A 446,325-nucleotide genomic window follows, 5' to 3' on the forward strand; every position below is an offset into this window, starting at 1 on the left:
GTCCTATCTGGTATGGATCTCACACCGCGCAGCAATATTCTAAAAGAGAACGGACAAGTGTAGTGTAGGCAGTCTCCTTAGTAGGTCTGTTACATTTTCTAAGTGTCCTGCCAATAAAACGCAGCCTTTGGTTAGCCTTCCCCACAGTATTTTCTATGTGTTGTTTGCATTTTAAGTTGTTCGTAAATGTAATACCTAGGTATTTAGTTGAATTTACGGCTTTTAGATTAGACTGATTTATCGTGGAACCGAAGTTTAACGAGTTGCTTTTAGCACTGATGTGGACGACCTCACACTTTTCGTTATTTAGGGTCAACTGCTACTTTTCGCACCATTCAGATATTTTTTTCTAAAGCGTTGGTCCACCTCTGGCCCTTATGTAAGCAGTTATTCGGTTTGGCACTGATTGATAGAGTTATTGGATGTCCTCTTGAGGTATATCGTGCCAAATTCTGTCCAACTTGCGCGTTAGATCTTTAAAATCCCGAGACGGTTCGAGGGCTCTGCCCATAATTCTTGGGGAGAGATCTGCCGAACTTTCTGGCCAAGGTACGGGCTCGGGCTGGCAAGCACAAAGACAAGCAGTAGAGATTCTCGCCGTGTCCAGGTCTGCATTATCTTGCTGAACTGTAGGCGCAGGATGGCTTGCCATGAAAGGCAGCAAAATGGGACATAGGATATCGTCGAACTACGGCTGTGCTGTAAGGGTGCCTCGGATGAGAACAAAGGGGTCCGCACTATCACTCCTGGTAGTCCAGGGCTTCACCAGACACATATCCCCTGGTCAACGGGGTTCTGTTCAAAGAGGTACTCATCATTGAAGGCGACTCTGTTCCAGTCACTGAGATTACAGCCTGAAGCGTTTCAGCTTTCGTATGTGATGATAGATTTCTTTCCCATATAGGTCACTGATACAACTACATAGGCTTCTGTGGCGTATGTTATGATGATTAAAATTCTTCTGGATGTTGTACTGCGTCAGTGTATAAAATACTTTAATTATAAACTATAAAAGCGATGTTTTATTCAGGGCAAGACTGGTTTGGAAGGAGGAAAGGTGTCTACAGTATTTGCTGCAGACGATGGGTGTTGGTACGTCGTATTTGTGAAACTTGGCCCTTGGGTATAAAAGGCTAGTCAAGACGGAAGGGAGAAGGTAGCTATTAGTGGACTAATCGGCTGTCAGCGATTCGCGACAGTCTGTAAATCAGCGCTTGGCTTTTAGTAGGTACGGTACGTTTTCCTCCTGATGTGCACGGAAATGCACTGACAGCTCACCTACAACAGATTGTTTAGGATTTCGCGTCCATGCTAACCCGTTGGACTGGGATAGCCGGCACCCCGAATGGCGGAAGTTAGTTTTGATATCAAGTCTCTCTTCGCCATTATACCTGCAGCGGAGAACATTTGCGTTCTACAGGGTCAGATCCCACTTGGTGTTTGTGATACTACGCGCTTATGGCTGTCATTAACGTACTTCGCCTGGCGGGGAAAACATTAAGAAAATTTTGAAGGAGTAGCGATGGGCTACCCCTCTCTCCAGTAGCCGCGGATATCTTCTGGAAGCTTCATCTACATCTACATCTACATTTATACACCGCAAGCCACCCAACGGTGTGTGGCGGAGGGCACTTTACGTGCCACTGTCATTACCTCCCTTTCGTGTTCCAGTCGCGTATGGTTCGCGGGAAGAACGACTGTCTGAAAGCCTCTGTGCGCGCTCTAATCTCTCTAATTTTACATTCGTGATCTCCTCGGGAGGTATAAGTAGGGGGAAGCAATATATTCGATACCTCATCCAGAAACGCACCCTCTCGAAACCTGGCGAGCAAGCTACACCGCGATGCAGAGCGCCTCTCTTGCAGAGTCCGCCACTTGAGTTTGTTAAACATCTTGTAACGCTATCACGGTTACCAAATAACCCTGTGACGAAACGCGCCGCTCTTCTTTGAATCTTCTCTATCTCCTCCGTCAACCCGATCTGGTACGGATCCCACACTGATGAGCAATACTCAAGTATAGGTCGAACGAGTGTTTTGTAAGCCACCTCCTTTGTTGATGGACTACATTTTCTAAGGACTCTCCCAATGAATCTCAACCTGGTACCCGCCTTACCAACAATTAATTTTATATGATCATTCCACTTCAAATCGTTCCGCACGCATACTACCAGATATTTTACAGAAGTAACTGCTACCAGTGTTTATTCCGCTATCATATAATCATACAATAAAGGATCCTTCTTTCTATGTATTCGCAATACATTACATTTGTCTATGTTAAGGGTCAGTTGCCACTCCCTGCACCAAGTGCCTATCCGCTGCAGATCTTCCTGCATTTCGCTACAATTTTCTAATGCTGCAACTTCTCTGTATACTACAGCATCATCCGCGAAAAGCCGCATGGAACTTCCGACACTATCTACTAGGTCATTTATATATATTGGGAAAAGCAATGGTCCCATAACTTCTGAGTAAACGGCCGTCGCTTCTGCACTGTTACGTCCCCGTTGCTGGCTACGGTATGTAAAGTACACATTCGTTATCTAGCCACACGGATAAGCGGAGTTGGGAAACTTCCTTCAGCATTTGAACAGCCTGAACAAGAACTTGTAGTTCACCCATTGAATGGAAAACAACGGCGCGTTACCAGTTTTGGACATGGAAGTATATAGAACTATCGACAGCATAATGGAACACAAAGTGTACCGGAAGTCAAACCACACAAGTGAGTACCTGCACGCAGACAGCCACCATTACTCAGCGGCACACGCTGACTGCCCGTGCCTGCCCGATAAGTGACACTAACAACATCGAAGAAGAATTGATGGAGCTAACCCACACGTTTCATGCCATTGTTTATGATAATATTATAAGAAAGGTAATCAAGGTCGGCCGGAAAACAACAACAGAAGAAGGCAAAAAGAGCAGCTTCCGCTAGTGCATTTACCGTATGTGAAGGGCTTCAGTGAATGGCTAGACAGCATCCTCCACTGACGAGGTTTCAAACCGATTTCCCGCGGCAGCCACAGGATCTGCGACATGATATGTCCCACCAGGCATGCAGTGAACGTCCTTCATACTGCAGGAGTGTATCAGCTACGTGCGCAATTGTCTACACAGCGGAGACAGGGAGGCCAGTTAGCAGGCCGGCCGCTGTGGCCGAGCGATTCTAGGCACTTCAGTCCGAAACCGCGCTGCTGCTACGGTCGCAAGTTCGAATCCTGCCTCGGACATGAATGCATGTGATGTCCTTAGGTTAGTTAGGTTTAAGTAGTTCTAACTCTAGGGGACTGACGACCTCAGATGTTAAGTCCCATAGTGCTTAGAGCCATTTGAACCATTTTGAGCCAATCGGCACACGAGGAGCAGAACATGAACGTTATGTGTGATCAGCGATAGCTGAGCACCACCGTGAGAGTGAACAGCTTATCATTTTCCAGGAAGGGCACGTACTGTCGAAAGAGTCGGGAACACGCTAACACAAAATACAAGAGGCTACTGAAATTACTACGCAGCCTGACAACATTGGACATGGGCGCGACAGCCTATACAAAATGCTATAAAGCAATTGCGAATGCGTTTCTGCGCACACCAGAAAGAAAACGTGGCCACCAAAAGCCAAGCATTGATCTTCAGACTGTTGCCAATCACTGACAATCCGGATAGGCCACGAATAGCTTCTTTATTCCCCTTCCTTTTCTTGATGCCATTGTTTATGATAATATTATAAGAAAGGTAAACAAGGTTATATTTTAGAAGCAATAAAGTTTTTCAGTAACCAGTCTGCAGTAAACAGAGGCACCTTTGCTCCTCCCAAACATGTTTTGACATGAGGAAGGGCGTTGTAATTCACTCGGAACGTCACTTTTTTATAGTTTATAATATTTAAAGTCTTTTATACTATGACGCTGTCGAACACCCAGAAGAATTTTAATCATCGTGATACCAGTTGCGGGAGCCTACGTAGTTATGATAGGACTCGATTACTGTAAACCGTAACGTAAGACCGAGGAAAACATGGTGGAATCGAAATAGGCCCTAGGTCTAACCCTGGAGTGGCTCAAGATGAGGAAGATCAAGAAAATACTCACATCAAAAAAAGTTTTGCGTCACCCCGGTTTCCAGAACTCCTGAAGATAGACGTTGACTGTGGATATTGTATCACAGATACAGTCCCTTCGACTGTTCAGATATGTTATTAAACCCGCCCAAGATGTAAACAACCATGCATGAGCAGCGCCGACATCCGATCAGTTCCAGTCATTCCAACAGGAAGGAGGTACAAGGCTCGTATTGCCTGTAGTTCAACCATGCCTAGACGGTCAATACCGCGGTTCGATCGCGTCCGCATTGTCACTTTGTGCCAGGAAAGGCTCTCAACAAGGGAAGTGTCCAGGCGTCTCGGAGTGAACCAAAGCGATGTTGTTCAGACATGGAGGAGATACAGAGAGACGGGAACTTTCGATGACATGCCTCGCTCAGGCCGCCCAAGGGCTACTACAGCAGTGGATGGCCGCTACCTACGGATTATGGCTCGGAGGAACCCTGACAGCAACACCACCATATTGAATAATGCTTTTTGTGCAGCCACAGGACATCGTGTTACGACTCAAACTGTGCGCAATAGGCTGCATGATGCGCAACTTCACTCCCGACGTACATGGCGAGGTCCATCTTTGCAACAACGACACCATGCAGCGCGGTACAGATAGGCCCAACAACATGCCGTATGGACTGCTCAGGATTGGCACCAAGTTCTCTTCGCCGATGAGTGTCGCATATGCCTTCAACCAGACAATCGTCGCAGACGTGTTTGGAGGCAGCCCGGTCAGGCTGAACGCCTTAGACACACTGTGCAGCGAGTACAGAAAGGTGGAGGTTCCCTGCTGTTTTGAGGTGGCATTATGTGGGACCGACGTACGCCGCTGGTGGTCATGGAAGGCTCCGTAACGGCTGTACGGTACGTGAATACCATCCTCCGACCGATAATGAAACCATATCAGCAGCATATTGGTGAGGCATTCGTCTTCATAGACGACAATTCGCGCCCCCATCGTGCACATCTTGTGACTCACTTCCTTCAGGATAACGACATCGTCCGGGCATGTTGTCCAGACATGAACGCTATTGAACATGCATGGGATAGATTGAGAAGGACTGTTTATGGACGACGTGATCCACCAACGACTCTGACGGATCTACGCCGAATCGCCGTTGTGGAATGGGCAAATATGGGCCAACAGTGCCATGATGAAATTGTGAATAGTATGCCACGACGAATACAGGCATGCATCAGTGCAAGAGGACGTGCTACTGTGTATTAGAGGTAGCGGTGTGTACAGCAATCTGGACCACCACCTCTGAAAGTCTCGCTGTATAGTGGTACAATATGCAATGTGTGGTTTTCATGAGCAATAAAAAGGGCGAAAATGATATTTATGTTGATCTCTATTCCAATTTTCTGTACAGGTTCCGGAACTCTCGGAACCGAGGTGATGTGAAACTTTTTTTGGTGTGTGTGTTAGCTGCTGGCACACTTTTTTTTAATTTAATTATATGGCCTTCGGTTTTCTGACCGTAAATTCATCACCAAATGCAAATTCTTTCTCCTGGAGCACCATAAAAAATAAAGATTAATTTTTTTAAGAGCAGTAAAATATTCTACCTTCACCTGCAGTCAGATAATAACATTTAAATAGCTGTTAAGACATGCAAGTTGCTTGGCTATACACGATAAAAGTTACGAGCGCTTGTCTTTTTAGCTACATTCTGGTAGGGCTATTTGTAGATTTAGTGAACGTAAGTTACCATAAGCATGTGCAAGTTGTCGCAAAACCAAATACTAGTTCCTCATTTATTTTATGGGAGCTTCTTCAGTTATCATAAGCAAATCATCATGAATGGTGTAAGACCCATACCAGTTTGAACTGAGATGAATTGTAACTCATTTTGTTATGCTCCAACATACTGCGCAACGGTTTCAACTGCATCTTAACTCTGCACGACAGCCTCTCTATACAGCCTCTCTATAGTGAAAGGCACTAATTTGCTAAACTACTCATGAAAAGTGGATCACGTGAATATTATTAAAGCAAGAAACATTATGATATAACGGACGTAAGCGCTTAGCAAGTTTCGCTAATGAGTATTTCGTGGCTAAACTGTGTGAATAAATTATCAGTCCCATTTATATCGTTTATTTTGTCAAGAGGGAGAGAGGTTCAGGGGTCCGGACCCCCGCCCCCTTTATCCTACGCAGAAAACGCAAATATTACCCGAATACCCGCTTTGTGAAACCCCGACCCACAAGTAAGTAGTCACGCACCACAATTGGTTGAGACAACAATAAACCGTGTTGTAATGCAACATACTATAGTACTCTGAATTGGGGATTCCCTTCTCCCACTTCTCTGGCACCTCCTCCCCCCCCCCCCCCTCCTCCCATTGCTATGCGCGCCAGGACTGAGGCCAGTCGGATGTGTAGCTTTGCTCTGGACTGTCAACAATTAACGGTGAAAGCTTCGGGCATCGTGAATCAACCGGGCTTAAACTTCGCGTGCGTGTGTTTGATTAGTCACATTTGAAAAAACTATGGAACGGACAAGTCAAAAACCTCTTTTGTGGTTCGATCACCAGGGACGGCTTTCTTGAATTTATCTACGTAGAAGATGTTTCAACTCAAGCACTGGCAACAACGATCATAACGGTTCTCATATCTTATAACTTGGATATGTATAAATTTATTGGGCAAAGCTCTGATGCCGCTGCAGTGATGAGCGGCCCGCAGCTCGTGGTCATGCGGTAGCGTTCTCGCTTCCCGCGCCCGGGTTCCCGGGTTCGATTCCCGGCGGGGTCAGGGATTTTCTCTGCCTCGTGATGGCTGGGTGTTGTGTGATGTCCTTAGGTTAGTTAGGTTTAAGTAGTTCTAAGTTCTAGGGGACTGATGACCATAGATGTTAAGTCCCATAGTGCTCAGAGCCATTTGAACCAGTGATGGGCGGCCGGTTACAAGGCAACAACAATTGCAGAACGATACCCAAGGGCTCAATTCGTACACTGTGTGACGCACGTTCTTAATTTAGTTCTAGCGCATTCATGCGATATACCTATGATACGCAACTGTATTGGAACTGCAAAAAATGTAATAAACTTTTTTCGACAATCTCCATTTCGGAACAACCTTTTGAGGAAAGCTCTTCTCATTCGACGCTTATCTCCCTTTGTGAGACACGGTGGACCGAAAAGCACGTGGCTGTCGAAAGATTTGCAGAAATGCTTCCTGTAGTACGCGCAACACATGAGACACTTCAGGATGCTGCTAATAGCGATGCCACTCAAGTATACCAACTGCAGACCACCTTAGATAAAAACCAGTTTATTGTGTCGCTAGTTATACTGACTCAAGTTTCTCATATACAGCAAACCTAAAAAAAAAGCAATGCAGAAGGTCAATATGGACGTGACCAACACTTGCAGCTATGCGAAAACACATAAACTACTTTGCAAAATATTCGGAATGAAAGTCAATTCTCAATCCTTTCCGAGCAGGCAAAAACATGAGCCCAAAGACAGTCCTTCCAAGAACGACTGGAAGGCAAACCCTGCACAGCAACGTACCAGGAGAAACCGAGGAAATATATTACCGTCGAAACGTATTTTTCCCTTTTATTGAACATGTGATTACGGAACTCGATACTCGTTTTAAATAATATGAAGAAACGATCGAAGGAATTCAGATGCTTTTTATTATGCTTATCCATTACGGATATTTTAGAACCGTGACTATATATTAATGTAAATAAATTATACAAAACTGCAACCAGTCACTTTTTCATCAATAATGCTTTATTACATTAACCGGTTTTCGAACCCTTTCAGGTTCATCTTCAGATGATTTCGGCAGAATCCGGGAAGTTACATCATTACTGGTAGTAGCATAATGCTGGGTGCTGGTTCTATGTCAGAAAGATGGGTCACACTTCAATGTATCACCATGACTATACCTTATCTTTCGATATCGATGTAAATTTAGTTTTTACTTACTGCGACAGTATAAGCGGCTTTTTCCGTATCTGTCTGCCTCCATTTTGATGTCCAGAACACTTTCACACGAACTATATTAGTTCACACTTTAACAGTGACACTTTACCAGCATCCAGCATGCGCTTTACAACTGTTGCTTATAACAAAGATCTTGACAGAGAGATATGGCATAAGCCTACTCTGTACAGAGATGTAATTTGTTGTTCTTTACATGTGTTAAAGTCGATATGGGCAAGTTTTTTCATTAGAATGTTGATAGCATGAGAGCACTAGAGAAAATAATAATAAACTACTACAAGAATAAATTTCAGGTGATCTGTTATGTTATTTCTATTTGTATGTTACAGGCAGTTTTTTTTTTTTAATACATGAATCCCTAGGAAACAATAATATAGAGTTATTGGTTCTGCAGTGAGGTGCAGTTGTCTGTATGACTAGGACCTGTATATTTAAATTAATAACAAATCTTCAGATGAAATGTTGGCTTATTTCTGTTGTTACGTTAATGTGATCTGGAGTATTATCAAGAGCAGATTTTGTTTATTTTAACTAAAGGTATATGTATAAGAGTTAAAGTGTTTGTAATGGATTAAAGCTGTTTGAATGGCTGCACATTTAATATTTTAAAAAACATCACGAACAAAAGATTCTTTAACTGTTGACTTATTTTTATTCTAACATTAGAGTGATCTGGGATATTGGTAAAGGCAGCTTATGTTTGTTCCAGCTAGAATTAATATGTATAAAGTACTGATTTATGTTAGCAATGGAGGGCTTTAACATTTAGAGATATGGTACATGTCTTATTCTGTGGTAGTATATTACATTGACACCATTGTGGTTAGGATGTAAGGAGAGGGGGGTGAGTCATTGGGAGGGGGGGGTTGGTTTGGGGAGCCGGTGTAGGATTTATTGGGTGGTTACTTGTTTTGAACTAGTAGATCTTCAAAGTTCTGAAGGAAGAATTTGTTTCTCAGTTCAGTTTGATCATTGAGTAGGTTGTCAGGTGCTGTATTTGTGTAGATAAATATTTCAATTTCTACAAGAAGGTCAAGTATTGTGCCTTTGTTGGCAAAGTGTAGTATTCGGAGATTCTGTTCTATGTTGTTTGCAGAATGATTGTGTTGGGCAAGATGTGAGGCAAAGCTGGACTTGTTCAGGTTGTTAAGACGGAGTGCGTCCATGTGTTCTTTAAATCTTGTTGTGAAGCTTCTACCAGTTTGTCCAATATAGAAGCTTGGACATGAGTTGCAAGTGAGCTTGTACACACCTGACTTTTGATATTTTTGTATAGTGGTTTTGGTGCTGTGTATGATTTTATTTTGTACTTTGTTGTTGGTGAAGATACTTATTTTTATGTTGTATGTCTTGAAGAGGTTGGCAATTTGGTGAGAAATCTTCCCTAGGAAAGGCAGGCTAACAAATGTGGTTTTCTTGTCTGTGGGTGGTTGTTCAGCAGTTGGTTGATTTAGTTTTGCTGTATGGATTAGTTTATCTATTATTGCAGGGTTGTACCCATTGGTGGAAGCAATTGATTTAATAATTTCTGTTTCTTTTTGTCTTTCATTTGTGTCCATTGGGATTTTCAGCATGCGATTAACCATTGTTCTGAAGAATGCTTTTTTATGTTGGTCTGGATGGCAAGAAGATTTGTGTATGGTAACATTGGTGGTTGTTGGCTTTCTGAAAATTTGAAATTTATGCTTCTGATTTTTATTTGAGATTGTTAGATCAAGATAGTTAATGCCTTCTGGTGTTTCATGTTCTACTGTGAATTGGATTTTATTGTGTATTTTATTAAGTTCTTTGGCTAGATTATCTATTTCTTCTGTTGCTCCATTGAACAGAATGAGTGTGTCATCAACATAGCGTTTGTAATAAAGCAGCTTATCTTTTAGTTGTGTTTGGGACCTGAAAAAGTTATTTTCAAGGTTATTGATATATATGTCTGCTAGCAGGCCTGCAAGACTACTACCCATTGCCAGTCCATCTTCCTGAATGTAAAACTTGTTGTTGAACAGGAAGTAGTTGTGTGACAATATGAGTTCTAGGATCTCTATGAGTTCATAGATTTCAGCTCTCCCCATTGTCCCATGTTTCAGTAAGTTATTTCTTATTAAACTAATTGTTTCCTTGACGGGTATGTTTGTATATAGGTTAACTATGTCAAGAGATGCAAATTTAGCTGTGACTGGGATGGGGATATCTTTTATACTATTGATGAGCTCATAACTGTTTTTAATGGAGTAGTTATTTTCAAATACATATGCCTTGCGGATAATATCATTAAGTTTTTTGGTGATTTTATAGCTTGGGCTATTGATAGAGTTCACAATGTGACGTATCAGACATTCTGGTTTGTGGATCTTAGGCTGTGATCTCAGTTTTGGTGCTGAAGGGTTCATCACTATACAGTGCTTTGCTTCTAATGGTGTCAACAAGAATTTGCAGTTTTTAAGTAACTTTTTAATTTTATCATGGAATTTGGGAGTAGGGTCATGTGCTATTTCCTTTATATTATTCTTTCTGAAAAATTCACAAGTTCTGCTAATATAGTCTGATTCATACATGACAACAGCTGTGTTACCTTTGTCTGCTCTGACAATGTGGGCATTTTCAACTGAAAGTTTCTTATTTATGTCACATAATATCTTATGTTCAGTATTCATCTTATTGTACATTTTGTTCTGGTGAATGTTTCTGATAATGATGTTGTTTGCCTTATGAGCTACAGCATTTTGTTCATTGTGTTTTAGTTTAGCTGCTGTACATGCAATTTCTTGTGTTAACTATGAGGTCTTTAATGTTGCTTTTATTTAGTGAGGGGGCAATGTTGTGCTTAAGGCCTTTGTTTAACAGCTTTAATTCATTACTACTGAAGCATATTTCTGTAGTATTTATCACTTTATCAAAAAACTTATGTTCCGTTTCAGAAGAGATACTGGGGGACCTCACTGCATTCTTTGAAATTAGAGCATTTATCTTTTTCTCGTGTCTATGTGAGATGATAATACGTTCTTTGTTTACAAATATATTGACATAATCTAGGAATACCATGAAGACATGAGCAACAAGTTTATGGCTAAGTTCTAAGTGCATACTATACAGCTTTGAATTGAGCAGATCTTTCTTTTTGTAAAGAGACCTGATTTCAGTTTTTAACCAAATAATTTCACATCGTGCTTTTGCTATCTTGGCTGACATACTTTGACTCGTTATTTTTATTCTGATATAATTTGGAGTCACGTTTTCTGAGAGACATTTTTTGTTAAATCTTATTGCAAGGATTGTTTTCGTTAGTTTAAGTTTACATTGCCGAAATTCGCGCATTGTTCTAATTACCTGGCGTGGTATCAACAGATTATGCTTATCCATTACGGATATTTTAGAACCGTGACTGTATATTAATGTAAATAAATTATACAAAACTGCAACCAGTCACTTTTTCATCAATAATGCTTTATTACATTAACCGGTTTTCGAACCCTTTCAGGTTCATCTTCAGATGATTTCGGCAGAATCCGGGAAGTTACATCATTACTGGTAGTAGCATAATTCTGGGTGCTGGTTCTATGTCAGAAAGATGGGTCACACTTCAATGTACCACCATGACTATACCTTATCTTTCGATATCGATGTAAATTTAGTTTTTACTTACTGCGACAGTATAAGCGGCTTTTTCCGTATCTGTCTGCCTCCATTTTGATGACCAGAACACTTTCACACGAACTATATTAGTTCACACTTTAACAGTGACACTTTACCAGCATCCAGCATGCGCTTTACAACTGTTGCTTATAACAAAGATCTTGACAGAGAGATATGGCATAAGCCTACTTTGTACAGAGATGTAATTTGTTGTTCTTTACATGTGTTAAAGTCGATATGGGCAAGTTTTTTCATTAGAATGTTGATAGCATGAGAGCACTAGAGAAAATAATAATAAACTACTACAAGAATAAATTTCAGGTGATCTGTTATGTTATTTCTATTTGTATGTTACAGGCAGTTTTTTTTTTATTTTTATTTTTTTTTTTTACATGAATCCCTAGGAAACAATAATATAGAGTTATTGGTTCTGCAGTGAGGTGCAGTTGTCTGTATGACTAGGACCTGTATATTTAAATTAATAACAAATCTTCAGATGAAATGTTGGCTTATTTCTGTTGTTACGTTAACGTGATCTGGAGTATTATCAAGAGCAGATTTTGTTTATTTTAACTAAAGGTATATGTATAAGAGTTAAAGTGTTTGTAATGGATTAAAGCTGTTTGAATGGCTGCACATTTAATATTTTAAAAAACATCACGAACAAAAGATTCTTTAACTGTTGACTTATTTTTATTCTAACATTAGAGTGATCTGGGATATTGGTAAAGGCAGCTTATGTTTGTTCCAGCTAGAATTAATATGTATAAAGTACTGATTTATGTTAGCAATGGAGGGCTTTAACATTTAGAGATATGGTACATGTCTTATTCTGTGGTAGTATATTACATTGACACCATTGTGGTTAGGATGTAAGGAGAGGGGGGTGAGTCATTGGGAGGGGGGGGTTGGTTTGGGGAGCCGGTGTAGGATTTATTGGGTGGTTACTTGTTTTGAACTAGTAGATCTTCAAAGTTCTGAAGGAAGAATTTGTTTCTCAGTTCAGTTTGATCATTGAGTAGGTTGTCAGGTGCTGTATTTGTGTAGATAAATATTTCAATTTCTACAAGAAGGTCAAGTATTGTGCCTTTGTTGGCAAAGTGTAGTATTCGGAGATTCTGTTCTATGTTGTTTGCAGAATGATTGTGTTGGGCAAGATGTGAGGCAAAGCTGGACTTGTTCAGGTTGTTAAGACGGAGTGCGTCCATGTGTTCTTTAAATCTTGTTGTGAAGCTTCTACCAGTTTGTCCAATATAGAAGCTTGGACATGAGTTGCAAGTGAGCTTGTACACACCTGACTTTTGATATTTTTGTATAGTGGTTTTGGTGCTGTGTATGATTTTATTTTGTACTTTGTTGTTGGTGAAGATACTTATTTTTATGTTGTATGTCTTGAAGAGGTTGGCAATTTGGTGAGAAATCTTCCCTAGGAAAGGCAGGCTAACAAATGTGGTTTTCTTGTCTGTGGGTGGTTGTTCAGCAGTTGGTTGATTTAGTTTTGCTGTATGGATTAGTTTATCTATTATTGCAGGGTTGTACCCATTGGTGGAAGCAATTGATTTAATAATTTCTGTTTCTTTTTGTCTTTCATTTGTGTCCATTGGGATTTTCAGCATGCGATTAACCATTGTTCTGAAGAATGCTTTTTTATGTTGGTCTGGATGGCAAGAAGATTTGTGTATGGTAACATTGGTGGTTGTTGGCTTTCTGAAAATTTGAAATTTATGCTTCTGATTTTTATTTGAGATTGTTAGATCAAGATAGTTAATGCCTTCTGGTGTTTCATGTTCTACTGTGAATTGGATTTTATTGTGTATTTTATTAAGTTCTTTGGCTAGATTATCTATTTCTTCTGTTGCTCCATTGAACAGAATGAGTGTGTCATCAACATAGCGTTTGTAATAAAGCAGCTTATCTTTTAGTTGTGTTTGGGACCTGAAAAAGTTATTTTCAAGGTTATTGATATATATGTCTGCTAGCAGGCCTGCAAGACTACTACCCATTGCCAGTCCATCTTCCTGAATGTAAAACTTGTTGTTGAACAGGAAGTAGTTGTGTGACAATATGAGTTCTAGGATCTCTATGAGTTCATAGATTTCAGCTCTCCCCATTGTCCCATGTTTCAGTAAGTTATTTCTTATTAAACTAATTGTTTCCTTGACGGGTATGTTTGTATATAGGTTAACTATGTCAAGAGATGCAAATTTAGCTGTGACTGGGATGGGGATATCTTTTATACTATTGATGAGCTCATAACTGTTTTTAATGGAGTAGTTATTTTCAAATACATATGCCTTGCGGATAATATCATTAAGTTTTTTGGTGATTTTATAGCTTGGGCTATTGATAGAGTTCACAATGTGACGTATCAGACATTCTGGTTTGTGGATCTTAGGCTGTGATCTCAGTTTTGGTGCTGAAGGGTTCATCACTATACAGTGCTTTGCTTCTAATGGTGTCAACAAGAATTTGCAGTTTTTAAGTAACTTTTTAATTTTATCATGGAATTTGGGAGTAGGGTCATGTGCTATTTCCTTTATATTATTCTTTCTGAAAAATTCACAAGTTCTGCTAATATAGTCTGATTCATACATGACAACAGCTGTGTTACCTTTGTCTGCTCTGACAATGTGGGCATTTTCAACTGAAAGTTTCTTATTTATGTCACATAATATCTTATGTTCAGTATTCATCTTATTGTACATTTTGTTCTGGTGAATGTTTCTGATAATGATGTTGTTTGCCTTATGAGCTACAGCATTTTGTTCATTGTGTTTTAGTTTAGCTGCTGTACATGCAATTTTTGTGTTAACTACGAGGTCTTTAATGTTGCTTTTATTTAGTGAGGGGGCAATGTTGTGCTTAAGGCCTTTGTTTAACAGCTTTAATTCATTACTACTGAAGCATATTTCTGTAGTATTTATCACTTTATCAAAAAACTTATGTTCCGTTTCAGAAGAGATACTGGGGGACCTCACTGCATTCTTTGAAATTAGAGCATTTATCTTTTTCTCGTGTCTATGTGAGATGATAATACGTTCTTTGTTTACATATATATTGACATAATCTAGGAATACCATGAAGACATGAGCAACAAGTTTATGGCTAAGTTCTAAGTGCATACTATACAGCTTTGAATTGAGCAGATCTTTCTTTTTGTAAAGAGACCTGATTTCAGTTTTTAACCAAATAATTTCACATCGTGCTTTTGCTATCTTGGCTGACATACTTTGACTCGTTATTTTTATTCTGATATAATTTGGAGTCACGTTTTCTGAGAGACATTTTTTGTTAAATCTTATTGCAAGGATTGTTTTCGTTAGTTTAAGTTTACATTGCCGAAATTCGCGCATTGTTCTAATTACCTGGCGTGGTATCAACAGATTATGCTTATCCATTACGGATATTTTAGAACCGTGACTGTATATTAATGTAAATAAATTATACAAAACTGCAACCAGTCACTTTTTCATCAATAATGCTTTATTACATTAACCGGTTTTCGAACCCTTTCAGGTTCATCTTCAGATGATTTCGGCAGAATCCGGGAAGTTACATCATTACTGGTAGTAGCATAATTCTGGGTGCTGGTTCTATGTCAGAAAGATGGGTCACACTTCAATGTATAACCATGACTATACCTTATCTTTCGATATCGATGTAAATTTAGTTTTTACTTACTGCGACAGTATAAGCGGCTTTTTCCGTATCTGTCTGCCTCCATTTTGATGTCCAGAACACTTTCACACGAACTATATTAGTTCACACTTTAACAGTGACACTTTACCAGCATCCAGCATGCGCTTTACAACTGTTGCTTATAACAAAGATCTTGACAGAGAGATATGGCATAAGCCTACTTTGTACAGAGATGTAATTTGTTGTTCTTTACATGTGTTAAAGTCGATATGGGCAAGTTTTTTCATTAGAATGTTGATAGCATGAGAGCACTAGAGAAAATAATAATAAACTACTACAAGAATAAATTTCAGGTGATCTGTTATGTTATTTCTATTTGTATGTTACCGGCAGTTTTTTTTTTTTTATTTTTATTTTTTTTTTTTACATGAATCCCTAGGAAACAATAATATAGAGTTATTGGTTCTGCAGTGAGGTGCAGTTGTCTGTATGACTAGGACCTGTATATTTAAATTAATAACAAATCTTCAGATGAAAGTTTGGCTTATTTCTGTTGTTACGTTAACGTGATCTGGAGTATTATCAAGAGCAGATTTTGTTTATTTTAACTAAAGGTATATGTATAAGAGTTAAAGTGTTTGTAATGGATTAAAGCTGTTTGAATGGCTGCTCATTTAATATTTTAAAAAACATCATGAACAAAAGATTCTTTAACTGTTGACTTATTTTTATTCTAACATTAGAGTGATCTGGGATATTGGTAAAGGCAGCTTATGTTTGTTCCAGCTAGAATTAATATGTATAAAGTACTGATTTATGTTAGCAATGGAGGGCTTTAACATTTAGAGATATTGTACATGTCTTATTCTGTGGTAGTATATTACATTGACACCATTGTGGTTAGGATGTAAGGAGAGGGGGGTGAGTCATTGGGAGGGGGGGGGGGTTTCGGGAGCCGGTGTAGGATTTATTGGGTGGTTACTTGTTTTGAACTAGTAGATCTTCAAAGTTCTGAAGGAAGAATTTGTTTCTCAGTTCAGTTTGATCATTGAGTAGGTTGTCAGGTGCTGTATTTGTGTAGATAAATATTTCAATTTCTTCAAGAAGGTCAAGTATTGTGCCTTTGTTGGCAAAGTGTAGTATTCGGAGATTCTGTTCTATGTTGTTTGCAGAATGATTGTGTTGGGCAAGATGTGAGGCAAAGCTGGACTTGTTCAGGTTGTTAAGACAGAGTGCGTCCATGTGTTCTTTAAATCTTGTTGTGAAGCTTCTACCAGTTTGTCCAATATAGAAGCTTGGACATGAGTTGCAAGTGAGCTTGTACACACCTGACTTTTGATATTTTTGTATAGTGGTTTTGGTGCTGTGTATGATTTTATTTTGTACTTTGTTGTTGGTGAAGATACTTATTTTTATGTTGTATGTCTTGAAGAGGTTGGCAATTTGGTGAGAAATCTTCCCTAGGAAAGGCAGGCTAACAAATGTGGTTTTCTTGTCTGTGGGTGGTTGTTCAGCAGTTGGTTGATTTAGTTTTGCTGTATGGATTAGTTTATCTATTATTGCAGGGTTGTACCCATTGGTGGAAGCAATTGATTTAATAATTTCTGTTTCTTTTTGTCTTTCATTTGTGTCCATTGGGATTTTCAGCATGTGATTAACCATTGTTCTGAAGAATGCTTTTTTATGTTGGTCTGGATGGCAAGAGGATTTGTGTATGGTAACATTGGTGGTTGTTGGCTTTCTGAAAATTTGAAATTTATGCTTCCGATTTTTATTTGAGATTGTTATATCAAGATAGTTAATGCCTTCTGGTGTTTCATGTTCTACTGTGAATTGGATTTAATTGTGTATTTTATTAAGTTCTTTGGCTAGATTATCTATTTCTTCTGTTGCTCCATTGAACAGAATGAGTGTGTCATCAACATAGCGTTTGTAATAAAGCAGCTTATCTTTTAGTTGTGTAGTCTTGCAGGCCTGCTAGCAGACATATATATCAATAACCTTGAAAATAACTTTTTCAGGTCCCAAACACAACTAAAAGATAAGCTGCTTTATTACAAACGCTATGTTGATGACACACTCATTCTGTTCAATGGAGCAACAGAAGAAATAGATAATCTAGCCAAAGAACTTAATAAAATACACAATAAAATCCAATTCACAGTAGAACATGAAACACCAGAAGGCATTAACTATCTTGATCTAACAATCTCAAATAAAAATCAGAAGCATAAATTTCAAATTTTCAGAAAGCCAACAACCACCAATGTTACCATACACAAATCCTCTTGCCATCCAAACCAACATAAAAAAGCATTCTTCAGAACAATGGTTAATCGCATGCTGAAAATCCCAATGGACACAAATGAAAGACAAAAAGAAACAGAAATTATTAAATCAATTGCTTCCACCAATGGGTACAACCCTGCAATAATAGATAAACTAATCCATACAGCAAAACTAAATCAACCAACTGCTGAACAACCACCCACAGACAAGAAAACCACATTTGTTAGCCTGCCTTTCCTAGGGAAGATTTCTCACCAAATTGCCAACCTCTTCAAGACATACAACATAAAAATAAGTTTCTTCACCAACAACAAAGTACAAAATAAAATCATACACAGCACCAAAACCACTATACAAAAATATCAAAAGTCAGGTGTGTACAAGCTCACTTGCAACTCATGTCCAAGCTTCTATATTGGACAAACTGGTAGAAGCTTCACAACAAGATTTAAAGAACACATGGACGCACTCCGTCTTAACAACCTGAACAAGTCCAGCTTTGCCTCACATCTTGCCCAACACAATCATTCTGCAAACAACATAGAACAGAATCTCCGAATACTACACTTTGCCAACAAAGGCACAATACTTGACCTTCTTGAAGAAATTGAAATATTTATCTACACAAATACAGCACCTGACAACCTACTCAATGATCAAACTGAACTGAGAAACAAATTCTTCCTTCAGAACTTTGAAGATCTACTAGTTCAAAACAAGTAACCACCCAATAAATCCTACACCGGCTCCCCAAACCAACCCCCCCCTCCCAATGACTCACCCCCCTCTCCTTACATCCTAACCACAATGGTGTCAATGTAATATACTACCACAGAATAAGACATGTACCATATCTCTAAATGTTAAAGCCCTCCATTGCTAACATAAATCAGTACTTTATACATATTAATTCTAGCTGGAACAAACATAAGCTGCCTTTACCAATATCCCAGATCACTCTAATGTTAGAATAAAAATAAGTCAACAGTTAAAGAATCTTTTGTTCATGATGTTTTTTAAAATATTAAATGTGCAGCCATTCAAACAGCTTTAATCCATTACAAACACTTTAACTCTTATACATATACCTTTAGTTAAAATAAACAAAATCTGCTCTTGATAATACTCCAGATCACGTTAACGTAACAACAGAAATAAGCCAACATTTCATCTGAAGATTTGTTATTAATTTAAATATACAGGTCCTAGTCATACAGACAACTGCACCTCACTGCAGAACCAATAACTCTATATTATTGTTTCCTAGGGATTCATGTACTAAAAAAAAAAAAAAACTGTCTGTAACATACAAATAGAAATAACATAACAGATCACCTGAAATTTATTCTTGTAGTAGTTTATTATTATTTTCTCTAGTGCTCTCATGCTATCAACATTCTAATGAAAAAACTTGCCCATATCGACTTTAACACATGTAAAGAACAACAAATTACATCTCTGTACAAAGTAGGCTTATGCCATATCTCTCTGTCAAGATCTTTGTTATAAGCAACAGTTGTAAAGCGCATGCTGGATGCTGGTAAAGTGTCACTGTTAAAGTATGAACTAATATAGTTCGTGTGAAAGTGTTCTGGACATCAAAATGGAGGCAGACAGATACGGAAAAAGCCGCTTATACTGTCGCAGTAAGTAAAAACTAAATTTACATCGATATCGAAAGATAAGGTATAGTCATGGTGATACATTGAAGTGTGACCCATCTTTCTGACATAGAACCAGCACCCAGCATTATGCTACTACCAGTAATGATGTAACTTCCCGGATTCTGCCGAAATCATCTGAAGATGAACCTGAAAGGGTTCGAAAACCGGTTAATGTAATAAAGCATTATTGATGAAAAAGTGACTGGTTGCAGTTTTGTATAATTTATTCAGATGCTTTTGTCTGAGAAAACCAATAATGACTCCACGACAAAAGAAAGTCTTAAAAAGATAGCACAAATATTTTGGGTGCAAATGCAGGCACAGTATTTCTGAGTGAATATGATATATGCCACAATCACTGGAAAACGGTAGGTCAGACATCTGCCCCTGCAATATAAGCTAATGATCAGTGCAATGAACAGTTTTTCCCTTTGATAAAAAGGTTCTCATCATTTTAGCCACACTCTCAGTGTCTACTGCTACTCCAGAAAGATGTTTCTCCACTCTAAAGAGGCTAAAAACTTCGTTATAAATAAAATGAGAGATGACAGACTTACTGGTCTTGCTCTAATGAGCGTTCATCGTGATCTGGCAGTGCAACTAGATTCCGAGGAAACTATAAATAAGTTGGCAATAAGACGTAAAAGGCTAAATATAATACATTAAACTAAAGTTATTTCTGTTATTTATGAAATTACAGTAACTTATGACCTAAAGTTACAGCCAAATGCCAAAGTGTCACCAACTTAAATATAAACAAAGAATACTGTAATAATATTATAATATTTTATTATATAATACAATTAATTGCATAATTCAATAATATATAAATACTTAACAATTTTAGATTTATTTCCTTTGTCATCCATAAGACCTTATTACATACATTACATATTTTTATTTGAAGGTGCCTAGATTAATCAGTGCCTGCTGCAGCCTTAGCTGGATTCTAATGTGCTTATGGGATTTTAATTTCCAACTGATTGATTTTATTGGTGGTAAACAACCGTGTCATTTTATGGTGTGAACGAAGTTATCGGCAAAATCTAGTTTACCTTCCTAAAGTGCAGCGATGGCAGCCCCCTGTTAAAAGCTATAGGTGTCACTTCATATAGGTATGATGAAGTTACAAAAAGGAGTAATCAGTAGCTGTTAAATATAGTAAACAGACTAAGTTGATGTTCACTTTTAGCTAAGGGCTCAAGCAGATAATTTCGAATGGTGCCAAGTAAATTTCTCATGTTGAAGAACATTAATGAGCAAACAATCACGGTAAGCGTAGCACTAAGCAACTCATATTAGCAGGCATGATCACGCATTATCGAAATGAATACAAAGGGACCCACAAGCCATGAAGTTCCGTCAGTTCTGAAAGAAAAAAAAAAAATTGAAATCGAAGTCCAGTAAAGCAAGCACACTATGGCTCAAGTTCAAACGCATTAATTTGCGATTTCCAAGTACCGCCTTATTTGAACTAGATGCATGTGGATTATTTGTAAAGTTCCATGTGGAGCTTACCTCAAGACGCGGTCTGGCGCACCACATACCCAAGCTCTCACTACTAAGTACTGGTGTTTTCCGTTCAACTCTCTCCGCTGCGATGGCAGTAGTCCAGTCATGTCACGTCCCACGAGCAAACCATTTGCCAACAACCAGACACGTTGCGAGTTTTGCAGAGGAATTTATCCATGTTGCGCCAGTCAGACTGTGCAAGCAGAGGACTGTGCAGTAGACCAGCGAACTGTCGTCTGCTGTTCAACAAACGACATGTGAATGTCTGCTTAGTATACAGGCACCTCTCAATGTCCGATATTCAGCAGCCTTGAGTTCTGGTCTTGAGGAGACCACTATAGCGCCTGTAAGAATTTCTGTAAACCGTGTTCCATAGAGGGTCTATTACCAAGTTAGCGCTTCCGGTGTTAAACTGAGACAGCCACGTCGTTGAGACTAATCCGAATAGTCTTAAATCTTCCTTTGGTGAAAGGGTGGTGACCTTCAACTACATCTCGACATCCATTCTGTACAACTGTTGCTGGAGTTTGTCTGCCTTATTTTTCCTCAGTGGGCACACAAAGACAATTTGATTGACATTATGTGATTCATCATTCGGTCGTGCGTCCGAGATAGTATTATTTCTTGTTCCGATGCTTCGGCTGATAACCTCACATGTGAGTCGCTTGCAGAATTTAAACACTGTAGAGAAAACGCACGTGCGTCAGAGATAACAGGAGCGGCAGTCATAGATAAAAATTTATGCACCTAACAGTAAAATAAAGCAAGCGCAGAGTCATAAAATCCACAGTGCCCACATTTTATGCGGCTGATTGTTATGGATGACATGCGTTGGAATGCCAAGCAGTGGAGATCAAAATAATTTCACCTCTGAGAGCGCAGACGCGAATTGCGTGATTTCTATGTCCTCCACGTCTCCACATCTACAACTAGATGTGTATTTTCTACCAACTGTGAAACTGCTATGACTTAACTTCATCCGAGGATTACTGTGTTTAAGACATTTTGGAAATAATGTGTTTTTGGTTTATATAAGAATAAAAAGCAACAATCAAAGTAGCAATTTCTTTTCTTTTTGTTGGAGGTGAACGGTTTGGATTGCAACGACCATCAGTTGACCAAAATTAAATTAACCGGACTCCACGGGGAGCCGGTGTCCGGAGCCACATGTACTAACAAATGGTAGCCGACAACATCTGCATGTCTCAGCAAAAGGATACGAGTGAAGCCCATGCGGAGCTCAAATGGTTTATATGGCTCTAAGCATTATGGGACTTAACTTCTGAGGTCATCAGTCCCCTAGAACTTAGAACTACTTAAACCTAACTAGCCTTAGGACATCACATACATCCATGCCCGAGGCAGGATTCGAACCTGCGACCGTGGCGGTCACGCGGTTCCAGACTGAAGCGCCTAGAACCGCTCGGCCACTGCGGCCGGCCCCATGCAGAGCATCTGCCTCGATACAGTCCTGGTAGAAATGGCTTCCTGATTCCACACATTCAGATGGCCGACTCTATTTGATATCTCTCAGACGCTTTTCGCCTTTTTTACTTTACGGCATCTTCAGTGGGATATAGAACGATACAGATTTGTTTTTATATGTGTTATTTGTAGATTTAAAACATTTCACGTGACGTTTTTAAGTTAATAACTGACTACTTACAGTTCTACGTGGTTTTGGTTGGCATCTGCGTTTCCTCTCATCTGGTCACATGCTGGAGGTTGCACTAAAACTTCATTTATGAAACGTAAGCACCTTTTCATGTTCCGAACTTTTTTTCTTCAGCGTTTTCATATTTTTTTCCCTTATTGTCGTGGTGCACTTTTAGTCTTCTGTCACATCTGTAGATATTTGATCTTAAACAGTGATTTAAAGACGTAAATACTTCGAGTTCACTATATCTCTTATCCTGTTTGGTTGGTTTACGTACATGTTGACAACCTCACAGAATACATTTTATTGATTTCTCTTATGTTTATATCTGTGTGTGTGTGGGGGGGGGGGGAGTAAAGAATGTATATACGTATGGGTAAGTATTGTCTGTAGTAGAGAGGAAGAGAGTCTGTCTGAGGACGAGTGGGTTGGTGTGTTGGTGGTTATTCAGTGCGATTTGTAGAATACTGAATACGAATGTAATGGATGTCAGAGAGTGATTGAAAATTTTGGTGTTCAACTGATACGAGTATTGGTTGAAGTGTTTTGTAGAGGGGTTCATGGACAAGTGAGTGGAAAGGGGTTGCATGGCATTATTATTACTTTGATAATAATGCTCTCTTGGAATGTTACGCTATTATTTTACCTATTGGTGTCAGCGAAAAGTTGTTTGCCATGTGTACTTGATCATTCAACAGGGTTTTATTTTCTGTTTTGTTTTCTGTGTGTGGTAATTTTCTTGCAAGGTTAGGACGTGTTCTTTAATGTTGATACTTATTAGTCTGATATCCTCTTCTCTACTGGCTGGTTTGTGATTGTGTCCTCTTGAGTGTTCTGCAAACGTGGACTGGTTTCTCCCAAACTTCCATGGTCTCATGTGTTCTTTGTATCTGACATAAAACGTTTTGCCTGTTTGTCTTATGTACCTGCCATAACACGTGTCACACTGACTGGCCTATATCTGCTTTCTGATTTATGTCTCGATTTTTTGTCAGTTTTGGGATGTATTTTTGGACGGAAATCTCTGTTGTGTGTGCTTCAAAAAGGCTGGTGATTTTATGTGTGAGTTGGTGTTTGCGTGTCTTTGTATACCAGCTTTTGTTTTCCTTTATATTTTCCTTGTTATTCTGATTTATCTGCAAGAAAATTGCCACAGGCAGAAAACAAGAGCAGAAAAGGAAACCCTGTTGAATGATCAAGTGCACGTGCCAAACAACTCATTGTTTACACTAATAGGTAAAGTAATAGTGTAGCACTCCAACAGAGGATGGTTATCATAAGAACTCCACCTAACTCCTCTCCACTCAGTTGCCCATGACTCCTTCCACAAAACATTTAAACCGAAACTCAAATTAGATGACCACCAAAGCTTTCACTCACTCTCTGGCAGCTATTATATTCATTTTCAACATTATACAATTTGCACTGAATAACTACCAACACACACACACACACACACACACACATGCACTCATGCACACGCATACACACCTTTTTATAACACCCTATATATATATAGGGTGTACTATATATACTATATATATATATATAGGGTGTAATATATATATATATAGGGTGTTACAAAAAGGTACGGCCAAACTTTCAGGAAACATTCCTCACACACAAAGAAAGAAAATATGTTATGTGGACATGAGTCCGGAAACGCTTACTTTCCATGTTAGAGCTCATTTTGTTACTTCTCTTCAAATCACATTAATCATGGAATGGAAACACACAGCAACAGAACGTACCAGCGTGACTTCAAACACTTTGTTACAGGAAATGTTCAAAATGTCCTCCGTTAGCGAGGATACATGCATCCATCCTCCGTCGCATGGAATCGCCGATGCGCTGATGCAGCCCTGGAGAATGGCGTATTGTATCACAGCCGTCCACAATACGAGCACGAAGAGTCTATACATTTGGTACCGGTGTTGCGTAGACAAGAGCTTTCAAATGCCCCCATAGATGAAAGTCAAGGGGGATGAGGTCAGGAGTGCGTGGAGGCCATGGAATTGGTCCGCCTCTACCAATCCATCGGTCACCGAATCTGTTGTTGAGAAGCGTACGAACACTTCGACTGAAATGTGCAGGAGCTCCATCGTGCATGAATCACATGTTGTGTCGTACTTGTAAAGGCACATGTTCTAGCAGCACAGGTAGAGTATCCCGTATGAAATCATGATAACGTGCTCCATTGAGCGAAGGTGGAAGAACATACTGACGAAACTAAAATGAGCTCTAACATGGAAATTAAGCGTTTCCGGACACATGTCCACATAACATCTTTTCTTTATTTGTGTGTGAGGAATGTTTCCAGAAAGTTTGGCCGTACCTTTTTGTAACACCCTATATATGTGTGGGTGTGTATGTGAACAGACCAAAAAGGATAAGACATATAGTGAACTCAAAGTAGTTATGTCTTCTATCACAGTTTTCAATCAAATAGCTACAACTAGTTACAGAAGACTAACAGCGCGCCACGACAATAAGGGCAAACAATATGAAAATTCTGAAAAAAGTTGGGAAGATGAAAATGTACTTACGTTTCATAAATGAAGTTACAGTGCGACCGACAGCATGTGGCCAGATGAGAGGAAACGCATGTGCCAACGAAAAATGCGAAGAACTGTAAGTAACCACTTATTAACTTAAAAAACGATGTGTGAACTGTTTTTCAATCTACAAATAACACATATCAAAACAAATCTGTGTTTTTCTATTCTCCACTAAAGATGTCTTAAAGTAAAAAAAGACAAAAGATGTCTGGGAGAAATAAAATATTGTGCAGCAAGAAAAGGCGGCTTTTATTTGCAAAACACATTCATAACTTTTGAGATTGCTGTTGGTATGGTTCGTTACTGATTCTTGCAAGTGTAATCAAGTTGAAAATATACAAAAGTAAAGTATTACTGCAAGTCGTGCACATTATTTAGATATTTTCAGTCATGTTTCATTTTCAAATGATTAGCAAAAGTGGCCTTCAGCATTGTAATAAGTGAAGCCGTCGTGGCAGGAATGTTTGGTCAGCTTCACAGACAGACAGTGAGTCAGTTTTATTTGCAAAATGGAATCTGAATCTCTTCTAAATCATATTAAAGGAGTTCGACAATTTTTCTGCAGACGGCACGTTGAGGATTCATTTCGTAATTTCAAAGAAATCCCACAAGCCTAGGTTAGTCGAGCTGTGGCTTGGAGCGGAGGAATAAAAGACGGTAACTTACATATTTAAATGTATAAAAATACAGTGTGAAATCATTTATTAGTGTTTAGACTTGAAAAATATTTTGTAATCCATCGAGTTTTAATATACCTAGAGATCATATTTACACATAAAACAGTTTTGTGCTTCACTCAGGATACTGATATAGTTAAACACTTACAGTCTCCCACCACGCAAAACATTTAAGAAGTTAGGTAGTAGTATATTTTATTTTAATTTTATTTAATTATAAGTTCCTGGATTTTAGAAAGCGTCCTTGAATGTTATAATCTGGCTACGCTAATGCATGGGGTTCAAACGCATTTCTCGCATTCACACTGAAAGATTTTAAAAATATGTGCAGAAAATGCTACTGTGCGAGATCTTAAATCAAACCAGAACATTACCTTACACGAACTGTCACGTAAAGCTCCGATAAGAAGCTCAGAAATAAATCGAAGTTTATTCAGCACAAGTTTTAAATTAAAGTTCCACATATGTGACTGGTTAAAATCACAAGTTCAGATCACTCACAAACTATCGCACTCAAGTATAGCAACTCAGACTAGTTCGCCCAACGGGTATTATCCTGAACTCACAAGCTGAAATATTTCAGTGTACAGTATCGACACACGAAAATATCTCAACACCTAGAAAATTTCGGACACTAGAGATACAAGTCGCTCATACATACATGTTGCCTCATCTACTTTTCAGATCCACAATCGGTGCCAAGCCGAGCCGAATAACTGCTTGCATAAGGGCTAGAAGTGGACTAACACGTTATTGACTTGCTCAATTTGTTAAGATCTTTGCCTTGAGTAAACCATCCAATTTTTCTGGAATTTTAATCATTTGTTTATCTGTACATGTACATAATGTCTATCGATTTCCGTTCCGTCCCATTCGTGATTCGATTAATTCCCACGCGAAGACATCAAGGAGCAAGATTTTCGCGCATTGAACCCAGCTGCGGCCAATATCCGTGCGTCCGTACGCTGTGGGCGACGGTTGACCATTCCGCAGATGGCTGCCTAACGCTTTCGGTGTCCCGTCGCTTCTGCTATTACGGGAGAAAGTGTAGTAAATGTTACTTGGTAAGCGCCCCTAATTCATATGCTCAGCGTGTTTAACTGCCAAAGAAAGGATCAGGGAAAGAATGCACGCTGGAGAGAATGCTTTCTACCTGACAGCCTGAATTACAACTTTCTCTGTGGCTGCCGAACTAGGAGATAGTCGATTGTGCTCCCTAAATTGACTTTAATGTTTATGATTAGTAGGAATACCTCAACACTTCTTGGTATCGTACGAGTATATTACACAAATGGACGCAACTGTACACACAGTTCTAACTACTGAAGAAATAGTTAATCGTCGAGGCCCATCTGAATCAACTAAATTCGACACTATGAATTTCAGTTGAATTCTTTTACTATTACTTAACAAAAATGTATACAGGATAACGTTTCCGACCGCATGAAACTCTTTTCTTGTTTCTGCGCAATTTCTTATGTACCTAATCTCGTGTGAAACGCTATAACCCCATGTGGAACAAAAGGTCGTACTTTCCCCGTGCTTAATTTTGTTAGCAGCCCTTCGATGGAACATTAGACTAAAATAAAAGTAGTGGCCTGCAACACTCTCTAATACCCATTGTTTAATCAATCTATTTCGCAATTCCATATATCACAGAAACAATATAAGCTGAACGATAGACTAACAATAACTAAGCCACAGAAACACATAATATAAGTGTATTTGTAACAAGTAAAAGTTATTTAATGGATACACAAGGGATCTAGAAACAATCACCCTCCTCGTAACTCAGGTGCTATCTACAGGTGTTGATGTCAAACAAAGATCTTTTTCAGCATCAGTCAATAAAATTATTCGGAGAGTCACATAAAAGCAAACGAGCAATTCCTCCTCATATCGAAAGAGCATCCTTTTTTCGACAACATGACACTTCTGTGAGTCTCTTTTACACATAAGCTGATGAGACAAAGGACCCATTAAAGTGTTCATTAGTGACCAAGTATTGTTCAGGATTCCGAATTACAAGAGCATTCTACTTTGCCAAATAGACTGTTAAGAGTCCTCAGACCCCTTTTCTCGGATGTTTCGGTAGATAATTGCAGTTTCGTTTTTGCAGGGTGTAGCTGTAGTCACCCCAAGCAAATAGTGATCACGGATTTTATGTAAAAACCTATTTTGTTCCTGAGTTCCTATTTGCATAAAAATTTGTACTTATGCGTTTCATGACTATTTACACTTAATAGCGTTAATTCTATAGGACCTAAAAAACTCTATTTCGACGTTAGTGCCTATTTTCGCCTATTTCGGCCTTAATATCCTAAAAAGTGCCTATTTCATCATATAAGACAGTGGCTCCAAGTTTTTCCACACTATACGACAGATGGAAAAAAATATTTTCTGACCAGCGTGCAGCAAGGTGGCTAGTTGATATGCGCTCATGCTTTGTATTTGCCTAACACTTCGGTCTTTTTTTATTTTTTTTATATCGCTATCCCTGTTAATACCAGATACTCTTTATAGGTATTTTTTTCCTAAGCTCCAATTTGCATGTAAGTTGGTACTTATGCATTTCATCACTAACTAAACTGAATACCGTTAGTTCTATAGGACCTAAAATTGCGTATTTCGACGTTGACGCCTAATTTTGCCTATTTCAGCATCAAAGTCCTAAAAAGTACCTATTTCGTTAATCTGACATAGAGTTCTTGTGTTTTCAAAGATTAGAAAAAGGAAGTAAACTTAGGGCTTTACGTCTCGTCGAAGGCGAAGGTCGTTAGAGACTATTTACAATTCCTTTGCTTGCCTTACTACTAACAGCACTCGGCACGATTGAATGGTCATCCATCCAAGTACCCGCCGAGCGCGACAGGGCTTAATTTCGGAGAGCGAATGGGAACAGGTCAAAGAATTGAGTTACACATTAGAATCGAACGTGGGAGTACTAAATGTTATATTTGAAAATATTTCGTTCGTAGGATTCTGGACAGCTGTGTATTTTCGCAAAGAAACGGTTTCATAGGCCTTAAGCTGAGCACGGATTCAAAAATCACAATGTTAATCGTAGACGCCCTCTACGGCTAAATTACTGCCCTTCGCCCATTTTCTCGCTGCTGTCTACAGGCAGTCCTATCAAACTACTCTGTTTCGTGAAAGGTATTATACGTGAATTTTCCGGTTCGAAAAATAATTTGCCAGTAGTGAGATGTTTTCATCTGAAGCACCTGTAGATTCCATTCGCTTGTTCAGAAGGGGCGGCCATCTGTCAGGTGCCATAGGTCCAGCAACGAATACTGTACTTCCCCTACCGTTCCCATACACCACAGTAAAAACAAAAAAAAAACAAAAAAAGTAATCGTCGTTCACTTTTTCCCAGCGAAAACAAATCAGTACATTGTGTAGCGACCGACGTGTTAAGTGTTACTGACGTTCTAAGTGCAAAAAAAAATCTAGTTTCTGTGTGAGAATACTACGCCATGCCGAAAACAGCTAGTTCAAAGTCTACTCTATAAGGCAGTGGCTGCAAGATTTTCCGCATTATACAACAGATGGGAAAATTATTTTCTGCCAAGCATGCAACAAGGAGGTTAGTTGATGTTTTTCTTAGACTTCTTATTTTCTTGTCACTTAGGATTCTTTTTTATCGTTATCCTTTAGTAATACGAAATACTCTTTATATGCGATTCTAAACTGCATCTCCCTTTTCTCTCGTATTAGGTTTCGAGTGTTAAGAAATCTCACCTAACTCAGCATGCAGATGGAATCGCACATAAAGCTAATGTCTAACGAAAGTCAAAATTGAAGCAAACTCTTTTAACCAATAAATCTGGTGAATCCTCTGAAAAAAAAACAAGTTCTCCAGTGATTTGTGTCATGCACTTGTGGCAGCAAACATCCCCTTTCGGAAACTAGAAAACCCTATTTTCAGAGGTTTTCTTGAGAGGTACTGCCAGCAGTCTATTCCTGCAGAGTCAACTTTACGTAAGAATTATGTGGATTCAGCTTACAATGCTGCATTGCACAGAATCCGAGAAGATGTTGGAGAATCTTGTATATGGATTTCTGTGGATGAAATTACTGACAGTCTTGGCCGTTACATTGCAAACCTGATTATTGGCAAGCTAGTTCCAGATGCTCCATCCAGGGCCCATTTGATTTACTCAAAACAGCTTGCAAAAACTAACCAACAAACAACAGCACAGTTTGTGAACAATAGGCTTAAGGTGCTATACCCAAACGAAGTGGATGAGAATAAGGTGCTTCTGGCCGTCACTGACGCTGCTGCGTATATGATAGCAGCGTTTCAACTATTAAAAGTATTCTACCCATTGATGCTGCACGTAACTTGTGTAGTGCATGGGATCAACCGCATAGCAGAGCAAGTAAGGCTACAATTTCCTAAAGGAAATAAAGTAATATCTATGGCGAAGAAAATTTTTGTTAAGGCACCATCAAGAACACAGGCATTCAAAGAACAGCTTCCAGATGTCCCATTGCCGCCAGAGCCTGTTGTCACCCGCTGGGACACGTGGCTGATAGCAGCAGAATACTATATAGCACACATCTCTCAGCTGTCCAGAAGGTGGATGAAAATATACCGGAGAATGCTGCATCCGTAACTGCACCAATGGAGTTACTCAAAGATTCTTCTTTAAAACGGGACTTATCTTACATTAGGGCCCACTACACATTTATGGCAAGAATAATTTCACAATAAGAAGGCTCAGGGAGACCTATCTACGACAATATTTCTTTGCTTGAATAAGTCAAAATGAAAATTAATGATGCGCCAGGTAAAGTAGGGGAAAAAGTACGAGCAAAAATGCAAACGGTTTTGCAGACGAACACTGGCCTGAAGGAGTTGTGTGCTGCTGCCGACACACTTAGTGGAAAATCCAGCATTCCTGACTGCAGCATTTCTGTCCAACATGTGCTGAAAATGAAGTACGCCCCTGTCACATCTGTTGATGTAGAACGTTCTTTTTCAGCGCCTCAGTTTTTCACTAGAAAACCTAGAAAAGATTTTGGTTATTTATTGTGAAGCCAACTATGGTCAGAGTGTGTGAAACTACGCATGTATTAATTAAACCATTGCCACATCTTTTTTACGGAGATCTTTATCTTGCAGGAACTCAAAAATATTTGGAGTTATGTTCAACGTTAATGTTGTAGATTGCTGTGCTCTGTATCTGTGTAAATATTCATTCTCCTTCTTTTAATGAGTAATAAGATGTTCAGACTGCCAACACTGTGTATTTTAATTTATTTTTATTTTATCTGCATCATTTTTATTAGAGCCTATTTTAGGTTTTATATAGCCTAAATGAACTACTGAAGGAGCCTATTTTAGATGCCTAAAACACAGTTTTTTAGGACCTAAAAATCCGTGGTCTAGTGATCACCATGTATTTCACGCTACGCCCATCATCGACGAAAAGCATCTGTTTGTTTCCCGTTACCAGCCAGGATGAAGGTGCTACCCCCATCATAGATGGCTTCCCATACTTCAGTGGAACTTGCAAGGGTTCAGGACGCATGTGGAGGAACTTCGTCTACTCTTTCAGGGTAGACCACTGTGTCTATGTCTCCAGGAGACTTATTTCCATCCCTCATACACCCCTGAGCTACTAGGCTATAAAATCCATAAAAAAGATGACCTGCGTGGAGAGAGAGCTAGAGGAGGCGTAGGTATTTTCGTCAGGACGGACTACCACTCCTCGCCTCTCTCACTTATGACGACTTTACAGGCCGTCGCTGTGTCTGTGCACGTGCGTCATCCATTGACTGTATGTTTGCTTTACTCGCCCCCACATGATGCACTTGATGAAGCGGCCCTCACCGACCTTCTTACACAGATCCCCCAGCCATTCATTATTTGTGGTGATTTTAATGCCCACGATGTGCTTTGGGGCTCTGCAATTACCTGTCCCAGGGGTAGAGCAATTTAGAGGCTTCTCCTGTCATCCTGTGCCTACTGCTCAATGGAGGACAGAGCACTCATTTCTGCACAGCGACTGGTTCGTTCTCTGCCATTGCTCTCCAGCTCTTGCCACGAGTGCTCATTGGGAAGTGGTCACTGGCTTGCACGGCAGTGATCATTTCCCAATCTGGTTTCACCTGCCAGATGGCGTGGGCCCCGAAAGGAGAGCACCACAATGGGTGTTCAGTGGAGTCGACCGGACACTTTATAGCCAGTTGGCCCAGTTCGAACACTGTGCGAATGTTGAGGCGTGGGTGGATCATATTACCAAAACGGTCCACCACGCCGCTGCAGCATCCATTCCACAGTCCATAGGCCACCGGAAGAGGCCACCTGTCCCTTGGTGGAGTGCCGAATGCCACTTTGCAGTCAGGACCAGGCGTGCAGCTCTGCGTCGGTTCCAGTGTAGGCTGACTGCTGAGAATCTTGCAGCCTTTTGGGTGGCGAGGGCAAGATTTCGCCGCATTATTCATGAGAGCAAGAAGAGGTCCTGGCAAAAGTTCCATTGTGTGGGAGACCATCAGGAGAATTTCTGGCAGAGGAGGGAGGTGCCCCATAGCTGCTGTAATGAATAACGGCACTCTCCATGTGGATCCGCGAGACATTGCCCAGACTATGGCAGCATATTTTGCCACAGTTACTGCAACAACCAGTCAGGATCCAGGTTTCCAGCGCCATAGAGCGGTTGCTGAGAGATGTAGTCTGGACTTCCAGTCCACCTTTCATGAAGTTTACAACTACCCATTTTCTATGTGGGAGCTGGATTCTGCATTATCTGCAGCTCGTGACACATCCCCTGGTCACAACAGGATCCATTACAGTATGCTATGGCACCTCACAATGCGCAACAAAGAAATCCTCCTTGCACTTTTTAATGCCATTTGGGCGTTGGGTCACTTTCCTGATGTGTGGCGTGAGGCAGTTTTAATTCCTTTTTTAAAACATGGGAAAGACCGCACGAGCCCAAGTAGCTACCGTAGTGTTGCCCTCACTAGTTGCATGGGGAAGACCTTGGAGCGGATGGTCAACCGCCACCTTGTCTGGATGTTAGAATCCCGGCAACTCCTTAGTTGCCTTCGATAACCTTGCCCTCCTGGAGGCGGCTATACAGCAAGCTTTCCTACGCCGTCATCAGCTTCTAGGTGTATTTTTCGACATCGAGATGGCCTACGATACCACTTGGAGGCGTCTCATCCTGGAGCAGCTTCACGACTGGGGTTTTCGTGGTTGTCTTCCTCTTTTTATTCAGTCTTTCCTCTCGCCACGATATTTTAGATACCGAATTGGTGACGTCCTGTCTGATCACTTTGAGCAGGAGAACGGTGTCCCTCAGGGTAGCGTTTTAAGTGTAACTCTCTTTGCCATCGCTATTGACAGTGTTACGTCCATAGTCAAAAGTCCTGTCCAGTGTTCCTTGTTTGTGGATGATTTCTCTTTGTTTTGCTCTTCTTCAAGCCTTGCAACGACAACACATCAGTTGCAACTTACTCTTAGACGTTTGGATGACTGGGTGCAGAAGAGTGGTTTTAAGTTTTCCACCGAGAAATCTGTATGTGTTCTTTTTCACCGTTCTCGTTCAATTTTAACCTTTCCTGAGTTGAGGATGAGGGACACTATTCTTACTTTTAAAGACACGGTGAGATTTCTGGGGCTCATTTTTGACTCGAAGCTCACGTGGTTACCTCATCTTAAAGACCTGAAACGGCGGTCACTTAAGGCTGTAAGTATTTTAAAATGTCTTAGCCACAGTACATGGGGAGCTGACAGGACTTGTCTGCTCCAGTTTTACAGGGCGTTTGTGCGATCTCGGCTCGATTATGGGTGCACGGTGTATGGGTCTGCGAGGCCTTCTTACTTAAAGTTGTTGGATGTTGTGCACCATGAAGGGCTTCGGTTGGCCACTGGGGCATTCCGAACTAGCCCCATACCAAGCCTCTGTGCAGAGGCTGGTGAACCGCCACTTCATATGCGGCGACGGCTACTTACAGTGCGCCAGGCGTATAAAACTTTGTCCACACCATACACCCCTGCATACCATACCGTTGCTCAGCCTCCTCCGGCACGATTGTTTCATAACCGGCAACGTGCGACGCAGCCCTATGGGATTCGCGCACAGGATTGCCTCAGTGCGATGTCTATGGCTGGTCTTCATGTTTTACGTCGCGGTTGGAGCAGATCTCCACCTTGGCTCCTCCGGAGACCCAAACTTATTTTAGATTTGACTAATTTTAAGAAAGCTGGCACACCAAATTTTACGTTCCAATCTCTGTTTTTTAACATTTTAGATGTGCATCATGGTTTCACTGTCGTTTATACTGATGGCTCCAAACAGGAGACTTTCCTTGGCTGTTCTGTGGTGTTCCCTGATCATGTTACCCGGATTCGCCTCCCTGCTGAATATACCGTTTTCGCAGCGGAGCTCCACGCGATCCTGACGGCACTGGAGCAGATGCATCGTGTTCGGGGCGATCGATTTCTTCTCTGCTCCGATTCTCTTAGTGCCTTACAGTCGCTGCAGAACCTGTACCCGACTGAAGAGATGGTCCAGCTGATACATGACCAACTGTACTTGCTCCAACGGCGGGGTAAAGAGGTATCCTTCTGCTGGGTGCCTGGTCATGTCGGCATATTGGGCAATGAACAGGCTGATCGGGCTGCCAAGGAGGCCTGCAGAGAGCAGGATGTGGTCCAGTGTCCTATCCCCTTGCAGTCAGTCATCGCTGCACTCCACAGGAAGTGCATGGAGTTGTGGGAGGACGAATGGCTGGCGGTGACGGCCAATAAACTGCGGTCGGTAAAGTCAACCACTCGGCCGTGGCGTTCCTCCTGCCGGCTGCTCAGGCGGGAAGAGGTGGCGCTCACACGTCTTCGGATCGGGCACTGTCCTCTGACACATAGCTATTTATTACGGCGGGAGGATCCTCCGTTTTGTGATGCTTGTGGTGTGCACATCTCTGTCCGGCACATTTTAACAGACTGCATTTTATACCGTGATGCAAGGGCGGAAGCACAAGTTGATGGGGATCTGCCCTATGTTTTAGCTAACGATGAGACGTGTGTGTCTAGGGTTTTTAAGTTTTGTGATGCGTCTGGACTCTGGCCTAAACTTTTAGGCTGGAGGTTTTAGTGTATTGCAGAGTGGCTGACTCCTCCCTTTTTTCCTTGCGGTCAGCCAGCCACTTCCATCTGCTACATTGTTTTAGCACCCTCTACCTTTTTCTTCCCGTGTTGTTCATGTTTTACTGTTGACGCACTGCTTCATCCCACGCTTCGGTGTGGGTGAGCACATGTTTTTCAATGATTGTTCCCCGTGTTTTCTGTTCCGTTATATGTAAATGTTCTGAGTTTTTTTCTTGACACCCGTCTCACTATGATACTGAACGGGCGCTGAAGACCTTGCTGTCGTGCGCCCACACAACCCTTCTACTACTACTACTACTCTGTCCGACATGTGCCGAAAATGAAGTACGCCCCTGTCACATTTGTTGATGTAGAAGTTCTTTTTCAGCGTATAAATTGATTCTGACTGACAAGTGCCACAGTTTTCTATAGAAAACCTAGAAAAGACTTTGGTTATTTATTGTGAAGCCAACTATGGTCAGAAATGTGAAACTACGAATGTATTAATTAAACAATTGCAACATCTTTTTTACGGAGATCCTTATCTTGCAGGAACTCAAAAAATCTGGAGTTACGTTCAACATTAATGTTGTAGATTGCTGTGCTCTGTAACCGTGTAAATATTCATTCTCCTTGTTTTAATGACTAATAAGATGTTCATACTGTCAACACTGTGTATTTTAATTTATTTTTATTTTCTCTGCATCATTTTTATTAGAGCCTATTTTAGGTTTTATATAGCCTAAATGAACTACTGAAGGAGCCTATTTTATGTGCCTAAAACACACTTTTTTACGACCTAAAAATCCGTGGTCTAGTGATCACCATGTATTTCACGCTACGCCCATCATCGACGAAAAGCATCTGTTTGTTTCCCGTTACAAACAAAATCATTTTTAAAGTCGAATTTGCTTGCTCATTTGATAAAGTTGCTCAAATTACTTACGAACGATACCCGTTTTATCCATATTTACTGAGAGAGACAGTAAAATACTTATAATAACAAGTGCTACAGCACCGAATGAGCATCGCTGCTGCACGGCCTAGTAGTCAGTGAGGGCCCAGGGCGGCATGCGAGTCGCATTTCTACTGCTTATCATTCTTCGTGTTTTATTGTTCCTGTTAATACATATCGATAATACAAATATCGCACTAGACTAATTGAGACCGCTCTGTTGAATGGGCAGGCAAAATTCCGCTTTAAAAATGAATTTGTTTGTAATGGGAAACAAACCAGCTCTTTCCGTCGACGCTGGATATCGCATGAAAACGCGATGAGCAGTATTTCTTCGGGCTGACTCCAGCTACACGCTGCAAAAACCAACTTGACGGAACATCAGAGAGAATATGCCTGGCGAGTTTTAGGAGAGACCCCAACTGCCCCAACTATGAACTAGTATTTTTATATCTGATGCAAGGAAATTTTTGTTCTGTTGTTTGATCCAATTTCCCACAAATTCGCTGATATCTTCTTCCGAGACATTGCGCTTCATCCTCCGTACCAAGAAATCCTCAATGCAGTCACAAGTTTTGTTTACTACACCATATGATCCTACTTTTGTTAATATATGCTTGCACGTTATTTATTAAAACAGTTTTTGGAAGAGAAGAAACATTGCACCGATCCACGGCTTTCAGGATGTCATGCGAGAAAAGCGCGACTTGGTTTACACATGACCAATCTTTTCGGAATCCATGTTGGTTGGTTTCAAGGTGGTCATTCTGTTCGTGGCAGCACATTATCCATGAGATCGGAATATGTCATAAGACTATGCAACAAGTGAAAGTCAATGAAACTGGGTGGCAATCTTATGGATCATTTCTGCTACCCTTATTCTAGACACTTCGACGTCTGCTGTCTTATAATGATTGCGCACAGTTTCTTTTTCTCCATATATGTGTGTATAACGCTGAACGGCGATGATGTGGGACGCACTGAAGAAGGTACCTGGAAAGATGCAGAGCATCGTCTAACCAGCTTTCGGGTCGGTGATCAAAACAACATAAAATTAAGGCTATACTTGTTCTTCTCATTGTGTAGTTCGCTGGGCACACGATAAGAAGCGAGTCTCTCCCTGCGGTGAAGTGAAGGGAGCGCAGAGGTTTCGGCTAGCCTCTCCATGTGTGGGGCCCGCCACGTGAAAGGCGTGCAGTGACGGGCCGGGCCGGGCCGGGCGCCAGCTGTTGCGGCGCCACATGGCGGCCCCTGGGCCGTGAAGGATGGCCAACCGGATTCTCCAGACGCCGCGTCCACCAGGAACGGCCGGTCTCTCACCAGCTGGCGCGTAGCTTGACGCAGCACTGGAACCAGCCCACACAATGGCTTTGTGATCAGGAGGAATTTATGTCGATCCACTAGATCATGAATCGTCATCTCCAACTGGGCAAGTAAAACAGGTTCTTCCAGATGGCCACGGAATATCAGACACGACCTTCCAAAGGAAACAGATTTAAAGTTCAGAGAGAAAAAATTAAAACTTTGAGGTTTGCCAGTGACATTGTAGAGCAGATGGACGGAAGTGTCTTGAAACGCGATGATAATTATCAGTTGCGAAGGAAGTGGAAACAATGTCGACTCAGAGTAGTCGAAATAAATCAAGCGATAATCTACTGGACAGCGAGTGGGAAGCGGACAGTATGGAACAGGTCAGGGGCGACTGACAGAGATCTAAATACAATGAAAAGACTTTTGCTTCTGTTATAATGGTAGGTTTTATAGAGGGAACATCCGGGACGGATACGGTTATACAATATACACACATCAAAACAGTTTTGCATCACCTCTGTTCCGAGAGACCGAAACTTCTACAGAAAAGTGGAATAGAGATCAACATAAACATCATTTCCGCCCTTTTTATTGCTCATGAAAAACACACACTGCGTGTTGTACCACCATACAGCGAGACCTTCAGAAGTGATAATCCAGATTTCTGTACACACCGGTACCTGTAATCCCAGTAGCACGTCCTCTTGCAATCATGCATGCCTGTTTTCGTCGTGGCATACTATCCACAAGTTCATCAAGGCACTGTTGGTCCAGATTGTACCACTCCTCAACGGCGTTTCGGTGTAAATCCCTCAGAGGGTTTGGTGGGTCATGTCGTCCATAAACAGCCCTTTTCAATCTATCCCAGGTATGTTCGATAGGTTTCATGTCTGGAGAACATACTGGCGACTCTATTCGAGCGATGTTGTTATCCTGAAGGAAGTCATTCACAAGATGTGCACGATGGGGGCGCGAATTGTCGTTCATAAAGACGAATGCCTCACCAATATGCTGCTCATATGGTCGCACTATCGGTCGGAGGATAGCATTCTGGTATCGTACAGCCGTTTTGGCGCCTTCCATGACCACCAGTGGCGTACGTCGGCCCCACACAATGCCACCCCAAAACAGCAGGGAACCTCCACCTTGCTGCACTCGCTGCACAGTGTGTCTAAGGCGTTCAGCCTGACCGGGTTGCCCCCCAAACACGTCTCCGACGATTGTCTGGTTGAATACATATGCGACACTCATCCGTGAAGAGAACGTGATGCCAATCCTGAGCGGTCAATTCGGCATGTTGTCGGACCCATCCGTACCGGGCTGAATGGTGTCGTGGTTGCAAAGATGGACCTCGTCATGGACGTCAGGAGTGAAATTGCGCATCATGCAGCCTACTGCACTCGCGTTGCGTCATAGCATGACGTCATCTGGCTGCACAAAAAGCATTATTCAACATGGTGGCGTTTATGTCAGGGTTCCTCCGAGCCATAATCCGTAGGTAGCGGTCATCCACTGCAGTAGTAGCCCTCGGGCGGCCAAAGCGAGGCATGTCATCGACACTTCCTGTCTCTCTGTGTCTCCTCCAAGTCCGAACAACATCGCTTTGGTTCACTCGGAGAAAGCCTGGACACTTCCTTTGTTGAGAGCCTTTCTTGGCACAAAGTAACAACGCGGACGCATTCGAACCGCGGTATCGACCTTCTAGGCATGGTTGAACTACAGGCAATGCGAGCCGCGTACCTCCTTCCTGGTGGAATGAATGGAACTTATCGGCTGTCGGACCCGCTTCGTCTAATAGGCGCTGGTCATGCATGACTGTTTACGTCTTTGGGCGGGTTTGGTGACATCTCTGAACAATCAGACGGACTGTGTCTGTGATACAATATCAACAGTCAACGTGTATCTTCAGGAGTTTTTGGAACTGGGGTGATGCAAAACTTTTTTGACGTACGTGCGAGGGGCAATCAAATGAAAATAGATCACCCGCCGCAAAGGGGCCACGGAATTGTTCCATTCAAAACTAATCACCGCACGCGTTAAGACGTTTATCCCGGTGAGAGACGAGACGATCAATTCTTGTTTCGCAGAAGGCGACGGCCGCTGACGGATTCACAACCACACCCTCGCCTGCATTCCCTCATGTGTCTGAAACCGACGTCCACACTTGTCTTTCTTCAGGTCGCCAACGATGTGAAAATCACTTTATCAACCAAATCGTTGAAGAGTAGCCTTTGTCTGATTGGCATTCTCGGGGCGGACGTTATCGTACAACAGGATGGTTCTGTCCGACAGCCCTCTGACAGTCCAAAGGCAAACGTCAGAGCCACCAGTGGAAACATCCCACATTCCCCCGCCGAAAAATCCAATGCTGTTCACACAAGTTCCGGTAAGGCCGTGACGACGTTCTTCTTCAATTAACTTTTTTGCCTAGGATTCACAATCATGTAGAACTTTATGAAAGACATCATGTGTGCTCGCAGTATGTAACACCGTCACGAATGTATTTAATGGTAATGACAACGACATATAAATATGTCTGCTCATTTTAAGTTGACATGGCTTAAAGCCACAAGAATCTGCACTTGATAATGGCCTAAAGCCGAAACTCCAATCGTGAAATAAAGAAAGTGTTACAGTCACTGGCGTAAATAGGATATCCTTTATACGACGTTCTTCTTCAACTGTTGGGGCGCTCTGCTCATTGAATTCCTCGAGTGTGGAAACACAGTCAATGCGCAGCACCACAAAGACAAGTTGCAGGTAGGGCAGTTGATTAAATATCGATATGTTTTCACACCTATATCTAAAAATAATATCGATGTACGTGCACTGCACTTTCTACCTGATATACCAATATGTCTATGCCAAAATGTCAATATCGAATGCCGATATTTTTATTTTATATAATTTTTTTCGCAATTTGCGATACACATTTGAAGTTGTGCTTTTGAAATTGTAGTAGAACATAATTTTACTTTCACTGTGTGAAGGAGTCTTTCTAGTTTTTGAGCTTTCAACATGTTCACTTTTTCTCTTTGTCTGTGAGAGGCAAGTATCTGTGGCACAAAAGAAGTAGTCCGGTTGCACTGGCAGGTGGCAGTGTGAATGAAATGACAAGATTTCTGATGTGAAGAATAGCAAACAATTTTTAACACAGCTAGTGTCCTATTTCTTCACATCGGCATTCTTCAAAAACAGTTGCTGAAAATGATGAACAAATGAATGACTGGTCTTTGCAGTGGGCGGAGACGTTTGAAGGGAAAGGCTGACGTAATCGGCGCTTGCGCTACCAACAGAAACTGCAACGTTTAGTTTCATCACGCAGTTTTGACGCTGCAACTGCTGGGTCTCTGGCGTTAGCAGAAACAAAAAAAAAAAAAAAAAAAAAAAAAAAAAGATAAGAAAAACAGGGACGTCGACATGAATTGGTCCGGACAAATCGATATGTAGCGAAACCGAGCGACGGACCCATCGAACACGCTTTATTGTGGCACTTACATGCATTTACCATTGTTAGCAAAGTGGTTATCGCCAAGCGTGAACGTGCACCGTTTTCCTTTCGATTCTTGCTCTAAAGCGGATAGACAGGCTGCTAGTTTGTTGAAGTACAGAATATCTAGTAATAAATCAGTACTTAAATACATAGCTCTAAGACCGGTAGTATATTTACAGTGTGAATCCGATATGATTTTAGGCCTGTACGTCGATGTTACTTTCTTCGATATATCGATACTTTTTCTCTTTATATCGGTAACCTATAGTGATATTATTTTAAAAATCGATACATTGGATCCCCAATATTTATAAAATATCAGCAGCCCTAGCTGTAGGAACTGCGAAGTGCCGTAAAGAAAATTTCAAATCAAACTGGAATAGTTTCTCCCTGACAACTCATTCTTTCTGTAGAAGAATTACTGTAATTGTAATGTGTAAAGGTGATGGGTAGTGATTACTAACTCACACCTCTGTTATTTAAAAGAAATAAAAAAGACCCTCAAATGTCAGCATGTAGCCATATTTACAAATTAATATGCAATGTGACTCTAAAATGACTCGTTCCATATCGTTACCATTTATCGTGCAAAATGATCCATGGAACATGAAACTGTCTACTGCCTCAGGCATTATGTTTCATTTTATTACTGTTTTACTACTAACTCTATTTGCAACACATAGCACTGAAAGTACCCACAATTTAGGAGATATCATGTAATAAACACGAAAGGTTGATTCTTTAAAGAATTGGTGGTTGAAGCTTACTGGTAACCTACGATAGAGTGGAATCATGGAAACAGAATACAACCTGTTGCTAATTTCACGTATTATACACATTGTTATATAAGTGAATGTGTGTTTCTAAGCTGAGTAAATGACGTATTCCTTAACAGTTGTTAAATCTATGAACGAGTAGTAGAGAAGTGTAAATTTGTGTGCAAGATTGCATTGAAAATTGGTTTCTGCATAAAACTATGCACAAATTACCCATACTATACTACTCCAGTGTTTGATAGTGAGAGTAGTTCCACAAACTTTAAAACTGATTTTAAAGCTTTTCTAAACCTCTTCTAGCTTGTAAATTTAACGTCCAATAGTGAAAACATTAACTCATTTGGAAAGTAATCAGAAGTCTAAAGCTCTTTTGTACATGGGAGTTCGATTTTTGAAACAATCAGAAGTTCGCTGGTATGTAACAATTGCACTGCATAGTTATACATTATTCCGATTCCGCACCGCTGTTGACTGATTCGAGAGCAGTGACTGACACCGGTACTTACTGTTTGCTTGTCCGCAGTTTCAGAAGCAGTGGTGTAAAGATACTAAGTATCCACGCCCTTCCACTTTTATAACTGACGACTGGTGTCCCTGTGTATTACCTCTGTCACGTACAGTAATTCAAATAGTGTATTCTAGTCACCATTAGCAAAAGCATTTTCCAAATCAGGAAATGTTATAAACGTAGGATTGCCTTTCTTTAACCTATCTTCTACGATAAGTCGTACGGTTAGTACTGCCTCACGTGTTCCATCATTTCTCCGGAACGCAAACTGGTCTTCCCCAAGGTCGGCTTATTCCAGATTTTCCTTTCTGCTGTAAACAACCAGCAACCATGACTTATTAAACTAATAGCTCGGTAAAATGGTTCAAATAGCTTTGAGCACTATGGGACTTAACTTCTGAGGTCATCAGTCCCCTAGAACTTAGAACTACTTAAACCTAACTAACCTAACGATATCACACACACACCCATGCCCGAGGCAGGATTCGAACCTACGACCGTAGCGGTCGCGCGGTTCCAGACTGTAGCGCCTAGAACCCGTCTGCCACCCCGGCCGGCTAGGTCGGTAATATTCGCGTCTGTCTGCATATGCCTTCTTTGGAATTGGAACCATTACATTCTTCTTGGTGTCTGAAAGTATTTCCCCAGTCTCACATATCTCGCACTCCAGGTAGAACAGTTTCCTTATGCCTCGATCTCCCAAGAATATCAGCAATTATGAGGAAATGTCATCTACTCCAAGGAACTTACTTCGGCTTAGGTCTTTCAGTGCTCTGTCGAGTTCTTCTCTCGGTATCATATTCTGCCTAGTCATCTAATATTCAGCATTGTTTTGTATCACCGCGTTTCGGAAATTTCTGTTCTCTTCTTGTCTCTGTTGTTTCTCCTGCACTTTTCGCTTCAGTACAAGGCTACTGTCCAACAAATAGTTTCAGAAAAACTTTCTAATAGTTAGTTTTCCTTTAGATGTTAAGACTTCGATTTTTATCTATTTGTTTCGCATTTTGATTTTACTTTCCATATCCAGTTGTTATAGCCACAAACACCTACCGGTGTATCAGTGCAGAATTGGTGAATCAAAGTCCAAGGGCAGTGCGGATCCCTTACAAAGACAGAGAATAATTCAATACTATTTCAGAACCCAATCAGGAGACGTTCGGTAGGGGCCACGTGATTACTTATTGTGTCTTCCTGCAAATAGATGCTGTTGAATCTCGTTCTGTTATAACTTAGCTTCGCTCCAAGACAGATAGCTTCCGTAGTCCTTCATTTTCTGGCCTTATCCTGTATGCCACTAAGTCCCTCTTTTATTCCCCATTCGCCCAAAAATATCACTGTACCTTTTGAATATCTTTTAACTTTTGTCACCCACTCCTGTTGCATATGATACTGGTATAAGGGTCAGCCAAATGAAAACCGGACACCCGCCACAATGGGAACATGAAATACTTCCATTCAAAAGTAATCAGCACACGCCTTATGATATTCATCCCATTGGGAGACGAGATGATCAGTTCCTGTTTTGTAGAAGGCAGCCGGGCGCCGACGGACACATAACAACACCCACTTTTCCTTAGGTCGCCACAGGCGTGGAAATCGCATGATGAAGGCCATGGGCTGCACGGAGAATGCTGCAGTGTTTCCCAAACAAACGGCTGAAGTGTAGCCCTTGTCCGATTGGCAGTATGGTGGCGGGAATTCTCGTGCAACAGGGTGATTCCATCCGATAGCATTCCTGTGCGTTTTGACTTTACGGCACGTCGCAGTTCCTACAGCTAGGGCTGCTGATATTTTTAAAATATTGGGGATCCGATGTATCGATTTTTAAAATAATATCTCTATCGGTTACCGATATGAAGAGTAAAAGTACCGATATATCGAAGAAAGTAACATCGACGTACAGGCCTAAAAACATATCGGATTCACAGTACTGATTTATTATTAGATATTCTGTACATCAACAAACTAGCAGCCTGTCTATCCCCTTTAGAACAAGAATCGAAAGGAAAACGGTGCACGTTCACGCTTGGCGATAACCTCTTTGCTAACAATGGTAAATGCATGTAAGTGCCACAATAAAACGTGTTCGATGGGTCCGTCGCTCGGTTTCGCTACATATCGACTTGTCCGGAACAATTCATGTCGACTTCCCTGTTTTTCTTATCAACTATATTCTAGTTGCAGCATTGTGCACCCCTTTTATGTGCTTATGACAACATTAATGTGGGATAATGAATTTCGTTTTCCCTTCAGGTACTGTTATTATGTGAATGAGCATCATGGATTACTCTTACAGCATTTTTTGAGCAATGAAAGCTTTCTTTCTTAAAGATTAGTTACCCCAGAACATTATTCCATACGAAGTATTGAATGAAAATATAAAAAAGTATGTCCGCTTACTGATTTGTTTCTCTTTCTTTCTTAAAGATGAGTTACCCCAGAACATTATTCCATATGACACTATTGAATGAAAATATGAAAAATATGTCAATTTATTAATTTTTTCTCGTCAAGATTTGCACCGATTCAAAGTGCAAATGAGGCTAAACTGATTTGTTTTAGGTATTCCAAGAATCTGCTTTTTACAGTTTAAATTCTCGTCAATAGGGACACGTAAGACTTTTGAAGTTTGCACCCTATTTATTATTTCCTCTCCATGTGTTATGCATATGATTGGTTTAGTGCACCTAGATATGCAGAACTGGATATGCTGTGTGTTTTTAAAACTGAGATTGAGATCATTCACAGAACACCAGTCAACGATACTTTTAAAAACTCTGTTTATCATTCTTCTGTTTCCACGTTTGTGGTTGGAATGATTACAATACTGGGGTCAACAGCAAAAAGTGATTCTGCTTGTATTACATATATGAGGAGCAACAGACGGTCTAAGATTGAGACTTGGGGAACCTCATATGTGATTTCTCTCCAATCAGAATAACGTCCCCAGACTACATTGGTTGAATTACTGAGCACAAAATTCTGCATTCTTTTGGTCAGATATGACGTTATCCATTGGTTGCCTATACCATCAGTCTTATAAAACATCAATTCATCTAGGGTAATACTGCGATTCAAACAGTCGAATGCCTTAAACAGGTAGCAGAAAATACCAGCCGCGCTATATTATTATTTAATGTTTGTAAAATTTGGTGAGTGAACATGTACACTCCTGGAAATGGAAAAAAGAACACATTGACACCGGTGTGTCAGACCCACCATACTTGCTCCGGACACTGCGAGAGGGCTGTACAAGCAATGATCACACGCACGGCACAGCGGACACACCAGGAACCGCGGTGTTGGCTGTCGAATGGCGCTAGCTGCGCAGCATTTGTGCACCGCCGCCGTCAGTGTCAGCCAGTTTGCCGTGGCATACGGAGCTCCATCGCAGTCTTTAACACTGGTAGCATGCCGCGACAGCGTGGACGTGAACCGTATGTGCAGTTGACGGACTTTGAGCGAGGGCGTATAGTGGGCATGCGGGAGGCCGGGTGGACGTACCGCCGAATTGCTCAACACGTGGGGCGTGAGGTCTCCACAGTACATCGATGTTGTCGCCAGTGGTCGGCGGAAGGTGCACGTGCCCGTCGACCTGGGACCGGACCGCAGCGACGCACGGATGCACGCCAAGACCGTAGGATACTACGCAGTGCCGTAGGGGACCGCACCGCCACTTCCCAGCAAATTAGGGACACTGTTGCTCCTGGGGTATCGGCGAGGACCATTCGCAACCGTCTCCATGAAGCTGGGCTACGGTCCCGCACACCGTTAGGCCGTCTTCCGCTCACGCCCCAACATCGTGCAGCCCGCCTCCAGTGGTGTCGCGACAGGCGTGAATGGAGGGACGAATGGAGACGTGTCGTCTTCAGCGATGAGAGTCGCTTCTGCCTTGGTGCCAATGATGGTCGTATGCGTGTTTGGCGCCGTGCAGGTGAGCGCCACAATCAGGACTGCATACGACCGAGGCACACAGGGCCAACACACGGCATCATGGTGTGGGGAGCGATCTCCTACACTGGCCGTACACCACTGGTGATCGTCGAGGGGACACTGAATAGTGCACGGTACATCTAAACCGTCGTCGAACCCATCGTTCTACCATTCCTAGACCGGCAAGGGAACTTGCTGCTCCAACAGGACAATGCACGTCCGCATGTATCCCGTGCCACCCAACGTGCTCTAGAAGGTGTAAGTCAACTACCCTGGCCAGCAAGATCTCCGGATCTGTCCCCCATTGAGCATGTTTGGGACTGGATGAAGCGTCGTCTCACGCGGTCTGCACGTCCAGCACGAACGCTGGTCCAACTGAGGCGCCAGGTGGAAATGGCATGGCAAGCCGTTCCACAGGACTACATCCAGCATCTCTACGATCGTCTCCATGGGAGAATAGCAGCCTTCATTGCTGCGAAAGGTGGATATACACTGTACTAGTGCCGACATTGTGCATGCTCTGTTGCCTGTGTCTATGTGCCTGTGGTTCTGTCAGTGTGATCATGTGATGTATCTGACCCCAGGAATGTGTCAATAAAGTTTCCCCTTCCTGGGACAATGAATTCACGGTGTTCTTATTTCAATTTCCAGGAGTGTATATAGCATTCTCAGTAGAGTAACTCTTCTGAAACCCAAAATGAGTTTCGCTGAGAATATTATTGTTGCTAAGGGGAGATACAGTTCTAGAACGAATTACTTTCTCAAAAATTTTGGAAAATGATGCCACTAATTAAACACGTCGGTATTTATTGATATCTATCCTATTATCTTTCTAAAATAGGTGTTTGACAACAGCATGTTTCAGTCACTCTGGAAAAAACCCTTGATTTAGTGATACGTTACGTATTTCAGATAATACTTGGTCTGATATATAGGAACAAATCTTTAGTGCTCTATTGGAAACACCATCAAAACCAGATGAGCTTTTATGTTTGAGAGAATGTAGAATTTTCTTAATTTCAGATGGAGAACTTGATGATATTCATACAATTGAATTTTATGAGAGTTATATTTTCATCATACTGCTGTGATATTTTCCTTGAAATATTTGTCCCTACGCTTTCTACTACATTTAAGAAATTATTATTAAACGATTTGCTACCTGTGACTCATGGTCTGCCCTTCCACTCAGTTCAATAGTAATATTATCCTGTACTGTGGCTGATTGTCCTGCTTCTCATTTTACTACATTCCATGTAGCCGTAAATCTGTTGGCGGAATTACTTATTTCTGACATAATGTTCACATTCCTTAATTTTTTTAACATACGATCTCTACTTGTCCTTGCCAAAAGACACATTTCCCTTTTCCTTTCACGAGATACTTTAATCCCTCTAGTGATGATGGTTTTTTACGTATCTTTTTAATGTCCTTTCTGATTATCTTAAGTAGATAGCCATTTTCAAATAATGATATGAATTTATCATGGAATACATTAAATTTCATGTAGGCATTCGGATCATTATAAATTTCATTCCAGGTCATCTTTTGTAAACTATTCTCAAAAACATTTATCCTGGAGTCACTAATTATTCTGATTTCCATTGAGGAGTATCCATGCTGTAAGCCATTATGTTATTTGTCCTAACCAACTGAGAATCATGATCAGAGATAGCATTTGTCACTATGCAACCAGTTAATTTTTTGCTTTGAACTTCACCTAAGAAAACATTATCAACTAGTGTCCTATCACCTTTACCTGCTCTTGTTGAAAGTTAGTTACAGAGATCAAACTGTAGGATCCAAATAAGGTTTCCAGGTTATTTTTCTTATCAGCATCCATTAGAAAATCTACACTGAAGTCATCGTAGAATGTTAACTGCTTGCTGCTGTCTGACAGACAGCATAGTAAGGAATCCAGATTCATTATAGAGCGTTCAAAATTTTCCAGTGGGAATATACATACAGAGTTACAATTAAAAGTGAACTAATTTTCAGTATTAATTTATAAGTACGTACTTCTATGTGCTGATCAATACAAAACCTACTTGTCTCAGTGTTTTGAACTTGTGTTCTGTCTTAATATGTGTAACAACTCCTCCCTTTCCCATTTTAGTTTTGCATGAATAAGCTGTTAGAGTGTAATCTTCCACATGTAACTTACATAACCCTGCGGTTATGCAGTGCTTAGATGGGCACAGGATGTCTCTTTCTTCAGAGCTCCCTAAATTTTCCAAACAGATAAGAGTCCCTCCTACGTTATTACTCAATCCTATAATACTCGGATGAAATAAGCTAACTTTACTGTTCTGTGCATTTTATGGGGCTCTTCTGTTATTTTGACTTATTTCAAAACAGGGTGCATGAATCCTGATTCTAACCTAAGTAAGCTACCTCTCTGACAACAGTAACCACATTTGTCATACTGCATTAACAGCGAAAACTTATTAAACCATAAGTTTTTCTCCTTTCTTCGCTTTCTGGAGACTATCAGCAAGAAAAGGTCTAGTAAAAGTTTACAATTATGCGTAAAGTCTGTAAAAGTTAACAATTATGTGTACAGTCTGTTGTAAGCCACTAAGTGTCCTCATTCTCAAATTCTGGTTGAATGTAGTCTGGGTATTTGCACTGGGTGAGTTATTCTGCCTCAAGACACTACGCAGTTTCTAGTTTTAATACTTGTCTTACTGTGTTAAACCTTTAACGAAAGATTATACTTCTTAATGAGTAGATGATGACAGCAATCTAAATTTTTGAAATATTTGTTGCTCCTGGTTCAGCTGGAACCATGCAGCACAAAGCATGAACCGGGTTAGCCATATAGTATTATAGACAATCACAATTCATTTGCTTGAGCTGTTGAACCTCAAGCAGCGAGATCTGTCATAACTATAGTAATTTTATTAGGTCACGTTGGAAATTTTGTTTTAAGTCCCGTACACAGACACGACACAACTTAGGACATATAAAGATGATAAAAATAAGAACCTCTATGGCGTTACACAGTGTCTTATAATATATGGAAAACATATACTGAAGGCCTGAACAGTCTGAAATATTTCTCGGATGCACAGCGACAGACGTGCTCATCAAAGAATAACATAATTCACCGATCCAATCGGAATATAACGCCTCCATTGAATTTCTATGCTTCAATGGCACGCTGATATATTAGACAGAAAAATATCAGATTATGCAGCGATGAAGGAACTTTTTAAAACAGTAGAAACAAATTATTTAGCATCGGAATGTCACAAAATTAAAACTAGGAAAAATTATTAAAGTATGCACAGATAATTTGAGAAATATCGCCAGTCTAGTTTGAAGTTCCGTGAATATTTATTGATGACTGTGAAGTCATACGAAATACAGGTGGGAAGAATGCTACTTTGTAATAACAAATCAGAAACTGCTCTGGTTCAATTTTCATCAACTGAAGGCAAATAAAATGTAAAGTTTTAATACAACATTCTTGGAACGAAAAAAGAGTCACAAATAGTTAAGACAATACCTGCAAGATGTTATTTATCGGATCTTACATTGAACTCATTCATAGTTTGGTAATAGCAGTTCGAAATGAAATAATAAGTACAAAAAGAAAATATAACATCATGTGTTTAATGAAACTACTAAGACTACTAAGACTACTAAAACTACTAAGACTAGAGCATGCCATTGCGATCGGAGCGTAACTAGTGTTTGTCACTGGGCTAGTTCTCCTCGTCATCTGTAGGTGTGGTGTTGTTCAAACTTACGGTATCTATGGACTGAAATGTGGCTTGAGGTGGCACCATCAGACCGTGCGTACTGTTCTTACTCTCTCGTTCCGCCATAACACTTTTTATCACTTTTGCAGTTCGGTATTTAAATTACTTATTTCTGATCGACGAGAATGCTTCCTTTAATTTTTATTTAGAAGTAAGAAAATATAACCAACTAGTTCGACATTTTGTTGTCTCTGGTTAACATTTAGATGAAGCTAGATGAGTGCCATGTAATGGTTCGTAATATCTTGGAAGAAGAGCATACTGTGGAACGAAGAAAATCGAAGAAAACCCAGTAATGATATGTGATGAATAAATGTTGCTAGCTAATTGTTGACGTAATTGACGAGACCAATTGTCTAGTTTCCGTAAGTTATTCCAGCCATTTAATAAAATGATATCGGTAGGGGCACCTGACTCAACCTGTATGATTTGTAACTGGCAATAACTTTTCATATTGTCAAAGCCGTTCAGTACTTCTTTCCGCTACAAATGTGGCCCCTCGAATGTATCAGTACACATCCAAGTAACCGACTCTCAACTACGTGAGCCCAGCTTGGATTCAGAAAATATCATGTATGAATTTCAGAGTCAGTAGAAGCATTCCGTTTGTTTCAAACACAAGAACACAGTCTGTTGGTGGAATCAGTACAGCTACCTGCCATCAAGGACAGAACCCAGCAAATATGACCGTATCTGTTAACACAACACGCTTGAGCAGTCCACATATAAACACTCTTCCGTACCACCACGTACTGACATCAGATATGCTGTTTTCCAGTGAATTTTGTGAAACTCGCCAGACTAGCTGCTGTCAGAGCATTCACGAGATCAAAGGCACAACAGCCCACCATCCAGGCACGGCCCACTCGTCCTCGCTCCGTAATTTCTGCACTTCCTCCTCGCTGCCCCGCAGATAACCTCCCTGGGTGTCAACGGTTTGGTTTACGCTAGTTGACGGAAGTGCTGCCAACTTAAGCTACTATTGGAACAGTGCCAACCATGGCACAATCTTTCCGTGAACCATTCGTGATAGAACAAGACAAAGGGATGGCCGAATGGAGATTATGGGCACAGTCTCCTGAATGCGAGTCCAGTGCCCTTCCTCTGCGTCACCTCCCTCCGTCGGTGTTTATGTAGCTCAACCTCACCTCCACCATCAAAATTTCGATGTTTTTCGAGGATATTTTCTGAGCATTTTAGTGCGAGGGATCCGCGGTCTCCTGCGGCTCTTTAAAGAGCAGTTGCATTTCTTTTGAATTAATAGCGCTATTTCTGTTTGTGCGCCTGTTCCACTCAAAATATCTGCACAAAGGAGCAACTGTCGACGCTATGCACTGTGTGCCTGGTTACGAAACAAATTTTCCCCAGTCACTCACGGTACTTTCTGTTGAGAACGCCGGCCAGGGTGGCCGAGCGGTTCTGGGCGCTACAGTCTGTACCCGCGCGATTGCTATGGTCGCAGTTTCGAATCCTGCCTCGGGCCTGGATGTGTGTGATGTCCTTAGGTTATTTAGGTTTAAGTAGTTCCAAGTTCTAGGGGACTGATGACCTCAGCTGTTAAGTCCCATAGTCCTCAGAGCCATTTGAACCATTTGTATTTCTATGTGTTTTTCACTGTTGTTTTCCAAACAAAAGTAATTGGGGTGACATTATTGCTCTGCAGTAAACCAATGGAAACCACGGGTTCCTTGCACCAGAAACTCAGAAAATAGCTCTGAGAAACCGAAATTTTGTCGGTGGAGTTCAAGTTGGCTCTATAAAAATTTTTACATCCAGTGTAAAATGTTGTAAGGTGACCAGTTCACCACTTGATGCAACCAGTGTTTCCTTCGTATCAACTCCTCCAAGACCCAGGCGATCATCATAGGCCACACCACCCACTCCTTCCATCTCCATGATTGCTACCTCCCCGTTTATGGCCGTCCTATCCACCTCACACCTACCCTCGAAAACCTTGGCCTCACCGTCGACCACCGCCTCACCTGGACTCCCCATCTCCTTACCAACCAACAGAAAGTGCACAACAACTCCGCCTCCTGAAACTCCTGTCCAGCTGGACATGGAGACTGCATCCTTCCACTATCCTTCACAGCTACAAATCCTTGATCCGGCCAGTCCTTTGTTATACCAGCATTGCTTGGATTTCCACCCCTCCCAGGTGCTATAAAGCCCTCCAAACCCTCGAGCGCCATGGAGTCTACCTCGCCTTCCATATCTGCCTTCCGTCCCCCACACGCATTCTCTACGACCGCATCCCCTTCCCCTACCTTCTGCTTTTCCTTGAACACAGTCGCACTCTATCTATCGCCGCCGACTCGATCCCAACACCTCGTGGTGTCCTCCTTCCTCTTCACCCCCAGCCCATTACCGCGCCTTTACCATTGTGTCCCGCCCTCTCTCCATCTTCACACCCTCCACCTCCTTTCCCAACGCACCTTCCAGCACCTACCCCTCACAGATGATGAACCTCGCCCTGACATCTACGCCTCCTACCAGCTCTAACCTCACCTTCCCTCCTCCTCAGGACTCCCTCTCCACCCCCACCCTTCCCCTGAGTGGCTCTCCCCCTCCTACACCCCCTCCCTCTCCCATGCTCCTCTTTAGTCTCTCTGCACTCTTTCCTGCCTTGTCTTCCCTCTTCATCTCCCATATCCTGCCTCTTGGGGCGCCCCCTGCCCCCCTTTTGCCTCATCCTCCCACCTCCCCATCCCATTCCCCTCTTTTTCCCTTCCCTCCAACCTCTAGTCCCTTGGCAGATCCCTATCAGTGTCTTTTTTTATTCTTTGTGAGCATTTCGTCGTTTCCAGTAGTTTTGTTTTTTAAGTGACTCGCTCTGTGTGAATTTTATGCTGTGGCCGACATTTACCTTGTGTTTGACTGCAGTGATCTGCGTTCTTTTACTTTATGTCGACTTTTTAATTGTCCCCCATTAATCTGCGGCCGGCTAAATTATTAATAAACTTCTGTGAGATCGCGAATCTCTCAAATTTTACTCCCATGGTCTTTTCGCGAGGTGTATGAAGGAGAAAGCAATGTGTTGGTTGAACCTTCTAGGAACATACGCACTCGGAAGACCGTAATGCCGAACACTTCTCTTGCAGCGTCTGCGTCTGGTAGATGGCTGAGCATCTCCGTGACGCATTCGCGCTTGCTAAATAATACGTAACAAACCGCGCTGCTCTTCTTTGTATCTTCTCGGACAGCAAACTGACGAGCCGTATTGAAGTGCTGGTCGACGAGGGTTCATTGTGGCAGTATGAACGAATGAGAAACCTATTGGTACAGGAACAGAAAGGATCGTAAAGGTCGCCGATTTACGGGGCAGCATGGGCAGATATTGGGACACGTGTACCTCTGCTGGCGGCGTGTCGTGTTGTGCCGTATGTGCACGCGCGCGCGGAGGCAGGGATCTGCGCCGCGGCCGCCGTCACGTGGCGGCAGCGAGCCGTGGCCTGCGCAGCGGCAGCCACGCCGCCGCCACCTGGGCGAGCTGCGTCCACCCAGCTGCGGGAATTCCTCGCAACGTCCTGTGTAAAACGCATGCGAGACCGCGCTCCCCATTCGCACGATGCAACATGTTAGACAGTATTTCCTAGGCTGCGCGCAATGCAGTGCCGCTGCGGGCTCTACCCGCGGGAAACGCTTGCGTGCTTCGGGAGGAGTCTGTCCGAACAGGTCGCAGCGATTTGCCCGGTTGGAAGACTGGAGGAAGTCTAACTGAGCAGCAGTGACTACCAGTCCACAGCTGCAGTATTCGTTTGGCACGCGTGAGCAGCAACATCCTTCCGATTTAATTACTGAAACTTTCACCAGAAATGTCGGCTGACCGCTTCCCTGATTCACAGGCTGAGCAGCTTATTGAGTTGGTATTCAAATAGCATATCTTGTGGAACATGGCTGACACCGAGTTGGAAAAGTAAATGCGAAAGGAGTTAACTTGGGCAGAAATCCAACAAAAAAATGAATGAAACATGTAAGAAGAAATGTCTTTGCTTATGTCCAATGTAATACATTTATACATTTATTTATAGTGACCATTAACCACAGTTATAATGAGTTGGATGTTGTACTATGATCACTACTATGAACAACGATTAAAATTCCGCCCGTTGAAGTAATCAGTGAATCCGCTTCTCACAACGAATCCCCCAGCTTTGGTGTAACCGCTGACACCCACCAAGGGTATCATGTTGTCGTTGGGCGGATTTAAACATGGCAGAAAGAGCGGGATGCATCCGACACGGGTCGCCGAGTACACTCTTTCTTTCCTGATGTACACGAAAGACTACAACTGAAAAATGTCGACCCAAGCCGGGGGATGGTCCAGTTCCTGACAGGCCATGGGCCGTATCCGGTACATTTAAACCGTATGCGAGAAACTGGGACACCAGAACATGTCACGCTGCTGTGCAACACGCTAGCACAAGTGAGACCTATAAAGAAAGACAATGACATCGTCAGAATAGTACGTAATCCCGATGACTGAAACACAATAAGTAGCGTAGCCGATATTGTATCGAACACTCTGCACGAAGAATACAAGCGCCAAAACCCATATGGAAGGAGGTGTAGACAAGCACAAACAACAAAACAAACCACATGGGAGGACACAAACACGACCACAGGTTCCGAAACCGAGGAAAGAACACTAAGTGAACATGACTCAGAAGGGATCAACATGTAAGGGACCAAACCCAACAATGTATGACACTGCGTGCCACAACACAGTCACAAACAACACAAAAATCATAAAACAAATAAACATCGGCACGACATGCTAAGACTGTAGTAATAAGGTAATGTAGCTTGGGAGGAGGAGGCTCGAAGAACTTTTATTCTGATGCTCCTCCTCCTCCTCAATGGCATCCTGCATAGTGTCTGAAGTATACTGCACACAAGCAGTATTGTATTGCTCGTCTTATTGTATGCAGACAGAAGTACACTCTCTTTTCTGTTCAAAGCGACAATCAATGAATTTCATATATCATAAATGTATTAAGTTATTTAAGGAATAATGCATCAAGTAGCAATGAACTATGTTCTATTTCAAGTAAAAAGCTACAAACATAAGTGTATTTCTCATGTGAAGCTAAAATTCATGTATTGCATGTATGAAGTGCTCAATCAGCATTTAATCTGTATAATCTGTGCGAACATATATTAGCGCAAACCATTTCAGATGAGAATAGCTCGAGGTTGTACCGAGACCTTCTCATCTGAAATAGATAGAAGTAGGCCATTACTAACGAACACGTAATTAGACTGTATTATTCATCCAAATACAGCATATCACTTCCCTCTATATATTACAAATTATTCTTAACCATGCTCATTGTGTTACATTTTCTTTCTTTTTTTTTTGTTTTTCTTTGACATTTGCATTGTATAAATTATATTCTCATCAACTAGGTAGTAACAAATTATATGGAACCATTTTAACAATTGTTAAGCATTCAATTCGCTGTAACCTCAGAGAAATCTTTATATATTATGTTCTTTATATTATTTAAAAAAGTATTAACAACTGTATACAATAAGACTGTAACAATGAGAAGTCTTTGCTATTAGATTCAGAAGCATCCGACCCACCTTACATTTCAAGGTGGTGGGTCACTCTGCACTGTTAATGAAATAAATAAATAAAAAATAAATGTCCTTGGGCAGTTCATTAGTTTCCAATACGTCTGTATTATAAGGCAGTGGGAACTGGCATTCCTCCACATCGTCGAACAACTGTTTTGTTACTAAACTGTTATACGCTTGCTCTTCTTTAGGATGTAACAATATTCGCGTCACTGCTTTGCGTTTTCTGAGTACTCTTTCCTAACTTCCACGCACTTTCGGAGTGCCAAAATGAAAAGGATTTTACATCGATCCCTGCGTCGCATGTTTCGCCTTGCTAATACTAACGCGACGCACTACACCGCGCCTATAATAGCAAAATGTTCCTCGCAGCCCACTGAAACTCTCGTCGTGCAAATGAACCACACACAACACTGCTCTCGTGCTACCCACACAGTAGCGTCCACAGACTTCCAACAAACTGTAAAAATAAATGCAAACGTTTCCGAATCTTTTTCTCCTTTGCCCCCCCCCCCCCCCCCCACACACACAAGAAAGTGTAAAGGGAAACTACATTTCAAATGTTCGCTTTTATTCTTTTTAAATTACGCGTCATACGTGACATTTTAATTTATTACTTCATTGTTACTTACTCTGTTAGCCAGAAAATTTGCGCACGTTATCGATATGTACTACTGAAGTCAACTACAAAACTATGTTATTGTACGCCACATAGTTTAGCAGATGCGGCAGATAAATACTGAGCAGCGTGGAGAACCAATTTCTCTTGAAAGCCTAAATATTTCTCTATTTTAATAGCAGAATATTTTCATTGAATTAAAAAAAAATGCGTCAGAAGGTAGTTCTCGTATCATTCTATCTCGAACAGTTGTCAAATTATTATAAAAACCTACTTCCATTGTTTAGGTTCTAATGCGCACCGCCCAGCGCCTAGGAAAACGTTTCGGGCAGCGTCCTGTGGCCCTCATAGGGGAGCGAAAGACGCAAGCGTATTCCGCAGCAGGCCGCGATATATTTCCGCACTAGGTAAACGTAGCTCAGCACTTCGCCGCGTTACCAGCGCAGCTGCACGAACGCCGCCGTACTGCTGTGGTGACGGGCGTGGCCCGTGAGTAACTGAGATCATCTGAACATCTACCAATGTAACAGCTTGAAGTTACGAGGGTGGTTTCACATGTGTGGTAAATTTCCACGAAGGAATGAAACATTTTTGCTGCACTTTATTGATCAGTAAGCTTGATTATTCCAATGATCATGTAAAGAACTTCAACACTCTACAGTCTACAGTTAATCGTTGACAGCTGTCTGAATTCGTAAGTGTGTCGACTGCAATAGAAAATGGAAAGTTTTCATTTGAAAGGTTGGACTGCCGCAGGAATCAAAATCGATGAAATTTACGCCGAGTCTGCACCATAATTGAAGATCATTTACATTTGTATTCACGAATTTAAACGCGATCGAACAAGCATCGAAGACGAAGAGCGCTCCGGCCATCCCACTGAGATCACCACAAAGCAAACCATTGACAGAATCCATTATGTAGTAAGGCAAGACTGCAGAATAAAAAATTTGTGAGATTGCTGAGACTGTATGCAGGTCAACGAACGAGGGGAGAATATCTTGCGCGGAGGATTGGCTACGAAAAACCTGTGTGCGAAGTGGGAGCAGCGATTGCTCACAGTCGACAAAAAGCACGCGATGTTTAACTGCACTCCGCAAGAATTTTGCGCCAATTTGTGACCTGTTAATGAAACCTGGATCCATCACTACATACCAAAGAAGAAACGCTAGTCAAAACGAAGGATAAAGGCTGGTGAACGTGCACCGAAGAACGCAAAGGCCATTTTCTAAGCTGGTAACGTGATGACCACTGTTTTCTTATATTTCCAAGGGTTAAATTTCATAGATCGCTTGGAATAAGACTGAACCATAACTGGACCCTTTTATGCTTCACCGCTGGATCGTTTGAAGCTTTCTTTGGCTGAAAAACGACCATGTGTGACACACAAAAACGAGCTCTTTAACCACAATAATGCACCATCCCACATATCAGCCGGAAGTGCTTGAACTGAGCTTCCAGTTGATTCCTTATCCACTCTATTCACCAGGATTAGCCAAAGTGACTTCTTCCTTTTCAATAACTTGAAGTTTAGGCATACTGGGAAGAAATTTCCATCAAATGAGGAAGTGACAGATACACTCAACGAGTATTTTGCAGAGTTTGACAAGAACTATTATTCCGATAGAATTAAAAAGCTGGGGGATTGCTGGACCAAGTTTATATCCCTCAAAGGAAACTATATCGACAAGTATGGTGAGTTGTTCACGAAGCAAACATATTTTCTTTCTTTTTTCCTGACTTATGAAACCACTCTCTTACGGTAATGACAATGGTCCTGTTGTGAACCGAACGTAAGTACTACGTTATCAAGATTGCTACTTTCATTGGCTTTCATCTTTACCTTTCGCTGTCCCCCAACGACGAGGTAAGCACATCGGACCGACGATTAGTCAGGCTCAAGAGATATTACGCTTCTACCATGTAACCTTGCCTCTAGCCTCGACAAGGCCATTAGTTCGGCGAGGAAGAAAGCCGACAACTTTCTTCAGGTATATCATACCCACCTGAAAATACTCACCGATGATTAGATCCCACAGAGCTACCAATTGTGGGAATGTTCGTTGCTCCCTTTCACCCGCTGTTGCAAATATTCCGGAGGTTTTCTATTGGACTAAGGTCGCTTGATTTAGTGCGCCGGTCGGGGTCGAACATGGCGTCTAAATATTCGGCGTACCAGGAAAGTTTCCGTGCACCCCGATGGCATACTGCGTTTCTCATCCTGGAAGAGGAGACTGTCCATAGCACACTTATCACGAAGATGAAGAAGAAGCAACACTTCGTCACCGACAATGTTGAAATAAACGTACTTGTTCATGTACACGCTTATCTCAGCAAGCGCGCTCAAGTCGAGGTACGGACAAAAGCCAAAACACCACAGAACCACTTCAGGCTTGAAATACACCCTCCACACACTTAGGGTTAAACGTTTCATTGGCAGTCAGTGCACACGACGTCTGACATTATTTGAAAAAAGACAAAATTTCGACACGTCAGACCACGTGAGAAACCTCCAGATTCTGTACAGTTTGACCAGTTGCAGCTTTGTATGCCGCTGTGAGTGATGGCTTTATACGAGTTAACTTGCTCCACTGCATGCAGCTCTCTTCACAGTGTTTTCTTGGAAACCTGTCGGGTTTGAAACTGATTGCCCATGACAAAGCGTGACAGTCGTCTCCGGTCCCTCTCGGTTAAGATCATTTTACGTTCACTGCTGTTACGTCGTGGTACGAAGTTGCCAGTGGTACATCGCTCGCTGTAGACACGCTGGTCAGTCTGCGTCAATACACCAACTAATCGGACGATTTTATTCACGTCCAAAGACGAATGTCTATTTATGCCATTCAGGTATCCACGTTGACCAATTTCACTGCGTTGATTGCATACAACTGACGGCTACGTACTTACCACTACATTGTCATCACTTACGTCACCGATGGAGAGTCACATGATCGCTTGGTGCCAGTTCTGCACTATCTACAGCACTTCAAAGAGACGAGTGTGTGCTCTTTTATGGGAGTGACTAATACTTTGTCCAATAAGCTTATTGAAACGTGCTATTTACAATTACTTTAAAACCGAAAGAGCTTGTGTAAAATTGCCAGCAACCACGTACGTGATGGATCATCATCGACCATTTGACATCCATTGCAGGATTATGAAAGGCTTCCTCTAAAGGCTGCTAAGATTTAGCACCGTGGACTCGCATTCGACAGGACGACGGTTCCATCACTGAACCATCCAGATTTAGGTTTTCAGTGAATTCCCTAAACCGCTGCAGCCAAATGTCATCGTGGTTTATTTGAAAAAGGGTTCGACCGATTTTCTTCTCCATCCTTTCGCAAAGCCGAGCTTGAACTCGGTCTCGAATTACCTCGCTGTCGACTGGACATTAAATTCTAATCTTCCTTCTTTCTTCTCTTTAACATGTGCAGGCTGGAGAGTGAAGGGTCTTTACGTTATTATGCGAGTCAGCAACCATTACGTTCCAAGAAGCAAAATGTTATGTTTTCATTGCTGCTGATATATGGGTGGAAGATGTCGAAGGGGATCTGTCCCTGCAGGAATCTGGACATGCGAGCAAAAGATAACATGACACGAGTGCATTTTAAACAAATATATTTTACTCAACTTGCCGAAGAACTGTTGCACTGTTGACAACTTATGGCAGCCGTGGCAAGCTATTAGTAAAGCCCCAATAATGGTGTGCTCTATGTACGTTGAATGTTTGCCGGTAAGGCTAGCTATCAACAGCTCGGTGTAGCGTTAGGCACAAACTAGCAACACGGAACTAATCTTGAAGGTCCCCAGGTGTCCGCAGCTTACAACACGGTTCAGGGCGGTCTTGATGGGTTGTCGGCGTGAACAATTTCTGTCCAGTTCCACCTGTGAAGTATCGCGCCCCATCATCATCCATATCGGATCAACATTAGATATAACGGAAGCTGAAGGTGAAGAGATAGAGAATGTATATGAGGGTACTGAACAGCTAATTCAGTAAGCAAAGGGAGATGAAAATCTAACAGTCATGGGGGACTGGAATGCTGTTGTAGGGGAAGAAGTAGAAGAAAGAGTTATGGGAGAATATGGACTTGGTACTGGGAATAATAAATTTCTACTAGTAATAGCGAATAATCTGTTCAAGCACCACAAGGGACGGAGGTATACCTGAGAAAGGCCAGGAGATGCGGGAAGATTTCAGTTAGATTCCCAAACTAGATATTGCTTTGTAAGGGGTACCTAGGAGCTGATTTAGACTCGGATCACAGTTAAGCAGTGATGAAGAGTAGGCTAAGTTTAAGAGTTTGGTCAGGAAGAACCGATGAGCAAACAACTGGGATAAGGAAGTACCAAGGAATGACGAGGTACGCTTCGAGTTGTCTAAGGCGTAGATAATGCAGTAAGGAATAGCTTAGTAGGCCTTTCAGTTGAAGAGGAATGGACATCTCTAAAAGGGGCAATCACAGAATTTGGAAAGAAAGACATAGGAAGAAACCAAGAATGACAGAAGAAATACTTCAGTTGAGCGATGAAAGAAGAAAGTATAAAAAATTTCAGGGAAATTCAGGATACAGAAATACAAGTCGCTGAGCAATGAAATAAACCGTAAGTGCACGGAAGCTAAGGCGAAATGGCTGCATGGAACAGGTGAGGATATCAAAAAGAAATTATGGTCAGAAGGACTAACTCAGCATAAAGAAAAATCATAACAGCCTTCGGTGAAATTAAAAGCAAGAGGCGTAACATTAAGAGTGCAATGGGAATTCCAGTGTTAAGTGCAGAGCAGAGAGCGGATATATGGAAAGAGTACATTGAATGCCTCTATGATGGGGAATATTTGTCTAATGTGATAGAAGAAGAAACAGTAATTGATGTAGAAGAGATAGGGGACCAGTATTAGAATCATAAATTAAAACAGCTTTGGAAGACTTAATGTAAAATAAGGCAGAACGGATAGATAGCATCAAAATTTCATAAATCATCGGGGGATGTGGCACCAAAACGACAGTTCACATTCGTGTGCAAAATGTATGAGACTGGCGATATACCATCTGACTTTCGGGTTAAATATCGTCCACACAATTCCGAAGACTGCAAGAGCTGACAAATGGGAGAATTATCACACTATCGGCTTAGCAGCTCATGCATCCACGTTCAAGACAAGAACAATATACAAAAGGAACGGAAAAGAAAATTGAGATGTGTTAGACGGCGATCAGTTTGGCTTTAGCAAAGGTAATGTCTCCAGAGAAGCAGTTCACACGTTGCTGTTAATTATGGAAGCAAGACTAAAGAACAGTCAAGACACGTTCATAGGATTTGTCGACCTAGAAAAAGGGATCGACAATGAAAAATGGTGCAAGACGTTGGAAATTCTGAGAAAAATAGGGGTAAGCTGTAGGTTGAGACGTGTATTGTACAATATGTACAAGATTAAAGAGGGAATAATAAGAGTGCACGACCAAGAACGAATTAAAAAGCGTGTAAGACAGGGATGTAGTCTTTCGCCCCTACTGTTCAATCTATACATCGAAGAAGCAATGATGGATATAAAAGAAAGCATCAAAAGTGGAATTAAAATTCAAGGTAAAAGGATACCAATGATTAGCTTCGCTGATGACAATGCTATCCTTACTGAAAGTGAAGATGAATGAAAGGATCTGTTGAGTGGAATGAATAGTCTAATGAGTACAGAGTATCGATTGAGAGTAAACCTAGGAAAGACGGAAGTAATGACAGGAAACAGAAATGAGAACCGCGAGAAACTTCACATCAGGCCAGGAAGTAGATGCAGTTAAGGAATTCTGCTACCTATGCAGCAAAATAACCAGTGACCGACGGAGGAAGAAGGACGTCGAAAGCCGACTAGCACTGGGAAAAAGGACATTCCTGTCCAAGAGAAATCTACTAGTATCAAACATAGACCTTAATTCGAGGAAGAAACTTTTGAGATTGTGCACTTGGAGCACAGCACTGTATGGTAGTGAAACATGGACTGTGGGAAAATCGGAACAGAAGAAAATCAAAGAATTTGAGATATGGTGCTACAAAAGAATACTGAAAATTACGTGGATTGATAAAGTAAGGAATGAGGAGGTTCTGCACAGAATCGGAGAGAAAAGGAATATACAGAAAACACTGACAAGAAGAAGGGACAGGGTGATAGGACATCAGTTAAGACATCAGGGAATGACTTCGATGGTACTAGAGGAAGCTGTAGAGCATAATAACTGTAGAGGAAGAAGAGATTGGAATACATCCAGCAAATAATTGAGAACGTAGATTGCAAGTGCTACTATGAGATGAAGAGGGTGCCACAGGAGAGGAATTCGTGGCGGTCGCATCAAACCACAAACCAATCAGAAAGTCAGAATACTGATGACTCAAAAAATAAATAAATAAATAAAACTACTAAGATACATGCTGACGCAATTCGAATCGTGATCCTCCGCCTACGAATTTCAAACAGCTAATTTAGCCTATAAGTGATATAAAAAGAAGCAATTAATTTAATACAGTATCTCTTAGCGCATTCATTGTACATTGCATATTTACAATAATTATAATATGATATTCATTTTCCTTTACCCACAGCTACAGTTCAGACAACAGGAACGCGAGATACTTATATTCAAGTAAAAAAAAAACTCTTCCACACAAATATATCCTTCGCTGCTAGTACTTCACTGATTTGATGACTGTTGAATGATACACTTTTTAGTCAACCAAGTAACTCACTTTCCCTTTTTATAACAATGTACGTAATAAGTGAAATTAGTAACAAGTTGTACTCCGTTCATCTGATTTCACTGTACTGTAAGGTATCACTGATTATTTAAAGAATCGATCCATTACGTTTATGACTTCATATCTTCTGAACTATGAGTCGCACGAAAATATAATTTTTCATGTACATTGAGAGAAATACGTCTTGCGAATAGAGTTAGTAGTAAGAAATTAATACATTAAAACGTCATATTTGTTTCCGAGATTTTAATGCATGGATATCTCAAATGTAGTAAGAGGTAAACTATTTCCTTTCATAATTTTTTGGATGTATCAGTGAGAAAATACTTCACTTACTGTGTTAAATTTCTGCCGTAAGTTTATACTTCTTAATGACGAGATTATGACAGCATATAATATTTTTAAATTCGGCCAATAACTGTACGAAATGCCAAAAATTAAATTTTTGTTGCCCCTAGAAACCGTTAGCTGGCAGTCTGTAGGCCTAATGGGGTCAAGTGTGCGGCTGATCGTTCCAGGCGTTTAATAATACAGGTTAGTACTTTTTTTTTGAGTCGTCATTCTTCTGACTGGTCTCATGCAGCCCACCACGAATTCCCCCTAGTACCACAGAAGTTATCCCGTGACATCTTAACAGATGTTCTATCATCCTATCCCTTCTTCTTGTCAGTGTTTTCCATGTTTTCCTTTCCTCGGTGATTCTCTGGAGGGTCTTCTCATTTTACCTAATTCTTAACATTGTTCTGTAGCACCAGCAGCACATCTCAAATGCTTTGATTGTTTTCTTTTCCGGTTTTCCCTCAGTCCATGTTTCACTATCAAACAATGCTGTGCTCAAAACGTACATTCTCAGAAATTTCTTCCTCAAATTAAGGCCTAAGTTTGCTACAAATGGCCGCGTGGTTAGAGGCGCCATGTCACGAATTGCGCGGCCCCTCCCGCCGGAGGTTCGAGTCCTCCCTCGGGCATGGGTGTGGGTGTTGTGCTTAGCGTAAGTTAGTTTAAGCAGTGTGTAAGTCTAGGGACCGATGACCTCAGCAGTTTGGTCCCTTAGGAATTCACACACATTTGAACATTTTGATACTAATGGACTTCTCTTTGTCGAGAATGCCCTTTGAGCCAGCGCTGGTCTGCTTTCGACGTCCTCTTTCCTCCATCCGTCACTGGTTATTTTGCTGCCTAGGTAGCAGAATTCCATAACTTCATCTAATACGTGATCATCAATTCTGATATTAAGATTCTTGTTGTTCATATTTCTGCTACTTCTCATTACTTTCGTCTTTCTTCGATTTACTCTCAGACCATATTCTGTACGCATCAGACTGTTCATTCCATTCAGCAGATAATGTAATTCTTCTTCACTTTCACTCAGGATAGCAATTTCATCAGCAAAACGTATGGTTGATATCGTTTCACGTTAAATTTTAATTCCCCTCTTGAACCTTCCTTTTATTTCCATCATTGCTTCCTAGATGTACACGTTGAACAGTAGAGGTGAAAGACTATATCCCTGTCATACACCTTTTTTAATCTGTGCACTTCGTACTTGTCCTTCCACTCTTATTTTTCCCTCTTAACTGTTGTACATGTTGTATATTACTTGCTCTCCCTGTTGAAAGTGTCCTCCTTCATAGAGGCTTCAGTGTACTTTATCAGCCTATCCGCTCTCTCCTCTGCATTTAACTTTGGAGTTCCCATTGCACTCTTAATGTCACCACCCTTGCTTTTAATTTCACCACAGGTCGTTTTGACTTCTCTCATTTCTTTTTGATTTTTTCACATTTTTCATGGTGTGGGTTCCTGTAGTCATGTCCTAGTTCATGAACCACGGGCAACGTATGAGTGGCCAAGTAAGTGGTCCCGACAGTCGGGATACCAGTTACTTTGGAATAAGGCTGGGCATCTCGGACATATTCTGAGTCGTGGTCACCTTTGTGCTCATACGGCAAAGACTACCAAATCCACCGGTTAGTCCCTCAGCCGTTAGGGGTAAAACCCAATGAGACTCGGGGCAAGTAAGGCTAGCAACCTGCTTCCCTGGTACTTTAAATATGATGCTGGCAACAATCAGAGCAAAATGCCTCGGATCTTTGGAGGTGACGGAGTCCCACCTCTAACTGACAAACCAGGGACTCCTAAGATACGACTTGGCAAACAAATTGTAATGAGATGGGGAGCTATTAATATCAATGGGGGCTACTCTGGGAAGAAGGTAGAGCTGGCAGAGGCTGCAAGTAAGATGGGGCTGGACGTTTTAGCTGTTAGTGACATTCGGGTAAGGGGTGAGAAAGAAGAGGAAGTGGGAGAATACAAGGTCTACCTGTCAGGAGTCAAAGCAGGAATAGCACAATGGGGTGTAGGGCTTTACATCAGGAAAGAAATGGAACCCAGCGTAGTTGCAATAAGGTATGTAAACGAACGACTGATGTGGATAGATTTGACAGTGTCTAGCAAGAAAATTAGGATTGTGTCAGTATATTCGCATTGTGAAGGGACAGATCAAGATAAGATGGATAGTTTTTATGAGGCACTCAGTGATTTAGTTGTTAGAGTAAAGGACAAGGACAGTGTTCTGCTCATGGGTGATTTTAACGCCAGGATTGGAAATCGAACAGAAGGGTATGAAAAGGTTATGGGTAAATTTGGAGAGGATATGGAGGCCAACAGTAACGGGAAACAACTCTTGGATTTCTATGCCAGTATGGGCTTAGTAATCACAAACTCCTTTTTTAAACATAAGAACATTCACCGGTATACTTGGGAAGGCAGGGGAACCAGATCTGTCATTGACTATATAATAACAGATCAGGAATTCAGGAAGGCTGTGAGAGACACACATGTATTCAGGGGATTCTTTGATGACACTGATCATTATTTAATCTGCAGTGAAATTGGGATTGTGAGGCCGAAAGTGCAGGAGGTCAGGTCCATATGTAGGAGGATAAGAGTGGAGAAATTTCAGGATAAGGAAATCAGGCACAAGTACATAACAGCGATCTCAGAAAGGTACCAGTTAGTTGAATGTAGTCAATTACAGTCATTAGAAAAGGAATGGACAAGGTACAGGGATACAGTACTAGAAGTGGCTAAAGAATGTCTTGGAACAGTAGTGTGTAAAAGTAGGATGAAGCAAACAGCTTGGTGGAATGATACAGTCAAGGCAGCCTGTAAAAGGAAAAAGAAGCCGTAACAAAAATGGCTACATACCAGAACCCAGGTAGACAGAGAAAGTTATATTGAAGAACGAAACAAAGCCAAACAGATAATTGCAGCATCCAAGAAGAAATCGTGGGAAGACTTTGGAAACAGGTTGGAGACTATGGGTCAAGCTTCTGGAAAACCATTCTGGAGTGTAATTAGCAGTCTTCGAAAGGGAGCTAAGAAGGAAATGACAAGTATTTTGGACAGGTCAGGAAAACTGTTGGTGAATCCTGTGGATGCCTTGGGCAGATGGAGCGAATATTTTGAAGAGTTGCTCAATGTAGGTGAAAATGCGATCAGTAATGTTTCAGATTTCGAGGTACAATGGGATAGGAATGATGATGGAAACAGGAACACATTTGAGGAAGTGGAAAAAATGCTCAATAAATTGCAGTGCAATAAAGCGGCTGGGTGGATGAAATTAAGTCGGAACTCATCAAATACGGTGGAATGTCAGGTCTTAAATGGCTACACAGGATAATTGAAATGGCCTGGGAGTCGGGACAGGTTCCATCAGACTGGACAAAAGCAGTAATCACACCAATCTTTAAACATGGAAACAGAAAAGATTGTAACAACTACAGAGGTATCTCTTTAATCAGCGTTGTGGGTAAAATATTCTCAGGTATTGTTGAAAGGAAAGTGCGAGTATTAGTTGAGGACCAATTGGATGAAAATCAGTGTGGGTTTAGGCCTCTTAGAGGTTGTCAGGACCAGATCTTTAGCTTACGGCAAATAATGGAGAAGTGTTATGAGTGGAACAGGGAATTGTATCTATGCTTTATAGATCTAGAAAAGGCATATGACCGGGTTCCTAGGAGGAAGTTATTGTCTGTTCTACAAGATTATGGAATAGGAGGCAAACTTTTGCAAGCAATTAAAGGTCTTTACATGGATAGTCAGGCAGCAGTTAGAGTTGACGGTAAATTGAGTTCATGGTTCAGAGTAGTTTCAGGGGTAAGACAAGGCTGCAACCTGTCTCCACTGTTGTTCATATTATTTATGGATCATATGTTGAAAACAATAGACTGGCTGGGTGAGATTAAGATACGTGAACACAAAATAAGCAGTCTTGCATATGCGGATGACTTAGTTGTGATGGCAGATTCGATTGAAAGTTTGCAAAGTAATATTTCAGAGCTAGATCAGAAATGTAAGGACTATGGTATGAAGATTAGCATCTCCAAAACGAAAGTAATGTCAGTGGGAAAGAAATATAAACGGATTGAGTGCCAAATAGGAGGAACAAAGTTAGAACAGGTGGACGGTTTCAAGTACTTAGGATGCATATTCTCACAGGATGGCAACATAGTGAAAGAACTGGAAGCGAGGTGTAGCAAAGCTAATGCAGTGAGCGCTCAGCTACGATCTACTCTCTTCTGCAAGAAGGAAGTCAGTACCAAGACTAAGTTATCTGTGCACCGTTCAATCTTTCGACCAACTTTGTTGTATGGGAGCGAAAGCTGGGTGGATTCAGGTTACCTTATCAACAAGCTTGAGGTTACGGATATGAAAGTAGCTAGGATGATTGCAGGTACTAGTAGATGGGAACAATGGCAGGAGGGTGTCCACAATGAGGAAATCAAAGAAAAACTGGGAATGAACTCTATAGATGTAGCAGTCAGAGCGAACAGGCTTAGATGGTGGGGTCATGTTACACGCATGGGAGAAGCAAGGTTACCCAAGAGACTCATGGATTCAGCAGTAGAGGGTAGGAGGAGTCGGGGCAGACCGAGGACAAGGTACCTGGATTCGGTTAAGAATGATTTTGAAGTAATAGGTTTAACATCAGAGGAGGCACCAATGTTAGCACTGAATAGGGGATCATGGAGGAACTGTATAAGGGGGGCTATGCTCCAGACTGAACGCTGAAAGGCATAATCAGTCTTAAATGATGATGATGATGATGATGATTTCATTCAGCCGTTGCGCCTTAGCTTCCCTACACTTTCTATTTGTTTGGTTCTTAAGTGAATTTTCTCAAGCTGTGGGAGAAACATGCACACACACACATACACACACACACACACCTGTCTCCCAACATTGGACTCTTTCGACTGCCACCTCTTTCCTGGCCCACAGTGAGTGAACTGGGATGAAGTGGGTATGCTGTAGTGTGAGGTTGGGTGATGGATGGAGAGAGGTGAGAGGCAGGGAGAGCTCTGGGGGAAAGCGTCTAATGGCTTGTGGGAGAGTGGAGAGCTGTCTGTGGGCTAGCTAGGGCTGTAAGTAGAGGGGGTATGTGGGAGATGGCTGGGTGCCCGATCCCACAGACTAGGGCGTGAGATGGCAGCATACAACTAGGTGACATGAACAAACAAACACACTATTTGGTGGGGGGATAGCGAGCTACCTTTGGTTTAGCCCAGTGAAGTTAAGAGAGTGAACGATATGCTATAAGGATAGCTACCATCTGTGCAGCTCAGAAAAGCTAGTGGTGGTGCGGAGGATCTAGATGGCATTGCTTATGAAGCAGTCATTGAAATCTCACATGTGCTCTGCTACATGTTGTGCCACTGGGTGGTCCACCGTGTTTTTGGCAACAGTTTGACACTGGCCATTCAGTCTGGTTGACAGCTGGTCGGTTGCCATACCAATGTAAAATGCTTTCAGTGGCTGCAGCAGACCTGGTATATAACGTGGCTGCTTCCACAGGTGGCCTGGCCTCTGATCGCATAGGATACCCCTGTGATGGTATAGGAGTAGGATGTGCTGGTAGGGTATATTGGGCAGGTCTTGCATCTTGATCTTCCACAAGGCAGGGGATTGTATGTGGGAGTGGCATAGAGATGGACTAGGATGTTGGGGAGATTGGGTGGGTGGTGGAACACCACTTAGGGAGGAAATGGAAGTATCCTGGGTAGGATGTCCCTCATTTCAGGGCATGATGATAGATAATCAGAGCCCTGATGAAGACTGTGGTTCAGTCGCTTCAGTCCCAGGCGACATCTAGGAAAGTGGCATGAAGGGTGGAGGACGACCAGGTGAAGTAGATGGGAAAGAAGGTATTGAGATTGTGGAGGAATGAGAATAAGGTGTCCTGGCCTTGGGTCCAGATTATAAAGTCATCAATAAACCTTAACCAGACCAGGGGTTTGAGATTTTGGTAACCTAGAAATGTTTCCTCCAGGTTGCCTATGGAGAAGTAGGATTGAGAGGGTGTCATGTGGATGCCCATGGCTGTTCCACGAATTTGTAAACCTTCCCTTCAAAGGTGAAGTAGTTATAGGTTAGGATGTAGTTGGTTAGGTGTACGAGGAATGAAGTGGTGTGTCTGTAATCGGCAGGGCATTGGGAGAGGTAGTGTGTAATTGCAGCAACGCCATAAGCTTGAGGGATGTAGGTGTGTAAGGAGGTTGCACTTACAGGGACGAGTTGGGATCTGGAAGGTAAGGGCGTGGGGATGATAGGGAGCCAGTGCAGGAAGTGGTTGGTTCTTTAACATGGGAGGCTAGGTTTTGGCAATTTGTTGCAGGTGTTGGTCAACAAAGGCCGAGATTATTTCGATGGTGCCACTATAATCAGCCACAGTGGGGTTGCCCAGGATTGTTAGGTTTGACGATTTTGTTGGGGTGAGCAGGGAGATGGATTCAGGGAAGAGGTTCTGAGAAGGGCCTAAGGATTTCAGCAGGGATTGGAAATTATGTTGGATTTCAGAGATGGTGTCACTTTGGCAGAGCTTGTAGGTGGAGGTGTTAGACAGCTGGTGGAGGCCTTTTGCCAGGTAGTCACTCCAGTTCATTACAACAACGGTGCAGCCTTTGTCTTCTGGGGGATGATCAGGTTGGGATCCATTTTAGGTTACGTAGGGCACTTCTTTCTTCTGCTGAAAGGTTATTGTTCTTAGGTAGGGACCTGGAGAAGGATTGTGAGGCCAGGTTGGAAGTTAGGAATTTCTGGAAGATGACTAGGGGATGGTTAGGCAGAAGTGTGGGAGGGTCAAGTTTGGATGTGGTACGAATTGGGACAGGTAGGGTTCGATGTTATGGCTGGACTAGCTTTGGTTGGAGGGGTTGGTGGCAAAGAAGAGTTTCCACTGTAGGAAGTGGGAGTAGGAGAGTCGGTCTTTCACAAGTCCAACATGGTTAATCCTGGAAGTAGGGCAGAATATGTGGCCTTTGAATTGGACTGAAATTTCTGTAGTGTGCTGTCTTCTCACGCCCTAGTCTGTGAAATCGAGTGGTCAGCCATTCCCCCTCTACCTGCGCCCATAGCTAGCCCATTGATGGCACCCCACTCTCCCAAGAGCCCCTAGACACTTCCCCCTAACTGCTCCCTCCCTCCCACCTCTGTCCTTCCCTCAGCCCACCCCACAGTGCACACCTACCTCACCCCAGTACACTCACCCTGGGCGAGAAAAGAGCTGGCAGTCAAATGGGCACAATGTAGAGAAACAGGCGTGTGCATGTGAGTAAGTGTGTAAGTGTGTGTGTGTATGTGTGTGTCTGCATTTGCGTGCATGTTTCTCCTACAGATTGAGAAAGCTAGCAAAGGAAGGCTCTGTGTCTTTTATCTGTGTGTCTATCGATGACTTTTATTTTTTAATTCTTGTGTCTCTCTGAACATTGTTCTACTTACTTCTTTCATCGACCATCTGAAAAATTTTCTTTCCAACTTGTGTGATTGCCCTTGCTAGAGGTGGCCATTCCTCTTCGAACGAAATGCCTACTGAGCTATTCCTTATCGCAGCGTCTATAGCCTCAGAGAACTGCATCTTCTTATTCATTGGCACTTCCGTATCCCACTTCTTTGCTCTTTGATTCTTCCTGACTACTCCCTTCAACTTCAGCCTACTGTTTATCACTTCTAAATTGTGATCTGATTCTGTATTGTCCCTGGGTATGCCTTATGATCCAATATCTGATTTTTGAGTCTCTGTCTGACCATGTTGTAATGTAACTGAAATCTTCCCGTATCTCCCTGCCTTTTCCATCTGTACCTCCTCCTGTTGTGATTATTGAACAAAATATTCGCTATTACTAGCTGAAATTTATTACAGAACTCTTTCTTCTCTCTCATTGCTACTACCAAGCCCATATTCTGTCGTAATCCTTTCTTCTACTCCTTCCTCTGCATCTGCATTCCAGTCCCCCATGACTTTATTATTTTTAACTCCTTTCACGTACTGGATTACCCGTTCAATATCCTCACATACTTTCTCTGTCTCTTCATCTTCCGCTTTCGACGTTGACATTTATATCTGAACTATTGTTGTCGGTGTTGTTTTGTTGTCGGTTGTAATGAAAACAACCCTCTCAGTGAACTGTTCACAATAACTCACTCTCTCTCCTATCATTCTATTCATAACGAATCCTCTCCCGTTTACCGTTCTCTGCTGCTGTTGAAATTGCCCTATACTTATCTGACCAGAAATCTTTGTCTTCTTTACCTTTCATTTCCTAAGTCCACTGTATCCTGATTGAGCCTTATCATTTCCCTATCAGAACTTCTAGCTTCATTAGCACATTCAAACTCCTGACGTTCCACGTACCGTCTCTTAGAACGTTATCTTTTCGTTGGTTATTCAATTTTCTTCTCACGGTCACCTCCTTGGCAGTCGTCTCCCGGAGATCCGAATGGGGGATTACTCGAGACTCCCTTGCCAGTGGAGAGATAACGACACTTTTTCAGTCACGGGCCACATGTCCTGTCGATGCGCATGACGTATCTTTAATGCTGTGGTTCACATTGCCTTCTGCATCCTCATGTCGTCGATCATTGTTGATTTGTCAGTCTTTAGGAGCAGTTTCCCACCCCAAGGGCAACTGAGTGCCCTGAACCTCTGTCCGCTCCTCCGCCCTTTTTGACAAGGATGTTGGCCGAATGAGGGTGACTTTTATGCCGGAAGGCTTCGGCCGCCATTGCTGACGATTTTTATTCAAAATTTAAGGTCAGCAGGACAGCTCCAATTTTTAGAAACCTTCTCAAATACCATTGCAAAGGAAAAAGAATTCTAGAACCTAGCTGTCGGCACAGGATTATACTAAACATCATTCTTTTCTTACTATGTAAGATTATGTTGCTCTCAGAACTAAAGTGAAACCACCGTCTTCTATAGGCTTATGCACCCTTGCTGAATCAGTTACGACAAAATAGATAGAATACATAAAGACTTACAAGAAAAAATGAAAATATTGTTTAAAAGTTTGAAGTTGTTAAATATCTGCAATGAGTAGTTGACTCCGAACATAAAAAAGAAAAGTTGGAACGTCTAACAATGATTATAGAGGACAAAGGAAAGGAAGAAGGAAAATTAGGCCTTAACGTTCCGTGAACGACTATGTGGAGAACAAGTTCAGAATAGGTAAGTAAATCTGCCTTGTCTTGTTCAAAGCAACGATCCCCGCAGCATAAATCCGGAAAGTCGTGCAGCACAATCATATCCACAGCTTAAGGGATTTTCGAGATTCATAAAATAAGACACAGCGATAAGTTGTGGATTAAAAAGTTTCTCTTACAGCGCTGTATACTGAAAAACCACGTGTAGTGTTCCCTCCTCCGCTGAAGTATGGGATGTAGTAAATTAGCACGGCAATACAGGGTCCACAAAAGGTGGGGATGGCTTGCACCAGCGTCTTCCACTTAGGGCACAGAATCAGTGAGAGGAGAAAGAGGGGAGGGGGGGGGGGGGGAAATTCCTGGGAGTATGACCTCCTCACCACCGTCACGCCATCCCGTTTGCTAAAAGCAATTTACACTTTTACAGATAGAAAGTTAATGGCATCGAAAATGGCAATGACTCCCAAAAAATTACGAGCTATGATTAACGAAACATGCTTTTCTACCTCGATTTAACGGTGCCTAGTAAAGCACTGTGGTGTCCAAATAAACGTTGGGTTTGATGAATGCTTTACTTTCTAATTTCCTGAGTGATAGCTCACGTGGAAAGGCTTGCAGTCAGGCCGGCAGCGAATAACTCACCACTAAGGCAAATGTGCCCATTAACAAACTAATCGTACCTGTTGCCAACGACAAATCCAGAATGGTTTCTCAGTCTAGAGACGGAGCCAGAAAACTATAGGAAGTTAAGGTAAGACAGTCAGACCTTCTAGTTATAAAAAGATAAGACTGCCTTTTCTGGAACGTAGGTAGAAGCGACCAAAACAAACGGCATTCTGCCACTTAAACGCTTGCATAGTTTGCAGACCCATGCGCACGATGAGACTGCTAAATTCAGTATACCATTCTATTTTACGTCATGCATATAATGATACTGTCAAACTAGTGAGAGTTTGTTGCTATTAGGAAAAGTAAGGGCGTCATCATCCCCGAAAATTAGTTTAAACGCAAAAGTGCTATTCTAGACATGGTTTTAATGGAATTGGTATGTTCTTGCCTTCATTAGACTTTTTTCAACTGATTTACCCAGACAGTTATAGGAAGACCTATTGCTTTATGTGCACTCCGAATTACGACACAGTCTCTGCATTATTTACATTAACAAATAATGCCAGTGGTAAAATAAGTGATAAGGGGCAGAAAATTTTTTATTGCTGTCACGGATAGACCCCATACCTTTAGAAATAGTGTCTGGCGCTTTACCATATCTTCTCTTTTTCCTTTTTTTTCGCTCACATTTTATGCCTTCCTCGGCTAGCATCAACGCTGTAACCACCGAAGAACTTTTTCTCGGCACAGAGTATTTTTATTTGCATCGAATATTATTACAACAAGTAAATTCTTCTTCAAGGTATTACATCTTCTTTAAATTATGCATAAGTAAATACATAATAATAATTAACCTCAGTCTTCTTCCTTAAAGAAATAAAAGGTTTCACTTCACTCTACGATTCTTCGTATTGAGACGTATGGTATAAAATGAAAAATTATTTTCCATGTGATCAAGTCTATGACTTTAAACTGAGGGAGGGGACACCAACTGCGAACTATGTTAGAAGTAGAGTATATATAGAATGCAGAACAACAAAAACTCTGGAGGGATAGTGATAAAAAACGAAACGCTGTTGATAAGAGCAATATAACCCAGAATAATGTTTTCGGCATCATGGTACGTCCTGAAGAAAAAAACAGAGCATGAAAAGCAACCTTGAAATGAAAAATATAATCCGTTATATGACAGTTAATCGTAATGAAGAGGATGGCTATGGTGCATCATCGGGACCGCAAAGCCAAATGCGGGATATTAATGGAGAATGACAATAAGCAAATAAATTAATATATATTCCTGTCGCATTTTCACTTTTTCCTTTTATATTTCTATTTTTGTCTCTAAATATATAAACTCACATTTCTTTCAAGCAAGAAACAGTTCAATGAATTTGGCACCACTTCGGCGGCCTGAGTGTTCCCTCTCTATTGCTCTCTCTCTCTCTCTCTCTCTCTCTCTCTCTCTCTCTCTCTTTCTTTTTTTTCTTTTTCGCTGCTTATGTACTGAAACTGTTTTCCATCTGTCCTCCTGATGTGGTGTGGACACCATTCCACATCTCCCACCTCAAATATCCGTAGAGGTCACCAGCTATCGATCACGAAACCTCCACATCAGCTGCCAACGACGCCATCAACGAGGTATAGAAGGTGTTTCTCCCGAGTGTAAAACTATAAGGTTAACTCTTTCAGACCTGAATTTCTTCTGGGACGGAAATTTTTTATTTGCGTGGTAATGTTCTTAAGTGATTTTTTTTACTATTTTAGATAAAAGATTTATGCAAAAATACGTACCCATTTTCAAAACATATTTTGTGGACTTGACTTCATTTTAAGGACTAAAACAACTAATTGCTCAACAAAATTCAATTAAACAATGGAATGTAGCGAACCAACCACATCCGTGTATTCTGGTAGTCACTACCTGCTGCACACTTCCACAGTGACTTGCTAATATTTCCATAGTGATGCCCAATAGTTGACAAGGTTGAACATTCCAAAATGTGCATCTCAGATTTCCATTGGGAAAAATACTACTGTTCCTGCTAAGACAGAGGATCTAATACGGTTAAAGAAAGTTTTCCACAGCTACTATATTTCTATCAATGCAGAGAAAATGTAAAAGAACAGAAAACAATGCTTTTTTAGTATCTGCAGATGGGCTTAAAACAATGAGACTATGTTAGAAGGAGAAAGTAGTCAAGGAATAGTGTATTTACTGCCCCGAACAAAGTCGTAAGGAAACAATAACACAGTAATCACAGACACGGATAATTTCTTAAAAATGTGGTGACAATAAGACACAAGAGCAGTATAAGGACTTCACAGTATTACGAAATTTCAAATTTTCTCACATATTTCTTACTTTAAATCGTTTATGAATACATTTCATTATTTGTTTTATTTAGTTTTTGTTTTACTGTAATAATCATAAAATGACGAACCATAAAATTTAGTACTGCATATTGCCTAATGACAGACCACATACGAGTATGTCGAAATGCGTGGCATAAAGAACAGTGGTTCGATGCAGTCTCACTATCTCATTTATGTTTACGGTTAAACTCGATAATAGCAGTCAAAGCAAACAAACATATGGTCTTCGCCTAAATCGATATCTATACTCCAAAAATAGCCTCTTGATGTGTCGCGAAGGCTACTTCCTGAATTACGATCAATTTCCTCCTTCCTTCTCCAACTAGCGAATTGTGCTTGTGAAGAACACCCTTACAAGCTCCAATTTCACTGATTTCCTTGCCGCGATATTTGTGAGACAGTATTACGTTGTCTGACTCTTCTTGGAAAGTGCGTTATCATAATTTCAACAGCTAACCTCTTCGTGACACGCAACGTCTCTCTCGGGATCTGTAAGCATCTTCGTAATGTCTCTCGCTTACGTTACGCTCTTATTTGGATCTTCTCTGTCTCTTCTATTAATACAACCTAGTAAGCGTTCCAAGGCCGATGTGGAGTACTCAATAATCGGTCGAACAAATATTGTGTAAGCCACTTCTCTCAAGGATGTTTTCCATTTCCTTAAGAGCCTATATATCTCAGTTTGGCATCTACATTTACTGTAGTTAGTTTTATGCGCTATTCCGCTTAGGCCGCTGTGTAAGATTACACAGAGACACGTTGAGATTGTCACTGTCTCCAACCTAATCGAACAACAATGTGCCTCTTCGCCTATTTATGTGCAGTGTGTTACATTAATTTACATTTAGGGTCAACTGACAATCCCGGCACCAGCTATCGATTCTCTGGTGGTCTCCCTACACTCCACCAGACTAATCTTGGATTGCAACCCTCCTATAGACAAAAACATCGTCTCCCAAGATATCCTCTTGGAGCTAACGACGTTGGTCATTTAAGGATAATGTCGACATCAACTGCCTTACTACACTCCATTGGGGTACCGTGTCGAGTGACCTCTATGTCAATGGGAAGTGAATTGCTTTCTTCCTTCGGGGTACTCCCAAAATTATCTCTACATCTGGCTATTTGATACGTTAAGAGCAACGCGTTGAGACCTATCTGCTATATAGTAAGTTCTGGATCCAATTACAAAAATCCCAGTACTTGGCAAATTCGTATTTCGACATCATTATGGAACAATAGCGATAGTACTTAATATTTTGATAAAGAACAGTCCAGATTGTAATGAATTTTTAGTTTTAATTCTGGTTACTGGCTTCGGTCTATAAGACCAAGGCTCCAGACGACTTGAGAAGCCTATGCATGTGGCAGCCGTGTAGTACCAATTGTTCAGCGAATCAAATGACGGAAAATAATTTGGTAGTACTACACAATGAAACCAGTGGTAAGGCCCTTCAGTTGTTAAAACAACTGGAAATATACAACCATAAAATCGCAAAGGCTGATTCCAAGTTAAATTAACAGACAGATTCGCTAACCATTGTTGCAATTTGACCAACTCAAGTAACACCAGAGAATTTTAAAGTCTGATTTCAAATATATTTCGTTACATATGTCACTTTACTTAAGACTCTGATATCTGGCACTGTGTAATGAACTTTATCTTTGGTCATCTCATATTAAACTGCAGCAGTGAAGTGTTATGATATGTACAATAAAATGTGCGCCTTGAGTAATAATCCAGCGTATGCTGACATTAAAACGCTAAAAATTTTCTTCCTGGATTTTTCGGTGAGTTATTCATTAAATCTAATCATATTTTCAGTCAATTGATTCGTAAGTTTCGAAGCTTAACATCCAACCTTATCACAACAAGAACATACGTTTCGCTTCACTTCATTCAAGAGCAGAAGTAAATAATATATGAAAACGATCTGCACCTTATGATGGACTCCGACAAGCGTCGTGTGATTCAATAAAACACAAAAAAATTTGACTGAAGTCTGGACCGAGCAGCCAGAACATTATGGACTTGTGGGTGTGTGTTTGTGTGTGTGTGTGTGTGTGTGTGTGTGTGTGTGTGTGTGTGTGTGAGATGAAACTGAAGTGTTATCAGGTTAGTGACTGGATTTCTTTGTGGCAGGTAGAAGGGTAGTAACAGCTTTATTTATATCTCACGAGGACTGAGGGCTCATGGTCATCAACTCCTTACGATATGTAGGTTACTAGATTGACGCAATGAAGGGACTTCAATGATGGCACGATGCACCCTAATGCGGTGCCAGCGCCGATGCGTGACTGAGTTCGTGTATGCCAGGTGCCTGGAGTGCAGGCGCGTGAGTCCGACCTTATCTGTGTGAAGAGTATGATCGATTCATCGACTCTTGAACAGTTGATGGGCTCAGCTGACCGTGTAGATTCAGTACTCATGCCCAACTCGGTGTCTCTAAGATGAGACAAAAGCACCGGTTCTGAAGTCATTGAATGATTGAGAGATTGTAAGTGCGCTGGGAGGACTGTTGTTCAAAAGAGGCGAAGTTTCGTGTGGACTTGCATATCAGTGCTGTCAAGCAGAGGGTACAAATTTATGATGAGGCGAAGGATCTCTATCGGTTTCTCCTCGGTGTGTTGTTTAGAGAGGAGATTGCTGTCCAGGATGACCCCCAAATATTTGACATGGTCAGCCCATTCTAGTTCTCTATGGCGAAGGATGAGCCTGTCGCATAGGTCAGGTGCTGTCGTGTAGAAACATTACAGTGCGGGTCTTGGTAGCGTTAAGGTGATGGCATTGCCTGCAGCCCTCCATTCGGTGGCAATGAGCTGTTGCTAAGACGCCTAATAACCACAGTCACTTGATGACTGCTAGTTGGTAGGGTGGCATCACCACCGAATTGGGCCAGTACCACCCACGGAAGAGTCGGGAAATCTTTCACGTAGACGACGAATAGTAATAGTGACAGTACCATTCCCTGGGGGATGCCTGTTTCAAGCTAGACCGATGCCCTTCCATCTTAACCAAGAGTTGTCGATGCCGGAGGAAACTGTCAATGGGATGGAAGCAGTAGGGCGGAATTGTTCCCAAGTGATGAAGTTTGACCAGTAATTTGTCCTTCCATACACGAGCATAAGCCTTCTCTATATCAAGAAAATGCGACCATATAGCTTAATACATTAAGATTGTAAACAATGTAGTCCGCCATTCGTAGAAACTGGATTTTGGTAAACAGTTTCAGTTCGAAGACAAACTGATCAGATCTGATAACGTCATTGTCCAGAATTGGTTGTTTCTGTCTGACAACGATGAGCCATTGAAGAAGTTTTGATAACGTGGATAGCAAGCTGAATGGTCTGTAGCTGGTCGGCTGCATCAGATCTCTGCCAGGCTTTGGTAGTGGGACTGTGAGATGGGAAACATCCCAGGACAGCCACTGGTTGAAGATCCAGGAGAGAAGTACTAATGGCTTTTTCGGTAGCTGTTTCATCTGCATGTTACTCACCCTATCTGGCCAGGAGGTGAATGGTTTCCCAACCTACGGATCAGGGTCTCGATTTCAGCGGGTAATGTCAGCTCTGGCAGCACCAGCAAAGCTGTGTCCTTGATCTCCTGTGCTAGGATCATAGGATGACCTGATAGATATGGTCAAAAATTAAAGTCTGATGTTAATGAAGTCTCGTTCGTCGAATTTTCTTCGTGGACTCAGGTAGGCTGCTATCAGTGTGACAACGCCATGGGCTGTGTTGATAGTGATAGCCATCGCCGCCAATGTGGCAGGTTGAGTGCGCATGATAGCCTTGTTAATGAATATGCCCATGTCCCCATGGCCACCCACATGATCAGTACTGTAACCAATCATATTCCTGAGCTTCAGGACGGTGTTGGCCGGGGATGGGTCTCTGTCAAAAACAGAACATCCACTTTGTGGCAGAGGATGAACTCTTTGAGTTCCGGTTTCTTGAGAAGTACTCCATTGGCGCTGAAGATACCAAATGTGAAGTTTTGCATCCTTGAGGATCTACGAACCATTGTTGGAAGCAAAGATCTTCATGGTGCCGTCAAAGAGGACGAGAAGTTTTGATATTGTGTCTGGTAATATGCTGAGCTTTTGAAAAATTTCTCTGAGGACTGAGAAGATGTTCTTCTGGTGGAGTGAGGACACAAATTCAGAAATGATGGACAACATCTGAGACAGTTTACTAAAGTCGACAGCAGGTTGGTCTGAAGTAGCTGGAGCCAGAAGTTGTCTGTTCCAAAGGTTTGGCGAATTTCCCTTGGAAGTTGATGGGGGCGCATGTGGTTGCAGTGATGGGAAATCCTTTAGTGTGTCCATTTGTGGTGCTAGTGGGGTTGAAGTTGGTTGCTGCTGGCGGGCTAGTGCAGCTTGACCCTGTGCTGTGTAGATTTCCAGTGCCTGCTGAAGGGATGGGCATCCCCTCCGTTTAGTTGGATGCTCGCCTTGGCAGTTTGGTTTCTGGGCCTCAGTTTTGTTGCATACGTTGGGTGGGTAATTGTCGGTACAGTTGACGCAGCAGGATAGTAGTGAGCAATAGTTCGCTGTGTGGAAGAACTGCTAATGGCGTCTGCGCTGTGGCATCCTTCCTTTGGGCGACGAGTCTCGATTTGTACCTTAGTGTCCAGTATATATCACACATCTTAGGTGGACTGGCTGGTTGGACCTGATGAGAGCATAAAACAGTAGACTAGTTAAGGTACAAGTTTATTCGGCTGTTCATCTCTAGATTTGAATTGATGAACCAATGCCTGCGGAAATCCTAGGGATTGAAGTTCTTTTTTGACAGCTTCTGCAATGACTTATCGGCTGGTGACTGACATGTAAAGAACGAAATGTTTGCATCCCGGAAGAAGCGGAGTCCCAGTCATTGGTCTGTAATCGATTCAAAATGATATTTGATGTTATCACCTTTGTAGATGGATGTGATTGGCCCACGGACATGTTTCTTCAATTCTGCATTTAGAGAGAAGTACAGGCCTGTATACTCAATGGTGATAGATGGACGGTCCCGGAGTAGGTTAAGTAGTGGCTCCTGTAGCTGTCAGTTATGCTTTGATGTCCATTTGTGCCGCCTCCGTCTGGAGAGGATCGAGGTTGGTTGGTTGGTTGGTTTTGGGGAAGGAGACCAGACAGCGTGGTCATCGGTCTCATCGGATTAGGGAAGGATGGAGAAGGAAGTCGGCCGTGCCCTTTCAGAGGAACCATCCCGGCATTTGCCTGGAGTGATTTAGGGAAATCACGGAAAACCTAAATCAGGATGGCTGGACGCGGGATTGAACCGTCGTCCTCCCGAATGCGAGTCCAGTGTCTAACCACTGCGCCACCTCGCTCGGTGTGGAGAGGATCGAATTTATTGGACGTCGGAACATATTATTGACGTTTGCTGATGTTGTCTGGAGTTTTTCCTTTTGCACCCAGCCTTCTTCCGTCAGACAAATTGGAAATCGCCATCAGTATCGATGTCAATCGCGAGAAAGCAGTCGATGTTGGAGTCAGATGCGGGTTCGTGTGTGTGGTCTTCGTCGGACTGTGTACCCCTGTCATTGTTTGACGTTAACTGCGTGCGCCTGGCGACGCAGTCCCTGACTTGTTCGTCGCCTCGTATCCTGTCTTGGATCCAATAGGAATCGTGATGGGGTCATAGTTTTCCAGAGCACCAATCCTGCCCTTGGAGCTGTGTCTGGTGCCAGAATGTGAACGCTGTGGAGGAAGACGCAGGATGATCGGTCGTGGCCGGGGCCTGGGCCGAGAGTTGTTGCCATGCGTAGTGCTGCCAGAGTGTACTATTTACGAGGCCAATGTCGTCATAAGCTGTTTTCCGTCCGCCGTAGCCTGTGTCGTCGTAAGCGGGGTGGCCGTTGGGACGGGCGGTGGCGCCTGCACCGCTGGACGGCGATCGGCCGGCCCCTGCGCCTGCGAGACGGAGGCTCGCATCGATCCGCTCGCTTTTTCATCGGGTATTTAACATTATTGGCACCTACCTAGTATCGACATGAACCTGTCCAGGCGAGAGTAGCGCCACCTCGCGAAGTATGTTGCTAGTCAGACACATGTACATCGCATGTAGCACTACTAAGGGTACTGTCCATTTGTAGAGTGGGCAAGGTGCGCGATCTATCTTTGACCGAGGCAGATTACGGTAGCCCGGAGGCTCGGCACGAGCATTTCGGAAACTGCATGACTTGTCGGGTGTTGGAGGAGTACTGTGGTGAGTGTCTTCAACACGCAGCTAAACCAAGGTGAAATCATGTACACACATTGTACTGATGGGCGTCCAACACTCATTGCAGATGTCATAGGCTGAGCAGATTGGTAAAACAGGACAGGCGGAAAACTGTGGCGAAAGTAACATCAGACTTTAATGCTGGGCAGAGTAAAAGTGTGTGTAAACACACAGTGCACCGAACACTGCTAACGATGGGCCTTCGCAGCAGAAGACCCCCTGCATGTGTCAATGTTAACACCACGACTTCGGCAACTACGACTGAAATGGGCATGTGACCATTGGCACTGGACGTTGGCGCAGTGGCAGAGCGTTGCATGGTTTGATGAATCCCGATACCTTTCTCATCATGCCGATGGAAGGGCGCGAGTCCATCGACTTCCAGGGGAACAGCTCCTCGACACCTGTACTGCGGGATGGAGACGAGCTGGCGCCAGCTCCATTATATTCTAGGGACCATTCATATGAGCATCCGTACGCCCAGTGGAGCTCGTGCAGGGTACCAAAAGAACCAAGGGGTACCGAACACTTGTTGCACACCACGTAGACCCCTTCATGACGATCATGTTTCCCGACGGCAGTGGCATTTTTAACAAGATAATGCGCCATGTCACAAGGCCAGGATTGTGACTGAGTGGTTCAAAGAACACTATGGCGTGTTCCAATTAATGTGAAACCTCCCCCCCCCCCCCTCCCTCACAACTCGGCAGATCGAAAGCATCTGGGATGTGATTGAGTGGGTCCTTAGAGCTCATCGCCCTCCTACCCAGAATTTACTGGAGTTAGGTTACTTGTATGTGTAAATGTGGTGCCAACTCCCTCCAGCAACCTACAAAGGAATCATTGTTTGCATGCCAGGACGCTGCGCCGCTGTTATCAGTGCCAAAAGCTGGACATACTGGCTATTCGGTAGGAGGTCATAATGATCTGGCTGTAAGCAGATCTGTAAAAGTTCTAGAACTATTTTCTTCAGAACATCTTGTTTAGGATATAACTTTACATATTTTAAAAAATGCATAACACTGTGGTGTCAGTAACAATGTTACGAGTTATGTTATTTTGCTACCGGCTTCGCTTCTGAACCATCATCAACGGCAGGAAAATTATTGCAGATGTCTCACATATCTCGCATATTTTAACATAAGTTACTACAGAAAACCATAAGTCAGGAAAAATCAGAAATTGTGAAAAGATTAAAATATGACGGCTTCATGTGGCAGAACCGAAACGGGCAGCAAAATAAAATAACATAATTACAGAATACACAGCGTTATGCATTTTTTAAAATTAATATTTTCTTCAGATTTTTACACTATACTCTAATAAACGTTCGGATCGATTTACTTCAAATTATTAGGCATAGGTCATATATTTTTTAATATATATGGTATATAAACATACATTTGTAATGCGAAGCGGAAACACTATAAGATAAAATCTAGAAAAGTTCTATACCGATTTACTTGAGATTTTTACATGATACAGTAATAATTATTCTGCCGGACAAAGGCAATGTATTTTTTAAAACAAAAATTTACAGCTTTTCTGTTAAAACTGATTATCAGAAAGTAGTAAGGTATAGGATTGGTAAGCAGGGCACTTGGACTGCTGGAGTGGAATGCTGACCCCATTTGAGGATACCAAAATTTATTTTCACCACGATAATTAAAACAGAGCACTGGTAACAACACAATGATTAATTAGGATTTGCAAAATGCTATAATCTACACCGATTGTTCAATTGTATAAAAGTAATGAGAATAATTCTAAAAATTTAAAAAAAAAAACAGCCTCACGGCCCAACTTTAAGTTAATAAAAAATACTTTACACAAATACAACTTTCCTAAACATTCTGCGTGCTGTCTTTTTGTTCTATATCGTGTCTCCCTATCACTTTCGCGCAACTAGTTTGTACCTGGGACCTGTTGCTGGTAAGGAGATGTCAGACCACACATGACATGTAGAATTCAGAAGAGTTCAGTGAGACTATCGATGATATAACCAAATACTTAATGATTTCAGCGTCAGCTCCACTGCACTCCCTGTAAAGGAATCTTAATACTAACAAAATTTAGTGGAAGGGGTTCAAGGCTTTCCTATTTTTAGTTAGCTGGTAAAATAACGTCGAAAAACCAGTTAAGTTTACCATTGGAAATTTTATTCTACTCACAAAACATCGTTTATAAATTGCACTATTGATAAAAGGAAATGTTTTAATACAGGATGGTAAAAACCAACTGCGTTCAACAAAAATGTGAACGAATATTCCCTGAATGGGTTTCCAAGTTCTACAATGGATCGAAGGATGACCTATGCCATATCACATCTATAATCTAGGTTTAAATTAAGTTTCACGAAAGAGAAAACTATCAAAATGGTCTACAATGACCCCTCAATTATCTTTAATTACTTATCTAACTTGTCGTAAATTACAGTGGCTGATGTGGCTTCTCAATAACTATATAACAGAAAAATCATCGCGTTTCAGATTTTTACTTCAAGTGGCAAATGTGAACACCATGAGCTTTAATTGACGATCGACACTAGTATTACGCAAAAAGGGGTTGTAACAGATGAGACTTCTGCAGTTCTGAGTGAAGCCTTATGCACTCAAAAATGCGGCATCGCGTGCGTTCATTACCTTGTCAGTGTTCGTCAGTGAGCGGCGGCCGGCGCAGCTCCGTCCAGCTCGCCCTCTCGGAAGCTACTCCCTAGCAATTCCTTACTACAATTTACCGAAGTTGGTTTAAAAAAAAACTATCTGGCTGTGTTTTCATCTGACCAATCAGGGTCTCAATGTTAACCTTAAGCTCTGTCTACAAAAATTCTGTCTATCCAATGAGAAACGTTATACTTTTCGTGGTGGGGCAATGTTTTTAAAGTTTGCAACGTAACAGAGAAGCGAAAAAGTCTCACGCTAAACCTTGCAGCTAGTGTGGTCCTTTTAGCGTTATCGTATGATCTATACTGTTCTTCTGGAGGGCTCTATCTTTTAACATGGGCTGGGGGGTGGTCCTAACGTAACAGAGACGCGAAAAAGGTCTCACGATAAAACTTGCGGGTGGTGTAGCCCTTTTTGTGTTATCGTAAGATCTATACTGTTCTTCTGGAGGGCTCTAGCTTTTAACATTGGCTGGGGGGTGGTCTTGACGTAACAGAGACGCGAAAAAATCTCACGCTAAAACTTGCGGGTGGTGTGGTCCTAGCAGTTAGCTGGCGACGTGGGTGTGCGTCCGTCCCTTATCGTAGGGCCTTCCAGCTTAACACTGTTCTGCTCTCGGCTTCTGTTCTCGTTTCTCCCCTCGGAACTGCGTCTGGCTCACGGTGGGAAGGTATGACATGCATTTAGGCATTCTTCTGTTAGTCTGTGGTATTCCATTTGCTCACTCGTTACTCTATTACTTTGGTTAATTTAATGTCACGATTTATTTGGAGCTATGTGACATACTACTGGATTTGCTTATCATGTCAGGGTTTTCATGGAAGGTGTTGGATTTGCCTGACACCTTACACTTTAACGTAATTGCAGATCTAAGTTGTGAAATTAAGTCAACTACCAGACCTTGTGAATATGAAAAATAACATTTTGTGAAAGCTTTTAGGTTTCAAAAATACTCAAATAGCAAGATCTCATAAATATGTGAATTAACTATTTTGGAAAACATTCGGCAATATGATATTATGATAGCCTGAGAGATCTACGTAGAAATCATCACATTCTCGAAGTTTGGCGTTGACATCGGCAGCGCGTCTGAATTCCGTGCTCGAGAGCTCAAGTGACATCAACTGGCAGGAGGGCGTGCGCGCACCAATAACGGATTCTAGAACACACAAGCCCGGTATTAATACACAGTTCACTAAGATACTAAAACCAACAGCGAATCACTGGGTACCGCCAAATGCAGGAAGAGATGTTAAGCGTTATAGTGTGACAACCGCAGTTACTATTAACGCAATAGTTCATTAAACAGTCTCCAATGACGTGAAACTTCACTTGATAAATTTATAAACCACAACTAGCTTAAGGTCATAATAATAAGACAATCCGAACACAACCTTAAATACCAAAGCACCGTTTGATGGCGCAAAGTTTTTACTATTATACACTCCTGGAAATGGAAAAAAGAACACATTGACACCGGTGTGTCAGACCCACCATACTTGCTCCGGACACTGCGAGAGGGCTGTACAAGCAATGATCACACGCACGGCACAGCGGACACACCAGGAACCGCGGTGTTGGCCGTCGAATGGCGCTAGCTGCGCAGCATTTGTGCACCGCCGCCGTCAGTGTCAGCCAGTTTGCCGTGGCATACGGAGCTCCATCGCAGTCTTTAACACTGGTAGCATGCCGCGACAGCGTGGACGTGAACCGTATGTGCAGTTGACGGACTTTGAGCGAGGGCGTATAGTGGGCATGCGGGAGGCCGGGTGGACGTACCGCCGAATTGCTCAACACGTGGGGCGTGAGGTCTCCACAGTACACCGATGTTGTCGCCAGTGGTCGGCGGAAGGTGCACGTGCCCGTCGACCTGGGACCGGACCGCAGCGACGCACGGATGCACGCCAAGACCGTAGGATCCTACGCAGTGCCGTAGGGGACCGCACCGCCACTTCCCAGCAAATTAGGGACACTGTTGCTCCTGGGGTATCGGCAAGAACCATTCCCAACCGTCTCCATGAAGCTGGGCTACGGTCCCGCACACCGTTAGGCCGTCTTCCGCTCACGCCCCAACATCGTGCAGCCCGCCTCCAGTGGTGTCGCGACAGGCGTGAATGGAGGGACGAATGGAGACGTGTCGTCTTCAGCGATGAGAGTCGCTTCTGCCTTGGTGCCAATGATGGTCGCATGCGTGTTTGGCGCCGTGCAGGTGAGCGCCACAATCAGGACTGCATACGACCGAGGCACACAGGGCCAACACCCGGCATCATGGTGTGGGGAGCGATCTCCTACACTGGCCGTACACCACTGGTGATCGGCGAGGGGACACTGAATAGTGCACGGTACATCCAAACCGTCATCGAACCCATCGTTCTACCATTCCTAGACCGGCAAGGGAACTTGCTGTTCCAACAGGACAATGCACGTCCGCATGTATCCCGTGCCACCCAACGTGCTCTAGAAGGTGTAAGTCAACTACCCTGGCCAGCAAGATCTCCGGATCTGTCCCCCATTGAGCATGTTTGGGACTGGATGAAGCGTCGTCTCACGCGGTCTGCACGTCCAGCACGAACGCTGGTCCAACTGAGGCGCCAGGTGGAAATGGCATGGCAAGCCGTTCCACAGGACTACATCCAGCATCTCTACGATCGTCTCCATGGGAGAATAGCAGCCTGCATTGCTGCGAAAGGTGGATATACACTGTACTAGTGCCGACATTGTGCATGCTCTGTTGCCTGTGTCTATGTGCCTGTGGTTCTGTCAGTGTGATCATGTGATGTATCTGACCCCAGGAATGTGTCAATAAAGTTTCCCCTTCCTGGGACAATGAATTCACGGTGTTCTTATTTCAATTTCCAGGAGTGTAGTTGCTAACATGGAAGAAGTTTGCGATGCAGCGGAACCGGGGCACAGCGCAGTTACATGTACTTCCATTACCAAGTATCCCAGACCCAAGTCCAAGCGGTGTAAGGAATGACTTGCCAAACTCAAAGTGGCTACACTCAGCAGACACATCCAAAAGTTCCACCACAAAATGGCTCACCATTTAAAGTTAGCCCAGGAGTTCGCTGTTAACATGTACGCCAGGGTAAACTCCCGCGCTCTCCTCAGGATTCCAGATAGACACGACTCTTAAACAGAGCCTATGTTGACCGGTGACTGCTTCCGCACTCCATTTCCGCCGCTGCCAGACCCAGGCGCCGGAATGTCAACACGGTGCGTCCTCGCAGTACACCAAGCGCCGACTGACTGGTCGCGATGCTGCGTGCGCTGTCTTCCTAAATAGAGGGCGCCAGCCAACCACGACGCCGCAAGGCGCGTAACTTCGACAGAGAAACTATCCTGCCAAAAGCATCGCAGGAAGTCACAGCTCAGAAATAAACTGCTGTACTGTACTGTGTTGTGAAAATATGCGGTTTCGTTTTCTTTCTCGCGTTAACTACAATTGAAGGGCATTTACAGCATCAGGCAAATTGCTTTTTCCATATACAGGGTGTCCCAGCTATCTTGTCCACCCAAAATATCTCTGGGACAATAACAGCTACTGGAAAACGACTTTCACCGGTATCAATGTAGGGCTGGGGCCCATGAATGTACATATTTGGAAACATTCTAAAACGAAAGCATATGTGTTTTTTTACACAAACTTATGTTTTTTAAATGGACCTCCTATATTTTTTCTTCAGCAATCCATAGCATGACAAAGCACGTACACGATGGCGTTAATTGCATCGCAACATTCCCATTACATCCCGAGTTATTGAGACGCGAAGTTGGCGCTTGAAACACCCGACATGCGCTGCTAGCGCACGTCCTGAGGCTCAGGCGTGAACCCCATGCTGCCCGTAATCGCAGCAGGATGGCAGCAGACCGTATTATTCGTTTAGGACCTCTTGATAAGTATGGAAGTGTGATTACGCATGTCAATCACATCGTGATTATGGGCAGCATGGGATTCACGCCTGAGCCTCAGGACGTGCGCTAGCAGCGCATGTCGGGTGTTTCAAGCGTCAACTTCGCGTCTTAATATCTCGGGATGTAATGAGAATATTGCGATGCAATCAACGCCATTGTGTATGTGCTTTGTCATGCTGTGGATTGCTGAAGAAAAAATATAGGAGGTCGGTTTAAAAAAACATAAGTTTGTGTTAAAAAACACATATGATTTTGTTTTAGAATGTTTCCAAATATGTACATTCATGTGCCCCAGCCCTACATTGATACCGGTGAAAGTCGTTTTCCAACAGCTGTTATTGTTCCAGAGATATTTTGGGTGGACAAGATAGCTGGGACACCCAGTATATTCTCTCTACACACAGCGTGTTTCCGTAAGCGCGTGCAAGAATTTAGCAGGACATAGAGGATGCTCCACTGAACAATTTGAGATAAGGAACCTGGAGACGGAGGAGCCAGCTTGAGGAGATACGAGGAATAAAATCTCATTACTGTGTACTTTAGTTACTTTAGTTTAGTGTAGTTTAGTTAGTAATGACAACATTAGTTACAGTCAACTGCAAATACCATCATTGACACAATGAATGTACCATTTATACTGTATCTTACAAAATGTGCCGAAAGTGACGGCCATCAGCCTCGAAGTAAACCTGACATTGGCGAACAAGATTCTGACTCACCCTTACAAACTGCCTGGTGTGTTTCGAATTACATCCGTGCCAAGCTCCGTATCCACTGGGATCTCATACACACTTCAGCTATCTCCATAGGAAGTACGAGTAATCAAGGGGATTCATGTTAGGTGACCTCGTAGACCATAGAATAGGACCTCCCCTTCCAGTCCAGCGACCAGCAAATACAGCACTGAGAGGATTCCAGACATCCACACTGAGGTGAGACGGTGCACCGTCATGTCGTATCCACATCCTCTCGCGAACAGCCAAGAGTACGTTCTCCAGCAACTCAGGTAGAACTCTTTGCACGAATCTCAAATACAGGTGGCCATTCAGTACATCTCCTAGCAATCAGGCTCTTCCTCCTTGTTCCCTTGCAGGAAATAAAGGATTTGCATGTTAGCACACAGCACAGCACGTGTAAGCTTGTACGCATTTTACTTGTAAATAAGCTGGAAAACATTAAAGCTAGACAAAGCAGTAGACAAGTTTGTTTTCATATCTACTTAAGCTGGCTTCTCTGATCCCAGGTTCCCTAACTCAAACTGTTCAGCGGAGCATTCTCTATGTCCTGTTACATTTTTGCACGCTCTTGCTGAAACATCCTTTGTACATAATTATATAAAAAAAAAAGAAACAGAAAAAAACCGCAGTCGGTTTTAACGGAAAACAGAAAAGCTGTACTTGCGGCTTATCGGTTTGTAGTTACAACACTACTACGAAATCTGAATCATCCGATACTTTGTAATCATACCCGTCTGCCAATTAAAACTATTTGAAATACTGTGATCAAAGCTCCAATGCTCACAGATCCAGCAGCAGAGGTCTTTTATACCCTTTATTCGATGACCCCGACCGATTCATCCTTTCATTTTAAGCGATTTCAATTCCCATTCAGGGATTCGTTGGCAATAGACCAACAACAATAAGAAAAAGCTCAAGGTCAGAGGGAAGGGCAAGAGGAGATGGACAGAGTGAGGGGTGAGGAAAGAAATGGACATTGAGAGGGATAAAGAGAGTAGGAGACGGACAGAGAGAAGGGGGAGGAGGTGATGGAGAGAAGGGAGAAGGAGATTAGGATATATATCCAATTCCCATACATATTTAGCAATTTCGAAGGATTGCCATGTTCGCTAGTATAAGTATATTGTTAATAGTAACAACCTTGTTAAACTCCAGTGCTGTTCTTTCGAAGTTACCTTCACCTCTATCGATTTGTTCCATCAAGAACAGCCTACGAGGGCCGTTCAATAAGTAAAGCAACACTTTTTTCTCATCCAATTTCGGTTGAAAAAATTCAGAATTTGTCGTGGGACATCGTGGAGTATTCTTGCTTCACGAAGTTCCGATTGGGGGTGGCGCTGTACGTAGCCTTCAAAATGGAGTTCGCATCGTTAGTACGTTCCAAGCAGAGCTGTCATTGGGTTTATTTGGCGGAAAACCAGAGAGTCACACTTACTCACAGGCTCTTGCAGAAAGACTGCGGAGACCTGGGAGTGAACAAAAGCTCGGTGAGTCGATGGGCGAGGCGTTTGTCATTATAGGAACGACGTTCCGCAAACCTGTCCGATCTCCAGCGTGCCGGCCAGCCGCACACAGCTGTGACCCCTGCAATGCTGGAACGCGCGGACACTCTCATTCGAGGTGACCAAACACCTCGCTACTCAACCTGACGTCTCTGTTGGTCAGCGCACCCGAGATCTGCCCACAAAATGTAACTGCACTGTTGTTCCTCATTCGCTCATCCACCCTACAACCCAGATCTCGTAGCTTCTGACTTCCATCTATTTGGCTGAAAGAAGGATGCACTCCGCGGGTAGATGTACCTGGATGAATAGGAGGTATTGATGCAACAAGACTTTGGCTCCGACGTCGATCAGTAGAGCGATACCATGTGGAAATACAGGCCGTCCCGGTAAGGTGGCGTAAAGCTGTAGCATTGAACGGAGATTATATTGAAAACTAGTGTTCCGCAACCAAAAGAGTGAAGAATAATATGGTGTACTAGTATCGTGAATACAACTAACCTACTTTCAAAACAAAATGTGTAGCATTACTTATTGAACGCCCCTTGTATCTACGTATAAATCTACACCTACATGACTACTCTGCAGTTCACATTTAATTGCCTGGCAGAGGATTCATCGAACACCTTCAACACTTTGATCAAGCGTTCCACTCTCTAACACAGCGGGGGACAAACTAACTCTTCAGTCCTTCTGTGCAAGCTTTGATTACTCGTATTTTATTACAATGGTCGTTTCTCTCGATGTACGCTATGTGATCAAAAGTATCCGGACACCTGGCTGAAAATGACTTACAAGTTCGTGGCGCCCTCCATTGGTAATGCTGGAATTCAATTTGGTGTTGGCCCACCCTTAGCCTTGATGACAGCTTCCACTCTCGTAAGCATACGTTCAGGTGCTGAAGGTTTCTTGGGGAATGGCAGCCCATTCTTCACGGAGTGCTGCACTGAGGAAAGGTATGGATGTCGATCGTTGAGGCCTGGCACGAAGTCGGCGTTCCAGAACATCACAAAGATGTTTTGTAGGATTCAAAAAAATGGTTCAAATGGCTCTGAGCACTATGGGACTCAACTGCTGAGGTCATTAGTCCCCTAGAACTTAGAACTAGTTAAACCTAACTAACCTAAGGACATCACAAACATCCATGCCCGAGGCAGGATTCGAACCTGCGACCGTAGCGGTCTTGCGGTTCCAGACTGCAGCACCTTTAACCGCACGGCCACTTCGGCCGGCTGTAGGATTCAGGCCAGGACTCTGCGCAGGCTAGTGCATTACAGGGATGTTATTGTCGTGTAACCACTCCGCCACAGGCCGTGCATTATGGTGCTCGATCGTGTTGAAAGATGCAATCGCCATCCCCGAATCGCTCTTCGGCAGTGGGAAGCAAGAAGGTACTTAAAGCATCAGTGTAGGTCTGTGCTGTGATAGCGCCACGCAAAACAACAATGGGTGCAAGCCCTCTCCATGAGAAACACTACCACACCATAACACCACCGCCCCCGAATTTTACTGTTGGCACTACACACGCTGGCAGATGACGTTCACGGGACATTCGCCATTCCCACGCCCTGCCATCGGATCGCCACGTTGTGTACCGTGATTCGTCACTCCACACAACGTTTTTTCCTCTGTTCAATCGTCCAATGTTTACACTCCTTACACCAAGCAAGGCGTCGTTTGGCATTTACCGGCGTGATGTGTGGTTTATGAGACGCCGCTCCACCATGAGATCCAAGTTTTCTCACCTCTCGCCTGTCATAGTACTTGCAGTGAATCCTGATGCAGTTTGGAATTCCTGTGTGGTGGTCTGGATAGATGTCTGCCTATTACACATTACGACCATCTTCAACTGTCGGACGGTCACTGACAGTCAACAGACGAGGTCGGCCTGTACGCTTTTGTGCTTTACGTGTCCCTCCACGTTTCGACTTCACTATTACATCCGAAACAGTGCACCTAGTGATGTTTAAGAGTGTGGAAATCTTGCGTACAGACGTAAGACGCAGGTGACACCCAATCAGCTGACCACGTTGGAAGTCCGTGAGCCCGCGGAGCATCCCATTCTGCTCTCTCACGATGTCTAACGACTACTGAGGCCGCTGATTTGGAGTACCTGGCAGTAGGTGGCAGCACAATGCACCTAATACGAAAAACGTATGTTTTGGGGGGTGTCCAGATACTTTTGATCACATACTACATCTACATCTACATGACTACTCTAACAGTTCCCATCGAAGTCTCTGGCAGAGGATTCATCGAACCACTTCCGCACTATTGATCTATCGTTCCACTCTCTAACAGCGCACGGGAGACACGAACTCTTAAATCTTTCTGCGCGAGCTCTGATTTCTCGTATCTTATTAGAATGATCATTTCTCTCGATATAGGTGAGTGTCAGCAGATTATTTTCGCATTCGGAGGGTAACGTTTGAGATTGAAATTTCCTGACAAGATCTCTCCGCAATGAAACACGCCTTTGTTTTAATGAATGACACACCAAGTCGCGTTTTACATCCATGACACTCTCTCACCTATTTCGCGATAATACAAAACGAGCTGCCCTTCTTTGAACTTTTCGATGTCCTCCATCAATCCTCTGCTGAGTATTCAGCATCACACAGAAATATTTCTAAGAGAGAAATGACAAGCGTGGTGTATACAGTCTCTTTAGTGGACTTGTTGTACCATCTAGGTGTTCTGCCAATAAAACATAGGCTTTGTTTTGCCTTCCTTCAACATTGTCTCTGTAACCGTTCCAATATAATTTCTTCGTAACGCTAATTCCTAGGTATTTCGTTGAATTTACTGCCTTTAGATTTGTGTGATTTACCGTCTGATCTAAGTATAATGGATTCCTTTTAGTACTCATGTGGATGACCTCAGACTTTTCGTAATTGAGGGTCAGTTAGCACTTTTCGCAGCATATAACTATCTTGTCTAAATCATTTTGCAGTTGGTTTTGATCTTCTGGTGATTGCATCATCTGCAAAAAATATATGCGGGCTGTTCAAATAGTCTCCCAAATTGTTTACACAGGAAGTAACGGGTATAAACGCAGATATTTCTGTTGATGACTGAGGGCGGTGTGATGAACGACGTTACATCAGTATTTATGTCATTTACAAACTAATAATTATAGCTATTACCAGTACTAAGGTTTTAGGTTGGTATCTCCAGGTAAACGTGCCAAGAGCAAACCAGTAATACTTATGTTGGGCAGCAGTTCAGGTATTGAACTGTGGATGCATGGATGTAAAACGTTTAGTCTACACTGACAGGCGCAGTCAACTACGACTACGCAGAAAACATCAAGTAGTAAGTTATGTGACACGTTTGTGGGGAGACTGTTCGATGTAGGGAAAACAGCCACATAAAGATATCTGCGCTTATACCCGTTACACTCTGTGTAGGTCAGAAACAGCAGGGAGCTTAGAACACTTCTTTGGGAATGCCAGATATCATTCCTGTTTTACTCGGTGACTTTACATGAGCTGCTACGAAATGTGGGATTCCTGACAGGAAATCACGAATCCAGTCATACCACTGAGATGCTGTTCAGTACGCACACAATTTGGATAGCAGCTGCCTGTGATAAATTGTATCAAATGCCATCCAGACACTAGAAATATGGAATCAGTTTGAGATCGCTTGTCGATAGCACTCATTACTCTGTGAGAATGAAGAGCTGGTTCTGAATCCGTGCTGACTGCGTATTAACCGATCGTTTTCTCCGAGGTAGTTCATAAGAATGGAACACAGTATTATGTTCCAATATCCTACTGCAAATCGACGTCAGTGATGTGAATACGAATCTTTGGCTATCTGCTAGGAAATTCCGACATTCGGTAAACTACACTACTGGCCATTAAAATTGCTACACCAAGAAGAAATGCAGATGAGAAACGGGTATTCATTGGACAAATATATTATACTAGAAATGACATGTGATTACATTTTCACGGAATTTGGGTGCATAGATCCTGAGAAATCAGTACCCAGAACAACCACCTCTGGCCGTAATAACGGCCTTGATACGCCTGGGCATTGAGCCAAACAGAGCTTGGATGGCTCGTACACGTAAAGCTGCCCATGCAGCTTCAACACGATACCACAGTTCATCAAGAGTTGTGACTGGCGTATTCTGACGAGCCAGTTGCTCGGCCACCATTGACAAGACGTTTCCAATTGGTGAGAGATCTGGAGAATGTGCAGCAGTCGAACATTTTCTGTATCCAGAAAGGCCCGTAAAGGACCTGCAACATGCGGTCGTGCATTATCCTGCTGAAATGTAGGGTTTCGCAGGGATCGAATGAAGGAGGTCGTAACACATCTGAAATGTAACGTCCACTGTTCAAAGTGCCGTCATTGCGAACAAGAGGTGACCGAGACGTGTAACCAATGGCACCCCATACCATCACGCCGGGTGATACGCCAGTATGGCCATGACGAATACACGCTTCCAATGTGCGTTCACCGCGATGTCGCCAACACGGATGCGACCATCATGATGCTGTAAGCAGAACCTGGATTCATCAGAAAAAATTACGTTTTGCCATTCGTGCACCCAGGTTCGTCGTTCAGTACACCATCGCAGGCGCTCCTGTCTGTGATGCAGCGTCAAGGGTAACCGCAGCCATGGTTCAGAGCTGATAGTCCATGCTGCTGCAAACGTCGTCGAACTGTTCGTGCAGATGGTTGTCGTTTTGCAAACGTCCCCATCTGTTGACCTAGGGATCGAGACGTGGCTGCACGATCCGTTACAGCCATGCGGATAAGATGCCTGTCATCTCGACTGCTAGTGATACGAGGCCGTTGGGATCCAGCACCGCGTTCCGTATTACCCTCCTGAACCCACCGATTCCATATTCTGCTAACAGTCATTGGATCTCGACCAACGGGAGCAGCAGTGTCGCGATACGATAAACCTCAATCGCAATAGGCTACAATCCGACATTTATCAAAGTCGGAAACGTGACGGTACGCATTTCTCCTCGTTACACGAGGCATCACAACAACGTTTCACCAGGCAACGCCGGTCAACTGCTGTTTGTGTCAACTGCTGCTTGTGTATGAGAAATCGGTTGGAAACTCTCCTCATGTCCGCACGTTGTAGGTGTCGCCACCGGCGCCAACCTTGTGTGAATGCTCTGAAAAGCTAATCATTTGCATATCACAGCATCTTCTTCCTGTCGGTTAAATTCTGCGTCTGTAGCACGTCATCTTCGTGGTGTAGCAATTTTAATGGCCAGTAGTGTATTCAGTCCTAAAGAATCGCTAACAAAGCCTGAACAACACTTGCAGTATCCGCACTCCTGCGCCTTGTCGTTAGGGAGAACGCACAACAGGTGGCCGGTCCGAGGACCGCTGGTGAACTGGATGGCAGGAGCGGCGGCGCGGCCGTGGTGGGGACCGCCGGCCGCGAGTGCCCGCCGCCTCCGCCAGGGGCGTGCCGCGTGTCGGCCGGCCGCCGCCGGCCCGCTGTCAGTAGCGCAGCGGCAGTCACACGCGACGGACACGCAGCTCAGAGCGCACGCGCCACGGACTTCGGACCTCACCGCCAGCAGTTACAGGGTTAGGACACTCCATTCGCCCAGGCCTACCGAGTGCACCCCCCGGTGAGCAGTCCCCCAGCTTCCTGAGCCGACCACCCGCTTCCTGTCATCGAGCGTCGCAGTGGAACGCGATGCTCCGATCGTGACGGCCGAATCGCTGACGACGCGAGAGCACGCCGCCAAGGTAAGCGAAGGAAGGCCTAACGGCACAGCCGCGGCCAGCTGCCCGATACTTTCCGTCGCTAGTGGCACCGTTACCTTCCTCTCGGCCACTGCTGCCAGCGGCTACTCGCTTCCTCCGCCTCGCCCATCCGTCATTAGCATGCCCGTCACCGTCTTCGTGCACTCTTTAACAAATTATTCGTCTTTCGATCGATTCCACAGCTTCCCCGACCTGCCTTGATGATCTACAGCGCAAGAAATATTTTTCAGATCTTCAGGTACAGTTTTCCACGACAGAAGAAGCCCCTACTTTATATCTAAATAATCAGCAACCGACTGCATAAAAGAAATTTAATTTCTTTACCGGTTTCGGCCACTTATTGCCCTTCTTCAGGAAATTAAACCTATCGCATTATTTGCGAATGTCAACAATAAGGTGCTTTCGGCAAAATGCAGTTGTCATGTGGTTCATAATGCAAGTCAAACTTGTTGTTTGGCTTCTTTATACCACTTTTGTGCAGGAACCACATAACAACGGCATTTTGCTGAAAGCAACTGATTGTTGACACTCGAAAATAATACGAGATGTATAATCTTCTGAAGAAGGGCACTAAGCGCCCGAAACTGGTTAGGAAATTAAATTTCTTTTATGCAGCAGCCTCCTGATGTTTCTGTGTACACAAGTACAGCTGCCGAGTATGGATAAAATACTAAACCCCGAGTTTATTGGAGCAAAGAACACTCTGTGGTGACGTGGCAAAAGAGTCGCTATGAATCTCAGATAATTTTTCTAAGGAAACTATCGTATCTGGTTTCCTATAGGTGTTAATTGTTTAATCGATGCACCGTGTTCTCCTAAGACGACTACCTTTTGAACGTGAGTAGCATTTTATGATGCTCAGAGAAATGGTGCGATGTTAGGATTAGAAAGAGTCACAGAGACGAATTGTGGTGGAGCAGACAACTGCAGAGGAACTGAAAACGCACCCAATATGGTTTGGTCATCTAAACTTTAAGACGATCGACGGTCAAACTTTTAAAAGTAAAAGAAGTCTCGAAAATTGAAGTAAGTCGGTAAGTCATGGACATAATAGAAATGCAAGAAAATGAACAAACACGCATATTCAGAGACGGTATAGATATCTGTGTAATGTCGCATATATAATGTCGCATATAGACAGAGACATTCGATTCCCAAATACCTTACAGAAAGCTTTAGTCAGAACTCACAAACTGCCCAAAAGATTAGCAACAGCATAAATAATTACATAAAACATAGCTATTTGGTGAGAATAGTAAGATACGATCAGTAAAACGGTTGTAAATGTCACTAAAGCTGTGCTGGTTTGGAATATAGCTAAAGCCGTTTCATATGACCTCTTTCTCCTCGTTTGCATTTGTGTGACAAAAGTTTGCCACACTGCGTGGTACAAATATTCACTTCCCGAAAGGTGCATTCGAAGAAATGAACTTCATAGATATATGTACTTCATCGTAAATTCAGAGTGTGAGTACAACAATAGTGAACTCCAAACGACTGGCTAATTAGTGGATTACTTACAGTACATTCAAGAGCAGGATATGCCATTTCAGTATTCATGAGAATAAGGAAAGAAAAATATCATCATAATTTTGTAACAAACGTCTCGACGATCTGTGGTAGTGATAACACAGGCTAAACCTTCAACACGTGCCCATTACAAGACAAGCACCCAATTCTGCCTTCTACAGTTAAGCCTCATTAAGTGTAAGAAAATGTCCGTTAAATACAACAATCTACACGAAACAGCCGAACGAGCGTCTTACGGCGAATTGGCCGTCTACAGTTAGCCGCAGTCCGTTCTAGCGGTAGCGATGTCAAGAACGTGCCTGCTTTGTCGTCCTGCTCTACTATTACGCTCTTCTTTTTAGAACACCGCGAGCGGCACGTCGAAGCAGTATATGTAAGCAAAGATACCTAACAGCGAAAACGTCGGACGTGTGGAGTAGTGAAAATACATAGAGAGCGCGTCATTCTTGTTTTTTCGCCAGTTGTGTGCTATTTATATGTAGGCCCAAAAAACTATGAAGAAACGGTAGTTTTAGCCTTGAGCTGAATCTGTCTCCTTCATAAATTGGGAAGTAACGTTGTGAGACATAAATCTCTTTCTACAAGCATTAGATAAAGAGATGTTGGTGATGGTTGTTGAAAACCGTGGAATAAATATTTATTTCTTTGCCTCGTACATGGATCTGCAATTGTTGTTTCAGCTGCATAAATCAAAGAATTGCTTCCTCGCTTCTTTAGATCTGCTTAATTTTTAAGCAGTCCTTAATGGTGTAAATCACAGCAGCAGATTCGGAATTTACCACTGAGGTATGACGGTAGTGATTCATTCTGTAGAAGCATGTTAAGTGCGGTTGAGGTTGAGGAGGATGTCCGAAAGCATCGTACCTGGCTTCAGTCTCCTTAAGACCTGGAGTCAAAGGGAAAAAAACAGTGCACCCGCTACGTACCGTCGTCATTCATGCTTCGCACCGGATGAGGTAGCCCTGTGGTCAATACACTGGGCTCGTGCTTTGCACCTTTCCGGCTAACTTCCTCTGATAAGGCCGCGGCTGACTGCGTCTCCGATACTTGTCTGTCTGAACGAGTGTTCTGTCTCAAATAATCTTTCTGACGACGAGCCGTTAAACTACATTTTTTTCTTCCTTTCTATCTCCGCCTGCTGCTTCCCCGCGTGAAGCACTGGATTCATTGCGATCATGTGTGACTCTTCAATTTAGTGTAGGGGCGATTCTCTGTACTTTCATACTATATGGTGCGGTTAGTCGCAAGACGCTCGAGAAGAGACACATATTGGGCAAAGTGAACATCAAATGCCAAGTTGAACACTGATACAGATTCTACGTCAAATTATGCCGCCATCCGTTTTTCGAGAGGCTAAGTGAAGTTGTCACTAGCGAAACGCTCTGCCAATAACAAAAAATGTGATAATTTAAGTGGTAGTCTAGTTTCTGTGAGAAAATGGCGATCCCTCTTTACTAAATGATGTGCGGTTAGAGAGATAAACACTTACCAACAGTACGCGAACGACTGGCGACTTTCGAGTATACATTGGTGTCTTCTTTTCACTCTTTCAGTCATCGCTGAAGATATTCATTATGCCACCGTCAGTGACATGTGTTTTTATCCCAGCCGGCAGGTAAGACTCCTAACTCATCCATAAATTGTCCAACCGGTGGCGAAAGTGCTTACCAGTGTGTTTTTGCGTCACGTCGCTCAGAAATTTTCGGTTCTAGTGCTATCTGCTGTGTGGTATTTCTGGCCCTCAGAGTCTTTACTAACACCCAGCTGGGCGAGAGAGGTCAGAAAAATAAAAGTTTATTATGATGTAAATCATTGTCATCGCTCTTTCGGATTCGTGTGTCTGCATCGTTCATATAAATACCAAAATGCGAAACGTCGCCGACAGATTTTTTCTTCCAAACGCCTAAGCAAACTTTCACTGGTCTCTTGTCCACCTACGCACTACTTGAAATACCCGAAAGCTCTCGAGCCGTTGGTGGTATCGATGTAAGACTCTTAAACGAAAATGAGAGATAGTGCTAAAAAAAATTCTTTGTGCTGCTCAGTTCGGATTGGTACCGAAGATTTTTCGTCGAAATGTCGAGGTGAAATCGTAACATGTGTTCAATATTAATATGTAGTTTATATAACAATCTCTTTAATACAACTGTTGCGCAGAGTAGTAGAACGATTACAGAACTGCTAAAATCACAAGTTCGAGCTGTCACGATGGGCCAGCTACGTAATCGCATTGTACCGTTTTTTTTTTTTTTTTTTCATTTCCTTTTCGACTCTACCGTAGTACTAGCATTTGCTCGGCACTGGATATTTCAGGGTTTTAGGACTCCTTCGAATGCAGTTTTCCTCTGACTCAAGTTTTCTGTTGCTACCAGCTACGTAATCGCATGGCACCGTTTTCCTTCATTTCCTTTTCTACTCTACCGTAGTACTTGCATTCGTGGCACTGGATATTTTAGTGTTTTAGGACTCCTTCGAATGCAGTTTTCCTCTGACCCAAGTTTTCTGTTATTACAAATTCTTTCAGGAAACTGTTTTGATTATTTTGTAAATTTCAGTTTAATACCGATTTTCACTTATATTCCAGCAAATACTTTTATTGTTTCACTTGGGTACTAGAACATTCATAGTGACATTTGAATGACATTTTAATCAGTGTGCTAGTTACAGGTATTTGCTCGGTACACCAGTTTATAGCTAATTTGTAAAGATCAGGCGCATGCGCCTACGTGAGTGCGACGAGGTCACAGTCAGAACAAATACTGCTCGACGAACACGTTCAGAGGTGCGCTATCAGTTTTGTGCTCAACCACTGATTACGTCATATTAGTCTCGTAGTTATTATATGTTATGAACAGTTGTTGTTGTTGTGGTGTTCAGTCCACAGACCGGTTTGACGCAGTTCTCCATAATACTCCATCGTAAGCAAGCTTTTTCGTCTCCGAATAACAACTGTAAGTTACATCCTTCTGAATCTGCTTACTGTGTTCATTTCTTGGCCTCCCTCTACAATTTTTACCTCCCGTACTTTCCTCCGATTGATGTCTCAGAATGTGTCCTATCAACCGATCTCTTCTTTTACTCAGGTTGCACCACAAACTTCTTTCTTCCCCTCTTCTATTCAGTACCTCGCCACTGGTTAGATGAGCTTCCCATGTAATCTTCAGCATGCTTCTGCAGCACCACATTTCTAAAGCTTCTATTCTCTTCTTCTCTACACTGTTTATCATCCACGTTTCAATTGCATACAAGGCTACACTTCAAACAAATAGTGTCAGAAAAGACTTCCCAACAGCATGCTTCTGCAGCACCACATTTCTAAAGCTTCTATTCTCTTCTTCTCTACACTGTTTATCATCCACGTTTCAATTGCATACAAGGCTACACTTCAAACAAATAGTGTCAGAAAAGACTTCCCAACACGTAAGTCTGTATTCGGTGTTAACAATTTTTTTTTTCTTAAAGGCTTTTCTTGCTACTGCCAGTCTACATTTTATATCCTCTTTGCCAGACCAAACTACAATCGTCCGGCCATAACTGGCAGATGCCTCACTGGGACTACAACAGATGAAGTATTACTTCATTTTATGAGATGAATGATGAAAAGATTTAGTTCACTTGATACACAGGGGTGCGCTACAATTTACAACTGACATTGATTAAAAAACTGTTCAGCATTCACAAAAGTACATGTCCACGTGAGGCTTGACTGACACTGGTCCTACTCGATGACGTTGGCTGCTTCACGAAGTGGGCAGAACGCTTCCATGCTCGGCTCTATATTGACCTCCGTGCGAGGACGCTGCTGTGCTGAGAGAGAGGGCGTGTCTTCTTCCGCCTCTCCCATTCGTCGTTGCGGATTGCAGCGAGAGCTCACTACGTCTGTGGTATCGACGTACGCTGTCGAGTCTGGTGTGGCTCCGCGATCTATGGGCGGTACCACATTGTATGTTCAAATCTTACAAATCTGACGGTTTTCTTGTCACATAAAAAGGTCGACCGACGAGCGAGTAAACGTTTTCACGTCAAAACTAGCCAGAATTTGAGATCGCTTTACTTTGCTCTTGTTGTTGTTGTTGTGGTCTTCTGTCCAGAGACTGGTTTCATGCAGTTCTCCATGCTACTCTATCCTGTGCAAGCTGCTTCATCTCCCAGTACCTACTGCAACCTACATCCTTCTGAATCTGCTTAGTGTAGTCCTCTCTTGGTCTCCCTCTACGAGTTTTACCATCCACGCTGCTCTCCAATACTAAATTGATGATCCCTTGATGCCTCAAATTATGTCCTACCAACCGATCCCTTCTTTTAGTCAAGTTGTGCCACAAATTTCTCTTCTCCCCAATTCTAGTCAATACCTCCTTATCAGTTATGTGATCTACCCATCTAATCTTCAGCATTCTTCTGTAGCATCACATTTCGAAAGCTTCTATTCTCTTTTTGTCTAAACTATTTATCGTCCACCTATCACTTCCATACATGGCTACACTCCATACAAATACTTTCAGAAAAGACTTCCTGACACCTAAATCTATACTTGATGTTAACAAATTTCTCTTCTCCAAAAACGCTTTCCTTGCCATTGCCAGTCTACATTTTATATCCTCTCTATTTCGACCATCATCAGTTATTTTGCTCCCCAAATAGCAAAGCTCATTTACTACTTTAAGCGTCTCATTTCCTAATCCAATACCCTCAGTATCACCCGATTTAATTTTTAAAAAAAAAGGTTCAAATGGCTCTGAGCACTATGGGACTTACTGCTGTGGTCATTAGTCCCCTAGAACTTAGAACTACTTAAACCTAACTAACCTAAGGACGCCACACATTAAAACGTCCCCTTAGAAAAATTAATGAATTACTGTGCTGATAAACCTCTTATATTATTTGATTTTCAAACAGCTGAGCAGAACTCAACGTACTCAAGACATTTCGCTCTTTACCTATTTTGATCAACACTAAACTGACACACAATATTTTTAGCGCAAGGCAATCTGACTTTCAATAATCCCTGCAAGAGAATGGCCCTGACTAACATTAACCTATACGTTTCACAAATCACTTACCTCACAAAAATCTTCGTTACTCGAACTACTGCAATACAGCGAGTGCCACTACTGCCAGCTAAATAAAAGAGTCTAACTACTGAAGTGACTAACTACTGATAGGCATTTTTAGCAAATGAAAGACTTTGATTGTGAACAAAAAATGTATTTACCTTAATAGTGTTCAAAAATCATTATATATATATATATATATATATATATATATATATATATATATATATCAGTTCATGACATCCAGTCTTACAAATTTACTGTTTCTGTCCAGATCATCCGCTCTCAAAACTCCACCATCTCACTCCCCACATCCACCACTGCTGTCTCACCTCCAACTGCGCAACGCTACGCACTGTTAACAGCCAGCTGCCCAACGCTACAATGGCGAGTGTTACAATGCCAACCTTACAGACTGCACACAGCACAGCCAGTGATTTTCATATAGAGCGCTACGTGGCGTTACCAATATAAAGCTGGTCAGTGTGGCCCCGCGGTTCTAGGCGCTACAGTCTGGAACCGCGCGACCGGTACGGTCGCAGGTTCGAATCCTGCCTCGGGCATGGATGTGTGTGATGTCCTTAGGTTAGTTAGGTTTAAGTAGGGGACTGATGACCTCAGATGTTAAGTCCCATAGTGCTCAGAGCCATTTGAACCAATATAAAAACGTAAACAGCCTACTTACAACATATCCATGCCCGAGGCAGGATTCGAACCTGCGACCGTAGCGGTCGCGCGGTTCCAGACTGTAGCGCCTAGAACCGCTTGGCCACTCCGGCCGGCGTTTAATTCGACTACATTCCTCTTAATGTACAGAAATGTTTGTGACGTCTCAATACGGACAGCCATACAAATTTCAGTTGGCGTCACTCACAAACAAAAAAATCTGCAATCGTACCGGGCGGGATCGTGGGGGAGCTGTGGCGTGTTGTGAGGGCGTTGTGTGCAATGGACAGCCCTGCGGCTGCGGCTGTGGCGTAGCGGAACGTGTCTCCGTTATTAAATGGCCGGCCTGAGCGCGGAGCCGGCCAGCGCGTTTAAAGGCCGCCGAGGTGAGCCGGGCCCGCCGGCCTGGCCTGGTGAAAGGCGGGACGCGAACCGCCGCCGCCGCCGCCGCCGCCACGCTGCCAATTTCCACCCGCCCTCCCCCCTCCCCACCAACCCCCGCCGCCGCTATCACACACTCACCTCCTTTCGTCGCCACGTCGCTTCTAACTTCCTTCTAATCCATCAAATGTTCTCAGCGAATGCTTTGCCGCCTACCTCTACATAGATCCTCCGCAGACCACAGTACAGTGCACGGCGAAGGGTACACCGCATCACTGTTAGTCATTTCCTGTTCCACTCGCAGATAGAGCCAGGAAAAAACGACTATATGCCTCCGTATGAGCCACCTTATCTTCATGACCCTTGCGCGCAATGTATATTGCAGGCAGTAGAATCGTTCTGCAGTCAGCTTCAAATAACCGTTCTCTATTTTTTCTCAATCGCGTTTCTCGAAAAACTTGTTGCCTTCTCTCCAGTGATTCCCGTTTCACCGTTTCAGTTCCCGATGCATGTTCGTAGCCCTTGCGTATTATTCGATTCTACCAGTAACAAATCTAGCAGCCCACCTCTGAATTGCTTTGATGTCTTCCTCTAGTCGGACCTCGTACGGATCCCAAATACTCGAGCAGTACTCAAGAATAGGTTGTATTTGCGTTCCATATGCAGTCTCCTTTACTGGTGAACCACACTTTCCTAGAATTCTCGCAGTAAACCGAAGTCGACCATTCGCCTTCTCTTCCAAAACCATCACATGCTCGTTCCATTTCGTATCGCTTTACAACGTTACGCCCAGATATTTAAACGACGTGAGATATTTAAACGACGTGATTGTGTCAAACAGGACACTAATAATGCTGTATCCGAACATTAAGGGTTTGTGTTTCCTACTCCACACTGCCTTACATTTTTTCACATTTACTTCCGCCATTCATCACACCAACTATAATTTTTTTCTAAGTTATCTTGTATCCTTCTACAGTCACACACTTACACGCTCAACTTCGACACCTTACCGTACACCACAACATCATCAGCAAACAACAGCAGATTGCTCCTTACCCCAACCGTAAGATCATTTATATATGCAGAGAATAAAGTCGGTTCTCTCACATTTCCGGGGTCACTCGCCGGCGATGACCTTGCCTCTGATGAATACTCCCTATACCGGTAACTTAAGAAGTGTTCGAGCCACTCACGTATCTGTGAACCTATTCCATATGCTCGTACCTTCTTTAACAGCTTGCAATAGGGCAACGTGTCAAAGATACCGTGTCAAACGCTTTCCGGAAATCTAGAAATATAGAACCTGCCTCTTACCCTTCATCCTTAGTTCGCAGTGTATCATGTGAGAAAAGGGCGAGCTGAGTGTCGCACTAGCGATGCTTTCTAAAACCATTCTGATCGGTGGACATAAGACTCTCGGTCTCAAGAAAATTTATTATATTCGAACTGAGAATGTGTTCAAGTATTCTGCAGCAAACTGGTGTTACAGCTATCAGTCTGTAATGTTGCGAGTCCGTTCTTTTGCCCTTCTTATATAGAAGAGTCACCTGAGCTTTTTTCCAGTCGCTTGGGGTTTTGCTCTGGGCAAAAGATTCGTTATAAATGAAAGCTAAGTAAGGGGCTAATGCAGAGTACTAATGTAGAGTACTCTTTAAAAAACCGACTTGGGATTCCATCCAGGTTTTCAACTCTTTCAGTTCTTTCTCTACACCAACAATGCTTATTACTATGTCGTCCATACGGGAGTCTATTCTATGGTCAAACGACGGTATGTTTGCACAGTTCTCCGGCGGGAACGATTTGTTGCTCGTGAACTTTAAAACTTCGGCTTTCGGTTTGCTATCTTCAGCAGCCACACCAGACTGGTCAACAAGTGACTGGATGAAAGCCTTAGACCAGCTTAGTGACTCTACATGGAGGGTTCTCTACCAGAACTTTTGCTAAGCTATGACTGTGGTACTTGTTTCATGCTTCGCTCATAGATATTTTCACAGACGCACGAATCTCTGCTTGTCATCATTTGCGCGTTCTCTTTTGAACAGAGAGTGCAACCTAGTATCGGTTACTTTAATGCTCTTCAGTCATGTGCGGAAACAAGCTAACCAACTTTTTTTTATTTATTTATTTTAGGCATGCTATCTCGGTATGGTAGATCCGCAGTTGCCCAGCATTGAGGAAATTTGATACTTTTTTTTATTTTATCCGTCCTAGTTGCATTAATAGACAATCTATGCTGCAGCAGTTACCGGTTTCGGGTTGACACGGTCATTGTCTAACAACACACCCTGCTATTAACAGTAACCGGTCATACAATATGGTGCCAAAAGGCACGAATGGCTTCTGTACAGGAAGTAAAATTCGTCACAAATAATCCATCACAATTTCAGAAGAATACTGATGTCCATACCCACAACACCACAGAAAAAAAAGACCTTTATTACCCACCATTAATGCTGTCAATGGCTCACGACGGTGTTCAATATGCAACAACAGAAATCGTTGATGATTTGCCTAATAATACAAAATGTCTGACAGATAGAAAAACAAGTTTTAAATATAACCTAAAATCATTTCATTTAAAAAAAAAAGCCGCTTGTTTTGAACTACAGTGCACGAGTAGGACCAAAAAAATAATGTTTCACTACTAAATTGTGTATACATATCTTGAAAACTGATTCGCTCCCCGTCATTTCGATAACAGAATCATTCAGATGGCCGGTGGAACACATAACTAACTACTTAACTTTTATTGTATCATAGTGTAAAATGTTCCAACGTTTCCGGCACTGTTGCAGATGTCTTTGTCACGGTGACGTACATCAGCTACCACACGAGGACGAACAGTAATATCACTCGATAATTTGTAACTTTTACGCTGTCACACTGTCACGTGCTCAAAGAACTTTTGCTGTTATGTTATCCAAGGTGGGCGTTGTTGAAGTCCGTGGCTGTTATTCAATTAAGGAATGTCCAAGGAGAACTCAACGGGCCAAAAGTACTTTTAAGAAGTTTCATTATACTGGCGTGACCGGTTTCGGATCATTCAGATGGCAACACTCGTCTGAGTTTGTAGGAAAACCTAGCATCAGATGTACAGGGTGAGTCACCTAACGTTACCGTTGGATGTATTTCGTAAACCACATCAAATACTGACGAACCGATTCCACAGGCCGAACGTGAGGAGAGGGGCTAGTGTAATTGGTTAATACAAACCGTAAAAAAATGCACGGAAGTATGTTTTTTAACACAAACCTACGTTTTTTTTAAATGGAACCCCGTTAGTTTTGTTAGCACATCTGAACATATAGACAAATACGTAATCAGTGCCGTTTGTTGCATTGTAAAATGTTAATTACATCCGGAGATATTGTAACCTAAAGTTGACGCTTGAGTACCACTCCTCCGTTGTTCGATCGTGAGTATCGGAGAGCACCGAATTACGTAGGGATCCAAAGGGAACGGTGATGGACCTTAGGTACAGAAGAGACTGGAACAGCACATTACGTCCACATGCTAACACCTTTTTATTGGTCTTTTTCACTGACGCACATATACATTACCATGAGGGGTGATGTACACGTACACACGTGGTTTCCGGTTTCAATTACGGAATGGAATAGAGTGTGTCCCGACATGTCAGGCCAATAGATGTTCAATGTGGTGGCCATCATTTGCTGTACACAATTGCAATCTCTGGCGTAATGAATGTCGTACACGCCGCAGTACATCTGGTGTAATGTCGCCGCAGGCTGTCACAATACGTTGTTTCATATCCTCTGGGGTTGGAGGCACATCACGGTACACATTCTCCTTTAACGTACCCCACAGAAAGAAGTCCAGAGGTGTAAGATCAGGAGAACGGGCTGGCCAATTTATGCGTCCTCCACGTCCTATGAAACGCCCGTCGAACATCCTGTCAAGGGTCAGCCTAGTGTTAATTGCGGAATGTGCAGGTGCACCATCATGCTGATACCACATACATCGACGCGTTTCCAGTGGGACATTTTCGAGCAACGTTGGCAGATCATTCTGTAGAAACGCGATGTATGGTGCAGTGCTCTCCGATACACACGATCGAACAGCGGAGGAGTGGCACTCAAGCGTCAACTTTAGGTTACAATATCTTCGGATGTAATTAACATTTTACAATGCAACAAACGGCACTGATTACGTATTTGTCCATATGTTCAGATGTGCTAACAAAACTAACGTGATTCCATTTAAAAAAAACGTAGGTTTGTGTTAAAAACATACTTCCGTGCATTTTTGTATGGTTTGTATTAAACAATCACACTAGCCCCTCTCCTCACGTTCGGTCTGTGGAATCGGTTCGTCAGTATTTGATGTGGTTTACGAAATATATCCAGCGGTAACGTTAGGTGACTCACCCTTTATAAAAGGTCACAAAACCTTGATTTAAAACGATTCAGAATTAACACAAGTAAAAAAAGGTACGCTTTTATGTGATAAAGATTTCTCCTATGCACCACTTAATTTTTAAGAGTCCTTGAGACGAGATACCTCGTCAGTCCTTCTTCAGACCACAACAACGTTCGTTCAGTGTACGTTACCAACTGAATGAAATTTGAATAACTGTTCCGTTCCCACTAACTGTCGTTATAAAAAAGCTAGAACATACAAACTATTCTTGACGATCGAAACCGCACTGTTAGGATTCCCGCCTTCCGAGCTCTTCGATGCATGTAACTGTTGCAAAACATCTCTCGTATGGTGTGTTTTAGACAATTTTTAGTAACCAGTTCCTTATGCGTTTCTGGTCATGAAAGACAGTTTCACCAAAATCGCTAAAACAGCGCAAAGTCTATCATAAGACAGTCTCGGCATCATCTACGAACGCAAATCGTCTGCCCACAGCGCTACGAAAGCATTCCTGAACTTTTACCACGGGAAACTTCTTCAATCCCGAAACTTTTTAATAACATTTATGTACATCCAAGAGAAAACGGACTTTAACTGTTCTATTAATCATTGCAATAAACGTAGAGCTTCGCCATAAAAACTACAATAACACTTCATAGTTTCGTAAGGTACATCGAGAAAATGCAACCGGTAATCCTTGCCAACACCGAACGTGTAATTAAAATTTCCAGACTGACATTCGAAGGAGATATAATTACGGCAACGAGAAAGAACTAATATCTGACACAATAATTGTCTGCTGTACTCTGCCACACCATACTAACAGAATCAAGATAAATCGTTGAAGTTTAACATCTAGCCGAGATCGCGGTCAGCCGATACGGGGCACTAGCTCCGGCGGACTTTTGGTGCGAGAGGGAATCGTTGACGGCCCGTTGAAGTGGACGTCTCAGGATGTGCTTGAAATAACTGCGGGTAACCGCAGAACAGATATGTGGCAAGAGATTTCAATCCCGTATCTGCGGCAAAACGCGTTCACCGCCTAAACACACCTTCTCACTCGGTAGAAGTCAGATTCTGATAAATGCGAAGTGGTTCTCCCCAGGTAATCTACACCATTAAATGTGAACGACGGTTATATTTCGATAGCGAGTGCATCGTTTTTAATGAGCCTTTATCTGTCACTGTGCAACTGGACGGCCAACTGTGCACAAAGTCGCACACGCACCACATGTGCGATTATCTTAACTTAAAGCGCTCATACGCCGCAAAACAGTAACTTATGAAGTCTGTAGTTTTACAATAGTCGACTAACTGTGATTTAGATATCCAGTGGAATATGTCATCTTACAACCGTCTAATGTAAAGTGTATGCATTATTGCACTTCTACCTCATTGAGTATGGAGCCACTAATAAAGTACAACAAGCTGTCTATTATCCGTGCACAGTGTGATGATTACTTAAAAAATAAAAAACTGAGAGCCGGCCGCTGTGGCCGAGCGGTTCTAGGCGCTTCAGTCCGAAACCACGCGGCTGCTACGGTCGTAGGTTCGACTCCTGTCTCGAGCATGGTTGTGTGTGGTGTCCTTAGGTTAGTTAAGTTTACGTAGTTCTAAGTCTAGGGGACTGATGACCTCCGATTTGTCCCATAGTGCTTAGAGCCATGTGAACCATTTGAAAAAACAGAGACTGAAGTATCTACCGTAAAGCGCCTAAACACACCTTCTCACTCGGTAAAAGTCAGATTTGCAGGCTGCCTATATATCGGTTTCATAGAGCAACAAAAATTTGATTTTCAGTATTTCAAACAATTATTGACAAAACTGAAAAACTTTAAATGCTGCCATAATCTACTTATTAGGAGGTATGATCTTATATTATAGCTTTAACCAAGTAAGACAAGTATTACTGTTAAAAGCTGCATATACAGGGTGCTTCAAAATTCATGTTACACACTTCCTGAGGTTGCAAAACTTTATCTACTACGTCCCCTTACAAGTTAGTAGAACAAGTTTTACATAGGAACCTGTGTCCGGAAACGTCATCCAGCGACGCTACAGAGCGTCCAAGTTATAGGTGCCGGCGCCTATAAATATATATGCAGGGTGATTCCGTGATGATGCTACCAACTTTGTAGAATAATGGAAAGTGTAAATGTGTAAATTTGAGGTGAAGGTCCTTATACAGAAAACGACCGAGGCCAAAGTTATAATCGGAAATCGTTCTGATACTCTGACAGTGGACTACCAGCGATCAGTATCAGTACTTTTAGTTACGTGATATGTTTAACACGTGGTTAATTTGGAACGACGATATTAAAGTTTCTGTTGGGCAGTACCTGCAGATTTTACACTAGAGTTTTGTAACTTACAGAATATTCTTCCATGATCCTTCCCACTCACAATAGTGTTATGCGATATTGCACTGCTAATAATCGTGCCGTTCCACTGCGCATTGTTACGCGTTCCAAATGCTGAGTGCTATCTGTTGAGATACTGTTTCTTGCTATTGCTCACAAACTGCATTCTCTCGTCGTTATACTTTACTTCACATACTGATCAGAAGTGGGTGAGTGTGTGAAATAAGGAAAACTTTACAAGCAGAAAAACCCCACTAATGACACTAATGCTAATGATAAGGGATATGTTAAGCAGATAAAAAAAATTGTACATCAACAGTCAAGGGACAAAATTTATGAGTAGAAAAACGGAATAAGAAATCTGTGGTCTTTGTAAAATTTCAACAGAATTTTGACGAGGATTTTTGAGCAGATACCCGGCTACGTGGCCAAGGTTGCTAACGCAGGCTTGGTGTGGTTCTACTCGAGTTGGTAGTTGGCCGTTCGAATCAAGGCGATGAAATTAATCTTCTATTTGTCGTCGTGGGGAGAAAAGGTTGAGGTGTACATTTCCTTATCATTAGACTTCGCCAAAGTCCTGCGGTAAATCCCAAGCTTCTCCCCAGTGGTCAGCGGAGTGAGGGCATGTGGTACTCTTAATGGTGACCTGTCCATCGGCGTGACACGGGTAATACCGGTAGCCCACAGATTCTGTTCGAAAGGAGTAGGCTGCATGTCGGGACGGTATTCCACTACCATCCTAAAAATCAGTATGCATTCACCAGAGTTAGAAATAATCATCACACAATTTGAAAAGCAATTCTCACAGGCTGCGAAGCAAAGGTGCCATTTGCCAGGAAGAAGAAACACTTTTACAGATTAGGCGGCTGAATTTATTCCTTGGGTCTTCCAACGAAGAATTCCGTACGAATTTACTTTATTATGCAGGTATGAAGATTGGTGAAGTGAACTACACGGTTTAAAACAGTACGTCTTCACACTTTTGTTACTGCTAACAACATCATCTACACAGACGAAGGCAGCCCTTTACAAAACCTTGCTGCGACTAATTCTTGAGGATTTGTCAACAATCTGAGTCACTTACATCATAAAGTTAACGGAAGACATACAGAAGATACAGGTATGGCTTTGTTTAATCGGCGTGTTCGCTAAACTCCTATCGGAAAAGCTGCGATACAGTTGATCTGCATGGCGGAGAGCGATATTCTCGATATACTGGAAGACCATGTTGTAACGAGGGTCGAGAAAATTCCTAATATCCCGCGTAATGAAGACAAGACAAAATTAAGGAATGTCGGTCTTATACCGAGCGGTCTCGACATCTACCCCTGCCCCCTCTCACCCCATCTAATGGAATATGAAAGTGATTCCAACACACCACACATCTGCCGTACAGAAACTGGCGAGATACCAATGTATTTGTTAACGGTAAGTTGTACTATGAAACGTATCAGTGCGCTACACACTCAACACAGTGTGTTAGAAATACGTATGATCCAGGAGCTTCTGTGGCTACATGTTGGCCATTTAACTGGTTTTACGACTATTTCGCCAATAATTATAAGTTAAACGTTACAGACCAGAAGAAAAAAACATTCGCAACTGTATGTCGTTTCACTGGTTAAGAATTTAAACGCAGTAGGAGAATCTGCCAAACAACTAAGTTGACTACCTTCTTCAGATTGCTTATTAACAAAAGGGGAATGTGTTGAAATGCCGTTGTTAGTACGCCAAGCTGTCTAGAAAGCACCAAGCAATAACTCATGACATGCAGGCCAATCATTATCTATATTAAACATTTATGAGAACTGAGTACCTTCTCTCTCAGCCGAAAGTTGACAAGACTGTTATGTCGTAATACATTAATGAATTAAAATCAGCAATATAACTTAATATTTAGCATTTTTACCTCCCTACTCTATTATCAGACGTAAAGCGAAACTCGCTGAACTCTATTTTTGCAAAACCACTTTTATTACTAATTTTTCCTTACGCATTATTAATAGGAGGGGGGTACATCATGTACTGTACTGAATTTGATGCAGTTGATCTTTACAGTACAAACTAATACTTGTAATTTCTTCACCAAATTCATACTGGTTAAAATGTCAACATTGACTGTATAAAAAACAGGACTTCTTTAAATTTTTATATCGGACCTTTACCGGGCATCATATTCATTTTCAGCGCCATACACTTAAAACCACGCTTTGACACGTGCAGTCACGTATTTGAAGTCTGATGCCCGTAAATATCATTAGGACACATAAGCGGTCTTGAATGTATATACGGCGGTCAGCTGCATGAATATATGTGTTACTGCCTCGTATCATTAAAGTACTGACCAACATGTTCAAGTCAATAGAACGAATGAGACCAAATGAACGTTATGTCTAGAGTGCTTCCTATTGGGGATTTTCGATATTTGCCAAATTTTTCGGTGTTAATACTAGTCTTTTAAAAATTGTAACATCGATGTTACTGGGGAGAAAAACAGGCTACTTGTTACCACTGTCAATCATTTTTTCTGAACATGTCTCATGAGAAGTAGAAATAGCATCTGGAAGAAAAAGTAATATTTCGTATTTTGCTCACGTGTTCAATTTGACAGCAAATATATGTGTTCAATGGACTGACAAACTGCCTGAGCTGATTACTTGAGCTAAAAGATTGTAATGAGCTTTGAACAAAATGTAGTAGCAAGGGGTTAACAAAAAAAAGAAAGACGATAAGACGATCACACCTCAGATTGATTAAAGAAGTACCTGCTAAACGTAGTTCAAGGTTCTTTATGATGGACAGATTTTTGCAGCTGATTAATAATATCATTAACTGGCATGGTAGCTCACCACCTATACTAACGGCTGCAACCTCGTGATGACTGGGTGTTGTGTGATGTCCTTAGGTTAGTTAGGTTTAAGTAGTTCTAAGTTCTAGGGGACTGATGACCGCAGCTGTTAAGTCCCATAGTGCTCAGAGCCATTTGAACCATTTGAACGGCTGCAGATACTGCAAATCTGGAAAACGATCACGACATTCAGCGACCTGCGGAAGTGATTACTCGCGAAATTTGTGTAGAGAAGAACGTTGCAAGCTGTGAAGTAATCCCTATAATTAGTACATTGAATATCAAAATATCTGGCCTGCAAGCAATTCAGATTATTGGAGTGAATCTGAAGTGTAATATAAATCAAATAGTTCTTATTGCGAGCTGAACATGTTAATCATTTAACCACATCCTGTATTCAACATGCTTTAGCATGTTTGCAGGCCATTAAAACCACTAGGTATTTACTTTCAGCTGGTGAAAGACTGTGGTGAAGCTCGTGGTCTAGTGGTTGGCGTTGCTGCCTCTGGATCACGGGGTCTTGGCTTCGACCCCCAGCCGGATTGGGAATTTTCTCTGCCCAGGGACTAGGTGTTTGTGTTGTTCTCATCAGTTCATCATCATCATCTCATTCGTGGTAGTGGTTAGATTGGACTGTGTAAAAATTGGGGCTTTGCATGGGCGCTGATGACTGCGCAGTTGAGCGCCCCAAAAACTGAACATTATCAAACCGAACTTTCGGTGAGGATGCGCGACATGTCGATACGTAACAGGAAAACAGAGAAACCAAGTTTAATTTATGGAAAGAATATTAGAAAGCAGCACAAGAAAAAGATAATTGAAAAACTGGGGCAGAACGGGACCTACAATTACGGTTCAGTTATGATCTGAAAGATCGCCTTCTACGTCGTAAGCGAGACCCATTAGAAGTATGTGAACACATTGTCGATGATATTTATCCAAACCTACAAAAAACTACTGAAGTGTTTGAGATGTAAAATCACATCGTCAGCTTCTGAAAGACTGCTCTTGAAAGTAGGATACGCTCTGTATCAAAAACGTGATAGATTGGAAGGGAAATTTCTCTCAGATTTGTGATCTTTACAGTGTGTATACAGAAAGTTGTGATATATTGTAATGTTGATTATTGCCGTATTTGTTAATTAATATTTATGATTGTAGACGTATTTGTAGATTTGTTACTTCGCCTTTCAGTCAATTCAATATTTAACGACGGTGTTAAAAAGTTCGATATTTTGGGGACGATTATTATCAGCAAACGATGTTTGGATGTCGATGAAGAAATCGAAGTGTGCGTCGAAGATTTGCCAACATCGGAAATCCCTTATTCACATAGAAGGCCAACGAAATGTCCATCAGCAGTCATTGTCGTCAGTTTAGTCTCCTTATACACGCTCCAGTCACATTAATACGTTCAATGCCAACGTTCAATAACCACCCACACACGGCATGTGGCAGCACTAGCTGTGGAGGTTGTATAAAGCGTTGCGTGTTGCGGAAACGGAGCGATTTATCTGACGTCCGAAAGGCTCACTTTGTATTCGCGTGCCGCCTTGGTTAAAGTGCCGGGTGATCAAAAAGTCAGTATATTTGAAAACTTAATAAACCCCAGAATAATTTAGATAGAGAGGTAAAAATTGACGCACATTCTTGGAATGACGTGGGGTTTTATTAGAACCAAAAAAAATCCAAGTTCACAAAATGTCCGACAGATGGCGCTGGACAGAAAAAACTGCTACCGCGACGGGTGAGAGGTACGCCGATATGTTACAGAATCGCATCATCCCCACCCTGGTTGATAAACACCTGCTGGAACGTACGATGTTTATGCAGGATGGCGCTCCACCCTATATTGCTAGACGCGTGAAAGATCTCTTGCGCGCGCGAGTCGTTTGGTGATGATCGTGTGCTCAGCCGTCACTTTCGTCATGCTTGGCCTCCCAGGTCCCCAGACCTCAGTCCGTGCGATTATTGGCTTTGGGGTTACCTGAAGTTGCGAGTGTATCGTGATCGACCGACATCTCTAGGGATGCTGAAAGACAACATCCGACGCCAATGCCTCACCATGCTTTACAGTGCTTTTCACAACATTATTCCTCGACTACAGTTGTTGTTGATGAATGATGGTGGACATATTGAGCATTTCCTGTGAAGAACATCATCTTTGCTTTGTCTTACTTTGTTATGCTAATTATTGCTATTCTGATCAGATGAAACGCCATCTGTCGGACAGTTTTTGAACTTTTGTATTTCTTTGGTTCTAATAAAACCCCATGTCATTCAAAGCATGTGTTACCTCTCTATCTACATTATTCCGTGATTTATTCAGTTTTCAAATTTATACTGACTTTTTGATCACCTGATATATCGTGGCGGCAAAATGGCGATGGCCAAAACCGACGCCACAGATCATAGATGACAGGGACGAACGATGGCTGCTATGTGTACGGGCGAATACACGTGCAACTGCTGATCAACTTGTCGCCCACATGAACCAAGAGGAAACAAACAGTGTCTTCTCAATGTCCATTCAGCGAACATTGCTGCATACGGGCCTCCGCAGGAAGCGCCTGGTTCATGCACCCATGCTGACAGCTATTCATCCGCGACGGAGGCTGGAGTTTTAACTCCAGCACCGCCCTGGACGTCCACCGAGAGGCGACAGGTAACCTTTTCAGGTTAATCACGTTCCATGTTCCCTCGGACTGAAATCGAACACCTTGCAACAATCATCGGAAGGGTCCAGGCCGGAGGAAGGAGCGTTTTGTTCTGTGGAATGTTTTCGTGGCATTCCCAGAATGACCTCGTCACTCTGGAAGTCGCAATGGATCTACACAAGTGTGCATGTGTGCTTGGGGACTAAGTGCATCCCTGCATGCAGTTTTGTTTTACCTCGACACCGCGGCAACTACCAGCAGGACTATGCAACATGTCACACAGCTGGCAGTGTGCGTGTACCAGGATGGGTACACCGTACGCCCTTGGCCACCAAACTCCCCGTATTTAAACTTAATCGAGAATATGTAGGACCACTTCAGTCTGGCTGTTCGCGCCATCAGTTCTCAACAGAGAAAGCCACCGCAGCTGACCACTCTACTGGAGTCGGCACGGCTCGACATACCTGTCGGTATCTTCCAGAACCTCAGTGACTTCTCCTGCACGTCTCATAGCTGCAAAAGATGGTTATTCGGGGAACTGACAGGTAGTCACATAAATGCGAGTGGATAGTTTCTGAAAATCATGCGCGTTATGGAGCAATAGATGATACTACGAACTGTTACTTGTATGCAGATGATATCAGTTTAAGTGTTACAGTGCCTACGAACGATAACATAAGTAACTCTACCTCACTCAAGGTAGATATACTTTCTGACTGGTGCAATGGCAATAGCCTGTCTATGAACGTAAATAAAACACAGGAATTAAACATTTCTTATAACAATAGAATCACCTTAGAGACAGTTCCTGTAAAGTTTCTTGGCATTGTTTTGCAAAATAATTTAGGCTGCCAGGCACATGTGAATTATTTAACACCAAAACTTTCTAAAGGAATATTTATTCTCAGAAAATTACAAGCAACAGTAGATGGGAAAATTTTGCTTTCTGTCTATTATAGTTATATTCACTCTCATTTGACGTATGGGACAATATTGTGGGGAAATAATTGCTACTCAAAATGCTTATTTACGGCACAGAAAAAAGCCGTCACACTTATATGTAAAGTACCACCTAGAACTCACTCTAGAGAATTATTTATTAAACTTAGTATTATGACCTTGCCACGTACATACATATTTCAATGTCTCTTGTACATTAAAAAGAACTTGTCTAGTTTTGATCTGAATTCTAATGTACATAGTTATAACACACGACACTGTAATGATGTAAGTAAAGACTACTGCTTATATACCAAAACTCTAAACAGCTTCAAACACACATCTGTAAAGCTATTTAATAAACTACCAGAGTCAGCTAAGAGTCTGGAGCTGAAAAAATTTAAGATATTTGTAAGAACTCTATTAATTCAAAATTGTTTTTATGCAATGGAAGATTTATGTGAGAATAATTTCTAACATAGATTAATTATTTGTGTATTTATTGTCATTGTTGTCTGCACATTTATTGACGCTGCTTATACAAGCTTTACATCCCTGTAAATGTTTTGTTTTTGGGCAATAAAAATCAGTCAGTCAATCAATCAATATAAAATATTGTGCGGCTTTCCTTTCCCTATTTCAGCCATCTGAATATATTACGGAAAAATAATTCACATATAACAAAAATAAAAGGTGATCCACTAGCCATCACCGTAACACGCCAGTAGCTTTTTCTCGCCGCTCGAAGATGCTTATTCATTATTCGCACTCCCCTTTTAGCGGCTATTATTTTGCACAGCGTGCTACTTGCGAGGAACCGGCGTAATTTTCCTACGGGATAAATGGAGTGGCTCTTTTTCGCAGTCTCGGCATCTGACTTTTAAAACTACGCCGTAGCCGGCTCGGCGCGCACATGAAAGGCGTGCGGCGAGATGCGGCGCATAAGTTAGGCGGGCGGTCCGTCCTATTTGGACCAGCCGGACGCTGTTAGGCGTTATTAGAGCGGAACCAAAAAAGAGCAGGCGCAGGCGGCGGTGGGGACCACGAGAGAATGAGGCCGCCGGCAGAGGATCGCGCACACCTCGCGATGGCCGGCGCAGCAGGTGGAGGATGTGTCTGCGGCTGCGGCTGCGGCCGCTGCAGCACCACTCTGCCGGCCGACGATAAGGGCCGCTGCCCGCTCTTATCTGCGCACCCGAGTTAAATATAATATTGTTTGTCGCCCGTTATCGATCACAGTTTGCTTAGCCCAGCTTCAGTGACTGTGCGCCACATCACGCCCGAGAATTAATCTGCACACATAATTATAAGACCTCTGGTTCGGCACTTGGAGGCCAGTTGGTCATTTCGTAAGACTCCTGTACTCCCTATACGAGAGCTGTCACTTTCCAGCTCTGTTCTGACCTCGGCTGTGGAGTTAAGGTAGTATGTCTTCATCTTCATTGACTTACGGCTATTACTAGGCTCACTAATAATGCGGGGTGTTTCAACAAAATTAATCCGGTTTCACAAAACTACATTTTGCATATGAGACGTTCTGCGTCACGCTGCACTTTACTATTAATGTTGCGAAAGCGTACCTTTCTACGAGAGTCAATCGACATACTGCCTCTTCCGACATATACAGGCTGTAAAGTGTGCAAGTGCAGATATTTTTACGTGTGTTACCTTAACATGTACACACTTTAAAACAAGTTCGTTAATTATTTTTTTATTAAACACTGGCCTACAGAATTTTCCCTGACAAAGACAATCCAAACTTAACCTACTCATTTATTACCCACAATATACAAGCCCAACACAATCTGACTGCTATACGTTGACAACATGATCTCCAATAATTAACACAAAAAATGGCCCTGAATTGCAAGAAATCCTAACAGTAATACAAATCCAAAAAATATGAAATTAAAGAAATATCAAACTATCTCCAACTCTCTTAACTGCCTACACTCATTTCAATCACGAATCCCAATAGTGCAAACCCTGATTTTTTCATAAGTCACTTACCTCGCAGAAAATCTTCATAACACGAACTACAGCAATTACAGCAAGTAGCAACAACGGCCAGCTAAATAAAAAGATTCTAATTACTGTAGACTCTAGCTACTAGGAGGCATATGGTTAGCAAGAAGTAAGATTTTGTTTAAGAGCAAACAATGTAGTTAGAAAGTTTTACCTTATTCATGTGACATCCAGTTCCAAAAATTATATAGTTGTCAATAATTCCACCACCCAAACGTTATCAATAACATCCATCATCAAACGTTTCCCTGCATATTTTCTTATATCATTTAATCTCACTTTGCACGCCGTGTTCTACCAACACAGAGTCTCCATTAAGAGTATCATGTCCATACACTTGCCTATCCATTCGCTAGTTGCTAGTCCGTCCAACGACAGAATCTCTTGCCGAGGGAGCACAGCGCTATCAGCGATATTATCACAGTCTATATTCCGGTAACAGAAATTGTAAAGAAGATTGGATTAAGTAATTTTCAGCATACTGTGTCGGAAAACATTTTAACGCCGGCCGAAAGAAAAGTGGATCAGACATTATCAATGATAAGATCCGCTACAGTTGTAAAAATTTTTACGGAGAGCACAACCCGGTTTCGGGACCCGTGTCGCATCTTCAGGTGCATCTGCAAAGTTATGAATAAATAATGATGCCTATCCAAATTGCTGGCATTAAAAAAGTTAAACCGAACTTATACTAAAATTCTTAAGAAAAAACAATATTTACATACATAAAATTGAGTCGAATAACAGAGGTTAAATTAGATTAAAACAGCGCATCCTTGGTACATAGAATCACCGTAAGTGAAATCAAAATATAAACTACTATACGTCGCTAAATCCCATAATCGCCATACCAAAATTTACGGGGCGGGATTAAGGGCGTACCAAACATGACCCGCATAAAGTTAGATAGGCGGTCTTTCAAACACTGAAACGAACAAAATAGGAAGTATATAGTCTGCGCACCTGCAGGCATGTGTGAATACACGGTGTGAACCCTGAGTAAAGAGTGCGACTTATTAGTGCTGCATACACACCCATCGGGCCCGTGCCGAGCACACACCAAACATGAAATGCCGCGGCAGAGGCTGTGTAGCCGTAATGTAAGATAGCGCACTGCTCGTGCCAACTGACTGTCTAAATCGGAGATATTTTCACCGTTACCGTCGGATCTAAAAACTCACAGACTAGCATCATCTCCAGTGATCGGTAACTGCACTCCTTTTAGAAAATAAAAAGAAAATCGAACTGTAACGGATCTCATTGCTGAAGATGAATATCAACAGTTGTTGTTATCCCGTCAAGAGAAGTTGATAAGAGTTTATCACATTTGTCTATAGTCGCGTTATTAGGAAAGGAGCGCTAGGATACGGACAGGGAAGGTGCCCATTGTAGCATTTTTGCCTTACGTGACCTAGGGAACCAATGGTAAGTCTAAATCAGAATGACTAAGCGGCGATTTACGCCGAACTTCGTCCGGATACGACTGGAGTGTTGACCATTTTTCTCAAAATATTTTTAAATTATACATCAGATAAAACTAAGATGTCGTGATACAACAGCGTTTGTAGTTATGATAATACGTTAACGCTGGCAAAAATTAGTTCCAATTTTGGTCACTAGCTGCAAATCCAGCGTTGTACATCAGCTCGTCGACGTTTCTGGTGCTAATATCGAACGGTTGATAATATAAGCAGTATTATGCCTTTCTCACTTCTTTGACAGAGCGAGGTCGTGCAGTGGTTAGTACACTGGACTCAACATTCCTAGAGCGACGGTTCAAACCTGCTCCTGGCCATCCTGATTTAGGTTTTCCGTGATTTCCCTAAAACGCTTCAGGCAAATGTCGGGATGGTTCCTTTGAAAGGACATGGCCGACTTCCATCCCTAATCCGATCTGGCTGTTTGGTCACCTCCCCCGAATCAACCGACCAGTAACTCCTTTGACCTTTTCTGCCCGCGTCCCGTTCGTAACCCAAGCTACATGTAAAAGTTTCTATATATCTGTCTTGCATTCACAGCGTCAGACATACACCTGGTGGCCAACAATGCAATTAATTTTTTTCCCAACGTAAATCGGTTCTGTATTAGCGCATTACAATATATACCAAGTTTCGCTACCACACTATAATTACAGCCCGCACTGGACCTCTGTGAAGGCATGCACTTCAATTACAACCACCCCATACCTGCAAACAAATAAAAAAAGAAATTAGCTCTATGACTACTCTCCTCTATAACATTACTATATAAATCAAGACAGTGGCCGCGGGGGATTAGCCGAGCGGTCTATGGCGCTGCAGTCACGGACTCTGCAGCTGATCCCGGCGGGCATGGGTGTGTAGGCTTAGGGACTGATAACCTTAGCAGTTAAGTCCCATAAGATTTCACACACATTTGAACATCATAAGACAGTTCGGCTGCGACATAAGCTATATAATTCAAGTTATAAACGAGGCCATCAACTACGGTACGTAAACAACACGGTGAGAATTTGTGAACATCTCAGAAATTTAATCGCTGGTGGCGGGCAACGTGGGTGAGTAGTGAAGCGCCAAATGGTCGTACTGTGCGTCGACGTAGCTTTTCCCCGTCACAAACTATCCTTCGATACCCTCATGCACGGCCGGAATGCCACAGCGCCGTAACGCTGGCCGCGGTAAACAGGACGAGTGCTATCCGGCGCGAGGCGTCGGCCCATGGCCGCTCTAACGGTACCGGCGGCTCGCGCGCGCACACAACATGTTTTCGTGGTCCACCTTATCGCGGCCGCCAGATCGCACGCCCTCTCACGGCTGCTGGCCGGCCACGTTATTTTGATCGGACCTCCTGCCGCGCCACGCCGTTTCGACACCGGCCATCGCTGAGAGCCTTGGCGAGCTCTACCGATGCGCTAACTCTGGTTGACATCGCTAGTTCCGTGAGATCCAGTTGGGTTGGTCCAGAGCGACCGTAAAATAACTTCGTGATTGATGTTTCAGTGAGTCGAGTTGTAGAGGACGCGTGTCAGCCAGTCGCAGCTACACTACTGCCATTAAAATTGCTACACCACGAAGATGACGTGCTACAGACGCGAAATTTAACCAACAGGAAGAAGATGCTGTGATATGCAATTGATTAGATTTTCAGAGCATTCACACAAGGTTGGCGCCGGTGGCGACACCTACAACGTGCTGACATGAGGAAAGTTTCCAACCGATTTCTCGTACACGAACAGCAGGTGACTGGCGTTGCCTGGTGAAACGTTGTTGTGATGCCTCGTGTAACGAGGAGAAATGCGTACCATCACGTTTCCGACTTTGATAAAGGTCGGATTGTAGCCTATCGCGATTGCGGTTTATCGTATCGCGACATTGCTGCTCGCGTTGGTCGATATCCAATAACTGTTAGCAGAATATGGAATCAGTGGCTTCAGGAGGGTAACACGGAACGCCGTGCTGGATTCCAACGGCCTCGTACCACTAGCAGTCGAAATGACAGGCATCTTATCCGCATGGCTGTAACGGATCGTGCAGCCACGTCTCGATCCCTGAGTCAACAGATGGGGACGTTTGCAAGACAACAACCATCTGCACGATCAGTTCGACGACGTTTGCAGCATCATGGACTGTCAGCTCGGAGACCATGGCTCCAGTTATCCTTGACACTGCATCACAGACAGGAGCGCCTGCGATGGTGTACTCAAGGACGAACCTGGGTGCACGAATGGCAAAACCATTTTTTCGAATGTACCCAGATTCTGTTTACAGCATCATGATGGCCGCATCCGTGTTTGGCGACATAGCGGTGAACGCACATTGGAAGCGTGTATTCGTCATCGCCATACTGGCGTATCAACCGGCGTGATTTTGTGGGGTGCCATTGGTTACACATCTCGGTCACCTCTTCCTCCCATTGACGGCACTTTGAACAGTGGACGTGACATTTCAGGTGTGTTACGACCCGTGGCTCTACCCTTCATTCGATCCCTGCGAAACCCTACATTTCAGCAGGATAATGCACGACCGAAAGTTGCAGGTCCTGTGCGGGCCTTTCTGGATACAGAAAATGTTCGACTGCTGCCCTGGGCAGCACATTCTCCACATCTCTCACCAATTGTAAACGTCTGGTCAATGGTGTCCGGGATACAGAAAATGTTCGACTGCTGCCCTGGGCAGCACATTCTCCACATCTCTCACCAATTGAAAACGTCTGGTCAATGGTGTCCGACCAACTAGCTCGTCACAATACGCCAGTCACTACTCTTGATGAACTGTGGAATCGTGTTGAAGCTGCATGGGCAGCTGTACCTGTACACGCCATCCGAGCTCTGTTTGACTCAATGCCCAGGCGTATCAAGGCCGTTATTACGGCCAGAGGTGGTTGTTCTGGGTACTGATTTCTCAGGATCTATGTACCCAAATTGCGTGAAAATGTAATCACACGTCAGTTCTAGTATAATGTATTTGTCCAATGAATAGCCGTTTATCATCTGCATTTCTTCTTGGTGTAGCAATTTTAATGGCCAGTAGTTTATTTCTTGGACCCCACGTGCTCGAAGCGTTGCCTGTCCTTCAGGCACAAGCAGCAGATTGCAGAGCCTTGTCAGGTTATGCTCCAAGGGGAGTCAGGCTGTCCGCGGTACTGTCTGTCGCATGAGCTGTTGTGACCAACTGATGTCGGGACTCACATGACGAGGCCACGGTTTTTCAGTCGTCTAGGGATCAACCAGTATGGTCACGACCCCAGGAGAGGCGCTGCAGGCGATGTGCTGTTAGCAAAGGCATCCGAGTCGGTTATCTGCTGCCATAGCTCATTAACTCCAAATTTCGCCACACTGTTCAAACGGATACGTTCGTCTTACGCCCCACATCGATTTCTGAGGCTATTTCACGCAGTGTCGCTTGTCTGTTAGCACTGACTACACAAACTCCGCTGCTCTCAGTAGTTAAGTGAACGCCGTTGGCCGCTGCGTTGTCCGTGGTAAGAGGTAATGCCTGACATTTGTGATTTTCGCCACACTCTTGACTCTGTGGATCTCGGAATATTGAATTCCCTAACGATATGCGAAATGGAATGTCATATGAGTCTAGTTCCAACTGTTAATTCCGGTCGTTCGGCCATAATCGCTTCGGAAACCTTTTCGCACGGGTGACCTGAGTACACATGGCAGCTCCTCCAATGAACTATCCTTTTATACCTTGTGTACACGATTCTACTTACGCGTGTACATGTACAGATATCTATCCTGTGGCTCCTGTCAGCACGCCGCGGATTTACCTCGCCTGCAGCGCAGCGCTGCGAGTTTATTTATTAGATTCCGGCCGCGGTCCCCACTGACACTTCCCGCGTCACCTCTGACTGCGCCCACGACGAGACGAAATAAATGTTTCGACCGATCCAAATGATTTTCAGCAACCTTCTGCAACACCGCATGTCAAACGCTTCGTATCACTTCCTTTCCGGTTTTCCGCGATTTACTTCAAAAATGGTTCAAATGGCTCTGAGCACTATGGGACTTAACTTCTGAGGTCATCAGTCCCCTAGAACTTAGAACTACTTAAACCTAACTAGCCTAAGGACATCACACACATCCATGCCCGAGGCAGGATTCTAACCTGCGATCGTAGCGGTCACGCGGTTCCAAACTGAAGCGCTTAGAACCGCACGGCCACACCGGCCGGCCGATTTACTTCCACCGAATACTGTGCGCAGAGGTTATGTCGTATGTTTAATACTAGCGAGGAATGTGCTCTTTGCCTCTGCTAATGTGCTTCTTATGTGCTTTTCGCTTCGTGCGTCATGCGTTGTTTTGCTTCCAACGTAGCAGATTTCCCTCACTCCGTCCACTACTCGATTGCAGTTAAGTTTACCGTTATACTCATTTCCGCCACTTCTGAGAATAGCCACGTCATCACCGAAACTTTTTACTGATATCCTTTCACTCTGCTTTTTAATCACATTCCTGACTCTTTTATTTCCGTAACCCTGTATTTGAAGGCTGGTGCCCAGGTGCCCGCCTCTTGTTATACCGTCCTCGCGGTCTACATTGGTTTGTGGGCTGGAGGCCTGGAGGCTGGTGGCGATGTTCAAAACGCCGCTCGCGGCTTCCACAGGAACCTTCGAGGCATCGGCTCCGGCGGTATCGATAAGCTACGATACTTTATTTTCTAGGTCGACAGTTCCTTCAAAACTAGCTTAATCTTTCTTAAGTCTTGTTGCCACTATCAAGAGTGACGTCGGAGGTTCCTTTATCTTGCCTATATCTTCCCTAAAGCCAAACTGAACATCATCTAAGAGAGTTTCAGATTCTTTTGTATATTTTTCTGGTCAGCAACACGGACGCAGTAACTGTCAAGTTCACTGTGCGGCAGTTCTCGCGTTTATCTATTCTTGTTATCTTCAGGGTAATGTGAGTGATATTCTACAGCAAGTCCGATAGTATGTCTCCGGGCTCAAGGATTTTACACGTTAATGTGAATAATGATTTTAGAAATTCGATGGAATGTCATGCATCCCATCTACCCTCTTCGATCGCAAGTCTTTCACAGCTCTGTAGACGTCTTTCCCTAGCGCTGTATCTCCTAATACTTCACACTGCTATCCATTGTATCCTCTAACATGTTGTCAAATAGTTAGTTCCATTCGGAGAAGATGGCACTCTTTCCATCCCACGTTTTAAAATAATAGTACATTAAAAATCAAGCTATCGCTTCGTCATCCTGGTGTAGTTTAATCCAAGAAGGATCGGAGAAGGATTCGCCCAACATCTCTTAAACCAAATGCTGCGATGTTTCCTTTGGAAAGGACAGTGTCAATATCCTACCTCATTTTTCCTAAGCACATGACTTGTACTTTGAATTAACCTCGGCTTTGCTGGAACGTCTAAATTAATACCGAAAACTCTTGTGCTGTATTTATTTTTCCACTCTTTTCCAACGACCGAGCTTGTCCCGTGGTTAAGAAACTCGCTTTATATTCCCAAAGGTGCAAGATCAAATCGTCGTTCGGTCTCCCTGGATTGCTTGTAATTTCCCTAAATAATTTGAAGCAGATAAGAGAATGGATCCTCAAACATGGTAAAGCCGCTTCCTGCTTCATCATTTTCCAAACTGAACAAGTGCTTCGTCTCTGATGACCTTGGTGTTTAGCTTCAGCCTTCATTAGTTTCTTTACTTTAATTCCTCAAAACAAAGGCAGTTAATATGTTGTCGTAAGAATATTAGAATTAAACATATATTTTAGAGAAGAAATATTATTCTCCGCGACCGCCTGCTTAGCCGAGTGGTAACATGCTTGCCTACCATGCAGCGGGCCCGGTTTCGATTCCCGGCAGGGTTGGGGATTTTCTCCGCCGTGGACTGGTTGTCGTGTTGCCCTTATCATCCCCGACGCGCATGTCGCCCAGTGTGGCGTCGCATGAAATAAGACTTGCTCCCGGCGGCCGAACTTCCCAGGACGGAGCCCAAGCCAAGATTGCCACATGATCATTTCACTATTATTTCAATGGTAATGTTGCATTACGCGTTACCTGTGGCACCAACACTACCATATATGTTGCTCAAGCAGTAAGTACTGTGCCCTCTGACGTTCCATAAACATGTAACAAAGGGAACGCATTACTTATCACTTGCCACAAATCACAAAACCTCAACTGTATGTATACAGCTGGCAAATAAACACATTTAACCGTGATTGCTTGTGATCTAAAGAGATCTGACACTGTTCTAGACAACTGGAGAGTCTATTCGTACTCCTAGTACACCATGAAACTGAAGCATTATCAGTACAGTATTTCCCACCTTGCCATCACTGTTGTGAAATCTTCACCGAGGTGAATTTCCTAATGATGATGATGAAATACCTTTGAAAGCGTTATCCGCAGTCAATAATTATTTTTCAAGGACGATTCAGTGATAAATTTAATCGCAGTGTCGTCCACTTTCAGTGATGAGATTAATATCAGTTTCATGTTTTATCGAAAAGCTAGCAAGGAACGAAAGACAAGAAATTTTTTATCTTCTCTTGTTACCACATTTTCATATTTTTACTGTAACACGACTTTTGAGTGGGTACGTGTTAGACTACAAATCCAGAGATTGAAAATATGATACTCCATCGGTCCTATTACCCTTTTCCGTACAGGAACTTGAACAATAAGTACCGTAAGTTCTCAAGGATGTACGCAACAGGAAACACTCCGTCGGAAGTGAGACCTTCGGATATGTGAATGAAATGCTACTTGGCAAACACGGCACCATCTCAATTTTATGGGAGCCCAGAGTCGAGTTTGAAGGCCAAAGGCCGGCCGGAGTGGCCGAGCGGTTCTAGGCGCTTCAGCAGTCTGGAACCGCGCGACCGTACGATCGCAGGTTCGAATCCTACCTCGGGCATGGATGTGTGTGTTGTCCTTAGGTTAGTTAGGTTTAAATAGTTCTAAGTTCTAGGGGACTGATGACCTCATATGTTAAGTCCCATTGTGCTCAGAGCCATTTGAATAATTTTTGAAGGCCAAGGCAAAAGGTGAATTCGTAACACTGAAACAAACATATCGAGAGAAATTAAAGGCTGCGAGAAATTGTACCATATCTGTAACAAAAACTTTTTCAGTGTCTGGTAGATCAGGAGAAAACAAGCAAAATTAAGATAGCCCTACTGTAATTTTGGACGGTCAGCGTTGAGACGGCAAACGCCATTGTCGACCATGGTCAGATGATATTTTGAAAGCAGAAAAGTAATGTAATAAAAATATAATATAATATAATAAACAAAATGTTGTGGAACAACAGAACACAACTGTAGAAGGCACTAAAGATCGAATTCTGGACGAAATATTTAAGATGCCATTCAATTTTCATTATAATTTGCGTGAGTTGCCTGTTTTGCAACAAAATGATAGAGTTCCATGACGCTGCACATTCTATACGTGTTTGCACAATACACACGCGAATAGTATCAGTACTGACTTTCGTAACTCTGCATTCAGCATAACTACATCAATGACTTACCAAAAACAGTTTAGTAACAGGTCATTTCAACAGATAACAGCCAAGAATAGCAAAACCACTGATAGCCTGTTCTGACAGAAATATATGTTCTTGGTGAAGACGTACGACAGAATTACGTTTCTTTCTTGGTGTACGATTCTTGATATGACCAATATCTTTATAAAATTGATCCACAGATAAATAAAAGTACTACTGTTATTACTATTACCTATTACGATTTTCGTGCGCAGCAACTTGTTTGTCCACTTGTCGCTAAGAATTACGTGCGTCAGTCCTTTTGACCCACAGATAGATTGTTCGAGAACGATATTGGGATACTATTATAAAGTGTAAAATGTGGCTGTGTGTATGTTTGTGTATGTGTGTGTCAGTCTGAATAGACTGTCACAGAGTTCTAGCTGTTATCACCAGTTTCCTGAGCTCTAGAATACAGCCAACTAATGTTCTACCAGCCTGTAGTCGTTAATGCACGCCTGTATGGTAGCTCTGAACACGGAGATAGCAGGGTGCTAAGTCCGCTAAGGTGGAGATACTGCGGGGGAGAGAAAGAAGGAGGGGAGGATGAAGAAAGGTGGAAGCATAGGCATGCCTAAGTATTTCATGAAATAAGAACATGTGACACTTTTGATAGTGTCTCGTCTGTCAGATAAGAGTTTAAAACTCGGCTATTCAAGAGGCTAGGGAAATAGCCAACATCGAGTTCTATTCCCTATTTTTTTTTTGCTTCTTCTCCACACTAATACATGAAAACGCAATAGTACAATGCACATGCATTCATCCCAGTCATCCATGACACACCAAATACTCTGGATTCACTAAACTGGCGATAACACAGAAATTCAACTTAAATATTTAACTGTGTCCCACGGATACCTATTGAAATTGATAACAGCGTTCTGTTCCGAGGAAGTAATGAGGTATCGTAGTAATACTGTGTTAACAAATTATTCAGTTTCTTCAGAGGAATCCATTATTCTACGGGGCAACAGTTTCAGACAGTCTGTTACGGTGATCTGAACTACTTTCAACGACGATCAATGAGAACGATCTTCCAGAAAAGGAGCAGCACTAACTAAATGAAAATGGTCATGTTTAAAAACGTGTGTGGCTGTTCTACAATTATTGCGTAATAGCTTCAGTCTGACAGTCACTGTCATAGTGCCGGTTCACTTTCGAACGTAGAAGTCTTAGGAAAGGTACAATAGCTCCTATGTACAAAGAAGGAAGACGAAGGGAGAAGGAAGTAGTTCAGCGTTTGACGTCCTGCCCAAGATCACTAGGGAAGGAACATAAACTGGCAACAGACAAGAATGGAAATCAGACGTATCCTTTCACAATGGAACACTTCCCGAAATTGTCTTCACCGACAGGGAAACCTGACGAAACCTCGATCAGGATAGCTACAGAGAAATTTTCATCCATCTTCCACTAAACTTGATTCTATTGTTTGAATCGCAGTTTCCATAGATTAACGTAAGCATGATTTTCCGTAATCGTAAGTATCTTTTTCTTTAACGTTACTTCTATTTGTATAGGGTCTGAACTGGTTAGCATTAGTTCACCCTGAATAAGCAATTTCTTTCTTTTCTATGACCGTCAGTACAACCTGAAATTATCGGGTCACTGTTATTGCACTTGTCTTTCCGTTGTATAAAGCTTGCACACTGTGCCTTAGCGTGCTAACTTTCGTGGGTCTCTGAGTTGCAGACAGGCAACGAGCCCGGCATTTGCGTAACCAGTTATATTCTTTTAAAAGTGGCTGACAGCAAGGTGTTGTACCAGACAAATAAACTTTAATTCAGCTCTGCAACGCCTTCGACACTCTCTAGCTATCACGAAAATTAGTACTGCTGTAAGAACAATAAATAAAATAGTTTCAGGTTTCATTTCTGTTGTTACAAGTTTTATTGCATGGTCGATTTCGAGGCTTCTCGCCTCATCCTCAGATGCACCTCTGTACACATCTAATCGACATTTACATGTTTATTTCCCAACTCATATAGGTTGTCAATCGACATACCAGTAACCACTGTAAGTAAATGAATAAATTCACAGGAAGCAGCATCGTAGGATGAGGCGTGAAGCATCTAAATCGATCATGCAATAAAACTCATAAACGACACTAGTTTATTTATTGTTATTACTATATGTGGGTGTATTCCCACCATCCGCTATGATGTATAATGAAGATATTATTGCTATTATTACTTTATAGCTATTATGTTCAGAAATGTAGTTTTTTGGATTAATATATCCAAACTATTATCTATACTAATACCTTCAGTGCTGTGACATTTAAAAATAACCTTACGAAAATACTTCCAAATGATTTTCAGTCAATCGTTTCCAGGCAAGATCCTTAAAACATTTGAATGAGGTCCCAATATGGGCACAAAAATATTTTGATATCTACTCTGTCTTCACCGTATCTTGTAGGATTGTGAGACGTTACAAGATCCGATGATGACAGCTCGAAACCGATTATAATAAGAAAAGAATTACCAGCGATCTCGAATAACTTGATTCTCCAAGAATAATAAAACATTGAAATCGCCCCCGACGACTGACACAATGTCGTACTGCAGAAGAATACTGAACATTTGGTGGGTAGATCGAGTAACTAATGAGAAGGTGTTGAATCTAATTGCGAAAAAAAGAAATTTATGCCACAAATTGACTGAAGGTGAGATCGGTTGATAGGACTCTACCATAAGAAATCTACAATTTTGTAACGGTAAGAAGTGTTAAATTATAGATGGAGACCTAGAGATGAAAACAGTAAGATGGTTCAAAAGACAGGTTGCAGAAGTTATTCGGAGATGGGGAGGCTTGCACGAGATAGAGTGGCATGGAGAGCTACATCAAACCAGTCCTAAGACTGAAGACTACGATAACGACAACAAGAACAACAACAACTAGAAGAAGCGACATGATGATAGAACGTGCGTTAAGTCATCAGCATATAACTTCCATTTCACTAGAGCGCCCTACAGAGGGCAAAATTGTCCAACAATCGAAGATTCAAATGGCTCTGAGCACTATGGGCCTTAACATCTGAGGTAATCAGTCCCCTAGACTTAGAACTACTTAAACCTTTTAACCTAAGGACATCACACACATCCATGCCCGAGGCAGGATTCGAACCTGCGACCGTAGCAGCAGCGCAGTTCCAGACTGAAGCGCATAGAACCGTTCGGCCACAGCGGCCATCCCAACAATCGAAGACGTTGAATGTAATTGTTACTGTGATATGAAGAGTTTAGCACTGGGTATGAAATCGTTGAGGACCGCGTCAAACCAGTCAGAAGAACGATGACAAATAAAAGTGCAGTGAACGGCACGGAACGTAGTTCCACGCGTTCAGCGACCGCCGTAAACCATGGACGGGTGCAGATGGGCAGCACCTGATAGGTCGATACATTATCTGGCGGACGTCCAGAATGGTGGCTCGCGATTAGCCTGTTTGTGCAGTAACGAGCCACTTACGTCACGCCTGTTGCGCCAAGCGAGAGGAAAAATCTCTGCCGTAGCTATCTCCAAAGTCGAGAGATGACCAACCACACAACGGCTGCCCGCCTAAAGCTCAGGGAAAACACGAGGGCTCGTGCGTAGCTGGGCTTTCCATTCATCTTCTCCAACGCTAGGTCCTTGTCACTGAAAAACTGTCTTTAGTCCCTCACATCTCCTTGCCCACCTTAAGTACCTTTTAAAGTGTACCTTCTTATGACGCAGCCGGTTTCAGTCATTTCACAGAGCTATAATAATGTCATTCACGTCACCACAATCTCAGTGCATATATTTCGGCATACGGGAGTCGCTAAGCCTGTAGCCATCTCTGTTGTTTCCGAGAGGCATAAACGATTTTGAGGAATCTTGTTTCATCCTTTCCTTCCATTTTGTATTAAACGATAAGATGCTAATAACGGTAGACAGAAAACACATCATGGACAAAGGCAGTACCCAGACGCCTTTTCTGGTGATTGTTATTGTAGTTTTACACATGTTTCAGTTGATTCGTAATGAAGTAGGACGCCTTTTCTGTCCTCGAACGCCAGTAGAATCTGCGGTTTAGTATTTGCAGTTAAGGTTGCACATATTCGCCAGTGAATAAGCTATAAAAATTTTAGTCTTCTTAGTTGCACTCGTTCTGAAGATTCGTATAATAGTTTATTGTGTCAGTATCGCGTAATTATTACAGTTATTCACATTACCGATTTGATTGTACTATAGCCGTCTTCAGATGTGATAATAATCCACAAAAAGTTATATCAAGGTATATAAACTGTAGTTATACGCATATTGAAGACCATAAAAACAGTATAAAATACGTCAGTAAAATATGCACCACGTCATCACATGGTGAAAGAGACTGCGTGTGACGACATGATGCGTCTTCCATTGACACATTTTATACTGTTTTCATGACATTCAGTGCGTATGTAACTTCAGTTTATAAATCTCGACAAAACTTTTTTGGCTATCACCATATCTGAAGACGGCAATAACGTGCCGAAACCGGAAATGCAAATAATTATAGTCATCAAGCGACCTCAACATAATAAGTTACATGAAAACTTATAAGGTCGTATGCCTCTATTCGAGAATATGTCAATTCTTACAAAGCACGAAAGTTTCCGTGACCCCACTATCGATGAGGCACTGATCAGCAAGAAGACGACGCACCAGTACTCTAGCATCTTAGCAAAAAAGGACAGTACGCGTCTCTTCAGTGAGACAAGCTACTGCATTAATCTTCTATTGCTTTGATAGTTGCAATGTGAAGCTTGACCTCGGAGATACACCATCACCAAGTCATTCAGTGACCCAAGTAGCATTATCTGCGGTTTGGAACCCGTCAATAGCCTCAGTTTTTTGATATTACGTGTTTTATTAAATAAACTCTAGCCTCTGTTTACACGTCGTAACGCTGTAGTCTGACATGAAGACGGTATTTAACATAATTCCCTTAATTTCTGTATTCCTACCACACTACCTGCAGTGTTACTAGAAATTTCATCAGTACTCTTCCAGAATTATCTGTTTTCATATCGCGCTGCTAATACGCTGGACTCGCATTCGGGAAGACAGTGGTTCCAGTCTTAGTCCGGCCATCCCAATGGAAGTTTTTCATCGTTTCTCTCAATCGCATAAGGCAAATGCCGGGATGGTTCATTTGAAAAGACCCATCTGGTTAACCTCCACATCCTTTCCCAGTCTTAGTATGTACTCCACCTCTGATGACGTTGGCGACGCAACGTTAATCCAGAATCTTCCTTCCCTTCCTAGTCATGTCAGAGAGGTAGGACCGCCACTGTTAACAATGAATTTAAATGACGTGGCAGATAACGTCTGAGGCTGTTCACAGACAACCAAGTTGTGTGCGAGTAGGTGTTATCATCAGAAAATTGTCACAAAAACTAGGAAAGACTTGCAGATGATTACTGCCTGATAACCTACATATAAATAAACGTAATGTAAGTCATGTACATAGGGGGGAAGGTCCTATAATGTTTGTTACTGGATTTATTTATTAATTTATTATTTACACGTCAACTTCCTAAGGACCAAATTGAGGAGCAAATCTCCAAGGTCTTGGAACGTGTCAGTACATGAAATTACAACGTAATGGTAATAACAGATAAAAATAAAATGTTTATGAACCAAAAAAAGTCAAGTCATAAGTTTAAGTAAACGCAATCAACAATATAACATAGGAATCAGCTTAATTTTCCACGGAACTGAACAGAATAGAAGGAGTGACCGATGAGGGAACTCTTAGATTTGAAAGCCCGTTATTACTACTAAGATTTTTGAATTCTTGTGGTAGCTTATTGAAAATGGATGCAGCAGTACACTGCACACCTTTCTGCTCAAGAGTTAAGGAACTCCGATCCAAATGCAGGTTGGATTTCTGCCGAGTATTAACTGAGTTAAAGCTGGTTATACTTGGGAATAAGCTGATTTCGTTAACAAGAAACGACCGTAAAGAATACATATATTGAGAAGCCAATGTCAAAATACCCAAACTACTGAATAGTGGTCGACAACAGGTACGCGAACTTGCACCACTTATTGCCCGAACCGCCCAGTTCTGAGCCAAAAATAACCTTTTAGAATGGGAAGAGCTCGGCGACCAATCACACGATCCAGCCGTAACAGTCAAATATCTAAGACAGGCTTTCCGAATGGGTTCATGATGGGCTACCACTTGACCCAAGCCACGGAGAACACAGATCACACTGCAAGGTTTACACGACAGTGTAAATTCGACCATGACGGCGATCTTTTATGAAATTCATTGTCGACAACTTCCTGACTGTTGTTTTCTGTCTACTTGCGTCCATAGTCCAGCAATACTCTAGAAATGACAAGATTTGCCGCCTGGAACAGAATGATATGAATTTCATAGGCATTGTTACTTGAAGTGTTACTTCCTTTCCTGGAGACGATGAGGAATCCTCCCCTATTATGGATATGACATATGTAACCAAGACTGATATGAGTACATCTTAGGAGGAATGAGTATTCAGTGACATACTTCATAGTAACTTGTTAGTTGAAATATAGTGACCGTATATAAATAAATACATTTTCTAGTAGAATATGTTAAATAGTTACAGTTTGTTCTCCCCGCTTCCCAAACTTGAGTTTTGTATTATACTGCTTATACATCAATGGTCTTAGAAACATTGTTATTAGCTGTAGACCAATACGTGATGCTAACTAATTCGTTCTTGCGAAAAACTACTCCGACTTCGATAGGCTATTTTTCATGTGTCTTGGCAGTCCTGTGAAAATCAATTATCTTTCGTTTATTCGTCTGAACGTCTCCTTTCATTTTCCCACAAGTTATTTTCTGCTCTGAGCTTTTCGCTGTTCTCGTTCATTCTTCTTATTGGTCACTGTGCAACACTTTACGTTCATATATGAGATCTCACTAATATTTTCTGAATCTAGATACACAGGGGATGGACAAAAATATGGAAACACTGCGAGAAATGCATGTTTGATTATAAACAAAAATACCAGCCAACCCTGTCCACAAACGGCACCTAGGGCAATGTGCTCAGTACGTTGCAAGGTCAGTGGTGGGCAGAACAGTAAACTGGATATTTGAGAAGTCACTCTGTCGGAAATAAGTGAACTCGATAAATGGCAAATTATTGGTGCTCGTAATCAATGTAGCTGAAATGTTTGGTGTTTCAAGGACCACGGTGTCGATAATTTATACAGCAAACAGGGAAAGCAGGAAAACATCGCCCGCTAACTCATAACGCGGATGAAAGCGTGTGTTGCATGATCGTGCCAGTCCTCATTGGGGAGGAATGTGAAGAAAAATAACAGGACGATAGCTGCAAAAGTCACTGAATGTCGCGCTAGCGAACCCTGTCCACAACAAAACAAGACGAAGGTTGCTCCATAAGCAGGAAACTGCAGGGAAACCTGGAGCTCTAAAACCAGTCAAGCGCCTAACAGGAAAACATGGTTCCGAAGCCAAAAAATCTGGACTGTGGAGTAATGGAATAACGTCATTTCGTCGAGCGAGTCTTGTTTCACACTGTTTATAACTTCTGGTCGAATTTATGTCCCAAGAGTGAAACATGGCCGGGCTTCGGTGACCAGTTGGGCAGCGATATCGTGGAATTCCGTGAGCGCTATAGTTATTTTGCAAGGTCGCATTATTGGCAAGGATTATGTGACTGTTTCGACTGGCCAGGTTCATACTGTGTTACAATTTTTGTTCACCAATGGCAATGCTCTTTACTAAGCCAACAGCTCCGATGTTGATACAGCTCGCGTCTTCCAGGAGTGGTTTTGTCAGAACGAGGGTGAATTGTTTCAGTTCCCCTGGCCACCAGTCACCAGGACTCAATATCATTGAAAATTTGTGGCTTACTGTGGAGAGAAGTGTACTAGATCGCTGTCCACCTCCATCACTGTTACCTGAACTTCCCACTATTTTGTACGTCAGTTTGTACAATGTTACCTTGAAAACCATGCAGGACCTCTGTTTTCTATTCCTAAACAACTGGAAACTGTTTTTGAGTGTATACGATTTACTTACAACGTATTAGGCGTGGTAACGTCTTTTTTTTCCTTTTTCTTTGTATTTCCATATTTTTGTCCACTCCCTGCAGCTGCTCAAGACACAGTACGGTACATGTCCAGGGGTACCTGGTACCTATACGCCTCCCCTTGTGTTCCACTAGCGTTTGGAGGTAGTGACGTAACCGATTTCTTTTGTTTATGCTCTTAGTCTCCACGAGCAGTATTTGATAAGATGCAACAACTTGCACAGCCTATCTCGAATTACGCATCTCAAAATTTACTGAACATCAATTCATCGTTACTCCAAGTATATCAAAATGAATTCCCTGAGCATTTACATTACACTTTCAAATGTGATGTACGGGCAACGCGCCTCTGAATTCATTCGACGGCTGCTGCCATGCCCCCTTGATAACGACTCTAAACACCAGAGCAGTACTCTACAAGGCTACGCGTTCCTCCCAGTGTATACACTGATTCGTCCAGACCAAGTAATTGAAAATGACACTCCCTAAGTAAGGCACTAGACTGCAGGCTGCCGTGTTGACAGCCATCGTCCTTGCACCAAATACTTAACAACGGTGTCCTTGAGACGAAAGCTAGCGCTAGGCAGGTCACCTTGTCTGTCATTGTTCTGGTACGCCCACCTCCATTGCCGACAGACTTGGTGTATGCTTAAGTGCTCCCAAAGATAAGAGTAGTTCGTCTTTTTGAAACGACGTTATACAGCTAGTAAGAAAAATGTCGTATCTCGCTTTCGCCTGTTAAAGTATTGCGTCATAGACGAGCTAACGATAGCCGAATGCTGTGGAGAGGGGGAAATTGCTTATGTAAGAGACTAAGGTTGCGCACGCATTAAGCTGCACTTCGGTTTCCAAGATTGCTTCAGATCGTCGACGACGTCCTCTTACGATTCGTATTAATCTCTGCTCAGGCTGATGTTCGAGCGCCTGTTCCAACGTAAGACGGTGATAGAGCAGCCTTTAGGCATAAGCACGGCGAGGTAGTTACGAGATTAGACATGTGTTGCCTTTTTTTTTTGGACTTTTTCCGTAGTCTTGCAAGAGATAGGAGTTTTGTTGGAAGGGAGTGGAATTCAAATCCCAGTCCAGCCACCGTGATTTAACTGAGCGGAATTTATGCGGCTGCGCGCCAGAAATTTTATGGAACAGTCATTGCGCCGCGAAAATATGAAGATACCTTGCACAAGTTTTCTGCCTTCATCACTCCTGTCCAACTCCATCTTGTACCCCGCTTCTAATGTCCTCGACAACTTACGTAGCGTTTAGCACTTGTTTTTTAGCCAGCTGCATTACACCTCTGTCGTCAGCAATACATTACCACTTACTTCTGATGGTGTTGGTTTTCTTCAAACTGGTTTTCTTCAAATCTGCCTGACAAACATGTTTGAAGAGAAGATGTGGCTTTCAACTGGCCGTGTTTCTTTCGAAAGCATCGGGAGCATGGTATCAAGGGCAATTAAATCATCGACGCTCTCGCTAAGACTGCCACGGGACTAAGACGTATTAAGATGTATCTTAAACAGACTTTCTCTAAGACGTACGGCGGGAGATCAGAACTTCTGGAACTGTAAGTGGTGTCTATCGTACCAAGCATGGGGTATAACATTATGTAGCTGTGCTGCCAAGTACATCTGCACGACCATGATACTGCCTTGGTATGTACCACAGAATGTTTCTGGTCGCCATGTTCTGCCTCCGGTTTTGATCACAGATGGAACTTAGTGCACTTCTGTCGCCTACAAGTGACTGACTCAGTCCGATACGATTATGGGGCGAAGGATGACATCGACCACATCATTTTCAGCTACCATCTGTGACACGAAGCGGAAACCAATTTATTTTAGTGCTTCATAGACGAAGACTTCCACACTGCTTACAACTATCTTTTCAGCTGCAGGAGACATTAAAATTTAATTAATTTATTTACATATCATGTAAATATTCTATCACAGAATGCAAGTCATGAAGGTACGAGTATGTGCGTTGTGTGTGTTTGTGTGTGTGTGTGTGTGTGTGTGTGTTTGTCGGAAGAGAGAGAGAGAGAGAGAGAGAGAGAGAGAGAGAGAGAGAGAGAGAGAGACTGAACATTTCTTTTATTTATTAAAATAAGTGCTGTTCACAACAATTTATAGCATGCCATGTGTCGGAAGCTTGCCAAGTGGAAGATGTCCGAAGGCCACAAATGGAAAAATTGCGCGTCTAGCTGTGCTTTAGATTTTCGTACGAGATACATTCCTCTGACTGTCCTAGCGTGCGTGTTTACCACATGACGAGCTTACACTTTCTTCTACCACATGAGCTTGAGGATTCTCCCGTTTAACTTCTTTCTTGTCTCGCATAGGTTGTCCAGCTGTCGCGGCCATAAAGAAGCGGGCTGGTTACAAAGGCACTGCAGCTACCGGTCTTGCTGTCTTGGTCGTCATCTAGGCATCCATCGACAAGTTACCGATTATGACGGATCCTAAGTACGTCAGGCTCCAGATATAGAAATAGGTAATTGATGGTAATGGGTGGGCGAGTGTCTTTGCTTCACATCAGAGGTTGATTTCCTTCAAGTCGATGGTAACACTAGATTCTTTGCAGGCATGATATCTGATTCTCGCTCTTTCCTAGTATTTACCCCATCGCATGGAGTCTACAGTGATGATGATTTGACAAATTTAAATTTGTGGCCAAGTGGCCTTTCTGTCGCCACAGCTGTCAGTTAACTAAGGAAGTGAATTCGTCATGTCATCTGTCTTTGAATCGTTTAAGCTTTGTTGTGTGTCATACTTTCTAATGCGGAGGTTGAGGATTGACCGACCATTTGTCTAAACGAGCATGGAAAGCCACCTATTAACCATATTCAGACTGATCGGGATACCAGACCAGCTTTCGTTAATACGCCGGACGGATTCGAACCGAGTGTAGCTCACCTCCCTGCCTCGATAGCTACAGATTGGTGTCTTAAGCTATATGACCTGGTCATGCGATAGCCGGTAACTGGACGCACAACATGTCAACAACACTGCCGTCACTAAATCGTAGAGCGCATATCTGATCACTTTTCACCGCCAATGCAAGTATCATTTATAGGCAGTGTAGACTTATTGACTTATGTTTGAAAATGAATATGGTAGAGTATGCATTGCAACAGACTTACATGTCTCACTAGTAGATGGCGTTACATGCAGGCTTATCTGTTCAGATAAAGTATTATAATATTTCTTGCAAGGATTGCTGGTGATAGTTTAGGGAAATAACTCGTCGCCGGTCGCCGCCTCCGGCCTATTTAGCTGTAATAGATGTAGAGAACTGGCCGGCCTAGATCCGGGGCTCCTTTCCACAGCCGATCCTGCGGCGCCTTACGTAAGGGCCGGTGTTTTCCTTCTGCTCTCGCCTTAAGCGCATCTGACAGTCTGCCAGCAGCTAGACCGCCTGCCAGAACCACTTGTTCACTGCTTTCCTACCACAGGATAGCTTGGTCTCCTTCGTGACTAAAAATGGCATATGTCCTTGTAGCACAGATTTATAAAACAGACAGGCAGAAACATACCCTCAAAATTCTGTAAGTGTGCCCAGAGCTAACAGAGCTCTGAATATGTTTCTTCAGTTGTGTATTTCTTTTCTATGGTTTTCAATAGCGTAACGTCATTACTATTAATAGCGAAAGTAAACGCTCCTTACAGTTCATGTCATTTAACATTTTGTACATTCAATGGCGTACTACGATTTGTTGCCAAAACCTCTACGACTGTATATTAGACGGTTGGTAGAAGATACTCTGCGCTGGAAGCAACAATAATCCTCAAAGGCGATCCTCCATGGGAGGAGCAAGAACTAAGTGCGACGTAATAGCCAGACGAGAAACTCATGATCGGTAGCAAAAAATACAAGTTGCAGGATCCTTTCCCTTTTATCGAAATAAAATTTGGAAATATATAAAAGGCCTAAAATTACTTAAAGTTTCGATGACAGTTTATCAGAGTGTTCCAACCAGCAGTCTACTGGAAAATGTGTAATGTTTTATTTAGTAATTTATTCGTCTCCACATTTTGTGGTTTTTGTTATACGCGTGTTTATAAATATGAGGAAACAACAACATGATTGACATGTCCAAACCAACTTTGTCAAGTGCAAAAGAAACGCACGGCATCATACCGAGAGTTCAAAGAGTTGCGACACCTCAGTGTTAATTCTGAAATAGCTCGATCGGTGACCCATGGAACCCAAAAGTTAAGCTAGCAGTAGCTTTTCAAACGAAGAGAGTGAGTGAGTACTAGTAGCATGGACAATTGCTATAAAGTCCTACGATAAAAGTAATATTATAATTGTACTGATCACTGCATCAGAGAAAGGTCCTGACAGTAAAGTACCAGGCTAGCCTCAGGGGTTATCCACCTTGGATGTCATCTTTTTGTAGAGATATTTGGGGTGGCCCCCCCCATAAACCATGGACCTTGCCATTGGTGAAGAGGCTTGCGTGCCTCAATGATACCGTAGGTTCAACCACAACGGGGAGGTATCTGTTGAGAGGCCAGAAAGGTTCCTGAAGAGGCCTTGTAACACTAACCAAAACGGCCTTGCTGTATTGGTGCTGCGAACGGCTGAATGCAAGCGGAAACTACGGCCGTAATTTTTCCCGAGGGCATGCAGTTCTACTGTATGGTTAAATGATGATGGCGTCCTCTTGGGTAAAATATTCTGGAGGTGAAATAGTCCTCCATTCGGATCTCCGGTCGGCGACTACTGAGGAGGACGTCGTTATCAGGAGAAAGGAAACTGGCATTCTACAGATCGGAGCGTGGAATGTCAGATCCCTTAATTGGGCAGGTAGGTTAGAAAATTTAAAAAGGGAAAAGGATAAGTTAAAGTTAGATATAGTGTGAATTAGTGAAGTTAGGTGGCAGGAGAAAAAGACTTCTGGTCAAGTGAATATAGAGTTATAAGTACAAAATCAAATAGGGGTAATGCAGGAGTAGATTTAATAACGAATAAAAAAAAAATAGGAGCGCCGGTAAGCTACTACGAACAGCATAGTGAACGCATTATTGTAGCCAAGATAGACACGAAGCCCACGTCTACAACAGTAGTACCAGTTTATATGCCAACTAGCTCCGCAGATGACGAAGAAATGTATGATGAGATAAAACAAATCATTCAGATAGTGAGGGTAGTCGAAAATTTAATAGTCATGGGGGACTGGAATTCGATAGTAGGAAAAGGAAGAGAAGGAAAAGTAGTGGGTGAATCGGAACTGGGGGTAAGGAATGAAAGAGGAAGCCGCCTGGTGGAATTTTGCACAGAGCGTAACTTAATCATAGCGAACACTTGGTTTAAGAATCATGAAAGAAGGTTGTATACGTGGAAGAGGCCTAGGGACACTGGAAGGTTCTGATAGATCTTCTGAAAGTATTTATATGGAGTGTAGACATGTATGGAAGTGAAACATGGACGATAAATAGTTTAGACAAGAAGAGAATAGAAGTTTCGAAATGTGGTACTACAGAAGAATGCTGAAGATTAGATGGGTAGATCACGTAACTAAGGAGGAGGTACTGAATAGAATTGGGAAGAAGAGGAATTTGTGGCACAACTTGACAAGAAGAAGGGATCGGTTGGTAGGACATGTTCTGAGGCATCAAGGGATCATCAGTTTGGTATTGGAGGGAAGCGTGGAGGGTAAAAACCGTAGAGGGAGACCAAGAGATGAACACACTAAGCAGATTCAGAAGGATGTAGGTTCCAGTAGGTACTTGGAAATGAAGAAGCTTGCACAGGATCGGGTAGCATGGAGAGCTGCATCAAACCAGTCTCTGGACTGAAGATAACAACATCATCAACAACATGGTGTGGACAGAAATAAGGCAACACAAAAACGCAATACATTATCGTGCCTAATACGGTGTGTGAAAACCAGTGGCATTCAAAACAGCTTCCAGTCGTCTCGGAATTGGTACAATTCCTTCTGCAAAATAGCGGCAAGTTCAGTCAACAACGACGGAGGTGGACAGCTATCACGCGTCCTTTTCTCCAAACCAGACCACAAAAGTTCAATAACATTCAGATGTGGTGACGTTGGTGTCCTGGAAAGATGCGACAATTCATTGTCGTCTTCAGAAAACTAGTCCTGGACGATGCGAACTGTGTGAACGGGCGCTTGTCGTCTTGAAACACATCACTATTCGTGAAGAAACATTGTACCATGGGATGAACTTGGTGAGCCAAAAGGGTCACATAATCCTTGGCAGTAATGCAGCCATGGAGAGTATGGTGTCCGTACTGTAAGACCTTCAGTACACACACCATCAGATTATTTGACTTGTCGCTCTAACGAAGTAGGCGAGTGTCAGCAATATGTCTCGTGATCTTATCGTGGCGTGTTTATCTTCTGTCATTAGGTCAGACGATAGAAATGCCACTTGCACGCTTAGAGTAGCAGATTGACGGTGACCAACTTTAAACAGAACTTGATTAATTTTCACCCACATTTATTAAAATAATAACAAGCATAAAAATTACTTAACTTGGTTATGGATGCCATTTACAATTGACAGTCTGAAGTTTCTTTGGTATTGGTACGTTAATCTTATTCTCACATATATCTCTGATACTTGACAAAAGTGTCTATACATTTATCTTCATGGCTATGTACAGGAATATGGTAATCTTATTAGGTGCAGACTGCAACTGGACTATAGACTGGTACAGACAAATGTAGAACTCATACAGACTGGTACAGACTAATGCAGACTGGTACAGACTGGTGCAGACAAATGCAGACTGACTAATCGGAGGTCTGTACACTCGTTATAATACCTTGCGCATTCATGTATCACTGCGTGAGTGTGATCCACGAGGAGAAAAGGTTCTACGTTAGCAGCAATCTCATTGGCTGCGTTACATATTAATACGCGATTCGGCAGAAGCAGAATTTGGTCCGTCTCTATGGCAGCGCCATCTCGTAGTGCGGAGGCGGACGAGCGCTGCGCCTGCGCTGTTGTGCTTAGCGGGGCGCGCTCTAGTGGGCAAGTTGAACAGGCGCTGACTACGCGGAAATATGTACACAACAGAGAGTAACAGCGGCGCCCACGAAATACCATGATACGGCTGTCCAAATCATCAGCGAACCTCTTGGGATGCAAACTCGGCCAGAAGTACCAAACAGTGTGCAACATGAATCACCCGTCTAAATCACATCGTTCCATTGCTCCATGGTCCAGGTTTTATAGGTTCAGCACCAAGTTTTCCTTTTGCTGCCCATTGCATCACTGCTGAGTGCGTTTGGAATTCCAGGTCGCCCTGCAGTTCTCTACTTATGGAGCTCCCTGCGTGTTGTTTTGCCGCTGACAGGATTCACGACAGCGACATTCAGTTCTACAGTGACGCAGTTGCTGTCCTTTTATTTTTAGTCACAATCGTCTTCAATGACCGTCTGTCACGATCACTCAACACGCCTAGCGGATGATGTTTTCCCGCTTTCCCCGAATGCGCTACACATCTTTGATATAGTGCCTTCTGAAGCACCAAACAGTGCGGCTCATTTGGATACGGAAGCGCCCACCATATTTGCCCACGTTCGAATTCACTTCGCTCCGACCCAACGTACTCAAGACCACACAGAATAGTGTTCTGACTGCAGATAACACTGCAGCGTATTGAGAACACTGCATACGTGCCGTTCGTTGTCAAATACAACAGGACAACCTACCGGCTTCGCTACCGTCTGTATTATGATTGATCATGCATTTCTCGTTTTGTTCCCATATTTTTGGACAACTCCTGTACATGTGTTGACTTCTTAAGTAGTAGAACCCAGTACGTTGTCCTCGACGGCGAGTGTTCATCGGAGGTCAGGGTATCATCTGGAGTGCCCCAGAGAAGTGTGGTAGGTCCGCTGTTGTTTCCTATCTACATAAATGATCTTTTGGATAGGGTGGATAGCAATGTGCGGCTGTTTGCTGATGATGCTGTGGTGTACGGGAAGGTGTCGTCGTTGAGTTACTCTAGGAGGATACAAGATGACTTGGACAGGATTTGTGATTGGTGTAAAGAATGGCAGAAACTCTAAATATAGATAAATGTAAATTAATGCAGATGAATAGGAAAAAGAATCCCCCAATGTTTGAATACTCCATTAGTAGTGTAGCGCTTGACACAGTCACGTCGATTAAATATTTGGGGGTAACACTGCAGAGCGATATGAAGTGGGACAAGAATGTAATGGCAGTTGTGGGGAAGGCGGATAGTTGTCTTCGGTTCATTGGTAGAATTTTGGGAAGATCTGGTTCATCTCTAAAGGAGACTGCTTATAAAACACTAATACGACCTTGAGTACTGCTCGAGCGTTTGGGATCCCTATCAGATCGGATTGAGGGAGGACATAGAAGCAATTCAGAGGCGGGCTGCTAGATTTGTTACTAGTAGGTTTGATCATCACGCGAGTGTTACGGAAATGCTTCAGGAACTCGGGTGGAAGTATTTGGAGGAAAGGAGGCGTTCTTTTCGTGAATCGCTACTGAGGAAATTTAGAGAACCAGCATTTGAGGCTGACTGCAGTGCAATTTTACTGCCGCCAACTTATATTTCGCGAAAATACCAGAAAGATAAGAGAGATTAGGGTTCGTACAGAGGCATATAGGCAGTCATTTTTCCCTCGTTCTGTTTGGGAGTGGAACAGGGAAAGGGGGTGCTAGTTGTGGTTCGAGGTACCAAAAAATGGCTCTGAGCACTATGGGACTTAACTTCTGAGGTCATCAGTCCCCTAGAACTTAGAACTACTTAAACCTAACTAAGCTAAGGACATCACACACATCCATGCCCGAGGCAGGATTCGAACCTGCGACCGTAGCGGTCGCGCGGTTCCAGACTGTAGCGCCTAGAACCGCTCGGCCACTCCGGCCGGCTACGAGGTACCCTCCGCCACGCACCGTATGGTGGATTGCGGAGTATGTATGTAGATGCAGATGTAGATGTGTCGTGTAGTTTCCTCGCACATTATATGTAAATTGGACGTTAAGCTGCAGACAGTACAACTCGTGACAAAATCAAACATCTTTATCTGCATCAATTTGTCATCTTCCTAAGCGACCTGTGGTAGTTGTCTTAAATACCTAACGTTAAAGTGGGCGTGATTGTGACCACTACATGCAAATCTTTGTCATTTTGATAATGGTATAGATGGAAGGAAGTGAAAACTAGCGCCGACATTTAGCCTACGACTGCCGACGGGTTCCAAGGATACCCTGTCGATTTCCGGTTAGGGAGGTGTGTGGCATGCCGCGATGTAACTGGCGCGTAATCTCGCGGAAGGAAAAGGGCAGCCGCGCCCCCGTTTCAGCCGCACTCGTGAAAGCCGTGGGCGCCCGGCGGCTGGTGGCGGGTGTCTGGTGTCTGGAGAGAGAGAGTGGAGCCGGAGCCGCTGCACTGGTTTCGCCACGGCTCTGCGCGGCACGCCCCCAGACGAGGGCGCGGCCTGCCCGCCATCGACGGTATCTGCGCCAGGCGCCAAGCGCTGCACGCCGCTAGCGCTGCTCCGAGCCATCAGCGGCAGATCGGTTCCCACGATAAGCGTGCACTCAGGTCAGCGCTCCTGCAGGATTCGCTGCAGTGCAAGGCTCCGCTCAATTGACAGGGTAGGAAGAAACACGGAAATGGTATAGCTAGTTTAATACTTGCGCAAGGAAAAGTCTCTTGGATAATTCTCTTCAGTTCACTTTCAAACGTCTTTTTCTTGTCAGTCTTCTCACGACTTTCCCTGTGGCCAGTCATGAGTTCTACATCTACACAATGAAGCGTCAAAGAAACTGGTATAGGTCTGCGTGTTCAAATACACAGATATGTCAACAGGCAGAATACGGCGCTGCGGTCGGCAACGCCTGTATAAGACAAGTGCCCGGCGCAGTTGTTAGATCGGTTACTGCTACTAAAATAGCCGATTATCAAGATTTACGTGAGTTTGAACGAGGTATAATAATCGACGCACGAGCGATGGGATGCGGAATATCCGACGTAGCGATGAACCGGGTAAAACATCATATCTCCGTCATCGCTGCGTCCGGAAAAAGAACCTACAAGAACGAGACCAAAGACGACTGAAGAGAATCGTTCAACGTGACAGAAGTGCAACCTTTCAACACATTGCTGTGGATTTCAATGCTGAGCCATCAACAAGCGTCAGCGTACGAACCATTCAACGAAACATCATCGATATAGGCTTTCGGAGCCAGAGGCCCACTCATGTACCCTCGATGGCTCACAACACGAAGCTTTACGCTTAGCCTGCGCTCGTCAACATCGACATTGGATAGTTGTTCACTGGAAACATGTTGTCTGGTCGGACGAGTCTCGTTTCAAATTCTATCGAGCGGATGGATGTGTACGGGTTTGGAGACAACCTCATGAATCCATGTACCTGCATGTCAACAGAGGACTGTTCAAGATGGTGGAGGCCCTGTCATGGGCGTGTGCACTCGGAATGATATGGGACCCTGATACTTCTAGATACGACTCTGACAGGTGACACGCATGTAAGCTTCCTGTCTGATCGCCTGTATCCATTCATGTCCATTGTGCATTCTGACGTACTTGGACAATTCCAGCAGGACAATGCGACACCGCTAAACGTCGAGAATGGCTCCAGGAAAAGTCTTCTGAGCTTAAACTCTTCCGCTGGCCACCAAACTTCCCAGGCACGAATATTTTTGAGAATATCTGGGAGCCTTGTAACATGCTGTTCAGAAGAGATCTCCACCCCTCGTACTCTTACGGATTTATGGACAGCTCTGCACGATTCATCGTGTCAATTCCCTCCAGCACTACTTCAGACGTTAGTCGAGACCATGCCCCGCCGTATCGCGGCACTTCTGCGTGCTCGCGGGGGTCCTACACCTTGTTAGTCAGATGTACGTTTCTTTGGCTCTTCAGTGTACATCCACACACGCACTCAGCCAGCCACCGTCCTGATGTGGCGAAGGGGCACCTTGTACCACTACTAGTCATTTTCTTTCCCACTCCACTAGCAAATAGAGCGAGGGAAAAACGACTATCTGTATACCTTCGTATGAGCTCTAATTGGGCGGCCGAAGTGGCCGTGCGGTTCTAGGCGCTGCAGTCTGGAGCCGCGAGACCGCTACGGTCGCAGGTTCGAATCCTGCCTCGGGCATGGATGTGTGTGATGTCCTTAGGTTAGTTAGGTTTAACTAGTTCTAAGTTCTAGGGGACTAATGACCTCAGAAGTTGAGTCCCATAGTGCTCAGAGCCATTTGAACCATTTGAGCTCTAATTTCTCGCTTCTTATCTCCATAGTCCTTACGGATATTTTACGTTGGTGCTAGTAGAATCGTTCTCCAGTCAGCTTCAGATACCGGTTCTCTAAATGTTCTCAGTACTGTTCCTCAGAAAGAACATCGTTTTACCTCCAGAGATGCCCATTTCAGTTCCTGATGCATGTCTACAATCTTTGCATATTGTTCGAGCCTACCGGTAACAAACCTAGCAGCCAGCATCTGAACTCCTTCGATATCTTCCTTTAATCCAATGCGAATCCCAAAGACTCTTACAGTACTCAAGGACGGGTCTCACTACTGTCCTGTATGTGCTCTCCTTTGCAGATGGACAGCACCTCCATAAAATTCCTCCAATAAACCAGAGTTGACCATTCGCCTTCACTGCAACAACTCTTACATGCTTGCTCCATTCCATATCGCCTAGAAACATTACACCTAAATATTAAATCGATGTGACTCTGTCACACTACTAATCCTGTAGTCCAACAATACTGGATTGTTTTTCCTAGTCATCAGCAATAACTTACATTTTTCTACATTTAGAGCTAGCTCCATTCATCATACCAACTATAAATTTTGTCTATCTTGTATCCTGCTATAGTCACTCAATGACGACACCTTTCTGTAAACCGCACCATCATCAGCAAACAGCCGAAGATTGCTCTTCACCCTGTCCACCAGATCAATTATGTATATAGAAAATAACAGCGGTCCTACCATACTTCCCTGGGGAACTCCTGTCTATACCCTTTTCTGTGATGAGTACTAGGTTCTGTTACTTAAGAAGTCTTTGAGCCTCTCACATATCTGGGAACCTATTGAGTATGCTCGTACCAATGTTGAGAGCCTGCAGTGGGGCACAGTGTCAAATACTTTTCGGAAATCCAGGAACATGGAATCTTCCTGTTGCCCTTTATCCACAGTTTTTCAACTGTTTCAGTTGCTTCTCTACGTCGGGGATGTCCTTCATACTGTGTGCCATGGTCAAATGTCGGTATGGTTGTATGATTCTCCTGCGTCCACCATTTCTTAAACGTTGAAAATTACATCTTCGGCTTCCCTTTTGTTTTTTGTTTTTTTTTTTCTACTGCAACATCAGACTAGTCAACGAATGACTGAACAGAAGCCTTATAAACACGTAGTGATTTTACAGTTCCTATTTTGTGCCAACTTCTTCAACTTAGAGTAGCACTTGCACCTTATACCTTTAGTTACTTGTCGGATGTATTTTAATCTCTGTCCTCCTCTACAGTTTTCACCGGCCACCTGTCTCTCCAGTAATATGGAATTATTCCTTGATGTCTTAACACATTTCCTATCATCCCATCCCTTCTTGTCAGTGTTTTCCATGCGTTCTTTCCTTCAACGATTCTGCAAAGGGCCTTCTCATTCCTTTTCATCAGTCCACCCAGCTTTCAACATCCCCATATGCGCCACATCTCAAACGCTCCGATTCTCTTCTTTTCTTATTTTCCCACAGTCCATAATTCACTACCGTACAGTGCTGTTCTCCAAGCATTCTTTCTAAGAAATTTGTTCCCCAATTTGTAGATCGTGTTACTCTCTTAGTTTTATGGAACTGATGGCTTTACACGTAGCTGGTTGAAATCGTACTTAGCAAACAGAATGAAAAAGGGTGCTGAATATTTGAAACAATGTTGGAAGGGTTGAAAACTTCTGTGACTAAGGAGTCATACAGGGTTCAATTCTGGGTCCCCTCCTATCCCTTGTACTTGTGAATGACCTTCTGCTTAACATTCAACAAGTAGAATTGGTGCTTTTTGAGACGATAGAAGTGTTGTAATAATCCCATTGGAGAGAAAGTAACATAAGAGGCAGTTAAGGATATTTTTCAAAGAATTTTTAAGTAGCTCTCTGAAAATAGGACTCTTCCTAAATTCCGCAAAACGACGCACTATTTTCAGTTCTGTACAGTAGGAGTCAATAATGTTCCAAATTTTTGAGTGTACATACTGATGAAAAATTGATGTGGAAGAAGCATATTCCTGTGCTTCTCAAACATTTAAGAACGTATTAATTGCACAAAAGCTAGGAGGTAGACTAATATGTGATGTTCACTCACCGACGTCATGTAAGTTGTTCTTTAGGGAGCTAGGCCTTTTGCGATATTGCAGTGGCTGTAATACTAAGAAGTACGACGCCATGTTAGCAACACATGCACTGCAATATCGTATTTATCAGCTGATACCTGGCAGCGACTTTTAATTACAGTGTCCTCCGTTGTACATAATATGTACGGGTACAGGCTGTGACGCATGAACAACGACGTATGGAAGTTTTGGTCTGCCCCTGAGTCGTGCATGGATAGTCAAAGCGGTTAAAGCGACAGCTCGCACCGGGTCCGAGTCCCGGTCCAGCACAAATTTTCATTTCGTCATTCCATTACACATTTGTATTCGCCACAGCGAATAATTTCGTGTGGTAGTCATTACAACTGTGCTATTGCTATACATACATTCTCTAATGAAATTCGTGAGAAATAATCAAACATAACATGAGAGTAACAGTATGTACATACTTACAACACCAGAGGGAAAAATGACCATCATCACTCATTATTAAAACTATAAGTGGCTCAGAAAGGAGTTCAACATGTAGCAACAAAAATTATTGGTCATATGCTCAATATCATAAAATGTCTGACAACTAACAAGGCAAGCTCTGAATCTAACTTAAAACCATTTCTCCAGGAAAGTTCCTTCCACGCCTTTGACGAATTTCTGTTTATAAACTGGTGGCCATTAAAAAAATGAAAAAATTATTTTAAAATTTGTTTTTAAGGGTAGCTGCTTGAGTAGGACTAACAAAATTGCGTGTTCATTAATACACTAAACGGATATATGTATCCTATAAACTGACTCGTTCCCCATCATTTCGATACATGAATCGTTCAAATGCTCTACGGAACATGTAACAAACTAGCTAACTAACCAAAGCTTATGTTTGATACTAGTAGACGTATTCTCGCCACCAATTCCCTTTCTGCCCCTGCTAATTTGCTTTCAGTGTCTTTCTTGCCTCGTCCGTTGTTTGTTGTTTTGCCTCCAAGATAACACAATTCCTCCATTTTATGCACAAAGGACATTTCAGAGTAAAATTATAAATTCGTGTGGCTCAACGGCCGTGTACAAGTCTATCAGCTGTATGCCACTTCTGCGATTTCCGTGTCCCTGTCTACCTCAATCATTTTATCGGGGAAATAGGACCTGCAGTTTAACGTGGAAACCGAACTATGTGTCGCTCGTCGCGACTCCTCACATCGTTGAGAGATGAAGGCTACATTACAGGGCGACTGAAAATTTCTCTAGACCAATCGGGATTCGGTCTCGAGACTTCTCAGTTTGCAGGCACGCGCTTTACCGAGCATGCACTGTCGGGAAAAAAATATCGCAATACCAAGAAGGAGTTGTGCGACATAAATGAAAGTTCGTAGGCGTGTTTCTACATCTGAAAGATGACGTCTATTCAAATTTCGTGCCAGTGGCATAATAGTAGCGCACAATGAGGATGGAAATCAGGTTTATTTTAACTAACCGCTGTAACGGTCATGAGCGGTAGGTATCTTTGAAAATAAACAAGGTGAGTTGATTTTAGTGAAGAATGCCTTTAAGACGACAAAGACGCCATCATCAGCACTTCACTTAGTTTGAACGAGGCCGCGTGATAGGACTACGAGAAGCTGGATGTTCCTTCTGCTATTTTGCAGGAAGACTTAGCAGGAACGTAGCCACTGCACATGACCGCTGACAGCGGTGGTCACGAGATTGTGCGGTTGCAAGAACACCGTGTTCCAGACGGCAGGGAAGACTATCCTGTTTGGCGTAAGCTCTAGAGCATCGCACTACATCTGTAACAGAATTTTCGCAGCAGTGGGCACCACGGTGACATAACGAAATGTTACAAATCTTCAAAGACAACACCGAGGCAGGCTTCCTGTAGCTTGTATTCCACTGACCCGAATCACCGCAATTTGTGACTTCAGTGATGTCAAGCGAGAGCTCATTGGAGGGCAAGGTGGAGGTCCGTTGTGTCTTCTGATGAAAGTAATTCTGCCCCGACGCCAGTGATGGCCGTACGTATGTTGACTATAAGGATTTCAGTCGAGGGCCTGCAAACAACCTGTCAGCGTGCTAGGCACACCGGAGCTACGGTCTGAGGTGGAATTTCTTATGACAGCAGCAACACTCTCGTGGTCATCGCACGCACCCTGACTGCACTTTTGCACGTCAATCTGGTGATTCGTCCCGTCGTGCTGGCATTCATGAACAGTACTCCAGGGGATATTTTCCAACAGAGTAACGCTCATCCATATACCGCTGTTGTAACCCAACATGCTCTACAAATTGTCGGCATGTTGCCTTAGCCTGCCCGATAACCAGATCTGTCTCCAATCGAGCAGTTATGCGACATCATCGTCGCGTCATGCACGAACAACATTAATCGTCCCTGTATTGACCGAGCAAGCGCAAAAGGCGTGGAACTCCATCCTACAAACTTACATCCGGTGCCTGTACAGCACAGTGCATGCACGTCTGCATACTTGCAGTCAACATTCTTCCAGTTACATTATCAATGTACTAGCATTTCACATTTGCAATGGTTAATCCCGCGCTTACGAATACATTAACCTGCGATCTTGCAATGTTTACCACTTAAATATGTCACCTACAGAAATATATTTCCGAAATTTCGTTACTCTAAATTAATAATTTTCGGGTAGCGCCTTTTTTCGCCTGAGAGAGGGAGAGAAAGGCAGAATATACATAAGGTGAATCACCTAAAACTTGCACGGCAAATATCGCGGAAATGGAAAGTGCTATTGATGTGTGATGTGTGGTTTTACATTATGGATTGGTATTCATGGGCTCGTATTGTTAGCCAATAAACAGATTGTAATAACAGAAAGTGAGTTTTTGTGGAAACATACACTTTTTTACCTGGAACAATGCCTATTGGTATTGACAAGCTAAAAGTAGGGTAAACCAGAATGTTTGTTGCGGGATTCTAGTGCGGGTCGTTTACGAGAGACTGTATTTTGAAAAGTTTCCACACCGACACTTGTCTGAACCATTCAGCCTGCGTATTTTCTATGTACGATGTTGTTATGTTTGCTTACATAGTGCTTGTGCGTTCCTTGAGTGTATTGCAACTTACTAGTCAGACAGTGTGTGACCGTCCAAGCAGTAGGTCGTGGGTGGACGATGGGTGTGTGTGTGTGTGTGTGTGTGTGTGTGTGTGTGTGTGTGTGAAAAACACATAGACAGCGTAACAGAAGGAAACAAGTTGGGTTGGGGTTGGGTTGTTTGGAAGAGGATGGTTCAAATGGCTCTGAGCACTATGGGACTTAACATCTATGGTCATCAGTCCCTTAGAACTTAGAACTTTTTAAACCTAACTAACCTAAGGACATCACACACATCCATGCCCGAGGCAGGATTCGAACCTGCGACCGCAGCAGCCGCGCGGCTCCGGACTGAGCGCCTAGAACCGCTAGACCACCGCGGCCGGCTTGGGAGAGGAGACCAGACAGCGAGGTCATCGGTCTCATCGGACTAGGGAAGGAATTCGGCCGTGCCCTTTCAAAGGAACCATCCCGGCATTTGCCTGGAGCGATTTAGGGAAATCACAGAAAACCTGAATCAGGATGGCCAGACGCGGGATTGAACCGTCGTCCTTCCGAATGCGAGGAAACAAGTGGCAACAGAAGGGGAGTAAATTAATATTCTTGCTGCTGTTGCAGCTGGTCCGCACGTTGGCTCCCCCACAATCGTACGAGGAAGCGGTGCGAGTCAGGCAAGTCTCCTACGCTTTCTCCATCGGCATGGGTCCCATCCCTACCACATCACTCTGCATCAAGAGCTGCGTGGAAACGATTATGAGCATAGTGGTTTATTATGACACGTTACTCCAGACGCATCATGTATCTTGTTTAGCGATGAAGCCACATTTCCCAATCATGGTCACGTAAACCGCCAAAACATGAACTATTGGTTTGTTGACGGTCCCTGTTGCCTTCGTCAGGCGGAACGTCAGAGTCCATGGAGTGTAAATGGATGCTGTGGGATAGTGACCCATCAACTCATAGACCGCACAAGTATTGCAGCCTCTTAACAGACTATCTTCCACTGATGCTATAAGACTTTCCTCTGAAGACTAGGAGGGACCTGCGGTACCAACAAGACGGCTGTCCAGCCCATAGTGCACGAAGTACTACAGAATGTCTTCACGAATTGTTTCCAAATCGTTGGACTGGACGCAGACGACCTTTATCTTAGTCTTCCCCAGGCGTGACGGCTGTAGACATTTTTCTCTGGGAAAAGCTGAAAGACGCTGTCTGCAAGGACTTACCAAGTGCACCCGATAATATGCAATGACGTATTACTGCAGCCTGCTCGGACATGCTAGCGCGTGTACGACAGTCGTTCCGTACCAGTCTGGAAGCGTGTATTGCCGCTGACGATGGTCAAACCAACCTGTGATAGTGAATTGTCTCGTTACTGGTCAGAATCCACATAACATGTGTTGTCCTTTAGTGTGTGCTACAATTGTCGGTGAGAGAACATATCAAAATACGATATCTCAAAAACGAATCGCATTAGAATCCTGAAATAACCACCACTGACATACTCATTAACCCTAATTTTAGTTCATTAGTGCCATTATGCATTATTCCATTTAAAAATTGTATGTCTGCACAAAAAAATACACTTTCTAAGTATTATTACAATGTGTTCATTGGCTAACAATATGAGCCTCTGAGCCTTTGGCTACCAATCCCTTTTGTGAAAGCCGCACATCAATAGCACTCTCCATTTCCGCAATATTTGCTGTGCAAGTTTCAGATGAGTCACCTAGTACATAACGCGCTTCACCACTAGACCACCAGGCCTGGCGGGATTGAATATACACATTCGATGTGACGCGACCGTTTCTCAACTATGGATTTCTTCAGCAATCAGGCCACGCTCTTGTCCGCTGTAGCACATGTAATAGTAGCAACAGAGCGCCTGGGAGACGGGGCGCTGTATTTGTCTCCAGAAGTGTGGAAGGGACGAGATGGGTGGGGACATGCTCAGCTCTGGTGGCTCAGTAGGAAACACACTTCCCCGGAAAAGCTCGACTCCTGAAATGTGCAGCACAGCTAATAGCCCGCTAGGAAGCACACGTAAGGCCGCAGTTATAACCTTGGGTCTGCGATAAAGCTATTGTTTCCGCTATATTCTTCACCCTAGCCGTGCTAGACTTGCAGACTTAACGGGACTGCGTCTTCTGGCGCTGGGGAGAGAGAATAGGAGAGGAGAAAGGCAGAAAGAGGTCGGAGCTGTGAGTCAGTCCTTGAGGGGAAGGGCGAGAGGCGCAACCAGTGAGTCAGTGGGCCGTGCTTGGCCCGCTCAATTGGAAGAACAGTGGCCGCGAAAAGTATTCTGTGCCGATACACGATCTGAGCCAACAGTTTACGCTAAACACTGAACTGCACTGAACAAAATTGTTTTAGGTATATACACTTCCACCAAAATTATATGAATAGAATTTCCATTGTTCTGTCTCCAGTTACAGAATTCCGGCTTTGCGTAGCAAAGCATAGCATGATCTGACCTTGTTACAGACCGAGGTATTTTGTATTCTTATATAGTTAATCTTCAGTTCTTATCCTGAGAAGCGTGGCATTCTAGTTAGAGACAAAAACGTTTGTTCGCAGTAGCTTGTAGGTTTGAATGTATAACATCCATTACAACAGCCATAATGATGCGTGCAGCTGAATGAACGAAATATGAAGGTGATAACGGTCTCAGATCAGTGTCCTACGGCGAAATGTGAGAAGAACAAGACCGCTGTTGAAGGCTGCTGCGACAGCAACCATACGTTGACAAGACAACGTTTTAAAATTTTCATTTACTTGACCACGGCTGATAAAGCACCGGGTGATCAAAAAATCAGTATAAATTTGAAAACTTAATAAACCACGGAATAATGTAGATAGAGAGGTAAAAATTGACGCATATGCTTGGAATGACATGGGGTTTTATTAGAACAAAAAAAAGTTCACAAAATGTCCGACAGATGGCGCTGGACAGCAAAACGTTAGTGACTGCGCATGACAATCGTGTATAAAAAGAGCTGTAATAAGAGAGAGAATCAGATGCGCCAGCAGTCGCAGCATGTTGACGTTAGCTGAAAAGGCGCTTTTAGTGAAGCTGTATTATCAGAATGGGGAATGTGCTAGTTCAGCGTTACGATCCCATCGCCATAGGAAGGGGATTCGAACGGGTAAAGGTCCGTTGACAAATGCAGCTGTGGCGAGAATGATTTCGAAGTTCGAAGCCACGGGTTGTTTGGACGAATTTGGGCTACCGAAAATCCTAGAACTGTCGTGGAAACTCCATTGCACGACGAGAAAGTCACGGTATGGGTTGGATTTACCACATCTACCGTTGTCGGGCCTTTTTTCTTCGAGGAAATGCGTGATTCTGGTTTTGTAACTGCTACCGTGACGGGTGAGAGGTACGCCGATATGTTACAGAATCGCATCATCCCCAGCCTGGCTGATAAACACCTGCTGGAACGTACGATGTTTATGCAGGATGGCGCTCCACCCCATATTGCTAGACGCGTGAAAGATCTCTTGCGCACGTCGTTGACTGTGTGCTCAGCCGCCACTTTCGTCATGCTTGGCCTCCCAGGTCCCCAGGCCTCAGTCCGTGCGATTATTGGCTTTGGGGTTACCTGAAGTCGCAAGTGTATCGTGATCGACCGACATCTCTAGGGATGCTGAAAGACAACTTCCGACGCCAATGCCTCACCATAACTCTGGAAATGCTTTACAGTGCTGTTCAAAACATTATTCCTCGACTACAGCTATTGTTGAGGAATAATGGTGGACATATTGATCATTTCCTGTAAAGAACATCATCTTTGTTTTGTCTTACTTTGTTATGCTAATTATTGCTATTCTGATCAGATGAAGCGCAATCTGTCGGACATTTTTTGAGCTTTTGTATTTTTTGGTTCTAATAATACCCCATGTCATTCCAAGCATGTGTGTCAATTTGTACCTCTCTATCTACATTATTCCGTGATTTATTCAGTTTTCAAATTTATACTGACTTTTTGATCACCCGGTACATTTGGTTACATGCGACATGAAGCGTTAGACAGGATATTGCTATGTTCTCCCGTGCCGTCGTTAGATTACTATTAACTGTGTATTACGTTGTCAAAAACCGATAAGCTCGTACGACTGTCGTGTGACGCACTGCTGCTAGGGTCAAGGTGACGGATTGCGCAGTTTCCGCAAATAGCTAGGCGGCTTTCTTGCATCCAGTGGCTATTGTAAGGAGGATGGTATAATTGTCGCGTCTATCGCTACATACATCCTAACGTCATCAGCTGTATAAGATGACCGCTTATCGGCGACATCGGATGCACTCGTGGTTTTCTTAACAGGACTTGGCAGGCCTGAATAACAGAGCCAGAACAGCGATACTTGCTAATCTGAGGTTATCGGCTCGGTACTTAACCGTCTGTCAATACAGAGCTCATTAGAGACGAAACATTTCTGCTCCGGCTGCCCTGTTTGCGCTCATCTGCGGCATTTAATTGCAGCCTCATAATCGCTCTCTTCGCTGGCGTCCAGCCCCCGTATTTACTTCAACTAAATACATGAAATGCGTTCCAGTTGCGAATATGGACAACCATCAGCTGTATAATGTGTAAGCAGCCTGTTTGTATGTTGGCAGCGCTACAGACTGTGTTAAGATCGCAGACAGCGCTCTGCGCCCTCGACAAGAGATTCTGTGGTTAGACGGACTAGCAGTGAGTGAATAGGGAAGCGCATGGACATGATAGTCTTAGTGGAGACTGTGTTGGTAGGACATGCATTTAAAGTGAGATGAAATTATATGTTTATAACAAAATATGCAAGGAAATGTATGACGATGGATGTTTGGTTGATAATGTTTGGGCAGTGGAATTATTGGCAACAATACAATTTTTGGAACTGGATTTCACATGAATAAGGTAAAATTTTCTAAATACACTGTTTGCCCTTAAACAAAATCTTTCTTTCGCTAATCATATGCCTCCTAGTAGTTAGAATCTTTTTATTTATCTGGCTGTAATAGCTACTTGCTGTGATTGGTGTAGTTCGTGTTATGAAGATTTTCTGTGAGGTAAGTGACTTATTAAAAAGAATAGGGTTTGCATTGTTGGGATTTGTGATTGAAACGAGTTTAGGCAATTAACAGAGTTGGAGGTAGTTTCTAATTTCTTCAATTTCATATTTTTTGGACTTGTATCATTGTTAGGATTTCCTGCAATTCAGGGCCATTCTTTTGTGTTAATTATTGGAAGTCATGCTGTCAATGTATAGCAGTCAGATTGCGTTGGGTTTATATACACACGTGTCTCTATGAAGTGTTTGCGCGCTTTTGAGGTCATCACGTGGCTAACTAGATCCTCTGATTCGTCCCCAATAGCATGTGTAGCACCAGCTCGGATGTTAAATCTGTTCCAGTGTCAGCATCCAGGATATCAAGGACTGGTTACAGAATTGTCAGCCATTGTGCCTCGGGCGAGGATACAAGGGCTTCATGAAACCCTTCCCAACCGAATCATCGCATACAATCAGTTAATCGTATATAATCAGTTAAATAACAACACATTTCATCTCAGCGTAAGCACGGTCGCACGCACGTACGCACGCACGCACTCACGCACTTGAATGAAGCATAGAAAATTTAACTGCAATATTGCGGTAAATAAATGAATTTTTGGCTTTATCTGCAAGACTATTCGATGTTGGCCGGTCTGTATTTATTCCAATGTGTTGGTCCATTTACCCCTTCCCCCTCTGTCGATCTTCTCTTCCTCCCTTACTCTGCCCATCTGCTCCTACCCTTCTACCTGTCCAGCCGCTCCTCCCTCTCTCTCTTCCTTCTACCTCATCTTATATTTTCCCATCTCGTCCTTCCTCCTCTCTGTTCGTCTACTCCCCCCAAGTTAGCAGCACCAGTCTAATAGCAGGCTGGCGGTTTTTACCCCTACAGTATTTCTTTCCAGATAGCAAGTGGCGAGTACCACGTTTGGTTGAAATCATGCCAGTGGCTTAGGAGGAGATGTGGAGTATACATTTATACGGGTATAAAGATAGATACATAGATTTTTATAATATTCGTGGATTTTTTCATGTATTTCCCACCGAGAGAGGTGGCGCAATGGTTAGCGCAATCGACTCATATTCTGGAGGACGACGGTTCAAACCCGCATCCGGGCATCCTGATTTAGGTTTTCCGTTATTTCGCTAAATCGTTTCAGGCAAATGCCGGGATGGTCCCTTTGAGAGGGCACGGCTGACTTCATTCCCCATCCTTGCGTAATCCGATGTGACCGATGACCTCGCTGTTTGGTCCGCTCCCCCAAATCAACCAACCAGCCATGTATTTCCCATGTTGTAAAGCTTCTGCTACTGAATAGAAACGCCACTCAACGGAAAACATCGTGGAATTAGAATACTCTAAGTGTTTTAATAAACGTGAGAATGCTGAAATAATTTTCATTTAATTTGAAAGACTATTGAAAAAATATGTCGCACCATTTGTAATGGAAGATTGAAAAGCTGATGTCTCGGTTTACTAGTCATGGAAGTTTCCTTTCTTCCTGTATCATGTTAATGACTATTAAAGGTTTTATTGTCTTTGCTACAGACATAACAACAAGGTTAATATCTGGTGGGAGGAAAACTGTTTCAGTAGAGCTAGCGTAGCAATGTAAAGCACGTGCAGCTCCGTTAAAAAAAACCGTAATTTGCGATCCATATAATGCCAACAACTGCCGCTGAATGGCGTTGCGGTCGAAATTACGATGAGGAGCATGTTCCGGGCGATGCACCTGCTCTTTTCTAAGTGTGGATCAACCGTGATGGAAGCCGTGTCGGGAGTGCTTCAGAGGAGAAACAAGCGCCGTGTGAGGACGGTTTCAGAGTTTGTGGACACCGGCCGCTGACTCGGATGAGACTTGGCGCGGCGTCACGGAAGACGCGAGCGCGCCTGAAGCCGTAAGGACGTAGCAGGCGCTCTCCGCGGCTCACCAGACGGCGAGCCCCGGCTCGTGGCTTTCGCAATCTGCTGGAGCCAGGGGGCGCGCCCCGCGCAGACTGCGCGCCGCCTTGCTCAACGCGGCGTCACGAGCGGAGGGCCTGCGTAGGCCAGACCGCTGCCGGCTGCTTTCTCCACGCTCCAGGCCTACTCCGCTACCGTCCCACAGTTATCGCCGGGTGCCGCTCTCAGCAAGACGAAGCTGCCGCCAGTCTGCTCGGTGCCCCACGCAGCGTGCGTCAGATACCGGCGCGCCGCTTTCAAGCGTTCCTTTAGTCCTCGGACGGCACGCGGCTGAGATCCGGCCCGCGACTGGTTTCAGTCCAGCCCGCTGAAGAAATTCGTGGTACAGAGAGCCAGGTCGCTCGCAATGTATTCCGCCCGGGACCCATTTTCAGTGTTTTCTGACAACTTTCGGCTAGCCTCGGGTTGGCATGACGCACACCACTGGAAGGCCGGCCGGAGTGGCCGAGCGGTTCTAGGTGCTTCAGTCTGGGACCGCGCGATCTCTACCGTCGCAGGTTCGAATCCTGCCTCGGCCATGGATATGTGTGATGTCCTTAGGTTAGTTAGGTTTAAGTAGTTCTAAATTCTAGGGGACTGATGACCACAGATGTTCAGTCCCATAGTGCTCAGAGCCATTTGAACCAGTAAGCGACAGTCACACGAAAATTACCGGCTGCTCGCGAAATATGCTGACTTGAACAATGGCAGCAGGTGCCATAACTTGTTAAACAAACAAGTTGCCTATTGCCAGTTCCCGCGTCAACTTCTGTGCTAGTTGTTTGTTAATTACGTGCAAGTGTTTCCGTGGGTCTTTGCTGAGTTCATTCGCAAAATGAGTTGCAATATGAAGAGAAAAGTGGATGCTGAATGTACCAATTTCAGCAGAAATATAGAACAGTGTAACTGTTGAAACGGAAGGTAGTTTCAGAACCTTAGACATAGCTGCGGAGCAGTAACTGTGTAAATCTGAAGGCGTTGAAAAATCAGTTAGCCAATTGCAAATAATGGTTTATTAGTCCCTGACCTAGGTTTCGATATTTGTAAAAATATCTTCTTCAGAAGTGGTAGTCACTATTACATCTAATCTGATGTACCAACATGTGATGTAACAATGCCGACTACTTCTGAAGAAGATATTTTTACAAATATCCAAACCTAGGTCAAGAGCTAACAAACCTTTATTTGAAACTGGTTAGCTGACTTTTCAACCTCTTCTGAACGTAATTTATAATCTGCAACGATCTGCTTTTACAAGCGCTTATTTTTTTTATGATGACGCTTCGAGATGCCTGGCATTCCATCTTTTTATGTTTACATTTATTTACCTGTCGTGAACATTGTTTCATTACTAACGACGTTGCATAATTTTGCAATGGAAGTTTTTAGGACAGCTACTGTAAAACATCGTAACTAGAGAAACACTGTTCACGGTACATAAATAAATGTAACAATATGTCCCTGTGGCGAACATAAAATGAGTGTCCTCCCAGAAACTCGTGTTTTGTGGCATACGTTGTTGGCATGGCTTGCTGGAAAACGGATGCCATTCATATCGATGCGCTATCCCATAAACATTAGCTTTAGTTTGGACTTTTTGCGCTACGAGCGCTGCTGTTGCGTCACGTGACGAGGCCGCTCGCCAGCTTAAGTGAGTATATGAGTCGGGCCCACGTGTCACCAAAGAGTATCCATATATGCTTTTGTCCATCCTCGGTTTTGTCGTTCCGTCAATCAAAGTCCTGATCGCGGGCGCCGCGTGAAGCCACTCACTCTCAACACTGAACGGTGTACAACACTAATTATACGACTTATTCATTCGAATATGTTTATTGATGGACCCAGATTAATTCTCTGCACTGGCACTTTTTTGCATACTTTTCATTCTCCACTCCTAGGAATAGAGCTGGCAGTTTCAGATACGGCCCATTGTAAAGTCACTCCTCCCTTCATCCAACTACCAGATAAGCCGGTAATGGCGGAAAGGGCTCCCCATTTACGAATAAATGGGAGGATCAGCATAGGGTCCAGTGCTCAGCGTGTCTGGCTGCTATGCGGAGCACCTGCGTCCCAATTTCCTTGGTGGGAAGGACTGGAAAGGCATGCACTCAGCCTCGTGATGGCAATTAAGTAGCTGTTTCAGTGAGAAATAGCGGCACCAAGGTCAAAAAAGCCGACAACGGCGGGGAGAGCGGTGTGCTGGACCCACACTCCTCTGTCCATCATTTAATAATGCCAATGGTGGAGGACGACACGGTGGTCGGTCGGTCCCGATTGGCCCATCTGCTACAGAACACAGAGTTTTGCACTGCGTTTTTATCGTTCCCGACACTTGTCTGACAACCAGGAGGATTCTCCCAAAAACTTGGTCACCACCGAATAATTCAAATTACAATCTGAACCAAATAAACGACGCACCACGAAGGAATGCGACAGAAATCGGTAGATCTGAAGTGCATGTACACACAAACAACTGGTTACAATTTTAAAAAATCAGATGATTCTTTCAAGAGAAAGAGTTTCACAAAGCGAGCAAGTCAGTAACCCGATGGTCCACCTCTGGTTCTTATGCAAGCAGTTATTCGGGTTGGTATTGAGAAGTTTGTTCGATTTACTCCTGTGGGATATCATGCCAAATTCTGTCCATTCAGCCAGGAACGTCATTGGCTGCAGAATAATTGTCATCAGTGAAGCTGTGTCTGGAGATGCCCCAGACAGCAGTGGGATACCAACTTGACTGTCTCTCGTCATACGGCCCAACAACCAGGAGTGATGGACGGTCTGGGATGCCATTTATTTTTATGGTACGACCGTTTTGGTTGTCATCCACGACATCCTTGCAGCACACCGGTTCGTCGACGATATTCTAAACCCCGTTTTGTTGCCCTTCATGGCAAGCCATCCAGGGCTTACATTTCAGCAAGATCATACCGCTCCCACCGCACACGATGAGAGTTTCTACTGTGTTTATTCGTGCTTGCCAAACCGTACCTTGGCCAGCAATGTCGCCCGATCGCTTCCCAGTTTGAGAACGTTTGGACCTTCATGGGCAGTGCCCGCCAATCAGCTCGAGATTTTGACGACCTAAGGCACCAGTTGGCCCGCCCGGTTGGCCGTGCGGTCCAATGCACGACTTTCCAGGAGGGAAGGAGCGCCTGATCCCCGGCACGAATCCGCCCGGCGGATTTATGTCGAGGTCCGGTGAACCGGCCAGTCTGTGGATGGCTTCTAGGCGGTTTTCCATCTACCTCGGCGAATGCGGGCTGGTTCCCCTTATTCTGCCTCAGTTACACTATGTCGGCGATTCCTGCGCAAACAAGTTCTCCACGTAAGCGTACACCACCATTACTCTACCACGCAAATATAGGCGTTACACTCGTCTGGTGTGAGACGTTCTCTGGGGGGTCCACCGGGGGCCGAACCGCACTATAACCCTGGGTTCGGTGTGGGGCGGCGGAGGGGTGAAATGGACAGCGGTAGTAGTCGTGGGGTCGTGGACCACTGCGGCTGCGACGGGGACGGAGCTTCTCCGTCGTTTCTATGTCTCCGGTTACCATACAATACAAATGGTTCAAATGGCTCTGAGCACTATGGGACTTAACATCTGAGGTCATCAGTCCCCTAGAACTTAGAACTACTTAAACCTAACTAACCTAAGGACATCACAAACATCCATGCCCGAGGCAGGATTCGAACCTGCGACCGTAGCAGTCGCGCGGTTCCGGACTGCGCGCCTAGAACCGCTAGACCACCGCGGCCGGCCCATATAATACAATACAATACAAGGCACCAGATGGACAGAATCAGCCGCGATATCTCTGAGGAGCACATCCAACAACAAGCCGAATAACTGCCTGCATAAGGGTCAGTGGTGGACCAATGCGTTATTGACAAGCTCACTTTGTGAAGATCTTTCTCCTGTATAGATCTTCCAATTTCCTGAAATTGTAGTCAATTGTTTGTCTGTACATATACATTAGATCTACCGATTTCCGTCGCATCCGGATAACTTCTTCGTGGTATGTCTTTTTTGTTTTAGAGTATATTTTAATTTATCTCTGGGACAATAATGAGTGTTTGTGTCTCTGTAGAGTCCGGTGCCATGGGGCATGACTACTCTACATGAAAAATCGGTTTATATGGATCTCTAGTATCGCTCTCATCGACGAGAAAGGATTAAACTTCTCACTGCTCTGAGGCCAATAATTAAAAGTCCTGTAACTGGATCCCAAGACCCGATTACAACACTGGAAGTTCACACACTGCCTCCAACTAACACTAGGAAACTTCGCCGGAACCTCCACAATAGCAAGACAGATCAAAGTCAATACGGATAAAGTCACATGAAAACATGACGTTTTTCCCGAATTCAACCTCCACTAAAAACAAAGAAAAAGCACAGGAGTTCAGAAAATGTGAGAAGAGGAAAAAATAGCATAACTAAATTTTACAAAGATATACTGTTTTTAATCTATACAGATATGTACCAAAATTTAGAGATATATTACGTACATGGTGAAACGTCCCCTTAGAAAAATTATACACGACTGTGCTTAAACTGACACACAACATTTTTAGCGCAACGCAATCTGACTATCAAAGATACCTGCAAAAGAATGGCCCTGAGTAACATTAAACTATACCTTTCACAAATCACTTACCTCACAAAAATCTTCGTTACTGGAACTGCTGCAATACAGCGAGCGCCACTACTGCCAGCTAAATAACAGATTCAAACTACGGAAGTCACTAACTACTGATAGGGATAGTTAGCAAATGAAAGATTTTAATAGAGAACAAACAATGTATTTACCTTAATAGTCATAATATATATAGCAGTTCATGACAAATTACAAAACTCCGCCATCTCTCTTCCCACATCCACCACTGCTGGCGGCTCACCTCCAACTGCGCAACGCTACGCGCTGTTCACATCCAGCTGCCGCTGCCCAACACTACAATGGCAGACAACAATGCAAACTAGCCACAGGCTGCACACAGCACAGCCAGTGATTTTCATACAGAGCGCTACGTAACGTTGCCAATAAGAAAATATAAACAGCCTACAAATCTATACAGATATGTACCAAAATTTAGAGATATATTACGTACATGGTAGTATATTTCCAGAACGACCACAGAAAACACTCTATAAATAAAAGCGAAACGAATCTGAGGAAAAAAATCTTTAAATACCGTAACCCTAAGACGGAAAAAAACGATAATGATTGCATAAAGAATACAGCTCAGAACCCTCTACGTTAACTGGAATCCCATGAAAAGCTGCCTTGTGCTTCATCACCACGAACGTAATATATCGGATATAATTTTGCAGGAACGTAACTTCTACATGTTGCATAACATATATAGAGATTCGTAAGATTAACGGCCTATACGCGATAAGGATATCAGACAATTCTCTTTCTCTCTCTCTCTCTTTCTCTCTGTAGCAGAGAACGGCTTCGTAGATAAAAATACTTAAGCACAAAATTCACTCATATTACCAATTGTCAGGTAAATTACGTTCGTCAGGACGTTGTTACGGAACATAGGTGCACTGTTCTGCTGTTTAAAAAAAAATAGAGATGGGAGTGGGAGGGGGAGGTTCCTTCTCCTAGGCAGGTTCCTTCGTTATTATAAAATAATCTCTTAGAATACATACGCAAAGCATTTAGTTTCCTTTCTTCTCTGGGGCGGAACTAAAAGCGAAGTTCGTCTCGGTAATAATGACACGCCGTGCGCTGTACTAAAGGCTGAGATGCAACTTCACTCTCAAAGCGCCTCTTTAATGAACACCGAGCGACTGGACGCAGAAGAATAGAAAGGAATGAGAGGCGCCAGCGCTGGCATTTCTGACTGCAAGAAACTCTCGTGCTTTCCCCGATCCGCCTGGAGAAAGGCAACACAGCTTTCTAGCAGCGCGGCGCCGGTGCAGCCGCTACCACAGTGACTGTCTCTCTCCACCGTGTTGCGCTCCTGTCGGTGTCTAATACAAGGTACAGTTTCTTCTATGGCAAGGAGTTAACAACAAGAATCGTACATTGATTGCGCTAGAGAGTACCTATTTCGCTGTGGTTGATAAGGGACTGTAATTGCTAAAGCAGTGTCATTAGTACTATATCTCGAGTCTCACTCCAGGGAAATGCATCGACAGCAAAAGGATCAAGAAAAACTTGCATTCTGCGGTTATTCTACAATACTTAGTACCTCTGATAATGGGCGAGCCGGGGTGTCCGAGCGGTTAAAAAGTTCAAATGTGTGTGACATCTTACGGGACTTAACTGCTAAGATCGACAGTCCCCAAGCTTACACACTGCTTAACCTAAATTATCCTAAGGACAAACACTCACACCCATGCCCGAGGGAGGACTCGAACCTCCGCCGGGACCAGCCGCACAGTCCATGACCGCTCGGCTAATCCCGCGCGTCTAGGCGCTACAATCTGGAACCGAGCGACCGCTACGGTCGCAGGTTCGAATCCTGCCTCGGGCATGGATGTGTGTGATGTCTTTAGGTTAGTTAGGTTTAAGTAGTTCTAAGTTCTAGGGGACTGATGACATCAGTAGTTGTGTCCGGTAATGCTCAGAACCATTTGAACCATTTTTGAACTTCTGATAATGGAGTGCATTTTACGCTAACAATACTCTGCGCTGGTGCCGCGTGACAATAGAACACAGCAGTCATTAATATACACTCTAAGGCATAAAAAGAGAAAGCGAAGCTCCACGAAGGAATTATCCAAATGTAATGAAAAATGGTAGATGTGACGTTCATGTGCAGACAAATAAATGATTACAATTTCAGAAAAAAAAGATTTATTCAAGAGAAAGAGCTTCACACGTCTTCGGTATGGAATCACATTTACTGGGTACAGTTGTCTTCAGTTATGAGTCCCGCTTTTAACTGACCCGCCGCGCGGGATTAGCCGAGCGGTCTAAAGGCGCTGCAGTCATGGACTGTGCGGCTGATCCCGGCGGAGGTTCGAGTCCTCCCTCGGGCATGGGTGTGTGTGTTTGTCCTTAGGATAATTTAGGTTAAGTAGTGTGTAAGCTTAGGGACTGATGACCTTAACAGTTAAGTCCCATAAGATTCCACACATATTTTTTAACTGACCCCCGATGAGCAGCGGAAACGTTTTAAAGTTCTCATTTTTAGTCTATTATTTAATGAGCGTTTTATTTATGTGATTGCGTATAGTTATTGATTTTTGTTTATGGTTTGGATTAACGATTCCTTTTCACTGTTTGCTCCTTTTATTTGAGTTGAGTCCTTTTAATTACGTTTGCGGTGGTTATGAAGTCTATATTGTTTACTGTTCTCCGTAAGTTAAAGAATACGGAAATACCATATGAGTTTCGCAGCAGCAGATCCCGTTGAGTCTCCTTGCTGGAACTTCTCCACCTTAAATCGCTAAAGATAATTTATCGCTATACGGAAATCGATCGGTACAGCCCAGAGCTATGCTGTGTCATGTGTATGGAATGTGGAGTCCAACTTTAGTTCGTGAAATTAATTACGTCTTAGGAGAAATATTCTCGACGAATCCCAAAACCGCGTAAAACTGCAGGTTCGCACCATCAAACCACACAACACTTCCGAACGACTTGCGTCTTTATAATCAGTGAATATTTCTTTTGAAGTGATTAAGGGTTATGAAATGTACACACCAGATACTCATTTTGTGCTTTTATATGTATTTATTTTCTTCAATACCATAAAACATAGCCGGCCGAAGTGGCCGTGCGGTTCTAGGCGCTGCAGTCTGGAACCGCGAGACCACTACGGTCGCAGGTTCGAATCCTGCTTCGGGCAAGGATGTGTGTGATGTCCTTAGGTTAGTTAGGTTTAACTAGTTCTAGGTTCTAGGGGACTAATGACCTCAGAAGTTGAGTCCCATAGTGCTCAGAGCCATTTGAACCATTTGAACCATAAAACATGGATTACTGCCTTAATGCCGGCTTCCAACAATCTCCTCTCAATCCGACATAGAACATCTCTCTTCCAATGTCCAACATGGAATAATTATCTCTTTGCCGTAGCTTAATACAGTCTGTATATCTTCGTTATCGAGTTCGCACGGAGATGCTTCAATTCCACCGAGCAGGGCTTCCGAACGTGTGGTCCGCGGACCCCTTAGGGGTCCACCTTTCACCAAAACGTGTAAGATAATGAGTAAAATTATTGAATAAAAAAGTGAAAATCAAATTTATCACTTTTTTCGTGTGAAAAACATGTGTACTTTTACTTCAGGTCGTATTCCCAACCAGCCTTTGCGGTTCCTAAGTGAGAACATATACACAGTTTAGTGCCGGAGAATGCGGCTTCTCTGATCGACTGTTTTGCAACAATACGGGGGTCGATTGTGCGCCGGCTCAGGGCGCTAGATGCGCTGAAACCCTTAACGCATGAGCGGAGCGAGCTTTGTCGACCAATCGCAGCGCTCGCTGGCACGTATGCGGCCCCAGGTATCATTAAATGTGAAACTTGCTTTGTCAGTGCACTACCTATTTCATAAGTCGATTTTTTTGACCTTCAAGTTGTTTTCATTCATCTCTAAACCTAAGACTATTGATACTTGGGGGGGGGGAGTCATTGGGAACAAGGCACTTGCATTAAGCAGCTTTCACTTCCCATGGCTTTCAGTCTGAAATTTAAAGTTACTGTGGTCTTGAATAACTAGGGATCCGCCATGGATTTTCGACTGAAGAAGGGGTCCGCCGGCTGAAAAAGTTGGGAAGCCCTGCCACAGAGTATTTATCTCTCGCGCAGGTATTTTACATTTATCGTCATATAAATAGTCCGTCGCACTTAATTTACAGCCACGGTACGAGACTTATAGTCCCACCGCCACATCTTCACCTGCCCATGTTATGCAAAATTTTCTGCCTGACTCATGTAGCACTATCACCGTCAGAGGGTGGTACGGGACTACAAGTCCCACCGCCACACCTCCAAAGTGAATTGCAGTGACGTAGTCACTGCACAGTGGAAATTTACTGGCTCACCAACACAGTTAGACCGCAATAGACCGGTGATGCTGCATTGTAACCTATCACCCCGGACTACAAGTCCCACCGCCACACCTCCAAAGTGAATTGCAGTGACGCAGTCACTGCACAGTGGAAATTTACTGGCTCACCAACACAGTTAGACCGCAATAGACCGGTGATGCTGTATTGTAACCTATCACCCCGGACTACAAGTCCATTTTAAAAAAAAAAAAAAAAAAAAATTTACAGGTGTCACACCCACGGTACGGGACTACAAGTCCCACCGCCACACCTGCACCTGCACATGTTAGGCAATAAATTCTGCCTGACTCATGTAGTACTATCACCGTAAGAGGGTGGTACGGGACTTCAAGTCCCACCGCCACACCCCCAAAGTGAATTGCAGTGACAAAGTCACTGCACAGTGGAAATTTACTGGCCCACCAACACAGTTAGACCGCAACAGACCGGTGATGCTGTATTGTAACCTATCACCTCGGACTACAAGTCCTTTAAAAAAAAATTTACAGGCTTTCGCATCGCAAAACGCTCAAACGTATCTGGAGATAACACCAGACGGCAGTGGGTACCAGCCTTACCGTCTCCCGCCATATGGTAAAACAACCAGGCGTGGTGGTCTAAGGTGCCGTGTCTTTTCATAGCAGGACTCCTCTAATTGTCATCCGTGGCACCTTTACGGCACAGCGGTACATCGACGATATTTTACGGCCTGTCTTGTCGCCCTTTATAGCAAGCCATCCTGGGCTTACACTTCAGCAAGATAAAGCCGCCTGCACACAGCGAGAGTCTCTACTGTTTTTATTCGTGCGTGTCAAACCGTACCATGGCCGGTAGCGCTGCTGAATCTCTCCACAATTGACAACGCATGGAACATTATGGGCAGGGCTCTGCAACAAGCTCGGGACTTTGACGATCTGACGCGCCAATTGCACAGAATCTCGCACCACATCCCTCAGAAGGACATCCAAGAACTCTGTCAATCAATGATAATCCGAATAACGGCTTGCGAAAGGGCCAGAGATGGACCAACGCGTTGTTGACTTACTAAATTTGGAAGCTCACCGGAGGTGTTTCATTAGGACCATCGAACGTTTCAGCAGTTCACCACCTAACCAGCTTCCAGGGTAGGGTGTAAAGCGTCATCCAAAAACTTTGCCTCTGTCATGATACTCGTATTGTTGTTGTGTGTGAAAGACGTCTGGAGGGGTGCGAGGAGTGGAGAGTGAGACGGCATCAAGAGAAAAATTCGTAAACTTCTGTGGAGCAGCCATTCTCTCTAATATCGTTTGCTCCAAAGTAAAGGTGACGCGACAAATGCTGCATTATCACTTGATCACAGGCACGATATATTTGCCCATTACTACACGACTGCTCACTTCAATATCAAAAAGGGAAGGCTTACCAAAGTTGATACACACCTGTCTTAACTGATAAGCACCACTAACGTATTCACAGAGACTATCTTGCAATGCTAAATACAAACTAATGGTTGATGGTACATTGTAGTTCAGAAATGAAACGATCGTATAGATCGATAAAAGGACCGGTTATCTCGAAATATGATTACTGTTTTCTCATTTGATGTTCCTTATCTGGCAAGTTCGCTTTCATATTGTAATGACCATCGGCTGTAGCTACCGTCCAATCATTTGGCCGTATTTCTGGCGAGGCGAAAAACAAAATACGAGGTTGGGACAAGTACTCGAATTGTAGTGCTGCGGTCTGATAAGTTAGCACAGAGGAGGGGCCAGTATTTCTTTAGGCCAAGGCAGGTTAAGAACGCGAGCCTTCTCACTCACCAGAAGTACAGACAAATAATTATAAATTAAGGAATCCTGCGAAAATTTAACATTTGAGCGTGTGCCACTTAGTTCACTGGAAATCACATGGGACAGAATTAGGGTTTCACATTACGGACATCCAGAAACGTTTTCAGATCGATAGTAAGAGCTTCTTAGCTCAAGTAAGGTAACTGAAATTTCTGTTACTGAGACACGATTAAGACTTTGCTAAAAATACCTTTTGCACTTTCCATGTAATAGGAACGTCCAATAGAATAAATAATACAGTACTTCGCACAAAGTACAACTATTACCTCACTAGAAGGCTTCAGGACTATCTTATGGTCGACATATTGTCGATATTAAACCAAGAAAATCTCAGGAACACGTCACAGACCAAACGTCAGGATGCTTACTTAAACGGGCGATGTCCGTTTTTATTCTTCCCACTCCCATAACTTTCCGCCGGTGGCCCGACGTCGATGGACCCTTTAACTCTGACATTTCTGCAAACAAGGACACTTTCCACCAGTGTGTGCAGAGAGGCGTCTGATTTCTACAACGTAGCTGCACGCTCGCTGTGACATCTACTCACGGGATGCCTCTACCGATACCAGGCTGCGGCTGTCAAAACAAGGCATAGTTGCAAATGCAGTCACTTTCCTGGGTGCGATGGGAAAAGTCGATAACAGTCTTCGGTACTGATTCATCAACGACGGAATGTCTTAGCACTAAATGAGTAAAACAGCAATCTGAGATCAGCGTTTTATAACACACGTGACGGGAGAAGACACAAAAACCTCAGTGACATAACATCTCGGCTGCGTCGCTTGAAAGAAATAAGGACCTCACTGAGAAATAAATGCTGAGGCTCGGTGGATCATTAGTAGCCGGCCGGTGTGGCCTAGCGATTCTAGGCGTTTCAGTCCGGAACCGCGCGACCGCTACGGTCGCAGGTTGGAATCCTGCCTCGGGCATGGATGTATGTGATGTCCTTAGGTTATTTAGGTTTAAGTAGTTCTACGTTCTAGGGGACTGATGACCTCAGATGTTACGTCCCATAGTGCTCAGAGCCATTTGAACCATTTGATCATTAGTAACGCCAAACAAAAAATACTAATGCATTCTGTTCCACCCCCAGTCTGTCACTTTTTCCATCTCTGGCAGTGGTTTGTTAATGGGAAAAACATTAAGTTGCACCGTGCTCGAAGCCCATCCAACGTACGAGAAAGGTACTCCTATAACTGAGCTAGACATTCAGTTCACAGTTCAGAGGAAGGCAATGGCATACGACCTGCAACCTTGGAGGACAACACCGGCGACCCCTCGACCATACTTTGACAACTACATCTACATCAACACGACTACTCTGCAATTCACACTGGCAGAGGGTTCATCGAACCTCCTTCAGACTATTTCTCTACATGTTCACTGTCTAACAGCGAGCGGGTATAACGAACAGTTCAGTCTGTCCCTATGACGTCTGATTTATTTTATTGCGACGACGAATTCTCCCTATGAAGGTTGGCATCAGTAGAATACTTTCGCATTCAAAGGACAAAGCAGACGATTACAATTTCGTGAAAAGATCTTTGTTTTAGTGATTGAAACCCCAGTTCGCTTGTCATACCTTATTTCGTAATAATACAAAACAAACTGCCTTTGTTTGAAGTTTGTCGATATTCTCCGTCAACTCTATCTGACAGACATCCCATATCGACAGCAGTACTCTATCAGAGGACGGACAAGCGTAGTGTAGGCAGTCTATTTACTAGACCCGATGCCTCTTCTAAGTATTCTGCCAATAAAACTAAATCTTTGGTTTGACTTCCCTATAACATGTGATCGTTCCAATTTCAGGTGTTGGTAATTGTATCATCATCATCATCATCATCATTTAAGACTGATTATGCCTTTCAGCGTTCAGTCTGGAGCATAGCCCCCCTTATACAGTTCCTCCATGATCCCCTATTCAGTGCTAACATTGGTGCCTCTTCTGATGTTAAACCTGTTACTTCAAAATCATTCTTAACCGAATCCAGGTACCTTCTCCTCGGTCTGCCCCGACTCCTCCTACCCTCTACTGCTGAATCCATGAGTCTCTTGGGTAACCTTGCTTCTCCCATGCGTGTAACATGACCCCACCATCTAAGCCTGTTCGCCCTGACTGCTACATCTATAGAGTTCATTCCCAGTTTTTCTTTGATTTCCTCATTGTGGACACCCTCCTGCCATTGTTCCCATCTACTAGTACCTGCAATCATCCTAGCTACTTCGTAATTGTAACCCTTAGCTATTTAGTTGGATTGACGGCTTTCAGATTTGTGTGGCTGATTGTGTAACCGAAATGTAAAGGAGTCTTTTTAGTACTCGAGTTGATTACATCACGCTTTTCCTTATTTAGAGTCTATTACCACTTTTTTCACCATAAAGATGTCGTGTCTAAGTCATTTAGCTATTGGTTTTCAACTTCTGATGACTTTACTAGACGATAAATGACAGCATCACCCGCAAACAATCAACGAGGGCTGCTCAGATTGTCTCGTACATCGTTTACACAGATTAGGATCAATAAGAGCCTATAACACTTCCTTGGGGAACGCCGCATATCTCTTCTGTTTCACTCGATGAAATCAGAAATCCAGCCGCGCAACTGAAGCCGTACTCCATAGACACTTAATTTGATTAGACGTCTGTGGTGAGGTACAGTGTCAAAAGCGTCCTGGAAATCTAAAAATATGGAGTCAATTTGGCGTCCCCTGCCGATAGCACTCATTACTTCGCGAGAAAAAGGAGCTAGATGTGTTTCACAAGAACGACATTTTCTGAATCCCTGCTGAATAAGTGTCAATAGAACGTTTTCTTGAAGGTAATTCGTAATGATCGAACACAGTACATGTTCCAAAACCCAGCTGCAGATCGGCGTCAGTGATGTGGGTCTGTAATTCATCCGATTACTCCTACTTCCCTTCTTGAGTATTGGTGTTACCTGTGCAGATTTGGTTTGAAAAACATTCTGGATGATTGGAGAGATAGGCATTAATTCAATAGAACGTTTATGGGACATAATCGAGAGATCAGTTTGTACGCAAAATCCTGCACAGGTAACATTTTCGCAATTGTGGACGGTAATAGAAGCAGCATGGCTCAGTATTTCTGCACGAAACTTCCAACGGTTTGTAGAGTCCATGCCACATCGAGTTGCTGCAGTAGGTTGGGCAAAAGCAAGCCCGACACGATATTGGAAGGTATCCCATGACTTTTGTCACCTCAGCGTAGTGCATGTGAAATAACCCGTTTAGCCCGCATCTCGTGGTCGTGCGGTAGCGTTCTCGCTTCCCACGCCCGGGTTCCCGGGTTCGATTCCCGGCGGGGTCAGGGATTTTCTCTGCCTCGTGATGGCTGGGTGTTGTGTGCTGTCCTTAGGTTAGTTAGGTTTAAGTAGTTCTAAGTTCTAGGGGACTGATGACCATAGATGTTAAGTCCCATAGTGCTCAGAGCCATAACCCGTTTATGTGACGATCAGCAGTGAAGGAATGTGCCAAAAATTTCGTTTCCTGCATTTTACTTGAATTTCGAACTTGCACACAAAGCTTCTAGCTCTTCAACTGAGCGCAGACTGAAGGCATTCCTTTGGCGTCTCTGCTGGCATCTCGTACAGCCAGCCAGACCTGAGTGCTACTGTCGCCGTGGCCAGCAGACCTGCCGTGGCGTCCCAGTGCGGTAGGCCCTTAGACTGCAAGGTAAGAAAGTTCCCTGCACTGACGAGCTCGCCTGGACGCGCATTCCGCTCGGAGCGACCCGTCCTCCTTTCGCCAGCGCAGCGCAGCGCCGGCCTGCGGCCGGACCGCGGGCAGTCTAGCTGGCTGGCTGGCTGGCTGGCTGGTGGCTTATCGAGGACAGGCGGGCCCGTGCCCCCGCCAGGGTCACGGTCAGGATCAGGGTCAAGGCCGCTCTGGCGTGCCAAGCAGAGCGGACCTGCAACCAGCCCTCATCTCGTCTTCCTTTTTTTATAGCGCCCCAGTATCACGGCTAGCCATGGGTCGTCGTCTTCTCTTTGATGGCGGCCCAAATTGCGACTCAAGCAGGTCAATGTCAACTATCGCCTAGCAGGACAGCTGTTGGATAACCCGACGAGCAGGATGCTGCAAGTATGCAGTCAATTTCTATTTTAAAAAGTGGTCATCATATACACCTACGTTTCCCACCATAGCGTGTGCCTATTAGGTGAAGCAGCGGCGGTTTTTCCGCGCGCAGTCGAAATTCCCTCCTCACCGTTGCTTACATCGTAAATCGTTGGGAGCATCTGTAAACTGAAGAACCAAAAGCACTCCAACTCAAGCAGGCACAAGCACAGCGCTAGTCTATAATTTAACTTTGAAATTGGGACAACTCAAACTATAAACTTCGTGGCAGATTAGAACTGTGTGCCAGACAGAGACTCGAACTCGCGACCTTTACCTTTCGTGGCAAGTGCTCTACCAACTGAGCTCCCCAGCACGACTCACGACCCCTTCTCACAGCTCTGCTCTGTTCCAAACACCGAAGTTCTCCTGCGAAACTTGCAGAATTAGCACTCCTGGAAGAAGGGAGGTTCCACAGAAATGGCTTAGCCACAGCCTGGGAGATGTTTGTAGAATGAATTTTCACTCTGCAGCTGATTGTACGCTCATATGAAACTGTCTCGAAGATTAAAACGATGTACCAGACCAGAAACTCAAATTAGGAACAAAGGAAACATTCAGTCTCAAGGCACAGTAGCGATTTACGAGGGGCGTTCAATAAGGAATGCAACATATCTTTTTCTGAAAGCAGGTTGGTTTTATACTGGATTCCGACACGCCAAATTATTCTTTAAGCTCTTGACTACAAAATTCTTTTTTTAACATAGCCGGCCGCTGTGACCGAGCGGTTCGAGGCGCTTCAGTCTGGAACCGCGCGACCGCTACGGACGCAGGTTCGAATCCTGCCTCGGGCATGGCTGTGTGTGATGTCCTTAGGTTAGTTAGGTTTAAGTAGTTCTAAGTTCTAGGGGACTCATGACCTCAGATGTTAAGTCCCATAGTGTTCAGAGCCATTTGAACTATTTTTAACATAATCTCCGTTCAATGCGACAGCCTTACGCCACCTCACTGGGAGGTACTGCATGGTACCACTCTATTGTTCGACGTCTACGCCAACATCTTGCTGCAGCAATAACTTCCCCATCATTCACGTACTGCTTCCCGTGCAGTGCATCCTTCATTGGGCCAAACAGACTAAAGTCGGAAGTTGCGAGAATCGGGCTTTACAGTGGATGAGGAGGAACAGTCCAATAAATTGTTATGAGGACCACTCGCGTGTGCAGACTTACGTGAGGCCTTTCGTTCTCTTGGAGTAGTTCGTTTGCATTTTTGTGGCAACGAACACGCTGAAGTCGTTTCTTCAAATTACTGTGAGTAACACAAAACGCTTCAGAGTTGATAGTGTCACCACGTGGGAGGATAACAAAAAGAACAACCCTTTCAGAGCCCCCGAACACCGTCGCCATGACTTTACTGGCTGAGTGTGCGGCTTCGAACCTTTTCTTCGGAGCAGAAATTGTGTCCCGCAACTCCATGGACTGGCATTTGGTTTCCGGTTTAACATGATGAACCGATGTTTTATCAGCTGTGACGATTTTCGATAAAAAGTTGTTATGGTCAGCGTAGGCAATTCCGTACAGATAGTCGTCCGTTTTTATGGTCTTCTGTCAAGTGGTGACGAACCCAGCGGGTTCACACCTTTGAACACCTCCCTGGTGGATGTCTGTGTCAGCACTACCAACAGAAAAGTCCAACTGTGCAACAAGGTGTTTGATTTCAATTCGTGGATCACCTCGAATGAGCTTCCATACGTTCCAGCAAGGCAGGAGTCACAGCTGTATGCAATGGCTCTGAGCACTATGAGACTCAACTGCTGTGGTCATAAGTCCCCTAGAACTTAGAACTAAGAACTACTTAAACCTAACTAACCTAAGGACAACACACACATCCATGCCCGAGGCAGGATTCGAACCTGCGACCGTAGCGATCGTGCGGTTCCAGACTGTAGCGCCTTTAACCGCTCGGCCACTCCGGCCGGCCACAGCTGTATGCGGCCGGCCGGCACGCAGGAGACCGGACGGGTTTGGACGACCTTGTTGTGATGTGTCGCTTAACTGCCAGGTCTCAATAGAGATTCTGGAAGCGCCCATGCAGATCTACGATGGTCTCTTTTTCTTCCAAAAGGAACTCAGTGACAGCTCTTTGCTTGGGACGCACCTCTGTTACACACGCCATTTTGAACGCTACGTATAGTGCCACCACCTATGGGAACTTCATGAATCTGTAGGGGCTGAAACGGGAATATTCCACGATGTCGCGCAACAATTCCGCATTTTTTTCAACCGAAATTGGGCGAGAAAAAAATATTGCATTACTCATTGAACGCCCCTCGTGTAGGTACTACAAACATCATCTTCATCGCTTCAAGAAATAAGACTTTTTTTCTTGTTGTGCTAAGGTCGAACGTGGCTAATTCCTAGATTGCACACTTGGAACGTTTTGCATGAAACCACAAGCTTCCTTGTCAGTAGATAACTCTGCAGTGATAGCGAAAAGCGACAGTAACAGCTTGAGTCATTTATATACCTTACTACAACTATGCTACTGGTCGAATAGAGACTTAAAAACAAAACTTCCTGGCAGATTAAAACTATGTGGCGGACCGAGACTAAAACTCGGAACCTTTGCCTTTCGCGGGCAAGTGCTCTACCAACTTTTTTTAAAAATCTCATTTTGTTCGCTTTTGTTCGTTGCATCTGCTCAGGACGGATGGCGTAAGACATCCGTTTAAGTTCGATGTTGATCGATTAACTCAGTTTTTTTTATTACAGAGGGCAGCTAACCCTCTGACCGAACACGCTGAGCTTCCGTGCCGGCTCTCCTGAGCTACCCAAGCACGACTCACGCCGCGTCCTCACAGCTTTACTCCCGCCAGTACCTCGTCTCCTACCTTCCAAACTTTACGGAATCTCTCCTGTGAACCTTGCAGGACTAGCACTCACGAAAGAAAGGATATTGCGGAGACATGGCTTACCCACAGCCAGTGGGATGTTTCCAGAATGAAATTTTCACTCTGCAGCGGAGTGTGCGGTCTCACGATTTGGAATTGTAAATAGCTGGATGCTGTTCGTGGTTCACCGGCTTAGGCTGTTCCAGTACACCAGAAGGAAGTATTCGACATTAATTTGTTCTCAGTATAACTATTTCAGTCATTAGATTCTTACTAGTAACATCTAACATTGGAACACTACAGAAGTGCTCCCAACCAGAAATTTCCGGGTTCGTGAGGTGTTTCGTTTTTGATTCGGAAAGTTAGCAGGTTGCAGCTTCATATTTTGCATATCACAGAGGTACAGATAACAGCCATTGGCGGTGAGGCTCAGTATTTCAACACAACTACGCAAAATATTAATGAAAAACCGGTGACTGATTAACAGCGTAACAAAATTCTCTGTAACACGGACTTCCTTTCCAAGCTTGCATAGACCGTAAAGGCTAATAAAATACCTCTCGCTTGTGGATATACGAAATGTCTATTTTCTTACTGCCTTTAGCGATCGTTCTTTTTATCAAATGTTGACAGTTGTTGTCTTAGCAAAACAACGTGTAAGGTCAAAGGATCATCCTACTTCCAGAACCGAGATCAGTGGAAGGACTTCGTATCAGGAAGTTGGCTGATTTCAATCGTATCCTACAGTCAGTTTTTCCGAGAGGCGTTACTGTAAATCACGGCGAGGGACAGATGCCTGCATCTGTGCATAAAATAGCTGAAGATACTCTGTCTGGTCCATACCAATAGGCTGTTTGCTTGCCTTGAGAGGTTAAGAGCGTATGTGAACAAGACCATAGAGACCCTGTTCGAAATCCAGCACGCAAATGAAACCAATACCTACTGCTTAGTTTATTGACTAGTAAAACTGGTTCAATAGATGAGTGTTCTATGAAACGGGTTTTTGAAACTTCCTGGCAGATTAAAACTGTGCGCCCGACCGAGACTCGAACTCGGGACCTTTGCCTTTCGCGGGCAAGTGCTCTACCATCTGTGCTTCGGTAGCTGACTCGAACTCGGGACCTTTGCCTTTCGCGGGCAAGTGCTCTACCATCTGTGCTTCGGTAGCTCAGATGGTAGAGCACTTGCCCGCGAAAGGCAAAGGTCCCGAGTTCGAGTCTCGGTCGGGCACACAGTTTTAATCTGCCAGGAAGTTTCATATCAGCGCACACTCCGCTGCAGAGTGAAAATCTCATTCTGGAAACGGGTTTTTACTTTATTTTGCTTCATTGTGGTGTATAAATACAGTGCTTTTTCTGCTCTCTGCAATGCTATAGAGCTGTGGAGGGACCTACAAGGACTCCACGTGTCACGGTTTTTCACTGCTCACACTTGACGCTAGGCTCCCGCATTGGACAGAAAGCCACGCAACGAGCGAGTGAGGCGGCTGTGTGGTAGCGCTTTGTCCTCGCAGCGCTGGTGTGGTCTGCCCGTTATCTCGGCGTATCTTCAGTATAAACAGAAAGCACTACCGTCTGGGAACGCCTTTCAGACATAGTTATCACAACGATACAGAGATAACAATCTCTCAAAAGGTGTTATCTTAGTAGGTAAATAGTGTCGTTCCACTTTAGCAGATATGGCAAATGGCATTAGATAATCCACTGTATGCGTTCACAGGACCAGCGAGTGGAATACACGCAACATTTCATAAACTGTATTACGTACTTCGTGTCCCTGTCTTAATATCCCAAACCACTTATAGTTGAATTCTACAAAAAAAATGGTTCAAATGGCTCTGAGCACTATGCGACTTAACTTCTGAGGTCATCAGTCCCCTAGAACTTAGAACTAATTAAACCTAACTAACCTAAGGACATCACACACTGAATTCTACATTAACGGCCGAATGTATCAGCACAAATATAAAATTATTCAGTTTGTCTTTTACAAGATAACTCAAATCACTGTAGTCATTTTATACACAAGGCACCCAACGTGTATTTACGCCTTAATATTTCATAAACAATTACAGATTTCAGAACAATGCTTTCGATAAGTGATAGCATACAAACGGATGAGACTTTTTGGCGCTAAAGACGCAGTCATCGAGACCATTGGATCCTATAGTCGCACACATTATGAATATTTTCTTCTTAATTAATACCCGTAATTTTATTAGCTATAGAGTTATTGAACCAGCTATGGATCTTTAATTACAATGATAGCTATTATCAGTGTTTGATAGTTCTTTAAAAAATGGAGGTAAAGTAGTATTAATGGTTCGATGAAACTTCGCAGTGATATCTGGTAAATGTGTTATACGTAAAAGGCGTATGCCACCGTCACTTTGTAATTTCGCCCACATTGCCGTGTAAGTGTCATATAATGGGATTGAATCTGCACGTATGGCAATCGTTGCTCTCGCATTTAGCAAATGCATCAGTTATTTTTGCAAAAAATACGGTGGAAAAAAATTAACGACCATCATGTCAAATTGTTGATGGTTCGACGCCCACTTCTTGACGCGCCTTCTGTTGGCGTTCGTCTCGCGATCTTCTGCCTTCGGGCGTTCAGTGATTTCTCTGACGTTTCGCCAGCACGAGAGGATAGCAGTGTCAAAGATGCGCCCTACGTTGCTGGTGGTCGAAGGCCCAGGGTGCCGAGACGAGGAAACGCATCCGACATTGTATGAGCGGTACCCTTCTGTAGTGGCCGCGGTGGTCGAGCGGATAGAGCAGTAGGCTGCGTCTCTCAAAATCACGGGCTCAATCCCGGGTAATAGAGCGGATTTCTCCTCGTTGCACTCCCTTCGGGGCGGCTTCAGGCACACTGAGACTGCTATCAGATCAGTACCGGCGTTCCCTCCTGGGTGTAAAACGGCGGCTGGAGCACTGGCCCTCCGCCCTACCCCTCCCAGTGACTCGGCAAAGAAAGGCATGGACTAACGTCTGAAGCAGTGCTGGAGAAGGTGGAGGGGGGGGGGGTGGCTCTGACGCTATGAATCCTGCAGGACTGTCCATAAATCCGGAAGAAGACGAGGTGGATGGAGATCTCTTCACGTTGCAAGGCATCCCAGATATGCCCAATACTGTTCAAGTCTGGTGAGTCTGGTGGCCAACGGAAGAGTTTAAACTCAGAAGAGTGCTCCTGGAGCACTCTGTAGCAATTCTGGACATATTGGGTGTCACATTGTCCTGCTGTAATTGTCCAAGTCCGTCGGAATGTATAATGGACATGAATGGATGCAGCTCATCAGACAGAATGCTTACGTTCGTGTCACCAGTCAGAGTCGTATCTAGACGTTTAAGGGGTCCCATACCACTCCAACTGCACACGCCCCACACCATTACAGAGCCTCCACCAGCTTGGACAGTCCCCTGCTGACATGCAGGGTCCATTGATTCATGAGGTCGTCTCCATGTCGGAGATCTGATGTTCCACCAGATTCCTGATATACACGGTACACTCTTGAAATGGTCGTACGGGAAAACCCCCACTTCATCGCTGCTTCAGAGAGACGGTGTGTCCCAGTGCTAGTGCTCCGACTGTAACACCACGTTCAAACTCACTTAAATCTTGATCACCTGCCACTGTGGCAGCAGTAACCGATCTAACTACTGCGCCAGACACTTGTTGTCTTATAAAGGCTTTGCCACCGCAGCACCGTGTAGTGCCTGTTTACATATCTCAGCATTTGAATAGGCATGCCTATACCAATTTCTTTGGCGCTTCAGTGTAAAATGTCAGATAACAGGTCTGCAATAAATAGAGAAATAAATAAAGTGCCTGATATAAGAGAGGAGGAGTGGGACGCGGATTGAGCCATAGTAACATCGTGGCACTAGGTAGGGGATGGTAGGCAGTGGCCGGGCCCGCAGCTCTGGACGCCAGGGCGACAGAAGGGTTGTCGCGTGGCGGTCGCGCCCCTTGACTCAGCGCGACCAACGAACGCCCGTGAACTGCGGGCAGGCGGCCAGCAGCGGCGGCCGGCGGCGGCCGCTCCCAGATAAAGCGACGGGGCCGCTCACTCAGCCGACCGACTAACAGTATGCGACGCTAATGCGGCCCAGCTTAATTTCTGCTATCAGACTCGTCACAGACCGGGAAACTGATGGGTCATGTTTGCTCATTCAGTCAGATTGCGCTCTACCTCTAATTGCTAAAAAAAAGATACGCGAAGACACTGGTTCGCGATGTAAGTAGCCCATTACGATCTACGTCAGTATTCCGCACACCAATACATTATTTTTCGACAGAGGTCCGTCATTTTCTATTTTACGTCCTTCCTATTTCACTGGTGGCTGACATGCGTGGAGTTCAACTGTTAATACATCTCCGTGCAAGTAGTGCGTTCACCGGTCCAGCGTCTGGCCCACTATGTAAGACCGGACTGGTGCATGGCTTTCAATCGGACGCCGCTTCGCCGACTTACGAACCTACGAGGGTCACTCCAAAAGAAATGCACACTATTTTTTTAATCCATCTTTTATTCTACGTGTTTGAAAGTTTTACAGTATGTAGATACATCCTGTAGGACCAATATTTTCATTTCTCCATATAATTTCCATCCCTCTCAACTGCCTTACTCCATCTTGGAACCAGCGCCTGTATACCCGCACGGTAAAATTCTGGACCAACCTGTTGTAGCCACTATTTAGCAGCGTGCACAAGGAAGTCCTCATCTTCAAACCTTGTTCCACAAAGAGTCTTTCAGTTTCCCCAGGAGATGACAGTCACACTGAGCCAGGTCAAGGATGTAAGGTGGGTGTTTCAGCGTTGTCCATCCGAGTTTTGTAATCGTTTCGATGGTTTTTTGGCTGACATGTGGCCGTGCATTGTCGTGCAACAGCAAAACATCCTGCTTTTGCCGATGTGGTCGAACACGACTCAGTCGAGCTTGAAGTTTCTTCAGTGTCGTCACATACACATCAGAATGTATGGTGGTTCCACTCGGCATGATGTCCACAAGCAAGAATCCTTCGGAATCTAAAAGCACCGTAGCCATAACTTTTCCAGCAGAAGGTATGGTTTTGAATTTTTTTTTTTTTTCGTGGGTGAATTTGCATGATACCACTCCATTGAGTGCCTCTTCGTCTCTGGTGAAAAATGATGGAGCCATGTTTCATCACCTGTGACAATTCTTCCAAGAAATTCTTCGCCACCATTCTCATACTGTTCCAAAAGTACGCTGCATACCGTTTTTCTTGTTTCTTTGTGAGTCACTGTCAATATCCTGGGAACCCACATGGCACAAACCTTTTTTAATGCCAACACTTTCAGTATTCTGCAAACACTTCCTTCCCCTACCCCAACGTAGCGTGACAATTCGTTCACTGTGATGCGTGTGTCAGCAGTCACCAATTCGTTAACTCTCTGCACAGTGTCTGAAGTGTGCGCAGTACGAGGCCTGTCGCTGCGAGGACAATCCTCAATATTGTCGTGCCCGCTTTCATCACTTAACCTGCTTGCCCACCGACTAACTGTACTGCGATCGACAGCAGCATCTCCATACAGCTTTTTCAACCTCTTGTGGATGTTTCCCACTGTCTCGTTTTAACAGCACAGGAATTCTTTAACAGCACGTTGCTTCTGACGAACGTCAAGTGTCGCAGCCATTTTGAAGACATGCTGTGACGGCGCCACTCAAGTGAACAGGTTGAACTAAGTTTGAAAACAAGCGGGAAGGATGTATCTATACACTGTAAAACTTTCACACATGCAGAATGAAAACTGTATTTTTACAGAAATAGTGTGCATTTCTTTTGGAGTGACCCTCGTATTTCAGTAATCGTACCGTGGAGATGGGGCCAGCAGCTTAGCGTGGAATCGGAACCACGTGTCGTTTCTGGTGAATCTTCCCATTATTGAGATGTGCCGTCTCTAATGACGGCGGCACGTTAAATTCTAATCTCCACTACTTCCTTCCTATTAAGATGTAAAGGCTTGTTCAAAGACGGACTGAAGTATTCAGTGCCCCGACCGGGATTCAGACTCGGTTTTCAGGCATGGGTTTTAACATTAGCCACCAGGCCCCATACATGAGAAAATCTAATTCTTCGTAAAGTAAATGAGAATTCCCGCATCACAAATGAACTATTTGCTACGACAGTTTGGTATGCGACTATTTTTCGAGCCTTATCTCTGTTCTTATACTCTGAATGTTTAATCGAAATCGGTCGTTTCAGAGGCAGTGAACGAGGAGTTTACTCCTGTCGTGTTCTTGCGATCCGCCAGAATTTTTGTGCACACCTCAGGCGCAACTGAAACGCGTCTGAAGCTTGCTGAAGTTTGTACTTACCGAATATGTCCAGCTAGTGGTGGTCGCCTGCGACATATGATCATTTGACTCCACGCACTTGGGCATGCGATCGATGAACTGCTAGAAACGTTTCTGAATGCCAGTTTCTGTGAGGCTGTCCGGAGAGTTCCCCGATTTTGGTTTCTTTCGGAGTGCGAGACCGCCTCTGTGGTAAACGGTACGTACACTGTCGCTGGCTGACTTCCATGAAACGAGCGATAGAGTAAGAACACCAGGGTTGAGAAGGTCACTTACATGCCGCCAGACTCACAAGGAAAGTCATTCTTGAGCATAAGACATTGCACAGGCTTAAACAATTTCTGTACCAAAAGTAACGTTATATCGCTGATCTCAATTACACTGCAGTCAGCTCCTCTAAACAGCAACACACAACTCATTAAACCTTTGAGTGCGAAGGACTGCCACAGGAGCTCAGCGCTAACGTGCCACGCGAGATTGTGTGCAAAAATAGGTTTAATACCTGCACTTCTTTAGCACGTGACTGTAGTAGAATACGAAATAAATTTGACTGATGTACTACTGTAGGTTTCTAGCCATCCAAAATGTTAAGTTTTAATCAAAAGTGTACGGCTTTTGTCAGATCAATCAGCGTTTCCAGCAGACCTAGACCAAACTTTGTGATTTGCTGAAAACCCAACACATTGTGATTCAAAGAACAGTGTTTGAAATCATTGTCACTTACTTGTTAGCACTTCGGGTGGAATGTCAGTGTGTAGTTGTCGTAAATCCAGCAGTTTACATTTCAATGTATCCTTGGATTTCTGTCGACTCTAAATTTGCCGCTTTGCTGTAAGACTATAGTGGATAGTGTAAAAATTCATAAACTGTATAAAGTAGGCTTTGAACTAGTGTTGCTAGCGCTGCCCGTGGTAGTCACAGGATTCAGTATCCACTGTATCGACGACACATGTTTCTTCCTTCATATCGCTCAGAAAGCACACTTCCCGTTATCTAATTTCAGGGTGACAATTATTGAACTATATGAAATAAATCGTCAAAAATTCTGAACAGTTTGCTTTAGGACGTTCAAATTTCACGGTTGGCCTCGGGACATGATGGGCATTAGTATGGTTTGGTTTAGCGACGAAGCCCACTTCCATTCGAATGGGATAGTCAATAAGCGAAATTGGCTCATCTGGGGGACTCAGAATCCGCATTTCACGATCGAGAAGTCTCAGCGGATGACTGTGTGGTGTGCAATGTCCAATAATGGAATAATCGGTGCGATATTCCTTGATGGCACTGTCACTACCAAACGGTACGTGAAGGTTTTGGAAGATGATTTCATCCCCACTATCCAAAGTGACCCTCATTTCGACAAGATGTATTTCCTGCAAGACGGAGCTCAACCATCGAAGCAGGAGAGTGTTTTATGTCCTGCAGGAGCACTTTGGGGACCGAATTCTGGCTCTGGGGTACCCAGAGGCCACTGACACAGACTTCGATTGGTCGCCATATTCTCTGAACCTAAAGAAATGCGACTCCTTTTTGTAGGGCTATATTAAGGACAATGTGTACAGCAATAATCCCAAAATCATTACTGAGCTGTCCGCCCCTGGTTGCTGAGTAGTCAACGCGACGGAATGTCATACCTAACGGCCTGGGTTCGATTCCCGGCTGGGTCGGAGATTTTCTCCGCTCAGGGACTGTGTGTTGTATTGTCCTTACCATCATCATTTCATCCCCATCGACACGCAAGCCGCCGAAGTGGCGTCAACTCGAAAGACTTGCACGAGGCGAACGGTCTACCCGACGGGAGGCCCTCGCCACACGGCATTTTTCCATTACTGAGCTGAGGACAGCATTCAGGAGATCAACGACAACATCGATGTTCCGACACTTCAGCGGGTCATGCAGAATTTCGCTATTCGTGTGCGCCACATCATCGCCAATGATGACAAGCATATCGAACATATCATAAACTAAATCCGAAAAACTGTAGTGACGTTTACATATTGAATACAGTGTGTGCACGCCGTAGTTTGTAACTAATTTACGTTTTTTTCATATAGTTCAGTACAGTCACCTACGTCAATAGGTGAGAGTTATATTTCCCGTAATAAATGAAAGAGCCAACGGCCTTGCCGCAGTGCTAAAACCGTTCCCGTCAGATCACCGAAGTTGAGCACTGTCGGGCTAGGCTAGCACTTTGATGGGTAGCCTCCGGGTCTGCCGAGCGCTGTTGGCAAGCGGGATGCACTCAGCCCTGTTAAGGCCAATCGAGGAGCTATTTGATCAAAATCATCGGCTCCGGTCACGAAAGCTGATAACGGTCGGGAGAGTGGCAAGCTAGCCACAAGCCCCTCCATATCCGCATCCAGAGACGCCTATCGGCTGACGACGACACGGTGGTCAGTCGGTACCTTTGGGTCTTCCGACGCCTGCTCGGACGTAGTTTGGAAGTGAAAGTGTACAGTATTGGTGAGTTGAAAAAAATTCATTTAAGTTTTGTTGAAACATGTTGAAGTTCCAAGTTCACACGACACAAGACCCCGGCCCTATCAAGGAATCACGCCTTGCCCTCAGGCCCGCTAATGACTTAAACGGGCAAGCGTCAGAATCAACGGGCCACCGAAAGCCGCCGCAGACAGGGGGCTATTTGGCAGTGCGGCCCACTTTTTACGTAATTGGCGGTGCTTCCCGGCGCGGGTAATTACGCCTTTCTCCGTGCGGGCGCCGTTAAACCTGTTAGCGAGACAGGCAGTCCCGCGGCGTGGCTGCAGGACCAGCGCAGCGGCCGCCGGGCCAGGGGGCACTCACCTTCACCAAATGTCGGCACCACTTACTGCGGCCTGCTGCGCAACTGTCGCGACCGGCCGCGGGATCTTTAGCGTTGAGGCGCACAGCGACCGTTACCGAAATACTTTCCGGAAGGTTTCACAATGTGGTTGTCTGTCAACATAGGTGTGAAATCAGCTCTCACTAGATTCCACCACTGGTGAAAGAATTCCTGGGAAAATCTTGGGTGTTATCGCCCAATTGACAACAAGGAGATGAGTCAAAGTAGTCAGTTCAAATGGACTATTATGTTCATTTTCTTTCTCCTGAGCTACGTCTAGGGAAATATGAAGAAAAAATAAGTAAAATGAAGTATGTGTTTGTTGGTGTAAATCATGGCCTTGAGGATGTTTATTGAAAACTAGCTGAGTACCCAGCATTTCCCAGCTATGTATTTTTTTCAGTTCTGTTGGTCCTTCATCTCTCTCTCTCTCTCTCTCTCTCTCTCTCTCTCTGTCCGTCTCCTCCAACTCTCTATCCTTCTTCTTTCTGTTGACCTCCTCTACCCCCCACTCTCTGTCCATCTCCTCCTGCCACCCTCTCTATTAATTTGCTATCCACCCCCTCCCACCCTCTCTCTCTCTCTCTCTCTCTCTCTCTCTCTCTCTCTCTCTCTGCCTCTCCCTGTCCCTCCCTCTCTCTCTCTCTCTCTCTCTCTCTTTCTCTCCGTCTGCTTCCCACCAGTCTCTCCTAACCTCTCTGTCCATATCTTCCTCCCCCACCTCTCTCCATCTCTTCCTCTTCCCTTTCTCAGTCCATTTCCCCCTTGCGCTTCTCTCTGTCCGTCCCCTCCTCCCCCTATCTGTTTCCATCTTCTCCTTCCCCCTCTCTGTCTGTTCATCTCTTCCCATCCCCTTTCTCTCTCCACGTTATCACTCCTGTCCCTCCCTCCGCCTCAACAGCGGGGTTTCTGGTTCTGATTCCCAATTTTGATTCAGGAGGAGATGTGGAACACACGTGCACACATACATCCACATTATATTATGTACAGATAAAAATGTAGCTTGGAAACAAACAAATCTGTTGGCAATAAACATAAACTATGCTACCTAGCGTTTATTTATTTTTTGTGATTTCTTAGATTTACTTTATTTTAAGTTCGTGCCCACATTTTCTTCCTGCCGCCACAGCCGTCAGTTAACCTAGCGTGTGCAGCATCTGTGTCTGAATCGCGTAAAGTTCGTTCTGTGTGCTGTCGTATTTGACTTGTTTGTGTATCGTATTGTGCGAGGCAAAAATTAGAAACCAGCACATAATTTGCCTAAACTGGGGTGGAAAATTGTCTAAAAGTAACTCTCAGGCTGCTCGGTGCAACAGACCGGTGGTCCTTCCATCCGGGGCCTTACTGGCCTTTCATGCAAGTTGTCGCATTACAATTTTTTTGGAAATTTGCGGTAAGGTCTTACGGGACCAAACTGCAGAGGTCATCGGTCCCTAAGCCTACACACTACTTAATCTAACTTAAACTAATTTACATTATGGACAACACAGACACCCATGCCCGAGGAAGGACTCGAACCTCCGACGGTGGGAGCCGCACGGCCTGTGACAAGGCGCCCGAGACCGCACGGCTACCCCGCGCGGCTGTCGCATTACACTTTGAGCTATAAGAGCAGGTTAGGGGAATAGTCATCGCTATGTATTTTTTTATTTCACTTGTTTGGTCAACAGCTTCCACCCATCTCTTCCCTTGTCTTCTGTTTTGTCTTGTCCCTGTTGGCTTATAGTCAAGAATTTGTTTTGGCAGTCTATTTTCATGCTTTCTTTGTGTATATTTCCGCCATCTCTTCCCTCTTAGACCACTTTTCTTGCCCACTGAATCGACTTGTTATTCATTTATAATGTCTTCATTTCTGAATCTATCTTCTCTGCTGCATCCTTTAACACTACGGAGAAATCCCATTTCCGCGACCTGGCTTCTGCTCATATCCTTTTGCCTAACAACTCAGGTTTCAGATCCACAGAGCATAGTAGGCACTGTCATAAGTTTGCGTAATTGTGTAAACTCTTTTGTGGATTTCAAAAAATGGTTCAAATGGCTCTGAGCACTATGGGACTTAACATCTGAGGTCATCAGTCCCCTAGAACTTAGAACTACTTAAACCTAACTAACCTAAGGACACCACACACATCCATGCCCGAGGCAGGACTCGAACCTGCGACCGTAGCGGTAACGCGGTTCCAGACTGAAGCGCCTGGAACCGCTCGGCCACACCGGCCAGCTTTCGTGGATTTCTTCCAATGTGTTTCTAATTACTCTACAGGTTATGTTAAATTTTAGGATTTTGTTATGAACGTTATTGTCGAAATTACCGTCTGTCCCACAGCTGAGGTACTGAAAGTGGGTTACCTGTTCTAGAATTACTTTATTCATTGCAATTTTAGATATTACAGGCGATTTTTCGTCGAGTCCCATAACTTTTGTTTTATTGGTGTAGATGATCATGTTATGTTTATAAGCCAACAAGTTAAGGCTATAAAAGGCTCGTTGAAGGCTATTTTAAATTTTTTGAATTATTGTTTATCATTTGCGAACGTTCTTTGAAACATTTCTCCATTTTGACCTTTATGCTGTAGGCGTTATTTTGTTTCCAAGCCCGGAATAGGTCATCTACGTAGTTGCTGAAGACAGGTCGACACAGGCCATATCCTCGTCTAACTTGTTATGTTGTTAATTGTTTAGACAATTTACCTCCATCTTTGACTATAATTTTTGTCTCTTTGTTAAAGTGTTTCTACAGAGGTAATTAGACGCGTTGAAAAGCCTCTTTCTCGGTAGCCTACAAACGTTATGTGCGTCTCTGAATTAAATTCAGTTCTCTATCAGTTATTTTATGCTAAAAATACATCTACATCTTCATCTATATCGGGAAGCTACTTGAAGGTGTGCAGCGTAGGATATATCTGGTACCACTGTCTGGTCGCGCCTCCCGTTTTCTCTTCGCGAATAACGCGTGGAAAGAATGATTGTCGCTGGACCACCGTATCAGCTCAAAGTTTTCGAATTTTCTCGCCGTGGTCATTTCGCGAGGGGTTTGCGGGAGGAAGTAATGGGTTGCCTGGCTCCTTCCCGGAACTTTCTCTTTCGGAGTTGCAGTACCAAACCATTACGTGATGCGCAACGCCTCTCTTTTTGCGTCTACCATTGGCGTGTATTAAACATTAACATTTCTGTAGCGTTCTCGCTTCCCGAGCACGGGGTCCCGGGTTCGATTCCCGGCGGGGTCAGGGATTTTCCCCTGCCTCGAGATGACTGGTTGTTGTAGTGTCGCCTTCATCATCATCCCCATTACGGTCGGAGGAAGGCAATGACAAACCACCTCGACTAGGACCTTGCCTAGTACGGCGGTGCGGATCTCCCGCATCGTTCCCCTACACTCTGTGAAGGAGTATGGGACACCATCATTATCATTTAAAGGTTTCTAATTCCCTCAGGATGTATTGTTGCAACAGTGCATATGGAGTGCATGAAATGATTGCATTTACATATCGATAGCACAAGCGGTTCTGAGGTGGCAGGTATCGACCCATGCTGAAACATACTTATTAGTACGTGGTGGCCGACCGTAGTGGCCGAGCGGTTCTAGGCGCTACAGTCTGGAACCGCGCGACCGCTTCGGTCGCAGTTTCGAATCCCGCCTCGGGCATGGATGTGTGTGATGTCCTTAGGTTAGTTAGGTTTAAGTAGTTCTAAGTTCTAGGGGACTGATGACCTCAGAAGTTAAGTCCCATAGTGCTCAGAGCCATTTGAACCATTTATTTTGTACGTGGTGTACCCTCCACGGACGAGAATGCTGGTGCTGACTCTGGCATCCAGTCGATCGTACAGATAGCGAATACTGTCCTGGGATATGTTATTCACGTGTTTCTGTAAGAGTTGTTGGTTGACGAACAGCACGAATCACTCCTCGTCCCATCACATTCCACATGTGCTCGGTTTCAGACAAGTCTTGAGGTCGTGCTGGCCAGGGAAGTTCTGCACGTCTTATAGAGCGCGTTAAGTTTCAGGGTGGTGTGGGCGAGCGTTATCCTGTTGGAACACCACCTCAAATTCCTGTTGCTAGAACGGCAAAAGAACGCGCTAACAACATTCTGCACGCACCGAGCGCTCGTTAGAGTCCCCTCCAGAAACACCGAACGCGAACGAGAGTTGTAGCTAATCGCACTCGAAACCATAAGGTCTGGGGTGCGTCCAGTGTGTCTTGGACGAATGCACTCTGTAAGACGGCTTTCACCACGTCTATGTCGTACACCTAAACGACCGTAACTTGCGTGCAGGCACAATCTGCTTTCATCGCTGCAGGCCACGGCGCGCCATTCCATCTTCCAAGTGATCCTCTGACGGCATCAGTCGAACCGTGTTAGTCGATGCTGTAGCGTGAATGGAGGACTGCTAGTAAATAGTTCGCGGGCTCACAAGCCCGTTTATCTGTGCTGTGGTAGCTGTACGACTCTTGCGGGCGTCTGCGTTGCGTGGACGTCCAGAACCTCGTATACAGGTGTGAGAGTGTTCACGTGACCACCAATATCAGCATCGTTGTACAACTGAGGCAGCTAGTACAATTTGTGTGGTAATTTTCCCAAAGCACCATCCTGCCACTCGGAAGTCCTTTCAAACTCTCCGAGCACGATTGTGTCTCCCTGGCAGGGTTGCGTGCTTGTTCACATATTTGCACCACATTGAGCCCTCCAATAGTTAGGATTCCCAATTAAAGGGTAGGTACAGATGACGTCTGGCAGCTACGGTTCAATATGGTTCAAATGGCTCTAAGCACTATGGGACTTAACATCTGAGGTCATCAGTCCCCTAGACGTAGAACTACTTAAACCTAACTAACCTAATGACATCACACAAGACAAGACAAAATTAGAACCTGCGACCGTAGCAGCAGCGTGGTTCCGGACTGAAGCGCCTAGAACCGCTCGGCCACCGCGGCCGGCCTGGTAGCTATGCTACTACATTATTTGTTCACGGACGTCATTGAAACCGTTATCATTATATGTGCGTCTGTCCAGGTGTACTAACTTTTTTCCGACAACGTATACGTCATAAAGAACACTGTACTGTTTCCACGTTCGTTTCGACAAATGTTGGGCGGATCCTCTGTCGCCTTCACAGGAAATGTGAGACACAGACACTAAAAATACGATGACGAAAGAAGTTTTACACGATTCACAAACAAATGACTTCCCTCTAATAGGTTAACTGGCGACAATGTGACAAGAAGAGAACCAGACCACGAATATGAAATAAAATAAACCTGGCAAATCACGAAAACGGTATAGCCCATAAATGACGCTGTAAACTCTAGGAAGGAAAGAGGCGTTGTGGCCGAGTGGTTCTAGGCGCTTCAGTCTGGAACCGTGCGACCGCTACGGTCGCAGGTTAGAATCCTGCCTCGGGCATGGATGTGTGTGCTGTCCTTAGGTTAGTTAGGTTTAATTAGTTTTAAGTTCTATGGGACTGATGACCTCAGGTGTTAAGTCCCATAGTGCTCAGAGGCATTTTTTAGAATCCCGCCTCGGGCATGGATGTGTGTGATGTCCTTAGTTTCGTTAGGTGTAAGTAGTTCTAAGTTCTAGGAGACTGATGACCTCAGATGTTAAGTCCCATAGTGGTCAGAAGCGATTTGTACCATTTGAAGGAAAGAGGCTTTAACCATCAGCTATAGATGGTAAATCTTCGAAGGCTTACAGCGCTACAGTCAATGAAATGCTGTCGAAATAAAGAAATCTCGACTGACAAATACGTGTGCTGTGGCGATCTCATTTTGTCCGTGTGGTGCGTGCAGAAGCCAGGCGCGCCGTTATGGGAGCGCAGCACGGGTAGCAGCGCCACGCCGCGCCACGGCGATTCCGCCCACGAGCGCCAGCACCAGCGACTGGCGCCATGAATAAATGCATGCGGCGCTGCGCTGCGGAGCGGCCGGTGTGTCAGCCAGGGCGGGCGCGGCCCGTTTCTTGCAGCCCCCACGTCGCATCGCGCGGCGCTGCCGTCAGTCGCCGTGTAGCTGGGAGGCCTCAATCAGAGCGGCCCAGCGCCACCGCTGTAGCCGGCCGTCACGCCTCCCCGCCCTTGTCCTGCCCGCAAACAAGTCCGAGCGAGCTGTAGGGAGAGACGGAGCCGGCCTACTCCAAACGTAGCTGTGGAGTCCGCTTCTTTAAAATTTACATTCAGATGCACAAGACTACTCTGCATTTCACAATTTAGTTTCTGCCAGAAGGTTCAGCGAACCTCTTGGTAGATTACAACTGTGTGCCGGACCGACACTCGAACTCGAGTCCTTTGCCTTTCGCGGGCAAGTGCTCACGCACTGAGCTACCCGAACACGACTCACGACCCGTCTCCACAACGGTAAATCCACTAGTACCATCTCCTACCTTGAGGTACTGTTGGAAGTAAAGCTGTGAGTAGCTCGCCTGGCTAGCCGTGCGCTCTAACACGCTGCTTCCCGAGCGGGAAGGCGTACCGGTCCCCAGCACGAATCCGCCCGGCCGATTAGTGGCGAGGTCCGCTGAGCCGGCCAGCCTGAGGATGATTTGTAAGTAGGCTATGTAAGTAGGCTGTTTAGGTTCTTATATTGGTAACGCCGCCGCCACGTAGCGCTCTCTGTATGAAAATCACTGGCTGTGCTGTGTGCAGTCTGTGGCTAGTTTGCATTGTTGTCTGCCATTGTAGTGTTGGGCAGCGGCAGCTGGATGTGAACAGCGTGTAGCGTTGCGCAGTTGGAGGTGAGCCGCCAGCAGTGGTGGATGTGGGGAGAGAAATGGCGGAGATTTGAAATTTGTAAGACTGGATGGCATATATATTATGATTATTAAGGTAAATACATTGTTTGTTCTCTATTAAAATCTTTCATTTGCTAACTATGCCTATCAGTAGTTAGTGCCTTCCGTAGTTTGAATCTTTTATTTAGCTGGCAGTAGTGGCGCTCGCTGTATTGCAGTAGTTCGAGTAACGAAGATTTTTGGTGAGGTAAGTGATTTGTGAAAGGTACAGGTTAATGTTAGTCAGGGCCATTCCTTTGTAGGGATTTCTGAAAGTCAGATTGCGTTGCGCTAAAAAATATTGTGTGTCAGGTTAAGCACAGTCCTGTATAAATTGTTCTAAGGGGACGTTGCAGATTTTTATGGCGGTGTTCCATGTGGCTAGGCGAATGCCGGCTTGTGCCCTCTACTCCTCCTCAGTTACACTGTGTGTGCCGATTGTTGCGCACAAACTGTCTCCACGTACACGTACACCATAATAACATAATTAGTCTACCACGCAAACATTGCGTGTATGAGACGCTCCCGGGCGGGAGTGGGGGCGGAGGGGGGGGGGGTGATCCACTGGTGGCCGAACCGCACAATAACCGTCGGTTTTCGGTGTGGGGCGGCGGTGACGTGAATAGACTGCTGTGCCCGGTTGTGGGGTTGTGAACCACTGACTGCTACGGCGGGACAAAGCCTCTCCGTCGTTTCTAGGTCCCTTATTCAACACGCAATACACAAAGCTGTGAGTAGGGGCATTTAGTCGTGCTTGGGTAGCTCATTCGTTTTGCCGGCGAAAGGCAAAGGCTTCAAGTTCGAGTCTCCATCCGGCAGACAGTTTTAATCTGCCAGGAGGATCCACACCAGTGCGCATTTCACTGCAGACTGAAACATTCATTCTGGCAATTTCAAGTTATTTCTCTACCATTCCACTCTCGAAAACTTAAACTGAGACACTAACAGCCTTCTTTCGCCTCATACCCGCAGAACATCGATGCCTGGTGCAGAATTTCCAGTTGGCCATTAAAGGTATCATATTCGCACAAATAGGTGGATGTTCCCGTTATACACTCCTGGAAATGGAAAAAAGAACACATTGACACCGGTGTGTCAGACCCACCATACTTGCTCCGGACACTGCGAGAGGGCTGTACAAGCACTGATCACACGCACGGCACAGCGGACACACCAGGAACCGCGGTGTTGGCCGTCGAATGGCGCTAGCTGCGCAGCATTTGTGCACCGCTGCCGTCAGTGTCAGCCAGTTTGCCGTGGCATACGGAGCTCCATCGCAGTCTTTAACACTGGCAGCATGCCGCGACAGCGTGGACGTGAACCGTATGTGCAGTTGACGGACTTTGAGCGAGGGCGTATAGTGGGCATGTGGGAGGCCGGGTGGACGTACCGCCGAATTGCTCAACACGTGGGGCGTGAGGTCTCCACAGTACATCGATGTTGTCGCCAGTGGTCTGCGGAAGGTGCACGTGCCCGTCGACCTGGGACCGGACCGCAGGGACGCACGGATGCACGCCAAGACCGTAGGATCCTACGCAGTGCCGTAAGGGACCGCACCGCCACTTCCCAGCAAATTAGGGACACTGTTGCTCCTGGGGTATTGGCGAGGACCATTCGCAACCGTCTCCATGAAGCTGGGCTACGGTCCCGCACACCGTTAGGCCGTCTTCCGCTCACGCCCCAACATCGTGCAGCCCGCCTCCAGTGGTGTCGCGACAGGCGTGAATGGAGGGACGAATGGAGACGTGTCGTCTTCAGCGATGAGAGTCGCTTCTGCCTTGGTGCCAATGATGGTCGTATGCGTGTTTGGCGCCGTGCAGGTGAGCGCCACAATCAGGACTGCATACGACCGAGGCACACAGGGCCAACACCCGGCATCATGGTGTGGGGAGCGATCTCCTACACTGGCCGTACACCACTGGTGATCGTCGAGGGGACACTGAATAGTGCACGGTACATCCAAACCGTCATCGAACCCATCGTTCTACCATTCCTAGACCGGCAAGGGAACTTGCTGTTCCACCAGGACAATGCACGTCCGCATGTATCCCGTGCCACCCAACGTGCTCTAGAAGGTGTAAGTCAACTACCCTGGCCAGCAAGATCTCCGGATCTGTCCCCCATTGAGCATGTTTGGGACTGGATGAAGCGTCGTCTCACGCGGTCTGCACGTCCAGCACGAACGCTGGTCCAACTGAGGCGCCAGGTGGAAATGGCATGGCAAGCCGTTCCACAGGACTACATCCAGCATCTCTATGATCGTCTCCATGGGAGAATAGCAGCCTGCATTGCTGCGAAAGGTGGATATACACTGTACTAGTGCCGACATTGTGCATGCTCTGTTGCCTGTGTCTATGTGCCTGTGGTTCTGTCAGTGTGATCATGTGATGTATCTGACCCCAGGAATGTGTCAATAAAGTTTCCCCTTCCTGGGACAATGAATTCACGGTGTTCTTATTTCAATTTCCAGGAGTGTAGTATGAGTACGAGGTTGCTTAGCAACTGGTAGCATTAAGTACCTGGACGTATGCGCACAGAACGACATGAACTGTAACGAACACATGCAAACGCCAGGCTGAGATTAATTTTAAGTCCACCAACGAAGGAAGTAGCTGTCAAAACTGTAGTTCGACTGTTACTTGAATATTTGTCGTCACAGTGGGACCGTTGCCAGGCAATAGGGAAGGTGCAAAAAAGACCAGCGTGTTTCGTCCCGGTTCGTTTACCAGCCGCGGGAGGGGTCACGGAAATGCTCTCTCAACTCCAGTGGCAAACGCTACACGAGAAGCGTTATGCATTAAGCTAGATTTCCTGTTAGAATCCAAAGAACTTACGTGACGAAAGTACTGCAGAATTTCGACCAACAAGGCACGGTTGCTTTGGCGATCTGCAGACAATAAGTAAGTAAATGAAAACAAACTCTTCTCTCTATTTTCTGGTGCTTCATAAATTTGTAAGTGCGTTGTTCAATTCTTTTTGCTGGATTTGCGTTAACACAATATCACGCAGTTATAAGAGTTTCTTCTGCACGTTAGACTGTCAATCAGCTTTCTGCTGCCTCCGTGTGTACTACAAGCGCTATACCCTATAATACGTGTATTTGCCCGAAAGATTCAAAACTACTTTAGTTTTGCCACTGAGCACGGGCCTAACTACCCGATAGCATTTATCTGTGCTGTGGCGATACGAAAATTTCCCAGTTTATGTTTTGACATTAGTTTTGGTAATTTTCTAGAATGACTGTCTATCGAAGTCGCTGGGTCCAAACGACATATATCGAACGTGCGATCCTAAGTCGATCACGCGACTCTGGTGGCGGGCGTTGTGAGTATGTTTAAGGTGGTCACTACAGCAATGACTAAAGAAGACTGTTACAAAAGTACTCGCAATTACAAAGGAGATGACTTACCTTACTCGTCGTCGGTGTTGTCGTCATGTGAAGGTCCATGTGATGTGTACGCTACAGGAATAATTCCCTTTTTGCCATTAATTCGCAAAAGTATTTAACTTAGAGCAACTAAGGGTACGACGGAAAACAGATAAAAATGACGATCACAAATAATTGATCGTTTTAGGGTCGCACGTTCGATATTTATCGTTTGGACCCCGCGACTTCGATAGGCAATCATTCTTGGAAATTACCTTAGTTTTGATGGATCGTAAAACTAAGAGGAAATTTATGAAACGTATTAGCCATTAGAATACTTCATTGTGACAACAGTCCCGAATCGGAGCATTTGTGCATTATCATTGTACAGGTGATCTCCACAGCGTAAGGTGTATAGTTCGAAGAAAATTTGTCTAATTTATTGTGGTGACCTGATTTTTAAAAAAAATTATTTATTTATTTATTTATTTATTTATTTTTGAGTCATAGTCTTGTGACTGGTTTGATAGAGCCCGCAACGAATTCCTTTCCTGTGCCAACATTTTCATCCCAGAGTAGCAGTTGCAGCCTACATCGTCGATTATTTGCTGGACATATTCCAGTCTCTGCCTTCCTCTACAGTTTTTGGCCCCTACAGCTCCCCTGGCCTCTACAGTTATCCCCTGATGTTTTAACGGAAGTTCTATCATCCTGCCTCTTCTTTCTGTCAATGTTTTCCGTATTTACTTTCCTCGCCGTGTCTGCAAGAACCTCCTGAATCCTTACCATGCGCGTCCACCTAATTTTCAACAAAATTCTGTAGCACTACATCTAAAATGCTTCGATTCTCTTCTTTACAATCTTCCCACTGTCCACGTTTCACTACCGTACAATACTGTTCTCCAGACGCACATTCTCAGAAATTTCTTCCTCGAACAAAGGCCTATGTTTGATACTAGTAGACTTCTCTTAGCCAGGATCTGTCCAACGCTGCCGGCCGGGGTGGCCGAGCGGTTCTAGGCGCTACTGTCTGGAACCGCGCTACCGCTGCGGTCGCAGGTTCGAATCCTGCCTCGGGCATGGATGTGTGTGATGTCCTTAGGTTAATTAGGTTTAAGTAGTTCTAAGTTCTAGGAGACTGATGAACTCAGAAGTTAAGTCCCTTAGTGCTCAGAACCTTTTCTTTCTTTTTTTTTTTTTTAACGCCGTGATCTTAAATTCTTCTCCCTGTGGAACGAGCTAGTGCATCACTTGCGTGCGATTTGCTATTCGTGACGATGAAGGAAGAATTGAAGTATTTCTGCCTTCTTTGTACCCAAAACAGTATAGGTCCTTCCTGGCAGATTGGTATGTTACTTGTCTAGCCTATTTGCAACGAAGAGCACTGAGTGCTCCAAAATATTTGAGGCACTTAACAGGTGCCGATTTCCTACTGAGACAGCGCGAAGACAGTTACTACGACATCAAATGTAGATCACCCCGGTCCGTCATAGCAGAATTGAGCACGCAACAGGAGCCGCCCAGCAGAGTGGTCTCAGCACGCGCCCTGAGCCAACTGCGGCACCTGACGCCGCAGCTCGTCTGCTCCGCCCTGCCGCGACGCCTGCACGGCGAGATCACCGCAGGTGACCCCGTGCTGACACTTGCTGCAAGCGGCCGTTGCGCAACTCAGCGCAGGCCACGACGCGTAATGGAGGAGTACCGCCCCCTCGCCCCGCAACAAACGCTGTGATTACCGGCTATTCAAGTAGTTTCCAGCGAGGCTCCCTGCCGTGAACTTGGCGTCTTCTGCGAACACACTCCACAATAGTAAATGACCTTGACGCTGGCGAGACGTCAGTCGTCCCGTCTGCACGAGATGACCTTTCGATCAGATAAAATCTAATGCAGGGCTATTACAAATGATTGAAGCGATTTCATAAATTCACTGTAGCTCCATTCATTGACATATGGTCACGACACACTACAGATACGTAGAAAAACTCATAAAGTTTTGTTCGGCTGAAGCCGCACTTCAGGTTTCTGCCGTCAGAGAGCTCGAGAGCGCAGTGAGACAAAATGGCGACAGGAGCCGAGAAAGCGTATGTCGTGCTTGAAATGCACTCACATCAGTCAGTCATAACAGTGCAACGACACTTTAGGACGAAGTTCAACAAAGGTCCACCAACTGCTAACTCCATTCGGCGATGGTATGCGCAGTTTAAAGCTTCTGGATGCCTCTGTAAGGGGAAATCAACGGGTCGGCCTGCAGTGAGCGAAGAAACGGTTGAACGCGTGCGGGCAAGTTTCACGCGTAGCCCGCGGAAAATTGGCTCATGCCACAACTGGAGACCGACAGCGCCGACTTCATCTTTCGACAGGATGGTGCTCCACCGCACTTCCATCATGATGTTCGGCATTTCTTAAACAGGAGATTGGAAAACCGATGGATCGGTCGTGGTGGAGATCACGATCAGCAATTTATGTCACGGCCTCCACGCTCTCCCGACTTAGCCCCAAACGATTTCTTTCTGTGGAGTTATGTGAAAGATTCAGTGTTTAAACCTCCTCTACCAAGAAACGTGCCAGAACTGCGAGCTCGCATCAACGATGCTTTCGAACTCATTGATGGGGACATGCTGCGCCGAGTGTGGGAGGAACTTGATTATCGGCTTGATGTCTGCCGAATCACTAAAGGGGCACATATCGAACATTTGTGAACGCCTAAAAAAACTTTTTGAGTTTTTGTATGTGTGTGCAAAGCATTGTGAAAATATCTCAAGTAATAAAGTTATTGTAGAGCTGTGAAATCGCTTCAATCATTTGTAATAACCCTGTATTATCTTCAGGAAATAAAATCCAAATGACTTTTTCCTTTCTTCTACTTTTTGTAAGTGGAACTACTCCAATAAGACGTACAATAGACTCATTTCATAAAAAAGGCTTAAAATTCACTGTCCTGGCAATATCGAGACAAAGCTATGGAGCACTATGTGATAGCTTCCTTGACGTGACTGGTCACCCGCGTGCTTCCGGGTACTTGTCATGTTGTCGTCTCCATCTTACGCACAATATTTCGGCGACCGACCCAGCCGTACACTTCAGTTCCGTATAGCAAATACAGTCGTACCAACAACTGAGAAAGCTAATGGGCGTGAGTCAGTAAATAGGCTAGAATGCTCCAAATTCTTGTGTGTACATATTTATGAAAACTTGAATTGGAAGAAGCGTATTACTGAGCTTCTCAAAAAATTAAGTTCGGCTGCTTTAGCTCTCCGTGTAATTACTAACCCCGGAAACAAATGAGAAGAAAGAAGATTGGGTTTAAAGTCCTCTCGACATCGAGGTCATTAGAAACAGAGCACAAGCTCGGATTAGGGAAGGATGGGGAAGGAAATCGACCGTCCCCTCTCAAAACAACCATCCTGCCATTTGCATGGACCGATTTAGGGAAATTGCGGAAAACCTAAATTTGGACAGCCGGACGTGGTTTTGGACTATCGTCCTCCCGAATGCGAGTCCAGTGTGCTAACCACTGAACAAACGTGACAACCTTCTGACTTATATTGCATATTTCTACCCAGTAACGTGCTACCGAATAATTTTCTATGGTAACTCATTACTGACACATAAAATATCGGTTGCACAAAAGCGAGCAGGATGTATAATACGTGGTATTCACCAACTGACGTCAAGTAGGTAACTGTTCAAGAAGCCTGGCATTTTAACTGAGCTGTCACGATACAAATATCCGCTAATGAAGTTCGTCATAAATAATCCATCACAATTTTAGAAGAGCAGTGGTGTCCATACCTACAGCACTAGGCGGGAAAAATAACCTTTATTAGCCACTGTTAAAGCTGTCAGTGGCTCAGAGTGGGGTTCAATATGCAGCAGCAAAGTTTCTGATCATTTGCCCAATAACTTAAAGTGTTTCGCGGGTAACGAAGCAGGCTTTAAATCTAACTTAAAAGCATTTCTCCTGGGCAACTCCTTCTATTCCATTGAAGAATTGCCACTCAAAAACTCGTAGCCAATTAAATAATGTGTAGTTACATGGACGGGACTAAGAATAATAAAGTGCTCATTAATGCTAGCACAAATCTTGTACACATATCCTGTAAACTGATTCGTGCCACATCATTTCGGTAAAAGAATCTTTCAAATGATCTATGGAACATCTAACTAACTAACCGTCTTTTTCAGACGCTGCGATTTGTGCTGTTGTGCGTACCCGCCGTCTGGACTCGAGCTAGACTGTGAGCACTTCTCGACAGTCCAGACATGGTGTGAGCTCTAATTTATGAATAGCGATGTACGAATCGTCCAGATGCACACAGCCACTAAATAAATACATCAGAACAAGTTCACGGCCACGTTCCTTTTCTTGCAGTTGCTCAACTGAGCTACTGCTCTGTCTCTGGTGTTTTATTCAAGAACCCACCTCACATTTTCCGGAAACAGTTTAGGGAAACCATCAGTTCATTTCAATGAGTTATAAGAATAAAAATAATAGCTCGAAACAAGTCTAAGCGACTATTCTTAATAAATACACTTTAATTTTCGACTTTGGGTCTATGTATTAGGGTGACATGGGATCCATTAGAGAAAAAAAGCGAAATTCAGCTATTTGGAGCTGATTGCTAACTTTTTGTTTTAAATACTATTACTAGTTAATATTTGTACTACACTAAACTCATGAAATTGTAGATGAAGATCATTCAGCTAACGTTACGAAATGTACTACCGAACATCAAAATTAAACTAGATTGCGTTTTCCATTTTCCACTGCGTGTACTATTTGTTACAACATTTTCGTTTAATGAAATAGTTGTGTTTCTTCATCTTTTCTCGGCGGAACTGTAAAACATGAGGCTCTCACGTCTCCTGGCGTCGTCGAACAGTTGCCTTGAGAAATGTTATGTGGAATTCACATATCATGGCACAGCGACAGTTCCTAAAGCCGTGCATTCCATAAAACAGTAATTACATAATGATGTCTTTTCATCAGCGAACAATTTACGTTTTCTTGCTTGTGACTGTAATCACTCCTCGTTCATATTTTATGCATTTCAGTTTTCCGACTGAATGGTTTACATTTATTCTACTTACACTTACACAAAATGAGGTAAAAGTAACATAGGATAGGAAGTGCACTATATCCTGTATGGGCTGCAAACGTTGATCTTTTCAACACTTATCTCTCTGCCATGACCGTTATTCTGTCAAGAATGAAAGGGTACAATTTACTATACCACATAACCGCGATTTCCACTCTTTTCCCCTTACTAAAATTTGATCTTTATAACGTACACAGAGACCAAAATTTTAGTTTCTAGTGACATATGAAGAACCCTATTTGAGACTGTCTGCCATAGAACATTGACAAAATCACCGTATAAGTAAAAAAAAAAGTGACACTTTGTATACAAATAACAAATGTTTGCAAGGTTTTATTCATCGTCACCAAGTTTTTGAAGGCACACTGTGAAGATACTTCTAAAAGATAGTAATTGGTCTTTCTACAGCTGCTGATAAGCATTTTTATTCTCACGACCCCACCTGTTCGAAGATCTTAAATCTCATTCTCAATTTATCATTTTGTCCTCCTACTTTTTGACCTTAACGACAAAATTATGTACGAAACATTTGAGAAAGACCGTTAAAGTTTCGTAGCTAGTGCGAATGAAAATATCCTCAAAATTTGCGTGCAAACATTAGTCGCAATCTTCCTGAAATAATATTTTAGACTCATACACCTTTCGCTGCAATAAATACAGGGAATTCCCGAGAATGATTCATTGATTGCTTGCTCTGCTTTTGTCTTTACCTTAGCATTACGTTTTATTAATGATAGATTATAACAAGTGTTTTGTTAATTTTATTCTGTAGCCATTGTTTCTTGGTTCCAGGTACGGTTACGGCTAAAACACGGAGAAACGAGGCCATCGCCTTGATGTTGTTGAGATAACCTAGGTCTTGCTGATGCACGGTAGGTTTACTATAATCTGTTTAGAAATTTGTTTTCAGCACATGAAGCTAATCTCTCTGTATAATATTTTATGCGAATAACAGGCTTCCATTTTCATCTACATCTACATCTATACTCCGCGAGCCACCTTACGGTGTGTGGCGGAGGGTACTTATTGTACCACTATCTGATCCCCCCTTCCCTGTTCCATTCACGAATTGTGCGTGGGAAGAACGACTGCTTGTAAGTCTCCGTATTTGCTCTAATTTCTCGGATCTTTTCCTTGTGATCATTACGCGAGATATATGTGGGCGGTAGTAATATGTTGCCCATCTCTTCCCGGAATGTGCTCTCTCGTAATTTCGATAATAAACCTCTCCGTATTGCGTAACGCCTTTCTTGAAGTGTCCGCCACTGGAGCTTGTTCAGCATCTCCGTAACGCTCTCGCGCTGACTAAATGTCCCCATGACGAATCGCGCTGCTTTTCGCTGGATCATGTCTATCTCTTCTATTAATCCAACCTGGTAAGGGTCCCATACTGATGAGCAATACTCAAGAATCGGACGAACAAGCGTTTTGTAAGCTACTTCTTTCGTCGATGAGTCACATTTTCTTAGAATTCTTCCTATGAATCTCAACCTGGCGCCTGCTTTTCCCACTATTTGTTTTATGTGATCATTCCACTTCAGATCGCTCCGGATAGTAACTCCTAAGTATTTTACGGTCGTTACCGCTTCCAATGATTTACCACCTATGGCATAATCGTACTGGAATGGATTTCTGCCGCTATGTATGCGCATTATATTACATTTATCTACGTTTAGGGAAAGCTGCCAGCTGTCGCACCATGCATTAATCCTCTGCAGGTCTTCCTGGAGTACGTACGAGTCTTCTGATGTTGCTACTTTCTTGTAGACAACCGTGTCATCTGCAAATAGCCTCACGGAGCTACCGATGTTGTCAACTAAGTCATTTATGTATATTGTAAACAATAAAGGTCCTATCACGCTTCCTTGCGGTACTCCCGAAATTACCTCTACATCTGCAGATTTTGAACCGTTAAGAATGACATGTTGTGTTCTTTCTTCTAGGAAATCCTGAATCCAATCACAAACCTGGTCCGATATTCCGTAAGCTCGTATTTTTTTCATTAAACGTAAGTGCGGAACCGTATCAAATGCCTTCCTGAAGTCCAGGAATACGGCATCAATCTGCTCGCCAGTGTCTACGGCACTGTGAATTTCTTGGGCAAATAGGGCGAGCTGAGTTTCACATGATCTCTGTTTGCGGAATCCATGTTGGTTATGATGAAGGAGATTTGTATTATCTAAGAACGTCATAATACGAGAACACAAAACATGTTCCATTATTCTACAACAGATTGACGTAAGCGAAATAGGCCTATAATTATTCGCATCTGATTTATGACCCTTCTTGAAAATGGGAACGACCTGCGCTTTCTTCCAGTCGCTAGGTACTTTACGTTCTTCCAGCGATCTACGATAAATTGCTGATAGAAAGGGGGCAAGTTCTTTAGCATAATCACTGTAGAATCTTAAGGGTATCTCGTCTGGTCCGGATGCTTTTCCGCTACTAAGTGATAGCAGTTGTTTTTCAATTCCGATATCGTTTATTTCAATATTTTCCATTTTGGCGTCCGTGCGACGGCTGAAGTCAGGGACCGTGTTACGATTTTCCGCAGTGAAACAGTTTCGGAACATTGAATTCAGTATTTCTGCCTTTCTTCGGTTCATCGAGGCTGTTCACGGCAGAATAGACAAGTCTTTCTGTTACAAGCATACTGACTCTAAGATAACATCTGTGCTAGCCACTCTATGTTACCATAAATGGTCTCTAACAATTTTTCTATCATGGGAGCATTAACAAAGCAGTGTATAATTGACAGCAGACCTTGAAGTTCTCTTGTTATATCGCTACAAGACCTTTGACAGTCTTGATACGTAAATGAGATACGTATCTGATGTTGGTTCATTATCTGATCGTGATATTTACATTCTGACAGATTCTTGCCACAATTATTGTTTTTTGGTGAGCATTTTGGGTATCAGAAAAAAAAACAGAGCTAACAAGTACATTATAAGGCATTTTTGAATTATATTGTGCCTTTATCACAATTCTTTAATGTCACACAATGTTTCCAAATATGTAAAGTTTGTTTCTAAACGATTTTATTACAGAAAGATAACATAAATGTATGAGTTAATGTAAAATGTGGTGCAGCGCTTGCACTGGGTAGACTTTATGCCCACGATCCTTCTTACAGAACGTTCCCTTGTTGTATGACAGACAAATGTCGATCTATACAAATTGTATACGAATAGGACAATTTCACTTCATTGTTATTATTGTCACGTATATTTTGGGGCTTAGCGCCGAATTTTTTTTTAAATATCTAAGTTGAACCAGGCGGTGGAAAAGTTTCTTGCTTGGTCTTCTATGTGCAACCATCTCAGCCTGACCTGACATTTATCACAGTTACTCCAAATTTCAAGTGCAGAGTGTTGAAGAGGGAACGATGCCACATGAATGACAAATGTAAGAGCAGAGTTAAGATTTAAGTAAACACCTTCTGCTTCATAGGCCCCTGCAATTATCTCAGCAGATTGAACTTTGTTAATAAATAAAATAAATTTTAAAATGTGTCGATTCATATTTAAATAGTTACTGTTGATTAAGCAGGTCTTTGCTGGCAACAGCAAGATTCTGAAAGATGATGTACTGATGGAATTTCTCGGAAGTATGCTTGAGAAACTATGTTTTGAAATGATTATTACAGTAATTGTAGTTGTAAAATAAATAAACTGCTCCGAAGAATCAAGCAAACCTTTCTGGTGCAAATCGTGTATTGGCTACATATTATACACAACACTTCCTTTGATTAAAATATAATAGCTATATCTTCAAATGTAGACCAAATCTAAAACATCACTTCATTTCATTAAAATACTATAGCTATATCTTAAAATGTAAACAAAATCTAAAATTTATACAATTTCTCGTTTTCCTCTTTTCATTCTCAAGAGGATAATTTAAACTGCATTCTTCTCCACTTTCAGTTTTTAGGAGACGTGGAACTTTTATGTTAAGAACTATGTTAGCAGGCAGTTAATAGTCAGGGAACCTGAAAGAATTGTAATGAATAAATGACATCTGCATTTTATAGCGTAACAAAATACATGTTTCGTGTTTATTTACCTCTACAGCAGAAAGCCAGAGATAATACAGCTTGATTGATTCATTTATTGATCTCAGTCAAGCAAACTATACAGTCAACCCATTTAACAATTACTGAAACAATAAACGTGAGATATAACATTTAAACCAATACAAGTATGCAGATACATGTTGACACATGGAGTTGCATTAGCGATGACAATCAGTAGAGATTCTTTACTTTTTTTTTTTTTTTTTTTTACATTGTTCGATATTTGAGTGGTATCGGTTCATCTTATAATTTACAGAACGATTTTTACCTGAGACAAACAGGAAGCTAAGGTTTTGTAAGTGGTGCAACTGTTTCGAAGGAAGCAAGATTGAGTTTAAGGTCCTGTCGACATCGAGGTAGTCAGAGACAGAGTGCAAACTCGTATTGAGTCAAGGATGGGGAGGGAAATCGGCCGTGCCTTTTTCAAAAGTGCCATCCCGGCATTTGCCTGGAGCGATTTAGGGAAATCACGGAAAGCCTAAATCTGGATGGCCGGACGCGAGTCTGAACCGTCGCCCTCCGGAATGCGAGTCCAGTGTGCTAACCACTGCGCCACCTCGCCTCGGTCGTGTAATTCTTTCCATGGAATAGAACTGGCACTGAGATGGGGAATGTGATTCCGTGGTTCCCAGGTTTCTTCTATAACTCTTCGATATTACAACTATTACAACTATTGCTCAGCCAATTCGTGACGCTTTCGTTACAAAAGCAACATTTCATCAAAGACAATTTATAATTACACATAATATTTCTGTTTATTTAACACAGAATAGATTCACTCATTTCAGAATTTTTTTGAATTATTCAGTATTACTTTTCACTTCGTATACAAAATTAAGTGACACCAGATCTAATCTGTCGTCTCTGTGAGCTAGTGACAGCATTCTCGACGTGACTTTAGACCGAGAGTACCTTACTTGATTTCTGTAACAATCAGTGCCATTAATCTTAGACCATTGGAAGACGAGAGAAACATTTTCCGTTTAGTATTACCCAACGTGGAACGTTTAGGGAAGAAGAGCCTCCACATCATCAGACAGTGATCTGTGATGCGACATCAGAATGCCTCCGAAATGCAGCGAGTCAGCTCGGGCAGCTACCAGAGGCGGTCAGTGACCCGGCGAAAAGGGCTAAGCACGCAGGTTGGTCGCCCACCTCTCCGCCCCCTCTCCACCCGCCTCCCGTCACCGCCCCCGCCTGCCCCACCAGGATTGCTGCGCTCCACATGTGAGGGCCGGCCCGCTCCAGATTGTCTTTTTCTGCAACCTGACGGCGGCGCCGCGCCTCTAGCAGGCAGCGAACGAGTTTCGGACACCTGCCGTTCGGAGCTGCAGAAACCCGTGACGCTGCCCGCCTGCTTCCGTCTCGGTTTTATGGCACAAAACAGCCTGCATACTACTGATTCTCCCTACTGCTGTTGCTGATAACGTGGACCAACTTCCAATTAATTACGAAATAGCCTGTGTTATTAAGTATGATTCAATGCTCCTTCGAACATGCATGCAACTATTCGTATTTATTCGCCAATACCAGGTTCCTGACATATTATGTCCTTCCTGGAGTGAATACACGTAATGTGCGAGTGCGCATGGGCGACGACGTATGGAATCTTGGGTCTGGCCGCGATTCGTGCTGGGATAGCCGAAGCGGTTAAAGAAACCACTCGCGTAAAGCAGGAAATCCGAGTGCTAGTCCTGGTCCGGCACAAAATTTCATTGTCGTCATTCTAATATACAGCCGAAGGTGGTTCATATTCGCATCCGCAAATATATTTGCTGTATTCCAATTAATTATTATTATTTTGCTGTGGTTATTTATGATTGGACGTGAACAAAATATCTTATTCAAAATCACTGGTACGAGCAACGGACTTCGACATTTATTTATAGTTAGGTTAGCAACCAAACAAAGCACATCGTATTTACACACTTGTAATAATCACTAATCACCTTCATTCCATTCCATACTGACAGGCCGCGCGGGATTAGCCGAGCGGTCTGGGCGCTGCAGTCATAGACTGTGCGGCTGGTCCTGGCGGAGGTTCGAGTCCTCCCTCGGGCATGGGTGTGTGTGTTTGTCCTTAGGATAATTTTGGTTAGATAGTGTTAAGCTTAGGGACTGATGACCTTAAGCAGTTAAGTCCCATAAGATTTTACACACATTTGAACATTTTGAACATACTGACAGGGGAATTAACTGCCCGTTACCGTTTCTTTTAACAGGCTTCGCTACTCTGACTCGACCAGACCTACCATTCGCCGGCCGGAGTGGCCGAGCGGTTCTAGGCGCTTCAGTCTGGAACCGCGCGACCGCTACGGTAGTAGGTTCGAATCCTGTCACGGGCATGGATGTGTGTGATGTCCTTAGTTTAGGTAGGTTTAAGTAGTTCTAAGTTCTAGGGGACTGATGACCTCAGATGTTAAGTCCCATAGCGCTCAGAGCCATTTCAACCATTTTTCGAACCTACCATTCCCCTCGACCTACAACTCATCACTGTTATTCACAGATTACTTTTATTCGTAGCCGCATCCACCAGAGGTAGAGTACGCTCAGTATTATCGCTGCTCACTGAATATATAAATAATATCGAAATTCCTTTAAAAAGTCGATGTATGCGGATACTGAATTCTATCCTCGTATGTATTCCGACTCTAAATTCTTAGTCTTCGTTTGAATTTGCCACCCTGTTAGGAAGGCTATTAGCCATGACGACGTTATAACAAAATTCTGCTCAATCTGTTTAGCACAAACATGGAAGTTCACATTTTGCATATAACCATGGTGAAACTTTTTTCGAACGCCACTGACAGAACTTTCTAATCCACCCTCATCTTCTCCCGTTATTATAGAAGGACAAGGCCATACTAAATCATCTGTCTACCTGGCAACAACTGAGGCCGACAGCTCTACAGAGAATGTTATAGGGATGTAGTGTCTATCAGGCACGTCGGTCATGCAAAACAATAACTGTTTCTCCAATTTTCTTTGAACTGATAAACATATCTCCAAACTGACGCACTGGAAGATACGGGCTGCAAAGTTTTTCTTTGAGATACATTATCTAATTGTGGTTCCGGTTCCGACTTCCCTTGCAATATATTTTAATGAAGTTGTTTCCTCACTAACAAAAAAAGGCATGTTATGCAAAATAAGCACTCTGCACACGTCGGTATTATTTTTCGATTTGAACACCTTGTAAAATGTAGTAGAAAGGTGTATGGAATGAAAGAGAGAAAGATGAAAACTAAAAATAATTTCCTAGAACATGAATGTGGTACAATAGAAGAGACTTCATTTCGACCCCTATGCTTCATTTATGATATGGCGAAACTCTAAATAAGGTCACGTGTTTCCTTGTTTCGATAAACGAATTTTGTTGTTCTGATACTATTGTTAATGCTGGGAGCGCTTCATAAATATTTTGTTGTCGTGGTTTCCGTCTTTTACGTATCATTCAAGTCAAAATACGTTTCAGATTTTTAATGCAAACGTTCTTGATGCATACCGAGGAAAATATTATTATAACAGAGATACCTAGCGTACACTAGTGCCACGGCATGCGGCTCCTGTGTACCCACTTCTAATGCCGGCGGTGTGGCATATTTTAATCGCCATAATTTCTCGATAAGGTGAGGGATCCAATGATTATGAGGCAGTGACATCGACTGTATCACGAGACTATGATGTGATCTTTTTCCTTATACCTGGATCCGCAGCTACCAAACAACATTAGAAGAAAAAGTATTTCTGTTGTATTTTCGATTTGCCAGTAGGTATGAACAGAGTTCCCCGTTATTATCTTTCGCTATGGTATCTATAATCAATTACGGATTAGCTCATGTAGATCCTATACTCGTCTTCATAATGAACTGTAATGCGTTATACATGGTGAGTTCTTTTTATCTTCAGACAACGGAATATCCCCAAGATTACGCATCGGATTAAAAAATGGAAAAATACGTGTTCAGTATCTTTAGAAATGCTATCCGGCGATAGCGACCCCTGCCCCACCCTTCGAGGGTGGGTCGGGGAAAGCTTTAAATATTAATTATTAACCTCTGATTTTTCATTGTAAATTCGGATTCTGTGGGAAAAAATACGTAACTTTTGTGTGTAACAATTTTGCCGTTGCACCATAGACGGCGCTGTAATCGAAAATAGCACAGTCGACTTTAGAACGGTATTATCTCGGGAAAAACGCGTTGGATCAAAAACGAAAACCAGATGTGTTCAATAATTGTGAATACAGCTTGTCTGAGGTATGTCCTGTCACCTATGGGGTGCTTGTTTGTAAGTATTATTTCACAATAAGTGCTCAAACACGTCGCCCCCTTCGGTGCACTTATTTATCGGCAGATGGAATAATTAGTTACAACTGAGTGTTCCCGATGTAATCTGCTGACATGCATTTCTGATACGTTGAATCATATCATCGTGCATTGCTGGCACTTCTTTGTAAACTCCACTCTTCAAGTAACCCCTTCCCATGTGCACGAGGGAGCTGAGACAGGGCACACAAAATATACATAAAACGTGTAAATATAGCCGGTCGGGGTGGCCGAGCGGTTCCAAGCGCTACAGTCTGGAAACGCGGGACCGCTACGGTCGCAGGTTCGAATCCTGCCTGGGGCATGGATTTGTGTGATGTCCTTAGGTTAGTTAGGTTTAAGCAGTTCTAAGTTCTAGGGGATTGATGACCTCAGATGTTAAATCCCATAGTGCTCAGAGCCTTTTGAACCATTTGAACGTGTAAATATATCACCGCTTCATCATCCGCATTCAACGTATTCATCATCCTCATCCTTCATAATGCAGCAGGACCTTCCAGAAGGCGGGATGATTTTGTAAACATAGATATATAAGAAGCTCCCGACTTTATAAGTAAATTTCGTTCTAGAGCCAGTTTCAAATCAAGGACCTTACGACAGGTTATTTAAAACCATAAAAAATATATATGGCTGTTGAGGTGAATGAAATTCTTCTGCCGGTTGTACCAGCTGGATGGTGATAGGTCCCGCTCGCTACCGTTTTGCAATGTTCCCGAAATCGACTCATACACTCTACTGATGCCATTGTGAAAATTGAGAGCTATGTATAACTTTTTCAGCCAATCTACGCACCTTCTAAAGAATAAGTGAAGAGCTGTTTCTACAAGCTGAGAAGTCCTCCAACACACGATCACATTTTAACTATCAATTACCTTCTCACTGGAGAGGAATAATTTTCCTTATCGGATTTTTCGTTTATACAGCGTGTCCAAATAGTCAGAGATATGACTAAACGATCCTTCGAAGCAAAAAAATTATAGTAAACATGTACTCTAAGTCCATGCATTAAGAGATACCAGCACTTCTTCGTTTTCGCTACTCTGAAACATCTCTTGTACTGAACAAGCGCTCCTAGCTTTTAGGGTACGCATTTTAGAGCCCATGCTTACTATTTGTTTTTTCTTAGAGTGTTCGATCCTGTCATATTCTTGAAGATTGACAACCCTGTATTACGACTGGCCCCAGTCACTGGCGCTGTTCCTTATGTCCTAGCTGCTCTATACATTGACGTGGGTGTAATTTGTTGCAACTAATGACTTGCAACCCAACTGCGACAAGTTTATGAACCTTCACTTCTGAGATACTTAAACTATCATCCTCAGTTTGACGGCTTTTTGATTTTATATTTAAATGAGTTAGTATTTGAAAATTGTAGAGAAGATTTACTTTTGGTAAATTAAAAGCACAAAAATGTAGATGTTTTCCATTTATAAACAAGAAGTTATTCTAGAAGCAGTACCAGAAGACTCGGTTAACAGGATCTTTTCGTCATCCATCCTCCTTCCATTTCGACATGCCCTAGTGTCTTCTTTCTGTCTAACAGCGGACCAGTATTTGCGTCACGTTGTCAAGATTATCCCAGTTTTCCTATTTCTTACTTCCTTTACCTTGTTCAGCTAATGTGCTCCTCTCGTTGCAGTGTTAGTTCTCTAACGATGTCTCCTTAGGTGTAAGAGATACCCGAAGACTCTTGTCTTGACAGGTGAAATAAATGTTTAAATAAATAAATAAAAAGTTTTCTGACTAGTGTGAAGTCCACACGCTAGTTCCACACGCAGATGGAAAATGCGGAGTTTGGCGGTAGATAAGGCTGCGAAGTGGTGTCAGGGTGCTGGTGGTGGTGAGAGGGCGCAGTGGCCGCTGAGAGGTCGACGTGCTGCGTCTGCACGCCGGGCAGCGAGCACGTGGCCGCCCGCGGGGTGAACGGCCATCCACTCCGGGGCAGGGCGTCTCCGCCGGGGGCCCCTGCAGGGCGGCAACCCGACGCTCGCCGCTACTGTCTGCCCTGCTCACTCAGCTTGCGACACCACCACCTTCAATTATTATTACGTATGTGAGCGAGCACTGACCTGACCACTCGCCTCGCACCAGCGACCCTACTTAGCCACGCCGTCTGCAACCCGCCGCTGTTAAACCTGCTGCGAACTGAACGAACCCTGCCATCGTCGTACTATTCCGCGTCTTTCTCATTCGTGAAGTCTTACGTCAGACGCGGCAAGGTCGGTTACCCTGTTTCCTTTCTCCTTTCCACGGACATTAGCGCCCGCCCAGTCGGTGAGGAGATTCTCTGGCGAGCCTACAACTACTACAGAAAGGAACGCCGCTTAGCATTGGTCGCGGCGTACCTTTACACTTAACTGTATTTTTTTGTTCTGGCTACAAGTCGGCAGTTTGTCTTGACGTGGTCGTAGTTTTAGTCAAAAACGTAACGAGAGTGGGAAAGAATCCGGAATCCTGTCCATATTATTCGGCACGTGACTTTCATGCGTGTCAGAGTCTGTCTTAATCGTACTTTTACAATTTCGAACGTTTTGTCTTGACTTTTAATATAAACTGAAAAAAAACTCACGTTTCTGTCAACACTTATTCATTTTGACGGATTCTTTCTGTTTTATCGAAATCGCTTTCTGTTAACTATTTTTGAATTGTAACGCATACAGCAAGGTGCGAAATGTGATGCTACTAGTACCAGGTTAGGATCTTGGACCTCAATTTTCAAATTTTGTAATAATACTGATGATTAAAAGTGACCTAGTGTTTTCGACGACTGCAGAACAATTGGCGAAGAGAAGCCACAACCTGAAGAAATGTGTACTTACGCGTCGAATCCCAGGTCCTGCTTGACAAAATCAAACAAAGTTACAGTTTAACTAACTTTTGTCACTGTGGAGAGCACGACAGAAGTGACGTGGCGAATATGTCCTGTTACCTTCGAGTCTGGCTTCTTTATTGTAATGTCACCTGCCAGACTAAATGAAGGACGGCTGTTCAGCGGTTATACATCCGCATTTTGGCCATATGTCACAAAAATACTTACGATGCTTTTATTTTATCATAAACTGGATCAAACAAAGGTTAGAATTTTCAAGATTTATTGAAGTTGCACACTTTTAATGATGATGATTTTAATGCCATACGTATTTGCGTCTCCTGTCTAGTAGTCAACATAGGTCCATATTATGTTTTAATGCGCCGAAGCGTTCATAATCGACACGTGTTGACTGGATGAAATCAAATAGTTCAAATGGCTCTGAGCACTATGGGACTTAACTGCTGAGGTCATCAGTCCCCTAAAACTTGAACTGCTTCAACCTAACTAACCTAAGGACATCACGCACATCCATGCCAGAGGCAGGATTCGAACCTGCGACCGTAGCGGTCGCGCGGTTCCAGACTGTAGCGCCTAGAACCGCTCGGCCACTCCGGCGGGCTGGATGAAATCACAACGGTAAAAAAATACTCGTTACAGAAATTTATCTAACTTAAAAATTCCAATGGCGATGAATAAATAAATTTTAAAATTAAAAGCCTTTTTTTTGTTTTGCTAGTTGGAACAATACAGTAATTTAATGAAAGAAACATTTTCAGTGAACAATTTTATTTCAGAATAAAAAAATGGAGAATAATATACTTCGGTTTTTACAACCAAGGAGATTCACATCTACAACGCAGTGTTACTTCAATTTAAGGCACTATATTCTAATCTAACATTGCCTAAGCATAGTGTGGCCGAGAGAAAGTCATGCATATTGAATCTGAAATCAATATTTCAACTTCAGCTTTACGTACCGATGTAGACAATGCTCATGGTATCATTTCAAATTTTGTAATAGTATTGATGATTAAAAGTAACCTTGTGTTTTCGACGACTGCAGAACAATTGGCGAAGAGAAGCCACAACCAGAAGAACTGTCGCTTATAGATGTACCTACGCGTCGAATCCCAGGTGCTGCTCGACAAAATCAAACAAAGTTACAGTTTAACTAACTTTTGTACTCATGTCACTGTGGAGAGCACGACAGAAGTGATGTTCCTGTTCTGCACACTGGTGGATAATGAAAACTCCGAAACGTCCTGTTTCTAATAGATTGTTTTTAAATTTATTTTCTTCGCCGTAAAAAGCGTAATATCTCTGGTAGTTTTATTTGGTATTGTGCGAACAATGGTCTCTAAACGGCAGCTGTGAGAGTGCTGGCCAAAGGTACTCGTACTTTATTCGTTGCCAAACTACAACGTGGTTGTCATGGTGCGTCAGTAGGAATCAAAACAAAATACTTTGCACTTGTGCGTTCATATGTTTCTGTTACAACGGATGTTCTAGGCATCACGAGAAGAATATAAATATCCTGTCTCAAAACTAGTGTACGAAACTGAGACAATTCCGCTGTAACATTCTACATCTACATACATACTGCACTAGCCACCAAGCGGTGTGTGGCGGAGGGCACTATTCGTGCAAAAGTCATATTCCCCACCTTTGTTCCACTCGCGGATCGAGCGAGGGAAAAACGACTGTCTGAAAGCCTACATTGCAAAACACTCATCGTGCCCTGGGTCGAATACTCCTCGCGAATTAACGGCGAGATCTGATAAGTCGGCCAGTCTAGATATGGTTTTCAGGCGGTTTCTCACATTCAAATAGGTAAATAATGGGCTGTTACCCACGGACCTCCTCAGATACAAGCTACACAAAAATTTAGAAAACGTTGTCACATTTGAACATAGATCAACTCTAGACGCAGAAAAAATGGAGTAAACAGCTTTCGTCCCCTGGGAGGGTGGGAGGGGGTTGACAGAGGAAGGAGGTGAAGTTGTCGAAACGTTAGTATTATCCGACATAGACAGTATGATCACAAAACTTGTTCTGCTTTATTTCACATATACCTTATTCATACACTCCGTTTTTAAGAAACGCTATGAGAGACATAAGAAGTCGGTATATTAGGTACTATATTAACCAAACCTTGACGTAAAAATAATTCATAAAAACGAGTGTGTAAACAAAGCGGACACCTGTTGAAGCAAATTGTACCATTTGCTCAGACATGCCACAACTGAGGATAAAAATTACGAATGAAATAAGCAAGTACTCATTAAGTATGAACATACTTTAGAAAAGGCAAATGCACCTATGTCTGCGTAAACAAGATACATTTTTACATTTTGAGCCATCGGAAGTAATATAGCGCCTACCATCATTTTTGTGTCTTAGAGAATGTCACTGAAAATGTGACAATGTATTTCGGCAAACAGAACATTAAATATTGTTTTTTGAGGAAGATTATCTGCATTTGTGAATGCGCTTGCGGCCTACTTTGACATCATACAGGCAATGAATTTCGCAAACAGCGTTCCAAATACTTTTCAGTTTCCCGCAGGGTATACACAATAAAGATACATAGCACACGAAATATTGCTGTTACCATTTGTAATAACAAATCCATTAGAAAGGATGTATAACTCGTAGATTAGGTGAAGCAAGGAATTGCTCTGGTCATGTGGGCGTCTTAGAATGAAGTATTGCTATACTAATCTGATTAGATAGTTCTCTGCACAGATAGTGCTATATTCTGTGACACGAGGCTTATAATCAGAAATGTAAGTAATCCCTACTCATGTCCAGACTGATGCAATCTTTTTGCCTAACTACAACATGGCAGACGATACAGACGGAAGGATACTGTTGGCACTTGTAAGTTGTGTACTCCACGGCTACAAATGGCTCTGAGCACTATGGGACTTAACATCTATGGTCATCAGTCCCCTAGAACTTAGAACTACTTAAACCTAACTAACCTAAGGACATCACACAACACCCGGTCATCACGAGTCAGAGAAAATCCATGACTCCGCCGGGAATCGAACCCGGGAACCCGGGCATGGGAAGCGAGAACGCTACCGCACGACCACGAGCTGCAGACTCCACGGCTACAGTTCTTCACCCACACAATACACGGCGTGTGGCAGAGCAACCCAATAATTAGGTCAGAGTAGCACTGCCTTCAAATTAGATTGGCCCAGAATTATTCCTGCACAGGGGGAATAGTGTTAAGTGGTTTAGGTCTATCTCTAGCCTCGAGGAGAACAGAAAAACAATAGGCAGGATTTTTTATTATTTTGATGTATACGTGCAGATAATTCTACTGGTGTCTGAGGGCACTGTACTGAACAACATTACATCAGTATTTGCATCATTTGCAGAGTTGTAATAACAGCCATCATCAGTCGTATGTTTTCAGGTTGGTTAGTACCTCCAAGAACGTGTGGTAAGAGCAAGCCATTAATGCTTATTTTTCCACTGGGCAGCAGGTCAGGTGTTGAGACGTGGACGTGTGAACGCAAAATGGCTAGTCTATATTGACTGGCGTAGTCCACTAAGTGCAGTACGACCATGCATAAAACATCAGGCTGTAAGGTTTGTGACACGTTTGTGGGAAGACTGTTCGATGCAAAACAAAAAAACAATACACTTACATGTATATCTATTAACGTACCACATGTGAAAATATCTGCACTTGTAACCGCTGGATACTGAATAGCTTAGCTCCCTAGTAAAATAATTGTACAACCAGAAGCGTGCGTTTTAGCATAAGAGGAACTATCTAAAGCAAGCTGATTTAAATGCACTCACTTCCACGCTGACGTGCTGACTGGATCTCGTTTTGTAGCCACAGCTCGACAGCGACGCGTTTCCGGCCCACGGTTATCCGAAAAAACTTAGCTCGACTGGATATCTCTTACCAGTCTCTCAGCTCATCGTAAGTTGTTTTCCTATACAGATCAGTAGTCATGACCAACCCAATGAAGTTTTGCAGGTCGTACGAAACGGTTTCACAGGCCGCAGGCCGCGGATTGCTGACCACTGTGTCAGCGTATACGAGCAGAGCAGTGTCGCCTCACATACTAACCACCCGATATCGACTAAGTCTAGAGTTGTGTTGTACCAAAGCCGCTGTTCGGTAGTTTTAGTAGACTACGCACATGACGTAGTAAACGGTGTCCGCCGCTCGTGGTCTCGCGGTAGCGTTCTCGCTTCCCGAGCACGGGGTCCCGGGTTCGATTCCCGGCGGGGTCAGGGATTTTCACCTGCCTCGAGATGACTGGGTGTTTGTGTTGTCCTCATCATTTCATCATCATCCAGGAAAGTGGCGAAATTGGGCTGAGCAAAGATTGGGTAGTTGTACGGGCGCTGATAACCACGCAGTTGAGCGCCCCACAAACCAAACATCATCATCATCATCACAGTAAACGGCAGGATTGCCGACAGTACTGGTTGCGCTGGTAGGGTAAGGCAGCTAAGTGAATGTGTAAGAGAGAGACTGGGAGCCGACGATTTCTCTTTCTGTTTTGTTTGTTTGTTTTGCAGATAATTAGTGCGACACATCATTCATAAATAGTCTGTTGTGTAGTTTATATCCTTACAGAATATAAATGGCATTTTATAAGTAATAAAAATTAGCTGATGGCGTAACTTCTGCGCTTGTATGTAACCAAAGCAATTACTTTTGATGCAAAGACAAGTTTACATGCATAAATATAAAAAATATATAATTGTTGTACTTTTTGTACTCAATAGAATGTGCTTCATTGTGATCAAAGTTGAGTGTCCTGTTATTACTGACAAATACGTAAGTTGTTTATGAATAACAGAAAGAAATTTCATTTTGTCTTTATATTGACGAAACTGCGTTTTCTAGAGCTATGTGATAAATGTGTTTTCTTTATTTTTAATATAATATCATTCTTTTTCACGTTACAAATCAGCAATTTTCGAATAGGACCTAAGTTAAACACTGACTATTTAATTTTGCTGTAAATACTGTTTATTTGTGACAGACAGGAGGATAACTGTGTAGCACAAGAAAATTGCGTAGGTTATCCAGCCCTTTACACATCCTCACTCAGTCTTTAGACAGTTCGCTGCTTCCGGTATTTAGGGGAATCTGACCGCTTGTTTAAGGAAAGCGGTCGTTAGGGGGTAAGGCCCGATAGATATGCAACACACCTAACGTACAGGTAATGCGGGTACGACCTCAACTGACCAAACCTGCTAGGAAAACTGTCTTATTCTACGTTTACTTACTGTAATCTACGGTAGCCTGCGGTAGTTTTACAACTATAACTAAATGAAATCACAGTCCTCTGGCGCTGGCGCCGCCGGCTGAGAAGGGACACCTACGTGGCTTTCACCGGCGCGCGAAATTACGCGTCGCGTCGGCGGGGGAACGACGCCGGCCCGCCATTCCGCCGGCCCGCGTGCACCTGTGTGGATGCAGCCGCAGCTTCAGCCGCTGCAGTAATTGGAGAAAGCCGAGCTGGCGGCGCTGGCGGCGGCGGCGGCGGCGGCGGCGGCGAGCGCTGGCTTTCACGGCGACCTGCCCGACCGCCAAGCGCAGTGCCGCGCACCGAACAGCCGCCAACCGCCAGCCGGCCCCGGAACGGCGCTATCACTCACCCCCGCACATCCCACCGACCCATCACGCTGCGACACCCAACCGTTCTCCCGTCGAAGTCAACAAAAGAAAACAATATAGCCACTCGTTTATTCATTCGCATATCGTTTTGCGTAGATCCCGTGACGAAGGAGAGCCGTCAGAAATGTGCAGTAACCTAGGTATACAGTAACCAACGGAAAAATGCTTCTATCGGAGCACAAAAAAATGCGTAGGTGTTCCCGTTTTTTTAAAAGACTGTGACTGAAAAGTGTGGTAGTAGCTGCCTTGCTCTACCTTTGAAAAATTTCCCAGAAATTTTGGAATGCGAACATATTCGCGCTTTTTTATTCTGAGAGAGAAGGAGACACTGGCAGTGGGAAACAGACGAAAAAGTAATAAATACTAGAAGATAGTACACGGTGGTTGTGTTACAGAAACAGAGAAGAAGACAATGGTGGTGCGAGAGAAGTCACAGTGGCAGTGGAACATACACTGATGAGCCAAAACATTATCACCATCTCCTTAATAGCTTGTTTGTCCGTCTTTGGAACGAAATACGTCACTGCTTCTGCGTGTGAGACATCCAACAGTTCGCTGGTAGGTTTGTGGAGGTACGTGACATTAGATTTGCGTAGGCGGGGATGGCGCCTGATAGCGACCCATTTGTCACTATAATGCTCCTCAAACCACGGTAGCACGGTTCTGGCTCCGAGACACGGACAATTATACTGCTGAAAGATGACATCGCCGTCGGGGAAGACATCAAGCGTGAAGGGATGCAGATAGTTCGCAACCGTCAGCTTTTTCTCGATTACTACCACAGATCCCATCAAAGCGCAGGAGAATGTCTCCCATAGTTTAATACCGCCCCCCACCGGCTGCGTCCGTGCAACGCTGCACGTTTCGAGCCGCCGTTCACCTCGATGACGGCATTTGTGGAGACGAACAGCGACCTAATGTAGCAAAAATGTGAGCCGACACGTTTCCATTGACCGACGGCCGAATCCCGGAGATCCCGTGCCCACTAAAATCGTAATTGACGATGTCGCTGTGTCAACATGGGAGATCCGTATTCAACAATGACCGACGAACGGTGTGCACCAGCATTTTGCTCTTTCGGCGTAGAGGCCACAAATCACTGTCTATGCTATTTTACACAGCAGACAATCCTCCGAAGCCCACGTTCTGAGAAGAGCTGTGAACATCCAACCATTTAGCGCCTAGTGGTAGTTTCACTGTCCTTCTACCTCTTTCCGCAGATGCGCACGACAGTAGCACGTGAACATTCGACCAGTTCCGCCGTTTTCGAGACACTCGTTCATGGGCTTTGTTTAATAATAATCTGTCCTTTGTTAGAGTCCCTTATTTCAATGGATTTCCCCATTTGCAGCCCATATCTTCACTAGACTGATCCCCCGTCCGTATCTGCTCCCCTTACATACTTTTGTTAGCGCGTCACGTTCCCGCAACGCCACCAGGTGGCATCCAACGTCGCGATGGGCACCGGTCGTAATGTGATGTGTAGTTGACAGTGACAAATCAGCGCTAGGAAAAAAATTGAAGGAGGCAATAGCAGTGGGTGAGGAATAAAGAGAAGGAGAAAGTGCAAGTGAGCGAGAGCCAGTCATAACGAGAGACAGATTCCGTGACAATAACGAGGAGGAAAAGGGAGGTAGTGAGAGTGAGAAGATATAGCAGCAGCGGGAATGAATGAATTAGATAGTGCAGTAAGAGAGAGCAAGAGGGAGACGTGACAGTGAGAGGATACAGTAGTAGTAGAACAGAACGAACCAGACTGGCCGGCCGGGTTGACCGAGCGGTTCTAGGCGCTACAGTCTGGAACCGCGCAACCGCTACGGTCACAGGTTCGAATCCTGCCTCGGGCATGGATGTTTGTGATGTCCTTAGGTTAGTTAGGTTTAAGTAGTTCTAAGTTCTAGGGGATTGATGACCTCAGAAATTAAGTCCCATAATGCTCAGAGCCATTTGAAGCAATTTTTTCAACCAGACTGTGGCTGTGGTCACGAGGTGTTGGGTTGGGGTTGTTTGGGGAAGGAGACCAGACAACGAGGTCATCGCTCTCATCGAATTAGGGAAGGACGGGGAAGGAAGTCGGCCGTGCCCTTTGAAAGGAACCATCCCGGCATTTGCCTGGAGCGATTTAGGGAAATCACGGAAAACCTAAATCAGGATGGCCGGACGCGGGATTGAACCGTCGTCCTCCCGAATGCGAGTCCAGTGTCTAACCACTGCGCCACCTCGCTCGGTCACGAGGTGTGTGTCAGTTAGGGTGACAGATAGCGATTATGACAGCGAGTTGGGCTGAATGAGTAAATGTGAATGTTAGAAAGATCGAGAACATGCTTGCATGCCAAGGTGCTAAGGAAGCTAAAATGAGGCATCTGCCAAACCGATTTTCAGTCAGTCTTTCAAATGAACAGGAACAGATTCGCATTTTTTGTGCTCCGATGGGGGCACTTTGTTGCTGTTTCCCTTCTTTTCTCTGCCACGGCAGGGCATGTCACTCGTATGAAGAGAACTTTATGGGTCAGTAAAATTTTGGTAGTTTGCTTATGCGAAATTGAAATAACGCGAAACTAATTTCACACCTCAGTCCGGATTTTACGCGTGCAAAATTTGCATATGCTTCGGTACTACAACATGAGGTTCCCAGAACCCTTCTGATGATAACGGACACATTTAACAGCATATATCTACGTGTTGCGTTACTTTATAAACTTTTCCGCCTTACAACGGATATTAATTGCGTATTTTACGTGTATATGTAGGGTAATTTTGAACAACGGATAAAGATAGCAATAAAATTTTCAATGTTATTCTAGATCGGGATCTTAGAAATAAATCGTAAAAGTTACAGTCATTTCCTGTGCATAGCCGTCTTGGAACCCGCGGCTCGGTTTTGGTACCCAAAAACCATGTTTATTCGGGTTTTCTCAGGAACTACCCATGAACTAAATGATGCCTCCATAAGCCCGTTATGGCACAGCAGAGACCACATATACCTGGGGAAAAAAACCAGCCGGTTTGTTCCTTTTGTCTAAGCTGGAGGAAGAGTGTAATATTCAAATATTAACCCTCTACTGTTGGGTATACAAGTAGGCCCTATTCTTGTTCCATCTGCCTCGTTTCTATTTGACTGCCCCTTATTCTTCAACATGTAAATATAGACTATAATAAACTAAAGTACAGACATTGTGGACCAGGACAGCTTATGTCAGTGTGCCATCTGCATTGCTTTAGTTGAGTTGTTATCCCAATATGTACACCGAAACGCTCGACGGGATTGCGTACCTTACAATGTTAGCAATAACAGTACGGGTTCATGTATTCGATTATCATAAACACCAGGAGAGTTGTCGGTTATAACTTTCGACTCGTTCGTTTCAGGACTGGGTCCCTTACACCACATTCGTACATTTACCCTTCTCCATCGTCGCTGAATGTTTGTAACATCATCACGGAATCACCTGTATAGAAAAGACTCACTATTAAACCTAGCCAAAGGACCGAAAGCAACGCGCGCGCACACACACACACACACACACACACACACACACACACACACACAAATGTGTGTGAATTTCTAAGGGACCAACTGCTTAGGTCTTCGGTCCGTAGACTTACACACTACTTAAACTAACCTATGCTAAGAATAACACACACACACCCATGCCCGAGGGAGGACTCGAACCTCCGGCGGGAGGGGCCACGCACACACACACGCACACACACACACACACACACACACACACACACACACACACATTATAACAATATGTTTACTTTTGTGCGTTAACATACAGCTATAATCGGTGGTGGAAATATATTTCCAGAGAAAAGCGCATGATGATATATATTGTATTTTAGGCCAATAGACATAACTAGTTATTGTAGTGGTTTTGATTACCTTTACTGGTCTGGGCTAAATGACTATTGAAGATATAATTGTCTTTGGATAGCTCAACAAGAATTTTCTAAGGGACCGAAGTTTATCATGGATTTACCAGTAGAATAAGGGGCGGAGAAACTATTTCGCCGTATGCAACTTCCGTCCGATTTCGACGAAACAGTTTGTGACTGTTAACCATCAAAATTTGCAGAAACATAAAAGAAAATTAAATTCGTATGAGACATAGGTTCTATACTAAATAATTAGTCCATACACAAGTTCCATTTAACTTTGAATTTATGGCAGTCGATATATAACGAACTTACATCTTTTAACATTTCCAGATACACGTCGCACAATGTAGTTTCTCACATGAATCTACTGCTATTCAGTATAGCACTTTCACATTACACCAAAATAATATTTTTAAACAATAATAATACGGTGGCAAGACATGCGTGTCCGACACAAATTACGAGAGACAGAAGAATGAGAATATCTAGTACATCAAAAGAATGTGTAAAAATGTTCTTCTTTTGTCCGCCTTTGGCGCAGCGGCTTTCAAAGTCAATAGCTCACTGTATTCTAACGGCGCTTCCACAATAAACACGTCACGTCACAGGACGTTATTTGCTAACTGTAGCTGTTTCCGAGCGACTGCTCGGTTAGTGAATGATTTAAAATGGTAGGGCAATCACAGAATCTTACAACATACACGAGAGTTTACAGCGCTACCGGCAAAACAACAGTTCGACAAGCAATACGACAAGAGCATATGTAGAACAGTTTCAAGACACACAGTAAGTAATAAAAGATATACTGATCAAAATGTGTATAGTTCAAAACTGCACTGTAACTTAGACGAATATGTAAGCTGAAGGTGCCAAAATGCCTATGTATTTCAGGCCATTGATGATGCATCAATAAACTGAGGCGAAATGGGTCTGGTAGAACAAATATTGCCTTTTTTCAATTGCACAGAGACGATCGTCACCCAAACAATCATCAATATAAGATTAGAATTGACCGTTCCTCACAAGCGTCTTCTAACCAAACTGCGTGCCTACGGAGTATCGCCTCAGTTGTGCGACTGGATTCGTGATTTCCTGTCAGAAAGGTCACAGTTCGTAGTAATAGGCGGAAAGTCATCGAGTGAAACAGAAGTAATATCCGGCGTTCCCCAAGGAAGTGTTATAGGCCCTATATTGTTCCTGATCTATATTAACGACGTAGGAGACTATCTGAGTAGCCGTCTTAGATTGTTTGCAGATGATGTTGTCATTTACCGTCTTGTAAAGTCATCAGATGATCAAAACGACTTGAAAAATGATTTAGATAAGATATCTGTATGGTGCGAAAAGCGGCAATTGACCCTGAATAAAGAAAAGTGTGAAGTTGTTCACATGAGTACTAAAAGAAATCAGCTAAATTTCGATTACGCGATAAGTCACACAAATCTGAGGGCTGTAAATTCAACTAAATACTTAGGGATTACAATTACAGATAACTTAAATTGGAACGGTCACATAGATAATATTGTGGGTAGAGCAAACCAAAGACTGCGGTTCACTGGCAGAACACTTAGCAGGTGCAACAGGTCTACTAAAGAGACTGCTTACACCACGCTTGTCCGCTCTATTCTGGAGTGTTGCTGTGCGGTGTGGGATCCGCATCAGGTGGGACTGACGGATGAAATCAAAACAGTTCAGAGTAGGACAGCTCGTTTTGTATTATCTCGAAATAGGGGAGATAGTGCCACAGACATGATACGTGTATTGGAGTGGCAATCACCAAAACAAAGGCGTTTTTCGTTGCGACGGTATCTTCTCATTAAATTTCAATCACCAGTTTTCTCCTCCGATTGCGAAAACATTCTGTTGGCACCCACCTACATAGGGAGAAATGATTATCACGATAAAATAAGAGAAATCAGGGCTCACGCAGAAAAATTTAAGTGCTAGTTTTTCCCGCGTGCCGTTAGAGAGTGGAACGGTAGAGAGACAGCATGAAGGTGGTTCATTGAACCCTCTGCCAGGTACTTTATTGTGGATAACAGAGCAATCACGTAGATGTAGATGTAGACCTAGACGTAAGCGTTCGGGTGATGACGATAAGCACCAATCGGAATTAGTGGGTGGAAAGTGGAAGCCAGGCGCTGCTTGGAATGCCTGCTCGGAATGTGTTATACATCCAGTGGCGCCGTTTGCGTAAGGTCTGTGGCCGCAACGCGGCAGCGGGAGACTTTAGACACGAAATCTTGTGTAACAGGAGCCGCCAGCTACTGCTGAGGCGGCGGCAGCTCTCGCCATACCGGCTGCCGACGAAAGCGGAACAGCGCGAGGCGCAGACCGCCGCCCCTCCGTTTCTCCGTGACTGCGGGGCAGCAAAAGTGATGGCCGCACTGGGGAGCGTGCTGGCGGCTTACGGCGCGCACAGCGAAGAACTCGGAAACCAGTACTTCCCTCTCACTCCAGCTCTAACAGGGAATAAAAGTCAGTAAAAATTATATTAAAATTCAGCCTCTTTACTCCACCAACCGTCGAGGCCACTTCTCTGCAAACAACTGAGTTGGTGTAAAATCGATGTTTGAAGACCAACGAAGCTAAAGCTACAGAAAAACAAGTCGCTGAACAAAGAAACAAAATACACATTCACAAGAGTCATAATGCAGTATTAACTGACAAAAGGCTAAATATTTGCTTAAAACCATACACAGACAGATTCAGTTAAGGTGTACACTTCAGATATTTCCTGCACCGTCCAAGATATCGTAATTCAATAGGGCGGTGACTGTATTTTAGAGTGTCTGTATTGTTCGATGCATTGTTCCTTCGGACAAAAATGTCAAAGCGAGGCAATCTGACGAACAAAACAATGTCTCTCCCTGTGCTGGAATCACACGATTTGTTTCCGAGCGCTAAGGGACGTGGACTCTAGGACATTTGAAAGTTCGGGTCCGGCCATGAGTCGTGCACGGATAACCAAAGCGGTTAAGGCGCCCGCTCGCGTAAAGAGATAAATCCAGGTTCTAATCCCCGTCCAGCTAAAATTTTCATATGTTACTAGTAAATAGTATTGCCGATGTACAATCGTATTCACACTTTGCGAATGTACTTCATAATATCATAATTATTTCATCCAAATTAGCTGTGAAAAAGTCTCCACTAAATGATGTATAGTCCCTTTGCATTACAGCGATATCTGTATCAACTTCGCTCTTTTCAAAAAATGGTTCTGAGCACTATGGGACTTAACATCTGAGGTCATCAGTCGCCTAGACTTAGAACTACTTGGACCTAACTAACCTAAGGACATCAAACACATCCATGCCCAAGGCAGGATTCAAACCTGCGACCGTAGCATTCGCGCGGTTCCGGACTGAAGCGCCTAGAACCGCTTAGCCACAGTGGCCGGATTCGCTCTTTCAAAAGGAACTATGCCAATTTTTTCCCGTTCCTGTCTCAGGTGGAACTTCGTAGGCTCACACCCAAATAAGGAAATACGTCACAAATCGAAAATCAAATGTTACATCGCCGCGACACCGATCTAAAAGGGGCATAGAGAAAATCTACATATACATCTACATGGTTACTCTGCAATTCACACTTAAGTGTCTGGCAGACGGTTCATCGAACCATTTTCATACTACTTCTCTGCCATCCCACTCTCCTATCTATGTTGTTCACGTGCGTCGAGATCGGGTTAGTTTCAAAAAAAAAAAAAAAAAAAAAAAAAAAGTGTTTCACAGACCAAGAGCAACAAGATATCCTACATCTTTATGGAGAAGGCAGAAGGAAAGCGAACAATCGAGTTGTGTGTAGAAAGGTATCTCAACAGACGGTGTCCAAGAAGAATGACAATTCAGCGAATGGGCAAAAATGTTGCTGTTGGCATTAAAGTTTTCTCCACCGTTCCGCTCCTGCAAGTACACTCTCTCTCATCTGCGTCAGGCTATAGCGCCCCCTCTTCCTGTAACAACACTAACCTCAATATCAGAAAGCAGTCGGTTAATTTTCAAAACAGATAAAACCTACGTACTAAATGTTGTAACTACTCTGAAACTTGTAACTGGATTCTGAAGAGTGAAACGCATTTGAATTCGTACGCAGTTGAATTCGTCTCTTTTAGAATTACGATTCTGACAGAATAAGTTACCACAGAACCATTTGAAAAGGCAAAATTCACACCGTAATTTCTGTCACTGATGGAAAGACACTACACGTCTCTTAGAGAGGGCTTTCTAAAAATTAATCTGTGTGAAAACACTGAGACAATTTTTGAAACAGATCCGGAAATATTTGAGACGAGCTACTTAACTAAATCACCCGTAGTTATATTTCCCAAAATAGAAGTTGCTATGTTCTCGTGCGTTATCCCATTATTCGTCGTTCAAATCCAAATGGTGGGGGTTAAATGAACTGATTAAGACGCTGCGAAACGGAACAGTTCGCAGGCCGCGAAAGGCAAAGGTCCCGAGTTCGAGTCTCGGTCCAGCACACAGTTTTAATCTGCCAGGAAGTTTCATGTTACGCTGTTTTTGGCCTGCCCTCACGACAGCACTGCAGAATGAATAGCCACAGTGATCACATTATCCAGATCTTTAACACCAGCTGCTCGATTCCGTTGTGTTTTAATCACTATGTTGGGGCTCCATATTTAACGAACAAGGAGGGACTGTAAAACACAGTACCCTTTGTTTTGGGGGATATGACTCTGTAAGTACTACTGCAGATGTTATCATGTTTGACTCTTTGCCAAATACTACCTCAGTTACAACTCGTCAATCTGCTAGTCATAATTGTCTGTTAAATGCTGCTGTTTTTTCAGCGTCACTTGCTCCTGCGGTTTTGATATTCGTTAACCTTAAAGCGTCGATTGTATAGAAATACAAAGTTTTAAACTGGATGCTGCTATCTTCAGTATAGGAATAAAATCTGCTGCCTATGACGCTGAAGTGCTAAGGCTTATTTATTTCGCTTATTTTCAGTCTTATTAACATATTTTGGGGTAACACCGGGCAATCACCAAGAATAGTGGTAGCCCAGAAAATGACTGTCACACAGATTTGCGAATTCACTTCGCAGACATCGATAGGCCGCTTTTCAGAAGTCTCAGAATTTTAATTTTGCCATCCGTTATAAGATATGTTGATGATAATTTTGACTCATTCAGAACAAAATGCTACGTTCATTCAGTGAACACCACATGGAAAAACTATTTTCGATTAGATAACACATGATTAAGCACTGTACACAAAGGTGCATACTAATCAGCAGTTTCCGTTTTTAATAAGATTCTGCAGAAGTGCAAAATTGAGTGATAAACCTCAAATATTAAAATCCAAGACGAACTGTTTCCTTGCGCCACAATACTTCTATTTTGAACAAGAGTTCCTGATAGTAGTTGAGAACTTCTCTTAGTAATGTTTTATTTATTTGTACACTTTCTCACAAATATTTTTCGCGCTTTATTAGTTCTTCAGTTATTTTGTTTTCATATTTTCTAATCAGTATTCTGTGAACTACGTACTGACTTGTTCCATGAGCAAGTATCTCGGTTCCTATGCTCCCAAGGAAACTAATAAATAATATTACAGATAAATTACCTTGATGGGTAGTAGAACGAACATATCTACGTATATTAACACAATATTTACTTGGTAATAGGCTTTCAAGTTGGAGCATTTCTCTTGTGAAGTCTGTGGACGGAACAGCATATAGTACAGTAACTGAAACTCCCTGGCGGATTAAAACTGTGGCAGACCAGGAGTCGAAACCGGAACCTTTGCCTTCCGTGAACAATTACTACCCTGAGCTACCCAGGCACAACTCACAATCCATCCTCACACCTTTACATCCGCCAGTACCCCATTTCCTATCTCCGAAACGACGTAAAGGTTCCCGGTTTGAGACCCGGTCCGGTACAAAACATTAACGTGTCAGGAAATTTCAGATAAGGGCGAACTCCACTGCTGAATGAAAAATAATTCAGGAAAGAAACTTATATGCTGTCGCTAAGCTATCTCCCCGCAATTTCCTTTCGAGCAGTGCTGGTCATGGAAGATATGCAGGAGAACTTTCAAATTGGAAGGCAAGAGATTAGGTACTGGCGGGAGTAAAGCTGTGAGAGTGGGTCTTAAGTCGTGCCTGCGTGACCCAGTCGGCAGAGCAATAGCCCGCGAGAGGCAAAGATATCGGATTCGATTTCCGGTCCAGTGTGCATCTTTAATGTGCGGGAAGTTTCAAATAGCGCATACGCTGCTGCAGAGTGAAAATCCGTCCTGGAGTGCTGTAATTTTCTAAGCAAGCACCTGTAATGCAGGACGGCGCCCCATGTGTAAAACACCTGTTACGCCATCTCCCTTGCGAATACTGAACATGAGTTATAAGTATTTGGCCGCTTACGTTCCTCGTTCGGCCAGTGAAGTAGGTCGTTTCTAAGGGGGAGAAGGCGCAGCTCTCGCCATTACCTGTCCGCAGTAAACGTGTCCTGTATCCTGCGGTAACTGTCCTCGCAGGCCGTAATACCGTATCTGCCACTTACAGCACGCTAAACTGAAGAATGTCTCAAGCACATCCTTTTTACTGGACGGAGACTACACCCTGAAGTGGTTGCACAACGACCCTAAAACCAATACAGTAGATAGATGCATAAGGCTGTTGTCGTTCGTCGGGACCCTACATTAGTTTGTTTTGTAAACTCGTGTACAGAGTTCTCAAGAAGTTACATCACCACACCGCCTTCTTGAGGTCTTTTAAGGTTCTGAAGAAATGACGTAATAGCCGCGAGGAACACGTTCGCTGCTAGCACGTAAACATACCGCTGCCGGCGCCGCAAGTAATTCCTCGTAACTGTCCTGACGTAAAAGCAAGTTAACCATGACCAGATTGAATCTTCCACGCTGTATCGGTGTGCGAAGAGTTCTGAAACTTCCTGGCAGGTTAACAGTCTGTATTGGACCAGTATGCGAACCCGAGACCTCACCTTCCGCGGTCACTGGTCTTACTCTTTTAATCTGCCAAGGAGCTTCAAAATAGCGCACACTCCGCTACCGAGTGACAGATTCATTCTAGAAACAGTCCTTTAGCCTGTGGCTAATTCATTTCTCTGCGTGTCCTTTATTACAGGAGTGCTAATTCTGCAAGGTATGGGAGAGAAGAAGAGTTCGGTGGAATTTGGAAAGTAAGACAGAGGTACCAGCCGAAGCGAAGATGTGAGAGTAGGTCATGAGTTGTAACTGGATAGCTCAGGTGGTCAGAGCCGTTCTTATTAAAGGCAAGATTCTGAGTTCAAATCCTAGTCCAGTACACAGTTTTAATCTGCCGGGAAGTTTCGCTAACGTCCACTTATTATTAATTATTATTATTATTATTATCGCGAAGAAACAAGAAATATTAATAAAACTTTCTTAATAGGCCTAATTTACGTTCTTTTAGATAGTAATTTCAGGTACTTACGTCCATCTCCATGTGGCGAGGTTATCCTTTCTCTGAAGTCTGAATTTCAGTTCATTCATGTTACTTGTGATATCGACCCAAAATGACAACTTTGACTATCAGCGACGATATGACAGCTGTGGACCAGTTCTATCCTTTTTAGAGAGAAAAACATCCATTTCTGTTAGTAGTTTGTGAAAATCGGAACGGAACTTTACCGCAGCTGAGCCATTTCGCTGCTGTGTGGTCAGGCAAAACTCACAGAATTCAGAATCCATTTCTTCAAGACAATCTTGCAACTGACGGGGACTGAGTGCATGTCCTCGAATTCATAGTAGAAAACACTGGTTTCATTGCGCAAGAAACATCTTAAGTCTTTCTCACAGATTGCTTGCTGATGTATGATGCCGTGTGTGAATAGAGCGTCCGCAATTTGCAAATCTTTCAAGTGAGCCCTGATTATTGAGCACAGTTAATTTAAGACATGTAGCTGCCAGGAGGTCTCCGCAGGTCCGAAGATCTCCTAACATTTTAATTTAAAATGTATCATAACGTCTCACGTTTCATAAGTTTTACCAATCCCATTGATGTAGCTTCGTCGGGCCGAATGAACTGACGTCACTGGCTGGATCCGGACCGCTGGCCATAGTCTAGCGACCCATGACAGAGGTGCATGCCGAGCGGGATAGCGCAGTATTGACGATTCTGAGCTCGCAGTACGAGACAAGTGTAGTTCACATCGCATGGCAGTTGTAATCGTTGAAGTGTCCCGGAAAATTCCGTAAATCCATTTCAGGCAACTATCTAAATGGCGGTCCATCAACAAGGTCAACAACTGTTTCTCCGTTAGACCTTGATCATCTGGGCCCAAGCTCCATTTGCAACGTGTATTAAACATTACAATACAGAGCTCGGCCTTACACGCCTTAGTCATTTCCGATGCAAGATGGAGACATTTGAACATTATGCAATCTCAAAGGAAAAATAACCTGCCGAAAATAATTCGGATGTTTGACAAGTTATCACACATCATGAAAGTTTTTTTTTTTTCAGTTTACCTTGACATTCATCCAAGATGATACCACACCGAGCGGACAACTGTCGTGGGATGGCAATGGATGCGATGGTCCTCGGCTAGTCATGCCTTTGCGGTGCATTTGTCTCCTAGCAATTCTTACAGTAACAGAGTCCTGAAATCTCACATTTAAATTCGCTGCAGTCTGTCACGTAGCGGACCGCCGATCTTCCCGTTTGCCTCTACAGAGGTGACGTCACGTCAGACACTTGTTGTCGTCCTATGCGTCTGTTTACGCGAGTGGAAATATTGTTTGTGCGATACTGAAAATCTACTCGAGACACCGTTGACCTCGGAAACCAGAATTCTTGTGTAATCTCCGATACGTTACGACCCATGCGTCTTGCACTAATTATCATCCCTTTCCTTCAGTTAGTTAACTTCTGATCTGGTGCCATCTTCAATAAACTATCTGTAACACACTAGTCAGATAAGATATCTTGTCTGCGCCACATGTAACCGCGACAAGGACATCATACACATAGCCAAAGCCTTGCAGACAAACAAAAATTACGCGAAGCGAAATGTAGTGTGAAGAGAGCTATGCGAGAGGCGTTCAATGAATTCGAAAGTAAAATTCTATGTACTGACTTGGCAGAAAATCCTAAGAAATTTTGGTCTTATGTCAAAGCGGTAGGTGGATCAAAACAAAATGTCCAGACACTCTGTGACCAAAATGGTACTGAAACAGAGGATGACAGACTAAAGGCCGAGATACTAAATGTCTTTTTCCAAAGTTGTTTCACAGAGGAAGATTGCACTGTAGTTCCTTCTCTAGATTGTCGCACAGATGACAAAATGGTAGATATCGAAATAGACGACAGAGGGATAGAGAAACAATTAAAATCGCTCAAAAGAGGAAAGGCCTCTGGACCTGATGGGATACCAGTTCAATTTTACACAGAGTACGCGAAGGAACTTGCCCCCCTTCTTGCAGCGGTGTACCGTAGGTCTCTAGAAGAGCGTAGCGTTCCAAAGTATTGGAAAAGGGCACAGGTCATCCCCGTTTTCAAGAAGGGACGTCGAACAGATGTGCAGAACTATAGACCTATATCTCTAACGTCGATCAGTTGTAGAATTTTGGAACACGTATTGTGTTCGAGTATAATGACTTTTCTGGAGACTAGAAATCTACTCTGTAGGAATCAGCATGGGTTTCGAAAAAGACGGTCATGTGAAACCCAGCTCGCGCTATTCGTCCACGAGACTCAGAGGGCCATAGACACGGGTTCACAGGTAGATGCCGTGTTTCTTGACTTCCGCAAGGCGTTCGATACAGTTCCCCACAGTCGTTTATTGAACAAAGTAAGAGCATATGAACTATCAGACCAATTGTATGATTGGATTGAGGAGTTACTAGATAACAGGACGCAGCATGTTATTCTCAATGGAGAGAAGTCTTCTGAAGTAAGAGTAATTTCAGGTGTGCCGCAGGGGAGTGTCATAGGACCGTTGCTATTCACAATATACATAAATGACCTGGTGGATGACATCGGAAGTTCACTGAGGCTTTTTGCAGATGATGCTGTGGTATATCGAGAGGTTGTAACAATGGAAAATTGTACTGAAATGCAGGAGGATCTGCAGCGAATTGACGCATGGTGCAGGGAATGGCAACTGAATCTCAATGTAGACAAGTGTAATGTGCTACGAATACACAGAAAGATAGATCCTTTATCATTTAGCTACAAAATAGCAGGTCAGCAACTGGAAGCAGTTAATACCATAAATTATCTGGGAGTACGCATTAGGAGTGATTTAAAATGGAATGATCATATAATGTTGACTGTCGGTAAAGCAGATGCCAGACTGAGATTCATTGGAAGAATCCTAAGGAAATGCAATCCGAAAACAAAGGAAGTAGGTTACAGTACGCTTGTTCGCCCACTGTTTGAATACTGCTCAGCAGTGTGGGATCCGTACCAGATAGGGTTGATACAAGACATAGAGAAGATCCAACGGAGAGCAGCGCGCTTCGTTACAGGATCATTTAGTAATCGCGAAAGCGTTACGGAGATGATAGATAAACTCCAGTGGAAGACTCTGCAGGAGAGACGCTCAGTAGCTCGGTACGGGCTTTTGTCAAAGTTTCGAGAACATACCTTCACCGAAGAGTCAAGCAGTATATTGCTACCTCCTACGTATATCTCGCGAAGAGACCATGAGGATAAAATCAGAGAGATTAGAGCCCACACAGAGGCATACCGACAATCCTTCTTTCCACGAACAATACGAGACTGGAATAGAAGGGAGAACCGATAGAGGTACTGAAGGTACCCTCCGCCACACACCGTCAGGTGGCTTGCGGAGTATGGATGTAGATGTAGATGTAGATGTAGATACACGCCACATCTTCAAACGGGGTAAGCCGTGCCGTAACATTTGGTTAGAAACCGCTACTGTACTAGTGAGAAACCGCTGCTGTGGAATGATTCGGCATGTTACTGAGGCCCTGGACCTTGTACTATGCGAAAGTTGAGCTCAGAATGAAAGATGCACATATTATTTGCATTATATCGCAGTCAGATCGTGGACGCCTGACATATGGGACACCCCATTTCCGTCGTCGTGCAGGAACTGGGCTTTGCACGTGCTTAAGTGTCAAGGTTGTACAATTAGTACCTCGATTCTGGGGTAGCCGCTGGATAGGACGTGTGGACAGAAGGGGCCGCCGCCAGCTATCGCGGATTGCAGCTGGGAGTAGATGGGACACAGCGAAACTAATGACTCGTCGATCCACTGTTGGATAACAACCGTGGAGTAACTGTACTATCCTGAGCCGGCTGTTCGCTATGGAGTACAGAAGCCACATCCTCGCACGAGTGCCTCTGCTCACCGCACACGATAGAGCACGGAGTTTAGCACGGTCACAAGAACAACGCCGTTAGAAGCTCGAAGAACGGTAAAATATCGTCTGAGTCGCGGCACTCTTCAGAACACACATTTTCAGTGCTGTTGTGTTCTCGGAATTCTGTTGCATTTCAGACCTGATTCAGACGTGCTGGCGTAAGTTGTCGCCTGCACACCGGTCGGCAAAGACGAAGCGCGAAGATCAATAAATAGGCGCCAATCACAAGAGAGGCCAGAGACACGCCCACAAGCAACAGGCCACCAACGCCCTCTAAGACAACACGTATTTAGGCCACCGCTCACTCACTCAATCATCCAGTTGGCATCTGTTAGTTTCCTCGCAGAGCGGGTTCAGTTCATTACAGGCTACGACAGTACATAGCGACCAGATTAGTGACTATAGTGGAACTATTATTGGTGGGCTTGTACAAGAAAACATGGACTCTGTTGAAGTTAAATAAATGTTTCCAGCTAATGGAAATAAAATACCGTATTAATCCACGTGTGCATTTGTGTTGTAGACAGAGGATACAGGCCACCCGTAACAACATCCTCTCCCTTGCTTGCTTCCATTACAAGACTACATCAGGCGCCAGACCACGAAGAAAGTCATGCGTTTGTAGTTGGCGCATGGCCTTTGTGCCAAGCTGTGCTTCTATCTCGAGTTCCAAAATTGATAGATAAGTATGTGGTGGATTTTGTGGACTATAGTTCTACTAGCTAAAAACTTAATGCTGTATTTCTGTACCTGTATTGTCACAAATAAAATTTATTACCTCAGTACTAATGGCATTTATAACAAAAACTTTAATCCTGCAATCTTGTCGAAAACTGACATTTTTGAGCTCGTGGCTGTGGACAAAATACAATCTGTTTCTTGCACAGAAGAAACCAGCAGCCAGCCACCGTTAGTGAATCTAGTTACTTACACAAAATTCGCCGTTACCGGTTTCGAACCGACAGCTTCATCCTCAGACAGCTGTTCATGTTTACATTACATTTGTTGTTGTTTGATCAGTTTTTGGAAAGAAAGAAACAGCGAGCAGCAAATGTAAACAGTATCAAGTATAATATAAACTCGAACAGCTATTTGAATATGAACCTGTTGATTCGAAACACGTAACGGCACTATTTAATAAAATAAATTAACAGCTTCATTAATAGTGGCTGGTTGCTATTTTGTTCTTTGCAACAGTCAGCTTGTAAAAAAAAATATTATTGGCACTTGGAACTAGTTAGTTTCCTGGTGTTGCACTTATCACGTTCTCAATAAAGTATCTGTTTTCTAATTTGTCTCACTTTTTGCCGTAATTCTGTTGTATCAGAAAACGTATTAAATTTTTTGGATAGAAATTCATCATGTAGAAACAAACATACATTTCTTTTTCATTTTTCCGACAAGTGTCAGATGTGGCACTTAGAATGTTTCTGGTTTCCACTCCTCATTAATGTACGCACGTGAGAATATACCTGTAACGGAACGACAACATTAATAAACTCCAGGACCATCAACGTTGATTCATGCATATCAGCTTTGTGAAGACATGCGGTGAAAACAGGCGCAAATAACACCAAGTCACTGTGGTACTGCACTATTTCCCAGGAGAAATGGTCAGTACTCAGATATATCACAAGAACGATCATTTGAAGCAAAAAACTTCTTAAGGACATCCCGAATAGTTTCGGAGACAGAACACGTTCATTGTATATTGTTATTTATTTTCTGTGTTATTCAATAGACTCCCAGGTTTATACATGTAGACACGTGCAACAGTTAGTAAACACTACACCATGAGATTTACAAACCATCACTTGAGAAAATCGTGTTTTCAACATATTAGCGCCTACGCACTATCGTACACTTCACATTACAGCTGTTGTACAATTCACAATATTCTAATATCCCACCGTCAACATTAATGCATTTGTACACCCTTGGGAGAAGAATCTTTGTATGTCAATCTTTGTAGAAGATGGTGGTTGGGGCGAAGGCTGGTTACTTTGAACTGAGCAGCAGTTCACCTTCAGCCGTAAAATTTTGAACTCATTTTTAAGCTACCGGTATCGATGTTACATTACATCGTCATCAGACCCCTTGGGTTTTAACCCATATACTATTGTTAAGGGGACTGATGACGATGTAATGTAACATCGATACCGGTAGCTTAAAAATGAGTTCAAAATTTTACAGCTGAAGGTGTACTGCTACTTACTTCATGTTGGGAGAAAATGTTGTATCGCTTGTCTGAGCGACTCCACATGCTCCCTAAGGAGGTCAGCGGCGTCCTCGATGCGACCAATTAGTTCATCTCGACTATTCACAGTTCATTAGTACACCTGAGATTTCATCCAAACCCATAAACAAAAATCTAATAGCGCAAGCTCTCATCAGGACCAGTCCAGCGATTAGCGTAAGACACGTATGTGCACGATACTAGCCCCAAGACAAATTTGCATTAAATGTGTTCTATCCCGGAAACCATTCGGTATATGGCGTATGTCCATTTTTGTTTGAGATGAGCGTTGCTGTCATATCCCTGACTATAGATTGCTGGGGCACCTTGTGTTTCACCTTAGAGGAGAACTGTCAACTGTTTGGGTGTAGTGTAAGAGACGATTGTAAAGTAGCTTGTTTGAGTATGACAGATGCTAAAAGTCGAAAGGGACGAAGCTGTTGGACATAGTAGGTGGAGGCTGGCTGGGATTTCCGGAGCTGTCCTGCCGGCGATACTGTGGTGTGGGAGGAGTGGCCACCCCGCGGCACTGACACGGTCACGGTCCAAGCGGCTGCGGGGAATACCCGGCCGCTAACAGCGCTAAGCGCCGCGCCGGATGCTGTCTGCGCCGCGTCACGTCACGTCACGTCACGTCACGCCGCACGGCGCAGGCGCCCGGCGTCGGCAAGGACGGTGGCGGTGTAGGCCGCACGGCGCAGGGCACGGGCGGAGGTGCCGGCCCTGAGAGCGCGCGCTGGCAGGTCAACACTGTTACAACAACAATATGAGATGTTCAATGGAGGGTCAGACCACACGGGGTATGTCTAATTAACGCAAGTCATCGAGGAGCAGCGCCCTGTCTGTAACTCATTTACTTTTATTTTCGTTCATAATGCTAGTAATTCGATGCCATGGCTGCCAGAGTGCTATGAGGGTTATTTTTTACACACAAGTGTCGACAAAAACCGATCGTATTACTTTTATTTCATTTATTCATACTTTTTGCCGAACCAGTTTTGGGCACACCGCCCATTATCTACATCTACATCTACATTTATACTCCGCAACGGCGCTGGGTGCGTGGCGGAGGGCACTTTACGTGCCACTGTCATTACCTCCCTTTCCTGTTCCAGTCGCGTATGGTTCGCGGGAAGAACGACTGCCGGAAGGCCTCCGTGCGCTCTCGAATCTCTCTAATTTTACATTCGTGATCTCCTCGGGAGGTAAAAGTAGGGGGAAGCAATATATTCGATACCTCATCCAGAAACGCACCCTCTTTAAACCTGGACAGCAAGCTACACCACGATGCAGAGCGCCTCTCTTGCAGAGTCTGCCACTTGAGTTTGCTAAACATCTCCGTAACGTTATCACGCTTAGCAAATAACCCTGTGACGAAACGCGCCGCTCTTCTTTAGATCTTCTCTATCTCCTCTGTCAACCCGACCTGGTACGGATCCCACACTGATGAGCAATACTCAAGTATAGGTCGAACGAGTGTTTTGTAAGCCACCTCCTTTGTTGATGGACTATATTTTCTAAGGACTCTCCCAATGAATCTCAACCTGGAACCCGCTTTAACAAAAGACAGACTAACATGTAACATGTCAGAACTTTAATAATAAATTACAACGTTACAACTTCGGTAGCTCCTAAAATATACTTACAGCCAACTTAGTTAATGTAATTATCAGGTGTAGAAGTATGAAACAGGAATTTGGTTGCAATAATTACACGTCTGTTGCTTGAAATTCCATGGCCTCCACACTCTCCTGACCTCAACCCTCTTGACTTTCATTTATGGGGGCATTTGAAAGCTCTTGTCTACGCAACCCCGGTACCACATGTAGAGACTCTTCGTGCTCGTATTGTGGACGGCTGTGATACAATACGCCATTCTCCAGGGCTGCATCAGCGCATGAGGGATTCCATGCGACGGAGGGTGGATGCATGTATCCTCGCTAACGGAGGACATTTTGAACATTTCCTGTAACAAATTGTTTGAAGTCACGCTGGTACGTTCTGTTTCTGTGTGTTTCCATTCCATGATTAATATGATTTGAAGAGAAGTAATAAAATGAGCTCTAAAATGGAAATTAAGCGTTTCCGGACACATGTCCACATAACATCTTTTCTTTATTTGTGTCTGAGGAATGTTTCCTGAAAGTTTGGCCGTACCTTTTTGTAACACCCTGTATACGACATCTGACCGGTGCGGGAATACACATAATGGATGCACAAGTTCAGGTCTTAGACGCGTGGTTGACGACATAAGGGAGTTCGGCGTCGGCCGTGACTCGTGCACGGATAGGCAAATGGTAAGGCGATTGCTCGCGATAAGCGGGAAAACCGGGTTCGACGGTCCGGCACACAATTTCATTGTCGTCGTTCCATTCTGCAGCTGATGGTTGTCCTTATTCGCAAATGCGAATACATTTAATTTAGTTCTTCGGAGTACTTGAATCCCTTGATCCATGACTTTCAGAATGTCATGTGAGAAAAGCCCGAGTTGGGATTCGCCTGATCTATGTTTTCGGAATTCATGCTGGTTGGCATGAACCAAATCATTCTATTCTAGATGCCACGCAACCTCTTAAAGTCTGTACACTGAGTGGTTACAAATAAAGTGCAGCTACTCACAGAGGTCCAGTGTGGGCTGTAATTATCATATGGAAGCAAAACTTGGTAGATATTCTAATGTGTTAATGCAGCGCTAACGCTGGAAAAAAAATAGTTCCAATTTTGGCCACTAGGTGCAAATGTGCGGATGTGATTGGAAGATAGACGTATAAAAATGGTTGAATATTTAATGGATCAGGAACATGACGTGGCAGAAAAGGCCAAACAAATGAGGTAGATACAATGTTCATGTTATTATTAACCGCCGCTTACACGATTGGTTCAATATGAGCATCGGAGAGGTTGACGAGTGCTGTCCGCGCCAGATTTGCACCTGGTGGACAAAATTCGAACTAACTTTTTCCAGCGTAAATCGGTTGCGCATTAACACATTAGAATATCTACCAAGATTCGCTCGCACACGATAACTACAGCCCACATTGGACCTCTGTGTTAATTATACCAATCCGGTATTTGGTCAACTTCAGGAAAGTTGTTACGTTCCTATCCAATAGCCCCTCTCGTTTCCCCGTTATAGGCCAGAGGGGAAGGAGAGTGCGCGAGACCAGGGAAAGCACAGTGAGCGCAAATGAAGTCGTTCTAGCGCGCTGCCGAGAGTCGTCAACACAATTCCAGTCAATTACCACCGCTAAATAAAGGAAACGAGGCGGGCACGTCGCCGCCAGAGGTAGCTAACCTCTCCCGCATGACAGCTTTTTGCCGCGCGAGGCGGCCGTAGGTGCTCCTGTGTGAGGAAAGCTGCAGGGCGGCGCGGCGGCCAGAAAAAGGCAGCGCGGCGCGCCTAGCGGGGCTCGCGGAAGCACATTCCGGCTGCCGGCTCTGCGTCTACCGTGCTGTGCTGCAACTGGCTCAGTAGCGTGCAGTCCAGGCTGATACGTAAGCACACTGAACAACACCACCCTCAGCAGAGATGAACAGTCTCCTTTCAGATGTTAAACATGTTATGACCTGTCGAAACTACAATCGTCCAGTACGGGTTCTTTGATTGCTTTGGGAGATGGCTAATCGGAACTATAACATACGAAACATCAGTTCATTTTATTACAAGAAAGATAAAAAGATTTGCTTAACTTTCTACAATCCATTGCCACAGAATTGTGTTGAATATCTACAACTGTCTTTGAACAGTGAAGCATCGTTTGATATACTCAGTTACAAACTCTTCTCTTAAAGAACAAGTTCAGCGTTCACAAAAGTACAGTGCCATCTGAGACTCGAATAGCGCTGGTGTCCTGACTAGATGATGCTGACTGCTTCATCTGAGGCCACCAACAGGGCAGAGCGAGCATATGCTCGGCTCTATATAGACCTCCGTGCGATGGCGCTGCAGTGTTGAGAGAGAGAGAGAGAGAGGGAGAGAGAGAGAGGGCGTTCCTTCTGAAGCGCCTCCCAATCGTCGTCGAGGATTGCTGCGAGACTGCGCTTATGTCTGTGGTATCGCTGCGCGTTGCCGACTTTGACGTGGCACCGCAATCTTTGAACGACACGGCAAAATACGATTTAGGTGTTTGAAAGCCACACGTGTACAGCATTCCATGCGAATGTGGTGTGTCTTACGTGGGGCAGACTATTAGTACAGTCGAGGAGACGTGCAGGGAACACCAGCGGAACATCCTACTAAAACAGCCAAGCAACGCAGCATTGCCTCAGTTACATCAAAAGAAATACGCCGAGATCAGTATCGTGGTGCAAACGCCAGGTTTCTGGGGCAGCGTCATTAAGGAATCTATACAATTAGCAATGTCGGAAAACCTGTCAAACCAGGCTCGGAGTCCGGCACCCAGTTTATTAAGATCTGACCTGCCATCTCATCCACCAGGCTGCGAAATGCTGAGCGAATGTGCGCTTCACGAAATAACAATGCAGACTCTGAAAAATATATGAGAATCAAAGGGCCTATTGTTCGGCGAGAGTCGAACTCGGCTGTTCTAAGTGGCACAACGCCAACCGCGCTTCACAGTCTGGTTGGAGTCCAGGCATCGAGTACAAATAACAGCAGTTCACAGTATCTGGTCACCGGAATATTGTGAACAAAATGGAACCAACAATGCGGTTGTAACCTGAAAACATATCATTAACCATTCACGCTGAGAAAACCTGAGTGGTCGGCCGCGGTGGTCTAGCGGTTCTAGGCGCTCAGTCCGGAACCGCGCGACTGCTACGGTCGCAGGTTCGAATCCTGCCTCGGGCATGGATGTGTGTGATGTCCTTAGGTTAGTTAGGTTTAAGTAGTTCTAAGTTCTAGGGGACTGATGACCACAGATGTTAAGTCCCATAGTGCTCAGAGCCATTTGAACCATTTGAACCAAAACCTGAGTGGTCACAAGAATTTCAAACTCTCCCTATTTTATTTATGAAGACAATCATTTTGACGCGGAAGAGAGTCAGTTCCGCATAAACGTATTTATTTTAGCTACTGCAGATCGCTTCGAAGGCTCTGAAATATTTACTCACTATTCATCCACAGGAGAATTCTGCTTTTCAACGAGAAATAGTGACAAGGAACACAGATGTCACGATTTTCAGGGCTGACCACTGTGGTTGCTGAAGTCAAGGGGGTCAGAAGAATAGTGACTGGGACAGAAAATTACAACAAGTAGAGTCATGTAATACGAGTAAATTCATATTCTATGCTTTTTTCTGAAAACATCATTCAGTTTGCTGCGGTATGTACACCACTATATAAATAATTGAAGAGATGACATCTGAGCGCATCGTGGCTGCATTTAATACAATGAATGAGGACATACGTCGTCTGCATCACTTTTTATGTTTATTCGCATTACCTGTTTCGACCTTTGTTACAAGTCATCTTTGGATCCAGCACGTAGTTGCTCAGTCAAAATCATGTAGTCTTAAATCAGTCTTCGCCTTACTGACGAAATGCGATTCTGTCACTACATTCTGGATCCGAAGATGGCCTGTAACAAAAGTTGAAATAGGTAATCCGAATAAACATAAAGGTGCCCCAACTGTGCTTGTCCTTCTTTATTATATAATAGTCCTTCTTCATTATATTGTCCTTGTTCATTATGTAATAGAACTGCAATTCGTCAGTAAGGAGAAGACTGAACTAAAACTACATAGTTTTAACTCAGTCTTCACCCTACTGACGAAATGCGAATCTCAGTAACTACATGCTGGATCCGAAGATGGCCTGTAACAGAAGTCGAAGCAGACAATGCGAATAAAAATAAAAGGTAACCCAGGCTGTGCATGGCGCTCTTCATTATAGCAACAGTATGAATCCAGATTCAGCAGACGGTCATAGTCTGTCAGAAAATTTAATTATGTCATTATGTAACAAATATACATTATCTGATCAAAGGCATCCCAACAACCCTGCACACTATTGAATTCCCCATTGAATGTCATGAGAGATGACTCGCCAGTATAAAAGGAGGTCGGGAGTATTGACTTCTCAGTGGAGAAGCACTAATAGTGGAACGTGTCGGTCAGGACAGTTCATTGATTTCGAACGTCGGCTAGTCAGCGGATGTCACGTGACTGACTGAGAACAACCACAGCTAAACCCGGGCCAGGCTGACGTCATGTACTGACGGAGAGGGACCGTCGAGCGCTGTGGACGGAAAAAAAATCACATGTAAACACCGGAAGGAATCGTTCGTGAGTTCCAAAGTCCTATCAGCAATCCAGCTATCACAGTGACTGTTCTTAGGGAATTGAAAAGAATGGAGTACAATGGTCGAGGAGCTCCTCATAAGTCACCCATTCCCGTAGTCCTTGCTAAGCGATGCTTGAGATGGTGTAAAGAGCGACGCCGTTATACAGTAGATCACTGGAAATGAATAATTTGGAGTGACGAATCACACTAGACTCTGTAGCAGTAGGACGGAAGGGTTTCGGTTTGGCGCATGCCTGGAGGACGTTACCTGCCATCATGTGTAGTACCGTCCGCCCCGATAGCTGAGTGGTGCCGGCCGGGGTGGCCGAGCGGTTCTAGGCGCTACAGTCTGGAACCGCGTGATCGCTACGGTCGCAGGTTCGAATCCTGCCTCGGGCATGGATGTGTGTGTTGTACTTAGGTTATTTAGGTTTAAGCAGTTCTAAGTTCTAGGGGACTGATGACCTCAAAAGTTAAGTCCCATAGTGCTCAGAGCCATTTGAACCATTTTTACAGTCTGCCTTCGGCGGTGCTACGGCACGGACGTCTGTTTACGTCCCTGCGGGAGACGTTCGCGCTCGCGCAGTTGTTTACCTCTTCGGCGTACTCGCGCGTTTGGACGACTCGATATAGAATGGCACATGCATACCGAAAGTCGACTCTCAAGATCAGTTTTTCGAATGAATATGCGAGACCGAAAGCCTACGAAATAGAAAGGTTCCTACAAGACGAAGTTAAACTTGACTACAACGAACTTATCGGAATACACCTCTCCATAGTGAGCAGTGTCGTTTACGTCAAGCTGATTAACGATGCAGTATGTGACAGAATCATCCGAGATACTAAACATGGACTCAAATTTCGTCACTGTGATGGACATGTTGGAGAAGTAACTATTGATCACGCAGGACTGGGCTTACGAAACATACGTATTTTCGAACTTCCCTTCGAGGTTCCGTCTGACTTGGTTCAAATGGCTCTGAGCACTATGGGACTCAACATCTTAGGTCATAAGTCCCCTGGAACTTAGAACTACTTAAACCTAACTAACCTAAGGACATCACACACACCCATGCCCGAGGCAGGATTCGAACCTGCGACCGTAGCAGTCCCGCGGTTCCGGACTGCAGCGCCAGAACCGCTAGACCACCGCGGCCGGCCGTCTGACTTGGTCATTGACGCCTTACGCCCATATGGAAGAGTGCTTAGCCACGTCGAGGAAACATGGTCCAACTTCACGACTTACCCAGTTCTCAATGGGGTGCGTCAAATCAGAATAGAACTGACACGACATGTACCCTCGTACTTGTTCATCGGCGGATGTAGAGCTATAGTAATCTACGATGGACAACCCAAAATATGCTCAGGCTGCGGGAAAGAGGGCCACGTCCGTTCCGAATGTTTGCAGCGGAGGATAGTGCAAGTTCCAAACAGCGAACCCGTGCCTCCGTCCACGTTGACGCCGCTGACACTAACGTATGCGGACGCATTTCGAACAGATCCCATCCCGAAGAATGACCAGCTACAGAATCCTGACAGCTTACAGCAACTGACTGCAGCAGAGACCGCCTCCAGTGACGAAACGACGCACACTTCTGCCGCTCCGGTGCCGACGACGCCCTTAACCGAGCGGAAAGGATCGGTAGGAGGTATGGAAATTGATCCTGCTGTTGTGCCGACAGCTGCTTTCGTCCCTGAGCATCGGGAGTCACTTCCGCACTCGGATACGGAGGCGCACACGCGCAAACAACGATCGCCGAAGCTCCACAAGAAACGACGGCTAGCGTCGTCGGATACCTGCTTACTGCAGTCCACGTCAGACGGACTTGGAGGTAACGTCGATACAGTGCATCCGGATGCACACACCAGTACGACGCGAATCATGCTAGACAGGGGTTGAATACAGACACACCGGACTGAAAGCCGACGGAAGGTGTCCCTCCACCCTCCGCAGCAACGCCACCGCCTTCGGTCAGCCAGGCCGGAGTAACACGACGGGAACTGGACCTCCAGCACAGGAACTGGGCCGACGAATCCGATACTGATCCACAGACTGACGACGCACCCGCAATGGCGAGTGCTGCGTCCACCGGATGTTAACCACGCAGAAGATGCAGACTGATGCACAGACAACATGTCGCTGAGCAGCAGCACGCAAATTAACATAAGCGTTCATGTGCGCTTTACGCACTGAGGAACAGCGGCAGGCATATCGAACAGGCTCTATTAATATTAATACGATCAGAACGCCTGTCAAATTGCAATTATTACGAGACGTGTTGCATGCGTCAGACGTCGACATCGTTCTTCTGCAGGAAGTATGTGTTGAGAGCTTCCGCGACCTCTATGAGTACATTATGTACATTACACCTACTACCGACGGCGGCAGCGGAACAGCGATACTTCTACGTAGCGGCATAGTAGCCGAGGACGTGGTGTACCTGCCGTCAGCGCGAGGACTGGCGCTTACAGCGCTGGGAGTACGGGTCGTTAACATTTACGCACCGTCGGGGTCCGACAGACGGCGCGACCGATCCCGATTTTACACAGAGGAGATTGCAACACTATTCTTAGGTCGGTATGAACATGTCTTATTTGGAGGCGACTTCAACTGCGTGCTTGCTGCGGCAACTCATACAGGACATGAATCTCATTGATACATGGGAGAGGATACATGGCGACAGACGTGGATACACCTACGTCACGAGTCACTCTGCAAGTCGTCTCGATCGCATTTACGTAACACGTCGTCTCGAACCTGCGATCCTCGATGCGGAATTGTGGCCTGTCGCCTTTTCAGATCACATAGCATATATATGCACGGTCTCCCTGAGTCGTCAACAAGCGTGGAGGAGTCGCAGTGTTTGGAAACTGAATACAGCACACCTCAGGGAACCTGAGTGCAGACGCTTAATCGAAGACACTTGGCACGTGTGTGAACGACGACTCCCGACATATCCGACGACGTTGCAGTGGTGGTTGGAATGCGTTAAGCCTGCATTGCGCCGAGCGTTAATTGCATACGGAAGAGAGCAGATGATGTGGAGGCGACACACGACGGAATTTTATTTCACGATTTCTGTACAAGCACCTTCACAGGAGCGTCGGGCCGGTATAAAACGAGCACAGGCCCAAATTATTTCCATAACGCGCCGCCGTCTGGAAGGTGTCGAAATCCGTGCAAGGGCACTTGAACAAATCCGTGGAGAATCACCGTCGATGTATCACGTTATCAGAGAAAAACAACGTAGCCGCAGAACCTTAATACAGACGGTCGTACTGCCAGATGGTCGCCGTATGACAACGCAAAAAGACATTGCCAACGCTTTTGTGGAACACTACGGTCATCTCTATGAAGAAGCGGAACACGATCAGGCAGCCTTTCATGAGGTCCGACGAACGCTCTCCGCGTGTCTCGACGAGACGGCCAACCTGGAGTTAACAAGCGAAGTTACAGTTGACGACGTAATGGAAGCGATTGATAAGGGAGCGTCGCACAAATCGCCGGGGCCCGACGGGTTTCCGTTAGAGTTTTATCGTACGTTTAAAGATCTCATGACTCCACGATGGACTGCCATGTACTGCGAATTGATGTCTCCCAACGTGCCTCTTCCACCCTCCTTCGTGGAAGGAATGATCATCCCCATCCACAAACCATCCGGCGGCACAGGGATACAGGCCTACCGGCCACTGACCCTTCTTAATTGCGACTACAAGATCTACACCAGGATACTTGCACCACGCTTTAAACGCGTAATACGCCAAGTGATATCACTCGACCAAACCCAGCTAGGAGGAGATAGCAATATACAAACGGCACTCAGCGACTACCGCGATGATATCGCACTGGCATCAACATGTCGTCTACGGGGTGCATTGGCATCGATAGACTTCGATCGCGCATTTGACAGGCTGAGCCATGCTTATCTCACGGACGTGATGATGCAAATGAAGTTTCCGGTAAGTTTTGTCACCGTCGTCATGAGACTACTCCACGGAGCCGCATCCTAAGTGCTCATCAATGGACGCTTGGTAGGGCCCATCGCCATCTCACGATCGGTCAGACAAGGGTGCCCGCTGTCAACGATATTGTATGCCATCGCTGTCGAGCCGCTGCTCTGCGGGCTCCGGAATCGACCCCAAGGAATGACCACAAGGCACAACAAGTTCATATGCAGAACGTACGCGGATGACCTAGTGTTTTTAGCACGGTCAGGCGACGAAGCAAGAGCGGCCTTACATTGGATTGATTTGTATTGTATGGCTACGGGAAGTCGCCTGAACATGGCAAAGTCGGGAGCGATGAACATCGGGAGAGGACTCCAGACAGGAAGTGTAGCACCATTACAGCCGATCAACAAGATGAAACGCCTAGGAATTATCTTCACTACAGACATTCGACGCACAGCGGCACTGAGTTACAGACATCTTCTGCAAACAATTCGTGCGAGTGTCCGAAGTCACAGGTTAAGGGCACTGGATATGATACAACGGGTCACCTTTGCCAACACTTATCTAGCCTCTCGCATCCCCCACCTAGCACAAGGTCTTCCTATGCCGGTGGTGTTGGCCCGCCGAATCCTGGCGGCACTAGGATATTTTGTGAGCACAGGTCTGCTTTTTAAGGTAGGATACGAAACCCTCACCCTTCCTCGTAGTCGTGGAGGTCTTGGACTAGTCCACGTACGCGACCGAGCAGTGGCTATTTATGTAACCACAATGATAAAGATGTGGACACGCCACCAGACTAGTCTGACGGGCACCTTGATAGACGAACTCGCTCCACCTTCTCGTTCGGCTCCGGTAGCGGTGTCTCATATCTCACCATCGCTTGCCCATATGCGAACCTTTTTTGTGGAACACAGTTATGTACATATGGAACTACCGACTACCAGGACGGCAACGGCACGTGATATATACCACATCTTGACTCGACGACGGCCGAATAATGCCGTAGAGCGCCGCCAACCAACAGTTACGTGGTCAGTGGTATGGCGTACAGTGCACCACCCACACCTTGATACGGGAACGGGCGCTCTGTGGTATCAGGTGGTAAATCGGAAATACGTGACTCGTTCCAGGTTGCATGCAATTCATATGGCGGACGAGCCACTGTGTCCGCAGTGCAATGTTATAGACACAGAGGAGCATCGCCTGATATGCGGACCTTCGGCGGACGTATGGTGTTTGGTCAAAAAAATGATCGCCTTCCTCCTTCGGGTGGGGCCGCAAACAATAGCACCACGGATACTACTTCTCCAAGATAGGACATATTATCCCCGAACAAAGACAAACGCAGTGACTTGGATTCGAGGTTTGACTGTGCGTTATCTTTTCCGAGATGGCAGTAAGAATGTGCTCGACTTTTGGGCCTTACTACAAGAACATCACTCACAGCTTATGAGACATCCGAGATATCGAACATATTACGCAAATTTTTTAGGGAGTGCCTTGCTTGATCCCCTACCCAGTTGGGGTGTCCCAGGTAGGAGAATGTAATTATTGCCTATAAGTAGCAGAACAAGAAAGGACCAGGACAGTGGAGAGGATCCACAAACACACGTGAAGACGTACCCGACACCAACACGAGGTATAACGGGATTAGCGAGGTGCGCGCCCAAAAGAGGAACGCAGACCGTTATTGTTTTGTACTGACAGAAGCAGGATTTTTTTTCACTATTATGTAAAAAAAAAGAAATCCACTTATTTACGTTTCCCAGAAATATTTTCTTTTATAAAAGTCATCGTCTTATATAAAAAAAATGCAAGCAGCAGTTTATGTTTGTTATTGTTACTCCATTATGTAAAAAAAACGAAGTGCACTTATTTAATAAAAAAAAGGTGTCTTAAAAAAAAAGTGAGCAGGAGACGCAGGTTCGATTCCTGGTTTTGGTACAAATTTTAATTCGTCGCTTCACTCTGCGTATATACACTGAAGCGCCAAAGAAACTTAAAAAAAAAAAAAAGTGGTCTGCATGACGGACTGCCGTCCTGCGGGCCCGGGTTCGATTCCCGGATGGGTCGGAGATTTTCCCTCCTCAGGGACTGGGTGTTGTGTTGTCTTCACCATAATTTCATCCCCATCCGGCTGGCAGGTCGCCCAATGTGGCGTCGATTGTAATAAGACCTGCACCAAGGCGGCCGAACCTGCCCCGCAAGGGGCCTCCCGGCCAATGACGACAAACGCTCATTTCTATTTCCCAGTGGAGTGCTGAGGGATAATATTATGGTCACGGTGCAGTCTCCTTATTACACTAAACGTAGAAATGGCTAAAATGCTAACTGCAAAGAGATATAAACATATTTTACTGCACTGTTTATTGTGTAAAGTAGAGGAACAGCTTGGAGATGACGTTTTTGTCAGCTTGACAATGCACCGTGTCATAAAGCAGCATCTGTGAGGCAATGGTTCAGGGATAATAACATTCCTCAAACAGACTGGCCTGCCCAGAGTCCCAACCTGAACGCAATGGAACACGCCTGGGTTCAGTTAGAAAGTCGACTTCAGTCCAGACGCCAGCGTCAACATTACTACCATCTCTGACGTCGGCTCTTGAGGAAGAAAGCGCCACCATTCCTCCACAGACAATCAGACACCTCAATAAAAGTATTCAAAAAAATGTTCACATGTGTGTGAAATGTTATGGGACTTAACTGCTAAGGTCATCAGTCCCTAAGCTTACGCACTACTTAACCTAAATTATCCTAAGGACAAACACACACACCCATGCCCGAAGGAGGACTCGAACCTCCGCCGGGAGCATCCGCACAGTCCATGACTGAAGCGCATTAGACCGCTCGGCTAATCCCGCGCGGCATTAAAAGTATTCCCAGCAGAGATGATGCCGTCATGAAGACTAACGGTGGACACAGGGCATGCTAATGTCCAAAAATAGGTGGCCGGATACGTTTGATCAGATAGCGTGTAACGACGTACAGTTAATGTAAGGAAAACGCGTGAAGTCTGCCGTTGTTTGTCTTATTGTGGATTAACGTTGCATGAAACGGATGCTGTGCATGAGACATAGTGCTGGCATATTACTGCCGAGAAGCAAGCAATTAGGTCACCATGTTTAGAAGGACAGATAACAGGAGAAACTGTGTCATATTTTCACTAGTTATATTGTGCAGAGTGATTTACAGTACAACCAAAATACTGGCACCATTTGGTGATTTGGTGATGAGGAGCTGTACTCCGCGATCCCTCCTCCTGTTACAAAATCTTAGTGCCATATATGTAGCAGTAATAACGTATAAGTCTTGTTATGGTAACCCCCTAAATGCGCGACACAGCACGTCGACAGAGGAGGAGGGAGAATGGAGAATTTGGTGCTTCCGGGCATTTCGTGAGGAGAGCAATAAATAAAGAGAGGAGTACGAGTGTCGTTTTGGGGTCAGAACCCGCACGACGTGTCAGGCACTATGCGGGACCTGCCTTCACTGTCACATTTGTCCCCAAACCGCCAACAGCGGTGATTAACGCGCGACGCTTGGACCTCACTGTGGTTCGGGTCTCGACCTACCACCGCCTTCCTCAATTTTTTTAGTGTGATGAACAAAGTACATGGGGCGGGCAGGTGAAAACTGTACACTCACATTTCTCTCGACTCTTTGATTGGTAGTGTGTTCTTGATATCCACATAAATCGTTGTTAAATGATGAGAATGTCATGTAGTTAACCGAATACTAGTTTATGAAAGATATGACCATATGTCCTTAACATATCACAGTTATTCAAATGGGGAGAAAGAACCTACTGTTGAACGCGGAATCAGAAACTGCGAAATCTTGCCTCTGGTCAAGTTTCACGATTCTGGTTCTACTGGAAGTATCCTATATGTGACACAAATGGCCGTATCTTTTGATTGCAATGGCTTAGAAGTTCAAAATTTTTGACAACGCCAAGGCACTGTAAAAAAATGGTTCAAATGGCTCTGAGCACTATGGGACTTAGCTTCTGAGTTCATCAGTCCCCTAGAACTTAGAACTACTTAAACCTAACTAACGTAAGGACATCACACACATCCATGCCCGAGACAGGATTCGAACCTGCGACCGTAGCGGTCGCGCGGTTCCAGACTGTAGCGCCTGGAACCGCTCGGCCACTCCGGCCGGCAAGGCATTGTAGACCTCAGTTCAGCCTGTTCCTGAAAAAAAGGGATTTTAACAGTCGGACAGACAGGCAGACAGAAACATGGACAACGAAGTAATGCTATAAGAGCTCCGTTTATACCGATTAAGGTACGGTACCATAAAAACGAAGTCTAGACCAAATGCACACCTGAAAAGGTGCACATGGGGAAGGACTACAGTGTCACAGTAACGTTGACCAATGAGTATACCGTGTTCAAAAATTTGGAGGTCACTACGCCCACGCAGCATTCTGGTTGCCCACACCATAACACCTGGGCCATCAGAACTATCATGTTCGACAGTGTTCCTGGATGCATTACGTGTTCACACCTCTCTCCCTGTCAGGGTGCTGTACTGTAGTAGTAACTTCCGTGTGTGATCCATCCTTCATCGTGCTACCTTTCTTGGTTCTTGGGAGTTACTCATGATGCGAAAGTGACTTTCGTCCTGCACACCGGCATATATGTAGAGACGGATATAATTTTCTGCCGTCCCTGAACAAAAAGTATCTCTCTGTGCCAAAAAATATTGTTTGTGGCAGTAGTGGGAGAATAGCGAATGTGAGATGAATCAGACGTACAGACGTTGTGGGAGTGAGTTGCTCCCTGTGGCTGGCTCCGGTCGCTGCACGCGCCGCCTGCCGGATCGGCACAGCTCAGCCGCGGCCTTTCTGCTGCGTCGCCAGCATTCGTATCTTCTTCCGCGGCGGGTTGCATTGTGTTTGAAAAGACGAAATACGACTCCCCGCACCCGACTATTGAACTCACAAAGGTCTAAAACCCGTACTGGAGTTCTGAAAGTCACCTTTTTTATTATTTATGTTAGATATTGAAAACACATGAAGTCAAGATCGCTCCTGAAATCTACTTCATTTGGATAGTTTCGGCTAATAGTCTAGCCCTCTTCAGATCATAAAACATTATTTCTATGTCGTGTCTGTTCTTTAGCAGATGTCCTAAAGAACTGACAACACCTTGATCCAGCAGCCACCATGAATTAAGACATAGTCCCAGTGATCGTTGATTAAATCGATGGGGGAAAGTTGAACATTTGTGCCGGACCGGGGTTCGAAATTTGGGAATTTGTCGTGAGGTCTTATGGGACCAAACTGCTGAGGTCATCGGTCCCTAAGCTTACAGATTACTTAATCTGACTTAAGCTAACTTACGCTAAGAACGACACACACACCCGAACCTCCGACGGGAGGAGCCGCGCGGACTGTGACAAGATGCCTCAGACCGCGAGGCTACCCCGCGCGCCTCCGGGGTTCGAACCAGGGTGTTCTGACCACCGAGCCAACCGGACACAGTGGTCATCGCAGCTGCACGGTCTGCCCTAACACGCCTCCCGTCACACCCAAATTCTCAACTTATCCCACTCGCAGCATTTCAGCGATTCCCTTAAGAGCTCTAGCCTGGTGTGCATGCGCACTGAACAGATCATTGGTCACCCTCGACTTAATTATTTATATGTGGTGTCTGTTCTTTCGCAGATGTCCGAAAGAAGAGACACCACATATAAATAATGATTGTGTCAGTTACCAAGTTCACAGACACAACATCGTTGTTTTAAGACCATCGTTCAATTACTCTGGTCACGAACGATGAAAAGGTGTTGTTAACTATGTCACGTATGGATGTTGTCATTTTAAGAAGGATTTTAACGATGTGTCAAGTCGTAATGGCACCAACACTAATCAAGAATCTTTTATGATCTGAAGGTGGTTAGATTGTTGGCTCAAACTAGTAATCCATCCAAATAAAGAAGATTTCGTGTACGATCTAGATATCACGGGTTTTCAATCCCTAACATAAAAAATGACAAAAGATGTCATATCTCACGGTTGATAATGTCAACAAACTTCACTCGCCATTATATTTTTAATAGAATATAGCATCCTGATGCATAAAGTTTAACACATCTCTGTTGGTAGACACATTGAATTTACAATCAGGAAATATTGTCTAAATTATCTTAATCTTATTCTGTGTAATATCTTTAGAGTATTGATCGGATGATCATTGAAATATTAGTTAATAAAGAAATAAGATATTAAATAAAACTTGATTCTGAAACTCAAACCCCGTAACAGCCGAATACCTGTGCTTATCTGCAGCCTTTACTGATAAAAATGGTTCAAATGGCTCTGAGCACTATGGGACTTAACATCTATGGTCATCAGTCCCCTAGAACTTAGAACTACTTAAACCTAACTAACCTAAGGACATCACACACATCCATGCCCGAGGCAGGATTCGAACCTGCGACCGTAGCAGTCGCGCGGCTCCGGACTGAGCGCCTAGAACCACTAGACCACCGCGGCCGGCCTTTACTGATATCCTTGGCGTTATAGCCCGGCAGGGCGAAGGGATGCAGCATCGCCACCTCCTCTCCAGGCAAGGTAGCTCCTTCATTGTTCTCAAAGAGCTGAGTGGAAGCCGTTTCTGCGCTAAAGACGAGGAAAACTCGACGGTGAGACCTGAGGCGCCAGAGAGTGACCACTCAGCCAGGACGATGTGTGTGCCTTATATCAAGTAAAACAAGTACTGCAGCTATTAAACTTTACATCAAAATTACGCTTGTCACGGTTAACAATCTTTGCGTACGTTTTATGCTGGCTGCTGTGCTGAAACTGCAAGTACGACTGGTTCACACTGAAGTCCCCACTCCGCCAGAGGAGCCAAATGCCTCCTCTCCTCTCCACTCATTTAACGGTCTGGGCTATTTGGTTTTGGTTCCTCAGCGGTGAGCTACGGTACTGTTGTGAGGGGATTTCAACCACGACTAAACACATGTACTCGCAAACACACAAAAACATTAATTATGAAAATTCATTATTCGAGGTTATAATTAATACTCTGTCATATTCTGTCATCCGCCATACTATTCCCGAGCCAGGATAAGTCGCATCAGCTTAAAAGCACGATAGTTTTCGCTAATGCTGCAGCTTGAACTAACAATACTGACCCATTTACCACGCTAACAATAAGATGACTGATGATTACCGATAGCGCTTCGTTACTCGCTACTTTCGTCTTAACGTGACCCTCGCCCTGGTGAGCTTATACACAGAGAGAGAGGCCAAAGCTTTTTACACCGTAGAGAACCTGCACAGGCGGTCGCCGTTTGTTTGCCATAATTCAGGCGGGCAGTACTGTCGCCTGTTCACCATCACAACCCAAGGATTTGACACTCACATTATACCAGAAATTTTACCAGGTTATCTAGTATATGACTACTATATATTTCATATGGAGTAAATTAAAAATGTGACGTGTCACAGTGTATTAGCCGTTTATTACAACGCTCCGTAAAAAAAAAAATAAATAAATAAATAATAATAGGAATCGATCAGGAAACAAATTGTCTCATTTGTATTATTTTAGGCGCTCTGAAGTGATTTCAGAGTTTCCTGTTTGGATATTCATTGTTGAAATTAGTAGCCTTTATATAGTTTTTTTTTCATCCTGCTTAAAATATTTTAGATGAGATCATTGTGGATCCAGAAACTATGTTTTACGCGGAGAAATCGAGAAGACATACTTCTGTAGTGATGTTTAGAAACGCTAAGGAATGAAAGCATGGCAAAACAAATTTGCAGTAGGCGATTTTCGAAAACGATACTTCTGTTAATACAATTACTCTTATCTTCAAGTGACTGGTAACCAAATATAAAAAGATTATGATCTAGAATTTGTTAATTGACACTTCAGTTCGATAAATGCAGCTCAGATAGAAATAAAATATTAAAAAAATGTGTTGACGCTAAGAATCGAACTGGCGACAACACGGTTTATTACCTGTTAATGCTGCTTACTGAGCTACACGCGACATTGCGACAGAAGAGCGAAATTTTTTGTAGATATTGGTGCCCAGGAATTTTCGTAGTGGATGGAGATGATATGCTATAGACTGGAAAAGTTTTCCAAAAGTGTTCAAACCCAAAATGCAACTACATAAAGCACTGCGAGCGTACCAATGCAGAGAGACCCGTGGCAAAAAAATGTCATCGCCGCTGAACAGTCAGTCACTTGCAATTTCACCAATGGCCACTCTCTCTCCCTCTGCATATACGCTCTCTACCTCGCCCGTCTGACAGCGGACGCCTGGTGGTGTGACCGAGGTAAGTGCACAAATAACAAAAAACGAGTCGTTCGCTTGTGATTTCGAATCTACTCGCACAGCTTATTTCAAAACAGTGTCCTAGTTATTTTGTACACATAACACTCGGATGGGATCGGAACGTTCCTATGAAGTAATACACTGAAATGAGATAGACTACTTGAATTTTAAAGCAGGTTCGAGGTACCAAATAGTAACTGATAAATAATTTTTTTGCAGCGTACAGGCCATATAAACAGTGTGACCACTTTATGAATAGATGGGAACCATTATCACCTTTGGCACTAAGTCTTACATAACAACGAGGACAGAGCTGAACAAGAATCTACGATTTATTTCGCTTTCGAGCTCATACTTCTTCAGAAGGAGGGAAGCATGAGGAAAGGTTACAGAGGTAGCTTGCAAATCAGAAGAAAGACAGGTACATACTCACAGAATGTACCAAGTAGTCGTAACGTAATATCTGCGAATATGGCGTCCACGTCACGCACCAATAGAAATTCCTGTGCGGGTGCTATGCTACCACCACCTCTGCCTCTAAGGGACCGTAAGCTTATCACTGTTATGGTAGCAAACATCTGCTGTACTAACGTGTTCTAAACTATACTAAGTATTAACAAAACGCAGTTTATGACTAGACATTGTTTTCGGTCGTAAGTGTTTGTTAGTCACACACACAATCATCAGCATTCTTGATGATAGTTCAGGCATATTTCTAGTATGCACGAATGTCGTAATCATTCTTTACGTTCCTGGAGCCGTACTTACTAATAACATACATTCATAATCAGACAGTCTGCGTACTGATAGTCTTTGTCTACTAGTGTAAGGTAAAAAATGCCTAGTGTTCTCGCACGAAGCTGAAAATGAGTACTAACTCTGTTCTGTTTCTTAACTTCTCCGATTCTCTGTCGGATGACGTTTTATTTTTTGAGCTATTAAACTGGTGTTGCAGGACGTTAATTCGTTTTTTTCCACTTGTTGATATAACACTGATTTATGGCCATTGCTTCATAATAAAACTGTTTGCTCAGTTATCATTCAAGTCTTCATATGAGACTCATTTAGCTCTCAAAATGGTAGAAAGTTATCTTCGTTTTCATTGATTATCACGGTACTCCACTAAGTCAATCGAAGAAGGTGATGTCGTAATAGGTGCTTGCGATAAACCAGGTACACTCCAGATCAGATACCACGCTACTTACGACCGCTGGTAAGTTAGCAACCGCCAGCGGAAAGCTCGTTTCCGGTCGAGTGAGTTGATGATCAGTATAAATATGTAAACCGGTAGCAACTTGTCACTCTTCACCACGACTTAATGTAGGCAGTTGTACTCCCCTCCTTAAGCATTAAGCATCTGTGTAGCACTTCTTAAAGGACTTCACAACTCCATGGTTGCAGTTTCAACAATTGAGCCATTTTGAAGCGGAATAATTTCGTTCCCTAGCAGATTCAAGATTCCGAAACTTACAAGTCATGTCATCGACATATAGTCCGTATCAAATGGCTCTGAATATAACTCTTTTTTGCATCATTTGTGTAAATAACAGCTAACTGTTGTACATACACGCAGCCATTAGATATAATACATTGCCAGCTAATTTTTGAATTTTGACATGCGCTGACATTACAATCGTGGAGTTTGAATATAAGGTAATTGTAACAGTCAAAGACGAAAATGCTGTCCTTCAGAAAGACAAGGAGAATGCGGAACAGGTACATGCGCATAAAGTTACATATCGAGAGGTGCCACGCAGCTTAGAGCATACTAAGCCGGAACAGATTTTCCTGCTGTTGCCAGTCGAACACCGTGTAGACTGCAGCCATAACGTAGAGCAGCTCGGTGTGAACATGAAATTTTGTTGAAAATGTGAGAAAACTCTGACCGAAATGTTCCAGGGCGTAATGGAACAGACTTAATGATAGATAGCACGTACAACAGAAACTGACTCAAAAAAGCGACTGCCTTTGGGAATGATGTCGGAAGAATCGGCGATTAGCAAGGACAGTGTTAATGCTGCCATTCATGAACATGTAAGTAATCGTATGACCTTTTACCGATTAATGAGGAGAAAATTGTTAACGGGTTATCAGCCGAGTGGCGTCGTCTTCTAGTCGCAACGTTTGAATGGACTGCGTATCCATCATCTTCAGGTGACAGACAGAATCCCGACACTTCGCCTGAAGATGATGGATACGCAATCCATTGAAACGTTGCGACTCGGCTGATAACCCGTGAAGATTTCATAATATAAACATGTCAATGCAGCGAGATTTCGTTCATTTCTTGCACATGGTGCGAGAAATACTTGTGTTTTACCTGTTTCTAAGATAACTTTCACGCCCCTGATTGCGAGAACGCTCACGTATAGAGGATCAGTTAGAATTAGGCAGTAATACACTTTAGGTGTATTTTTGTACTATATCTCACGATGAAGACAGCTGTCAATAGATTATAATAGACACTTATTTGATTATTAATCATACTCCCTATGTTTCGCTTTAAATAAGGCCAAGGAAAACATTTCGATTATCGCAATATTATCAGATACACCGAAAAAAGTATCGAATTAAACAAAATGCCACGACCAAGAATCGAACACGGACCGGCGGTTTGACAGTTTAATGCCTTGACCGCTCGAGTGCCGACATCGCTCTGGCAGACACTTTGAACGACGGGAACCCAAGCTATAGCATGAAAACACAAAAACGTTAGTAACTCGAGAGTTGTTAACTTTGGACCCCACAACACACTAATAAAAATGTTTGTTTTTGGATGATTTGTCGATGTATGGCATTGAAAATGAGATTTACCGATATCAACTTTGACCTAGATATTTTAAAAACTAGGAAGTGTCTAGCAAAAATCCGAAACACGTGTCCCATTATTTTCAAATTAGAACGTCCTTGCAAAACTTGATCAAAATCGGTGACGCGCATGTGTGACCCTCCCCTTGTGAATAATCTGGTACTGTGGTCGAATAAATACAAACGTATTATAAGTTTCCTTTAATTTACGTCTACGGTCATAAACGTTATTTTTATGGAACAGATATGATGATGGTCATTAAAGACCGAAACCGGTAATCTGTTAACTAAAAGTTTGTGACCAAAGACGTAAATTAAAGGAAACTTATTACATACACGGGTCAGTGTTTTTTCGCGACGATGTCGCAGCTTGTGAAACAAACGTTTAACACCTCCCATAGTGTTGTGCATAAAAAAGCACTGTGGTCTTCAAAACTATCCGTCTGATTGACAATCGGTTTTAGACACAACCACTTCGCAGTTAAATGCATTGTTTCTTTCCGATACTGTTCTGGTTCCCTATTATTTCCGGAAAGCAACTTCCTGTATTGGTTTCCCCTGATTTTATAGGTCCTCAAGAAATTTCTGGAACTGGAACAGCCGCCGTCGTCTCTTGTACCGTTGTAAAGGCCAATGTAGCGTTGGGTTCGTCTTCAGCGGAAGCCTGGGAGTAGTGGCGCAGGTCAGCCGCCCCGTGTATCGAGGGGGGCGCGGGGGAGGGGGAGGGGGACGTGCCCGCCTGCCCGTTTCTAATCGTGCCGCAGCCGCAGCCGCAGCCGCAGCGGCGGCGGGCGGCGGGTCGCGGCCCGTCACGACGCCGTGTGTCTTGTGCAACGCAGCGCGCCGGGAGAGAGCACAGCGGTCGTGCTCTCCATAAATCCCGACGCCTCCGCGATGCTCCGCAGACGCCGGAAAGGGCAGAGTCTTCCCCTCCGTCACGAGGTACGTCTCGGGAGAGCAGCGCGGTGAAACTGCTGCCGTCGGGAGTCCGGCAGGCCCCACTGGAACGGCTGTAAACGATTACATCTACTCTGTATGTGCATCTTTTCAGAGATAGCTGCGGGACCCGACTGTTCGATACACTAAGTCAAATCAAACAAGTTTCAGCCGTCTAGTTTACAGACTTATTTTACTTGGCTACCAGTTTCGGCGATTTACTACGCCATCTTCAGGCCCCTGACCGACGTGTGGGAAGATTTCACCTCGGTCAAAACAGGGGCCACCAGTACTGGTATTAGTAGATTTCTGCTTCCTGCTGACAGTCAGCAAATGATGGTTGAAGAGATCGCTATAGCAAGCAGAAATCTACTAATACCAGTATCGCCGCTGTTATGACCGGAACCGACGTGTAATCTTCCCACACGTCGGTCAGGGGCCTGAAGTTAGCGTAGCAAATCGGCGAAACTGGAAGCCAAGTAAAATAAGTCTGGAAACTAGACGGCTGAAACTTATTTGATTTGAGATTCTGGTTACATCTACTGTTGTATTACGCAAGCCCTCGTACGGTGTGTGACGCAGAGTACACAGTCCACGAGAACCATACCCACCATCCCCCGCCATCCCCATTCCGTTTCATTCCCATAGCGCGTGCGAATAAAAATAGTCGGTACCCATTTATGCAATTCACAATTTTGCTTCTTTTGCCGTTGTTGTCATTGCGGAGACTTGACCCTCGCAGTTTTGAAAATTTTGAGAACAGGATCGTGAAACCATTCGACACGATGATAGAGTAAACCGATGCTGCGTTGAGGCAGTTTGGCCGATATCCGTGTGTGTTGGTTTAAGAATAGCGTCCTACTCTGAGTGAGCTTGGGCAGATCTCTCTCCGGTTCTTCTCTGCAGGGTATTTGTTTGAACTTAAGTAAACACTTCGAAAACGACGTATCGTAAGAAAAAAAATGTTCTAGGCGAAAAATTAATATTGGTAATCGGGACATCTGCCAGTGCTACAACTGGTCACCTCCTAGCTACCTCTCGTTCGTGGGTGGGTCGACTTTGTATTTTCAAATGGAACCCTCCATTTTTATTGAATTTTCGGATTCTATGCCAAAAAAACGTTCGGTTTACCCACACCATCGTTTTTCATTTGTGGTAGATGGCGCTATAATCGACAAATATCAAGTGTATCCGTTTTTCCAGTTAAGAACCGACGCATTTGATTCTACATTTCACTTACGATGCAAAGGTAAATCTTTGTGTCCTAACGGTTGATATCTATGTTCAAACGTTACCTGAGTACTGCAAATATGATCGTAGAATACAAATAATATGGCTGGACATTGACACTTCTGGCAAATAAGCTACTCGTATGGTAACGCAGTTTTCTGTTCACTACGAGGTCGTTTGTGGGGAGTCCCCAGACCATCTGAATGCATCGGAATGCATCCCTCCAACTCCACCATCAGGGTGATTGATTTATATGTGTGTTTCCATCCAGCTGCCGTAATTCTCTCTTTGGTCCCCACGCGTCTACTTGCGGAATACAAATCACAACCATTGTAATAACGTAAAATGTCCATGAAGTGGTGACACATGCAGGTGCCATGGATAGTCATCGAAATCAACCACCCCAATGGTGAGAGGCAAGGGGATCAGCCGATATGAAGCATACAGATGGGAGCACGAAACTATTACATCCACGTCGTTGTTCCTGGACCACACCGACCCTAGTTTCTAACATGACACTGATACGGCTAAGCCCATTGCACTGAATAATCAAATGTGAAACAATAAACTACGTTTCGAATATCAAGATCAACCTTCAGAACAAAAATTTACACATACGTCGTAAATGAAATGCAGACTCAAATGCGTCGGTTCTTAATCGTAAAAACGGGCACGATTGATATTTGTCGATTACAGTCCCACCTACCACGAATGAAAAACAATGGTGTGCGTAAACTGTATTTTTTGGCGTAGAAACCGAATATGCAATTAGAATGGGAGTTTTCGAGATATTTAATTGTCTCAAGTTAAAACAAACAACCTGTATAGCGTCCCACACAGCGATTTTTTATCATAAAGCTAAACATTGATAACAGTAAATTTTGACTAGGAGCGATGGTAATGCCTATGATATTTTTACGTTGTTCACCTGATGATGTGATTTAAAGCCGCGAAACCGGTCGTGTTTTAATAAACAACAATTTTACCAGCTGTAAGCAGAGTTCTTCCTAACATAACTGATAAAAAGTACGTCTAAAAACAGTTAAAAGAATTCAACAGTTATAACGTAATAGAAACATACTACATGCCACATTCTTCTGTACGATTATTATTCTTATCAAAAAACGAGATTAAACCACAATATTTTTAATGAAAAATCAATCACGATAAAAATTCTGGAGATGTAAATATACCTTATAATTTTCCAAATTAATGAGATTTTATCTAAAGTACAAGTTTCAGTTTGACATCATAATGAGCTCGTCCAAAAATATAGCTGAAGGATTTCATAATACAAAGAATACAGGTGATAGGAACACTGCTACAGAGATGACTAACTGGTCTCCTCCCACTCTAACGCTCTAAGTGGAAGCACCAGTTCTCGCCTACTGTCGTGATGGCTTACGGAAGAGAAAAACGGCTTAAAGAAATCTCCCGTGCTCTCCGTCTGTTTTATCCTGTTCTCGTCACTCAGTTCGTTCGCCGCGTTCCAGAATAGACCTTACCCTTACCCAAATCTCTGTGAATCGTGACAACACTGTCCATTGTGCTCGCTCTTTTTCAATCCCTCTGACATCGTTCTTAGAGACAGTCGAAAACTTCATCTATGGAATCACGCCACATGACAGTGGACTCCAATGTGGTGCATGATCAACAGGGTCGATAATGTGTCTAAAGTACTGCAACTAATTGAAAGCAAATAATGCATTTACCTCCGTCCTCGTTTTCACTAATTTTGAGGTCGATATTTATACGTTAGTCAGTAGCACTATGAAACTATCGTCACACTACTTTCAGACTACTGGAGATTAGTAACTTCGACGTTACGTGGCGCTTCTAGACGTCTCTGTATGTGCCATGTAGATTGAATTTCCTTTATCGATTTTAGTTAGTGAGTGAAACAAATTAGGGATGTATTAGCTCCTTACGATCGACACAATACAATTAACGCTTTAGACACATTCTTGTTGAAATTTGAAGCGAGTAGTATAGTTCTACTGCATACATCCAAAGAACGTGCTCTATTATGATTGTCAAACCACGTTCGGTCAACATAGCTACATGTATATCACAAGGTTTGGTACTGCTAGACTTTGCTGTAACGGCTTATACGTGGTGGGTCGGGCCGCGACGAGTGTATATGACTGGACGTGAATGTGTGCATATAACCACTCTCCGCGACGCGCACACCACGTGGTCCACACCGGTTGAGAGCGTAGTGTGGGCTGTGTCAGTGTGAGTGAGGCAGTACAAGAGCAACGACAGTATTCTCAGTGGAACAGCAGGTATTCGTTGTGGAAGGTTACGTGTCAACAAAGTCGTGGAAACGGTGTGGTCAGTTGTTTCCCGATAAGTTTAATGGTGTCAACGTGCCGGCAAAGAGTGCCATGAAACGCCTATTCCGAGAATGGCGTCAGACAGGATCTGTTTTGGACAAATCAAAAAACATCCCGAAACGTGCCCGCACACCAGAAAATGTGGTTGCAGTTTAGCAGAAAATGCGTCAGAGTCCTACCAAATCAACCCGACACCTGTCGCGAGAGACCCGTGAATCACTTCGATCATGCTAGATAACTCCAGCTGGACCTCCACATGCATCCCTAAAGAGTGTCTATTGTTCATGCATTAAAACCAGCAGATGCTTCTCAGCGCATCCCGTTTTGTGAATGTCACTGAGATAACAATGAATGGCTTGGAGATGGATATTCTTTATGTCTCATGAAGCTCGGTTTCATCTGAGTGGTCATGTCAACTCACAGAATCACAGGTTCTGGGCAGCGGAAAATCCGCGTAACTTCCACGAACCACCATTGCATGATCAGAAGGTTGCAGTTTAGTGTGCCGTGTATGCACGCCGCATTATTGGTCCCATGTTCTCTGATCAGGCGCATTCATACTCCAATAGCTGTGTTCGACAGACGTATTCTCACTACAATACATTTCATAATGAGCAAGGACCGGTTAAAATAACCCGCCCACTTATACATTTCTTCAACGGGTGAGTTGACGCATTGTTTAAGATACGGGACTCGGATACTAAAAGCATGTGCTTCAAATCAATGCTTGGCAATCCTGATTAAGGCATTCCGCGCGTTCTTACTTCAAAGGCATTGCCAATTACTTGATTGGTCCTTACCCAAAGAAGTTAACATTAGACTGTAGTGGCAACAGGACTTTCGAGTTGGTTCATTTTGATTTTGTATATATTCGTACGACTTTTTTAAAAAAAAACTGCCTTAGCTTCGCCCGAAACATCTAGATGATCCTCGTGTCATTGACTTCGCCGCAGCCGTTTGCTGACAGATACAGCCGTTTGCGGTATCTAGCCAAATGTAACAACTATGCTTTGCTTATTACAACCTACTCGCGTCACGCGGGACGAAACCGACGATGTCATTACTTACTTTGTTTGAAAGTGTTTCCTTAATTTTGAAAGTGACATAACGAGCCTGCCTATCCTGATTCATTGGCACAATACTCTGTGATTGCTTTTTAGAGCAAATTCATGAGAGTGCTGCGCTACAGCCGATGAAAGTGAATGAAGCAAAATATGATCCAAATAGTTGTTTCATATTAGTGTCTTTCACTCTGAAAGAAGCTGCAAGTTTAGCGATATTTAGAACTTTAAAAAAAGTATAATACTACATCAGATTCTCGTGATGGGAAAGAAATCGCTCTTGACACGAATGTCGAACGCTCACTCTGAGGAAGAACACCTGGAGCAAAATCAATGTCCGGGACGGGCGAGATAGCTTAACCGATTTTTAATGCTAGCAGTCGCAGGCTGATTGGTGGACCTGAGGCCAAACAGCGAATGGACCGCGACGCACCGGCCATCAGAGACCAAATGGGTAAAACGAGGGAAATCAAACACTTTGCACCCGTGTCGCACAACTCACTGCTCAATACGGAATAAACCACGACTTGACTGCACTGTTGAAAAATTAGAAGTCATTTCGTTTATTTAAACCCAGCAAATCTGTTCTCTACTTGTAAATCAAAATGTGTGCACAAAACAGCCTACCACAACGACGTCCGACATTCTAACGGATTCTGCTCAGCAGTAGTCTCGTTACTCATATGAAAACCTTAAATGTATCTCTTCAGAGACCACTTTCACTGTACAAGAGTCTCCGCCGCCCAGAGATTTATTCGATGAAATAGATTTTCCAAACAAATGCATATATTGATGGTCCTTCTACATTAATCAATGTACAATCTACAATGTACAACAGACTGTCATGTTTCTGAAGCACTATCATTCAGAAATATTTTCAGCAGTTTTGCTACACGAATGAACTGCTTTGTCTAACAACATTTGCCACTTGTGCAAGGCTATTACAGCGAAACGATGAATAAGAGAAACTGTCTGTTTTGTGCTGTAGCGTAAATATTCCAGACGAGTCCTACCTTCGAACTTAAAATGCATCCTGAAGATGCAGTCTGAAATGTTGTTTGGTTTTTTGTAAGCATTGACTACAGATTTAATAAGTTGATTTTTCTTTTATTTTTCTATCGTATGAAGGAGTAGTTGCAGTTGACCTTATTTTTTTACATATCCTGACAGCTTTCTAGTTTCTTCTCCGTTTGAGAAGGCAGCTTTGTTCATTACAGTAAGTACAAAACATACTTAGCTGCCACGTAAAAGGGCAACAAATTTGTCTGCACGTCAGTTCTAGCAGTCCTAGTATGAACATAACTGATATAATTAATCTTACAGTATGTGACGTACGGGACTGCACTACTAAAAATACATAAGGGGCAGTCAAATGAAAACCAAACAGACGGAAAATAAGTAAGTGAACTGTTTATTATTTCAAAAGTTGTCGCCATTAACTGTTAATACATGTATCCCACTGTGAGACAAGACGGTCAGTGTCATGAGCGTAAAATGTTTGCGGTTGCCTACGGCACAATGATTGTACCCAACCGTGCACCTTTTCGTTCGAAGCAAATCGACGGCCACGGATGTCTTTCTTCTGGGCTCCAAAAATATGACAGTCACTTGAGGAGAGATCGCGATTGTATGGAGGATGTGTAAGTGTGGGCTCACACGTTGCCATGGTTGCTTCGACTACGCTGCAGAAGTTTCACTAGGAAGCCCTCCTCCGTACAGTCCCGATCTGTCCCCAGGCGATTTCCATAGTTTTGGAACCCTGACTAGATATTCGTGGCTGTCGGTTTATACAAAGAGGTGGGCGCCTGAATACAATTATGGCTCCGGAAGCAACTGCAAACATTTTTCCATGAAAGCATTAACTGTCTTGCCCCACAGTAGGATAAATGTATTAACAGGTATGGTGATTACTTTTGAAATAATAGACAATTTACTTACTTCTTTCCACCTGTCTCGTTTTCATTTGACTGTCCCTTATATGATTATGCCCAGCGTGGTCTTTTGTTATGTTAATTTTTTTAAGCTTGACCTCTCATACATCTTTTCTTGGATTTTTATAAAAAAATTGTTCAAATGGCTCTGAGCACGATGGGACTTAACATCTGAGGTCATCAGACCCCTAGAACTTAGAACTACTTAAACCTAACTAACCTAAGGACATCACACACATCCATGCCCGAGGCAGGATTCGAACCTGCGACCGTAGCGGTCGCGCGGTTCCAGACTGAAGCGTCTAGAACCGCTCGGCCACTGCGGCCGGCCGGATTTTTATAATCACTTAGCTGTGTAGCTTGACTTGATGAATATCATGACACACGAACAGTAAGGTGGTTGTAGCGGCTCTTCCTTCAGTGAGCATTCTCACTATCGCACCGAAAACATGAGGTCCTGATACCAGCGCAAGCTTCTATTCTCCAGATTGCCGGCAGCGGTGGTCGAGCGGTTCTAGGCGCTTCAGTCCGGAACCGCGCTGCTGGTAGGGTCGTAGGTTCGACACCTGCTCTGGGCATGGATGTGTGTGATGCCCTTAGGTTAGTTAGGTTTGAGTAGTTCTAACTCTAGAGGACTGATGACCTCAGATGTTAAGTTACATAGTGCTTAGAGCCATTTGAACCATTTTGTTCTCCAGATTGGAAATTTTTAAGCATCGCTACTTTGTGTTTCTCCGTGGATAAAGTCCGCTTACAGATGGTCGGTGGCAGCCTGTGTTCTCCGCGAGCTGTTCCTTTGCCTGTTTTGCAGTTTCCGAACGCTGCGAATCCTCAGACGGTTACTTCACAGATTATTGGTGGCCCAGTTTATACCCTGTACAGTCTTAGCCCACAGTGACCTGGAAAAGCAGAGTTGCCTTTAGATATAATGACCCTAGTTTCTGCTGCAGGCATCCTCTATGAGCGGCAATCAAATGAAAACCAAACACCTGCCACAACGGGATCATGGAATCCTTCCATTCAAAAGTAATCACCACAGATGTTGAAATATTTATCACACTAGTAGACGAGACGATCAATTCGTGTTTCATAGAACGCGGTTGACCTGACTTATCCACCACCGTGCTGTGATTTTTATCTTAATTTTATTGTAACTTTATGTGAATGTAATAACACACATACATAGGCACAAAGTAAAAAACACTATACACACATGATATGTTGCTATGTCAACCTACCTTACAGATATATTTTATTTTTATATAAACTCTTAGATGTTAAGCACTATTCTTTTTAAAAAAAAAACACACACAGGAAACATTGTATTTTACTTGCTCCGCACCTTTCAACACACCGCAGACATCCTTGCACTTCCTCGTCCTACTGACGCCGACGTCCGCGCACGTCTCTCTTCAGGTCGCCAAAGACGTGAAAATTACACAGTGAAAGATACAGGCTGTACAGAGGATGTCGCACAGTCTCCCAACCAAATCGCTGAAGCGTAACCTTCGTCCGATTGGCAGTGTGGGAGTGGGCGTTATCGTAAAACAAGATAATTCCGTCCGATAACATTTCGACAGCCCGAGGGCAAAATGCAAAGCCATCAATGGAAACATACCTTACCTCCCCCGCCAAAGAATTCAAAGCTGTTAACAGCCGGTAAGCTCATGATGACCTTCCTCTTTGACTGCAGGGGGGCCCTTTGCTCATCGAGTTCCTCGAGCGTGGAATTATGATCAATGTGCAGCGCTATGAAGACACTTTGCAGAAACTGCGACACGCCATAAAGTCAGAAACGCTCAGGATGCTGTCGGATGGAATCATCCTGTTGTCCGACAACGCCCGCCCCCACACTGCCAATCGGACGAAGGCTACGCGTCAGCGACTTGGTTGGGAAACACTGCAACATCTCCCGTACACCTTTCACCGTGTGAGTTTCACGCCTTTGGCGGCCTAAAGAAAGTCATGCGCGGATGTCTTAAGTGCAAGAGTGGCCACGGTTGTGGATCCGTTCTATTAAACAGGCAGTGATCGTCTCGTCTTCCTGTGCGATAAATATCTTAACGCCTGTGGTGACTATTTTTGAATGGAACCGTTCCGTGATGGTGCGGATTCGGTTTTTATGTGATTGCCCCTTATAATATTGCTCACGTACTGACTGCATGTTAATGGTTGACCCCGCGTCGTCTTGAGACACATGGTTTTCAGACCAGTGTGTGCGTCCGAGTAAGAGCATAACGTTGGTCTTCAATGACAAACTGTCATGCTTCTGGTTGCCATATCTGACGACGGAGCGAGTTCAGTTAATGATCAGAATTTTGTCCGTGTATAAACTAACCCAACTAGCACTATGAATCGATTAATACGTTCCAAACAAGAACTCCAGTGTGTCACGAAAATACGTACTAATGTAGAACTGCAGCACGAGATATGCTGTAGGGGTAGCTTAGCTGATTGCTAGACATGTGACTGAAGCTTCACAACGAAGCAGTCTCATGTGTGGCTCTCGAAAAATTAAGTGTGACTATCACGTAGAGATGGGACGATATTTGGATGGAGTCCTTTGCAGTCGTGCTGAAGTGCTTTAGATACAACGCAGTAACCGCATTGGTAGCTAGTTCCGATGGCGAAGCGGTGTGCCTCCGAAATATCTCGCCATCTCGACGTGAGCAAGTCGCACGATTACCAGTGGTCGTAAAGATAATGTTATGGTAAATTTCCGAGCTCCCCTCACAGAAAAGCAGGCACTCGAACGTTTTCACAATTACTCAGAAAAAAACTGCACTGAAGTAGTTTAGTTACCAGTGCTTAACAGCTCCCTCAGTTTTGCTGCTGGTTCACGTTACACTTCCCGATATTTAAGCGATCCTAATCACGCCCCTCCTCTCCTTATCCAATCCTATCAATCCACGTAGAATATAGTAGCTGCTGCGACTGGAGGCCGCGTTACATCGCATTCATCCAGTTGACAATTTTCGAAATGTGACGTTATCATGAGATCAGAATAGGTACGTAGAGAAACGCCGAGAATTAAAACATTTATTATTACTACGTGTCGGCGTTAGAAGAGAATTATTGTTTTCGATTTAATCTTTGCTTTTAAATTGTTGACTATTATTATTATTATTATTATTATTATTATTATTATTATTATTATTATTATATTAAGTGAAACATGGAAGATAAATAGTTTGGACAAGGGGAGAATAGAAGCTTTTGAAATGTGGTGCTACAGAAAAATACTGAAGATTAGATGGATAGATCACATAACTAATGAGGAGGTATTGAATAGAATTGGGGGGAAGAGGAGTTTGTGGCACAACTTGACAAGAAGAAGGGACCGGTTGGTAGGACATGTTCTGAGGCATCAAGGGATCACAAATTTAGCATTGGAGGGCAGCGTGGACGGTAAAAATCGTAGAGGGAGACCACGACATGAATACATTAAACAGATACAGAAGGATGTAGGTTGCAGTAGGTACTGGGAGATGAAGAAGCTTGCGCAAGATAGAGTCGCATGGAGAGCTGCATCAAACCAGTCTCTGGACTGAAGACCACAACAACAACAACATTATATTTATTATTATTCAATCTCATTTTAAGTTAACTTCAACGAATTAATCTATTTAATGTTCCTCTTTGTAGAAACTATGGAAAGAAACCAGAAATTAATTACTGCCACAGCGATGGTCTCGAAGATATCGTTTACCAGCTGCAGAACTATAAAAGATTGCTCGATAGTTCGGAAAAAGTAAATTGATTCTTTACTTCGTCAGTAGAACTTTCGAAGACCGTCAGAGTGTAATGCAGTTCACAAATGAAACGCGGATGTCCGTCTGGTAGCATAGGAAATTAACAGATAATTATTCACGAATTAATAGCCTTCTCGATGTATTGACTGCATCTGCAGATTCGCCGGGGAGCATCCAAAAATCATGGTCCGAAGCTCTATAGCAAAAAATCGTTGTGCACAATTTTATGTGAGTCATTTTAAATGAACAGAAAATATTAACTTTTGACGTAAAATGGTGCATTTACGTAATTATTACACTCGTTTGCAATAAGAATACTCTGAATCTGATGCAATTAACGTCGTACAATAGGAAATCAAATTCGACAGACTCTGATGGTATCACAACAATAAGGTTAATTTCTCCACGAGACCAACTCTGAGAGCGTCCTTTATACTTTACGTCATGCTAGAGAGAAATATAGTAATTACAATTCAACCGTTGCACTTCTTTAGTATAAACTGGTGCTCTCCAAAGAGAAGCGCAACAGTCAAGGAATGTCCACTGCGCACTCCCAGTCGATTTAGAAGCAATATCATATCAATGATGAAGTTTTTCCGGGTTATCAGTCGAGTCAAGGCGTCGTGCAGCGACAGCGCTTCGTCAAGTTTGCTTCTCATCTCCAGGCGAGGCATATCAGTCAAAGATCCCGGTGAATAATGTAAACTGCTGCTGTCTCGCAGCACTTGTCACGTAAAATTATAAATAACTGTCTCTCACTACCAAATAAACACAAACACACGGAAAGATATAATATAAAGAGAAAAGGATGAACCACAGATCATTTCTTATTACGTTAGTTGACAAAGACTGATTCTGAGACGTATAATTAACTGTTTTCCTTTGTTCTAATAATTAGACTTAAATGTCTCAGGGAAAATATAATTATAAGAACTATATTTCGCTTCTCTTCGCCTCTCTAACGTTATTTCGATGCTGAGATCAGGAGATGACGTTCACGACGAGGAACGCCGTTTATTCCTAAGAGAGCTTTAACGTTCGAAGCTATGCGTCTGGTAAGAGTAAAACTTTCTATAGAGCAGTAAATGTTTATTCGAGTTCCTTGTAAGTCTCAGTTACAAGTTATGATGTATGAGAAGCATTTTTGTTGGCACGAATATGTGAATTTCAAGCTGCATACTGCTCTCGAATTCCGACACAGAAGCTAAATTTTGTAGGCTATATTTATGCCAGTACCTCATTATTGTTGTTTTGTTTGATGTTGTATTGGATATGAAACAGAGAAATTTGCTAATTTATTTTTTGTTTTACTGTTTTCAACAGGTAAGCAGCGAAATAAAACGACAGATCCGCAACATACTGGCTTATTTGGATTTCACATGGGTTGTATAGCGGACGCTTTGACACGAAGGGTTCCCATCGGCGGTAAGTTTATTTACTGCCCTCATTTTCTTTATGATGTTATGTGTGCAGTATAATTGACACTAAAATTGCAAAATTTAGGAGGTGTAACAGAAATTGGCATCAGTCGTGACGATGCTTCCACCTTTACAGGGCGTTTTGGCGACAAGTTACTTCGGTCTGTATCCGCGCAGTTCAGTAGTTTTCCATCCGCCGTGTAGATTTTTACTTGACTGGAGCAGTGAAACTGGACCACACCGCTAGTTGGGACAAGGCTGCTAAAATAAGAGTGAATGCGGCCGCAGCAAGAGCTGTGGCTTCTGTGGCCAAACCTGGCCACACCTCAATAGGTTCTTTCTCAGCTGCGTAGTGCGAGGTGATGCTGAAGAGCAGACAGTAGAAAAATCGTAAATGGACTGACAGCCAAGTCCGTTCCGTTTAAAGTGCAGGAAAAATTTCTTTTCTCTACAAGCCAAGGTATTATGGATACATTACAAGGGATATTGGCGGATAAATTGGCAAGTATCGGTTTACTACAAGAACAAGAAACGAAGGAAAATCATGATTCTGTCAGTATCTCGTGCTGTTCACTTAAGGAGATACCATCAAATACAAAGTTAACTATATATTAATCAGCCAAGTGAGCCTCTTTCATCTCTCTGGAACTCAACACTTCGTCCTGAAATTGATGATTTGTCCACCACCGACATATTTGTGACTCAACGTTCTATGTGCAATTATCATCTCTGCTATGTTGTCAAAGTGTAATACTGAGACCGTGACTCACCTATTTGCTTATAGGAACGAAGAACACTGTAAGTAACTAAGCGTCCGAAATATCAAAATATGTGGGTGCTCTACACGGAGAGTTCTTCGAAATTTGCTGAAATTATTAGTTCTTAACATCTTTTCTTCAGCAAATCTGATACTTGTTTAGGAGCTAATGGTATGCAATTTCTTCCTTTACTGTAGATATGTTACACTTCTAGCAACATTTTCTTTTTTTCCATCAGTCTTTCGAAGGGTTTGGTGCAGCCCGCCACGAGTTCATCTCCTGTGACAACCTCTTCATCTCATAGTATCACTTGCAACCTACCTCCTCAATTATTTTCTCGATGTATTCCAATATCTGGCTTTAGTACCATGGAAGTTATTTCCTGATGTCCTATCATCCTGTCCCTTCTCCTTGTCACTGTTTCCCACATATTCCTCTCCGATTCTGCGCAGAACGTCCTCATTCCTTACCTTATCAGTCCACCTAATTTTCTACATTCTTTTGTAGCACCAGATCTCACATGCTTAGATTCTCTTCTTTTCTGAATTTCCCACAGTCGATGTTTACAACAGCACAGTGCTACGCTCCATAATACATTCTCAGAAATTTCTTCCTCAAACTAAGGAAATAGACTTCTAATCGCCAGGAATGCCCCTTTTACGAGTTTTAGTCTCCTTTTTTGTCCTCCTTGCTCTGTCCATCACGGGTTATTTTGTTGCCTAGGTAGCAGAATTCATTAACTTCGTCTACTTCGTGATCCCCAATTCTGATGTTAAGTTTCTCGCTAGTGTCATTTCCACATCTTCTTGTTCCTTTCGTCTTTCTTTTATTTACTCTCTATCCATATTCTGTATTCATCAGACTTTTCATTGCATCCAACAGATCCTGCAATTCTTCTTCACTTTAACTGAGGACAGCAATGAGGATAGCAATGTCATCAGCGAATCTTATCATTGATATCCTTCCTCCGTGAATTTTATCCCATTCTTGAACTTTTCTGTTATTTGTGTTATTTTTTCTTCGATGTATAGATTGAACAGTAGGGGCAAAAGACTACATACCTGCCTCACACCCTTTTTAATCTAAGCACTTTGTTCTTGGTCTTCGAATCTGATTGTTCCCTCTTGGTTCTTGTACATATTGTGTATTACCCGTCTCTCTCTATAGCTTGCCGCTATTTTTCTCAGAATTTCGAACATCTTGCACTATTTTATACTGTCGAGTACTTCTTCCAGGTCGAAATATAAGCTGCTGGTGCAAATACCGTATAAATGAGCTCTGCCGCGCGGTTTGAGGCTTCATGTCACGGACTGCGCGGCCCCTCCCGCCGGAGATTCGAGTCCTCCCTCGGGCATGGGTGTGTGTGCTGTTCTTAGCATAAGTTAGTTTAAGTAGTGTGTGAGTCTAGGGACCGATGACCTCAGCAGTTTGGTCCCTTAGGTATTCACACACATTTGAACAACCTCGGAATGGCACCTTAAAGAGCACCCTCGTGTACGCCATGCCCTCCAGCTGCTTCATTATTATTCGTAGACATATGATGACGCTCATACAAAGGAGGGAGGTCTTCCCTGACCAACACGGAATCGCCAAGTTTTGAAGCAGCTCCCATTACGGGAGCCAGTGGCCCATGAACGTATTAATTTCAGTACAAAACTGGATCTTCCCCAGGAAAGAATCGGTTCCTACACTTTCGTCCCTGACGTGGTGTCACCGTCAGAGGAGGCTAGTTCGAAGTCGAATAGATTTTTTCACAATTATTTGGTTGCTGAAAAAAGAAGACGTTTCGTCGTACAATTTGTTATTCCCATGGCATACGTCAAGGGAATCACAAATCCCACCGCAGTGGTTCACGGAATGAAGAAACGTGATAGTGTTGATGATGATCTGTTCATTGGGTGTGAAGCCCAATATCGGGTCCCTTCTGGGCATTATTCAAGAGGAGTAAGGTATGCGCCATGCTGTATTACACCCAATGCCTTTCGTATCGACACAGTCATGATACTACAACCTAGGAACCTCCATACACTGTCAATTTAGGGAGCCAGTTCTTGGATTTGGGGAGGCACACCAGTTCTGGATCGAATGCACCAGAGGTTAATGACTGGGGCCGGTATGTCAGGCAGCTTAGTTGTAGTTTTTAAGCGGTTTTCCACATCTGACCAGGTGAATACTGGGATGATACTCACGTCCCGCCTCAGGTACACAGTTTGTAAACGCTTTGGAAACGTTCTCACACTAGCGCATGAGACAACACTAGACACAGACGCATGAGGTACACAAATTCCGTCCCAGGGTAAGAGAGAAGAGGTGTCGAGAGGAATGGCATCCAGCTACCCTCTACGACTGCCAAATACAGTAATTAATGTGGCCACGCTATGCAGATACGTCGTGGAGACCAGCAAGCAGCAGAAGAAGAAGATAGAAGAGGTGACTGTTCTAACGCTGAATTTTCATGAGGACAGGGTCCATTGCATTAGTGTAATTATTGTATGAAGTCATTCCACATTTGTCCGTTAAAAATTAATTCAGTATCCTAGGAACGAAGGACGAAAGGAAGATTAGGGTTTAACATCCCATCAACCTATCTCATGAGTCAAAGTGAGAGTGATGACCATTATCTAGCTTAGCGTACAGGGTGATTCAGCTGCCCGTACTGCTGAGTTACACAATGCCTTCAAATACCTCTCGCAAGATTTTCATGTTCTCTCGCTTGATATGGACAAACTGTTACTCCTACAGGAAAAAATGAAGAGGACATATTTGTAGGAAATGTAATGTAGTTAAATTCTGTATTGGGATACGTTTTCGATAGAAGCCTTAGTTTCCGAACTGTTCAAGAAAAACGTACGAAAGAGACCTTCAAATGAGTTTTTGTTCAGCAACTCGAAAGCTGCGCACTGTATCGAAAACGTATCTCATACACTATTTAACTACATTAAATTTCCTGTTCATTTATTCTGCATTTGCATGTAGCGAGCGACAGAATATGAAAATCTCGCGCATGGTTTTTGAAGATGTTGCGGGTTGCATAAAACACAGCACCACAAGCAGCTGGATTACGCTGCGAGTGTCACAGAGCAGAGAAATCTACATCTACATCTACATGATTACTCTGCAATTCACATTTAAGTGCTTGGCAGAGGGTTCATCGGACCACACTCATACTATCTCCCTACCATTCCACTCCCGAACAGCGCGCGGGAAAAACGAACACCTAAACCTTTCTCTTCGAGCTCTGATTTCTCTTATTTTATTTTGATGATCATTCCTACCTATGTAGGTTGGGCTCAACAAAATATTTTCGCATTCGGAAGAGAAAGTTGGTGACTGAAATTTCGTAAATAGATCTCGCCGCGACGAAAAAGTCTTTGCTTTAATGACTTCCATCCCAACTCGCGTATCATATCTGCCACACTCTTTCCCCTATTACGTGATAATACAAAACGAGCTGCCCTTTTTTGCACCCTTTCGATGTCCTCCGTCAATCCCACCTGGTAAGGATCCCACACCGCGCAGCAATATTCTAACAGAGGACGAACGAGTGTAGTGTAAGCTGTCTCTTTAGTGGACTTGTTGCATCTTCTAAGCGTCCTGCCAATGAAACGCAACCTTTGGCTCGTCTTCCCCACAATATTATCTGTGTGGTCTTTCCAACTGAAGTTGGTCGTAATTTTAACACCCAGGTACTTAGTTGAATTGACAGCCTTGAGAATTGTACTATTTATCGAGTAATCGAATTCCAACGGATTTCTTTTGGAACTCATGTGGATCACCTCACACTTTTCATTATTTAGCGCCTAACTGCCACCTGCCACATCATACAGCAATCTTTTCTAAATCGCTTTGCAACTGATAATGGTCTTCGGATGACCTTACTAGACGGTAAATTACAGCATCATCTGCGAACGACCTAAGAGAACTGCTCAGATTGTCACCCAGGTCATTTATATAGATCAGGAACAGCAGAGGTCCCAGGACGCTTCCCTGGGGAACACCTGATATCACTTCAGTTTTACTCGATGATTTGCCGTCTATTACTACGAACTGCGACCTTCCTGACAGGAAATCACGAATCCAGTCACACAACTGAGACGATACCCCATAGGCCCGCAGCTTGATTAGAAGTCGCTTGTGAGGAACGGTGTCAAAAGCTTTCCGGAAATCTAGAAATACGGAATCAACTTGAGATCCCCTGTCGATAGCGGGTCCGGCAACAAACGATTCGGAAGAAATCTGCAGAGCAACACGGTGCATAATGTCACTCGGGCACTACACGGCGCTTAGAATGGGAGTGCTCTGGCCGTAGCCGCGGGCGGGTCTTCTCGTGACGCTACGGAAACCCGGTGAGCCGGACGGACGGAACGTTCCAGCGTGGAGGAACGGATCTGCAGGCACCGTGGGACGGCCGCATCCCCCGCTCAGTGACAATGGTCGAAAGCAGGGCGGCCCGACAGGAAATCGAGGCTGTTGTTGCCAAACAGGATGGCGGCGGATCAGCGCCAGCGGCAGTGGAAAGCGGGAAAAGTGTGGGCCGAGCTGAGCAGAGCCGAGGCGAGCCGTCCAGCTGGCGCGGCGGCCTTTCGCCGGGCAACCGATCGCCCGGCCCACTTGGGGGGCGCTTCGCCGCGCCTCGCTTCCGGCAGCCGCCTCACCAAACAGCGTCGCGGACCGCTGCTCCGGACCAAAGCAGAGCGCAGCGTCGAAAGCGAGGCACGGAGAAAGGGGTTTCTCCGCAAGGCGGGCCGATCACGCTGTGTCGCGCTACACGCCCAGCCCCATTGCCCATCCACTTATCTGCAACACTTCCTCGTACGAAACTACAGTCTTAACTCGAGATTTTTTTCTTTCTACTGTCTTCCATACCTGTTTCGGGGCGGGCACGTTGCAGCTACCTCCTACTCTAGCATACATGTCGAAAATAAGGATAAAACAATTTTTTTTATAAAATTCACATTCCACTATTTAAATTGCTGACATTGGTGAGATATGAGAGCAGGAAAATTAAAGAGACCTTTGGAGAAAAGAGAACCACTTGCATGAATATCAAGAGCACAGATGGAAACCCAGTTCTAAGCAAAGAAGGGAAAGCAGAAAGGTGGAAGGAGAGTATAGAGGGTCTATACAAGGGCGATGTAACTGAGGACAATATTATAGAAATGGAAGAGAATGTAGATGAAGATGAAATAGGAGAAATGATACTGCGTGAAGAGTTTGACAGAGCACTGAAAGACCTGAGTCGAAACAAGGCCCCGGGAGTAGACAACATTCCATTAGAACTACTGACAGCCTTGGGAGAGCCAGGCCTAACAAAACCCTGCTATCTAGAGACCAAGATCTATGAGACAGGCGAAATACCCTCAGACTTCAAGAAGAATATAATAATTCCAATCCCAAAGAAAGCAGGTGTTGACTGATGTGAAAATTACCGAACTATCAGTTTAATAAGCCACGGCTGCAGAATACTAACGTGAATTCTTTACAGACGAATGGAAAAACTGGTAGAAGCCGACCTCGGGGAAGATCGGTTTGGATTACGTAGAAATGTTGCAATACGTGAGGCAATACTGACCCTACGACTTATCATAGAAAATAGCTTAAGAAAATGCAAACCTACCTTTCTAGCATTTGTAGTCTTAGAGAAAGCTTTTGACAATGTTGACTGGAATACTCTCTTTCAAATTCCGAAGGTGGCAGGGGTAAAATACAGGGAGCGAAAGACTATTTACAATTAGTACAGAAACCAGATGGCAGTTATAAGAGTCGAGGGGTATGAAAGGGAAACAGTGATTGGGAAGGGAGTGAGACAGGGTTGTAGCCTCTCCCCAATCTTATTCAATCCGTATATTGAGCAAGCAGTAAAGGAAACAAAAGAAAATCCGGAGTAGGAATTAAAATCCATGGAGAAGACATAAAAACTGAGAGGTTCACTGATGACACTGTAATTCTGTCAGAGACAGCAAAGGACCTGGAAGAGCAACTGAACGGCATGGACAGTGTCTTGAAAGTAGGATATAAGATGAACATCAACAAAAGTAAAATGAAGATAATGGAATGTAGTCGAAATAAATCGGGTGATGCTATGGGAATTAGATTAGGAAATGAGACACTTAAAGTAGTAAACGAGTTTTGCTATTTGGGGAGTAAAATAACTGATGATCGTTGAAGTAACGAGAAGATATGACATGTAGACTGGCAATGGCCAGCAAAGCGTTTCCGAAGAAGAGAAATTTGTTAACATCGAGTATAGATTTAAGTGTCAGGAAGTCGTTTCTGAAAGTGTTTGTATGGAGTGTAGCCATGTATGGAAGTGAAAAGTGGACGATAAATAGTTTAGACAAGAAGAGAGTAGAAGCTTTCGAAATGTGGTGCTACAGAAGAATGCTGAAGATTAGATAGGTAAATCACATAACTAATGAGGAGGTATTGAATAGAACTGGAGAGAAGAGAATTTTGTGGCGCACCTTGACTAGAAAATGGGATCGGTTGGTAGGGCATATTCTGAGGCATCAAGGGATCACCAATTTAGTATTGGAGGGCAGCGTGGAGGGTAAAAATCGTAGAGTGAGGCCAAGAGATGAATACACTAAACAGATTCAGAAGGATGTAGGTTGCAGTAAGTACTGGGAGATGAAGAAGCTTGCAGGATAGGGTAGCATGGAGAGCTGCATCAAACCAGTCTCTAGACTGAAGGCCACAACAGCAAGATGAGGGCAGACATAAAATCTTTGAAGAGTTGTTATAATATAGTACTGTATTAGAGCCAAATAGATTACTTCAAAGAAGTCATATTCAAATTCATACTCACATTACTCTTTTGACGCGTTTAGGATTTATTTCCGTCATCAGATATCCAAGTGTCCAGAGGGTCATAGGATATGAGCGTTAGTAGATATAAAAGTAACATAAGCTGACAGACTCCTCACAGCAGTTGCGATGCAGTTCTACATGGTCGCCCTATTCTACAAGATTTCATGTCTCATCTGTATTACTTTGGGGACCGTAGATAACATTGATTCTGACAGAGACGCTAAGGACGCAGATCAGTAGAATGGAACGGACAGTGCCTTGAAAAGAGGTTGTAAGACGAACATCAACAAAAGTAAAAAAGTGGCAATGGTATGTAGCCGAACTAAATTAGGGGGTGTAGAGGGAATTATATTAGTAAATAGGACACTAAAAGTAGTAGATGAAGTTTGCTATTTGGGCAGCACATGTGGAGAGGATACAAATAGCAGACTGACAACAGCAAGTAAAGCGTTTCTGTGTAAGAGGAATTTGTTAACATCGGATACAAATTTAATAGTTAGGAAGTATTTCGTGAAAGTATTTGTCTGTAGTCTAGCCTTGTACGCAAGTGCCACTTGGGGCTTGACAGTAGTAAGCAAACTCAAACTATGCCGGTTGTAGCAATAATGCTGAGATTAAGAGATCTGAACGGGATAGTATCATGGACATCAGCATTAAAACAGTCTTCGGACTGAAGGCCACAACACCAACATTGATGAGATGATAGCAGACTCTGACGGTGGTGAAGTTTGTGTTGTCACAGTGCTGTGTTGGTGTTGGAGGATCCGTCGTTACAGTGCAAGTGGTCTGTCTGTACATAGTAATCATCTCTAGATAAAATGTAGTAATGCCTGGGGTTGCCGAATGTGAAGACGCGACATCATGAGGAGCTTATGAAATAATGTGGCCTGGGGAAGAGCATTGTCAGTTGGGCATGGTGGGCTAGAAGAAGAAGATGTGCCAATGCTTGTGATGAAGACAGGGAACTGTATGTATTTAAATGCTCCACTGTCTAAGACGGGAATGAGGCTAAACAAAGGCTTCAAGCTGGAAGACTGTGTAACAGGAGTGGGTTTGGCAGTGGTGGCCAAGGTACTTTGGAGGCACATGGATCGGGCTGCTAGTGTGATTCGTTGGAGGCTACGGGGTCGCTCAAAATGATGGACATTTTGGACAACAGTGGTTACAAAGTGGTTTGTATCTTCAGTGTTAAGGACGGAATGTAAGGAGTTGCTTGGGTCGGGTGATCATAGCTAGATCAAATGGAAATGGTTAGTTCGCGTTAGATGGGATGAGGGTAAGTCTTACATCTGTAGGAGCTTGATTATATTCCGCTGCTCGCATTGAAACATGCACCCATGTTGTCTCACAATGACTGTCGTTGTCGTTTCTAAGCAATCCACACTGAGCCTTTCCAGTGCTGGTCTTATTTACAGATTTCTACTGATTCCCTGAACTTGCATTGATTCTCAGTAAAAGTCACAGATTGGTGTGCATTACACGCCAGTACATCACTACTGGAGGTCAATCCAAAACTTGAAAAGAATTCACGAAGAAAATAAGATCAAATTCCACGCACGACATTACAGCTGTTTCATACTCTTCTAAGACACGTTGAGAGGCAATATAGGTATTCAGAGTCGTGAGAACGGCATCGTCTGCGTGCGGTGTCGGAGATCCAACGTGGATCCCCCGTGTAGCAACCAGGTACCTCATCACTCAGCCATGGGTGCGGAATCTTTAACTTGCAGCTGATTCAATTACTTATTTGGAACACGAGAGCCGTATGGAACCAAGATAGAAAACTTTGTCGTGCAGGTTCAAGTGTCGCCATAGCTCATGATAGACACACTAAAACTCCAAATTGGAAAATGTTTAATATTGTCTTTCCTGCTGCAGCTAATTGATTGCATCAACAGTCATCATCTCTTGCTACCCCGAATCTGGAATTATTCAACCACGAGTTTAAAAAAAACTTCAGAATTAGCATTAGATAAAATAACATGACGTAAATTTAATTTCAGGGTAATTGTAATCAGTTGGCGTCTGCACCAATATCACGAAGGGAGAGAAAGCTATTATAAAACTTCTGCAGTGACAGGGTAGGAGGACAGGTTATTAACGACAACTGCGAAAGCCTTTTGCCTTACGTAAGATGGAGAGAGGGAGAGAGAGAAAGAGAGAAGGGGGGGGGGGGGAGAATTGTCGTACGATAGTTAATTAAATCTGCATTCATATCAAACAGGAAATTCCGGAATGACATTTTTCTTTCTGAAGCGTAGTGTTTATTGAATTAAATCTGCAGTTCAAAAAAATGGCTCTGAGCACTATGGGACTTAACATCGGAGGTCATCAGTCCCCTAGAACTTAGAACTACTTAAACCTAACTAACCTAAGGACATCAGACACATCCATGCCCGAGGCAGGATTCGAACCTGCGACCGTAGCGATCGCACGGTTCCAGAGTGTAGCGCCTAGAACCGCTCGGCCACTCGGGCCGGCTAAATCTGCAGTGATATTTTAAATCTCGAGATAGGACGTAAACCCAGAATGCAACATTTCAGTGGCCATTGTCACTATCAAACTATTCCACAACACTCTCTTTGCGAATGTTCTGTCACTCTCCATACAAATCTTCTAATCACTGTGCTATTTATGTCGGTCCAAACGATTTTTTATTAAGGAAATATATTGGAGTGTTCACAGAACTGAACCGTTCGTTATGGGTTATAACATTGCCGCACTGGAAATTAAAATGGCGTATCGAACCGATTACTTGATTAACTGGTTACAAGACTTTTGCAGCCTTGTAACTAATTTCCGTCTACACGTAAAAATTTTATGTATTGAAAGGAGTCCCAAAGCGTCCGTTAAACAAAGTTTTCACCTCTTCAAGAGATTGTGAGCTTGGTCGCTGCTACTTGAAGTAGAAACTCTGATGATGCAGGTAATCGTTCGTAATCAGGACGCTATGTTTTGTAGCTAGGCTTAAAAAAACGGAGCTCGCCGACAGTAGAGATGTAGGCAATTATAAGAAATCATGGCAATGAAAAAAAGCTGTACATTTCACCTGATGTGCCACTGTAAGGAAGTTTTACTGAATCGCATTAAACGGAGTTAGAGGCACACCCCACATGTCATCTTCTCGACCTAGAAATTTACGCCAACATGTTTGGAATGGAAGTCACGTTGCCACTATAACTGATTTATGGGTCTTCAGCATTTTTCGCTCGGAAATAGAATGGAGTTCACGTCAAAGTCCATCGTGTAATGCAGTAGCAGTTCTACAAGTATTCATTTCTGCGCACAGTATGCTGCTTAAAAGAAAAAGAAAAAAAAGCCTCATGCAACCAAGAATTGAAAATATCCCATAGATATACGTGTACACGTAACTGAGATGTTGTGAGTTGCTGATACTCTCCACATTACCCAGTAACTCAGAGACCAAGGGATCGCAAAATTATTTAACCAGAACGTTGGAACGACAATGAAAGATCTTATGGGTCTCATTGGTGAGTTTCCTATATGTAGATGATATTCTATATATAGAATATAAAACGAGCGACCTTCATCATGCAGTTTGCACTCTCGTTGTGCTCACGTGTATGAAAGTTGAGCATGTTTTCATTACCAGGTTTGCCCGGAAGCTTAGTATAGGAATAGTGGCTTCTAGCAGCGTGTGACTTACGACACGGTGGTTCTCACTACGTGCGGTTTGTCATGTCGGCCGAAACTTTCATAACGAGTGCATGTGGGCGCCCTCACGTACTCACTGGGTCTAACATGGGACAGATACTGATTCAGGAGTCCCGGAGCCCTTGGCAAGTAACTGTGCAGTTTATCCAGTATCAAACACCGTCCCACCTACGAGGTATCGCCTGTATTCCATTATGTGTGGTCATTAACATTCTCTTTACACAGAATTTATCAGCTTCATTTAGGTTTACGTGTCACATGGAGACAAATCTAGTGCTAACTTTTTATCATTACAGACACTACTGATCGTGGCAACTTGTATCACTGACATACGCGTCAACAGTTTACACATGTAAAGTATACACCTCGACTGGACTATTCCTCCTGGCTCGTATTTTCTGTTAACCAGAGGTTACTTTCTCTGGTGTGTCAAAACTAAACATTTAAACTACAAATCGAACTATGGATTTATGAATACAGTATGACCATTTTAGCGGAGGTGTACGTCGAGAAAACTTAGTCGGTACAACCACATCAGTTCTGAGTTTGTGTTCGAGACTTCTGGGACCGTCTACGTCCTCACTGTCAGCGATTCGGTTAACAGATTTTGAATCCAAATATTGACATATAAATAGTCGAGTAATAGTTTTCAAATATTACAGTTTTGGCCTCTTTCGTAGTCTTTCATGTGCCCAGGTCGCATGACTTCTTTCTTCAATGGTCAGTTGAACTTTTCTTTGGTCTGCCTATTTACCTTTCCACAATTAATAAAATATTTCGGGCTATTATGGCGTGGTCGAATGGCTTTCACACTAAAATCCAATGTTTCGTCCCCATCTGCAGAGAACATTTTCAAGGGGGATCGTAGCTTTTTTGATTGTCCGATTCACACCCTGATTCGCTATTGCAAAGGTGTGATCAGACCCTTAAAGAACATAGGATGAAACGTTGGATTTTAATTCGAAATCCATTCGACCACGGCATAATAGCCCGGAATATTTTGTCAATTGTGCCATTTCCGGCCGTGTAAGATTATAAGTTATATTATTTGCCTTTTACAGATCAGATGCTATCGCTACGAATTTTATTTTTTTGTTGTCTCACACTCAAGTTTTATTATTTGTGTAACTATTCCATTTTTTATAAACTAGCTAAAACATTTAGCTGATAATTATTGTTCTTATTCCTCTCTAGCATTGTACTGATTCTCCATTATTTTCCTGTTGTTACTTTTAGAACTTGTTGCAATCGCAAAAGCACATTTTACCTCATTGAAAATAAACATTCTTTATGTATATCGGTAATTTCAGTATGCCTGTCTACGAAGGCAAATTAATTTCCGATTAACATCCTTCGTTTACGAAGACGATATCATCAAAAGGACTGAACTTCTTGCCGGCCGTTGTGGCCGTGCGGTTCTAGGCGCTTCAGTCTGGAATTGCGTGACTGCTACGGTCGCAGGTTCGAATCCTGCCTCGGGCATGGATGTGTGTGATGTCCTTAGGTTAGTTAGGTTTAATTAGTTCTAGGCGACTGATGACCTCAGAAGTTATAGTCGCATAGTGCTCAGAGCCACTTGAACCATTTTTGAACTGAACTTCTTCACTCTGTCTCTTCATCTTCCATGACAATTTTGGTAGAGATGAGGCTAGTTTATATTATATTTTTCACAAACTAATAATTTCAGAACTTTACAGCTGTCTATGAATTGTAAATGGCTTTGTGGAATATGTTGTCACTGCCAAAAGAAATTTTATCATCAACTAAGAGTGATGTCAAATAAAGTTGGTTATCTTTATCGCTTTATTCCTACACATTGAGAAGCGGACTCCCGTTAATATAAATGTTACCACGCCCGGTTTACCTTTAACAAAAACTCGCAACTGGGACAAAACTTGCATCCCATATATGTCACTTTGTGCCATCTTTCGAGAATATTGTAGTCTAATCAGTTACTTTATATTTTAAAATTTTGAAAAATTTTTATCAGTTACAACGAATTCTTCTAACATATTGCATAAATGTTTTAAATTTTTCAGTTAAACTTAAGCCAAAAATTTAATGGTTAGTAGGAGATGTCACTTTCCCCAGTGAATGTCGTATTCAATATTTACAGGTTCAGGACGTTACTTACTCACCAGTCTCTCTTTAAAAAGTATGTTGTCAATAATAGTCAACAACAGTTAACTAATTTTTTTCAATTTTTTTTATGGTGGACGTAAAGTAACCAAGCGTTAAGGCGTGTTATGGAAAATACGTTGTTATTGCTAGGGTTAATACCGTGTTAGTTCGTAAGTCTTAAGAACATTTCAGAATTATGTCGAATGAACGCAGACGCAGGGAATCGTTTGTTGGTGTACAGGAGATCCAACACCATTTTCTTACAACGAAGTCGATTGATCATAAAAATGACACACAGCAAGCTTAACAAGATTCGGAGAACCGACAAGGAGGATTCAGTGGGCGATTCGTCTTGGGCTCGTTTAGTTAGCGCGAGAGCAACAAGGCGCAGGCTGAATATTTACAGGGCTACCATTGTCTCTGTCTTGTTGTGAAGTGCTGTAATTGGTCGGAGTGCGCCCTAATGTCTTCTTTAGGTTGTAGCTGTTGTTGCTGTTGTGACAGGCTGTTCTGTTTTCCTTTATTATTTATTCAGTTTCTGGCAGCTAACGTAGCTACGTAGCACGATTGGTCTCCTGGCGAGGGCGAAGTTGTATTTCTCCTCTATTAGGGGATGTGACTGGCGAGGCGTTGTCTCACGTGATGGTCAAGGCGCTTAAAAAAAATTAAAAACATAAAAAATAAGGAAAACGTCGGGCATGTACGGAAATGTGTCGATATTCTTTCTTCCCGCAGATCGCCCACTAATGGGACAGGAAAAGGGCGAGGAAACGTGAAAGAGAGAAGCACAAGAGTGATTGACGCTCGGTCACATGCCGGTTGGCAGTTTTTGGGGTGCCACTGTAGGTGTAGCGTAGCTGATGAATTTCTATCCTGATTCTGGGGTTCCATCATTTCTTCAGGACACAAAGAAATTACGGATATTGGCTGTGAGTGGGCATTGATTTAAGTCAATGGAGAAAGTTGAAAATTTGAGCAGGACAAGGATTCGAACCCGCGTCTCTTGCTTAGATGGCGGATGCTCTGACCACTAAGCAATCCGGACACAGTGGTCACCGAAAATGCAACCACGATCCTAGTCGCCTCCCGTCAGACCCAAACTCTCAACTTATCCACACAGTACTAATGTAGTACCCCTTAATCATTATCATCATTACTCGTGGCATTTCGCCGATTCCGGTAAGAGTTCGAGACTGGTGTGAATCCGCACGGAATAGATCATTGACCGTCCTCGCCTTAATTATATATATGTGGTGTCTGTTCTTTGAGACATGTGCGAAAGAACAGACAACACATATATATTCAATAATTTTTTCTTAATGCGGGGCCACAGTCATAATACATTTCTTTTAAGTCAGTACCGACATTAGACTGTCGTTTATTTACATTGTTACATTTACACTTACACAATCATGATTTCGGCTTCAAAGTGTCATTATCAAGTGTTTTAAGTGTTATGAATTGCCTTGGATGGCATACTGTCGTATTAAAATACACTATTAGACACTTTGTCTAAGAGTCGATATTTCTGGCAGAGACTACTGATTCATTACTGTGTACACCATCTTGACTGAATCAAGTACACTGTAAATAAACAAGAATCTAATGGCGGTACTGACTTTAAAGAAACATGTACATTCACTTCTAGTCGTCTCGAATTCTTTCACTGAAAGTAATCGGTATCTGGAACTTAAGTGCTTGAACACTGTCCCCTTCCAGCTTGCACTCTGATACTCCCGGCAGGTTTCCCACAGCAATGTAAGTGGAATGATCTTATTAAATAATACTCGGAGCAACTATAAGCAGAGTACTCCTAACCGAATAAAAAGTTAGCTACATTTCTATGTTGTTCTTGTTGTGGTCTTCAGTCCTGAGACTGGTTTGATGCAGCTCTCCATGCTACTCTATCCTGTGCAAGCTTCTTCATCTCCCAGTACCTACTGCAACCTACATCCTTCTGAATCTGCAACGTGTACTCATCTTTTGGTCTCCCTCTACGAGTTTTACCCTCCACGCTGCCCTCCAGTACTAAATTGGTGATCCCTTGATGCCTCAGAACATGTCCTACCAACCGATCCCTTCTTCTAGTCAAGTTGTGCCACAAACTCCTCTTCTCCCCAATTCCATTCAATACCTCCTCATTAGTTATGTGATCTACCCATCTAATCTTCAGCATTCTTCTGTAGCACCACATTTCGAAAGCTTCTACTTTCTTCTTGCCCAAACTATTTATCGTCCACATTTCACTTCCATACATGGCTACACTCCATACAAATACTTAAAGAAACGACTTCCTGACACTTAAATCAATACTCGATGTTAACAAATTTCTCTTCTTCAGAAACGCTTTCCTTGCCATTGCCAGTCTACATTTTATATCCTCTCTACTTCGACCATCATCAGTTATTTTGCTCCCCAAATAGCAAAACTCCTTTACTGCTTTAAGTGTCTCATTTCCTAATCTAATTCCCTCAGCATCACCCGACTTAATTCGACATTTTTATATCTTTCGCTATTTTGAATTTCTGGTGTGTTACTGCCCTCTTACTCTGCCTAAGCAGGAACTTAAGAGTCCCGCGGAACACGCATTTGAACCTGTGCTCTGGAGAGCGCAGTTAGCCTACGGCGTATCCGCGAGTACGGCGAGGACGCAGAAGCGAAGGTCCGCAGCGAGGTCTCTGTACTTCGCCCACGCGGCGGGCAGCCGGCAGCCGGCAGCAGGCAATTAAGAGCCGCGCCGGCCGGTCCCCCAGCCGAAATTCTAAAGAGTGCAATCAACCTCGGCACGGCAGCGGCAGCGGCAGCGGCGCGGAGCAAAGTCGTGACTGGAGATCCAGAGCGCCGATAGCCGCCGCCACTGACAGCTGGCCGACGAGGCTGGCAGAGGCTAGCCGGCCCAGCCGCTGACTCCGCCAGCAGGAACGCGTCCTCCCTGCTACTGGGCCTCGTCTCCGCTTGCTGGTTTAACGCGGTTCGTCACTCCTCTCGCTAACTAAATATCATCCGCATTTTAGCCTAACTCCTGCAAGCCGTATCGTCGACTATCTGCCCTGTGCACCCATCATGCACACAATTCCGAAGCCTGCAACACTCGGCAGGTGCGAGAATTATCCTATAATCCTCATGCACCCAAGTTACTCATAAGAATGATACACAGAAAAATGGAGAAGAAAATTGAGAATCTGTTAGATGACGATAAGTTTGACTTCAGGAAGGGTGAAGGTAGCAGAAATCCAGTTCTCACATTGCGGTTGACAATAAACAAGTTCTAGGAGGCTGATGACCTCAGATGTTAAGTCCCGTAGTCCTTAGAGCCATTTGAATCATTTGAACACGTATCCATCGAACATGTGGACCTGCTGTACATACTATTCCTTTGGTTTTATTTTTGTTCATGAGCATTTCATATCCTTCAGCTAGACTCGCTCCAATTCATTATGTACGCGGGGCGTTCAATAAGTAATGTAACACACTTTTCCCAGCCAATTTCGATTGGAATAATTCGAAATTTGTTGTAGGACACCGTGGAATATTCCCGCTTCAGACCCTATAATTCGTGAACTTCCTATACGCGACGGAGGTATACGTGACCTTCAGAATGGCGTTTATAACGGAGGGGCGTTCCAAGCAGAGCGGTGTCATTGATTTTTTTTTTTTCGGAAAACCAGAGCAACGCAGATATTAACAGGGGCTGGCAGTGAACAAAAGAAAGGTGAGTCGTTGGGCGAGGCATCTGTCATCATTGCAACAAGGTTGCGCAAGCGTGTCCGATCTCCTGCGTGCCGGCCATACGTACACAGCTGCGACTCCTCCAGTGTTGAAACGTGTGGACACTCTCACTCGAGGTAACAGTTGGATCACAGTCAGACACCTCGCTGCTCATCTGGAGCTGACTGTTGGTAGTGCTGACACACTCGTCCACCGGTTGGGATACTCAAAGTCGTGTGCCCGCTGGGTTCCTCGCCGCCTAACAAAGAATGTTAAGACCAGTGAAGGACGATACGTGTGGAACTGCTTGCGCAGTACGAGGCTGATCGTGATAATTTTTGTCCAGCATCGTCAGAGGCAGACAAGCATGAGTTCTCTACAGCTCTGATCTCACACCTTCCGAGTTCATCAGTTTGGCCCAATGAACGATATACTGCGCGGGAAGCAGTACGTGAATGATGAGGCGGTTACTGATGCAGCAGGAGATTGGCTCCGACCTCGACCAGTAGAGGGATACCATGCGGCCATATAGGCACTCCCAATAAGACGGCGTAAGGTCGTCGCATTGAACGGAGATTATCTTGAAAAATAGGATTTTGTAACCAAAAGAGCGGGGAATAACATGGGGTATTTGAATCCTGAATAAAACTGGTGTGCGTTTCTTACTGAACAACCCTCGTATCTGGTACACATTCCTTGCGCCGATATCATTTTTAAGGTGTCTCGAGCGAAGTTCACATGTCAAGGTTTCCATCATGTTTTTTGTTTATAATAGTTCTTTCGAAAACTTAAAGTCGATTACTTAATAAACGTAGAATTATAATTAGTTTGAAATAAATGTAGATGCAAGCCGGTCATAGAAATATCCAGTATCTAAGTGTCCGACATTGATCAAATGTGTTGTTTTCATGAAATAAATGACACGTTCCACATTAAAACTCGATAATGGTAACTTTACGCTCGCAACCAGCAATCAGTAGGGATGCTACAGTTAAGTGGATGGGTCATGCTGAATCGCCTCCCTGCTACCATAATTGGTATATTCACATAGCTTACTCTGTTGACTCCAAGATGAAAGGGGACAAGGGGCGGGGGAGTTACAGAAGGTACATTAAACTGCTGTCCGCAAAAAGCCATTCAGTCTGAGCACGGTCTTTCAGAGAGACATCGGTACTCGAGGAGCTTTAAATAAAAATAATAATGGAAAACGGAACGAGTGCGCCTGCCTTATTGTGAGACACAGTCATTTCTGTAGATACGATAGCTGTAGAATTCACGCCATGACCCTGTTCGAAGGTTAACGTATTCTTGCTACTAGTCCTGTAGAACTGGCTGAGCAGCACTTGTGTGACACTATCTACGAGCATGACCTGTTTTGCAACAAAAATCTGCAGTGAGAATTGCTCGCCCTGACGATAAGGTGCAAGCGACACTTCTCGAAATGGGGCAGCAATAAGAGACTGGATTCATACTTGTGTCGCGTCGTCCTGATACAGGCTTTTTGACGGTCTCTCTTCAACCGTGTTACAACTGATTTGTCTTTCCTTGTTCGCCTGCTTATCTGAGTGCGCCGGCACGGTAGCTCAGCGTGTTCGGTCAGAGAGCGGGCTGATCTCTGTAATAAAAAACTGAGCGAAGGGATCAACAACTAAACCGCCTAGCTAATCCTGTTTAAGTACCAGTGATTCCCCTAAATCATTGAAAGCGATTGCCGGGATGTTTCCTTCGGAAGGGCACGTTCAATTTCTTTACCCAACCGTCCTTGCGTTCTGTCTCTGATAGTCTTTCTGTAAACGGGCCGTTAAACCCTAATCTTCTTTCGGTTTTTTGACATCTCGAAAGATTTGCACCAGCCTGTACGGCATCCAAATTTGATGCTTGTGTTCTTCTAATGGAGTTCCCTAAATCAGGATTAAAGTCGTGTCATTAGCACGATTTTGGGAAATTTGCATTTTTCTTTATAACTCGCTATAAATTTCGCTTTCTCTATTCCTCTCACGATCCGATTTCGACCTATGATGAAAGCTGCCATTAAAGATTTGTAGGTAGACGATATCAAGGGTAGGTAAGTACGAGAACTATCGCACATTCAGATTAACATCTCATGCATCCAAGCTGCTGACAAAACTGTAATAGAGAAAAATGGACAAAAAAGTTGGGGATCTGTTGGATAACGATCAGTTTAGCTTTACGTATGGTAAACACACCAGAGAGGGAGGTCTGACATAACGTTTGATGATGGAATCAAGATTTTACAATAATCAATGCAGTCATTGGATTTGCCGTACTGGAAGCAGCGTTCGACACTATAAAATCGTGCAGTATTATCGAAGTTCACAGGAAAATGTCTGCAAGTTATAGGAAACGACGAATAATATACAATATGTACGAAAAGAAAGAGGGGAAAAAGAAGACCGGAAGGCCAAGAACGAATTTCTTAGATGTGAAAGAGTTTGTAGTCTGTGGCTTTACTGTTCAATCTATGCAATGGAGAAGCAGTGATGGAAATAAAAGAAAAGTTCATTAATGGAATTAAAATTCAAGGTGGGAGGATGTAATGATTGCATTCGCTGATGACAGTAAAAGTGAAGTACAGGATATGTTGGCTAGAATGAACAGTCTAATAAGTATAGGATATGGATTGATAGTAAAGCGAAGAAAGACTCAAGTAATAAGGACTAGCAGAAGTTAGATAAATGACAACATAAAAATTCGAGAGCACGAAGTAGACGAAGTTAAGGAATTCTGCTACTTTGTAAGCAAAATAACACCTGACGGGCGAAGCAAGGAAGACATAGAATGCAAACAGAGAAAGAGAGCATCGTTGGCCAAAACTGTCTATTAGTAAGGAACATCAGCCTTTATGTGAGGAATAAATTTTCTGAGACCGTGCGTTTGGAACGTAGAATTGTGTGGTAATGAAGCATGGACTGTGGGAAAACCAGAAAAGAAGATTATCGAAGCATTTGAGATGTGGTGCTATAGAAGGATGTTGAAAATTAGGTGGGCTGATAAGAAATGAAGAGATTCTCTGCAGAAGAGGCAAGGAGAGGAATGTGTGGAAGACACGGACAGGAAGAAGCGACGGGATGATAAGGCTATGCGTTTAGATATCAGGGAAGAACTCCCATGGTACTTGAGAGAGCTGTAGAGAGTAAAAACTGTAGGGAAAAACTGTAGGGAAATCCAATAAATACGAGGGCATGATGAAATATAAAGCCTTCAAACTTTTTATTCTGTCCTCAGTAAAGGTTGAGGTATTACATGTCAATGCATGTCAATTGATCGACTTTCCCGCTTCGCTGACGCAAGTTACAACCAACCCTCTGCCGCTAGAGGGCTCCGACATGTAGCGTGTAATATGGCGGTGTATAACCTAACTGCATCGGGGCGGGAGAAACAGCGTGCTGTAATCGAGTTTCTAACCGCAGAAAACGTGCTTCTAATTGAAATGTACAGGAGTATGAAAGCCGTGTCGGTGAGCGATGGGCTGCGACATCTGCAACAATCCGAAGCCTTGGGTTCACTGTCATCGATCGTCCTCCATACAGTCCCGACTTGACCCCGTCCCATTTTCATCTGTTTCCAAAACTTAAAGATCACCTTCGAGGACTACGCTGTGACAGTGCAAGAGCAGGCGAGGTTGTGGCTCCGTCAACCAAGTCAAACAGGCTACAGTGACGGTACCAATAAACTGGTCTCTCGTTGGGTGAAATGTGTCGTCAGGGTGACTATGTTGAGAAATAAATATTTAGACATGAAGAATAAATATCTATGCATTATATACTGAGTGAGGTGGCCCAGTGGTTAGCACATCTGACTCGCGTTCGGAAGAACGACAGTTAAAACTCACGTCTGGCCATCCTGGTTTAGATTTTCCGTGATTGCCCTAAATCGCTTCAGGTAACCGCCGAGATCGTTCCTTTGAAAAGGGCCCGACCGAGTCCCTTCCCCATCGTTCCTTAATCCGATGGCATCGATGACCTCACTGTTTGGTCCCCCCCCCCCCTCCCCCCCCCAAAAAAAATTAACCAGCCAACCTATCTACAATGCTAATAAAGTTTATTTTATTTAAAAACCTTTAAGGGTTTTCACTTTAAAAAATTCGGAGACAGTACTTTTCAGCACGTCCTCGTATTTGAGAATGTTTGGTACAAATGCTGCTCTGGGGTAAAAAGGTAGGCAAAGGGGAGGAATTCGAGAAGGTAACATCAAATCAGTTAGAAGAGTGATGACCCAAAAAAAGAGGAGAGAAGTTTTTGGCGAAATAATAGAGCCTCGAGTGCTTGTTCTGCAAGACATTTGCAGAAATGTTGATCCGCAGGTAAGGACAGAGACGACACTAACGAAGCTAACGTAGAGTGTCAAGGTCGGTGACGTAAGAAGCCGGCTTCAGCCGGCGCGCCGCCAGGCTGACCGTAAATAACGGAGAGAGGTCCGGCGCGGCCGTCCTACGCCGGGCTGTCGTCGTTGGCCCTCCACTGTGCACTGGACTGGCAGAGACCAGCGCCGGCTAGCGCTCACCGCTACTCAACGAACAGCGTCCGTCCCCGAGACTTCAAAAGTTTTCGTTTTCTGAAGGTAGCGACCAGCAGTCGAGGCCATATCCAGCCGCTTTTAAATGTCGCCAGAGAAGTTGCTGCAAACCATCTCCCCCCGTACTTTCCGACAAAATCATTCGACTATAGTTGCAGATAATTTGCATTCTCTTGCAAATTCCTTTGGGCGTTTCAGGTGAGGAAATCCACGTATTGCCGTTTTTTCCGTGAGCATAAGATTATTATTATTAGCGTACACTGAGGCGACAGAAGTTATGGGATAGCATATGCACATATATAGATGGCGGTAGTATCCCGTATATAAGGCATAAAACCGCAGTGCACTGGCGGAGCTGTCATTTGTACTCAAGTAATTGATGTGCAAACGTTTCCAATGTGACTAAGGACTCACGATGGAAATTAACAGACTTTCAACGCGGAATGTTAGTTGGATCTAAACGCATGGAACATACCATTTCGGAAATCGTAAGGGAAATCAGTGTTCCGAGACCCACAGTGTCAAGAGTGTGCCAAGAAACCCAAATTTCCGGCTTTACCTCTTACCACGGACAATGTAGTGGCCGAAGGCCTTCACAGTTGTCAGTGCTACAAGAAAGCAAAATTGTGCTGGCGTAAGCTATCGCCAGCACACCGGTCGACAAGGAGACTGCGAGAATGTCGATAGTAGGCGCCGAAGCAGGAGAACCCGTCAGTAGAGATGCCAAAGACAAACCGCAAAGAAACGCGCCTCCAACGCCGTCTCGACCGCCAGTATTTAGACCGCCGCCGCGGACCGGAGGGCCCAGTCAGCTGCAGACAAAGAGTCGCAGCCCAGTCACTTGCAGTCGTAGGCAGTTAGTGCCTAGCGACCAGAGTAGTGTACGCAGTGGACTTGTACCTCACCAGCAGTGAGGCTAGCTTGAACTATTACGGAAGAGCTTGTACCGCAACACCTGGACTATCTTAAGTAGCTTCCTGCTTGAGTTAATAAAATGGTTCAAATGGCTCTGAGCACTATGCGACTTAACTTCTGAGGTCATCAGTCGCCTAGAACTTAGAACTAATTAAACCTAACTAACCTAAGGACATCACACACAACCATGCCCGAGGCAGGAATCGAACCTGCAACAGTAGCAGCCGCTCGGCTCCAGACTGTAGCGCCTAGGACCGCACGGCCACTCCGGCCGGCTCAAGTTAATAAAGAACCCTGTTAATATATGCGTGTAGTGAAAGAGGATACCAGCCATCAGACAACCTCCTCTCCTTACCTTCCGTGGTGTAAGGCTACAGTCACAACGAGACGACACAAAAAACACTGCGTTAAATAACCGCAGAAAGCACTGTGCGACAAACAACGAACATACCCGTTAGGACAGTATGGCGAAAGTTGGCGTTAATGGGCTATGGCAGGAGAGGAGCAATGTGAGTGCCTTTCCTAACAGCACGACATCGCCAACAGCACCTCTCCTAGGCTCGTCACCATATCGAACTCTAGAAGACCGTGACCTAGTCAGATGAGTCCCGATTTTAATTGGTAAGAGGTCGTGGTATGTTTCGAGTGTGACTCAAATCCCATGTAGCCATGGACTCATGTTGTCAAAAGGCACTATGCAGGCTGGTGGTGACTGCATTATAATGTAGGCGTTGTTTACATGGAAAGGACTGGATCCTGTGGTCCAACTGGACTGATCATTGAGTGAAAATGGTTGTGTTCGGCTACTTGGAGACTACTTGCAGCCAGTTCCCAAATAACGATGGAATTTTTGTGGATTACTGTGCGCCATGTGACTGGGCGACAATTGTCCGCGATTGGTTTGATGAACATTCTGGACAATTCGAGCGAATGATTTGGCCATCTATACCGCCCAACACGAACCCTGTCGAACATTTATGGGACATAATTGAGAGGTCAGTTCGTGCACAACATCCTGCACTGGCAGTGCTTTGGCACTTATAGACTCCCAAAGAGGAAGCATTGCCCAATATTTCTGCAGGGCACTTGGAACGACCTGTTGAGTCCATGCCACGTCAAATTGCTGCTGCACTATGTCAGCCAAAAGAAGGTCCGTTACGATATTAGGAGGTATACCATTACTTTCGTCACCTTAGTGTATGTTTTATAGGATAAGGCACAGTCGTGAAGTTATAAACACCTTTAGATTTACTGGACTCTTTAACCATTCGAAAAGGCACAAAAGAATTTCGGACACGTGCCCTGAGAGAAAATTACGATGCTAAAGTGAATTAGAAGGACCCTGAAAGTTTCCGACGGACGAATTTTTTTTAATACAAATGTATATTGGAAACTGGAAATTTTTATTTCTGTAACGTTTTAATTTGCTGTTTGTCGTGGTCTACAACCCGCGGAGTGATTTGATGCTGCCGTCCACACTAGTTTATCCTGTGCAACCGTCTCCGTCTCTGCAGAACTGCTGCAAATGGTCCCTCCTAGAGTTCTTACTACAGTGTTTACCCCATTCATTTGCCTGCATTAACGCACTGGCATTTTCTTGATACTGGAGGTAGGTGAGACATGTGCTCCATATGTGGCCTAAGTATGTCGGCACGATTCGTGTCTACGTACTGCACGCATACTTTAGCCATTGGACATTATTCGCTTAGGCACATTATGACACGAGTGATTCATATTCAACGTGTTTCACAATCTAGATTGTAATGCGTTGTGCCTACATATTGTTTTATAAATTTGCATTCACTACGCATGTATTCCTATTCGGACATTTGGCTCTTCGTTAGTGTAGGAAGCACACACGAACACCACGTTTAAAGCCTCCACCCACGCTCGGGGCGGTATCTGAAACCGTGACCTCTGCTTTACGATACAATGACGCTACAATGACGCTACAATGAAATAAGTTCTTTTCAGCCTTAGCGTATGCTCTGTTTTCGTGACAACGGAGATGACACTGTTCTGTTCCGGCACATAATATGGCAACGTTTAAAAAATGAGTCATTTTGAACGTTCACAATGTTTTACATTATCATAACTTTCTTCGGTGTCTTCTTGAATGCTTTTCACTTAAAGGTACACTATTCAAATTAAAAAAAAAATACATAAATGTCTGAACAGAGAACGAGTATTACTCCTACAGAAGGATACCCACCAAACTGCGTACTATTAGTTTCCGAAGTCCTTTCGATCTACCTAACCGTCAATGAAACATTGGTGAGGTGTACACATATTTTCATTGTTAGAGAAAGACAAAGTACCGTGACCGTCGCATGTCCCTCCTCTTACATCTTCTCAAGTGGTAGTGGTCTCATTTAAGGGAATCAACGCCTTGTTGCCTTGTGAAGACGACAGCTACTTAGACAAATAACTCATTAGTCAATTTTATCTCGTAGAATATTATCCAAATAATACACACATTAGCCACTTGCATTGAAGGGAGTGTATTCTCGTCCATATACAAGTGACGTACAGTTTCGCGAACATCTGTGTAACGGGTAAGTCGAGTGTGAACCTGGGCTTCACTTCAGTACATGTATTAAATATAGATAAAAACCCCGAAAAAACTCAGGCGTCAACCTCCTATCTTCTATCCTTGTTCATCCTAGCTGTTACAGTTAAAATGCGATACTGGAAATCTGTGGCAGTACTTGCGAATCAAATACAGGGTGTTACAAAAAAGGTAGGGCCAAACTTTCAGGAAACATTCCTCACACACAAATAAAGAAAAGATGTTATGTGGACATGTGTCCGGAAACGCTTAATTTCCATGTTAGAGCTCATTTTAGTTTCTTCCACCTACCCTCAATGTAGCACGTTATCATGATTTCATACGGGATACTCTACCTGTACTGCTAGAACATGTGCCTTTACAAGTACGACACAACATGTGGTTCATGCACGATGGAGCTCCTGCGCATTTCAGTCGAAGTGTTCGTACGCTTCTCAACAACAGATTCGGTGACCGATGGATTGGTAGAGGCGGTCCAATTCCATGGCCTCCACGCTCTCCTCACCTCAACCCTCTTGACTTTCACTTATGGGGGCATCTGAAAGCTCTTGTCTACGAAACCCCGGTACCAAATGTAGAGACTCTTCGTGCTCGTATTGTGGACGGCTGTGATACAATACACCATTCTCCAGGGCTGCATCAGCGCATCAGGGATTCCATGCGACGGAGGGTGGATCCATGTATCCTCGCTAACGGAGGACATTTTGAACATTTCCTGTAACAAAGTGTTTGAAGTCACGCTGGTACGTTCTGTTGCTGTGTGTTTCCATTCCATGATTAATGTGATTTGAAGAGAAGTAATAAAATGAGCTCTAACATGGAAAGTAAGCGTTTCCGGACACATGTCCACATAACATATTTTCTTTCTTTGTGTGTGAGGAATGTTTCCTGAAAGTTTGGCCGTACCTTTTTGTAACACCCTGTATAGGCTGATACCTAGTGACTCGAGCCGTTTCTTGACTCCACCCACCTTCTGGCTCTGCAGTGCTTTCCACCGAATGCCTGGCGTCTTCACAGCACACCGCTGCCGAGTTCGAAAGCTGAGCTGCAGCCCGAGCAGTTGCAGCGCGCAGTTCGCCTTACAGCGTTCGTTCCCCAGCCCGCTGGCCTCGTTCCGTTCCTCATCGACTCCGTTCACGAACATAACGTGACACGATTTGCATCTCAACAAGTTTGCAGGTTTCACTGACTGCTTTCACTTTCAGATAGTGTGACCCTAGCGCGCTCGTTTTCTAATCAGTTCCGTCACGAAGCTCCTTCGACACCTGCAGCAACTGAATAGCTCATCATAATTCATAAACAAATATAGACGAAGAAAAGGCTTCAGAATGAGATTTTCACTCTGCAGCGGAGTGTGCGCTGATATGAAACTTCCTGGCAGATTAAAACTGTGTGCCCGACCGAGACTCGAACTCGGGACCTTTGCCTTTCGCGGGCAAGTGCTCTACCAACTTTTTTTTTTTTTTTTTTTTTTTTTGTAATCTCATTTTGTTCGTTATAGTTCGTTGCAATTGTTCGTGGCGGACGTCCCCAGACGCCCTTTGAATTTCGTTATTGATCCATTCACTCAGTCTTTTTATTACAGAGGGCAGCTAACCCTCTGACCGAACACGCTGAGCTACCGTGCCGGCGACTGAGCTACCGAAGCACGACTCACGCCCGGTACTCACAGCTTTACTTCTGCCAGTACCTCGTCTCCTACCTTCCAAACTTTACAGAAGCTCTCCTGCGAACCTTGCAGAACTTCTGTAAAGTTTGGAAGGTACGAGACGAGGTACTGGCAGAAGTAAAGCTGTAAGTACCGGGCGTGAGTCGTGCTTCGGTAGCCCAGTTGGTAGCGCACTTGCCCGCAAAAGGCAAAGGTCCCGAGTTCGAGTCTCGGTCGGGCACACAGTTTTAATCTGCCAGGAAGTTTCATATCATCGCACACTCCGCTGCAGAGTGAAAATCTCATTCTGGAAACATTCCCCAGGCTGTTGCTAAGCCATGTCTTCGCAATATCCTTTCTTTCAGGAGTGCTAGTTCTGCAAGGTTCGCAGGAGAGCTTCTGTAAAGTTTGGAAGGTAGGAGACGAGGTACTGGCAGAAGTAAAGCTGTGAGTACCGGGCGTGAGTCGTGCTTCGGTAGCTCAGTTGGTTGAGCACTTGCCCGCGAAAGGCAAAGGTCCCGAGTTCGAGTCTCGGTCGGGCACACAGTTTTAATCTGCCAGGAAGTTTCAGAAGAAAAGGCTATTTAATCACAGGGAGACGTTCGCAGCAGACAGCACTAAGCAAATGCGGCACCGCCAAGCACATTGTGCCACAACGCAGTGTAGCACCACAATCTCATTTCATGGACGCGTAATTCTCGAATGAAGACGTACTGAGAGGTGGTAGCAGCGGTGGAAATACTGAGAGTGGATGATATTAGCATAGTTTCGAAATATGTCACTTCTCTTTCCTTTCAATTAAGTAAAGTACCGCATTTACAACCTTCATAAGCTGCAGCACATCAGTACCACTTCGCTAAAAGCAGGACAATAGACTGAAGGAAAATGGAAGATCTCAGATGACAACGTTTTAAAATAACTGAAGTTATACATTCACTCAATAAGATGCAGCAGGTTCGACAAAAGGTGAATTAGACCAAATCAGTGTGTGAAAAGTGCATAAGTGAAGCACGCAAACGTTATGAAACTTGCGGGACGTTCAAAGCAAAACATGAAATGCAAATGATTGGAATTGCAGGTCTATAGTGCGTGTAAAGGATGGGCAGCTCCCTCTGAACAACTGTGTCAGACATACGCACCTTCTGAAATAAGATTGGAATTTGATTCCTTTTCAACGTCATACTTATTAGACACTGAGTATTAGTGCAGATGGACGGAAAATGAAATTCGCCGTTTCCTTTACAGAGGGAACATCATGGTGTCTTGGTTAACAAGTCAAAATCCTGTATCAGGACGAACAGACGGAAACTTGGAAGTCTGCCTCTCGTGGAAACGGCCGCAAGATACGTGCCATGTAGTCCACTAAAAGTCGTCGTCGTGAAAATAATTCTTCGCATCGTGAAAGTCCATAAAGTAAAAAAGATTCGTGTGAAGACGACGCCGAAAAATTAACGAAGAACTGTAAACCTGTCAGCAGATCATGCGATACCAGCCTTAGCAGAAGTAAGTTTTCTCTGAATCTATTGACGGTGGAGTATCAGTCCCATTCAATATCCTCCCCATTTTCAGCTACATTCAGTGAACGTTTCGTCTCGTTTACAGCGTCATGTGCGAAACACTGCAAAAGAAAATCAGTTCTACCTACGTTTCTTTTCAATAACTTAGAGTTTTTTTCTTACTTGATTCGAAGACAGTGCACAAGAATGCTGAATGCCAGTTGCTGTGATCCGAGCACGATGATACTTCATTTATACAATCTCAACGAAGGAGAGGGGCAGAGCTCATAATGATGTCGTAGGGACAACCTGTGCTACGTCCTTGATTAGAATCCCTCCTATTCGCCTGACATTCCTGTGTGTATGTGTGTCTGTTTCTTGATAACGTGAGTGTAGGACGTGTTTTCGTGTATATGGAAGATTCAAATCCCAGCAGTAAATTAAACGTGTTTGGCACGCTTCAGTTCAACGATAAATGCTAATCTCACCTCTTACATTCTATAAATGACTCACTCATCGCATCACGAGAAATGTACGAGGTAAGAATTTCAAAAAGAAAATATTTTAATAACGTAGTTTGTCTAGTAACTCATTGATTCTCTTTGATAGAAATTCCTGGGGTTCGAATTAATCCACTTCCAAACTGGTAGCCCTTCTTCACGCATATTACAGGACGGTAGACATATACGAGGCGTGTTTGAAAAGTAAAGTCCGATTAGGCTCGAAATGGAAACCACTGTGAAAATCCGATTGAACTTTGCTCAGATTTGTTGGGCAGTGTCTTTAGTGTTCCTTTCGATCGCTTCACGTCGCTCTTTTCAGTTCAGAGCGCAAAGTGATCACGTAGGTATGCCTAAAACAACAGTGTCTCCCGCCAAGTATGTAGATCTGGGAGAGATGTCGCCTGAAGGTATGCAGACCACATAACATATTTGTCATGCGTTTCTTTCTTCATGACAGTTCCCGGCCGCATTCTGCAGGGGCAATGAAGATGCTCCTGCACCGTTTTCGGTGGGAAGTGTTTGATCACACACAAAGCAGCCCTTAATTGGCTCCCTCCCTTGTTCCACTTTATTCTCATGAACCGCTGGCTACGAAGACAACCATTTTGGCACAAACAGCGAAAGGCAGACCAGCGCAGCGTATTGGCGGAAAGCACAGGCGGCTGCTTTCTGTGACGAGGGTGCTGGAAAGTTTGTACAACGCCACGACAAATGTCTAAATCGGAGTGGCTTCTGTTTAGAGAGGTAGCTGGAAGGTGTGGCTAACTGTTGCGAATAAAAAAATTTTTGATTTTCACTGTGGTTTTCATTTCGCGGCCGATCGGAGCTTACTTTCTGAACACCCCTCGTACATAGCTTTATCAGGCCCTTATCTCGTAAAGGTTTTACAGAGATATGTTTTACAGAGATATTCTTCTCTTCAAGGAAATACAAGTCAGTTTATAATACATTACTGTGTGTGAGCACAAAAATTTCGTGTATCCGTGCCTCCCTTTAAGATATACTAATAGGTAAATCTTCCATTCATTGTTAAGATATTTGGAAGTTGCAGTTCGTCTACAAAAAAAAACTCTAACGTCCAAGAAATTATTTTCATGGCGGATTCGACAAATATATTCAAGTTATCACACACTTTTTCCGCAGGAACGATGGAAGGTGAAATAAGAAGCTACTCTCACAGAGGCATATACTGCAGCGTTGATACGCTCCATCCGTCTATAGAACAGAAAGCAAGCACAACATATGATACAATAAAAAGCATCCTCTGCCATTTAATTTCCAATGAATTGCAGAGTATAGGTGCGACAGCCTCAGTTCCACTGCGTGACTGAGTTGCGGAACGCAATGGAGCAGTGATTGTGACACTGAATTTGTTTTTGAAAGGAACATGGTTCTTATCTTCGTACATCCATTCTGAGTTCGGTTTTCATTAGTTTCATAGCATCAGTCCAAGGGAATGTCAGTACTGTTTCCTTAGCAACACTAAGGTCGAAATTAAACTAATACTCTCCCTCCTAACAGGTCACCGTTCAAATAACTGTATATTTACGTTGCTCCCACTCTCGTAATCAGTTAAAGTGGCTTGTGCAATACGACGACGAGAAATTAACCTGCCGTTACGTGGTTACAAAACTGTAATCCTGCATTTATGTGCCTTTACTCCGTTGTCTTTTGAAGTAGGTGCAATACTTTGCCTAAGTGATTCAATTTATACACCGCTGTTCAGAAGAGTAAAATACGTGCTTAGCATTAATCAGGTTTTATATCGTTCTTACGTTCACATCTCCAAATACAGATAACGGTTTAGCACCGAGTGAATAGCGATCGTATCTTAAGCCATTTTACTTCAGTAGCAGAATATATCCCGTGGCTCCGCAGGATTCAGAGATCCGACAGACACTTCCCAGCAGTCGGCTTTGCTTCAGCTGTAAAGGCAAGTATTCGATTTCCGTCTCTGACTCTATTCACAAATGTTTAAATGTAGTTGCACGTCTCACTCAGTGTCTAACGGCGGAGAGCAGCAGTCCTACAAGCACTGAATTACGGCCTCTGGGTTACTTACTCTTTTAAGTAAACAGACACGATCATCATGGATGAATCCATGTCGCTATGCTGAGAAGTGTGTGTCTAATGAGTGACGAGATACCGTAGCGTTTGAATGTGTGTGTGTATGTGTGTGGGGGGGGGGGGGGGGGAGAAGAGGTTGGAGGGGAGGAAAGGCGGGGCAAGGAGAGAGAGAGAGAGAGAAAGTAGGAAGGAGGGACAGTGTGTGAATGGATAAGTGTGACGTGTCAACAGATACTTGCTGTAGCTCCCTTAAATTTCCACAAGATTTATATTATTTCTCAGACACTTATTATCGTTTCATTTTTGTTGGAGGCCGTGACCGTCACAAACAGGCTGACATTAGGAGGGACAGGAAAGAAACAGGTTGTAGCCTTGTTAAAAAGAAAGGAAAAAACAAAAAGTTCCGGACAGCCACCTAAAGGATTACGTAGAATAATCTAGAACCAGTATGGGAACGACAGAATTGTGGTTTGAAACCGGCTCCTGTATCTTATGCGGACATCGTGTCACTAGCTGCGACACCTCACCCGTTGCTATCGGTATATCTCCACAATTTTCAAGAAACCTACTTAACTTTTACTGTAACTGGCAATCCTGTAATAACGTAAGTATCAATATCTATGATATACGGCGTACTGACAAGGTCTGAGAGTATATCATTGCAAGTACAGTCTTTTAAACTTGCGAACATTATACAGCGTTACTGGTAACCTATTTTTATCTTTATCGCCAAAATTATTTGCTAATCAGACGCATACATGAGACGCCTCGGATTTTTTCAGACGTCAGATCAAAATAAATGAACACGAAGTATGACGTTGTACAGTAAATGAAGTACTGCTAACATCAATATCTGATTAGGTACTTTACTGACTGTAGCTGATATGCAGGACTTAAGTCTAGAAAGCCAAACTATTATCATGTTTAGTCTACTCTTAAAGGTCGGTTCACACTCTACGCCAACGGAAAGAAAAGGAAGGTGACGTCGCCATCGAATGGTGGTGCGTTCACACTAGGCGAAACGTCAACGTAACGTCACTTTACGGTTCTGAATGATGTAAGGGAGGTAATAAGAGGTCATACATGGAACGAGTCAGAATACAGTAACAGAATAAAAGAAGTAGCAGTTATGAAGTTTATTAATTGTTGAAGAGAAATTCATAGAAAATCTTTTTGAGAAAGGCTGCGTGTTAAATTTCCCGCATTGCTGAGGAATGTCGTTCAAACAACTGAAAACAACAGCATTTATTTACTCTCGAAAATCCATGCGCACAAACACATCAAATATTGTTCAGAAGTCAATACCTAGAGCCTTTTAACATTATCCAATGTGGTTTTTTCTTAAGAACGAAATGAGACACTTTCATTTTTCTCCTTCAGTAGCACTTCTCGTCATCGATGTTAAAAAAATGATATTTTAGTGAATTTTTTTCGTCTGTTTATGTTCTTATTTATGCCCAACGTGGGATTTTTCTGTGGCCAGGTATTTTAAAACCTAAATATTTTTTCGCTTCAGACATTTAGCCTCTTTTGTGAAAGAACGTTAATAGGAAAAACATCAAAGTCCTCAAACCCACGTAATGTGCCACGAAAAAGACATATATTCGTCGCGACATATTCCGCAACTGAACTGAATATTTTTTTTTACTGTCTGAGTTGCAAATTTATTTTTATGATACGATTAATTTTGATCGATATTTGATCGTCTTAAAATCTAAAAATAAAACAAATATATAACTACGTATCCGTTTTCCATTTTTTACAATGGGCAGAAAAGTATTACAGATAACTATTGCATTTAGCTATGTGCAAGCTTTTGCAAACCGCCATCCCCATATGGTACTGCGTGCAAGTGTACTGTGGCTTGCAGAAGTGGACTGAGGTACATGCGCTACCAAGCAGAAGCAAATAGAAATGACTATGAATGTCACCCTCGCTTTCTGTAATTTTAGTTACTGCAGATAATTCTAATTTATAATTTTACTGTTTTATTTTTTGTAGTTTTATATTTCCTTCTTTTAAACTTTTAATATTCTAGAAATAATTTTATTTTAGGTAATTTCCACATTCCATAATTTTATCGTAGGCCTATCTCTTTTACAAACGCGTCATACAAACTGTGTCCCGAAAAGTTCATACATAAAGGAAACAAGAGATACAAACAAAATACCTTTATTGGAATTCAAAATAATCATCATTAGCTACAATACACTTGTGGAATCGTTCGAAGCACCGTGGTCACGCGCGTTGTTGTGTATCAGCATCAAATAGTTCAAATGGCTCTGAGTACTATGGGACTTAATTTCTGAGGTCATCAGTCCCCTAGAACTTAGAACTACTTAAACCTAACTAACATGAGGACAGTACACACATCCATGCCCGAGGCAGGATTCGAACCTGCGACCGTAGCGGTCGTGCGGTTCCAGACTGTTGCGCCTAGAACCGCTCGACCACCCAGGCCGGCCTATCCGCATCGTTACAGGACCGGTTGCTGCGGTCCGGAGACCCAGCGACAGTCAATGACAAGATGTTCATCACCATCCTCGCTTCTCTCGGGTAGGAATCCACGATGCATGAAGCCCTTGCTGTCGAAAAAGGTGATCAATATCATCTTGATCTTAGATTTAGCGAACCGACATTTTTGGGAGGTGGGGTAGGCGATTAACACCATGTCCTTTCCTCTCCGGACCGTATTGCTAGCAACCGGTATCGTTTACCGTAATGATGCCGATATACCAAGGGCGTTCAATAAGTAACACATTTTTATTTTTATTTATTTATTTATTTATTTATTTATTTTTTTGCGAAAACAGGTTGGCTTTATTCAGGACTCCAATACACCATATTATTCAACACTCTTTTGACTACAAAACCCTGTCCCCGTTTCATGCGACGGCCCCGCACCACCTTACTGGGAGGATCTGTGTGTCCGCATTGGTGCCACTCTGATGGTTGACGCCGGAGTCGCCGTGTTTCTGCACCAGTAGTCTCCCCACCACCGACATACTGCTTCCCGCGGAGTGCAGCCTTCACTGGGTCAAACAGATCGAAGTCGGAAGGTGAGAGACACGTGGATGAGGAAGAAGAGTCTAAAGAAGTTTTGAGAGCTCCTCTCCGGTGTGCAGATGTGTATGAGGCCTTGAACTATCATAGGGAAGGAGAATTTCGTTTGCGTTTTTGTGAGGACGAACGCGCTGAAGTTGTTTTTTCAGTTTCCTGAAGGTAGCATGATACATTTCAGAGCATAGCTGCAACACGAAGGAAGGTATCAAACAGAATAACCCTATCAGAATCCCAGAAGACCGTCGCCATGACCTTATCCGCTGAGGATGCAGCGTTGAACTTTTTCTTCAGAGGAGAGGTGGTGTGACGTCACCTCGTTGATTGCCGTTTTGTTCCCGGCGCGAAGTGATGAACCCGTGTTTCATCACCAATGCCGATGTTCGACAAAAAATTGGCACGATCAGCCTCGTAAGGTATAAGCAATCCTGCATACACGGCCCTTCGTTGTTGATAAGCCTTCTGTAAGGCGGCGAGGAACCCAGCCTGAACACACATTTGACAACCCCAACTGGTGAATGAGTGTGTCAGCACTGCCAACAGAGACGTCCAGTTGAGGAACGAGGTGCCTCATTGTGATCCGTCTACCTCCTCGAATGAGAGTGTCCACACGTTCCGACATTGCAAGAGTAGCTGTGTGCTGCCGGCCGGCACACAGGAGTACTGACAGGTTGACCCGACTCTGTTGCGATGATGACTGACGCCTCGCTCGACGACTCACCGTGCTTTTGTTGACTGTCATGTCTTCCTAGACATTTTTCAAGCGCCTGTCAATATTTGTGATGCTCTGGCTTCCCACCAAAAGAAACTCAATGACAGCTCTCTGCTTGGAACGCAGCTCCGTTACAGACGCCGTTTTGAAGGCTAACTATAGCGCAGTCACCCGCCGGAACTTCATGAAACTATAGGGACTGAAACGGTAGAAGTCCAGGATGTCGCAAACAAATACCGCATTTTTCCAACAGAAACTGGGCGAGAAAACTGTGCGTTGCACTACTTACTGAATGCCCCTTGTACAACAACGCGTGACCACAGTGCTTCGAGCGATTCCACAAGAAGGGTTCGCTGACAATTTCAACAGCTTTACAACCGATGCTTGAAATGTGATGTACCTAATGGTGATTGCCTCTAAAGTCAGTAAAAGTATTTTGTTTGTAACTATTCTTTCTTTTATTTCCTGAGACGATTCACGGAACATTTAAGACGGACCTTGTGTTAATATAAATTGTACGGCATGTAAATTATTTAAGCTCGTGTCATTCGTGCCACTCCTTCCCTCTGCCTTCTCTCCCCTATCCCACTCCGCCTCGCCCCACTATTCCCCTCTCTGCCCTCCAGTTACCAGCCTTACTGATTCGACAAGTTACTCACGTAACAACATATGTAAAAGCAATAGTTAGTTACCTAACACTTCTCTACCTATTGTAAAGTGATAGAAAGTCGATAGTTTTTTCTCTGTTTGAGTTTTAGCTCTGAAGATGATCAAAAGTTGATCGAAACTAATCATGTCACAAAAATGAATACGCAACTGAGGTGGTAAAACAAAGGATACATTTTTTAAAAAATTGGATGTGGATTAAGGTGAAACGAAAACACAATACTCTCACCCACAACGTCAGAAGTAGCTTCCCGAGAAACCCAGAAGATGACGTCCTGTCCCGTCCAGTACCGGTCCGCGACGTCCAGTGTTAATCGACATTACAGGTCTATGGGATTTCTTTAGTTATGAGTAATAGTAAGGAAAAGGTTCAGTGGAAGTGCTGTATTGCACATTCGTAGGCTGGACGCGAGCCATGAAACGAAGCGAGCGTACTTGTTGCGCTATTACCGACGAAAGGCGGCCGTAACGCGGGTCTGGCCTGCCACATCAGAGCGGTTAATTACGCTTAACGGCGCTCAGCGGCAAGGGGCCAGCGTCATGGGGCTTGCGGCTCCCCCTGTACACGTGTAGCTCCAACTTCCACCATGTAAGCCACAGGCAGTTTGTGACCAGTGGGGCACGATAATCCATTCTCCCCCCTCCTCTCCCCCTCCCTGTTTCACCCACACCATTTTTATTCCATTTGCGGACGGAACGCGGTAATAAATATTATCGACTTTTTGAAATTTTGGGAATAATTTTGTCTAGGTGACATGTTTAAGTGATTAACACTACAAGATCACAGGTAAATGTAACCGCGAGATAAGTCATTGCAAGTGTGAAATGCTGATACGTTAATAACTGGTGTAGCCGCCAGATGTTGAATGTAAGCACGCAGACGGACATGAATTGTGTTGTACAGATGCCGGATGTCAGTTTGTGGGATAGAGTTCCATGCCTGTTGCATTTGGTCGGTCAATACAAGGATGGTTAATACCAATTGCGGATGTCGCTAGAGTTGTTGGTGATGTTCCATATGTGCTCGATTGGAGACCGATCTGATGATCGAGCAAGCAAGGCCACATGTCGACACGCTGTAGAGCACGTTGAGTTACAACAGCGGTATGTGGGCGAGCGTTATTCTGTTGAAAAACACCCCAATGTTATTGATGAATGGCAGCACGAAAGGTCAGATCACCAGATTAATGTACCGGGTGATCAAAAAGTCAGTATAAATTTGAAAACTGAATGTATCACGGAATAATGTAGATAGAGAGGTACAAATTGACACACATGCTTGGAATGACATGGGGTTTATTAGAACCAAAAAAATACTAAAGTTCAAAAAATTACCGACAGATGCCACTTCATCTGATCAGAATAGCAATAATTAGCAAAGATGATGTTCTTCACAGGAAGTGCTCAATATGTCCACCATCATTCCTCAACAATAGCTGTAGTCGAGGAATAATGTTGTGAACAGCACTGTAAAGCATGTCCGGAGTTATGGTGAGGCACTGGCGTCGGATGTTGTCTTTCAGCATACCTACAGATGTCGGTCGATCACGATACACTTGCGACTTCAGGTAACCCCAAAGCTAATAATCGCACGGACTGAGGCCTGGGGACCTGGGAGGCCAAGCATGACGAAAGTGGCGGCTGAGCACACGATCATCGCCAAACGACGCGCATCTGCGGACATTTTGGGAACTTTTTTTTGTTCTAATAAAACCTCATGTCATTCCAAGCATGTGTGTCAATTTTTACCTCTCTATCTACACTATTGCGTGGTTTATTAAGTTTTCAAATTTGTACTGCCTTTTTGATCTCCCGGTACAGACTGGGATAACCACGAGAGTGCTCCTGCTGTCATACGAAATCGCATCTCATATCATAACTCCAAATATTGGTTCAGTGTGTCTGGCACGCAAACAGGTTGGTTTCAGACCCTCAACTGACCTCCTTCTAACCAACAAGCGGCCATCACTGCCACCGAGGCGCAAACAGACTGCATCAGACATCTACCCTACCCTCCAATGAGTTCTTGCTTGACAGTACTGAAGTCACAAATGATGGTGGTTTGGGATCAGTGATATGCACAAGACGTCTTTCTCGGAGCTGTCCTCGAAGTAACCCATTTGCAACAGTTCATTGTGTCACTATAGTGCCAAATGCTACTAGAATCGCTGCTGCAGAGACAGTACGATGTGCCACAGGCCGTACACCGATACCGGCGGTCTTCCCACTCGGTAGTGCCACGTGGTCGTCCGGAGCCCGATGTTCTTGCGACCGTACATTCCCTTGACCACCACTGGCAGCAATCACGTACACTGGCTACATTCCTGCCAAGTCATTCAGCAACATCACGGAAGGAATATGCGGCTTTTCGTAGCTCTGTTACACGACCTCGTTCAAACAGTGAGGTGTTGATAATGGCGTCTTTGTCTCCTTTAAGGCTTTCTTGAATAACATCAACTCACCAAGTCCAATGTCAAAGATAACTAACACTGACGACTGTCAGAGCGTGTATACACTCCTGGAAATGGAAAAAAGAACACATTGAAACCGGTGTGTCAGACCCACCATACTTGCTCCGGACACTGCGAGAGGGCTGTACAAGCAATGATCACACGCACGGCACAGCGGACACACCAGGAACCGCGGTGTTGGCCGTCGAATGGCGCTAGCTGCGCAGCATTTGTGCACCGCCGCCGTCAGTGTCAGCCAGTTTGCCGTGGCATACGGAGCTCCACCGCAGTCTTTAACACTGGTAGCATGCCGCGACAGCGTGGACGTGAACCGTATGTGCAGTTGACAGACTTTGAGCGAGGGCGTATAGTGGGCATGCGGGAGGCCGGGTGGACGTACCGCCGAATTGCTCAACACGTGGGGCGTGAGGTCTCCACAGTACATCGATGTTGTCGCCAGTGGTCGGCGGAAGATGCACGTGCCCGTCGACCTGGGACCGGACCGCAGCGACGCACGGATGCACGCCAAGACCGTAGGGTCCTACGCAGTGCCGTAGGGGACCGCACCGCAACTTCCCAGCAAATTAGGGACACTGTTGCTCCTGGGGTATCGGCGAGGACCATTCGCAACCGTCTCCATCAAGCTGGGCTACGGTCCCGCACACCGTTAGGCCGTCTTCCGCTCACGCCCCAACATCGTGCAGCCCGCCTCCAGTGGTGTCGCGACAGGCGTGAATGGAGGGACGAATGGAGACGTGTCGTCTTCAGCGATGAGAGTCGCTTCTGCCTTGGTGTCAATGATGGTCGTATGCGTGTTTGGCGCCGTGCCGGTGAGCGCCACAATCAGGACTGCATACGACCGAGGCACACAGGGCCAACACCCGGCATCATGGTGTGGGGAGCGATCTCCTACACTGGCCGTACACCACTGGTGATCGTCGAGGGGACACTGAATAGTGCACGGTACATCCAAACCGTCATCGAACCCATCGTTCTACCATTCCTAGACCGGCAAGGGAACTTGCTGTTCCAACAGGACAATGCACGTCCGCATGTATCCCGTGCCACCCAACGTGCTCTAGAAGGTGTAAGTCAACTACCCTGGCCAGCAAGATCTCCGGATCTGTCCCCCATTGAGCATGTTTGGGACTGGATGAAGCGTCGTCTCACGCGGTCTGCACGTCCAGCACGAACGCTGGTCCAACTGAGGCGCCAGGTGGAAATGGCATGGCAAGCCGTTCCACAGGACTACATCCAGCATCTCTACGATCGTCTCCATGGGAGAATAGCAGCCTGCATTGCTGCGAAAGGTGGATATACACTGTACTAGTGCCGACATTGTGCATGCTCTGTTGCCTGTGTCTATGTGCCTGTGGTTCTGTCAGTGTGATCATGTGATGTATCTGACCCCAGGAATGTGTCAATAAAGTTTCCCCTTCCTGGGACAATGAATTCACGGTGTTCTTATTTCAATTTCCAGGAGTGTATAAAGCAAACACGACTTGCATCGTTGTAATGTAGTGGCGCTACTACCGCCAGTCGTAGGCGAATGTCGCGAAATTTAAATAGACATCATGTTTCAGATGTACAAACACGCGTACCAGCTGTCGATTATGTGACAGAACTCCTTTTTGATGTTTTTCCTATCATTGTATAAGCCACAATTTCTGTATTTTTACAAAATTTTTAATTTCGCGAAATCACTATCTGTTCCGAAGTATGTGATGAAAAACTGACCGCTAGATGTCACTAGAGGCGCACTCATCAGTATAATAGGAGGCGGTGAGTAGTGTGGTTTGGCGGATGCCTGGAGAATGTCACCTGTCATCATTCTCAACCTTGAGAACGGCAGGGTGTGCTCCTGCCGAAATATCGGCGGTGGTCGACGACGTCACCCGGCAGCAAACCCGTAAATTATTTGAGCTTCCAGGTGTTCACCTCGAAACATCGAAGCTGTGCTGCAGCATCTTCGAGGCAGCACTGACACAGCTGCTAAAAGAGACGGATTCGATCTTCTTCTGCCAGAAGTAGCAAAAATGGCGCCAGCGAAGCATTCTCTACAAGTTAATCGCCGCGCGCAGAAGCAGGCAGCATTCGGGCGCTGACGTCAAGGTCGTAGATTACGACGGTCTGCAAAGGTCAGCGCCCACATAAAAAAAATACCTGCGTCGCCGTTTACCCGAAAAAATAAAAGAAGAAATTGGTGCTAGAGGCGTGAGCTCCCCACCTAAGAGCAAGGTGCACTCTGGAAAGCGAACACTCTCCGCCACTGGCTGTAAACTGGATTCATAAATCGATTACTTACGCTGTATCTTGTCCCGTAAAGTGCAACCCGAGTGCGAGATTATCGCAGCCATGTCGTGACCAGAGGTTGTTTACGGCGTCCGCATTACACTGCTCGACAATACGGCGCAGAAGGCATACGGCGCGACGGTAGCTGCCCGAACCAGCATACGACAACTGGCCCGACACGTTGCTTTAACCCGACACCTGATGGAAAGTTTCCGGAATTACCCTGTCGTACACGTCGTGGCTTAGAAAATCGGAAAATATTACAAAATGTTGAAACTCAGCTTCTTGGATACGATAAGTCTGTGGCCATTTCAGAAATAGTCACTACTTGAACAAAACTCCATTATGGCATGTGACAAAAAACGATACATGACAGAATTCCACCAGATAGTAATTTTAGAGGCTCATTGTAAGGTCTGCAGTACTTGAGAGAGTTCGTATGCTGCGTGGTATGGGATTCGCCTCAGATGGGATTCACAGAGGACATCGCAAAACTTCAAAGAAAGGCAGCTCGTTTTCTATTATCGCGAAATAGGTGACAGAGTGCCACGGACACGATACGCGAGTAGCGGTGGCAAGCGTTAAAACAAAAGTGTATCTCGCTGTGGCAGGATCTTTTCATGGAATTTCAGCCACCAACTTTCTACTCCGAAGGCGAAAATATTTTGTTGATGCCCATCTACATAGGGAGGTATGATAATTGTACTTAAATGAGATAAATCAGAGCTTGGATGGAACGGTAGAGAAATAGTCTGAAGTTGGTTCGATGACCCTCTGCCAGGCACTTCATTGTAAATTCCGATGTGAATGTAGATGTAGAACGTGCTGCAAAGATTTCTCCGTTACGTCCGTAGTGTTGCAAAGCGAAATTCCATCGTACTGTTTTTATTATGCTGGGTGCTTCAGGAGGAATAATTAATATTAAGAGGTAAAAAAGGAACGCTTAATCGTAGCAAAATACTTCATATGGACGTATGCCCTATCTGAATGGTTTCCGACATAGAGCACGTACAGTGTATAAGAGCAACGCTCAACTGTAGCAAGAAAATTCATATGGACATATGCCCTATCTGAATAGTTTCCAAGATACAACACACCCAATGCACATGGCACACACAACTGGCCTGAATCATACTTAACAAACACAATGCAAAAACTTTTGGTGAATAACTCAAACAATGTTGGAAAGGTCGAAAATTGTAGTGAGTGGGGTAAATCACAAAGGGAGTCCCTCAGGTTTCAGTTTTGGGTCCAGTCCTATTCCTACGGAAAATAGACATCTCGAGCAAAGAGGGTGAAAGCAACGAGATAGGTTGGGCCAGAAGAAAACGTCAAAGAGATTGCGCGAGTAAGACACATACGTGTGCGCCACTAGCCCGGAAACAAACGTACATTAAACGTGCTGTATCTCGTGAACCATTCGGAATGTGGCATATGTCCGTGTAAAGCTTTTTGCTTCCCTGAATATTGACTGTTCGCCCTGGGACACCCTGTACCTAATAGCTAAAACTTTTACGGTTAAAAGTATACGACAATAGAGGCAAAAACGTTCCAGTAAACATGGCCCCAAAAACGAGCCGTTTGCAAGATAAATGCGAGCATCTATTTATGAGTTGTCACTGCTTTCAGTATGATAAGTTGCCCTAGTTAGCTCAAATGTACCTGAAATGTTAATGTTTCAATTTAGGCCGCACCTCATTAGGCTTAAATTTCACCCATGGCCCATGACTGGGGAACGTGGTACAAGCAGGATGAAGTGCCGGTTCGTTTTGCCGCGAGGAGTGGCCGCGCGGTTTGGGGCGCCATGACACGGATTGCGCGGCCCCTCCCGCCAGAGGTTCGAGTCCTCCCTCGGTCATGGGTGTGTGTGGTGTCCTAAGCGTAAGTTAGTTTAAGCAGTGTGTAAGTCTAGGGACCGATGACATGACCAGTTTCGTCCCTTAGGAATTCACACATATTCGAACATTTTGACTCGACTTGTTTTTCTGCTGATGTAAGACGAGCTGCAACGCGCCTTTATGGCCCAAGATGGGTAGTTTGAGCAACGCCTTACCTTGGGGTCCAAATCACCTGCCCTTGATTCTATTCTTATGCCTGTCGTGATATCAGTAGTGAAACGTATAGCACTGCCTTCGGCACGGTTGAAGAACTGGAGCAAAACGTTGCGCTTTTTTCAGAAGATTATCTGCACATGTTTGTAAGAATTCGTACACCAATACAGAGACTAGTGGGGTATTGCATCAAAATGCGAGGACTACACGTGGAACACATTCGTTAACAAGCACAAGTGTACAATAAATTGTAAGGTGTAACGTACTTCGTATTCCTTGCTGAGAAATGCCGTCTACAAAATGTGAGCCCAATTAAAACGTGGCTTAAATGAAAACTTTAAATTTCAGATATATTTGCACCAACTAGGATAATATTTCATACTGAAGTCAGTGGCGACTGGTAACCACGCTTTCACAGTTCTCTCATAAATGGCTCGTCTGCAGACCCGTGTCTAACGGAATGTTTTTGTTTCTGTTGTATACTTTCATGCGTATAAGTTGTCATTATTACTTAAGATGACGACGAGTGAAATTATTCGAACGGCAGCTGCGCATCTTTTAGCCAAAGAGCTTAAGATGACGTTGACGAAGAAGAAACGGACCGAAAAACGTTGGTTACGGGAATGGGAATCTCGTAGGAATCGTTTCGGTGCATACAGTACGATAATAAGAGAATTGTCTGTAAGGAAGACTTTTGAATGAGTAAAATCAATTGTGAAATAGTTCTGAGCTGCATTTATGCCTGTATAATAAATTTCTAGTACACGTGTACGAGATGCCATGCCAGTTCGCATTAAATTACAAGTAACGATTTAATATCTAGACACTGAAATACACATATCGCATTCCAAACATCACTATTTCTAAATTTTTATGGAATACTGTGTGCTATCCACGTGGACGTGCTGAAACGTAATACCTCCAAATTTCTTACGTGGAAACTTACGGCTGGGTTGGAGATTTTCTCGTCTCAGGGCCTGGACGTCTGTGTCGTGATCATCCTCACCATTACGTCCTCATCGACGCGCAAGTCGCCGCAGTGGCGTACCTCAAAAGACTTGCACCAGGCGATCGGGTCCACCTGCCGGGAGGCCCTCGCCACACGCCATTTCATTTCATTTATATAAATGAAGTACATAAAAATGACCATTTGTGCCAAAACAGCCTCGCTTATTTGATGTGTATTACGTCTGCTGCAATATTAGAAAGGCCTATTTCGTTTTATCTAGCAGAAAGTCACAGAATAGACGTAATCAAATTGAGAGACCGCAGCAGTGTCGGGTACTAACAATAAATGTGTAATGTCTTATGGAACTTAACTGCGAAGGTCATCAGTCCCTAAGCTTACACACTACTTAACCTAAATTATCCTAGGGACAAACACACACACCCATGCCCGAGGGAGGACTCGAAACTCCGCCGGGACCAGCCGCACAGTCCATGACTGTAGCGCCTTAGACCGCTCGGCTAATCCCTCGCGGCTGTTGGGTACTATTCGTGTTAACAGCATTTTCAGTATTAGACAGCGACATTTTGATTTTTCATGTAGCGAAACGTTTGACGAAGTTTGACAAGGTTAATAGATTCTTCCTCAGAAAGGGAAGCAAGCCGTGTAGAGGTGTACTAATATCAGAGAGAAAAAAATGCTGAGACCTTAGGGTTGAAGAAATGTGTACTGTCTTCCTTGTCTCTTGTCTTTACTGGCTTTATGTTTCCTATATTTATGTCACACGAAAGAGAAAGTTATTAGCTTATAGGCAAAATGACTGCAAGTTTTCTGAAGAGTTCTTATTCTCCAGTTCTTATTCTCCCGGTCACAAATAACCCCACCCAGTACTAAAATGGTTGAAATGGCTCTAAACACTATGGGACTTAACATCTGAGGTCATCAATCGCCTAGACTTAGAACTAATTAAACCTAACTAACCTAAAGACATCACACACATCCAAGGCGGAGGCAGGATTCGAACCTGAGACCGTAGCAGCAGCGCGGTTCCGCACTGAAGCGCCTAGAACCGCTCGGCCAAAGGGGCCGGCCAGCCAGTACTAATTGTGAGGCTTTTTTTAAGGGGTGTAGGAAGTCAAACCAGCCGAATGGGAGCAGGAGAGGCACCGCAGGACATTTTAATTTAATGGCCTAATTTCTACTGTCCTGAAAGCAGGTTTGATGGCTTAATTTCTACTGACCTGAATACAGGTTTGATGGCTTCCATTACAAATTATGCACGTTTGAGTCCCACAGAGCAGAATACAGTGACGCGCTATAGAGGAATGTGTGAAGAGGCGTGGCACTGCACTTAGGCACATTAAGACCGAATAACGTCGAAAATATATGTTTTGTACACCAACCTCTTCAGAAAGATGTGTGCTACAAAATGAATATGATTTTGAAAAATTGATTTTTTTTTTTAATTTTTGACGCCCTATCTCAGACGCACGAAGAGGGAGCGGGGGACACTACTATCATTTCCCCGGTTCGGAAATGTAGATCCGGGGCTGCGTATAAGAGTCGTCCAGGTCCCTCACGATTGCCTCAGTACCTGTTGATCGATTATTGCCCTCGATATGTAAGCGTAGCACGGAGTTGCGCCACTGTCATCTTGCCCACGTTTGCCCTCGATCATTTTCCATACCGCTTGCGAAAGCCGTGCCGAACGCCCGCTGCGCGTTCTGCACTCAACTTACGCCGCCGCCGGCGATCCGCCTGTAAGCACTCGACGGTCAAACGGCTCGCGGGGAGCGCGTGGAGACGGGAGGTCAGCGGTCGACCAGGGGTCCGCGTCCACACGTGGCGCAGGCTGACGGCTCCCGTTACTCACAGCGTGCTGCGCGTCAGTTACGTCATCTATCACGGCGAGATTCAAGGGTCCGCTCGCTGACCGAACAGTCGGCGCGTCTCACTGCCTCATGAAAGTCCCGGATTAGATTCTCTATACTGCAAAGATTTGTAGTATTTGAATTTGAAATTCGCAGATTTTGCAAAGGACGCGCTTGTAGCGGCTATTTACTCAAATTAAAACAATTATTTCACAAGAAAACAGAGTTCAACTTGTTGTTGTTGTGGTCTTCAGTCCTGAGACTGGTTTGATGCAGCTGTCCATGCTACTCTATCCTGTGCAAGCTTCTTCATCTCCCAGTACCTACTGCAACCTACATCCTTCTGAATCTGCTACGTGTATTCATCTCTTGGTCTCCCTCTACGATTTTTACCCTCCACGCTGCCCTCCAATGCTAAATTTGTGATCCCTTGATGCCTCAGAACATGTCCTACCAACCGATCCCTTCCTCTTGTCAAGTTGTGCCACAAGCTACTCTTCTCCCCAATTCTATTCAATACCTCCTCATTAGTTATGTGATCCACCCATCTAATCTTCAGCATTCTTCTGTAGCACCACATTTCGAAAGCTTCTGTTCTCTTCTTGTCTAAACTATTTATCGTCCATGTTTCACTTCCATACATGGCTACACTCCATACAAATACTTTCAGAAACGATTTCCTGACACTTAAATCTATACTCGATGTTAAAAAATTTCTCTTCGTCAGAAACGCTTTCCTTGCAATTGCCAGTCTACATTTTATATCCTCTCTACTTCGACCATCATCAGTTATTTTGCTCCCCAAATAGCAAAGCTCCTTTACTACTTTAAGTGTCTCATTTCCTAATTTAATTCCCTCAGCATCACCTAACTTCATTCGACTACATTCCATTATCCTCGTTTTGCTTTTGTTGATATTCATCTTATATCCTCCTTCCAAGACACTGTCCATTCCGTTCAACTGCTCTTCCTTTGCTGTCTCTGACAGAATTACGATGACATCGGCGAACCTCAGAGTTTTTGAAACTTCCTGGCAGATTAAAACTGTATGCCCGACCGAGACTCGAACTCGGGACCTTTGCCTTTCGCGGGCAAGTGCTCTACCAACTGAGCTACCGAAGCACGACTCACGCCCGGTCTCACAGCTTTACTTCTGCCAGTATCTCGTCTCCTACCTTCCAAACTTTACAGAAGCTCTCCTGCGAACCTTGCAGAACTAGTACTCCTGAAAGAAAGGATATTGCGGAGACATGGCTTAGCCACAGCCTGGGGGATGTTTCCAGAATGAGATTTTCACTCTGCAGCGGAGTGTGCGCTGATATGAAACTTCCTGGCAGATTCTCATTCTCATTCTCAGAGTTTTTATTTCTTCTCCATGGATTTTAATAGCTACTCCAAATTTTTCTTTTGTTTCCTTTACTGCTTGCTCAATATACAGATTGAATAACATCGGGTAGAGGCTACAACCCTGTCTCACTCCCTTTCCAACCGCTGCTTCCCTTTCATGTCCCTGGACTCTTATAACTGCCATCTGTTTTCTGTACAAATTATAAATAGCCTTTCGCTCCCTGTATTTTACCCCTGCCACCTTTAGAATTTGAAAAAGAGTATTCCATTCAACATTGTCAAAAGCTTTCTCTGAGTCTACAAATGCTAGAAACGTATGTTTGCCTTTCCTTAATCTATTTTCTATGATAAGTCGTAGGGTCAGTATTGCCTCACATGTTCCAACATTTCTACGGAATCCAAACTGATCTTCCCCGAGGTCGGCTTCTACCAGTTTTTCCATTCGTCTGTAAAGAATTCGCGTTAGTATTTTGCAGCTGTGACTTATTAAACTAATAGTTCGGTAATTTTCACATCTGTCAACACCTGCTTTCTTTGGGATTGGAATTATTATATTTTTCTTGAAGTCTGAGGGTGTTTCGCCTGTCTCATACACATTGTTCACCAGATGGTAGAGTTTTGTCAGGACTGGCTCTCCCAAGGCCGTGAGTAGTTCTAATGGAATGTTGTTTACTCCCGGGGGCTTGTTTCGACTCAGGTCTTTCGGTGCTCTGTCAAACTCTTCACGCAGTATCGTATCTCCTGTTCATCTTCATCTACATCCTCTTCCATTTCTATAATATTGTCCTGAAGTACATCGCCCTTGTATAGGCCCTTCAACTTAGAAGTCTATATTTTATTTATTGAGAACGCGAAATCATTTGATCGACTACCGAAATACAACCTTTGGGTAGCAATAAAAGACAAAGGCGCATAACTTAACAGAGACTATAAGAACCGGAATATGGATTCCACCAGTTCTGTTGACAACTAGTGGATGTTGAATGGGGGAGGGATATAACAACCTGTAAGAGTAACCGTACGACTGGGAGCGAGTCAAGGGGGTCGCTTATAACGGAGCACTTTTCTTCCCTAAATTAATGTGGGTATAAAAGACTGCAAAGAAGTACGAAACACTTTAGAATTGGCACTGCTATTTGACGTACAATTTTACTTACCGAGGATGAGGTCATTCACCTGTATAAGTGAGACTGACCGACGTTTCGTCACGCAGCAGCTCTTCAGCAGAATTTCAAAATACTGTCTAGACGTATCATGATCTAAAGCAAAAGCATTCAAGACCAAATGTCGTTATCGTTTAAAGATTGTAATTGACAATAATATAAACTAGTTAGTTAGGAAATTTAAAAACTTAGATTTTGATGTCCTGTAATCAACATGAAAGTTGACAAATAAGTTAAATGAATTGCCATTTGTGTACGGTATTATAAACAGGATGCTTAACAACTAAGCCAGGCGGACACATAAATCAGTTTTTATGAAATTATGGCAATTCGTTGTGAGATTGAGACTGTGAACATATAGAAGTTGGCCAACCGTTGTGGTCGAGCGGTTCTAGGCGCTTCAGTCTGGAACCGCGCGACCGCTACGGTCGCAGGTTCGAATCCTGCTTCGGGCATGGATGTGTGTGATGTCCTTAGGTTAGTTAGGTTTAAATAGTAAGTTCTAGGGGAATGATGACCTCAGATGTTTAGTCCCATAGTGCTCAGAGCCATAAAGAAGTTGATAACTACTGAAAAAGCGGAAATGAAATTCCCCAAAAGAGATGAAACAAGAAGCGAAAATTTAAATGAAAATGTAAAATAACAAAAAAGCAACTATTAAGAGCACCTGTCGCAGATGGAAGACAGAAGGTTTGGGGAGAAGGCTTCGCTCTATATATCAGCTGGTTGGAGAGGTGTTGAACGCCTGAGGAAGAGATGGGAGGACCTTGGAATTCTTATTCGATGGAACAGACTGTATGGTCCACCATGACAGTGATGATGATTATGATCGTGATGATGATGTTGCAAAAACGTTTTACCTTTTGAAGACTAGAGAGGCTTTCCTGAACGCAATGATGATAACTGAACGTCTAAGGCTTAACTGAAGATGGAATAGTGGTGCCTCTTCTGAGTACTGAAGTCAGTGGTCATTGCTGTCCAATGGTGGCTTTGGCAGAGAGTGATGCAATGGTGAACTGTCTCCCAGGCCTGATTGCTGAGCTACGATGCAGGGGTTTAAGGCAAATTCATGTCTCAGACAAAAACAACACCTGGTGGTGGTGTTATGTACTCGTAAAGTATGCGTTTCGTGTTATCTAACGTCATATATTTTTCCGTATTTATTACATAGTAAAAGCGATACTGCTTCGCGAAACCAAGGAGATATGATATTCTGGCATTACTTACCCCACATTTCTTTCTACTACTGAATATGGTTGAGATTTTCCCCTTAAACAACCCTTGATACTTCATATTATTTATCGTTTGGCCCAATACATCATTTTTAGTACAATGTCTGTTCATAAGAGTCAGGGGTAACGCTTCTAATTTATAATTAGAGTAGTTAAGACACGAAACAGCGAGTTCAGCACAAAGTAAATAATTATATAAAGTGGAATAAGGAATAATGATAACATAATTAACCATATTTGCTTTATCAGATTTACTTATTATGATGTCCCATAAATTCAGAGACTTAGTAGAACCAGTGGTGAAGCAAGAACTGTCTCAACTTTACCTTAAATCTATTTAATGTCGTTATGTATTTTAAGCAAGAAGGCATACGACTGTATAACAAAACTCAAAGCATTAAATACGTTTATTTTATATAAATTTGCACTTACTGTGCTTATGTATAGGGTCAACTTCTGCCTAGTTTCATATGAGTGAAAATATAGTTTCGTTGAAGACGTTATCTTCTCTTAAATTCTCCCTTTCGTAAAGATTAGTATTTCATAGGGTATTTCAAAGTTTTTGTTTCAAACGTCTAGGGGCAATAGATCACGTCATAGTGAACAACTTTCGTTAGAGACGAAATGTTCACTGACACTTGCCGGCGACGCTGGGCATCGTTTGATTTGATCAAACTAGCTAGGTCCAAAAGCCAGGAGTGCTGCTTATTATCCACCCTAGTAAACTGATGCAGTGATTTTTAACAAGATCACTTAAGAATGAGTGTCTATAAGCGGAGAAAGATATTTTAGAAGCGGAGCAGAAACTATAATTTTGCTACCCCCTTTCATATGGAGCAGACGGCCTGATTGTAGGCAACACACAAGGCATGCAACATAACAAATATAAAAGTATGTGCTCTATCGCCAAGAAGTGGCAGCGAACACTTCGTCCCCAATATTAGTTGATCCTAATGACATGATCTGTCACCACTACACTTTAGATGCAAAGACTTTGAAGCACCATACAGATCAAACAAGGCAGAGGCAATATTTTCAGACTTTTAATTAGAGACCTACAGGGCTCTCTGCACTGAGCTTGATTTATTACTCTGATAATTTCTTTCTGTATTTTAAATACATTCTTCTTAGGGTTCCGTATTTCAATCAGTAAAAATGGAACCCTTATAGGATCACTTTGTTGTCTGTTCTTCCGTCTGTCTTTTTCTTCGATTGTTAAAAACCCTTTTCCTCAGGAACGAGTTGACTTATCAAGCTGACATTTATGTCACATACTGAAGTCTTTAGGCCCTTGGTAGTGTAATAAATGTAAGCTTCCAGATCACTGCAACCAAAAGATACGACCATTTAGGTCACACATTTTCATACTCTCAAGCTCACTCATTAAAACCTACAGGGTACTTCCCGTTGACCTAGAGTCATGAAATTTGGCAAGGGGTAAGGTTTCACAGCACAAGTAAAGAAAAAAATCCGAAAATTATTTATTTGTAATTATATCACACGAAAAAATATTTGTTTTGTAATTTGTTGCCGACGTCAAACTTGAAATTAAATCAATGAATAGTTCTGCAGACTAGTCTGCGAATATTTGTTTGACATACAATTTGAAATGCCTCATGTGCATGCAGTAATCGCTATTGGGTACATGATGATAGATAAATTCCGAAATGCGTCATATGAGCAAGAAAATCTATCCCTGACTGATTTTTGACTTTCACCATAGCCACCCAGTCAACCTGAATGGATAACTACAGGCGCCTGCCTCATCCATGACTACGTCACATTTATATTATTGAAATTAAAATATTGTTGAAAATTTTGGAATGCCTGGGAGCTATATTTTGCCAGTATCAATGTCGATAATGGGCGAAAGTGGTCGAGGTTTTAGATTCCCGGGATGGTTGAACGGTCCATACACATAATTAAGTTTGTACGGAGCTTTCAGTGCGTGAATCCTACTCGCACCTGGTCATTTTTTTTTTTTTGAAATTTTGGAATTACCCCAAAAAATAATTTCTTAGATCAGACGCGATTGTATACTGCCATGGCATATTGTCACTACTGATGAGTAGTTTACATTTTGAGCGAGAATTCTAACAATGTACGTAAGTGTATTCACTTTTATTATTTATTTTGCTAAGGTGATTTCCCATTTCAAATCATTCTGAATGTGTATGCCTATAAATTATGTTCACACACGTTGCCATCCATGCGAATATACTAGTGAGTTAAGGATGAGAGCAAGTGAGATGCAGCTTAAGGATCACTTCGTCTCTCATCTACACAGACAGAGTCTAAGTATGCGCTCTGCATTCTGTGGTTGAGGGTGTGAAGCGTTTTGAGGAGGATGCGTGGGACCTTTTCCTACTAGCATCGAGGGTACCGTTCTGTGAAACTTCGCGAAAACGGGCTAGAGCAACAATTTTACCTTTCTCTGAACCACTCCTCTAAAAACTGTCATTACACATTTTCCTGTACGGCCTCCTCATATCTCCTTCTGAGTAACTTCAGTCTATTTTAATCGCGTTGACCGCTTTCTCACAAGGAAGACATACTCTATTTTAATCTTGCTGTCCGCTTTCTCACAAGGAAGACATACTGCCTGAGATTTTCCATCTCAATTACGAGCTCATTGAATGAGAATAACATGATGTAATTTATCGTTACCATTTGCGTTTACTATATTGCTTCGATACTCGAGTGACAGAAAGTCAGTCTTGAGGAGGCAGGCGCAGCTCAGCTCCCTGTGCGACAGCAGTCTTACGTAATGACAAGTGGAACGTGCCTGCTGATTAAACAAAGGCCGCAAACGGCTTATCCTGCCAGCTACACGAGCTGCTAATCAGTCGCCTTTGAAAAAACAACAACGTTGTAACCACCACACAGAAAACGTCGTGGAGAAGGCGATCCAAAGACTGCTGCGTTTTATTGGCAGCACACTCAGAAGATGCTACTAGTCTGCCAGAGGGACCGGCGTACACTACGCTTGCCCATCTTCGAAGGACATCGAAACAGTTCAAAGAAGGGCAACTCATTTATAGCCGGCCGCGGTGGTCTAGCGGTTCTAGGCGCTCATTCCGGAACCGCGGGACTGCTACGGTCGCAGGTTCGAATCCTGCCTCGGGCATGGATGTGTGTGATGTCCTTAGGTTAGTTAGTTTTAAGTAGTTCTAAGTTCTAGGGGACTGATGACCACAGATGTTAAGTCCCATAGTGCTCAGAGCCATTTGAACCATTTGAACTCATTTATATTGCCACCAAGATAGAGTGAGAACGTCACAAATATGTTCATGGTGGCAATCATTAAATCAAAAGCTTCTCTCGTTGCAATCACCAATTTTCTCCTCAGAATGCCAAAAGACTTTATTGACTCGTATGTGTGTAGGTAAAGCTGACCATCGTGAGGAGTTAACAGAGCTCGTATGGTAAGATTTAGATGTTCATTTTTTCACATGCTATTCGGCACTAGAACGGAAGAGAAATAGTCTGAAAATGGTTCTACGAATCCTCTACCAAACAAGTAGTCATGTAGATGTAGATGTAGATGTACACCTGCGTGGTCTTCTCTGACACGATTAACCCTCTCCAATATGAATCAATACTCTTGTTAAGTGAAAGGATTCCAGACGTTTATTGAAAGAAGGAACTTGTCCCCGCCATTTCTCTCACAGACATTTTCGTGAAAACTGCTATGCTATAAATGTGTAAGGAAGAAGTAAGATCGTGGTTTAACGACGCTTTCACAGAGAAGTCATTAGCGACGGTGTACGAGCTCAAATAGGACAAGGATAGAGAAACTGGCTATTTTCAGAGGAAAGATTTCAGCACTTGGCTTAGAAGATTTAGGAAAACCACCGAAATATTCCATCTTCGGTTGGCACCAAAGTCGCACTGAATTTATAAAGCGCCAACATTTTTGCCGAGTGGTTTTATGTGGGTATTATATTCCATTTTTTATTTATTTCTGGAATAAATTATCACACAACAGACAGTCGCTTAGCGAAAATGATGTCATTTCATAAATCACTAAAAACTAAATCAGAATGAACGGATGAACTGGAACCCCTTATTTTCGTCTAAGAGTCCAGCATTTTGCTTGTTAGAACGAAGCATCTGTGCGGGTAAAACTACGGAGTGGATTCAGCAAAGCTTGTGAACACCGTCACATTTGAAAATCTGAAAACGAAACTGTGTCCCAGCCAGAGATTCGAAGCGGATGCCTTCTTTTAACGGCAGAACTCTACCAAATGAGCCACCAGTGTATACCACCACCACCGACTCACAACCCTACAGTTATTGCTAAGCGAAACTCTCTGCCAGACAGGAAGTAGCCGAGCTTCTCCGACAAATTTGCAGAGCTTTCTCAGGGATATTTTTTGAATATTTTGGTATAACATACACGTGTTAATAATTGGCAACCAATGCTGTACAATCGCAACAAAGTCATGAGATGTTCAATTGACTCTTTTATTAGAACATGTTACGCGTTTCGGGATTACACCCATCTTCAGACATCACAAACTTCAACTCCTTCCTAACCAACCAGGCGTACAGCCTTGACAACTCAAAGAAAATTTCGAATAACATACGACTGCAACTAAGCAGTCTTGAAGCAGAAAATGATCGCAGGCCTCAGACGGGATTTTATGTCCTGTATATCAAACATAAACGTGATCTCCGATGACTCATTACAGACTAATAGCATCTCATGTGGGTAACAGTGGATTAGTCAAAGCGGTCCTGTTCCGTGCTCAGCTCAGTCACCAAGTATTCATCCAAAACTTACACTAGGCAAGCAGCAGAAGTACATCCACCTGATCACATCTAGCAAAGATAGGAGGTTAGCTCACTTTGAACCCATGGCTCAGAATTTGCCTACCGCAAGAGGATCAACTTCTTTTTAACAACGTAGAATGTTTGATTCCGTCAGGAAATAATACTCGGAATTTCTCCACAAATTGAGGCAAGTGCCACGAGGCCTGCATCCTTCAGAGCCCCTTTCCTCGGCAACATTCCTCTGCTGAAAACGTCTCGCGTCGCCAAGACTTGTACCGGCTGACCTCGTGGTCACGACAACTTCTCGCAGCTCCACCACGTTTCGAGCAAGTGGACCAACGTAAACACGAAAGTCTGGAAGCAAATTAACATATACATTGAGTGCAGTTAAGTTGTCTGACACAAGTCTTGCGTCAGCTGCGTCAGAAATTATGTTACCGACGTTCCAATTAACTACGTATGCTCATAACTGGCCCACTGTAGACCAATTGGTAAGCACATTAAAATTTTATTCCGGAGTAGCGTCCACTCTGGTTATTTTTTTCCTTGATTTTCATAACACCACACGCTAGACTGCTTAAAACAGGCTGCAGCAGATTCTTTCACAGCTAATGTATCAGTACCAAATGACCTGAACATTGACATAACCTTACGCTTCGTTTGTTCGTTCCAGGGCCTTGTTTGAAGTCTTTGGGATGACATTTGATAATGATCCGCCTGCTTCTGAGGCCGAGGGATTTCTTAATGAGTTTGTTTGCTCCAGTGTTACAAGCAGGTGTTCGATTCAGCACACAGATTTACAGCCAATGAGAAAACAGCCTAGAGGCGGCTTTCCATTTTGATAGGATCAAGAGAGTATGGACACGTGAGATGGGAGTAGCGTCTTTGAGTAGACACCAAAACTGTCCTGCATCCTGGGTTCAAAGTCAGCCACTGCTTAAATTTTGAATAAAACTCATCAGCAGTGGGTGCCGAAGACCCTTGGTATAAGGAGTCTCCTTCGTTCTGCTAACGGCCTTGCAAAGAAGACAAGAGGACCGAATGCCTCAGTTTCAGGGCAACCTATTGTCCCTGGGATGGGAAACCGTCTCTAAAAAGCGGAAGAATCAGCGTTGATCAACGGCATGAAGATACAAAAGGCAATGGAAACCATTCCATTAAAGACAAACAATGTGTGCCCACAGAACATGTGGTCTCTGATTGAAAATAAAATCTTAATGATATATTCATTGGCAAAAGACTCCGGATTAGTCTCCCATTCGGATCTCCGGGAGGGAAATGCCAAGGGGGAGATAAACATGACAAAAAGATTCAATAACCAACTAAAAGGTAACATACTACGAGTCGGATCGCGAAAGGCCAGAAATATGAACGTGCTACGGAAACTACAAAACCTGAAAATGGAAAAGCAAAGGCTCAGTGGAGATAAAGTGTTGCTCAGCACCGTGAAATGGAAGAAGATAAGGACTTCTAGTCAGTATAGGGCACTATCAACAGCAGTAGATATTGGTATGACGGAAGTAAGATTCGTTCTCATCAGAATCGACTGAAAACTAACGTCAACAACAACAGCAGTTCAGGTATACATACGGACGCCACAAGCAGAAGATGAAGAGACAGAGACAGTATATGTGGATATTGGATGGGTAATTCATTATACAAAGGGAACTCTAATAATCACGCAGCAATGAAATGCGGTATTTGGAGAAGAAACAGAAGAAAGAGTTATAGAACAATATGAGCTTGGTAGTAGGCACGAGAGAGGAGGACTATTTGAGTTCTGTAATAAATTTCAGCACGTAATGGCGAATACACTGTTCTGTATCACAAGAGGAAGAGATATACTTGGAAAAGGTTGGATCTCGCAATGTTCATCACTTAAATATGTTACCTAGCCGGCTGGATTGGCCGTGCGGTTCTAGGCGCTACAGTCTGGAACCGCGTGACCGCCACGGTCGCAGGTTCGAACCCTGCCTCGGGCATGGATGTGTGTGATGTCCTTAGGTTAGTTAGGTTTAAGCAGTTCTAAGTTCTAGGGGACTGATGTCCACAGCAGTTAAGTCCCATAGTGCTCAGAGCCATTTGAACCAGTTTTTGTTACCTAGACAGATGTATTCCCGAAATCTCATTACTCAACATTAACTAATTTTTGGTGGTGTGACTTTTCTTCTGTCAGTGTATTAGGAGAGTACTTATTTTGACGAAACACTGTATATGACATATATGAAATGTATTTGCAATTGCGCATATGGACCACCATCAGCTGCTGTATGATGGAAAGATTTGTGCCAGACTGGGAGTCGAATTCGGATTTCTCGCTTATCATCAGTGGTCGCCTTACCATTAGGCTATCTGAGCAAGCTTCACAGATAGAGTCAAACTTCCATCTGTAATCAACCAGGGGTCTACAACCTGTACCCGTGCATTCATTATGTACATTCCATTACAGCGGAGGCATTGTAATTGTAAGTCGCTTGTCCGGTGTAGATGGATAACTACGATAATGCAGTGCCTCTGTTGTGTGAGTGGGGCCAACAGGAATCGCCGAGCATCGAGGCCTTTTTTAAGGCACCGAAAGCGTGATAATCGCAAGGGGAGATACCAGGGCTATAGGGAGGGCGCTCGAGAGTCCCCCAGTTGAGCTGGCGTAACTTTTGCGTTACGACATTTGCGATACGGGAACTCGTGTTATCATGAAGCAGCGGCCTTGTCACAGTTCCATAATGTTGGCTTTTGACAGACATGCTGCTCGATACACAGTCTGCATTCTCCGATGGTTGTCTATCGGTATTTGTCCTACGGAAACCGAGAAAATAATAATAGCACTTTGATCCAGATTGGATGCATTTGGTAACAACGTCGCCATAGTTGATATCTCCGCTATTACTGCGCGCTCGTCGGAAGGACACGAATGCTACACTAATAGCTTGCCTACACGTCGGTGCTGATATACCCCCATCGGAATCGCGCTGCGTTGTATTATACCCTACAGCTATGCCCTCAATCGGGAACTTATTGTTCGCCTCTTGTATGTGCCTCGACTGCCGGCGTAACTCGGATATCTGGGCCGCACTGTGGCAGTAGAAGAGAGGAGAAGAAAGGACAAGAGAAGAGCCGCCGCCGGGACTGGAGCGGGTGTAGCAGGACAGGTCGTCTCAAGGCCGGCGGAACTTGACCTTTGGGAAGGCCGCGGCGTGATAAATTGTCCAGCTGACGCGACCAGGGCCAGCACATCTGCGGAAGGGGAGGCAACCGGCGGCGGCCGCTCGTAACTGTAGCTTAAATGTCAGCTGTCTGGGCGCCTACAAGTGGCTGTCTCCTGTGCGGGGCTGCCACCTGGGCCTCTTGCGTAAGCTCTGCGGGCGTGGCACTCGCCTAGCTGCGGGGCACCGCTAGAAGCTGGGAGCGGCTGTACGCGCTGCCTGGCAGGGGAGGCTAGGGCAGGGGCAGTAACTGCCTCACCAGCAAGGTGTCTACGTTATTACCGAAGTGCTACCGAGTGGAAACCAACGGCGCAGGAGTAGGCTTGTCACGTCTGCAGACAGCACCGAACTTCAGGTTTTAGAGTAAGTGACATTACAGTGGGTTTGGTTGGCCGTGCGGTCTAACGCACGGCTTTCCGGAGCCCGAAGGAGCGCCTGGTCCCCGGCACGAATCCGCCCGGCGGATTTGTGTCGAGGTCTGGTGAACCGGCCAGTCTGTGGATGGTTTTTAGGCGGTTTTCCATCTGCCTCGGCGAATGCGGGCTGGTTCCCCTTATTCCGCCTCAGTTACACTATGTCGGCTATTGCTGCGCAAATTCTCCACGTACGCGTACACCACCATTACTCTACCACCGAAACATAGTGGTTGCACTCGTCTGGTGTGTGACGTTCCCTGGGGGGGGGGGGGGGGGTCCACCGGGGGCCGAACCGCACAACAACCCTGGGTTCGGTGTGGGGCAGTGGAGGGGTGAAGTGGACTGCGGTAGTCGTCGTGGGGTTGTGGACCACTGCGACTGCGGTGGGGACGGAGCCTCTCCGTCGTTTCTAGGTCCCCGGTTATCGTACAGTACAATACAATACAGTAGGTTTAGAGAGATGCTGTGCACTGGACTCAGACTACGATGTTGATTATGTTTGAAGTGCGAAACAAGGTTGGCAGAAGTGTTTTTCCACAGATACGCGGTTGTTTTTCATTTCGTTCCACTGTTGCATAGAATTTAACTGCTTTGTTCTCTTGTCGGAAACTACTAACTGCGATGTCTAGCATTTAGATTTTTAATTTGTTTCTAAATTTCAGTGCTTTCAACGAAGAAACGTACGAGGGCGTTCAGCAAGTAATGCAACATATTTCTTTCTGAAAGTAGGTGGATTTTACTCAGGATTCTATTATACTACATTATCCCCATTTCTTCGGCTACAAAATCCTGTTTTTCAAAATAATCCCCGTTCAGAGTGACGGCCTTGCGCCACCTTGCAAAAAATTTGTTGCGTTACTATCGAATCCCCCTCGTATTTTTCTTTGTGAATATGTTTTTCAGCAAGGCGATAAATATACAAATTTACAGCAGGAGGCATTTGCTGAAAACTGTACCTCGTGGCAGTGCGGTTTAACGACTTGTTAAGAAATTTCGAGAAACAGGCTCAGTGTCAGATACCGAACGATCTGGAAAACCAACTAAACAAAACGAACAAAAGTTGTTTGATATTTCTGACTCCATGCCGCAGAGCCCAGCAAATTTGTTGTGAAGGTGGCACAATAAGAAGATATCGAGCTCGGAACCACGCACAAAGCACTTAGGCAAACATTGAAATTGTTCACGTAAACGTGACAGTAGCGCAAGAATTGAAAGATGCGAATCATGAAAAGGGAATTCGTTACCGCAAATGGTACTGAAAGGAATACCGCTGACATTCTTGAAGTCACCTTTTATACAGAGGAGGCCTGGTTGCACCTCTCTGATCAAGTTAACACGCAGAACACACGATTATGGTCAAAGGAGAATCCTAGTGCTGTGCTTGAAACGCCATTACATGATCAGATGGCGCATTACTGGACCTTATTTTTTTTTTGTAGAAACCGTGAACAGTGAACTTTATTGTTCAATGATCCATGATTCCATTGAACAGCTAAAGAAACACGAAATCAACTACACATGATTTCAACAAGATGGCGCTTTTGCGCTCTCAGCTAACAACACAAGCGTCTTCTGGAAGAGCTTTCTGGGCAGCGTGTTATCTCAAAAAACCTAGGGCCCCACTCACTCACCGGACCTTACTTCACCATGACATGGGATACAGACATGGCAGTGCCTTTGTTGAAGTGGCCGCAAAGGCTCTCTGCGTGGAACTGTGACCACACAGGTCTGTGGCAGCGACAACCTTGTTAACGTGAGTCTTTAGGCTGGAGCAATCCTACAAAGTGACAAGGCCCGACTGCACAGGATTCGTCTCTTAAACGAGTGTTTTCATTACTAAACAATTCTCATTCGTCATTTTTCGTTGCAGCTATAGACGCAAACCTTGTCAGGACCTAAGCAGTGAAATAAACTGAAAATTTAATAATGAAAATCTTTCTACTCTCTTTTAATAGCGCTTTTACTATAGTCATAAAATACTGCCTGCGTTCCAAGAACAGATGCATTTTATGGTTCTCCAGCAGAAGAAGAAAGCCGCAAAAACTTAAGTATCTTCTCATCAGTAACATGAAGTGTAGTATCCCCTATATTATATGCTTGTCTTGATTATGGCAAATGAAATACGTTTCCAGGACAGCTCAGAAACATGGCAGCGGCATTAGTTCTGTATTGCCTGTTGTATTAACGACTAGAAAAGAGCTCAGGCTACCGTATGGATTGTCAGGCATGATTGTTCTAAGCACTTCCAGGTCCTGGGCGTGAAATAAAATATACAAAATCAGTGCCGCCAACTGAGAGAGAATCGCGTGGGAAATCTTGTCGAGAGATAAGCAGATCGTGTTTTGCAAAATATTTCTTATTGTGTGGGAAGTTCCCACTGTGATGTTAAATCGAAAGAAATTGTACAAGATAATCATACAATGAAGGCTGTTTGTATCAGACTAATCAGACTACTTACAAGTTTGAAAGGCAGAAATCAATTGAAAGATGAAGGGTACGTAATATTCTTTTTTTTTTTTTTTTTAGTGATTGACACCTTTTTTTGTATTAAGTGAGGGAAGAACTAAATCAGATTGAACAGTGTTCTCTGCCGGCCGGAGTGGCCGAGCGGTTCTAGGCGCTACAGTCTGGGGCCGCGCGACCGCTACGGTCGTAGGTTCGAATCCTGCCTCGGGCATGGATGTGTGTGATGTCCTTAGGTTAGTTAGGTTTAAGTAGTTCTAAGTTCTAGGGGACTGATGACCTGAGCAGTTAAGTCCCATAGTGCTCAGAGCCATTTGAACCATTTGAACAGTGTTCTCTCATATTTTCTTTTATGCTGTTCCAAGACGGAACAGAGAAAAAGAGAGCCACATTAGCACGCGATTTGATCAAGCAGATTATTATTGGTGCTACCTTGATAACGACGTTCAACGTATTTTACATTTTCAGTCTAACAGTAAAAAAATTGACTCATATAATGATATTTTTCTGTTCAGAACATCCAGATGTGATAATATTTCTATATGTAACCTTCCAGAATTCTGAGAGTAAATGTTACGTTTTAATTTGATACCATTTTCACAACATTCGTTTTCGTCATGTTCCCAGAAATAACAACTGTCACCTTCAATCTTTTTCTCTCTTCCTTTTATTTGTTTGTAGCATCCGTATTTGTTTGCAGTTTCTCTTCCATCAATCTTGGGAACAGACAAAAAAAGGGTACCTTTTCTGCTGACAATCGGAGTTTGTCATGTAGGAAATGTTTTAAGAGCTTAAATTCGGATGAAACAGGCAAGTTGCAGTTTTCCGCCTGAGCTGTGTCCTGGACTTACGCGGAAGATGAAATGGAAAGAATGCGAGTGTGAGGGAAAAAAAATCCTTTTTAACATTCCGCGACGATATTTCCGCTGACAACCATTCAGCCTTCTTCAGTTGCGTGGTTAGCATATAGAGTACTCCTGACCGGGCTAATTTTATTAATCTTATCCTTTTTAAAGTCTCTGTGTGAAAGATGTGATTTCTTCGTTTCCTCGGTGGAATGGCTTACTGGCAAAGTAGTGTGGCTTGATGCTGTACGGTGTTCCGACCTGCCACAGAAAGCCGTATAATGCGATAGCGGTGAAAGAACTCCGCTACACTGACTCGTGGCTTTCTAACCGGTCCTTTCGTCAAACATAATCTCACCTGCTATTCAGTTTTACGACGTTCTTACCCACGAGAGCGTGTGCGCCGACCGAGCAGCGAGCCAATTAGAGGGCGAGCGCTGCTCGGAGTTCGCCCAGCACTCGTTGCTGCTCCCTCGGCTTTTCTTTCCGCACTCGATCCCCAGTCCAGCCAAAGTTTAAATATTTCACACTTCCTCCAGCTTTGGGAAATGGAGCAAATCGACTGGTTCTTTTTGCATTAGATGTCTAAGGTACGCCTTAAGGGGCTTTTGAAGACACCGTTTAGTTCGTGGGCATTTCCTGAGAAAACCCGAAAAAAGCGTTTATCACCATTTTTTCGCCGTAAGCAGCTGATGTCTGAATAACTAACCGCAGAGAATTGCTCATATTTTAACATTATATACTCTACACACATATCTCTCGTTTACAAAAACCTTTATCCATTATCGAGAAACATCCCAAAAACATGGTTTTTGGGTACCAGGACGCAGCCGCGGATTACATGACGGCTATGCTCGGCAAATGGCTGTAACCTTTACGATGTATTCCTAATATCCCGATCTCGAACAATATTGAAACTTTTGTTGACACCATTCATCCTTTTCCGAGATACAGAGGCTCAAAGTTACCCTATTTGTATACGTAAAACATGCACTTGTGTGAGGCGAAAAAGTAGTTTATAAAGTGACGTAGTACTGAGAAATATGTTATAAAGTGCCTCCGTTGTTATCAGAAGGGTTTTGGAAACTCCATGTTGTAGTATTAAAGCACATGCAAAATTTTTGTGAACGTAAAATCCTGTATGAAGAGCGGAACTAGTTTTGCGTCATTTCAATTTCACATTAGTAAACTATCAAATTTTACTGACACGTCAAGTTCTTTTCATATGAGTGACATGTCCTGCTGTAGCAGGGAAAAGTAGGGAAATAGCGGAAAAACAATTCATTAGAGGACAAAAAAGGCTAATATGCTCCTTCCTGTTCAATAAACGACTCGGAGTGAAAAATGAGGTACCATTTGCTTAACTCTACCTTCATCAGCATCTTTTAAAATTTTCACAAAAATTTTGGCCTACGAAAGTATTCACGCATTTTTATGCTGAGAGAGAAGACAATGACATTGCGAACGAGACGAAAAAGTGATAAATACAGGAAGATATTAGGCACTGGTCGTGGCGTATAAGGAGCGAAGGAGACAATGATAGAGTGAGAGAAAGAGAGGGAGACAGTGGCAGTGGAACAAAACTGATAGTGACAGAACAGTGTCAGGAAAAGAGTGAAGGAGACAGTGCAGTGGCGTAGTAATAAAGAGAAGGAATGGATGTGGGTGAAAGCCAGTGATAATCAGAGACATAATCTATGGCAATGGCAAACGAGGAAGAGAGAGAGGGTGGCAGTGGGAAGAGACAGCAGCAGTGGGAAGGAATGAATGAGATAGTACAGTAAGACAGTGACAGTGAGATAATACAGTAGTAGTAGAACAGAACGAAGCAGACTGTGGCTGTGAGACAGGAGACAGTGGCAATTGGAGAGACACAAATAGATAATGAGTTGGCTGAATGAGTGAGTAAGAATGGACAAGTGGAAGTGGATGGGTATGAGCTACTTACAGAGTTGGACTAGTGGGCGTGAGCGACATTCAGAGGTGAGTTAAAAACAAGTGCATATTCGCTATTCTTGTGCTCCGACAGGAGCATATTTCCGTAATTTGTACAGAAACTAGATGGCAGTTATAAGAGTAGAGGGACATGAAAGGGAAGTAGTGCTTGGGAAGGGAGTGAGACAGGATTGTAGCCTTTCCCCGATGTTATTCAATCTGTATATTGATCAAGCAGTAAAGGAAACAAAAGAAAAATTCGGAGTAGGAATTAAAATCCAGGGAGAAGAAATAAAAACTTTTGAGGTTCGCCGATGACATTGTAAATCTGTCAGAGACAGCAAAGGACCTGGAAGAGCAGCTGAACGGAATGGACAGTGTCTTGGAAGGAGGATATAAGATGAATATCAACAAAAGCAAAACGAGGGTAATGGAATGTAGTCGAATTAAATCGGGTGATGCTGCAGGAATTAGATTAGGAAATGAGACGCTTAAAGTAGTAAATGAATTTTGCTATTTAGGGCGCAAAATAACTGATGATGGTCGAAGTAGAGAGGATATAAAATGTAGACTGGCAATGGCAAGGAAAGCGTTACTGACGAAGAGAAATTTGTTAACATCTAGTATAGATTTAAATGTCAGGAAGTCGTTTCTGAAAGTATTTGTGTGGGGTGTAACCATGTATGGAAGTGAAACGTGGACGATAAATAGTTTAGACAAGAAGAGAATAGAAGCTTTCGAATTGTGGTGCTACAGAAGAATGCTAAAGATTATATGGGTAAATCACACAACTAATGAAGAGGTATTGAATAGAATTGGGAAGAAGAGGAGTTTGTGGCACAACTTGACTAGAAGAAGGGATCGGTTGGTAGGGCATATTCTGAGGCATCAAGGGATTACCAATTTAGTATTGGAGGGCAGCGTGGAGGGTAAAAATCGTAGAGGGAGACCAAGAGATGAATACACTAAACAGATTCAGAAGGATGTAGGTTGCAGTAGGTACTTGGAGATGAAGAACCTCGCACAGAATAGAGTAGCATGGAGAGCTGCATCAAACCAGTCTCTGGACTGAAGACTACAACGACATTATCATGCTGCGAAATTAAGTAATCCAAAGCATCTCACATGCGAAAGTTACAGTGAAAAATGTAGTAGCTGAGTAATTCCTATTTCACTTACATTAAGCTATAAGTTAAATTGCTACATAAGAAATAATAAGTGAAACAATGTAAGCAGTTTTCACAGCAAGAGGTGGGTGGAAAAGAACGGAAACGAGTAGACATCTGAGAACTGAAAATTGCAACAGTTCTCGTTCAGGTGTCGAGTGCTGCTGACACGAGCCGATGCGCAATGTGAAACTGCAGGTCTTATCGGATGTGGTATTTGTCAGGTCTAGAGAACATGTTGGAATCAAGAGAGTTTCTCAATCGTCGTGTTGCCAAAAAGTAAGCGGTGTGCCGAGAGGCCTGAACTGCCCGGGCAGTGAGCGGCCACGGTTGTGGATCGCTGGGAGCTGGGCCAGAGCGGGTTCCCGTTACTGGCTGGCCTGGTCGGCGCTCGCCGCTCGCCGCTCGCCCTGGCGCGTTTGGCTCGGCCTGCTGCAGGCTCGCAGGGCGTGGCCGGCGCACGTTTCCAGTCTCTCTCTCTCTCTCTCTCTCTCTCTCTCTCTCTCCTGCACTCCGCCCACGGCTCGCATGAGCCGCAACTGTCGCACAGGACCTAACGGAACACCACGCACACACAACGCGCCGCCTTTCCAAACCAGACACGGATACAGTAATAAATATGGAAGATGGTCTCATACACCTCGACCTCAGGTTTTTACTGGACGATATCCTCAAAAGTCGATGGACTCTTTCCGTCACTTACTATGGGTTTTAATCATAGCCTCAAAAAAGTGAGGATGTGACCATGAGTCTTGGCGATGGAATTAGTCTTCTCTACATATTCTGCCTTCACGTTTCTCGACCGAGAACGACTTGGCGTACTCCTTGGCTGTAGAACTCTGCATTCTTTTGTTCTGGAAGCTTTCCAGCTCTATAAATACCTCGTCGTCATTCTGGAAATGGCTGTTTCGCATAGGCTTCTTCAACCAAGGAAACAGCGAGACGTCAATGGGTGCCTTGTCAGGAAATTACGGAGAGTCTATATGTAGGTATACCCGGTGATCAAAATGTCAGTATAAATTTGAAAACTTAATAAGCCACGGAATAATGTAGATAGAGAGGTAAAAATTGACGCACATGCTTGGAATGACATGGGGTTTTATTAGAACCGAAAAAAAAACAAAGTTTACTAAATGTCCGACAGATGCGCGTCGTTTGGTGATGATCGTGTGCTCAGCCGCCACTTTCGTCATGCTTGGCCTCCCAGGTCCCCAGACCTCAGTCTGTGTGATTATTGGCTTTGGGGTTACCTGAAGTCGCAAGTGTATCGTGATCGACCGACATCTTTACGGATGCTGAAAGGCAACATCCGAAGCCAATGCCTCACCATAACTCCGGACATGCTTTACAGTGTTGTTCACAACATTATTCCTCGGCTGCAACTGTTGTTGAGGAATGATGGTGGACATATTGAGCATTTCCTGTAAAGAACATCATTTTTGCTTTGTCTTACTTTGTTATGCTAATTATTGCTATTCTGATCAGATGAAGCGCCATCTGTCGGACATTTTTTGAAAGTTTGTTCTAATAAAACCCCATGTCATTCCGCGCATGTGTGTCAATTTGTAACTCTCTCTCTACATTATTCCGTGAGTTATTCAGTTTTCAAATTTATACTGACTCTTTGATCACCCGGTACATCATACTCAGCAAGCCACCCAAATGTATATGGCGGACGGTATTTCTTGTACCATTAACTGATAGCCGCTTCCCTGCTCCTCTCGCGAATGGCGCATGGGAATAATTATTGTCGGTAAGCTTCTGTATTGGCTCTAATTTCTCGAATTTTTTCATCGTGACCATTTCGCGAGAAATATATAGGAGGAAGTAATGTGCTGTCCGATTCTTCCCGGAAAGTGATCTATCGAAATTTCAAACAGTAAACCTTTGTGTGATGCTCAGAGCCACTGGAGTTCGGTGAGCATCTCTGTAACTCTCTCGTGCAGAACGAACGCCCACGTGACGAAACGCGCCGCCCTTCCTTGGATTCTCTATCTGTTCTATAAGTATTACCTGGTAAATTAAATAAAATGATCGTGTGGATTGATCGCCGGGAGGCTCCATCCGGGGAAGTTCGGCCGCCGAGTGCCAGTATTATTTCAGGTGACGCCACAGTGGGGGAATTGCGCATTGGTGGCGATGATGATGAGGACAACACAGCATGTGGAGAAAAATCTCCAACCCGGCCGGGAATCGAACCCCGCCCTGCTGTATCGTAAGCAAACACGTTACCACTCAGCTAAGCAGGCGAACAGTCCTACCTGGTAAGAGTCCGAGATTGGTGAAACCGGTCGAACTAGCATGCCACTTCCTTCGTAGATGAATTACATTCCCTTAAGATTCTCTCTAGGAATCAGTCTGGCATCTGATTTTCCTACTATGTGCTATATGCTTAATGTCGCTCTGCATTGTTACTCCTAGATATTTTACGGTAAATACTGTTACCAGCAGTTTCTCATCAATCGTATAGTTGTGCAGTGGTGGAATTGTTTTCCTATGTAAGCGAATGTATTACATTTATTTACATCCAGCGCAATTGCCAGAGGCTGCACCATTCGACAATCCTCTGCAGCTGATTTTGCAAATCGGTACTGTCTTCTGGCGTTGCTACTTTCTTACAGACAAGTGCATCATCTGTGAACATTAAAAAGCTTCCGACACTTCCTGCTAGATCGTTTATATACATTGCAAACAGTTAAGTTCTTATCACACTTCCTCGGAGTATTCCAGAAATTACCGATACATCTGTCGATTTTGTTCCGTTAAGAGCGACGTGTTAAGTTCTATCTGCAACGGTCCAATACTCGGTAAAGTCGCATTTTTTTTTTTTTACTAAACGGCAGTGTGGGACGCTGTCAAGTGCTTTCCTGAGGTCAAGGAAGACGGCATCAACATCAGAGCCGTTCTCTGCTACACGATAAACCTCATGGCGGAACAGAGAGAGCTGAGTTTCGAAAGTTGATAGCAAAATTTGACAGGACAATGAAACAAAATGTGTGATCGTGTCCCGTGCGGAATGAGCCGAGGCGATGTCGTGCAGCAAAAACTCCCCATAGACCGCAATGCTTTGTCCTGGCAGCGCCCCGTAATCCACTCAGGCGATTTCCATAGTACCCTCCTGTGATAGTTTTCCTCTCACAAGCTTAATCTATTCACCACACCAAGGCACTCCCGAAAAAAACTCATCATCAACTTGCCCGATGATGGCTGGCTCATCGCCATTCATTGGTGGCGGTGTATCCACATGCTTCCAATGTTGTTTTGCTCTTTTGTCTCGAAATCATAGCGATTCTCCCAGCACTCGTCCATGATGACTGGGTGGCTAAAGAAGTCGCCTGGGTTGTCCTGAAACAGCTGCAACATTTCCGCTGTTGCCTCGCTCCGGCGGACTTTTGAATGGGTGTGAGTAGTCACTGAACGCAGACGGGAGCAAATTTCGTCAATTTCAAAATTTCGTGCAAAATTTTCACTTTTCCCGCCATCGTCTCTGTTGTTAAATGCCGGCATTCGAGTACCAGGGCTCCCCGCTCTCTTACGGTTCCTCGTCCTCCGCAGAGAAATGGTGTTTCACTTTGTTCTTCGTCAGTCTGACTTGTTTGCGCCATCTGACCACTGTCCCATACGGTGGCGTATTTTTTTTTTTTCGTACCCTTATTTTCAGCATGGACTGCTGCGGCGCTATGCCCATTCAAATACAGAAAACGAATTAACGCGCACTACTATTAAGTTATCAAGACGAGCGGCGTGGTACGGTACTGTGGCACGTGGGTTTTAGTGCGTACCAGAGCTTCAGACTCGTGCATGCAAACAAATAAACAATTAATTATGTAACATTATTTGCTGGAAATGATAATTAAAACTTTATGATTACCCGTGGTACATATTCACTGTTTCACTAGACGAGAACAAACGACTAATGCTGGGCAAAATTGTATTTAAATCAACCTCCAAAGACACAATTCTGGAGAAGAGGTAGTAAAAAGAAATGACAATTTTTTCTCCAGTAACTAATAATAATAATAATAATAATAATGGGAAACAGGGGAAGGAAGGAAATATTCCACTTCTGCAATGAGATGTATGACAAAGGAGAGTGACCTGATGACTTTTTTGCAACGGTATGATACCAACTGAGAAATATCCAAAAATGTGATAAGTATAGGACTATCAGTCTAATTTCTCCTGGGTTTAAAGTATTGTCGAAAGTGCTAAATAGAATGCTATGTGGCAAGTTGAATAGATAGATTGTGGAGGAACAGCTCGGATTTAAAAGAGGAAAAGACACAAGAGATGTCATTGGCCTGTTAAGAGTCACAGAGGCAAGATATTTTGAGAAAGGTAGAGAAATTTATGTAGTTGTTATTGATTTGGGAAAAAGCTTTCTACAGATACAATGAAACAAGCAGCTGAACAGTTTCAAGAGGGGGAATTTTCAAGAGGTTTCAAAAGGGAAGCGAAAATTATGTGGACTTGAAGTGGATGGCAGAACACAGGAGATTATAGAGAGTTACAATGTGAAAACCTGCCTGTGGGCAGAACATTGATATTGATGATGATGATGATGATGATGATGATGATGATGATACAGAGCTGTATCTATAAGATACTAACTGCCATCAAATGCACAAACGATGGGCATTCTAAAGACCTTAATCCACCGAACACATACCATCTCAAACGCCGATAGTCGGCAAACGGAACTGGAACGCATGAAAACTCTGTTTCTGAACAATGGATATTAGACTCCGTAAGTACAGGCAGCGCTACCGACCTACAAACGACAAAACAAAGAAGTGGATGAGGCTTTCAAAACGACTGCTTATCTACCATATATTCGTAATGTTTCAGTGAAAACAGGCAGAATACTAAGGAAACGTAAAGTCCAAGTTATATTTCGCCCTCCTACCTGGAGGGTAGCTTCACAAGATAGAAAGAAAAGGAAAGTTATTAAAGATTGACAGACTCTATTATAAATTACGTGATTGACACACACACACACACGCACGCACACGCACACGCACAAGCAAGCTTCTGTGACTGTCAACCACACAGCACTTCAGCTATTTCACCAAGGACTTTCTATTGCAGTAGCACTTTTTTATTCAGTTCCCACTGCCGATCGTATTCTAGTTGGGGGATGATTTGGGGGAGGAGACAAACACGAGGTCATCGGTCTCATCGGATTAGGGAAGGAAGTCGGCCGTGCCCTTTCGAAGGAACAATCCCGGCATTTGCCTAAAACGATTTTGCTGAAATCACGGGAAACCTAAATCAGGATGGCCGGACGCGGGATTGAACCGTCGTCCTCCAGAATGCGAGTCCAGAATGCTATCCACTGCTTCACCTCTCTCGGTATATATTAGTAGTTTTAAAATTACAGCATAATATTCGAATGACACGCAGATATGTAACTACGAGACAGTAAATACGAAACCTGATTGTAATCTATTGCTGACGAAAGCTCAGTGCTATTTACACCTGTACTGAGTGTAGTAATGGCGAATGCTAGCTACATCCTGAGGATAACTAAGAGTAACTCACACTCACGGAAAAAAGGACACCCAAAAGGTAATACGTGCCAGCAGACGTGACATGACTGTTGAACATGGAAAGCTGAGAGGTTCTTACGTGCACGTTGCAGCGAACGAGCAACGGAGTGTAATTCCGAAAAGGTGCAGCGGCTTTAATTGCATCCGGATAGGCAGCTGACGCTCTGACGAGCAGGCCGCTCTCAAAGTCCGTTTTTCTTTTTCTCTCTTGTCACGTGACATCCCACTAAGAACTGTAGCGTTAAAAGTGTTGTAACTCGGTTTGGAGTGTGCCTGTCGGAGGATTCCGGTACTCTCTTATTGAAGGGAAGAAAAACAGTACCTTAAAGGTCAGGTGAGCATTATTAGTGATAGCACACTGGCTCAACTTGAACCGCAATACAGAATGAAAAAGGTAGATGAAGTCAGTTCGACGTTCACTTGAACCGATTTAGTGAAACCAGAGAAATCAGAAAGCAAGTCGCCCCACGTAATATGAACTTCGCTCCTCTTGAACATCAAACATTGCCTTAAACTGTGCACTGCTTCACTCGGTCCGTGTTGAAGTAACCACCCACATCGGCGTTGTCCAGTGGGTATTCAGAACTTGTCTTGCTGTCTCTGTGACATGGTGCTTCACGTAACCGTCTTCCAACCTTCAGGTGTTGTAGGCCGCTTGTATCCGCCAGTACCTACGTGCACACTGCTCCGACACTCCCGCAAGCTTGATTTATACGTTTGAGTATTACTGTACTTCACGACTCTCGCCCCACTACAACGATCGAAAAACACTCTACGCAAATATGATGCAGTGCTTCTGTTTTTACTTGCTTTTCTTACACGTCTTTTCGTTTTCTCTCATTTTCATTGCATCTCCGTCGACCAGGGTCTTTTAAAGCACATTTCATCTTCACCAAACTCACACAATTCGCAAATTCATGCCGCTCCTTATCTTCGTAGGCTGCTCTGGCTTATTTCTCAACGGCTCTTGAGGGTCTGGCTATAAAGATTTAGTCGTAAGCTGACGGCTTATGACAGATGACTTGCACGAGAGCAACATCAACTTATGTAGGGACTTCAGAGAGCAAGTATGACATGTCGACACACGCTAAGACCTTTGCGCAATAAGAGAGGCTCATTGTCAGAACATAGTAGGTGTTCCGGTTTTCCTGTAGATCCTGTTTTGCTGCGATACGGTGTCACGTTTCTGTGTCAATAAAAGTTACTTGGCCTGCTAAATAACATGTAACCTCTTTTTATAGTCACTTCGCACGTGACTTCCTCACGAGATGGGCTGCACATTTACTTTCAGAATCCCGTCGGACACAAGAAATTATCCTGAAGTTTTCTGGTGTCATGGCCTGGCGTTGTGTTACGCACTTGGCAGAAGTTGGATGAGGAGTCAGATAGACACGACCACCGAACTACAACAGTCTCCACGTAACTTCCGAAACTGCTAAGATAGGACGTCGTTGGAACCTCAGAAGAGTGAAATGTCGTTATAATTGTTCCAGAGCCGATGCTTTGGTTACCGTGGGAACAGGGCGGTTCATTTCTTTAAGAAACCTCGCCAAGTCTATTGTCAAGATAAGCCTTTTCCAGCTGTGGCAACTGCCGCGGCGAAATCCTGTGCAGTGGAGTTTGAAGACCGTCATGTCTCTCTCTGATCGGTACTGTCGCAGCCGCCACCGTAATTTCATCGCCTCGCCGAACGCCAAGACTACCGTTCACCTTCTACGAGGGCCCAAGAGCAGCACCCCGATTTCGTGAGTTTCCATCAACTTCCGAAAATTTGTTCAAGATCAAGCATTGCGATCAGTCAGAGCTATGGCTACAGATTATTTTGCTTTTGTTGAGTCATCGGTACTCACGTCTAATTTGTCTCATTTTCCGCTATCTGCAACCCTTGGGTTGTGGTGCCTCCTGGAAACATTTTCCACTAATATTTTGGGATGCCCGCTGTGGCCCATACCAGTCACTGAATCCTTAGGAGAGTGTTCTGGGTGCGCTCCAAACCTTTCCCAAGTGTCAAAGCTCTGCTCAGAAAGAAAAGTTGGCGAAATTGGTATGTGTTTATCACTGATGCGGTTTCTTGACATTCTGTCTCCTGACGCAAAACTGTGGACTGCCTGTCATGGTGGCATTGATCAGAAATCACAGTCACTCTGCGGTGGTCTCTCCAGCTACACTTGACTGGCCGTAAACACTTCCATCGACACTGTGACTTTGGAAAGTTCAGCTTCATGTAACATATCGCTTTTTGTTTCAAGAATGAATCTTTCCGTCTTGAACAGAGTGTAGGCTCTAGCAAATGGATTACAACGTTCGGCCGGACCGAGGCACGAATAAAAAATTGTTAAATGCATTACACACAGAACACAAGGTCCATCACTTTATCTTTATGGTTAGGAATATCTTCCTCTTACTATTGCTTTTTATTTTTTATGGCAATTCTATTACTTACTAGCATCTTAAGCGTGGCAGTGGCTATATAGTAAGAAAAGTAATTTGTAAAACAGATTTAAAGGTGTACGAAACGTACGGATTTCCACGTTTGAAGACTACCTGATGCTGTCATTTTACACAATAGGCCTATTCAATAATTTTTTCTAGTTCTTTCCCTTAATCATAGAATTGGGTTTTACGCTCTCTGGACATCAACTACACTCGAGTTTCATTTTTATATTGATCGTTGTGTTTCATAATTTGGCTTACACCTTCAGTTCTTACTAAGCTCTGTGTGTCCTGCGTTTGTAGTGAGCCAACTGTCTGGTTGAATTTTCTGTGCTCTTAATTTCACTTCTTTATTTCCCACTTTATCACGTCCTTGTCCTTTTTACTTTCTTCTCCTCCACTGTTTTTAATATCGTTCTTTTGTAACAGTATTTCAATATTTTATGGTTTTCTGCTTTTCGTGTTTCCTTCTATAATGCTTCATTTCTATTCAGTATTGTGTACGAAAGAATTTTTTATTGATTAGCTTTCATCAGAAGATTTCATTAATTAAAGAAACGTAGACCCTAGAGAGGGAGCACGAAAAACACAGATTCAATTCCCGTGAAGCAAAACACGAACGTTAACCAGTTAAAAATTGTTGGGCACACACTGTTTTCAGGAACTGAGAAAGGAAAAAAAAACATAGAAATCTGAGATAATGTCACGTGCAATGACAATAGAAACTATTTTGGAGCATAAATTTCAAGAAAAAACGAAGTAAAATATAAAACACGATTAAAATTTCCGAGGGTAGATGAACTTCACAGAGACAGCTGACTCATTACATATGTAGCAGAAGGAGACACAGCTTATTAATAATTGTAGATTGAAGCAAAATTAGTAGATAAAACCATGATGACCATAAAAACTGAAATTCTTAGATCTGTTATCCGAGATTATTTTTTGTAGTAGGAAATAGCGGAGTATCCAGTCATCTCTCTTTGCTTAACTCCAGCCAATTATCGAACGGTAAGCGATTACTCCCTTCTAGAATCAATCGACAAGCCGGTCACTAGGTGCTTGTTAATCTAACTTACCAACGTAATAGAAATTATGCTAACGTTTGCCATTGCGATTACGGGATTTCAGACATAAGGAGAAACAAAAGATTATTGAAACGAAGGACATTCCTTAAAGGTGCTCTTTAATCTTTCATAGCTACAAAGGCCACATTTACGGCAATAAAATCAGATTTAGTGAGGTGCACAGAACCAAAATGGTATCCATCGTGAACATAAAAATGAAGGAAGAGTAACAAAGAGAAAGGATCTTATGCGATTTTTGCGACTGGTAACAATTCGCTATAAGACTGTATTCAACGACACTCCAGTGAGTTCAAAAATAACTAACGTACACTCCTGGAAATGGAAAAAAGAACACATTGACACCGGTGTGTCAGACCCACCATACTTGCTCCGGACACTGCGAGAGGGCTGTACAAGCAATGATCACACGCACGGCACAGCGGACACACCAGGAACCGCGGTGTTGGCCGTCGAATGGCGCTAGCTGCGCAGCATTTGTGCACCGCCGCCGTCAGTGTCAGCCAGTTTGCCGTGGCATACGGAGCTCCATCGCAGTCTTTAACACTGGTAGCATGCCGCGACAGCGTGGACGTGAACCGTATGTGCAGTTGACGGACTTTGAGCGAGGGCGTATAGTGGGCATGCGGGAGGCCGGGTGGACGTACCGCCGAATTGCTCAACACGTGGGGCGTGAGGTCCCCACAGTACATCGATGTTGTCGCCAGTGATCGGCGGAAGGTGCACGTGCCCGTCGACCTGGGACCGGACCGCAGCGACGCACGGATGCACGCCAAGACCGTAGGATCCTACGCAGTGCCGTAGGGGACCGCACCGCCACTTCCTAGCAAATTAGGGACACTGTTGTTCCTGGGGTATCGGCGAGGACCATTCGCAACCGTCTCCATGAAGCTGGGCTACGGTCCCGCACACCGTTAGGCCGTCTTCCGCTCACGCCCCAACATCGTGCAGCCCGCCTCCAGTGGTGTCGCGACAGGCGTGAATGGAGGGACGAATGGAGACGTGTCGTCTTCAGCGATGAGAGTCGCTTCTGCCTTGGTGCCAATGATGGTCGTATGCGTGTTTGGCGCCGTGCAGGTGAGCGCCACAATCAGGACTGCATACGACCGAGGCACACAGGGCCAACACCCGGCATCATGGTGTGGGGAGCGATCTCCTACACTGGCCGTACACCACTGATGATCGTCGAGGGGACACTGAATAGTGCACGGTACATCCAAACCGTCATCGAACCCATCGTGCTACCATTCCTAGACCGGCAAGGGAACTTGCTGTTCCAACAGGACAATGCACGTCCGCATGTATCCCGTGCCACCCAACGTGCTCTACAAGGTGTAAGTCAACTACCCTGGCCAGCAAGATCTCCGGATCTGTCCCCCATTGAGCATGTTTGGGACTGGATGAAGCGTCGTCTCACGCGGTTTGCACGTCCAGCACGAACGCTGGTCCAACTGAGGCGCCAGGTGGAAATGGCATGGCAAGCCGTTCCACAGGACTACATCCAGCATCTCTACGATCGTCTCCATGGGAGAATAGCAGCCTGCATTGCTGCGAAAGGTGGATATACACTGTACTAGTGCCGACATTGTGCATGCTCTGTTGCCTGTGTCTATGTGCCTGTGGTTCTGTCAGTGTGATCATGTGATGTATCTGACCCCAGGAATGTGTCAATAAAGTTTCCCCTTCCTGGGACAATGAATTCACGGTGTTCTTATTTCAATTTCCAGGAGTGTAGTTTATCTTTTAATTAAGCCATAGTTAATATTCCTGCAAATCGTAATAGATCTTTACGCATGAAATCACTTCTGTTTCGCTGGATACCTTGCTCGATTACTACCTCTCACATGATATTTTCGAACTTCGCTTCGAAGCCACACGTAGGTTTGGTCCGTGCAACAGACTTATCGGCATCTGGAGCGCTAACCTTGATTGTTTGCTGACCTGCCGGGGGGATATCAGAGCGCCGACTTTTGGCCCCGCGCGCTACGCTGACTGACGCGTGTCCTTGGAGCGCCTCCCAGAAAGTGCAGACCGGCCGGCTCTCAAAACTGCTCGGCTCCGCAGTTAAGATGCTGCTGCAGGGGCGCCACGTGGTGCACTGCCGGCGAGCTTTCTTAATCGTCGACATTATCCCTTGTCAGTTCTCGAGGATTCTGCGCATTGCAAGTCCTTATCGGGCTTAGCATTTCGAAATTGAAATTTCTTTTCGAAATCCGCTCTGTCGGCTACCGTTACTAACTTTAGCTTATCACACAAAGCGTGTGACAACGTAGTAGCTTCTCTTTTTCGTTTACGGTTCGAGTGAGTTGGTGCAATGCTAAGACAGTGCACTCCAACTCGAGGGGAAGTGCCGTACTGAGGCGCCCGTCGTTTTTCTCTAAACCACTTCAGTTAAAAACCGAGAAAGCTCGATCAAGAAGGACAATGACCATCCGACCTCATTCCAAAGAAGGGAAAGCACAAAGATGGAAGGAGTATATAGAGGGTCTATACAAGGGCGATGTACTTGAGGACAATATTATGGAAATGCAAGAGGATGTAGATGAAGATGAAATGGGAGATACGATACTGCGTGAAGAGTTTGACAGAGCACTGAAAGACCTGAGTCGAAACAAGGCCCCGGGAGTAGACAACATTCCATTGGAACTACTGACACCCTTGGGAGAGCCAGTCCTGACAAAACTCTACCATCTGGTGAGCAAGATGTATGAGACAGGCGAAATACCGTCAGACTTCAAGAAGAATATAATAATTCCAATCCCAAAGAAAGCAGGTGTTGACAGATGTGAAAATTACCGAACTATAAGTTTAATAAGTCACAGCTGCAAAATACTAACGCGAATTCTTTACAGGCGAATGGAAAAACTGGTAGAAGCCGACCTCAGCGAAGATCAGTTTGGATTCCGTAGAAATGTTGGAACACGTGAGGCAATACTGACCCTACGACTTCTCTTAGAAAATAGATTAAGGAAAGGCAAACCTACATTTCTAGCATTTGTAGACTTAGAGAAAGCTTTTGACAATGTTGACTGGAATACTCTCTTTCAAATTCTAAAGGTGGCAGGGTAAAATACAGGGAGCGAAAGGCTATTTACAATTTCTACAGAAACCAGATGGCAGTTATAAGAGTCGAGGGACATGAAAGGGAAGCAGTGGTTGGGAAGGGAGTGAGACATGGTTGTAGCCTGTCCCCGATGTTATTCAATCTGTATATTGAGCGAGCAGAAAAGGAAACAGAAGAAAAATTCGGAGTAGGTATTAAAGTCCATGGAGAAGAAATAAAATCGTTGAGGTTCGCCGATGACATTGTAATTCTGTCAGAGACACCAAAGGACTTGGAAGAGCAGCTGAACGGAATGGACAGTGTCTTGGAAGGAGGATTTAAGATGAACATCAACAAAAGCAAAACGAGGACAATGGAATGTAGTCGAATTAAGTCGGGTGATGTTGCAGGAATTAGATGAGGATATGAGACACTTAAAGAAGAAAAGGAGTTTTGCTATTTGGGCAGCAAAATAACTGATGATGGTCGAAGTAAAGAGGATATAAAATGTAGACTGTCAATGGCAAGGAAAGCGTTTCTGAAGAAGAGAAATTTGTTAACATCGAGTATAGATTGAAGTGCCAGGAAGTCGTTTCTGAAAGTATTTGTATGGAGTGTAGCCATGTATGAAAGTGAAACATGGACGATAAATAGTTTGGACAAGAAGAGAATAGAAGCTTTCGAAATGTGGTGCTACAGAAGAATGCTGAAGATTAGATGGGTAGATCACATAACTAATGAGGAAGTATTGAATAGAATTGGGGAGAAGAGGAGTTTGTGGCTCAACTTGACAAGAAGAAGGGACCGGTTGGTAGGACATGTTCTGAGGCATCAAGGGATCACAAATTTAGCATTGGAGGGCAGCGCGGAGGGAAAAAATCGTAGAGAGAGACCAAGAGATGAATACACTAAGCAGATTCAGAAGGATGTAGGTTGCAGTAAGTACTGGGAGATGAAGAAGCTTGCACAGGATAGAGTAGCATGGAGAGCTGCATCAAACCACTCTCAGGACTGAAGACAACAACAACAACAACACCTACTCCTCTAACCCATTTCAGCTTGTGCTCCGTGATCAGTGGTGACATCAATGTACACTACCTGACAAGATAAGCGAAGCACCCAGAAGGGGAGGAGAAAACGAAATAAAACTTCATACCAGTCATATTGTGGTGTTGCAATTCTTCTTATTTCCATGCTTGCTATGAAAATTGGATGGGGAATTCCGCCTCATGTAAGTGGGTTACTTGGTTCCCTTTCTTACGTGAAGCTATTGAATGTTTATGCTGGTAGCTGCGATTTTTCCGAGCTTGCGCGATGTTTTCGCCGCCATCACGCGTTGTGGCCACAGCGGCGAAAACACCTTGCAAGTTCGATAAATCGCAGAAAATTCCTGTGAAACGACAAAAGTGGTAGAAATCAGCGTGTTACCACACCACAAACAAAAGAGACAAACACCACAACATCAGAGGTACCAGTACAAAACTGTTCGACACTTGTCAGAAAAAAATAAAACAGTGATAAAGAGAAAAGTAGACTCCGGAAACGTCCGACTAAATCGCAGATTCAGTTAACTTTACAAAATGGAAAGATGTCCGCTTATTTAAAAAATATGGACTTGCATTTTTAACCTCACAAACTTCCAGCCCAACTTGGCGCTAGCGTTTCTTTCAACAGTTTCTCAACGAAATTTTATTGGCACATTTGGATCTTTCAGAATGCGTTTACCGACAAAACACGAACTATCCTTTATAAAAAAAAGTTCCCATCACTAAGCAGAAAAGCCATTTTCTGGTCGGTTTTATTCTGACCGGCACGTAGTACAAGCTGACTTAAAAATAAAATATTATTGTTATTTGTTAGTCCATAGAAATCAGTGGTCAAATGCCTTATCATTTTCATGACTAGAAACTTCGAGTCTTTCTTCTCGGTGCTATAGCGAGCAGATTTGCACGTTATTTAATTTGTAATATTTATTAAAGTTACTGGTGTCTTGAACAATGACTAATTGATGATAACATTTTATATTTTCGTCATCGATGCAGCCACAGAGGTTTCTTGTCGCTCAGTAGTTCTCTTTTACTGCCTCTGGCAGACAGCTAGTTTATGACATACAAAATACAATATTTTCTTTCTGTCTTCGTTTCTCACGAAGTACATGTCTAACCTATGAAACACATACTACTGGTTTCTCTTTCTCCAGAAGCAAAGCGGTATATTACTTCAAAGTCCTTTTAGTGAACAAAAACAAATATGCTCACACACAGTTTCGTTAGTTCTGAATCCAAAGCCTAAATTAGAGAAAGCAACGCACTAGTTTTTCATCTGGTTCTAGAATCTTGCGTTTGATGCACGTCCATTAACAGTAATCACCAAGAAACAAGGGCAATCCGTTAACGGAGACGAGATGTGACGAAAACCGGTTACCAATCGTAAAAATTTCCATTTTATCCAAAGTAAAATATATTTAGCGGAAGTTTCCTAAAATCCGCAGGGCAATACTTTTCTCAGTGTTCTTACTTGTTAACTTTTAGTCAAACTATTCATTTTTACCTTCCTGAAGTTCTTAACGTTTGGAAACAATTACCAAACAGCAATGGCGAATGAACTGGCTTACTCTTGAAAACTGTCGCGCTCTTGTTTCGGTAAAGTCATCAACACTAAGGTTGCGTGTTTCTTTCATAAACCATTTAAGACAAATTTTAAGCCAACCACGAACAATATTTTATTTGAATCATGATTGAAAACGCTTCTAACATACACATTAAATTTTTTTAGAAGAGGATGACATACTTAGCAAATACTTTCAGTGAAAAATTTTTGTATACACAATAACACAAAAGCGTATTCACTGGATTCGCATTCTGGAGGACGGCGATTCAAACCCGCGTCCGGCCATCCAAATTTAGGTTTTGCGTGTTTTCCCTAAATCATTCCAGGCAAATGTCGAAATGGTTCCTTTCAAATGGTACGGCCGATTTCCTTCATCCCTGACACCACTCGACCTAGTGCTCCGTCTCCAACGACATCAATGTTGACGCGAAGCTAAGCCCAATCTTCCTTCCTTCCCTCCTCTTCAAGAGCGTATTTGTTTCTCGTTATGGATGTCGAATATGAGGCAAAACATTGCTTTTTCTCTCTCCGTTGTTTTGTGGTAATTCACATACAACTTGCACTATTTCGAGAACTTTGACAAGATGCAGCCTCATACACAGTTTAAGTATTCTCTAAAACTGATTGATTCTTAAGAAATGAGCCAGTCGATGTTTGTTGTTAATCTGTTCAAAATGGTTCAAATGGCTCTGAGCACTATGGGACTTAACTTCTGAGGTCATCAGTCCCCTAGAACTTAGAACTACTTAAACATAACTAACGTAAGGACATCACACACTTCCATGCCCGACGCAGGTTTCGAACCTGCGACCGTAGCGGTCGCGCGGTTCCAGACTGTAGAGCCTAGAAACGCTCGGTCACCCCGGCCGGCGATAATCTGTCATGATCTCGTGAACTCAGTCGTAAAGCATAATCTTGGACAGCTGTACCAGCACAAAGTAACACTCCCTCACGTTACAAATAAAGAATTTGTAAAGAATTTGGCAGAAATAATTAGAGAGGGTTTCAGCAGTCGGCGTTTTCCATACCCCTATTGGCCAAGTGTTTGTGGTTGTAGTCAAATACAGACACTTGCCTGTAACATTGTCCGGTCAATATAAGAGACACGGGACACAATCTGTCATAGGATGTTTACAAAGTTCTGCAATTTTTGCTGTGGTGTACGTAATAATGGGCGTTGCTTCGTGCTGTTCTCGTATATCTTCATCAGACTATCTTTTTGTTTCCGGTTACTTAATGTTGTTTATAGCCCTTGAACGTACACTGTGGTAATAGTAATTCGAGCTACTGTCATGTGTCTTCGTCATGCTTTTTGTTTCTTTAATTGCTGCATCATGCTGTTTACGATCCTTAGAACGTACTGCGCACAATGGTAATCGAAACCTCACGTAATGAATCAAGTACTTCCAGACAATGATCCTGAAATACTAGTACGGCTCTTTCTGCATGCAACCAGTTGTGCTGCTTACTTCGTAGAGGTTAAAGTTTGTGCCATAACAATTATCCTCAGAGACTGGCAGAGCCCACTGGTTCATGTATTTCTCTACAGCTGCGTATGCCTTGAAGAAGTATAGTTCAGATGGCTCTAAGCACTATGGGACTTAACGTCTGAGGTCATCAGTACCCTAGACTTAAACATAACCAACCTAAGGACATCACAGACATCCATGCGCGAGGCAGGATTCGAACCTGCGACCGTAGCAGCAGCGCGGTTCTGGACTGAAGCGCCTAGAACCGCTCGGTCACAGCTGCCGGCCACGGACAGTATGTGTCGATGTCTAGTAGCAACGTCAGACAAAACAGTATTTAGCAAGATATTTCGCGAATGATAAATGCTAGTTCTGGAAGCTTTTTTATGATATGAACTTTTATACGATTTTTTTCTTTTTCTATATAAGGAACGTGTCCCAAAGTTTTAAGAGAAACCATGTAGACATTCTACGAAAAGCGGTTTATCTATCCTACACTGGTGACGGTAACAGTGAAAGGAATCAACGGTGGTAGCGGGAGTGTACACCTACGACTCCTTGCGCTGGTACCTGAGTGGCGACTAAGGTCCTCAGACGAAATCGGCCCCCTCCAAACAGCAGCAGCGTGCTGCGGTGCTGCGGTGGCAGGGGGGCAAGAGGGCCACGATTGCGACCGGGTCTCTGGAATGCGGCTGCCCGCTTCCTGCCCGCCCGGCGATCTCAGTTTCCAGGGCTCTGCCGCTCCCCACAGCGCACCCACTGCTGCAGCAGGGAAGCCACTCTGCTGACAGCACAGCTTACAAGGAGGTCGCCGAGCATCACTCAAACACTTTTCCTACAGAGTCCTGGAGCATCTATTCCAGTTCGATTCGGCCACTGCATTTCTTGCCGCAGGTAAAATAACCCAGAATATCGAGGGCGCCCTTCATCATTCACAAAGAGAGAGAAAGTGTTCAGGGACACGTGAGAATCCGCGGAAATGGACAGAAATTATTGATTCTACAAAAGCGAGCAGTAAGCATAATAATGGTGTACACCTGCGGGCATCATTTAGGTACTTCTCCAAAGAGCTATGCATTCACAATACATATATTCGCCAATGAAATTCAACATAAATAATCCATCACAATTTGAGAAGAACGGTGATGCACTTACCTACAACACTAAAGCGAAGAGTGGCCCTTATTACCCTGGTTAAAGCTGTCAGTGGCTCAGAGAGGAGTTCAACATGCCGCAACAAAAATTGTTGATCATTTGCCTAATAACATAAAATGTCTATCAATAGCGAAGCAAGTTTTAAATCTAATTTAAAATCATTTCTCCTGGAAAACTCCTTCTATTCCATTGAAGAATTTGTACTTAAAAGCTAGTATCCAGTAAAACGGTGTAATTGCGTGAGTTCGACTGAAACTATTAATGTGTTCAACAAAACACTAATCATGTGTATATATCCTGTAAACTGACTCGCTCCCCAGCGTTTCGATAAAAAGAATCGTTCAAATGATCTGTGGAACATGTAATTAACTAACCAGTACTGTAGCCAAAGAGGCGTATTCCCTACACAATGTGACCCGCAGTGCTAACCCTTCCCATTGGTGACAAGGTCCGCGATGTGCTTTTGTTAGTGAGAGTAGATAAGGGTGATGGAAAACAATCTTCGACCAATAAAAGCAAATGTAAGGCCGTGGCGTACCTCCTTCCAAACAGTCAACTGTAATTACGTCTGCTAGTTTGTCTTCGAATAGAGCACAGCCATCTGACACGTAACTTCATCACAGACTTGAAGACCTGCCAGTTTGTACTGGTTGTGGCGTACAGGAATGGACAGTGTCTTGGAAAGAAGTTCTAAGGTGTACACCGACAAACATAGATCAAGGGTAAATGAATGGAGTCGAATACGTCACGAGGTGCAGGGAAAATTACGTTAGGAAGTGAGAAGCCGAAAGTTACAGACGATTTCTGTTATTTGGACAGTAAAACAAGCAAAGGGGATATAAGCTATATACTGATAATAGAGAGAAAAAGTATTCTGAAAAAGGTAAATTTGTGAACGTATAATGAAAATGTAAGTGTTAGGGTATCTGTTCTAAGCATACCTGTCTGGGGTATATCTTTGGACGTAACTAGAACATGGACTATAAACAACCCAGACAAGAAGTGAAGCTCCTGAAATGTGGTGCTTCAGGGGAATGCTGATGTGCAGAAGAGATACTGAATCGAATAGTGCGTCGAAACTAGTAATGTACATTTTAAAAATTTCATTGTTTTAGTGACTGTGGCTTGAGGATCGTCCGTTGTGTCAAATAAACGTTTTAAATTATCAGGAAATATTTTACGTGGTACTGGAGGGAACTGAAGAGGGTGAAAAGTGTAGGGGAAAGCGTCCAAAAAATAATTTAGTGGCGGCTGCGAGATGAAGAGGCTAGTACGTGAGGCACTCGTGGCGGGCCGCAACACGCTAGTGAGAAGTCTGACAAGTCAAAAAAAAAGTTTATGTAAGAGCTGTGCTTTAAGTGCATTTCTAAGCATGTTGATTTCTGTAACGTCTTTCATCGGACAACTTATTGCACAGTTCGATTCCCTACAACAAAATACTATTTTCTCGGGATATACAAGTTAAATACACTAAAGCGGCAAAGAAACTGGTATAGGCATGCCTATTCAAATACATAGATATAAACATGAAGAATACGGCGCTGCAGTCGGCAACGCCTATATAACAGAAGTGTCTGGCGTAGTTATTAGATCAATTACTGCTGCTAGAATGGCAGGGTATCAAGATTTAAGTGAGTCTGAACGTCGTGTTGTATTCGGTGCATCAGCAATGGAACATAGCATCTCCGAGGTAGGGATGAAGTGGGGGTTTTCCCGTACGACCATTTCACGAGTATACCGTAAATACCAAGAATCCGGTAAAACATCAAATCTCCGACATCGCTGCGGCCGGAAAAAGATCCTGCAACAACGGAACCAACGACGGTTGAAGAGAATTGTTCAATGTGACAGAAGCGCAACCCTTCCGCAAACTGCTGCAGATTTCAGTGCTGGGCGAGCAACAAGTGTCAGCCTGCGAACCATTCAACGAAACATCATCGATATGGGCTCTCGGATCCGAAGGCCCAGTCGTGTACCGTTGATGACTGCACGACACAAAGCTTTACGACTCTCCTGGACCCGTCAACACCGATATTGGACTGTTGATGACTGGAAACACGTTGCATGGTCGGACTTGCGGATGGGCGTGTACAGGTGTGGAAACCACCTCATGAATCCATGGACCCTGCATGTCAACAGGGGACTGTTCAAGCTGGTGGAGGCTCTGTGACGGTGTAGAGCGTGTGAGTTGCAGTGATGTGGGACCCCGATACGTCTAAATACGACTCTGACAAGTGAGACGTACTTAGGCATCCAGTCTGATCGACTGCATCCATTATGTCCGTTGTGCATTCCGACGGGCTTGGGCAATTCCAGCAGGACAATGCGACACCCCACACGTCCAAAATTGCTACAGAGTGGCTCCAGGAATACTCTTCTGAGCTTAAACACTTGAGCTGACCACCAAATTTCTCACACATGAACATTATTGAGGATATCTGGGATGCCTTGCAACGTGCTGTTGAGAAGAGATCTCCACCCCCTCGTTCTCTTACGGATTTATGGCCAATCCTGCAGGATTCGTGGAGTCCTTTCCCTCCAGCACTACTTCATCTTCATCTACATCTACATCTACATCTACATCTACATCTACATACATACTCCGCAATCCACCATACGGTGCGTGTCGGAGGGTACCTCGTACCACAAGTAGCATCTTCTCTCCCTGTTCCACTCCGAAACAGAACGGGGGAAAAATGACTGTCTATATGCCTCTGTACGAGCCCTAATCTCTCTTATCTTATCTTTGTGGTCTTTCCGCGAAATATAAGTTGGCGGCAGTAAAATTGTACTGCAGTCAGCCTCAAATGCTGGTTCTCTAAATTTCCTCAGTAGCGATTCACGAAAAGAACGCCTCATTTCCTCTAGGGACTCCCACCCGAGTTCTTGAAGCATTTGCGTAACACTCGCGTGATGATCAAACCTACCAATGACAAGTCTAGCAGCCCGCCTCTGAATTGCTTCTATGTCCTCCCTCAATCCGACCTGATAGGGATCCCAAACGCTCGAGCAGTACTCAAGAATAGGTCGTATTAGTGTTTTATAAGCGGTCTCCTTTACAGATGAACCACATCTTCCCAAAATTCTACCAACGAACCGAAGACGACTATCCGCCTTCCCCACAACTGCCATTACATGCCTGTCCCACTTCATATCACTCTTCAATGTTACGCCCAAATATTTAATCGACGTGACTGTGTCAAGCGCTACACTACTAATGGAGTATTCAAACATTACAGGATTCTTTTTCCTATTCAGACATTAGTCGAGTCCATGCCACGTCGTGTTGCGGAACTTCTAAGTGCTCCCGGGGGCCCTACAGCTACATGATATTAGGCATGTGTACGAGTTTCTTTGGCTCTTCAGTGTATAAGGACCTTCTTCCATGATCATGAATGGAGCTGTTATTGATATACTTACCCATTTTGTACTTAGATGGTGCAATGGGAATCGCCAGTGCTTTAAGCAGTTTTTATAATGAACGCAATAATTGTTTTTAGTTGTTATTCTTATGTGGTTCATGGTGTGGGTTCCTGTAGTCATGTCCTAGTTCATGAACCACGGGCAACGCATGAGTGGCCAAGTAAGTGGTCCCGACAGTTGGGATACCAGTTACTTTGGAATAAGGCTGGGCATCTCGGACATATTCTGAGTCGTGGTCACCTTTGTGCTCATGCGGCAAAGACTATCAAATCCACCGGTTAGTCCCTCAGCCGTTAGGGGTAAAACCCAATGGGACTCGGGGCAAGTAAGGCTAGCAACATGCTTCCCTGGTACTTTAAACATGATGCTGGCAATAATCAGAGCAAAATGCCTCGGACCTTTGGAGGTGACGGAGTCCCACCTCTAACTGACAAACCAGGGACTCCTAAGATACGACTTGGCAAACAAATGGTAATGAGATGGGGAGCTATTAATATCAATGGGGGCTACTCTGGGAAGAAGGTAGAGCTGGCAGAGGCTGCAAGTAAGATGGGGCTGGACGTTTTAGCTGTTAGTGACATTCGGGTAAGGGGTGAGAAAGAAGAGGAAGTGGGAGAATACAAGGTCTACCTGTCAGGAACAAAGTTAGAACAGGTGGACGGTTTCAAGTACTTAGGATGCATATTCTCACAGGATGGTAACATAGTGAAAGAACTGGAAGCGAGGTGTAGCAAAGCTAATGCAGTGAGCGCTCAGCTACGATCTACTCTCTTCTGCAAGAAGGAAGTCAGTACCAAGACTAAGTTATCTGTGCACCGTTCAGTCTTTCGACCAACTTTGTTGTATGGGAGCGAAAGCTGTGTGGACTCAGATTACCTTATCAACAAGGTTGAGGTTACGGATATGAAAGTAGCTAGGATGATTGCAGGTACTAGTAGATGGGAACAATGGCAGGAGGGTGTCCACAATGAGGAAATCAAAGAAAAACTGGGAATGAACTCTATAGATGTAGCAGTCAGGGCGAACAGGCTTAGATGGTGGAGTCATGTTACACGCATGGGAGAAGCAAGGTTACCCAAGAGACTCATGGATTCAGCAGTAGAGGGTAGGAGGAGTCGGGGCAGACCGAGGAGAAGGTACCTGGATTCGGTTAAGAATGATTTTGAAGTAATAGAATTAACATCAGAAGAGGCACCAATGTTAGCACTGAATAGGGGATCATGGAGGAACTGTATAAGGGGGGCTATGCTCCAGACTGAACGCTGAAAGGCATAATCAGTCTTAAATGATGATGATGATGATGATGATGATGATGTTATTCTTATGGGCGTTTCAGAAGCTTGAATACTATGGCCATATTTTATGCACTTGATCGCCAAGACGTGACAACATAGCTGTGGACTGGATCTACATGAGTTTCAATCACGTGATTGTATCTGCTAGGTTATTTTTCTATATCTATTTGGCGCGAGCAGAGACGTACAGTATGGGCTGGCGCGTGACAGGCTCGTTCGCTCGTTCCGCTGCCTAACAAGGAGGCGCCGCTGGCGTGCCTGCTCTGCTCGCGGCACTCGCCGCCGTGTTGGAACAGCTGTTCCCGCGCAGCTGTCTGCACCGGCGCTATTGTCTGAGCAGCGCCACAGCCGCGCTTGCGAAACGCGATGCGCAGTCCGCAGCTCTCAACCTGCGTAACGCCCATTATTCTGGCTGGCAGAAGTCTGCACACATCCTCAGGAAACGATTTCCACGGCCACGGCTAGGCCTGTAAACAAATACCCACTCTCGTGTCAACAAGAGACAGCCACAGTCACGGCAGTACACGGCAATCAAAACTCGAGGACACGGGCCAAGCGACGCTGGCTCGCAAAAGGATCACGTGCTTAAGTCCCACGTCGACCATAGACGTGCGTTTTAAATGTGTCGTTTGTGTGAGATCTGAACAATAACGAACACACTCGTACCATAAGTGGCATTCGAATATTTGCTATGTTCCCTAAAAACGTTGACTGTAGTTCGTAGAGTACATTATATTGGAACATAAGTTGTTAAAGGGTGACGGAATGGACGATCTCCGGGTCCTAATTAAAAATAATAATAGGGAGGACAAATAAGAGAGTAGTGATTTACCACCAGAAGGACACTCTTATTCATTGGTCTGAAGATGAGCACGGTTGTGGTCGAAACCGGTCACCGCAATAAATAATTTGTGATCAAGACTGTTTTTGATAGTAAATATTTTTAAAAATAAGAGTTTTTTTTGCCTATCGAATTAAGAAAAGGATACGGTGGGAAGGTAATGGACGTTGTCAGGTGATGTAGCATAACGCATCAGCGAAATGCGAATTTCGCAGCGTTATCCGCAAGAACAAATGGCTCAAATGGCTCTGAGCGCTATAGGACTTAACTTCTAAGGTCATCAGTCCGCTAGAACTTAGAACTACTTAAACCTAACTAACCTAAGGACATGACACACATCCATGCCCGAGGCAGGATTCGAACCTGCGACCGTAGCGGTCGCGCGGTTCCAGATTGTAGCGCCTAGAGCCGCTCGGCCACCTCGGTCGGCCGCAAGAACAGAATCATCGTCTAACAGTTAAGAGACATAAGATCCAGCCAGAGTCTCCGCTGCGACTTCAGGTCGTCTGGAAGTAAGTACACAAAATTCTCATTGTGAAGCAACATTTTCTGCTCGTCGCATTCTAACACTAAGACACTTTACTTGAAGACGCTAATGTAGACTTAATGTTACCTAGCGGCCCTCACTCTGGTCTGCCTAATCTGGAGAGAAGTGTCTGTTGGCTTTAAACTTCCTTGCAACATGTAAACTCCTCCGTGTCCTCCTCGGTCATTGTCAAGAGTTTCTGCGTACGCCGTCAGTGACCAATGTTTCAAAGAGATCAAATGAAAATGGAAATGCAGTGTGGCGAGGGTCGGGTAGACCGTTCGCCTCGTGCAAGTCTTTCGAGTTGACGCCACTTCGGCGACTTTCGTATCGATGGAGATGAATTTATGATGACAAGGACAACACAACACCCAGTCCCTGAGCGGAGAAAATCTCCGACCCTGCCGGGAATCGAACCCGGGCCGGTAGGTATGACATTCCGTCGCTCTGACCACTCAGCTACCAGGGGCGAACAAAGAGATCAAATTAAAGTATATGGTTCCAGAGACATTTTCAAGACTCAAACATATAGGACGTTCACATAAAGAATGAAGTGACGAATGAAAATTTGTACCACAGCCAGGATTTGAACCCGGGTTTCCTGCTCTCTAGGCAGACGCACTAATCACTACGCCACCCTGGCTCAGTGGCTTTGCAGAATGGCACGGATTGCTCCAGCACGACTCCCTTTTCTATCCAAATTCCCATTCACGCCTCAGCCCAGAGTGGCGTAGTGGTTAGTGCATGTGCCTAGTGAACAAGAGGCCCCAGTTCGAATCCCAGTCTTGGTATAAATTTCCATTTGTCGCTTCAGTGTGCATATGTGCATTTCAAAGAAATGTTTGAAAGTGAATGTGTGTATACAAATGGGGCGCCGTCATTGTGCTTATGAGTGCAGGTGTCATAGCTATAGCCGGCCGGAGTGACCGAGCGGTTCTAGGCGCTTCAGTCTGGCACTGCGCGACCGCTACGGTCGCAGGTTCGAATCCTGCCTCGGGCATGGATGTGTGTGATATTAGGTTAGTTAGGTTTAAGTAGTTCTAAGACTAGGGGACTGATGACGTCAGATGTTAAGTCCCATAGTCCTTACAGCCATTTGAACCACTTTTTGTCATAGCTATAAAATTAATGTCACTAACACCATTAATACAGGTTGACACTAGTATGGGTGCATATCACAGACGTTTTCTTTAATTTTATGTAGGAAGTCACCCGTCCTGGCTTCACACTAAATATCTACGGCTGAATGACTTGTCTGGCGTATCGGTTATAAATTTTATACACAAAGCTCTCTAATGGATCAGTCGGTCTATTAGTGAAAACCGCATCAAAATCTCTACAGTATTTCCCGAGATTGGGCTTCACGCACAGACAGAAAAATATGATGGGGGGACTTCATTATACGTATGGATAAGTAGTGATAGGTGTGTACAGATTCTGGTCAAGCTTCACTGCTCTCTGAAGTTGCGGCGAATCTCCTGTAGCTGACCAGCTCGTAGTTCCAGTCATTGCCACAAGATGTCTCTCCAAACGCCAATTAAAATAGAAAGAAATGAAAATACACATACTGCACAGTGACGAAACGTCGGCATGTCATCTTGCAATGTTGTTTGTTATTCACTGAACGCAACTGATTGTCACAATCGTCAGTGGAGAAGATGCAGCTAGCTGCTAGGTAGACAGACCATGACTCCTATGAACGCAGTGCTCTGTGGCGTACGACAGCCACGATTTGAACCTGGGTTTCCTGCTCTCTAGGCAGACGCACTAATCACTACGCCACCCTGGCACAGTGGCTTTGCAGAATGGCACGGACTGCCCCAACGCGACACCCTTTTCTATCCAAATTCCCATTCACGCCTCAGCCCAGAGTGGCGTAGTGGTTAGTGCATGTGCCTAGAGAGCAGGAGACCACAGTTCGAATCCCAGTGTTGGTATAAATTTCCATTTGTAGCTTCAGTCTGCATATGTGCATTTCAAAGAAATGTTTGAAAGTGAATGTGTATATACAAATGGGGTGCCGTCATTGTGCAGTGTGTTATTCAGTGAATAGCATGCACGGTTTCTATTTGCCACATCATTGACAGTTCCTATACTGAGCACCTGCAATGAGTGTTAAAAACATAAGGAGATGTTCCATCCACTGATGTGTGTCTGTTTCCTGTATGTCTTGTAGCTATCGTGCAGTTGTCTTGTGGGTTTCCATTCACAATGCATTAGACAACCCATATTTTATTGCAGTGTGCAGATTTATTGTCATATTCCAAATAATGAGGCTGAAAATATTACGATTACTATATAAAGGGTAAGCACTTCCAGTCTTTCAGAAGACCACTGAGCAAAAACTGCAAGACATACGGAATGAGGGTACATGCAGTGGGTAGAGCATCTCTGCAGTTTCGAGTTCAGTGAATAGCATGCACGATTTCTATTTGCCACATTATTGACTGCTATACTGAGCACCTGTAATGTGAGTTAAAAACATGGATAGATGTTCCATCCACTGATGTGTGTCTGTTGCCTGTATGTCTTGTAGCTAGCGTGCAGTTGTCTTCTGGAAACATGGAAGTACTTACGAATAACACTCCGTCAGTAACATCAGCAGGACTTGCAACAGTATAATCTGTCTGCTCTCTTGCCGATGTGGCTGAACACTGTCTAAGTTTAGCGTGATGAATCGTCCTAGACGTCAGAGACTGACGGTCGCTTTTCTCCGGCCCACAGCAGCATGCGGTCAGGGGAGGTGTTCGCCTGTTCGCCGGACGACGCGGCGGACTGCGACAGCGTCGGCGTCGACGTGGGCGGCGCCGTCTGGCCGGACGACGATGAGGAGCTGGAGCTGGACGTCGAGCTGGAGGTGGACGACGCCTCCATGGAGTCCGGCGGCAAGCGCGGCAAGATGCGCCAAGGTGAGACTCGCGCCACCACTCTGCCCAAGGACAACTGATCTGTTATTGTTATTTCGTTTGAACCCCAAAACAGCACCTACAAGCATCGGATAGCTCCTCCTTCTTCTGTCTTTCGAATAGTTGACAGCTCTCCACTTTGATCTATTAGAATCTAATTTCGTCATTTCAGAATAATCGGAAACTTCTGCTTTACATATACGAGAAGCTCGCCAGATCGTGAAAGCCCAAGAGATGTCTACTTACTGGCTGGCCGCCGTGTTATCCTCCGCCTTGTGATGTCATGTGGATGCGGTGTGGAGGCGCCATGTTGTCAGCACTTCGCTCTCCCGGTCGATTCGTAGACTTTCCAGACCGTAGAGCCGCTACTGCTCGGTCATGTAGCTCATCAGTTGACATCACGAGGCTGCGGACACCCCGTAGCTGTCCTTCGACCAAGAAAAGAATCCTTGGCAGTGCCAGGAATCGAACCCGGGTCCTCCGCATGGCAGCCATCTACGCTGACAACTCAGCTATGGAGGCGGACTGCATTACGTACAGCTTGCTTTCGAGACGTCAGTCGCGCTCTATCTCGGGTTATCTTCTCTTATAATGTTCCTTCCAGATGATTTTGGAGGAACTGGTTGTGTTGTATTAGGTGATCAATCCACTAGTGTCCACTTCGCTGTTGTTCTCCTAAACGACCTGTCTTCCCCAATTATTTGCAGAATTTCCTAGTTTATGATTTTATCTGTTCACTTTACCTTTAACAGGCGTCTCCAGCACCATATCTCGAACACTTCAAGAGATTTCGTCTCATTGTTACCTACTGTACATGTTCCACAGCCGTATCATCCTATCCTCCAAAAGCAGCTCGTCCCACCTCTTTCTTCCCTTCAGTTCTCACGTTTTTCTTTCATTGACAGACATTGCTTTCCTTCTTTAATTCCTTGCTTTATGCCTGCTTTGCTTTTATTGTTCTTTTAAGTCCTCTAATTTTAACACTCATGTCTTCTGGTTTCTTCTAGCACGTGACTATTTCTACCTTTTATTGTTTAACTCCCATGTTGTACGCATCCATTAGTACTGTGTCCATAACTTGTAACACTCTTTGGAGATTTGTTTCATCTGGAGCTATCACCGCTATGACATCCGCAAATCTATTCTTTCTCCATTTATTCTGATACCTGTACAGCGTTATTTGCACTCGTGTGTTGCCATATTCTGTGCAGATGTTGAATAGAAATGGGGACAGATTGCGTCCTTGTGCAACGCCCTTAGGTATTTTAATTTCTTTTTGTGTATTTCTTCCGTTTATCATCGCCGTTTGTTCTTTGCGTGGATCTCGTTACCTGTCCAGAACTCCCTTCTGTCAGTTGTTTGCTCGTGAACAAATGAGTCTACCTTATGTCTGTAAGCAGTCTGAGCAGCTGCCGGTGGGTCAACAGACATTTCCGTCATACCCTTTTAGGTGTTATGTAATCGTTTGGTCTTTCGGTTATCACTTATGAAGTGGCCGAATTTATTGGCTAATTGTCAGTCATCCGTTCATGTCACATGACCGTAAAATTTCAGACGTCTTTTCCTTTCAATGGAAATATCGCGTGATGGAACATGGGTCAACTGAGTTTTGTGTAAATCCATCTTGGGTCCGAATAATTTCCTCAAAATCTGGAAGGGAGCGTTGGGGATAGGGGTGCGAGCGGGGGAGGGGGCCAGGTCGTCTTCTAATGTGGAAATATGTAAATTGTTCCTGTGATCTAACGTAAATTAATTATACCCTCCAAAATAATGAATTACGAATTCAATGGCTACTAAATGGAACATGAATCACAACTAATTTTTTATTCCGTTAAATTGTCTCGCAAAACATGTGGCAAGCAATAACAATATGTAAGAAACCTTGGTACATAAACTTCCCAGAAAAGTTTGCTCAAAAACAGCCATTGATAACACCTTGATTCAGGATTATGGAGACAAACAGCTGTAATGATGACAGTTCATGTCTTCTCAGGTTGCAAAAAATATAGGTATTCGGAAGAAACGAAAAACCGAAGCCATTGCACCGAATGTGTTCTCTACAACCAATATCGCCCTAAACAATCGAAGATTAAAAATTCTTCCTTTTGAACCTGAACCGTGACATCCGCAGTACGGTTTCACATAGTTTTTTTCTGAAATGTAAAGCCTGTCGTCTGCCACGAAAGCACATGGTGGAGCCTTTGTTCTCCAGGTAAGTATTCAGCTTGTGACAAGTTCACTTTCTTTAAATTAATTCACTTATGGTTCCGTTCTTCAAAGCACCTCCATCTGAAATTCTTCCTCGGCAGCCAATATTTGGGTAAAAACTTTGTAGCAGCCATCAACTACAGCGATCAGCACAATCGTAATCACCCGTTTGTAATTGTAAAATTTGCTCAGACTAACGACATAGCACTGCAAGACTATATGCTTTCCATCAACAGCTCCCACACCATGGGGGAAGTAAATCACCTGTGTGAACACACATCCTTCTTCACGTCAGTCGTTTTCAGTTACCGGCATCTGAAAAAAAAGCAGTCTGATTTCATGTTTTGAAGATTTGACAATGAGAGGAGTGTGGGGGAAGGGAAAATTTCTGGCCCTTCTACTACACCGTATCTTTCACAGAAAAAAATTAGGCGAATGGATGGGAAGTAAGATAACTACAGTGTCAGTTCCTAACTGCTCAAGAAAATTTTGCAAAAGAAGGAAGACAAGGTATTGATGAATCCATACCCTGTGGTCAGTGTGCGGCATGCATGCGAAGGAAAATGCCACAAATGCAGAGGGCAATGAAGAAACTAAAAGTGACCCACCTCTCACTTCAAGCAAAATTAGACTTCTACAAGAGTACGGAATCGTCAACGTGTGGTTGTGTCAACGGCATCAACAATTAGTGTTGATTCCCCTGTTAAATTCGTAAGCAACAGATATACTGACGACACAGACCAAGAAGTCGTGCTTTTTGATGATGTATGTTCAGTTCTTGACATAAAATGAATGAAAAATCGGTAAAATACGTATTTAACTATATTTTTGATTTAGGAACCTTTTCATAATCCTTCAAGACTTCCACTAGTGACCAAAAAACTCCAGGTATTATTTGAGATATAGCCTGCTTGAAAATGCGAAATAAATACGCAAGGCTCTGAAATAAATCTCCCGTAGCCAAAAAATCAAGAATAAATGCGTCTTTGGTTGACTGTAACTGCTTTCGTGAAAGTTGTAACTTTTTTAAAACAAATTTGCTACCACATCTTCCAGAATGTCAAAATCGTCGGATGGATGATTTCCGAGTGAAGTTACGGGCACCAGAGCCGTGTTCCATATTCCGCTCCCGTTGCAGGTTATTCCCATCAGTTCTTCAGTGATATATTTTCGTCCACCAACGACGACGACGCCTTTCTTTTCGTTTGCATGAACTTTCGAGTATTAATAGTGCAACACTACATATCAGTACTGTTTCCTTTCACCATACATAATGGTGCCGGCAATGCCAATGGACTACGATAATTGTTTGTCGCCATTGTGGGAAGAGACTTTAACAAGAAATGAAAATGCAAATACTGTTGCGAAACACCGTAGAAAACACCTTTCCAACAGAAAGAGTGTCAGTGTTCACGCATGTTGGGACTGGCTTTACAGTTTCGTGAGCGTAGCTCGTCAGCTGTAAAGGTGGCCAAATGGTCATACCAGACACTGGACTCGCGATGGGAAGGACGGCGTCTCGAATCCTGCTCAGGTCATCCAGATGTAGGTCATCTGCGATTTCTTCCCTGAATAGTTGTAGGTGAATTCCAGGATGTTTCCTCTGAAATGACACTGTCGATTTTCCGTACCATCCTTTTCCAATCTGAGCTTGTGATCCATCTCTAAAGGCCTCATCGTCGATGGGACGTTAAACTCCAATCTCCTTCCTTCATCCACAAACGTGCGCTCTGCTTCCTTGCGAATGGTCGAAAACAGATACAGTGAAAAAAATGTGCATAACTTCTGTAGCGATTACAGCATTCTGTCTCTGAAGTATCGCCAGCTACTATTATGTCCACAGTTGAATGGCGTGCGAGTCACGTACCATCCATTTTCCATACATCTCATATGTGTCAACAGAAGATTGTTCCTTTCCAACAATAAAATGACTTAACGCCTCAGGTTTTTATGTTGGCATCGGAGGTAAAGTGGTGACTGAGAAATGGCTGTTTACTTTGTGTAGCACGCACTCGCCGATCTTGTGGCTAGGTCACAAGAAGGGACGGACGCATGTTGGTGCTCACTGGCAAAGGTCCGAGAATTTATCACGCACACTCTGTACACACGCTAATCAGTTTCTGTGTCGGCCGGTCAGTGCTGCGGCACGGAAGAAAGCAGTTCGTTAGCAGCCGAGGAACTTCGGTGAAATGCCTTGTCCTTTACTTTTGTTGCAATGTAATTTAGTTTGTGCAGCCTCTGCAGGAGGAATTATACTGCTCTTTACGCGAACCTTCCGCACATTTATGGAAGACAACCTTAATTATTAAATTGTAATAACACACTGCTGAAGAGAGTGAAAGAGACTAGTAATTACACACATCATGATATCATAACCGCAACAGATACTCTGCAAATGTTCTTGTTATCTTAAGAGCCGTTCTGTGTTTAATTATATTAATTTTATCGTCCCTGACGACTAGCTTTATGAGGATTACTCAAAATTCACGCATTTTCTAACGTTAAAAATTCGATATCATTTGTTTCTTTCACGATTTTATGGCCCTTTATTTTTACAGGTTTTTGATATTCCCTTAAGTGGTCATTCTTGTAAAACACTCGCCAGAGCGGTTCTTGAGTACTGTTCGCCAGTATGGAGTCTTGAAGACTTGAATAAAAGAAAATTCACGAGCAGGGTTAAAGTTCCAAGATCTTACATTCCACGGATGTAAATATATTGTTTTCTCTCACATGTATTTCATTGATATTCATCATGACAGGGATACTCAGTCGGGCTTACATAAAGGCGCACCAATAGGGATTCTTCCCGCGGACTCCTGTGGAATGTAATTCAAAGGAGGTCAAACGATATCGATACATATCCGCTGCCTCGTGTTGTGGACTTGTATAGTACCGATTTAGGTGGGAGACTAATAACCATGCTGTTGAATCCCTCGGAAAGCCCGATCATCATCTGATTTATATGCAGGAAAAGTCGGGTGAAATAGCGAATATAACCTTAAAACCTGTTGTTGGGGACTGGAAGGATCATATGGCACAGACTTCTTACAACTGTGTAACTTGAAGCAAAATATATTATTTTAATGTTATGTACTAAAATGCGATGTTAGAAAAAAAATTCAGATAAGATGACGAACAAGGTCAGCTAACATGACGAACTAAGGCAAAGATTCACTTAAACAAGAGGCTACAAGGGATAAGCAAATGAAAATGAGATAGATGGAGGAAAGTAAATAAACTCTTTATAATTTCAAAAGTAACCGCCATTGCTGCTAATACATTTACCTCCCTGTGAGACAAGACGGTCAATGCCTTCATGGAAACATGTTTGCGGTTTCCTGCGTTACCATGATGGTATCCATTTTGCACCCCTTCGTCCAAAGCAAATCAACGGCCCCAAATGTCTTTTTCAGGGCCCCAAAAATATGGAAATCTCATGGGGAGAGATCAAGACTATATGGAGGGTGTTACAGGGCACTTCAGAGATACTTCTTCAGCGTATAACTGCGCACGCTTTCCTGGTCAGAGTCAGTTGATATAAAAGTTTTCTGAGTATGGTCGCCGCGTCATAATGTAATAAAAAAACCGACTGTAATGGAGAAGCCAACTTTGACAAATAGACACAGAGAAAGGGCACTGTAACCATGGTCGAAACGCTGGTTTCTCCACTACAGTTTGTTACATTACGAAGCGGTACCGTAACTAGAAAACTTGTACGTCTTCTGTAGCGTAGTCGAAACAACCGTGGAAACGTGGGACTGTTTTGAACGTTCTTTACGAATATCAAACTAAAATACTTACTGTTATACGTTATCCCTTGCGAAGTACGTCAAAAACTCACATACAGTGGGCTTCAACACTTTTGCTTACGAAAAAATATACAAATTGCAGGATGAAATGTTTGGTCCTGACACATACGGCTAGTCGCTAAAGCTCCGTGATGATGTAAACACTGTCCGTCCACCTAACGTCATGTTCGTGACTTATCAAATTCGGCATCTCATCCTCTTCGACATCTTACACGACATTCCCCTACTCGGATGTGGCTGTGAGAACGGTACAGTTGGTTCAGTAACTTGTTAATGATTTTCATCAGTTTGAGATAGTACTTATTAAGCGTATGAGTTTATATGCAACCTGTACTTTTCATAACATGGCTTAAAAGTTGCAAACTGAAGTGCAAATTTTTCCGCAGATTCGTGGGACAGCTCCGGATCGGAAGGGGGCCCCTCGTCCCGCAAGCAGACACCTCGGCCCCGTCGCAAGGGCAGCCTCGGCAGCAGCGGAGGCGGCGGGGGCGGCGGTGGTGGCGGCGGCGGCGGCGGGGGCGGCGCAGGTGGCGGCCGGCGGCGCAAGTCGGGCATTTCCGCCAGGGAACGTAACCTGCGCAGGCTCGAAAGCAACGAGCGAGAGCGCATGCGCATGCACTCGCTCAACGATGCATTCGAGGTGAGTGGCTGAGCGACGTGGCTTGTGGGCAAGTCGTTTAAAGACTTAACTGCCATGAGGCAATGAGTGAGTAAGAATACATGTTCTTAATCGAGTTGCAATTCGCTTCCCACACAAGGAATGACTTGCTTATCAACCAGGTCCGTTCTAATTGATCACAGTGACGTCACAAAAGTGAAGTAGCGTTGAATCTGGGTTCGATGGGAGAGGGTGTGTAGACAGTAACGCGACGAGGCATTTCATAAAACGTCTTCAAAATATTGTCCTGAAAACCGCTCTACCATTCGGCATGTGGCAGTATACTGCCGTGGCGTTCCAACCACATGTGGCCATAATGAAATCCTTTAATTTTGCAGTAGAGAATGCGCTATTATGAAACTTCATGGCAGATTAAAATTGTTTTTCGACCAAGCCCACTGCTTAATCAAAAAAAAAAAAAAAATGGTTCAAATGGCTCTGAGCACTATGGGACTTAACATCTATGGTCATCAGTCCCCTAGAACTTAGAACTACTTAAACCTAACTAACCTAAGGACAGCACACAACACCCAGTCATCACGAAGCAGAGAAAATCCCTGACCCCGCCGGGAATCGAACCCGGGAACCCGGGCGTGCACTGCTTGTTTTTGACTTTTTATTTACCTTTGAGTTCATCTTTCCAACTTACAGAGCCGCCTTTGCGCAAGTTATTAAATAAATTAAAATGCAAATTTCATTGACATTAACTATAACATTTAAATAAGTACAATGGTCAAAAAGTCCGGTAATCAAAATAAAAGCACACACACACACACAAACTGCCGACTTTTCACACCGTTTTAATTTGGCAGTGAGCTCCAGAGGCAGCTGGTCAGAGACACAGTCTCTTCAGGAATTAATGACCCAAATATTTTGTGCCTTTTGGGCATCCAGTCCTTCACACTGGAAGATTAAATGTGACGCAGTTTCGTCTCCCGCACCACATAGTCTGCATTTAGGGGCTTCTTTCTCTATACCCATTGTGTGCATGCTTTTCCTGAAGTTTCCATGGTAAGTCATTAGATCTATCATAACTTTAATCTGTCTTTTCTATTCAGGCCCAAGCTTCCTACTTTTTGGTTTTCTGTTTCCAATTTACTACATACTACCTCGTGATCCAGCCACGTAGTTCGGATTTACCATCGGCTTAGTGACTGTTAAGACAGGTTCCGGTCCAATAAATTGAGTCATCGCCCATGCAGTGGCCACCCTGCGTAAATGATGATGCAAGTAAACATCGGGCTGTTCACGACTGTCCTGTATTAAAGTGTAAATTTGTCTGTACTCTCTCATAGACTGACCACATACGACATGGTTGATGACGATTCGTCAGCCAATGAAAACGTTAAGCTGTGAGACTCCATTTATTATATTCAAAATAGTATCCTTTTTGTTGGCACTAGCTTCATACTTCCCCTTTTCTCTTGTCTTCATTAACAACACACACACACACACACACACACACACACACAAACACACGAATCTTCCTGACAAATTAAAATTGTGTGCCGGCTTGACACATACCCCTAATCCTACCCATCAGTAAGAATTTTCTTATCAACTGAGTTATCCGGACACGATGAACTGCTTGGTTCGCGTCCCGGCCCGACACACAGTTTTAATCTGTCAGTAAGTTTCAAAAGAGCGCACATTCCGCTGTAGAGGGAAAGATTCCTTCTGGAACTTAATCTGGGTAACCGAAACTAAAATATAACATTCAAATTTAGCAGACGACAAGCTTCCATTCAGTGTTGTTGTTGTTGCTGAGGTCTTCAATCCGAAGACTGGTTTGCTGCAGCCCTCTTTGCTATTCAATCCTGTGCAAAGTTATTCGTCTCTGGAAACTACTGCAACCTTCCTTCTGTATCTCTTTACTGTATTCAGTTCTTGGTCTCCCTGTACGATTTTCCCCCACACTTCCCTCCAATACTTAACTGGTGGTACCTTTGTAATCTTACCGTTCCACACATAACTATTAAAATTCTCTGCCTTTGCACAAATTTTGAAAGCTTCGAGAGGGGTAATATATACAAAAGAATAACTTTTTAGTTATCTTCATAATCTCGTTGTTGTTGTTGTTGGCTCAAAGTCATATCTAGGGGTACATTCTTGCAGCTGAAATTTCGATTTTGTAGGTTCTTGATGACTAAATAACTGATGAAGATGTGCCTGTATTATTCTTGAACTTTTATTCCAAAGAGTTTACAAAGCAAAAGAGTTTACAAACTTTCTTTACCAAAGAAGATTCTTCACCAAATTATATCATTATTTTATAAATCAGAAATAAATTTAATAATTAGAGTTAGATTGTACAATTAAAATATGAATTTCAAGTATACCAGAAATCTCGTAATTTCAAATATTTTTAAAAGAAGAGTAATTTTAACTGTTAGTACATATCGATTGTAAAACATTAATTTCTTTTTTATATATTTTAGCCTGAAATATAATACAAGGTATACAAATTCATATGAATTCTTTTCATCTACATCCATACTCCGCAAGTCACCTATCCACTTTTAATGAAACACCTGAGATAATTTTAACCTATGCAACAATCGATAGTATGCATGGTGTCGGTTATCTCTATAAAAAAAAAGATAATGTTAGAAGAGGATGTTTCATTATACCTTGATGTCCCAGAATTTGCCCTACCAACTGATCCCTTGTTTTAGTCAAGTTGTGCTACAAATTTCTTTTCTCCACAATTCTGTTCAGTATTTCCTCTTCTAGTTACGTGAACCTTCCTCTGTAGCTCCAGATTTCAAAAGCTTCTATTCTCTTATTGTCTAAACTGTTTATCGTCCATGTACCACTTTCATATATGGCTAAACTCCATGCAAGTCCTGCTCCTCCTGCCACCGAAGTTCACTAATTCCCACTACATCTAACGTCAACCTGTCCACTTCTATTTTTCAATTTTCTAATCTGCCTACCCGATTAAGTTTTCTAACATTCCATGCTCTGATCCGTGGAACGCCAGTTATGTTTCTCCAGATGACGACATCCTCCTGAGTTGTCCACGCCCGGAGATACGAATGGGGGACTAACGTGTCTCCGGAATACTTTGCCCAAGAGGATGCCATCATCATTTAACAATACCGTACAGCTCTATGCCCATGGGAAAAATTATGGCTGTAGTTTCCCCTTGCTTTCAACCGTTCGCAGTACCAACACAGCAAGGCTATTTTGTGTGATGTTACAAGACCAGATCAGTCAATCACCCAGTATGTTGCCCCTGCTACTATTGAAAAGACTGCTGTACCTCTTCAGGAACCACACGTTTGTCTGGCCTCTCAGCAGATACCCACTCCGTTGTGGTTGCACCTGCGGTGCGTCTATCTGTATCGTTGAGGCAGGCAGGCAACTTCACCAACGGGAAGATATACTGTTCTTGGTCAGTACAAACAAGACTTTTTTTTTTGTAATTTGGGAGACTGAATCCAAAGGATACTTTCCACCCAACAACTGAGTATGAGGTTTACCACTGTATTCACTTCTAATGTTATCGACAACGGGCGGAAGCGTAGTTGCGATAGATACGAAATGTGTGCAGTCGGTGGTCTACTGCATTTACCGAATGGAGAAACATATGACCCTGATTTAAACTCGCCTCTGTACACCAGTATACAATCCATCGTTGTACTTCCTGCGTCGACCAAGTTCGCTATTGTCTTCAACACGTTTTAGCATTAACGCCTCAGCTTCCGCAACGCTGCTGCATTTATGGTAATAGTGCTGTAACTGAGCGAGTTGGCGCTGTGGTTAGTACACTGGACTCGTATTCGGGAGGAAGACGGTTCAAACCCGCGTCCGGCCATCCAGATGTAGGTCTCCCGTGATATTCCATAAAGCGTTTCAGGCAAATCCAGGAATGGTTCCTTTGAAATGGCGCGACCAATTACCTACCCCACACCTCCCTAATGCGAGTTTGTGTTCTGTCTCTAATTACCCCGGGCCGGCCGGGGTGGCCGCGCGGTTCTAGGCGCTACAGTCTGGAACCGCGTGACCGTTACGGTCGCAGGTTCGAATCCTGCCTCGGGCATGGATGTGTGTGACGTCCTTAGGTTAGTTAGGTTTAAGTAGTTCTAAGTTCTAGGGGACTGATGACCTCAGATGTTAAGTCCCATACATAGTGCTCAGAGCCATTTGAACCATTTAATTACCCCGTTGTCGACGGGACATTAAACACTAATCTCCGCGTCCTCTTACGAAAAATATCTGATTATAATTAACTTTTTCTTTAATTTTCATTTTAGTATATGATTCTTCTTTAAATGTTGTTGAGTTTGCTAATTAATCTAATAGTGTTGTGATACCACTGCTTTTTGCGGCTACTTTGGAAACTAATCCTGTAACACTGTTTTCAGCAATTACGGGAAGTCATACCACACGTAAAGATGGAGAGGAAATTATCGAAGATTGAAACGCTGACCTTAGCCAAAAACTACATAATGGCGTTAACTAACGTCATCTGCGAGATGCGGGGCGAGGAGAAACCTTACACGTAAGTAGAATCAAACTCAAATCCAGTAAATCACCATGTGCCAGCATTAGATGACAAAGTTACGGCCAAATGCCTACTCTAATATTTAGAATGAAAAGTATTTATTGGACTTCTGCAATATTAGGAACTTGACGACAAGTGTTGCTTTCTATAACCATTGTTCTAATAAAACTGAATTTTACACGAAATTCAGTCTCTCCCACTAGACAAAATGCTTGTGGCGGATCTCAAAGATCGGCCACTCCCTGTTCCTTCTCTAGATGTTCTTCCCCCTGAGTATCTACCTTATGAATGCATCGATGAAGTTTGATCATTCTAAAGTTAATTTAACTTATTGTTGTATTTTTCAAACAACAATATATGATCAGCGAACCTGCACGTAGTTTAACTATTGCTGGTTAAATTTATTTACTAATAGCTCAGTAATCTCTATCTACTTATTACAAACTCAATTGAAGAAACTAATTATTCTAGATATATATGATCTATCTAGCGAGCAGTTCACAGATAGTATCCTCAGCAAACATTACGAAGTTCTAAAAGCACTAACATGCTCCTTACCCTCTGCATCTCCCAGCTGAATGCGTCTTTCACTGCACCGTGCACGCTACGTGTGGGCGTTAATTGTCGTGCAATATATCGACAATGCTTCCTTCATGTTTACGTGCAGTCTTACTCAAAGGCATTAATAGTTCCCCGAATCATATAAATTGTCTGTGGCCTCTCTACCACCATTTTGGAGAATCCCAGTCTTTGAGCGCAGAACTTGCTCGTACCTACAGGTTTATGCCGTTATCATCGCCTGCCATACTGTAGTTCGTCAAAAGTTTCCGGTCGATCTGTACGTTATCAAGGTTCATTTACATATCTCTGATTATGTCATTAGCTGCTACTGTAAAAGAAGCAGAGAAGTATCAGACTGACACAATACAATTAACCAGATGATCCCCACATCTCCTTCTCCTTCTTAACTTTCGCCTTTGTCTTGGAGACCATATGTATGCTCTCTCTGCATTCCTTTACCGATCATTTCTGTTCCTTGCTTTCGTGGCCCATTCTACTAGGCCCATTGCGTCCGTTTCCTTGTTGATACCACCCTTTCATTTTGTCCGTACCCGTCTTCGGCACTTTCTGTCCTCCACGGATCCTAAGAATGCTACACACGGTGGTCTTTCCTCTTCCGTCCTAATTAAGTGTCCCATCCACAGAAATCTACTTTCCTTCATCCTTTGGCTCATATCAGCTTGTAAGTACAGCTCTGCCAGTTCCTGGTTTTGCCGGCAGGGGTGGCCGTGCGATTCTAGGCGCTACAGTCTGGAACCGCACGACCGCCTCCTGCCTCGGGCATGGATGTGAGTGATGTCCTTAGTTAGGTTTAAGTAGTTCTAAGTTCTAGGGGACTGATGGTTCAAAATGGTTCAAATGGCTCTGAGCACTATGGGACTTAACATCTGTGGTCATCAGTCCCCTAGAACTTAGAACTACTTAAACCTAACTAACCTAAAGACATTACACACATCCATGCCCGAGGCAGGATTCGAACCTGTGACCGTAGCAGTCCCGCCGTTCCGGACTGCAGCGCCTAGAACCGCAAGACCACCGCGGCCGGCTGGGACTGATGACCTCAGAATTTAAGTCCCACAGTGCTCAGAGCCATTTGAACCAAGTTCCTGGTTTTATTGTTCCCCTCCAGTCCTGTGACTGGGGGTCCATGTTAGGGGCCAAGTATTTTCCTTAATATCTTTCTCTTGAAGACTAGCGGTTTTTGTTCGTCTGCTTTCCTTGATGTAGATGTTTCAGACCCATACCGAACTACTAGCAGAATTACAATCTGATGTGGTGGGTTTTTAAAACTTTTCAAAACGTCGCTTCTGCATAGCACATCCTGTAAACCAAAACATGCCCTATTTGCCGCTGTGATCATTGCCTTAATCTAAGTTTCCATTCTATTCTGTTCGCCAAAGGTGCTTCCCAAATATTTAAATATGTCTCCTCTTTTAAAAGATAATTCATCAGCTCTCAATGATCCCCACATAACCAGAATTATTGCTTCCTTCACATAATTTAAGAATTGTGCAGCAGTCTCTCATTGTTTTGTTCCTTCGAATAGTAATAAAAATTCGTGACAAGTTTCTTATGTTAAAATTGTGAAGGCACATTTACTGTGTATGTTCTGCAAGAAATTGAAGTATTTTACCATCCATCAAGTGTCACTTTCTCTCTGCTTTCAAAACAGATATCTGTACTCCTTCAAATTGTGTATTATCTTTCTGAACATGTGACTACAACATACTCTTGAGAAAAGTAGTTTTAAATATTTGGAGTACTTGTATCTAGACAGTGAGTGACAATATATACTCTGGTAGACAATGTATCATTTTATATACTATATGTAAATATGTAGGTATATATTTAGAGTGAGATGAAGGTACCATAGCAAGTGTTAGTACAAGTTTATTCTGAAGAATTACTTTGATAGTACATTTTTCATTTTTATCATCGTTAATGGCATGTACAACGTTCGTCTAAAAGATTACGGGACTAATTGTATTCCTGGCGCATAAGCGACGTCAGCGCAGTAACTATGAAGACAGCTTGCACTAACAACTGTAAACAACAGTTGTGTGAAGTTTTAAACAGTTCCGACGGATGGCAGAGCCATAGTGAACCATCAAAATGGAGTCTACAGAAGACACTCGTTACAAGCAACGTGCTGTAACTGAACTCACAGGTACGGAGACTTTCTATTATCAATACCACAAAGTGCAGTATGAGTCTCTGATAGGTCGTCAAGACTAAAGAAGTTGCGATAGCGCCGTGAGCGTAAAAACAAAAAGCGATGAACATTGTCTTCACCTGCGATTTGTCATTCGCAACATGCTCAGTTTTGGTAAACCATCAGAAATCCGCTCTGCACTTTGTCGTATTGATAACACCAAGTCTCGTCACCTGTGAATACAATTGCAGCACGTTGCTTGCAACGTGTGTCTTCCGTAGACAACATTTTGATGGTTCACTACGGCAATGCCACGTGTCGGAATTGTTTGAAACTTGGCACATCTATTATTTAAAGTTGTTAGTTCATGCTGGAACAATAGTTACTGGACAGACTTCGTTGATATATCAGGAATAAAATCACTCTCGGAACACTTTGGACAGCCGCTGCTTGAGCCAACTCCCCCACTTTATTCAAGAGGGTCTGCATTTTTTGTGACAGTTGTTTGTATGAATTACACATGTTTATTTGGAAACGACACACCAAAGCTGCCACCGTTGTTTGATCTAGTTCTGAAACAGATCAGTATTCCGTCCCCAAAAATTAGAACATCTGCTATTATAAATTCATGTTGGCATAGAATCATGATTTTGCGCTGTAGTGACGTTTTGTGCCGTCCCCCCTCCCCCTCCCCTATGTTGTAGTTAAGCAGAAAATCGAACTATGAGAATCTTTTTCCAGCGCGTTCAGACAGCTGCTGTCAACATCCATGTCTTCATACAAATCTACACAGTGCGCATGGAGGATTGCACAGATGTCATCGATTTTCCGTTATATTCCATTTGCGTAGTGATGGAGGAAAAATGATTGTCTATATGTGTCTGTACACGCCCTAATCTTTTTATATTATTTTCATTATACACTACACCAGATATACAGTACAACAGTAGTAGTATAATGGTCATACAATCTTCTTCGAATAATGATTCTCTAAATTCATCCAGCAGGCCTTCACTGAACTGTCTTCCAAGGATTCTCGTTGGAGTTCTTTAAGCATTTCTGTTACTCTTACATATAAATTATGCTTTATTGTATAGATCAGAGAAAATTTGTCTATTGCAGCTAAATGTTTTAATTATGAATATCAAACATCTTTCGCCTATTCATGCTAGTTACCCCCAGTGTTCTATAATGCAAATAAACACATTTTGACAATAGATACGTAGTAATTCTTAGCAGCTCACTTAAACCTAACTATTTCTATTTATAGCTACATAGTTGTTTTTTTTTCACTTACATTCATTTTATATTTTTCTCTTGCATCTATGTCTTATTGCGAGTACTATATGTAGATAATACGAGATTCTTTCTATTGCAATGTCACATTTCAAAATTTTCTGTACATAACCTGCACTGCAGCACACTGCACATATTCTTGCTCATTTACTTTAGGGCTGACTAAGGAATCTGGGAGCTGTAGAGGATGAGAGTAGAGTGGGGTGTTGGAGTGGCTATAGGGAGAGAGTCTGGGGCACCGTGTGTGAGTGTGTGTGTGTGTGTGTGTGTGTGTGTGTGTGTGTGTGTATGAGTACCACATTCTTATCGTAAATTGTGAATAAGTGGAATACTCTTCTTCTATTATCGCTCTTTTGGTCAGTCAAAGTATTTTCATTTTTATTTATTGCCTTCTGTATGAAATATTCTTCCTGTAGAGCAGCCCCTTCGTTTTACTGTTATGGCAAGACTACCACGTCTGTTTTTATCCCGTTGTAGCGCTGGTGGTTTTCTTTTATTAGATTTTCTTAATGTATGAAGTGAGTCCATTCACTTTTCAACAACCTTGTACGTTATTTGTACCCTATATTAAAAGTTCTTACAATCATCCCAATGTATTTAGAGTTGCAGCTATTACATGTTAGTTCACATATTCCTGAAAATTTTTATTTATCTCCCTGTTCTGTCACAGTTCCTAATTTCACTTGTGTTGTTCTATTTGTCTTGAAAATTATGTTAATTTTGAGTTTTTGAAGATGTTACTAATCTTGTGTATAAGTTGGTTGTAGTGTGTTATCTTGATGTGCTATTTTATGTTTGTGTTGAGGGATGTGCTTTCTGATGTGAGTGTGCATTATGTTTTTGTGTATCTGGATTGTTTGTAATTTTCCTGACTTCTTTTTGTGTTTTGCTTTTAATGATGTGTAGTTTTTATCCTTTCATGCTATTGTTTCGTGCTATTTTGATGATCATATTTTGCTCTTTTACTTAGAGGTGTTCTGCACAATCTGTATACCACATGTCTGATGGCTGCCATTTTTTGAGAATGTGGGTGCTTTGAGTCTTGTGTAGTAAGTCTGTATCTGCTTCCTTTCGTGTTTGTCGTTAGATTTTGAGGTCGAGGGAAAAGTCTGCAAATATTAATAATATTATACTTACATATTAGCTATACCAACTTGTTAATATCCAAGCTGCATGTCTCTGAATTTGTTTGATATCTATTGTCTTGCCAACATGATAAAGGCTCCAAACACCAAAACAATGATGGTCACATTAACGTCTTGCATACGGTCTGACAGATCTTCTAAGAAGCAGCATCTGTTGCAGAATAGATACACGGAAAAGGCCATAGGTAGAAAGAAGTGGAGTAAGACGTATTTCGCTAACAGAAAGACTAGAAGTCATGGTACTCTCAACTCTGGTTAATTTAATACTTATCAAATCCCATTAAGACTTTCGTGACGTCTTTGAATGGCTACATTCCGAAACAGATGGTGGGATGTAATATAGGGTATTTATAAATTAGTAATACAAAGTTACCTTTAATTGTGAAAAAGGTAAATAACTTACAGAAATGTTTGATGCAGCACTGAATGTAGTATGTCTTCAAGTTTTAATTAGAAATTTTCAGTTGGGACTGAGCAAAAAATAAAGAACTGTAAATCTTGTTACAGCTAACAGCACAAAAAATACGATTTACCTTAGGACAGTCCCGTACATGTTCGATTATGTGACGTGGTTTCTGCTCACCTCATATCCAAACGATTGTCTTTACCATAGTTATGGTAGGTGGTTTCGTCAATGAATACAATTTTATTAAAAAAGTCATCTTCATTCTGCATTTTGTTAAACATATCTAAACAAAACTCAGCTCGTTTTTGTTCTTTCTTTTTTATTTGTCAGTTTATCTTTAAGCTTTCAACAGTTCCAGTTTTTAGGGTTTGATACCTTGCACACTTTAACGTTAGGCATATTTAATTCTAAGCTGGCTCGTCTTGTTAATTTACACGAACTACGAATGAAAGACTGCCGAACTTGTTCTACTGCTGCGTCAGAGCCTGCTGGCAGATCCTAATCCGGCGTCCTATGTGATACACAGCCAGTTTGGGTGAAACGGTTGTTGCGATTAATAGCAGTTTGTCTCTGAGGTGGTGGCAGACGATATTTAGCTCTGAATTGTCTCTCAACTGTGGGAGCGGATTTGGATTCATGAAAACATACACAACACTGCGCACACTCTGCACCGTTCGTTATATGACTCCATGATGACTATCGGAGTAACTCATTTGCTCATGCCACCTAGCGGGAACGTCGGGAACCAAGCGCGTTAGATTTGGATTCAAACTTGAAGATGTACCGCATTTTGCTGTATCAGACATCTCTGTAAGTTATTTACTCTTTTCACGGTTAAAGGTTACATTTTTGTAACTAATTTGTAAAGGCGCTATATTGTGATTTAGTGAAAAAAATACACTACTGGCCATTGAAATTGCTACACCAAGAAGAAATGCAGATGATAAACGGGTATTCATTGGACAAATATATTATACTAGAACTGACATGTGATTACATTTTCACGCGATTTGAGTGCATAGATCCTGAGAAATCAGTACCCAGAATAACCACCTCTGGCCGTAATAACGACCTTGATACGCCTGGGCATTGAGTCTAACGGAGCTTGGATGGCGTCTACAGGTACAGTTGCCCATGCAGCTTCAACACGATACCATAGTTCATCAAGAGTAGTGACTGGCGTATTGTGACGAGCCAGTTGCTCGGCCACCATTGACCACACGTTTTCAATTGTGATCTGGAGAATGTGCTGGCCAGGGCAGCAGTCGAACATTTTCTGTATCCAGAAAGGCCCGTACAGGATCTGCAACATGCGGTGGTGCATTATCCTGCTGAAATGTAGGGTTTCGCAGGGATCGAATGAAGCGTAGAGCCACGGGTCGTAACACATCTGAAATGTAACGTCCACTGTTCAAAGTGCCGTCAATGCGAGCAAGAGGTGACAGAGACGTGTAACCAATGGCACCCCATACCACCACGCCGGGTGATACGCCAGTATGGCGATGACGAATACACGCTTCCAATGTGCGTTCTCTGCGATGTCGCCAAACACGGATGCGATCATCATGATGCTGTAAACAGAACCTGGATTGATCCGAAAAAATGACGTTTTGCCATTCGTGCACCCAGGTTCGTCGTTGAGTACACAGTCGCAGGCGCTCCTGTGATTGATGCAGCGTCAAGGGTAACCACAGCCATGGTCTCCGAGCTGATAGTCCATGCTGCTGCAAACGTTGTCGAACTGTTCGTGCAGATGGTTGTTGTCTTGCAAACGGCCTCATCTGCTGACTCCGGGATCGAGACGTGGCTGCACGATCCGTTACAGTCATGCGGATAAGATGTCTGTCATCTCGACTGCTAGTGATACGAGGCCGTTGGGATCCAGCACGGCCTTCCGTATTACCCTCCTGAACCCAGTGATTCCATATTCTGCTAACAGTCATTGGATCTCGATCAACGCGAGCAGCAATGTCGCGATACGATAAACCGCAATCGCGATAGGCTACAATTCGACCTTTATCAAAGTCGGAAACGTGATGGTACGCATTTCTCCTCCTTACACGAGGCATCACAACAACGTTTCACCAGGAAAAGCCGGTCAACTGTTGTTTGTGTATGAGAAATCGGTTGGAAACTTTCCTCATGTCAGCACGTTGTAGGTGTCACCACCGGCGCCAACTTTGTGTGAATGCTCTGAGAAGCTAATCATTTGCATATCACAGCATCTTCTTGCTGTCGGTTAAATTTCGCGTCTGTAGCACGTCATCTTCGTGGTGTAGCAATTTTAATGGCCATTAGTGTACTAGTTAGTGTGCTGTAATTCGAGAAGCTTATACTTTGACAATTGCTTCTGCTTCCAGGTTCTTCGACGTCGAATGTGCCTCAAACGAGAGCACCAACGGCAACAACAGCGCGGGAGAGCCGGAAGACATGGAGCCCAACAACAACTCGCTCTACCAGGAGAACCTGGAGCCCGTGTCCGCACTCTGACGCCGCCGGCCGCGCACCGCCCCTCCACGCAGTCCATAGTTACCGGCACGCTGGCCCGGCCGCCTGCCACCGCCGCACGCACCTGCCAGTGTTGGCCCACGACCCAAGTGCCTTACTGTTAACGTGCTCATACTCAACATTCCAGCTCCAAGACTGTGGTTCACAGCAGTGCAAACATAACTAGAAGTCAGTCGTTTAAGTGGATTTCTTTTTAAGTGCTTGCATTGTGAACCGTAAACTTCTCTTCTAGAAGCAGCTGAGTGCGCGAGTGTTAAACTGTGGTGTGCTGTGTTTCGGTAGCAACGAACCTTTTTGAAGCATCAGCAGCACCAGAGGGAGTTGTGTGAATTTTCGTACTCTTTACGGAGACCTGTATCGAGGAAAATGTGCTCACAGAAACTATGCTAGAAATAAGAATAGTCTGTAGTTATTATAAGAGTGTTTAATGTTCTTTACCTACATTGGGTACATGAATATTTTTATATACGTGATACTTAATACTTGGTACATTATATTAATGACTTTGTATTAGCTCTTCTCAGCAACTCCAACATCAATTGAGTAGCTATTGTGCAATCGTGTAAGATCTACAGGGTGCGATTTGAAGGTGATGAATGAAATACTTATTACTATTCCGCTTACAAGTTAGCGGTGGAATATTGTATAAAGCAGATAAACTCGTAATTTAATATAATCCTGCCATGAGAAATGTATAGATCATAGTGTATGTGTACTTCTGTGTAAGAGATCATAGTATGCTAACCTACAAAATGTGTTATAGAAACAAGGGGAAGTCATTAACGCCCTGCTACTTGATCTGCAGATCAGTACTTTCACTTTTCAGAAATGACTAAGTGTGCAAAAAATCAAGTTACCGCAAATGCTGATGCAAAATATGTCGTCAGAAAGGCACTGTACCTTCTTCGATCACACGTAAAATCCATCCATATGTGGTGCCAAACCAAACGTGATTTTTTCTCATTAAAACTGAATTCATACAGTTTTCATGCATTGTTTATTTAGTAGTATGTGCACTTACCTAAGCTACATGAGTTCTCCGATATTATTCTGATGTTACCTATAAAAAGCTTCATCTATTTTTCTGGACACAGACCACCGACGCAGAGGTTTGAAATCCACAGAAACAGATCCATTTATTAACACTTCAAATTTACGATCTGCATGTAGCTTTTCTGCAACTTTCGAGTCGGAGCCGAGTCTCACAGGCATCGCGTTAAATTTATTATTTCCTTGCTATTAATTCTATTCGAACCCAATTTTGCAGGCACTGCCCACATATACTACTGAATGTACCTGCAAAAGCATGCCATTGCACGACACTCGGGCCACTCTCGAAATTGTTAAGACTCGAATCCACCATAAGCTATTACCATATACGACACAGTTCCTCTCATCTGTTCACACAATTTTATTTCGAATTACTCAGTACAAAACCAAGTCGGCATATAAGTTTAGACACTTCGCAGTCCTTCACCACATATCTTTACATCCAAGTCACCAACCTATGTAAATAGAATCCGTGCATTATTTCTTTGTCCCTTTCACAGGGGGGAAACGTGGAACAGAAGAAGCAAGTTCAATCAAAAGCGTGCTTGTGGAATATAGACTGTTTTTGTGTTGTTATTTATCATTAAGAAAAGAAAAGAAGGGAGACAATGAAACCCAGTCATGGCACGTAGCTTACAGGCTTTGATTAATGCAAGGGATTACGCCGAATGAAGTTCTCCATCTCTAGACGGATTGCCGTCACATACCCTCACTTCGTGATATAATGTGGAAAGATTTAAAATCTTACCTCGGACGTCCTTCCCCTCTTAAAAAGTACTATGAATACAGTACAACGTAACACAACAGAGCTTTCGGGGGAATAGTTGAATGAGCTCAAGAAAACTGTATATAGTAAAATAAATAAAGGTGGCAGAGGGGCCACATAAAATACAAGCTATTTGCTAAACCTTCTAAGAAGGCGTACCTGCGGCAGAATAGACACAAGAAGGAGGCCACACATAGAGAGATGTTAATCAAAACCAAAAGGACAAAGTGAGAAGCCACGGTACAATACTATCATAGTACCCTTAATAAAAAACTACTGCCGAACATGTTTCGATAACGAAGTGACAAAAAGAAAACTAAACCCAGAATATTCAGTTTCATACTTTTAAATATTTATTCAGAAAAAACAATTAGTGTTAGCACCATTCACTCTAACATTCAACAGTGAAAATGGGTTCCACGTTAATCAGACCTAATGTTGTTAAAGATAGTCGGATGAGCCAAGACTCAGAAAGGGCAAAGGACCCGTCAGTGTCTCTAAACCTGGAAGTGAATTAGCCCCGCTCTTTTAAGTAAAATCTATCACACATTCCTCAAGGAAAACAACGAATAGCTGGGTGTAGGTCATAAACATAACGATATATATGAAACGAAATAGCTGCTCCATGGCAGCGTTATGGATCCTATATTTACGTTTTCGGTAAGAGCTCTATCTGATTTAGATTTGATGCAATACACATATGATTAATATGTTACCAAATGCGGCTTCAGTTCACAATCCTCGTAGCTAAAAAAGACTGCCTGAATACCACGCTATACTGTCCTAAGGTTGATTCATGAAGACTTGTCATCACTGCTATTGTGTCAAAATAAATTTATTCCCTATCTCACTGACAAGCTACCTCATTCTCCCCATCTATAAGTAGGGCTGTGATTTATGATTAACAGCAGACAGGCTTTGTAGCGGCAGGACTAACTGTCAGACTGGCACAGAGGATAACACCTGACTGAACACCGTAATCAACATAAATAGGCTTGCTGGGTAATGTGAAAACGGATCTTTGAAATATTATGCATTCAGTAGGTACCAACATTCATCAGTTGTGTCAAGACATGATTACTGTCTATGGTTACTCTTTAATGGCGAAATTACGGAGGTTGGAACTTAAATAGTGGCCACTATTTATTCACAACCGATACAAAAGCGTTACACGTTTGCACCAGCGTTGTGTAGAATCCGTTGCCAGCGATATGGAAGGCGTAGTATACCGTTAGCAGAGCCTGTTCTGTTGATGGTGCGAATGGAGCGGTCTAAAGTTATGGTGATTCTCGTGTACGACTGCTGATGATGTTATCCTAACGCATTACGTTCGTCCACGGCAGACCGTCAATGCACAGTAGTACTGTTTGTTTTTCGAGCATCACCTGCGACCAGCTTTGCGAAAGAAGCGGCGACACTTTCTGCGCAACCCATCCATCATTTTGGACGACAATGCGTGGGCGCATACAGCGCAAGCTGTGGCTGCTCTGTTCGGTCGATGGGACTGGGAAGTACTGTACCTTCCACCATACTCCCTGGACTTAAGTCCTTGTGACTTTGATTTACTTCCGAAGATGAAGAAACCACTTCGTGGCATTCGCTTCAGAACTGTTCCAGAGATTCGACAGGCAGTAGACCGCACCACCAACAGAACAAGCTCTGCTAAGGGTATACTATGCCTTCCACATCGCTGGCAACGGTTCTACACAACGCTCGTGACTACTTTGAAGGACAGTAATAGGTGCAAAAATGTAACTCTTTTTTATCGGTTGTGAATAAATAGTTGCCACTATTTAAGTTCCAACCTTCGTATACGCACTCTAGATTTATACAGAAACAGTGTGTGACTACTACCTTATCCATCACATTCATGTGAGTATGTTTTGATTTCTGGCAGATTGGCGAAAACAATCGTCTTAATTTAGTTCAATAAGAGATAAAAATGTTCAAATGTGTGTGAAATCCTATGGGACTTAGCTGCTAAGGTTATCAGTCCCTAAGCTTACACACTACTTAACCTAAATTATCCTAAGGACAAACACACACACCCATGCCCGACGGAGGACTCGAACCTCTGCCGGGACCAGCCGCACAGTCCGTGACTGCAGCGCCTTAGACGGCTCGCCTAATCCCGTGCGGCAATAAGAGAAAATCTGTTTGTTATCCTGTTTGCTTTATGTATTACAGTCGCACATCGCAGGTGCAAGGATCGCACTGAATCTTGAATGAATGAGAAATCTTAAGCTCTAGAATCTGATCTTTACTGACAAAAGAAAGCGCAATGGGGACGTAGTTGATCCGGCAAGATCATGTGTGGTCGGAAAATTTACATGCATTTTTTTTATTGATCTGTTTCGAAATGATACCTCATGAAATTCTAGCATGTGCTTTGTCTTTTCGGGAAAGAACCCAAACGACTGACTAAATTCCATAGAAAAACTCATTTATTACACAACAATTCACTCTGCACACCATACAATGCCACCATCAGGAATAATACTGAAACTAACTATGCTTCCGCACATACACTGGCAACGGAACAAACTCAAATCACAAATGAGGAACACTGCCTTCAGAAGTGTAGGGGACAAAATCATCAGTTATACTGGAAGAAAGAATAATACAATCGAACATGTACGTTGAAATTTGAAGGTGTAGCCAATAGTTAAACAACAGAGATAAGCCCAACCATGGAGATGTAATTTCTGTTCTCAATAGATGGAAACATGCAGTTGAATTGGAAAGAGCTAAAGGCTAACAGGGAGATCATCTCCCGCGGGCAAAGTACGTTAAGTTTAGCAAAATTCATCATAAAATGCAGAGACTGTCAGTGCCGGTAATCATTGTGCCAGAAAGATCTGACGCCATGTAGCGAAACAGTTCACAAATCGCCAGCACAAACTTGTCGCCACACAAAGGAAGCGACCTCATCGTCGTAAAAGTTGCGTTACTGGAAAACAGTAACTTCCCATCCACGTTAGAATTACTGTCATAAGTAATCTAGTCCAGTGAAACTGTCAGAAAAAAAGCCTGTACCTTGCAAAAGGTGGGGTAGAAGATTTTATTTTTTTAACTCGTTCATATTGTTGGAAAGGTTAGAAAACCAAGTTTCGCCAACAAAATTTCTCTTGGGAAAACTTCCTGCAGTCAAAAAACTTCGAAAATTTCGGACTTTTTTCAGTTTTTTCAAAATATCTCAGTTTAATTTGCTCCTATCGCTTTGACGTCTAGTTTCTTTTTTAAAGAGCACAAAATTCTCTACAAATTTGATTCTTACCATTTTTTGCTACGCCCAGTATCTAAGGCGCTACAGCGCGTCAAAAAATACCAATTTTTCAAATTTCGACCAAAGAATCGTTGGTGACAATTTCCACGATGTAAAGTTCCGTAGAAAAGATAAAGTTGTGACTCTCCTTTCTGCGTTCAATTCTGTAAAAGCTGGGAGCACTAAAATTACTCTTGTTGATCCTTTAACTCTTTTCCAAAGGATTTGTTTAATGAAACAAAGTGAAGAAGAGTTAAAAGCCTTTCTGAAATATGAACTTGCTCCTTACCCAATGTCCCTATTCTCAGAAAAAGGCATGCGAAAAGGAACAAAATCTTCATTCTACAATGCCTTCGTCCCAGTGGAAGATGTGAAGTCAGGTGGATCGAGTAAATTTTTTGTCATTGATGGAGGGTACCGTATCCACAAAGTGACTTGGACTCGAAATATTTGCTTCAAGTCAATAGCCCAAAGCTATGTTTATTACCTGAAATATCATTTTGGATCTCAATTTGCTATTGTATTTGATGGTTATCCATGTGAGGGAGACAAATGTAGCACAAAGAGTGCTGAGGGGATTCGTAGGTCCAAACAACATTCTTCTGTTGACGTGGTTGAATCAGAGATGGTGAACAAAGTCCCTCAGGAAAAGTTCGTGTACAATGAACGAAACAAGATGCGTTTGATCACACTTCTTAAAATGGAATTTCTGGAGTGTAGCATTGAAGTGCACCAGGCACAAGAAGATGCTGACGTTATAATTGTAACATCTGCCATTTCAAGAACCAAAGATTTTGGAAGTGTTGTCATTGTAGGAGAAGATGTTGACCTGCTTGTGCTCATGACCGGTTTGGGGCAAGGCATTGAAAACTTATTTTTCTTAAAGCCAGGAAGAGGAAATGCAGAAGACAAGTGGTTTTCCACTGCATCTTACAAGTTTGACAGTGAATATATTCTGTTCACTCACGCCTTTAGCGAATGTGATACAACATCTGCTTTTTTGGTCAAGGAAAAATTAAGTGCTGCAATATTGTTGCAAAAAATGAACACCTAACCTCAGCGCTTTGCACGTTCAATAAACCACATGCTACCCGTGAAGAAATAATAACTGCAGGAGAACAGGTTACTATCGCATTGTATAGTGGAGGTGTCAGCAGTTCCCACACTCTAAACCATTTGCGGTACCAGCTATTCGCCAAGTCTGCCACAAAAAGCAAACTGAATCTTGCACGGTTGCCACCTACACAAGATGCTGCACAACATCATTCGTTGCGGACTTACCAACAAGTCCAAAGTTGGATGGGAAACTGGGAACCTCCTGAGAAATGGGGCTGGAATCACAGTGACCACGGTCCAATATCCGTTATAATGAGTCAAGATCCAGCACTTGAAGCACTTCTTCACACTGTTTCATGCTCATGCAAGCTGAACTGTGGCGGAGCGTGCTCCTGCAGAAAAGTGGGTTTGAAATGTTCTTCAATTTGCAAGAAATGTATTGGGGTCAACTGTGAAAACGTGCCAAAATTTTTATATGAAGACAGTGAAGAAGATGTTATGGAGGATGTTGAGGAAACCGCTGACGAAACCAACGAACTTGCTGAGGCTGACTCGCTGTTTAAAGAAGAGGTCAATCTGGGATCAACTCTATGTACAGACCCTGAATCCGTAGCTCAAGGTATTTCTGGTGACACTGAGGAACCTGGCCATCAAAACGTTGGAAGTGATGCTCATGTCTCTCTCAAGTGCGCTTAAGTGCAATATCACAACTATTACACACCCAGAACTGTCAACATTTTTTAGTAACTGACAATGCATTTTAATTGTAATAAAGCTACTTATTTTTAATGTCAACTGTGTGGTTTTTATACACAAGAATAATTACCTACCTAATTAGGTTGCCTATTGCAGCTAATAATAGTTCAGTTTCCTGAGACAATTTATTTTGTGTGCGCGCGCGCGCGCGTGTATGTGTGTGTGTGTGTGTGTGTGTGTGTGTGTGTGTGTGTGTGTTTGTGTGGTTATGTCTCTTAATGATGTATTTTTATATTTATAGTTTTACAAATACCAGGGCTGAGGTGGCCCATAGTGAACTTCAGGTAGTGATGTAAGAATCACAATAGTTGGGTGCCCAGCAATACTCATGTTGCATACAGAGAAATTGAATACCTGAAAGTGAGGTGGTAAATTCCAACTTATAACATGATGTATAATGTATTTATACTACACAAACAGACACTGAAAAAATAGTGTTCAAAAATAAGGTATCTTGCCACTATGCTCAAAATTTGAAAAATTGGCATTTTTTGAGGCGCTATAGCGCCTTAGATATTGGGAGTAGAAAAAAATGGCAAAAATAAAATTTGTAGAGAATTTTGTGCTCTTTAAAAAAGAAAATAGACGTTAAAGCGATAGGAGCAAATGATACTGAGATATTTTGAAAAAACTGAAAAAAGTCCGAAATTTTCGAAGTTTTTTGACTACAGAAAGTTTTCCCAAGCGAAATTTTGTTGGCAAAACTCGGTTTTCTAATCTTTCCAGCCATATAAACGAGTTGAAAAATAAACTCTTCTACCCCACCTTTTGCAAGGTATATCTACTATTTGACTGGACTAATCGCTGAAGGCGAGAAACCAAGACTTTAAGGGACATACATGTGGCTGGTAGCCAGGCAAGCTTCCAACGAATGCAAGGGACGACACGGGGAAGTTATCACAAGTCAACACCAAAACACCACATGGACAATTACTACTGCTAGACCACATCTAACGGTACCCACAAGTTAATTAATCTTTACGCGAAAATACCATCAAAAGTGACGTAATTAATTAATAAAATAATATGAAACTGTTGTTACCATCATGTTTAAAAGACATAGCCCACTGAATGCATCGTTACATAATGATTTTAAGGAACAAGCATACTCACCCATCAAGGTTTGCAGCACGATTGCCTAGAAAATATGCTTTTCCCCTCCCGTTCGGCTCTTGGAGCGGTACTTGGCGTTTTTTATCAGAAGGCGGTGGGGGCGGGGGGTGGCATCGGGACGATTAGCCAATGGGAGGAGGAAAAGCCTACAAAGCGTACTCTTTGCTGCTTGCTTTAATTCTGGACATGTAGAAAGAATCGCGAAAGCTGTTGATTTGCTACAGGTTATTCTACACAGTATTTTTGGATGATAGGCAGATGATTCTAGAAGCTGATAACACTACTTCAGAAAAAAACAATCTTCTCTGCCCCTACGAGACATTAAAAAAGACTCGGCCATGGTTTCAACGCAACGCAACGGACAAAGAAGGAAAATAAACTAGCAATGGGCACATGGAAGAGGCTGCTGGATTCAAGAAAATATAAACAACATCCCGCAGTGATATTCAGCATGTGTTTGAGATGTTTGATATAACTGAAAAAAAGAGGACAACAAGATCGTGTCGTTGCAAGTTATGAAATATAGGGAGGCGGAAAAAACGTACAATTTTCAAAAATATTTTCGAAATATTTTTGGAACAGTGTAGGGCGAAGAAGCGCACGTAATACTGACCATTTGTAATTACACCACGAAACTAAGTCACCTCATATCTAAAGCAGCAATCTTAAAGAAAGAAATGCATTCACTCACCCAATCGTGACAGCACAATCGCACAGTATTCACATGTACACTTACGTGCAAAGCACGGTGCTCGGTAAAAGTAATTACTGCTATCAAACAATGGGAGATAAGCTACGCTTGAGGAATTTAGTTATTTAAAGTCCTTTATCACTTTTAAATAAGCTGCTCAGTGCAGCATGAACCAACATTTAGAGAAATACAAAGCTTAAGTGCAAGGGCAGAGCAGGTAAATATTCTGCTATTCCTAAATTGTTGTTTGTGTACCTCCTGTTATTACTGTTGTAATTTATCATTTCAATTACTCAACAAGAAGAACTACTTCTATGAGTCGTGAGAAAACGATGCACACGAACACAATAACACTTTGATTTACACGTAAGGTATACTCTCAAATTGGTGCTTTAATGTCATGAATGTTCAAGTTCCTAAATTGACTAGCAGCTGGCTAAAGCAGGATGAAGTGTTACCGTTATCAAAAAATAATTATCTAGCTGCCGATGGCGCTTCAATATTGTAAATCAGCAAAACCACCCTTATTTCAGTTACACGGACGAGTTTCTGCGCTGCTTTCGACATTTGCCACCTCCTAGAATCTGGAGGTATTTCTTATATTTTTATTTACTTCTTATTATTGTTCTCGATTATTCCGTTTTGAGAGCGTGTGAACTTGAGTCAATTGCAGCTTCACTTCCTTTTCTTCTTTTCTTCCCAAAACCTCTTCAATAATTCACTGTGATTTTTTCTTTTTTACCTGTCCATTTTCCCATGTTGTTTCTTTCGTTGAGAGTTGCTCAGGTTTCTTGTTTCTTATTTTATTTCTGAACTGCCTCCTGTCCTCATTTTCTTCTTCGGAAATATTCAGTTGCAGCAGGTCTTCTTGCGCTCCTTTCATCCAGTTGGTCTCTACTTTGCTTGCATATAACGACGTTAAATATTTTCTTTGTGAGTTTGTTTTCATCCATTCTGCATAGGTGTCCGTAGAACTGTAGGCGTCTTTTCCTAAATTTATCCGTGATATTGTCTTTGTGTTCGTAGAATTCCTTTGTAGGTCGTCTGACCCAAGTTCTGTCTCGGAGCACCGTAGGTTTTTCTGAGAATTTTTCGTTCTAGTTTCTCTGCGTCATGAATTTTTGTGATCCCAGTAATGTGGTTCCTCTACGACAAACGCGTTTTGGTGGCATAGTTTCGCATTGTGCGATATTGCTATTTTATTGTAGTGATTCCATGTCAGTTTGTACGCCTTTTGCAGTTTGAATATTCTTTCTGTGTTGGAGATTGTGTTCAGTCCTACTGATTGGATGGTTTCTCATAAATACTTGAAGTCAGTGACCTGTGGGATTTTACCATACTGTGTTTTCAGTGGAAGTTTTCCGGCTGGACTGGTGTCCATACACTCAGCTTTTCATAGGAAATTTGGAATCCAGTTTACCAGAAGAGTTCATGTAGTTTATCTAGCGCTAGTATGGCTTCATCTTTGTTGTTAGTTAACACAGCCAGGACATCTGCAAAGGCCAGGCATTTCACAGTGAGTCTGAGAGTCTGTTTCGTTTCTTTTTTCCAGTTTGGATACCTTTGACGTCTTTTCCCATTCTCTCATTATTTTTCCCAGTACTATGCTGAACAAGTGTGGCGATAGGCCACGTCCTTGTTGGACTCCTGTGTGAATACCGAAAGAGTTTGAGATTTCTCCCACGAATTGAACTTTTGAGGTATTTTCTGGTGAAGTATCCTGCTCTTTCCTGGGTTGCGTGTTTTCGATGCGTCACAGCGCCACCGTCGAGTTGCACCTACGGCCACCAGGTGCCGTGATCAGTCATCGTGATTCATAGTTTCACGCACCTGACCAGTCGCAGGGCACTTGTTGATGTGTCAACATGAGGTTAGACAAAAGAAGCAGGGCAGTTTTGGTGAAGCTCTGTTACCAAAACAACAGTAATACTGCAGTTGTACTTTGAGAATATCGCCGGCTGAAACGTTTACGGAAGGGTCCTGTTTCTCCACCTGCTATGCGGAGAATGATGAAGAAGTTCAAATCAACTGTAGAACAGGCCGTCGCTCCAGGAAGAGGCCCACGACTGCAGCACAGGTGGTTGATGAAATCGCTATTGCTATGGTAGACAACGCTGCGCGCAGTTCCCGATAGTCAGGCAGTGTGCATGCTGCGTCACGACAGTTGAACGTCCCGTGGTCCACTGTACGGAAGATGCTTCGGCCATTCTCTAATGATATCCGTACATAATCCGTATCGTACAGCAGCTTGCACCACAGGACGCACAACGACGTGTTGACTTCGCTCTCCACTTTCTCGGAAGGACGGAAGTTGACGACGGCTGGCCCTGGACCATCCTATGGAGAGAAGAAGCTCATTTTTCTCTGACGGGTGAGGTGAACGCACAGAATTGACAAGTGTGGAGGTCTTCATCTCCACTGTGCATGAAGTTCCTCTGTATGATGAACGTGTTACCGTATGGTGTGGCTTCACAGCTACGTTCATCCCATTCTTTTTTGAATAGGTTTGCGCTCAAGGACCAAATATGTGCACTGTGACTGGCCAGCGTTTCTGCGATATACACTCCTGGAAATTGAAATAAGAACACCGTGAATTCATTGTCCCAGGAAGGGAAAACTTTATTGACACATTCCTGGGGTCAGATACATCACATGATCACACTGACAGAACCACAGGCACATAGACACAGGCAACAGAGCATGCACAATGTCGGCACTAGTACAGTGTATATCCACCTTTCGCAGCAATGCAGGCTGCTATTCTCCCATGGAGACGATCGTAGAGATGCAGGATGTAGTTCTGTGGAACGGCTTGCCATGCCATTTCCACCTGGCGCCTCAGTTCGACCAGCATTCGTGCTGGACGTGCAGACCGCGTGAGACGACGCTTCATCCAGTCCCAAACATGCTCAATGGGGGACAGATCCGGAGATCTTGCTGGCCAGGGTAGTTGACTTACACCTTCTAGAGCACGTTGGGTGGCACGGGATACATGCGGACGTGCATTGTCCTGTTGGAACAGCAAGTTCCCTTGCCGGTCTAGGAATGGTAGAACGATGGGTTCGATGACGGTTTGGATGTACCGTGCACTATTCAGTGTCCCCTCGACGATCACCAGTGGTACACGGCCAGTGTAGGAGATCGCTCCCCACACCATGATGCCGGGTGTTGGCCCTGTGTGCCTCGGTCGTATGCAGTCCTGATTGTGGCGCTCACCTGCACGGCGCCAAACACGCATACGACCATCATTGGCACCAAGGCAGAAGCGACTCTCATCGCTGAAGACGACACGTCTCCATTCGTCCCTCCATTCACGCCTGTCGCGACACCACTGGAGGCGGGCTGCACGATGTTGGGGCGTGAGCGGAAGACGGCCTAACGGTGTGCGGGACCGTAGCCCAGCTTCATGGAGACGGTTGCGAATGGTCCTCGCCGATACCCCAGGAGCAACAGTGTCCCTAATTTGCTGGGAAGTGGCGGTGAGGTCCCCTACGGCACTGCGTAGGATCCTACGGTCTTGGCGTGCATCCGTGCGTCGCTGCGGTCCGGTCCCAGGTCGACGGGCACGTGCACCTTCCGCCGACCACTGGCGACAACATCGATGTACTGTGGAGACCTCACGCCCCACGTGTTGAGCAATTCGGCGGTACGTCCACCCGGCCTCCCGCATGCCCACTATACGCCCTCGCTCAAAGTCCGTCAACTGCACATACGGTTCACGTGCACGCTGTCGCGGCATGCTACCAGTGTTAAAGACTGCGATGGAGCTCCGTATGCCACGGCAAACTGGCTGACACTGATGGCGGCGGTGCACAAATGCTGCGCAGCTAGCGCCATTCGACGGCCAACACCGCGGTTCCTGGTGTGTCCGCTGTGCCGTGCGTGTGATCATTGCTTGTACAGCCCTCTCGCAGTGTCCGGAGCAAGTATGGTGGGTCTGACACACCGGTGTCAATGTGTTCTCTTTTCCATTTCCAGGAGTGTACTTCGCCAACATGTCACATCCGCCCCATAGGAGAGAGAGCCACTGACCTCAACAGTTTTCATACAAGACTGGGCCCCACCCCACATTGCTCGTGAAGTTCATTTGCTTTTCCGAAACAGATTTGGAAACGATCGAATTATCAGCCGATCGGTTCCAAATGATTGGCCGGTACGATCACCTGATCTCACTCCCTGTGATTTCTGGTTGTGGGGCTACCTGAAGGACTGCGTTTACCGGGGGAACATTCATACGTGTGCTGATCTGAAGCGCAGTATATCAAGAGAGGTGGTCAGCATACCTATGGACATTGTTCGTTCTGCTGTGCAGAATGCAATCCTGCGCTTTCAGATTCTTCTGGACACTGATGGGCGCCATATTGAGCCCCTTTTGTAGCAGTAATGGTACCGGTATGTAATGGTATGATGTACTGTAGCATCACATAAAAATTATTTCAGTTGTATTGATTCTGCATTATTTCTCTTCCCCACGTCCTTGACACTAATGCTACCAAGTTTGGTCCCCATACAGTAATTAGTTCCGTGTTATAACTTGTTAAGTAGGGAAAGTTTAATTATAACCACCCTGCATTGACGTTCCAGATGTGTTCAGTACAGGATCTCTTTTTTGCCAAATCCTGCCTGATATTCGCCAGTCCGTGGCTCCGCTTGCAGTTGACCTCGGTGCAGGAGAGTTGCAGATAGAATTTTATAAGTTATTGGAAAAAGTGAGACTCCTCTGTAATCTGTTTTGTCTCCTTTCTTGTGGAGTGGATGCATCAAAGTATTGTTACATTCTTTAGAGATCTTTTTCTGTTTTCCAGACTACTGACATTATCCTGTAAATTTTTGGCGTCATGTTTTTATGGTCCAGTTTATTTATTTATTTACTTGCAGCGGAAGATTCAGCGTTGTTCCGTAGTCAAGCTGGATAACAGAACAGGGTCGAAATAGTATCCCTGATCTTTTCCCTTTCGCTTCCCGTACAACTCCTATCAAACTGCAGAAAGTAATTGGTCCAACGTCTTGGTGCGAGGATTCCCAGCACGTGATAAACATAGCAGCTGTATACATCTGCATAATATTCCGCAAGCCACCTAACGATGTCTAAAAGAGGGTACTCCTGGTATCACTAACGCATCCTCCCTTCCCTGTTCCACTCGCGAAAGGCGCGTGGAAAGAATAACTGTCGCGAAGTCTCTGTATTAGATCTAATTTCTCCAATGTTTTCATCTTATTCGTTTCGCGAGATATATATGGGAGGAAGTAATATGTTGTGCGACGCTACCTGGAAAGCGCTCTCTCGAAATTTTAATAGTAAACCGCTCCGTGATGCACAACGCCTCTCTCATAGCTTCTGCCACTAGAATTTTTTGAACATCTCTGTAACGATCTCGTACCGACGAAACAATCCCGTGACGAAATGAGCCGCTCTTGGTTGGATCTTCTCTGTATTTACTATCAGTCCTGCCTAGTAATGATCGTAAATTGATCAATAATAGTGAAGAATCGATTGCAAGCTCCTTGTAAGCCACTTCTTTGATGGACCAGTTACATTTCCTTAAGATCCTTCCTATGAGCCTCAGGCTGGCAGCTGCTATTTCTACTATTTGTTTCACCTGGTCATTCCACTTAAGGCCGCACTCGATTGTTACTCCCAAATAGTTTACGTAAGATAATATTTCCAGCAATTTGTCATCAATAGTGTAGTTGTACAGTAGTAGACTTATTTTCCTATACATGCACAATATGTTACAGGGTCACCTGCCAGAGCCTGCAACATTCATCAATCCTCTATGGGTCATTTTGCAAAATCGATACTGTCTTCTGGCATTGCTTTCTTTCCCATAGAGAACCGGTTCATCTGCGAACAGTCTTACGGAGGTTCTGACTCTTTCCACTAGACCATTTATACGCACTGTAGACAGTAACGGGCGTATCACACTCCCTTGCGGTATTCGTGAAATTACCTTTCATTGCCGGCCAGTGTGGCCGTGCGGTTCTAGGTGCTTCAGTCCGGAACCGCGTGACCGCTACCGTCGCAGGTTCAAATCCTGCCTCGGGCATGGATGTGTGTGATGTCCTTAGGTTAGTTAGGTTTAAGTAGTTATAAGTTCTAGGCGACTGATGACCTCAGAAGTTAAGTCGCATAGTGCTCAGAGCCATTTGAACCATTTTTTACCTTTCATTTGCCGATTTTTTCCCTTGAGAGCGATTGTGCAGTTCTATCTGTAAGAAAGTCTTCAGTCCAGTAGCAAATCTGGTCCGATACTCGGTAAGCTGTTATTTTCTTCACTAACCGGCAGTGCTGGACGGTGTCAAATGCCTTTCTGAAGTCCAGTAATACGATATCAACCTGAGCGCTGTTATCTACAGTGTTATGGATCTCGTGGAGGAACAGAGCGAGCTGAGTTTCTCAAGATCTATGTTTGCTGAATCCATGTTGACTTTTATAGAGGAGATTTTCGTCCTCCAAAAACGTCATCACCTCCACGTGCCCGTCTTCCGTCCCCAGTCATCACAAGGAAGCCTCCTGCCGCTGATGCAAAACGGACTCACGACAGCAGTTGGACGAGGGGGAAAAGTGTAAAATGTCAAGGTTCGAAGGATGTCCTCTCTAGGAACTGGGAACTTCTCACACTCTATGGAGTGCAACACAGCGCACATGCAGTCATATAGCTACGAATTCTGTAATTTAGATGGCATAGCGTGCTGATAGTTTCACTTAAGCACCTTACCCAAATTGTCATGGCTGATTGGGGCGTTGGGATAGGAGTACAACAAAAGGTATCTGACATTCGTTCATAGCATCCATTTTATTTAAAACATCCATACAAATATAATTTATTCATTCTAGAAAAATACGCCTCCAACATTTACATACTTCTATATGTTCTTCAATATATTGAAAATCGTTACTCAAAAAATATCAAGTCAAGAAGCTATTGACATCAGTGTACCCAGACAATTAAGAGCTCAGTTCACAGATACTGGCCAACATCTTTAACAATGAATATCTTACCAAAACTGAGAAAAACTCCTACGAGGTCTAAACAATTTTAAAACAATTGTCCCAAATGTTAATTACAATAGAATGCCAGAACACGTGTTAAAACAACAAACATAACAATACGTTACATAAAACTTTCGAAGTATTAGGTAAAGCCTGTTCAACTCAATAAAGCACAAAACAATTCAGTAGAACAAATGATGAAGCTGCAACAACGACATGCTGGTTGGAAGACAGTTATATCTGTCGTAATCATAGCAATTTTACGTCGTACAATCCACATATGACTCCTATCTCTAAACGACCAGTAGAGCCACTGACGTCTGCTTTCAGTACAATTTGGACCAGCTTCATAGTTTACATTTGAACATATCGCTTTTCCCTTAATGCAGTTCCTTTCGTGAAACATGCACACTTTAGACACAGGCTAACAGTACAAAGAGACGGACAGTAACTTTTCAAACCTCAACAAAAAGAACAGAGGTCAGGTGCAGTAGTTGCAAGAAATGTCCATAAAGTCCATTGACATATGTAAAACTAATCTCGCCTTAGAAAATATAGTGAAAACATCAATATTAACACGACCGTTATAGGTATTTGACAAGCTTTACATTTTCTGGGACAATATTAATCATGAACCACAGTTTTACTTGGGGCCTCAGATAGGTTAAAATAATCAGTAATACTGAACAAAGTAAGCAGAACAATATTTTTAAATCAACTCGAATGAAGCACCCTGTCATATCACATACAACCGTTCGCTCGACGAAAGATCCGTACCCAAAGACTGGAAAGTTGCACAAGTCACACCAATATTCAAGAAAGGTAGTAGGAGTAATCCACTAAATTACAGGCCCATATCGCTAACGTCGATATGCAGCAGGATTTTAGAACACGTATTGAGTTCGAACATTATGAATTACGTCGAAGAAAACGGTTCATTGACACACAGTCAACATGGGTTTAGAAAACATCGTTCCTGTGTAACACAACTAGCTCTTTATTCACATGAAGTGTTGAGCGCTATTGACAAGGGATTTCAGATTGATTCCGTATTTATGGATTTCCAGAAGGCTTTTGACACTGTACCACACAAGCGGCTCATAGTGAAAATGCGTGCTTATGGAATATCATCTCATTTATGCGACTGGATCTGTGATTTCCTGTCAGAGAGGTAACAGTCCGTAGTAATTGACGGACAGTCATCGAGAAAAAAAGAAGCCAATTCTGGCGTTCCCCAAGGTAGTGTTATAGGCCCTTTGCTGTTCCTTATCTGTATAAACGATTTGGGAGACAATGTGAGCAGCCGTCTTCGGTTGTTTGCAGATGACGCTGTCGTTCATCGACTAATAAAGTCATCAGAAGATCAACACAAACTGCAAAACGATTTAGAAAAGATATCTGAATGGTTCGAAAAGTGGCAGTTGATCCTAAATAACAAAAAGTGTGAGGTCACCCACATGAGTGCTAAAAGGAACTCGTTAAACTTCGGTTACACGATAAATCAGTCTAATCTAAAAGCTGAAAATTCAACTAAATACCTAGGTATTACAATTACGAACAACTTAAATTAGAAGGAACACATAGAAAATGTTGTGGGGAAGGCTAACCAAAGACTGCCTTTTATTGGCAGGGCACTTAGAAAATGCAACAGACCTACTAAGGAGACTGCCTACACTACGCTTGTCCGTCCTCTTTTCGCATACTGCTGCGCGGTGAGGGATCCTTACCAGATGGGACTGACGGAGTACATCGAAAAAGTTCAAAGAAGGGCAGCACGTTTTGTATTATCGCGAAATATTGGAGAGAATGTCACAGAAATGATACAAATTTTGGGCTGGATATCGTTAAAAGAAAGGCGTTTTTCGTTTCGACGGAATCTTCTCACGAAATTCCAGTCACCAACTTTCTCCTGAGAATGCGAAAATATTTTGTTGACACCGATCTACATAGAGAGGAACGACTGACAGGATAAAATAAGGGAAATCAGAGCTCGTACGGAAAGATATAGGTGTTCATTCTTTCCGCGCGCTTTACGAGATTGGTATAATAGAGAATTGTGAAGGTGGTTCGATGAACCCTCTGCCAGGCACTTAAATGTGACTTGCAGAGTATCCATGTAGATGTAGAATCATTATATATCTTGAAGCAACCAGAAATAATTACTATTCAGATTACAGTTGTAGCGGTAGCATTAATCTTCCAGAGTAGGTTGCATAAGTAGAAGTATACCGTTAAAGGTCAGTGGTATTTCACACATTGTGTAATAAATAGACTCTAAATCAGGGCCACATCGTCACAACATCGTCCAGTTTGAAGGTGACGCGACAAGCATCACGCGACCGTGCTCACTCGCCGCTACCGCTACTGCTTGTCGAATGTGACTTTTACTTCCTTGCGGATATACACACGCACAGGCACTCAGTCGTACGCCGTAATACGTATCTGGAAAGAACTACTCCTGCCTGAAAAGCACTCGAATTTGACTGCAACAGTAGCAAACATAAACCAGGAGCTCGGTACCACAGTCTAGCTAAACACGGTACTGTTCGACTGTGCAGAAGCCAGTGGCATTCCCCGAGAGCTAACAGACTGCTCTCGGTACCATTTCCGTATAAGCAACCGACAAGCACAATTCTGCCACCCCAGACGGAACTTCCAATCCCATCCGTTCCTTGTGTGTTACTGCACACTCCTCAGATTACGTGCTGAAATATGTTTGACACACGGCTACAATAGTTCCAATTACAGGCATGTATGGCTGATCATAAGGTGCCAACCTGGACATAAAACTACTGCCCCTGATTCAGTCCAAGGGTGTTAGAAAACAATTATACAGCAAAACTCGGGGTGGTGTTGGGGGTTCTCCAACCTTCATCCAGTCGTTTACTGGCCCTCGGTTACACGTTTTGTAGCTTACAAAACACATTAGTTATGCCACTTGACATTACAAATTAGAATGCGTGAAACGATAATCCACTGTTGTCCTCTTTCAAAACCAATCCAGAGTCACATATTTTAGATTGTGATTCATATTTTCATATCAAATTACTTACAGTCTATACAATGATGGAAAGAAATTGCAGCGCCAAGAAGGAGTTATTTGAGTTAAACGAAAGTTGGTAGACGTGTTTCTACATCCGAAAGATGCCGTCTATTAAAATCTGGCGCCAGTCGGATAAGAGTGGCGCTAGTAGCACCAATATGAGGATGCCAATCAAGTTGCTTTAAATACGCGCTGTAACGGTCGTGAGCGTCAGTTACCTTCGATACTGGACGTAGTGAGTTGATGTTAGTGAAGAACGTCTTTAAGACAACGACAAGGCCATTATCAACAGTTCACTGAGTTTGGACGAGGTCGTGTAATAGGGCTACGATAAGCTGGATGTTCTTTCCGCGATACTGCAGAAAGACTTGACAGGAAGGTACACACTGAACATCACTGCTGGCAGCGGTGGTCACGGGAAGTACAGTCGTTAGAAGACGGGGCTATGGATGGCCACGTGGCACTGCCGAAATGGAAGACAGACACAATTCGAGCGACAGTTGGCACAACAGTAACACAATGAACTGTTACCAATCGGTTACTTCAGGGATAGCTTCGAGCCACACTCCCGATAGTGTGCATTTCACTGACCTCAAACCACCGCCGTTTGGGCCTTCAGTGGTGTCAAGCGACAGCCCATTGAGGTGTGGAGTGGATATCTGTTGTGTTTTCTGATGAAAGCCCCTACTGCCTCGGTACCAGTGATGGCCGAGCAGTGGTTAGAAAGAGACCAGTTGAGGGACTACAGCTAATCTGTCGTCGCGCTAGACACACTGGACATACACCAGGAGTTATGGTAGGGGGTGCGATTTCGTATGACAGCAGGAGCAGTCTCGTGGTTATCCTACACACGCTGACTACAAATTTGTACGTCAGTCTGGTGATTCAACTAGTTTTGCTGTCATTCATGAACAGCATTTCAGGTGGAGTTTTCCAGCGAGATAACGCTCGCCCACATACCGCTGTTGTAACCCAACGTGCTCTACAGAGTGTTGTCGTGTTGCCTTGGTCTGCTCGATCACCAGATACGTGTCCAACCGAGTTCGCATGCGACATCATCGGACGACAACTCCAGCATGATCCACAACCAGCATTAACCATCCCTGTACTGACCGACCAAGTGCAACAGGCGTGGAACTCCATCCCACATCCCCCCCTCGGAGGTTCGAGTCCTCCCTCGGGTATGTGTGTGTGTGTGTGTGTGTGTGTGTGTGTGTGTGTGTGTGTGTGTGTGTGTGTTGTCCTCAGCATAAGTTAGTTTAAGTTAGGTTAATTAGTGTGTAGGCTTAGGGACCGATGACCTCACCAGTTTGATCCCATGAGACCTTACCCGAAATTTCCAAATTTTGCATCCCACAAACTGACATCGGCATCTGTACGACACAATTCATCCACTTTTACATGTTTGCATTCAACATTTTGACAGTTACACCGGTTATTCATGTACCAGAATTTCACATTCTCAATGGCTATTTCCGCGATAACATTAACCTGTGATCTGGAAACGTTAATCATGTAAATAAATTCCTCAGAGGAATGTATTCCAAAAATTGCTTTACTGTATGTTATTTGTTTCTTCGGTTGCAATTTTTTCCGTTATTGTGCTGTCAGATTTCAAATGAGTAAATATTTATTCACAGATTGACGTTCAAAATGGTTCAAATGGCTCTCAGCACTATGGGACTTAACTGCTGAGGTCATCAGTCCCCTAGAACTTAGAACTACTTAAACCTAACTAACCTAAGGACATCACACACATCCATGCCCGAGGCAGGATTCGAACCTGCGACCGTAGCGGTCGCACGGTTCCACAGATTGACGTATTAAATACTGCATACTCAACAGAATTAATGAAACCATTGTCCTAAAGCCTAAGAGAAAATTGATCGCAAAGCGTCTGAAAAGAAAACATTTTGCGTTGAAAATAGCTGAAGTTTACTGATTTTTATTAAACTCATAGGCTTTAAAAGGCAAGCAACTTTAAGTTATTTCGTAACATTATTTATCTACCACAAATCTATCAATAGCATTCAGGATAACTATAGCACTGATTACCTTATTAAACACAGAGTTTTGCTTCAGTTTAGAATTCTTTTTTCGGTAAATATTAAGGTGCACCTGCCTCCTGCTCACAGTCCAAGTATCTCTTTCAGATGAAGCTGTATCTGCTAGCAGAATATCAGCTGTGTCACTCTTATATAATGCAGTTATAGTTCCTACTTCATTTAACACTTCCGATCGAAATTTTTACGTTTTAGGCAATAAACCCCCCAGAAAGGTGCTACTTTTTATTGCAGTTCTTGAGATTAATACTTTAGACATATTGTACTACGTAGTTTTTTTCGTGTAAATGACACTGAAAGTCTTCCCATCACTGCAGCTGACCTCAGGAAACCTAGTGAATATATTGCAACATTCATTAAACTCGAATGGATTAAGACCCAAACGCTATTTATATTTACTCACTTTGTGCCTGTAATGGCAGGTCATGCTACTCGTATATCAGAAGCTATGATTATGACACTTAATGAATACGGGTGATATTCAAGTTACAGCGAATTTCACGTTCACTCAATAGAGCGTGAACTTAGTCATATTTCAACTGCAACCGAACAGGCCTTGATGGCCCAACGTTACCGACCGATCGCCGTGTCGTCCTCACCCAGAGGCGACACTGCATGCGGATATGGAGGGGCATGTGGTCAGCACACCACTCTCCCAGTCGTTGCCAGTTTTCGTGACCGGAGCCGCTACTTATCAATCAAGTAGCTCCTGAACTGACCTTACAAGGGATGAGTGCACTTCGCTTGCCAACAGCGCTTAGCAAACCGGACGGTGACCCACGTGTTAGCCAAGCCCAACAGCGCTTAACTTCGGTGATCTGACGGTGTTACCAATGCGGCAAGGCCGTCGGCGTGAAGTAAGAAGTCATATAATTTTCAAAATTGCAACGCTTGACTATACATAGCCAAAGAGGGTCATATCGTTAAGGAAGGGCATTTGGTTCGTACGTTTGTCAGACCCTTCGCTTGTTGGAACAATGTCCTTTTTTTCCCCAGACTTCAAACTGGTTCGATGCGGCCCGACACAACTTCCTCTCCTGTGTCAACCTCTTCGTCTCAGAGCAGCACTTACACCTTACGTCCTTAATTATTTGTTTGATATATTCGAATATCTGCCTTTCCCATAGTTTTTACCCTCTGCAGCTCCCTACAGTACCGTGGAGATCGTTCTCTGACGTCTTAACACATGTCCTGTCCCTTTTTCTTATCAGAGTTTTCCACATATTTGTTTCCTCGCCACTTCTACGGAGAACATCCTCATTTCTTATCTTACCGGTCCATCTGATTTTCCACACCCTCTGCAGCATCACATCTCAAACTCTTCGAGTCTTTTCTCTTTCGGTTTTTCGACAGCGCATGATTCACTACCAGACAATGCTGTTTTCCAGATGTACATTCTCAGATATTTCTTGCTGACATTAAAAAAAAAAAAAAAACGAAGTTTCATATTAGCAGACTTCTCCTGACCAGAATTCCCTCGTTGCTTGTGCTAGTAAGCTTCTTATGTCCTTGCTTCTTCCGCCATACTTTACTTCGCTTCCAAGGTGGTGAGTCTTCTTCCACTTTGTCAGCATCCTGGTCCCTAATTTAGATGCTGAGCCGTGCCGAATCGGGTCGATCTCTCGATCGCTAGATGGCGACAGCGGAGCAACATGTTTGGTTGTTCTCTACATGAGAAACTTTGAACAGTACGAAGGAGTACAGTTAGAATTTGAGGCCCTTATTACAAGAAGCACTTGCGGATCGCGAGGCCGGTTTACCTCCGCTGTCTGGAGCCCATAGTAAACAGCTTTTGCAGAGCACACACCTCATCCCGCGGAATCGGTGTTTTGTGTTGGCTGTGGTCTGGCGATGGGACTCTGGAAATTTGCATCTGCCGAGCGCGTGGACATTTTGAGTGCCACCTAGCTATCAAATCATCAAATATTTCGGTGAGACTCTGTGACTTCTGCGCCTTTCGCCTTCCCGAAAGGTCTGCTGTGTTTGCTCTTTACGGGGATTCGCCCCAAAAGAACTGAAGTTTACCTTAATGGAAGCAACTTGTTTCATTACAGACGTTGGTTGAAACTGTTTGTGAAATGTGTGGAAGTTGCTTGGTCTGTGTTACAGAGCCAGTGGAGTTACATTAATCAGAACCCCCTGTTAAATTGGTCATATTTCGTGTGGCTTTCCGAGGACCATGTTCAGGGTTGAACTGTGAGTTCTTCCTTTTAAATACAATGAAGTCTAACTTTTTTTTAACTATGGGACCAAACTGCCTAGGTCATCGGGCCCTAGGCCTACACACTACTTAATCTTAAGCTAACGACAACACACACACCCACGCCCGAGCGAGGATTCGAACCTCCGAAGGGGGGGAGCTGCGCGAACCGTGACAAGGCGCCCAAAGACCACGGGGCTACCCCGCACGACGAAGTCTAAGTTAATTAGAGTGCCTTTTCCCTGTAATCATTTTACTTAAGCATTTGCAAGACGTTTTAGTGGGTTTAGTGTAATGTAATCAGAGTGTCGTTTGATTATAATCCTTTTAGTTAAGCATTTGTAAAATATTTTGGTGGGGTTGTTAGTTGACCTGCCCTGAGATTTCCCATGGTAAATTCTCCTAAAATTAGAAGGTATTTTTCCACTGTAGTTGTTACGGGTACCGTGGTAAACCAAGTTTGAAATCTGAGTTTCGGTTGTTAGCTATCTCAAATAGTGGAGTTTACGTTAGTAAGAGCTCCCCGATTCGTTGCTTATGGTCTTACTGCAAAACACGTTAAAAGCTAGCGAGTATGAATGTTCTTACATTTCGCCGGCCGGTGTGGCCGAGCGGTTGTACGTGCTACAGTCTGGAACCGCGCGACAGCTGCGGTCGCAGGTACAAATCCTGCCTCGGGTATGGATGTGTGTGATGTCCTTAGATTAGTTAGGTTTAAATAGTTCTAAGTTCTAGGGGACTGATGACCTCAGAAGTTGAGTCCCATAGTTCTCAGAGCCATCTTTCATTTCAAAATTTTGTTTAATGACTGCTCCTCCTGCACAATTAGTTCAAGTAACTGTTCGTCAACTAATTTTGGGGGTACGTAAGTTTTATTACTTTTCTCATTCCTGTAATAAGAGTGCAACCCAGATGTGAAGTACTTGGTTGCTTGTGACCGTCTTCGCTGATAGGGCAGATGCTTTTTTTTATTTATTTGTGTGTGGCTCTTAAATGGTAATATAATGAAATACGTGTCGCCCTTTGTAAAATAGTGCTCTGTTACTAGTTTTCTAAGGTTAGATCAAATGGTTCAAATGGCTCTTAAATGGTAATATAATGAAATACGTGTCGCCCTTTGTAAGACAGTGCTCTGTTACTAGTTTTCTAAGGTTAGTTCAAATGGTTCAAATAGCTCTGAGCACTATGGGACTCAACATCTGAGGTCATCAGTCCCGTAGAACTTCGAACTACTTAAACCGGACTAATCTAACGACATCACACTCATCCACGTCCGAGGCAGGATTCGAACCTGCGACCGTAGCAGTCGCGCGGTTCCGGACTGAAGCGCCTTGAACCTCTCGGCCGGTTAGCTCTCATCTGTTGTACTTCACGTTGTATCGAGCACCCCTGTGGGTGGCGATTTCACACTGCCCACCTTGTCCCTCGGGTTATCCCGTCTGTCGCGGGACGCAGTTGTATCTGTACAGCTTCTCCTCGTTCTGAACATATGTCGCTAACGGACATGACGCATCGCTTGTGTGGCTCCTATTAATTGTTCCCAAAGCTGATGCAATCATTTAAAATTTTATATTTAAAAGCCAATTTAAAAATTTTATAAATGTTAAATTTCGATTTTTAATATGCAGCTTGGCCGACTTCAGATACCTGTTAATGTTTGACAAATATCTTGGTTTCTTGATTGTTTAAAATATATTTTGCTGCCGTAATTGCTTATCTCATTTCCTCGTTAGTACTCGACAAGCTGTTTAATTTCTTATTTTTAAGAGTTATTTTCCTGAAGTCAGAAGGTTGTTGACTTTTATTTAAATAAAAGATTATGCATGTTTTCAACTGTGAACGTTGCTTTCTTGCCTTGTGGCCCAGCCTTACAGCTCAACGGCGTATTAAGCTGCTTAAGCGTAAATACACCCAGTTCAGTTGCTAAGTTCCTCGCTGTTCTCATTTCTGCCACTTCTCATTACTTTCATCTTTCTTCGGTTTACTCTGAGTCCATATTCTGTGATTATTAGACTGTTCATTAGATACAGTATGTCCTGTAATTCTTACCTGTTTTCACTGAGGATAGTCGTGTCATCACCGAATCTTATCATTGATGTCATTTCACCCTGAACATTAATCCCACTCTTGAACCTATCTCTTATTTCCGTAATAGCCCCTTCGATGTATAGAATGAACAACAGGGGCGAAAGATTACGTGACAGTCTTAGATCTTTTTTAATCTGAGCACTTCGTTCTTGGTCTTCCATTCTTATTGTTCCTTCTCGGTTCTTATAAGTACTGTATATTACCTGCCTTTCCCTATTGCTTCACCTGTTTCTCTGATCATTTTGAATATCTTGAAACATTTTACAGGTCGATGAATGCTATCAGCGTGCCTTGAATTTTCTTCAGTCCCGCTTCCTATGTGAAGTGCGACTTCAGAACTGTCTGGTGCTCTTATGTTTCCAAAAGCCAAACTGGTCGTAATCGTTTCGGCTATGGGCGCTTAAAAATTAATCTGTAGAGATGGCGCACTGGTGCGCTGACCCAGCTTTTTGTTTTTTTTCTTTTCTTTTCTTTTCTTTTCCTTTAGTTTTCAGTCTTCTGACTGGTTTGATACAGCCCCCCGCGTACTCTCCTGAGCCAACATATTCATCTCAGAGTAACACTTGAACCTACGTCCTCAATTACTTGCTGGATGTATTCCAATCTCTGTCTTCTTATACGATTTTTGCCCTCTACAGTTCCCTCTAGTACCATGGAAGTCTTCGCTAATGTCATAACAGATGTCCCATCATCCTATTCCTTCTCCTTATCAGTGTTTCCCATATATTCCTTTCCTCGGTGATTCTGCGGGGAACCTCCTCATTCCTTACCTTGTCAGCCCAGATAATTTTCAACATTCGTCTGTAGCACCACGTATCAAATGCTTCGATTCTCTTCTTTTCCGGTTTTCCCACAGTACATGTTTCACTACCATACAATGCGTTGCTCCAAATGTACATTCTCAGAAATTTCTTCCTCAAATTAAGTCTCCTCTTGGCCAGGAATACCCTTTTTGCCAGTGCTAGTCAGCTTCTGATGTCCTCTTTGTTCCGTACGTCACTGGTTATTTTGCTGTCTAGGTAGCAGAATTCCTTAATTTCACCTACTTCGTGACCATCAGTCCTGTTGTTAAGTTTCTCGCTGTTCTCATTCCTGCTACTTCCCATTAGTTTACATGAAACCAATATTGTGTACTCATTAAACTATTCATACCATTCAGCAAATCATGTAATTCTACTTCACTTTCATTCGGGATAGCAAAGTCATCAGCGAATCGAATTATTGATATCTTTTCACCTTAAATTTTAATTCCACTTCTGAAACTTAGTTTTATTTCCATCATTGTTTCTTCGATGTACAGGTTGAACAGCAGGGGCGAAAGACTACATTCCTGTCTTACACAGGTTTTTTATCCGAGCACTTCGTTCTTGGTTGTCCACTCTTATTATTCCCTCTTGGCTCTTGTACATATTGTATATTACCCGTCTCTCCCTACAGCTTACCCATACCTTTCTCAGAATTTCGAACATCTTGCACCATTTTACACTGTCGAACGCTTTTTCCAGGTCGACAAATCCTATGAACTTGACTTGATTTATTTTTTAGCTTTGCTTCCAATATCAACCGTAACGTCATAATTGCCTCTCTGATGCCTTTATCTTCCCTAGAGCCAAACGGATCGTCATCTAACACATCCTCAATTTTCTTTTCCATTCTTATGCGTATTATTCTTGTCAGCATTTGGGATGTATGAGCTACTTAGCTGATTCTGCGAAAATTCTAGCACTTGTCAGCTCCTGCAGTCTTCGGAACGTAAAGTCAGATGGTATGTCGCCAGACTCATACATTCTGCACACCAACGTGAATAGTCGAATTGTTGCCAGTTCCCCCAATGATTTTACATATTCCGATGGAGTGTTATCTATCCCTTCTCCCTTATTTGATCTTAGCTCTCTTAAATTCTAATTCTGGATTCGTTATCTTTTCTATATCGACTCCTGTTTCTTCTTCTGTCACATCAGACAAATCTTCCCCTCCACAGAGGCCTTCAATGCACTCTTTCCACCTATCCGCTCTCTTCTGTGCATTTAACAGTGGAATTCCCATTGCACTCTTAATGTTACCATCCTTGCTTTTAATTTTACCGAAGGCCGTTTTGACTTTCCTGTATGCTGAGTCCGTCCTTCCGACAATCATTTCTTTTTCGATTTCTTCACATTTTCGTGCAACTATTTTGTCTTAGTTTCTCTGCACTTCCTGTTAATTCATTTCTCTGCGACCTGTATTTCTGAATTCCCGAATATCCCTAAACATTTTTGTACTTCCTTCTTCCATAGAGCAACTGAAGTATTTCTTTTGTTATCCATGATTTCTTCGCAGTTAACTTTTTGTACCTGTGTTTTTCTTTCCAGCTTCTATGATTGCCCGTTTTAGAGACGTCCATTCGTCTTCAACTGTACTGCCTACTGAGCTATTCCTTATTGTTCTATCTAAAGCCTTAGAGAACTTCAAGCGTTATCTCGTCATTCCTTAGTACTTCCGTATCCCACTTCTTTGATTCTTCCTGACTAATCTCTTAAACTCCAGCCTACTCTTCATCACTACTACATTGTGATCTGAGTATATACTACTCCTGGATACGCCTTACAATCCAGTATCTGATTTCGGAATCTCTGTCTGACCATGATGTAATCTAAATGAAATCGTCCCGTATCACCCGGCCTTTTCCAAGAGTACCACCTCCTCTTGTGATTCTTGAACAGAGTATTCGCTATTACTAGCTGAAATTCATTACAGAACTCAATTAGTCTCTCTCTTCTCTCATTCATTGTCTCAATCCCATATTGTCCTGTAACCTTATCTTCTGCTCCTTCCCTTACAACTACATTCCAGTTCCCCATGACTATTAGATTTTATCTCCCTTTACGTATTGTATTATCCTTTCAATATTCTGATATACTTTCTCTATCCCTTCGTCTTCAGCTTGCGACGTCGGCATGTATACCTGAACTGTCGTTGTCGACGTTAGTTTGCTGCCGATTCTGATAAAAACAACCCTATGAATGAACTGTTCACAGTAGCATACTCTCAGTCCTACCTTCCTATTCATAACGAATCCTACTCCCGTTATACCATTATCTGCTGTTGTTGATATTACCCTATACTAATCTGACCAGAAATCCTTGTTTTCTTTCCATTTTATTTCACTGACCCTACTATGTCTATATTGAGCCTTTGCATTTCCCTTTCAGATTTTCTAGCTTCCCTAACACGTTGAAGCTTCTAACATTCCACGACCCGATTCGTAGAACGTTATCCTTTCGTTGTTTATTCAATCTTTTTCTCATGGTCACGTCCCCCTTGGCACTCCCCTCCCGGAGCTCTGAAGGGGGACTATTCCGAAATCTTTTGTCAATGGAGAGATCATCTTGACACTTTTTCAATTATAGACCCCATGTCCTGTGGATGCATGTTTCGTGTCTTTAATGCAGTGGTTTCCATTGCCTTCTGCATCCTCCTGCCGTTGATTACTGCTGATTTGAAACTTCCTGGCAGATTAAAACTGTGTGCCGGATCGAGATTCGAACTCGGGACCTTTGCCTTTCGCGGGCAAGTGCTCTACCAACTGAGCTACCCAAGCACGACTGACGCCCCGTCCTCACAGCTTTACTTCTGCCAGTACCTCGTTTCCTACCTTCCAAACTTTACAGAAGCTCTCCTGCGAACCTGCCAGGAAGTTTCATATCAGCGCACACTCCGCTGCAGAGTGAAAATATTATTCTGGAAACAGCCCGCAGCCTGTGGCTAAGCCATGTCTCTGCAATATCCTTTCTTTCAGGAGTGCTAGTTCTGCAAGGTTCGCAGGAGAACTTCTGTAAAGTTTGGAAAGTAGGAGACGAGGTACCGGCAGAAGTAAAGCTGTGAGGACGGGGCGTGAGTCGTGCTTGGGTAGCTGAGTTGGTAGAGCACTTGCCCGCGAAAGGCAAAGGTCCCGAGTTCGAGTCTCGGTCTGGCACACAGTTTTAATCTGCTAGGAAGTTTCATATCAGCGCACACTCCGCTGCATGGTGATAATCTCATTCTATTGCTGATTCTTCCGCATTTAGGGACAGTTTCCCATCCAATGACGAGAGTGTGCGCTCAGCCCCTGTCCGCTCCTCCGCCATCTTTGATAAGGCCATAGGCAAAATGAGGGTGACTTCTTATGCCAGAAGTCTTCGTCCGACAATGCTGATTATTAACCAAAATTTACGCGGTAGCTGGATTCGAACCCGGGACCAAGAACGTTTTGATCACTAATCAACGATGCCACCCCTACACCACCGGCCAGTCTCAGACCCAATTTGCCAGCGAGAAAGTAGCGATTTCCGACTCCCTCATGCGCCCCCTCGTGCAACTACCCTTGGCGATGACAAGGATGTCGAGGAACAGCCGCCAGCCGGAGCAAACGGAGGCAGATGCTGCATCTTCAAAAAATACTCTCCGTTATCAGCGCTTCTGCTGTGTAAAAGTTAGTAAGCAGTCAGTGCCAACTCCAGGATGGCGACTCTGTGTCGCCAATACATTTCCCTGAGGTGTTTGACTTTTCCCAATTGAAATTCCAAATTTCCGTGAACCAATTTTTGTTCTACGTGGGAGCAAGTTTTACTTTACTTGTTTTAATGGCCACACGTCAATTTTTTTTTTAAGTTCCCACATTAATAATTAGCATGTATGCCACGTTGAACGAGGATTTACAGTTTATCAACACTTCTATATACCTCTATCATCCGACAGTGATGTCGATACCCTCCGATATCCGTCACTGACAACTTCTACGGCGGCCGGTAAGGTGTTCCAGTTGACCGTCCCACGGGCCTGGCCGTTCACATCAAGGCGCAGGGAACACCCGATCGTCGGGCTGCTGCAAAACACTTCGAATCGTGCTGTGTTGAAGTCCTGCTTCGCCTGCTGCCTTTCAACTGGACTACGTTTTCGATTCCTGCTCTACGAATTATAGATGGATCCCGTGTCATTGGACTGCCTGGATTATTCTCATTGTGTTTCTGCAATTGTGACGACTCGGAGTGTGCTAGAACTGTGAATTACTGTATTATGTGATTACAGTGTACCCCTTTTTTGTGTGATAAAGAGTGTCGAGCACCATAGCGTATAATATCGCCGACAAGGACTTGAACTTACTTCTTGTGTTCAGGACAATAGGCTAACAGAGAAATTGTTCAGCTCGACAAGTCATAATCAACCCTGAAATTTTTCGCACAGGAAGTATGCGCGGAAAGATATACAATGTCAAAATTTTAGCTACTAAGGTGCACTGCAACTTTTTTTTTAAAAAAAATGTTGAAGTTAACCATTTTTGCTGCATGAAGAACCGCTGATTACAGAGGTTTATACAAACATCCCTGACTATTGCGCGAGTCGGCGAATAAGCATAACAGCTGTGACAGACAAGACACATACCGCGAAGTCCAAAATGCACACAAGCGAACTTTAAGTACTTACAACGTACCAAAAACGTCTCACATCATTCATTTTCTTAATAACATGCAGTGCATATCGACAGTTGAACTTTGTAGGTGTAATTATTACACAAGTGACTAGCAGAGAAAACTAAGTCAAGGCATTGTATGGTGTTACATTACGGACAACTTCCATTACTCGGTAGTTTAATTTATTGGTATCAAATACTTTATAACAATTACCGTAGCACAGTTCTTATGATAATTGTTGAATAATGCATATTTTGCCAACAATGAAACACTTCCTTGTTCGTTGTCTGGTGTTGTCACATAAATCGAAATGGCTCTGAATGACGAAAACAAACATTTTCCTTACAGTAGGACCATTCGATAAATGAAAAATTAATACATTCAGGCACCTCACAGTAATTACTAATTTTATTTAGACAGACTTTGGATGTAGTAAGAAATCGTCGCGGCCGTTGTTCTGCATACTGTGCCAGGCATTCTTGATCAAATTCGTAAAACATAGTGATGCAAATTGACAACTCGCAAAAGACGTGAACTTCAACAGTACTGTTCCGGTGATAAACTTGAAATGACAAAGACCCATCGGAAATAATGTTGTCCCAGAATTTTCCGAAAAATGCTTTACAATGTCGAAGAATTTCTTCTATCGAAATGCTGAATCACACTATTGGTTCTAGGTGGAATCCGAATTATACTAACAGTCTTTTCGTCTTCCCTCTGAAGACAGATCTAGCGTTATGTACAGGGCAGAATCACAACAAAAGCACTAAATTATTTTCTACAGCTGATAAGAAGACAACCCAGATGCAATATTGAAAATTATTCTCTCCCATTTTCCCAGATTTTCCTTCGTTGATTACAAGATATTCTCAAGTAAACCTTTTTTAAAAATTTTCGTTTCTAATTTGGCTCGAGGCTCCTGAAGATAGTTATAAAACCGCGGAAACACTAATCCACTGATACTTATCACTAGCATTGTTTTATATGTATATCTCATAGCATTCATTGACAGCAAAGCGACTTTGTCTTTTTTTCACTCGAATTGATAAAAGGCGATCAGCATGCAGTTCTTGTACGAAATATGACCAATTCGTTCATACACAGCATTTTATGGGATAACAAGAAGCTTTGTCTTCACGTCATCTACGACTTTGTCTGCAGTATTAGCCACTAATGACATCACCTGCACACGTTTACTTGAAATAAATTTCGTAATTTTGCGTCTTCCTTTCCACATAATTTCATGAATCTGTTTAACCATGTTGTAGAAACCTAGAAATCAGTAACGTTCATCCCACTTGTAATTCAAGGGTCCCAGCCACGCAGCTCTGCCTCAGTAACAGTGCACTGATTCTCACTAGCAGTTCTAAATCTTTCGAATAGTTTTTCTTTGACACTTTTGCGAGTTTCATTTTGACGTATATTTCTTATTTCGTGTAAATCTTTCTTTCATTTATACGATTCATGTTCACATTTTATGTAACGAAGGCAGCTTTGCGCTTTAAGCGATTTTCCCCTCCTTCGTTTAACCAAAATATTTACAGTCTTCGCTTTGTCACTGAAGGTTATTAATGCACAACAATCTTCGTTCAAACAACAATTCGCAGAACCATTAGAGTAATTTCAGTTTCTTGTAATGTTTCTACAGTTTCTAACTAAATGTCGACATCATTGGAATGAATGTCCAGAAAGTTAGCTTGTAAATAGCACGGATGTATGTCTTCAGTATGTGATTCCGATTGTCTACCATGTGCTTCATATATCATATTTGCAATGTTGAAAACATTAGCTAAATTCCACATTACTGTGAAACTCTGGAAGCTGCACAAAGACAGATTCTATTAGCAAGCATATATGAAGAAAAACACGAAGAAAAATCGTTTTATCTCATTTTCAACACTTAGTGATACTGGAAAAGCAATTGAAATAATTATGGACATTGAATGAGTTTCAGATTCAAGCATATAGTAACTGTCTACAACTGTCAGAGAAACAATCACCGGAAACTGAAATTCTCTTTGCAAATTACGATTACGTTGTGCCGCATTATCTGTTTACCTCTTTGTCTTCAACCAAGAATGTGCGCGTTCCGTGTTGCGCATGCGCTGCCTGCTACAGCTCCAGTAGGGGTGTACTTTATTCCAGTTGTCTACGAATTTGGTGACATTAAACATTTTTCATTTTTAATAAATACTTTCAACGCGCCTTAGCAGCTAAGATTTTGACATACTGTTTCTTTCGCCGTGATCTTCATGCATAAAAAATTTCAGGACAGGTTTCGAGGTATTGGACTTCAGTAAGTTCAGTGATCAAGCATCCAGATTTCATGAAACTGTGACAGCAACAGCTTCAACTTCAAATGCAACAGGAACTACAAGTAAAATAACAATTTAATACCAAGTTCGACAAGAACAATACAAAACCAGATTCTGGAACAAATGCTTGTAGTACAGCACTCAGCGTCACCACTGGCGCTATTTCATCCAGAGGATGGGTACTCCTACTACTGACATCATTTTCCACGCACATAACATAAACAACGTTACTAAACAGATTGCTTTTCTACTATCTTCTAACCCCCTAACATTGTGTATTCTACGAAAATTATGCGCTATCCATAAATCTGCACGTTTAGATTTGTTTGAAATACATAGTGTGCTGCCTAAGCATTACCAGGAACAAACACATGTTTGTAGCAGATAGGCACGATCTGTTTTTTTTATTTTATTTTAGTATTATAATTTGTTTTTTTTAAGTTCCATCAACCACATGCTGCATGGACGATTGGGCAAGGCTGACCTGTAACCTAAAGCTGCCGATTTTTTGTGTAAAAATCTTAATTGTAAAAATCCTATAGTGAATCGTTATTGCAAGATATAATAATCACGTATGGACCCAATAAAGAAGGTTGTGTACAGATGTTGAAATTAACAAATCCTACTCTCGAAGAAGTGTTAACAATAGCAAAAACTCTTGAAATGTCAGGTTAATCTCAAACTAGTTTGAAGAAAGCTGTGTATCGTCTGTAAGATCCCTTAAAATATCAAGTGCAACCCAGAGAAAATTTGAGGAAAGTGAGGTAGACTAACTGGGGAGATATCAAGAATGGTCCCTTATTGTTCTTAATATATATTAACGACTTGCCACTCTATATTCATGAAGATGCAAAGTTAGTTCTTTTTGCTGATGATACAAGTATAGTAATCACATCCAAGAAGCAAGAATCAGCTGAAGAAATTGCAAATAATGTCTTTCAGAAAATTATTAAGTGGTTCTCTGCAAATTGACCCTAGTTAAATTTTGACAAAACACAGTTTATACAATTCTGTACAGTAAATGGCATAACACAATTGATAAATATAGACTATGAACGAAAGTCTGTTGCTAAGGTAGAATACTCAATATTTCTGGGCGTGTACATTGATGAGAAATTGAATTTGAAGAAACACATCGATGATCTGCTGAAACGGTTAGATTCAGCTCCTTATGCTATTAGGGTTATTGCAAATTTTGGTGATAAACATATCAGTAAATTAGCGTACTATGCCTATTTTCAATCACTGCTTTCATATGGCATCATATTTTGCGGCAATTCGTCATTAAGAGAGAAAGTATTCATTGCTCAAAAGCGTGTAATCAGAATAATAACTAGAGCATAGCCAAGATCGCCTTGCAGACATTTACTTAAGGAACGCGGGATATTCACAGTACCTTCGCAATACATATATTCACTTATGAAATTTGTCATTAATAACCCATCCCAATTCAAAAATAGCAGCAAAGTGCATAGCTACAACACTAGAAGAAAGGATGATATTCACTATTCTGGATTAAATCTCACTTTGGTGAATTACGCTGCCATAAAAATCTTTGGTCATTTGCCAAATCGTATTAAAAGTCTGACAGATAGCCAACCAACATTTAAAAGCAAATTAAAAGAATTTCTAAATGACAATTCCTTCTACTCGATAGATGAATTCTTAGATATGAAGTAGTAACTGTAAAAATTCCATTAATTAATTATTTTGTGTAAAGAAAACTTATGTTAAAGTGACACGTTCCACATCATTACGAAATGTCGTATTCATGATCTATGGAACAAGGATTAACATATGTATGTATGTATGTATAAAGCGTCGTTTCCATTCACGCCACAGTAAGCATGATTGTAGGTCATCAAGTTCATCTTCGTCATCCGACTCGGAGTTCAAAACCTCTGACATCCAGTTAGTGACAAAGCACAAATAACAAATCAGCAGCAGCACTTACTTGACTCCGTCTTCACGTAGTCCCCCTAGCATACAATCCCGCTATAAGAACAGCAGTAAACAGTACCCAGGGCGTCCAGATTGTTTTCCAAAACATACGTGCTCTCAGTGCCTGTATAGGGGAATGTGCTGTGCACAGAGCTGTAAACAAGGAAATGTGGCCGAAGTTTGCAAAATTGACACCACGTGGCACAGACAATGCCACAGCAACGTAAACATATTATAGCCGCAGTTGAACTCTTTCACAAAGGTACCGGAAAAGTTTTCTCTCCCACTAACGATCAACACCTAGTCAATAAAATTTCTATTTGATACCGTTTCACAGGTTTCTGCTGTAAATGAGGAAACCTATACTCAGATTTGTTCTTCAACTCTTCAGCTGACATCAGAAAGGTTACAAACATACAGCAAGCACCACATGTTTCTGCGTGGTGGAAACATAGAAACAGTGTGCTACAAAAAAGTCAGCCTTCCATTACTTTCTTCGTTGTGCCTTCACGTCAGGCGCGAGACATTTTTGAGATGGATGCTTATTCATATTTTGGTATTAATGTAACAGACATCAAGGTTGAACCAGCAGTTGTACCATTCGCTGATTTTGATTCGTTATACACTTGAAATCATGCATGTTTTCACCAGGCTAAAGTTGTTGGAATTATAATGTAGCTCACATTCCACTAAATTTTACTGCAGCACTTCGCTACTGTAGAAACAGACCAGTGCTAGTAGCATTGTAAGGTGATCACAACTTAGTATTATATCGTCTGGTGCAACAAGATATTCTCATACTCATCACGCTCCTGGACTATACCGTTGGCAGTGTTACGAAAAGCCAGTTGGTTCCCAACGTGCTTGTGGTCATTTGAAATCACCTACAAATACACAGTTACAGACTGACGTCAATCTCATTCCAAAGCCAGAGCAGTTCATGTCAGGCCAGTGCTTCCCTAAAGTTGATGTACCTGACACTTATTTACAATTTCCGTTAGAGGGACCATCATGTCAGTTTATTGTTATCAACTTTCTGTTTGTATTGTACAGATAAAAACGGTTGCCTTTCGGAATTATCTGTGCACCAGCTGATTGAAAACATTCCGAACACAGTAAAGTATCTGGACGACATATTCGTAAGAAGCGCTATGAGGGAGCACCATCTGGCGAACTTGCGTCTACTGTTCCTCCCACAACTAAATTGACTTCAGTGCACCTACAAAAGTTGTTTTGAGAGCAAGTGGAGTACTTAAGCCACGTACTGAGTCATAAAGGACTTCATCGGACTCAGTAACAGTTGGAAGCCTTAGAAAATAATTCAAGTGCCTACTTATACAAAAATAAATTATTATACAAAATTTATACCAAAAGCTACGCAGGTCGCCAGACCACTTAATAATTCACTCAAGGAATATGCAAAATGTGAATAGTCACAAAGGTGTCAGGAGGCTTCTAAAACACAAGTTAAAACATTGTATAAAGTTCACTCCTTGCCTCAAAAGTCTTACTCTGGCCACCGACGCGTCTCTCTTCGGCTGTTCGCTCCCAAAAAAACGATGATGGGCGTGAACAACCCACTGCATACACTTCACGATAGATCAGTTGAGGCTCTAAGAACCATCATCATCGACTGTGAGACTGTAATATGTGTGCAGGCTCCTAACATCTCTTGATCTTGTGGTGGGTAAGGTTAATCTGCGCTGTAGGTCCACATTGTACAGGGTTATTACAAATGATTGAAGCGATTTCATAGCTCTACAATAACTTTATTATTTGAGATATTTTCACAATGCTTTGCATCACATACAAAAACTCAAAAAGTTTTTTTAGACATTCACAAATGTTCGATATGTGGCCCTTTAGTGATTCGGCAGATATCAAGCCGATAATCAAGTTCCTCTCACACTCGGCGCCGCATGTCCCCATCAATGAGTTCGAAAGCATCCTTGATGCAAGCTCGCAGTTCTGGCACGTTTCTTGGTAGAGGAGGTTTAAACACTGAATCTTTCACATAACCCTACAGAAAGATATCGCATGGGGTTAAGTCGGGAGAGCGTGGAGGTCATGACATGAATTGCTGATCATGATCTCCACCACGACCGATCCATCGGTTTTCCAATCTCCTGTTTAAGAAATGCCGAACATCATGATGGAAGTGCGGTGGAGCACCATCCTGTTGACCGTCGGCAATGGTACGTTTAGCTCCCTGCTTGCTTTATTCGTCGACTTCCGCGGGCTACGCGTGAAACTTGCCCGCACGCGTTCAACCGTTTCTTCGCTCACTGCAGGCCGACCCGTTGATTTCCCCTTACTGAGGCACCCAGAAGCTTTAAACTGCGCATACCATCGCCAAATGGAGTTAGCAGTTGGTGGATCTTTGTTGAACTTCGTCCTGAAGTGTCATTGCACTGTTATGACTGACTGATGTGAGTACATTTCAAGCACGACATACGCTTTCTCGGCTCCTGTCGCCATTTTGTCTCACTGCGCTCTCGAGCGCTCTGGCGGCAGAAACCTGAAGTGCGGCTTCAGCCGAACAAAACTTTATGAGTTTTTCTACGTATCTGTAGTGTGTCGTGACCATATGTCAATGAATGGAGCTACAGTGAATTTATGAAATCGCTTCAATCATTTGTAATAGCCCTGTACGTATGAACGTTCACGAAAAGCTGTGTCACTGATCTCTCTGGTATTTACTTCCACATAGGCTCGATGACGTTGTACGTTAGACATTTGTGGTTCTCAGCACCACAGTTACTCACAAATCGAAGAAGAAATACTTACGATCATATTTGGCACCCAAGACTTCCATAGATTTCTTTACACCAGAAACTTTTGCTTCATAACGAATCATAAAGCATTAATTTCCTTGTTCGGCTCTAAATACCGCCTTCCAGAAAAAAAGGCACAACCCTAAAAATGCTGGACTCTCCCTCTCATCAACTACAATTATGCATTTCACGATCGACTGGCAGCAAAACACGCTAACGCCGATGTCTTATCCAGTCTACCTGTGAGGCCAGATCCTACATTTGACTCTCGGGAAACACTGTGCTTCCAAACAGGGAACATCTTACAAAACTGTCTACAAGTGTTTCTCATCATTGCATCTATAACTATCAAGGATACCGCTCAGGAACTTATCCTCAAACAAGCTGTGAAGTATATTCGCTAAGGTTGACTGTAATGCCTCCCACACCACTCCATTCAGAATTCCGCACATATTTCTCTCTATGGTGCCGGGTGTACTGATGCTGACGTCAGACGACGATGACTGGTGGGTGGTCACCCTGCCGCCACTGCGTCAGCATGTCATGAACCTCCTGCATGCAACAAGGAAAACATGGGTATTTGCTTAAGAGGACCGATGAGTGGACGTTCTGTGTATCCATTTTGTTACAGCCGTATTTCCTGTTCTGTTTCTACTTTACAGCAGATCCAGTTGAACACTCACATTGCTGTATTGTGCAGCTGCTTATGAAATGAATCTATCACCTCTCACGTTCGGATATAGAACTCAATGCGTTACAATCACAATTCACCATGTCAAATCTATCTACCCCTTATTGCTAGACATATATAATTCTTTTACATGAATAGTAGTCTGATTACTTCCCACAAACGTCTGGTGATACGTCGGAACATAAGCCATAGTACTTTTACGTTCAAGAAGCATAACATTTCTTTCATTTATAGGTGTATAAAAAAAATGATACGTCCACACTCGCACCAGCTGGGTGTCGTTTTCGCACTGCCCAGTAGCAAAAACGCCTCCGGCCATCACATATTTGTCGAGGAATAAAGGATGTAATTCCAGTTTTAAAAAGTCCTAGCGTCTTTTGTATTTTATCGTTTTCACCATTTTCACGAAACCTTTTCGTATTTTTGATACTTGTAAATCCAGCCAACATGCAGTTACTTCTTATGTATATTCAGACAGCCAAGTCGGGGTTTGTGTCTGTGCATTCCATGCATAGCTATCTAGACCTACCTACCACCACCAAGATCTTATAAATTTCCTCTGACTAAGAAGTCATTGCGAGTGCAATATATACTAGAGTGCGTCCATTCGGAGTTAATTTCCAGGACCAAGCAAAAGGTTGGAGAAACCGGAAACCTGTTCTGTATCGAGTCAAAGCATTTTTGAAATTCCTGTTGCTATGCACAGTACCTGTTTAACACTTTGGAGCAGGACGAAGATCAGCGCGAGATTGGTCTGTTGTTGCAGCCGGCAGAATCCAGTTTGTTACGAAAAAACAAAAGAGCCTGTAAGAGGGTCATACAAAGATTTTGTTTGTTACATGTGCGAGTAACAGCGAGCTTGTGATACACACCTGTTTAGATCCTACAGCACGTGTGTGCGGGAGATGAATTTTCAAAAAGAAATACCACGTTATGTATAAGTCTCCTGTAGGCTTGACGGCAAAGAATGCTTATTTCCAAAGTTACATGGAATTCTGTTCGTCCCTTTCAGTGCACCAGCTGTATGTAACTGAATAATCACTATGAATCCATCGTTATTCAGTTATTCAGCTTCAAGTGTGTGCTGGATGTCTGTGAATAAGGTAATGCCGTAACTCTAATAGCTAATTTGAGGGGTGGCAATGAGTGTATTGTGCAAAGTATGATCATGCCTTACTTATCGCTGTTAAAGGTAGACTGCACAACAAAGGTAGACTGCACAACTCTGTTTATTCAATAACAGAGCAGTACCCTCACATTAGAAAAAATATTCTAGAGCTTCCTCAATGTGTTACGACATTTAGCCTTGATGGCTACAGATTCGCTGGGAAAAGAGAAAGTTACTGCTTACAACGTGTTTGAGAGGGTGAAATCAAGAATTGTGTGTAATGAGCTCTCTGATATTAATATGAAACTGGTTAAGAGTCGTCGCCACGTGAGCGCTTTTGATTACTACATGTTCCCTACACAACTTGTACCATGTGTTGTACTGTCGTGCCCCCAGAATTTTACGAAAGTCTGGAGACACTTGTGTTCCAGCCGTTTCGAACACGCGTTATTTTAAAGCAGGGCGTAAGGATAAGCATGGGATACTGCACCCATTTATTGTATGTGCAGGCGAAACTGGAAGGCAGATAATTCGTCGGCGCTGGCAAGTGTTCAGCGCGACCTGCCAAGAATAAGCAAATACGGCCGGAAGCTCCGTGGCCGACTGCAAAGATTAATGTAGCGTTGTATTGTTAAAAAACAAATGAGACTCGAAATAGTGACTGTTCATTAGACGTTGAACTGTTGTTGAGAGTACGTGGACTGGACGTGGATAGTCAGCCACGATAAAAGCTTATGTATTAATTGTGTTAAAAAATGTGTAATTAACTGATTCTGGGTGCCCGGTAATGTGAGGGCTTACGTCATACAGTTTAGTTGTTTTTTTGTACAAAGTGGAAATAAATATGTTCTGGTGCATTGAATAAAATTCCAAGAGCAGCGTATTTTTTAAATAAGAAGAGAAAGAGCGAGAGAGTGAAAATTTCCCCTTCCTAGCAGTGAAATCTTCGGAGAAGCGTCCGGTGCTAGCAGAAGACATCGGCGCTGCAAGAAAGCAGAACCAGCATTCTTCAACAAGTAAGTCCACGAAAACGCTTAAGCTGTATAGAGTACACCGTAGTACATCGCATATATTTTATTTGTTACCTGACGTGTTTAAAAGGAATGAACTCTTTTAAAAAGAATGAGCCCTGCTTTAACCACTATGACTCGAATGCCCGATGCCAGATTGTTGGACAACCATCAGTTAAGATATATTGTGTTGGGAGTATAGCTGAAAAGATGAATAATAACAATAATAGTGTCTGTTCCATAGCCAAGTAAGATGATACTACTTTTCAATGACCTATTTCTTTACTTCATAGTTTCTATGATAATGAACATAGACGGTTTATGTTTTAAGATATGGCATACACTGAAGAGACTGGTGCAATTGAGACATTGCCAGCAGGCACTGCATCGCCGAGGGCTTTCAAGGATGTGAAGTGTGTTAAAACACAGAAGAGTGCAAAGTGGTTAACACATTTCTATCATGGGCTACAGTGAGATGATCTTGGTATACCCTATAAAGATATGGTGACATCGCTTCGATTATTCGACCACCATCGACGTGAAGGGGAAGGAGAAGATCTCATGGATGCATCGAATCTTCATGTTTGCTGCTACTTAAGACCTGGAATTCTACAGGTAGCCTGCTCTCCATGATCTCAAGAAGAAGATGTGTGAAAATAGTGTTGATGTTGTGTCTGCTCAAGAAAATGTAGAATTACTCTTAGAAATAAATGAAATTTTACCTCACAACCTGTGTATACATTTCTTTTCTTATGTTGATAATATACAGTGTTGCCCAGATACCACGTCTGAGGTTCTCCTAGAAGTAATTTTAGACTTGTTTGCTATGTCTTTGGAAGCAGATGCGGTCACATGCCTCCTGCTCCCATAACCAATAAGTGCTGCACGGTAGGCGTAATCCCACGGAACCATTTTACATATTTTGTTATTCTCTGTCTTAAACTACACTTCCTTAATAGCACTCATCTTCAGAAAAGGTAATTTCATTTGAGTCATGCACATCCTTTACACATACAGTGCAATAGGGGATAGGTTTTCTGCACACAAAAACAACAAAGATGTATGGTAACGAATTTTTTTCATTTATTCAGTTGACTCAGATACAACTCAGTTCTTGAAATTATAATATAGTTCTTGTTATTCAATATAATGCTTGAGGTGCAGTTTGACTCTGCTATTCCAATTGAGAGATATTTTTAACTTACATGCTACAACAGTAACACTGACAGAATATTTTTATTACAATTTTTTTTCCAGTAGCACTGGATAAGAATGTTTACAACTTTTCCAGATATATAAATCCACGCTAAAAACTAACATGGAGATACCTTTTTTTTACTACTACAACTAAATTCCACAGTCCCAGTAGCATAGCTTTTACAATAATTGTGATGGACTTTTTACACTTAGAAACTAATTACCACAGCCCCAAAAGCAAAGTGACAAAATAAAATACCTACAGCCGTCCTTATGATTTCATTTTATTTTGCTGCAACCAGTTTCAGCGCTTCAGTGCGTCATCTTCAGGCTGTTGTTGATGCGGTACAAGTTGATTGATGGTTTGAATGCGGACACATTATCTGCGTATCCAGTAATGCTAGCAATTGATGTGATATCTGTAGGTATCATATTAGCCCGTACCGCATCAACAACAGCCTGAAGATGACACACTGAAGCGTTGAAACTGGTAGCAACAAAATAAAATAAAATCATAAAGACGGCTGTAGGTGTTTTATTTGATCACAATAGTAAACGGCCGTCGTCTCAGAGACCTCCTGGCAAGAGGATGGACATACAAAAACCAATAGCAAAGATTTTTACAATAATTCTGATGGACTGTGTGCATTTAAAATAATCTGACCGCTACGGTCGCAGGTTCGAATCCTGCCTCGGGCATGGGTGTGTGTGATGTCCTAAGGTTAGTTAGGTTTAAGTAGTTCTAAGTTCTAGGGGACTTATGACCTAAGATGTTGAGTCCCATAGTGCTTAGAGCCATTTGAACCATTTTGAATAATCTGACCTGGAGGGCTAGTGACGTGTGAAAAATTTTAAAACTATTCTATTTACAAGACTAACATGGGGCACAGACATATATATATTTACACGGTACACATACATTGTGTATGAATAAATAAATAGACAAAAAAATTTGTTTAAGCTTTTGTTTACATTTTTAATTTTTTAAAACCTGTTTTACACTTTTTTACACACATGGTCTGCATATACATGACGTGTGAATATCCACATGTACATAGTACACATAAATAAATAAATATTTACATCACACACACACACACACACACACACACACACACACGAAATTACTTACACTATGATAAAAGAGTCATAGTACTAATCTGCAGACATTCTCTCTCTCTCTCTCTCTCTCTATATATATATATATATATATATATATATATATATATATATATATATATAGCTCATTCTCTCCTTCTCATTTTACCAGACAGCCCCTCCTCTCCTCTCACTACAAGTGAGTAGTGTGAGTACAGGAGAGTTTCAATCCCCTCATCACCAATGACCTTTTGCATGACAGGCCGATTTCAGACTGCAGCACAGTGTACACCTCGTGTCATCCCGATCGAATATTTGTTTGCCATACCATACACATACAATATGCAAGCACCGCAAATAGTCACCGATAGGGAGGGTACTCGACACCATACGACACACACCCTTAGCCCGACTCTGTGTGGTACCTTCCAAGGTGCGATAAGGATACATTTTTGATCACGAAACTACAAACTCCACAATCGACAATCCATTCGCATCGTCTTTAATAAGGCCGTTAAAAACTCCACAATCGACAATCGATTCGCCTCGTCTTGCGTAAGACTAATAACCTTCTTGTTCTGTGGAACAATACCATAAAGATTATCGGCTGTGTATGAGGACGTGTCAGATTCAATACCGTAATATTTTATTACTTCATATGGATCACTGTTCTTCGCTCAATAGATGAATTTATCCATATCCATATACAGTAATTTAGGATCTGCGATATTAGCAACAAAGTTCTTATTGAATATGGTGGCCCACTTGAAATTTGGTCTGGCCATACATTTTATTGCGCCTCAACGTCCATCCCATTTGATTCTAATCAAAATTTCACGTCGTTCCCTCAAACTCTCCATTGTTTTGCCAAAGACTGAATTATTCATTAATTTATAAACGTCTAAAAAACTAATAGGATATGTGAGTTCTACCTCCACCACATACCCTGCATCAGAATCAGTCGCCATACCCCCAATGAGTTTTCCACCTAATTCCCTACATTCGTCTTTGGGCACCCATCAAAACTCACCAATTGGCAGTGACTGTTGCATGGCATGCCCGTACAAGTTATTTACATCCAAGTGCATTATGTAACTCCAATCAAGGGATACGTTGAACCTCTCCCCCGCCTGTGGGTTATTTGCTGTGGCATGCCTATGGACACATTGGCAAAGTCCCCCACAGACCCTCAGTCAATAATTCGAGGCTGCTTTTCGTTTTATTGACTATTGCGTCCCAGGACAACACACATGCCGTGTAACACATAATATGTGGTCATGCATAGACTCCAGAATTACTTGAAAACGTCCGCAAGCAAGTGCACATCTGTGACTATGTAAACCGTGCACACTCTCCTTAAGTGGTGATGTTGAATTTCCGCCAGACATTCATGGAATGCTCATACTCTGCATCCATTATGGTGTAGCCTGTTGGGTTGCTGGAGAATGCAGCTATGTCGGCTAGTCTGGTTTCATTGAGTTTTGCCATACTATCCACATACTCACATTGGAAAGCCCTTTCCTAGTCACAAGTTTGAACTTTTCCAGGTCAGGAAATGTAGCTTCAGTGGTATACATATCCTCCCGAGGTAGAGTTTCTGTGAGCTTCTGGAGTGGCGCCTGCATAAAACGTAGCATGTCAAGGAAGCGGAGAGTGATTCTCGGCGTCGTTCATTTGGAGAAGGAAATGTATTTCTTGGCGGTCTCAGGCAGGACACTGACCGATTTTTCTCCCAACGGTAATCAGCCAAGTGCTCAACAAGAAAGTGACCATCATACCCACTTAAATTATGGGAGAAAAGTGTTATGTGCCTTAGTACCTGGTACTTCATATTGCACATATTGTGAGCTGCACCACAGAACTTTCCCGTAAGATGACAGTAGTCCCTACGACGAGTTTCCATTATTCTATCTAAAAGCAGCCCACAGCAATGACAGTCAATCGCGTTATTCTACAAATGTGCATTCTCCCTCGATTCGGTCATGGGAACGTTATCACTGTAAAGCTTATCAACCTCCCATGAAAGTTTTTCGAGCTCAGCGAGCAGCCAAAGTGTTGGATTATCCCCAACATAAGATTTGTAGAGGTTAAGACTCGAATCGTAGGACGATACGATTTCGTACACTGCTGCATATGGAACGTGTTTTTCTGTAAATATGGTATGTGAAGTAGTAGGATCACCTTCACAGCAGGTCACAGGAGCAAGGAGACATTCGAAGTCAGTGTACACTACAAACGGGCATTGCTCCTGATTGTCAGCATTTTTAAACTTAATGAATTTGTTTTCCTCAGTTGGCATGATATCACCTACAGGGTCCTTGGAAGCGCCATCTAGTAGATGTGTTGCTAATAACTTGTCTGAGGAAAAGGCATTGAGGCACCTCAAGCAAATATGCTTTTTACACTTGTGGTTACTCAATTGAGAGAACAGAAGTCGGGACATGTCTTTGATCCAAACATAATGATAATTTCCTTTCTCCTTATTTTTCTCATCAGAGGAAAAGAGCATGTTTACATGCATATTACGCTCACCATAAAATTTTGAGAAATGGAGGGGGCCTACAACTATATACATGTGCTGCTCATCTGGCTTGCTTTTTTTCTCCAGGCCATAAAAGTGAACCGATATGCAGGTATTCTGCACCTCAAATTTAGGTATGTTCTGGATCTTGATAGGGAACTCGATACCCTCAAAGTTATACTCTCTGGGGATAGTATCTTTAGATACATTGTACTTACCTCTATGCTGCGGATTTTTCTCGTAATTTCTCTCACAAGCGAGACTGACCCTGCAAAACAAGCCTGATTGTTTCTACTTTCGACATTAATGCATGCTCTCTTATTAGCTGTATCCTTAAGAAGCTCTGTATATCTAGACCCTCTATTTACTGGATCATAGACAAGTGCAAAGCAGAAGGAGGGCACCAGCGCTGCTGGTGCAATTTGTTCGTGCGGGTTGCCTACATCAGGGGCTCATATGAACTCACAAGGGGAGGCCGCCAATTGTAAAATTCAGATTCGATTCATACTGCGCATAATAAAAGCTCATGGCCAGAGGTGTAATGTGGCAAAGCACCAAGATGCACTTCTCAGCCGTTGTCAAGAAAATCTACAGTTAAAAGAAACCGTTGCGGTGAAATGCTCTCTAAGATTCATAATTTTCCTCAGCGTCGTAGCGCAGCGGTAAGCGCTCGGGTTTGTAATCCGAAGGTCGCTGGATCGAATCTCGCACCATGCGACTTTTTTTTTGTTTTTTGTAATTCAAATGTGTGTGTGCACACACACACACACACACACACACACACACACACACACACACACGATATATATATATATATATATATATATATATATATATATAATAACTCCCGGCAATCAGTTGCAACAATTATGCATATAATAAGTTGTTGAAAGTCGTTTGTCGTGGAAAAACTGGAGACTTCGAACATCATTATGTTTTCCGCAACCAAAGTTGTATTTCACAAATGTTATTGTCTTCATAATGTTAACCACGTATAGTTAACGGAAGACGTAGAAACGATATTCCGGAACGAATACGTAAAGCGTAAGTCAAACGTTCGAATTAGAATAGAGACCCCACGAACACAAATTCGCTGTGGCAGGTATGAAATATACTCGCTCGTTACACGAGAAGGACAGATGTTGAATGGGCCGAAACGAGCCGCCGCATAACAGAGTAGTTGCCTGCAAACTTTGAAAGAAGGTAGATGCGGTCCCTAGCGCAACTTAAAACATCGTCGAAAATCAGTGCGTACGGGAGAGCTTTGGTACACCCTGTTAAAAAAAAACGGAAAAATGGAGGAGGTACAATTGGAGAGCGATCCGCCTTCACCAACATGCATAAGCAATTCATTAATAGTTTTTATATATATATATATATATATATATATATATATATATATATATTTGAATTACAAAAACTAATAATAAAAAAAATTGCATGGTGCGAGATTCGATCCGACGACCTTCGGATTACAAACCCGAGCGCTTACCGCTGCGCCTCGACGCTGTAGTAAATTATTAATCGTAGAGAGTATTTCACCGCAACGGTTTCTTTTAACTGTCGATTTTCTCGACAACGGCTGAGAAGTGCACCTTGGTGCTTTGCCACATTACACCTCTGGCCATGAGCTTTTATTATGCGCAGTATGAATCGAATCTGAATTTCACAATTGGCGGCCTCCCCTTGTCAGGGGCAAACCTATTGTTCTCCTTTGATTGACGCGTACTTAAGCAATTGTTCTGCTAAAAGAATCCTTCCTTTTGATTCACAGGTCCTTAACCTATTGTTCCCCTACCCACTCCCCCCACCCCTCAGGAAACCTCAAACCCACCCAATCCCCCTGGCTGCTACAGGTACATTTTCAGTTCTGAGTTATTGAAATAGCCCCTCTCATTCTTATCAATGTGATTGACTACTTAATTAAATTGAACAATTAATTAACTCCCCCCCCTCTGGTAAACCACGCCCCTCCAGGAAATTGGCGAGAAAAAGACTCAGTTGATAGGTCATTTGGAGGGAATTCCAGTACAGTGTATGGAATACTGTTTAAACAATATTTTGACAATGTATGGAATATTGTTTAATTAATTAGAGTAGTATGTGGAATATAGATGATTTATTTGGTTAAGAAATTTGTCAGGAAATCGATTTCAGTGCATTGGCGGCTCTGTGGTGGAGAGGAAGGAAGGAAGGAAGGAAAGTTAAAGCAACAATGGATAATTCTATTACTAATGTACTCTAAAGCTTTTAACGTAAAGAAACATTACCTGCTTCATTTTTGGATATCCGTAAAGCAAATAACAAAGGTCAGATGGAATAGCTCGGCATACCAAAAAAGTTCATAAGAGAAATTTACAGTTTCGTAAGACAAAAAATAAAAATAGTCAGATCGAAAGAAAAAATTATTGGTCTGAGATTGGGAAATGGCTACAATATTAGTCAATGTCTGCAGAGCACCCATAAAAATCAAAATCGATTACTGATGTTTTATACATCACAATGCAACAAAAGGTGGTTAAATTGTAGTAGAGATGCCCAAGGATATACTTAGGATCAACGGCATCAGGTGCGGTAAATGCTCTCGTAGTAGAAAAATACAAAACCCCACTTCATCTCTGAAGACAGCTACTGGCCGTTAAATATTATTTGAACAGAATGGTGATTGATGAACATATAGTAATCAAAAGCATTAAGTCGTTTTCTATTGTGGTCAATGATGACTGTGGAAGAACAACCACCTCAGCCTTACAGTCAAAAATTACGGAATCATTTGAAAATGAAAATTATTATTACAAAGAATCCTCCGATCTAAGAATGTGATTATTCAGCTAAAATGTACCACTTGCCTACAAGTCTTATTCTTAGACCACAAAAAGTGATGTCAATATTTAGTAAAAATGTATGGAGACAGATTATTTCTTCATGCATGATGATAGATCCAAGTGAACCTTAAATTATTATATAGGTTGCTCTTTGGTACCCACAGTCAGGAAAGTATAAAAAATGCCAGTTATTACAAGACACTTCAATTTTTACTGTAGAGTCAATCACTATTCTTCACGCACTAAAATATGCTAGGCACATGGCTCCAAATAAAATTCTGATAGTCAGTGATTCTACATCTGATTTAAGTTAGGGACAACAATAAACTAGGCAGCATCTTTATATAATTATAAAATCAATATAATACAGGGTGTATCATAATTAATAGTCCAAATGCATATAGTTGGAAGTACGTGACACTGGAAGCAAACAAGTTTCAGGAAACAAGTGCTCTAAAATGCATGCTTTAAGATCTATGAGCACTTCTTCATCTTCGATACCGTGTAACATATCTCGTCTACCGCAGCTTCCTTGATTTCCATATTTTGATTTTGGGAAGAAATAGAACATACTAAAACAAGAAAAAAACTGTCGAATAAACTTGTGCTCTGATGTGCATACCTTAAGAGCTATGAGCATTTTTTCATCTTCACCACTGTAATTCACATTTCTATTGCACAAGTGTTCATAACTCTTAAGGTGTGCACTTTAGAGCCCCTATTTACCGGATATTTTTCTTAACTTGGTCCATACTGCCTCCTCCTAAAATATGGAAAGTAAAGAGACTGCAGCAAAAGAGATTTGTTTCACAGTATCCAAAATGAGAAGCGCTCATAGCTCCAAAGCACTTGCTTGCTAAGAACATTTTCGCTTCTATTATTACGTACTTTCAATGTAAGAGTTTACGACATTAATTATGATACATACTGTAGAACAGTGCATTCAGTGTAACTGAAAGAGAAGCTCATAGACATGTCTTGGGTGAAATAAGGCTGCAGAGTCAGTTACAATGAAAAAGTGAATGTTCTTTTAAATGAACCAAGGACATATTTAAATATATATAAATATAAAACACCACTTACAGATTTTTATAACATTATCAAATTCAAAATTAATTTCCTCTGGCAAGAAGACTGGAACTCATAGAAACAGTCATTACATGACAGTTCCACAAAACCATCTGCAGCGGAAGTGCACCTTCAGCTTAATGAGAATGAGGCTAAGCCACGCGAATTTTCCAATCCATTTATATTGCCTTGGTCTTTGCGATGCACACTATCATGAGTGTGGAAATGAAGCAGCTGCTGATGTGATCCTCCTCCAATAGGGATGCTCTCTGTTAAGGATTAGCAGGAAGAACTAGTGAAGAATATGATACAGAAAGAAGTATGTTTGCTTTGTCATGTACCACTCTCTTACTGTGTGGAATAGATACAACCTATAACACAGTGATAAAATATCCAAACAAAAGTAATTTATATATTTAGTGCATGCTCACAATAAGAGAAGTAGCCGTTCACATACGTGGAAGATAACGTAATAGATTCAGTGTGTATAGCACGAAGACACGTTGGTTGTAGGCCCCAACTGCCCTCCTAACCAACACGCGGCCATTATTGGCACTGAGGTAGAACCAGCTTTCATCAAAAAACAGAACAGACCACCACCCTGCCCTCCAATGAGCTCTCGTTTGACACCACTGAAGTTGCAAACGGTGGTTTGGGATCAGTGCAATGAACGCTACAGGGCGTCTGGCTCAGAGATGTCGTTGAAGTAACCGATTTGTGACAGTTCGTTGTGTCACTGTGATGCCAGCTGCTTAAATTGCTGCTGCAGATGCAGTACGATATGTCAGAGCTATACGCTAAAGACGATGGTTTAACCTCTCGGTAATGCCACGAGGCCATCTGGAGCCCGGTCATCTTGGGGACAGTAAATTCTCGTGAATACCGCTGCCAGCAATCTGTACAATGGCCACATTCCTGCCGCGCCTTTCTGCAGTATCGCAGGAAGAACATCCAGCTTATCATAGCCCTATTACATGATCTCATTCTAATACAGTGAGGCGTTTATAATCGCGCATTTGCTGCAGTAAAGCCGTACTTGATTAACATCATCTCACCACATCCAATTTCAAAGGCAACTAACGCTCACGACCGTTACAGCTTGCATTTAAAGCAAATCTGATTTGCATCCTCACAGTGGCGCTACTAGCGCCATTCTTATGTTACTGGCGCGATATCTGAATACACATCATCTTTCAGATGTAGTAACATACCTGCCAACTTTCGTTTATGTGACACAAATTCTTCTTGCTGTTGTGGTTTTTTACCGTCTGTGTATTTTAGACTTTGTAGTTTCAAACATGCCTGACCTTTCCATGGATAAAGGGATTACTGATCCTGACGTCATCACAACGATGATGTTTTCCAAAGAAAATAAATCCATAAATCCATCAAGAAGGCTAGGAAAGTACTTTTTTCTAGAAAGAGCAGATAAGCAGTTGTTATCATCCCACTTAGAACGACTGGGCATAGATTAATTTCAGTAAGATGGACGTGGGAGCAATTACATGCAAAGTATAATCAGATTGTAAATCGCGCTCTGGAGAAATATACGCTGAATAAGTGAATTAAGGACCGAAGTGACCCACCGTGGTTTAGTAATAAAAATCGGAAATTGCTGAGGAAGCAGAGACAGTTGCACTCTCAGTTCAAAAAAGAACGTGCAAATGGCGTAGGCAAAAGTTAGTCGAAATTTGTGCGTCTGTAAGAAAATCTATGCAAAAAGCATAGCAAGCTACCACCATCGTATCTTAACAAAGGTCTTGCGGAGAACCTGAGAAAATTCATAAAATCGCAAAGCGAGTCGATCGCTTCTATCCAGTAACACGTTGACCACTCTTGTGTGGGAATAGAGGACATCAAAATGAAAGGCCAAGTTTTAAATTTCGTGTTTAAGATATCATTCACGCAGGAGGATCATACAAATATAACGACATCTGACCGTTGCACAGCCTCTCGTACGAAGGCAATAGACAAGTGAAAGAGTTGAAAACAAGTAAGTTATCAGGTTCGGATGGAACCCTAGTTCGGTTTTATAGAAAGTGCTCTACGACATTGGTCTCTTACTTAGCCTGCATTTATTGCCGATCTCTCGTCCAGCGCAAAGTTCTAAGTGACTGGAAAAAAGTGCAGGTGACTCTCACATATAATAAGGATTAAAGAACAGACACACAAAATTACAGACCAAATATGGGTTTGTTGCAGAATTCTTAAACTTATTCTTATTTCATATACAATAAATTTCCTTGAAACGGAAAACCTGCTGTCCACAAATCAGCATGGATTTAGGAACCATCACTCGTGAGAAACTTAGCCTCCCATTTTCCCACATCATATCCTAGCAACCATGGCTGAAGAGCAACAGCTGTATTCCATGTTATCAGATTTCTGGAAAGCGTTTGACATGGTACCTCATTGCAAATCGTTGGCAGAGGACCAAGCATCGTGTTAGGTTCCCAGATATGTGGGTGCCCCAAAGACTTCTCAAGTAACAGAACCCAGTACATTGCCCTCGATTGCGGGTATTCATCGGAGACAAGAGTATAATCAGAAGTGCCCCAGGAAAGTGTGATAGGGTCGCTCTTAATCTCTATATCCATAAATGATCCGACGGACATGGTAAGCAGCAATCTGTGGTTGTTTGCTGATGATTCTATGGTGTACAGAAAGGTGTCGTTGCTGAGTGTCTGTAGGACGACACAGGATGACTTAGACATAATTTCTACATCTACATCGATATACATACTCCACAAGCCACAGTACGGTGTGTAGCGGAGGGTACCCTGCACCACCACCAGTCATTTCATTTCCTGTTGCACTCGCGAACAGAGCGAGGGAGTAACAACTGTCTTTATGTCTTCGTATGAGCCCCAATTTTTACAATCTTATCTACTTGGGCATTACGTGCAATGTATGTTGGCGCCAGTAGAATTGTTCGGCAGTCAGCTTCAAATACCGGTTCTCTAAATTTTCTCAATAACATCTCTCGAGGAGAACATCACCTTCCCTCCAGGGAGTCCCATTTGAGTTCCTGAAGCATTTCTCTAACACTTATGCGTTGTTCGAAGCTACCGGTAACAAACCTAGCAGCTCGCCTTTGAATCGCTTTGATGTCTCCTTACAATCCGACCTGGCACGGATCCCAAACACTCGAGAAGTAATCAAGAATAGGTTGCACCAGCATTGTAACCTCCCTACCATATTTGTTTCTGTATCAAATTTAGCTCAAATTTATCTCCCATTCTATAAAAGTCTACGTATTACCAAAATTGTGTACCCACAAACTGTTATACAACTTAAACTCGTATGCTAATTTTTGACTAAACAGAACCTAATTTGAACTAAACTGTAACTGATCTGAATGCAACTTGTCTTCATATTAAATGCTTAACAGAAGTAAAACAAATATGTGGCCCTAATCAAAATTTCTAATTACCTCGCGTCTTGATAAAATTGTTGCAGATGCTAAGCTAAGCTAGATTTCTATTTCTAAATAAAATTTCCAACTGCTGCATACCACATATGGTAATACGTAATGATAAACAGTGGGGTGGGGAGAGCAGCTATTTCTATGAAATGACATTCCAAGGCAATGATTTTGGAACGAAATATATATTCAGAAAGACAGAATAAAACTTCGCGTGATCTTCACATGTAACATAGGTCTGAACAACACTACCCTTAGCAAAGTTAACAATGAGTTTTAAGAGGTTGCAATGTTAACGGAGAATTCCTATAAAAATCAAATAGCTTAATCAGTCAGACTCGTGGAAGTGGGGTGACCGTTTTCTCAGCTGTGAGCAAGGGAACAAAGTTAACTAGTTCCCAATAATCATTTCTAAAAATTAGGTGTTCAGTGCTGCAGTCTTAACTCAAACTTCCTCTCTTCAAATAATACTAACTTTATACAAAATTTATACTGTCTTCGCTCTCCAGTATGTACGTCATTTCATCGTTGTTGTCCATCACAATAAATTTTTCTTCATACAACAGACAAAATCACAAGTCACCATAGCACTACAGAAAACCTCCATCACCTACCACACGTTAACTACTAATGTATCAGACTGTCCAGAGACAAAGACTGCGCCACAACGACACCAAAGACTGTTTAACAGTAAGGTAACTTGCTCTTTCTTTCTCTCTCTCTCTCTCTCTCTCTCTCTCACATGCACATCAATAACACACAAAAATCAAAATAAAGTGAGCACATTACATATCTTTCACCTTCCCTCAGTAGAATTCATTTCAGATAGGAATGAGACAAAAACAAAATTCTAAACATTAAGAACAGGAACTTACAAAACATGTTATACCCACAAAGAGAAAAATAACTTGACAAGAACATGAGTTAAATAACTACAAGTAAAACATATTTGCAAAATTCAAGAAATAAAGTGAACTAATCAATATAATTCATTTCAGCTAGGGTATCATGTTTCATTATGTTTATGAGAGAATTCTGCACATGACTATTTTGAAATTTCATATATCACGTTTTGTATTGTAGTAGTATTGGTGATCACATTGTTTTTATATAGCACACAGGAAGTAGGTTAGAGTTTCTGTGTCACACAAGGCCTACCTTTCTGAAGCACAGTCACACAGTCACATATGGCAGTAGTAATTTTCACGATGATACACGTGTGCAGAATGACCTACAGAAAATTCTAAATGTATTCAAATAAATACATACGTGTGGAGATCAATGAAATACACAAAAGTATAGAGACTAAGGTAAAAAGAGACACACAAGGATAGTGATCACACACAATAAGTACACTCATGAGACTAATGGTCATACACACAGATAAGGAGAACACAGGTATATAATTAGGAAAACATCGATTAGGGAATAGGCAATGTTCACATAAAAGAATACCTTATGCCGTCAGTCAAATCTCAGTCTATTATTATAGCTAATATGGTCAGTAATTTGTGTGCTATCTAGTTATATTTCATCCTTTAGTTTGTGCATCTTTTAATCCATTTGTCCTTAATTTCATCAAACTTCAACAAATACCACTGTTTCATTTATCTCTTCGCTTCTTCCAGTCATATGTTTCATACATTCTTACAAGTTCATATTATTTACCTCCATTGCCCTAGCTAACCATTTGCCACGTTTGCCCTACCTAACCACCTCTCATATTTGGCCTTCATAATCATTTCATCTCCCGTTCATCTTTATAACTATTTCTTTGCACATGCATATGTTGTACAACTTCCTTTTTTACCTTTTTCTTTTTGCTTTCTCCTTACACATCATTCAAGCTTTCTTACATATCTTTCACGACTTATGAGAGCTCCCTACGGTACTACATTTAACGTGATTATTATGCTAGTGCCACCGCATCGTACAGTAACAATTTATACAGTGAATATGCATTATAAAGAAATTACAAAAATGATGTAAGTGTAAGAGGCAAATTCAACCTACAAATTTCGTAAGCTAAAGCAGTGCATGTTATTATGTTACACAATCTGTAAATATAAGAAGGTAGTTAGTCTGCAATGTCGCGCATGTTAGTAGATAAATATTTACATAAAAGAATCTTACCAAGGAAAAAAAAGAATAAACCTGAAAAGCAAGAGAAACGTCGTCATTAGTATCCCACATACTTCCTGCATATTGTCTGTCCATGTCAAACCTGACTAGTGATGAATCTCAATATCTCTTCCAAAATTTAAAAATTACCAAACACCTACACTGATGGACAATATTGTTATGATATCCTTTCACACATATGTAAAGTTTAGCTGTCAGACAAAGAAAAGGCAGAATAATTCTACAGAATTCAGTACGAGTTAAATTTTGAGTGCAGGTAGCTATATACAAATCAGGAAAAAGTGTCATTCATCAGTTGTTGTTGTGGTCTTCAGTCCAGAGACTGGTTTGATGCAGCTCTCCATGCCACACTATTCTGTGTAAGCATCATCTCCCAGTACCTACTGCAACCTACATCCTTCTGAATCTGTTTAGCGTATTCATCTCTTGGTCTGCCTCTACGATTTTTACCCTCCACGCTGCCCTCCAATACTAAATTGGTGATCCCTTGATGCCTCAGAATATGTCCTACCAAACGATCCCTTCTTCTAGTCAAGTTGTGCCACAAATCTCTCTTCTCCCCAATTCTATTCAACACCTCCTTATCAGTTATATGATCTACCCATCTAATCTTCAGCATTCTTCTGTAGCACCACATTTCGAAAGCTTCTATTCTCTTCTTGTCTAAACTATTTATCGTCCACGTTTCACCTCCATACATGGCTACATTCCATACAAATACTTTCAGAAACGACTTCCTGACACTTACATCTATTCTCGATGTTAACTAATTTCTCTTCTTCAGAAACGCTTTCCTTGCCATTGCCAGTCTACATTTTATATCCTCTCTACTTCGACCATCATCAGTTGTTTTGCTCCCCAAATAGCAAAACTCATTTACTACTTTAAGCGTCTCATTGCCTAATCTTATTCGTTCAGCATCACCCGATCTAATTCCACTACATTCTATTATCCTCGTTTTGCTTTTGTTGATGTTCATCTTATATCCTCCTTTCAAGACACTGTCCATTCTGTTCAGCTGCTCTTCCAGGTCCTCTGTTGGCTCTGACAGAATTACAATGTCATCGGCGAACCTCAAAGTTTTTATTTCTTCTCCGTGGATTTTAATTCCTACTCCGAATTTTTTTTTCCTTTACTGCTTGCTCAATATACAGATTGAATAACATCAGGGATAAGCTACAACCCTGTCTCACTCCCTTCCCAACCACTGCTTCCCTTTCATGCCCCTCGACTCTTATAACTGCCATCTGATTTCTGTACAAATTGTAAAAAGCCTTTCGCTCCCTGTATTTTACCTCTGCCACCTTCAGAATTTGAAAGAGAGTATTCCAATCAACGTTGTCAAAAGGTTTCTCTCAGTCTACAAATGCTAGAAACGTAGGTTTGCCTCTCCTTAATCTAGCTTCTAAGATAAGTCGTAGGGTCAGTATTGCCTCACGTGTTCCGATATTTCTACGGAATCCAAACTGATCTTCCCCGAGGTGGGCTTCTACTAGTTTTTCCATTCGTCTGTAAAGAATTTGTGTTAGTATTTTGCAGCCGTGGCTTATTAAACTGATAGTTCGGTAATTTTCACATCTGTCAACACCTGCTTTCTTTGGGATTGGAACTAGTATATTCTAGTTGCAGTCTGAGGGTATTTCGCCTGTCTCATACATCTTGTTAACCAGATGGTAGAGTTTTGTCAGGGCTGGCTCTCCCAAGGCTACCAGTAGTTCTAATGGAATGTTGTCTACTCCCGGGGCCTTGTTTCGACTCAGGTCTTTCAGTGCTCTGTCAAACTCTTCACGCAGTATCATATCTCCCACTTCATCTTCATCTACATCCTCTTCCATTTCCATAATATTGTCCTCAAAAACATCGCTCTTGTATAGACCCTTTATATACTCCTTCCATCTTTCTGCTTTCCCTTCTTTGCTTAGAACTGAATTTCCATCTGAGCTCTTGATATTCATTCAAGTGGTTCTCTTTTCTCCAAAGGTCTCTTTAATTTTCCTGTAGGCAGTATCTATCTTACCCCTGGTGATATACGCTTCTACATCCTCACATTTGTCCTCTAGCCATCCCTGCTTAGCCATTTTGCACTTCCTGTCGATCTCATTTTTGAGACGTTTGTATTCCTTTTTGCCTACTTCATTTATTGCATTTTTTTATTTTCTTCTTTCATCAATTAAATTCAATATCTCTTCTGTTACCCAAGGATTTCTATTAGCCCTCGTCTTTTTACCCACTTGATCCTCTGCCGCCTTCTCTATTTCGTCTCTCCAAGCTACCCATTCTTCTTCTACTGGATTTCTTTCCCCCATTCTTGTCAATCGGTCCCTAATGCTCTCCCTGAAACTCTCTACAACCTCTGGTTCTGGCAGTTTATCCAGATCCCATCTCCTTAACTCCCACCTTTTTGCAGTTTCTTCTGTTTTAATCTACAGTTCATAACCAATAGATTGTGGTCGGAGGCCACATCTGCTCCTGGAAATGTCTTACAATTTAAAACCTGGTTCCTAAATCTCTGTCTTACCATTATATAATCTATCTGAAACCTTCCAGTATCTCCAGGCTTCTTCCATTTATACAACCTTCTTTCATGATTCTTCAACCAAGTGTTAGCTATGATTAAGTTATGCTCTGTGCAGAATTCTTCCAGGCGGCATCTTCTTTCATTCCTTAGCCCCATTCCATATTCACCTACTACGTTTCCTTCTCTTCCTTTTCCTACTATCGAATTCCAGTCACCCATGACTATTAAATTTTCGTCTCCCTTCACTATCTGAATAATTTCTTTTATCTCATCATACATTTCATCAATCTCTTCGTCATCTGCGGAGGTAGTTGACATATAAACTTGTACTACTGTGGTAGGCGTGGGCTTCGTATCTATCTTGGCCACAATAATGCGTTCATTATGCTGTTTGTAGTATCTTACCCGCATTCCTATTTTTTATTCATTATTAAACCTACTCCTGCATTACCCCTATTTGATTTTGTATTTTCAACCCTGTATTCACCTGACCAGAAGTCTTGCTTCTCCTGCCACCAAATTTCACTAATTCCCACTATATCTAATTTTAACCTATCTATTTCCCTTTTTAAATTTTCTAACCTACCCGCCCGATCAAGGGATCTGACATTCCACGCTACGATCCGTAGAACGCCAGTTTCCTTTCTCCTGATAACAATATCCTCCTGAGTAGTCCCCGCCTGGAGCTCCGAATGGGGGACTATTTTACCTCCGGAATATTTTACCCAAGAGGACGCCATCATAATTTAACCATACAGTAAAGCTGCATGCCCTCGGGAAAAAATGCGGCTGTAGTCAAAATATCCACGGATTTACTGCCGGTCTACAGTGTCCAACGGGCACAATATTTCGGCGATCATACATGTCGCCATCATCAGGTGAACTGACGGACTGAGCTCCTGTGAACGTGCCGGCACGGAGATCCGTACGCTATGGCTGCTCAGAGGGAACTGGGTTCGGTCGCGGTGGCGGCCGATTTAAATACCCTCCGCCCGCGGCGCGCTCCCTTCGCTGTCCGCGCCCCGCGCCACGGTCGCGCGGTGGAACAGATTGCGACGGTGTCTGAGATGGCGTCGGAGTGATGGCTCTGTCCGCCGTGGTCGTCACAACTATACGTTTGCTCGATTTACTCTTGATTAACCCAATCGCTGGTTCCCAAGCCTTGCTAAGATTATAGCTACAGTCAAGGTTTATGAGGTCGTCATTGGTGCGAATTTCGATGGCCTCTCTAACAACGCTGTCCCAGTATCACGACGTCTGTACCAGAATCCTCGTGCGTTCATACTCCATAGCGTGATTTTCCTACAAACAATGTTCAGCGACTGCCGACTTGCTCGGATACATCAGTCGAGTGTGCCTCTGGTGTTCACGGCATCGATCCTCGACGGTACGCATCGTCTGACCAATATACGACTTGCCACATTGACACGGAATCTGGTACACGCCGGCCTTCCTCAAACCGAGGTCATCTTTGGCGCTCCCCACCAGTGCACGAGTTTTATTCGGAGGACAAAACACAGTTTCTTCAAAATGCGGGCGATTTTCCCCGAGAGTGCGCCTGTATATGGAATATACCTCCTCCCTCGTGATTTCATCCATCTCCACAGATTGTGCTGTAGTGGTTGGGCAGAGAGCACGTTGAATCTGCCACTCTGAGTACCCATTTTTTTTCGAAATACAGTTCTCAGATGTTCCAATTCCTGGGGTAGACTCTCTGCGTCAGAAATAGTGCGCGCCCTATGTACTAGAGTTTCAAGTACCCCATTCCTCTGTGAAGGGTGGTGGCAGCTGTCTGCGTGCAAATACAGATTAGTGTGCGTTGGGTAGTGCTTATACACTAATGAACCAAAACAATGAATGACGCCGGGAGGCATTGCGGTTACACGTCGTATTTAGGAAAGTATATAACTGGAGCAGAAACGAATAGGGATCCATTTATAGCCGCAATACGAGCCGAAAGTACGGAAATCCACTGATGTAAGCGACTTTAACAAGTGACAGATTGATTGAGCAGCCATGGAATGTTGTTGAAAAAAGGCAGAATCACGAAGAGGTGACAAGGTGTTGGGCGTCCTCGGCTCATCAGGGAATCTAGATGTCGGAAGCTGTTCCACTCTGTAAAACAGGATAGGCAGTAACCTTGGCAGATATGGCAGCAGAGTACAATTCTGGGGAGGCGCTAGTGTCCTGGAGCGCACCATTCAGAACACCTAGTTAAAGATGGGACTCCACAGTAGGCGACCCCTACGTGTTCCCGTGTAGACACAGCGACATCGTTAATCACGATTGCAATGCGCAAAGGAAAACTGAGATTCGACTGTGGATCAATGGAAACGCGTCGCCTCGTCTGATGATTCTTGTTACACCAGGTCAATATTCTTGTACGGATATGCCCTCATCCAAGCGAACGGCTTCTCGAAACATGTACCACGCCATGGGTCCAGGCTGCTAGGGCAGTATTATGTTATGGATGACATTCACCTGGGCTTCCATGGGACCTGTGGCAGTAATCTAAGGTACAAAGTCAGCTGCAGACGACGTGAATATTGTTGTGAATCACTTACATCCCTAAATCTTGATGGCCGGCTGGTGTGACCGAGCGGTTCTAGGCGCTTCAGTCTGGAACCACGCGACCTCTATGGTCGCAGGTTTGAATCCTTCCTCGGGCATGGATGTGTGTGATGTCCTTAGGTCAGTTAGGTTTAAGTAGTTCTAAGTTCTAGGGGACTGATGACCTCAGATGTTAAGTCCCATAGTGCTCAGAGCCATTTGAACCTAAATCTTGATTTCTTCTCCTGCAGTGAACACATCATCCAGCAGAATAAATGTCTGTTTTCCATGGTCAGAATCGTGTTAGAGTGGTTTGAGGTGTATGATAGTGAGATGACATTGATGTCTTGGCCACAAAATACGACTGATCTGAACCCGATGGAATACGACAGGGACGCTATCGGGCACCAGCTCCCCGCCGATAAAATACTGGCCCATAATTTATGACAATTGTATGACCTGCGCATAAACATCTGGTGCCACATATCTCTGGAAACCAACCACGGACCTGGTAGATTCATGCCAGGCAGGATCGCTGCTGTGTGGCGTTCCAAAGGTGGACCAACAAAGGTGGACCAACACGATATTAGCTAGGTGGTCATAATGTTTTGGCTCATCAGTGATGCTTTGATGTGTCAGGAAATATTTTGCTCAATCCTTGTTTAGACATTGTCAGGAATTCTAAGTCATTGTAACTTCTGATGTTGCCAGGAATTGCAGTGCTGCTCTCAGCCATTCATGGTGCCATTTTCTATGCAGAGTCACGAGTGTTAGCAGCGGAACCATGGCCCAGGACAGCCTATCACGTAACTCTACGTGTTACACGTGTGGGAAAGAAGGCTATGTCCGAGCAGTTTGTTTGCAACGTCACGAAAACGCTAATTTTGCCCGCTCCTGGAAAAAAAAAAAAAAAAAAAAAACAGGCTCGTGCATATGCAGTGAATGCTGTGTTTTCTAAACCTACAACAGGTTCTGACAAAACTAAGAGTAAGGTTGTGCCTCCTTCTCGCCCTAGTGCTGTGTAACGACGTTCTAACGAACTATTTATCTCATTACGAATTGCTGGCCGTCGTGTGAACTTTCAGTTAGACAAAGGTGCTTCAGTAACTTTGCTTAATCGTGCCACGTACGAACAGTTAAGCTCATCACGCCTTTCTAAATCTAGCAAGCACCTCACTGCTTACAACGGACAGGAAATTCCAGTGCTTGGACAGTGTAGTTTACCTGCCACTTACGAATCTCACACTAGGGCAGCGAATTTTACTGTGTTGAAATCAAGAGACAGTTAGAACATATTCGATTTAGATGCTTTTGATTTGTTTGCGTTTAGCATCCAAGGCAAGGTACTTTCAGTGTCTGCTTTTGAACTACGAGACAGTGTAGTTAAAGTACTTCCTGAACTATTTTCAGAAGGAATGGAAAATCTAATAACTTTGTAGCGCATGTTACATTGAAAGACAATGCACAACCTAAGTTTTTCCGGGCCCGCCCCGTTCCGATTGTTTTAAAAGACAAAGTAGCCAGTGAACTGAAAGAGCTGCTAGATAATGGTGTAATTGGTCCCATTCCAGCTAGTCAATGGACAAGTCCTCTCGTTTTGTTGCCTGAGCCGTCTGGTCGCATTTGCATTTGTGTTGACTTCAAGTCTACAGTCAACACAGAGACAGTAGTTGACCCTAATTATCCATTACCTTGCCCTGAGGAACTCATTGACAGGCTTGGTGCAGGACGTTTCTTTTCTAACAAGGGGAGGCCGCCAATTGTGAAATTCAGATTCGATTCATACTGCGCATAATAAAAGCTCATGGCCAGAGGTATAATGTGGCAAAGCACCAAGATGCACTTCTCAGCCGTTGTCGAGAAAATCGACAGTTAAAAGAAACCGTTGCGGTGGACATCATTATGTTTTCCGCAAACAAAGTTGTATTTCACAAATGTTATTAATTGTCTTCATAATGTTTACCACGCACAGTTAACGGAAGACGTAGAAACGATATTCCGAAACGAATACGTATAGTGTAAGTCAAACGTTCGAATTAGAATAGAGACCCCACGAACACAAATTTGCTGCGGCAGGTATGAAATATAAACTCCGTTACTCGCTCGTTACACTTGAAGGACAGATGTTGAATGGGCCGAAACGAGCCGCCGCATAACAGCGTAGTTGCCTGCTAACTTCGAAAGAAGGTAGATGCGGTCCCTAGCGCAACTCATAACATCGTCGAATATCAGTGCATACGTGAGAGCTTTGGTACACCCTGTTAAACAAACGGAAAAATGGAGGCGGTACAATTAGAGAGCGATCCGGGCCCTTCGCATGAAAGTGATGTGATCGAAGAAGATTCTATATACAGTGAAGTGGCGAAACAACAATTGAAAGATGCGTTGGTGTATTTTGAAAGCCTCCTTCGTAACAGTAATCGCATCGCAGCAGAACCGTCATCATGAATCAAGCCGTGGTAATTGGGGAAGAAATGTTCCAGAATACGCTGCAAATGCTCGCCGAAAACACCCTCGTTCATGATGAGGAACTGATAGACATTAATGAAATCGACGATGCGCACGATGTCGTGCTGTTTTCTGCTTTCCATGTTTCTATGATAACTATCAGTCTGGTTCGTGCGATACTCCAGCTACTTTTGGTTACTAATTGTTAATTATGTGCGAGTATATACCGAACTTTTCAATAAATTGTACCCACTTGAATATTATTTGTGATATTTTGTTTTATTTCAAGTATTATTTTTCCACGACAAACGACTTTCAACAACTTATTATATGCATAATTGTTTCAACTGACTGCCAGGAATTTTATATATATATATATATATATATATATATATATATATATATATATATATATATATTTGAATTACAAAAAACAAATAATAAAAAGAAAATGTTGCATGGTGCGAGATTCGATCCGGCGAGCTTCGGATTACGAACTCGAGCGCTTACCCCTACGCCACGACGCTGTAGAAAATTATTAATCGTAGAAAGTATTTCACCACAACGGTTTCTTTTAACTGTCGATTTTCTCGACAACGGCTGAGAAGTGCATTTTGGTGCTTTGCCACACTACAGCTCTGGCCATGAGCTTTTATTATGTGCAGTATGAATCGAATCTGAATTTCACAATTGGCGGCCTCCCCTTGTAAGATAGATTTGCGTGATGCCTTCTTGCAAATTCCATTGGATGAAGAATTACAGAAAATGTTGGTTGTAAATACACAGTTACGCCTAGTTTACACGACGACATTGGGTTGCGCCACTCGTTGCGTAGAATGAGTTGCATGCAAATGGTTTTATATTTGACTGTAGACACGCGAAATCAGTATACACGTCAGTTTCGTCGTTTTGTGGTTCCTAAGTCGTGTCTGAAATGAAAGTTTTGGCAGCTGTACGTCGCACGAGTTGCATGGAGTTATAGTTTGTTGCGTGGAATCGCTGCATAAGAAAAAAAAAAAAAAGAAACGTGTTTCGGTTCGTGACTGGATGAAGAAAAGACGTCAGCTCAATTGCTCAACATCCTTACTGAAATGATTTGTAATGGGAGACTCGAGAAGTTCTTTTAATTATCTTAGAGTGTCACCAGAACTGTTAACGTTCTCATAAATAGAGTTAATTATGCGATAAGGAGTAAAGATATCGTAATGCATGAAGCACTGTCGCCAGAACTTAAATTACATATTACATTGCATGCATTACAATCGAGAACACTCAGCGTGCTAAAAGATACGGTTTTAGTTGGTGATGACGCTTTTTCATTAACACCAATAACTATTAACAGTAATAATTATTAACATTAACTGCAGTAATTATTCGAAGCAGGCAGCATTAAGAAGAGAATGGTCTGCAAACTACTTTCTTGAAGATATATCTGTACAGTGGCAATATTTCAAAATTCAAACATATGTGAACGGGGAGCTTGCTGCGACGTTTTAAATACACTCCTGGAAATTGAAATAAGAACACCGTGAATTCATTGTCCCAGGAAGGGGAAACTTTATTGACATATTCCTGGGGTCAGATACATCACATGATCACACTGACAGAACCACAGGCACATAGACACAGGCAACAGAGCATGCACAATGTCGGCACTAGTACAGTGTATATCCACCTTTCGCAGCAATGCAGGCTGCTATTCTCCCATGGAGACGATCGTAGAGATGCTGGATGTAGTCCTGTGGAACGGCTTGCCATGCCATTTCCACCTGGCGCCTCAGTTGGACCAGCGTTCGTGCTGGACGTGCAGACCGCGTGAGACGACGCTTCATCCAGTCCCAAACATGCTCAGTGGGGGACAGATCCGGAGATCTTGCTGGCCAGGGTAGTTGACTTACACCTTCTAGAGCACGTTGGGTGGCACGGGATACATGCGGACGTGCATTGTCCTGTTGGAACAGCAAGTTCCCTTGCCGGTCTAGGAATGGTAGAACGATGGGTTCGATGACGGTTTGGATGTACCGTGCACTATTCAGTGTCCCCTTGACGATCACCAGTGGTGTACGGCCAGTGTAGGAGATCGCTCCCCACACCATGATGCCGGGTGTTGGCCCTGTGTGCCTCGGTCGTATGCAGTCCTGATTGTGGCGCTCACCTGCACGGCGCCAAACACGCATACGACCATCATTGGCACCAAGGCAGAAGCGACTCTCATCGCTGAAGACGACACGTCTCCATTCGTCCCTCCATTCACGCCTGTCGCGACACCACTGGAGGCGGGCTGCACGATGTTGGGGCGTGAGCGGAAGACGGCCTAACGGTGTGCGGGACCGTAGCCCAGCTTCATGGAGACGGTTGCGAATGGTCCTCGCCGATACCCCAGGAGCAACAGTGTCCCTAATTTGCTGGGAAGTGGCGGTGCGGTCCCCTACGGCACTGCGTAGGATCCTACGGTCTTGGCGTGCATCCGTGCGTCGCTGCGGTCCGGTCCCAGGTCGACGGGCACGTGCACCTTCCGCCGACCACTGGCGACAACATCGATGTACTGTGGAGACCTCACGCCCCACGTGTTGAGCAATTCGGCGGTACGTCCACCCGGCCTCCCGCATGCCCACTATACGCCCTCGCTCAAAGTCCGTCAACTGCACATACGGTTCACGTCCACGCTGTCGCGGCATGCTACCAGTGTTAAAGACTGCGGTGGAGCTCCGTATGCCACGGCAAACTGGCTGACACTGACGGCGGCGGTGCACAAATGCTGCGCAGCTAGCGCCATTCGACGGCCAACACCGCGGTTCCTGGTGTGTCTGCTGTGCCGTGCGTGTGATCATTGCTTGTACAGCCCTCTCGCAGTGTCCGGAGCAAGTATGGTGGGTCTGACACACCGGTGTCAATGTGTTCTTTTTTCCATTTCCAGGAGTGTAGATGAATATTTAATAAATAACGTAGCTTCTTGATTTGTGCAGCCTTCCCTCCTGTCAACAAAAAAGAGTCGGCCTACTCGAACGACGGAATTTTAGTCTTGTAGACAAGAGCACTTCTACAGATAGTATTACATTTGCTTGTATTTTTCTTAATTCAGTTGTATATGTGCTCCTAATTCAATAAATTTCGTCCTGCAGCTCAGATACTGTTCAACTATCTATGTTCTGATCGCATGTGATGGTCTCAGGAGCAGCAATATCTTGCTTATTTTTGTAATCAGCATCACTGAAATCCCACAAACACCTATGCAAAGCATAGATATCCAAAAGCGAACGTTATTCCCCGTTCCCCACTTCATATTTCAGTTTTTCTACACTCTACGAACACATATAACCTCAAAACTCGTGCAACTAGTGTCGTCAAATTTTGAACACTCCGAAACTATTTAGTTTCACCGATGAGTTGCGCAAACGTGCGACGCGCATGCGCAGTGGCCAGTAGCGCAGTTACCTGCAACCTAGTGTTGACGTGTAAATTAGGCTTTAGGACCGTTCAAGTATTTGCGTTTGCCCTTCGGCAGTGCTTCCGCACCCACCATTTTTCAACGTTACTTGGAACAGCTATCTGCCATTTTGTTCAAACTACCTTGACGATATTATCGTCTCAGGTCCTATACCAGAGGAACACGTCGACAATTTGCATACTCTTTCTCGAGTATTGTCAAAAGCAGGACTCAAGTGTCGTCCAGAAAAGTGTAACTGTTTTCAAACTGAACTACAGTGTGATAAGCAGTCAGGGTGTGCAACTCTCCAATCTCATCTGCTTGCAATCCGTGACCTGCCTGTTCCTCGTAATGTGTCTGTACTGCAGTCATTACTAGGCAAGATGACATACTACATTCGATTCATACCGAATGCCGCTCAGATCGCGGCTCTATTGCATCGCTTGCGCCGCGAAAATGTACCTTTTGCGTGGACTAAAGACTACCAAGAAGCATTTCAGGAACTCAAAAGTGCTTTGCTTAGTGACAGATGTTCAGTGCATTTTGACCCTGCCAAGCCAGTAATTTTGCAAGTCAACGATTCTTACTACAGAACTGTGCTTTCGCACAGAATTGGTGCACAAGATAGACACATTGCTTTTGTGTTAAAGCTGCTTACTCAAACTCAGTGCAATTATTTACAAATAGAAAGAGGCTCTCGCTATTGTGTATGGTGTGACCAAACTCCATCACTATTTGTATGATAGCAAGTTCTTTTTAGTGACAGATTACAAGCCTTTTGCAGTCCTTGTTTCATGCGTTAAAGCCGGTTCCTACAAGAACTGCTCAAAAATTACGACGTTGGGCTTTGTTGCTTTCGCAGTATCAGTATGAAATTGTGTATAGCCCTACGGAAATGTATGGCAATGCAGAAGCCTTATCTCGCCTTCCGATTGGCCCAGACTCTGATTTTGATGCATCTGCCGCATCTTGTTGGCAAATTGATGCGCAGTACTCTGAACTGCTGCAATATTTTCCCCTGCACTACAGAAAATTTACATATGCCACGGAAGCAGGCCCAGATCTCAAGATTTTGTTGCGTTACATTCGCATGTGTGGCCTCGTTCATCGAACAGTATTCAGAACTCAGTTGTGAGCCGATATTTTGCTCGTCAGAATAATCTTTCAGTTCAATAGAGTGTGATTCTAGTTCAAAATGCCAGTGGACAATCGCGTGTGCTTATTTGCACAGTATTGCAAAAGGATGTGATGCGATTGCTCCACCAAGGACATTGGGGAATTGTTCGTATAAACAGTTAGTGCGACGACACTGTATTTTTCGGGGCATGGACGCCCATGTTGAGCAGATGACACAGCGTCGCGCATGTGCAGAAAACCAGTCCGCTCCGCCACAGACATTCGCAGCTTGACCTAAGACTCAATCCTCGTTGCAGCGAGTGTGCACATAGAGTTTGCAGGTCCATTTTGGAACACTTGTTGGCTCATAGTGGTAGACTCTTTTAGCATGTTCCCATTTGCAGTGCCTGTGGCTTATACCACATCACATAGCACCATTCAAGCGTTGTCCTCCACGTTTTGCATAGAAGGTTTGCCAGAAGTACAGGGTTATTACAAATGATTATAAGCGAATTCACAGCTCTACAATAACTTTATTATTTGAGATATTTTCACAATGCTTTGCACACACATACAAAAACTCAAACAGTTTTTTTAGGCATTCACAAATGCCCCTTTAGTGATTCGGCAGACATCAAGCCGATAATCAAGTTCCTCCCACACTCGGCGCAGCATGTCCCCATCAATGAGTTCGAAAGCATCGTTGATGCGAGCTCGCTGTTCTGGCACGTTTCTTGGTAGAGGAGGTTTAAACACTGAACCTTTCACATAACCCCACAGAAAGAAATCGCATGGGGTTAAGTCGGGAGAGCGTGAAGGCCATGACATGAATTGCTGATCATGATCTCCACCACGACCGATCCATCGGTTTTCCAATCTCCTGTTTAAGAAATGCCGAACATCACGATGGAAGTGCGGTGGAGCACCATCCTGTTGAAAGATGAAGTCGGCGCTGTCGGTCTCCAGTTGTGGTATGAGCCAATTTTCCGCGGGTTACGCGTGAAACTTGCCCGCACGCGTTCAACCGTTTCTTCGCTCACTGCAGGCCGACCCGTTGATTTCCCCTTACAGAGGCATCAAGAAGCTTTAAACTGCGCATACCATCGCCGAATGGAGTTAGCAGTTGG

General features: G+C 43.4%; 1 protein-coding gene and 1 non-coding gene across 3 annotated transcripts; one reads left to right on the top strand and one right to left on the bottom strand.

Annotated features, from left to right (window-relative positions):
- Positions 1–95,476: 95,476 nt before the first annotated feature.
- LOC126162385 (protein dimmed-like) lies at positions 95,477–379,496 on the top strand. 2 transcript variants are annotated; one of them, XM_049918859.1, is made up of 5 exons: positions 95,477–95,730; positions 359,077–359,261; positions 365,662–365,915; positions 370,304–370,440; positions 378,364–379,496. In XM_049918859.1, exons 2-5 carry the CDS (start codon positions 359,081–359,083, stop codon positions 378,491–378,493), a joined length of 702 nt encoding a protein of 233 aa, XP_049774816.1. In that variant the 5' UTR covers positions 95,477–95,730; positions 359,077–359,080; the 3' UTR covers positions 378,494–379,496. The 2 variants fall into 2 exon arrangements, with proteins under 2 accessions (XP_049774816.1, XP_049774817.1); XM_049918860.1 differs by having other exon boundaries at positions 359,080–359,261.
- Trnas-cga (transfer RNA serine (anticodon CGA)) lies at positions 315,426–315,500 on the bottom strand. Its single transcript has one exon. It is a non-coding gene; the product is annotated as a tRNA-Ser (tRNA).
- Positions 379,497–446,325: the final 66,829 nt, after the last annotated feature.

This window comes from Schistocerca cancellata, chromosome 2, assembly GCF_023864275.1.
Source record: "Schistocerca cancellata isolate TAMUIC-IGC-003103 chromosome 2, iqSchCanc2.1, whole genome shotgun sequence".
NCBI classification, from domain to species: Eukaryota; Metazoa; Arthropoda; class Insecta; order Orthoptera; family Acrididae; genus Schistocerca; species Schistocerca cancellata.

Excerpts from the sequence above, each read along its gene's own strand:
- LOC126162385 (XM_049918859.1), top strand. The coding sequence starts at position 359,081 with ATGCGGTCAGGGGAGGTGTTCGCCTGTTCGCCGGACGACGCGGCGGAC. Across the intron at positions 359,262-365,661 it reads GCGCGGCAAGATGCGCCAAG|ATTCGTGGGACAGCTCCGGA; the intron begins GTGAGACTCGCG and ends ATTTTTCCGCAG. Across the intron at positions 370,441-378,363 it reads GGCGAGGAGAAACCTTACAC|GTTCTTCGACGTCGAATGTG; the intron begins GTAAGTAGAATC and ends TTCTGCTTCCAG.